This window comes from Lepidochelys kempii, chromosome 1, assembly GCF_965140265.1.
Source record: "Lepidochelys kempii isolate rLepKem1 chromosome 1, rLepKem1.hap2, whole genome shotgun sequence".
NCBI classification, from domain to species: domain Eukaryota; kingdom Metazoa; phylum Chordata; order Testudines; family Cheloniidae; genus Lepidochelys; species Lepidochelys kempii.
The window spans coordinates 41,600,360-42,166,563 of NC_133256.1; the positions used below are offsets into that span (position 1 = coordinate 41,600,360).

The 566,204-nt window shown below is 43.2% G+C and overlaps 3 protein-coding genes across 19 annotated transcripts; 1 reads left to right on the forward strand and 2 right to left on the reverse strand.

Annotated features, from left to right (window-relative positions):
• Nucleotides 1-46,817: 46,817 nt before the first annotated feature.
• MIPEP (mitochondrial intermediate peptidase) lies at nucleotides 46,818-181,557 on the reverse strand. Its single transcript, XM_073340102.1, has 19 exons — nucleotides 181,299-181,557; nucleotides 177,770-177,943; nucleotides 171,218-171,306; nucleotides 168,227-168,313; nucleotides 166,999-167,062; nucleotides 161,499-161,681; nucleotides 160,211-160,367; nucleotides 159,728-159,776; nucleotides 158,794-158,854; nucleotides 158,142-158,194; nucleotides 139,616-139,769; nucleotides 138,494-138,571; nucleotides 137,051-137,255; nucleotides 131,976-132,085; nucleotides 119,908-119,982; nucleotides 101,049-101,168; nucleotides 70,264-70,385; nucleotides 67,718-67,791; nucleotides 46,818-47,077 (listed from the first exon to the last, which is right to left on the reverse strand). Exons 1-19 carry the CDS (start codon nucleotides 181,464-181,466, stop codon nucleotides 46,980-46,982), a joined length of 2,121 nt encoding a protein of 706 aa, XP_073196203.1. The 5' UTR covers nucleotides 181,467-181,557; the 3' UTR covers nucleotides 46,818-46,979.
• Nucleotides 181,558-190,725: 9,168 nt separating this feature from the next.
• Nucleotides 190,726-322,155, reverse strand: SPATA13 (spermatogenesis associated 13). 6 transcript variants are annotated; one of them, XM_073340074.1, is made up of 14 exons: nucleotides 291,878-291,992; nucleotides 276,418-276,515; nucleotides 270,714-272,491; nucleotides 243,842-244,204; nucleotides 240,108-240,252; nucleotides 224,819-224,955; nucleotides 224,345-224,524; nucleotides 222,559-222,744; nucleotides 220,436-220,615; nucleotides 217,916-218,148; nucleotides 204,541-204,670; nucleotides 203,598-203,970; nucleotides 195,977-196,051; nucleotides 190,726-195,078 (listed from the first exon to the last, which is right to left on the reverse strand). In XM_073340074.1, the coding sequence occupies exons 3-14, from the start codon at nucleotides 272,337-272,339 to the stop codon at nucleotides 194,897-194,899; spliced, it is 3,810 nt and encodes a 1,269-aa protein (XP_073196175.1). In that variant the 5' UTR covers nucleotides 272,340-272,491; nucleotides 276,418-276,515; nucleotides 291,878-291,992; the 3' UTR covers nucleotides 190,726-194,896. The 6 variants fall into 6 exon arrangements, with proteins under 6 accessions (XP_073196175.1, XP_073196180.1, XP_073196164.1 ...); XM_073340079.1 differs by lacking the exons at nucleotides 276,418-276,515; nucleotides 291,878-291,992 and adding an exon at nucleotides 322,075-322,155; XM_073340063.1 differs by lacking the exons at nucleotides 276,418-276,515; nucleotides 291,878-291,992 and adding an exon at nucleotides 321,091-321,323.
• A 5,295-nt stretch (nucleotides 322,156-327,450) lies between these two features.
• Nucleotides 327,451-364,038, forward strand: LOC140910008 (zinc finger and SCAN domain-containing protein 32-like). Of its 12 annotated transcripts, none has more exons than XM_073340157.1 (6): nucleotides 327,462-327,736; nucleotides 338,721-338,908; nucleotides 341,078-343,201; nucleotides 344,640-344,738; nucleotides 344,835-345,244; nucleotides 345,832-346,364. In XM_073340157.1, the coding sequence occupies exons 4-6, from the start codon at nucleotides 344,661-344,663 to the stop codon at nucleotides 345,887-345,889; spliced, it is 546 nt and encodes a 181-aa protein (XP_073196258.1). In that variant the 5' UTR covers nucleotides 327,462-327,736; nucleotides 338,721-338,908; nucleotides 341,078-343,201; nucleotides 344,640-344,660; the 3' UTR covers nucleotides 345,890-346,364. The 12 variants fall into 12 exon arrangements, 7 of the variants coding, with proteins under 7 accessions (XP_073196258.1, XP_073196236.1, XP_073196212.1 ...); XM_073340135.1 differs by having other exon boundaries at nucleotides 327,466-327,736; nucleotides 341,078-341,241; nucleotides 343,111-343,201; nucleotides 344,640-345,244; XR_012158412.1 differs by lacking the exons at nucleotides 344,640-344,738; nucleotides 344,835-345,244; nucleotides 345,832-346,364 and adding exons at nucleotides 362,439-362,567; nucleotides 363,893-364,038 and having other exon boundaries at nucleotides 327,451-327,736.
• Nucleotides 364,039-566,204: the final 202,166 nt, after the last annotated feature.

Genomic DNA, 566,204 nt, shown 5'->3' on the forward strand with positions numbered 1-566,204 from the left:
CATTGTTTATTTAGTTAGTTATGTTAGCTTGCTTTTGAACACTTTAGTTTAAGATGACAAGATAGTTTTGCTTTTGCAAGCTGGATGCCTCAGTGGCAGTTGTTTGTTTGTTTGTTTTAACCAGTTCTAGGCTAAAATAGAGACCCTCCTCCAGAAAAAGAAAAAAAAAAGAAGAAGCTTTCTTGCAGGTATTTATATTGTCTTTTTGCAGGTAAAAATGAAGTAAATCCCCAAAACATGATAAAATATCTGAGTGTAAAAGACTTCATAGTTATTTGATCATGCCAAGTCCCAAATACAAATACAACAGAAACACGTCATGAGTGATGCTATGATAGCCACCTAAAATAATCTCATCAAAACCCAAAGAACAAAGCCAAACGCTTTTTCTTCTTTGTGTTGCTTTTAAGCAGAATGATGTCCATTTCTTTTCTGCAAAGTAAACCAGGTTATTAATCTGATCCTAATCATTTTAGCAAGACTTTGAGATAGGACAAATTTCCCCTTTGTTGTGGACTCTTTGAGGGCCTTAGGTTTGCATTCCTATGAAGATCTTCCAAGCAACAATCCCCGTGCATTAAATTAATCTTTTTTCTCTCTCTCTCTCTCTCTGACTTTGGAGACTGAAGTTTAGTTTACTACCTGCAGCACATTCCATTTCAGATGCTGGTTTGTTTGTTTTTTAAGACAAAACAAAGACCCTTTATTGAAGCTTAGGTCAGCTGCTTTATCTGAGAGAGTGCAGGGGTTGTGTACTGCATAACAAAGCTATACAATGCACACTTTATGCTAGCAGGGTGCAATTTAATCCATATTTAGTTTAGACATGAGTGTTGGCAAATCTTCTTGGCCTCCACAGTGCATAGGAGCCATTTTGATTATGTCCTTTGATGCAGTGCCTTCAATAAGATAAAAATAATAGCGGGTGGATTTGCCAGTGATCCTGCTGTTAATCACATCAGTAGTTAATAAATGGGATTAAGGGACATGTTCATCATAGTGTCTTGATAAAGGGGGGTAGTTGATTGAGGGCATGCTAAGCCTCATAGCAAATGACACAACTTCTCCAATAGGGTCATAGGGGTAAGAGTTAGATTTTTCACATCATTTGATATTTATAAGTCCTTCCCCATCACAGTTGGAAATGTTTGTGTTGACCTGCAAAAGGGGGAGAAGCAACTTGTTCAAAAGTTTGTAAATTAATTTTTTCTAAAGCACTGGTTGAAACAGACTTAAAAACATGCAGCTTTTAGAAAATGCTTACCCCTATCCTGAGTCTTACATTCTAAAGTGTTCTATTTCCTCTATCTAGCTAATGCCCAGTTCCCAATTTCAGTTCACAGCTGGACAAGTCAGGTGCAGTATATACATTTTTGTATCTCATTGGCAACAACAAATTATTATTTAATATGTACCAAATAACATCTTGAAATTGCTTTATATAATCAGCAGTTTAAGGGATAACACTGGGTAAAAGCTTAGGAAAATCAGGCCCTTGGAAGTGAAGAAAACACTGGTCATATTTGCCCAAGGCCAATGTAAATTAGTGGAAATATACAATTGGGTTTAGATTTTTATCTAGAATCTTGCTCTCCCTCTTTCTCTCTCCATATATGTACATTTGTTTTGTATATATAATGTATATATAAACACACAAAAAGACATATATATATAAAATCACTAAATACAATTAAAATTAAGTGAGTGCAAGCTAATAGGGTGCAGTTTTATCAGTGTCAGTTTGGCGTTATCGCATGGCCCCTGAGTAGTGAGACCACATGCAATTTACACAAGTCATGTGCTGATAAAACCTTTATGCCAAACAAACACTTATTCTGCATGTGCCACAGATTACCAAAAATCTATTTTTGGAGAGTTAAATATTTATTTGATTTTTTAAATATATCTCTGCCTGTAAAGTCAGTTGCCTTAGTTAGCAGTAGCCCAAAGCTACAGGGAAGAAAAACAATAACCAATTAAATAAAACACCTCTAAAAGTGACATACAAGAGCTTTTCTATACATAAAATGGCTTGTGAACGGCTTACAGGGACCGAGCAAGTACTGTCCCTCCCACTGGGAATCTTCCATTTTTAAGCATAACAAGCTGCCATTTCTAACTCTGCAGGGTGGCAACATATTGGAATTTTAATTATGTTTTGGGTCCTGGGCTGAATATACCACTGCACCGTGGGCCAGGCCTGTGTAATTTCTTAGTGGGAAGTGAGTGGGAGGAGGGCAGTTCCCCTGCTGAGGGGATAGAAAGAGCTCTGTTTTGGAGGCAGGTTAAGTTTAAAATGGCAGCAGTTTGACATTGCACTCAGGTTGGAATAATATCCTGGGGGGATGGATTAATGGGCAGGGGATAGGTGATGTGTGTGATTCAGCACCTGGTTATTGCAACAAAGGTGCCACACATAAAAAACCAGTCTTCTCTACTGAGCTCTCTGGGGCAGGGATTGTGTTTGTGTGTACACTCCCTGGTACTTTGAGACACTGATCCCTGATTGGGGTCCTTAGGTGCTACCACAAGAGAACTAATAAATGAATAATAATGACAGAGTTAGAGACTGCCCTGGATGTCATGACCTTGTTTACCTTAAAAGGTCAAGTGACAGAGGTCAGTAGCCACTGGAGTCAGTGGCCACTAGTACACATTTCCTTGTCACATGTAAGCAGAGTCAGGATGAGCTCTACCCTGACATCTGGTGGCGAGTCATGGTGGGTTGTGGAAAAGAACTTCAGGGGCTGATCTCATATGCATAGGTTCACCCACCCTGGCTAGATTGTCACTTTGGCTCAGCATTATTCATAAAAAAGGAAGCGTAGACATCTGTGTCCAGTTGAAATTATAGTGGGAACATGAGCATGCAGAATCTAGTTGCCCAAGTTCTTTGCAAAAGCACCGTCAGAAATGTCAATGATCAGAATGTTCACAATAAGATTGATTTTATATAAAGTTCGATGTGACCATTTCACGTATTGCCCTGACCGGTAGCCATAATTACCGTTCGCCCTCTTGGTATTAAAGGAGCAATTGTATGACAAGTATGTGAACGTGTGAAATGAACCATACTACTAAATTGTTTCTCAGACATCCTGCATTAGTTATCCGATAACAAAAAGGAAAGGGAGATATTTTATTGAGCTGATTATACTCAGAGGATCCAAAAAAAAAGGTTCAGAGGCATCATTTTCATAGGCCCTGTATTTGCAGCGATGTCGTAAAAGCTGGGGAATGAATCCGCTTATCCTTCACCAGTCAGAGAAAAGGGGATTGTAGATTCTAGCTGTTCTTTTAACCCATATAAACTCCATGCTGGGCCATAGAGAATGAGCCAGGATACTGAAGTGCTACAGAACAAACAGCATTTAATGCACTGATTTTATTTTTACTAATGAGTATTAGTATGTGTGTGGGCGGGGGGGGGGGTGCGGTTAACTTATTTCTGACTAACCCTTGGCTGAGCTTGAAGGTCTGTCAAAGGCGTAGGTCTTGTCTGGCCATTTTAAAGTTCTAGAACAAGAGGAAAAAGAAGTTGGCTAGTTGAAGCTTTTCTATAGTCATATAACGAACCGCGGTAGTTTTTTTACAATTACATTTGACAAGCTTTTACTCCATGTGGGAAGACTGGGGACTAATGAAAGACAACCTACCCAAATCCTAGTTTAAAAAGCACAAGTACAAAAAATGTGCTTTTAGCAGAGCAGCAGAAAGGACGGGACACTTGTACTGGACAGCGGAACGGATCATGCTGTACCATTTCATACTGTTCTTGCTTCACTTCCACACTCAGCCTGGGCCAGCTCGGATCCATATGAGATTAGGCGACCGCCACGAAAAACCCAGTTGTAATAAGAATTGCTGCAGAGCTGAAAAACCTGGTTAGTTATTTGGGGTTGATGTTGCCCTACCTCCTCACAAGACCAGTGTGTTCTCCTTCTTCGGCTTCCCCACTTTATTCGTCATTCTCAACATGCTGAAAGAAAAACTAATGTATAAACATTGTAAATGAGTGATAAGGCTTCAAGCACTGTAAATGAGAGACAGTGGCCCATTACCTGTGAGCTGGAGGATAGCTGGGAAGCTAAAGGGCTGGAATTACCATCCAGAAACTCGCAGTTTCATTGTTTGCTCATGGTTGCTCATGCATGATACAAGGGAAAAACAGCTAATTGGAGCTTGACCTTATGCATTCAGAGAAATGTAGGATCATAGAATACAGAGACATAAGTAACCTATTAGTTCATTACATCCATCCAATCCAAAGAATGAGCCCCAATTAACTAATAACCTAGTTTCCTAGTATCTCTTTTAAGTACTTATATGTTCCTGATCACTATAGTATATGAATGTCTCACAATTTTTACTGTATTCATCCTCACACTACCCCTGTGAGGTAGGCAAGTAGTAACACCCTATTTTACAAATGGGGAACTGAGAGACTAAGTGACAAAAATCTGTGACCTAGGAGGGAAGATAGCCCAGGTATTCAGCATCTCAGTCCAGCACTCTAACCACTGGATCACCCTTTTTCTCTGTGTCAGTTTAACAACTCCCTTGTTGGGTCATCAGGACCATTTGAACTAAAAGCATGAGCCTTTATTATGTGAGCTAAAGCAGGTACCTTTATTAGGCTCTTATGTGAACCAGCCACTAGAGGGAAACAAAGACACATTCACCCAAAGTGAATTACATACTTCCCCTGCCTGGGATATTTGTTCAGAGTAACTAACGTCTACCAAAATTCAAGCCCCACTTGAAGTGCCACTTTTGTAATGATCCCCTGCTTAGGTGGTCTGCAGGGTTTGAACCCAGGACTTCAGGTTTGAAAGCATGAGGCTTTCACTTGAGCTAAAAGAACAAATCTACTGAGCTGGTAACTGCAGGAGGTTGTAGAATAGGACAAAAGACACATTGTCCTATGATGGGTTATGCTAGTACCTTTGATGTTATCACTGACAGTGTTCCCACAAAACAACCCACGAGACATATACACACAACAAATCCAGACTTTGTAGAAAGAAACATTAATATCTTCAAAAGAAAATAAAAAGCAAAAGCTCATATACAAAACTCAGTATCTTTTCAAATTGCATTTTTATGCTTTGAAGTATTCACTGGTCACTCCTAAAGAGCTCAGTGATTGTAATAACTACAAGGACTGTGCCCAAGATGAGCAGTCATTCTCCCATTTGCATGAGCAGGACTGACACCCATACAAAGATGGGAAATTAGACCCTGTAGATTGTATAATACTTTATTGTAGGTTTAAAAAGAAGATAATCTGTGGTTTCAGCGCTCTTTCATAAATTTAAACAGCCTATTGGCTTTGTGGACAAGAGCTCAAGAATGCCATAAATTATATATTCTATGGCTTTCAATAACAAATATATAGTGTTCAAGTTTATAAAAAGATGTTGGCAAATCCTGTAATAGGAATGCCTGCAAAAAAAAAAAATTAAAAATCTGTCCTCCAGATGAAGTTTCCTAAAACATAGAATTTCATTGATAAGGTTTTTTATAACCAGCTGTTTTCCTGTACAGTACTTAAAAGTCCCCCCCCCTTTTCCTTTTAAAGTATGTGATTTTTTTTCATAATAACTGACAAAGAGGCCAGAATGAAAACAACATACAGTACTCAGACATGTTAGCAACGAGTTACAGCATATTACATACAAATTCTGGCAGACTAGAATGCTCAGTGCAGGTGACTCAGATGTGGAGAAATTAGACATAATTATATCTGGAGGCTGGAAATCCCATAAGGTGCAATATCACACACTGGCTGCTTATTACAGTACTCCACTTTCATTTTCTAAGGGAAGAACCATGTTGTGATATTTTTGTGCAATATCAAGCTGTTACCCAGAAGAGCTGCAAGTGTGAGCAGATACCACCTCGTACTGTGTGACAGGTGTATAATTTTTTGAACCTTGATCCATGTCATGTTAGTGAGGTCCAGAGAACAAAATCCGTCTCTTGCCCGCACTCCTGTGGTCAGACCATTATTAAACAATTCCAGAAGAAGTTGCTTTGAAGTTGCATAATAATTCATCATTGGTATAAAATAATAATAATAAAAAGACTAAGTTTAGGATGGTTCAGATTGTCCTATCTTCTCTGTGAAGAATTCAAGGAGCGACACTGAGCAAAATCTCATTTGCATATTACTAACCTTTACTAAACTGACTGATAGGTATACAGGCAAATCGCTCTCAGGAAGGAACTCTCCTTTTTGCTCTCTGATTAATTGTCTTATATCTTGAACATAGCAGATATTTTTGCCTTATATCCTTCTTTAAAAACTGTGATGTGATGTTGCCAAGGAGATGCATGGATTTACTACTCACAATGCAGGCACGGGAGTATTTATCGACTCTAGCTGTTGTGTCCAATATTAGAAATTGTAAACTGCTACTTTGCATTGGGGATTGTTTAAAGTGGGATGGACTGGGAGTGTGCAACTGCTGCACTTACATTTCTGTTGGAAAAATATAGGATATTTTGGGTCCCTACGAAGAATTTTATAACGGGGCTTTTACCTTAGTATCAATGGTTACGGGAAATTACCCTGAAAGGCAGTGAGCTGCAATCTAATGCTAGTGGGTGTCTATATCTCTTCGGCTGGTATGACCTCACTGAGATACAGAGGATGTTTACTCAACCATAGTCCCGATCAACTGTCAAAGGGAACCCAAGGTCTCCTTGTCTTCACCTCATGGCTCATCCTTATCTTTAAAGACACACCTTCAAGGCTCTGTGTCACAGACCCCACGTTCTTCTCCCTAAAGCTTGGATGTAGTCTACTACTAGAGCACTCACAATGGAAAAACAGACATAGAAATGTTCTCCATGTTCTGAATCTAGGGGCCACCAAATGAAATTAATGGGCAGCAGGTTTAAAACAAATAAAAGGAAGCTCTTCTTCACACAACGCACAGTCAACCTGTGGAACTCCTTGCCTGAGGAGGTTGTGAAGGCTAGAACTATAACAGAGTTTAAAAGAGAACTAGATAAATTCATGGAGGTTAAGTCCATTAATGGCTGTTAGCCGGATAAGGAATGGAGTCCCTAGTCTTTGTTTGTGAGAGGGTGGAGACGGATGGCAGGAGAGAGATCACTTGCTCCTTACCTGTTAGGTTCACTCCCTCTGGGGCACCTGGCATTGGCCACTGTCAGCAGACAGGATACTGGGCTGGATGGACCTTTGGTCTGACCCAGTGTGGCCTTTCTTATGTTCATAATCTTCTCCTTCCCCTCCCAGTCTGCTTTTCCTCCTCCTCCTCCTCCAATCATGTGCTGTGTTCCCCCTTAACCATCTCCCACTGCCTCAGTATTGTAGCTTTCCCCCTTCCCTACCATGCTGCCTGATTTTGGGGGTATTCCCCTGGAAAAACTGGAGATCAGGAATTACAACAGAAACAAAAGGACAACAGCAGGCCATGATAAAAAAGATGAGAGATGGTGTTCATAGGCTGCTGTTGAGGCTGTTGAAGGCATTTTTATGTGTATCTCAATCCCTGTACCTGGTATACTGGTACTATGGCAATGTGCATCCTAGCAATAACTAAAAGGCACCTGGTGTAGATAACACAGAATAGATAACAGGGATGGAGAGAGATGTTGTAAAAGCCACTTTAATTATGGCCTGTCTGCATCCCAAATCACCTCGGTTGCCTCGCCCTAACCATGTGCTGCATTACTCACCTGCTCCCTTCATCCCCCACCAGACCTCTCAACTATATGAGGTTTCATGGCACATCGTGCTTTGGAGCTGAACGTGGCTGCCTGTTCCTGCCTTCTGAGACAGGTTTCAGTATCTGTGCTGCTCTGGGCACAAAGAGGGAGCAGAAGAGGAGGAGTGTGTGGGTGGCACACCCCCATTACTATTGCCAGCTGGACGCCCCAGCTGCAGGCACCATCTTCAGCTTGAGGGAGTCCAGAGCTGCGTTTCACAGTTGTTCAGAAGTCTGTAAGTGAGGGGGTAAGAGCACAGGGAGAAAAGAAGGGGAGGAGTAAGGAGGGGAGGACAAGGAGAAACAAACGAGCAAAAATAGAGGCGGCAAACGTGTTCCACATTTCAGTCAATTGTTACACATTTTGGGTGGCTTGTGTCACAAGCTGGCAGGTTTGAAGGTTGAGAGATGTCCCTTCCCTGACATGAACAGTGCCACCTTGATAGCCACTACATGACACTCCACTAATCCAAAAACACTGGGTTAGTTCTAGCAATATTAGGATAGAACATTAGGATATTGGACAGTAGAGAAATCAAAGTCTTATTGGTCAGTCCAAGCTGCCCTCTAATTCAGGCACCCTATCCATTGCATTCATTTAACACTGTCCCAAAGTGGAGCAATATTGCATTATATTTAGACCAGATCCCTCTTTTGCAAAGCATTCTCTTGAGGTTTGCATGAAGTGCTGCAGTGCGTGAATGTATTTTATGCACTGGACGCGTACTATAGTCTCTTGTACTGCAATACAATGAAACTTGGAGATGCCAAATAACGAAGACACTGTCATACATAAGCCTGACCTTTTAATACACTAACCATACATGGTATCTTTCCACTATTTAGACAGTTAAACTATTGGATTCTTTTGCTGATGAAAGTGGTGGTCTACAATGCCATCAGCTATGAAATGCTGGATTTCCATTATGTGGTTTGCTGAATCCTGCGGGGGGTGTTGGATTTTTTTCCTCCCTGTAGACATTCGTAGAGACTCAGATCTCTCTCTGCAGAGCCCACAATATGAATTCCTATCATTTTTGTAAGTTTGCCACACTTTTTCTGCTGACTTCACTGTATACATTTCTAAATATCAGCTAACCATGCCTGCATGTCCCTCAGGGCACAGACTTTGCAAATTGATCTTGGAGGGTTTTTAAAAGACAGACAGTGTTTATTTGCTATTACTGTTTAAAAACATAAACTGTGTTGTACAGATATACTGGTGCAGGGAAGGTAAGGGGAGAGTAGAAAACAGAACCGCAGCTTCTTTTCAGCTAGAAACTCTATTAGAGGCCATCTATGCAACTGCCTAGTTACCTAGTTACAACTAGTTACAACACAATTGTTCCCTGACACAGTCTCTGTTCTGTGTTGTAGACTTGACCTTGACCCTATCCCCAAACTATGCTAAAGCCTAGCCACCAGGCAATTAGTGGTTGGTTTATTATACCATAAAACATGAGGACTCTCAAATTCATCTAGCTAGTGTAACATCAGATGATTTCTTTATTATTCATGTGTGTCTAACACTTCGTTGAATCCTACCAAGCTTTTTGATTCAGTGATATCTTGTGACAATGAGCTCCACAAGTTAGTTATGTAAAAAACTATTCCCTTTAATCAATTTTAAGCTTTAAGCAAAGCACTTTATGTATATACTTAAGTGCATCCCTATTCAGTAAAATACATAAGCATCTGCTTAGGTATCATTGACTAAAATCAGACTGTCTTATAGCTAAATTTCTTCTTCAAGAATTTGCTCTTAGTTTGTGTGTCTTTGGCTCTTTCTTATGCAATTTCCCTTTTAATTCTCCTAAATTCCACCATGCATTTATATATTTTATTGTATGTTCCTTTTCAGCTGGCGACACTTGGGCTACCTTTTCACTTTTTGAAGGATACACTTCTGGTTTGGATAAGTTCAGTAATTTACCACTGAACTGAACTTTTTTCTTGCATTTCTTCTCCCTTTTTTATTTAGGGATATTGAGAGCTCCTGGAATCTAACATGCTCAAGAAGCCTTCAGGATCACTTTAGTTTTTCAGCTTTAATCTTTAGGTTCTTTCTAGCTAGCTAGAGATCTATTCACTCCAAAAACACCCTTTCCTCGCACATCCAAGCATTAGATTTTTGTGGAACAGAGACACTTTGGCTTCTCATCCCTGAGCATCTGCAATGCTGTTCCTTTTAAGGGTAATGTTTGCATGTTTCCACAACCACATACAATTTTAGCTTAAGTATGGTAATAGTTGAAAGCTCAGATTCAGGGCTTGAAAATGTTACCAGTCCCAAGGTAATGTTCCAACACCTATAAAACAATTCTGGCATTAGAGGTCACTTTTTAAAAGTGAGTTTTATTGCTTGTGAAAATGCTAGATGGGACAGATGAAGATGGAAATTTATCCATAAGACTGGCGTAGCAGAACATGCGCCAACCCTGATCTGGAGGGTCATTTCAAGAGATGAAAGGGTAATACAGTTTCCATGCTTGCTTGTCTGCTGAGTACCAGTTAGAGATAGTTATGGTCAGGGCTGGCTCCACCGGTTTTGCCGCCCCAAGCGGCAAAAAAAACAAAATAAAAAACCTTGCAGCCGAACATGGAGGCGGAATGATGGTGCGGCTGCCGATCAAAGAAGAGTCGTGTCCCCGCCACCGAATTGCCGCCAAGCACGAAATGTGCTGTGACGGAGAGGCTGCCGAATTCCCACCGCCGGCCAGGGTGGATTGCCGCCCCAGAGCCCAACGCCCTGCCGCCTCTTTACATTTGCCGCCCCAGGCATCTGCTTGGTTCGCTGGTGCCTGGAGCCAGCCCTGGTTGTGATGTCTAACAGGAACTGGATTGAGATCACCAAGCCATATCCCGTTGTGAACAGCCATCAGATAGTACAGTAAAAGCTTTGTTACCCAGCATGTTGGAGGACATGGGGGATGCGGGTTAGTCAAAAATTAGCTAAGAGTTATACTTACCAATGGAATAGCAATTTTCAAAGAATTAGAACACAATACAATAAATAAAATATGAAATAGTATATAGGTACTCACCAATCCAGTGGTAGTCTGCGCAGCAGAGCGGTTGGTTTCTTGAAGCTCTTAGGTGTATACAGATAAAGTTTTCTATACAGTAGTTGCATCCGATGAAGTGAGCTGTAGCTCACGAAAGCTCATGCTCAAATAAATTGGTTAGTCTCTAAGGTGCCACAAGTCCTCCTTTTCTATACAGTAGGTTATCCTATGACACTACAAATCACTATGGGCAGCACATGGAGTACACCCAGATCACTAAAAATACACAACACTAAAACTATACTGAACATAATTTAATCTTTCTTTGATGATTCAGAAGGCATTTAGGATCTTGCAGTGCCTCAGGGTCATCATTATCAACCTCAATTATCATTGTAGACGTAGAAGGTGTAGGATATTGGGCTGAATCTGTAATGACCCTGTGACACACCCTGGAGGCTGCTTTTTAAATAAATCCCTGCTATCAGCTTGCTTACTTGTCTTCTGCCTCTTTTGCATAAAAGTAGAGTGCGGAATGTGCAATTGCGTAATGGGCAGTGTACTAGTCCCAGTTATTAGACTGAAGATTTGTATTGGGAGCTCTCAGTTAATAGAGCTTTCCGGCTGATAAAGTGCAGGATAACACAGCTTTTACTGTAACAATGTCGGAACTGATGACCTAAATGTGAAAGGCTCCCAACCTCTGTATCAGTCCCAACTACTCTTCCCCCAATCACTGCCACACACCCCAGGCCATGGAAGTCTTTTTAATAATTTTTTTCTTGAGAGCCATTTGTGGTTCATAACTGACTGCTCAGTTAGAGATTTTTTAAAATTGGATATAACATTTTAAATGGAATAGTTAAACAGTTTCACTTCTAGCTATACGGTAACAAGTGAAGTTAACGTATCTGACTGGTAAAGTTAAAACACACATTTGTGTTGCGTTTTTAAATGATTTCCAGAGTACACAGACAGACACCTTGTTTAGTATTTAGCCCAAATCCAAATAAATAAATATGGGTAGACTTGGAAGGCTTAGATTTTTATTGGTAAATGTTGTTTTCACCATACCCACATAAACCGACAAAAAATATTTCCACCACTAATCAAAATTTACAGATAAGCAAAGTAAGAAAAATGCTTCTTGAGAACTTATTCTGACATGCGATATTACCAGTTTGTGTTTTAATGGTTATAAAGCTTTAACTTCTTGAATCTTAACATCTGTTGTCATTAAATAATTATTGCCTGACCATCTATTAATTTCCCACAAGTGTGAAAATTTAGATCAATGACAATTTAAAAATTAAATTCTGCCAAGTGTAAATATGGGTGATAGCAAATTAGAATACCTTATGTACAACGCAACATAAGTCTAGGAGAATGTAAGGGAGTAAAAGCTGATGTATTTTATACCTTCTTTTGGCATGTAAGTGAAGTTATTTTAGCTGCATACTCACAAATTTAGACTCTCTTGAACATGCACATACTTCCCAAGTTGTGATTTACAGATCACCCCTAAATTGGACCCTACAGCTAACTGAGGCTAAGGGAGACCTGGCTGGTGCACCACAATGAAGGGACAGAAAAAAGGCAATGGAAAAGCCACAGGAAGATGTAAGAGAATATAAGTGAAAGTAGGGATTGCCTTGTAAATTACACTAACAATCTCACTTAGACTGAGTGGGTCAAATTCAGAGGTGACGTATAAGGGGGTGAAAAGTCTCATAATGGTAAGTGGGTGTGGTACAAGAGTCTCTCAGGGTACATCTACACCACAAATTAAGGTGTGATTGCATCTTGGGTAGACATACCCACCCTAGCATTAATCTAGTTAGCATGGGTAACGATAGTAGTGGAGATATGGTGGCATGGACTTCAGTGTGGGCTAGCCACCCAAGTATGTAACCAGGGTGCCCAGCGAGCTTGTACAGAGGTAGCTAGCTCATGCCAAAGCCCTTAATTTGCAGTGTACCCATACCCTAAGTAGGTCTAGTTTGGCATAACATACATGTTGAGGGGGCCAAAAGAACGTGTAAATTACACGATCTTAGATTTACCCCCTGAATCTGGTCCAGTACTAGCGGCTAATTTGGCATCTGGATATTTTAAGCAGAGCTATAAAACAAATAAGGCTTTGAAATATCTTGTTCCTGCAAGCAGTACATGCCAGATGACATGATTATAATATTAAGAGTGGAACAAGAATGGGTCAGGAGTCTATTTCCTGTTTTTGTTATGGCCTCTGTGAAACTTCACTAAAAATATGTCATTTTCCATTGAGAGACACAATGTAGGTGAGGTAACATATTTTATTGGACCAACTTCTGTTAGTGGAAGAGACAAGCCTTCAAGCTTCACAGAGTTCTTCTTTAGGGCTGGGGAAGGGTATTTTCCATTGTTGTTTTGACCTTTATCAGCAGTAAGAACTTTAATTGCCTGGGCATTTCTCTCCTTACTAACAAGCTAATGCCTCAGTAAAGACAGAGGAAGAGAGAACATTTGCCAGTGAAAACAGACTAAATTATAAAATGAAATTGTATTTTCATTATTTTATCCTTTCCAATACACATACAAATATTCTGAAACCCCCTTTACTGCACATTGTCAGTCCTGACCAGTTGTGGAGCCAAATGTCTGGGCCCACATTTTTCGACATGATTGTGTACAATTCTGAGTGCAAGCATGCATGTTCATGATCTGTATGTTCAATCACAGTAACACACATACAAATCCCTGAATATGAAGGTCTGAAAATGTGCATCTGTGACTATTAGTTGTCTGCAATTCTGGTTTGTTTCACACTCTGCTACATAGTTACATAAAATAAACATCAAGAGTGATGCAAATGCAGTGTCTTTTTGCACTGGAATGGAGTGCTTTTTAATCATACTCTTCTACAGCACTTTCAGCTCTCTGCCAGCACATTAAAGCTCTTGCTAAGGATTTAGCATACAAAGTACTGCAAGGGTAAACTGGTTGCATCTGCCCCTGTGGTGATGGCGAACTTTGATCAAAAAGAAAAATAGGAGTTATGGACTCAAGGAAAGGGAGACAGGGGATAACACCCCTGACGCTTATACACTATCTGGAAAATGTACCTCACTTTTAGTCATGCAAGTGGAGGGTCATTTAGCATAGGTGCTGGAACTACGGGTGTTAGGGGTGCTGCAGCACCCCCTGGCTTGAAGTGGTTTCCATCATATCCAGGGTTTACAGTTTGGTTCAATGGCTCTCAGCACCCCCACTATACAAACTATTCCAGCCCCCCTGTCATTTAGTGTCTAGAAAGTCATCCCACCTGTAGAGTTGAAATGGTGGGTGGGGGCAGGAGCGCTGGGGTACAGCAGCAGCACATCCCCAGAGCCCAGCTCAATACCCTTTAAGGGAGAAGCCATCTATGGCTGTAAGTTCCCGTTGTGTGGAAACCAGTCACCTATGTTCCTTCACCTTTCCCCCTCTAAACAAATGGCTCGAGAGGCCAGAAATCACTCCAGTTTGAGACATGGGCGGAGAGCCATCTGTGGAATTCACGGCCCTCCTCCACCGCTACTTGTAGCCCATGATGTAAGCATGACGGCCCCAGTTTAGGAAAGTACCTGAGCATATGCTTAAAGTTAAACACATGCTCAAGATACTGTGATAAGTGCAGTATAAAAATCTATCTAGAATAGAATAGAAGGCCCACTGAGCATAGGTAAGTAGTCAATGGATTAAACTGAGGGAAACACAGAAAGAGTTAAGGTTGTTGACAGATCATTAACTGTCAATTTCCTAGATGTTAATTACATAGTTATGTTGTTTTCAATTAATTTATCTCTATTTACAACCTGACCTGTTTTAACTAAGCTTTTTGTACAGGAATATTAATCACATACAGCATAAACACAATGCAAATTTAGGATCTGCAGAGTCAAGCCTTAAGGCAAAGAAGCCTCTACATTAACACTGAAATCTGCAATGTCTGCTCAAGATCATCAGTGGCCAGGAGACTCTGAAGATAGCAACACAGATAGGTAACCTGGTTTATTAGACTATGTCATATATAGGCATATCAATTGGCCTGCTAATTATGGCCCTTAATATTAGGATGTCAACTCATCTGTATTGGGAAGAGGACACCTGAATGTTCACCCACACTCCTCTCCTGCATTTGAGAGGTTATGAGGACATCTCCTCCACCATTTCCAAGACCACCAGTAATGAGGGAAAATGAAGAAAAAGTGAACTGATGGAGTAAGGCCGGGTTTCTCAACAGGGGTGTCCTAGATTCCTTGGGTATCAATGGGTTGCAACCACCCTGCCCTTCCCACAAAGCTAAGTGCATATTGGTCTCAGCTGCATCAAAGAGGGGGACCCAGAATGGAAAAGATAATTGGAGGGGTTCCCTGGAAAAAGCTGAGAGCCACTGAGGCAAATACAAAATTAAAGGGAGGGAGATAATGTTGGGGAGAGACTGGCATCATATATATATATATATATTGGGGGAAAACCTCAAAGAAGACAAAGTTAAGGAGATTTCTTTATAGAATGTTTACTTTAAACAACATTTGGAACTTATGGTTTCATGGTGGTTTGTGTGCTTCCAGCCAAAAAATAAAAAAGTTCTGAAAACATTCATAGAATCATAGAATATCAGGGTTGGAAGGGACCCCAGAAGGTCATCTAGTCCAACCCCCTGCTCAAAGCAGGACCAATTCCCAGTTAAATCATCCCAGCCAGGGCTTTGTCAAGCCTGACCTTAAAAACCTCTAAGGAAAGAGATTCTACCACCTCCCTAGGTAACGCATTCCAGTGTTTCACCACCCTCTTAGTGAAAAAGTTTTTCCTAATATCCAATCTAAACCTCCCCCACTGCAACTTGAGACCATTACTCCTCGTTCTGTCATCTGCTACCATTGAGAACAGTCTAGAGCCATCCTCTTTGGAACCCCCTTTCAGGTAGTTGAAAGCAGCTATCAAATCCCCCCTCATTCTTCTCTTCTGCAGGCTAAACAATCCCAGCTCCCTCAGCCTCTCCTCATAACTCATGTGTTCCAGTCCCCTAATCATTTTTGTTGCCCTTCACTGGACTCTCTCCAATTTATCCACATCCTTCTTGAAGTGTGGGGCCCAAAACTGGACACAGTACTCCAGATGAGGCCTCACCAATGTCGAATAGAGGGGAACGATCACGTCCCTCGATCTGCTCGCTATGCCCCTACTTATACATCCCAAAATGCCATTGGCCTTCTTGGCAACAAGGGCACACTGCTGACTCATATCCAGCTTCTCGTCCACTGTCACCCCTAGGTCCTTTTCCGCAGAACTGCTGCCTAGCCATTCGGTCCCTAGTCTGTAGCTGTGCATTGGGTTCTTCCGTCCTAAGTGCAGGATCCTGCACTTATCCTTATTGAACCTCATCAGATTTCTTTTGGCCCAATCCTCCAATTTGTCTAGGTCCTTCTGTATCCTATCCCTCCCCTCCAGCGTATCTACCACTCCTCCCAGTTTAGTATCATCCGCAAAATTCCTAGCTTGGCACTGGGAAGCTACAATACCCTCCCTCCTCTCTTGCTTCTGTAGTTGAAAATCATTTTCCCTTTTGAAAAGGGGATAGCTGTGTGACATGATAGTCCAACAAACAAACAGTGTAAATTTTAAAGTACATTTTCATTTTATGATCTTTATACATGAAAAGGACTTACAATGAGGAGTTTGTGAGTGAGACTAAGATGTTCATTACCTTCACTATCAATCATTTTGCAGTGCTAAGATTAGCTTGTTAAACTGGAACACTTTAATTATCTGCTCCTTTTCTGACTGATTGGTAAAGGTTTTTGTGTGGGGGTAACAGGTCACACCTATAATTAATATCAAAACTTCATAACTTCCTGTTGAGTAAGCTGTAGTATTTAACTGTAGCATTTGACATAATTGTGAAATTACTTATTTAGAGGGTGTGAGACAAGTTAAGAATCTTGCATCACTTTTGATGATGCCTTTTTCATGAAATGGAAAATCTGTTACCTAATTATTCTCTTTCTGGTACTGACTCCTCTCCCAGTGAGACATATGGGTCATACACACTTGTCCCAGGAGCCTGGCCACTCTCCTTTCACCTTCACTCCAGTTGGGTAACTTCCAAAGCTGTATAGAAAAATTAAACTCTCTAGACCGAATTAAACAAACTTTTTAAACGGTGTACCTTACACAACAGTATTAATGATTTACATGGAGGACCTCGGAGAGGCTTTCATAGAAGCCTCCAAGGATTTATCCAAAGTGGGATAGACCAGTGGAAAGGTCAATCCCAGAAAATAAATAATCAGGTAACATTTTCCTCTTTAGGTTGTGACCTCTCTTCCAGTTTGAAATATTTGGGACACAGCAATCAAGAAATAAAAACAGTAGGAGGGAGAGATAAGTGGGTTAGAGGAACATGCTTTCCTCCCTCCTTACAAATTAGTCTAATTATACTAGTTAGGGACCGCCACTTGGAAGACCTTCCTGCCAAAAGAAGAAATTGCATCTAGGGTCCCCATTATATGAATTGCCCTGATGGTGGCAATGTGTGCTTCTATCCAGGAGAGAATCTGCATCACTCCAGCATTTAGACGTCAGTTCCTTGGGTCCTTTGCTGATTTAGTTTACTCACTTTTCTTTTTCCTATTCACTCACTTCATCTCATAAGTCTCACCACCGTTTAACTGCAACATGGCCAACCATGAACACCTCATCTTTTCCCCACAAATCCATCTCTCACTCTATCTCCATCACAAACCATATTTTCCTCCCCATCACAAAGACTTGAAACTTTGAATCATCTTCAGCTGTACATTCAGACTGTCATCTCTACACCATTGTTCTGCTATAATCCATCCTTTCCTCTCCAGCCCTACACTGCCAAAGCCCCTGGTGATTTCCCACTTAGGCATCACTGCAACCTCCTTTCCCCACCTTTCCCTTCTTCCAGAAAATTCAAAGTGCTGTTGTTAAAAATAAACTTCATCCACCATTTGACACTTCCCATTTTTAATCTCTTCACTGACCTTCTACACCGAATTCATGCTCCTTGTCTTGAGCTTCCACAATCTGCATATTTCTGCCCCTGTATACCTCTTTGTTCTCACTTCCTCCTATTCCCTTTTCATCCTGCCTAATCTTTTCCCAGCTCTCCAGTGGGTGCCTCTCTGTTTCCCCCTCTTGCCACTCGTTGTCATGCCTCATTCAATTCAAATTGATGAACTTTCAAAAAATAAAATGCTGACCACACAAGGGGCTCAGCCTGTGTAGAGCTTCATACATAATGTTCTAGGCATGGACCCTGTCCTCAATATGTTTTGTGCAGCACTTTAGATGCACAAGTAAAGAAATTCCATCTACCTACCTCTTGGATTTCTGTCAAACTGAATTCATTAACTGACATGGGCACAGAAAGCCACTGCGTGTGCAGCAGTTTAATAAAAATTTGATTATATATCCATTGTTTTAGAGAATTATACTGATGATATTATTATACCCCCTTTTGTAGGGAGGCAGCAAGTCATGAGCAGTCTGACCCTCAGGTTCCTTCTTGAGGAGCTGCATTTCTGTTAATGACTGGAGAGAGAGAGAGAAGAAGGGTCAAATTCAGTGCTGCTTTACAGCCCTTGTATTATTACATCAAAGCGGAGTATAAATCAGCACTGTACTTTGTCCCGCACAGACTGGGAGCTCCTTGACAAAAGGCCATCTCCCACTGAAGAACTGTAGTTCTTGTCTGAGAAATGTCCCTGTTGACTTTACAGTACTCCACACTGTAACAAACACTCATCACTGTTCTTGGTGCGGTGGGTGGGAGGCTCAGACTTGGTGGCTATTGTGCTGGGACTATTGGAAAGTGACAGAAGATAGATGAGCGATTTATAGGCCAATGTCCTATATGCAGCAGATTATTATTGAGATCAGGATCAGGGCCCCATTGTGCTAGGAGCTGTACAAATACACAGGTGCCCCTTTGTTCAACAGCAAACCGATGAGTCACCCGGTCTACAATTTGTCACAATGTCCCAGGATTGGTGCTGCATTAAATTAGTACCATAGTCTCCCAATTCTTTGCTTTACTCTCTGCACTGTCAATATCTTACAACCACCCTCCAGCCAAGAACACATGGATATGGTTCCTGGCCATTTCCACCAGAGTTGACACTGAAATAAGACAAGACACTGGTAACTAGTTAAAGGTTGAAGCGACAACTGTTATTGAAGTAACTGAAGTAATACTACCTCACAGCCAATCATCCGAGTGCCGTTAAATAGTTATAAAATGTAGGTGCAACTACCCTATGCCCTGGCAACACATAAGATGAAATTCCTCACCCGTCAGACTGCAAGTCCCCGTCTAGGCCACTGTTAGGGGAAAACACGCTCTCTTATGGAAAGCTTTGTACCTATGAGTGATGGTAAGGACCTTCCCACACCACCCTGTGGCCAGGGTGTAGGGAAGGAGGATACAGAAACTGATTTCTAAGCACAAAGGGACTCCAGCCCACTGTATCAAGCTGCAGCCGGCTTTGTAACACAAGTGCACCCTAGAAGTAAAATTGCATCAAAACGGGCAACTCTCCACGTACCGCTCTTGACCAGAAGTGCCATCAGACTTGTGGGGAGGAAGGATGGTGTTACGGTTAAGGCTGGCCTGTGGCTTAGGAGGGGTGGGAAAGTACCTAGAAACTCCAATTGCACATATTTTAATGCTGCTTCTGGACCACCAACTGACTGACTCCTAATAGCATTTGCGCATAACCAAACAGACTCGATCAGTACTCATAGTTCCTAGGGCATTTGTCCATGGTGCACACAGTTCGCTGTCAATACCAGCTCCTCTCACAGCCCCATGTTAGTTTATTCCTGCTCTGATTGTTCAGGTGTGCATTTTGGGGATGAATTACGGATGTCAGTTTGTCAACACACACACTGCTCCCACAACCCCAACCATATTTTCCATAGCCTGTTGGCAACACATTCAAATATTTCCCTGACGTTGTCTGTGCGATCTGTAAGGTTTGGGCAAGCAAAATGCCTCCTTGACAGTCTATCCAAATATAGAGGAGTAACTATGAATTACCCTAAAGTTTTACCATGACTGAAATATACATACTAAATAAATCTATATTTATCTACAGTTTCCTTGTCTAATAGACCTAAAATGTCTTCCCAGGTAGTGGTGGGATAGTAATGATTATATATTGAGTTGTAGCATAAAACAGGCTCCTAAAGGGTGTGTCTGTAAAGCACACCTGTGCTGTTTTATTCCTCTAGGTTAGTTCTTTGTATTCCCATTTATATTTAGCACATTCAAGAGTACCCAAAAGCCAGGCAAAGGGTGGGGAGAGCAAACAAATTCAAGACTAGCTTTGAACTCAAGCAGCCCCTGGCAATGTCAACAAGCCACAGACATGCATTGCATGAACACTTAAAATGGGAAGGGTATGATGATAGTTGCGTCTGTCCTAAGGTATATTTGTTATACCTCTAGTGTTTTTTTTAAAAACCTGATAGAGAGATATGCAAGCTGGTCACTTTAAAGTTCTTGGGTAACATTTTTAAAAGTGGCTAAGTGATTTGGGAATTTTAGTCCTATTTTCAAAAGTGATATTTAGGAACTTAAATCGCAGACACAGGCTCCTAAATGTCTAAGGGACTTCTGAAAATTGGACTTTTACCTCTTGCCTTAAAAAACAAGATGTAAGTCCCCTAAAAGCTGCCATTGGAATGAAAGATTTTCTGTTTTCTGTTGAAAAGAGATAGCTAGTGGGTTAAAAATCTGCAGGTCAGACTTATTCTACACAGCGGCATGGTTTTGCCCCATAGCAACTAAGCTGTTTAAACTCTCCTTCCTCTTTAGCTCAAAAGGCTGGAGTATTGGTGCTGGATCCAAAGGTTCCTTGTTCAAATCCCAGCAGGTATTAATTCCTGCCACCATCTCACATACCCCTCAAGGAACATTCATTCAGCTAATTAAATAGGCTGCTTTTAAAAAGCGTTTATGGAAAAATGGTCCCTTCTCATTCAAAAGGTTCCATATGTAACTTTGGGTTATATCTGCCTACTTTACTGACCAAGGGCATTTTTGGCCTGGTCTACATACAGTTTTTGTTCTGGTATAACTATACTGGTGAGGTGAATGATTTTTTTTTACTGAAATAGTTACACGCCCCACTTGGATGCAGTTATACTGCCTGATACTAGTATACCGATACTAGCTTTATGACATGCTGGGGTGCAATCCGGACCTGTGAGGGCCTGTGTCACCACTTGCCCTGCAACCCGCATTGCCTCACAATGCTTTGCTGCTGCACTTCCCAACCTGGGTTGATCACAACCAGCCTACAATCATGCAAGTCACACCCTGAGTGTCTGTGTACAGTCACAGTCCTGGTCCAGCAGCCCTGCCCCAGCAGCCTGTCAGCAAACACCAGCCACACTTTGGCTTCTAGCTGCCCTGGTTACTACTTGCGGGGTGACCCCAATGCACACACAGTCCCGGATTTTCTCCAAAAAACGTGTCTTTTGTACTGCACAGCCCTCTCTGGACACCTAAGACAGAGCAGGCCCTTCACATATTTGAAGAGTTCCCCCCAAGCATGCCATGTTTTTTTTTTTAACCTTTCCTCATGGGTCAGGTTTTCTAAACCTTTTATCTTTTTTGTGGCTCTCCTCTGGACTCTCTCCAATTTGTCCTCCAATCTTTCTTAGACAAATTAATAAATAAAAATATTTTTGTGAGGCAGCAATGTTCCCACTCTCTTTCAGTTAAAATGTATGCAAATTTACTGTCTCTCCTGCAGTTTGGGTTCATTGGTTACTCAGGACCAGTATCTTAGAAAAAGATCTGCCTAAGCTTTCTCCCCCTACCCAGGTCTTCCTAGGGTTTCCTGAAAGACCTCCAAACCTCTGGCTCTTGCTCCCTTTCATATCTGGGTGGAGTTATGAAGCATGTACCTGCCACAATGGATGAAATTCTTGCCCTGCTGAACTCATTTGGAGTCTTGCCATTGATTTAATTGGGCCTGGATTTCACCCAAAGACTAAGTAGAACTTTCTCAGCAACTTTATGCAGGTATCAGAGTAGCAGCCATGTTAGTCTGTATCCGCGTATGCTCAAATAAATTTGTTAGTCTCTAAGGTGCCACAAGTCCTCCTTTTCTTTATGCAGGTACTATCTCCTGCTAACAGAGTGAGTGAAGGGTAGATCCTGCCAACCTGCTGCACCATCTTAGGTCACAGATGGGGCAGAATAGCTGGACATGATGTTTCTGAGATGAGAATTGTGTAGGTAGGAAACAAAATGACTCATTCTCACTCAGCAGCATGTGCAATGATTCTTAGTAGCAGAACATAGTGTAAGTGAAAGGAGTTTGATTGGTAGTCTGGGGAAGCATATGACTTGTTTTCTTCTACCACAGCTTCCCAAGACCTTCTCCCAAATGCAGTTAAGAGATATGTCTTGATGTGCACGCAACTGAGAAGACTCTTTTAATAGTTACTTATCTTACCTTCATGTATTCTCCACCCATGGCATGTGCCCCCACACTGGCCCTACAAAAGTTGAATTGGGCCACATGGGCCCAATCAGCTAATTAGGCTGCAAATGCAGGGGGGCTTTAGGTTGGAGGTAGCTAATTAGAGAGAAGCTGACCTGTGAGGGACAGGTGGGGCTTCTACAAAAGACAGGAAATTGGAATCAGAAGGAGCTGTAGGGAAGAAGTTTGCAGTCACTTGGCGGGGGGGTAAGTGCTGCAGAGATGAGTTGCCTAAGGTTACTCCCTGGGAGGAGGGAGTGAAAAGACTGGCAAACCAAAGGAGTGGGGAGGGTCAGGAGGCATGGAAGCAGCTCAAGGAAAGGCAGGGAATGGAGCTTGGCTGTGGTGTAGAGGGTCCCTGAGCTGGAACCTGGAGGGTGGGTCCAGGTTCCCCTGCCAGGCACTGCAGGAGTAGCACTGTGAGGCAGTGAAGCAGAAGAGTTCCTGAGACTTCATGACACATCTCCTACCAGTCCCACCCCTCTGTAAGGGAAAACTACCGTAGTGACCCGTGTGGAGGGCTGAGTCACAGAAAGGATGCTGCAGTTCCTGGAGCAAGAGAGGGGCTGCAGAGAACAAACTGATGGGGTGTAACCATGGAAGGGGCATTGGCCTGATCAAGCTAGTCCCATGGCCACCAATAGGCGGTGCCATCCAGCAGTGAGTAGAACAGTGGTTTTCAACTGTCTTTCAGTTGTGGACCCCTAAAAATTTTGGAATGTAGATGCAGCCCCCTTTGGAAATCTTGGACAGTCTGTGGATCCTCAGGGGTCTGCAGATCCACAGGTTGAAAGCCACTGGAGCAGAGCAAGTCCATCACATCTCCACTGTGGGTTATGCATGGGCTCCATGTGCCTAGAGCTGGAGAATTCTGAAAGCAGTGTCCGTCGGCCCACACGTGCACCCTTGCTGTCCTCAGGCCTCCAACTGAGGAGATAAAGGGCAGGGCGGGCTGATGGCCTCTAGAGTTCCTTCTCTTCTCAGTTGCCAACCCAAGTAAGTCCCAAAGTAGAGGGGAAGTAGGGCAGGTAGTGGAATACAGAGAGGGACCACACACCTCGAAGAATCTCCAGTTATTATAAGGGAAGTAACTTTCTCTTCTTCTTTAAGCGCTGGTCCCTACGTGTACTCCAGCGTGGGTGACTGACAAGCAGTACTCTCAAGTAGGAGGAGGGTGCAAGGATGCAGGCAGAAGAGCTGTTTGAAGGACTGACGTTCCAAAGGATATATCCCAAAGTGGCGGAGTCCTATACTAGTGCGTATTATCTCGAGAACAAATGGATGGAAGTCCATGTAGCTGCCTTACAAATGTCAACCAAAGGCACCTCCTGAAGCGATACTGTAGATGTCCTTTGTAGAGTGAGCCCTCACCCTCTGTGCGGGGAGGTAGGTAAGACAATTCATACAGTAAGATACAACCCAAGATCCACTTAGAGATCTGCTATGGCAATAAAGAGTCTGGGAGATTTATAGTCACTTGTATTCTGTGTAGACCTAAGGTGAAAGCAGATCTCCTCCCCCAATGTATGAAGTTTTGGGGGGGAAAAACCCACAGGTAAGTGGATAGGCTGGTTTGTGTGGAACTCTGAAACCACCTTGGAAATTAATTTAGGATGTATTTGTAATGATACTTTGTCCTTATAGAATACAATGTATGGTGGATCTGCCATTTGGTCTCCCAATTCACCTACCCTCCTGGCTGAGGTGATAGCCGCAAAGAATGCAACTTTCCTAGATAGATGAGATATGGAACATGTAGCTAATGGCTCAACGGGAGGCTTAGTGGAAGCTGACAGCACAAGGTTCAAGTCCCAGTGAGGGGTAGGCTTCCTTACTATTGGAAAGATTTTAATTATGCCCTTTAAGAACCTGATGGACAACAGGTGAGTGAAGCCCAATTACCCCCTGATGGCATGCACTGACTGCTGCCAGATGGACTTGTATGGAACTGAGGGAAAGGGCAGCCATTTTCAAAGAAAGAAGATAGTCCAAAATGGAGGGAATATCCAGTGATTCAGGAGATATGCGCTTCTGATACACCAAGAGATAGAGATGAGCCCGACTGTTGTGAAGGGCTTTGGAATATGCTTGCTCGGAAACTAACCCCAATAAACATCGCATTGTCTGCACTTCGGACTTCTGGTCTTTTGCTGCTTGCTGTCTGTGTGAAAGAACCAGGGAAGTGGGAGGGTGAAGGGAAAGCCCTCTAACAGCATCAACTTCTGATTGAACTGCAGTTCTGGCCACCAGCTTGCCTTCATCAATAAGAGCCTAGCAATGAGCTCTGTTCTGTTGTGGTTGTCTACAAAATCCGAGAATTGTGAGTAGTTGAGATAATTATTCTTAGTCAACAGCCCTCAATACTTCCTATACAAAGCTGAAGGCTACTAGAAGTGAATACTTTTCTTCTAGATGTTCAGCCTCCTTGTCAGAAGGCGTAGGTTTAATGTGTTGTGTCTAGCTCTGTCCATGGCTGCCTGGTCCATCAGAATTCAGAGCTGGGTGGCTAAAAAGAAACCCCCTGGTTTGGGACAAAATATCATTTCCTTGCCCTCTTGAAGGTAGGGGCACATGTGGCTGGCATATGTAAAACTGTTCTAGCAGGTTCTAGACTACTTTCATTGATGGGAAATGCTATTTGAGTGGATTTAGTGGTTGGCTCAATATCTAGGAGCCGGTGGTCTAGAGTGCTTCTGCCACCCTGCGTAACAACTCCTGAAATAGTTTAGGGATGTCCGGTGGGAACAGAGATGCCGGAGTGACTGCTTTATCAGGAGACAAAGAATTTCACCAGTTTCAGAGGAACAAGTTTAAAGTCCTCCTCTTCAGCAAGGTCAGGAAAAAGTTCCCTCAAAGGGGAATGGGGATACATTCCCTGGCAGAACACACGGATTCTGCATATCTGGCATATGGGCATCATGTTCCCCAGTATGGCCACTATGTCAGATCTGGAGGGGGTTGTTGAGGTCCCCAAGACATGGGCTACCAGCAGTCCCAAGGTGAGTGCTGGGGAGGAGGTTCATACCAGGAGGCTTTAGATCTCGTTGGGCTAACAGCTCTCAGCAGAGGAGATGGTGGGTGTTCCGATGGCTTGGATTCTCCCCAGGAGGAGAAGAAAGGATCCAAATCCACTGGCGGTGCTGATGCTGGAAAGCCATAGATGGAAGAGGGGGGTAGATTTCTGTCCAAGATATCATCCTCTTGTGGAGTCAGCCTCCCTCAATAGGAAATATCCTGATGATGGGGGAAGAGCAAAGACATCTTCCAGTGTGGTATAAGTCTGTGACCACCCTGGAGTGCGAGGCGTCCTTATACAAAAGGGGTTGATGGAGGGAGACTTCATGTTGCTACTGTCAGTGGTGGCTGCTCCGATTACACTGGAACCGACAGATCCCAAGATTTCAGCTTTGATGGATCCAGTGAACGAGTGCCGCTGTAACGGGGTTTGATACTGAAGGAGCCCTCGCTTTATGGGCTTTAGAATCCTGGCTCTGGGACTTGGCACTCCTTAGAAGCTGACCATGTAGGTTTGCTTGACTTATGTGGCATTGTGCAGACAATTTCTTAGCCAACTTAGAAGGCAACCTACTCTTGTTTGTATGAGTGTTCTCTGCCTTCCTGACAAGACCCTGATGAGGAGGTCTGTGGGTATAAGCTCCCCTATAGCAGAGTTGGACCTCATAATGGGAAGTGCCATCAGTGTAGGAACAGGTGATAGTGGACAGTACAAAGCTGCTTAAAGCTTCTTGGTATGTCTGGATCTCCTTCAGCAAGGCTGGGTTATGTATTTTCAATCTTCCATCCTGAAGTTTGCTACTTTGCTTCTAAGTGGGAGAAAATGAAAGCTAAAACATGCTCTGATTAGGTCATAAAGACATTATTAGCCTCCAAGAAGAAATGTACAGATAATGTGTGTGTATATATAAGGATATGGATCTTCTTCAGAAATGGCTTTCAGAACCAAGTGGTGAGAAAATACTGTATTATTTTTGGGATCAAAATCCATGGCGATCTCATGGCCCTTATCAAAGAGAGACATTACTTTCTTTTTTGAATTTGGTGACTAGGCTGTTTGCCGCCTTCCAGATTTTTCTGCTTTTTGATGCTGCCATGATTGTTGATGATGATGCACTTTATAAAGTTATCTTTGTCCTGTAAGTTGAGGCTCATCTTATCTCCCTCTTCTAGCTATTTTAAGCAGTTTGATGCTCACTGCTTTGGCCCCATCCCTTCAGCTCTTTGTTGATTGTCTCCCTGGAGGAGGCCTGGAGATGTGAGTCCTGCATCATAGAGTGCTTTGGGGTGCACCAGACTAGAGCAGTTCCTAGGTCCTGTGGCATGATGGGGTGTACTCCATACTTCTTCAGGAAGGATCCTAGTTGTCTATCCTGATTGTGTATAGCATTCTGAGGTGGAACATTGCCCACAAGAAATTCTTTGTACAGGTAACCAATTATCCCTCCCTGCTATAAGATGATTTTGTCTGGAGGATTTTCTTGATAGTTGGATCTGACATATTAAGCCCTTGATTTTGGTAAATCACTTCTGGGATAAAAACTCTTCCAACAGAGGTGCCCCTTAAAACAGTCAGGTGGATAAGGCACTGAGTAGGGGCAAGGTGGCTTTTTTTTTTTTTGAATGTTGTTTATCACAAACTCATGTTTCATTAGAACTCTCATCATGGCTTCTTTGTAGTGCTTTAAAGAACCAGTGATCCAGGAATGGATTGAATCTGTTTCAGGGTTACCAGAATTGTCTTCTGTCATAAACATAAAGGGAAGGGTAAACCCCTTTGAAATCCCTCCTGGCCAGGGGAAAGCTCCTCTCACTGTAAAGGGTTAAGAAGCTAAAGGTAACCTCGCTGGCACCTGACCAAAATGACCAATGAGGAGACAAGATACTTTCAAAAGCTGGGAGGAGGGAGAGAAACAAAGGGTCTGTGTGTCTGTCTATATGCTGGTTTCTGCCATGGATAGACCAGGAATGGAGTCTTAGAACTTTTAGTAAGTAATCTAGCTAGGTATGTGTTAGATTATGATTTCTTTAAATGGCTGAGAAAAGAATTGTGCTGAATAGAATAACTATTTCTGTCTGTGTATCTTTTTTGTAACTTAAGGTTTTGCCTAGAGGGGTTCTCTATGTTTTTGAATCTAATTACCCTGTAAGATATCTACCATCCTGATTTTACAGGGGGGATTTCTTCATTTCTATTTACTTCTATTTTTATTAAAAGTCTTCTTGTAAGAAAACTGAATGCTTTTTCATTGTTCTCAGATCCAAGGGTTTGGGTCTGTGGTCACCTATGCAAATTGGTGAGGCTTTTTATCCAACATTTCCCAGGAAAGGGGGGGGTGCAAGTGTTGGGAGGATTGTTCATTGTTCTTAAGATCCAAGGGTCTGGGTCTGTAGTCACCTAGGCAAATTGGTGAGGCTTTTTACCAAACCTTGTCCAGGAAGTGGGGTGCAAGGTTTTGGGAAGTATTTTGGGGGGAAAGACGTGTCCAAACAGCTCTTCCCCAGTAACCAGTATTAGTTTGGTGGTGGTAGCGGCCAATCCAAGGACGATGGGTGGAATATTTTGTACCTTGGGGAAGTTTTGACCTAAACTGGTAAAGATAAGCTTAGGAGGTTTTTCATGCAGGCCCCCACATCTGTACCCTAGAGTTCAGAGTGGGGGAGGAACCTTGACATCTTCAAAAAAAGAAAAGGAGTACTTGTGGCACCTTAGAGACTAACAAATTTATTTGAGCTACAGCTTTTGTGAGCTACAGCATGCAGTGGAAAATACAGTAGGGGGATTTTATATACACAGAGAACATGAAAGAATGGGTGTTACCATTCACACTGTAATGAGAGTGATCAGGTAAGGTGAGCTATTACCACCAGGAGAGAGAAAAAAAACTTTTGTAGTGATAATCAAGGTGGGCCATTTCCAGCAGTTGACAAAAATGTGTGAGGAACAGTGTGTGTGTGGGGGGGGAAATAAACACGGGGAAATAGTTTTACTTTGCGTATGCATCCGATGAAGTGAGCTATAGCTCATGAAAGCTTACGCTCAAATAAATTTGTTAGTCTCTAAGGTGTCACAAGTACTCCTGTTCTTTTTGCGGATACAGACTAACACGGCCGCTACTCTGAAACCTGTCAAAATTTTCTTAAATGCCCTCGGTGCTGCCAAGAAGACAAATGTGTGTGTTTTGGAGTGGTAGGGAGTCACAGTGTGCCAGAGCCTGAATCTTCCCGGTCTCCGAAAATTGTCCAAGGGTTCATCTTTCCCCTCCCCACATTAGAAGTCAGAGGAGAGGGAGCTCCTGGTGTACTGTGCTGCCCTCATCCCTTGATGGGGGGCACTGGGCCCAGACAAACTGGTCTTTGGAGGCACAATGGGCAAAGTCTAGCCTTGGAGGCAAAATCTGTGCTCTGTTTTCTCTGCTTGTTTATACACTCTCAAGCAAGTAGAGCTGACAGTCAGCAGATTGGAGTTCAGTGGCCCCATTGTGTCAGTTTTACATGACTACACCTGCATTTTAACACATGACATGGATCACTAATGTGCTCTAATGGCAGTCACAAAATCCTTGCATGAGGACTACTGAAGGGCTGCGGAGGGCCTGCCAAGATGCTGTGCTAGTGTGGGTCTTTTTTATTACTACCAGATGTGTGGTCCATGCAGCTGCATTAACCTACTGTAACCAAATAAGACTTAGTGCTACCCAAATTGTTTTTAAGGGACCAATTATGCTCCATTTCCCTTGGGGCACTATTTTAGTCTGGGACTTTTGGGGACTGTAAAGGGAGTGAAATAGGAGACAACTAGCACTGCAAGCATATTACCGAGGGCTCTCCTGTAGGTTGGAGGTGAGTGCTATCATGGAAACGCTGCAAGAGCCTTAAAGGAAGATCCAATGCACAAAGGCATTTATCGAGCAAGTTTTTAGAAATGCATGTCACTGTTTCAGCATCTCCATTCAGTGAATGGGACTCTGGTCTCTCTCAGTGGGAGTCGAGGGGGGCAGCTGTATTAATGACACACCATTGTATTTGCCAGCATGACTCCCACTCTGATGCATGCTACAATTGTTAAGATGAGCTCCTCCCTTGCTGTGTTGACACTAGGCTTTTGTTTGGTTTGTTAATTAAAATTTCAGTGTGGTGTAGCTCTATTGCTGGTGGCAAGGCTCCAAGCTTTAGGGTAATATTTTCACAATTGCCTGAGAGTCTTGTAAACCTATGACCTATTTTCAAAAGTAACCTGGGCACTTAGGAGGCTTACATTGAGACTTAGGCTCTTAAGTCATTTTTGGAAATGAGATTTGAAAATTTTACCCCTTGTATAGAGTGGCCATAGCTATTTTAACCTCAGTTAATTGAGCAAGTGTGGATGATAGGGTTGTTACAACATTGTTTATCTAGCTATCCTGGAGCTCTCACTGTTTCTGCTACTGAGGGAGATGTGCTAGTGGTGGCTACGATTGGAAATCTTCTAGCATTAAAAAAACCGGTTAGGATCAAAACCTTTTTTTGGTTCAGTTATACACTTTATTTTATTACAATAGGGTTGAGGTAATTAGATTTGAAATGCTTCCTAAAGGGAAATTTGATCCTGGCAGTCCTTGGCCCTGATCCTACAAACACTTCTCTACAGACTTAACCTAACTGGTATAAACAGTTCAACTGAAGCAAAGTTTACATGTGAGCAGGCCCATTAAGTACAGGGGTAAGTGTTTACAGGATCAAGTGTTTAGATTTCATCACCAAGTAGGGCTCCTACTGAGAAGTACAATGATGTCATAAAATAGCAACCTCAAATTACAACTTCAAAACACTCTCATTCCCAAAACACTTCCTAATTGGAAATCCATTCCTCTCAATCCCTAGTTTATAAGATTTAAGATACATGTGGTTTAGTTTTCTGGACGTTTAGAACCCTTTTGAAGACACAGTCAGCTGAATGTACTTAGAATCTCGGAAAATCCAGTTAATTGGAATTGATTTACTCTTCTTTGAAAAAATGTAGTGATTATACTTGATTACACTACACTGGAGTTAACCTTTTAACAGTAATTACAGCATTAGCACACACTACACAGTACAGAAATATACATGTAGGCAAAAAAACCCACACTTGTGCTGTTATCTGCCTTTGTACTATTATTATGTGTCTTACAGAACTGCTTAGTGTTTATATTCTAAATAGGGAAGAAAGACAAAGGGTGGGAGAGAGGAAGTATCATTGGGTTTTATAGACTGGGGAACTGAGGTACAGAGAGAGATTAAGGGTTCGTCTACACAGCCTGTGGCAGCAAGCCTCTGTGCCTGGAGTGACCAACTCCAGCTTGGGCTTCTGTGCTAAAAATAGTTGTGCAGACCTTGTGGGGCTCAGGCTTTCAAACCCAGCCCCCTTCTCTAGACTTCAGAGCACAAGCTGCAACTTCTACACAGCTATTTTTAGCATGCTAGTGCAAACCCAAATCTGTCGACCCAGGCTCTGCAACTTGCTGCCGTGGGCTGTGTGGATACACCCATGTGACTTTCCCAACCCAGGAAACTGCAGCATAGCTGGGAACTGCACTCTGATCTCCTGAGCCCCAGCCTTAACCACATGATAGGGGGGCCAGGTGCCCGGTTTTCATCAAGACAGTCTGCTTGAAAAGGGGACCTGACAGTGTCCAGTCAGATCGGACACTCAAAGTCTGGTTACTGTGGGTGGGGGAGGCGAGGAGATGCCAGATCATCACCCCTACCAGCCCCTACTCAGACGGGGCTGCCTCCTACCCAGGTCGGACGGCTGCAGCTCCTTGCCCTGGCTCCGCAGGCAAGTCACTCCTGACCTGGGGGGGGGGGGGAGAGGCGAAAAGCAGTGAGCGATGGTTGGGGGAGGGGGAAGAGGAGTGGACAGGGATGGGGACAGGGCCTCATGGGCAGAGGCAGGGCAAAGGCAGGGCCTCGGGGGAAGAGGCGGGGCAGGGGAGGTTCCAGCACTTCCAGCTGAAGTGTCTGGTTTTTAAATATTACCAAGTTGGCAATCCTACCACATGACCATCCTTTGTCAGATTTTGTAAATTCAGATTTACATAGAGAGAAATAGCTATATATTAAATGTAACTCAGCAATGATAAACTGAATATATACAGGGAACCTGATCCCCCCCAGGGGTCATTTACACTGTCATGTCAGTTTTCTAAGGCATCCCATTAGGAAAAGTCCATGTAAATGGAATGAATTTATTGTTGGGATTAATTGCAGTCTGCAGTAACAGCAGGGACCCTTAGTGCAATATCTAAATCAATCTGCCTCATTTGTGAAGCAGGGAATTCCCTGGTTAGCTGACTGTTCACATTCTTTTTGAATAGTATAATGCACCTTTCTAAAGGAAAAAACTCCCTAAGCGGTTAATAAAATATAAATCCTGACTTCACATACATGGAGGGCTGTGCAAAGCAGAAAAAATGATGCGACTGGGAACCCACACCTGATTTGGAGATTTGGCATAATACAGACATTTCTGGTAGAGGTGGGCAGAAAGTGGAAGCTCCTGTCCATCCAATCTTTTGCTGCCAAATTTTGAGCAAGGTGAAATAAAATTTGAGAAGTTTACCCAAGCCGTCCCTGGATTTTGCTCCATAAAACCAAATTCATCTGCAATTTTGCACATTTCTAGTTTTCATACTTATATTATTGTCAGAGTCTGAAATTAGGTTTAGTGTGCGGGTGCTCACTGGTGTTGGGGGCCTGTGATACACAGGAGGGTCAGGTGATCTGGTGGTGCCTCCTGGACTTAGAGTCCATTACTATATATACCACCTATGCAACTGCAATTATTAATGAAATCACAACAGCAGAATAGCCACGCTAACTTTTGCCCTTAGAGGTTTCATTCCCTTGACAATAATTCAGACATAACACTATATGTAAGTCCAGTGGCACCTTAAAGACTAACAGATTTATTTTGACATAATCTTTCATGGGTAAAAACCCACTTCTTCAGATGCATGGAGTGAAAATTACAGATACAGGCATAAATATACTGGCACGTGAAGAGAAGGGAGTTACCTTACAAGTGAAGAACCGGTGTTGAAAAGGCCAATTCAGCCAGGGTGGATGTGGTCCACTCCCAATAATTCACCTGCACGTCTACTAATGTGATATATGCCATCATGTGTCAGCAATGCCCCTCTGCCATGTACATTGGCCAAACTGGACAGTCTCTATGTAAAAGAATAGATGGACACAAATCAGACATCAGGAATGGTAACGTACAAAAGCCAGTAGGGAACACTTCAATCTCCCTGGACATTCAACGCCAGATTTAAAAGTAGCCATTCTTCAACAAAAAAAAAACCTTCAAAAACAAACTTCAAAGAGAAACTGCAGAGCTACAATTCATTTGCAAATTTAACACCATTAATTTGGGCTTGAATAGGGACTGGGACTGGTTGGCTCACTACAAAAGCAATTTTCCCTCTCTTGTTATTGACACCTCCTCATCAATTATTGGGAGTGGACCACATCCACCCTGACTGAATTGGCCTTTTCATCACTGGTTCTCTATTTGTAAGGTAACTCCCTTTTCTTCATGTGCCAGTATATTTATACTTATATCTGTAATTTTCATTCCATGCATCTGAAGAAGTGGGGTTTTTTACCCACAAAAGATTATGCCAAAATAAATCTGTTAGCCTTTAAGGTGCTACCGGACTCCTTGTTGTTTTTGTGGATACAGACTAACATGGCTACCCCGCTGACACTTGGCACTATAATATGTGGAAAAAATCAAAGGGAATAGGTTCAAATGTAAATAGGTATAGATGTAAATGCCGGAGAAATAGTCAACAGCTCCCAGTTTAAATAAACAAGTGCAGAACTTCTCAGTTAGTAGAAAGAAGGCAACTTGTTACCTAGAAATTTCTGACTTTAAGTGTTTTGGAATCAGTGTATTTTCAATTAACACAAAGGGTTTGCATACTCAAAATTAATTGTAAAAGGGTTTTTGCTTTTATCTTCACTTAACACTTTAGCTCACAGTAGACACAAGCAATAAACCATACCTTATCCCTTTGCCAGATGAAATGAGATAAAGGTTGGCGAGGCAAGACAAGATGACAAACCAAAAGGTGAAGCAATGCAAGAAAAAACATCTATGTAAACCAATTAGACAGGATGATCTAAGAATTTGGATAAGTCAACAGGAACACAGCGAATTCAGACTAACATAGGGAACCATTTGAAAAAACGGCTATGGCTAATGGAGGAATGAGGAACACTAATTAAGAGAAAAGGAAAGGAGTACTTGTGGCACCTTAGAGACTAACCAATTTATTTGAGGATAAGATTTTGTGAGCTACAGCTCACTTCATCGGATGCATAAAGTGAAGATGCATCCGATGAAGTGAGCTGTAGCTCATGAAAGCTTATGCTCAAATAAATTGGTTAGTCTCTAAGGTGCCACAAGTCCTCCTTTTCTTCTTGCGAATACAGACTAACACGGCTGCTACTCTGAAATTAATTAAGAGGTTGTGCATTAAAGCCAGACAATGTAATGTCTCCTTCATATTTACACACCCATCATTAATACTTCCCATATTATCCAGCACATGGTCTAAGCAATTAGAAAATGTAGGAGAAGAAACAAAAGCTGTTGGGGTGGGAAAATGTGGGTTGTACAATCAAAACAAATTATAATAGAACTTTACTACTTGAACTCTGGAATTTGGATTAAAGAACAGAAAATGAACCGAAGACAACTAATGCAAAATTTTCTAACCTGCATGTCCAAAGTTAGGCATCTAAATGTGGAGAACAGCAATGACAAGTCCGCATGTGGTCCAGCAAAAGGCATCTCCTTATGTCTAAAAGCCACGGCAATAGCTTGGTCTATAGATGCTTGATCCTCTCAGAGAGACTAGAAGGCCTTATTCAGTGGGTTTGCAGTCGGGCAAGAGGACATTTTAAAAACTTACTGCAAGCTGTGAAGAAAGTTATCCAGCAAACAACTGTGGTACAGAAACAAGCAGGTCAATACTTTCTGCAGGATCTGGAGTCATATGGGGCTGAAGACACCCTGTTCATTTGGGGATTTCTATAAGATACTGTCTTTGACAAACAAAGGAACCAGAATGGTATGGTCCCACTTTGAACAGTCTTGTAAGCAATTAAGTCCCAAATTCTAAAAAAATTCTTAAGCATTTGTAAAAGCTGATACCATATGCCTGTTTTCAATCCTATAGCAATAGTAAATGCTATTTGTACAATTCTTAAAAGAGGCAGTGAACTATAATTTAAACAACCATTTGTAATAAATTGAATTTACTACAGCTAATGTCTGAATCCTTCTGATAACGTGTGTAATTAGGTTTATAAGAGTTTTTAGTAAGTTATAAAAGTTGTTATATCACTTGTATTTCCTTGGGACTCTGTCATTAACTGATTGTTATATGTCTGTATTTTTCTTCAGGAACTAAAATGTAGACAACCAAATATGCTTGTACCTAATGAGATGCATCTAACCTGGAGACTCTAAACTCAGGTTTGCTTGGTTTCCCATTTCTAGAAGTTAAGCTCTTGAGGGAAAACAATATCAGAGTGGATACAACACAGAGACTACTGTCAAAATGGCACTTTGTTACTCTGTTCTCTTTGTATGTTCTGAACTATAGGTTTAGCTTTGTAGCACAATCACGATTTCAGTCTCATCAGCATTTCATGGCTGATGCAGGCTATTTTCTCCTTCAGGCATAGTCAAATAACCTATCCCTTGCTGGGGTCTGTGAGCTGCCTGTTAATTTAGAAAGCAGGCACCGTTACTCAATTTTCAGAAACTGGGTTGTCTTGCCATGCTGATGGCTCAGATAATCTTGGTGCAGATCTTCAGCGCATAGCGCTTGATGGGCTCCAGTGGAGCTATGACAATTTACACCAGCTGAGGACCTGGCTCTATATTTACAGTTGCTAAAGGGAAATGTCAGATTGTTGTTTTCTACAAAAAATGAGGTGAAGAGAGCCACAGTCTCACAGAACTGGTTAGACAAACACCTGTCAGGCATGTTGACTTGGTCCTGCCTCAACACAGGGGGCTAGATTTGATATTTCTCGAGGTCCCTTCCAGTCCTATATTTCTTTGATTCTATGATTCTAATACATTTCCCAGCAGCTTATACATAAACAGCCTCATCACCCCTCCTGCTGCTCGATCCCCACAATCCAGAGGTGAAGTCAGGTGGGATCCACAATTTGATCAGGGGATATATTTTAGACTGTTTGGGGTCAAGGCAGTAGCTGTGAAGTGTGTAAAAAAAACAACAACCTGGAAATGTGGGGGTGTAACAAAAACAATGTGGGGGAAGGTTGGGCAAGTAACCCACACCCTCATTTAGCTTTTCATCCTACAAGATGGCAGCTGCCAGGCCAAGGTTAGAACCATAGAAAACTATTTCACAATAGTTAATATTTAATTTACAAATTTAATATTATCAACACTACCAAGCGGGGTTACAAATATTTTCCTTTAGCTTCTCTGACATTCATTTTTTGCCCATCTGTACAGTAGGAAGAAAAATACTTGCCTATGTGTGGAAACACTATATTCTGCAAGCACATTATTATAAATTAAAAATTGAAATAAAGTAAATCACCTCCATATTCCTACTTGCTATTGCTCTGTTTATATAGCTAGAGATTGTATTAGTCCTTTTGGTCACAGCTTTGCGCTGAGAGCTCATATTCAGCTGATTACATACCAATCCCCCCACCCAAGTCCTTTTCTGAGTGGTTAATGGCTCTTCACTTTACAAACAACGGTGGTGTTTGACTTCTGAGAGAGACAGGCACTTGATGTTAAAGAAAAGGAGTACTTGTGGCACCTTAGAGACTAACCAATTTATTTGAGCATAAGCTTTCGTGAGCTACAGTGAGCTGTAGCTCACGAAAGCTTATGCTCAAATAAATTGGTTAGTCTCTAAGGTGCCACAAGTACTGCTTTTCTTTTTGCGAATACAGACTAACACGGCTGTTACTCTGAAACTTGATGTTAAAGGTTGCTAGTGGAATAATCACCTCTATTCTGAAACTACACACTAGCATAGAATGAGTTATTTATCCTGCTTATTTATCTTTGTCATCACTTTTTTGCTATTGGTTTATATGTTTTTGGTTTTAGTAGGTTATCTGGGTACTTCTTCCTTCTAAAAACACGTCTGAATGTTTTTATACTTCAGCAAAGCCACGGAGAACCAAAGCCCCACAGCAAAAAGCCATCTGTTGAAGAAGAGCCCTGGTGTACATAATAAGTAAACAAAACTTAGACACAGAGGAAGATCATAAGGGCCGACATGCAGTACTCCCTGGCCTGTTTATGCTTCCTTATCTTTTATCACCTGCTTTCCTTTATCTGAGCACACTGATGGTCTTTTCTCCCACAGCGTTTCTCTTCATTCATTTCAGTTGCGTTCCTTCTGCGAGCATTTCCATCTCCATTGCCTGATTCAGGTAATGTTCTAATTTTTAAGATAATCTTCTTTTCATATCTTGTATATCTGCCATATCTTCCTTGGATCAGTTCCTACCAGGTTAATAAACTCTTAGCACTGGGAGAAGGGATTTTCCAACATTTTGCCAATAAGCATTTTGAAATGCCAGATGCCCTGTTGCCACACGTTATATATAAAACAAGCAAAGAAGCATTTTGCATCATATTTCTGCTTTTCTCACTCTTCACTTCATGCCTTCTTTCCTACTGCTACCACCTATACGTAAAACAGCCTCCTCCAGCAGGGGCTTCTCAACCCTTTTCTTTCTGAGCTTCCTTCCCCAACCTGCTATAAAAACTCCACAGCCCACCTGGGCCACAACAACTGTTTTTCTGGATATAAAAGCCAGGGCTGGCATTAGGGGGTGGCAAGCAGGGCAATTGCCCAGGGTCCCACGTCACAGGGGGTCCTACAAAGCTAAGTTGCTCGGGCTTCAGCTTCAGCCCCAGGAGGCAGGGCTTGGAGCCCTGGATTCAGCCCTGCGTGGTGGGGCTTCAGCTTTCTGTTCTGGGCCCCAGTGAGTCTAATGCCGGCCCTGCTTGGAGGATCCCTGGAAATGTGCTCCTGGACCCCTGGTTGAGAACTGCTGCCCTACAGCACTTATTGGCCACCAACCCAACTCTCACATACACTCTTTAAACCTCACTTCCATCAATATTTTATTCTGTCATAAATTACAAGACTGGAAGGGACCATTGTTATCATCTAGCCTAACCTCCCACATAACATAGGCCATAAGACTTCCCTGAATTAATTCCAGTTGCAACCTAGAGCATGTCTTTTAGAAAATCATCCAGTTCTGATAAGCTACATAAACAGATTGAATAAACCTATTCTGATTGATACACTAAATAGATTGAGCTCTCTGAGTTTCTCACTGTAACACATTTTCCAATCCTTTAATCATTTTCATGGCTCTTCTCCAATTTCTCAACATCAGAGGTCTCTAAACTGTAAGGCACACTCTCCTAGAGTGGTGAGGAGAAATGTTTTTGGGGGACGTGGTTGGGGCCAGCTCCCACTGCTGTTCCCACACCTGGGGCCCTGGCTGCCAGCTCCGGCCGAGGCTCCGCTCCTGGCCCCACCCCCAGCTCTTGCCGCAGCCTCTGCCTCCTTAACCCATCCATAGCCCCCCACTCCCGTACTGTGGCAAGGGAGTGCAGACAGGGGCAAGGGTGGGCGTGAGGTAAAAAGTCTGGGGACCACTGATCTACATCTTTCTTGAATGGTAGACACCAGAACCGGACAAAATATTCCAGTAGGGGACATACCATTACCAAATACAGAGGAATCTATCACCTCCATATTCCTACTTGCTATTGCTCTGTTTATATAGCTAGAGATTGTATTAGTCCTTTTGGTCACAGCTTTGCATAGAGAGCTCATATTCAGCTGATTATATACCAATCCCCCCACCCAAGTCCTTTTCTGAGTCACTGCTTCCCAGGATAGAGTCCCCCATCCTGTAAGCACACTCTTTGTGTGCAGATCGATCTACCTACCTACCTACAATCTGAGAGCTGTGACCACATGGCCCAGCTACCTAACCCCTGAGCTCAGTGCTAACTCCCCAGACTCCTCCTAAAGTTTGATCACACCCTCTTCCAGAACTCCACTCAAAGGTGCGAGCCTTCTGGTTTTCTCCTTCAAGGGACCACTTGGCAGGTATAGGATAAAAAACACAGACATTTACACTGAAAGTGGAGAATTGAGATGGGTGTGATCTCTGCACTATCTGGAGTTCTGTTAAACTTCGTTTTATTCACAGGCATAGGTAAATACCCAGCAAATGAAGGGTTGTCCTAGGGTCCTTCAGCGAATCATCCATGGTGTCACTGAATAACTTTAGACCATTGAAAGAAAGGTCCTCAATTATGTTCTGGACTTCATAGGGAAATCCTGAAGACTGAGACCATGATGCCTTGTTCATTACTACAGTAGTGATGGAACAAGTTGCTATATCAGCTGCATCCAGAGAGGCTTGCAGTGTTGCAGTAGCCAGAAGCTGCCCTTTGGCAATGAAACTTGAAACTGTTCTTTGGGCTCTTGTGGTAGATTAAATGAGCTAAACCTCATATCATTAATGTGATTGTATTTTGCCAGCATCACCTGATAATTAGCAATTCAGAATTATAGGGTAGAAGAAGAGCAACTCAAATTAGAAGCTTCACATTTGTTTATCCTGTGAGTCAGATCTATGTCCTTCAGTATGTGAATAATATCTCTTGTTCTATTGTAAATCCTAAATAATGTGAAATGTTTATGTGCAATCAAAATAAAAATGTATGCAGTATGTCCTCCAAACTTAGAATATATAAAGGACTTTGTTGGTTTGCATTGCAAATAATTGTTGCACTCTAGAACAGGAACTGTCTGGCTCTAGGAAGAAGAAATGTTAAAAGATGTAAACCAGCATAAAACTTTGAAATATTAAGAGAAATTGCCTAAGGGGGGAGGTGAGAATCCCAATTAATAGTAGGAGCTAATAATGAAAAACAACACCTGAAATGAATCAAACTTAAAAAGCTTCCGATAAGAAAAGAATTAAGGAAATTTGTTACACACCAGCGCCATCCAATGGATACCAATGGAAGCAGTAGAAAAACTAAGAAGCTGAAATCTGAGCACCTACTTGGCACATGTCCAGTAGGAATCAGATAGTGGCCCTTTCCAACAACCCCTGAAACTTGGGTATATGAAACCCTTCTGAGCATAGAAGAGTTGACTGAACCCCCCAAAAAGCTGCAGAATCCTGGAAGAGAGTTTTGTGGAAAGGAATCTTCCTCATCCCAAGATTAGGAGGATAAGAAGAAGAGGTGAGATTTCATTTAAAGGATTGTATTTCCCTTTCTGTTCTTTAATATAAATAACTCTAGGTTATCTTGCTGAACTTACACTCTCTACTGAGACCCTCGAGTAGCCATATTTTAGATTTTAACTCCTTTATAAGTCCAAACAAATTGGCCTAAGCGATTGAAAAGAAATGTTTTAAGCAATTGCTTTTAATATTTTAAACTCTTCCCTTTTGGACCAATCCATTCAAACTGTACTAACCACACCCTTCAAAGTGCCATAAAGACAAGTGCATCCTTGGAAGTGAGACAAATGTGTTGGGTACAAAAGAACTGAGAAGTGAGGATCACAAGTAAATATAATAAATCTTGATACAGTATTTTGCATTGTTCCTTGATATACCTGTTGAGCCTCAACTCTAGTCTGTGATAATTGTTTGCAAGACTGTATTGTGTATGTAGTACACATAATGAGTTGTGTCTACATTTGCATGGTGAACTGTTGATTATACAGTTGTGGTTCTGGGTGAGTTAATAAATTATTGGTTGGTTAAGAGTAAGCAAGTGTCCTGATTTGAGAAATACTGTTCAAGCGAAAAGTTGAACTAAAATGAACCCAGCATTAAAACTAATAAGCTAATGCTCCCTGAACTCAGTAAGAGGAGGTTACTTACCTGTAACTGGAGGTTCTTCAAGATGTGTGGTCCCTATCTGTATTCCACAAGTAGGTGCTCATGAGCACAATGCACCTGAGTCCAGAAGTGTTTCTTAGCGATGTCTGTTGACCCACATGTGTGTAGTGTGTCTTCTTGAGCTTGCAGCCAAGGAAGAGGTTTGAGGAGGTGGTTGTGACAGAGGCAGGGAAGCGTGGCCATTGAGATCAGTGCCGCTGACATGGGGGCTCCTGCTGATGTTGACAGTAGGCAGGATGGGCAGAATGGTTGCCTCTGCTGCCTGCATCTCAGGACCGGGACCATAGTGTGACTCTGGAGCCCTTCAGTGAGTGGAGGGGTTAGTCCATCTCTTTGTGTAACAGCTTGTTCTCATCAAAGGGAAGGTCTTGACCATATTTTACATGGTCTGGTATTGCCACCCTTACTCCTGCGCTGCTGCTGGCAGGGCGCTGCCTTCAGAGCTGGACACCTGGCCACCCGCCGCCACTCTCTGGCCACCCAGCTCTGAAGGCAGTGCAGAAGTAAGGGTGGCAATATTAACCCCCCCCTACAATAAACTTGCAAACCTCCTCCCCCACAACTCTTTTGGGTCAGGACCCCATTTGAGAAATGCTGGGCTCCCCCATTAAATCTGTATAGTAGGGTAAAAGTACACAAAAGACCAGATTTCACAGTCCGTGCTCTGTCTCATGGCTTCCTCCATCAAAGCATTTACAGAGGCGGAGCTCTTGAGCTTCCCAGGTGTGGGGCGGGAAGGACTTGCCGATGGAGCAGCGAGCTGTGATGGGTGCCTCGCTGAGGCAGGAGAGGCACTCACAGGGGCGGAGCAGTGGAATACCCGTTGGACCATCACTCAAAGAAGAAAAAGAGGCTATCCTAGTGGATTCTATTATATATCGGCAACCTTAGATTATTAGATTTCAGCTTAAAAACTCTAACTGACCTGTGGCAAATTCATCTGTTGATACCGGTTCTTGCTTTCAGTGGCAGCAGAGCCAGTGCACCTGTGCCACATCCAGTGGTGAGCTGGAGCCGGTTCGCACCGGCTCGCTAGAACCGGTTGTTAAATTCAGGAGCCCTTTTAGAACCGGTTGTTCCGCGAGGGAGAACCGGTTCTAAAAGGGCTTCTAAATTTAACCAGCCCAAAGTGACGCCTTAGGTGCTGACTCCATGGGTGCTCCAGCCCTGGAGCCCCCATGGGGAAAATTTGGTGGGTGCAGAGCACCCACTGGCAGCTCCCCGCCCCGCCCCCGGCCCCAGCTCACCTCCACTCCGCCTCCTCTGCTGAACGCGCCGCCCCGCCCTGCTTCTCCACACCCCCGGCTTCCCGCAAATCAGCTGTTCGGCGGGAAGCCGGGGGTGGGGCAGGCTGAGATGCAGGCTGCGGCTTCCTGCTCAGGCCCAGGGAGGCGGAAGTGAGCTGGGGCGGGGTGGCAGCGGGGGCTACCTGCACCGCAGCAGGTAACCCGGGGGTCGGGGGACGTGTGCAGGGGAACTGCTCCCCACCTCAGCTCACCTCCGCCTCCCTGAGCCGGAAGCCACTGCCTGCGTCTCAGCCCCTCCCCCCCAGGCTCCCCGCGAATCAGCTGTTGGCACGGAGGAAGCTGGGGCGGGCTGAGACGCGGGGGGGGGGCTTCCTGCTCAGGCCTAGGGAGGCGGAGGTGAGCTGTGGGGGGAGGGGCAAGGAGGGCTGCCCACGCTGCAGCAGGTAACCCTGGGGGAGGGGGGGGGGGCGCAGGGGAACCGCTCCCCACCCCAGCTCACCTCCACCTCCCTGGGCCTAAGCGGGAAGCCGCCGCCTGCTTCTCAGCCCTCCTCGGCTTCCTGCCGAACAGCTGATTCGCCAGGAGCCGGGGCGGGAAAGGGCGGAGAAGCAGTGCGGGGCAGCGCCTTCAGGGGAGGAGGTGGAGCAGAGGTGATCTGGGACCAGGCGCAGGGCGGGAAGCTGCCAGTGGGTGCTCTGCACCCACCAAGTTTTCCCCGCGGGGGGGCTCCAGTCCCGGAGCACCCAGGGAGTCGGCGCCTAAGGCGCCACTTTTGACATGATCAGTGGGGGGAGCAGCCGCTCCCCCTGCTCCCCCTAGCTACGCTCCCCTGCCCCTAAGAGCCAGAAGGACCTGCCAGATGCTTCCCAGGAGCCGCCCAGGGTAAGCACCGCCGGGACTCCCCACTTTGCCCCCCGGCAGGTCCCTCTGGCTCTTAGGGGTGGGGTGGGCATCCACTATGGTGGCCCATGAGACCCTCCTGCCCGGTTCTGGGGGCAGACAGGAGAGGGGGATGGATGGGGCAGGGGTCCTGGGGTTGTCGTCAAGGAACGCGGCAGGTTGGATGGGGCAGGAGTCCTGGGGGGGGACAGGGGGGCCACGACCCCCTCGTGGGGTGAGGAGGGAACCCGTTAAGATTTTGGCAGCTCATCACTGGCCACATCAGCTGACCCAAATGAGCTTAAAAAGATGACACCTGGACCGAGAGGATAGGAGAGACCTTGCGAGTCAGAGCTAGGAAGCAGGAGCAGCAGCCGTACTGCCCAGAGTTCCCTGGGAGGAGAGGCAATGAGAACCTGTGAGGTTAAAGGGGAAAAAATCCTCTGGGAGCAATGGCTCAGCGTGAGTTGAAAAACTGTTTTTGATGGTTTTGCTTTAGTTTGAGACAATAAAACTGCCTAAAAGAGACTGTGGGCATGGCAGTGGATCTTTTGGGGCTGGGGAGAAGCCCAGCTGGGGCCTCACTGTGTTAGATGCTGTGCACACAGCAGAAAAATATGATCCCTCCCCTGAAAGGCTTATAATTTTATAGCAGCTAAATCAAGAATGCAGCACAATTTGAGATTAAAATATGACTCCAAGATACCATATTAACAAAAAAAACCCAATTTTTGGGTAGCTAGTTTGGAAGCCCCAGTGGTAAAATTTGGAAAAGAATTACAGCGTTTTTGTTGTTTAAGGGGAGTTACACTGCTGGTCACAAGAGAGATCTCAGATTACTGAAAAAATGTGTATTTGTTGGAAAATAAAAGTTCCTCAAAGAAAAAAAAAAGGGAAAATGCATCAGTCATTTGAACAGCTGGAAACATTTTTGGAAACACCATATAAAAGAGGGAGAAATTTTCATTTAGAATCATATTTCCTCTTCTATAATAAGCAGCACAATGGCTATACAATGCATTCTCAAGAGACTTTATCATGTCTACTGTTTTATTTCCCAAATATATTCACAAAATAAAAATCAGTGGAGTTGACAAATTGTTTCTTTGCAAAAATCCAAAGCTGGAATTGATTATTAGTTTTATTTATTTCCCCATTAGCTCTCCTGAATCTGACCTCACAGTCAGCCACAATCCCAAAAGCTAAGAATTTGAGTGAAAACTAATTCAGGTCTACTCTATTGTGAAAAAACAGCCTCTTTGCAGAATGAGAAACTCAAGGTAATCAGCCATAATTCTAAGGGCAGGGCCACAGGAGGAGGGCCTGGCTGTGGAGTTCAACCTGCCTGGGAAAGCGGAGACTGTTTGTCAGCCTCAAGCTATGGTCACAAGCCCCTGCATCTTCCTCTAGCGTGGCTGCTCCCAATGGACAGCACTGGTGTGGGTGGCTCCATACTTTCCCCTCACCCTCCCAACTTCAGGGCCCCTTCAGCTTCCACCTCTCGCTCTCTGTCTGAGCGGGGTCCAAACCCCAACAGTGACAGTACATGGGCCTTCTACAGACCATGACAATCTGTGGACTAAATGGGCAGCATTGTTTGTGCCATGTGTGGTGTATGGCCACACGTGTGCAATTTAGAGGAAACATTGGCCCCAACCAAGATCAGGATCCCGTTGTGCTGTACAAACCCTCCCTCTATCATAATCAGTTATTCAAATATGTTGACCTGGATAGACACCGGTAGCTTGATCCTCTGGAGAAAATATGTAAAATAATATTAATTACTCCAATCTCATCATTCAAATCAGCTCCTTGAAATATTCCATAAAGTGTTATACTGTTGTGACAACTGGGCCTACAAATTTACCCAAACTGTGAGCTCAATTGTAAAAAGTATGCAAACGTTCATTAAATGGTACAATAACCTATAAAAACAAATGTTGATGGAAAAAGGTACGAAAGGGAGACAGAATAAGTGAATTAGTCTAAATAAAAAGGCCACGTTGATATAATTCAAGGACTGTGTTGAAATTATGCTTGTTTAAAAAAGGAGCTATGGAGCCAGAAGTTAAGGAGACAGAATTAGTACGTCAGATATAAGGCCTAATCGGTCAACAAAAAAATGAAAGGATGAGCTATTTCACCCATCACGCCCTTTCTGGGCCCTTAAAAGAAAGATTTTGTGGGGAAAGGTGCAAAGGAATAAAAAGGAACAGAAAGAAGAACAGACAGACGCTACTAGTGCGAGTGGTTGCCACCCCCCCAGTCTCTTGGGATCCCAGGCCTTCATCATCCTGATTCTGAGAGGCGACCAGACCAGACCAGAGAGGGTCAGATCCAGATGACATTGCCACCCATACCAGCACTAGCTGAATACTAAACACTATGTGGGCTGACAGTTATTACCATCTTTGATATCATCTAAAAGGCCATCTGTCATAAAGGGTTTTTTTTCTTTCTAAAACTCTCTCCAGCTACAGGGAAAGGGAACAAGGAATCTTGTTAAAACAAGAACACTGTACATTTCAAATGCTTTAACTACTTTTCCTTCTTTTCTGTTTCTTCAATAAAAGGTTAAAAGGATTTTTAATGGTGTGTTTGCCATAATACTAACCGGGCTGAGGTCTCTGCATACTGAACCTTGTTTAACACTGGTTAGCATTGTATAGTGACTGGTTATGTTAACACTTTTGGCCCATATATTCCATCTAAATTAATACAAAAATGCCAACGCTTATTACGGTATCTTTTGAGGAGTCTTCATAATGCGTGGGTGGGTGGTGTTGGCATCTTCCTAATAATGCTTTTTTTCTCATTTACTTCATAAAAAATGTTTAACTACAGTATGGTAAATTTAAAAGAGTGGCACGCACTTCCTCTTTAGGAGTAAACTAATAACAGAATGTAATACATTAGCTATGAAACAGACTACACTCACAGGAGTTAACTTGTTGACTACTGTTGAAAATGTATCCAATATTGCTATGTCAGCAAAGAAATTCCATATTTATTTAAAAATACATATGGTTTAAAATAGTTAAATATCAGTTAGGAATAGGATTGCTGTACTAACAATTTAAGCACCAGTAAATGCCTTGAACACATACAGTAGAACGTCAGAGTTACGAACTTGACAGTCAACCACACACCTCATTTGGAAGCAGAAGTACACAATCAGGGAGCAGCAGAGACACAAAAAACAAAAAAACCAGTATAATACGTTAAATGTAAACTACTAAAAAATAAAGGGCAAGCAGCATTTTTCTTCTGCATAGTAAAGTTTCAAAGTGCTAGTAAGTCAATATTCAGTTGTAAACTTTTGAAAGAACTATCATAAAGTTTTATTCAGTGTTATGAAAATTTCAGAGTTACGAACAACCTCCATTCCTGAAGCGTTCGGAATGCTGAGGTTCTACTGTACCTCAACATCACAGGCACCCAAGGAGTGTCAAAGTGGGAAGGAAAATGTCCAAGATGTGACACCATTTTTCAATGCATGTAAAATTGTGACTTATTTCACAAGCTATATCAAATATGACTTACTGTTTGTCCCATAAATGAAAAATAAATTAACAGCTTTTTTTCCTCTCTTCTTCCACTTTCTCTCCATATTTTTTTTTAATCTATTAAACACCTGCTACCTTACTCAACTCTCACTCTGTCATCTCTTCCCTTTTCTATTTCCTCCTGCAAGTCCTTTGTTTTCTAAGTTTGTCTTTTCTTTCTCCCTGTCATGCAGCTGAATTCCATTTTGGTGTTTGTCCCCTTAGTTCTTCATTCCACTTCTCTTCCTGGATACATACTTTTAGTCCGTACCTCAGTCTTTGTTTTCTGAATTTTGCTTGCTCTCTCTATGCCACTCCTCCATTTTGAAATAATTTAGGAAACCCATGCTCTCTCTCCATGCCTTTTTTATTCTCTCCCAAAAATTTTCTTCCCTCCACATCCTTAGCGTTTCCTCCACCGACCTCTTTCTTTCACTATATGCTTCCCATCTCTCATTCCATTCCCCATACGGGCTCGCATCCCCACTTCTCCCCAGTTTCTCTTCTCTGCACAGCAAATCAGGCTATTTCTCTCCCTTCCTCTGATGCAGAACATCCCATAGTCTTCTATAAAGAATAGGGTGAAAAAACTTGACCTGGTGTGGGCAGGTGAGAAGGAACCATGCAAACAACCCTGAGTCATGACAGTTTTGTGCTAATCCTGAATTCAATAACTGTGTACTGAAAGAGGTCTCATTCCTACCACCCATCTTGGTGAAGGGTTGGATTTCCAGATAGCCACACACTCAAAGTACATGTCAAAGAGCATTTTCCCAACACAGTCTTCTGCAAATCCACTTGAAACCTTAGCCCATCATCTTCTTAAATAAAACCACACAATCCATTAAAACACACTATTTATTTAAAGATTCTACAAATAATAATTTTTGTTTGTTGTTTCACAACTGTTCATTGAGAAGCAGAAACAAATAGCCATGGCAGTACTATGTCCATCATTGTTAAGACTGGTATAGTCCTCTATAAAAACAATCAGTTCAGTTCCATGTTATTCTGAGTCCATGAAGAACGTTTCAAAGTCCTGATCCAAGTCTGAAACAAGGGCGCCCACAAAGTCTTCAACAGAAGGAGACTTCTGAAGCATACCTATGGAAAGGAGCACAAGAAACTCTCAGTGAGAATCGCACCAACATGAAAGCCTTGACAATGTTTACCTGAACTAATTTGTCTGTGTCATACTGAACTACTCCAGTACAGCTATTACGATTTTTCACCAAGAAGCATGCAACCATTCTACATGGGAATATTTAATCAATCTACTTCCTAGCTAGCTTTCTGGCCCTCATCACCATAGTATCTGAAAGCCTCACAATCCTCTCAACACCACTGTGAGCCAGGAAGTATTATCCCCATTTTACAGATAGGGAAACGAGGCGCAGGATAGGGTAAATTACTTTGGTCACACAGGAAATCTGGGGCTGAGCAGGGAACTGGTCACAGATCTGTTCAGTCTCAAGTCAGCACCATATCCACTAGACTATCCTTCTACTCTGATTTAGAAATGCCAGATGATCAAACTGTCACTATGCAAAATCAAACCACAAATCCATTTACATTTTATCCCTTGGAAAACTCCATTTCTCTTCCACATTCTCTAATACCCCTCATGGTATTAACCGCCCCCTCCCCACAAAAAAATCATTAAGATACATGCATAACTAAAACATGTCACACAACCTTCTGGCTATAAATCCGGTCACACCTTCTCCTCTCCCTATCTCATTTCTCTTGTATTCACTTGTCCTATTATGTCCAAATTTAAGGCTCAATCCTGCAAAACATGTATCAAGCTTTCTTGAAGGTGGGGACCATTTCTTACTGGCATGTTAAATGCATCACACCCGGTCTAAGCTTGTTTAATTTATATAATACAATAATTATGTTCCTATTTTACACAAATTTGGAAATGTCTAGCCTATATAAAGACTCTATAGTATTGTTCCTGAATATAAAATTTAACTTGCAAATTTTGCAGACTCTTTGCTGGGGGGGTGGGGGTGGGGGGGAGAAGAAATCAGGTCATCTCAATTAATCGCCTTGCTCTAATCTGATTAACCAAGAAGATTCTATTGATTCAAATCAGAAAGTTTCCCTGTGTGCAGTGGAATTTAGATTTTAAAGTCAACTCAAAAAGGATTTGCAACAGTGCACTTTTTAAAGGAAAAAACATGTTTTCTATAAAGCATCAGAATATACTGTCTAAATTATTTTCAGCTGTTTTGCTGTAATAAAAATGCATTGTGTACCTATTGTGAGTTTATTATTAATATTTTAAACACTTTAAATGGAAATTACATTACTTGTATTGGAAAACATCAAAAACAGCTAATTCAGAGCCAGTTAGTGTAAAATATAAACTCTGTGGTTCTTTGAAGTGATCCACATTCTTACTGACAAAACTGCCAATGTAAATATAACCTTTCTCAAACCTTTACTATAGGCACAAATAGTGCACATCCTCTTACATTCTTTCACATCCTTAGACCATTTGGTTTCAGTGGGAATAATAATTGCAGCATTTATGAAAAACAAAATCTTTCAGTGCATCTTTTCATAAAACCTGACTGGAACCAACTGGCTTGAATAGATGTTTCTTGTATTTTAAGTAAATGCTAAATACAATAGTTCAAAAAGCAAGAAAGAAAGTAAGTCTCCAGGCAATTCTGGATAGTTACTAAAAGATTTTCCTAGTTAGGATCTCACAGCATCCTGATTTTAATTAGGTTTAAGTGTATACTGCAAGTGTCAACACGAACTGCCATGACACAGTTGATTAATATCAAGAACTAAATGAAAAATAAAAGGTTCACACTGCAGACAGAATTAAAATGCAGTCAAATAACACTTCTATTCAGATACTTTCAATATCAAAGGGAGCGGAAAAATGGTTACTTTTAACAACCTGACACACTCATCACTTTTCCCTTTAGCACAATAAGGTGTGGCTTGTATCTTTAGTTCATAAAGACAACTGAGCGACTTTTGCAGTACAGTATGTGGGTGCGGCTTAGAGAAAGACATACTTGTTTGTGGAAATCAGTTATAGTGGATGGAAAAACAAACTCCATCTTGAATGAAGACCTGCAAACAGCAAGATGTCTGACTCTATCCCAAAGATACCTGCTCTGTGCACAGAAGGGATTCACAGTGTGTGTGGGTCTCCTCCCAAGTGAGTTGGTCTGGCTAGAGGACATGTATATTGCCACACTAGCAGCCATGGAGACCCCCTCCCCGCCCGAACAACTTTGCAGTGGGAATACCCCTGTAAGGAGGCCTCAAGGGGCAGCTGTCAACTGGCAAGCCTGGAAGCACAGCTCCATTGCAAGCTTAGCTGTATGAGGGGAACAGAGGCAGACAAGCCACCAAAATCCCTATGGCCTGTCCCTCTAACAGAACCATATCCCCAGTACCCTGCACCCCTTTCCTGCCGGATTTTCTATGGGAAAGGGTGATCAGGAGTACGTTAACAGGACACATTGATTTTTCTGATGCCATAAAAATAACTATGGACAAAGAGTATGTAAGAAAATACTTTAAAAAGTCATTACAAACAAAATCAGCCTGTCCAGATGACATACATCCAGGGTGTCAAAAGTATTAGCTAACAAACTTATAGACCACTGACAATTCTCCTTGAAAAACTGACAACCAGGTATGCTTCTTATCAAAGAAAAAAGAAAAACAAATACAGTACTGGTTGCTTTTCAAAAAAAGGAATGAAGATCAATCCTAGGAATTACCTTCAAGTAAATCTAATTTCTTACCTTAGTACAATAGCAACACAGTAAAAATTCTACACTATGGAAATTATAAAATGTGTGACTAAAGGGAACACTATAATACAGCTGGAAGTTTATACAGCTAAATAGTCTAAAATACCTTATTTTAAAAATCATTATGAATTATTTCAAATTGGCTTACATAAGGATATTAATGTAGATTCAAAATTGGTTAAAAGGACCATAAACAAAGGCAAGAAAAGTACCAGATTTTGTTTCAAATAAATTATTTTAAATACCCATCTTCAAGATTCCGGAATTAGACACACAATGGTAATTTTAATTGGCCCTCTATATAGTAGTTGCATCGTTTGAAAATGCAAATGGACTTCTCTTATTTATCACTGCAATGATGTATTGCATGATTGTTGTTCTTTCAACAGCACCCAGCCCTGTGACAACAGCTGCTTTTAAGGTACCAGAGGAGGCAGAATCAGGAATATCCACAGAATAAATTCTACCAATGCAAAAAGAGCAAGCCCTGATTATATAAAGTACTACAGATTCTATTGTAAAGATCCAAAACACTGTAATTTAGAATAATGCTGCTGCAGTGTTTGAACCTATGATTCCATGGAGGAGGACAGAATACAAGATCATAACAGTCCCTTTTGGCTTTAAACTCCATGAATATCTGTATTATAATATGTACACACAGAACACTCCAGTTTCAATTATTTAGTGAAAAGAAAAGGAGTACTTGTGGCACCTTAGAGACTAACCAATTTATTTGAGCATAAGCTTTCGTGAGCTACAGCTCACTTCATCGGATGCATACTGTGGAAAGTATAGAAGATCTTTTTATACACACAAAGCATGAAAAAATGGGCGTTTACCACTACAAAGGGGTAGGGGGAGAGAAAACCTTTTGTAGTGGTAAACGCCCATTTTTTCATGCTTTGTGTGTATAAAAAGATCTTCTATACTTTCCACAGTATGCATCCAATGAAGTGAGCTGTAGCTCACAAAAGCTTATGCTCAAATAAATTGGTTAGTCTCTAAGGTGCCACAAGTACTCATTTTCTTTTTGCGAATACAGACTAACACGGCTGTTACTCTGAAACCAATTATTTAGTGAGATATCCACAAAGACTGACGGTTGCAGATTTTTAAGTTGTGACTATATTTCGTAAGTTCGTCTGGACTCCCATTTCAGATCAGTCTCTCCCAAGCCTAGGGCAGCTGTGTTGCTCTCCTTCTCTGCTTTGAAGTTCTCTTCCACATTACAGCACTGTGGTTAACCACACCCTTTCTGGGAGTGGTTAACCATAACCTTCAATCACCTGTAATTGGGAAAATTATAAAAAAAACCCTGTGGTCTCTGTCCCTCTGAAACACCGTAATTGTTTTGGCCTTGTTTAGTTTGGGCCAATGTCTACTGCTGTTCATAACGGATATTATAACAGCACTAGCATTTATATAAACTCCTTGTACATTAAAAAAGATGGACAAACATTATCTAAAATCTCTGCAATACCTCCAAGAGGTGAGGACAATTTTACACACGGAGAAACAGAGATAATAAGGGCCTGATCTGCAAAATTGCACAGGAGCAACCGCATGCCTAATTTGCATCTGTGATTACTTTGCACATATATATTGGGTATTTGGGCACAGAAGTGGATAATTACGTACCTGCCTACAATACAGTCGTGTCATAAATATAAAGGGAAGAGTAAACCCCTTTGAAATCCCTCCTGGCCAGGGGAAAGCTCCTCTCACCTGTAAAGGGTTAAGAAGCTAAAGGTAACCTCGCTGGCACCTGACCAAAATGACCAATGAGGAGACAAGATACTTTCAAAAGCTGGGAGGAGGGGGAGAAACAAAGGTCTGTGTGTCTGTCTATATTCTGTCTTGGCCGGGGATAGACCAGGAATGGAGTCTTAGAACTTTTAGTAAGTAATCTAGCTAGGTATGTGTTAGATTATGATTTCTTTAAATAGCTGAGAAAAGAACTGTGCTGAATAGAATAACTATTTCTGTCTGTGTATCTTTTTTGTAACTTAAGGTTTTGCCTAGAGGGGTTCTCTGTGTTTTGAATCTAATTACCCTGTAAGGTATCTACCATCCTGATTTTACAGGGGGGATTTCTTTATTTCTATTTACTTCTATTTTTATTAAAAGTCTTCTTGTAAGAAAACTGAATGCTTTTTCATTGTTCTCAGATCCAAGGGTTTGGGTCTGTGGTCACCTATGCAAATTGGTGAGGCTTTTTATGCAACATTCCCCAGGAAAGGGGAGGTGCAAGTGTTGGGAGGATTGTTCATTGTTCTTAAGATCCAAGGGTCTGGGTCTGTAGTCACCTAGGCAAATCGGTGAGGCTTTTTACCAAACCTTGTCCAGGAAGTGGGGTGCAAGGTTTTGGGAAGTATTTTGGGGGGAAAGACGCGTCCAAACAGCTCTTCCCCAGTAACCAGTATTAGTTTGGTGGTGGTAGCGGCCAATCCAAGGACAAAGGGTGGAATATTTTGTACCTTGGAGAAGTTTTGACTTAAGCTGGTACAGATAAGCTTAGGAGGTTTTTCATGCAGGTCCCCACATCTGTACCCTAGAGTTCAGAGTGGGGGAGGAACCTTGACAAGTCATATGAATGGTTTAGGAATACAACTTCACATCTATTTTGCAAGTGCACTTTTTAAAATCAGTCTCTAGGGGGCAGATTTTCAAAGACATAAAAAACAGTTAGATTCTGAACTCCCCTTTGGGCTCTCTCTCAAGATTAGAAGATGGTAAATTAGACAAAGAGTCAGGTCTGGCTTCCAATCACGTGATCAACCCACTACACTGTCGCCCCTGAGCGCCATCCTACCCATTTATTCTGAAGTGCTGCACACTGGGATTTGGTGATATAAAGGAAAGCAGGGATCAATAACGTCTACACTGACACTTGGCAGAGATGGACAAATGGATTTTATGTCATAACTGTATTTTTTCTTTAAATACCAAATTATGGCCTCTTGAACAAAACATAGCTGAAGTTATTTTTTATTTGTGGTTCCTACAGCACATATTTGTACCTAGTAAATAATTGGGCGTGCAATAGAGTTAACATCATGAGAAGGTTTGAAAGGACTTCATGGTGACACTGCATCTTTTAAAATAATAATGCATGTTGCTATTGATGGTAGGAGTCAAATTCAAGCGAACAGATGTATAAATCTCAGGTCCTTAATTAAAGGCCCAGTCCAAAAGGAGTCTCTCCACTGATTTCACTGGAAGTTGGATCGAGTCCTACATCCTCCTTATCAGTGAATCTGAGGGATCAAGTGAGAGAAAGATGGAAGCTAGGGCTATATCTAAACATTTAAAAAATAAAAATGAGAAGATGATAACAGAATCATAGAATATCAGGGTTGGAAGGGACGTCAGGAGGTTACCTAGTCCAATCCCCTGCTCAAAGCAGGACCAATCCCCAACTAAATCATCCCAGCCAGGGCTTTGTCAAGCCTGACCTTAAAAACTTCAAAGGAAGAAGATTCCACCACCTCCCTAGGTAACCCATTCCAGTGCTTCACCACCCTCCTAGTGAAAAAGTGTTTCCTAATATCCAACCTTAAACCTCCCCCACTGCAACTTGAGACCATTACTCCTTGTTCTGTCATCTTCTATCACTGAGAACAGACTAGATCAGGGGTCGGCAACCTTTCAGAAGTGGTGTGCTGAGACTTCATTTATTTACTTTAATTTAAGGTTTCACCTGCCAGTAATACATTTTAACATTTTGTAGAAGGTCTCTCTCTAGAAGTCTATATATTATATAACTAAACTATTGTCATATGTAAAGTAAACAAGGTTTTCAAAATGTTTAAGAAGCTTCATCTAAAATTAAATTAACATGCTGATCTTATGCCACTGGCTCGCTCAGCCTGCTGCCAGCCTGGGGTTCCATTCACCTAGGCCGGCAGCAGACTGAATGGGGCCCTGGCTGGCAAGGGGCTGGCAGCCAGAACCCCAGACCGGTGGCAGGCTGAGTGGGGCCGGCGGCCAGGACCCCAGACCAGCAGTGGGCTGAGCGGCTCAGCCTGCTGCCACTCAGCCCACTGCTGGTCTGGGGTTCCGTCCACCGGCTCCTGCCAGCCAGGGTCCCGGCTGCCAGCCCCGCTCAACCCGCTGCCGGTCTGGGATCCTGGCCCTGCCCACATAGAGTGGGTACCTACCTTCTCCCTGGTTCTAGCCCATTCTCTTCCTCTCTTTCTGCACTGAGCTGAGGGTGGGAGTACACTGAGCACAGAGCTGGGGGTGAAGGATCTGGCCAGGAGCTAGAATGAGGGAGGGGGCTCAGGGTTGGGGCAGGATTGAGTGTGGAGTGCTTACCAGGGCAGCTCCCATTTGGTGCAAGGGGTGCAGGTGGGGGGAGGGGGAGAATGCAGGAGCTCCCGTTTGGTGCTCAGGGTGGGGGTGGGAATGTGGGGGGTGCAAGAGTCAGGGCATGGGGTGTGGGGAGGTGTGGGAGTCAGAGCAGGGGTTGTGGGGGGGGTACAGAGGTCAGGACAGGAGGCTGAGTGTGTGTGGGGGGTGCTGGAGACAGGGCTGGGGTCGTGGGAGTCAGGGCAGAGGGCTGGGGGTATGGGTGTAGGGTAGTGTCCTGGGAGTGCTCCCTGCCCAGAGTGGCTCACAGCAGGGGGCTGGAGGGGATATGACCTGATTCCACCCCCCTTTCCCAAGACCCCATCCTCACCTCTTCTCCACCTCCTTCCCGGAGCAGCAAGCGAGCTCTGGCTCTGCTCCCCATCCCTGGCAAGGGCCATCAGCTGATCGGCGGCAGGGAGGGAGAGGAGGAGGGGCAGGAACCCAGCACACTGGGGAAGAGGCGGGGGAGGGGAGACCTTGCCTGCCCTGCAGCAGCAGCTGGCAGGACCAAGCTTCTTCACCCTGACCCCCCTGGGGGTGTGTGTGTGTGTGTGGGGGGGGGAAGCAGGATTTTTAATGGCACGGTGCTGCCTGCCAGGGTCCTGGCCCAGCTCAGCCCGCAGCCGGCCTGGGTTCGGCAGTGGGCTGAGCGGGGCCATCAGCTGGGACCTGGCAGGCAGCAGCGTGCCATTAAAACTCGGCACACATGTCATAGGTTGCCGACCCATAGTCTAGATCCATCCTGTTTGGAACCCCCTTTCAGGTAGTTGAAAGCAGCTATCAAATTCCCCCTCATTCTTCTCTTCCACAGACTAAACAATCCCAGTTCCCTCAGCCTCTCCTCATAAGTTATGAGTTCCAGTCCACTAATCATTTTTGTTGCCCTTGGCTGGACTTTTTCCAATTTTTTCACATCCTTCTTGTAGTGTGGACACAGTACTCCAGTTGAGACCTCACCAATGTCGAATAGAGGGGAATGATCATGTCCCTCGATCTGCTGGAAATGCCCCTACTTATACATCCCAAAATGCCATTGGCCTTCTTGGCAACAAGGGCACACTGTTGACTCATATCCAGCTTCTCGTCCACTGTCACCCCTAGGTCCTTTTCTGCAGAACTGCTGCCTAGCTATTCGGTCCCTAGTCTGTAGCGGTGCATGGGATTCTTCTGTCCTAAGTGCAGCACTCTGCACTTGTCCTTGTTGAAACATCAGATTTCTTTTGGCCCAATCCTCTAATTTGTCTAGGTCCCTCTGTATCCTATCCCTACCCTCCAGCGTATCTACCACTCCTCCTAGTTTAGTATCATCCGCAAACTTGCTGAGGGTGCAATACACCCCATCCTCCAGATCATTAGTGAAGATATTGAACAAAACCGGCCCCAGGACTGACCCTTGGGGCACTCCACTTGATACCAGCTGTCAACTAGACATGGAGCCATTGATCACTGCCCGTTGAGCCCGAGAATCTAGCCAGCTTTCTATCCACTTTACAGTCCATTCATCCAGCCCATACTTCTTTAACTTGCTGGCATGAATACTGTGGGAGACCGTGTCAAAAAGCTTTGCTAAAATCAAGGAATAACACGTCCACTGCTTTCCCTTCATCCACAGAGCCAGTTATCTCGTCATGGAAGACAATTAGATTGGTCAGGCATGACTTGCCCTTGGTGAATCCATGCTGACTGTTCCTGATCACTTTCCTCTCCTCCAAGTGCTTCAGTATAGATTCCTTGAGGACCTGCTCCATGATTTTTCCAGGGACTGAGGTGAGGCTGACTGGCCTGTAGTTCCCCGGATCCTCCTTTTTCTCTTTTTAAAAGATGTGCACTACATTAGCCTTTTTCCAGTCGTCCGGGACCTCCCCCGATCGCCATGAGTTTTCAAAGATAATGACCAAAGGCTCTGCAATCACATCCACAAACTACTTTAGCACTCTCGGATGCAGCGCATCCGGCCCCATAGACTTGTGCTCGTCCAGCTTTTCTAAATAGTCCCGAACCACTTCTTTCTCCACAGAGGGCTGGTCATCTCCTCCCCATGCTGTGCTGCCCAGTGCAGTAGTCTGGGAGCTGACCTTGTTCGTGAAGACAGAGGCAAAAAAAGCATTGAGTACATTAGCTTTTTCCACATCCTCTGTCACTAGGTTGCCTCCCTCATTCAGTAAGGGGCCCACACTTTCTTTGACTTTCTTCTTGTTGCTAACATACCCAAAGAAACCCTTGATACTCTTAACATCTCTTGCTAGCTGCAAATCCAGGTGTGATTTGGCCTTCCTGATTTCACTCCTGCTTGCCCGAGCAATATTTTTATACTCTTCCCTGGTCATTTGTCCAATCTTCCACTTCTTGTAAGCTTCTATTTTGTGGTTAAGATCAGCAAGGATTTCACTGTTAAGCCAAGCTGGTCGCCTGCCATATTTACTATTCTTTCTATACATTGGGATGGTTTGTCCCTGTAACCTCAATAAGGATTCTTTAAAATACAGCCAGCTCTCCTGGACTCCTTTCCCCCTCATCTTATTCTCCCAGGGGATCTTGCCCATCAGTTCCCTGAGGGAGTCAAAGTCTGCTTTTCTGAAGTCCAGGGTCTGTATTCTGCTGCTCTCCTTTCTTCCTTGTGTCAGGATCCTGAACTCAACCATCTCATGGTCACTGCCTCCCAGGTTCCGATCCACTTTAGCTTCCCCTACTAATTCTTCCCGGTTTGTGAGCAGCAGGTCAAGAAGAGCTCTGCCCCTAGTTGGTTCCTCCAGCACTTGCACCAGGAATTGTTCTCGGAAACATCTGATAAGCAACACTACAACAATGCAATGAAGAAAGTGAACAAGTGAAAGAATGTGTCATATTATACAATGCAGTAAGAAGGAGATTAAGAAGGAGATTTTACCAAGGAGTCAATGGAAATGATTAAATATGGCGAGCTTAGCACTGACGTGTATTCACGTGCTTTAGAAGGGAAGAGCTTTGTGTGTGTTTAACCAGTAGTCAGACTTGCACAAGCATATCTCTACCTAAAAGGTTAGATTTTGAAATCAGAGCCTAGAAAATTTAGACTTCTGAAATGTGGCACCTAGTATCAGAGAATACTGAAACTTCCCCCAAAAGAAAATAATGTCAGCAAGAGGTCACTATTGCTTGGTGGTGAAGGATGTATTTGGAGGAGGTGTGTGGAAACAGCATTTCTGCAGTTGGAAGAACAGTATTTTGGAATGTCTTTTGGGAGGAACAGTGTTTTGGAATGTCTTAACAAAGAGAAGACTGGTGAGAGACACACAAAAGGCTGACTGAAAAAACTAACAGGACGATATTAAGGAATGACAACACATTAGAGCAGCTGACATTACTTATCTGTTTAAAATCTTATTTCTGTACTAAATACAGAATGATGGGGACAGGAGAGTAAAAAGGTTGCATGTATGTACAGTCCACAGTATTCATAATTGTTGCAAGATAAGCACAGGAACTACTTAACTTCACATGGGTGTGGCTTAAAATGAAAAGTCAGGGTGACAAACCAAAACTGGACCACTCCATTTCAATAAAGGTTTTCATTTTCAGTGACAATTACTCCATCCCTCTACTGGGACATTTCACCCTCTTTTTTTTTGGGGGGGGGGGGGGAGGAGACTATTTTAGCACTAAAACAAGAACCCTACACTAAGTGAAAAGAGGAGACATTTTCTCTGCTAATTTTTATGACTTCACCCATCTTTAAAAGATCTTTTAAAAATCATCTAAAAGAACAACTACAAGAAATTATATAAGTATACACTGTGTCAGTAAATTTATCACTGCACAATGCTGATTGTTTATTTAGCATTCTTACTGCAAGTATCAATTATGCTCATACTGACAAATATGACAGAGGTATTGTTATCTGATTACTGTTATGCCTGTACAAACAACAGACTAAATGCAGCTCTACTATTATAGTGCTTAATGTGACATCATAAGATTCAGTTTAGTTTTTAAGGTTCCATTTATTTAAATAAAATTTGAAAAGGCAAACAGACTACATTTTACAAGTGACCATGCTCACTTTGCTCCCCCATTATCTGCTTTCCTTACAACAGTCTATATGACTTTTTTTCCATACTGCCCCCCATGCACGGCAGAGCTATAGATGTCACGGTGCCTTAACTGTGCATTTCTATATTTAAACACATTTGGATTTATTTTAAATTTAACCGTAATGCTGAATTTCCTGAAATTATAATGCTTCTTTCTGGAATAAATATACCATTTCAGGAATGAATTTTACCCTAAAATTACTGATACTTACTCTCAACCTCAACTCAACAGTAATATATTTTTGTCTGGAAATGTAAGCAAATAAAATTCTGTACTCCCACAACAGAAGAGAAAACGCATGTGCAGTTATGCACGATTTCATGTGCTTCATCAACGGAAACATTTTGTTGGTTTCTTTATTCAAATAATATTTGAATCATATGGGCACACTGATAGAACTTTCAGCACAGGCTTTGGAACATTCCATGAGACTCCCTGGTCAACAAAATGCAAAAATGCATTCCAAGAAGTATCTGAAGGGATAATAAGTCGAAGTCAGTGTTCAAAAGTTATGTCTCCCCATACTATGTGATACTTAAAAATATAAATTCTGCTGGCTTGCATCCACTCCCTCCAGAATCTAAGACTGCAAGGCAGATTTGAAATTAGGTTACAAGATGTACCATAACTTTGATTCTTTAAGAGTGCTGTAAGAATGACAAGTTTAAAAGATCCAGAAACCTCCCAGAAGAAGAGACCTTCCATATCTGGAATATAAATAGACTAATTTATCTCATACATAGTGGTTTAATATACGAAGGTACTGGAGATACACGGCATAATGTTACAACAAGAGCAATGGAGTCAGGACTTGTGTATTCCATTTCCAACTCCATCACTGACTCGCCATGTGAAAATAGCCACATCTGTTTTTTCTATGTGTAAAATGGATATACCACTACTTAGCTACCTAACATTGCATGTTTTGAAGCTTAACGAATTTTTATGAATTAACAACAGTTTAAGAGCTTCAGATGAAAGGCATCACATAAATGTGAAGTCTATTATTAAGTACCTGGCTTGTGAGTTTCAATACTGATGCAACCTTGTTCAGTGTGCATATAAGAAGGTTACTCACCTTGTGCAGTAACTGAGGTTCTTTGAGATGAGTGTCCCTGTCAGTGCTTCACTCCAGGTGTTGGTGTATCCCTGTGCCTTTGCTTGGAGAACTTTACAGCAGTGCCCGTATGAGTCACGCACACCCGGTGCCTGCCTTGAGTACCATTGGCAGTTAAAGTATTGTGCTTGCAACCTGGACGACTCAGTTTCTTCTCTACCGCAGAGCCTGAACCAAGCTCCGAAGTAGAGGGGAAGAGAGTGGGTAGTGGAGCACCCACAGGGACACTCATGTTGTACTTCACAAGGTGAGTAACCTTTTCTTCTTCGAGAGATGTCCCTGTGGGTGCTCTACTCCAGGTGACTGTAAAGCAGTGCCCTCTTAGGATGGTAGGGGCTTCAGAGTTGGTAAGATAACTGTGGATAGTAATGCTGGGCCAAGTCAGGTATCCGCTTTAGGGCCTTGCGTAATAGCATAATGTCTGGCAAAGGTGTGTTCAGAGGCCCAAGTGGCAGCCTTGCATATGTCTATCAAGGCAACGTTATTTAGGAACGCTGTGGACGTTGATATAGATCTGGTTGAGCGTGCCCTGATTGCTGATGAGGGCTGGTGCTTTTTAATTGGTAGCATAGGCAAATGCATCCAGATATCCATTTAGAGAGTCTCTGCATGGATATGGATGCACCTCTGGATCGTTCTGCTATGGACACAGAGTTTTGGAGAAGCCTGAAATGGCTTGGTTCTGTCCAGGTAAAAAGCCAGTTCTCTTCTAACATCCAGCGTGTGCATCGTAGCTTTGAACGAGTTTGCATGCAGATTAGGGAAGAAAATTGGAAGCTGTATCGGTTCGTTAATGTGAAATGATGAATGTACATTGGGTAAAAATTTGGGATGGGTATGTAGCATAATTTTATCCTTAAAAAAGACCAGGAGTACTTGCAGCACCTTAGAGACTAACAAATTTATAAGAGCATAAGCTTTCGTGGGCTACAGCCCACTTCATCGGATGCATTGAATGGAACCCGCGAAAGCTTATGCTCTAATAAATTTGTTAGTCTCTAAGGTGCCACAAGTACTCCTGTTTTTTTTTTTGTTGCAGATATAGACTAACATGATTGCTACTCTGAAACCTTAAAAAAGATCGTATATGGTGGGTCTGCCATAAGCACCCCTTTTCCTCCCACACGTCTGACTGACGTGATAGCTTCTAGAAACGACACTTTCATGGACAAGTGCATAAGGAGCAGGTTGCTAGAGGTTCGAAAGGTTTCCGAGTAAGTGTCGTTAGTACCAGATTCAAGTCCCGAGGTATAGTGGGTGGTCTGATGTCAGGGTAGAGAGTTTATATGCCCTTGAGAAATCATTTGGTGATTGGGTGGGCAAAGATTGTAGTGTTGTCAATCTTTCAGTCAAAAGCGGTGATGGCCGCCAGGTGTACTTTCAATGAGCTGATGGAAAGACCCAATTGTTTTAGTTCTAAGATGTAGTCTAGGACCAATGGGAGAGGTGCAGATGTTGCATCAATTTGTTGGTGGTGCACCATGTTGTAAATCTCCTCCACGTACATAGGTGGGTGCTACAAGTAGAGTGCTTTCTGCTATGGACCTGGTCTGAACAGTTTAGCTCATCATGAGGAAGCCATGCCTTAAGATGTAGCATCTGCAAGTTGGGGTGCTGTAAGTGTCCATCCCACTGTGTCAGTAGCTTTGAGTGGAGGGGGAGTGTGATCGGGGAATGTGCTGACATGCACATCATGTAGGGATACCACAGTTGTCTTGGACACATGGGGGCTATTAGGATGACTCTGGCTTTGTTGGTCCTAATTTTCTGTATTGCCCTGGGAGCAATGGTATTGGTGGAAATCCATAGAAGAGGTCTGTATTCCCGCTGATTAGAAACAGGGCTCTCATGGATTGCTTCCCCAGACCCTCCCTGGCGCAAAATTTTTGACACTTCGTGTTGTGGGCAGTGGCAAATAGGTTGGTGCTTGGGTGACCCCGCTATTGGAATATGTGTTGGTTAGTACTGGCTTACTCAATTCCTATTTGCGGTCGTGGGGAAATAGTCTGCTGAGTTCGTCTGCCGTCGTCTCCTGACATTCAGGTAGGTATGAAGCTGAGATATGGATGTTGTGTTGAATACAGAGATTCCAAAGTTTGATGGCCTGGGTGCAAAGTGAATGAGATCTGGCTCCTCCTTGCCAGTTTATATAGAACATAGAGGCGATGTTGTCGGTTATGACCCTTACGTGCTGATTCTTTATGACCCTCAGGAAGTGGAGGAAGGTATTGTGGATGGTGCGGAGTTCTAGAAAGTTTATATGTGGGCTTGTATCCGTTGTGGACCATAGTCCCTGAGCTGTTTGACGTTGCATGTGTGCTCCCCACCCGATGAAGGAGGTGTCCATTGTGATCATCTGTGACGGAGGGTCTTGTGTGAATGGGATCCCGAAACACAGGTTGCATGGGTGGGTCCACCAATCTAACAAGTCCCTGACCGTGTGGGACATTGTTCTGTATACAGTTGCTAACAATCCTTGGAGGCAGCGCATGTGCAGGCATACGTACTTGACTACAAATGTGCATGCTGCCATGTGGCCCAAGAGTTGCAGACATTCGTGGACTGTGATTTGTGGACTGTGTTGCACTGTGGATATTACTGTCTGTATTGTGTTGAACCTGTCCTGTGGGAGCGACACCCTTGTGGTCTGGGAGTCGAGGTATTGTTGAGTCGATTGTATTGTTGATTTCTTCATATTTATTTGTAGGCCGACACTTTCAAAACAGTGGATCGCCGTTTGTGTGGAGTGCATGGCTTCTGACTGGCCTTTGTCTCTGTCGTTGATCATAAGGTCTCTGTTCTGCTGTGTATATGTGGGATATCTAGAGTGTTGATAAGGTTGATACGTGTACTGTCTGCTTCTCATAGCAGGCGTAGGGATGCAGAGGGACCAGAGTGTGGCTCGGGAATCCTTCACTGTGTGCAGCACATCGTAGGTTTTGGCTGCGATTTCTCTCCATCAAAAGGGAGGTCCTCAACTGTGTTCTGGATCTCCTGTGGAAATACTGATGAATTGAACCACGAGGCCTGTTGCATGACAACAGCTGTGGCAGGGGACCTGGCTACAGTGTCAGCCACATCCAAAGAGGCCTGTAGATCCGTATGTGCAATGTTTTGTCCTTCAGAGACCAGGGATTTAAATTGTTGTCTCTTGTCTTCAGGAATGTCAGTTAAGTCCATAAATTTCCCGTAATTCTTGGGGTCATATTTGGCTAATAATGCCGCATAATTTGACACTCTGAATTGAAATGTGGAAGCTGTGAACACTCTGCAGCCAAAGAGGTCCAGCCTCTTGTTTTCCTTATCAGAGGGGCGGGAACAAAAATGCTGCTGTTTTCCCTTTTGATTGGCTGCTTCCACAACCAGCAAGTTGGGAGCTGGGTGTGTGAATAAGAATTCAGAACCCTTGGAGGGGACATAGTATTTGCGGTCCACCCTTTTACAAGTTGGCAGAATTGTGGCCAGAATTTGCCACACTGTTTTTGCAGGTTCCATGGTAGCCGCATTGTTCGGTAGTGCTATCTTTGAAGAGGAAGAAGGTTGTAGAACGTCTGTCAGCTCATGCTGAGTTTCTGACACTTCCTTGAGGGCAATTTTAAGCTCATTAGCCACTCTTTTGAATAGATCTTGAGAAAAGTCGTCCACCATGGTTGGTGGTGGCGGCATAATTGCCTCGTCCGGCAAGGAGGAGGAATTATTACTGGGTGGCAAGGTGTCAGGAGCAGCATCCTCTTCCTGCTCTGCCATTGGCTCCTCCAGTGTGTCCCACTGACTCCGGGGGGGGGGGGAGTCTGCCTATGTCCCTGCGTGGGCTAGGATGTCTGCTATAGTGTCATGTATAGGACTCCCATGACTCCGATATGGCCAGTGAGCTGGGTAAAGCACAGGTGGCCCCATCCATGGGTGGCTATACCAAGGAGGCATATCGCGCCTGTATGAGGACCGTGATCTCGATGCTTCAGTGCCAACCGGTGTCCTGACTGGGGAAGAGTGGCGAGGGGAGAATTGTCCTTCCACTGTGTCCTCTTCATCACTGCAGAACTGTGCTGGAATGGGTGACAGATGCTGGTGTGGTACCCATGGCCTCGGTGATACACTGGTACCAAAGAGAGGAAACTGAGGAGTAGAGGAGACCAACAAATCCCTGCGGGGCAGGAAGTGGCGTGGTCCCAATAGTGTCGGTGCCACAGGGTGTGGTGGTGATTTGCGCTGGTGGTGCGGTGAGCTGGGTAGGTGCCAGTGTCGCTAGTGTTGGAACTGTGGTTTTAGCGGTGCTGGACTGTGGCGCCGGGACAGGAGCAATTGTTGGTGCCACCTCCTTAGAAGGTGCCGACGGTGCCATAGTAGAGGCAGGCAACTTAAAGCCGTTAGCCTTGGCACCGGAGTGGTGGGTGCCAGCAGCCACCTTGCAGACAGTGCCTGAAGTGCCCGAAGTATCATAGATGCTGAGTCGCGGTACCGTCGGCATCGATGACAGCGATCTCGTCGGCGACCGTTTTTTGTTGTCTGCTCTCTTTGGGATGGGGAGGATGACCATTTCTTGGCTGGTCCTTTGGATTTTGGGGACCTCGGTGATGAGGGAACTGGAGACCCATGCAGGTCAGAGGCTGGTCTCAAGGACTTCTTCATTAAAATGAGCTTAAGCCTCTGGTCCTTGTCCCTTCGTGCCCTTGTCATAAATATAAAGGGAAGGGTAAACACCTTTAAAATCCCTCCTAGCCAGAGGAAAAACCCTCTCACCTATAAAGGGTTAAGAAGCTAGGATAACCTCGCTGGCACCTGACCAAAATGACCAATGAGGAGTCAAGATACTTTCAAAGCTGGAGGGGGGGAGAAACAAAGGGTCTCTCCGTCTGTGTGATGCATTTGCCGGGAATAGAAAGGAATGGAATCTTAGAACTTAGTAAGTAATCTAGTTAGATATGCGTTAGATTCTGTTTGTTTAAATGGCTGAGAAAATAGGTTGTGCTGAATGGAATGGATATTCCTGTTTTTGTGTCTTTTTGTAACTTAAGGTTTTGCCTAGAGGGATTCTCTATGTTTTGAATCTAATTACCCTGTAAGGTATTTACCATCCTGATTTTACAGAGGTGATTCTTTTACTTTTTCTTCAATTAAAATTCTTCTTTTAAGAACCTGATTGCTTTTTTCATTGTTCTTAAAATCCAAGGGTTTGGGTCTGTGTTCACCTATGTAAATTGGTGAGGATTTTTATCAAGCCTTCCCCAGGAAAGAGAGTGTAGGGTTTGGGGAGGATTTTTTGGGGAAAAGATGTTTCCAAGCGGGCTCTTTCCCGGTTATATAGCTGTTAGACGCTTGGTGGTGGCAACAATAAAGTACAAGGGAAAAAGGAAAACAGTTTGTACCTTGGGGAAGTTTTAACCTAAGCCGGTAAAAATAAGCTTAGGAGGTTTTCATGCAGGTCCCCACATCCGTACCCTAGAGTTCAGAGTGGGGAAGGAACCCTCACAGCTCTAGTTTTCAATTTGCTACAATGGGCACATTTCTTGGGAACATGGGATTCACTCAGACAGCGGACACATTGAGTGTGTCCATCAGACACCGGCATCGCCTTTCTGCACGTAGTGCACCGCTTAAAGCCCGGTGAACCCGGTATTATGTGCTAATGTACTCATTGCTTTTTTTGCCTCTGTCTTCACAAACAAGGTCAGCTCCCAGACTACTGCACTGAGCAGCACAGTATGGGGAAGAGGTGACCAGCCCTCTGTGGAGAAAGAAGTGGTTCGGGACTATTTAGAAAAGCTGGACGAGCACAAGTCCATGGGGCCGGATGCGCTGCATCCAAGAGTGCTAAAGGAGTTTGTGGATGTGATTGCAGAGCCATTGGCCATTATCTTTGAAAACTCATGGTGATTGGCGGAGGTACCGGACGACTGGAAAAAGACTAATGTAGTGCCCATTTTAAAAAAGGGAAGGAGGCGGATCTGGGGAACTACAGGCAGTCAGCCTCACCTCCGTCCCTGGAAAAATCATGGAGCAAGTCCTCAAGGAATCAACATTGAAGCACTTAGAGGAGGGGAAAGTGATCAGGAACAGTCAGCATGGATTCACCAAGGGCAAGTCATGCCTGACTAACCTAATTGCCTTCTATGATGAAATAATTGGCTCTGTGGATGAGGGGAAAGCTGTGGACGTGTTATTCCTTGACGACAGCAAAGCTTTTGATACGGTCTCCCATGGTATTCTTGCCAGCAAGTTAAAGTATGGGCTGGATGAATGGACTATAAGGTGGGTAGAAAGCTGGCTAGATCGTCAGGCTCAATGGGTAGTGATCAATGGCTCCATGTCTAGTTGGCAGCTGGTATCAAGTGGAGTGCCCCAAGGGTCAGTCCTAGGGCCGGTTTTGTTCAATATCTTCATTAATGATCTGGAGGATGGCGTGGATTGCACCCTCAGCAAGTTTGTGGATGACACTAAACTCGGAGGAGTGGTAGATACGCTGGAGGGTAGGGATAGGATACAGAGGTCCCTAGACAATTTAGAGGATTGAGCTAAAAGAAATCTTATGAGCTTCAACAAGGACAAGTGCAGAGTCCTGCACTTAGCATGAAAGAATCCTATGCACTGCTACAGAATAGAGACCGAGTGGCTAGGCAGCAGTTCTGCAGAAAAGGACCTAGGGGTGACAGTGGACGAGAAGCTGGATATGAGTCAACAGTGTGCCCTTGTTGCCAAGAAGGCTAAAGACATTTTGAGCTGTACAAGTAGGAGCACAGCCAGCAGATCGAGGGACGTGATCGTTCCCCTCTAGTTGACATTGGTGAGGCCTCATCTGGAGTACTGTGTCCCGTTTTGGGCCCCACACTACAAGTAGGATGTGGAAAAATTGGAAAGTGTCCAGCAGAGGGCAACAAAAATGTTTAGGGGGCTGGAGCACATGACTTATGAGGAGAGGCTGCGGGGACTGGGATTATTTAATCTGCGGAAGAGAAGAATGAGGGGGGATTTGATAGCTACTTTCAACTACCTTAAATGGGGTTCCAAAGAGGATGGCTCTAGACTGTCCTCAGTGGCAGCAGATGACAGAACAAGGAGTAATGGTCTCAAGTTGCAGTGCCGATGGTGAAGCACTGGAATGCGTTACCTAGGGAGTTGGTGGAATCTCCTTCCTTAGAGGTTTTTAAGGTCAGGCTTGACAAAGTCCTGGATGGGATGATTTGGTTGGGGATTGGTCCTGCTTTGAGCAGGGGGTTGACTAGATGACCTCCTGAGGTCCCTTCCAACCTGATATTCTATGATTATCACTGAACTAAACTATGGAGCAAATAAGAATTTGGTGTTTTTTTTTAAACAGGAACTAAGTTAATAAATGAAACTTGACGACTAGAAAGACTACTAAAACAGACTATGTAACTTATCTGAAAAAAACTACAGGTTTGAACTGGACTGAGGAGCTCCATCTTAGGCCAGGGATGATTGAGAAGGAACTGAGGAGTCTGGGTCGCGCAGGTGATACTTCAACTGCCAACGGCGCACGAGGCATGCACTGTGCGTGCACGACCTGTACAGGCACTGCTGTAAAATTCTCCAAGCGGAAGTGCACCTGGAGTCGAGTACTCACAGGGACATCTCTCAAAGAAGAAAAGGCTGTTCCAAAGAAAATTATTTCCTCTGGTCATATAAATACATACAGATTTCAAGAGTCAGAGCAAAGACTATCTGAAAATTATTTCAACCACATTTACCTTAATTTTTCAAAATCAATACTCATTTTTTCCAATTGATATGAGACTTGATTTAAGAATGCAGTTTACATTCTTGTCTGCACCAAAAGGAATAAATACGAAAAGAGGGTTCTAAGAGGGATACTGATCAAAACCAAATTTTGTTACAATCTTCAACCTCCATTTATACTGAGAGTGCATTATCAAAGTGCTAACACTACCTGAACTGCTTTGGTGCTATCAAAGTGACACTGGACAAAAGATTTCCTATTTCTACATCAGCAATATTTGGAATTATGGCCTTTCAGTTAACATATAGGTAAAAATTAGTAAAACAAACTTTAAAAAAAAAAAAGATGGTGTCTCTCTCCTTTTTCAGTGCATCTGACTGGTACCTTTGAATTCTATGGACCACTTTGAAAAAGGGATTTCTTTCCAACACCTTATTCCCCTGCTCTTTGGATCGCAACATATTTCATTCTTGGTATTACCAGATCTAGTCTGTTAAGTTAGGTAAATCTACTCTACACAACCAAAGTTTTCATAGGATTTATTAAAGGGGATAAATATAAAGGACTGGATAGGGAAATATTGTTAAATTATTTATTGCTATCAAATCGCAACCACTGATATTTTCCAAAAGGTATATAACAACAATGGGGAAAGAGAGTGGAACAGGGGGAGGAAGGTCACAGAAATAAAACAATCTTCCTTTTTCTTTTACCTTGAACCATGAGCATGGGCTCTTTTCCACCACCATGTGCCAGCATCTCTCTGCGATAACGCTCACCCATTGCCCTGAAGGAAACGACAGATAATATTACAGCCACCTGCATACACAACCTGTCTAGCTTTCAGTCACACTTGTCTCTGGTTTCTTTACAGAACAGACACAGCTATAGATCTAATAAAACCTGCCATCTTTAGACAATGGCTGCCTTCATCATATACTGATTAGAGAAATGCACACTGTTTAAAATTATGCAAGAACTAAGCTAGATAGATTTAATATTTACAAAAACTATGTTGTTTTTATGCAATATTCTACTTTGCAAAGAACTTGTTAGTCTTCACTGTTGTAAGGGGGGAAATTAATAGGTCTCTGATATAACTGCTTAGAACATTTAGCTAAGGTGTAAGAACAGTTTGGAATTTGTCATTTGCCAATATAGCCAAAGAAGAATAACATGACATAAGACTTTAAAATTTAAAAAGCCAATTTGTCAAAATAATACAAATAAGAGCTAATGATTCCATTTCTACTGTGGATGTTCTTCTTTACCTGTATGCAATATCCCACTTCTGCATTGTCAAGGGGCGACTGATCCCTTTCAGGGGGATCAGAACCCAGTCTGCCCACCACTGCCTTCTGAAGGCCCACCTGGGAGTAACTGACTGCCCTGTGGTTACTTAAAGAAAACGAACACTGGACCTAATTAAAAGGTTATGTGATCTTAGTTAAGCTAGGGAGAAAGTGCTTCTAGACAGAATGCTATCACAGAGAGAGGGTATGCTCCTTGGACGCTCCCAGGACAGCTCACTGGGGTAATGAGCCGAGAAGGTATACTCCACTCCTCGAGAGGGGAGATCTCAACAATGAGACCTACAGTTGCCAGGCCACCATGAAAGCCTGGTCCCAGCAAACAAATCTCCCAAATGGTGGCAGGAAACCCTGTGTGTCAAGAAATATGGGCTCTTCTCGAGAACAGCTACAATTGGCAGGTCTCCACAGACACCTAGCACTAGGGAAGGATTCTCTCTAGGTAGTGGCAAGAGACTCCAGGAAAGTCTTGTAAAGGGCCCTGGACAGAGGCGAGCAGTGGACTCAGGTGGAACAAATAAGCTAAGATTGTGCTGAGAGTCAGACACAGGGATAAAGGTTTTGCTTATATTTTGTGCTGACCTTTTCTGTTATTAAATGAGACTTTCCAAGGACCAGAAATGGTCACTAGCTCTGATATAAGAAGAGCTCTGTGTGACTCAAATCTTGTCTCTCTCACCAATAGAAGTTGGTCCAATAAAAGATATTACCTCACCCACTTTGTGTCTGTAATATCCTGGGACCGACATGGCTACAACTACACTGCTATGTCTTCTAGTTACATTTAAATATCAGCTCTCTAAATGCATCAGGAAATGCTATTGCTTATTGCCACCCAGTATCATACATCCTGAACAAATACTGAAGAACCTCCTTGTTTTAGGAAATCACTATGTGAATGTTAAATAGTTTTGGCCCAAAACTAAAAAAGATGTCAAAATGGATGATGAAGTGCTAAAAGGTACTCTCTCAATTGTAGTGAGATTTTCATAGCTCACAAAGTGTTCAAAGTTTGTGCTACCTCAGTACAAATAAGCAATACCCCCCCAGTGTAGTCTGTCTAGGTAAGCTGGACATTTCATCCAAAAAGCAAAAAAGTTAGATTCTCTGCTATCAGCCAAACTAAGGCCAACGGTTTCAAATACGGGTATCTAAATTTGAACATGTGAATTTATTTGCTTATAGGCTGTTATTAAATATATTTCTTTATGGTCGCACCTACAGTGTGGTAGGTGCTTCCCAAATATTCAGTATTTGCTCCATGGAGCTCACACTGTAAGGAGACAGACAAGTAGAAAGAGGCTAAGAGAAGCAGAATAGGCAAGTATGTACAAATCAGCTTGACTGATTGTAAGAAGCAGGACAAAACTGGTCTTCAAGAGTGATTTTGATGTGGACAGGGTAAGAAGTCTTGCAGATGAGTCATGCACAGGATACTGCACAGAAGAAGGCATGGAGGAGACTGGACAAGAAACTGATAAACAAGCAGATAAAGCTATGTATACTAGCAAAGCAGAGGGATGCAATGCAAAGCTTGAAAAGGGAAGATAACTAGGCAGAGCTATGTGGAGCTTTGAAGGTGATGACAAGAAGCTTGTTTAATACTGACAGCTTCTTCTAGTTCAAATGGAAGTTACAGGTATTTAACACTTTTGAAAATCAGGCTCTTTAATTAGATGACTACATATGGATTTTGGTGCCTCCCACTTGGCACCTACATTTTAAAATACTGATGCTGTATTCTTTGCATCAGTGAACATGTCCTACAATGTGCCTTATCATCTGTGGTTATGTTATATTTTGCTATGTTTTTAAAATCAACATATTTAGAAAAAACCATTAAAATTACATAAAAAATAAAAATGTTGCTACAGGTACAACAAGCAAGTTTTCTGCTTCCCAGAGTTAGCACGCCATTCAGTTCTACTTCATGCACTGTCTCTTTTTACCTGTCAAATGGGTTTTTCACAAAACACTGTTTCCATACCATGGAGGCAATGGCCCTGGACATGAGGTAGGAGTAGTACTTGGCACCGTATCCCACAAGATGGCTAAATCTCAGTTGCCAGGCCTATAGGGAAAAGAAAACAGAAGGGAAACCACATCACTTATATCCTTCCAATTATTTTGAGAACTTTTTATCAAAGATTGCAAGAGTTATATACTGAATTGGTTCATAAACACAGCAATATATTACAATGGCAGAAATCTGACCGTATTAAGGAGAAACAATGAAAGAAAAATTAATGTGTAGAACCTCATTCTAATAAATGTTTTCTGAGCTGAAGACTACATTTTTCCTATGCTAATCATTATAATTAATATTATGAGTAAACAGAATCAAAGGCACAGAAGACCGTAACAAGTAAAAAATTCAGACATTTAATAATATTCACATTGTTTCTATTTGGTGTTAAAAGAAAACCATAATTCACTTGTTACAATTAACACCACATTTTCCACATGTATAATTAAAGTGTCACACCTGAAAAAGTTAAATCCATGAGCTTTTGCCAAAAATAAAATTATAGTAGAGACTTGTATATGTAAAATACAGCCTCCCACATGCCAAAGTACAGCTCAGAGGTAGATGAATTACCATCCACGTGACATACCATTGTTCACAGATTTGCTCATATATTTATAGCAGATTGTAATTATTTGGTTATTTGTCTATAAATTGTTACTTAGTTTTATGACTCATTCCAGTGTTGCTAGACTCCTCTCTTTTAATTAAATAGAGTACTTTCCTATTTGGCTCCATTTCTTTACCTTGGAAAATTGAAATTATCAGCTCTACTCTCTTTGAAACATGGTTCTCAGATTTCCCCTGCCTGTAATGTGAAAAGAGGAGTAGAACTAAATTGAAAATACATACGGTTTCCCTGCAGTCTTATATGCTTCTTTAATGTAAAATAGCTCTATCTAGCAATGGATCAACAAGAAACCTCTTCTCCCTTCTTGGCTCCTTCTCAGGAAACGAAGAGGGAGTCAATTCAAAGATGTCATTTGTCCTGTTCAAACAGGATCAGAGCACTATGATAGTCATAGAAGTGTAGGAGTGGACGGGATCTCTATAGGTCATCTAGTCCAGTGCCCTGCACACAAGATAGTACTACATAACAACTAGGCCATTCCTGAAGGTATTTGTCTAACCTGTTCTTAAAAACCTCCAAAGACAGAGATTCCACAACCTTCCTAGGCAATTTGTTCTAGTGCTTAACTACCCTGATAGATAGGAAGTTTTTCCTAATGTCTAACCTAAACTGCCCTTGCTGCAATTTAAACCCATTGTTTCTTGCCCGACCCTCAGAAGTTAAGAACAACAATTTTTTACCTTCTTCCTTGTAAACCCTTTTATTTACTTGAAAACTGTTGTCTCCCCCTTGGTCCTCTCTTCTCCAGACTAAACAAACTCAGTATTTTCAATCTTTCCTCATGGGTCATGTTTTCTAGAACTTTACATCATTTTTGCTGCTCTTCTCTGGACTTTCTCCAATTTGTCCACATCTTTCCTGAAATGTGGCACCCAGAACTGGACACAATATCAGTGCGGAGTACAGTGGAAGAATTATTTCTCGTGTCTTGCTTACAACACTCATGGTGATACATCCTAGAATGATGATAGCTTTCTTTTGGCGCAACAGTGTTACACTCATATTTAGCTTGAGATCCCCTATAACCCCAAGATCCCTTCCTAGGCAGTCATTTTCCATTTTGTAGGTGTGCAATTGATTGTTCTTTCTTAAGTGGAGTACTTCGTATTTGTCCAAGTACTTTGTATTTCATCTTATTTACTTGAGACTATTACTCCAGTTTGTGCAGATAGGATTAAAATTCAAAACAACCCTCTAAAGCACTTGCAACCCCTCCCAGGTTTGTATTTTCCACAAACTTTGTAAGTGTACTCTCTGCATGTGGGGGAGGTGGGGCCGAAGCTTTCACCATGTGGGAGGGGGCTGGGGCAGAGGGTTGGGGTGGGCTCTGGGGTGGGACTACGGATGAGGGGTTCAGTGTGCAGGAGGAGGCTCAGGGTTGGGGCAGAGGTTGAGGGCTCCGGGGTGGGGCTGGGGATGAGGGGTTTGAGGTGCAGGCTGTCCCGGGGCTATGGTGGGGAGAGAGGACTCCCCCCAGCTCTCTCCCTACAGCAGCACCTGGGCTGGGAAGGAGGGAGGGAGAGGCACCTCTCCCTGTCACAGCAGCTCTGGGGCCATGGGATAGGTGCCTCTCCCCTGGCCGCTGCAGGTTTGGGGGAGGGGTGCCTCTCCCCTGGACGCAGCAGGTCCGGGCCGGGCTGGGTTGGGGTGCCTCTCCCGCCGCCCTGGTGGGTCCGGGCTGGGGATGGAGGGGGGTGCTTCTCTCCTGGCTGCTGCAGGTTCAGGGCTGGGGGAGAGGCATCTCTCCCCGCCGCAGCCCTGAGCGCCTGCATGGCCCTTAATAGGCTACTGCGCAGCCTTAGAGGGAACTTAGCTGTTTTCCCTCCTACTGTTCCTTAGGATCGTGAATGCTATCCTTTCATGATCATTGTCACCCAAGCTGCCTTTCAATTTCAAATTCTCAACCAGTTCCTCCCTATTGGTCAATATCAAATCTAGAACAGCCTCTCCCCTAGTTGCTTTCTTCACCTTTTGAAATAAAAATGGTCTCCAATGCATTCCAAGAACTTGTTGGATAATCTGTGTCTTGCTGTATTATCTTCCCAACAGATGTCTGGGTAGGTGAAGTCCTCCATCATTACCAAGCCCTGTGTTTTGGATGATTGTGTTAATAACGTCTAGGGAATGCAACATCCTCTCTTGTTTTGGATGTTCTGACAGAAGGAAGGGTTAACTCTTGGTTAACATGGAAAGGAGAAATCTCCTGTTAGGGAGGAACCTGGGGACTATGTTAAAAGCTGCTTTGTCCTATGGTGGCCTTGTGAAAAATAAGAAAACATTACCTAGAACACAGGGCAGCTAATTTCTCTATGAGCCTTGCCAAGGTTAAGGCTACAAGAAATCCTGTTTTGTATACAAGTAGCTTTAGGGACACAAAATGTATCAAGGTAGAAGGGATGCATTAGGAGGTACTTGGACTCAAGATTAAGGGACTAATTCCTCTCACAGCAATTACCCCATTGATTTCAATGTAGTTAAATCTGGTGTAAAGAGAATAATAAATCATCCCCCGAGGCTCCAGGTGCTGGATCCTGATCATCATATTGGAGAGGGACCTGAGAAAGCTGGAAACCAGGGGATGACACCCCACTAGGAATCTTTCTATTTCACCTCTGGTGGCACTGATTCTAAACGGATGTGGTTACTGTGTGCTAACATCCTTGAATTTTAGCCTACTGGTGAGCCTATAAGCCCCAAGTTGGACCCTGGAATCAGTCACTCCTCACCCTGGGACCTACATCACCGGTGACCATACTTATTCTGGTTCTGACAAGGGAATCCTTCTGCACAATTGCAACTGTTCATCCAACAAGATGTAGGCTATTGGAGGATTTGCAAGCCTTGATTCTATTGTAGTTGAACTGAGGGAAGTAAGAAGTTGGAACAGAGGCTGGTCCAGGGTACTGTACAGAAGGCCACAAGCATTTGCATCACTAAGAGGGCAGACAGACCCTGCAGACACTGAGACTGTGTGGTGGGTAAAATCATTTCCATTCTGTCAGCAGATGGTCTGACTATCCCTTCCAGTACAAAATATTGCGGCTAGGTGGCATATGCAAGGAAGGCTAACAAGGAAGTCTGAGAGGGAAAAGTCCCAGGACCTATCTGAGTGGACCTCTGGCAGAGGAAGTGCTTGATTAACCATTTGTCGAAGTAGGGCAAGACCTGGATCCCCTGGACCTTGAGGGAAGTTGTCACAAATTCATGAATAAATTCTGTGGATCATTCCCCAAGTGGCAGTTTTTCCCAGAAAAAGTTCTGGGAAAAGAATATTTACTGCATGTTTTTTCCCAAACTTTGGTCACCATTTTATCCAAACTAATCAGGAGGGGAAAGGCTTTCACCCAAATGGATCTTTCGGAGAAGTACTCTTTGTATGTGACTAGTTCAGGAAGGGAGCACTGAAGTCTATGACTTGCTTGGTATTGCCAAAAAGCACTGGAATCTGAATCCAATAGTTTTCCATCTTCTGATTGTTGTGACGGAGGAAACTCACGTCTTTCTTGGATATTCATCATTTTTAAAGCAATGAGAAGAGATGGAATTGCTGTATAAAATGGTGGAAAATGGACAGAGACCTACCTTTTGCTATTGTCTTTCTGGAAGGCAACAGTGAAGAATCTTCTGAGGTGTCCTTTCTCACTCTCACCTTCTTGCTTTTGAGAGAGATGGCAATTCAATCCTGAGGACAAGTGTAATCCAGAGTTGACCAGCTTCCTTTGGGCCACTGAGAGGCACCCTTGGAAGGGAGGCTCATATAAGGACAGGTTTCAGAGTAACAGCCGTGTTAGTCTGTATTCGCAAAAAGAAAAGGAGTACTTGTGGCACCTTAGAGACTAACCAATTTATTTGAGCATAAGCTTTCGTGAGCTACAGCTCACTTCATCAGATGCATACTGTGGAAAATACAGAAGATGTTTTTATACACACAGACCATGAAAAAATGGGTGTTTATCACTACAAAAGGTTTTCTCTCCCCCCACCCCACTCTCCTGCTGGTAATAGCTTATCTAAAGTGATCACTCTCCTTACAATGTGTATGATAATCAAGGTGGGCCATTTCCAGCACAAATCCAGGGTTTAACAAGAACGTCTGAGGAACAGTGGGGGGCGGCGAAGGAATAAACAAGGGGAAATAGGTTACTTTTTATAATGAATCAACCATTCCCAGTCTCTATTCATGACTTCTGGGAACTCTTCTGGCTCTATCAATCTGTTTCTTCACTTCCGCAGGTGGGTATTGTAGTTGTAAGAATGCTTGATAGAGATCTTGTAGGTGTTTGTCTCTGTCTGAGGGGTTGGAGCAAATGCGGTTGTATCGCAGAGCTTGGCTGTAGACGATGGATCATGTGGTGTGGTCAGGGTGAAAGCTGGAGGCATGTAGGTAGGAATAGCGGTCAGTAAGTTTCTGGTATAGGGTGGTGTTTATGTGACCATTGTTTATTAGCACTGTAGCGTCCAGGAAGTGGATCTCTTGTGTGGACTGGACCAGGCTGAGGTTGATGGTGGGATGGAAATTGTTGAAATCATGGTGGAATTCCTCAAGGGCTTCTTTTCCATGGGTCCAGATAATGAAGATGTCATCAATATAGTGCAAGTAGAGTAGGGGCGATAGAGGACGAGAGCTGAGGAAGCATTGTTCTAAGTCATCCAGAAGTCACCTACTACAGGACAGGCCTAACAAAGAAAATAACAGAACGCCACTAGTCGTCACCTTCAGCCCCCAACTAAAACCCCTCCAACGCATTATCAAGGATCTACAACTTATCCTGAAGGATGACCCAACACTCTCACAAATCTTGGGAGACAGGCCAGTCCTTGCCTACAGACAGCCCCCCAACCTGAAGCAAATACTCACCAGCAACCACATACCACACAACAGAACCACTAACCCAGGAACCTATCCTTGCAACAAAGCCCGTTGCCAACTGTGCCCACATATCTGTTCAGGGGACACCATCACAGGGCCTAATAACATCAGCCACACTATCAGAGGCTCGTTCACCTGCACATCTACCAATGTGATATATGCCATCATGTGCCAGCAATGCCCCTCTGCCATGTACATTGGGCAAATTGGACAGTCTCTACATAAAAGAATAAATGGACACAAATCAGATGTCAAGAATTATAACATTCATAAACCAGTCGGAGAACACTTCAATCTCTCTGGTCACTTGATTTCTGATCTCAAAGTGACTATCCTTCAACAAAAAAACTTCGAAAACAGACTCCAACGAGAGACTGCTGAATTGGAATTAATTTGCAAATTGGATACAATTAACTTAGGCTTGAATAGAGACTGGGAATGGTTGATTCATTACATAAAAAGTAACCTATTTCCCCTTGTTTATTCCTCCCCCCCCCCGTTCCTCAGAAGTTCTTGTTAAACCCTGGATTTGTGCTGGAAATGGCCCACCTTGATTATCATACACATTGTAAGGAGAGTGATCATTTTAGATAAGCTATTACCAGCAGGAGAGTGGGGTGGGGGGAGAGAAAACCTTTTGTAGTGATAAACACCCATTTTTTCATGGTCTGTGTGTATAAAAACATCTTCTGTATTTTCCACAGTATGCATCTGATGAAGTGAGCTGTAGCTCACGAAAGCTTATGCTCAAATAAATTGGTTAGTCTCTAAGGTGCCACAAGTACTCCTTTTTTCATATAAGGACATTGTCTCATCCCAGGCTTTCATGAAGGCTTAATGGAGAAGCTTGGCTAGGCCTGGTAAATTTTTTCATTGATTATTATTATTTATTATTTGCATTACCATAGTACTTAAGAGCCCTGTTCATGGACCAGGACCCCGTTGTGCTAGGTACTGTACAAACGCAGAATAAAAAAAGACAGTCCCTGCCCCAAAGAATTTCCAATTTAAACATAAGGAAGAGAGAACAGATGGACAGACAGACAGACTACTGGGGAGTACAAGGTGTGGCAGACCCAGACCAGTTGGATGCAGGAGTCTGGTAGAAGGCAAATATACTGGGCACTGGATGAACAGTTTTCTGTTTCCTGAGTGAGCGGAGCAGGGGCTGCCCTAGAGCAATCAGGAACCAGCTAGAACCAATTAAGACACGCAAGCTAATTAAGAACTTACTAGAATCAATTATGGCAGGCAGGCTAATCAGGACACCTGGTTTAAAAAGGACCTCCCATCAGTTAGTGGGGGGCATGCAAGGAGCAGGGAGTGAGAAAGGCGTGCTTCTGGAGGACTGAGGAGCACAAACATTATCAGGCTTCAGGAGGAAGGTCCTGCGGTGAAGATAAAGAAGGTGCTGAGGAGAGGCCATGGGGAAGTAGCCCAGCGAGTTGCAGCTGTCACGCATCTGATACAGGAGACGTTGTAGACAGCTGCTATCCACAAGGCCCTCGGCTGGAACCTGGTGTAGAGGGTGGGCCCGGGTTCCCCCTATGCCCCCAACTCCCTATCTGACACAGGAGGAGTTGATCTGTTCTGTGAGACACACCAGAGGGGAAGGTCACATTTGGAAAGGGATCTGGCCTGTCCCCGACCCCCTAGGTGGGACAACAGAAACTCTGGAGATTGTTCTCCATTTCCCCCATGCTGGCCAATAATGAGATTAGCTGAGTGAATGGCACGTTTGAGCCTCTAGCAAAAGCGGCCAAACTGAAGGCTGCCGTGAACCTCTGAGGCGAGCAAATCTGACAGAAAGCACAGGTCCCCACGAGGCAGAGGAGGAACTTTGTCACAAAGGAAACAATGAGACAATTTTGGACAGCATGATAGGCAGTGGTTTCCGCCCACCAGTGGCCTACCATTGTCAAATTGTTTGTAGGTATCATTCCAAAGAAGTTTTAAGGAACGTTTTGAATTGGGGGAAATGAGGTAGCTTTGCAGATGCTTTGAATCAGAACCCAAGGTCCACAGGCGTCGGCTCCCTGCTCCTGCCCCTGATGCCAAGAAGTGCTGAGGCAGGCTAAGCAGAAGAGTGAAAGGGTGCTGGGAGCCTACCAGAAGTAAGATATAAGAATGGGAAGAGGCTGATCAAAGTGACGACAGCTGAGATATACAAAGTGCTTTGAGGTACTCCCATCTAGTGCTGGTGCATTTCTGAACTACCTAACACAGAACAGAGACTGGAGTGGGGTCAAACGAAATGCTGGCCTTCTGGTGGATAAAACTGTGGCTTGTTATCAGTCCTACTGCCTCAAATCAAGGGAAAGAATTGTGGCCAATTCCATGATCCAGATCCATGTGAGGGGATGAGAAAAAACAGGAGCTAGCAGCATGTTGTCTGTTCAGCATTAAACAGCCAGAAATAAAACCCTGAGGGGTACATTTTCAAAAGCAGTGAGCTGGAATTTAGCCATGCAACTCCCAAAGCACTGTTTGGAAAATGGGCTCCTGGTTCCTACAATATCAGCATGAGTCAAAAACTTTCTTCTTGCTTTGTCTTTCCCATTTAACGAGAGGTTTCTACTCAAATTGTTTTGCAAGGCGTAAAGCCACAGTCACTAAAAGTCAGAGAAATATTATCAATTTTAATTTTTTTGATGGAGTGAAATATACAAAAATCATACACAAAGGGACTTGTGCAAGCTCTTAAAAATGAAATGATTTTTTTTATCCAGCTCCAACTATTCTTACCTCCTACAGTCCAGGGCCTGAAATTAAGTTCAGCTTGAATTCAGATTTTTCAGCTTGCAATAAAAGTACTGCGGTTGCAACATTTATACATAACATCTACAATTTTTCTAACTCGTCCCTTAATTTTAACCATAATCACTAAACTGAAAACACATTTTAAAAACAGATCAGAAGGCAAGCATTTTTAGAAGCATGAAGCAGGAAACTTGTCAGTCTTTATTTTATTCTATATTAAGTCTTCAGATTGAGGATTTGAAGTTTTAGCTTGAAAGGTTACAGCTCTCCCAAGAATGGAAAAAACTTTACTGTTGAATCACTCTTCACATGCCTAAAATCTTAATAATTTCCAAATATATCTGCTTATGAAAAACTGAAAGAATACATCTGCTTTTTCTGCTATAAAAGAAAACCGTTTTCAGGAGTTTGGCATGAAAGGAAAATACTTAATCCTCTGTTATGCTCCTCAGCAAGGTTTAATTTCAATAACCATCATAAACGTCAACTAGTAAAGAACACAGCAGCATTTCTCTTCAGCAACACAGGCTACTGTGAACACATAGAACTGTCCCTCCATTTCCTACAGTGACTTCCCACAGAATACCATCTCAAATGTCTTCATTATCTCAAAGGCCCTTAATGGCCAGAGCCCAGGGTAACTAAAAGATCACCTATAGCTCCAGGATGAGTACCACTATCAACAGCTCCACTCCACAAGCAAAATGAAACTGTACCACAAATGTGCAGGACAAAGAGCTTTCTTAGGCCAACACTGTGAAACCAACTCCCAATGTAAGAACCAACATAAACAGCATCATTTTTCATTACAAGCACAAGATGCACTTGTTTCGCCTTGTCTTTGCTAATATATTTAGTAAAAAAAAATTCCCACACAACTTCCTTGGGAGAGGAACAGATAAGAAAAAAAAACTACATATAACAGATGCTAGCCAGTCACATCACTTAATGTACCCTCGAAAGCGCTCAGATACTACGATGATGAGGGCATATAATATAACTTGAAGAGACAAGAACAGATAATGGAATATTAGCAAAAGTTAAATATATTTTTAAAACTGCCAGTGGATAGGACATACATCCCAGGGTATTAAAGGAATTAGCTATAAAATTTATTGTACCAAAGGATTTTTTTAAACAAAGCTATGGACAACTGGGTTGGTAGTGAAAAATGGGGTTATATCCCATGTGTGGCAAGTGCCACACTGATTTTAAGAAAAGGAAATAATCCTGGCAATTACCATTAGATAAGTCTAACCCAGGGTCGGCAACCTTTCAGAAGTGGTGTGCCGAGTCTTCATTTATTCACTCTTATTTAAGGTTTCGCGTGCCAGTAATAAATTTTAACGTTTTTAGGTCTCTTTCTATAATTCTACAACGTAGAACTAAACTATTGTTGTATGTAAAGTAAATAAGGTTTTTAAAATGTTTAAGAAGCTTTATTTAAAATTAGATTAAAATGCAGAGCCCTCCAAACCGGTGGCCAGGACCCAGGCAATGTGAGTGCCACTGAAAATCAGCTTGCATGCCACTTTTAGCACCCGTGCCATAGATTGCCTACCCGGTCTAACCTAAATCACCTAACGAAATAATGTAACCAAAGTTTTGTTCATTCTGCAAATACCACCATATCAAGAAACCTGAGTATAACACAGCTGTCCCTCAGCTAGGTTTCAGTGTAGGCTGGACTTTAAAATGTGTTTAGTAATGAGGCCAGAAGCACTTAGAGGAGAAGAAAGTGATCAGGAACAGTCAGCATGGATTCACCAAGGGCAAGTCATGCCTGACTAGTCTAACTGCCTTCTATGACAAGATAACTGGCTCTGTGGATGAAGGGAAAGCAGTGGACGTGTTGTTCCTTGACTATAGCAAAGCTTTTGACACGGTCTCCCACAGTATACTTGCCAGCAAGTTAAAGAAGTATGGGCTGGATGAATGGACTATAAGGTGGACAGAAAGCTGGCTAGATTGTCGGGCTCAACGGGTAGTGATCAATGGCTCCATGTCTAGTTGGCAGCCGGTATCAAGTGGAGTGCCCCAGGGGTCGGTCCTGGGGCCGGTTTTGTTCAATATCTTCATAAATGATCTGGAGGATGGTGTGGATTGCACCCTCAGCAAGTTTGTGGATGACACTAAACTCGGAGGAGTGGTAGATACGCTGGAGGGTAGGGATAGGATACAGAGGGACCTAGACAAATTAGAGGATTGGGCCAAAAGAAATCTGATGAGCTTCAACAAGGACAAGTGCAGAGTCCTGCACTTAGGACGGAAGAATCCAATGCACTGCTACAGACTAGGGACCGAATGGCTCGGCAGCAGTTCTGCAGAAAAGGACCTAGGGGTGACAGTGGATGAGAAGCTAGATATGAGTCAACAGTATGCCCTTGTTGCCAAGAAGGCCAATGGCATTTTGGGGTGTATAAGTAGGGGCATTGCCAGCAGATCGAGGGACGTGATCGTTCCCCTCTATTCGACATTGGGGAGGCCTCATCTGGAGTACTGTGTCCCGTTTTGGGCCCCACACTACAAGAAGGATGTGGAAAAATTGGAAAGAGTCCAGCGGAGGGCAACAAAAATGATTAGGGGACTGGAACACATGACTTATGAGGAGAGGCTGAGGGAACTGGGGATGTTTAGTCTTCAGAAGAGAAGAATGAGGGAGGATTTGATAGCTGCTTTCAACTACCTGAAAGGGGGTTCCAAAGAGCATGGCTCTAGACTGTTCTCAGTGGTAGCAGATGACAGAACAAGGAGTAATGGTCTCAAGTTGCAGTGGGGGAGATTTAGGTTGGATATTAGGAAAAACTTTGTCACTAGGAGGGTGGTGAAACACTGGAATGCATTACCTAGGGAGGTGGTGGAATCTCCTTCCCTAGAAGTTTTTAAGGTCAGGCTTGACAAAGCCCTGGCTGGGATGATTTAGTCAGGTATCGGTCCTGCTTTGAGCAGGGGGTTGGACTAGATGACCTCCTGAGGTCCCTTCCAACCCAGATATTCTATGATTCTATGATTCAGACTGTCTCTCACTGCAGAACACAAGTAGCTCTAGTATGTCACCATTCTCTTCCCACAACCTACTGTAACGTCCCCACACAAAGTAGATTCCAATTACTGTCCTCCTTGCAGCAATTACCAATTTCCCTACTCCAGCTCTCAGTAGATCTCAGTTAATGCTCCCTTAAGTAACTTTATAATTCATAAAAAGACAATACCATCTTAACTGGACTTAAATTAGATATGCATCTTGCAGCTTAAAAACTATATTTTTTAAAATTTCTTATGGTTACACTCTTGATTTCCAATTTCCAGGGCTGAATGATTTCTCCATATCGATAAAAAAGATCTGACACACGAATTTCCCTGTTGGAAAACCTGCAGGCTAGACATATACACTTAGGACGCACTTCTTATTACAGGGTTATGTTTCTGTTAAGCTGCAAGAAAGTTAATGAAGATTCTGAGTACATCATCTACTCTAGGAATATATGTAATAATTATGAAAAAGTTCCATGAAGACATTCCAGGAGTTTATTAAACAGTGTATTTTATAGCATAGCCCAGAGGTTACAATAATATGCCATCTGCAGGTCATGTTACTGCCTGTTTTTTGTATAGTATAGCTGACAGAAATAAAGGTGCGTGACTGATCCACTGAAATTATTAGTTAAAGATGCCTGCTTTCTATCAACATACCATCAATCCTCCCTGATTATCTTGTCTGAAGAATTTCCAAAATCCCATATGCAATGGCTTTTCATCCTTTCTAATAAAAAAACCCTGCTGTACTTTAACAAAAATAAATTGAAAGTCTTTTTAGGAGTTTAAATTAAGATACACATTTGCTGCATTCTCAATGTATGGAACAACACTTTAAGGATATTACTACAGTTCCCTACAACCTATTAATAAGTGATATCCTTTTACTAACTTTAAAAGTTTAGCTGACACTTCAGTTATGTATGGTTGAAGATGTTTCCAGCCTATACCTATCAAGTCTAGACTGAATTCTGAGATTTAGCAAATGTTCAAAAGTACAACAAAATCAATTAATACAAAATTCAGCTATAGTCCTTGTGAGGCTAAACCAAAATTTTAGAAGGGAAAATGAGTTGCAAATAGCATTGTGTAACATTACATTCCCATTGTTAACTAGTTTTCATTTGATCTATAGCTAGTCTTTGTTTTCATTTAATGGCATTAGTGCTGTAAAATACTGAAACTGTTTAGACTACTATTTCCTTTTAGAAGAAAAAAAAACTCAGTGACTGTGCTAATCCAGTCAAATACTGTTTGATTTGTCCTTGAGAAGTGCCTGAACCTTTCAAAATACTCTTTGAAAGTTTATGCTGTTATTTAGTCTCCATAAATCTTCCACTATTTCAAAGCAGATGAAGTGTGTCCATTCAGTTTTGAGTTTGAAGACAAATCACAGGGTAAATATTACAAGATCCAACATTAACTATGTAAATATTTTTTCCCTTCATTTACTATTTTGAATTTAAAATTTCTACTGTATTAAATCTTAGCAGAAGAGTTGCTAAATACTTTCCATAAGTAAAAATATTTGGTGGAGGTAATATTTGGTGGGCCCTCCCTGCCCAATTAAATTTTTATCCCTGGCAGGAGATGCAAGCAGATGAACAGCCAGCTCCTCTTTCCTGCAGGGACCGTTGGGTGGAGAAGCCATAGATCTGGCGCCAGCTTGATGCTGCTGCTCCTACAGTCCATGAAGTTGGGCGTCAGCATGAGGTGGAAAAACTGCTGAAAGTCATCAACCCCCTTCCCCCCGCCCGAGCTCCTGGTTAATTATAAAAGCTATTGTATAAGCCAGGCTCTTAGCAGGCCTTCTTGCTTTATCTAGGCCCAATATTTGCAAAGTGATCCACATTTGTAGATTCAAGAATCTGAGGAGCAATGTGAGGAGCTGCAACTTTAGGCAAATCAAACATTGTGTTGCCCTCTTTTGGGGCCACTTTTTATTCTGGAGAATTGGTACATTGTTCAGTGCAAAATCCAAGCAAACTGGCTTTTGTGGGGCATTATGTATTTTAGCTTAACAGGCTCACTGTTCCACTGTTCTGCCTAGTGAGGCAATATTCTACAAACCTGAGAGAAAGTGTCCACACACGTCTTTTCAGCCTAGAGGAAGATGCACTGAGCTGGGAACCAGGAGTTCTGGTCTCACCTTTACTAACTGTTGTCTATATTTCTGTGTACTTACAATCATAGAATATCAGGGTTGGAAGGGACCTCAGGAGGTCATCTAGTCCAACCCCCTGCTCAAAGCAGGACCAGGCCCCAATTTTTGCCCCAGATCCCTAAATGGCCCCCCCAAGGATCGAGCTCACAACCCTGGGTTTAGCAGGCCAATGATCAAACCACTGACCTATCTCTCCCTTGCAGCACTTAGTGTACCTCCTCTCAGACAGATCCCAGGCAAACTCCCTCTGTTAGCCTCTCTGCTGTTCTCTGCTCCTTCAGAGCTCTCGTTATTGCCTTCATACCTTAACCAAGAGGGCACTGAAGTATTGTTCTTTCCCACTTTATAAAGAAGTTAACTGAGAGTTTGAACAGGGCAGACCTGGGAAATAGTGCCCAGGCCTCTAGTATGGCAAATCCTAGTCTCATCCACTCTGCCGCCAAGAATTAACAAGCTAAATCTGTGTGCTTGGCTACCAAGACTCTAACCAATATACATACATTCCTGCCAGAGCCAGGAAAAGAATCTCCAACCTTCTAGTGCTGTTTGACAATTAGTTCTGAAACTCAATGGCAAAGTCTACGTTAGGTGCCTTTCTAGTGGAAGGCCCACAAAGTGTAGCTCAAATAGTAGAAGTCTGCACTGGGAATCTGAAACTCCATGGTTCAAGATCTGCTAACAAGCCATGAGTGTTGGGGAGTCCTTATGGTTGCAAATGATGAAATTTGTTTTTTAGCTTTTCTATTTAAAATACCAGTTTAATTCACAGAATGAGAAAATATCCCTAAACCTGGTTAAAAAAACATGATGATCTGATAATTATGTCACAAAATGCAGGTGTTCCACAATTTGGTGATTTGTCACACATTTTCTTAGCTTGTGTCTCAGTTTTGAAAGTTGAGAGGTATGGTTTGGTCTAGAAGAAAACCAAGGCATTCATGCACTATTTTATTTTAAATAAAGAACACTCTTTGGAGGAGCATTAGTCAGCCATACATTCTCTCATTTTAAATACACAGAATTTCAGTGGGTGGTTTTATCATTGATACACTTGTTTTGGGATGAGGTGGTTTTTTTCTATATGCTGGGTCTGATTCACTATTGTGTTACTACAGTTTAATGTTGGTGTAAACTCTGCCAATTTCAACAGAATTACATCAGCATAACACTGGAGAAACAAAAAGATGAAAAAGATCTTTAAAGAATTTTTAAAAAAACCCTTTTTCTCTAGTTGCAGCTTCTGATTTTGGGTGGAATAACTAACTTAATTATAAGAAACGACTTCTTATTTCCCACTAGTTTGGCTAACGTCACAATAGTTCAAATTTTTACAGTGAAGTGCCTTTCTGATGTTAGGAGTGGGATAGTATGTAAGATAAACCAACTAAGACACCACTGACATTTTAGAAAGTGAGTCAAACAAGAGATTAAAGTTTCAATTTATAACACTTCTGTGTTTTTCTTATAAAGTCATAAATAAATCTAGCAAGACAGGGAATGTAAATATTTTTGCAGTTGTTTATATTGGGGAAGAGGAAAGGAATTTAATATGCAATTAACCACTTAAGTGTTTCTAGATATGTACCATATGGTTGTTGAATTATTTAAATTATTAACAAAAATGTAAACATTTTAAATTTAACCTACTGAATGACTTGATCATCACGACTCAAATGTACAAAAGCTATGTGATGAAAATTGCCCTTTGAGAGATATAGAAGAATATGTACTTCAAAAGGTTACATTTATGGTTCAGCATTGCTTCACAACCTTTATTAGATGTTCACGTTAACATCCTGACTGGAAGGCAGGCAGATAGGACAAAAGTCAAATGAAGATTTAGGATATTTAAACTGAACAAGTAGTAAATTAAGACAGGCTATACTAGCAGTATTATGCAGTGTAGTTGTAGCCGTTTCGCTCCCAGGCTATGAGACACACAAGGTGGGTGAGATAATATCATTTATTGGACGAACTTCTGTTGGTGAGAGAGACAAGCTTTCAAGTTCCTTTCCCAGACCTGAAGAAGAGCTCCGTCTGGTTTGAAAGCTTGTCCCTCTCACCAACAGAAGGTGATCCAACAAAAGATAATACCTCACCTACCTTGTCTCTCTTTCTTAGTAGTATTACACATTTTACAATAAAATGATAGCTTTCTAAAGTAAAATATTGACATCATACACAAACCTTAGAATTTCCGAATTCATCCCTTCTATCCTGATATATAGCTTTGAACATATACACACATGCAATAAACACACAAACAGAGCATGTTACCAGGCATGAATGAGTAATACTAATGTCTCAGGCCCACAATCAGGTCAATATCGGCAGATCCTTTCCCACCAAGAGCCCCACTAAGGTCTTAGTCCATCTTTCAGTACCTTCTGTTAGTAACACACTGGGCTTAAATTAAATAATGAGTCAATGCTTTAAGGTAACATATATAAATAATACTTGTGATGAATATGTTTCCCTTTTTGAACTAAATTATTGTAAGAAGTTAAAATTACTAGTAAAAATCGATATACTTTATAAACACATCTTTACCAATATATCAGCTTAATCAGGTAAAACCTCTGTACCCACAAAATGCGACATTTAGTATTGTAAATGAATGTTATTTTAGTACCAGTCTGTTCTTGTGCCTGAATATCTTAACACACCAGACTGGAATTTAGGAGATCAGGATTCAATTCCTGACTCTGCCACAGCTTACAGTGCGACCTTGGGCAAACCAGAGAGTATGTCTATTACGTTGAGCTGGAGGTGTAATTTCTGGTCAAGCCAGTGCTCTGAAAACCGAGTGTCGCCCCTTCTGCTACTCTCATCGCTATGACTACACTCCAATTTTAACACACTAGCTTGATCAAAATTGGCACAGATGATGTCTCCTGGAGCTGGGTGGGACTCACACCCCTAGCTCAAAGTGTAGACATACTCAAAAGATGTATCTTCATAGCAGTTAGCTTGGGTTATAACTATAACCTAACAACTCCCAACCACACACAGAAAACTCTAGCTCGAGTTAAGTGGTGCTTTACGCTCCATCTAACTAGCCTGTCAGGGGTGGGTAGGTAGGTGGGTTGAAGCTTGAGCAATACTGATGCTTGAGCTAGTAATGCGGTACAGGATGCAACAACTTCAGTTACAACAGCAGCTAATCCAGGGTACAGCTACACTGCACACTCCTGACAGCAGCATGTGGAGTACATACACTGGATGCTCTGCCAGTACAGGTATAAACAGTAGTGCAGAGACTGCTTTAGGCAAATCGAATAAAGACACACCAGAACCTTAGGGTACATATCCTACATGACTCTCTACACGCCCACTCAGTGCCTCCCCTATTTTTAGCAGTGTACCAGCAGCAGGGAAAGACTCTGGTAGTTCCCTGCTGCAAGCCTTTTCCTGCTGCTTCCCCCTGCCAGAGCCTCTCTCTGACACATGTAGCTACACACCAGAGTGCGGAGGCAGCCTGCTTTTCACACTATACATTGCCGCCAATGGTATGCAGGGTAGACCCAGCCCCATGCTTAACTCGAGTGTTGTTTTGAATTGTGCTTGCTCTCATTTGAGCATGTTAAGTCTAGCTAACTGTTGCAGTGAAGACAAGTTTCACTGAGGCTTAGTTCCCTATCTGTAAAAATGGGGTTGATACAACTTCCTTTCTCCGATACGTTGACTGTCTTTTCTATTTAAAGCAAAGCTTTTTCAGGGAAAGCACTGTCTCTTACCATATGTTTATATGTTTCAGAGTAACAGCCGTGTTAGTCTGTATTCGCAAAAAGAAAGGGAGTACTTGTGGCACCTTAGAGACTAACCAATTTATTTGAGCATGAGCTTTCATGAGCTACAGCTCACTGTAGCTCACGAAAGCTCATGCTCAAATAAATTGGTTAGTCTCTAAGGTGCCACAAGTACCCCTTTTCTTTATATGTTTATATGGCACCTCAAATAATAGGGCCTTGTTATCAGTTGGGATTACTACCCCCCACTGAAATATAAATAATAGATATAATTGAGCTATTAAGTATATGTAGGACCTGTCCTTCTGTCCTGAAAATAATGGGAGTTTGGCATGTGAGAGAATTTCACTTTATGCACCGACTAAATAATAGAGTTTAATCCCTTCCTCCCCTCCACCCCCAAAGTGATTTATAAAAGTTAATTAAAAGTATTACCAGTAAGGGAGATATACAAATTTCTTCTTCATAGTTCTTTAAAAAGCAGCTCCATTACACATAAATATTGCTAAACATTTGTTTGAATTTCATGGAGGTAACACTTGTAAAAAGAAATTCCTTAAAAGTGCTTCTCTGTCTTACAATTTCTGTAAACATTCTGTGGCCACAGACACAGTTGTTCAGTGAATAATGTCATATTGCTGGAATATAAATATTTCATGATACTTTGCTATCAGTATTTTCCTTGTCATAAAGGTGATCTGAAACACTTTAACGGGGAAAAACAAAAAAACAAAAAACCCTCCTAGAGTGACTTCATGAGTTTTTGAAAGTTCTAACCATTGTTATAGGTTTGAATTGAATGTTTAACTCAGCATGGCACCAGTCCTTTCCAAATTGCTTTTAGCTATTATTTATACAAACTTCTATAAAGTTCATTGCATGCGTATTTAATTTTCCTCTCACCATACTTACATTCTTATGTTTGATTTTATAGTATATTTTAAGAAAGCCCATTTGAGAGCTAGTCCAGGGATCTGAATTTTTTGTAAATAACTGGGGTTTCCAACTTGGCAAAAGTAGCAACAACTCTGTAGAGGTTATACCAAATCCAAAAAGTAGACAAATGGCTGTCTGACTCTTCAGGAAACTAACAAGTTATAATCAGAGCTGCATCAGTGTCTGCTCAAGTAGCTACACTACTTAGTAGAAAAAGGATCTATTATACCTTAAAGCCTCAATACCTTTATTAGCAAAAACATCAAATAGGAAACAAAGTGTTTCTCTTCGATATGGCCTACTAAATATGAAGAAAACTTCTTACGCTATGAACCAAACTGCATTGTGGACAAAGGTAGGAAGCATAATTAAACCTGTTGCCTAAGGGAAGCTTTAGGTCACTAATAGAAGTGACCTTTCTGAAATACTGCATTTTTAACAGTATTGGAACAAATCAAATGTATTGTCAGATTATTCAGCAGCCCAGAAAATAATCAAAAGGCTTGCTATCCTAAGTTATATAAACCAAAACATGTACTCTCCTATCATGGGTAATTACAACAATTTGTGCATGCTAGCTCTGATGCATATTATATATGAATACAACGAAAGAGTTCCACTAAATGTTGAATAAAGTGCATAATAGGAGGAAACACTGTTCACCAAAAACCCATCTCTTTTCCCAAATTAAAATTGTTTTATTTTGCTGTGATCTAAAAAGAGAGGTGAACGAAAACTGATTGCTGGTATTGCTCCCTTAGAACCTGGTATTGCTTTCTTTCGTTAAAAAAATCTTCTCAATAATCTAGGCTTTTATTCATTTTTATGCATAAAGTCAAAAGTAGTTAGGTAACAAGCGCAAAGTTTACTTTCTACCCCCCAAAATTAACTTTGCAACACTGGCATTGTATAGTACCTTATTCGTTGAATTTCACCGATTTCTATACCAATTTCTCTCCATTCCTAAGTCAAACTGATCATTAGTGTCCCCCACATCTGCCACACTCACCTGGGCTCTGATAATTAAGGTGAGTTATTTCCAGGTCAGACATGATCACTAGTAACAGAGGCCCTCTAGACCAAATTAGGCCCTCATTTATACATAGTCAACCCCACTGTTTTCAGCCTGCACAGATGCCACTAAGAGCATAACCTGATAAATTGGAGAACTGGTCTGAAATTAACAAGATGAAATTCAATAAAAAACAAGTGCAAAGTAAAACACTCAGGAAGGAAAAACCAAATGCATAAATATAAAATGGGGAAAAACTGGCTAGGCAGTAGTGCTGCAGAAAGAGAGTGCAGGTTATAATGGATCACAAACTGAATATGAGCCAACAACGTGATGCAGTTGTGAAAAAGGCTAATACCCTGGGGTGTACTATTGGAAGTTTCATATGCCAGGCAGGAGGAAACCATCCCACTCTATTTGGCACTGGTGAGGCCTCAGCTGCAGGACTGTGTCCAGTTCTGGTGCCACACTTTAGGAAAGATGTGGACACACTGGAGACAGTCCAGAGGAGAGCAACAAAAATAATACAAGGTTTAGAAAATCAATCTATAACGATAGTTTAAAAAAAACTGGGCATGTTTAGTCTTCAGAAAAAACGACTTGGGTGGGGGGGGGGGGAGAGAGAACCTAATAACAGTCTTCAAATATGTTAAAGGATGTTATAAAGAAGATAGTGATCAATTGTTCTACATGTACACTGAATGTAGAACAAGTAGTAATCAACTTAATCTGCAGCAAGGGAGAATTAAATTAGATATTAGGAAAAACTTTCTAACTGTAAGAATAGTTAAGTACTGGGCTAGGCTTCCAAGGGAGATTGTAGAATCCCCTAAGCACAGGTTAGACAAACACCTGTCAGGGTTAGTCTAGGGGCAGAGTGGGGCCTGCCTCACAGTAGGGGGCTGGAATAGATGACTTCTTGCAGTCCTTTCCAACCCCACATTTCTATGATTCTATAATCTTAAACAATGGGCTGCAGAGGTATTAGTGAGGGGAAGGGGCTAAATTCTGGAGAAGGGACTAGAAACCACAACTGCATTAAAGAGGCAAGAAGAAAAGCAACAGGGCAGTCTGCCAAATATCTTCAGTGCCTGTAAACCAATGCCAGGAGTATGGGAAACAAGCAGGATGAACTGGAAGTCATGGTCTTTGAAGAAAACTATGACTTAATTGGCATTGCAGAGACTTGGTGGGAGCACCAGCATTGAGAGATATAGCTTGTTCTGGAAGGATGGGTATGGGAAAAAAAGAGAAGGTGTTGCACTATATGTCAAGAATGTATACACTTGCCCCAAGATCTAAGAGGAAGTGAGCAGCAGACCTACTGAGTGTATCTGGGTAAAGATAAAAAGGCAAAACAATAACAGTAGTGTTATGGTGGGGGTCTATTATAGAGAACCAAATCAAGAAGAGGAAGTGGATGAGGCATTCTTCAACCAGGTAACAAGATTAGCTAACACACATGGGCTAGTATTAATGGGGGATTTTCCCTGATATCTGTTGGAAGACTAATACAGCAAAACATAATATGTCCTGCAAGTTCTTAGCATGTGTAGGGGACAACATTCTGATTAAGAAAGTTGAGGAAATTATGGGGTCATCCATTTTGGATCTGGTGTTCACCAACAGGGATGAATTAGTTGCAAATGAAAAGCTGGTCAGGAACTAGGGAGGAAGTGATCATGATCTGATAAGAATTCAAGATCCTAAGGAAAAGACGACATGAGAATAGCAAACCAGGACACTGGACTTTGGAAAGGCAGATTTCAATCGACTCAGAAATAGTAGGCAAAGTCCCATGGAAAGACTAATTCGGAAGAAAAGGAGTTGAAAGGGGCTGGCAATTCCTAAAAGATGTAATATTAGAGGCTCAAGATCAAGCTATTCCAATGAAGAGGGAAGATAAGAGTCACAGGAAGCCAATGTGGCCACACAAGGAGCTTTTTAGCTATCTAAAAACCAAAAGGGATACATACAGGAAGTGGAAGGAGAGGCATGTCACCAAGGAAGCGAACATGGGAATAGCACGAGCATGTAGGGACAAAATCAGGAAAGCCAAGGCAAAGAATGAGTTACAACTGGCAAGAAATGTTAGAGACAACAAGAAGGGGTTCTACAAATATGTCAGATAAAAAAAGAAATATCAGGGGTGGTATGGGTCTGCTGCTCAATGAAGAAGTATCAGAGGGGTAGCCGTGTTAGTCTGTATTCACAAAAACAACAAGGAGTCAGGTGGCACCTTAAAGACTGACAGATTTATTTGGGTATAAGCTTTTGTGACCCCCACCCGGTGAGCCCCCACACTCAAACCCCCATCCTAATGAGCCCCAACCTCTGGGCACCTGGATCATCCCAAAGAGCCCCCCGCATCTGGACCCCCACCGCACCAAGCCGCACTCTCCCAGCACCTGGACTCCCCCGCTGAGCCCCCTACATCCCAGACCCCCCATGCCAAGCCCCATATCCCCCAGACTCAGCCCCCCCCACTGAGCCTGAGACCCCCACAGCCAGGCCCTCCTCCTTTACCTGGACCCCCTGCAGAGTTCCATTGCCCCTGCACCTGGAACCCCCCAAAGAGCCCCTGTGCCTCAAGATTCCCCCCTCGGAATTCCCACTGAGCCACCTGCACCCAGACTGCCCTACACAGAACCCTCTTACCCCACATCTGGATCCCCCCACACTTGGATCCTGCCAGGCTGAGCTTGCCTGCTCATACCTGGTGCGCCTGTCATGGAAGAGCAGGGCCCCGGAGTGTTTCTGGGGCAGGCCCAGCCCTTACACTGTATTGGGGTCATGTGCAGCCTCACTGCTGAGTTTGTGTCTCGGGGCGGGGGTGGGTGGGCTGCAGGGTGATCTCTCACTTCCATGCAGTCAGTGGCCTGTGCTCCCCACTGCCATGCTGGAGCTTCCACATTTTTTTTTATTGACCAGTAAAATTTTCAGAATTTTGCAGAATTTTAAAATATTGTGTGCAGAATTTTAATGTTTTTGGTGTAGAATTCCCTCAGGAATAATAATTGGTTAACCAACCGCAAACAAAGATTAACGATTAATGGAATTATGTCAGATTGGAAGGAGATCTCAACTGGAGTTCTACAGGGATCTGTGTTGGGTCCAGCATTACTTAACATTTTATTAATGACCTGGAAGTAGGAATAGAGAGCACACTGATCAAATAAGACAAAGCTAGGGGACGTTGCAAACACTTTGGAGGATAAAGCTAAAATTCAAAGGGATCTTGATAAAGTGGAGAACCAGGCTATCGACAACAAAATGAAATTCATCAAAGACAAATATAAGCCCTGGTCTACACTAGGGGGGATCGATCTAAGTTATACAACTTCAGCTACGTGAATAATGTAGCTGAAGTCGACATACTTAGATCGATTTACCGTGGTGTCCCCACCAAGGTGAGTCGACTGCTACCGCTCCCCCGTCGACTCTACCTGCACCTCTCATGGCGATGGAGTACAGGAGTCGACGGAAGAGTGCTTGGGGGTCGATTTATTGCGTGTAGATGGGATAAATCGATCCCCGCTGGATTGATCGCTGCCCGCCAATCTGGCGGGTAGTGAAGACATATCCTAAGGTGCTACACTTAGGGAAGAAAAAACAAATGCAAAAATACAGAACGGGGAATAACTAGCTTAACAGCAGCACTGCTGAGAAGGATCTGGAAGTTTTGGTGGATCACATCAACATGAATCAACAATGCAATGCTGTTGTAAAAAAAGCAAAAGAAATTTTGGGTTGTATTAACAGAGCCATAGGATGCAAATTACAGGAGCGGATAGTACCGTTCTATTCAGGGCTGGTTCGGCCTCAGCTGAAGTACCGTGTCTGATTTTGGTCACCAGTGTATAGAAAGGATGTAGAGAAACTGGAAAGGATCCAGAGATGAGCGACATAGGAGATCAAAGGCAAGCGTGAGCAAAGGCTGAAGGAACTGGCTGTGTTTAGTTTGGAAAAGAGGAGATGGGGGGCGGGGACATGATAGCAGTCTTCAACTACTTGAAAGAGATGGGGAAAAGTTGTTCTCTCCTGCCACAGAGGGCAGGACAACAGGCAATGGGTTCAGATTACAGCATAGCAGATTTAGATTAAATTTCAGGAAAAACTTCCTAACTGTAAGAACAGTAGGACAATGGAAAAAACTGCCTAAGGAAGTTGTGGACACTGCTTCACTGGAGGTTTTCAAAAAGAGGCTGGATAGCCATCTGTCTTGGATGGTTTCTAGACCAGTGATACTCAGACCTCAGTGGTTCAGGAGCCGAATTAGTGATCATTACCCGAAAAACCCATAGTAGTGTGAATTCATTGTTTCATTTAGTATTTTTAGATACATATTACTCTCACAGCAAAACGACTGACCAAGTATTCTACAACTGATTAATAATTAAACTGCACAGTGTTTTAATATCAGTTGCTGCAAAGAACTACAGGAGTCACATTAAAGAGCCACTTGCGGCTCCTGAGCCTCAGTCTGAGTATCACTGGTTTAGATACAACACATACTGCATCTTGGCAGGGGATTAGACTACATGACCCTTGCACTCTTCTAACCCTGTGGTTCTATGATCTAGTTCAGCCTGCAGAATCTCTATTAGATGTAAGGGTATGTGAGATGGATGGGATCCAGCTGAATCAACGGCTCTTGGCTAAACAGCTTTCAACAATAGTTCAGCTGCATCTACTGCTGAAATCTTGTCAGCACTGAGTAACTTTTATAGTGCACACAAGTTTTCAGAGCCCAGGGTGAGTTTATGGAGCTGGGAGTGAAGGAGAAACAAAAAGAAACATACATCTACTTGAGAACTGAGAAAGTTTGCTATGAAGAGCAAACAATTAATATGGAACTCCACAGGTTCATTTTTACAAAGTCACTATTTAGGGTGGAACCACAATTTAAGAGCAATTCACAACTGAATGTGGAAAAGCAGTGTTTAAAGCCAGGCTTTGAGAAGAACTGTGTCATTCTCTTTTCTTTTAGATGTAACAGGAATGTCTGTGCTGACCTACATACAATGCAACCCACATGAAGTCAACGGGCTTGCACTAGATGAAGAAAACTGCAGAATTTAGTCCATCACTGTTGTCTTTTCATAACTATATGATTGCTGCCTCAAAGTTGTCTCCTCTCAACATGGGCAGATAATTTCCATTAGCATTAACAGAAGTTACATGCATATGTCAGGAAGAGAATAAACCCAAAATGTATAATTGAGTTATTCAATTCTATTCCCCTACTCAGGAGCAGAAAACAAGTTATTTAACCTACAGTAACTGTGATTCTTCGAGATGTTACTAAAGCTCTTCTGACAGCCATATAAACGTCGAGTTAAAGACTACTGGAAATACACAATAGTCTTTTAATTATTACTAGCACTGATGGGAAAGCAAAAAGTATGTTATTTGGTTTGTGCTACATTTAATACTCTCTATAGCTCAAAGGAGAGGTTACTTACCTTTCTGTAACCTGAATTCTTCATGTTGTGTGGCCCCTTTCGATATTCTACTGTGGGCATGCATGCGTTCCACACAGGCGAGACTTTCTGAAGACCACGCCTGTGCACTTCCTCTCCTCATGCTGTAGAGTGAGAGAATAAGGCAGTGTGAAAGCACTGCCTCTCCAGTTTTCCCTCTACTGCAATGGGCCAGAGCTGCAGCAGAGGAAGAGAAGGGTGGGTAGTGGAATATAGATAGGACCACACATCTCCAAGAACTCAAGTGACAGAAAGACAAGTAACCTCTTTCTTCAAGCTCTGGCCCCTATCTGTATTCCACTGTGGGTGACTGACAAGCAGTCTTCCTTATGGACGAGGGTGGGAGGACCTCAAGGAAGTCAGTGAATGGAAGACTGCCGAGCTCACTGCCGCATCAGCTGCTGAGGTCTGCACTACAATGTAATATTTTGCAAAGCTATGAAATGAACTCCAAGTTGTAACTTTACAAATCTCAGTTAGGGGAACTTCGCTGACACCACCTGCATTCTAGAGGAGTGAGTCCTGATACGCTAGGGAGGAGAGGTGCCAGCCACTTCGTAACACAGCAGGATCCAGCCAGAGATATGTTTGGGTAGTTTCTGCACCAAAATAGCTTCTCCCTTCATGTGTTCAGTAAAAGGATATAATTAGCTTGGGAAACCTTCAAAAGAATTTTTTTCTGCCTGGATAGAACGCTAACACTCTTCATACTTCCAGAATATGAAGTCTCCTGTCTGGTGAGTTTTGGTGAGAAGACAGGTAGATAGTCAATCTAGTTTAAATGGAATTCTGAGATCACATTGGTTGTACATGTAGGGTAAAGTCATAGGGAAGCCTTCTTATGAAAGACAGTGGGTCAGCCAGGAGGGCTCTGTAAGGATAAGGCCTTTGTCTGCAGCCATACTGTAAGGCCTAAAGCCTAAGGCCTTCGTCTACAGTCATATTAAAAGAGCTGCCAAGCAGCAGCTATTAGCTCAGCAGCAGGAAGCCACAGCCTCACGTTCCATCTAAATTACGTTAAAACGGGCTCACATATTAGGTGCCCCCATAGGTAGAACATTTGCTGTATTATCAAATTGTGTGGTTCCCATTCACGGTCCCTTGATAGGAATCTGCTAAGGCTGTCCACAAGTTTTTTGCATTGCTCCAGGAGGGATGTGGTAACTGATGCACCAATTCCATAGGTTGACGGCTATTGCCCATAATGGAGTGGATTTCGCATCACTTGGTCTGTTGATATAGATTACTGTTGACTTGTTCAATCGTACTTGTGCATGTCTCACCGCTGTGCATGGGAGGAAGCATTTGCAAGCCCTGCGGACTGCTTGCAGTTATAGGTAAACATCTGATGAAGTGAGCTGTAGCTCACGAAAGCTCATGCTCAAATAAATTGGTTAGTCTCTAAGGTGCCACAAGTACTCCTTTTCTTTTTGCGAATACAGACTAACACGGCTGTTCCTCTGAAACCAGCAGATTTATATGCATTCTGAACTCTTGAGGTGTCCAAGTGTCTTCTGCCATTTGTTCGTCCAGATGGATGTCCCAGCCTAGGGAGGAGGCATCCAGAATTAATACTTTTTCTAGTGGTGGTGGTGGTGGAGTGAAAGGAATTCCTGTGCACACATGGTGGCTGTTTGCCCATCAGTTTACTGAGTCCTGTATTCTCTGAGCGATGGCTCTTTTTCCATGCAGTCTCTGCTTGGGATGTACACTGTTTTGAGCTAAGTTTTGAGCAAAGGCACAAAGTCGGAGCCTTGCAAATGGTGTTACATAAGTACAGGCTGCCACTGGCCTAAGAGAGAGACAAGTTTGAACCCAGGTCTGTGGACTGGCCTGAAGCTCCATGACCATTGCTGTCATTGTCAAAAATCTGTCCTCTGGCAGGAAAGCTCTGGCTGTGACAGAGTTCAGTGTTGCTCCAATGAATTCTTCTGTCTATGTGAGGACTAATAACGATTTCTCTTTGTCTACAGACATGCCCAGAGACTGATGCAGCTAGAATAGGAGCTCTTGTTGCAGAATGGACCTCTTAGTGAGATCTCCCAGTCAGTAACTGTTTGTCGAGGGGCAGAAATATTGAGAGTCCCTTGAGGTGAAGGTGGGCTGCCACTGACATCATTTCCGTAAACAGCCTTGGGGCTGTAACAAGACTGAAGCGAAGAAGCTTGTATTGTTAACGATAGGAACCTATGGTAAACCTGAGAACTTTCCTGTGTGCAAGCGAGGTACATGAAAACAGGTATCCTTCATGTGAATTATGAACTAGTGTCCTTTGCTTAATGATAGAATTACTGCTGCCAACTTACCATTCTAAATCGTGTTGCTAGGATATAGACACTGAGTTGCTGTAGGCTTATGTTTTTTTCTTTGAATTATGAAGTACTTATAACAGAATCCTCCTCCATGGTAAAGGGGAGAACCCAGGTTCTGTGGCTCACAGTTGAAGAAGGGAGTCTATCTCCTTGTGAGAGTGATCCCTGAAGAGAGATCGAGACAGTGGATGAGGAGGGGAAAGGGAGAGAAATTCTACTGTATATCCTGTTTGGATAATATCAAGAAGTCATCTGTTGGATGTAATGCTCTGCCTGTTGTCAAAGAAGTGGGCTAAATGGCCCCCAAAGCAGAAAAAGTTAGACAAATTAGGCTACGGAAATGGTTTGCAGCCCCTTAGGTTCCAGTTGGAAGGAGGAGGCAGAAGGAGTTGTTTGTCTAAGCCTCTGTAGTTGTGTGCACTTCCTTGGGGGCTCATAAGGCCTATGATGGAAAAATGGTTCAGTAGTTGATTTTTGTCTCTTGCATAAATCCGGAGGGAGCAGAGAATTCCCCTGGATACTTTTAACGAACATAGGGACTTGTTCACCTTTCACTAAAAATCTAAGTTTCCTCTGAAGGGCAGATCCTCTATTGTGACTTAGCTCTCCTTCAGGAACCCTGATGAGTAAGCCACTCTTCTCACAACCACAGCAGTAGCTACAGACCAAGCAGCCATGTCAGCCGCATTGAAGGCTGTTTGCAGTGATGACTTCACAGTCACATTTCCCTCTTAGATGAGTACTTCAAACTGTCCTCTAAGCTATGGACGTGTTATTCCTTGACTTTAGCAAAGCTTTTGACACGGTCTCCCACAGTATTCTTTCCAGCAAGCTAAAGAAGTATAGGCTGGATGAATGGACTATAAGGTGGATAGAAAGCTGGCTAGATCCTTGGGCTCAACAGGTAGTGATCAATGGCTCCATGTCTAGTTGGCAGCCGGTATCAAGCAGAGAGCCCAAAGGTTGGTCCTGGGGCTGGTTTTGTTCAAAATCTTCATTAATGATCTGGAGGATGGTGTGGATTGCACCCTCAGCAAGTTTGCAGATGACACTAAACTGGGAGCAGTGGTAGATATGCTGGAGGTTAGGAATAGGATACAGAGGGACCTAGACAAATTGGAGGATTGGGCCAAAAGAAATCTTATGAGCTTCAACAAGGACAAGTGCAGAGTTCTGCACTTAGGATGGAAGAATCTCATGCACTGCTACAGACTAGGGACTGAGTCCCTAGGCAGCAGTTCTGCAGAAAAGGACCTAGGGGTGACAGTGGACGAGAAGCTGGATATGAGTCAACAGTGTGCCCTTGCTGCCAAAAAGGCTAACAGCATTTTGGGCTGTATAAATAGGAGCACTGCCAGCAGATCAAGGGACATGATCATTCCCCCTCTATTTGGCATTGGTGAGGTCTCAACTGGAGTACTGTGTCCAGTTTTGGGCCCCACACTACAAGAAGGATGTGGAAAAATTGGAAACAGTCCAGCGGAGGGCAACAAAAATGATTAGGGGACTGGAACACATGACTTATGAGGAGAGGCTGAGGGAACTGGGATTATTTAGTCTGCAGAAAAAAAGAACAAGGGGGGATTTGATAGCTGCTTTTAACTACCTGAAAGGGGGTTCCAAAGAAGATTGACCTAGACTGTTCTCAGTGATAGAAGATGACAGAACGAGGAGTAATGGTCTCAAGTTGCAGTGGGGGAGGTTTAGGTTGGATATTAGGAAAAGCTTTTTCACTAGGAGCGTGGTGAAGCACTGCAACGGGTTACCTAGAGAGGTGGTGGAATCTCCTTCCTTAGTGGTTTTTAAGGTCAGGCCTGAGAAAGCCCTGGCTGGAATGATTTAGTTGGGGCTAGGTCCTGCTTTGATCAAGGGGTTGGACTAGATGACCTCCTGAGGTCCCTTCCAACGCTGATATTCTATGATTCTCACGTGGAATCTTATCTGAAAACTATCTTGTAGTTCACAAGGCTGTACTTGGCAAAAAGCACCTGACAGTTTGCTATTGTGAATTGCAGGCTGGTAGCCGAAAAGGTCTTTCTGCCAACAGTACAGTCCTTAGCTTCCTTATCAAGTGGAAAAGATCATATCTGGTGTTGCCTGTTTCTCTCTGATGCTGCTTGGGCAACCAGTGGATTTGGTGCTGGATGACTAAATAAAAATTCTGTCCGTTTGGCTGGGAAAAAACACATCTTGTCCATCCTTTTAAGTGCGGGAGCACACATGGCAGGTGTGTGCCACACCACCTTTGCTGGTTCAATGATCACATCATTAATTGATAGTGCAATTTTACTGAGTCCGATGCTCTGAAGGATATCAGAGTTTGTGGGATGCCTCCTGCACCTCCACCTTATCAGGTAGCAAGAGCTATGCTACAAAAGTTACTGTTCTTGTAGTGTAGTTTCTTGATAAGCGCAATGTAGGCATTAAATGTGTTAAAAGTCCTAGCCCAGATGCCCTCAAATTCTGAATATAAGAAACTAGACAACATATTGACAATATAACTCAATTATTAGTACTTTTGTACTGGCAAAGACAGTGAGATCAAGTCATACAACAAATCTTGTACTAAAATGGTGATGCTATGCTGCACTACAAGATGCTGCTTAATGTTACAGGCACCATCCTGTGGATAAATTCTGAAGGTGGAGATTAAGACAATTTTCAAAGCAAGAAAGGAATTTACCTGATAACCTCTCCAACGTCCCACTCTTAGGGATTTGCAGGAGGATAGGGGTTCTAAAGTTCAAGATTATTTGAACAATTATTAAATGCCTCCACGTGCCTAATCATTCTATATTAAGAGTATTTGAACAATAAAGTTTGAGTATTAAAGACAATATACAACCAAATTCTATTATCTAGGAATATTCTGCCTCTGACTCTGTGGCTGAGGAGGGGGCCATGGAAGTGGAATTAGCTGCTGCCTAAGGAGCAGGAAGGGTTTGTAGGGAAAGGATGCACACCCTTTAGGGGAACTGGAGCCCCATTCTTTATGGTGAAGGGTTGTTCGGTTCCTGCGCAGCACCAAGCAATGAAAGAACACAACTACATTATGGGAGGGGTGAACGGCTACTCAGGCTGGACTCCTGGGTTCAGGATTTGATAGGATAGAGTATAAGAACGACATGCATAACTAAACAATTGATTCACTTTTGTTTGTTTGTTTAAAATGTGATTTAAATTGCAAGGATAAACTGTTTTGCATACTCAGAATATAATTTTCTCATAATTAAAACACACACATTCAGAAAAAGGATTAATAATCTTGTATTCTCTGAATGCTAACAACATACAGCAGGTTTTACATAATTTGCTTCATTTGCCAAATTGGCTGTTGGACTGTCAGAGAGGACCAAAACTGCTGTTTTTCACAGTCCCAAAAATATAGAAACAAACTAATTCCACTAAGCTCTTTGTCATTCTGAAATACAGTACTAATAGAGTACTGACTCCATATTCTCATCACAGAAGCAAGGAGATTATATTTAAATGCAGGCACACACAGGCACAGTAGCTTGACAGAAGTTTTGAAACTGAAAAATTTCAACTCCAGTAGTGGCACATCTGGATATTTACTCCAAAAACCTCAGTAAGCAGCCTCTGTTTTGAATTATATTGATAGGAAATGTGGAGATTTTAAGATTCTGCTGAAAGGGGATGACAGCTTAGTCAGCCTGCTAGAGTCACAAGGCCTAAGCATTTCCAAACTTTCCTTTTCTTTTAAAGTATGAATGAGAATGAAATGTTATACTCACAGTGTTTGGTACATATGGTAATCCATAAAATTTCTCCTGGGTTTCCTTTAAAATTTCTGTGGTTGACCTCTTTAGAGGATGTTCCCCATGGTAGAGTTGGTCCAAGACAGCATAAAAGACCTAGACAGATAAAACATATATTCATCTTTGGCTCACAGTCTTGGCATTTGACATGTGGTTAACCAACGAAGACAGAGGCAATAGAATAAATCATGAGAACTTAAAATATGTACATTTCCTGGCTCTTCTATTTTTGGTATAAAATAAAAGGATAAGGGGACTGATCCTTGTGCTGAGTGCCCTCAACTCCAACTGACGAACAGATGTTGAGGACTCAGTATCTTGTAAGATTAGTTCCCTGACACTTAAAATGACACTGTCAACCTCCATAAGCTTATATATTTATCTACCTTAAACAAAATTGAAACCCATGCTTAATGTCCCACAGAAGTCCACCTTTTGGAAAAAAAAAAGTTTTAAAATAGTCTCTTATTAATGAGACTGTTTCTCAGAACCCAAGGAAGGTATTTTGAAAGACATAGCACAGCCCAACATGATGTTACTAGGATGCACATGCTATGTATGGGACCATAAAGAGTAGAAGATCACAACTGCTGTGAAGAATTAAGCAGTGGACACCAAAAGTGTCGAGACAGATGGCAGAAGGAGCCACTGGTGGCACCTCTCAAGTTCCCTCTAGAACTGGGCTACTATCGTGCTCTGGGGAAGATCATAGAATCATAGAATATCAGAGTTGGAAGGGACCTCTGGAGGTCATCTAGTCCAACCCCCTGCCCAGAGCAGGACCAATCCCCGACTAAATCATCCCATCCAGGGCTTTGTCAAGCCTGACCTTAAAAACTTCTAAGGAAGGGGATTCCACCACCTCCCTAGGTAACGAATTCCTGTGTTTCACCACCCTCCTAGTGAAAAAGTTTTTCCTAATATCCAACCTAAATCTCCCCCACTGCAACTTGAGACCATTACTCCTTGTTCTGTCATCTGCTATCACTGAGAATAGTCTAGATCCATCCTCTTTGGATCCACTCTTCAGGTAGTTAAAAGCAGCTATCAAATTCCCCCTCATTCTTCTCTTCCGTAGACGAAACAAACCTAGTTCTCTCAGCCTCTCCTCATAAATCATGTGTTCCAGACCCCTAATCATTTTTGTTGCCCTTCGCTGGACTCTCTCCAATTTATCCACATCCTTCTTGAAGTGTGGGGCCCAAAACTGGACACAGTACTCCAGACGAGGCCTCCCCAATGTCAAATAGAGGGGAATGATCACGTCCCTCGATCTGCTGGCAATGCCCCTACTTATACACCCCAAAATGCCACTGGCCTTCTTGGCAACAAGGGCTCACTGTTGACTCATATCCAGTTTCTCGTCCACTGTCACCCCTAGGTCCTTCTCTGCAGGACTGCTGCCTAGCCATTAGGTCCCTAATCTGTAGCGGTGCATGGGATTCTTCCGTCCTAAGTGCAGGACTCTGCACTTGTCCTTGTTGAAGCTCATCAGACTTCTTTTGGCCCAATCCTCCAATTTGTCTAGGTCCCTCTGTATCCTATCCCTACCCTCCAGTGTATCTACCACTCCCAGTTTAGTGTCATCCACAAACTTGCTGAGGGTGCAATCCACACCATCCTCCAGATCATTAATGAAGATATTGAACAAAACCACCCCCAGGACCAACCCTTGGGGCACTCTGCTAGACACCGGCTGCTAACTAGACATGGAGCCATTGATCACTACCCGTTGAGCCCGACAATCTAGCAAACTTTCTACCCATCTTGTAGTGCATCCATCCAGCCCACACTTCTTTAACTTGCTGACAAGAGTACTGTGGGAGATCGTGTCAAAAGCTTTGCTAAAGTCAAGGAATAACACGTCCACTGCTTTCCCTTCATCCACAGAACCAGTTATCTCATCATAGAAGGCAATTAGATTAGTCAGGCATGACTTTCCCTTGGTGAATCCATGCTGACTGTTCCTGATCACTTTCCTCTCATCTAAGTGCTTCAGAATTGATTCCTTGAGGACCTGCTCCACGATTTTTCCGTGGACTGAGGTGAGGCTGACTGGCCTGTAGTTCCCAGGATCCTCCTTCTTCCCTTTTTTAAAGATGGGCACTACATTAGCCTTTTTCCAGTCGTCCGGGACCTTCCCGGATTGCCATGAGTTTTCAAAGATAATGGCCAATGGCTCTGCAATCACATCCGCCAATTCCTTTAGCACTCTCGGATGCAACGCATCCGGCCCCATGGACTTGTGCACGTCCAGCTTTTCTAAATAGTCCCGAACCACTTCTTCAGATGTTCAGTTTGTCAGGGTCCCAGGCATAAGAAGAGGTAAGGGAATTAGGAAAGAAGTGCTACTGAAAGAGATCGATATTTTACAGGTACTTGGAGCAGCATATGTGGGACTTTTATAGGACTCAGGAATTGTATGAGAGGTGCTGAGGGTTTTTCAGGGTTGGAGGTCATAGAGTGGGAAATGGACAAGCAGCATGTTGATTTGTGAAACTAAATGTTTTGTGGGAGTTTTGTGGGGCAGACAAAATGAGAAACAATTGTCCAATTCACAATATTCTGCAACGAGTTGATGGAGACAGACATTATGCCTAAACCAGGAGTCAGACTGCAGTAGGATGACCAACTGTTAGGTGGAGCACCAGCTACACTAAGCACTGTAGGGACCCATACAGGATTTCTTGCCTGTGGAAAAAGTGGCCCAGTCCAAATCCCACTGAAATAAATATCTTTAGGGGTTACAAAGAAATAGTTAACTCCAGCCCCTCCCCAACATCTGAGTGGAGCACCTGGATGTTTCAGAGGAAACCACTGTGCTCCTGCTGGAAGGAGATGAATCTGTGATTCTTGCTGTCAGGAGGTAACATTAATGTCTTATCCTTTATCAATACTCATGTAATACCATACTACTATATTAACTCCTTTACTGCTTTGGGAGCTCTGAGACAATTCAGCAGATTGACTGTGTACTAGCTCTGCGCTATCATGCAAATCCAAACCAAACAGAAATGGCTTTTTCTGAAATATAACGAGATTAAAGTTTCTATCAGACATTTGTCATGGCGCTGTTAAAGCTCCCCCTGCTGGACATTCACCAGGCTGCCATGTTTCAGTCTCACATGCCAGACCCATGTGATTCTAAGCTTCCCTTTGTCTGGGTAGCCTCCGGCACTGTTTCTTTGGTCTCTCTGGAATACATCCCACTGGGCTAGGGTGACCAGCTAGCAAGTCACAGGGGATGGGTGGTAATAGGCGCCTATATAAGACAAAGCCCCCAATACTGGGACTGTCCCTATAAAATAGGGACATCTGGTCACCCTACGCTGGGCACAGTGTCTGTTACGCCTTCACAGAAGTGGGAACTCAGGGTCCAGCTGCCTTAGATTCTCAGAACCACCACCACCCCCTGCCAAGATACACCAGTTGCTTAAGCATACCCTTTCTCATAATTTCAGCCTTGTGAACACTCTGGTGTACAGTTTAGCTGAAACATGTAACCCATAGACATTGCAGAAGGGATTCTAAAACACTTATCCTTTACTTTAAACAACATATGAGATATACCGATCCACACAAACCAACAGAATTCCAATTTATCATTCCCTTCCTTAATTTCCTCACCACTCAAGAGTTCTTTGTTTGGGATTGTCAAGGTTCCTTCTCCACTCTGAACGCTAGGGTACAGATGTGGGGACCTGCATGAAAAACCTCCTAAGCTTATCTTTACCAGCTTAGGTCAAAACTTCCCCAAGGTACAAAATATTCCACCCTTTGTCCTTGGATTGGCCTCTACCACCACCAAACAAATACTGGTTACTGGGGAAGAGCTGTTTGGAAACGTCTTTCCCCCCAAAATACTTCCCAAAACCTTGCACCCCACTTCCTGGACAATCATAGAATCATAGAATATCAGGGTTGGAAGGGACCCCTGAAGGTCATCTAGTCCAACCCCCTGCTCGAAGCAGGACCAATTCCCAGTTAAATCATCCCAGCCAGGGCTTTGTCAAGCCTGACCTTAAAAACCTCTAAGGAAGGAGATTCTACCACCTCCCTAGGTAACGCATTCCAGTGTTTCACCACCCTCTTAGTGAAAAAGTTTTTCCTAATATCCAATCTAAACCTCCCCCACTGCAACTTGAGACCATTACTCCTCATTCTGTCATCTGCTACCATTGAGAACAGTCTAGAGCCATCCTCTTTGGAACCCCCTTTCAGGTAGTTGAAAGCAGCTATCAAATCCCCCCTCATTCTTCTCTTCTGCAGGCTAAACAATCCCAGCTCCCTCAGCCTCTCCTCATAAGTCATGTGTTCTAGACCCCTAATCATTTTTGTTGCCCTTCGTTGGACTCTCTCCAATTTATCCACATCCTTCTTGTAGTGTGGGGCCCAAAACTGGACACAGTACTCCAGATGAGGCCTCCCCAATGTCGAATAGAGGGGAACGATCACGTCCCTCGATCTGCTCGCTATGCCCCTACTTATACATCCCAAAATGCCATTGGCCGTCTTGGCAACAAGGGCACACTGCTGACTCATATCCAGCTTCAAGGTTTGGTAAAAAGCCTCACTAATTTGCCTAGGTGACTACAGACCCAGACCCTCGGATCTTAAGAACAATGAACAATCCTCCCAGCACTTGCACCCCCCCTTTCCTGGGAAATGTTGGATAAAAAGCCTCACCAATTTGCATAGGTGACCACAGACCCAAACCCTTGGATCTGAGAACAATGAAAAAGCATTCAGTTTTCTTACAAGAAGACTTTTCATAGAAATAGAAGTAAATAGAAGTAAAGAAATCCCCCCTGTAACATCAGGATGGTAGATACCTTACAGGGTAATTAGATTAAAAACATAGAGAACCCCTCTAGGCAAAACCTTAAGTTACAAAAAAGATACACAGACAGAAATAGTTATTCTATTCAGCACAATTCTTTTCTCAGCCATTTAAAGAAATCATAATCTAACGCATACCTAGCTAGATTACTTACTAAAAGTTCTAAGACTCCATTCCTGGTCTATCCCCGGCAGAAACTAGCATATAGACAGACCCACAGACCCTTTGTTTCTCTCCCTCCTCCCAGCTTTTGAAAGTATCTTGTCTCCTCATTGGTCATTTTGGTCAGGTGCCAGCGAGGTTACCTTTAGGCTTCTTAACCCTTTACAGGTGAGAGGAGCTTTCCCCTGGCCAGGAGGGATTTCAAAGGGGGTTACCCTTCCCTTTATATTTATGAAACGCCCCCCAACTCTCAGCTAGGGTGAAACACTGGCTGGGATTTCTTCCTGGAGCTCTAGGAAAAACAGAGTTAATAAGACACATGCATCTCTAAATATACTACCAAGTAGATAAAGACTAAAATCGTCCTTGAGATGTAGAAAATATTGTTAACCAGTTGATTCTGGGAAACTTTCACGGGAGAGTGCATCAGCCACTTTGTTAAAAGCTCCTGAGATGTGTTGGATGTTGAAATCAAAATCTTGGAGAGCTAAACTCCACCGAAGAAGTTTTTTGTTAGTTTCTTTGACGGTGTGAAGCCACTTCAGTGCAGCATGGTCGGTTTGCAGGTGGAAACGCCGTCCCCAAATACATGGGCGTAGGTTATCCAGAGCGTAGACAATGGCGTAACATTCTTTTTCAGTGACTGACCAGTTGCTTTCCCTCTCAGTTTTTTGCTGAGAAACACTACAGGATGGAATTCTTGATCAGGTCCTTTCTGCATTAAAACTGCTCCCACACCACGCTCGGACGCATCTGTGGTTACTAGGAACGGTTTGTCAAAGTCTGGGGCCCTTAGTACAGGGTCAGACATGAGTGTCGCTTTAAGCTTGTTAAAGGCCTTCTGACACTTTTCGGTCCACTGAACAGCATTTGGCTGTTTCTGTTTGGTTAGGTCTGTCTGTGGGGCGGTGATTTGGCTGTATTGCGGTACAAATCGTCTGTAATAACCGGCCAAGCCTAAGAAGGATTGAACCTGTTCCTTTGACTTTGGGACAGGCCACTTTTGGATAGCATCCACTTTGGCCTGTAGGGGGCTGATAGTTCCTTGACCCACTTGGTGTCCAAGGTAAGTCACTCTGTTTAGGCCTATTTGACACTTCTTAGCCTTAACAGTTAGTCCTGCCTCCCTTATGCGCTCAAGGACTTTTTGTAGATGTTCCAGGTGGTCTGCCCAGGAATCCGAAAATATGGCCACATCGTCAAGGTAGGCGACTGCATATTCTCCTAATCCCGCTAGGAGACCATCTACAAGTCTTTGGAAGGTGGTGGGTGCATTTCACAGCCCGAAAGGGAGTACATTAAATTCATACAGCCCAAGATGTGTGGTGAAGGCTGACCTTTCCTTGGCAGATTCATCTAGCGGTACCTGCCAGTACCCCTTGGTTAAGTCCAAGGTAGAGATGAATTGGGCCCGTCCCAGTTTCTCTAATAGTTCATCTGTGTGTGGCACTGGATAGTTGTCTGGGCAAGTTACAGCATTTAGTTTACGGTAGTCCATGCAAAAACATATTTCCCCATCTGGTTTGGGAACTAGAACCACTGGAGATGCCCATGCACTTCCAGAGGGGTGGATTACACCCATCTGTAACATATCCTGGATCTCCCGTTCTATAGCAGTTTTAGCTTGAGGAGACACCCAGTAAGGTTGGACCCTAATTGGGTGAGCATTACCTGTGTCAATGGAGTGGTATGCCCGTTCAGTCAGTCCTGGGGTGGCTGAGAACGTTGGCGCGTAGCTAGTGCACAGCTCCTGGATCTGCTGTCGCTGCATACGCCCAAGGGTCATGGAGAGGTTCACCTCTTCCACACCACCAGCACATTTCCCTTCGTAGTAGACACCTTCGGGCCACTCAGCGTCATCTCCTCCCTGGGCTGTAAACTGACAAACCTTTAATTCTCTGGAATAAAAGGGCTTTAGAGAATTAATATGGTACACCTTAGGCTTTCGGTTGGAGGTGGGGAATGCTATGAGATAATTAACAGCTCCCAGGCGCTCCTGGACCGTGAATGGCCCTTCCCACGATGCTTCCATTTTATGGGCCTGGAGCGCCTTTAAGACCATGACCTGGTCTCCTACTTTGAAGGAACGCTCTCTGGCATGTTTATCATACCAGGCTTTTTGCTCTTTTTGAGCATCCTGTAAGTTTTCTTTAGCAAGGGCTAAAGAGGTTCGGAGGGTGTTTTGTAGGTTGGTTACAAAGTCCAGAATGTTAGTTCCTGGAGAAGGTGTAAATCCCTCCCATTGCTGCTTCACCAACTGCAATGGCCCCTTAACCTCACGGTCACATACAAGTTCAAACGGGGAAAACCCTAAACTGGGGTGTGGTACAGCTCTGTAGGCAAAGAGCAACTGCTGCAACACTAGGTCCCAATCATTGGAGTGCTCATTTACGAATTTACGTATCATGGCCCCCAAAGTTCCATTAAACTTCTCCACCATGCCATTTGTTTGATGGTGGTAAGGAGTGGCAACCAAGTGATTTACCCCATGAGCTTCCCAAAGGTTTTCCATAGTTCCTGCCAGGAAATTAGTCCCTGCATCTGTGAGGATGTCGGAGGGCCAACCTACCCTGGCAAAAATGTCTGCTAGTGCCTGGCACACACTTTTAGCCCTGGTGTTGCTTAGAGCTACTGCTTCCGGCCATCGGGTGGCAAAATCCATGAAAGTCAGTATGTACTGTTTTCCTCTGGGTGTCTTTTTCGGAAAAGGACCCAGAATATCCACAGCTACTTGCTGAAATGGAACTTCAATGATGGGGAGTGGCTGGAGAGGGGCTCTGACCTGGTCTTGGGGTTTTCCCACTCTTTGGCACACCTCACAAGACTGGACATAGGTAGAAACATCCTTGCCCATTCCCTCCCAGTGGAATGACCCCCCCAAACGGTCTTTGGTCCTGTTCACCCCAGCATGGCCACTAGGGTGATCATGGGCTAAGCTCAAGAGCTTGGCCCGGTATTTAGTTGGAACTACCAACTGTCTCTGAGGATGCCAGTCTTCCTGGTGTCCACCAGAAAGAGTTTCCTTGTATAAAAGTCCTCTTTCTACAACAAACCTGGATCGATTAGAAGAGCTGAGAGGCGGTGGGTTGCTCCGTGCCGCCGTCCAAGCTCTCTGGAGGCTTTCATCTGCTTCCTGTTCGGTCTGGAACTGTTCCCTTGATGTTGGAGACATCAGTTCCTCATGGGATTGTGGACCTAGGCTTGGTCCCTCTGGAAGCGATATAGGGGATGGAGCTGTTTCTGTTGAATGTGAACCACTCTCCGCTGGTGCACTATGTTGGTATTCAGGCTCCGGCTGAGCCTCTTGTGTAGGGTTATCGGCTGCTGCCAGTTCAGGTTCGGTGGGGCCCTCTGGTGTTGAGGTTGCAAGTACTGGATTCAGTGCTGACAATGGTTCTGGTGTTGGTTGTTCGGCTGGTTCCGGTTCTGGGACTGGGTCCGTCTGGGTCTCTGGGACTGGATCCACTACTGCTGTTGCAGACGTTGGCCTGGGGTCCAGGTCCATCACCTCTGACCAGGTCCTGATAGAAGTTTCCGGAACAGAGCTAGGCCTCACGGCTTGTTTAGCCTGGCTGCGGGTGACCGTTCCCACCCTATTGGCCTGCTTCACATGATTGGCCAAGTCTTCCCCCAACAACATGGGGATGAGATAATCATCATTGTCCACGTTCCTGACCAGCCCTTGTACTGGACAGGCAACTTGGCTGTATGCAAATTGAAAGAGTTGGACTTGAAGGGTTGAATCGTCACTTGGGTCTCTGGGTTGATTAAATTGGGGTCCACTAAGGAAGCATGGATAGCTGACACTTGTGCTCCGGTGTCCCTCCACGCGGTGACCTTCTTCCCGCCCACACTCACAGTTTCCCTCCGCTCCAAGGGTATCTGGGAGGTATCTGGGCCTGCAGACCTCTGGTGTGATTCCAGTGCAATGAACTGTAATCTGTTGGGGTTCTTGGGGCAGTTGGCCTTTACATGCCCCAGCTCGTTACATTTAAAACATCGTCCAGCTGACGGGTCACTGGGGCGAGGTGGGTTGCTGGAGAATGGGGTGGTGGGACGATAAGGTGTCTAGAGGGTTCTTTGGGAGGTAGGTGGGGCCTTGGGCGGCCCCCGGTAATAGGGTGTGGTCTGGGGTTGTCCCTTCTGGTCTCCGCTCCAACTGTGACCAGTTTTCTTCTTCTCTGCCACCTCCACCCATCTGGCTCCAATCTCTCCTGCCTCGATTACAGTTTTGGGCTTCCCATCTAGGATGTATCTTTCTATTTCCTCAGGAACACCCTCTAAGAATTGTTCCATTTGCATTAGGAAGGGCAAATTTACTGGAGATTCAACACTTGCTCCTGATATCCAGGCATCCCAATGTTTCACAATGTGGTAGGCATGTCGGGTAAATGACACGTCTGGTTTCCACCTTAGGGCTCGGAACCTCCGACGAGATTGCTCGGGTGTTATCCCCATTCTGACTCTCGCCTTGGATTTAAACAGTTCATACTTGTTCATGTGTTCTTTAGGCATTTCAGCTGCCACCTCAGCTAAGGGTCCACTGAGCTGCGGCCTCAGCTCTACCATGTATTGGTCAGTAGAGATATTGTACCCAAGGCAGGCCCTTTCGAAGTTTTCGAGGAAGGCCTCAGTATCATCGCCTGCTTTGTAGGTGGGGAACTTTCTGGGATGGGAAGTGGTACTTGGAGAAGGATTGCTAGGGTTTGTTGGGATATTCTGCTGAGCCTTTATCTTCTCTATCTCCTCCACATACTTCCTCTCTTTTTCCTTCTCCTCCAGTTCTTTGTCCCTTGCTTCCATAGCTCTCCTGTGAGCAGCCGCTTGGTGTTGTTGTGCCCCTTTCGCTGCCTCTCTCGCTGCCTCCCTTTCTTGTTCCTTCTCCTCCTTCTGCAGCCGCATGAGTTCTATCTGTCTTTCATGTTCCCTTTGTCTTTCCTCAGCCTGAAATCTGGCTAATTCCATCTTTTGTCGAGCCATGGATTTTGTCATTCTAACCTCTCTGTTTTTAACTAACTTTACACCCGAGGTTTAGAAATAAACAAACAAAACTTGGCTGTAAAATTTTGCTGTGCTGGAATAGAATACCTATTCTCTGATAGTGATTGTCAGCCTACAGAAAAAGACAATTCCCTTGTCTTTGCTCTGGGCCCAAATCAAAGCAAAAAACCTCCAACTACTTGGAAACCTGCTTACCAGCAGCCCAAAGAAAAAAATTTCCTTTTTAAACTTGTGCTCCTTGTAAAAAATCAAAATCCTAAAAAAAAACCCTGCCAATTTTGTCTCCAGGCAAATGGGTAGAACACCCCCCCCCCCCATTTACTTTTAGGGAAAAAAAAACCTCTGGATTGGAAGACTGTGAATTTCCCTGCAGGAGTTAAGTACCCTGCCTCCAGGCAAAGAAAACCTGCAATTCACAAAGGTAATCCCCTTTTGTCTCTGCTTGGCCACAAAGCAGAGAGAAACCAAGCTGCTTTCAGTTTCAAAGCTGCTTTCTGGACTTCCTTTCCAAAGGAAAACAAAAATTTCCTTTTCAAAATCTGTATTTCTAGTTCAAAAAATCTCAACTGGATCTCAAAATGATTTCAGGTTAATCCCACCACTATGCCACCATGTCAAGGTTCCTTCCCCACTCTGAACGCTAGGGTGCAGATGTGGGAACCTGCATGAAAAACCTCCTAAGCTGATCTTTACCAGCTTAGGTCAAAACTTCCCCAAGTACAAAATATTCCACCCTTTGTCCTTGGATTGGCCGCTACCACCACCAAACAAATACGGTCACTGGGGAAGAGCTGTTTGGAAACGTCTTTCCCCACAAAATACTTTCCAAAACCTTGCACCCCACTTCCCGGACAAGGTTTGGTAAAAAGCCTCACCAATTTGCCTAGGTGACAACAGACCCAGACCCTTGGATCTTAAGAACAATGAACAAGTGGTTCTCTTCCCAACACTTGCACCCCCCCCGCTTTCCTGGGAAATGTTGGATAAAAAGCCTCACCAATTTGCATAGGTGACCACAGACCCAACCCTTGGATCTGAGAACAATGAAAAAGCATTCAGTTTTCTTACAAGAAGACTTTTCATAGAAATAGAAGTAAATAGAAGTAAAGAAATCCCCCCTGTAACATCAGGATGGTAGATACCTTACAGGGTAATTAGATTAAAAACATAGAGAACCCCTCTAGGCAAAACCTTAAGTTACAAAAAAGATACACAGACAGAAATAGTTATTCTATTCAGCACAATTCTTTTCTCAGCCATTTAAAGAAATCATAATCTAACGCATACCTAGCTAGATTACTTACTAAAAGTTCTAAGACTCCATTCCTGGTCTATCCCCAGCAGAAACAGCATATAGACAGACAGAAACCCTTTGTTTCTCTCCCTCCTCCCAGCTTTTGAAAGTATCTTGTCTCCTCATTGGTCATTTTGGTCAGGTGCCAGCGAGGTTACCTTTAGGCTTCTTAACCCTTTACAGGTGAGAGGAGCTTTCCCCTGGCCAGGAGGGATTTCAAAGGGGTTTACCTTTCCCTTTATATTTATGACAGGGATTTAGAATCCTAGAATTGTAGTATTGGAGGGAATCTCGAGAGGTCATCTAGTCTAATCCCCTGCACTCATGGAAGGACTAAGTATAATCTAAACGATTCCTGACAGGTGTTTGTTTAACCTGCCCTTAAAAAATCTCCAATGATGGAGATTCCACAACATTCCCAAGCAATTTATTCCAATGCTTAATGACCCTGAGAGTTAGGAAGTTTTTCCTAATGTCCAACCTAAACTGCCCTTGCTGCAATTTAAGCCCATTGCTTCTTGTCCTATCTTCAAAGGTTAAGGAGAGCAATTTTTCTCCCTCCTCCTTGTAACAGCCTTTTATGTACTTGAAAACTTATGTCCCCTCTCAATCTTCTCTTCTCCAGACTAAACAAACCAAACTTTTTCAATCTTCCCTCAAAGGTCATGTTTTCTAGACCTTGAATCTTTTTTGTTGCTCTTCTCTGGACTTTTTCCAATTTGTCCACATCTTACCTGAAATGTGGCGCCCAGAAATGGACACAATTCTCCAGTTGAGGCCTAATCAGCAGAGAGTAGAGTGGAATTATTTCTTGTGTCTTGCTTACAACATTCCTGATAATATATCCCATAATTATGTTCGTTTTTTTGGTAACAGCGTTACACTGTTGATTCATATTTAGGTTGTGATCCACTATGACCTTCAGATCCCTTTCTGGGAGTACTCCTTCTTAGGCAGACATTTCCTGTTTTGTATGTGTGCTACTGACTGTTCCTCCCTAAGTGGAGTACTTTGCATTTGTCCTTACTGAATTTCATCCTATTCACCTCAGACCATTTCTCCAGTTTGTCCAGATCATTTTGAATTTTAATTCTATTCTTCAAAGCACTTGCAACCCCTCCCAGTTTGGTATCATCCACAAACTTTATAAGTGTACTCTCTATGTTATTATCTAGATCGTTGATGAAGATATTGAACAGAACCAGACCCAGAACCGATACCTGTGGGACCCTACTTCATATGCCCCTCCAGTTTGACTGTGAATCACTGGTAACTACTCTTTGGGAATGTTTTTCCAAACAGTTATGCACTCCCCCCCAACCTTATAGTAGCTCTATCTAGGTTGTATTTCCTCAGATTGTTTATGAGAAGGTCATGCAAGATGGTATCAAAAGCCTTACTAAAATCAAGATATACCACATCTACCGCTTCCCCCTTATCCACAAGGCTTGTTACCCTGTCAAAGAAAGCTATTAGGTTGGTTTGACATGATTTGTTCTTGACAAATCCACGCTGTTACTTTTCATTTTATTTTCTTCTAGGTGGTTGCAAATTGATTGCTTGATTACTTGCTCCATTATCTTTCTGGGTACTGAAATTTAGCCATTTAATCAGAGTACTTCAGGGGATCCAGGATCGCACCCTCCTGCACAGGGCTTCTCCTCCAAATCATAGAGTCTCTCTCACACCCAGTTAGCTTCCTTCTCTCTCTTCCCCCCCCCCAAACAATGACAGGTGAGAGACCCTTTCTTTTATAACCTCTGGGCCCCTCTACTCCTTTCTTTTAAAAAAAAAAATCTATACACGAAATAGGGAACTTGGGAGACGGTACTGTGAAAAAGCTGAGCGAGTCATTTACATCAGCAGCTCTCAACCAGGCGTCCCGCACCTCCTGGTGGGCCGCAAGCAGGTTTCAGGGGGTTCACTAAGTAGGGCTATGGGACCCAGGGCAGAAAGCCCAAGCCTGAGCCTGAGCCCTGCCATGCAGGGCTGAAGCCAAAGCCTGAGCAACTTAGCTTGCTACCCCCCTAATGCTGGCCCTGGCTTTTCTATGCAAAAAAACAGTTGTTGTGGCAGGTGGGTCGTGGAGTTTTTATAAGATGCTACAGGGGGCCTCAGAAGAAAAAAGTTGAGATGATCTGACTAAAATGGAATTGTGTCTTATGTAGCACGCTCAGTTATTTCTTTGAAAGTCTTATGATTGGGTAAAAAAAATCCAAACCCACTGACAGCTTGCGACTTAGCCAGAATTCATTCATTATCATAGATTTGGTTTGGACTATCTACGTCTTTATAACTAAATGTAAACATTTCCAAAGGATTATGTTACTTCTGTTTGAATTACTCTCTTCAAAACATATAGCAGCTTAATAAACCTTTCAATTAGATTTCCAAAATGATAAACTCTGGTAAGTTTCAGAGTAGCAGCCGTGTTAGTCTGTATTCGCAAAAAGAAAAGGAGTACTTGTGGCACCTTAGAGACTAACCAATTTATTTGAGCATAAGCTTTTGTGAGCTACAGCTCACTTCATCGGATGCATACTGTGGAAACTGCAGAAGACCATATATACACAGAGACCATGAAACAATACCTCCTCCCACCCCACTCTCCTGCTGGTAATAGCTTATCTAAAGTGATCACTCTCCTTACAATGTGTATGATAATCAAGTTGGGCCATTTCCAGAACATATCTGCTACCAATATCCATAAACCTGGAAATCCTGGACGCCCCATCATCTCAGGCACTGGCACTCTTACAGCAGGATTATCTGGCTATTTGGACTCTCTCCCAGGCCCTACGTTACCAGCACTCCTAGCTATCTTCGAGACACCACCAACTTCCTGAGGAAACTACAGTGCATTGGTGATTTTCCTGAAAACACCATCCTGGCCATCGTGGATGTAGAAGCTCTTTACACAAGTATTCCACATGAGGATGGACTAGAAGCTGTCAGGAACAGTATCCCTCATGAGGCCACAGTACACCTGGTGCCTAAGCTTTGTAACTTTGTCCTCATCCACGACCATTTCAGATTTGGGGACAACTGATACCTTCAAGTCAGCGGCACTGCTATTGGTACCCGCATGGCCCCATGGTATGCCAACATTTTTATGGCCGTCTTAGAAAAATGCCTCCTCAGCTCTCGTCCCTTAGCGCCCCTCCTCTACTTGTGCTACATTGATGACATCTTGGGAACGTGGCTGTTGAAGAATTCCACCTGGATTTCAACAATTTCCACTCCACCATCAACCTCAGCCTGGACCAGTCCACACAAGAGATCCACTTCCTGGACGCTACAGTACAAATAAGTGATGGTCACATAAACATCACCTTATACCGGAAACCTACTGACCACTATTCTTATCTACATGCATCCAGCTTCCATCCAGGACACATCACATGATCCATTGTCTACAGCCAAGCCCTAAGATACAATCGTATTTGCTCCAATCCCTCAGACAGAGACAAACACCTACAAGATCTTTATGAAGAATTCTTAAAACTACAATACCCACCTGGGGAAGTGGGGAAACAGATTGACAGAGCGAGACGGGTACCCAGAAGTCACCTACTACAGGACAGGCGCAACAAGGAAAATAACAGAACACCACTGGCCATCACGTACAGCCCCCAGCTAAAACCTCTCCAGCACATCATCAACGATCTACAGCCTATCCTGGAAAACGATCCCTCACTCTCACAGACCTTGGGAGGCAGGCCAGTCCTCGCTTACAGACAGCCCCCTAACCTGAAGCAAATACTCACCAGCAACTACAATCCACACAACAGAAACACTAACCCAGGAACCAATCCCTGTAACAAACCCCGTTGCCTACTCTGTCCCCACATCTACTCTAGCGACACCACCATAGGACCCAACCATATCAGCCACACCATTAGGGGCTCATTCACCTGCACATCTACTAATGTGATATATGCCATCATGTGCCAGCAATGCCCCTCTGCCATGTACATAGGCCAAACAGAACACTTCTGTCTCCTTGGACATTCAATAACAGGTTTAAAAGTAGTCATCCTACAACAAAAAAACTTCAAAAACAGATTTCAAAGAGAAACTGCAGAGCTACAATTCATTTGCAAACTCACCACCATCAGTTTGGGCTTGAATAGGGACTGGCTGGCTTACTACAAAAGCAATTTTCCCTCTCCTGGTATTGACACCTCCTCATCAATTATTGGGAGTGGACCACATCCACCCTGACTGAATTGGCCTTTTCATCACCGGTTCTCCACTTGTAAAGTGATTCCCTTCTCTTCATGTGCCAGTATATTTATGCTTGTATCTGTAATTTTCACTCCATGCATCTGAAGAAGTAGTTTTTTAACCAAAAAAGATTATGCCCTAATAAATCTGTTAGTCTTTAAGGTGCCATCAGACTCCTCATTGTTTTTGTTGATACAGACTAACACGGCTACCCCTCTGATACTGTGCCAATAAAGTTACTGCAGGCCCAAGCTTACAGGAGATTACTCCACATGACAACAATATGCATATTGAAAAGATGTGTATTTAAATGTAGAGTACAGAACTCAAGTTTCCTCATTTCTCTCCAGAATCTGCTGGAGATCACAAAAGCTGAAATTATTATAGCAAAACTGAAGTTTATGGATGAAAAAGCAATTTAATTTCATTCTCCTATTTTTAGATACCATAAAAAATTAGTAGAAGTTACCTGAAAATTGTTCTATTTATTTTTTGAATAGGCTAAAACACATTTATGATATTTCCCTACTCTTGGAAAATTCGAACATTTTCATTTTCAAAAGGTCAAATAATGAATGGCATGGATGGCACTTAGCCCTCAAAGTGCTTTTGCTAATTTTGAAGAAAATGAGTTTGAGTCTTCAGTTATAAGTAAGCTCTTTACCAATTTGTGTGCAATGAATGTGGTTATTCGGACATTAATATGTATGTAGGAGAACATATCTAGTTAACTAAATTAAAAATAAATACAAGAGTTTATTCCAATGATTATAACTTTAAATAACTACACAGAAAACAATACACATCTCTACAAAGGCATGTGGGAACTCTGTATTCACCACCATCCACCCGTCTCCAGGAACAATTTTTGTGAACTAAATAACTGAAACGACCATCAACCAGTCTTTTTATCTGGGATTAGTTTATATGCACCAGCTGGCATTATCGTTAGATTCTCTCAAGACGCATTGAAATAGAGAGGCAAATGCTTATGGCAACTCTGGTCCAGGACAAATACAAATTGACTGCTGAAAGGAAATCCTTGGGCTCTATTGCTAGTACAGATATTACTGAACAAAGAATGTCTGTGTTTGAAAGCACATGTCCACCACTTCAGAATTTCAAATCAATTACTGGTCTGTACCCTGGTGGATTAATCAAAATTAGTGGCTCTCATGAACAGCGTTTTTGTTTGTTTGTTTGTTTTTTTGAGTATTCATTCATCAGTATTAAATTTTGCTTTTTCAGAACTGTTGTACAGTTTGGAGCAATTCTGATTTAATTCTTGTATGGATTCCTTCTACACTGCAAACTATCTCGCTCAGATCTCTCTCAGATTTAGTAGCATAGCATGTCTGTATACGAAAACAATTATAAGCAACAATTATGCATTTCAAAATCAGAACTGTCAGGGGCATTTCACTGCTTTCACATTACAAAGGTAAAGTAGTGCTCCGCTCCACATCACTTAGCTCTCACAGAACCCACCATGGCCAGTGACACCCAAAGTTGCAATGGTTTAACTAAAAGTGTGACTTAAAAAACTGACTTAGTTAAATCAGTGCAAACCTGTGTAGATACTCAACCTGCTATAAACCTGGCTTATTAGTTTAATTTGCACAGGTAAATTTACAGATATAAGCTCAACTATTATAACCAGTTTTAAATCAACAGACGTGTCCACACAGCAGTTTGCACAGGTTTAATTAAGACATTTTAAAAATCAGTTTTACTTAAACTCAACAGTTGCTGGTAGAGAAGGACACACAGTCTTTGGGACATCTTTTAGAGAGAAGAAATCACAAATCCCTAGCCTTTGCCCAACTGTCCAAACTGCCACCTGATTCTTGCTTCTGCATTTGTTAAAAAGAGACTGCGTGCTCCTGTTTGGAGCACCTAAAAGCAGTTTTCCTCACTTTAAAGCTATACCAATCGTGGTAAAAAACAAACAAACGTATTTAGCATAGGGAAAAAAGAATAAAGAAAAATCATACAAAATAAGCGTTAGCAGAATATAAACACAAGCTGACTAATCAGTATGAAAAACATAGCTAATCTGAATGCCTTTGTGACTATTAACTTTTACCGGTAATTGCTCTATTAGGATTGAGGAAACAAGCTCCCTGTTTCAACAATGACATATATGTATTGTGGTTTTTTATTAAAAAAAGAAGAGTGAAAGACTAACATATTTTACCTAAGTTTTAACTCCCCTTTCATTATAATGCTAAGACTTAGAAGGTGGAAATGGACATGTATTTTCTTACTAATATTGTTTTTACTCAGTTGCACAAGTTCACCAATTGTGAGTGCAGAGCAGTGCACTAATGCTGAGCAGAGGAGTTTTTCTTTTTAAAGAAAGCATTGAAACTGTTGTTCTAGAAAAGCCAGACAGAACTGCATGAACTTAGCAACAACAATAACAATATAATAAGGTAGATCAGATTTTAGACCTAAAAACTTTGACAGTGTCCTTTTAGTAATAAAAACCAATATTTTCAAACCTGACTGCTTTTGTCAGGAAACCAAAATCCGTATTTCATCACCTAAATAACACTGTGCTGATTTTCAAAAGGTACTCAGCATCTCCAGCTCACACAGAGTTTAGTGAGATTTAAAGGTGCTCCATATTTTTGATAATTAAATTGGTTTTATTTCGGAGCCACACAATGCATTTGTGAGCTTAAATGTAGGGTCCCAGGTTTTAAAATTTTGGTCAGAGTAAATACAACCAAAGATGGCTACTTCAGCATACTTTTGTTTTCAATTTATATTTGAGATATTTTAAAACATTCAGTAAACAAAATATCAAGTACCATTTTAATTCAAGGAGTACTTGTGGCACCTTAGAGACTAACCAATTTATTTGAGCATGAGCCTCAAATAAATTGGTTAGTCTCTAAGGTGCCACAAGTACTCCTTTTCTTTTTGCGAATACAGACTAACACGGCTGTTACTCTGAAACCTGTCATTTTAATTCATGGCTTCCTGTTAAAACTTTTTTAAGCGTGAAAGGCAACCATTTTCAAAGCTGTGTATCTAAAGATAAGCATCTAAATCCATATTAAAACACCAACTTTATGCAGACAACTGACAATGTTGACCAAAACATATTAAAATGAAGTTGAAAACAATTGTTTAAATATTTTGCATTTGTTTAGACAGCACAGATACAACACTAAGTGTTAAATTAGAAAAATTTGTAAGATTTTACAAATTAATAGAGTCAAATTAATCTGATATTAGTTCCTATAAATTTAGGAAGTCGTTTCAGATTTAGTGGTGGAGAAACCTGAAGCCAAAGAACATACCTGAAGTTGCATATCAGCTGCAGCACAAATCTTTTTAGATTCGCAGAGTCGTGACACCATGCTTTTTGGCAGTGACTTGAAGAAAGAAAAAAGCCACAATACATTTAGAATTAAGTAAATTAAGTACATTGTTTGAGAACATTTAATGTACAGTACTTCTGACTGAGGAAGACAAACAGAACATAAAAGTAAAACATATAATGGATTTTTACTGTAATTTTTAAAACAATTATGACTTTTAGAAAACACTTTAGATTGAAAAACTGACAAGGATGAAGACATTCTATTAAATATCAACAAGTACTAATTTGTCAAACAGAAGGTTTGAACATGCAAACACAGAATGGCAGACTACATAATTGGCACTGCTTTTTAACTAGCAACCTGGGATAACCATTTATTGTCTCATAGATGCATATTTATAAAACAATACTTTGCTATCAACATGTACCTATTTAAAATATTATGACTATTATTTCAGACAGTAAAACACAGCTGTTGCAGGCAGTGCCCCAGGGTCATCCAGTCTAATCTTCAGTGGCAGATATTAGAAGTAAAAAAATTCTTTTGATGTTTGAGCATGTCTAGTACAAATCCATATGGGCCTGATCCAATCTCAAATGAAGTCAATAGGAGTCTATTCATTGTCTTCACTGAGTATTGGTTCAGATCCTACTTATTTATCAATATGAAGATGTTTTGCAAAACTGAACAATATTCTTGATATTTTTAATAAAACCTAATCTATGCTTCACATTTACCTGACTAAAATTATTTTAAATACTCCACCACATCGCTTGGAAGACTGACTGATTTTCCCAATATTCAGTCTAGTTTTCTCTTTTGATTTTCCATCTAGATTTCTATAAATACATCCAGAGACTATTCTATGCCATATCTTTCAAAATACTGGTAGGTGAATGTCTGGCCCTAAATTTCTTGTCAGTCCACCTTTAGGCAGTTCAATACATCAGTTTTCCCAATAAGCATATTCTTTTTGGATGTATTTTAAAGTATGTTAATCAGGGTTAAAATAACTCAGTTCGTGCCATCATGTTAAATGATATTATGGAATGGTTCTGCACTTTAACGCAGATGTTTGCTATTACACCGAACTCAAAAAGCATACCTGAAGTTTTACAGTGTGTTGACGTGTTTAAGGACTAATACATCCAAGTTTACAGATTCTGATCCCATAGCCATATGTTTAGATTCTGTACAAATGATAGGACTTCAAACCAAATGATGTTGATGTTCATAGAATAAATATACAGAACAATTGCATACCAAATTATATAAAACTGAGAAAAATGTTAGCAATTAACTCAATGGAATCTGGAAGTTAAAAACAGAGAGGAACTCTCAAGTTGCACAGCCGTTTTTTTTTTTTTTTTTTGCAGCCACTTGTCAGGACCATGTAACATTTTCCCCGCAGTAAATGCACTGTAGTCTGGAGAATGGGGTGCAATAGCACTCGCTATTTTGTCAGTCATAATGTACACAGCTGTTAAATTTAAACCTACAGAATGGGACCAATGGACATTAACTCTGTCCTGCAATACTCTTATTATTTTAATGCTAATTCTTTCCTGAATATAGAAGACCCCTTGTTTAGAAGTATGTAACGATTTTTGGAATAGGAACTTAGCTATATTGCTGGCCTCCAGATCAAGAAAAGGATATTGAGTGTAAAGAGAGAAAAAGGTAGCAAAGGTTAACAGGCTAATAATGGATTACCTCAACTAATCATATACAGAGTGGTCTAATAGCACAATGGGCCAAAGGTTAGAGAAGCAATTTCTCAACAGATTAAATGATTGCTTCTCAACTTGGTTTTACATAATGCACAGGCATTAATTCAAGAATTAAAAGTAGCTGAACCACTATGTAATACTGACCTCAATATAATAATGTTCAACTTCCTAAAGGAGAGGAAGGTACCAAAAAGTGACACAGTGATACTAAAATTTGGACAGGAAGATTTCCATAAAATGAAGAGGGGCTAGCCAAAAAGACCCCAAATTAAAAAGTAAAGGAAGTAAATTGCTTAGATGTGGCATGGATACTACTTAAAACAACAGTATCAGACAGCATGTGTGCTGCTGAATAAAAATGGAACCAGGAAGGCAAAGAGTAGACCATAACTGACTATTTGCACCCGAGATCTCTCAAAATATGGAAATCTGACCTTACTGAAGCCAATAAACAGGAAATAAATAGCGTCAGTCAATATGGAAGAGGGAAATTAGACTGTCTTAGATGGACTTTTAAGAGCAAATAGTTAAAGGTTCGTATATGGGAAGCAAGAAGCCTGTGGGTCTTCTAGATAATCAGGTGTGAAAGCGAGCAATTAAGGATGATAAGGACATTGCTGAGAAATAAAAGGGACTCATATCTTTCAAGGCCAGAACAGACCATTGTGATTATCCATTCTGACCTCCTGCCATAGAACTTCCCCTCCCAAAATTCCTAGAGCATATCTCTCCCAGCATATCTCTCCCAGCATATCTCTCTGCTGGGAGAGCATTCCTCTCCCAGCAGATATCAGGAAAATTAAAGTCACCCATGAGAACCAGGGCGTGCGATCTAGTAGCTTCTGCGAGCTGCCGGAAGAAAGCCTCATCCACCTCATCCCCCTGGTCTGGTGGTCTATAACAGACTCCCACCACTACATCACTCTTGTTGCTCACACTTTTAAACTTACTCCAGAGACACTCAGGTTTTTCTGCAGTTTCGTACCGGAGCTCTGAGCAGTCATACTGCTCCCTTACATACAGTGCTACTCCCCCACCTTTTCTGCCCTGCCTGTCTTTCCTGAACAGTTTATAACCATCCATGACAGTACTCCAGTCATGTGAGTTATCCCACCAAGTCTCTGTTATTCCAATCACGTCATAATTCCTTGACATCACCAGGACCTTCCAGTACAAGATACAGGTCCTATGTACGGGTAGGAAGTTGAGGTTGAGGGAAGAACTTTACTATATCCTTGAGGAACCGTTTTGTAGTTGGATGTGACAGCACTGAGTATCCTTCTACAGGTTGGTGAAAGGCTGTAACAGCCACTAGGTGGACCCTCAGAGAGCTTACAGATAGCCCAGACCGTTTTAGGTAAGTACATCATGTTGAGGACTTTCTACTATGTAATAGAACCTCTTGTATCTCTCTTGAACAGGAGCTTTCTAGCTCTTGGAACCAAGCAGGAGCCATGGCTGGAGGCGGAGAATCCCCAAGTTGGGATGTAGGGTTACGTCCTCCGTTCTGAGAGAGGAGGTGCAGAATGGCAGGGAAAGAGATCGGTGGGCACGTTGCAAGTTGTGATAGCTAAGGATATCAGGTCTGTCTCAGCCAAGTAGGAGCAATCAGAATGACGTGAGTCCTCGCCTATGGACTGTACCTCTTTTGGGAAGCCTGATAAATGGAGCCATGATTCTTGTCGCATCACCACCACTGTGAAGATGGACCTAACTGCTGTGTTGGCCACATTGAGGGCAGATTACAATGATGTCTCTGCCACTAATTGGCCCTCCTGGATAATGGCCTTGAATGAGTCACGATGTGCTTCTGGAATCTTTTCAATAAACTCATTCAGCTTAAAGTAATTTATGTAATCGTATTTTGCCCTGAGCTCCAGGTAGCTGGCAATACGAAATTGTAGAGTGGTCGAGGACACTCTTTTTCTACCGAACAGATGCTTTTCTACTGAACAGATCAAGGTGCTTCCAGTCCCTGTCATAGGGAGAAGCCCTTGACTGGCGTTGTCAGCCGTGGGAGCTGACAGCATCCACCACAATGGAGTTGGGTGGCAGGTGGGAGAACAGGAATTCAAATTCCTTGGTGGAAAAGTAGTATTTTTTGTCTGCTCATTTGCAGGTAAGAACCACCGTTTGCCACATAGTCTTTGCTGGGTCTAAGATGGTCTCGTTACTTGGAAGGGCAATTTTGAGGCGGCAGAGGAATGGAGGATATCAAGGAGTTGATGGTGGGTATCCTTGACTTTCTCCAATGGAATCTAGACAGCATCTGCCACCGTCTTTCACATTCCTGGAAGAGACAGAAGTCATCCACCAAAGATGGTAGAGAAGGCATGATGGCTACATCTAGAGAGGAGGAGGATATTGTTCTTGGAGTCATTCCCTGCGGAGTACCGGATCCCTGTTCCTCTAAGTCTCAAGGCAATTCCAAAGCCCTGGATAGTGCAGCCAAGGGAGTGTGCCTCGTGAGTTCTCGAGTGAGGCTCGGAGCTCTAGAGGCAGGTTGGCAGTGTGCCGCCCATTGGTCCCAATATGGCCATTAGGGTGGTGGTGGCACAGAGCCCGGTGGTGCCCGTAGGTGGCCATACCACGATGGTGGTAGTGGGGCCATCTGTGGGTAAATTCTTAGACTCTGTTGGTAGTGAGCACCATATGGAGCTTGGGAGGAGTACTGTGAAATTACCTCCTCAGACTCGCTGTCTGAACCCTTGCTAGAGACAGGAGTCAATGGCATGGTAGTAGGGATACTTCCCATGCTTGGTAGAGGCTCGGCGCAGAGGTCTAGGTACCAAGAGGAGGAGATTCTGGGGCATGCGGAAGTCTCTTGAATGGTGGCACTCCGCCTGTACCGATTGTCCCAGCATTGGTGGTGGTGCCGGGGGGTACAGGGATCTCGTCCGCACCAGTCGCTCCTGTTCTGGGCGAGCAATCCCCGGCGGTACCAATGTGGGCTCTCATACCGGGAGCGTCTTTTTAGAGGAGTTTTTATTCTGACCTTTGGTGCCAATAACTTGGTGCCCGTGCCCATGCCCATCGGCCTGTCAGCAGTACCATTTACTGTTGGTTTCCATGAGCGCCGGACTGAGATGGCTTCAGTGCCACTGGTGCTGAAGATACTGAGCAAGATGATAATCGCTTACGGCTATCTTGGGGCTCACTATGGGGGCTTCCCGCTATCTTCTTGGATGATTTGTGAGAGGGATCGGTAGCCTGCTTTTTGGACCTGCAGCCCTTAGATGTAGAAGGCTGTGGGGAAGACTCACATCTACCGTGCAACTGGGATCGGCGAGCTGCCTCCATGAAGATAATCTTCTGGAGGAGCTCTTTGTCTTTGTGGGATCTTGGCCAGAGTTGTTGGCAAAGACCATGCTTCTGTTGTATGTGGCCTTCCCCGAGGCAGCGAATGCAGTGAGAGTGCTTACCAGAGATCAGGATTGGCTCTTTACAAGTGAGGCACTTCTTGAAGCCCAGGAAACCCAGCATAAGCCATTGGGGGGAAGGGTCCCCGGCGAGAGAAAAGACAGGACGAGAAAATAAAGTCCTTTTTTTAATTTTAGGATAAAATAAATTAAGGGCAAAAACTACAACTAGGAGACTAACTGAAGATAGGTGTGTAGATTAAGATGACAGTCTTAACAGACTGCTAATGGTTCCGTCTCTAGCCAGGGGTGGCTGAGAAGGAACTGAGGCGGGTCAGCCTGCGTGCACTGGCTAGTCTTGTAGTGTAGCACGAGGAGAGACAACATATGTGCGGGCCCAACAGACACTGCTACCATACGGACGCTAGTCAAAGAAGGTGGCATAGTTCAGATGGTCTGAACAGGGGAGAAGGAGGGAATCACCCTGAGACTGTAGTCCTAGAGCTCCTTGAGACAGTGTATGTTGCATTTTTTTGTTTGCTTGGGAGGTGAACAGATCCCAGGTGGGGGTCCCCCACTGAGCAGAGATGTTGTTCACTACTGAATCATGCAACACCCACTCGTGATCAATGGCAAAAGGCCTGCTGAGGTATCTGCCACGACATTCTGACTTCCTGGCAAGTAAGCTGCCAACAGGATGATTCGATTCCTGATACAGCAATTCCATGGGGCAACTATTTCTATACACAGGGGCTGGATCTTGCCCCTCCCTGTTTGTTGATGTGAAAAACAGTTGTCATGTTGTCTGACATTATGAGGACATGATAGAACTGGATAAATTGCAGGAAAGCCTTGCCAAAGTTCCAGAAGATAGATGTGCATCGTGGCCTCTTGGGGCGCGAGGGTGCCCCATGCTATATGGTTGTTCTTGTGGGCTCCTCAGCCTAAGAAGGAGATATCTGATGATTGTTTTGTCTGGTGAGTGAAATAGGAAGGGAATGGGCACACATACTTGATGGGGATCCATCCACCACATTAGAGATAATGTTACTGTGGAAGGAATGGTTACTATCGTATTCATGCTGTGTTTGGTTGTGGAATACACCATTTGGAGCCATGCCAATAGGCAATGCAGATGGAGTCTGGAGAATGGGATAACGTAAGTGCAGGAAGCCATGTGCCCCAGACTTAAAGATAAATTCTAACTAGAGTTCAAGGACTGTGCATAACCTGGTCTATCAGGTCATTCATGAAACAAAACCTGTCCCTTGGTAGATAAACACTTGCCATGACTGAGTCCAAGGTTGCCTCTTTAAAAGCTATGGTCTGTGTTGGAGTGAGGATAGACTTTTCCAAGTTTACACTGACTCCTAGAGAGGACAGGAGTTAAAGCATTAATGAGATTGACATATAGGCTTGACCTGTGGTGGCTACCAGAAGCCCATCATCAAGGTAAGGGAAGATGGTGAAGCCATTCCATCTGAAATGAGCTTCCATCACCAGGAAGACTTTAGTAAAGAGGGAGACTTAGAGGGTGACCTGCTTATGTGCTTATGAGAACCTTCCCTGCCTTCTCCCTGAGACCCTAACTGAGTGTCTATAGGAAAGAATTCCCTTGCACCAGAGTCTGACTTCGCGACAGGAGACACACTCCATGTTGATTCAGGTCAATGTACAGGCCCCACAGTCTGGGTCAGACTGCAGCCGCATGGCTTTCTCCATAAGGTACTTTCTAAGCTAGAATTCCCGTGCCTCACCGGTACAGCTAAGGAAAGAGTGGCAGATTTTTCACTTAGTCACGAGGCGTGCTGCCCTCAGGCAACACAGGCAGTGTTTATGGTCTTCGTTGACCGAGAAATAATAAGGGCAGGACACAAATTTTTGAAGCCCAGAATTCTGGGCATAGTCCAATACTCATAGCTGGATAAGGGGGAGATGGGGAAATCTATCGAACTAGAAAAACCTATATACAAAGGCAGTAAGGCCAATTCTGAAATATTTACAGATCAAAGAATATCTATGAGGAAGCAACAGCGCCATACACTGGAGGTTCTGACCCAGGCCATGTGGTGATAAGAAGGAACTGGAGAGGTGGTTGGTCCACTCCGCCCTTTATGTTCTTGGTTTGAGGCATAAAGAGAGTTATGGCACATACCAAACCAATGGATGCTGCTTGCAAGAATTCTCTGACTCTGGATGCATGCAGACCCACAGTGGAAAACACACAGGGACCAGCACTCGAAGAACTATTACTTTGGGGCTGGCTAGCTTTTTGGACTCAGTTTTGCTAGTTTTGCCAGTGAAAATTGGAAGTTCCTTTAAACCCATCAGTGCTCACTTGTGAACAAATCCAAAACCATAGACGATAAAGGGAGTCTTTTCATGACTTCAGTGGATTTGGAATCAGGCCTTTATCCAGCTGCACACATGTATATAATACTTATGTATCTTTAAGAGTGTTCCTATAGAATAATTTTCCGCTGTATATATTCATTAATTTCAAATGTTCATATGTTTTAAAAATCAAAACCAACTGCTTTCCATAAAGCAAGCCAGAAACCAATCCTCAACAAAGACTGCAAGCCCAGGACTGTATCCTACTACAACTGACTTTATAGGGAGCAGCAGGCCACAGTCAGAGTCCCTTTATTCATAAGAGTGAAATTAATGAGATGCCTAGTTTGCGTAAGAAACAGAATTTGGTGCTAATACCTATGCCAAGTTTCACACTTCAGCTATTTGTGCCATAGCCATTTTTTTCAAGAGTGTGGTTAGAATAATTTTCATAATGGATGCAGTGGATTTTGTTTTCATGCTCACAACACGCAAACAGCTGAAGAGAATTTTACTCAAATTTTCCACACAAAAAATCACCTCCAGGCAGAGACCAAGCATGGAAAATTGAAGCCCCAAAGGTCAATTTTCTGTAAAGTTATAAGTGTGTGAAACCAGGGGTTTATTACAGAATCTACTTAGCAAGCTTAAATAAAGCAGTTGCTGCTGATGACTACTATAATAATAAACAGGCATTTTTCCTAATTTCTACCATTTATTCATATGTAAATCCGAGACACTGAAATCTTTTACATCAGCTTTCTAAATGTCTCAAGACTGACAAAGAAAGGAAAAGCAGATTTATCTTGATTCTACATAGTGGTTTATAAATATTATCTAAATTTTAAAAATTAACAATAAAAAACAGGTTTCAGAGTAACAGCCGTGTTAGTCTGTATTCGCAAAAAGAAAAGGAGGACTTGTGGCACCTTAGAGACTAACCAATTTATTTGAGCATAAGCTTTCGTGAGCTACAGCTCACCTCATCGGATGAAGTGATCTGTAGCTCACTTCACTTCATCGGATGAAGTGAGCTGTAGCTCACGAAAGCTTATGCTCAAACAAATTGGTTAGTCTCTAAGGTGCCACAAGTACTCCTTTTCTTTTTGCAATAAAAAACAGCAGTTCAAAACCTCGCGTGCCATACAGTACCTCCAGGCTCCATTCCTAATCTTACAGCCTAATCCGGTCTTGTCTCCTTGCAAAACTGAATTTCTACATTAACATTCACTCAGTTCCATTGCTCCCTGGCACACAATAATTCTGTGCCGTTGCAACAAAACATGGTTTAGATTTAAACCATTTTGAAGACACAAAGCAGTAAATGATGTTCCACAAATCTCTTTCAGATGTTTTTCCCTGAAGATCAAATCTGCTCAGGCTCTGAATCCATATGCAATCAGATCACTTCAGAATACTTAAGCAACACTACACTTAAACTTCCCAGAGAATGCTAGAAAGTAATCAGTTTTCAATATTTATTTCAACGACATGTTATATGGGTTAAAACCTACCAAATGATGAACACTCTGGTGCTGAGCACCCTTAACTCCTACTAACTTCAACAGGACTTGTTGGTGCGCAACACCTTACAGGATTGACTCTCTCATATGAAACCTGATATTTACCACTTTGTTAAGGCATGTAATACTATTGAGTGCTATGGGAACCTCCAGTAAACAGCATTAGACAGTGCAGTTCCCAAGGCAAAAACGGAGAGAGAGCTAGTCTCACCAATAATTTCAATTTTAATAGCTACTATACAAGCTATTTTATCTAACCACACAAAGTTACTGTAGAAGCAGACAGCAAAATATTTCCAATTACTCTCATACTACTGAAATATAATCCTGAATGTTTATGACTTTATAGATGTCTGTTGAAAGTTTCTCATGTTATGTAATACTCTCCTGCTTTGAGGAATTAATTGCAGATCACCACTGTGGATGCAACACACTGCAATGCTTGAGTACACTGGAGCTTGGCTAATAAAGCATCTGAAACAGATTTCTGTTATATCGTTCACTTGCTTAGTATCTCTGAAAGGGCTTAACAAATATAAACTGTGTTTTGTTACCATGCACGAACAGCTAGCCAGCTATGGTAACTCTGTCCCACCCAGTGCTTTCTTCTAATTTCCTCTGTTCATGGTGAAGGGATCCTTGCCCGAGCCTGATACAGAATCACTTTATGTAAAAAAAACAAACAAAAACAAACCAAAAAAAAAAAAACAACCAACATCTGAGTGAGCTTTAACGCAGGAATCCAAAACTGATGAGGGATGAGATTCTGTAGGCATGCTGTAATGTGAAAATGTTATGTGTGGTAACATAGTGAAAACATGTATTCATCAATATAAATGTGCCAAAACTTTTGTACTGTTTGGATTGTACCTATCCTGATTCATAAATCTCTAAGGAAGAATGAAATAGGAGTAAATTCAACAAGTTTATTTTGAACCGAATGAGTACTCCTAATTTTGCACTTAGTTACCAAGGTTGACAACTAAATCTTTGCTGTTGGAAAAATTATTAAAAGACTGTTAATAAGGAGTTAACATATTACACAGGTAGGCTTGTTGCACTAACATTTTACCTTAAAAACATTTAGGGACTGATCCAAAGTCCACTCTTTCCACGGACTTCAATGGATTTTGGATCAGACTGTTAAGAAGGTACTTGTCTTGTGTGATCTGGCAGATTTTCAAATGCCTCATGAGGTGAGAGCTTTTCACCCACTGAAGTCTGTGGAACTGAAGAGCCTGCTTTAGTTGATACACAGAATACGTACTAATTTAAGAGATGCAATGTTTCAAGATCAATTATTGTAATTAGGGTAACTTTCAAGTGGAAATGCATTCATGTAGTGGGCTTACTAAGCAAGTCATTAGATACTGAATTGAACGGACCTTACTATATGGTTTGGTTTGGTCAACAGAATAATTATTCCTAATAAATCCCTAAAATGACCCCCTTCTACTACTACTAATTTTTATCATGAAACTGAGTGTACTTTTCTTATACTACCATTCTGTAGGTCACATACCCAAGTTTTCCAACATTATCCAAAGTATCTAGTCTAAAGTAAAAGAGGCAAAATGACCAGAAACAAACATATAAAATGTTATGTTCTCAAAACATAAATGCAAAGATAAAACACTCCAAGGTATAGTACTTTTCCATGGAACTGCTGGTTCCATACACTACGGCCCCGGTAAAAAGAATTACATTAAAGATTTAGGCAAAATGAAGACAATTCCCAGAACAACAGCGAAATTATTAAGGGACTTAATTAGAGACAAGACTAAAAGAACTGTATACATACAGATTATTATTATTACTATTATTTGTATTTCCGCGGCTCCTCGAAGCCCCAACCCAGCATAAGGGCCCCACTATATTAGGCACTGTACATTGAAATTAACAACAAAAACAAAAAATATTCCTGCCCCAGAGAGTTCACAGTCAAGTAATATTACAAGACGCAACAGAAGGAAGAAACGGGTAAAAGAGGTGGGGAAGCGGGGAGGGAGGGAGAGAGATGAGGACAAGATGACAACAAAATGAGGAAGCTTTGCATATAAACTGGTAGTCTCATCTTGCCATCAGCCTAGCCACTCTCAGATGGCAGGATTTTACAGGTAAATCTTAAGAAGGAATGTGCAAGAGGACAGGGATTTTATGGACTTTAGCAGAGTTTTTCCCTCAAGTATGGGGACAGGTGGGAGAAAGCGCAAAGGTGCCCGAGTCAGAAGTGAAGGCTGAGAACACTGAGTAAGGGCCAGATTTTCAGATAAGTCTCAACTAAGCCTCAATTTTGGCAGGAACAATGTTGCACCTGCTGTGTACTGCATATGCAAATACCATAGTTACATGACTAGCTACCAGTTTGTGGGTGCAGACAGTCAGACAGCTACTATAATTTGTGTCTGCAGAAGCAACTGCAAAAACGGAACTTGCTTCTAAAAATCTGAACCCAGGGAAAATCTGAGCACCGTCTGTAAGCCCTTGTAAAGTATAAACACAAAAGAAGGAAGGAATTGGATAGAGTGGTACAAGGCCAGCCAGGATTACTGGGATATAACTAAGAAAAGGCACACTTAAGTTACGTTTCCGGGCGGGGGGTTGGAGGGGGTCGTCTCTTATGTGAAGCAGTGCAACCTCAATAACTTGAAGTGTTTAAAACTAGTTAAAGCACTATAGTACCCTATGGGAACAATCCTGCTCTGGAAGCAGAAATGCCCCATACTGTTGATCCCCCATTATTTTCCACGATTTTATGACAATATGATTTAACACTGTATAAAGTCTGAGCAAAAATAATATTAAAGACACTGAATTTCTAACTTTGGTATTAATATTACATGCTGTTTTTCACTTTGTTTGGTTCACAGAGTAGCTTACTTATTGTACTTTTATACATGGTGTGCTTCTTAATCTGGGGAAGGTAAACAATTCTTTTCTCAACCATTAGATATAAATTAAAATATAATATAAGGTTAATGTTACCTAGAATTTATTGTTGTCTTAATACTTCTTTATAAATGACAACTGAAAAAGTTAATTCATTTAACAAATGTGCTTATAATATTTTAAATAGTCTGTATGTTCATTTTTCCTACCTGGCCAGTCTGATAATGCCTTGCAAACTGATTAACCACTCGATAGTCACTTGCAAAATACTCCATCAGGATAGAGGGAACTTCAGCAAAATCAGTAGGACATCTGGTCCCTTGGAGAGTAAAAGATTGAGAATATGAGTATACAGCTATTTACATTAGCAGACATAATTCTATCTTTCCAAGAGCTCGTTAGCATTTAATTTTGGACTTCTAGTGAACTGTACTATTCTTTCATTCCTTAAATCAATATTTTATTTCTATACCATTACTGTACATATTGGCAGAAAAACTCAATTATTATCCTACACATTTGACTATAAATCACAAAGTAAAAAAAATATGAACAGCTGGGTGAGGCACTTTATAAAAATGTGGACCACACCTTGCTAACGGAAACCAAACTGCAGCCAATCTGGCCCTACATAAAACACCAAATCTTCTGAATTGTCCTAAACCTAAATCCAGTCACAATGTAAATCAAACTCTGCATTAATCCCACTCACAATCATTGTTCTTATCTCCCCATCTGTTTGCTGAGCTCACGTATCTTTATTTTATATTAGCCTTTCTTTACATTGCAATCATCAGGTGAAAGCATTTTTGCAGGTTTAAAACATGTTCTAAATAAATTTGAGGAAGTAATTATTTGCAGTCACACAATGGTGTTTTAAAAAGCACAACCCCCAAATCCTCTCCCTCTTTCCCTGATCACCTTCACTCTAGCTCTGTGTTATCAGCACTGTACAGCAACACTGAAAGGTACTAGAAGAAATGAGACATCACTGAACCAAAGCTATATATATATATATATAGCTGCAACATAAATGTGAGTCAGGAATAGCAAGTGCTCAGTTATTTTATTTCCTTCCTGACCCCAATGTTAAGCTATCTCCTTCCCTGAAAAAAAAACCTCTTTAAGCAAATATCAATTCCAACCTCAAACTTCACTGTGTGTGTATTAGGGCATGTCTACATTGCAGTAAAAAACCATGGAGCTGAGTCACAGGGCTCAGGTCAGCTTGTGGGGCTTGGTCTGTGGGGCTAAAAAGTGCAGTGCAGATATTCGGGCTCAGGCTGGAGCCCAGGCTCTGGAACGTGGCTAGGGAAGGAGGTCTCAGAGCCTGGGCTCGAGACCGAGTGGGAACATCTACACTGCAAGTTTTAGCCCCACAAGCTCAAGTCAGCTGACACAGCCACGTAAAAGAACTTTCTGGACTGTTTGCAAATATTAAATGCAGCATATAATGTGCCAACCAGCTTGGACAAAACCAGGACTCTGACCTGTTTGCCAAAGATAAGAGCAGGGCAACACAGCTTGTCAGCTGCCATCCACTACACTGATGCTGAGTGCCATGGTTTGAAAATGACTGACAATGAAAAAGGAGCTCTCTTTTTTTCTCATGTGCACTATCCCCTTTTGTGTATGTCTGCTGATATGTGACTTGGTAGGCTGTGCATTCATTCACGTTCATTTGTTTGTGATAAGAGGACCCACTAAATTCATGTTGATAAATTACCAATTTGTTTTGTTTACCAACTAACAAAATGTACAGCCTGGTTTTGGAATTTCCATATTGCAAGTGCGTTCTTTTTTTTTTTAAAATCCCTTTTGATGCTAGTTTTTTTCACAATAAGTTTTCTAAATCATTTACAACCCAGGATCATCCTACTTTTATGTTGGGTGCAAGCTGAGCTCAATTTACTTTCAATCAACCAATTAGTCTATTAGTACAAACAGAACTGGTTGAGAGGGGAGCTTGCAGAGCACTGGGCAACACCACTAGAAAGCATCAAAGAGTTTGTTGGATTCCTTAGCAGGAAAGGGGACCAATTTCACTTTTTGTATTTGGGAATCTGAAAATCAAACTAATATTGGGAGGCTGGAGGGATTCTCACGGCATCCCAGAGTAAGCAGGACTTACAACAAACTGATATGGAAAAGGAAAATGAAAATTTGAGATCAAGGATTACTCTAAATTTCTGTCCTTCAGAGCATTGTTAAGCTTTGAATTAAGGAAAGTGATAGCTGAATCAGAAAAATAGAACAGTCCTTGTCTTAACTTTCAAGGAAAAGCTCCTTTCATCCTTGTTCATAGTTAAGGGGGGAGTAAAGTGAGATCGTCCAACAGCTGCATTTTTCCCCATCATCTTCAAAGGGTACATCATGACTATCCTCCCTCTGGGCTAAAGCTTGATACATGTCCCTTTGAAGCCAGTAAACATCACTCTACGCATTAGTCACTGTGGTCTCTAGAGACAAACAAGAGGTGTTCTCCCCCTACCCATGATCCCATCCCAAGGAGTCGTTTCAGAGTAGCAGCCGTGTTAGTCTGTATTCGCAAAAAGAAAAGGAGTACAAGTGGCACCTTAGAGACAAACCAATTTATTTGAGCATAAGCTTTCGTGAGCTACAGCTCACTTCATCGGATGCATTCAGTGGAAAATACAGTGAGCAGATTTATATACACACAGAACATGAAAAAATGGGTGTTCTCATACATACTGTAAGGAGAGTGATCACTTAAGATGAGCTATTACCAGCAGGAGAGCGGGGCGGGGGGGTGTGGGGAGAGGGAAGAAAACCTTTTGTAGTGATAATCAAGGTGGGCCATTTCCAGCAGTTAACAGGAACATCTGAGGAACAGTTGGGGCTCGGGGGGGAGGGCGGGGGGGAGGGAATAAACATGGGGAAATAGTTTTACTTTGTGTAATGACCCATCCACTCCCAGTCTCTATTCAAGCCTAAATTAATTGTATCCAGTTTGCAAATTAATTCCAATTCAAAAGTCACTCGTTGGAGTATGTTTTTGAAGTCTTTTTGTTGTAATATTGCGACCTTTAGATCTGTAATCGAGTGACCAGAGAGATTGAAGTGTTCTCCGACTGGTTTATGAATGTTATAATTCTTGAACAACGCTTCCTCAGCTCTCGTCCCCTAATGCCCCTACTCTACTTGCGCTATATACATCTTCATCATCTGGACCCATGGAAAAGAAGCCCTTGAGGAATTCCATCATGATTATCAACAATTTCCATCCCACCATCAACCTCAGCCTGGACCAGTCTACACAAGAGATCCACTTCCTGGACACTACGGTGATAAGCAGCGATGGTCACATAAACACCACCCTACACCAGAAACCTACTGACTGCTATTCCTACCTACATGCCTCCAGCTTTCATCCTGACCACACCACACGATCCATTGTCTACAGCCAACCTCTACGATACAACCGCATTTGCTCCAACCCCTCTGACAGAGATAAACACCTACAAGATCTCTATCAAGCATTCTTACAACTACAATACCCACCTGCTGAAGTGAAGAAACAAACTGACAGAGCCAGAAGAGTACCCAGAAGTCACCTACTACAGGACAGGCCCAACAAAGAAAATAACAGAATGCCACTAGCCATCACCTTCAGCCCCCAACGCATCATCAAGAATCCAGAACCTATCCTGAAGGACGACCCATCACTCTCACAAATCTTGGGAGACTGGCCAGTCCTTGCCTACAGACAGCCCCCCAACCTGAAGCAAAATATTCACCAGCAACCACACACCACACAACAGAACTACTAACCCAGGAACCTATCCTTGCAACAAAGCCCGTTGCCAACTGTGCCCACATATCTATTCAGGGGACACCATCACAGGGCCTAATCACATCAGCCACACTATCAGAGGCTCGTTCACCTGCACATCTACCAATGTGTATATGCCATCATGTGCCAGCAATGCCCCTCTGCCATGTACATTGGTCAAACTGGACAGTCTCTGCATAAAAGAATAAATGGACACAAATCAGATGTCAAGAATTATAACATTCATAAAGAGTCGGAGAACACTTCAATCTCTCTGGTCACTCAGTTACAGACCTAAAGGTCGCAATATTACAACAAAAAGACTTCAAAAACAGACTCCAAGGAGAGACTGCTGAATTGGAATTAATTTGCAAATTGGATACAATTAACTTAGGCTTGAATAGAGACTGGGAGTGGATGGGTCATTACACAAAGTAAAACTATTTCCCCATGTTTATCCCCACCCCCACCGTTCCTCAGACGTTCCTGTTAACTGCTGGAAATGGCCCACCTTGATAATCACTACAAAAGGTTTTCTCCCCCCAGCCCCGCTGGTAATAGCTCACCTTAAGTGATCTCTCTCCTTACAGTGTGTATGATAACACCCATTTTTTCATGTTCTGTGTGTATATAAATCTCCTCACTGTATTTTCCATTGAATGCATCCGATGAAGTTAGCTGTAGCTCACGAAAGCTTATGCTCAAATAAATTGGTTCATCTCTAAGGTGCCACAAGCACTTCTTTTCTTTTATCCCAAGGACTGAGCATGCTGCTTTTCAATCTCCAATCTTTCCAGCCAAGCAGCCAGGCATCTGAATTGTGATACTTTGCATGATGCTGCATTATACTTTTGAAGTGCACCCTGGAAGTAAGTTATACTTTTTCTGTGTGCTAACAGAGTCAAGACAGTAAATTGGTGAATAGAGATCATAAAAAGAAAAGGAGTACTTGTGGCACCTTAGAGACTAACAAATTTATTTGAACATAAGCTTTCGTGAGCTAAGCTCACTTCATCGAATGTAGCTCACGAAAGCTTATGCTCAAATAAATTTGTTAGTCTCTAAGGTACCACAAGTACTCCTTTTCTTTTTGCGAATACAGACTAACACGGCTGCTACTCTGAAAAGAGATCATAAATTGAATCAACAGGTGGGAAGGGTTAATTGGAAATGTGACTTCACAGGCTTGTCACTGAAACCTGCACTATGATATAAAGATCTGTAATACCCTAATAAAATTATATAATATTTTGGAAGATTAAGAAATAGATAAACCCTGCAGATGGACATACTCCATAGCTGCACACTTAATTTTAAAATGCAATTTGAAGAACGAAGCTAAACTAAACTAAACTACCTACCTACCGGTTTACCAGATTCAAGACACTACAGTTATTTAAATACATACTCCCTACTTCAGGAAATTAACAAGTGCAAATTATTCATTCAAACATTTAAAAATAACAAAAATCACTATTCCTGATGTCTTACCAGTGACATGTTGGTACCGAGTTCGTCCCAGCATGGAATGCACTGCATGTCCCATTTCATGGAATAGATTCTCCATCATGCCAGGGGTTAGTAAAGTGGGTGAACTCCTAGTCGAATGGGGCAGACTCAGCATAAGAACAACAACAGGGAGCTGGTATTCTCCATCTTCCCTTAACCTGCCTCCACGAATTGTAAAGTGACAGTCCTTTGAAGATAAAATAACCAATCAGAAAAAGCCAGGCTATATAGATACTGTTGTCATATTAACAGTATTAAATAAATGCTGAATGTCTTAACATTAAGAGTCCTATTCTGCTCTCAGTTACACCAATGCAATCCCATTAACTTCAATAGAGTTGCTGCAATGTAACATAGCAGAATTTGAGCCAGTCTTCATTATATTTTCCCATCTCTGTTTACTATTTTTTTACTTGAGATTATAATAATGTAAAAAGATTAGTTTATTTCATAAAGATAAAAACAAAATATTGCAATAGCTTTAACATCTTGAACAAAATTTTATTTTCTAAAAGTGGCATGTTTAAGTTTAAGCCATCTAAGGAGTAAATATCCAAAAGGCTAAAATTCCCATCAAGATTTAGTTTGTCACATCAGAACTTCGCTGACCTATAAATACTATATATCATATACAGTCTCTCCCCATTAATTGGGGGAGTTTGTGAGGAGACATCATTCTTTTATAAAATATATTGCAGAACATGTTACAACGTGTTAGCAAAAATAATTAAAACCAAACCACACTTGACAAAATAAGTAATAACGCTGTTTCACAGTGTGTGTGTTTGCTTACTCACAAATTCATAAAATTCAGTCATTTGCGAAACATTTCTCAGTCATTAATGCCAATTAATGAGGTTCTATTGTATTCTGTTTTGTAGTTTATACGCTGGCACCACGGTGGTAGTCAGCATGTCTAAAAATTGTAGACAGCTTCACCTATTTAACATGAGGTTTGAGAAATGATCTAGGTGACATTCTGGACTTTTGCCTTGGTACAGAGAGTATTTGATTTCAAATATTGGTTGTTCATAAGCAGCAGGTAGATAATAAGAAAGCACTAACTCTCAAAACATTGCTTATTTTAGGGTTTTCATAGTGCCTGTCAGTGTAGTATCTGATGGTTCAACATACATGGGGCTTATTAAAAGGAAGTTATTGGCAAAAATAAAAAATTTAAAGGAAGTTGAACAATCAGTGTAATTATATATACTTTGGAATTAAGTATTCCTAGAATCTAAATAAATTATAGATTTTTCTAGAATTATATTTGGCCTTAGAGGTGGTCTTCTTGTGTGTGAATTTGTTTGTTAGTTAGTTTAAGTCCAAATGTATGTTACTGGACAAACATTAATAGTAAATGACCATAATACTGTAGTCCTTACTCAAGCAAAACCACCAGTGAAGTAAGCCCATAGTTGTTACCTGATGTGGTTTGTCTGCTCTTTGGAAGAAGTCACAGTAGATGTACCCCAGTAAACCCTCATTTTCATGGACAACTGCCTGGAAAAGATATAAAGATATAATTTCCGAAGTGCAACTTCTGCAGAGCTGGGTAAGGTGAGAAAGTATCACTCAGATATATTCAATAGAAAAGGTTTACACCGCATATATTTTGCGGCACATTATAATTTCACATAAAACATAATATAGGAACAATTTATTCTACTGCAGTTGAAATATTTATGTACAAATATTTCAAAGCTTGTCCTTCAAACTACACCAATTTCTGCCGTTTATACAAACTGATTACTCTAACACACCAGAATAAAAATAACCACCCCACCTTTTACGATCAGATGGCAAGTCAACTACTTCAGGGCTGCAAAATATAAGTTAAGTACAGCAGGAGTTGATTTACCAAGGAGACAGATATGAGAGGGTAGCCAGAACTGGCAGATTGACCACTGAGGATCTGAGGAGCAGCAGTCCTCACTGGAGGCTGGGCTTGGAAGTGGGAGGGACGGAGGATGCCCACTGGAGAATACCGGGAGGGAGCGGAAGGACAAAAGAACTGAGCAAAATGGCAAACAGAGAGTAGTCCACATCTGCTACTTCCATCCTACAGAACAAGCCACAATAGGAAGGCTTGAGTAGAATAAGACATGCACAATAGGAAAGAAGGGAAGAGTAAAAGACCTACACAGTAATAATGCACATTTGTAGCATTACATGAGTTAACAACCATGTACATTATTTCAGGTTTAATTCAGAAAATACATGTGAAAGGTAAAGTAATTCTCTCTCTGTTTCTCTCTAAAAAGAGACCAAGCCATTCTGACTCTGATATCTTTCACTCGGAGAGAGATTTTTCAAGACTTTTAGGCGCCTACAGATGCAGATAGGCATTTTCACAAGTGACTAGTCACCTATCATTGACTTCAATTGGAGACAGACACCCTATGCAATTTTGAAAATCCCGATAGATGCCTATCTGCATCTTTTGGCACCTAAATACCTTTAAAAACCTGTTCCTTTCTTAAGAGACCACATGAGCAGCTCTACCATACTCTTGAGTTTAAGACGGTTAGGAATTAGAGTTCTCACCAGTTTGCGAACATCTTCACACCAGAGCTCTCCTTTCTCAGTTTGCTCTGCATAGAGAGAGATTCCTAGGAGCTGACTGAACAAGAAGTTCAGACCTTCCATACATGCCCCAAGAGAGAAAAATGGACAGTACAAACTGGGCTCGATGTTATACCTAAGAAAACAAAAAAAAAAAAAGAGTTAAAATATTGTTGAGCTTTATAATCTGAGGTGTAAAATATGGTCTTGATTTACTTATTATAGGCACTTTATTGTGCTCATCTTCTCTACCCCAGCATCTCACAACTACAAATGAATTAAACCTCAAAACACCCTTGTTGAGAATAAAGAATCTAATTTTTCAAATAGGGAAAATGAGGCAGAGGTTAAGGCACAACATTTCAAAAGCATCCACTAGTTTGAGTCTTTAATTTTGAGTACCCAACTTGACACATGAACGACATGATTTCCATAGGTTTTTCCCTAGCTCAAACTGATTTAAACTAAACAGCTTGTCGATCATCAACAAATGTTGCCAGATGAGTAGCAAGATACTGTAGCATGCATTATAGGGATAATACAAAGACACAATAAAATGCCAAAACAGCAAAAAAGTTGTAAGAGTGGATGAAAGTGGCTTAGAGACCTAAGGAACCTAGTGCTCAGAATCCCTGAAAATCAGTCCCTACGTGTCGCAAACTGGGCACCAAAAATTGAGGTATTCAAAATTAGTGAACACTTTAGAAAGTTAGGGCTTAAGTGACCTGCCCAAGGTCACAGTCTGTGGCAAAACTGGGAATAGAATCCCCAGTACCTGACTCTTGCATGGCCCTCAACCACAAAAACATCCCTGCTTCCTGGATTTGCATACAAATTGCCAACAATTGATACACACGAGCCAAGGGAGCAGCTGCCCTTATATCTGCCATTTCTTCCAGGGCTCCAGAGTAGTGAATGACTGCACTCTTAGTGTGACCTTTACTTTAGAAGATCATTGTTCCTTCCATCTTATATGCTTTTCCTCTTATGCCATTTTTTTAATTTCTCCCTGACCAATCAGTAGTCACTGAAGTCTAAATTTGCATCAGGCAGACTATAACAGCTGAACACCAAACATTTAGAACCCTGCTATTTTAAAGCCTCAGATCAAAAGGTTTAACGATAGCTAAGCTGTGAAAGAGTTACTTACTCTTCATCCAAACTGCTCACCCCTCCTTCCTCCTCACCCCAACACACACACAAGACAGTGCTGTATAACTAAACACACTTTGGCACTGTCTTTTGGAGTCATGTTGCTTATAGCGGCAGTTACAATTCACTAACCAACTTCAGTAGCCAGTGGTGCACAGCAGGACAGGATTAGCGCTCTAAGCCCCTGCACCCGTTCTTCTAAGCATTTCAATGTGGGTTTGTTTTTTTCCCCACCATCTTTTATATTATCCCTACAATGCACTCCAGCAGTATTTTGCTACCACCATGGCAACATTTGTTGAAGCTAGTGGAGATGTTTAGTTGCAAGACGTCACATATTTGCACACTCCACCCTGGTTTTATTTCTGGCTGCTTGCGTGTGTGTCATTCTGATTTTAACTATAACAGAACACAGAAAAAAACCTGAGAACTGTGAAAGGGTACTGTACTGGTCATTACTTCCCCCAGTACAGACAGCACCACTTAAACTCACTCCACTTATGTAACAGCTGCACTTTGGGGTGTGACACAGCCAAAAAAAAGAAACCCCACACTTTCCTCCTTTATCAGCGATAAGTCTCCAAAGAGCAAAGCATATGCTTCCAGCCTAAAAGGTGTCATTTTAGATTGAAGAAAATAAAAAGACAGAACACAAGTCTCCATGAGAGCTGTGTATGTGTCTTCTGTAACAGCACACACAGCAACTGTGAGAACAAAATGGCTGCTGTCTCTGCATGCAGGTATACTTTGTAGTAGTGTAAAATACAGTACATAGACTGCATCTATGCTACTGTTTTTCAGTCCTGTAATGCCTAACAGGTGCAGATCCAGCAGTAGCAGCATTGTTGTAAACTGTAGTAGAAAAAGCTCAGACAGACTCAAGAGTTTTTACTGTGTTGTCTAACCCAGCTCAGAAAGTTAGAAGGACTGATACTGTGTTAGTCTTACTATACCACGCTCTCTGGAGTTGATTCTAGTACAGACCTGAGCACAAACTGCAAATTGTGTTTAAATGGTTCTTTTAAAAAAAAATGTGGAAAGACTTAGTAATTACTGTAAAAGCTTACTGTCTTTATACACATTGTTTTGATATCTTATTTTGTTAGTCTACATTGCTATTAGAAGATCGAATTTTTGAGAGCCAAATTTCCCTTTTGTATTATACTCATGCTTGTAGCACACAATTTATCACCCGTCAAGAGAAAGTTCAAGACAACAATGTAAAGTAAGGATTTTTCAGGAAGTATATGATTCTTATCATTATACATATTATAATAATGTATTCCAAAAGAAATTAAGAATAGAATAAGAGACAAGACTGTTCTGTTTTTTGGTCTGATAATATTTCAGTTCAATTGGTGCCAATTTTGAAAGAACAGCATGCAGAATTTTCAAGTAAATAGGACAAATTTGGAAACAGTCTGAATCTTAGCATTACGATTTGTTGTATTTGATTCATATGAAAGTACTGGAAGTACACGGAGCACCCATAACACTGCAGTGATAGTTACATTATAAATACCTTTGTGAAGCATACCTTTTAAATATAAAAAATAAAGTCAATATTTGTGGTATGGGATTTCATATACATATGCAGAGATCAGAATCGCACAGTACTTTCTAAAGGGATGATGCAAGACCTGATGATAAGACCATGTGGATGTACTGCCAGGCATATTATTTCAACTATGTCAAAAGACGACAGCATGTTTTCTGCTATTGCCTAAACCCAATGGAAATGTTATATTAGCATGATGTTTTAAAACACGTTTGCTTGAAAAAGGCACAAGCAAATCAATGGTTTTATATTCATATAACACCTTTTACCAAAGAAGTTCGAAGTGCTGCACAAAAGTGGTATAATCTCTGTGTTTCAGAAGATGTAGGCAATTTTCCTCTCTCTATTTTTAGTGGTGGGGAGGGAAGAACTATTGGAGTGCATGGATTGTAGAGGCAGTAGAGGATATGTTGACCCACTGCCCCCACCCTTCGACAAAAGCCGCCTCCATGAATATACCCCCATGCTGAGATGGAGGGGAGGAAAGCAGCTGGGACCACACAGCTTGCCTTTACATACTCTGAGTTACACAAGCATCATCTGATTTGGGAGGAGAGCAGATAGTGTTGTAGTGGGGCTGACAGAGTGGAAAGGAGACAGATTGGGTCAACAGAGGTCAATAAGCTGGCTGGGCCCATGGACAATGTAGAGGAAGAGAGGCACAAGTGGACTGTACATTTTTTTTTTTTAAAAGAGGAGGCTGGCTAACAAGACATGTACCTTTCACATTTTGTTTATAGCTTGTTTGTCTAATTAGATTGTAAGCTCCTGGGACAAGGATTATCTCTAACTATAGATCTTCAGCTGTCATGCAGAACTAGAGAGACACGCCGAAAGCTTAGGGCCTCTTTACAAGAGCTCCTCTCTTCACTCACTGTATTATGCAGAGCACAGGTACAGCCATTCACTGGAAAGGGATGGGAAGGGTACTGTCCAAGCCTAATTATAAATGCCTTTATAGGAAGATTCAGTTAGAATCATAGAATATCAGGGTTGGAAGGGACCCCAGAAGGTCATCTAGTCCAACCCCCTGCTCAAAGCAGGACCAATTCCCAGTTAAATCATCCCAGCCAGGGCTTTGTCAAGCCTGACCTTAAAAACCTCTAAGGAAGGAGATTCTACCACCTCCCTAGGTAACGCATTCCAGTGTTTCACCACCCTCTTAGTGAAAAAGTTTTTCCTAATATCCAATCTAAACCTCCCCCACTGCAACTTGAGACCATTACTCCTCGTTCTGTCATCTGCTACCATTGAGAACAGTCTAGAGCCATCCTCTTTGGAACCCCCTTTCAGGTAGTTGAAAGCAGCTATCAAATCCCCCCTCATTCTTCTCTTCTGCAGACTAAACAATCCCAGCTCCCTCAGCCTCTCCTCATAACTCATGTGTTCCAGTCCCTTAATCATTTTTGTTGCCCTTCGCTGGACTCTCTCCAATTTATCCACATCCTTCTTGAAGTGTGGGGCCCAAAACTGGACACAGTACTCCAGATGAGGCCTCACCAATGTCGAATAGAGGGGAACGATCACGTCCCTCGATCTGCTCGCTATGCCCCTACTTATACATCCCAAAATGCCATTGGCCTTCTTGGCAACAAGGGCACACTGCTGACTCATGCTTGTTATGAGTTCTGACAATGCCTCAGACTTGTTATGTTACCTTGGCCTAGTCACTTAACTTCTCCATTGTTAATATTTAATCAGGATCAGGCCCTCATCATGCTGTGGAAACACAAACGTCAAGTTGTGTCTATTTAAACACGAGCCCTGACTAGGGGACATATACTGGGGAGATTGAGCCTAAAGCGCACACAGTTTCTCATGATGTTACCATTTGCTTGTCTGTCCTCCCATATACAATCTGCTAGACCTGTTAGTTAGAATGCTCATCATGGTATGCTGGTCTCATTCTGAGGCCTTGTCAGGAACTGAACCTGCCTATAAAGACATTTATAATTAGGCTTGGAAGGATTCCATTGTTTAAAATGGGTAAATATTGATTTAATTGTACACACACAAACCAACAAAAATATTTCCATCAACAATCATCAAAATTTATAGGTTGGCAAAATAAGACAAATGCTGCTTGAGAACGTATTAGAGTTGTTTTTGGTTTATTCTTTGTTTAAAATTTCTCAGGAATTTTTCAGTGTTTATTACAAAAATTAAAAAACTGGAGTGCCAAAAACTAAGTCAGTTTTCTAGGTAAATACCAGGGTTAATACTGGGGGACAGGAAAAAAAGCAACAGAGAAAAGAAAGAGTACTGAAAGTAAAAGCAGTTTAATGCTATGGTTTATTTCATGGATGGTCTAGGTTTAATTGGGCCTCCCTCAGCATGAGCTGAACTAGATGACCTCTCAAGGTCCCTTCCAGCCCTACATTTCTATGTTTTTATGAACTGTACATTAACAGAATGTACATACACACACACACCACACACACACGTGTTTCTTCCACTACATTGCCTTTACTTTAACAACCTTTCATTTACACTTTATTAATTATTAATGTAAACACATCTATCTAATGTAATGTATTGGATATCCTTAACGTAATCAGTATTTTCATGTACTTTAATAGTCCAAAAATTGGGTGAAAAAATCATTAAAAAAAATTAACCACAGCTTTTGTAAAATCTGGGAAATTTTCAGTTAAAAAAATCAGTAAAAACTGAAGACTACGGGCTTTAAGTATGAGGTAAGGCTGGGTTTATTCATCTGTAAAGGGCCATTACTAACTGGATATTTAGTCAATTTTTAAAAATTAATTAAAAAGTAGTTTCATATAGTAACTTTGCCATCAAGTGCCTCTAATAATGTTTGTGGTGTTAAAATATAGGGAAAAAATGTGATTGTAAGATGTTTGTCTCACTTATTGCTGTGTAAAAACTCAATGAACTGCAGGTAAAACTAACTAACTACCTGCTCGATAAAAACCATTAATGAAGTGAGCTGTAGCTCACGAAAGCTCATGCTCAAATAAATTGGTTAGTCTCTAAGGTGCCACAAGTACTCCTTTTCTTTTTGCAAAGACAGACTAACACGGCTGTTACTCTGAAACCTGTCATTAAAATGACTATGTACAAAGTGCTGTCAAATACATGAAGTAAATCAAGCATGTTTTTTCATCTCCTTTAACCTTTCAATTAGTGACCTTAGGAAAAAAAATTCAGACACCAGGATGATTTTACGGTAATGATGCCCCTTAAATTATCCTGTTCTGCCTGTAGGAATGGCAGCATGTACAGTACATTCAACAGAGTACTCTTCTGAAATCCTGTAACACAGTGATGCAATAGAGTAAATAATGAACTTAGTTTCCTTGCTTTCATTATCCATCTTTTAGCAAATTCCCAAAACTCTGCCCCTCTGTTTTCTAAATCCAAGGAATTTGCATGTTGTATCAAAATCCATGCCAAAAAACCTGAACTATTTTAAAAATGCACTTAATAGCAGAAGATGAGGGTAGAGATTTTCAACAAGAAGTCACAGTACACTCTCAAAGAAAGCAAAATACCAAATACAACAGCTTCTTTGATGTGAAATCCTGCTTTAGATTAAAAGATGAACTATGGGAGAAATCCAGACATCTTACAGTATGTGGCTCAGTACTATTTTTAAAAGAACTCATGCATCTAACTGATTTAAGAAAATGAACTGACACAATGGGGTGGGGTTATTCTTCAAGAACAGCATACATCAAACAAAAAGGCAGTTCTTGCTGCAAAGAACAACAATGGAGTGTCTCATTATAATTATTTCTAAGCTTGTATGACTTCACTGAGTCTAAATAAAATGCAAGCTTCTAAAACTGCTTTCATTTAACCTGTACATTTGGAAAGAAACTAAGACTGTTTTGTGCACCGTGACTTTCATCTACTCCATTCAAAATGCTTTTGATAAACTTGGACATTAAAGAATTATGATAATTACTCAAATATCACTAAGGACTAAACATTAAGGCCTGTAAATTACAAATTAGCTGCTTGGTAAGGCTTGTTATTGGCAGGCATTAACTGTAACATCTGAAAGTTCTCTCATTTTTCACAAGGCTCTTTTCCCCACCATAATCAATAAAATACAGAAATATAATGTTACTAGTTATAATAAGAAAAAAATCTAGGGCTTATTTTCATGCCCCAACAAACATTAAAAGAAATTTGGAAAACAACTTAAGTACAAGATAAATGGAAGAGGAGCCCATGGGGTTAACTAGAAGAGAGATCACAACAAGGAAAAGCCCCTTCCAATGATCATTACCTGTCAGTAAACTTTGACATTTAAACCTTTACCTGAAGGGAGAGAATTCATAGAGTTGGTGATTTGGGGGAGATTGTTTGGGTTTTTTTTTTTTTACCCTGTGTTCTTCCTCACAACTTGTCAACTATTTTATGTTCCCTTTCTCTTTTCTGTTAATTCTACCTTCAGGATATTTTGTTAATTCAGTTTATTGAGCCCTAAAAGCAAACTAATTCACTTACAACGTAAGATTGTTCAGAACTGATGAAAGACAAACTTTAAAAACAGATCAGTATAAAGAGATCATTCTGATGTTTGTTGTGATGCTGCTTTTTGACCCATTTACCATATAAGTTAACATTTGACTGCCAAAAGGCAAATTTACTGTTTTTTATAAATCTGGTTAACGTAGTATGTAACATATATTATGCTTTGCTCATATTACCTTAATTCCTTTAGCTCTTATGAATACAAAGATATCAGACCAAGGAAATACTCAGCAGTAACTGAAACCAACTTACAGATAACAAAATATTTGTAAGTCAGGTCACATTACTGACATACTTTAGAACATTTATAAAATCATTACCAACTAACAGCACATCATACAGTATGCAACTGAATAACAAGCCTGAATGTATTTTCTGATTCCTTCACTTAGCTAGATAAAGTCACAATATGCATACTTACTTGAAACTCCTGATCCTGCCTGGAAAATACACAGTACTTTTTTTTTTTTTTTTAGTTAACTGTTAGGATTTTTTCTAACATGCCACGTCCACTAATCTAGACACTGATGAGTTGGATGCTTTACTTCAATGCACAGAGGCACATAATGAGATTTCTGTCATATTTTTGAGCATGATCTACTCAAGAAAGGTGCTCAGATCCAGCAGTGATGGATGCCTGAACAGTTATGGAACATTCTGTCTCTTGAGGTGGTAACTTGGCAGAACTGTGACTTCCTGTTTCTTTTTAAACCTTATGTTACTCTTGAATTTTAGGTTTCTAGCTAAACAGGACAACTGAGAGTTTTACCATATTTTCCTTCACTTGGGGTGGTGGTTGATATGTTTTTTAGGGTATATTTAAAAGCAATTAAAGTGGCTGATTCTCTTCAGCATGGGAGCACTCTCCCTAGGCTACCCAAACCAAAAATGGTAAAAAACAGAAGAAAGGAGAAACATCTTGAAGTGCTCCTCGAGCAGTTCTTGCTCTCTTGCTTCATCAAGAGACAGAAGCTTGCTGTACACCCAAGCTCAGACTGCCAGGAAGTAATTCCCTGAATCTGAGGGAGAGCCTTTGACAGCTACTAGCTCTCCCTGAAAAGTCAAAGATTCATCCACAGTTATATCCAGGCACCTTGGTATTTTCCCTTCCACCGTGGAAAAGTAGGAAATCCTTTTTACTCCTAATGAAGCAAAAAGCCTGACTTCAGAGCCCACAAGAAAGCTGAAGGAAGGGCCATGTTATTTTAGTAACATCTATATAGCTAGTTTCCCCGGGATACAAAATTTCTCCAGTTACTTTGTTGGCTTCTCCTTTCTCCATAGTGGGAAACAGGCTTCCTTCACAATTAATATGTTCATCCCTAATTCCACCTGGTTTATCCCTACAGCCCCACAGATAGTGGTCACCACAGAGGGCAAAGAAATACAAGTTTGTCAGTGTCCACATTAGGACAAAAACTTAATTTAGCACAACTTCAAAAAATGAGTCAGAGTCCCCACCCGCACCCCTCCAAAAAAACCAGCCCAGACTGGTAAGTAACTTTTGCTGACAAAACAGGGGCTAGCAGCAGTTATGTCAACATTCAGCCTTTCTCCCAGGCATGACCTATTACCTAAGAGAACTCAGTGAGACTATTCATGTGCATAAGTCTTTGCAGGATCAGTCCCCTAGGGAGTACATCTACTATTATTAGCACTGGCTGAGATACCATAATGTTAAGTAAATGATGACAGTGTATTTTTCTGCACTAAAACTCAGGCATAATATTATATTTTATGAGATACACATTAGACAACTTCTTACTTGTCTGAGGTGAAGCATGTTCTAGCATTCACTGTTCTATCACCTCTATGTTGCCAAAATTCTTGTTTACTCTGTCTTCTTATAATTCTTGATTACTCTATCTAATTACTCTATCTTCTTATAAGACACTGATCATTCACATTTCAGACTTCTGCCTCCAATGTCTGTTAAATATACACTTATATTAATTCTACCATCTTTACCATTTAAGTTATGGGTACAAAAATATTCAACTGACATAAATGTTTTTTAAAGCTGAAGACAATATTTTTAAAATGAATTTTCTTAAAGTATATTAAGCAAACTATCCTGTTACTGCCTGGTAGGAGACCTACACTTTTGAAGTGGGATCAAGTTTCCAGGGAGAAGGCGCGATGAAAGTGGAGAAAAACAACTTGATTGTGGACAGATGAACTGGGAGTGAGAAGAGTTTGTTCTGCATGTGAGTCTGGAGCTCCTCCTTATGTTCTGTCTACAGTATAGCACCTATGTTCACTTTATTGACAATAGCAGAAACAATGACTGAAAACAGGGGCAAACTGATACAATATGAATTGCATTCTGTTTTATTATTAATGTACTGGCTCAAACTGATCAGGATGTATGATATTCTGTAGAGGAATTAGGATGAAGGCACCCAATTTTAATTATCAAGCATCTTAAAATTAAGGATGGGGTTCCATTTGAATTGACCTAGACAAATGTCCCTAGTACTACATGAAATTAAAAGAAAAAACATATATATTAAGAGAAATTTAAGGAGGTGTCATTTTACAGATAGCATGGTGACTAACGGGAATGCACTTCTAGTTTAAGTGATGGATTCAAGTAGTATTAGTCTATTTAAGTAAAACTCAGGTGATTAAGGAATAAGTTAATTAAGGATCAGATTGTGCCACCCTCAAGAAGAATAGTGCTGCACTCCATCACTAGTTCCAACAGTTCCTAAAGGACTAGTTTAAGAGCAAGGTACAAATCAACATTAGTAAAGATAGCACAATAGGGTCTAAAAAATTAGTCAATTTTGTGCTTGAGAGTAACCCATCGCTTTTTGGGGTCTCAGGCTGGAATTTTTTCCACTGATGGTGCTTTTTCCTCCCCTCACAACTGTATATGACTCGTATATTTTGGTTTTCCTCCTTACCACACAAAAATTGTTTTTTCAAAGCCTAAGAATATACAGAATAGAATCAACACAGTCGACTACTAACCATTCCAGACATGTTAGGGCCATGGCTGGCTTCTCTTTCTAAACAACTATGTTAATTATACAAAATACTATTCAAGACTACAAATCTCAATCACACGAACAACAGTGAAAGAAAATATATTGCACACCGAAACAAAAGTTAAAAGAACATAATAGGAAACCGTTTTTTCATCTACTTATTTCAAAAGGGATTTTTGCACTTTTTCTGCCCTTTGCTGGCTGTTAAGCAATACATATCTACTCAAACAAATGGGAAAAATACTTACTAAACAATTAAAACCCTGTGTTGTCAGCTTGTAAGCACTCTGGCGCAGGGACTGTCCGTCTGTTATATCTGAACACTGACTGGGGCTCCCAGGGGCTATCACAATATAACTATATATAAAATATGTTTTTGTTAAGTATGATTATATCATCATCTTTAACAAAAGATTTATTTTATTCAGAAAAGCAAGAATAGTCATTTGGGATGAAATTCATCCCAGTGTGTACCTTCCAATGAACACTCAAGACTAGACCAACACCTAAAATATTAATGAGTCACTGGAAAGAACAAAAAGAAAAGGAGTACTTGTGACACCTTAGAGACTAACCAATTTATTTGAGCATAAGCTTTCGTGAGCTACAGCTCACCTCACGAAAGCTTATGCTCAAATAAACTGGTTAGTCTCTAAGGTGCCACAAGTACTCCTTTTCTTTTTGTGAATACAGACTAACATGGCTGCTACTCTGAAACCTAGAAAGAACAAAAAAATGAAAAACAACAAGCCAGAGTACTATCAGACTAAAATGACTACCTCACTACAGCAAGATATGCAAAGCTAATGCAGTCTCTTATTAAATAAAGAATCTGGAAGAATAAACTGGGGGTGTAACCTGGGAGACAAAGCACAGTTACAACTGAAACAGGAACAACTATGCAACCAATATGGAACACAGACCGAAATGGAAATATTTTCTATTGCAACATCCAAAATATCACAGGGTGCACAAATTATAGAATGCTTCAAATCATCAGAAAGGATAAAATAATTTTATCAAAAAGTACTGAGGAACTTGTACAGAACTCTGGGAGAAATAATTGATGACTGAATCATACATGAACAATCATAACAAATGGTCACAAAATGATTAAAGCTCAGACACATTGTGAAACTCTGATGGATGGGCTACCTCTACGTAACTGATGCCTGAGGGTTCTGTGCAGTCAGGCCTGCAAAGAAAATTACTGAAGTGAACTGGAGACAACATAGTCTTGCAGAGGGCCTTCAGTGAGGTAGGGACAGAGGTAAGGCACACACTGGAGCAGAGAGAAGACATGCAGAAGAGTCATGTAAGAGGGCAGTGCTTCTTCTTATAGCCTGTAAGGTTTTGGAGTTCCATGCAAAAGTCTAATCACTAATATTCTGTGATGAGCGAGTGAATTTCACTCTTTGGGCCTGATTCCTCATTGCCAGGTACTTTGTCTAGTCATTACCCTCTATTCAGTGATCTGGCAGTATTTTAAACCAACATTGCATATGTGAAAGTTACTACAGAAAGAGCAGGGGAGTGGAGGATTCATAGATTCACAGATAAAACCAAAAGGATTGTGATCATCTAATCTGATGACCTCCTGTATAACACAGGTTTTAGGACTTCCCAGAATTAATACCTGTTTGAACTACAGCATATCTTTGAGTAACACATCCAATCTTAATTAAAAAATTGTCAGTGATGAAGAATCCATCACAACCCTTGGTAAATTGTTCTAATGGTTAATTACATTCACTGTTAAACAACTGAGCCTTATTTCCAGTCTGAATTTGTCTACCTTCAACTTCCAGCCACTGGATCCTGTTATACCATATGGTAGATTGAAGAAACAATTATCAGATTTTTGTTCCCCAAGTAGGTATTTATAAACTGATCAGGCCCTTAGTGCAGTATTTTTACTAGAAAACTATAGGAGATGGAAAAATGCCACCTACTTTTGTGTAAAATTCAACCAATTGAGCAAAACAGCGATAGTACTCTAATCCAGAAATACCTCTCCTTCACTCTCCTGTATGTACGTTAGAAACATTTTGGTGAAAATATTCCTGGCCCCACATGGTGGGAGTAAAGCATGCATAGGCCCCAGTCCTGCATTAACATCAATGAGGTTCCAGAGGGGTGTAGGGGTTCACTCTCACAGAGCCAGATGCAAACTAACAGACTTAGTAAACTAAAAACAAACAAAACAAAAACAGATGTACACCCCCAATGTCATGATGTGTTCTATTTTCAGAACTCCTTTCACCATGACAACCATGCTCTAAATGCAAGCATCTCACCAGTTATTTTACAGTGGTCCACCAGGAACAATGTTTTTCCTCACAATACAAAAATGGGCAGGATAATCTATTTGTGACCAACATCACCACATTTATCACCTGTTCAACCTCATCAAAAAATCTCAGATTGGTAAACATGATTTAAAAAAAATACTTATATCGGAAATACTGTTCCTGATGGCTCGTAGTACATCTTTGTGTGGAATGTTGGTGTAGAGGGCTTCTACGCCCATAATGGCCAGGATGGTGTTTTCAGGAAGATCACCGATGGATTGTAGTTTCCTCAGAAAGTCGGTGGTGTCTCGAGAGCCCTCTACACCAACATTCCACACAAAGATGGATTACAAGCCGTCAGGAACAGTGTCCCCGATAATGTCACAGCAAACCTGATGGCTGAACTTTGTGACTTTGTCCTCACCCATAGCTATTTCACTTTTGGGGACAATGTGTACCTTCAAATCAGCAGCACTGCTATGGGTACCCACATGGCCCCACAGTATGCCAACATTTTTATGGCTGACTTAGAACAACGCTTCCAAAGCTCTCGTCCCCTAATGCCCCTACTCTACTTGCGCTACATTGATGACATCTTCATCATCTGGACCCCTGGAAAAGAAGCCCTTGATGAATTCCACCATGATTTCAACAGTTTCCATCCCACCATCAACCTCAGCCTGGACCAGTCCACACAAGAGATCCACTTCCTGGACACTACGGTGCTAAGCAGCGAAGGTCACATAAACACCACCCTAAACCAGAAACCTACTGACTGCTATTCCTACCTACATGCCTCCAGCTTTCACCCTGACCACACTAAACGATCCATCGTCTACAGCCAAGCTCTACGATACAACCGCATTTGCTCCAACCCCTCAGCCAGAGATAAACACCTACAAGATCTCTATCAAGCATTCTTACAACTACAATACCTGCTGGAGTGAAGAAACAAATTGACAAAGCCAGAAGAGTACCCAGAAGTCACCTACTACAGGACAGGCCCAACAAAGAAAATAACAGAACGCCACTAGCCATCACCTTCAGCCCCCAACTAAAACCTCTCCAACACACCATCAAGGATCTACAACCTATCCTGAAGGACGACCCATCAGTCTCACAGATCTTGGGAGACTGGCCAGTCCTTGCCTACAGACAGCCCCCCAACCTGAAGCAAATACTCACCAGCAACCACACACCACACAACAGAACCACTAACCCAGGAACCTATCCTTGCAACAAAGCCCGTTGCCAACTGTGTCCTCATATCTATTCAGGGGACACCATCATAGGGCCTAATCACATCAGCCACACTATCAGAGGCTCGTTCACCTGCACATCTACCGATGTGATATATGCCATCATGTGCCAGCAATGCCCCTCTGCCATGTACTTTGGGCAAACTGGACGGTCTCTACGTAAAAGAATAAATGAATACAAATCAGGTGTTAAGAATGATAACATTCAAAAACCAGTTGGAGAACACTTCAATCTCTTTGGTCACTCGATTACAGACCTAAAAGTTGCAATTCTTCAACAAAAAAACTTCAAAACCAGACTCCAACGAGAGACTGCTGAATTGGAATTAATTTGTAAACGGGATACAATTAACTTAGGCTTGAAAAAAGACCGGGAGTGGATGGGTCATTACACAAAGTAAAACTATTTCCCCATGTTTATTCCCCTCCCCCAACCCCCACTGTTCCTCAGATGTTCTTGTCAACTGCTGGAAATGGCCCACCTTGATTATCACTACAAAAGGTTTCTACCTCCCCCCCTCCCCCCCCCCCCGGCTCTCCTGCTGGTAATAGCTCACCTTAAGTGATCACTCTGGTTACAGTGTGTATGGTAACACCCATTTTTTCATGTTCTGTATGTATATAAATCTCCTCACTGTATTTTCCACTGAATGCATCCGATGAAGTGAGCTGTAGCTCACGAAAGCTTATGCTCAAAATAAATTTGTTAGTCTCTAAGGTGCCACAAGTACTCCTTTTCTTTTTGACTCAGAAGAACATTTAATCTATCATTTAAATAGGCTTCTGCACTAGATGACTGGAGGATAGCTAACGTGACACCAGTTTTTTTAAAATGCTCCAGAGGTGATCCTGGCAGTTACAGGCAAGCAAGCCTAACTTCAGTACCAGGCAAATGCATGGAAATTATTGTCAAGAACAGAATTATCAGACACTAAATGAACACGATTTGCTGGGAAAGAGTCAACATGGCTTTTGCAAAAGGGAAATCATGCTTCACCAATCTATTAGAATTCTTGGAGGGGGTCAACAAACATATGGACGAGGGTGAGCCAGTGGATACAGTGTACCTGGACTTTCAGAAAGTCTTTGACAAGATCCCTCAGCAAAGACTCATAAGCAGAGTAAGCAGTCATGAGATAAGATCCTCTCATGGTTAAAAGGTACAAAACAGTTGGAATAAATGGTCAGTTTTCAAAAATGGAGAGAGAGGGGTAAATAGTGGTGTCCCCCAGGGATCTGTACTAGGACCAATGCTGTTCAACATAAGAATGGCCATACTGGGTCAGACCAAAGGTCCATGTAGCCCAGTATCCTGTCTTCCGACAGTGGCCAAAGCCAGGTGCTTCAGAGGGAATGAACAGAACAGGTAATCATCAAATTATCCATCCTCTGTCGCCTGTAACACTGCATCCCATATTCTTCATAGTTGTATGATAACATGATTATGACATAATTATGATGTATTTTGTACAAGATACGTCTTGTGAGATGTCTATGGAAAAGTTATGATGTGCTGAATATAATTATCCTATTCGTATGCATGTATCATTTTTGTATTTGAAGTTATGAATATTGACTATGTATCTGTATTTCAGATGTAGTTACACCTGGTGACACCCACTAGGCAAGATGCTTCCAGTCTAGACAGCTCGTTGTGAATGGCTTATTCAAGGTAATGGACCATTAGGGGAAACAATAGGCCTTAGGAGAAGCTTATCCCCACCTGGTGAGCCTTCCTGGGAACGCTCCAGAGAGCCTATGCATAATGGCTGCTATGACTCAGCAAGGGCATGTGACCAGACCAAATGACACTGAACTCCATTTTGGTACCTGTATTTTTCCCCACAAACTGGACTGGAAACTGAGTTTCAAACAAAGGATACCCGCCATATGGAAAAGCTGTATCAGGTGGGGAGTGACATCATCTCTGGGCCTCACTCCCCATATAAGAAAACTCCTGGAAACATCTGAGGAACAAAGATGAAACTGAGGGAAATCCTGGCCCCAGGCTAAAGGGATTTCTAGCCTGTGTATGGAAATTTGGTGGACTGCTTGTATCATCAGTCAGGGTGAGAAATTGTTAATTCAAATCCTATCCCTCTATTATGTTAGACTTAATTTGTGTTTTTGTTTATTTGCTAGGTAATCTGCTTTGAACTGTTTGCTATAACTTGTAATCACTTAAAATCTATCCTTTTATAGTTAATAAACTTGTTTTATATTTTATCTAAACCAGTGCACCTTTAAATCAGTGGTTCTTAACCTGGGGTGCATGCACTCCCTGGGGGTGCGAGACATGCCAGATTTTTTTAGAAGATAAATAATTGAAAACACAAATTAAGCATAAGCACGTAAGTACAACTACTTTGTTTCATCAAACCTATGTATTTATTAACATTATACATTTTTTAACAATTACTGTAATATACAAACAAAAAATATATCTAGGTTTAAAGAACTGACCTTCTTCAATGGTTTTTGATAAGGGGTGTGAGAACATATTTTGAGAACCAAAGGGGTGCAGGCTGCAGTAAAGGCTAAGAACCGCTTTTTTAAATGAAGTGTCTGGGGAAAATTTCATCTTGGTTAACACAAGGTTGATCTTTCTCACATCGAGGAAAGAGCGAACTGAGCTTACTTTGCACAGGTCCCTGTGCAGTGTCAGACGTTACAATTCTGGGTTTATACTCCAGCAGGGATGCAAGGCGGGGGGAGCTGGGAAATTGGCTGTCTGACCTTGAGTGGCTTAGGTAAAGCAAGCAGGTAACTCAGTTGGGTGTGTGGTGCCACCTGCTGTTGTGTTGGGTGATAACAGTGCCTGGTGAGGCAGGCTGTAAATCTCCAACAAAGCAGCATGAGAGAGGCCTGCGGAGATAGGGGTTTAGAGCCCACGGCTCCCAGACTGCACTCCAGGAGGGGACAACCCGTTACATCACTCATTCCCAGCTCCTGACAAAGAGAGGCTAGGGACACCATCCCTCACATTCATAAATAAGCTGGAAAAAGGGATAAACAGTGAGGTGACAAAACTGGCAGAAGATACAAAGCTACTCAAGATAGTTAAGTCCAAAGTAGACTGCGAAGAGTTACAAAAAGCTCTCTCAAAACTGGGTGATTTGGCAACAAAATGGCAGATGAAATTCACTGTTGATAAATGCAAACTAATGCACATTGGAAAACATAATCCCAACTATACATATAAAATAGTGGGGTCTAAATTAGCTGTTACCATTCATGAAATATCTTGGAGTCATTGTGGGTGGTTCTCTGAAAACATCCATTCAGTGCGCAGCAGCAGTCCAAAAAACTAACAGAATGTTAGGAACCATTAGGAAATGGATAGGTAAGACAGAAAATATCTTAACACTATATAAAGCCATGGTACACCCACACCTTGAATACTGTGTACAGTTCTGATCACCCTACCTCAAAAAAGATATATTAGAATTGTAAAAGGTATAGAGAAGGACAACAAAAATGATTACAGGTATGGAACAGCTTCCATATGAGGAGAGATTAAAAAGACTGGGACTTTTCATCTTGGAAAAGAGACAACCGGGGGGGGGAAGGGGGGGAAGTAAGATAGAGGTTTATAAAATCATGAATGATGTGGAGAAAGTGAATAAAGAAGTGTTTTTTACTTCTTCACATAACACAAGAATAAGGGGTCATCCAATGAAATTAATAGGCAGCAGGTTTAAAACTAACCTAAGGAAGTACTTCTTCACAAAATGCACACTCAACCTGTGGAACTCCTTGTTGTGAAGGCCAAAACTATAATGGGGGTTTAAAAAAGAATTAGCTAAGTTCATGGAGGATAGGTCCATCGATGTAACCCAATACTCTGGGTGTCCCTAGCCTCTAACTGCCCAAAGCTGGGAGTGGACATGAGTGGATGGATCATTCAATGACTGCCTGTTGTGTACATTCCCTCTGAAGCACCTGGCATTGGCCACTGTCAGACGACAGGATAGTGGTCTAGATGGACAATTGGTCTGACCCAGTATGGTTGTTCTTATGTTAATACAGATCATTAACCCTTATCCATTGGAAGCCCTAATGTGTTTCCACAAAGGCTGTGTTTGAGATTGGCTTAGATCTGAAATGGGGAATTTAGACACTTGGAAATATATGCATATACAGATTTCTGATCGCCTCTAGAATACAATTATAATTTCAGCTTCCTGGTAGGTGAATACTGGAGCATTGTGAAATATTGCTTTCACACTGAGAGGCAGCTGGTATAGAAGACTAAGAGAAGAGAGTTGGTAGTCAGAAGCTCAGATTTCTGACCCCTTTTCCTGAGGCTTGGAGCAAAATCAATTCAGCTATACCTGTTTTCCCCATGCAAAGGAAAAGTGGATGCAGACTTTGCATTCAATGGCCATTATGATTTTTTTACACTATTGCATTAAGTTAAGGAATAACAAACAACGTTCAGTTGAGTAAGAAATCTTTATCGGTTCTGAAACTGGTTATTATCTCATATCCCCAAAGAGGTTTGATATTTGGCTTTACAAACAAAAAAGGAAAGGGAATAGACAGAAACACTGATAGGCATTGCAGCTGTAGTGAAGAATAGCTTTGATCAACTGCCCCTACTGATCCTGGTGATTTTTATCATATTAAAGCACTGCCTTATAGAAAGAAATTCTGTGTATATTTATGGATTCCATTACCGCTGTTGCAAGGGCTTGGAATGAACACTCTCTCACATTTACACTGCTAGCACATACTTAAGGAACTTACCTTTCAGCACGCAGGACACCACTGTAATAGGGATGATCCCAAGGCATCAATTTCTGAAACATAAGATTTCGACTTGTAATTACCGCAATGAAAACTAAGTAAATCAAAGACAAAGATCTCACTTTCTTTACATAACTCAGAATGTTTATCACTTCTGTAGTCGCAGCACTTTAAAACGTAATGTAAAGCATCTGACTCCAAATTCATAAACCCTAAACTAGGGATTATGAGCCAGATTTTCAAAAGTGGACATGTAAAGAAAAACCTATTCACGTGCAAAATCAGGGTGTGTGCGTGGAAGGATCAGGCACGATGCCAGGAAAATTGGGAATGCACACTTTTGAAAAAATAAAAGGGCCATATTTTAAAAATTGAAAACAATGTTTAACATGCTCAAAACCAGCCATTACATTTTCCACCTTGGTTTTTGGTTATTGTATGCATCATTCTGTTAAAACCAATAGCTGATGGTCGGTTTTAATACTAGAAACAGCTATTTAAAACCAAAACTATCTGAAACCAAAAGAGCAAGTATCTATCAACATGCAGCTCATATTACAATTGTAAAGACTGAAATTATTTTCCCCATCTGATGTCAGGCTAGTTCATATTATATAAAACCAAAAGAAAATAAATGCACTATATAACTTACTGAATTTTGGGGATTTAGTTTCATCTTCATCCCTTCCATCATTTCAAAATCTTTTAGAGTTCTGTAAAACAGAATTTCACCCTTAAAGTTTTAATTAAAGGGTTTTTTAGCCAATATAGTACAGTATAATGGCAACTGATGTTTTACTGTCTGTAACATATAGTATAAATGCATGCTCCACTACTACCAAGAGCCTATGGTGTGTCAGAGTTGGTCTGTGCTCTGAAAAACCACAGGCAGGTCATTACAGTGGAGCTACTCTCCACTCTGCTCTGCCCACTCCAGGTACTCTCAGGTCCTACTTTTCCCTCTTATTCTCTCCCAAACAATCCTGCTCTCCCATCTCCCCCCGACCCCATATTTGTGCTCAGCCACCATTCCACTCTGCATGATGATGATGCTTTTTGCACTGGAGGAACCATAGGGGGTGGGGTAGGATGAGTAGCTTTGTGTGGGGAAAATCAGGGGTGATAATGGATGTAGGGCATATGGAGGGGAGGCCTACTGCTTTAGTGCTTAACTGGTGGGTCCCTGCGAGGCTCCCTGGGCTCCCTAGCGTTTTTGTTTTCACTCTTATGCACTCTGTAATCTCCTTTTACAGTAGGAGTCACACCAGAACTGTGGACTACACTCAAAAAAATCTGGAGAATGACTTATTTCCTACTTCTAATTTCCCACTTCTAATTTCCCACCACATGTGGCAGTATGACAATATATACGTTTGTTAACCTTTACGTCATGGTGTCTAATTCAATATAAGAAAGTTAATATTTTAATCAAGATGTGAGGGAAGCTAATATTTCAGTAATAACCTTAGAGGAATTTTTTAAATGCTCAAATTATTGGTAACTGGAGTCTTGTCTTGCATCAAAAAACCTATTTTCTTCAAATTAAAATGGGATTTTTTAAATAAGTAAATGAAAAATAGACTCACCGTTGAAACAATCTGTCAGAAAGCGTCTCAAGAAATTGCATTACCTTCTCTGGAAATATGAAATGAAGGCAAATTACAAAACAAAATGCTGACATCAGTTAAATATATTAGTTCACATCAAGAAGCAAACAACTTAGCCTTCCTAGAGCAAGCCTGGTTTTAACTTATCTACTGAAATGATGACACACAGGTCAGAAATTGTACAGGTATATCAAGGTAGCATATAAAAAAATCAGATGTGATAATCATGGCTTTTAGTTACCTAAGCCATGAACATGGAGTAGTGAATTGTGTAGATTACAGTGACTGTTCAAATTAATATTATCTCTTATTGAAAAATACAAATATTTCAGATGACTGCAATAAGACTCTCCAGTGCAACAACTGTGTTGTATTAACAGCTGACAAGTTAAACTATCTACAGTTATCCTCATGCCTGACACAAGTCACATCTTATCATTTCTGAACATACACGTACTTTACCTGGAGTTCTGGCCATTGTTCCCTGAAGAGCCCTGTGGGCAAAGGTATTATAGCCAACTAACTGTGCCAGATGGTTTCTGCTGGTAAGCAGTTCCTCTAAGCAGCGCAGTTGCTCAGCATTTGGGTAAAGAAAAATCTTATAAGCAGCTTCTCGTACCTAACATCAGAAGAAAAGAAATGGTCTCATAATAGCATAAGTCAAAAAAGAAACAGTTCAGTTCCTCCCAATCTAATGAAAGGCCAGGTATCACAGCCACAATGCTTTCAGGTTAAGCAACCCTTTATATAAAATCTATCTAAAAAAGAAAAATAATGATATCCTCCTATTACCCATTAGAAAAAGGGATAAGGACAGCCTGCCTGCTTTCCCTCTTATTAGTTGTGATCTTCTTACAACCCTTGACAAGATCATCCAACATCATCAGGTATATGTATCAACTGGTGGAACACAAAACAATATTTCACCATATGTAGATTTTATTTATGAAGGAGGAGACTATTTAAACAAGCCTTGTTCCACCCTATCATATTATCCTCCACATTTTTAAGTGTCTGATGCAAAATTAATATGAGAAAAAGCAAAAAATAACCCTAAATTTCAATTTGGATGGCAACATTGCTGAATAACAACTAAATGAAATCATCATTATTAAAATACTTGGGTGTGAATTTTTCTCATGAAACTGAATTCTACACTGGTCCTAGAAAAATACAAAAAGAACTTGAAGAACAGAACTTATTTGTGTAAAAAAGGACAAAGGTAACATGTTTAAAAACCATTTTCTGCCTTATGAGCAATTACTTAACTACATAAACTGAATGATCTAAAGTGTTGTGACAGTTTCCTGAAACTCAGGTTTGTACCCACACCCAGAAAAATGGGAGCCATTCCAGGCAGGTTTTAAAATGTCCAAATTGCCTTCCAATTTATAAGCAACCTGAAGGGCCATCTTATAAAGATGCTATCAGGGAAATTCAGTAAAGAATGGGTGTAAGATTTTGTGTGTTTAAAAATAGTCTTGGTAACATGGGTTCAGCTATTCTCCTTAGTTTACCCTGATGAATATTAACAGCTGTGCATGAAACAGTCTGAAAAGGTATTATTAATGCTTTTGCTTTAACTGAATTCTTTTGAGAAAAGCACCCACAGACAGCACTAAAAATCTTAACCCTCAGTTCCTATTTTCTACTTTTAGCTGTTAGAACACTTGTGTCATTTAGTGTCAAAATCACTATGATGCACCTTTGTATTATTGGATGTGCAATAGAGAACTTTGACAATACATACCAGATCATCGGAACAGTCTGCATGCAGACCGGTGATTTGTATGTAATTGCCTTCAACTGCAAAGTTATAGCGAATGTGTTCTGGTAAAATGTGTTTGTCAATCTTGTTGGGCAGGTGAGCTCCAATAAGAAATTGATTACATAAATCCAGTATTTTGATGTTGAGGTCCACTGCTCTTTTACGCTGTAATTAGGAAAAATAAAACAAAAGATACATTTTCACTTAAAATACAGTACAAGTAGCTCTCAGTTTTCCACAGTATTAAGATATGTTTGCACACTAAATCAAATCATGATCTATTCCCAGCAAATACTTACTTACTTAGAATCAGGCCTATGATGTTAAAGAAATCCTAATTTAGGGCTGATCCTGTGCAACTGAAGTCAATGGGAGCCATACTACTGTCTTCAGTGAGAATGAAACCAGGTAGCGTACATATATGCATTATACATGCTTATCTTTCAGAAGAAAAAAAATTCTCTCTCACATTTCTGCCGCGGTAACAATGCATGAAAATTCAAAACAAGTTTATAAAAAACAGAACTTGGGAATGTTTTAAACTACTTTTGCTAAACAATTGGTAAATACTTCTAAAATGCTGGTATAGTCCGATTATTTTGTAAATGACTGAAGGGAAAGAGGGATTTTCAGTAATGGAGGAAATCAAGGAGACATCAGCTAGAGAAGCAGCTACCACGGGTAGCTTGTGTGAAGCTAACTAATCACCACACAGTTCTGACTCTCCTATTATGTAGATTGTGGCACTGCCCAAAGATCACAATGTGCTAGGTGCTGTACAGACATATAGGAAGACAGCCCCTGCCCTGTTACAATCTAAAGCCTTGATCCTTCAAACACTTATATATGCACTTAATTTTACTACTGAGAACAGTTCCATTGTCAATGGGACTGCTCACTTAGACACATGCTTAACTTTACTAATGTGTCTGTAGGATCTGGCCCTAAATAGACAAAACAGACAAAGCCTGGGGGAAGGAATATAGCATAGTGGTAAAGTGATCAGGATGACCACAGAAACATGTCTTGGAACTCCCATATCCTCGTCTTCAAAAGCATATTTGTTTTATTTATGTTCCAAACGTTTACAGTTTCTTGAGGGGGCAAATAAGTTGATGTGGGGAGAGGAAGGGATTGTTGGGAATCTGACAGAGGGAAGAAAATTGAGGTGGGAAATAAGTAGAAGCGGGAAAGGACAGTTAGCAGGAGGAATGAAAAGGAGAAATAAGCACAATGTGCAGAAATGTGAAAGAGACTGGACCGTTGAAGAGTTGTAGTGATACAAAGGGGCAAAATGAAGTGTGGCTAACAACCAGTGGCAACACAACAAATGAGAAATAAAAGTCAGAGTCCAAGTTTCAGAGCTGAGTGAATAATGATGGTAGGAGGTTCTGAAAGATCATTCCAGTTGCTGCTGTATCCATGTGAATGGAGGAAAAGACTGCTGAGCCCATTGTCCTGGGTGTCTTTCTAGGTCTGGGAGCAGAGAGGCTGGAAGGCCCTGAATTCCCCTTGCATTCCTGCATGTAGCAGGTTCTGACTACTTTAGGGAAGGAGCCCTGATAGTCCTGGCATTTTCATAGCTTGCCACATGCAAGCTGCTCCTAGCTGCTAACATTGTTCCCATGTGGAGGATGAAGGGCAAGTTGCTGGGCCACGTGGCCCCAGACAGATACCTCTGAGTTCACTGAAGGACGCAGAGAACTCAGCGTTACTGACTTTATCCCCTCACTTTCTGCTGTTACAGCACATTACAGATACCTAGGCAACATTAAATATTTCCCCCTAGTATTACTTTTCCATTAGGTAAGTTCTGTAGCTGCCAAAGGGATGCTACATGATGTGAATAAGAGGGAAGATTTCCACAAGATGGTCTCTCTATCAAGATATGGGCCACACTGGGAAAATATTTGAAAACCCATAGCCCTATTATAGGGTTATAATACAGCCTAATCCAAAAGGGATCACAATAGTCATTACAACCTCTTATCTGCCCAGACCATAAGAAAAAAATATAAATAATATGGTCTGGCCTGACTTATTCTAAATCCTGATGTGAACAACAGGGGACTTTTGGAAGTATTATCCATAGTTTAAAGTAATGAAAAAGTCAAGAGGTGATAAAAATTCAATATTATCTGTAATTCTTGTTCTCAGAAGGCATGCAGATGTAATAGATCCATGGTGGAGCCTATGAATATGACTTCCTCCAACAGTCCGTTACTTTGTCAAGTAAAAGAGCAAACATATCCCAACTCTGTGGGGATCTATTATAAGTTACATCCTGTAACTCGTGTTCTCAGAAGGCACTTTTCTTATCTCCAAAAGAAATGGATTATAAAAGATCCCTGCTCCTGGAGAATTAAAAAAACCCAGGGATGTCTATGAAAAGCTCAACTACATAAGACGCCATAAGATATTATAAAAGACAACCTGCCATATACATGTTTCAAAAGGGGTGAAAAAATGCCACTGCCACAACAGCAATACATGTTTATAGCTCATTCTGAACAGATAAATACAGTAGTGAGCTAGAGCCGGTTCGCACGAACCGGTTGTTAAATTTTGAAGCAGTTTTAGAACCGGTTGTTAACCCGCTTCCCTGCAGGGGGCGCTGAGGCTTTGATGGGCTCTGGCTGAGAAGTGATGTAATTCCTCCTCCGGCCGCTGGGGGCGCTGCGCTGCAGGAGCCATGTGGGCTGCCGCCTGGCCCTGGCACGAGCCCTGTTGCTGCTGCTGCTCCCTCGACACCTGGCCCTGGAGCTCCCGCTGCTGCCTGGTGGGTCCCTGGCTGCTCTGCTGGGCCAGGGCTGCGTCCTGCTGCTCGGTCTGCTCCGAGCTGCTCTCCCCGTGAGTACCCACCACCCTACCTGCAGCCAGCCCCTCTCTCCAGCCACCCCCGCACCCTCTGCCTGCAGCCAGCCCCTGTCTCCAGCCACCCCCACACCCCCTGCCCGCAGCCAGCCCCTGCCGCACGCACCCCCGCACCCCCTGCCCGCAGCCAGCCCCTGCCGCACGCACCCCCGCACCCCCTTGCCGTGCCTCCAGCCAAGCCTGCACCCCTTTGCCCTGCCCGCAGCCAGCCCCGCACCCCCTGCCTCCAGCTAGCCCTGGCCCACGCCCCTGTCTGCAGCTGGCCCCACGTTCACTGGTGCCCTGTAGTTCCCAGGGCAGTAACCGTGCACACCTGCTTCAATGAGGGGGGCAGGGAGCAGCTGGGACCCACACAGGTGCACACTCTAGGGTGACCAGACAGGAAGTGTGAAAAATCAGGACGGGGGTGGGGGGTAAAAGGAGCCTATATAAGAAAAAGACCCCAAAATTGGGACTGTCCCTATAAAATCGGGACATCTGGTCACCATAGCACACCCCCAGGGAGTGGCAGGGACCCACACATGTGAAACGGAGCTCATTTCTAGTTCAGGCCCCTTCTTTTTTAAAAAAAACTTTACGTAGGGTTAACATACATCTGTATTTTCCCCAGACATGTCATACTTTTTGGTTCTTAAATTGCCATCCGGGAGCAATTTTTAAAATTTAAAAATTCCTCCTGGGAAAATACGGCCGTATGGTAACCCTACTGGTACAAAAAATACATACTGTGGCACATCCCTTAAACCAGAACTTTTATAGGGAACCAGTTGTTAAGATTTTGGCAGCTCATCACTGGATAAATATACTATATATGAAAAAATCCAAAGAGAAACCAACCTCTAGAGACATTCTGAAGAAAACATTCATGATACCTAGGAGGACAGATGAGCTGAGGTATTCTCAACCTTAAGTTCTTTAACACCAAGAGATTCAAACCTAAATTTGTGCCAGGAAGCTGAATCCAAGCAATAATGCTCTGTAGGCAGAGAGAGCAGTATGTGCCATTCAAGCAAATCTTAGGAAGAGATCAGAAATTCACTATGGATGGCAACATACCTCTAACCAAGTGCACCTTAATATGAACTCAAAATTGCAGGACTTGCAAGAAACAGTAACTATGGTCAAACGATCACATACAAAATATCTAAGGGCCTGTCACAAGGGGGGATTAAATTTTTTTAAAATGCCAATTTTGTTTTTCTACATGTCAATTAATATTTCTGTATCATAGTAGCCATACTTTAAATGTTTGCATGCCTTCCTGTCGTACTTTTCCACCTCACCGCTGATTTAAGAGGTGTTAATCTTAGTACACAGTAATTGTAAGAAAATTATTCTGGGAAGGTTTTCCAGTTTGCAAGCTGCTACCAAAACAATGTGTTTCGGTGTTTTCACTGCAAGTCGGCCACCTGAATTTAGTAAAAAAGAGTCTTTGTTTGAAAATCGACTGCTAGAAACTCAAAAATATAGATTTCCTCATGCAGGAATATGTCATGAGTACCAGGAACATTTATGGACATCGAGCCGAACATCTCCAACATATTACTAGCATATTACTAACATACTGCTAGCTCTGGCAGATCCATCTTGGACTCTTGCTGGGGAAAGAGAGAGAGACACTGACACAGGCCACTAAGGGCAACTTAGAGGCTCTAGAGCAGGGGTCTCAATCATGCGACCCATGGAGTTATTTGCTGCGGCCCGCCAAGCTCCCCGTGGCCCCTCCCCCACCCAAGTTATTTCCTGAGGCTGCCAAGCTCTCCTCACCCACCGCCTCCCCCATCCCCAGTGTGCCGCACATCCCCGCTCCTCTGCCTACCTCCAGGCGCTTCCTGCCGCCAAACAGCTGTTTGGCAGCGCTTAGGGCTTTCCAGGAGGAAGGGGGGAGGAGCAGGAAGCAGCACATTCAGGGGAGGAGGTGGAGAAGAGGAGGGGCAGGGATTTGGGGAAGGGGTTGGAACAGGGGCAGGGAAGGGGCAGGGGAAGGGTGGGTCCTCATGGAAGGGGTGGAGTGGGGGCAGGGCCGGGGGGAATGGAGTGGGGGGGTGTCAGTGATGCGGCCCACGGGCCAACGTACTAGTCCTCATGTGGCCCTCCTGGCGATTTGAGTTTGAGATCCCTGCTCTAGAGTCACTAAAAGTATTAGGTTGTGGCACAGACATGTGGCTTGATTCTTTCTGAAGTGCTGTATTTGAGTAGCCTGTTATCCAGATTACGGGAAGCATGTTTTCCCCACCCTATATAGGTACACTGTTGAAACAACTAGCCATTTTCACAAAAATTATACTGTGCAGATACGAACCCAAATGGCAGATCTAAGAGTCCAGAGTCCCCACTTGTAACTCCCTGGGGTACAGGACTGAGTAACAAGGCAGTCTGGAGAGTGAAGGCTGAACTAGACTCTGGGAAGTTGTATAGGACACTACAAATCCAGCCATTTGATAGTTAATGACAAATAGGTTTTTGTGAAGGCTGAGCTCCACTGACTTCCAGAGCATTCAAAGGGGGCAACTCAGCACAGAATCCATTACATATGCCTTGCATTTTGCTATCTGTTTTTAAGAGTCAGACAAACATCTATTCACATGTCATAGACAAAAATAATTACCTTTTCTTCATCCAAATGAATACCACTGATCTCGAAATCAAACATAAAAAGTTCTGCCACTTGCCTAAAAATACAGTAAAACCCTGTTAAAGACCCCCTCATTTCACAGCAGTTGGATCTTAGTGTGTTACATTTTACTGACTATATTTTGATTTAAGATAGAAAATAATTAATTATATCATCTTTTATAACTATTTTTTTCTGTGCACATACACTTCCAGCAGGTTTATTCCTTTGTTTATTCAGTGAAACTGGATGTTTTTCCTTGTAAATATTTTGGTGATTTGCATTGAAAAATGTCTTTTAACAAGCATATAACATTAATTTGTGTAGACTATAAAACATCAATTTAACTTATTTCATTTATTTTGAGTGATGAAGGAAAAAGCCCTTAAGCCTAGAACATCTGATTGTTTGGGGAGGAAAAAGTAGGATAGTTATTGTTACTGTGTGAGAGAAAGAATAATATGTCAGGCAGAAATGAATAAGCAGTACTAAAAATGGTGCTTTATAACAACAATAAAGTGAAAGTAAACAATGCTGACATGTCAATTTGACCCTACAGACTGAAAGCATGTTACCATGCACAACTGCCATTAATAAAAATGCTTGATTTTATCTGAAACTCCAGTAATAAGAAAACAAACAGAAAGCTAACCACACATAGGCATATTTTTCCAGTGTGCTCCAGATATGATTTACATTTAAAAATTTAAGCTGTCAGAGGCTTCTAGATGAATGGACATGCACTCATTTTAATTTGTAAGAACCTAAATACATTCCACTCCCTATTTTCCTTCTTAAATTTATACCTTATTACTGTTTACGTTGTTAGATGTATATCATAGCAGAATAGAATAGTGCAATTTGGTTGAGTTGATTTTGTTATGGAAAACTTAACTTTTGCATTTCCTCATTTTCTAAAGATTTAAACTGGGCAAACTAAACATAGCTTTTAGCTATACACACACACACAAAATGTGTACTCCAGCACATCCTATTCATAACCATAACTGAACTTCCTGACTACTGCACAGTTAAATTCTCAGTGGCTAATAAAGTTGCATAAAAATGGAGTCTCAGATTTTCTGGCCCATTGTGTTTTGCAGTTCTTTTACAAAAGGGTGCTGAACTGTCCATCAATTTAACAATACAGAAATATTTCCAAGCATTTTGGGGACTAATTTATAGTGTATTAACTTCTAAAATGTTAAACATTAACAAGTACCTGGTTTCTGGATCTAGGGAATCCATAACCTCTTTATTAGCCAGCAACTGTTTCAAACTTTGGCACAGCTCGATATTTGTATTTAACCTGAAGAGATAAAGATGAAAGCAACGAAGTATCAGAAATAGTTACTGACATTTCAGTCTCTCGGCATTACTTGTTCAAAGGCAGAGCTGAATCTTTTCTGACATACACTATTAGAAATCAAGGGCGAAGTTTTCAAAATGCTTTCAAGTTGTAACTGTACTCAGAAATTACTGTACAATACAAGGAGACAAGTTATACATTCTAGCATTTATGACTATGCAGGTGGGTAGTTATTTTCAACAGGCAAGTATTTTTGCATGACATATTGTTGCAAGTAGGACAAAGTCTAAGGATAGTGGCTTATTTAAAGCATTCAACAGAAAAATGTAGTTTCTGACAGAGCATAATATATGCAGCGGTTCTCAAACTGTGGATTGGGACCCCAAAGTGGATTGTAAGCCCATTTTAATGGGGTCGCCCAGGCTGGCTTATACTTGCTGGGATCCAGGGCAGAAGCCCAAGCCCCACCGCCCAGGGCCAAAGCCCAAGTCTCAGGGCTTTACCCCTGGGCAGCGGGGATTAGGTTATAGGCCTCCTGCCTGGGCCTGAAACCCTTGGTCTTCGGCTTTGGCACCCCCAGGGTGGCAGAGCTTGAGTGGGCTCAGGCTTTAGTCCCCCCTTCAACCCTTCCCAGGGTCGTGTAGTAATTTTTGTTTTCAGAAGGGGGTCGCAGTGCAATGAAGTTTGAGAACCCCTGATCTAATGGTTAGAATACAGGACTGGGAGTCAGAAGCCCTATGTCACTATGTGCAACTCATTAAACCAGTCTGTGCCTCAGTTTCTCCATCGATAAAATGGACATAATACTTATCATACCTACCTCACAGAAATGCTGCAAGGATTAATAACTTAATGTCAGTGAAGCCAAGTCGAGACCTTGTGTGATGCTGGCAGACCAGGCACCACCTCATGCGATGGCCCTTAGGCCTCACTGAACACTGATAAATGTACAGCTGGAAACCAGACTGGCTTACCTGCTGTGTGTTAGCATTATTAAAATAGTTATTAGAATTATAAGAATGTGTTTAGAGTTTATGGAATGTTTGTAGGATGCTGCATGTATTAATCCTGCTTATATCTGTATCCCATGTTATAAGATAATATTTAAATGTGTGCTCTGTGACTATAAAAATGTTTGCTAAGACTGTAACCCCCACCCCCACCCCCCAAGTCAGGGGAGAATCATTACCAAGTTGGAAATACTAGTTTACCACAAGGGGTGTAATCTTCTTCCCAACAAAAGACTGTCTTTAGGCATCAGACAAGCCATTGTGGACAAAAGACTTTGTTGATAGCTTCCCCCACACCCCTAAAAAGGATATGTGCACAATCCCATGTCCCATCACAGCTTGAATGCTGGAGAAAGGGAATAGAAATTCATGCTAAGGAGCAACTGGTATATTTATGCTGTCTGGACTCTGAGGAGCAAAGATTCCTAAACATAAGCAAGAGATTCCCAAGCTGTTTGGCTCTGGCTAGCCCTAAAAGACATAAAAGGTTGCTTATAGAACCTTTACTACCTTTTGAATTTAAGATTGTACCTCATTTGCATGTGTATGTTACCTGCTTTAACCTTGTAAATAACTATTTATTTTTCCTAGTTAACAAACCTTTAGCTGGTTTGTTACACAATTGGTTAAAAGCGTTCTCTTCGGTTTGAGATCTGAGTACAATTGACATTGGGTAAGTGACAGGTCCCTTGGGGACTGGGAGTATTCTGCATATTGTTGTGATTTTTGGTATAAGGGACCATCGGTCACAGAGGCAGGTTTGCCTGGGTGGCAAGAGAGATCAGAGGACTCAAGAGGACTATCTCTGGCTCCCTACTCAGACGGTTACAGTGCCTGTGCCGTTCACACTTGTTACTTGGTTGATGAAATCTAAGTATAACACACACACACAACCAGTCTGAGGTTCATGCCCTGGTTCCTGACAGTCTGCCCTGAGGTTGGTACTCACAGTCGTAAGCCACTTCAGAAAGCATGACACCTTGTGTGAAAGGAACTATATAAATGCAAAGACTTACTACTGTTACTAAACAGAAGCTAGTAATCCAGGGATGCTATTTGCCACAGAAAGAAGCATACAACGTAAATACAGAAAGAAAAGGAGTACTTGTGGCACGTTAGAGACTAACCAATTTATTTGAGCATGAGCTTTCGTGAGTTACAGCTCACTTCATCGGATGCTCACAAAAGCTCATGCTCAAATAAATTGGTTAGTCTCTAACGTGCCACAAGTACTCCTTTTCTTTTTGAGAATACAAACTAACATGGCTGCTACTCTGAAACGTAAATACAGTAGCTGCCTCCAAACTTTCATAGTAGTTAAGAAGTTTCTGAGATTCAGGTTAATTTGTGCTTTCCTCGTCTCTAAAAGTTTACTTCAATCCAAACTGACATTTAAAAACAGACAGTCCGCAGCAAGGTAAGCCCTACTGAGTAACCCCCCCCCCCGCTTTAGGTCTTGAAAAATCCACTGGCAGGTAGGAAGTGCAAACAAGTGCACAGGCTCAAGCCGTCAGTTTCTACTGAATTTACTCTTACGATTATTATTTCTAGTCTTGGTGGCGTGAAGCCTATCAAGCATATGCGTTGATGCGGCGCTGTCCCTCTTAGACGGCAGAAAGCTCTGCTGCCGGAGCTTGGCTGGTCACAGCTTTGTTAGACGCTCGCAGAGAAAACTGACGACGACTCTGGCCCGGGTATTGGTGTATGTGACCTTACACCAGTCACTGTAAGGATGAATCTTTAAATAACTCATTTAAAAACAAAGTTGCTATCTGTTCCACACATAAAAACCTCACACACGTTAACAATAAGCAAAAAAGTTATCTGTTGGATAGTGCAGAATTTTTCAGACATGAAAGCTAATTTTACAGCAACATAAATGAACAAAACATACTTTTCTACCATGGTACCAATGTTTCTGCAGGCTTCTTCAGCAGCCTCTCTGAATGCAAAGTCAGGGTGGGCAATTTTCACGAAGTCAGCCTGACATAGTAGAAAAAGAAGAGAAGTGGTGGTGATGGGAAAGATTGTCCATAATTTGAAACTTACATGCAAGTTAGTTTTTAGAGAAGAGTTGGAATTTATATGGCACAGATTTGTAAACATGTTTAAACTTCCTAAATAAATAAATAAATAGTTTTTAAAAAGGTTGGCAATTCCACTCAGCTTAACATGTTTCCACTGTTACATGCAATCTCTTTTCACTGAGCACTTTCACATAAATTTGTCTTCTCAGAACCAGTATCTGTTAAGAACCTGTCAACAGTTATTAATTGCTATAGTATAAATTTCACTCCAAAGAAAATATTTTCACTTAGGTTTTTATTATTATTATTTTCAGTTAGGCATGTACCTTAGAAAAAGGTTCTTTCCCTTGCAAGAAACACTCATAAAAAAACAGTGCCTTTGAATCTTACTGCTTTAAAACTTTCTATTGTTTACTAAACTCTATTCCAGAAAAATAAACATGTTTTGTATTGTTTTTTCAAAATTTAGTATAGACCATCTACTCCTAAGACACGTTTTAAGAAATATCTTAAATATTGCTGCTATAAATATTACACGCTTGCTTGAAAAAGGGTTTTATAAACTAAGTACAGAACTTTATGTTAAAGCTTTAATCTTTCATCAAAATTGGATAAAAACCCATGAGAGACTACATCTTTCAAAAGGTCTCGCCACCATTTGTAGAGAAACAGACAAATGCCAGCATACTACTGGAAAAAGTGTCACATAAGATTAAAGGATCAACAGAGACTTTCAGTAAAATAGTGAATCCTGCCTTGAGCAATGTGATAGGTTTCCTCCATGCTCACTAAAGCCTCAATCCTGCAAACATCCAAATGTTTAACTTCACTCCCATGAAAAGTTCCACTGAAATCAATGGCATAGCTCATGAAGGTACATTTAAGCATGTGTGTCTTTATAGGACCAGGGCTTAAAGGCCCAATGTTGCAAATTGTTATCCGCACAAATAGTACTTCTACAGCCAACAGGACTACCATATGAATAAGAACTACACACTGGGAGTTTACAGGATTTGACTTACACTTGTGAATTCCCTGCTGGCCCATGCCCAGTTCAATGGTGACATGAGGACACAAACCTAACAGTGATACATGTTTTACTTCTCTTATTATGTATGATCTTGTGGCCTACTTTTTCTCTGAATTATTTTTAAAATGGAAAAAATAACCTTAAGAAGTTTCAATCTTTCAAATGCACTAAAGTTTTCCAGATACTGCAAGAGACACCTATCTTGGTATTAGACTAAGCTGTTTTCATATGATTATGCTAAATATTTACCAGATTTCATTGCTTTTCATGGTAAATGTCATCACGCAGATTTTAAAATATTTTTATATACACAAGAATAGACTATTTTGCACAAGGAAATAAACTGCAGATTGCTATACTTACAACTGTTGAATATTTCATTCTGTTAAAGGTTATCTGGATTTATTTGAAATATATGAAACTCCTTTCAAAAGAAAAACTGAAACTGAATGTGGTTTACTATGTAATATAGCATACATTTATAATCTTTCTGAAAACACATAATTTTTACTTTAAGTGTTTGGAGTCATTTTATGGGTCGAATTTTCCAAAGGCACTCCAACTTCACCTCCTAATTTGCTTACATAAAATATACATCTATATTTTGTGCACTTTTTTATAGGGCTATCAAGTGATTAAAAAATTAATCGGGATTAATCACACTCTTAAACAATAATAGAATACCATTTATATAAATATTTTGGATGTTTTTCCACATTTTTAAATATATTGATTTCAATTACAACACCCAATATAAAGTGTACAGTGCTCACTTTATATTTGCTTTTTTATTATAAATATTTGCACTGTAAAAATAAAAAATTGTATTTTTCAATTCACTTAATAAAAGTACTGTAGGGCAATCTCTTTATCATGAAAGTTGAACCTACAAATGTAGAATTATGAATGCAGTTATTTTTGTACAAAAATAAAACAAGCCTGCAAGTCCACTCAGTCCTACTTTTTGTTCAGCCAATCGCTCAGACAAACAAGTTTGATTACATTTGCAGGAGAAAATGCTGCCTGCTTTTTGTTTACAATGTCACCTGAAACTGAGAACAGGCCTTCTCATGCCACTGTTGCAGCCAGTGTTGCAAGATATTTATGTGCCAAATGCGTTCAAAAAAGAACTAGATAAATTCATGGAGGATAGGTCCATCAATGGCTATTAGCCAGGATGAGCAGGGATGGTGGTGTCCCTAGCCTCTGTTTGCCAGAAACTGGGAATGGGCAACAGGGGAAAGATCATTTGTTCATTCCCTATGGGGCAACTGGCATTGACCACTGTCAAAAGACAGGATACTGGACTAGATGGACCTTTGTCTGACCCAGTATGGACATTCGTTCATTCTTATGTTAAAGATTCATATGTCCCTTCATGCTTCAACCACCATTCCAGACGACATGCGTCCATGCTGATGACAGGTTCTGCTCGATAATGATCCAAAGCAGTGCAGATCAATGCATGTTCATTTTCATCTTCTAAGTCAGATGCCACCAGCAGAAGGTTGATTTTCTTTTTTGGTGGTTCGGGTTCTGTAGTTTCCGCATCAGAGTGTTGCTTTTTTAAGACTTCTGAAAGCATGCTCCACACCCCGTCCCTCTCAGATTCTGGAAGGCACTTCAGATTCTTAAATCTTGGGTCAAGTGCTATAGCTATCTTTAGAAATCTCACATTGGGGCCTTCTTTGCATTTTGTCAAATCTGCAGTGAAAATGTTCTTAAAATGAACAACATGTGCTGGGTCATCATCCAAGACTGCTATAACATGGAATATATGGCAGAATGCAGGTAAAACAGAGCAGAAAACATACAATTCTCCCCCCCCCCCATGGAGTTCAAACACAAATTTAGTTAACGCATTATTTTTCTAATGAGCATCATCAGCACAGAAGCATGTCCCCTGGAAAGGTGGGCAAAGCACGAAGGGGCATACGAATGTTTAGCATATCTGACACATAAATACCTTGCAAGGCCAACTACAAAAGAGCCATACCAACATCTGTTCTCACCGTCAGGTGACATTGTAAATAAGAAGTGGGCAGCATTATCTCCTGTAAATATAAACAAACTTGTTTCTCTTAGCGATTGGCTGAACAAGAAGTAGGACTGAGTGGACTTGTAGGCTCTCAAGTCTTACATTGTTTTGTTTTTGAGTGCAGTTATGTAACAACAACAAAATCTACATTTGTAAGTTACACTTTCACAATAGAGATTGCACTACAGTATTTGCATAAGGTGAATTGAAAAATACTATTTTTGTTTATCATTTTTAAAGTGCAAATATTTGTAATAAAAATAATATAGTGAGCATTGTACACTTGTATCCTGTGTTGTAATTGAAATCAATATATTTGAAAATGTAGAAAAACTTCCAAAATATTTAATAAATTTCAAATGGTATTGTTTAACAGTGCGATTAAAACTGCGATTAATCATGATTAATTTTTTTGAGTTACTCATGTGAGTTAACTGTGATTAATTGACAGCCCTACTTTTTTACCTATGTACAAATTCCCCTATTTTGGTGATAACAGTATTGTATGCACCAATCAAGCAGCTAAGCAACTAACGATTCAACTTCCACATGCAGCAGAGCTTTGGTGAACACAAGAGTGTAGGCAGGGTAAAGCATACAAAAATTAAGACACATCTGCTGACGTACAAGTTTGGAGGCATCTTCGGAACACGTGGATCTACTTCCAGGCTGGCTTGGGAAAGTATAAGAACATAATGACAGGTTTCAGAGTAGCAGCCGTGTTAGTCTGTATTCGCAAAAAGAAAAGGAGTACTTGTTAGTCTCTAAGGTGCCACAAGTACTCCTTTTCTTTTTGTCAGAACATAGGTAATTTAATACATGCTCGTTTTATTCAGTATAACTACCTCTTGTCACTAATATTCATAATGTAGAGATACTACTGAGGCCTCCGCTGTGTCTGGATGTACAAATAGCAGCAAAGGCCAGGAGTGGTTTTCTCCCCATCTGTACTTGACAAGAAGTTTCCTCTCAAACTCAGACCTCACCATAATTATACATGCCTTTTTCACCTCCAGATTGGGTTACTACATTGCGCTCTGCTTGGAGAAACACTTCATACCCACTTGGAAATTTCATGTAGTGCAGAATATAGCTATCCCACATATAATGTATTACACCTGTGCACATAGACTGCACTGAATTCCAGTTTATTTTGAGGTGTAATTCAAACTATTAATTTTGCTATATCAAGCCCTTTATGGCTTGTATGCCATTTATTTGAGACAGTACCCTTCTACTTGTTAACATCTGGGATAGGACAATGTATTCTCTTGCCGAGGGCCCTCAACTCTACAATTAGCTTCCCCCTTTCACCTGATAAGTTTGTTGACCTTTAGGGTTGTTTGTGTGTTTAAGCAGGCATTTCCTAATGGGGTGGGTGGACTGGAGAGGGCCTTAGAGACAGATTCTACTTCCATGGATGTCACTGTTAAAACACTCCTTGGTTTTAGGGTGAGCAAACTTTGGCCCCTAGATTCTGTAGGATCTCAGGAGGGATCGAAGGATTCTCTTATTGGTACGGTTGATATAAATCTAAATTAACATAATCACTGGGATACAATACATATTTTTAGATTTTGTTTATGCCCCTAAGATCATACAGTATAACCTGAAAAAATACCACTAATGAAGCAATAAATCATGTGCTACCATAAAAGGCTCAAATACTAATGAAGTAAACATTTATTATATGCGTTAATAATATACCATATACAGTCAGTAAATTCAGCTCATAAGACCACTTTTTAAAAAAAATTACTACCATAAGAAAAGTAAAATTAAATCTCATTAAACCAATACATGCTTCAATTACAACGAATTGTCATGGTCACAACTTCATCATGAACAACCCACTTTGACAGTATGGTGATTTTTACACATCAGTAAGTTTACGTATTGAAGCACAACATGGTGAATTAAGAAGAGCTTCAGATTCTCAACTCTCCATGTTTTATTGGGTTTAAAACAGACCATTAATATTATTTGAACTTGGATTTTGTGTTAAACAATATATTGCTTGTAGCCATAACAAGTGAGGATGCAATCCTATAAGATCTCAGGAGGTAAGCAGTGTCAGGCTTAATAAATAATAGGCTGGCAGAGCTCTAACAAAAACCCAGGCTGCTACAGGAAGCGGTATTCACGTTACAGTATCTAGCAATCTTCCCTCTAAGCCAGAACTGAACCTTTCCAGCATCATGTTACTAGATAAATTCATGGAAGACAAGTCCACCAATGGCTATTAGTCAAGATAGGCAGGGATGGTGTCCCTAGCCTCTGTTTGCCAGAAGCTGGGAATGGGTGACAGGGGATGGATTACTTGATGATTACCTATTCCGTTAATTGCCTCTGGGGAAATTGGCATTGGCCATGGTTGGAAGACAGGATACTGGGCTAGATGGACCTTTGGTCTGACCCAGTATGGCTGTTCTTATGGTCTTACTGCAGGTGCTGTTCTCTGTATGAAATATAAAACAGAGATCCTGACTGTTTCCGGAATTAATGATCCCATGAATCTTTTCACAAGAGTGACAGCTATTACATTGTTTTGTTAAATTCTCTTGTTGATTTAGTTGGCTAAAATTAGGTCTACACTACACATTTAGGTTGGCTTAACTACACTGCTCAAGGCTGTGAAAAATTTCACCCCCTGTGCAATGTAGCTAAGCTGACCTAAGCTCTGATGTAGACACCATTAGGTTGACAGAAGAATTTGCCCATTGACCTAGCTACCACCTCTTGGAAAGGGGGATTTTATTACTTATTTATTGTGCCACTGTAGCGTAAATACTACTAGAGCGATGGAAGGGATCGCTCTAGTAGTATTTATACTACATTGGCACAGCTGTGGCGTTTCTTGTGTAGACATAAGACATTCATCACTTCCTGGCTATAAACTGAGTGTTGCTGGCACAAATAAAAGGCCATCTATGCTACAGCCTAGAGTCGTCTTTACATTTCAGAGTGATCTGATTCCCAGATGTACACACTTCGTAACTGCAAGTCTTGAGAAGGCAAGAACGTTAATAAAATACTGATCTGATTTTACTATGTTTCTTGTCATTGATATATTATTTTTAAATCTCACTTAAAGTTCACTGTACAGTTACAAATCACATCAGATATAACTTCTGAAACTACTGGTAATTTAATGAAAGACTTTGTAACTGATTAAAAAGACCCTCCTTAGTGGGAAATCGTAATTTTCTATCATGATACAGGAAATCGCAATGTTGATACAGTATCTTTTATAACAGAAGAGTTTACAAAACAAAAGTCTGAGCTAAGCTAGAAATATCCAAATAAAAAGTAAATTTACAAGAGACTATCAAACTTAACAATAAATCTTACCAAGTCTGCTACTCTGCACAATGCATCTGAAAGCTGATCAAAAATCATTACTGTCTGTGGCCCAGGAGGTGTAGTACATGCTTTCTGGACTAGCTGTTCAGTTTCTTGTAATGCTTTTTCTTGTGCCTCTTGAAATCCTTCTGGAGAACTCAATTCTGGAACACCAAATAGACCCTAAAATACCAAGTGTAGATTCAACATACAGTGCAAATACACTAGAATAAAATAACTAGAGTATCTCATTTTTAATCTCTCAGTTTCAGATCTACACCAAACTGACAAAAATCAGAATAAAACATGTATTTTATTTACAATGTAATACTATCTACTATAGAAACCCTTGCTAAAACTTGGACATTTCGATTAATCACCAAACAAATTATTTTTGCAATAACTGTCAAGAAAGTTACTTTGTTCTGTAATGTTCAGAAATGGGTGTTTGCTATAAAAAATTTTCAAATTACTTATATTTAGGCATTTGGGTGTCACAAATTTTGGAAGAGCTACTTTTATGCGTTAAAGCAAACTGGTAGTGGCCTGGAAATATAGCACTCATATCATGAGATTTATGTTACAGACCTGAGGTAAAATTTTAAAAACTAAGTGACTTAGGAGTCCAGAAGTCCTATTTTCAAAAGTTATTTAGGCACTTAGGCCCAAAACCTCCGAGCTTCTAAATACCCTTGCGGCTCTGGGCCTCAGAAGCCTAAGCTTCCCTGAAAGCACCTAACCATTCTGAAAATGGGATTTAGGCTCTTAAATCACTGAGGCATTTTTGAAAATTTTACTCCTGGTCTCAGCAGCTTCAACTGCCCTACTTGGCACTTCAGAGCAGGAACCCTTCTTTAGCATTGGTACAGTGAGTAGCACATTGTGGGCATTACTGGAAACAGATAAGTATCGGTAATACAAAAATAATGAAGAACAATGTTACTGGTATCTGCTCTGCCAATTTCTTAATTCCAGGTAATTCAGCATTATAGCTCACTCCTGGAAATCTGCCACAGGACTCTCACCAACATAAATGAATGACCCATCAAAAAGAAGAAAATCAACAGGCCTGGTGGCAACACTCCACAGATAAACATTTGCTTGTGTTAGCCAATATATCAGTTTAAAAAAAAAACATGAACACAAAAGGGTGAAACAGCAGACAAAACTAAGTTGTTTCATCTCCAAAATATCCCAGTCATTTCAAAATAATCTTCACAAACCTTCAGTTTGAAATGTTCCTATTTGAATTATGGTATGATCACAGAACAGTTTTAATTCAGAAAAACTGATTGCTTTTTCTTGCCTTTAACTGCAATATAAATTAGGAAAAATAATTCTTACTGTGTAGTTCAGTGGTGGGCAACCTGCAGCCTGCGCCACTTCCCACAGCTCCCATTGGCCGGGAACAGCGAACCGCGGCCACTGGGAGCTGTGGGCGGCCGTGCAATGTAAACAAACTGTCTAGCGGCCCACCAGGGGATTACCCTGACAGGCCACACGTTGCCCACCACCGGTGTAGATCCTAAAGACTGTTCCAGTATACAAGACCAAAATTTTCATAACTGGATTCATAAAAGTTAAGATCCTGAATCCATATTTGAGCATGTAAGTAGAAGCAGCCTGATTTTCAAAGGGTTGAGCACCTAATGTGGATTTAGGACCCTCACTTTAGACATTCAGATATGAACGTTTTGGCCAGAGTGGATCCCCTCCTACCCCCATTTCTTCATCTCTTTGGAGGAGAGGATGTTTCAGACACACAGCTTAAAAACAAATTAAATGACACTCGGGACAAATTTTAAAACTGGCTGATGAAACTGCACATGTAATCAGAGCTTTTGCACTTCAGTTAGCCACAAATTCTCTGTGTAGGAAGCAACTGAACAGGGTGAAAAGTAATTGAATAGAAAGAGCCCCAGAACAAAAGGTTTACCTAAGAGATACAACAAGAGAGTATTTCTTGCCTCGCTTCAATACAGAAATTATTGGTGACAAGGCACAGAATCATCTCAATAATTTTGCCATCTGGGTCATAAAACAATTTGTTTTACGTTGTTTTAAATTGTTTCAGTGATTTCCAATGAATTTTTTTTTATTAATTTATTGGTGAAACTCACTCCCCTGCAGAACACCAGATCAAAATCTACACACCACTCACATCCCACCTCCTAAATCCTCAAAATAGAGATTACGTGGATCTCCACTACACAGGAATATTTCCTCAAAGCAAACAGCTATCTAAATTCTGATCTACACTACAGACCTATATTGGTATAACTGCATTGCTCAGGGGAGTGAAAAATCCACACCCCCTGAGCAACACAGTTATACCAACCTAACCCTGGCTGTAGACAGCACTATGTCGATGGGAGGCCTTCTCCCAGAGACACAGCTACCACCTCTCGGGGAGGCGGATTAACTAAGGGCTTGTCTACACTACCACTTAAATAGATGTAATTTACATTGCTCAGGGGTGTGAAAAAGCCATCCCCGAGTAATGCAAGTTGCATCAACCTAAGCACTATCCACACTGGTGCTATCTTGGTGGGAGACGCTTTCCCGCCGACATAGCTCCCGTCTCTTGTTGAGATGGAGTAATATGCCGACGGGAGAGTGCTCTCCCATCAGCATAGCTCATCTTCACGAGAAGCGGTGCAGCTGCACAGATGTACTAGCACAATAGTGTAGACTAGCCCTAAGGGACAGCAGAGCTCTCTCCCGTGGCTGTCGTGGACTGTCTTCATTAAAGCACTCCAGCGGTGCAGCTGCATCAGAACAACATTTTATGTGCAGACTTGCCATTAAAAAAGAGAGAGCGAGTGTGAAGGGGTAAGTAATTGGTAAATTTAGGGTTAGATTAAACCTTTAAAATACAGTCTAGGACAAAGGTGTAGTACTTCAATGGCACGATGGCCCTTCAAGCTTTCCAGGGTGCAGGCTGTACTGCCTGCTGTCTGTCTGGGGAAGATCACAGGAGCAATCGTGGACCCTTGCGGGGCGAGGTTCTAGAGCCCTACCTACTGCGGAAAGTCAGACCCGGTTATCATCATGGTCCCTTCTGGCCTTAAAAATCTATTAATCAAAACCCCGCCCCCAGGCTCCTGCACGAGGCACTGAGCTTACCCCATGGACCCCCCTCCCCCCGGGTCTGGCATAACAGTGGGTGACCCCAAGGGTTGCTCGCAGCTCCCTGCCCGGAGCTGAGACGTGGGGTCCACGGGAGGCCCCGGCCCTCAGTGCACCGCTGCGCTGCAGGGAGCCTCCCCCAAGCAGAGCAGAGCCAGACCCTGGCGCCAACATGCCGCGGGCGCCAGGGAGCAGGTCTCGGCATGCGGGGCGCCCCCGGGTCCCAGCAGGGGCTCGGGGAGAGGGGCGACCCCAGGGAGCCGGGAGGGGCGCTGAGAGGCGACCGATCGCAGCGCGCCTCACAGCCTCCGCCGGGCTCAGGACGGGGGCAGGGCGCGGGCCCCTGGCCACCTCCAAGAGGGGGCGGGCCTTAGCCCGCCCCGCCAAGCCCGGGGCCCCGCCCGCTCACCGTGCTCTGGCCCGTCAGCCGGCTGCGCTGCTGCTTGGCATCGAAGGCGGCGCCCACCGGCGACCAGCTGGTGCTGACCCGCCTCCTGCCGCCGCCGCCGCCGCCTGTCCAGCCCCGCACCGCGAGGCGCAGGGCGGCCGGCAGCGCCCGCCCGCACCCGGACAGCATGGCGGGAGGAGCAGGAGCCCCGGCCCCAGCTCGCGCCGGGCGTCACCTCCCAGTTCCGGCTACTGCTGAGGGCCGCGACCCCGGCACGTCCCTCCCAGCGTGAGGAGGAGCCGGCGGGGCGGGGCGGGGCGGGGCGTGAGCCGCTGCAAGGCGCGCAGTGAGGGTCCGGCGGTATAGCCGGGGCCTTGGCGGGGCCCGCTCCTGGGGAGGCAGCGTGTCGCTGCGTGTTTCATTCCTTTGGCCTCCGCTGCTCCCCGCGTTGGGCCTGGATGAGGAATAACCCAGCCTCTGCTCGGGGGCTGACCCAGGCATTCTCCGGCAGCCTTTGCCTGAGGCGCTGACTGCCCAGCTGAGCTCTGGTCTACACCTGAAACTTAGATCGACCTTGCTCAGGGGGTTTTAAAATGTTACTCCTTGGGGTTTGTCTGCTCTACCGCGCGGGGTCAAGCTAAGGTACGCTACGTGAATAGCTGTAGCTGAAGTCGACGTACTTACTTACCGCAGTGTCTTCACCGCCGTAAGTTGACAGCTGAGGCTCTCCCGTGGACTCTGCTTGCGCTTCTCGTTCTGGTGGAGTACCGGAGTCGACGGGAGAGCGCTCAGCAGTCGATTTATCGCCTGCTGGATTGATCTCTGCCTGCCGATCCAGCGGGTAGTGTAAACAAGCCCTTGGCATCATAGGTCGACATCAGTGTAGATGCAGAAGGATTCTTCTGTCAACCTAGCTACCGCCTCTCAGAGAAGTGAAGTGCATCAACAGAAAGCCCCCTTCTGTTGATGTAGGAAGCATCTACACCACATCGCTACAGTGGCATAGCTGAAGGGCCATAAGTGCACTCCTATAGTGTAGACTTGGGGTTTAATCTAACTGAGCAGGTTTCTTCCTCAGGCCGGTTAGCTGAGCCACACAGGGAAGAGTTGGGTTAAAATGTGCTTTGCAAACTGTCCTTGGCCAGCTGCCACTTTCCAGTGATGAAAGCAGATTTCGAAGAAGAGTTTCAAACTTGCATCTCTCAGCCCATGCTGGCAGCAACCAAGAGACATTGGCTAGGACAGTCATTTAAATCTATTTTTAAGACGCATTTCCTAGCCTGTTCTTTTCTGTGGCATAGACTTGGCTTCCCATCAAACTCAGATACTGCTCAGTTGCCCTTTACTTTAAATCCAAATCAGTCTTTGCTCCACATCAATTTTGTGGTATCTTTTTCATTACAGTACAATATTGATATAAGAAATGTAGATGCAGGAAACTGTGTTTATAGACATTTCTCGTAAAGGAAAGAATTTCACTTTATCTAAAGTTTCTTGTGCTATTTTTCACCTCTATTATTTTAGATTTATGTTCCACATTTGGGCCTTAACAGATAACTTACATAAATTAGGATTGATAGATTGCGATCATGGTCTAATTTTTTTAATTTATGTATTTAAAAAACAAAACCCAACAGTAATAGGTTAGAACAGTCTAAAATATAAATTAAGTGTCAGGGACAGAGGAGTTTAAGATAAACTCTTCAGAGCATGGCTGTGTCTCTAGAGATGAGCTAGGATTAACATTTAATAATGAAAATAAAAAACAAAACCAATTATGAATAGCTACTGTAACTAAAAGAGTGTATAACTACTATTAAGATTGATCTATGCAGGATTACAGAGGAATTCTAAACTAACAAGCAATGAAGCTTGATGCGGTATTATTTGCCCAATAGAGTATTGGTTCAGGACAAAACAGCAGGAGGATTTGTTGTCCCTGCTTCTCACTGAGTAGCTGCACTCAAGGTTCCAGAGGAATTGGTGATTCCTAAATGGGAGCAAGAGGTCACAGAAGTGGCAGTCAGGTACCCAAAAGCTTTCGCAAAGAACAAGCTACAGTGCAGTAAGATCACTGCAGAGGTGGTGGTGCTGGGTTCTGATCCAGAGCGCCAGAAGCAATACAGATATGCCAAGAATGCTAAGGAAGGGATCAAAGAGACCATTGATGCCCTTCTGGAACAAGAAGTATTGGTGTAAACAGTCCGTGTAATTCACCAATATGGCTTGTGCTAAAAGCTGACAAGAAGACCTGGAGGCTCACAGTGAACTATCAAGAGCTTAACAATGTAGCTCCCCGGATGGTGCTGGTGGTAGCGAAGTTTCAGGAGGTTATGGTGGCAATTTCAGCATGCGCCAAGTGGTTCACTGTATTGGATTTATATATAGAACTATACTATCTTTAGAACGAAAGGTGACCTTGTTATGGCTGTCAGGAAGTGAGACACTGTGGGGGCTCCAGTATTAGTGATACCTGTGTGTTTAAGAAAATAACTTGTTGCTTTGGCTCATGGCCAGGGACATTTTGATATAGAGAAGACAGTCAATAGAATCTTGACTGTGGGGTGGTGGCCTGGTTATGTGACAGATGTAGAGCATCACATCACAAGTGTCTATCCTGTGTAGAGAACAACCCTGTGATAGCAATGTAGTGAAGGTACCCTTGCTGCACCAGCCCATAGTAGGTCCATGGTCTAGGTTGCAAATCTATTTTATAGGCCCGTTACCTCAGGCCGGGTGAGGTAACAAGTTCTGTCTGGTGGTGATAGATGCTTTCTCAAAGTGGGTGGAGGCATACCCAATGAGGAACAACACAGCCAGTACTACGGCCAAGGTGCTGCTGGAGCAGACCTTTTCCAGGTTTGGTCTACCTGATGTAATCGATTCAGACTAGGGTTGAGGTTACAAATTGCAGGTCACCCTCAAAGTTCGGGTTTAGTAGAACAAACCAATAGAACCCTAAAGACTGCATTGAGGAAGATAGTGAAAGAATCAGGTAAAGATTGGGATTGAAAGCTCCCACAGATTCTCATGGCACAAAAGTCAATGGTAACTTCACATGGCTTTACACCTCACAAGGCCCTGACAGGTAGACTCATGAAGATCCCAGAGCAGTGGTAGCTAGGTGGAATGCCACCAGAGGATTATCAGCAGTGGTTCTGATGGATCAGTTCATGAATGAGTTGTTAGATTCCATCAGTAAGATCCAGAGGCAGGTTGTGATTAACCTGAAGGTGAACAGAAAGCTAATGGAGAAACGGCTGGGGGAAACTTTGAAGGTAACTGAGTGGAACATTGGGGACAGAGTGCTGCATAGGTTTTACTCAGAGAAAAAACATGCATTAAGCCCCAGGTGGCTGGCCCCCGTTGTTATTGTTAATAAAGCAAGTCCCACCATTTACCAGGTTGAAATTAAAGGGAAAAAGAAGCAGGTCTTAAAGTGGTTTCACTCTTCCCAACTGAAGAGCTGGAAGGGCCAATAAACATGTGTGGAAAGAAGAGGTGAGCTCTGTCAGTACTACTTGCCCAGAGGGAAAGCAGAGGCTTCTACGGTGTGAGTCCCAGTAAGCTCTATCAGCGCAAAATATAGTAACCTGTCCCCTTTTCTTTCTTTGCTTTCTAGGTGCCACAGAAAAATGCTCTGCTGTATTTGTTTATGTCTATGGTCCTGCATGTTGGAAATGCAGTGATTGTTAACACCAGTGAACATTTTAGTTGTGAGGCTAATAACAGTTATGTAATCCAAGGAATGCCTCTTCAAATTAAGGGCACCATAGCAATATACGCATATGAACTACTGAGCAATTGCTACATGGTCTGGGAAGACAAGTGCAGTGGAAGGACTATGACTGCCTTCATGGTAGAGAAAGGTGAGTCAAATGTAACCCTAGAAGATGTTAATGGGGAAACGCTTGCATCTGTGTATAGACCAGATGTTGGATGCAAGTGGATAATTAGTGATACCTTTCTCACTGGCTGCACTATGCAAGTGGCAGCAGACAATGCTTCCCTTTGTTCATAAGTGGAAACAAATGTGAATAGTTGGATGAAAGTTGGGGTACACACTATTGATATTGTAATCAATGTCCAATATCAAATAAGAGATGCAAGGATTAAGTTGTATACCCCCGTTCAAATGTTTACTAGACCCATGCAATATATCAACTTCACAAATGTTAGATACTTTGGTTTGCAGAATAAGAACAAGTTTTGTGACTATGGAAATGTTACATTCAGTGTTAGGTGAACTGGTAGCATTGATGTAGACGTAAATGTAAACGATACAGGTAAATGGGTTTTCATGGGCCTGTATGGTGTCAGGAAGGTCAAAGAAGTTGTTGTTCGTAGACCATATAAAAGTTATATCGGGTCTATGGTGGTTAAGAGGAACGTAAAAAGACTACTGCTGATCAACCCTTGTTACTCTCTGAAAAAAATTATAATACCACTTCAGTTAGATATCTCTGTGGTACAGTATAGGAGTGTACCCGTATGTAATGCCACTCCGGGTGGGATGGTGCTCCTGGCTGGAAAGCATCACAATGAGGAACTCTAGACTGAGCAAAAGAGACACGGTAGCTGCGATCCTAGGAGGGGTGGGGACTGCCTTAGGTGTTTTTCTGTATGTCAATTAATATTTCTATATATATTAATCCCCACTTGTGACAGGCCCTTAGATATTTTGTATGTGATTGTAGGTAGAGCCCCTATCTTGCTAGCCAAGATTTCTTTATCTATAGTGTTAAGGACACCTAAGGTTCAAAGAGTCTTTGTTTGCTACCATTTCTGCTTTTATTAGCACAAAGACAGGCCAGGGAACTTCATTCAGAGAAAGCAGAACATGTTTCCTGAAGCACACCACGTCATATCAAAGGTAGAACAAGGCCTTAGATACTGCAGCACATTGCCAGTAATATTCGATATTGCCACAAGATGGTGACACAATCCTTTCTGAAACTATTCAACTGTTCTGAACTGAGCTTTCAATTGGTTTACTGAAAAGATTCGGTCTACACTGGAACTTTTGCATAAGGATTTTACTCTGATTTCGTGAGTGATGCTGAGTTTTGTTATCCCGATCCAGGACCTACCAATGCAGAATAGACCATGAGGAGAGAGGAGCTGGCTGCCAGACAATACTCCATATATCATCTCCAGGCCAGGTTCAGGCCAGTTCTTACTTTGCCTAAACTGTTTCACCCAGTGTCCAAATTCACCTTATCTTAATGTCTGGATCTCCTTCCTCATGTCTTAAAACCTAGACACAGGCATACTGCACTCCAGCCTCTCTCTATTCTGGCCTCAGAGGGGCTTGGTGCTAGTGCTCCTCCTTTCCCTAGCACCAGTTCCAATATTTTGAAAATCACAAGGAAGGAGGAATCCTATATAAGTCTTCATAATGCTCTTTTCTTCCTTGTAAAATGCAGGTGAATACGGTTCTAGCAGTAATGTGTTTCGGTGTTTTGCTGCAAGTCGGTTGCCTGAATTTAGTAAAAAAGAGTCTTAGTCTGGGAGCCCATTAAGGTCGTGGTTATTACAGAAGCAGCCAGGGATCCCAGCCAAGGACCTTCTATTAATGATTGGCCTGAAATAGTTAAATAATAACCAAAAAATCCACCATGTGCACTCAAATGACATAGTCTGGAAAGGGCAGGAGGATTTTGTGGCCTAACAAGGGCAGCTATGCCCCTCTCTTTGCTAACCTCTTTTCTTCTCTCACACACTGCTCTGAACTTTGCTGTCACAACACTCCTGTAATGTACAAGTCAGTAACCCTTTACTGGCCTGCAAAGTACCTATCATGCTATTGGCACTGTCTGAATAACACAATACGTTAAAATGAGCCATCAAGTAAAAAATATCCCAGGTCGCAAATTACACTCCAAAAGTAAAATTTAACATAAAGACTAAAGAGAAGGAAACAGATAGCAAGTAGATGGAAGATACAAGCTATCATGGAGGGATAGCTCAGTGGTTTGAGCATTGGCCGGCTAAAGCCAGGGTTGTGAGTTCAATCCTTGAGGGGCTATTTAGGGATCTGGGGCAAAAATTGGGGATTGGTCCTGCTTTGAGCAGGCGGTTGGACTAGATGACCTCCTGAGGTCCCTTCCAACCCTGATATTCTATGATCAGTTTGCATGGGTACTGTGTTGATCTGCTGAGGGCTTGCTGTGTAAATGGTAGATTCTGCCTCATACCCATTTCTTTTGTACTGAAGCCTTGTGATGGGGTGTACCTGGCCCTTTGCTGGTCCCCAGGAAAGGTGCCGTGAAGGTAGGTCCTCCACGCCTGTCTAGAAAGGCTGCAGAGAAGCAGCCAATCAGATTACAGCAGGCTCAGCTAAAAGGAGCTGCAGGGGCTCAGTTGCTAGTTGGGACAAGAAGGTTGAGGAAGGGATGGTAGATAGTGAAACTCTCTAGTCAAGGCAGCCTGTGAGAGACCCTGCTCAAGCAGGGATAAAATGGAGAGAACCCAAGTACTGTAACCTTAAGGTAACGGGTGAAGGTGACAGGAGTGAGTGGGAAGCAGCCCAGGGAATGAAGCAGCAGCATCTATTAAGGGAAGCATATGTGGCTGCTGTTTACAGGGTCCCTGGGTTGGGACCTGGCATACTAGGCAGGCCTGGGTCCCTGTGGGGAAGTTGCTTAAGTCCTGCAAAGGGGACAAGACTTTTACCTAAAGGCCCAAGAAAGGGGCTGGAATGCAACCAGGCCCACAGATGGGGCTGAAGACCCACAGTTCTGACCCACAGTTCTGGTTGGACTTTTTAGTAAAAACCTGAGAAAGGGGATGGATTCAAAGAGCCCACAGACAGAGCTAAAGAACCTAATAAGGGCAGATAGTTTGTTGGACTTTCCTTGCCCCAGAAAGGGTTCATCCATTTCAGATTGTGCGACTTGCCTGAAGGACTGAGCCGCTAAAGATCCACCTAATGAGGCCAACAACCTACAGGGGGTGCCAGGAGCAGAAAGGTTGGAGCACCATGCCCAGCTGACAGGAGGCACTGACGAGAGGTGAGTGCCCCATCACCAACTGAAATATTTATTAGGGGCAGCATATGAATTTCCAACCGATGGTGCTCAGCTTTCCAAATAGGAAACATCCCTGACTCTCTCTATAGCGAAGTTTTCTTTTTGGTCTGGCCCGTCAAAAAGCCAGTTTTTATGATGGCAGTTTGTGTGATCAGGACACGCTGAATTTCTAATTTTAATATTTTAAAAAATATGCAGGGGACAAAAATCCAACATTTCAAACCACCTTTATGCATCACAAACCATTTTTAAAAAAGGAAAAATCGAATTATTTTTCTTTGCAGGTTACATTGAACACATAGCAAATGTATATTTTCCTGGAGCTGTTTATTTCAGTCTAAATATTTAATGTTTTGCTTCCTTCTTTGAGGCTATATGCAAAGGTCCAAATCCTTGTCTTAAGTTACCTAGTGATGTGTGACCACGTGCCCTTTGAAATCAACTGGCAGTATAATATGCATATACATATGCTATGAACTTAAAGCCCCTTTCTCGTTGGTGCTGATCCTCAGCGAAGACAAACAGGAGTTAAGGGTCCTGAACACTTCATAGGATTGGGTCCTAATTTCAAGATACTTGAGAACTTAAGAGCAGGAATATGCCCACTGCACCCAGTTGAATTTCAAACTTCTTAGAAGACTGACTGCAATGTGTAGCTCCTATATTTCCTCAAGCTTCATACCATTAACTCTCTATCTGTTCATATTGTGCACCTCACTGTGGTATCTGAACACCTAAGATGGAGAGGAGAGACACATTACAATCATACATTTCCTGTGTACAGAAATAGCCCATTGGGACTGCCACCTGAGCGTGCTATCTGAGAAGAGAGTCCTTGTAGGCTATTTATGCAGTTGGTAACAATGCAAGAAACCACACAGTTTAGGGCCTTGATACAATCTGTTTGTTTCAATGCCACATGGGAGACCCAGGCTTTGAAAGGCCCATTTAATTCTCATTTTCTGGGGCAGCCAAATGATGGAAGTCAAACGTTCAAGTTTTGAGAGGAAGGGAAAGGAATTTGCAAGCCCTATCATTCTGCCAACACAAGAGCAGGTCAGAATATTTTTGACATGAAATTTCTGTAACATATGCTCTTTCAAAGAAAGAACATTTTGTGGTGATTTAGTCAAAAAGGGGTTTTTTTGTTCTGAGGGCGAGAGAGAGAGAGAGACTCTCCCTCCGCTCTGTAGCCTGGTAGCTAGGGATGTGGGACTTAAGCCCTGACAGGGACCAGGGGTCTTGCACCCTGGCCCACAGTGCTCTTAAGAGCTAGGTAGTCCCAAGCTGCCATCCTGGGACCTACTAAGAGCTGCGAGAATAACAGAGCTGAATTCTAGTAGAGGACTGTAGTCCTAGGCTCTGATTGGTGGAACCGTGGGGGTCTGGATTGGTCCCCAGCCTCAATTTAACCCAAGCACAGGAATCTCCTTCCTTAGAGGTTTTTAAGGTCAGGCTTGACAAAGCCTTGGCTGGGATGATTTAACTGGGAATTGGTCCTGCTTCGAGCAGGGGGTTGGACTAGATGACCTTCTGGGGTCCCTTCCAACCCTGATATTCTATGATTTATGATTCTATGAACAGAAAGTTGTCTATGCAACTGTGTTCGGCCTGCTCAGGGCTGCTTCCCTTGCAATACCTGTTCCTGCTGCTTATCTCCTGGTAACCTGACCCTGCCAGGCTCCTGCCACTGAGTTTGCCCTCTGACCTAGTATATATATCTTGGCCTGACTCCCAAATCCTGCTCCAACCACTAAGTCAGACTGCCCACATCCCAGTTGTGATAAGTCCCTTCTGTGCCTGAAGCAAAGAAATCTGGGATAAAAAACTGCTCTGAATTAGGCAGAGCAGGGATTTGGACTTGGGTCTCCTACAACTCTACCCGCTGTCCAGCCCATAGCTTGCATGTGCATGCACACACACACACCTCCCCTGACATAATTCCATTTTTGAAAAAATGTTCAAAATATTGTTTTTATTCCCATGTGGAAGGGAAAATTTTGAAACCCCAACAGTTGCTGCAAAATGGAATTATCCTCTGTTCAGCACCAATTTCATTAGTGCCAGAAAATGCTACACTTTTATTTACTTCCAAGGGGGACTGATGGGTACTGTCTGTCTGACGAAAGGTGGCAAGGAGCAATGATGGTAGAGACATGTAATTGGGGCAAAACCAGGTTTAAAATATTTTCTTAATGATGAAGAGTTAAAATCTGGAGTCAAACTTAAGTGGTTTTGTTTAAAATTAATCCAGGCTATACAGTGTAAATGGGTACAATCATAAAACCAATAGAGGAGAACATTACATTTTTGCTCTAAAGAAATGTGATATTAGAAGTATTTAAAATCCCAGTGAAAAGATTTAAGAGACGACAAAACCAGCCACCATTTTTAAAAACTGCACAATATAATTTTATAAGACAAACTGCTGAGGAATTTCAGCTTTGTACATTATTTAATTAAAACATACAGTGAGAACAAAATAATACAAATGTAGGTTTGTACTCATTTCCAGAAAATAGATTCATTTTGACAAACCACGTACTGAGCGGAAATAAATCTTGCAACACACTGATTACTTCAGAAGAAGTCACCGCAGTCCTATACATTGTACTTTAGCTGTCAACAGCCAATTCATCTGTTCTGTAGCCATGACACTTGATTTACAATGTGTAACAGCACGCAGATGGTAAAATGCACAAAGCATGTACATAAGATAAAATGTTACAGAAACATTTGTCAAGTAAAATACATATAAGTCATCTCTAATATTTACAACAAAAAGTCTTAAATTACAGGATCATTCAGAAGGTATCTCGTAAATACAAATGCCACAGACATAGAAAAAGAAAGGCCATCAATGAAAGGTACTGTATTCGTTATGGCTAAGAACCTTTGGCTCCCAAACTCCAAGTTATGATAATATAAAAAATAACTAAATGCGGAATATTCACGTAGTCTATCTTCAAACTCCTTCGTTGCTTTTTACTGTTAAAAATCAATGTGCAATTCAGCATGGCAAAAGCCACTTGTAAAACAAACTTATTTTGTAGTAAGATCAAATCTCTTAGATGCAGTTACATTTTGGCATTATCCTAACCCAAAGGAAACACATTCAAGGAAGATTGTTTTAATGCTTTTCAAGCTAAAAGTCTGAGGTTATCTGCTCAATAGGTAATAAGGAAGGCTCTCCCTGGCTGTGCTATGTCTACATGAGGCACAGCTGTGCTTAATTGTTGCACTAGAACATGAAATAACTTAAAGCAAAGAAAAGTGGGATGAAATTAACAGCTATTGAATTCTGATTTTTCTGTTGATATGCACATGAAAAGCCATTTCATCAGGAGTAAGACAATAACAAAGTTCTTTTCAGGGTAATTTTTGATAAACTACTAGCCATCGTATTTAATTTGCAACTGTTCTTCCATGAAGACTCTACAATCATGCTGAACTTCTTGGTTAATAGGTGCTTTGATTGTTGGATAATGTAACAGTGTTTAACTATGATATCTTCAAAACCCTGTGATGGAGTCTCCCTTTGGCCCATTTTGTGTCATCCTGCCATCAAGTGAGCACATTCTTAGACCACGGATGAATAAATTAGCCAATAAAATGTACATAAACATGCCATATTGCTCTCTCTTTTTCCCACCTGGTGCAGGATTAGGCTGCATGGAAAGACACACAGAAGATGATAAACCAATAAACCAGATAAAATGCAATATACTGTACATAAAACCTATCCTGAATAATCTGCATCATGAAATGCTTTGCCTTGCATCTCGTTGAAATGAATGAGGTTCTCCTGAGGAAAGGAACTCATGCATCCAAAAAACACATTCAAACCTTTGCCTTCATTCCCAAGGCTAAGCACTGCTATGCAAAGAAGAGTCTTTGTAGGTATTCACATATGAGTAAGTACATTCAGAAATCTAATTTTCTTTCCACTATTGCTACAGGAACTAGCTTTTTGGAGTGGAATAAGTTTTATCTAAGACAAGTGTGTAACCATGGATGCGCCTCTCAAACGCTTTAGGCTCATGCCAGTATGACATAGAAAGCTGACGGGGTGGAGGAACAGCTGGGTGTACAGTGCAGCCCAAGAGTCTTTTCTTGTGTCTAGGGCAAAACTTTCCAAATGTGTGTGGAGAAGCTAGGACTTCAAAAACGTCTGCATGCCAGTTGCATGCGCATAACTTGCACTCCTACAGCAGAACTGGGCAACTGTTAAGACAAATGGCTACTGAGAAATACAACATGGCTACCCCATTTTAGTGGGAGCACAAGTTTAGGTGCCTTGATCTGGAAATATAGTCCTTATACTTACACTGAACATTCAGAATTATCTTTAAAAAATCTGAAAGGAGGTGGCTTATTTTACACAGATATTAAAAAAATACCCTCAAAGCACCCAGCAAGTTATTTCGCTGACTTTCCCGCACGCTTTTTTTTCCAAATTAGATCAATCCAAATTGCTTAGAAAAAAAAAATGCCTGTGAATAATTTGATCTGCCATGAAGCAGTTCGTAAACATTTCAGGTTTTCACTCCACCAATAAATATGAAAAAAACACAAGCACTAAGGTTCACCACACACTGGACAATTGAGTTCAGCATCAGCAGATCTTCCCAGTTATTGATAAGCTATGTACAGAAGGCATTTCAAATGTACTGTTCCCAAAATGCATCACTTAAAGTTAAAACCACTTGTTAGTAAAAGGTCATGTCTGTGTCCATCAAAAATTGAAGTATTTTTTTAACACATCTATTGACAAACATTTATTAGTGTGCATCCTTAGTGAGCTTGTTCATGCTTTGTAGAAGCTACCATGGTTATTAAATTATTTTACACTCCAACTTTTGGACTCTACAAGACTGGCTACAAGTAAAATCAGAGAGAATAACAACAGCAAAGTTTAAAATAAGGCTTTTTACATTGTCGATAAGATGCCTGGCCGTTAACCTATTATTTGTTCTTCACATATTTTTACACATTCATGGCAAGGAAGATTATGTTCATTTGTCAAAGAACACTCCTGGAACTGCCTTTATTATTAGATAATGCCCCTTAGCAGCAGCATAGGAATCTTGTAATGGGAAAATATTTGAAATTAATCCTTTACAAACCAGTGCTGAAACCTGTGGAGTCTCTCCTCCATACTTGTTAATAACTCTCATTAGCATTACACATGACCACTGAGAAAAATGATCAGTGCTGCCAGTTCCAAGATACTGTTTTCTCATGCTGGATTTTTTTTAAGGGTATTCTTTCAAATCAACTTCATGTCACAAGCAAAGCAAAATAGGGCAGTGCAAACCATATACTACAGATCCTGGCCAGAGCTGACCTTAGCACAAAAAAAGGTCATCCTTCTCCAAGAGAAACTGATGGTTCTCAGTCAAAGCCCATTTCTGATTCCACCAATGTCCTTTGTCAATACTGGTGTCATTTTCTCTTTAACATTTTGAAGTAATAAAACCCCACTGTCACTTGACTGATGTGTAAGAGGCTCAGAATCAAAGACAGCTTCAGGAACTTGATGGAAACTTTTGTTACAGTTCATAGACTTTATCTGGAAAGTTGTATGCAGACAGAATGTACAGTGTGAATTATATAACCAAAACTATCTAGTAGTCTCTCATGGTTCCTTAACTTGGCATTTTTGTATGTTCACATTATCTTCATTTGATTAAAAAAACAAAACACTTTAGTTTTTATACTGAAACACAGCCATATTGGAATTACAGAGACGAGTCTCACAGGATAGGAGGTGTGGGCAAGAAATGAAATGTATATGGCAGCGCATACAAGAATGCAGTATGGTACCTTGGTTGGAAAGAATCATTCGGTGGGTCCTTCCTCTTTCCGGTCCTTATTGCAGTAAATACATAAATCCTTGCAGTCTTTTTTTGTTCATTTTTCTGTAATATGGAGTCAAAAAATTTCTCTATTCTAACCTAGAAGATAAGGCCTTGCGGGACTTCCTACTGCCATTTGGCAAATGTACAGGAACATTGAAAAAGACAGGAAGTGTTGAGGTCCATTAGTTTCTGCATCACATCAAGTGAAATCAGGTGGGATTCACTCACCTGATCCTGATGGATGACCCCTGCTCAGTGATCCAAAGGACGGAGAAAATTCTCCTAAAATCCCTTGCTAATATGTCCTGAGGGAAGAATTCCTTCCTAATCCTAAATTTGGCCATCAATTCACTATTAAGAAAAATGAAATGTTCAGATGACCCTACCATTAATGAAGTGTGACTAAAAAGAGAGATTAGATGCTGCTACTATAGAATAACAGCAATTTGCCTTTGTCACCAAGTAATGTGCTCCTCATTAGCAATGCTTATTGATGCATGTCAACATTTACTTCAGAACCATCTGGATTCTTCGTCATAGAACCTCATGAACTTCATTTTCCTTCTAGACAAAGGTGATGTTTTGGCTCAGGCAGAGCCTAAGTCTTTCCCTCCAAAAGAGAGGATTCACAGTTTTCCAGCTCAAACATATTCAGCTGCATCCCAAAGGTTCTTCTCAAAAAGACATCTCTCCTTCAGCCAGTGTCCTTCCAATGACTTCAGCCCTCTTACTTCTTGAATGGGGTAAGTTTGTTGAAAGTGTGCCAGAAAAGGGATGGCTTTCGTTTGGGTTCTGCCAGGGCAAAGACCTGCTGCTGTGGAATGCTGGTGGGCACAGTGATGTGGCGTTGATGAATAGGATGTAAACTCTGGTGTGGAGGAGGCATGGGACATCCATTATAACTTATACCTGCAGAAGGAAAAAATTAAGAATGTGTGAGACAAATGACAAAGTAATCAACCCAGAGAAAATGCACAGAGCATATGGGCCAAATGCAGCTCTCAGTGAAGTCTGAATCTTGCCATCATATTCAATAGGAGTAGATCAGATCTTACCATATCTGACTTTCCACTTTTCTATTTTGGTCTTAATTTTGATCGGGTAAAAAACAAATAATTGTATGACCTAAAATAACTTTACAGTATTGTCCAGAAAATCAGCAGTAGTTTCACAAAACCAGGCAACATGTGCAGGAGCATTGTGCTTTTAAGAGGAAAGATGGCTAATGTACCAGACACTTTGACTTTTTAAGCAATAGCTGGGTAAGATTATGTAAAATGTTCTTACTGGTAAAGAAAAGGTACCTTGGACGGGAAAACAGTTTTCCAAGGTAATGCTCTCAGACTTTAACATTTGAGTATTGTGATCACAATCTCCTGATCAATATTTTACAGCCATTGCCCTGAAAATCTGGCCCAATTTGTAACATGCCATTCATTCATATCTATTGAGTGATAGATATGTTTACATATTAATATGCACATAAGAATGTCTCAGCTGCAGATCAAAATTTTGACACTGATGCATTTGAACAAAGACAAAAGTCATGCCTCTTCCAACCTTCCAGGAAAGCACCCCCAACAAACTGCCCACTCAGACCCAGTTGACTCCCAGCTGCTCAACTCATCCACTCAACCCAACAAAAAGTGATACAAATCTCTCTCTGACACACACTCACAAAACAATTTAGAATTTTATTTTGAACACAACAAAATCTGGGTCCAAGGAATATTTTAAATCAATAGTGTTGAATTCTAGAAAAATTAAATAATATATTTAAAACTTACAGTAGTACTTAAATACTCACCTTTAATTTTTCCATGCCTTGATCTTCTGGCATTTTGCATGGCTTGTTTTTTTTGATTTTCTGAGATTTCCATTCCTGGATTTTAAAGTACATGAGGGTCTCAGTATTAAGATATTGTATCTGCTATTTGATAACAGTAAATTAAAAAACATTTGAGCAAACACTTTTAAAATGATACTTCAGTGATTTTTAAATAATTCTTATTAGTAATGTACCATATGTTTTTGAGAAATACTGGTCCAGATTTTACTGTTTCACCAGTTTAACTCTGGCATTGCACTGGCATAACTGAGATACTAATTTGGCCCTTTGAGCACAAATCGATGCCAACCTGTGCTGAAATAATTATCTCCAGCTGGTGGTCTTTGGGGAACTGACTAGCTACCTCATTTTACAACTCTGAAAGCTAAATTAGTGATGACAAAGCAAACTATCACCTAGGGAGATTATGTGGATTTATGACACTTCGGGGGCCTGTGGATCCACAAACCAGTTTTGGATTGCTAGGAGAGATAAATACAAGGCTTAATTCTCTTCTCACTCACACTGGGGTAAACCTGGGATATCTAAATGAAGTCATTAGAGTTATACTGGTGTAAAGCTGGTAAGAGAAAAGCAAGGTCACAGTATGTATAGACATAATCCTGCTTGTATTCTGTAAAAGAAAACTGAACCCATTTTCCTCAGACCAACACTCCAATATTTGCTGTTCCTGTGTTTACTGTATTTGTATTATGCATTTTATCTATGTTGATCCAAATTTAATAAAAATGAGTATTTTAAAAGCTGAAAAGCTCCTTTAAGAATATGAATGAATTTCAAACTATGTCACTGTTAAACTGGCATTTTACAAAATTCAATGTCTTCAGTTTGAACAAACCAGGTGGTGGTTTCTTTTAACTGCTGTACAGTACTGCAAGATGACCTTGTAGCCTTCTTTGGAGTGTGTTATGCATGTCAGTGTAGTGAGGGATATTAAATACACTTGTTTACACATTTACATGGTCAGTGTCATGTTACATGATACCCTGGTCTAACCTAACAATTTACTGTAATAGATTCATAGACATTAAGGTCAGAAGGGACCATTATGATCATCTAGTCTGACCTCCTGCACAACGCAGGCCACAGAATCTCACCCGCCCACTCCTGTGAAAAACTTCTCACCTATGTCTGAGCTGTTGAATTCCACAAATCATGGTTTAAAGACTTCAAGGAGCAGAGAATCCTACAGCAAGTGACCCATGCCCCATGCTACAGAGGAAGGCAAAAAACCTCCAGGGCCTCTTCCCATCTGCCCTGGAGGAAAATTCCTTCCCGACCCCAAATATGGCCATCAGCTAAACCCTGAGCATATGGGCAAGATTCACCAGCAAGATACCCAGGAAAGAATTTTCTGTAGTAACTCAGATCCCACCCCTTCTAACATCCCATCACAGGCCATTGGGCCTATTTACCATGAATATTTAAAGATCAATTAATTGTCAAAATCATGTTATCCCATCATATTGTAGTAGTGTTAAGTGTATGAGGGATTTCAATGTGGCTGAGAGAGGCTGGCTCCCAGAGAGGACAGGCAATGTAGCTAGAGCAATTTTTCCTTACATCTAATGGACTATGTTTTTGGAGTTCAAGTACTGAAGTTCTAGTCCCCTCTCCCTATCATAGAATATCAGGGTCGGAAGGGACCTCAGGAGGTCACCTAGTCCAATCCCCTGCTCAAAGCAGGACCAATCCCCAACTATGTGTGAGATTCATCTAGTAACTGTGCATATTGTTTGCAGCACATGAATGTGTTATATTAGCACAACTAAAAAGGTGTGTGTGTGTTGCTTCTCGTTCCATTTTCATATATACAATGGACTGCAAAGTGCTGCAACCCAAAGCCAGGTGACCCAACAAAGCAGCCACTTGGATTCCATTCTGCTCTTCATTTACACTTTTGAATTATTTTGAATTCCCTGCACTTCCTGGCCTGTGTTCATGGAGGAGTTACATCCCTCGAGTGACTGTTTTTAATATAATCTGGCCATACTCTTTCAGTTACTGGTTACTCCTTTTATTTCATTTGTAATTATTCAATTCTTTTTTCTCTTCCTGGAGACAAAAAAGCAGCCAAAGAAATCAAAAAGTTGCAGCAGCAGGAAGCAGACTGTTTTCTTAGATCTACCATTAGTGGTTTTGGAGAAAGAGCTGCTGGTTGTGGCCCGTTCCCAGCATGCACTCAGAATAGCTCAGAAGAGTTGGATATGGTTTGGGAGGCTCTGACCTCTACTGAAATGTCTTTGAAAACAGAACTAGTCATTCAAGCTTTAGAATTTGAAGAGTGATTTATTTGTTCCTTGAATACTTAAATTAGAGTCTTCATCTGAATTCCAGCATGATAAATTACAAAATCAAACAAGATGTTCAAGGTTGAGAATACCAGAGGTCTTCCACTGGCTTTGGCTAAAGGATAGTGTTCAACTATGCCAAAAAAGTGAAATTTTAGAAAACAAACTCTCCTGGGTAATGAAGAAGAGATCCAAGCCATAGAGACTTACGAGGGCATAGCAACATAAATGAAGTGGTTTTGGACATTAAATTTGAACCATCCCTTCTATAGCATAAGATATCTATATAACATGGGGTACTACTAGGTCTGAACCATGGGTGCAGGAATGGGGTGGCCAGGTGGCATGGCCCCATCACTTTTAAAAGTGGGAGGGCTATGGCCTCCTACTTTTTACCTGCCTTAAGGACAAGCGATGGGGGGTGGGACCTCGGGGGTAAGAGGCGAAGCGGGGGCAGGGCCATGTTTTAGACACTGGTACCTCCTCCAACTTCTAGGGAGCTTCTGGTGCTCCTGGTCTGAACAAGCATTTGAAATGTTTGATAAAAGATATTTTACAGCAGCTTACATTTCACACACATACCCAGTGATATAAAAAGCTGGATTTATGAATCTAACATTATAGAAAATATATTTTCTTACTGTTCTGTTTTTATTTGCTACACACATCACTAGTTATTGTTTGTACAATGTTTTGTAGATATAAAGCCCTAACTTGCACTCCTTGCATTGAATACAATGGAAATATTGGGACTATAAGATATGCATGATCAGGCCCTCTATAAATGCTAAGTTATTATCTTAATTATTATAGTGCCCACTGCCAGTTAAATCATGAGATTATACATTAAAGTATAAAATGTAAAATAAACAATTCAGGGATTTGGCTGCTGCAACTTTCCTTAGAATAGTATTCCTCAGTCTTACTAATCTCAGGACTTTTTATGTGGCTATTTTTGTTGCAATATTACTTTTCGGGGAAGGTTTAGCACCCAATCACCCATGTGTTTTCTTGTAGGAAGGTTCCAAACCTTCTCTCCCACCATCAGAGTTTTGATGAAATGTACATAGTTCTGCCAGCAGCAGAAGGCACCAGCAACAGCAGATACCAGTACTGTCTGGGTCCACTAGTATGTGCTTCAAAATCCCCAAAATGTGTAGTATTTGGGCTGACAAGGTGAGTGAAATAATAACTCTTATTGGACTAACTTCTGCTTGGTGAGAGACAAGCTCTCAAAAGCTTTTTTTATTTTTTACCCAACAGAATTTGGTCCAATAAAAGATTATTTCACCCGCCTTGTCTCTCTAATATCCTGGGACTAACACAGCTACTTCTTAGAAATATGGGCCGTCCTGCATACTCTCTTGGTTCCATTTTTGTGGAACTCCTGGAAAGGAACTGCTATAACTGTAAGGAGCTCAGATCCTGGTTCACAAAGCTAAAGTGGAGGAGTTAACTGAACCTTGGAAAGGTCCAAAGATGGACAAAGATCAGCTGTTGATCTCCTTTTGCCCAGTCCAATTCACAAATCCCCAACTGCAATGTGGCCAGTCATCAGGTTTAATGGAGCTAAGGCCCATCAAGAATTTGGAAATTAAGTGGGGGCTGGGGTAGGATGGGGATGTTGTATTTTGTTTTGTAAACAGGGGAGCCCTGCTCCTTTACGTGACAGTCTATTCACTATTATTCCCTCTCATTTTTTGGACAGCTTGGGCTAGTTTGAGTCATTTTGTTGTGATAAATGGGATAGATTGTATATTAGTCCCCAAATGCACTACACTGTTCTTCTATTTCCCAGTCAGCCATCCTGCCCCAATGCACATGTTGTTTTAGAGCTCTGTTGGGCTAATACTCAGTAGTCTGGAGATGGGCTCAATAGTGATAAATGTGTGCATGGGCAGTGTGTGCACTCCATGTAGAAGCTGCTTCTGAAAACAATGGCTGGGGTGCCCAACAGGCGTATAGGCTCCCAGTGCACTGCAGAGCAAGGGAGAATAGGGAAACTAATTTGCAAGGTGGTTTGTTTAGTTGTCTCAGCTCCATCATTTATTTTGGGTACCAGCTGCCTTTGGCTACTTGTAACGTATGGTCCATGGGGGAAAGTTAAGGCTGATGTTGGAGTATTAGCTGGTAATTTCTTGACTTTTTCTTTCATTACATGGTTGTATGTGTGTGTAGTGTTTTTGTTGTTGAGGGACAACTGATCGTGCATGACATTTATTTTCATGAATAAGGAGAAGGATAACTTTAGAGCCATAAACTATTGAGTCTTTCAGCAGGAGAGAAAATAGTGGCCTAACAGAGAACAATCACTACCTATAATATATACACAAGAGGCCTGATTCTTGTTTCAATTACACTGGTGTAAATCAAAAGGAAGTCCATTAAAGTCAATGGGGTTGCACTGGTGTGAGATCAGAATCGGCCTCAGTGTACATAGGGATTGCTCCAACTTTATTGATGGGTTGGGAATATGAGGCTATGAATCATGTTAAAGTTTTAATAACTAGTGAGTTATGTCATCCAGGAAATCACATTCAGAGCACTTTGGATTTTAATTTGCTGTCATTTAGAGCCATTTCAGTCCTGAAGAATGTTATCCCATCTCTCCCCCTTAAAGATAAATGTCATAACAGAGAGCAGCCATCATATATTATACACACACACACAGGGATTTTTTCCCTCCCACTGTTGCCTTAGGAATGTAAAAATCAGTTTTATGTTTCCTATCACCACTGTCCTCTTATATCTCTATTTTCTCAGTGCAGTTCTGCTGAATCTTTGACCATTAATTTTATTAAACTGAAGCTGTTATGCCCATATTAAACTGTGAAACAGGCATAATTTTAAATTAAAATCCCAAATGCACACTCTCACAGGATACATTTTGGCCCAAAGCTGGCCCTAGGATTTGCAAGGCCCTATCCAATGTCAGACATGCAGGGTCCTACCCATTCCCCTCCTCACTTATGATTAGGCCTTTCCTCCTCTGTAACTTGGCTAAGTGTTGCTATATTACATTGGTTGCACAGACCTAAGGATACTACTGCTTGGCTTTATAATAAAATGCTCTTTAGAAAAGTGGCTGCCAACCATTAGTTCACATATAAGGTGTAGTCCATGCTAAAATGTTAGATCAACCCTGCTACATAGCACACCCCTGAGCGACGCAGTTAAGCAGCCTAACCCCGGGTGCTGACAGTGTTCAGTCGATGGAAGAATTCTTGCATCGACCTAGCTACCACTTCTCGAGAAGGTGGATTACCTATGCCAATGGGAGAACCCCTCCTGTCAGCATAGGCAGCGTCTCCACTGAAATGCAGCTGCAGTGCTGTTGCTGTAGTGCAGGGGTCAGCAACCTTTTAGAAGTGTTGTGCCGAGTCTTCATTTATTCACTTTAATTTAAGGTTTCATGTGCCAATAATATAATGTTTTTGAGAAGGTCTCGCTCTGTAAGTCTATATATTATATAACTAAACTATTCTCGTATGTAAACAAGGTTTTCAAAATGTTTAAGAAGCTTCATTTAAAATTAAATTAAAATGCTGATCTTACATTGCTGGCCCGCTCAGCCCGCTGCCGGCCTGAGGTTCCATTCACCTAGGCCGGCAGCAGGCTGAGCGGGGCCTGCGGCCAGGACCCCAGCTGGCAAGGAGCCGGCAGCCAGAACCCCAGACCAACAGTGGGCTGAGCGGCTCAGCCCGCTGCTGCTCAGTCTGCTGCCGGTCTGGGGTTCTGGCCGCCGGCTCCTGCCAGCCAGGGTCCCGGCTGCCAGCCCCGCTCAACCCGCTGCCGGTCTGGGATCCTGGCTCTGTCCACATAGAGTAGGTACCTACCTTCTCCCTGGTTCTAGCCATTCTCTTCCTCTCTCTGCACTGAGATGAGGGTAGGAGTGTGCTGAGACCAGGGCTGGGGATGAAGGAGCACGTTGGGGTGCAGGGTCTGGCCAGGAGCTAGAATGAGGGAGGGGGCTCAGGGTTGGGGCAGGAGGTTTGGGTGTGGAGTGCTTACCTGGGCAACTCCAATTTGGTGTGAGGGGTGCAGGTGGGAATGCAGGGTGTGTGTGTGCAGGAGCTCCCATTTGGTGCTCAGGGCAGGGGTGTGTGTGAGGTGGGTTCAGGGGTCAGGGCAGAGGGCTGGGGGTGTGTGAGGGGGGTGCAGGGGTCTGGGCAGAGGGCTGGGGGTGTGCCTGGGGTCGAGGGGGTGCTCCCAGCCCCCTGCCCAGAGCGGCTCACGGCAAGGGGCTGGAAGTGATATGCCCTGATTCCACCCCCCCTCCCCAAGGTCCCCGGAGCAGAGTGTGTGCTGCAGTTCCACTTTTCCCTCTCCCCCTCCATAGCAAGGGCTGTCAGCTGATCAGCGGCCAGGAGGGAGAGAAGAAGGGGCAGGAACCCAGCACACTGGGAGAAGAGGTGGGGGAGGGGGAAGCTTGCCTGCCCTGCAAGGAGAGAGCGGTGGGTGGAAAAGAGTGGGGCGGGCCAGGCAGGAATTTTAATGGCATTAAAAATTGGCTCCCGTGCCATCTTTGGCATGCATGCCATAGGTTGCCGACCCCAGCTGTTGTGTTTCACCTGTGAACAAGCCCTTGGTACTGGTTTGTCAGGTTATTGTTACTGGCACTCTAAGCTCCCGCTCATGAGGTGAATTCTCTCACATCTCTGAAGCTGTGGAAGGCCCCCAATAACCCAGTAGAACTACATAAAGTTCTACTATGCAGTTAGAGGGAACTTGAGGGATTCCACCCCACCCCATACACTAGAGGTCGGCTACACAGGGCCTCTTGCTGCATACCTGCTCTGAGAGGACTAGCGGGAGAGCAGGGGGAGGCCACAGAATGGGGATTAAGGAGCTACTGTTGATCTAGGGCTGCAAAAGTGGCTGCGGGGCAGTTTTACTGATGCTCCATGACCAAATAGTGAGCATTCCTTCCCCCATCCCTGTAGAATCTCCCTCCAAAAAGCTTTTCAGCAGGGGACAGATTTTTGCTCTCGATGAGTAGTCTGTGCTGCAGTTAGTGCACTAATCCTGCCTTCTGCTCCTTGTGTTGTGCAAGATGTAACCCACCACAGAGCCATGGCCGCTCCAATCCCCAGTTTCAGGATCACAGAGCTGACACAACTGAATGGGAAACAACAGACACTTGCTTGTATAGCTGAAGTTTGTGTCTGGTAAACAGGCACAGCTGCCCAAAAAGGGTGAGAACCCATTCGCATAGAGCCAAAAAGGAGAGAAATCCAAACTTTGCCTTTTGATTTAATCTCCCCCACACTGTAAATCTTTGCACTCACCCATTTCTTTGTCTTCCTGCACTCTTCGCCTTTCATTTTCACATGCCTCCAACCATCTTTTCTTATCTTCCTGTTTTTTTGCACAAAACAAATGAACCTCTTCTGTTGCTCTATTCACAGTTTTGAAAGCGTTCTTGATATTAATGTTAAAGTCCTTATCTTTGCCATCCTCAATATCCACAAGTTCCATCTCATCCAGATCAATCCGACCTTTGTAATATAACATGTCCCTTCGCAGCAGGTCCTTCTTACAAAACACAAGCTGATGGTCAAAAAGAAAAAAAATCCTCTGCTGGCTTTTGCCTTGCTTTGAGATTTTGGTCAATTCGCCTGAGTGGATCAGTTCTGAGCTTCTGGCTAAAACATCCTGCCCCTAAAATATATAGAAGTGTATGTGTAATAAATAAATACACAGTTTTAAGAGATTATCATATTACTAATTATTATTTTTGTAGCATTTAGTCATACGACAGACAGAACTGTACTTCTGTTTCAATAAACCTTTTAAAAAATCTATAAATATAAAAGGTAGACCAAGTTATATTCACAAAAACTATGGGCTTGATCTGCTCTCAGTTTCACCAGTGCAAACCAGGTGCAACTTCATTGAAGTCAATGGAGTTACCTGCGTGTAGAACTATCAAGAAATCAGAATGGGATATAATGGTCCCAACCTAAAAGAAAATACATTTTGTTCTCTTTCAACATGTCTTTGTAATCTCACAGATAAAAACGCGTGTTATAACTGTTGCTCTTTCTGAGTAAGAGATAAGATAATCAATAATAGTCATTGCAAATGAAGCAACTCAACTTTTAACTGAACAAGGACCACATGAAATGTATGCACCATAAACTACTACCATAGAAAGAAAGATTCCCCCAGAAGTAATTTAAGTACATTTTAATTTTAAATATTTCATGAAAATGGAAGAATGACACCTACCTCCCAATCAACAATAGACACTTGCCAGCATGCAATCTTGTCTATGCTTTCCAGCCTTCGTTTGCGCTCATTGATGAGGCATGCTACATTCTTCATGGCCTCGTACGCTGCCTGTATATTGTTATAATCACTGTAAAATGGAAGCAGATTTCAAACACATTATATGCACTGGATATAACACATCACCACAGTTTAACTGACTGAGTGAAGCGTGATTCTCTACAGTATCAATTTACCCCCTAACCACAGTTCTTAAACCTGAAGGGCCTGATTCCCCACTACCTTGCATCTTATATAGTCATTTACACAATTCTATGTTACCCTATCACCCACTTTGCACAGGTGTAAATTACTACACACAGGGGAAGGAGGTGGAGAATCAAACCTAAGCTGTGATATCCAGGCTCCACTGAAATCAATGGCACCACTCCCATCGACTTCAATGGGGACATGGTTTCACCCAAAGAGTTAATTTATAACAGGAATCCAGTTGTGTAAAATGATGTTCTCTTTAATAATTTATTTCTAGATATATTTTCCTCTCCCTCCTCCCCAATAGCTGGAAGTGAGGCTTGGGACTGAGGTGACTTGATAAGGGGAGCACAGCTTAGTGTCCCAGCTGCTTAGCTGCAATGTTATAGGCGGTGAGAGGAATGTCCTCTTCTGTCTCATACAAGGATTCTTTTTAGAAAGACCAATGAAAGGATCCAGAGGATGAGGAGTGGCTGAAATCTACCTAGCTCTTGTGAGTTGTGGGGGTCATGAGCACAATGAAGGAGAAATGAAAGGAGAAGGGATTGATTCTTATTCTTCTTCCATATGGCTTGGGTAGATAGATATAAATATGTAGTTGTTGCTAAGTTTGATAGCCAGCACATTGCCGCAGCAGTGAGCTGATGAATGTCCTTCAGGCCCTCGGCAAAAGAATGAAGGGGACGTTCAGATATGATGTGCTCTATTGTTTGTGCCTGGTGACCATATTTGCATACAGGTGTATGCATCATTTTCCACGTAAAGAGCGTTTGTCCACATCTCCCATGAGATGTCCTAATGCGATTCAATCTGCACCAGTCTTTCTGACATAAATCAAAACACAGTGGTTCCTCAAGAGCATAAATGATGAGCTGTTTTGAGTGGTCAAGTGCTCCATGTGACTCTCCATTGAGCCTCAGCATCAAAGTTGGGTGTAAGGATCTTCATACGGTTTCATAGAGGGTTGCGTGATTTTAATCTCATCTTTGGCGGATTCTACAGGTCATGGTGCAGTGGGATGCTCATTTTTGCATTGACATGATTAAGAAAGCAAGATGTCTGAGCAGCTCTTCTAATCTGTGGAGGCTGGATGTGCAATAGGACTGGTTCCCAGTCCACTGGCGTGGATTTGAGCAACCCTGACATAATGACCCTAGCATTATTGAGTTGAGTGTCAAGGAGTTTAGTGTGACTACTATGAGACCATACTGGTGCACAATATTCAGCTGCAGAATATACCAAGGCAATTGTTGCAGTTCATAAGGTCCATGGACTGGAGCCCCATGATGTTCCAGCCAATTTTCTGATAAGCGCGACACGAGACCTGACCTTATCACAGCTGGAAATGGCCCACCTTGATTATCATGCACATTTTAAAGAGAGTGGTCACTTTGGATGGGCTATTACCAGCAGGAGAGTGAGTTTGTGTGTGTGGGGGGGGGCGGAGGGTGAGAAAACCTGGATTTGTGCTGGAAATGGCCCAACTTGATGATCACTTTAGATACGCTATTACCAGCAGGAGAGTGGGGTGGGAGGAAGTATTGTTTCATGGTCTCTGTGTATATAATGTCTTCTGCCATTTCCACAGTATGCATCCAATGAAGTGAGCTGTAGCTCACGAAAGCTCATGCTCAAATAAGTTGGTTAGTCTCTAAGGTGCCACAAGTACTCCTTTTCTTTTTGCGAATGCAGACTAACACGGCTGTTACTCTGAAACAGATGTAAGGGTGGACATGCCTTATTGAGTAACCGCATAATCTCATCAGTTTCCTTTGCCCTTCCTATCTTAGTCCCCCTCTTTTTGGTCTGTCTATGACTATCACTTGTTGTGTAATAGGTGCCCTTACTGGCAGACTATAAGCTTTGTGTCTTTAACTGTTCTGTGGTGCCTCTCACACATTTTTGGCCATTTGAAAAATAATAATTAGTTTTGAAATAAAATACTAAAGTTTAAATGAAGAAGAAAGCAGCTCCACCAATCCAAAACAATCTTCTTTTGCCTGGGTTGTGTGGGTGAGTATGGTGGAAGAGAGGGAAACAGAAAATGTGGGGGAGGCTGATGGTACCTTGCCCTAGGTCTACCTACAGCCCAATATTACTGGATGATCCTGCTCAAAAGTTACCAGCAGTGAAACAGCTACACATACTGGCATTCAAGTTGATATCATGGGGTTCCAAGTTAACCATGGAGCTGAATAATGGCAGTAACCATGGAACTGAATGGCAATAATCCATCTCTCTTATTGAGCTAAATCCTGCACTACGTCCACCAGCAAAAATTTCATTGTATTCAATGGGAATTTTTCCAAGGTAAATGCTGCAAAGCATGGACCCAGAGAAATTGTTTCAGGCTAGGTCTCTGCAGACTGGTTCATAGATAGAACCTTTTCCTTGCAACCATAAGGGCTAGAAACACAAACTTTTAAAGATAAAAGCTTAATTTATTCAGAAAGTAAATCAGCACAGGGAAGTACTTAGAATGGCTATTTATTAATGATTTATGACTTCAGTGGAGCTACATTGATTTATACCAACACATTATCTGGCCTCTGGATTTTACAATAAACAAAGATATTGGAGGAGCGGGAGAGGATAAAATCACCCTTTAACCTCTGACAGCCCAAGTTTATACACAGATCTTGCCCATAACAGTGTTTTTCATGAGTTCATAGTAAAGCCAGTTAGTTGGGACTCAGTTCAACTTTGTATGGTTTATAGAGTGCATGCCAGAAACTCGGATTCACTGCTTGCTTACTAAATGAATTTAAATTACAGTCAGGCAATCCACATACTAAGTGTGCACTAGCATGCACTACACATTAATTCATCACTTAAATTAGTAGGAAATCATAAAGAACAAAATTAAATTCCTAATTTTAAGTTCCATGACGACAGCGCTCCAAATAGATATTGAACAGTGTGGGCGAAAGAAGGCAGCCTTGCCAGAGTCCAACAGTGATGCGAAACCACACTCCTATTGTGCCATTGACGAGAACTGCACTGCTGGCCTTACCATACAGTTGTTTAATGGTAAGAATAAGCTTGCGACCAACATTGTACTTCTTCATGGTTGCCCAGAGAGCTTTGTGCCATACTCTGTCAAATGCCTCCTTGAAGTCAATAAAGACATAGTAGATGTCCTGCTGGTGTTGTAAGCACTTCTCACATAGAACACAAAGGTTGAAAATCTATTCTGTGGTAATTCTTCCAGCACGAAAGCCAGTCTGCTCTTCAGCGGTGATATTCTCCGCTTGTGGCTTCAATCTGTTCAATATGACTTTCAACATCACTTTGCTGGGATGGCTAATTAAGCTTATGGTCCGGTAATTTTAACACAATTGCAGGTTGCCTTTCTTTTGCAGAGTGATGATTAGTGACTGTGTCCACGTGGAGGGCCACTCACCGGTCTGCCGATCTTGTTGCAGATCTTAGTGAGTACATCTATTACTATTTCTCCTCCGAATTTCATCAGTTCGGCTGGGATGTTGTCAATACCTATAGCTTTTCCATTCTTGAGTAATTTCACAGCTGTCTCCACTTCTTCACATAGTATTGGAAAGTCATCCTCATCTGTTGAATCTGGGTTGTCCAAGACACTAGGATCTCCATTTGTCTGGTGGTTGTATAGATTAGAGCAGTAGTTTGCCCACCCATTGATGATGTCCCTTTCTTCTGTCCCTGTAGCATACATGCAAGGTTCATGCACTTCGCAACATTCAGGGCACACCCGGAGTGTTGTGTAGGAGCAGTGCACACACGGCTCCTCTCAAGGGCATGAACCTTGGAATCTCGCCCAGATGACATGAACCGTGGGAAGCCTCCCAGGACTGGGCTCAAGGCCCGAGAGCAAGGAATGCGGTAGATAGAAATTGGTAAATAAGAATGTTAAACAAAGCCAGTGTATTCCTTTTATCTGTTGGAGAATGTAATGCGTGGGGGGAGAGAAAGAATAAAGGAGAGGATGGAAAGCTGACAGGAGCAGTCCGTCAGCAGACCAGCCTGCTTGTTTGCTTAAAGCTTTGTGCTGTCTTGTATTTGAACCGCAACAACTGGCGCCCAAACGTGGGGCCCTCAGCACTCACCTCGCCCGGCAAGGGTTTCAGACACATCACTCATCTGCTTCGCGGATCCCGGTGAGTATTTTTCGTTGTGGTAAGTATGGGAAGCTCCCTCTCTGCTTTGCAAGTGCAACACCACAATGAGCTACAGTATTTGCTGCGTAAGGTTCAGCATGACTGCCCCACTCGAGAACTCACTCTCCTGCTACAGGAGGTGAGTGCCCAATGCCCGTGGTACCCTGAAGCCGGAACCCTTAAGCTAGCGGACTGGGAGCGGTTGGGCCAGACATTGCAAAAAGAGCCTCGGGCGCCCGTGCAGGCTTTACATGCCTGGCACCTCTGCTGCCACGTGATACAGCGTGTCGCCTCGGAAAGGCCTTCCCTCGCACCAATAGAGAGGCTGGTAAAATCGCCACTCCCATCTGCTCCTGCAGCCATCCCCCCGCCTGGCGATGCGACACAGCATGTCGCCTCGGAAAGACCCTCTCCCGCACCAATAGAGGGGCTGCCGATCTCGCCACTCCCATCCGCTCCTGCAGCCATCCCTCCCCCTGCTTCGCCCCCAGTGCCTCAATTACTGCCGCCTCCTTTGTCTTCCCCTCTGGAGCCGGTGTGTAATCACCGTCCCCCTGTGGGGCCCCATGCTCCGGGGCCCCCCGGGGGGTCATCCGCGTCTGCTCAGGGGCTTTTGCTGGTGCAACAAATGGTTCGCGCAGCGAAGACTCGCCCAGATCTTACAGCAGAGGAATTAGCTGATCTGGTCTCAGTTTGCCTGGTGACCTGGCAGGATGATGGCCAGGGCAACCAGCTTGCAAACTGGGTCAGTTTGCCTTACTCGGTGATCAGAAACGTAAAGAAAGCGATTCGCAAGTTCGGCCTGACTAGCACGTATGTACGTGGTCTCATTGAAGGGCTAGGTACTGGGTATACCCTGGTCCCTGAAGATTGGAAGGCGCTGTTGCGCATGATGCTGACACCCAGTCAGTATGTTATTTGGCTTAGTGAGTATCGGCAGATGGCGGAACGCCAAGCCCAGGTATATATAGTGCAAGGTGTCACTTATGAGCAGTTAGCAGGGGAGGGCCAGTTTGCTACCGTTCAGATGCAGTCTCAACTCCCTCAGGCCGTCTTCCCCATTATTTCTGCCTGCGCCCAGCATGCTTTCCGGAAGGTCCCGGATTCAGGCAAGCCTACCAAAAGCTTTGCCAGTATCCGTCAGGGTGCATCAGAGTCCTTTATGGATTTTACCAACAGATTGCAGGAGGCTATCCTCCGACAGGTGGATAACTCTGCGGCAGCTCAGGAGATTCTGTTAAAAATGGCGGTTGAAAATGCGAACGAGGATTGCCGCCATGCTCTCCAGGCAGCACAAGCCGCTGGCGTTCTAGAGCTGTCGGACATGCTGCGGGCGTGCCAAAACATCGGCACACAAGCACATAAAGCTGGGGTTCTGGCCGCCACCCTGCGGAAAAGCGGGAAGGAGGGGAAGCGTTGTTATCGCTGTGGTAAGGAGGGTCACTTTCAGCGGGAGTGCCGCTCATCGACGGCGCCCGCCCGCCCCTCAAAGAAGTGCCCCAAGTGTTGGAAGGGCTATCACTGGGCTAATCAGTGTCGTAGCGGGTCGGGAAACCGCACGACGGGTCCTCCCCGAACCCAGGACCAAATGGGGGTGTTCCCCACTCAGACAACTGTTCCTCTGCCTTACAATCCATAGACTCCATGAGGGCGGCGAGTGCCGGAAGTGCAGGGCTTGATTTGATTATGCAGGAGGACGCTGATTTTCAGTTGCTGGGGGAGGTTTGCGCCATACCTACACAGGTGACGGGACCTCTCCCTGCCGGATTTGTGGGTCTGGTTCTCCCTCGCTCAGACGCTGGGAAACAGGGTTTTTTTGTCATCCCAGGGGTCATTGACGCCGATTACACCGGCGTTATTAAGATTCAGGTGTGGACCCATCTTCCGCAGTCGCTCCCGCATGGACGGTCAATTGCACAATTGATTTTAGTCCCCTATCAGGTGCCAGCCGCAGAGGATCGAGCCCGGGGCGGAGGTAGCTTTGGATCAACGCTGTCTCAGTTGCCGTCTCACAACACGTCCTCTCCACTTGTTGCTCTAACAATGTCGCTCCGCCCCTCGAAACCTCAGTTAACACTTCTTTTAAATAATTTTCCTTTTACAGGGCTGGTGGACACTGGAGCTGACGTTACGGTGATTCTTGATCAGGACTGGCCGGTCAGTTGGCCAACAGTTCCTTCTAAAGAGTTGTGGGGAATCGGGGGTAGCAAACCCGGGCGCCAAAGTTTGTCTTGGGTCATGGTCTCTAAATCAGGAGGCCGTGCCCTTGCTACGATCCGCCCTTTTGTGCTCCCTGTCCACCTCAATATTTGGGGCCGTGACTTACTTTTAAAGCTGGACACCACCCTCGATATTAATATATAATGGCCCAAAACCCTCCCCCACCCACCTTGCCCTCCGCATTACCATTGGTATGGCAATCCTTAGAGCCCGTATGGATTGACCAGTGGCCCCTCCCTCTAGAAAAGCTGAAAGCGCTTCATTCACTTGTGCAACAACATTTGCATGCACAGCACTTGGAGTCCTTGGAACACCCCGATGTTCGTTATTAAGAAAAAATCTGGTGCATGGAGGCTGTTACACGATTTAAGGGAAATAAATAAACGCATCCCACCCATGGGCCCCTTGCAGTTTGGGTTGTCAAACCCGAATTTAATTCCTCAAACCGATCAGCTTTGTGTGTTAGATTTAAAAGATTGTTTTTTCACAATCCCCCTTTGTCCACAAGATCGCGAAAAATTCACGTTTACGGTGCCAGAATATAATAATCAGCGACCCTCTCAAAGGTATCAGTGGAAGGTCTTGCCCCAGGGAATGCAAAATAGTCCAACCTTGTGTCAATTTTTTGTGGATCGGGCCCTCGCCCCTTTTCATGCCCGATACCCCACACTAAAGGTCTACCATTATATGGATGACATTTTGTTTAGTGGTCCCCAGGTCACGGCACAACAGCTTGAATATTTGTCTCAGATTCTTGGCCAAAATGGCCTGTTAGTGGCACCACAAAAAATTCAACGCTCTTATCCCTACCAATATCTCAGGCATAAGGTTTTACAAACCTATGCTGCCCCTGTTCGCCCGGAAGTGGTTCTACCCCAACCCCTAATCCTCGTTAAATTACAGCAAATTTTGGGTCATTTAAATTGGATTCGACCCTACTTCCATCTCCTCACATCGATGCTGCAGCCGTTGTTCGAGCTTCTACGTGGAGCTCGGGCACCGGGCGCAGTTATTGCCATCACTGAGGAGCATATTGCCTGTATTCGACAGATCAATGCAGTGTTGAGTCAGCAGTTTGTGGATAGACTCACTGAGGTTCGTCCCCTGCGGCTGGTTCTCCTTGCCACCCCTCATACGCCTACTGCGGCTCTGTTTGTACCTCGTACAGACACAGCCATCTCTATTATAGAGTGGATATATTTGTCTTCCACTCCTCCTCGGAATATTTATCCTTATTCAGACGCCCTCTCCGACCTTGTTCGTAAAGCCCGCCACCGTGCAGTGCAACTCACGGGCACTGATTTAGTTGCCATTGTGTTCCCCTTGTCACGTAGTGAATTTGATTCCTTGTACCACACCTCCTTGGCCTGGCAGGTTGCTCTTTGTGATTATGTGGGAGAGATCTCTTATAATCCCCCAAAAGATCCTCGGTTGGTGATCACACAAAAGGTGCCACTAATCGTACATCGTCTTAGCCGCTCTCGACCTATTGTTTCAGCTATCACTCTTTTTACTGATGGCTCTCCACATCGCGGTGTTGTCACCTATCAATTAGGTGACCCCCCTCGTTGGCATTCTCGTTTTATGCTGCCTCAGTGTTCCGCGCAGCGCTCAGAACTGGCTGCTGTTATTTTGGCCTTTCAACTTTTTGCTGATTGTCCCTTTAATTTAATTGTGGACACCCATTATGTTTATCAGGTAATTGATCACTTACCCCTTGCCCTCATTACCCCTCAGGTCGATGCGGACCTTCTTCGCCTGTTTTTGTCCTTACAGTATCTCATCACCACTCGTAATTTTCCTTATTTTGTTGCTCATATTCGCAGTCATACCCCTCTGCCTGCGCTACTCACTGAAGGCAATGCGCGCACTGATCGCACGTTACATGGTCAGGTAAATTCCCTTTTTTCTGACCATTGAAAGCCATTCCTTTTTTCATCAGTCTGCCTCTGTTTTGGCCCGACAATTTTACATTCCTGCTGATCATGCACGTTCTATTGTTCGTTTCTGCCCCCACTGTGCCGCTGCTGCCCCTACCTTTTCTTATGCTGTTAACCCCAGAGGTACCGCAGCGAATCAGCTGTGGCAAATGGATGTCACTCACGTGCTACAATTCCGCCCCTATTCGTTTTTACATGTTTCCATTGATACCTATTCGGGATTTCTTTGGGCGACCCCACAACGTGGGGAAGCCACTCCCAAAGTTATTCACCATTTGCTAGACTGTTTTGCTGTTATGGGTCGCCCGAGCCTGATAAAAACGGATAATGCCCCAGCCTATTGCTCCACAGCCCTCTCCACCTTTTGTGCCCAATGGGACGTCCATCTCAAACACGGGATCCCTTATAATTCCACAGGCCAAGCTATTGTTGAATGTGCAAATCGCACGCTAAAAACCTTGCTTGACAAACAATTAAAACAAGGGGAGCTGCATCTCCGAATCTTAGACATTCAGCAACAATTGCATGTCCTTTTGTTTACTTTAAATAATTTAACGCTGAACACAGATTCAGCAGACCCCCGTGGATCGGCATTTTCACAAATTGGAGGTACTGGAAAGACCGCGTGTCTATTACCGTCAGCCCGATCCGCAATGGTTGGGCCCAGTACCTTTAATTACTTGGGGTCGGGGATATGCTGCTGTCTCTCTCCCTGCAGGACCGTTGTGAGTTCCGGCCCGGTGTGTGTGACCGGCACTGAAACAGCATGGCGTGGCACCAGGGGCTGTCGAACCCCATACCGGAGTTTCAGCTGACCTTGGAGAAGAACGCGGTGCCTCCCGGGTCGACAATGGCGGGACGGAGATGGAGGAGACGTAGCGTCCCAAGCCAGCCCGTGACATGGGGAGCAGTGAAAGCATTGGTCGCCGCGGCTCAACGAAGACTGGCAGCAAACCAACAGCCAGAGACTCCTGAGACTCTGTTTGTGGCCATTCTCGCCCAAATCACTGCTAATTCTGTATTGATTGTGTGCCTTATGTGCCTGCTATTTCCTGTAGGGGTTGACTCGGGAGCGCCTCCTCTGTTACGGGCCCGAATGACATATAACCTATGGGAAAGATTGGCTTCAATAGTAAATGTTACCCACTTTTGTTTATCTGATTTTGTAGCAGCTGAAGAATTGTTAGGTACGTGCCTTATTCCAGTATGTTGTCACCCTGAGGAAATAGGGAATGAGATGATGCCCGCTGCTTATGCGAACCTCTCTTCCCAGTACTCTAGCATGGCTAATTCGGGCCCGGCCAACTACACTTTACCTTTTTGGGCTTATTTTTTGCTGTTCTTGTGTGCAATGTATTTCCTTTTTGTTAAGGCTTTGTCGAGAACCGCCCTGGCAGGCTCCAAGAGTTATGACCTTGTCTGTCCGGGAGTTAATTGGCTTGCAAAAGTAAATTGATGGCTACCAGGAGATGGCCGAGCACAAATAAACAAAAAAGGAGGAGATGTAGCATTCATGCAAGGTTCATGCACTTGGCAACATTCAGGGCACACCCGGAGTGTTGTGTAGGAGCAGTGCACACACGGCTCCTCTCAAGGGCATGAACCCTGGAATCTCGCCCAGATGACATGAACCGTGGGAAGCCTCCCAGGACTGGGCTCAAGGCCCGAGAGCAAGGAATGCGGTAGATAGAAATTGGTAAATGAGAATGTTAAAGCCAGTGTATTCCTTTTATCTGTTGGAGAATGTAATGCGCGGGGGGAGAGAAAGAATAAAGGAGAGGGTGGAAAGCTGACAGGAGCAGTCCGTCGGCAGGCCAGCCTGCTTGCTTGCTTAAAGCTTTGTGCTGTCTTGTATTCAAACCACAACATGTCCTTTGTCTTGAATTGTGTTAGCTTTGGTCCATCTTTCCTTTGTCAGATATTTTACAACCTGGAAGGCTCGTTTGCTATTTTTATTATTGACACACTCTTCAATTTTAGAGCATTGTTTTTCAATCCAAAGCTCCGTGGACACCTTCATTCCTTTCTTGATCTTTCTGCCAATCACTCTGTATTTATCAGCTCCCTCAGTGCTGTTCTTATCGCTCTTAAGTTCTCTTCTGTCACACATTTGTAGTATTTTATTTGTGACCCATGGTTTTGTCTTCTTATGATGTTTCTCAAGGATGTCCATTGCTGCCTCATTCATTACAGCATTGAAATTCTTGATCATTGTTTCTACGTCTTCCTCTAGAGCAAGCAATGGGGCAAATTTTCTGCCGATCATTGCTTGGAATGACTGCAATGTTTCATTCTCTGAGTCTTTCTAAGTCAAACTTGGTTCTGGTGAACCTTGGCCTCACGATTTACCTTTGCCGCAGCCAAAAATTTAGCATCACAAGGTCACATTGCCAACCTTGTGAAACAATTGGATGAAACCTCTGCAAAATATGGCATGGAAATCAATGCAGAGAAAACCAAGTTGATGACAAACAAACGTGATGGGATCAGCTCACATATCATTGTTAGTGGACAAGAGCTGGAGACAGTGAAACAGTTCAAGTATTTGGGGGCAGTCGTCACTGATGAAGGATCCAAGGCAGAAATTCAGGCAAGAACTGCGCAAACAGCAGCAGTGGCAAAGCTAAAGCCAATTTAGAGGAATAAGAACATCTCCCTGGAATCCAAACTGAAACTGCTGCACACATTGGTCATTTCCATTTTTCTGTATGCATGTGAGACATGGAACCTTACAGCAGAACTTGAACGGAAAATACAGGTAGTAGGGATGAGATACTTCCGTAAACTCCTGGGCATCTCCTACTTCGATCACGTCACTAATGAAGAGGTCCACATCATCATTACCCAATGCGCTGGGTCATATGAAGACCTCCTGACAACCGTGAAGAAGCACAAGCTGAAGTGGTATGGCCATGTAACAAGATCATCCTCCAAGGGACAATACAGGGGAAGAGAAGAAGAGGTAGACAGAAGAAGAGATGGATTGACAACATTAAAGAGTGGACAGGAATGGACTTCGCGGAGACTCAAGCACTGACACACGATCGTCAGGGGTGGAGACAATTGGTTGATTGCTCATCAGTGATGGTGCGCCAATGACCAATGTGGTTATGGGAGTAATGATGATGATGACGACAACAATGTGTGTAGCTGAATGGTTCTGCGTATATCTCAAGTAACAAGTAGGTTTTGCAGACTTTTGTTCTCATATTTATTATAGAAAAGTCCTATACAGTATAATGGGGATTAAACCAATATTAGATAGGGATTTATATAAATGACTACAATAATGTAATTTAACAGAGAATGATAATCTTTCAACCGTTTTTATACCAACCTACAGAATTTCTTGAGACATGTGCAGAACTAAAGCAGGTATTTAATCTCTATTAAGTTCTATAGTTTGGTTCAGTATTCTACAGAAAGGAGATCATTCTTTATTAAGCAGAACCGACTATGATCCTGTGAAGAAGGCAAGGTCTGTTTCTGGTTACCACATAGGCTCTCTTAGGTCCGCTAAACTGGGATCCTCGTGGTGAGTTGAGAAAATGACTCAGCCTCAGTTCCTTTGCACATTTAGTGAACAAAATCAAACAGCTCAGACCAAGGGAAGCCCCTGGTCTCTTTCCACAGAGCACAGATAAGCATTTTCTAAGTGAATTTTGTGAGGGCTCTGAAGAAATTTTGAAGGGGAAAATGGTAAAAAAAAAAAAAAAAAAAGACATCAAAACGACTGATAAAAACCCAAGACAGTTGAATCATGGGAATCATCTGGAAAAGTATATACTGGAGAAGAGATTACTGGGTTAAGAAAGAGTGCAGTAATAACAAAGGAAATGGTCGTTTCCTGAACTGGCTGCCAGTTAACAAAACACTGCATGAAGATCCATACACATGAGTGATTCTCAGATCACCAGCAAATATTCCTTTGGAGAGAGTTTTGCCTAAGTAAGACCCTATGTCCAGGGTTGTTTCCTACACTGAAGATAGTAACAATGAATGTAGATAATCTGGGTAATATATTAATATATTTTTCCACCACAAAATTATTTAGTCTTCCTATACTGGTTGTTCCCTTTTCCCCCCTCCCCGCCTTTGATTCACTTGTTTCTTGCAGAATCTAACTACATCATTTCATAAGGATTTTTCAGTATCCTTTTTCCCCTTGAACATAATTTTTCAGTGTTTAATACTATTAAACATGTTCAGTTTATGTTGTTCTTCTAAGACTGTCTTCACCTTTTCTATCTCTACGGGTGTGTCTACACAGCAAAGAAAAACCTGTGGCTGACTCTAGAACCGTGAGGGGTGAGAGGGAAGTCAACCTAGCAACGAAACAGCCCTCCAGTCCGAGCCTGGCAAACCCGAGTCGGCTGGTACAGTCCAGCTGCAGGTTTTTCTCTGCTGTGTTGACATACCCTGAGACACTTCTCTTTTCTAATTCTTTCCTTTTATCCCCTACATGTATCCCTTATTCATTTTTCCCTTGGTGTTTTTTCACTCTGGTTTACAAATCTCTTCTTCCTTCCTTCCTTTCTTCCCTCCTTCTCTCTCATTCTTCCTGTGTGTGTGTCTCTCTCTCTCCAGATCAGTCCCCTTATAGTCAAGGGTGACTATTTAACCTGTACATTGTTTCTGAAATATTTTTTCACATAGTCCCAGGATGATGAACATATTGGGTGAAATTCTGTCCCCACTGAAGTCAATCATAGCTTTGCCATTGATCAGAAGGAAGCAGGATGTCATCCACTGCCTGACCAAATCTACCTTAGACTGCTTTAGCAGTAAGGTAGCATTATGGTCTAAAAGAGCTCATTTTAATTCTCTCACCTGTGCACTTCGGTCGTATATTTGAGTAACTCTGCAAGCTGAAGAGGGTATTTACAGATCTTCTGAACAGGTGTAAGGAGAAAGCCATCAATAGCAATGTCAATCATCTGCTGAAGCAGGCGACAGGCCTCAAAGAAGTGACGGTATTTGCCCTGTTTCATTAGGTTGGAAAGCTCAAGGCAGGCACTGGGATGATTGTTACAATATTCTGAGTAGATGGCAAAACCTTCTTGCTATAAAGGAAAAACCAAAGCTTTAGCTAAAACATTCATCTTAAAAAGACAAAATCAAAAATCGATATTAAAGTTATAAAATACTTCTGGTTACACTAATTAGACAGTTTGCTAAATTACACCCAAACTGAATAACAATCTATTTAGAAAACACAGGAGAATCTATTCTACAATTGGTAATAGGTGAAACTCCTGTTAATGTGGATTGTGGGGGAGTGCATTGGCCAGCAGTGCTTGCTGCTTTCTGAAATGGAAAAAAACCCGAATATCTCTTTATGCTAACCACATTTGTGAATCTCAGTCATATGGGGTTTTCTTTGAGGAGCCTTGGAAATTGGAAGCCTCCTATGGTCGAATAATAGATTTTTTTGGTTAACAGTAGTAATAATGATAATCTAGTTCAATTTGAACGAAACCAATTTTTTAAGAGATTTTTTCAAATTGAAAAACGTGAAAAAACGTCATTTTGAGTTGAGTGAAATGTTTGAATTGACTCTAAACAGTTTTTAATTTTTTTTTCTATTTTATCATTTTTGGCTTTTATGCCCTCCCCCCCGCTTTTTTTTTAAACTGGCCAAATTTGAAAACAAAATGCTGTTCTCAAGCAAAATGACTTTGAAAAAAAAAAGTATTTTTAAGCCTAAACTATTCAGCGAGTTCTACCCAAATACATTAATAGTTATTGAACCCTCCAAAATGCATTTTTTGGTGATATTTCTATTTGCCAAACTTTTTTTCATAAGTCTACTTGGAGGTTATGTAGGCGATTAGCAGTGATATGCGACTCTTTTCCCACCTTTGTCAAACACCCTGGTTAATATTTTCTCTGGGAAGATACTGGATGTAGTTTCCAAAGAACAAAATCAACTCAGATGCCTGCAGTTAAATGTTAACCTGTGATCTGTGTTCCCTGTAAGCTGCGTGTGTAGGCTGCCAGGCAGGAGAGGTTTAAATGCCATTCTGTGCACAGGAGGCAGCATGTGTTCAGGTGCCCCTCCCACCATGTTACTCCATCCTGCAGCTGCTCCTGGGACCCTCCTGCTGGCTGTGCAGAGCAGAAGGTGGGGGAGGGAGGAGGGTGCTGATGTCAGGATGTCCCCCTGCCCCTGTACCCCATCTCTGCAGAGCAGGACAGAGGGGACAGTCTGGCTCAGGAGGACTAGGAGCTGCTGCAGTCTGAATGGTGAGTGGCTGTCGGCTGACTGCCTTTCTTAAAGGCCACGTCTACACTACCCGCTGGATCGGTAGTGATCGATCTATCAGGGATCGATTTATCGCATCTAGTGTAGACCCGATAAATCGATCCCTGATCACTCTGCTGACGACTCCGGAACTCTACCAGAGTGTGAGGCAGAAGCAGAGTCGACGATTCTCGTAGCTGAAGTAGCGTATCTTAGATCGATCCCTCCCCTAGTATAGACCAGGCCAATGAGACAGTGCACTGTTTCTGACATTTCCCCAGAAGCCAGCTCACACAGACTTTCTCTCACTCACTCACTCAGACACACACACACACACTCTCCCCTCCTCCCCCTGCCCATGTACCCCATCTCCGCAGAGTGGGGGAGGGGAAACAACAGGGCTCAGCACAGAGCAGGAAAGCTTTCACTGCTTAAAGAGACAGTGCACAACTTTCCCCAGCAGCCAACACACACACCCACGGAGTCTCTGTCTCTCTTTCTCTCTCACACCCACACCCAGAGTCTCTGTCTCTTTCTCACTCACCTCTCAACACATACTTGTATTATAGTTGTTGTTACTTCTTGGTATTTCCTGCAATGCATATATATTCTCTGTAATTTTATGCTTTCAAAGTGTTATTTTAGTGTTTTGACTGGTCTATGCATTTCATAATTTTTATTTCTCTTACACTTAAATTTAATTCTTTGAGTAGTGAGTTCTAAAGTGCCCAACCTGTCCTGGCTGGAGTAATTATGCCTATGGTATAATGCCTATGCCTATGGTAACTTTTTAAAAATATATATTATATATTATATCCAGGTTTATTCCACACATGGATGGAAAAAATTAGAGGGAACATTGCCTGTGATTGTTGGAAACTGTTCTGTTCATCTGGAACCTTGGGTTCACCATAGCTATGAAAATGGAAAGACTGTTCACTTACAAGGAAAATAGGCCTACTCAAAGGGTGGAGGTGGAAAAAGGGGAGGGATTTTAAATGTTTTCATATAATCAGCACTATCTAAAGTGTCTTCCTCACGGTAGTTTAACATTTACTGATCACATTTTTTTTATTTCATAAGCGAAATGGAGTTAAATTACATACATGTTGAAGAAAGCAGGATCCAATTTCACTTAAATGAGGTTCCTCTTTGTTGTACTGTTTCTCAAGATCTTTCAGAAACTTTCTTTGGAATTTGTAAATATCTTCAATGTTTCCAAAAATGGTGTTTAACTGAGCCGTGGTGAACATTCCTGTATGTTTACGACACTGCCGAATATATCCCTGGACATAAAACAAGAAAACCTCTTTGTATCAAATCTGAAAGAGATCAAGAGCTTGAAAATGGAGTTTGTACTGAACAAGGCAACTCAATTTGATATTCTGCTTTCCAAGGTTAGATTTTTGTGGTGTCTGATTTCAATGCCATATTCACTACAAAACTGTCTGAACAGTTAGGTTACTGATTCTCCCAATCCTAATTCTGTTTCACACTAGAGTGGATTAGTCAGGAAGCCAGATGTCAGCACTTGTATAATATCTAATTATGTGGGGGGAGGGATAGCTCAGTGGTTTGAGTATTGGCCTGCTAAACCCAGGGTTGTGAGTTCAATCCTTGAAGGGGCCATTTAGGGATCTGGGCCAAAAATTGGGGATTGGCCCTGCTTTGAGCAGGGAGTTGGACTAGATGACCTCCTGAGGTCCCTTCCAACCCTAATAGTCTATGATCTTGTTATAACTACCAATCCAGGAGGAGGAGAGCCTGCACTACCAGTTTTGCCACAGTGCTTAGTAGTTACTGCCCCAACTGTGCTATGACAGAGTTTGATCTTGCCTGTACAGACGAAACCAAATTCTGTAAAAACACAGCCTAAAGATAATCTTTGCTAGGGCTAGTGTAACCCTCACACCTCCGGGGTGTGGTGTTCTGTTCTATCTAGTGGCATAGAGACCACTTAGAGCAGTGGTGGGCAACCTGCAGCCCGCAGGCCACACACAGCCTACCAGGGTAATTTGCTGGCGGGTCACCAGACAGTTTGTTTACATTTGCACATTGTTTACATTTACATTGGTTTAGCCAGTCTGGTATTCGTCTAGCAATTGCCAATACCTGATGCTTCAATGGAAGATGAAATTCACCCACCATGAACCAAGCCAAATGTGTCAGAGATACACGTGTTGGTAAAAATTCCTCCCTGACCTTTTATAGCTTATGTCCTATAGTATACGATTTAATTACACTTACTCTGGCATAGATAAAAAGTGTATCTTAATGATGATCTTGCTCAAGGAACTGACATTTAGCAACATTTTTTAAAGATGATCTGAAAAAAATGGGTTTGTGCCTTTGTTTTGTTTCTTTAGAATGTATGAAGAAGGCCTGATAAAAAAATAATCTGTTTGTTTTCCACACTAGAAGGGCAGCTCTTATAATTTTTGTTTTTCCCGGAAGATTCTATATATGAGTGGAGAACTAATAGGACTATGACATCACAAGCAGAAAGGAAGTGAAATCTAACGAACTGAAAGGAGAAGTGATTTTTTTGGTCAGGCTGTTTACCATCCTTCATTGGTTCTTTTTTACCACTCTAGCTCAAACATCCAACCCTAATGTGGGAGAAAAATGTTCATAGTTAAAGGCTCAAACTTTAATTAAGGTGTGATAACGTTCCTACTACAGGTCTCTGGTCCTCCAAGGAAACTCCAGCAAAAAAACAATAACAGAGAAGGTAAGTCTTGATACTGCTGATCTTGCTGCAGTTTAAACAAGGAGAATATTTTAAAAAATTAGAATTACATAATAAATGACCAGAAAAAAAAAAAGCATAAATCCAATTTTTCATTTTTTCCTCTGCAGACCACCTTCAAAATGATCAGTCACTAAACTGTAACTAGATACTACCATATTACATGGATTTATAGTTATCTACTGAGGCAAAGTGGTAGGAACTACTAACTAAGCTGGACTCTCTCCCCAACATGGAAACTGCAGTCAGGAAAGCAAAGCATTGTTAACAGGTACAAAATGAAGTGTTCTTTCAAAAAGATGTATTATGGTGTTCAATAAAGAAGGGAGTTAGAACTGCGCAAGAGAGCATTCTCATTGACAGCCTTAGAATTGTAATGATGAATCTTCTGACAACAGAAAATGCTCAAGTTTTCACTCACAAGGGACGTTTGTTCAAATTAGGTCTGTGGAATGCTCTAAGTCTATGGCTTGACACTACCTCACAGATGTCCTTGAGATGTTTGATATAGACTCTCTCCGTGTTCATTATTTCCTGTATAACATTGGTTCTCATCTGATCCTTGTTTTCAGCAATTTTTTGGCGATGTTTACTAGCATCTGCATGTTGCTCTTCATCTTGGATGCTACCACAATTTTCTGGTAGTTCTTCCTGATTAACTCGTAGCTGCATTCATAACAGAAAAGACAGCTAGAGTAGTGCAGCAAGGTGTTACAAAAACAAATGTTAAAAACTATTACAAACTTTATTTAATTACAATAGAGGCAGCTCATAACCGATTATTAATTATTATTATTATATAACTGGTCCTCAGTCCTAGGTTATAGAAATAGGATTCCATAATAAGGTCTATCATGTAACTCTTATTCAAGTATTTCCACTGGCTACTAATGTAAAGGTTTCAGGAATGGGCCAACTCTTTCTTTTTGGGTACCCATATGGACCTTCATCACCATAGTATCTGAAGGCAATCCTATAAGTGTTGCCTGTATTTTTTGTGAACAGAAGTGCAGATTTATTAGAGAGACCATGAGCAGTGAGCACTCACTGCCAATACTCAAATAAAAAAATTGTGGCATTATTTTCCATGTTAAATTAGGATGACACTGATCTGAAGTAATCAGTTACAGTCATTTCTCCCTTCCCCAATTGTCCTCCTTTCCCAAAGGATGAGGCACTCACACTGATATTTAAAGTTAAAAATACATTTTTCTGAAGTCAGATTGAACATTTTTGTACTAGAGTCCCATCAACTTCATTATTCACCTAATTCACAGAAATGGTAAAATTTACAGGAAAAATGACCATGTGGTTAAATCACTGGACTGTGATGAGGGAGATCTGGGTTTAATAGCCCCAGCTCTGCTATTAACTCTGTATGTGCTCTTGGACAAATCACTTAAGAATAATATTTTCAAGAGTGCCTGAAGTTCACATTTTTAAAGGTATTTAGGTGTTGCTTTATTCAACATTGCAATGCCTAAATACCTTTAAAAATCTGGGCCTAAGTGACTCAGGCATTTTTGAAAATTTTACCTTTAATCTCTCTGCCTCAGTTTCTTATCTGTAAAATGGGAACAACAATGCTGCCTTTCACCCACTCTTTCTTCAGCATGCCTGCTTAGATGGTAAACTCTTTATGGTGGGTCTGTCTCTTACAATTTGCTTGTACAGTGCCTAGCACTGTGGGGCCCCAATTTCAGTTGTGGCATCTAGAAGATGCTGTAATATAATTAATGATACAATACAGCAATAGCTATCCCTCAGCAGCTGTACTGTCATGAGACTCTTGGCTGAACTGCGAATAAGGTATTCACATTATGGACAGAACTGCCACAATTGATGAAGCTGACAGGTCTGGCATTATTTTACCACCAAAATCCCTGAAATATCAGAAGAGAATGCTGAGTAGAACACATGTTCCCATCTCCATCCCCAAAACTGTTGTGCTCTTTCTGTACATATTGACCACTCTTGAGTGGTATTAGTCTTGGTTCCTTTACATCCATGGGACATAGTCCAAATAATAATGATGAGCTGGTTCTCTGTCCTCATTTCTATTTGGATTTTTACAGGGTTACCCAGGAGTAAGTGACGGTAAAATGTGGCCAAGTAAATTACGCTGAAGCAAGAATAGCAACTTTTAACAAAATAAAACAAGCCATTGTTATACTGACATGTTACCAGGAGCCTGATGTAAAGCTGCAATAATGCAGTGGTGAATCAGGCCCTCGTTGTAGAAAAGAAACAGACATAGGTTACTAACCCTGACAAAGCTAGCTGGAAACCAGGCTTCCTTGTCTTCATTTCTTCCCCACCACCAGTCTTTGTTGGAAGCTTCAAGGACTCGGATGACATCCCCAGCTTTAAAACCTAGCTCTTGATCATCCATAGTCACATGGTCCCACAGTGCCTCTGCATAGACCATGCTGCCATCACTTATCAGCTGAAATGTGGGGGGGAAAGAGTTGGTGAAGGACAAAAGCTCAGCAAAGACCAATCCGTAGACTGCTAGAAAACTAAACAAGCATAATTAAACAAAAAGGAGATAAATAAGTCTGTTTCAGGATGAGCCGAGTATTTTGAGAAATGTGTCCTTGTATAATTATCTGTCTGAGAAATTGAATAATGCAGCAAAAAGGTCTGGATCTCAGACTCCCAAGCTTGAGTACGGTTATATAAAACGCATGCAACATCATCACCAAAAGGTTAGACATACTAGAATGTATCCTCCACTTACCTCATTAATTGCTAGCTGTTCCCCTCCAGGCTGCAGGTATCTAGGGCTGGGTTGGCAGAGCTCCTCATAACTGTAATCCTCCTCACTACCATTGTCATCAACTAAGGCAGAAGATTCAGTTCCACCATCTGTAACAACTAAAACAAAAGTGACAGGCTTGAAACAGAGTAATTTGGTTTAATCAAAGTCTTCTCAGAAAAGCAAACATACAAAAACAATTTAATAAAAAATGTGAACATAAAGCTGCCAATAGGCTAAGGCAAAACCCCTTAGAAAGTGCCTTTGCTCTTGAAAATATAACAACGCGTTTACTTAGGGAGTGATTTTCTCTCATTTACACAACCATACAAATCAGGAATAACTCCACTGAAGCAAACAGCTACACAAAAGTAAACCTGGATGTAAACCATTAAACTTTTTGGGCCTGTGTCACAGGTAGGTAGTTTCCTGCAGGGGTCCCTGATTCAGGGGAAAGAATTTAGGTCCAGATTTTAAAAGGTATGTAGGTGTTGTTGAGCTCAGGAGTCCAATGCCTAACTGATTTAGGAGCCTAAGTTAATTTTCAAAAGGGGTTTGGCACTTAGGAGCCTCAATCCCATTGACTGTCAAAAACAATTTAGGCTCATAAGTGCCTAAGTCTCTTTTGAAAATGATACTTAGGCATTCCAATTCTAAGCACAGCAATGCCTAAATACATTTAAAAAACTGGGCCCTAGTCTTTATATGACTCTTAGGCAGGTGGGCAGTGGGCATTGTAGGTCAGGTTAGTCTCCCCAACTCAGGCTGAGGCCCCACCCTTACTCCACCCTGAAGCCCCACACTTGCTCCCCCATTCCCCTGAAGCTAGAAGGGGTTCAGCTTGGGCTGGCTCGGTGGCCTGAGGAAGCCCAGCTGACCATCAGTCCAGGGGTCAGGCCAGTGCTAGTGTTACCAACTTCCTAATTGCAGAAAATCGAACACCCTTGCCCTGACCCCTACCCTGCCCTGAAGCCATGCCCCTGCACCACCCCTTCTCTGAGGCCCCGCCCCTGCTCACTCCTTCTTCCCTCCCTCCATTGCTCACTCTCCCCCACCCTTGCTCATTTGCTTATTTTCACCAGGCTGGGGCAGGGGGTTGGAGTATGGGAGGGGTGAGGGCTTTGGCTGGTGGTGTGGACTCTAGGGTGGGGCTGGGGCCAAGGGATTCAGAGTGTGGGAGAGGGCTCCGGGCTGGGGAGTGGGGTGCAGAGGGGATGTGAGGGCTCTGGCTGGGGGTGTGGACTCTAGGGTGGGGCCAGGGATGAGAGGTTTGGGGTGCAGGAGAGGGCTCAGGGCTGGGGCAGGATGTTGGGGCGTGGGAAGGGACTGGGGCATGCGCTCCGGGTAGCGCTTACCTCAGCTGGATTCTGGAAGCAGCCAGGATGTCCCTCCGGCTCCTAGGTGAAGGAGCTGCCATGGGGTTCTGCACACTGCCCACGCCTGCAGGTGTTGCTCCCTGCAACTCCCATTGGCTGCAGTTCCCAGCCAATGGGAGCTGCAGAGCCGGCACTCGGGGCAGGAGCAGCACGCAGAGCCCCGTGGCTGCCCCTTCACCTAGGAGCCAGAGGGACATGCTGACTGCTTCTGGGAGCCACGTGGAGCTGGGTAGGGAGCCTGCCAGTCCTGCAGCACTGGCAGTGCTGCCAACCACACTTTTAACAGTCCGGTCAGTGGTGCTGACCGGAGCCACAAAGGTCCCTTTTTGACCCGGTGTGCCGGTTGAAAACTGGACACCTGGCAACACTAGCCAGTGCTCGGACTGGCCTGGGGATTGGGCCAGTAGTTGGGCCGGCTGGTGTCCCAGGGGTCAGGCTGGTGCTTGGGCTGCCCAGCAGCTGCAGGGGCAGGCGGGGCGGGGCTTCCTTGGCTGTAGTGAGGGGAGGGGAGGGCTCAGGGCTCCAGGGATGGAAGGGGCAGGGTAGCTTCCTCGAAGTGGGGATTCACGCGCTGCCCTTGCAGATGGCCTGCAGTGTAATCCTGCACGGAGTAGGCTAGGAAAGAGAAAGAAGCAGAGAGTAGAACTAGGTGGGAAATGGTTTTCCTATCCCATTAAAATTTTCAAGATTCAAAAAATATGTCCCCATTCTGCAGTGGGATGAAATCAAGCGATTTTGAATTTTATTTGATTTTTTGGTGAAAAAACGCAGAAGTGATGGGGAGATTAGGGCACTCATGGGGAACCGGGGAGAGTCAGGTTTTAGTCCCTGCTCCGCCAGATTTGGAAAAGCGATTTAAATCTGTGCCTCCCACATCCCAGGTGAGTGATCTAACCAGGAAGGTATTGGCTATTCTAGGTTGGATGTCTCCCTCTTTAACTCTTGTTTTGACCAGAAATTCCATCTTGGAGCTGAAAAACCTCCCCAGCAAAACTTTTGTCAAAAATTATACATTTCCACAAAAAGCAATGTTTTGACAAATCAGCATTTTTTGACAAAAAGCCAGTCAGCCAAAAAATTCCCAACCACCTCTACCAGAGAGGCTTGCCTTGCTTTCCGGATCCCACGCAGATGGGCCGTGGGCAGTGGGCATAATATGTGTAACCCATAGGTTTTCATGACAGTATAGATAGCCCTGTCTATATTAGTGCTTACACTTGCATCGATGCAAGCATTTCCTGTTATATGGATACTAATTTTTCAAGGGTAATCAAGACCATAGGATGCAAAGGTCAGTTAAAACATTTACCTTGTGGCTTTCTTTCTTTAGAAGGACACAATTTTGCCCTCAGTCTTGATGTAAAACAATAAGTTATTCTACCCACCCCAGAACATTTTAAAATATACATTCATATTAATGTCTCATAGAACTAATCCAGGAGACTGCAAAATTCCTATTAAAAAGTTGAGATCTCCTAGCCATAGGGTTACAAATCTGAAAACGAATAGAAATATATATTTTAAAAGTTGTCTCATTTAAAACTCACTGACATTGCTTTCCTGAAAATCTGTAAATAAATAATATATAAAAATCAGCTTCTAGCCTCAAATCTGAAGTGGTAAACTTCATCCTGGATCTCATTTTTACAGCCGCATTGTAATGTCAGTATTGACAACTGGTTTGTTGCAGCAAAGATAGTAGACATAAATACTCTAAAACATTTAACTAAAGATGAAAAAGGAGAGTAATTTTGGACTGGTAACTGCTTGTTATTCCTTACCAGTCAAGAAGCTTCCATTGCCTTGGTAGCTAGATTAAAAACAAAACACAAAAAACAAACAACAACAAAACCAATCACTTACTCTCTGTATCCATTCCTCTAATGTTTACTGGCAGGAGTAAATATTTTACAGATAGGGATGGGTATCCCTGTACCTCTAATGGATTGCAAAAACTTAAGACAATGTGGGCCTGATTCTGATCTCTATCCAGCTTTCCATTGGTGTAACTCTGTTGATTGCAGTGGAGTTTACATTTTTTACAACAACAAGAGTGTGATCAGAATCAAGCCCAGTGACACTAACACTTGATAATTTTAAATCAGAAACAATACAGAGAATAAAAAGAGTGCACCTTCTACTCACACATACCCATCTGAAGGCTCTCCAGACTCCAAAATCGTGCCATTCCCGCACTGGCTACCATGCTGTTGTCAAAAACAACAGACAGAGTAGGGGCTTGGCCTTTAATAGGTGAAGTTTAGTCCTAAAAGATTCACAGAGAACCAGAAAGGCTTAGAGCCTTTGAGCTACTGAAAATTCAGAAACAGCTTATTCATTGCTTTGAGCTTCTGTATGTGCATATCAGGCCGGAGCCTACTCAGAAACTGACAGCTCACTCACTGTTCCGTATAGCTGTGGGTTTAGTGGATCAGTGACATCATGGGGTACCCTTAGGGAGGAAATTACAGAAAAGAAACAAAACCTGTATATACAGTGTTCATTGATAATGTACTTACAGTCTACTGCACTGTAGCTAATGACACTGCAACAAAGAATGTTTTTCAGTCTTGTCAGTGCCAGAGAGTGTATTTGCTACTTTTCATTAAAGCAGCTAAATGTGAATTAGAGTTTCAATCTAAATTCAAAGATATATCTCTTTTACTCCATGTCACAGGAAAAGGCTATTGCGGGTTGCAATTTCTTCTAGCCATATGCAAAAATATGTCTTCCAATACTGTTTTGCATAACATTGTGTATTTATGATATTATTCCAAAATGTAGGTATAACTATACACCCAAAGGTATTTTTCACACAGTTATTAAATGCTGCTGTTACTTGACAACTAAACTGTGGTATATTTGTTTGGTTACAAGCGACTATCACTACATTATAACCCAAATTCTAAACAGCAGCCAATTGCTCTGAGGGGTGATGGGGCAGGGGAGGCATTCTCCCACTCAGGCCGCAGCCTCAGTGTAACTCTACCACAGGCGGTAGAGAGGGAAGGATACAAATAGCCACTTAGCCCTGCCTTCAGTCATTCCATAGCCCACTTCAGCAGTGACCCCACTAATCCTCTCATGTCAGAGCACAGGGGACCCTATGGAGATTAGCATCCATCACCCCAGCATCATGCACCCGTTTGCATAGGGGAATTGAATTGGTTCTAGAGGCAAGGGCAGGATTTGCCCCTACAGTCAAATGATGTCTCTTCAACAACCTGCATTTGTACTAATTTTTTGAAAACTGGTATAAAAAGAAAATCCTGAAATAATTTTAAAAGAAGTCATGGTGCTATATGTCTGTGGACAGGACTCACACTTACTGATTCTCTATACGGAAACAACATTGTTTAGCTATGCCAGTCCTTTTACTAGGGGCTAGTTTCTCTAGCAATATGCTCAGAAAACCACCAAGGGACTTTGCATACAGCATATCACAACACCCACAGAAATCACATGGTTTCCTAGAATGAAATGCCAAACTTATAACACAATATTAATGACGTTTGTTTACTAAAATCAAGGACCTGCTGCATTTTGGAGGTGACCAGTGGACATGAAAAATACAGCTCTCCCTTCTGAATCATTGAACTGCACCATAATTCCCTACTGAAAATAGACTTGCTGAATAATCACAGTTACAATAAGCGACAGTATATTACGAAAAGCACATATACAGCACAGTTGCAAGGTGTCTTGCAATACAAATCAGTAAAAACTAAAAAATAAGTCATCCATAGAAAATTCCTTTGCTTAAGTCATAAAAGGCCCCCAACCCTGGGATCTCCATCAACGACTGAAGAATTCACACTGAACAAGTGCTGTCCAGACAAAAACCTAAAACTATAACATAAAACAGATTCACCCCTTTGAATTATTCTATCACGCCTCTGAGAATGTGACTAGGCAGATGAAAAAGGAATAGCATAAAATATGGACAAGAAAATTAAGTTAAGATGGTTAGATCTCACTACATTGAAAACTCCTTTCAGTGGCGATTCAAGGGACCAACAAAAATCTGTTTGTTAATTATGATAGCTGTCCAATATCACCTGGCCTTGGCCTGTGTGAAGCCAATAGCGAACTCTCATTGATTTCAATAGGACCAGCATTTGCCCCAAGAAGTTCTGTGTGTCCTTGTGATCCCAGCCCCACGCTAAGCAAGACAAAATATCACGTGCGTTATTGTGGGCCAGTTGCTTGTTGCACAAGAGGATTGGGGAAAGAGAGAAGGAAGGGAATGAGGAAGCACAAATAACTGAGGACACAATCAGATATGTAGAAATCTAAATGACATCAACTGCATCCATAAATAAATGCACACACAGAAAGAGAGGCCCAAATGAGCCATTCCTCACAATAAGAACACAACTCTGCACCAGCACCTCAGCACGGCTTGCAGGGTTCTAGGCCATGTATATGAACATGTTGAACATAGGTCCAGCCACATTCCACCTCTTTTCAAGTTGTAACAACTGTACAGTTTACACAGTTCCTTCTTTCCTAGGAAGAAAGAAGAAACATCAATACTGCTCAGGAAGTTGTTGCTTCAATATAAAAATGAAAACCTAATCTCAGGCTTTGGGCCTTAGAATAAGGTTTTTCCAGGGTAGGATTTCTCATGTCCTCAGGTCTGCTTCAAAGTCTCACGACTGGTGGCCGTATTGTGGCTGTGGGCACTGAAGGTGCCGCAGCCATAAGAGTGACGTTGAATAGAATAGAGAAGAAAAGAGAGTCCTTTCCACTCACACCATGCAAGAGGACAATTTGAGAGTCCTCCTGTTATCTTGCTTCACTTAAAATATGGGACATATCCTTCTAGCCCATTCTTTTTTTTAATCCAATGACTTCTTTAGGGCCAGTTTTTCAATATTCTACTGTAGGCAGGCATGGATGGTCCACTTATGTTGATGCCCCATCTGCTGTTGCCTCCAGTTCTTTTGCTGGTATCACTTTACATTCTAAGGTGAAGAAGTAGAAAGCACTCACTAAAATTTCTCATGTCGCTGTGAGGAAAATTCTTGTCAGAGCCCATTAAAAAACACTACAAGTGCAGAAAGTCGATAATACCAGAGTGACAATCTGACCTAACAATGCACACGCTGGTAGGAGTCTGACAACTCTACCTGGGATCACATATAGCACAGGTGGCTGTCATGATGAAGCTACCCAACACAAGCTTGCCAATGAATCGAAATCCTGACTTGCAATCATTCCTGCTATTCCAGGCTTTTGACTGGACCCTGATGAACTGGACAAAATTTTGTGTTAGTTTAACAAATTAGGCAAGCAATCCACTGAGTATCAGCTCAGACCACCAACTGCAATTCACTAATGACCTTAGTTAAATCTGAAACCACAATTTCTGGGTGAAAAGCATTAACACTCTGTGACTTTTTATGGAACATATAGGAAATCCCCACACTGGAGCAGACAAGTCGTCTATACAATCTAACATCTCGTCTCTGAAGCCATAAAATCACTCTTTGTGCACCAGAACAGCGCTGCAAAATTATTCTCAAGGGAAGCTTCCTTCCAACCAGGATGGATAAAAATCAATGATTTTTTTAAAAAAATTTAAAAAATCAGATTTTTTTATTTAAATCAGATTTTTTTGATAAAATGCTTTTTTAAAAGATAGTTTTAATTAAGATACATTATAACTCAAAGATATCTCATCATGGAATAGGGATTATAAATTCTAATTCTATAGTATGAGACAATATATTCATGTAACGTTTAAGAAAAGTTTTGTAAATGAGTTCCAATAGTTCATGGATTAGGGACCCAATCTTATGGGGTTCCAGGGGCTTCTGTATAGATTATTTAGGTTAATCTTTCTATCTACTGTGACAGGGTCGGGCAGATGGCTACAAGAGAGTAATAAAAGGCAGATATATTAGCCCCAGGTTAAGTAGGTCCCTTTTCCCTGGGTAAGATAACAGGGAACGTTCCAGAACAATCAGGAACCTTCTGGAGACAATTAAGATAGACAGGCTGATTAGAACACCTGCAGCCAATCAAGAAGCTGCTAGAATCAATTAAGGCAGGCTAATCAGGGCACCTGGGTTTAAAAAGGAGCTCACTTCAGTTTGTGGTGCGCATGTAAGGAGCTGGGAGCAAGAGGCGCTAGGAGCTGAGAGTGAGAATGCATACTGTTGGAGGACTGAGGAGTACAAGCATTATCAGACACCAGGAGGAAGGTCCTATGGTGAGGATAAAGAAGGTGTTGAGAGGAGGCCATGGGGAAGTAGCCCAGGGAGTTGTAGCTGTCGCACAGCTGTTCCAGGAGGCACTCTAGACAGCTGCATTCCACAGGGCCCTGGGCTGGAACCTGGAGTAGAGGGCGGGCCCGGGTTCCCCCAAAACTTCCCAACTCCTGGTCGGACACAGGAGGAGTCGACCTGGACTGTAGGTTCAGAAAAACGGCCAAGCTGAGGGCTGCCGTGAAGCTCCAAGGCGAGCAACTCCACCAATAAGCGCAAGAGCCACCAAGGTAGAGGAGGAACTTTGTCACACTACCCAATGGGACTCAGTGCTCAGTCTAGACGATACCATCAGAGATACTTAGTTTTGCAGTTCTCAAATGGTGGATTTGTCTCTCCAGAGGAAACATGCTTGTTAACAGCAAAAATGTTTTAAATAAATAAATAAATAAATATAGAGAGCTGAGAAATAACAGACCTCAACCCTATTGTCCCTCTGCAAATTTGTGTACACAGAGTCAATCCCTTACCTCTCTCTAAAAGTGCAAAATTTCAAAAAGTTCAATGAATATAAGATTGTTGGGTGCGGAATAGATCAGGACAATGAGAAGAAGTCTGGAGATAAATGTGATAAGGGAGGGACAGGCAGTAGAAAAAAAGTGGAACTGTTTGAGCAGCATATTCCAGAAGTCTTGAGGTCTTTCTGAGTGTAGCCTTCATTGATTTGAGGTCTACCATACCATTCTCTCACTAGAAAAGAAAACCTATAATGGCAGCAGGCCGTAAAAGAGACCCAGTTTGGGAATATTTTAATGAAGTTTCTCTACCTATGGGTAAGACAGGCATGCATGCAAAATGCAAGCAGTGCAACAAAGAAATGCAAGGCCTGGTTGCCCGAATGAAACAACATCATGAGAAGTGTTCCTTCTCAGGAGGAAGCTGCGTTGATGTTGGGCTGGGGCCGAGGGGTTGGATAATGGGGCCATAGGGGAAAGGGGAACAGGGGTCGATTCAGACGGGCAGGGGCAGCGCGGCGGGGCTCAGCCAGGCTGCAGCGATCTGGGGGGCGGCTCATGGCTAGAAGTTCATGCCCCAGCCCGGGTGCCTGCAGCTGGAGGGAGTGGGTCTGTGCTGCAGCTCTGGCTCTGCGACTCCTGCGCCCTGGCCAGGGGCTGCTGCGCACTCCGCTGACCCTCTGCCCCTACTAACAAAAATTATTTAGTTTGCAAGTTTACAAACATTTTTATCCTGAAAGAATAAAAATATCTTTCCTAGTAAAATTTCAAAAAACATTATTTCTTTGTACACTCTAATCCCTCTACCACAATATAACGCGGTTTCACCTGTAACGTGGTAAGATTTTTTGGCTCCTGAGGACCACGTTATATCGGGGTAGAGGTGTAGGTTTCATCTAACCAAATTCCACTCAAATGTTCAGTCTATGGCCTCAGCAATTTAAGAGAAGGGAAAATATCAGAATATGTAAAAAAATTTGCAAATTAAACATGTGACCTTCCATTATTCACTGGAACTACTTAAAAAACTCTCTGCAACCACTGCCTGACCATTTTCCAATATTTGTGGTATTGTCCTGACAGAACCTTATTTTCCTTTACTTTCCATCTTTTTCCTGCACAGTAGCCCACCCCACCATGAAACTCTGATTGGCTGGGGGTGAGGAAGAGTTGTCATTTAAATCCTCTTGTGTCCAGCTAGCATTAACTGTAACTCCAAATCGAACAAGAGTCAAGTCTGTTGGGAAATTCTGAATATTGAATCTAAATTACCACCAAACATTCTCCTGCTGCCCCTAACAAGAACATCAACTCTACTTGCATATAAGAGACCCAAAAACAGCTTTAGTGGGTGTACACTATGCCCAGGCGTGAAAGTGAGCTGGTATGGGCCGGTACTTCTTATGTACCCGTAAGAAGTTGGTACTGGCCCGTACACAGCCCACATTAAAGCACTGCCACAGCCCCTTCTCCCCCCACCCCTTAGGGACCCTACTAGCAGGGCCACCAAGGGTGGAGGCAAAAGGGGCAACGATGTTAAAGCACTGCAGCAGTGCTTTAACGTCAGTCCCCCGCACACACACACGCTGCCCCCGGGGCTGGCGATTTAAAAGGGCCCGGGGCTCCTGGCTGCCACTGCTACTGCAGCAGCGTCCAGAGCCCCAGGTCCTTTTCAATCACCACTGGAGCCCCAGGCGGTGCGGGCCGGGCAACGCAGATGGGCTGGCTGAGGGAGGCTGACCCTCCCCAGCCCCACCCTTTCTGGCCTAGGCTGGCCCCCGTACCAGTAAGAATTTCTTATTACTTTCACCCCTAACTATGCCTATAATTTTACATTAGGTAACATAAGATAAAACTTTCCTGTAACTAAGGGTACGTCTACAGTACGAAATTATTTTGAAATTATTCAACTGAATTTTCGGAAGCGATTTTAAACATTTGGTCTTGTGTGTCCCCACTAAAGTGCGTGAATTTGGCAGAGTGTGTCCACAGTACCGAGGCTAGCATTGAATGTCGGAGTGGTGCACTGTGGGTAGCTATCCCACAGTTCCCTCAGTCCCCGCCGCCCACTGGAATTCTGGGTTAAGCTCCCAGTGCATGATGGGGCAAAAACATTCTCGCGAGTGTTTCTGGGTGTGTGTCATCAGTTGCTCCTCCCGCCATGAAAGCTACGGCAGACAATCGTTTCACGCCTTTTTGGCGTGCAGACGCCATACTGCTTTCAGCAGACGGTGTAGTATGGTGCACTGCTTCTCTCCTGGTACTATGAATCCACATTTCCTCTCATCTTTCTATGTAATTTCCATAAGTATCTACTCTCTCTCTCCTTCATTGACCGCTTCCGCTGCCAACTCTGCTCGGCCATCGTGAACCGAGCAGCACAGCTTCCGCCGCCAACTCTGCTCTCCCGCTCTTGCCACGCTACCGAGCTTCTCCACGTTGTCTGTCCTGGGCTCCTGCCTCCGTGAAAGCTACAGAAAACAACCATTTCCCGCCTTTTTTCGGCTATCGTGAACTGAACAGCACCTCTTCTGCTGCACTCTGCTCTCCTACGTTTCGTGCCCTTTTTCCAGGATTACCCGTGCAGGCACCATAGCGCAGCAAGCATGGAGCCCGCTCAGATCTCTGCTGCAGTTTTGACCATTGTAAATACCTCGCACATTATCCAGCAGTATGTGCAGTACCTGCAAAACCGGGCGAGAAAGCGACGACAGCGCGATTACGATAGTGACGAGGACATGGACACAGACGATTGGGATGTGGCGACTGGGAGATCATGGTGGCATTGGGCCAGGTTCATGCCGTGGAAAACTGATTCTGGGCCTGGGAAACAAGCACAGACTGGTGGGACCGCATAGTGTTGCAGGTATGGGATGATTCCCAGTGGCTGCGAAACTTTCATGTGCGTAGGGCCACTTTCATGGAACTTTGTGACTTGCTGTCCCCTGCCCTGACGTGCAAAGACACCAAAATGACAGCAGCCCTCACAGTTGAGAAGCGAGTGGCAATAGCCCTGTGGAAGCTTGCAACGCCCAACAGCTACCGGTCAGTCGGGAATCAGTTTGGAGTGGGCAAAACTACTGTGGGGACTGCTGTGCTGCAAGTAGCCAATGAAATCATTGACCAGCTGCTATCAAGGGTAGTGACTTTGGGAAATGTACAGACCATTGTGGATGGCTTTAATGCGCTGGGGTTCCTTAACTGCGGCAGGGCAATAGACGGAACACATATCCCTATCTTGGCCCCGGAACACCAGGGCGGCCAGTACGTAAACCACAAGGGGTACTTTTCCATGGTGCTGCAAGCACTGGTAGATCACAAGGGACATTTCACCGACATCAACGTGTTCATCAAATGCTTTATGGGACTCCACAATTGTTTGCCTCCACGCATTCAACTGGGCCCTATCAGTGTGGGAGGACTGCATGAGCTTGGCGAACATGTTGTCCCAAGTTCTTTTTTTCCGCCTTCTAATCTGGACCAGCCTCTGGGACGGAGTAGATAGGGGCCACATTGAAACATTTGCACCTGCTGGAGGAGAAAAAGGGAGGGTAGTATTTTAAAAGATACATTTTAGAGAACAAAGGGGACACTTTCTCATTGAAACAGGCAATTCATAGTACACAGCACATGTTCTTTCTGTACAAGGTCGCATTTTGCCTCTTATACTGAAATGCCTGCCACTTTGGTGTGAGTAAGCCATCACATGCGGCCAGGCAACAGAATTCAGCTTGCAGGCAGCCATGGTAAGCCCTAGGGGCACACGGTGTTCTACTTCTTCCACATTCATTTCAATGCTTTCAAACTGCCAGGCCCCCTTTCCCATAGCAAGCAATGCCTGGTGGGTTTGCCATATAAAAGGAGGGCCTGCAGGCTCTCCGGGATGATCGCTTCACACAACACCCCCACCCACCCACCCACCCACACACCCCGTGTGACTCCGATGAGGCTCTGAGCAGGGATGAGCCCTTTAAACTAAACACGAACAGCCCAGCGCGGCGGGGTTTCCCCCCACCCCACATCGTGTGGCTCCAATCAGGCTCTCACTCACCAGAAGTACCTTCTCCAGGGTCATGGTCCGGGAGCCCGCATTGGGAGTGGAGGGAGGCTATTGGCTCCAGGGTTAAGAATAGTTCCTAGCTAGGGGAGGAAATGGATTCCCCACTTGCCGCCTGTGCACTGTCCTCCTCCTGTTTGTCCTCCAATAACTCATCCTCCTCACTCCGTGCAACTACCCCCTTGCAGGTGTCCACGGACAGCGGTGGGGTAGTGGTGGCATCACCCCCCATAATTGCATGCAGCTCCCGGTAGAAGCGGCACGTATGGGGCTGTGACCCAAGAGCGCCCATTCGCCTCCCTGGCTTTTTGGTACATTTGCCTGAGCTCCTTGATTTTTGTACGACACTGCTCTGTGTCCCTGGAGTAGCCTCTTTCTGTCATGGCCCTGGAGACTTTAGCATACATATCTGCGTTTCTTTTTTTGGAACGTAGTTCTGCCATAACAGATTCGTCTCCCCAACATGCGATGAGATCCAGTACCTCCCATTCGGCCCATGCTGGAGCTCGTCTGCTAATCCGGGACTGCGTGGTCTCTTGTGATGGTGGACTCTGCATGATCGCCTGTAATGGTGGACTATGCTGATGGTGACCAAACAGGAAATGAAATTCAAAAGTTCCCGAGGCTTTTACTGCCTATCTGGCTAGTGGATTGGAGTTGAGAGTGTTGTCCAGAGTGGTCACAAGGGAGCATTCTGGGATAGCTCCCGGAGGTCAATAACGTCGAATTGCATCCACAGAACCTGTAACCCGGAACTGCGATCTCGATTTAAGCCATACTCCACTTGCCAAGGTGGAGTACAGAAATCGGATTAAAGAGCCCTTTAAATCGAAAAAACCAGTTTGGTCATGTGGACGAAATCAGTTTTATTTCGAATTAACTCGGCTAATTCCGAAATAACTGCGTACTGTAAACCAGGCCTAAGAAAAAATAGATATATTTCTCTTGCTGTCTCCTAATATTCCACCCACTTGCCATCAGGGCTTTGATTTAGAAAGCTATTCATGTACGACTTTCGTAGTTATTATAACTAGTTTGCTAACGTAACATCTAGGTATGACCAGCATTGCTTTGATTTCACTCTTTTCCCAAATGACAGAAATCCTTACTTTAATAATCTGTTATCCTCAAACATTGATATTTATGAAACCTTGGGTATACTAAAGCTAAAATAACAAAGAAGAAATTAATCTGAGGTAGCTGTATTTGTTAGCCAATGCTGTTTTTCCAAAGATGAAACAGAAAGTATTAGGTTAAAAAAAAATCCCCACTTCGTGATATTTAAAGGCCTGATTTCTCCATCCTAGCTCACGATGGATGAGTTCCTTACTCAGTGAGAAGTCCTACTGGAATCAATGGGACTACTCATGGAGAGATGTACTACTTAATCATTTCAAGTTGGACTATAAATTCTTCTACACTTAGAACTGTCTCCAATATTGTAATATTTATACACACAATCTCAATACCACATCCAGTAATTCCCAAACTGTGGTCCATGGAGCACCTGCTAGTGATCAGAGGAGAATTGGCTGGTCCCATGGTATACAGTCTCTCCATTTCTAGTTGTGAAATTACATTAGAAGAGGCTAAAGGTATCTTGAATACTTACCTAGTATTACTTTTCCATCTCAGTGATTGTCTTCTGTGGATTTTAGCATGCAGTATGTAAATACCCTGATAGCTAAAATAATGTACTTGTGGATTAAGGGTCTTCCTTCCCTGGAATTTAGATAAAGTTGCATGATCTAGTTAACAATTTGACTTGGAACTGGTATGAATCTGCAACAAATATAGGCTCCTGAAAAGTTATTTGAATAATGCTGTTAATTTTTCATAAAGAAACACTGAAAGTGCTATTTGATAAGATCTTCCACTGCAGTCACAGCAGATCCTGATTTCAATGCTACTTACTCCATGTATGTATGGAGCAGTACAGTGCAGGTTGCAAGTGGCTTTATAGCAGCTATTCTTTAGAATACTGAAGTGAAGGGGCCTGAAGTGAAGAATGCACTTTGACTTCTTAGGCCCTTGATAAAGAAAAATGAGTAAAATTGCTCAGAGGATGTTCTCTAGTATCTGAAAGAAGACAGATGATATTGACCAAGCTTCTTTTAACATCTCCTGCAAATTAATGATTTATGAGAAGATACTATTGTTCTTGCTATCAGCTTGAGATAATGTGGCAAGTAAATGCTAATGATAAGTAGAACTGGAAAGTAAATGTAAGGGGCAAATCAAAAGGACATTAAAAGACACTGCTGCAAAAAGGCATCTGATTTTACAGTCCTTTCTAAGGATTTGTACTTCACATAAAACTGGATAAATGTCATGGACTACATTCATCCTTTCGGTAGGCAGCTACAACTCCCATACCAATCTCTGGGACAAATCCTTTGGTGATTTAGGGCTTGGCTACATTGGAAATTAATCTGAATTAACTCAAGGTGTGAATTTAAAGTGCTTAGTTAAAGTTCATTAAATCCCCCTCTCAACACTCTCTTTCAGCAGCTGCTCTTGACTTCTGAATGAGAGCCTCCACACAAAGGCTTAATGTGCTTTAGTGGACTTTAAATTCACATCTTATGGCACATCTTCACTGTGCTGGCCACAGCAGTGCTTTAATGTGGCTGTGTAGTCGCGGCAAAAAAACACCTCCATGAGGGGAATAGCTCCCAGTGTTGGTGCACTGTCTACACTGGCACTTTACAGTGCTGAACCTTGTAGCGCTCAGGGGGGTGTTTTGTTCACACCCTGAGCGAGAACGTTGCAGTGCTGTAAAGTGCCAGTGTAGACAAGCCCTTAGTTAATGCAGCCTACCTTCCCACATAGACAAGCCTTCAGAGAGCAGCAGGGAGTACATGGATTGAAAATATGAGTACAAGTGGTAAAGGGGAGTAACTTACAACAATTTAACATTCAGTGGGTGTACAACACAAGTGTAACTTAAGCATAGCAGGACAAGCACTAACAGGAACATACCATTTGCATCGATTTACATCCTCTGTGAAGTTTATACCCACCATCCAAGGCACTGATGAATTGGCCCATTCTCTCCATTTTTGTAATATATTTTGTGTGTAACCCCTTAAAAAGACCTGTAAAACTTACCATTAGATGCTCTCATTTGCCGCCTCCGTCCCACTCGATCCAGGCCAATGGGGGTGCTTTGTGAAAAGGTGAAGGGCCGGAATCTGGCTGAAACAGCTTTATATGGGGGAACTTGGTGGGCTGGAACAGGTGGCCTTGTTATTGGCTACAGAGAGAAAAAAGAAAATCCATTATTATTAGAAGTAAAAGCTACCAATAAGCCAAAGACAGCTACAGGTATGACACAGGGTTTCCTTACACTCTCAAGCTGACTATACGGACACTAAGAACCCCTAGTTCAAGCAGTCATTAAATTGATTGACCACCACATTCCATACACAATATTATGGTAAATATCTTATAGCATTAAGGTTCTCTGTTATATTGAAAACTCCATAACATTCTGTTACATTTAGTGACACTGTATATTCTGCTTTATAGTCTTCACTCCATAATATTCCAAGTCTAAATGCTCTGGTAGCTAACTTATCTCAGAATAGTTTACTGTAATGTCAGCCAACTGTAAATATGTAACAGAATGGAAACACTGAAAAGAAAGAAAGAATAGAAATTATACAACCAGTGTATTAATTTCCCAGAATGTTGTTCGAGACAAATGTACTGCTGCGAAGGAACATATTTTATAGTTAAACCAAAAAAGAATCTTAAACCTGGTTTTTTTCTTAGAGCTTGTCTGCATGGCCCCTGGACTAGAGGGGTGTGAACTACAGTGTTGCATCAGCTAAAAGGTACCTAGTCCATATTAATGTAGTCCTGTTTGAAACGGGACTACATTAACGCAAATTTGGCACCTTTTAGTTTCTCCTGCCGACATAGCTACTGCTGTTCGAGACGGTGGTTTTATGATGTCGACGGGTGAGCTCTCTCCTGTCGGCATAGGGGCTACATGAGCGATCTTACAGCAGTGCAGATGCATCGGTACAGCTGTGCCGCTGTAAGCTCACTAGTGTAGACATGGCCTTAGTCTGTTACTTGTTTTTCCTCTTAGGTTTGTAAATTAAGCATATAGATACACCAGATCCTCTCTATGAACTATTTGTTGACCCACTGGTATGACACAAGTGATTTACTATTGCTTGAAAGCTTTTTCCCCCACATGAAGCTGTTGGACAAAACAAAATGAGTTAACAGCACTTTTTTCACATTCCACTGATGTTCAACACTTTCAAGAAAAAAAAATCTGCTACATGAAAATTAGGCTTTAAAAGCTCTTTATGAAATAGTTCTGATATATGTGTTCCTCAATCATAAGTCTTTTTCATACATTTAAACTAGCAATTTAACTACCAAACACAGGGCTGAAAAAATCTTGATATATTTTAATATGATCTAATTATTATTTCATTCTTTACAAATTATTTGCTCTATGGTATATCAATATCTCGGAACTGCACTACTGAACTAAAGCAAGAAAAGCAACTCCAAATTCTTCCATAACAAACACCCAATATCCGCAATGCCAATTACTTTTAATGTATTTATTCCTGGGCAATTATGATTTAATCATTAAAGCCCTGATCCTGATCCCTTTGTAGGCAACAGAAAAACTGCCATTGAACTTCAGTGGGAGTAAAGGTAAGTCATAAGAAATAAGGGGCACCTTTCAAGGTAGGTTGGACTTAAAGCCCTAACAGTATTAAAGAGCACCTCTTGAAAACCAACTATTATTTATTTACAATTCATGAAGGCATAGATTTGATAATAATGTTAAGGTCTCACATGAACACAAAAATTTAACTAGTTAATGAACTAATTAAACAATATAGATCTTTTATTAGGGACTGCAGCATTGGTTTGTACACAGACAAAACTTCTATTGATTTCAATCAGTTTTGCTGGAAAAGAGTACAGGAGGATCCAGCTATTTTTGATCAGGAAAATGTAAAGGACAACTGCATTATACTACACAGCAAAAGAATTACGGACTACATAAGAATATCCACATTAAAAAATAGTTTTCACAGGAAACTCTGAAAAACCTGTCATTGTTTTAGCATTCCCATACAGTGAGTGGGATCATTGTTTCTTTTCAGTGGGGGCTTTGCTTTTAATGACACTGTATTGAATTTCCCAGCACGAGGTAGAGTCTCATGAGGACAATTAAGACTAAGAGCAATCAGGTCTCTTTAACAACTTAAATACTTTTAAAGGAAATGCTATATTTTTTCTCTGTGTTCAGTTAATTTACTTGAACTAGGGGTTCTCAAACTTTTTCATTGCGTGCAGAACATGTTAACAGAGAGAATGCATTGTGGATAGGACTTGAGACCAAAGTTCTCTTACTATCTGTAGAACATGTACAACTACGCAGGCTTCTTTTCACTGCCTCAACTCAGTGCTGTAGACTACGTCTAGGGGTGAAAGAGGTGCTTTCATTTCCCAAATTTATTCATTGCTTGACCTCTTAGCATACCCAACAGAGGGGCCAGTTCAAGTACTTACTCCTGGGGGCATTCTGCACCAAAAAATTCTGTGCCAAAAAAATAAAAATTCTGCACACAGTATTTTAAAAGTCTGAAAAATTCTACAAATTTTATTTGTCAAAATAACACCACATAATCATGTCAGTTTCAATTTTTTTTTTCAACATACCTGTCAACAAGTATGTTTGTAACAATACAGACAGAAAAAAATTCCCCCAGGAGTAGAGAGTTGAAGAAATCCCTATGACAACCCAATTCCTCTTTCTCTGCCCCCTTCCACTGCCCCAAAGCCCAGGGTTCCAGAGAGAGAAACAGCCTGATGATCAGTCCCAGGCTTGCACCGAATTTCCTGTGCACCGCCCTCTCTTTCCCTCAGGGCATGCTGGGAACTGCAGCTGTCAGGAACCCACTAGCTTCCTCCCTCTCCCCCTGCAGTGTCTTGATGTGCGAGCTGGTGGGTCCAGCGGCCCCTAGTGGTGGCCAACAGCACTGCAGCCCATTTTTGTGGGGGAAAGGAAATTCTGCCCGCACAATGTTAATTTCTGAAAAATGCTGCATTGCACAGTAGTGCAGAATTCTCCAAGGAATAAAGTTGTGAATGTTTTTCTGATGTGAATATCTGTCAATTAGAAACTGGACTAAGTAATTTCTCACAAGCTACCCAAGTACTGTCATATTATATCAGTTTTGGTTAGCTGCTGCTCATAGACACATTTAAGCAAAAGAGATTGAACCTGAGCCACAGCCCATTAAAGTCAATGGAAAGACTCCATTTCATGTTATCAAATCCCCGAGACATCCAGTCTGAGATCCTGATCTGTTGTACAATGTTTTTGAATGGATTATCCATTTAACTATACATGTGCTAATCCCAAACAGTTCATACCCAAAGCTTTTTAAGAGGCTCAGTTTCAAAGGATTATGAATACTTTATTGAATTTATAATATTATTTGTATGCACCTCTCACTTGAATCCTGCATCCTGTGTCTTGTAGACTAATCAAAAATACATGTGACTTTATTATAGACAAATAAGCATTTTTAAACTGCTATGGGAAATAACGTCCCAAGAAAGAAAGAGGGGAGGGTTAGTTTACAATGCAAGCAAGATTATCCAAATGTCAAGATCTTATGTTATGGCTTTTTTACAAAAAAATTAGAGACAAGGAAAGTGAAACAAAGTATGAGAGGTCAACTTGGAAAAAGAGAAGAAAGGAAAGGAAATGTCCACTCTATTTTCTAGCTTGAAGATAAAGGCAAGGAAGTGGAAGAGTCTTTTGTAGTTTGCAGAGAGCACATCTTATATCTTACTTGTGTCAGCAGATCTTCTATTTCTTCTGTCTGGCTGTTCCCATAGAAACTGATCCCACCTATTAAAGAGATGGGTCTTCGTTTTCGCCCTCTTTGGTGACCTACTGTACTGATTTGAGCTGTAGACTCCACAGAAGCAAATCCAGGCTGACTTTCACCATCTACACAGTCTGTTTTCTGAGACTCCACTGCAACTGAATCTTCTGGTATTGAGAAACTCCTGATTGCCAACTGACCATAGTCTGAGAGTGGCCTTGGCCGAGATCTTTTTCCAGAGCCCCATCTTCTGGGAGTGAACTTTTGTGCATCTGTCCTTTCTTCATCCTGGGATGGGGACATCCTCCACTGGTCATCAACAACAACCTTTTTAAAGGTGAACAAGTCAAATAAGCCACAGCATTTTCAGATACAGAAAAAATTAAAAGATGTTTTTCATATGGCATATGGTTTAAATTGCTATAAAAGTGTTACAGTATCCATAAACAACAACATATTATAATAAATGCAACTGACACTTCAGTAACAAATTAAATACATAACTTTGCCACAGAGACATTACACTGTATGTGATGGCTAACGATGACCCACAATCATAAGCATGAATTAGGCAAATGAGCATTGCTAACAACATTACTATGATTGGATTATTATCTTCCCAGTGGCAACAGACCCCGACATAAATACCGAATTTGCTGAACAAACAGCCTGAAAATAATGTCTGCACAGAAAGTATGATACACGGTATTCTCTTTTTGTAGAGAGTTTTATGCAAACATTCAACAGAAATGTATTATTCTGCTCTATTTTCCTTTCTCAATTAAAAGAGGTAACACTGCAAGCAGCTAACAAGGGTAGCTGTGAACTCAGCGACTAAGCACCGAGTCTGGGAATCAGGGGAACTGAGCTCTATTCCTGTCTCTACAAGGAGTTTAGTGTGTGACAATGGCCAAGTCATAGGATCTACAGCTTCAGTCTCCCATCAGTAAAATGAAGATAACCATGCTCACCCCCTTTCTGAAAGTGTTGTAGATCTGCTGGTGCGATGCGTACAGATTGTTAATTACTTTTATGAACAGTGAATTTTGGACAGTTTCATTGTGAATTAATGTGGGCTTTGGTTCATCACTTCCATAAGGCCAAAGCATGGATGCTTGAAAGGGAAATCTGAACTCTTACTGTGTTGCCTGATTTATAATGTATTTTTCTAATTAGAACAATTTACATCTATATAAAATGTAATTGCTAAGATCAACCCACTGAAAATTATGATGTTGCACACTATGGGCCCTCAGGGCAGTGTGTAGGGCAGCACACCCATGGAAATTGCACAGAAAAGGGATGTAGAGTTGAATGGAGGAGAAAAGGCTGCTCGGCTGCTGGTTTGTCTACAGTATATAGCCACAGGCATCCTCTGTGCTGCAGCTTAGCACAGGGCAAAATCTGCATGCATTTGAGGTGGTGAACTGTGGAAGAATTTGTAGGACAGGTGGTCTGTGTGTTTTTCCCTCAGTAGAAGTGGTCTTAGCTTACATAGCAAAGTCACTTGTGGGTTAACGTAGCAGATTTTTGTTATTAAGTTCTGCTCTGTGACACCCCCAAAGACAAGCACAAGATACATATACAGGTAGTCAAAGATAGAAAACCAGCTGAAGGGCCAACACATCCACCTGCCATACCACCCATCCTGGGGGCAGGAAGCTTGGTAGGTGCATAGAGGGATGTCAGTTCTAAAGAACTGCAGTATTCAGTTCAGTGTCCTTAGCTTCTTTCCCTTGGTCTTTGTGTCTTAGTAAGGGAACCATGTGGCAGAACAGCAGCCCCTCCAATTCAACAAGATTTTGTAGGTATATTTTCCCATTCCACAGATTTTTACACCAAAGGGAATAACTTGGTCCTATATTTTGGTCCACCAAGGCTGCTTCAATGAAACCATCTTTGTTGCATGACCCATAGTAAATGCAGCACAGAAACTCTTTTAAGCAACTTTAATAGTACACGAGAACCAGAAAAGTGCTGAATCTGCCCCAAATGGCATAATTTCTGCTCTGTAGCAGAGAAACAACTTAACTTCTTGAACAATTTTGACTGAGAACCAAAAGAGAAAGAGAGAGAAGGAAAATAGTGTCTTTGGCTGACAACCAATTTGGATGGATGCCTGATGAGATTTCAGCTGAATTAGAAAGCTCTTAAAAAAAAGACAGGCTAAAATGGTAATAGTGAATCACTGCTGAGCTAGCGGACTCTGTTGTAATAACTCACACATACCACAAGCTTGTGCTATTTACTTTTGCTTCCTTCCTTCCTCTCTTTCCTTCAGCCCATTTTTTTATTACAGCTTGCATTACAATTTAGACAATATGTACTATCTTCTCAGCACTTCTAATTAACAAATATTTCAGCCTGCCATATTACGTTTATGCTAACGTTAAAAGATTAGAAATGACACATATTCAGCAAACAAGGAAAGCACTTAAGATACAATATTTGGTTGTCAATTAGAGCAAGGCACCATGACATTTCAGCCATTTTCTGTTGCTGGAATTTTATATATTCACAGCACATGCATAATCTAGTATCAGCCTCCAGAAATATACAATGAAATCTGCAACAGCAAAATCCCTTATTTGTCAGTCTTTCGTTTGGATAAGTCTGCGCCACCTTTTTGGAAGGCAACCATCATTAAGCAGCCAATTTTTGTTTGTCCTTTGAGTGCATCATTGTGTACAATAATTTTAGGTACTAGAAGGAATTGTTCCTTGTAGTCTAAATATTTAATCTGATTATTGTAATAAGAGGGGGGAATCAATACAGGTAGCATTCTGCACTAAATTATTCCCCTGACAATGCAAAATTTATTATAAATAGAGCAAATAGGTAAACTATGAGTTCTATTGCAAATGAAATTGATCTTAAACAAATCTGTAGATCCTAGCTAATGGCTAGTACTTTAACTGGTGCAAATCAGGTTAGCTCCACTGAAGTCAATGAAGCTATATCAGTTTGCACCAGCTGCAGATCTGGCATTTAAAAACTACTCCTCTGATAGCAGCATCAGAACACAGATTTAAATAAGGTGCTAGAAAGACCTACCTTAGGATCTGACACAGGTAATAGAGCTCCACATACACACTGAGAGAGCAGGGAGTTGACTTGAGTCATCCTATATTTTTGTTTTACATAGTTTTTTTCTTAGAGAAAAACACATCCGAACAGACTTGCAGTGCAACTAGTAAGGCAAAGCATTCATTCCATGACCTTGTACTTTTAGACTAAGGAAAGGACATGTCACATATCATCTCCTAATCTGCTGGTCATACTCCCATCTTGAGCAATAAACCTGTGCAAACAGACTGTTCACGATTTGCAGCACTCCACCCAAAGTACAGTAGCAGATCCATATAGTAGTGCTTAATTTCTGTTTTCCAATACATGATGTTAAAGTACGGCTATTTTTAGGCCTAGATATGTAATCGGTAACATAAAGCACTTATACAACAAAGAACATAATCCTCCCAAAACCAAAATCATAATCTCACTCCCACTGGTGATCAGTTACTTGCTAAGTAGTCCCACTGATGTCAGTCAGAGGACTCATACAAGCAATTGCTCACCAGTGGGAATAAAGGATTCATTATCTAGCAGGCAGCCCAAATCCTGCAAGCATAAGTATGAGTGTGACTTTTGACATCAGTGGGATAACTCACGTGTGTGCAGTATGCACAGGACTCAGGCCACTGGGCCCCAGTCCTGGTCTCATTTACACTGGGTGCAACTCCATTGACTTCAAAGGTGTTACTCCTGCTTTGTACTGGTATAAGTGAGATCAGATTCACACACATTACTATCAGCAGCATTTGTAAGAGCACTACAGGTGTGCACACTGCTTCATGTACGGTGAAAATCACCCCATGCAGTGCGTCCAGCACACACCTATACACCATTTCAGTACAACTTAAACAACCACCACCTTTGGATGAATTTTAACATTTTAGGGGAATTAAAGGTCTCACTAAGGCTGTGTCACACAGGAGTCTCCAAAATTCTCCTACTGTTGGTCTAGTTCTAAAGCAGCTCCATTAGTGCTAGCAATGGTGGAATCAGTAGTGTTTTGTATTTCTAGTGTAGAGAAGGCTCAAGGCTTTTGTCCTTGCTCAGAGCAGGTCTAGATCACATAATGGTAAGAACACTGGCAGTCGCTCTACACTAGTGCTTGTGGCTAGCACCCGTGGAGAAGGCTAATGTTGGGAAATATTCAGAAAATCCCTAAAGCAGGCACAGCTTGAGGGAGACCTTAACTCCTTGGAGTGCTGAGGTTTCACCTTCCCACAAAGTTTAAAAACCAAAATGTCTTAAAAAGAAAATTAGAGAGTTAGGCTGAAAGATCTGTTCTTGTACAGCAAATACCGTATTTAAATCTGTCCACTCTTCCCTTCCCTCAGCACATCATGTACATCTAAAATTAAGCTCTTTGGGGCCTTATATTTCTGTTTACACTGTCAAGTCGCCAGGATTCTTCCAAGCACTGTAAAGGATAATAAAAATAAATAAACATAATCACTGTTCAAGCAGAGCTCTAGTTATTTGCACTAAAGTGGAAGAATAAAGGTTGTATGGGGAACTAAACAATGCTTGTAACACTCCATTTATATATATATATATATATATATATATTTTCACCAATATAGCATTCCTAAAAATGCACCATCCTACATGAACACTTGCTAAGTCAGAGCCAGGTTATTACTTTCTATGACTATGTAATATCTCACTGTTAACCTCTTGTCTGTGGGCTGGCTGATCTCACAGACAGGGGTCAAGGTACAGCAGTTCCATAGTTAGGACCTCACTTGCCAATGTCAAACCAATGTATAACTCTACTAACTAAAGTGAAGTTATTACTGCTATAAGTATTATTATTATCAGCGTAAACAAGATCAGCATCAGACCTTTAGCAGCTTAAATCTTAGCTCAGCTTTTATAGCTAGGTAAGGACCAGCTCTGCAGTCATTCTTTAGGCCTGGTCTACAGTTAAAAGTTAGGTCGACACAGCTACATCAGTCAGGGGTGTGAACCACCCTCCCCCCCACAAAGTACCGTTGCTATGCCGACCTAACCCCAATGTAGATGCAGTTATGTTGACAGAAGAACGTTTCCATCGATGTAGCTGCCATCACTCGGGGAGGCGATGGTCCTACACTGACAGAAAAAAACCCTTCAGTCAGTGTAGGTTGTATCTATATTACGGGGTTATGCCAGTTTAGCTATGGCACTCTACCAATGCAGTGTAGTCTCCGTAGTGCAAACATACCCTTAGACAAAACTAGTGACTTCACACATTCAGTCCCGTGCACTATCTTCTCTGGGAGTTTTGCCCGAATGAGTCCTCTCCTGCTAGATCTGTTGGTGTGATAGAGAGTACTGGTCTACTCTTAAAAGATTTACCAGCATAACTGTCTTTTAGGGGTGTTGCCAGTAAAACACCTACTGCAGACACAGTTGTACTGGTATATAAGTGCCTTATAGCCACATAGCTTATTCTAGTTCCTGAACCAGACTAAGCTATACTAGCATAAACACTTGTGTACCAGCATAACTGTGTTCATAAGCCCTGAGAACATCAGCAAAGGTCTTTATTGTTACCAGATATGATACTGTGGGGAAGCAGCTAGCTTCCTATTCTCTGAAAGATTAGCCTTTCTTCAATCTTGCTTCAGGTATCATCAGGGTATAAGTTGATTCTCTTTTAAAGTCACATTAGTGATTCCATCAGGATTCAATTTATTACTCAAACATCAAGGTGTATCTGTGAGTTCATTCCCCTTATGTAACCCTTCTGCCCGTCAGAGTTGGCAGCAACAAGGGCCGGGTTCAATATCTAGGGGTTCCATTCCAATAACACAATGCAAACCGGCTCGAGCCCCCACCCAATGACCTGGGACAAATATATACCACCCCCGCTGGGCGCCTCCAAGAGGCAATACTTCCCCTCTCGCAAGCACATAGTCTGAGTGTAGCAAAAGTCTTTTAATAACAGAGAGAAACAATGTGGCATTATGTTGGGGAAACACCACCAACAGGATTCATAACACAACCCATGAGCAAAAACAACCCCTTCCCAGGCAAATTGGGGCATGCCCTTTTCCCTTTGGTTCTTGAGTCCAGCAACCCCAAATCACCCAAAGTCCCAAAAGTCCAATGCCCCAAAAGTCTCTGTCCCTGGTCAGGGCAGCCCCAGAGTTCGAAAGTTTATCGGCGGAGCTTTACCTCCCAACCTGGGTGGAAATGGGACGGGGGTAAGAGGCACCTTACGTGATCTGAAGCTGACCGCCCCATAGCAGCGCTCCGCTCCGCCAGCCGCCCCATGAACTCCTTCACTCAGCTCCACGGCCCACAAGCAGCTCCTGCCATCCACACACTGCTCCGCGTCGAACTGCTTCACCAGCCGTCCCGCAAACTGCTCCACAATATATCTTCAGGCTCCCCCACTACTTAACACAACACTCAGTGATTTCAGCTCTTAGGTGAATTCAGCTTATAATAGGGGAGCCCCAGTGCTGGTGCACTGTCAGCCCAAAGTGAGCTCAGCAGCCTATAACTAGACTTCTAATGAAATCAAAATTAGCTCTGATATTCCACAGTGGAGAGAGGAGGAAGTGCAATTAGCATGTAAGGCCCTCACCAAGGGGCCCATGCCACCAAGTATTAATACTTGTCCCCAGCCTCTCTCCATTCACACAGTTTTGGAACCCATGACCCTTGCCTAGCGAGTGCTACTTAGTTGATGGTGAATCCCTCCATCATAACAAAAGGCCACGTGCAGTTCCAAGCACAGTTCCCATAATCAGGGTAATAACAATTTATTCTTCCTGCCCCAATAACAGAGACACTGGGGATCCCACAGCAGCCAAAGTGACCATTTGGGCAGCTATGGTCTCATTCTAGGCGTGGTGGGTGTGCCTATGCAAATGAGATCGGCCCCTGAAGTTCTTTTCCACAACTTGCCACACCTCACCACCAGATGTCAGGGTGGAGCTCATCCTGACACTGCTTACACTTATACTCCATAGCTATTTCTCACTAGAGCATTGAATTAACCATTCTCAGCCTTATCTGTCTGGCTCCACAAGGAAACTATTACAGCATTCCATTTCAGTATCTCCAAATTTTCACATTTGCTCCATGATGCACTGAAGTTAGCACTGGCTAACACTCTCTTTTTTCACATCCTTGAGCGACATAAGTTTTGCCAACATAAGTGATAGTGTAGACATGGCCTTAGCTGTTTCAAACTCTGCCTCTTTCATTTCCAGTTTCCTCTTACTTTGACTCCCATGCACATGTAGCTATTCTTTGTACCTTCTAAAATATTGCTGTTTGTGTTGATGAATGTGCGGAGATTTACAAAGCTAATCAAACGGTACTGTAATGGGGTACACTCACCTCTCGTGAGCGCCCCCTTGGCCAAGTGCGTTTGCCTGCACTCTCTCTCTCAGATAGTCCCTGCAATGGGATAGAGCAGTGCCTCAGGGCTCCCGCCCTGGAGACAATGTAGTCGCCCTGTGGAGCTTCCTGGTTACAGCTCTCCAGCTGGGCCACTATAGTTCAGTTCCCTCTGTGGGTTGCCTCAGTGTCCAGGCCACTTCTTCCAGAGGCTAATGGTGGGATTGGGGGGACCCAGGCCTGCCCACTACTCCAGGTCCCAGCCCAGGGACCCTGTAGGTAGTAGTCACCTGCTGTGTCCCTTTAACTATGTCACACGGCTTCTCTAATTCCCTGGGCCACTTCCCTGCGGCCCTGTGCCATCTTCACCCTTACCTCAGGGCCATGTCCTAATGGAGTCTCAGAACCAGCTCAAGGCTCCTTCTCGCTCTCCCTGGCTTCTGGCAGTGCTGCCCTGTCCAAGGTTCTGTAGCTCCATCAGCCAGCCATACCCCATCCACACTCCTACAGCTCCAGCAAAGAACTGAACTCCCTCTGGCAGCCATACAGCAATTCTTATACTAGGCTGCTGGGCCTTGATTGGCTGTATTCCACACAGCCCCCTCAGGCAGCTTGGAGGACCTTCTCCACTGCCCTCTTTTGGGGTGGGGTGTAGCAGGGCCAAGAGGCCTCCAGCAGGGAACATCAGAGGGTCTGGTATTACCCCATCACAGGTATTATTAATTGTCAAAGGAAAATTGACACTGTTTTCGACTGTTTTTCTAGTTGTCAGTCATGATAGCATGAATGTAAATAAATACCTTTAATGTTACAACATAAGGACATAAGAATGGCCATACTGGGTCAGACCAATGGTCCGTCTAGCCCAGTATCCTGTCTTCCAACAGTGACCAATGCCAGATACTTCAAAGAGAATGAACAGAACAGGGAAATGATCAAGTGATCTATCCTCTAACATTCAGTCTCAGCTTCTGGCAATCAGAGCCTACAGGACAGCCAGCACATGGGGTTGCATCCCTGACCATCTTGGCCATTGATGGACCTATCCTCCAGGAACTTACCTAATTCTTTTTTTAACCCAGTTACACATTTGGCCTTCACAACATCCCCTGGCAATGAGTATCACAGGTTGATGGCATTGTGTGAAGAAGTACTTCCTTTCGTTTTAAACCTGCTGCCTTTTAACAAGACAGCCACCTCCTGTATGCCACCTTATATGACCTAGAGTCATGCTACAGGCAGCCTGACTCAGTTTTTCATCTTGGACTATGCAAATAAAACGTCACACAGGCTTTATGTTGTCCAAAATACCCCTCCTTGGGGACTGGGTTTATTCATATAAAATGAACTCCACACAGAACTTAAAATCCCAGAACAAAGTCCATCCAAAAGTCCACACAAAACAAAGGTTTCTCTTCCTCCTCCCAGGCATTCCTGCCTGGGGCCTTTTCTGCTTTGGCAGGCCACTCCCAGGCTTTATTCTCCGCTAGAGTCCACTCACTTCTAGTACTCTCTGATCCTTGATCATTCCCCGCATTTTCCTGCTGCCCTTTACAGAGGAATTAGCTGTCCTTCATCAGGCCCCATCAGGTTCCTAACACAGTACAGGTGTGACTCCTTAGTAATAAGGGTTGACCAGCCCCAGGCCTTCCAGCCTTACAGGCATGCCACCCTGTTACAGTCCCTCAAGTTTTTAGGTAGAACAAGAATTTCAAGAAGTGTAAAGCATATCCTATATGGCCTAACCAGTTACAAACTAATTTAAAAGTTATAATGGACTGGGCCTTTAGCCTTAGTATTTTCATTGAAAAGGTTATTTAAAAATAAAAATAATCAGCATCATTTTTCTAACTTTCAGGGAAGCTAGAGATAAAAATCTAATAATGCCTATGTAAAAAAACAAAGATTAATTTCTGATGGCAACTTATAAGCAGGTTTAGTAAACTAAACTAAAGATAAAACTGCTGACTGAGAGTGGGTAACAAACAGATGAGAACAGTTTGAGAAGTTTCAAAACTGAATGTTTTCACTGAAAACTTGCAGTAATCCTTCACATCCGCACGTACATGACAAAAGGCTCACAGCAGACACTCATGTACTGTACAAACCAACAGAAAAAAACCCAAATGTTATTTATGTAGCTATCTGACAGTTCTGATAACTTAAATACGAATTTTAGTGTGTATTTAGTAATGTGTCAAAATGTATGAACCTTCGTATTCCCACAAACCCATTGTGATAACTGCTGACTATTTAAGTACTCCATGTTCCTGTGGAGTCTGAGAGCTGACAAATACTAAGAAGTCAATAGTAATGTCAGAATAGGTTTTAAAAGCCATATGCCCCGGCACAATGTACGTGAACATGTGGAAACAATGTGGTCATAAATAATTTTATCATCTACACTTAACAGTGAAAAGGTCAGTTAAAGTGTCTCCACCCAGTTAAATTACAGGAGCTAACCTTTGCTCTTTTTCTTGTTGCTAAACAATGGCAGGAAACTTTAGCTGAAGCTCACACACACATTATCACTGCTTGTTAAGGTCACAACTGTCATTTTATATTTGATGGACATGATTAATAGTTTATTTACAAAGGAGTAAAGGGTCGCAGATATAATCAAACTGACTACTGTGCAAGTTTTCAATTTCAGAAAACACAAAGCTGCTGCATTCTTTCAAAATTTCAGGAGCAACAATCATTCCTACAATAAGCCTGAAATGATACCAGTGTCCAATAACTCACAGTTGACTAGGTCTGGAAGACGGGCAATTTTCACTAGATTTTAGTGTTGGCATAGTCAATATATCCAATTGTTACCATACAGGTGAGTATTTTTTACTTTAGACAGAAACTACAACAATCAAGATTTTGTTTGCATCTTTTACCATGATTTAATCATCCGCATTAAACATTCCCATTTCATACACAAGATAAAAGTGTTCAGGTTTCCCTTATGGTTAAATGCAACTCCCACAAGCATATCCTTTCTCTCCCCTCCCAACTCTCCACCATCAGTACTGTCATTTAAAACAAGGAAGGCTTTTAAAGCACTGGAATGAAATCGGTCTTTCCTAGGAAGTGCAATCAATATGTGATTTAATCTTTAGGATCCACCCACCATATGTGGGGGGGGGTGAGGGGGGGGAAGGGTGTTTAGCTGAACACAGAAATCAAATTCTACTCTTAGGGTTTGTCTACATTAAAAATGTTTTGCGCTGGTTTAATTGCTAGTCATGCTTATGAAACCACAGTGAAGAAAATGGGGTTGCACGCAGTGCTTAATTTGTCATGAAAGAGGTGCTGGGGCTACGGTGACCAGACGTCCAGATAAAATTGGGACTGATCCAATATTTAGTTGTTTGTCCCATGTCTCGACCAATCTATGGTTGGGATGCCATTTGTCCCGATATTTTGGTGTGGGGCTGGAGTGGACTGGTCACCCTAGCTGGCAGGCTCCCTACCTGGCTCTGCACAGCTCCCGGGAAGTGGCCATCAGGACCCTGCAGCCCCCAGGCATAGGGGCAGCCGTGGGGGTGCTGCACCCGCCATGTGCTGCACCTGCCATGAACGCTGGCTCTGTCGCAGGCAATGGGAGCTGTGGGGGCGGGGCGCAGACCTCCCTGGCCAAACCTGACCCTGCTGGCCGCTTTCCAGGAGCTGCCCCAGATAAGCGCTGGCGGGACCCAGCTCGCGCCTGGTACCTCTGGCTCCTAGGATCAGGAGTGACTGGGGGCATTGTGCGCTACCCACAAGTCCTGCCCCCGCAGCTCCCATTGGCATGGTTTCTGGCCAATGGGAGCTGCAGAGCCAGCACTTGTAGCAGACGCAGCACGTGGAGACCCCCCTGGCTGCTCCTAACCCCAGGAACCAGAAGGACCTGCCAGGTGCTTCCTGAGAGCTGCCCCAGGTAAGTGCCGCCAGGACACGGATCTTCCCCTCCCCCACTACCCAGTGCCCTTCCCCACAGCCCCACCACCACAACTACACAGTGCCCCACACAGGTCCCCACTACCCAGCGCCCCAACACACAAATCTCCCCTACTGCCCAGCACCCCCAACAGGCCCTCCACTGCCTAGCACACCAAAACACACAAACCTCCCGCACTGCTGCACTGCTCTCAATCCCCTCACAACCCAGCACCACACCACAGACCTCCCAGACACACACTCCCCCATGCCCTGCCCTGGCCGCACTCACCACCCCTGCTGGGAGGTGAGGTGACTGTCAGCTGGACTGAGCCAGTAGCATGGCCAGGGCTGGTCCTGCAGGAAATCACTCTGGCCCCTTGGGAGCAGCGCGATCAACCAGGCCAGGGCCTGCCCCCACCCTTGCCAGGCTCCCTCAGGACCCACTTGCCTAGAGGGACCCAGCCAAGCCCCCCCACACTGGCCGAGACTGACCCCACTTCTGCACTGGTCCCAGGTGGCTCAGCTCTGGGGAGGCAGGCAGGGCCCCACAGGGGACGGGCATCAGAAACTGTCTGGAGCTGCAGCTACACTGGGGTCTGGTCAGGGCAGAGAGGAGCCAAACAAAACCACCACTCACTGCATGGCATGCAGGAGGCAGGCTGTTCTGTATGGATCCGGATTCACCAGCTCTCTGGGGACACACACAGCAACCATCACACCTGATTGTGTGTGTGTGTGGCACACATGCACCCTGAGATGCTGGGATGGATGGACAGCTCCAGGAAGGAGCCCCAGCCCACATCGTCACCAGTATATGTCCAAGGAAAGAAATAGGTTGGGGAGGAATAAAGCCTGTGGGTGTAGGGGGGAGAGAGAACTCCAAGAGGGGACAGTGTGAAAAGCACAGGGAGGCGGGGAATGGAGCCCAGAAAGCGGGGAGCCCTGAGGAGGGGAGCGCCTGCTGGAGCCCATGAATTTAGGAGGCTGGAGCCCATGAAAATGGGGGGCCCACAGGGGGCACTGCAAAGGGGGGATGGAGCCAATTGGGGTGTGGGCCGCTGGAGCCCCCGAAGCAGGGGATGGAGCCTGTGGGGGGCAGAGTCCACGGGGTGCTGGCTGTGTGAGGCAGCGGGGGGAGAGGAGCAGTCCTCCCCACACATGGACTGCCATGGGATCTGAAGCTCTCAGGCTCATACCACTGCTACCTTTCGCCAGCGCAGTCTCATTCGCTCTGGGAGGGGGAAGGCTGCCTGCTGTGTGCACATTTGAACCTCACCCCGTCCTCGGTGCATGCCCCCACACTGCCGCCAAGGGCCTCGTGCCGGCACCTCGGAGTGCACACGCACCGGGAGTGTAGCAGAGCGTGCTCAGGCTACTAATGCTCCAAGGGCAGGAGTGGGCTCTGCACCGAGTGTCCTGGCCCCCTGTGCATCAAGCAGACGGGGGGAGGGGTCAGGGGACAGAGAGGAAACAGCGGCTTTGGTGGGGCCTGGGACCGCTGCGCAAGCTGAGCAGGCCACACCAAGGCCCCTTCTGAGTGTGGGCCTGACGTCACTGAGTTGCCATTGTAAAGCTGGTACTGGAAAGAGCTGCCCTTTCCTTGAGGCTGGAAACAAAAGTCACGCTTCAATTCAGTTGTCATCTGCCAGCTCTTTGCAACCAGGCTTAGTGCTGCACTGGATCCAAACGCGCTCTTGGCAAAGGAGCTTTGGGATCCGACTGATCCAAAGTGAACTGAAGTCGCCTATTTATTTTAAGGGGCGGGGCAGCACCCCCAGAAAACTCTGCCATCCAGGAGACACACTCTGCAATGACAACAGGGAGGAAAACCCACCCCAGCCAATTGAGCCCGGGCAGCTGCTGACCCTCAGCCCAGCCCCAGGGCTGAAGTGCTCCCAATGGCTCTTGGCACCCAGGGCTCTGCACTTGGGGTGCTCTTAAGAAGGGCTGGGCAGGGTAGCTCGTAGGGAGCCCTGGCTAGCAGAGCCAAGCAGGGAGTCCCCTGTAGCCAGCTCTGTGGATGCAGTGGAAGGGCTAGAACTGCTGGCTCTGAAATTAGACGCGGCTCTGAGTTCATGGGGGAGGTGGCTAGAATTGGAGTTGCCATTTCCAAGCTTTTCTTTCCCCACCTGTTTTTGCCCAGGGGAGGCGGGAGTAGGTGCCCCCCAGAGGTAATAGCTGCATCCTCCCCCCAGCAGAGTGTGTGCAGACCAGCCCACCGAGCTCATGGCGGAGCCAGGGAAAGGAGGTGCCTAGCCATGCCGGGGGCAGGGCTGCGGCTAGAGCTCTGCAAGTGCGGATTCCGTCCAGGGCAGGCTGGGGCTGAGCACAGTTATGCTGCTGCACAGGTCACTTTGCCCACACTGGGGAGCAGGAGCTGCACCTGGGGGTGTGCCTCTGATTGATGTATGACCAGGACACCATTTGTCCCAATAAAATTTAGGTAAAAATCAGGTAAAATTTAAAACTTGGTTGTGAAATAGAAAATTAGTCGATTGGGGATGTCCTATTGGTTAAACCCGATTGCGCTCTGTGATCTGCTGGCAGTTTTGGTTTTTCAGGTTGTTTTCAGGAGTAACACAATTTAACGTAGGGATATGTAGTTTACAGTTCTGAACCACAGTGCGTACCATAGCACAAACTACAGTGGGCTCGTAACAACACAGAAGAAGCACAGAGACTGCGCGGTTCTTTTCAGTTGCTAGCTATCTAGCTAACGGTCTTCCGCCAAAAACCCCGCCCAAAACGGCAATGGCAAGTGAGGAGCCAACTACCAAAAAACAAAAAAGACAGTGCAGAGACAGGACAGAATGGGAAAACACTTACACCCAGATTCGGAAATCCTATGAGTGCGATTCAAAAGCCTTTCGTAAAGCCTGCAGGAAGGAATTTAGCATTCGCCGTGGCGGTGAATCTGATGTTAGGCATCATGCCGATTCAAAAAATCATGAACAAAACACCAAGACTCTCAAGAGCAATACTCTGGTCTCAAATTTTTTCAGCAGGCCAAAGGTCATTGCTGCTGAACTAACTCAAGTTTACCACACAGTACTCCATCAGCACTCCTATTGCCTGTGTGTCTGTGATCTGAAATTGGCGCCTATCTTGTATCCAGATTCAACGATTGCGAAGCACATCGGCTGTCACACAACTAAAGCGGAGGCACTGATCAAAAACGTGCTGTTGCCGCTCTCGACAGAATTTTCAAAAGCCGTCAGCAAGCCAGACGATCCCAATTTTTCAGTTGCCACAGACGCATCTAACCGTGTAAGCAGCACAGCAACCTCAATAGGCCAGACAGGAAACTGCGTGCAGCAACTCCGGGAGTGCTTGTGTTTAGCTGTGAGGTCACAGGAGCCCCTTAAAAATTACCTGGAATTGCAACTCTTCAGATCTTCACAATCAGCTGAACCCAAACCTCTGACAGCCAGGAAATGAAGAGTTAAGGCACACACCAACCCTGCAACGCAACCTTATCTGTCCCCCTTGGAGCTGGAAATAGCCACTGAGAATGGTTCGGTAATATCAATGCCATATGTAGATATGAAAGAGGACAATGAGAAGGTGCTATTGTTTGTGTTGTATTCGAAAGGTAACTGCAGCATTTATCTGCACATGCTCTGGCTGCATTCACTGGGTTACGTGTAGCTGTATTGAATGGTGGAGGGATTAGTTGGAGTGGGTTGGAAGAGATGTTAGTGTGCTATGAGAACAGGCGTGCACACCTGGAGGGATCAAGTTTGCCTCATTTCAGCAGTGTGTTCTGTAGGCTGTATCAGTAGAGGTGCGCTGATTGTCAGCTGTCTAGTGGCATACATGGCTGTGGTCTCTATGGTTAACAATAGGTAAATGAAGGCAGTGTCTCAGAAACGACCTTTGGGCAAAAGTGAAGGGGTGGTAAAATTTTGCAAGTCTAAGGTGGTTTGCGTGAAGTAGACTCAGTGTTTGAGTGTAGGCAGCTCCTGTTTGCCATGCTTGACATAAACCCAAAGTTTGCCTTTGCATAGAGGAGTTAGACTTTCTCTTACAGAGCTCATATGCTCTATTCCCCAATGTCCTGTAGCATCTGTATGGGTCGTTGTAGCATGTGTGTTATTGGTGTGCTGGGCATTGCTCACAGAGGGAGGAGTTCAGATTGCATTGTAGGCGTGGTGTGCACCTTAATTATTCATTTCCTGGTTGTCAGATGTTCGTTCAGGGGAACTAGACATTGTGGAAGGGCATAAGACACCACCGCACAACCTTAACTGCTTTAATGAAGATTTTTGTAAGTAAATTTCCTAGGTGGTGTTGCTGTGGTGACGTTTTCTTTGTTTTACAGAAAAAAGACTTTATATTTGTAGGGGATAGTGTTGAGATAGGGAAGTATGGTTATTATGGGGGTTTCTTGGTAAAAGTGAGGCTAGATAACAGATGCTATTTGGTTCATAAATGGTCCTACCACTGCCTGCACACTTTGTTATCATTTAACGGTGATAATAGTCATACTATGGAATTTTTTTTATTATTATTTTTAACATGGAGATGCTCACTGGGTCGGGAGAGGAAACACAGACATGGGTTATTTCAAAATATATTGAACATTTTATTGCACGTAGGTTACCCTAACTTTAAACAAGTGAAAGGAGAACAGTATCTTTCCTTCTCAACCAAGGCCTTTGCCCCATTGTCCCATGCAGCATATAGCCCCCCCCATTGGCATTTCTACATCCCTTCCATTCCCCATCCTTGCATCTGCAGCTACAGCTGACTCTTAGTAGAATGGGAGGCTAAGGGCTTGTCTACACTGGCACTTTACAGGACTGCAACTTTCTCGCTCAGGGGTGTGAAAACACCCCCATCCTCACCCCACCAACTGCTGCAATTTTCAGCGCTGTAAAGAGCCAGTGTAGCTGCACTCCCAGCGCTGGTAGCTATTCCCCTTGTGGAGGTGGGTTTTTTAGAGCACTAGGAGAGCTCTCTCCCAATGCTATGCCGCAACTACACAAGCCACGTTAAAGCGCTGCCACAGCAGTGCTTTAACATTGCCAGTGAAGACGTGCCATAAGAGAGGTATGAAGTGGCCCAGGAGAGGAATACAGCCTGAAACAGCAGTTCTGAGAAGTGTGAACTGCTTCATGCATCTCAGCCGATGTTTCCATCCTCCCTCCTTGGGGTATATCTACAGTGGGCCACTGAACACATCAGTGTAGACATTACCTATGCTGATGGGAGGGATAATCCCTCCCATCAGCATAGGCATTCCACATCCTTGAGAGATGGGTAGCTAGTGTGGAAGTATAACATTGTATAAGTATAAGGTTGTATAAGGGGACATGCTGGATACATTGTATATGAGAGGGCATGCCAAAACATGTTACAAAGTATCTGAGGGAGCACAGGTAGGGACAGTTAGCTTTTGAATGGAGAAGCAATTAAGATAGAGCCAGCACGTCTAAGAAGCAGGCATCAGAATGGAAGGTGTGAAGGGCAATTAGTTAAGTTAACTGGAAGCTGTTAAAGGAGATTGTTAAGGGTGGCAGGTAATTGAAGATACGTGACTGGTCTCAGGGATCTCGAAGGGTGGTGACTAAAATCTTTTTCTTCTTTTGTCTGTAACTTCTCTGTAACTTGTTCTCCAAAAAACTGTATAAATTAAAAGACAAGCCACACTCGGGGGGCTCACTTCTAAATGTATTAGCAGAGCAGCTTTGCTAATAAAACAGAATGGTCTGATAAATTGTGAGTCTGAGTCAAACTTTGACACTAGATTGATAGAAGAATTCTTCTGTCAATCTAGCACTGTCTACAGTGAGGGTTAGATTATCTTACCTACACCTCTGAGTGATATAGATAAGCTGACAATTTTCTTGTGTAGATGAGGCCTTGGTTTCAGCAATGTGGTTGGCTGTTATCAGCTGCAAACTACAATCTCAGCGCTGTATACTATACCACACACTGAACATGTGCATTCCACTCCTCACTCATCTATGCATTGTATGTGTGCCTGTTTTATGCCATAAGCTTGCCTGTTCTCAGCTCCCTAACTCCTCTCTGCACTGTGTGCCTGTTCCATGCACTGAACATGCTCATTCCCAGCTCCGCATCCTAAGCTCAGCACTGTGGGGGCATGTTTTGAAAGGGAGACAGAAAGGGGGCAGGTATAGAAGGGAGGACATTCAGCGGGGCTGAGCTGAAGCACTTTTATATCCTCCACCACACAGCTTACCCACAACTCCTCTGCCCTCACTCTCCCTCCAGAAGCACCATCATCAGGAGGGAAGAGTGAGCCTAGAACCACTCCCTCACTGCTGGAGACAGGCAGGAGGAGCCATTTGGGGAAGGGGGGGGAGGGAGGGCACAGATGACTCCACTTCCCTTTCCCGGAGCATGTCACTGTCAATATGCTCAGCTTTCCCCCTTCCCCACTATGTTCCTACTCTGTCAGCACATCTCAGCTCCCAGTGCGCAAAGTCCCTCTGAAGACCATCCCTTATTCATTGAGATAGAAAAACTATTTTTCTGGAAACTCAGTTCTCCATCGGAGCTCTAGCCACTGAACAGGGTTTTCAAAAACATGGCCTTTGAATGATCCTTGCACTGCTGAGGATTGTTGTGTAGGGATATGCTGGCCCCTTAACAGCTGTGCTGGAGAACAGCCCTAAGGTTGGCAAAGGGGCAGAGCCATCAGCCTGCATCCTCCCAAACTCTACACTCCCTGCACTGATCCAATGCACCCCACAGTCCCACTCACTGCCCCAATCCTGCTTATTCCCTAGCTTGGCACCAAAAGAGTTATAATGATCTGAAAATATTATGAGCAGCTCATGTTGTGGGGAATGTATAGTGTGAAACCCTTGACCAAAAGACCCTGCAACTTGCTTTTCTTTGATCACATTCAGTTCTACTGTTTAGGAAAGAGTGAAGGACATGAGCTGTGCCCGCATTACCCTTGGCTCTTTCATCTATTTAATTAATGCTAATTGCTTTGACAATATTTGTAAAGCAAAGTCAGAGTCTGCACATAGGAATTAGAGCACTTTAAAGTATTGCTCTTAAACCAGAAATGTTGGTCTCAGGGCAAGACTTCCAAAAGGAGCCCCTGTTGAATGCAGGTAGAGAGCAACTGGTGTGCACAGCACATGCTCTCTCAAAGCTGCCAAGGGTAGGGCTTAAATACACAGTGCCTGGGTGCAGCTCAAGTTCAGTAACCACAACATGTCACCTTGAGCCTCCCAGTTACTGTGTCAACAGACTGCCTGCAAATCTTCTAGCTGTGAACGGAGTCTTGTCTTGCTACACATGTGCATTTCTCTCTTAGGTATATCTATGCCGCAGCACCTAAAGTGACACAGCTATGGTGCTGCAGATGTGCTGCCACTGTAGCATAGACGTTTCCTACATCAAGGGAAGAGGTGTTTCTGTTGATGTACATAATCCACCTTTCTGAGAAGTGGTAGGTAGGCAGGCAGAATAATTCTTCCATCTACAGTGACGATTAGATTGACCTAACTACAGCGCACGGGGTGTGAAATTTTTCATAGCCCTTAGCAATGTAGCTAGGTCAATCTACATTTTAGGTGTAAACCATGCCTTAGGCATGACTAGTATGTGCCAACCTGGAGGATTAGAGCCATGGTTTGAACCCCAAATGTGTACAATAACACCTTAGAAGAAGAAGGTGATTTTGTAAACAACTGATTTTGGAGGGGGCTATATCTCAGGAGCCAATTGCTCAGATGACTACAACTTTGGGTCCCCTAACCCTGTCCTGCACCCTCATGAGGCACAGCAAATTTCAACACAGTCCAAGTCAGCACGTGGATTTTAGAGCACATAGAATAGTTAACCTGTAGACTAAAAGCATCACTCAACCTTAGTTACACAGAGCTGCAATTGCTATATTTTAGATTTATAATTCTTCATTGTCCTGCAGGTAGAGCACTGTGCTTGGATTATAATAAAGTTGATGTACAGTTTCCCCAAATTATCACTAAGGCTGCTTAAATGGAGTAGTTTGTGCTGTCATGCTTCTGGTAGACAGAGCCTATGCATCAGAGAGTTTGGTCTCCTCTGCTGTGACAAATTTAGAACAGCAACTAATTTCAGCAACTTCAGTGGCATGTGTGAGTCCACAATCAAGCCAGTAAAGTGCTGTATGTCTGTTACTATTTATAATAATGTGTGCATCTTAGAATAATAGAACTGTAGTACTGGAAGGGACCTCGAGAGGTCATCTAGTCCAGTTCCCTGCACTTGTGGCAGAACTAAGTATCTTCTAGATAGACCATCCCTCAGAGGTGTTTGTCCAACCTGCTCAAAAAAATCTCCAGGGATGGAGATTCCATAGCCTCCCTAGGCAATTTATTCCAGTGCTTAACCACTCTGACAGGAAGTTTTTCCTAATGTCCAATCTAAACTTCCCTTGCTGCAATTTAAGTCCATTGCTTCTTGCCCTATCCTCAGAGGTTAAGGAGAACAATTCTGCTCCCTCCTCCTTGTAACCACCTTTTACGTACTTGAGAACTGTTATGTCCCCTCTCAGTCTTCTCATCTTCAGACTGAATAAACCCAAGTTTTTCAATCTTTCCTCATAGGTCATTTTATCTAGACGTTTAATCACGTTTATTGATCTTCTCTGGACTTTCTCCAATTTGTCCACATTTCCTGAAATTCAGACCCTAGAACTGAACACAATACTCATGCTGATTAGGCCTCAACTGGGAGTAGAGCAGCATTCCTTCTTGTGTCTTGCCAATACATCACAGACTGAGGTTTGCTTTTTTTGCAACAGTGTTACATGGTTGACTTATATTTAGCTTGTGATCCACTATGACCCCCAGATTCCTTTCTACAGTACTCCTTCCTAGGCCATCATTTCCCATTTTGTATGTGTTCAACTGACTGTTCCTTCCTAAGTGGAGTGCTTTGCATTTGTCCATATTGAATTCCATCCTGTTTTCTTCAGCTCATTTTGAATTTTAATACTGTCCTCCAAAGCACTTGAGTCCCTCCCAGGTTGGTATCATCTGCAAACTTTATAAGTGTACTCTCTATGCCATTATCTAAATCACTGAAGATATTGAACAGAACTAGACCCAAAATTGATCCCTGTTTGACCGCACTCGATATGCCCTTCCACCTTGACTGTGAACCACTGTAACTACTCTCTGGGAACTGTTTTCCAACCAGTTATGCACCCACCTTATAGTAACTCCATCTAGGTTGTATTTCCCTAGTTTGTTTATGAGAAGGTCATGCAAGACAGTATTAAAAGCCTTACTAAAGTCAAGATCTACCATATCTACCGATTTTCCCTCCCTCCGCCCCCTCCAAGAAAGCTATTACATTGGTTTGACATGATTTGTTCTTCCATGGTGCTAGTTACTTATCACCATATTACCTTCTATTTGTTTGCAAATTGATTGCTTAATTATTTGCTCCATTATCTTTCTGGGTACTACAATTAACCTGATTGATCTGTAATTCCCCACGTTGTCCTGATTTCCTTCTTATAGATGGACACTATATTTGCCCTTTTCCAGTCCTCTGGAATCTTGCCCTTTTCCATGACTTTTCAAAGATAATCGCTAATGGCTCAGATACCTCCTCAGTCAGCTCCTTGAGTATTCTAGAAAACAGGCGCAGACTTCCAATTGTCCTGCGGGGTGCTCGACCCCCACTCCATCCCTTCCCCCAAGCTCCCACCCCCGCCACTTCCCATCCTGCCACCAGCCCTGCCCCCATTCCACCAGCCCTGCCCCCATTCCACCACTTCCTGTAATGCCCCTCTCCTGCCCTGCCTCTTCCCGCCCCCTTCCCCAAGCATGCCCCATCCCCGCACCTCCACCTCCCTCCCGCATGCCACGGACCAGCTGGTAAGGTGGGTAGGAGGCACAGGGAGGGAGGGGGACAAGTTGACTGGCAGAGCCGCTGGCAAACAGGAGGCACTGGTGGGGGAAGGGGAGAGATTGGCTGCCAGTGGGTGCTAAGAACCTGCTCATTTTTTTCCGTGGGTGCTCCAGCCCTGGAGCACCCATGGAGTCAGAACCTATGTTCTACAATGTATTTCATCAGGCCCTGGTGACTTGAAGACATCGGACTTGTCGAACTAATTTTTAACTTGTTCTTTCCTTATTTTAGCCTCTGATCCCACCTCATTTTCCACTGGCATTCACTATTGCTACAAACCTTTTTGGTGAAAACTAAAACAAGTCATTTAACACTTCTGTCATTTCCACATCTTCCATAGGGTTCATCTTTAGGGAGGTCAAGAGCACTGGAAATATTCCAAACACATCATTATACTTAATCATACACGGATGCCAGTCAAAAGAAAAAATGTCTGCTACAAGTGCTACAGAAAAGCATAATGCACAGGAAACTAGATCTCAGCAAGGGCAGCAAAATCCTGGTATCTGGGGGGAATTTAGGTCTTGTCTACACACAGAAACGTCACCAATTTAACTAAACAGATTTAGTTACATTGATGCAATCCTCTTGTGTGGACACTATTAAGTCACTCTCAGTTATAGCTGAAAAAACTGACTTAAGCTGATTTAAGTGTCCCCACAGGGAAGTTGTGCCAATTTAGTTAAATCAGGACAATTTACACGTGTAGACAAGGCCTTAATGTTCAGTTCTAGTCACGGATATAGATTAACAAAGTTTCATGGAGTTTATTTGCTAGTTCTCTGATAAGTACTTACTAATTGACTGGGTAGGGCAACTAAGGCCTAATCTACACCTAAAAATGAGATCAACCTAGCTACACTTAGGGCTCTGAAAAATTTCACACCCTGTGAACATAGGTCAACAGAAACCCCGCTATAGAGGAGCTAAATTGATGGAAGAATTCTTCTGTCAACCTAACTACCCTCTCTCAAAGAGATGGATTAACTACATTGACAGAAAAACCCCTCAATCAATACAAGAAGCAGCTATACTATGGTGTCATTGTAGTGTAGAAATATCCCAACACTAATCTATTTGACCTTTAAACAACTTTTGCCAGTCCTTTGAAAATGAGAAAGCTAAAAAGAACACAGGAGTCAGCTGAGTTTAAGAGAAACAAGGTGCTCAGATTGGACATGTAGAGACACCAAGGAAGTCTCTTCCATTAAGGGACAGATCCTGCAAACCCTTGCTCACATAAGTACTCTGTTTTTAGTACTATAGTTGATCTACATTAGCCAAACATGAGTTGCCCCTCAGCTTGGTTGGAAGTACTTGGGTAAGGACTGCCAGGAGTAGGGGTTTGCAGGATAGCCCTTACTGCCCACCGATCCACGAAACACAGTGGACATCTGTAGTGAAATCGACACAGATACATGCTCTAGGAAGTACCCAAAACAAGAGAGAGAGAGAGAGATTGCCTCATAACCTTCTGCTTCCTGAATTTAGTAGCTGAGTAGGGCCCCAATCCTTCATGCTGATCTGCACAGGCTGACACTTGACTTCAAGGTGCTTCTCCCGGGTGCAAGAGTTTGCCTCTGCAGAACAGCTTGTAGTCTCATGGCTTAGATCACCCATAACTCACTGCAAGCAAAAACACATTTGGGAAAAGTGCGCTATGTCCTTGTCACCCAACTTATGGGAGAAGGAAACAATCAGGTGCTGGAAAAGGAAGAGAAAGAACAACAGATCCAGAAAAGGCTGTAGCAGAGCTATGAGCAATAGTGCTAGTAAGTATGATGATGCAGATTTGTCTGTTAGAAGACAAATAGATTATTCAAGTAGGTATCTCATTCCCTCTGCCCCATATCAAGGCAATTCCTCAACGTAAAACTATCCGTTGAGGTGTTTTGACCTTCCTAAAAGGTATACCCAAACCATTTAGGTAACAAGCATTTAGATAACTTTCAGGGGTTTATCTCAAACTAACTTACCTAAGAACAGCTTGGGGCCTGAGGCAAAGGAACAGGTCGATTATGCTTAGATAGTCTACCTAAGTTTCAGACTAGACTATATTAGATATAGGCCTGTACCACGAAGTTAGAATCTGAATATGAACTTTCCCCAAATTTGCTGGGGCTCTGTGGGTTTTGCCTGGGCGCATCTCTGTTCAGCATGATGTATATTGTATATTTAATTGTGATCACAGAATCCTAAGGGATGCATTGCATAAGTGTACAGATAAGATACAGTGAAATTCTGAACCTTTGGAGGCTTGCCCATCAGCGTGTTGTATTTATCATTAGGACTCCATCCTAAGATTTGTGTGCTTGTGCTATCCAAAGTTACATCTTAAATGATAGCTTATTCTGAATGCCCTAAAACTGCCACACGGGCATTTTTTTGGGGGGGGTGGGGAGGGGGAGAATGCAATGCTGTAATGGACAGGTAGAAAGCAAAGCCAAGAAGGAATCCTAGTCAAAAGTTCAAACCAGCATGATGCCACGTGGCATTCAGGGTAGAGCCTATTGGCTGAATAAGCATAGATTTATAGTATTTCTGACATCTGAGAAGACTGTAAACTTGGGCACAAAGCTAATGCCATAGCTCCACTCTGCTGGGAAACGTGGAGGACAGGAAAGAGGAACAAAGCCTTCCAAAGGAATAAGAGGAAGAAAGCAGAGCATGCTCTCTCTTCCATGGCAACTCAGGGATTGTCTACACTGACTGGTTTCAGAGTAGCAGCTGTGTTAGTCTGTATTCGCAAAAAGAACAGGAGTACTTGTGGCAGCTTAGAGACTAACAAATTTATTTGAGCATAAGCTTTTGTGAGCTACAGCTCACCTCTGATGAAGGGAGCTGTAGCTTACGAAAGCTTATGCTCAAATAAATTTGTTAGTCTCTAAGGAGCCACAAGTACTCCCTTTTCTTTCTACACTGACTGTAGCACTTAGTGAAGACACACTATCTATGCTGATGAGAGAGCTTCTCCAGCCAGCGTAAGCAAACCTCGTCCCCAAGAGGCAGTAGCTATGTCGACAGCAGAAGCCCTCCCGTTGACATAGCATTGTCTACACCAGAGGTTAGGCCTGTATAACTATGTCACTCAGGAGTGCAGAAAATCCACACCGTGAGTGATGTAGTTATACCAACATAAGTTGGTAGTGTAGACCAAACCTCGGAGTGGCTATGATTTTATGGCTCTGGATGCAGTGAGGAGTAGATAGGAATAGAAGGGAAGAGAAAGTTTCCACTCACCCTGGAGGGCACGTTCCACTCATTATTTGTATCCAGCTATCCACCAAGTTAACACTGCTCCTTGCATTATTAGCTCCCACTCCATGCCTGTATCCTTCTCACAGAGACAGAAACATTTCTTTTGTGCAGGCATGGGCATGGATGCTCTGAGGCTACGAGGGCTATTAGTCAGAAACTCCATTAGATTTTCCTGGGTTCTTCATCTGCCTCTCATGGCTATTACCATCTGATGATATGTCTCAAAATACACAACTACCACTAGTGCAGGGTGTGCATTTCAGTTTAGACAACTGAAGGAGGAGATAAACTGCAAAGAAAACTCACAGAAGTACTTTACAACCTCATGAGTAAAAATCATAGTCAATATTAACACCAAGATTTGGTTATTTTTAAGTAAGTGTCAGAAAACAGGACATAATGCAATATTAAATATAATTTAGTAATAACCTGTACGGCTGATGTACACACACATTGAAACCCACATCTTTACAGCAGTGCAAAGTTATTTTGAGAGGGGAAGGCAGGAGTTTGGATTCAGTGCTTGATGATGTCATTGTTATAGTTCACCACTAGATGGCAGCTAGGTAGCATTAATTCTGTCATTTAACTGCTACATATAGTTTCCAGGAACTGCAACTGACATACATAAACATACATTAGCATTCTCATGTCTTCAGGCTGTTAAAAAGCATCTCTGCACACACACGCTGGGTGTGAAAATTGCAGAATGAAGCGGACTGGTTTGGGCATCCTAAGAACTTCTAATGAGAAACTCTTCTACTGCCCTGATGCATATACATTATTACATGTCATTTCCCAATTTTACCATAGTTCTGAGTATCACAGTAATCTAAGCCATTTTTAATTGTATTACTTTGTCCAGAAGAATGATGATGCTTATAATGAATATTTACAGTCACTTTTTTGCAAAAAAGCATCAGGCCTCATTAACATAAGAAATCCTCACCCATCTCAAATCTATAATTTGACTAGCTGAGACTTGTGATTTATAATTAATGCAAAAAGAAAAGGAGGACTTGTGGCACCTTAGAGACTAACAAATTTATTTGAGCATAAGCTTTCGTGAGCTACAGCTCACTTCATTGGATGCATTCAGTGGAAAATACAGTGGGGAGATTTATATACACAGAAAACATGAAACAATGGGTGTTACCATACACACTGTAAGGAGAGTGATCAGGTAAGGTGATCTATTACCAGCAGGAGGGGGGTGGGGAGGGAGGACCTTCTGTAGTGATAATCAAGGTGGGCCATTTCCAGCAGTTGACAAGAACTAACGCAAGGCACTCCACATTTTTGTAGACAGTATAAGGTTCATTCTGACAAATAGGAGGCAACAGAACATATCAGTCTTCTGATTTTATAAACTTTTCATCTGGGATACAAAAGCTAGAGAGGTTATGTACAATGTTTTGTTTTGTTTTTGGGCGCACTGGTGCAGTTAAACCAATGTAGTTGTATACCCTTAGCACAGATGTGCTGTGTCAGCCTAAACCATGACTTGTGCCAGTTGTACTTTGAAAATGAGGCAAGTCACAGTTTAAACAGGTTGCAGGATGTCTTACACTAGAGTTCTGCACTGATGCATCCATATCAATGTAGCTGCACAAGTGCAAAACCCCCACTGTACATAAGGCCTTAACTGTGTCCCATTTACTCAAAAATGCAGCAATATAACTGGCCACATCCATTGACAGTGGTAAGTTTTTAACAAGGCGCAATGAAATCCATTATAGTTAGTAGCAACATATTAAGTCTCCACCCATCATTTTAAAAACATTAATGAAATATTTGGAGGCATATTTCAAAAGCAGTCAATTATTTTACCTGTAGTTATCTATTAATTTACCAACAATCATTGCCAGGAATGCACAGTAAAAACAAACTGGAGGTTTGATTTACGTTGTGCCTTTCACCCCATTGTGCTCTACAAACATTAACATTTTCTGGTCCAAAGGAAGAGTGCGACCTACTGAATCGATGTGACTGCACGGAGCACCACTTAAGTGTTCTTCAGAAATCTCCCAGCCAAGAACTGACCCAGCCAGTCCTGACTTAGCTTGGAAAAATCCAACATGATCACATCACAAGGTGGTATAACTGCAGGCCATAATAAACTGCCCTTGAAAATGTACTTGAACAGCTTTGCTGCCAACACTTTAATATTAATGTACACAGGGAAAACTAATTTGATGTTAGCTTCCAAACCTTTAAAAAAAAAAAAATCATTGCTTGCTGGCTGTCAGCATATTTTAGCAGTAACAAGCTGCAACAGCTCCTAGCATTCAGGTTGTCATTTTTGCATTAATAAAAACAAACCTTGCAACATGAACATTGAACATATAGTGGGGTTTGTTTTCCTTCTTACCTCTTCCTTCTTTTCTTCAGTACCAGAAGCTAAATTGAGGCTCAGCTGAGAGTGGCTGCTTATGCCACTGTCTTCATTTCCATCATCATAGTACCCAGTTTGCACTGAGTCCTGGAAGCAAACAGGATTTCTCCCCAACTTCGGGGCAGGTAACTCAACTCTTTCCTCACTTTCCATTGAGCTCAGTGACAACGTGCTGTGACGATCTGGGCAATGGAAATTAATATTGCACTTGACCTTCTCAGCACTGGGGCTCTGAGGTTTAGGGGCAGTGGGCCTAAGAGGAATGCTAGGCTGCTCAGATTCACACATAAACTGACTGGAACTTTTTGGTTCATCAGAGTCTACATAAAACACTTCATTAGGAAGTGCATTAAGGTTGTCAAAAGCGTGTGATGAACTAACATCATCTAGGACGCATGATAATGTCCTAAGGGTGTCAGTTTCACCAGTAAATACATTTGTTTCAGTGTCTGTATCCTGAGAAACAGTTGGACTATGAAGATGCGGAGTTCCAGAAAAGATAGAATCTGGACTGCACACAGGGGAAATGCACCTCCGTCTGTCATTTTCATTGCTACTAGAAACCCTGCGGGAATAGTCATCATGTAGTCTGCTGTTTGGCCTTGTTCTCTGGTTTTGTTCGTTCACAGGAGTCATCATGCTCTTAGGACCATCTTTTTTCCATGCAACATCTGTAACATTGCTTACAAGTTTCAAAACTCTGTCAAAATCCTTTGCTCTGATAGGGCTCTTCCAGCGTTTTGACCGTCTCTCTGGGTTTCCACTGGCTTTGTCCGAGTCAGCAAAGGAAGTGCTTACTGTCCTTTGTGGCACTTGCTTTTCACTTGCAATCTTGAGGTCAGTGAGATTTGAGGTGGACTTTCGTTTGAATGAGCTCTTTTTCAAAAAGTTTAAGTTATCTGTGCTTTTGCTTCTCCTGTAGATAATCCTGTTGTTTTCAGGATCTTTCACTAAAATTTCACAGATCTTTGGCTCCTGGGTGATGGGAGATGTTGGCCTGGTGCAGTTCTGCTGACTCTGAATTTTATCAGTGTCTAATAAATTGATGCGGCCAACACCATAGGCGCGTCTGATACTGCGTGATCGGTGAGTGTTCCTCAGGAAGGAATCATCACTTTCCTCTACATCAGAGCAATCAGAAGCCAAACCATCCACTGCATTATGGAAATCATGTAAAGGCCCCGAATAAGAATACCGGTTAGTCTGAACTCTCACCACTCCACCATTCGAGACATGTTTTCCCACAGTGTTCTCATTTAAGACATCTGAGCTTTCTCTGGCCTGAATTCCTTGAAGAACTGAAGATTTTAATTTCTTGAACGATCCCATTTTTCTAATGGACGACAAAGCATTCCACGTTGAAGAGCTGCCCATCACAATCAGAGAACGAGGCCTTTCGGAGTTGGCGGTAGTTCGTTTCCTAGGGGCAGAGAAAAAGCGCATGATTTTTGAAGGGCTGAGATTGTCATCTTGTATTTCCTCTTCAGTTTTGGTGTCGCTATTGCATCCCCCATGGCTAGTTATACTTCTTGGTTCTTTATTATCCATTACTATACAGGTAACAGTGGTGCCATTTCCACAGCCATTCTGAAATGTTGTCATGTCCCCAATGCCATAAGTATGAGGGCAGAGGGTACTATAGCTCAGATCCACAATACCATCTTCCTCAGCTGTCCCAGCCCTTCATCTAGTGCACCTCTTCTTGCCTTGTTTTCACATCTACGGTGTGAACTGAGCTCTCCAGACTTCACTGCCTGCGTCAAGAAAACAAAGCCAGCAGTTAGCCATTTTTCCTCCCACAAAATTCCCTACAAAATGAGACATGGTTCCCTAGGAATAAAATCAAGGAATATTAACGAAACAAAGCTATATCATGGGGCTCGGGAAAAGCTGTTAATAGTTCACTTTAAACAACAAAAGGGATACTTATGTTCTGTTTAGTTATTTAAAAGACCAATTTAACTTACATATGTTTTTGTTTATTTGACTCAAATAATCAAACCTACCTTAGCCTTACAGTAGATCTGCTCTTCTATGTGAGTTATCCTACCCAGTTTAAGAATACATTTAAAGCAAATATAACCCCACCTCTAAAGCACAACATTATACTAACTATTGCTAGAAACAAAATTCTAACTGAAACACAGTGACAGGTGCTTCAGCACTTGCCTTGCTCTTTCTTTTTTTACTTAACTTGAAGCAAAATAGAAACTTAAAAAACAAACAAAGCACTATTTGGGGGGAGGGAGAGAGATCCAGCCATTTTTCTCTTTGCAATACTAAGTTCCTGAATTCCAAGACACATGACCATATATGCAACCAAGGGGAAAGACTCACATCAAAAAGACTGAATGCCTTTAGACTTATACATTCCTTATCATGTGCCACCTACTCCTATAATATTATGGATATAATACAACATGTATATTTTTCTATAGTTTGCTGCTATCCAAGGGCCAAACTTTACTCACCTTACTCATGCATGGTGTATCACTGAAGTAATAAATGCGAGGCACTCAAGTGTCTTTTAATTTCCTTAGCTGACAAGCCTAAATCAGTCAAATCTACACCAACGTAATTTTCTCTAAAATTGTTGGAAGAGTGACCTAGGGCAGCCAATGGTGGGATGTGATGCAGATGAGCATGGGAGGAAGTAGCATGTGTTGTACTTCATGTACTACAAAATAGACAAATTAGGGTTCACTGGGCTGTGCTTTCCTTACCTTTTGGTTCATATACTATCCACGGATGCTGGGAGGGATGGAAATTAAACAAAGGTGGTAAACAATTCATTAAAAAAGTTCAGGGACCCCCAACCTAAAACAGCTACTGCCCTTACCATGAGAGCAATGACAAGTTTCCTTGGTCCTGTCAAATTTTGCTAGGGCCAGTGGGATCAGAAATAGCCCATTCCTGGATACCTGGGTCTTGGCCATAGAATAAAGTAGGAAATGTACAGATATACTAAATGAAAGAAGTGCCCATGCAATCTGCCCCTTAATCTCTGAAGCTTGATCTCCTTTTTTGTTGTAAGGTCTTGGTCTCAAGTAGTCATGTGAACTTTAAAGGCTAATTTGAATCAGGAAGTAAAAGCCCCTAGCAACCAGAGAAGCTGGGAAGAAGCACTTAGTAGGCACAGCTTGAAGACAGAAAGCTTCCCCGTTCACAGGATTTAAACAAACCATTCCCATCCCCTCTCCACACTTGGCAGGTCCATGAATATTAAAGGAAGAAGCCCCAGTTGTAAATGTACCAACCCTCCCTCACCCCGTGCACATATAAACAGTTATTGCCACATGGAGTATGGTACATTCAAAAGCGAATTAAGATTTTTAATGGTTACATTTCCCCCTTAGAAAAACAAACTATAAATAGTAAACAGTGTACATGTCAAATTATAAGCAAACATAAGATACCCCAAATGTTAAGCTTTTAGGAGTCTTTAAAAATATTGGATCCAGACTTTTAAAGTTGAGTCCCTCCTTTTCGATAAATTTTAAATAGAGGTTTTTAAATCTTGTTCCCTAGGGAGAAAAAGGTTTTGCAGTGTGTGTTTCAATGAGACGCTTAAAATCTCCCCCATATATATTTTAATTCCCCTCATTCAAATTGTCTCAGCTTGAGTCTGCCTTGTCGCACTATGTTTGATTAGTTGCCCCCTACAAGAGTTTAGCTGGGAGAGGCTTATTCTAATGATTTAACAGAAGCTTTGTTAACTAGAAATGGGCGAGAGCTTTCTGACGAAATCCAAAGGGCTTGAAGTTCAAGCCTGCCCTCATTTTGTTGCCTATTGAAAACTGCTGCTACTTTTACTCTATTTGACTAACAAATGTATTTGGGCAGAAGCTTTGGTGGGTTAGAACCCACTTCATCTAACCCAGGAACGCTTATGCCCAAATACATTTGTTAGTCTCTAAGGGGCCACAAGGACGCCTCGCTACTTTTGCTGCTGCAGACTAACAGGGCTACCGCTCGGAAACCTTTCACTCTATTGCCATGCAAACAGGGGAGGATTTTTTAGTCCCCCCAATCAGCTTGCCCAGTAACACGCATCTTTTCCTAACACTTCATCCACCATTGGCCCTACTCTGGCGGGGCAGCGGTGTGCGCAGAGAGAAGCGCACCTCCAAATATTGCCACCGATTCCAGTACAGACCAGACGCTTATATTTCCTGGTCCCCAGTTCCTGGAGAACTATCTACGGGGGGCGGAGGGGGGGGGTAGAGACACGTGAAGGGCCGTGAGAAGACGAACTTGCAAACCTTATTTACCCCCACGCAACGAGGGCGGAAAGCAGCATGCGGCACACCCCGGGCTCCATGGGGCAGCCAAAGCGCATTGGTGCCTCAGCCAGCCAGAGGGGCCCGGGGTTTCCCCAAGTCTTCGCTCGGGCTGGCTCAGGCAGAAGCACCTGCCCCGCTGCTCGCCAGAGGCGGCCTCACCCATCCTCCCAGCAGGAAACTCGCAGCTAGGAGGGCAGAGAAAGCGGTGTCCCCTCCCTGCCCCAGCGCGGGGCCGGAGCAGGAGCCCATTACCTGGGAGGAGCCCGGAGGCCCAGGACAGCAGGCAGGGCTCAGAAGCCGAGGGGGCCGCCGCAGCAGCTCCGAGGCGTCCTTCCCCCGCGCGGCTCCCCGGGAGACGGAGCGATCTGTTTCCACATCGCTATGGCAGCAGCCGGGAGGGAAACGCGAGACCCACTGAGGGAGGCGGCAGCTCTTCAGAGAGCGGCAGGGGTGGTGCGGGGTTCAAAGGCTGTGAGAGCAGCCCGGGGAGAGGAGCGGGGCAAGCTGGTCTCTCTCACCAGCAGAAGTTGGTCCAATCAAAAATATTCCCTCACCCACCCTTGTGTCTCTCCCAGCAGCTACTATGTCAGGCTGGGGGGCCTGCCCTGGCCTCTACAGGGAGGGGCTAGAAGAAGCTATTCTTCCCCCACTGCTCCTTTTTCAATGACAGAGTCCCCAGCCTTCCTCAGCAAGCCAACAGGGGAGGATAGTCCCAGCTGCTGGCCCCCTCTGGCCTTTCCTCCCCTCCCACTTGGGAGGCAGAGTCCATGCTCCCCTCCATCTGCAACCAAAACAACGTTGGCCCAGGCTTGGGGCTGCCGAGAAATACTTAGCACCTAGTGAGTGATTTACGTTTTCAAAGTGCTGTGCACACAGTAATTGAGCGGTTGATTCCCCTTTCCCTCGCCCTCCGCCCTGCAAGAGACAAAGTGGGGCTGTTTGTTGTGCTGTGTTTGAATTTAATTATCATCCTATCAAAAACAGATCAAGACTTAAACTAGGAGGGCGGTGGCATTTGCACACATTAATAATGAAGCGATTCCCCTTCTGTGTTGGGTGTCATTGCTGCTTACCTTTGTTCAAGTCGGCTGCCAATTAGGGATTGAATATGAAGGAGGTGGGGGGAGGCAGGAGAAATTGCAGCCCTCCAAATTATCTGTTCTCCTGATCTTAACTTTCAACAACCTCCCAGCCGTTTAATGTATTTCTGGTTCCCCCACCCTCTCCTCAGCTGTTGGTCCTCTACAAATTGCATTCTCATTTGCTGCATTGAGAAAATACTGACTTTAATCTTCAGCTTCAAAGACACTCTTCCCCACCTCTTGCAAGGACTTTCACTTATAATGCCTGGTTTTCCATGTGAGTCTTCCAAGCTGTGGTAGGTTTAAAACGCTTACCTTTTTATTTCAAATGTGTAAGGCCAAATCCATCTCTGGTGCAACTCCATTTATTTCTATAGTTACTCCACAGGTGGATTGGCCCCATAGGGATGATGCTGTCAATGCAAAACACACAGAATTTGTGATTGGAGAGAACCAGTACTCAGTGTCAAGCATGCCCTGCCTCATTTTGCTATTCACTATATATTTCTAGTTATTACATGTGCCTGAATTAATGATCACTGCCTTTGGTCAAATTTTCATTATTTACACTATCTTCAGCCACTGTTCCACATTCCAATAGCAATCTGGTATAAAATGATCACCTTCATAACAAACCCATGTATTTCTTTCTGCAGTTTCAGTGTGTGAATTATTTGACCCACTCCCCCACTTGCTTAAATGGTGTAACTGATCTTAAGTCCATTTTAAGTACCTGAAAAGCATACTGAGATCACCTTTCAGTCTCACCTTTGCCAAGCAGAATATAATTAGGAGGTTTCAGAGTAACAGCTGTGTTAGTCTGTATTCGCAAAAAGAAAAGGAGTACTTGTGGCACCTTAGAGACTAACCAATTTATTAGAGCATAAGCTTTCGTGAGCTACAGCTCACTTCCTCAGATGCATATCGTGGAAACTGCAGCAGGCTTTATATATACACAGAGAATATGAAACAATACCTCCTCCCACCCCACTGTCCTGCTGGTAATAGCTTATCTAAAGTGATCATCAGGTGGGCCATTTCCAGCACAAATCCAGGTTTTCTCACCCTCCACCCCCCCCCACACAAATTCACTCTCCTGCTGGTGATAGCCCATCCAAAGTGACAACTCTTTACACAATGTGCATGACAATCAAGTTGGGCTATTTCCTGCACAAATCCAGGTTTCAATCAAGTTGGGCTATTTCCTGCACAAATCCAGGTTTTCTCACATCCCCCCACCCCCATACACACACAAACGTGTGATAGCCCATCCAAAGTGACAACTCTTTACACAATGTGCATGACAATCAAGTTGGGCTATTTCCTGCACAAATCCAGGTTTCAATCAAGTTGGGCTATTTCCTGCACAAATCCAGGTTTTCTCACATCCCCCCACCCCCATACACACACAAACGTGTGTATGGGGGTGGGGGGATGTGAGAAAACCTGGATTTGTGCAGGAAATAGCCCAACTTGATTGAAACCTGGATTTGTGCAGGAAATAGCCCAACTTGATTGTCATGCACATTGTGTAAAGAGTTGTCACTTTGGATGGGCTATCACCAGCAGGAGAGTGAATTTGTGTGTGGGGGGTGGAGGGTGAGAAAACCTGGATTTGTGCTGGAAATGGCCCACCTGATGATCACTTTAGATAAGCTATTACCAGCAGGACAGTGGGGTGGGAGGAGGTATTGTTTCATATTCTCTGTGTATATATAAAGCCTGCTGCAGTTTCCACGATATGCATCTGAGGAAGTGAGCTGTAGCTCACGAAAGCTTATGCTCTAATAAATTGGTTAGTCTCTAAGGTGCCACAAGTACTCCTTTTCTTTTTGCATAATTAGGAGGGAATCACATATTTACAAACAAACATGCATCTTCCTCACTTAAATATTTAAATTGCAGTAGTGTCTCAGCCATCCTGGGCCCCATTATGTAAGGTGTCATGCAAATACATTGTCATCCATCTGCCAATGAATAGCATATGTTGGGTCATGTACATCAGTTTCCATTACAGAAAAAAAATCAGTGATGCAGAGTAATGGGTGATGTGGGGTATTTCCTCAGGGTAGCTTGCTTGCTTTATTTACACTAATACACCAGTCCTTGAATGGAGGTAGTCACAAACAGCAAGAGGGCAAACCTCTTTCAGAAATTTCAGCCCAAACACCAGTGCCTGGTTCCCAGGATGTGACTCTGTCCCAACCATTGACTTGAATTAAAGAGATTAAGACAGAGAACAAATCGTAAAACTTACAATGCATCCAAGTCTGAACAGAGCTTGCAGGCTAAGGAAGATAAGACCATCTGGTGACTCCTACCAAAACCATATAATAAATGACAGTCCCTGATCCAAAACACTGAGGCACAAGTCCTCAAAGATATTTAGGCACCTAATTCCCATTGATTTCAATGGGAGTTAGGTGCCTAAATACCTTTGAGGATCTGGGCCTTAGAGTTGGTCTACACTGGGTATTTACATCGGCATAGCTACATCACTCAGGGGTGTGAAAAATCCCCAGAGTAGACAGTATTAGGTTGATAGAAGAATTCTTCCATAGCTACTGCCTCTCAGGAAGATGGGTTATCTATGATGACAGGAGAACCCCTCCTGTGAGTGTGGGTAGTGTCTCTGTTGAAGCAGCTGTAGCATTTCAAGGGTAGACAAGCCCTTACAATCTAAAAGGTGACATAGCAGGTGGATGAGACAAGTGGGCCGGGGGAAATGTGGTAACACATAAATATAACAGCATATGTGGAATTCTTAGCCAGTCTGTAATAATGACTGTAGCTTTCCACCTGCCTACCCATTACTAGGCTGTTCTTTATTGTATGCATTACAGACAAGGTGAGTTTTGAGGAAGGACTTGAAGGAGGACAAGATACTGGTTTTATGAATCTGGACTAAGGAAGCCCAAAAGTGCTTGTTAGAGAAATGGAGAATGAGTCTGGAATCATTAGTGGAGTGATGGCAGGAGGAAGTCTTGAATAAGATAATAGGTCTGATATCTAGGGAGGGGCTAAATTGTTGAAGGCTTTGGAAATAAGGATAAGAAGTTTGTGTTTCATGCATTAGAAGAGAGGGAACTTATTGAGGGATTAACAGACTAGAAGATGATGTTAGGATCGGCATTTTGGATGGATTTGAGGGGGTAAGTCCATCACGTGTACGAAACAGCAGAGATATCAGAAATGGACTGGAAATATAGTTTTACCACGTTATAATAGTGCAGTATATCAGTGACTGCTGTTCAAACTTTCACTCACACTCTCTATAGGCACTTAACCAATATTTCCATCAGAAAGTTCTGCAGGTTTGGCGTCTTATAATGGTCATTCTTAAAAACTTGCCTTGGATAATTAGAGATACAAAATACAGCAGTCACTCTTAGAAACATGCAGTCACCTCAGATAGAAGTTTATATAACTAATGTTACCTCAGTAATTGCAACATTCTAGGTATTCCCTAGAGTATGGAGAGACAAGAATAAAGGATATTGCAAACAATGATGTAATAAACTTGTTTGTGTTACATACTTGGACATCCGCTTATGCTAAAACCCATTTCTGACTTTTGTGGTTTCATTAGGTCAAAATACTGCCCTTGCATACATGTATACAAGTTCTGAATTCAATGGGAGTTTTGTGAGTGTATCTGAGGACAGAATTTAGTTTGCTATTATCGAGAGTAATGAGTATCTGTACTTTCTCCTTAACTTGGATATCTCTTTTTTAAAATAGGCTGATTCAGAACCATATATACAGTGCCCAAGTGCAGCTGTACCAAGGTCCACTATAAAGATACCAGCCAAACTTATGGGGATTGCCCTAGTGTAAGGAAGAAGAACAAGGCCTACTATTCTTCCTTTAGATTTGAAACATTATTCTATTTTTCTAGCACAATATTTATAGGAAAGAAAGGTGCATAGACTCCCAACCTCTAAGACAAGCCCAAGTTTCAGTAAGTTAATTCTTCACAGAATATAAATGTCTGTTTCACTATTCCACAAATACAAAATGTCACCCATATTTATAACCAAGACAGGCTGCTTTAAAGCAGAAATAGTGGCTTGTTTTCCAGTTTTTCTTTTCTTGAGAAGATGAATGTTATTTGTTACTAGAGATTATGCAAAAAGATGGAAATAAGAAAAATTGAATAGCACTTTTATAGGTACTTCTGAGAAGCTGCACTATACCCTATTATTTGCAGACTAATAATTTGACCCCAGCTGAGTAACAAAGGATGTAATTCAATCAGTGGTTGTGCTGGCATTATAAACTGTGGGAGACCAAGTCCAAGAATAAATTCCAGATTGGTATATGCACAATGGTATTATTAATTACTTGATAATGATCATCACAAATATCCATAGCAACAAAAAATTTAACTTGTTTTAGAAGTTTAAACCTCTTTTTAATCACAGATTTAAAGTGCATGTGACAAAGAATTAGAAGGATTATTTGAAGTGCAATACAGGTGGAAAAGGATTATAAAAAATGTGACACAGGAAAAGTGATATTAAAACCGTTCATGGTGAAGGAGCAAGATGAACTAGAAAGTGAAATGGAAGCTTTTAGTGGGTTTTGATATTTTTTCAAATATCACAACACATCAATAGCTGCATGTCAGCAGCTCTTATCTAATCAAGATTGTCATCTTCCATAGTCTCTCAAGGTGGGAAAGTCTGAAGTAGAATAGTTCCATTACCTTCTGTATGAAAGGATACTCCCAATGGAGGAGGAGGAACCCCGATGCTCATCCATTGATATTTTTGTGATTCTTTCCTTTAAATATACTTTTAAAATTCCAGTTTTAAAATAAGAATGAGAGAGAGAGAGACTGGGAGCTTATTAATACTCAAGGAAATCACCTTGAGTATTATTTGCTATACTGCACACAGCTGGGGCAGGATGGTGGAGGGTGGGGTAAATGCAATATTCTGGGGGTTTTTTTGTTAAATCATCCTACATTAATGGGCACCCCAATGCAATTTTGAATAGGTGGAAGTATTAGAATAACTGATTCTCTTTCATTAAACTATAGAGTGTTTTCTGAGGTTTCTGAGTGTTTTCTAATGTTGCAATTTGCATCTGTCTTTTGCATTTCAGACAGACTACGGTTCTGATCCTGCAAACAATTACCCTCATGAGAACCTTTACAAGTCCCACTGGGGATATTAGGTTGAGTCATGCTATCAGGGAAATTAACAGCAACTCCTCTACTGAATTCAAGGGAAAGAGTATCAAACCCTTAATTTGGACAGTTTAAAAGTGAGGAATAGTAGCACATTTGAATATGCAAGTTCAAACCCACATGCACTGCAAATTAATTTTGTCTGTTTTATGTATAAATTAGGTTTCAAATGTACTAAGGTTGTTTCTATTTGTGCAAGTTTCTAACAAACATAATAATATACCAAAAGGAATTCTCCAAATTCAATAGCTCTGTCATCTTGGCATTTAAATCTCCCATGAGATTTAAATCTCTCCTGTACATGAATCATTCTGTTAAGGAAAGGGCTCAAAGGGCTGCATGGTTTAAACTGATTAATTTTCTTAATTTGACAGAGGCAAGTGAGAGTCATCACCAATACAAGTCTCTTCATATAGCTACTTTATAATCGTTCACTAAAAGCCAGGTTCTGATGCTCTTACTTGTGTTAATACCTAAGGAGTAAAGGTGTAAATTCCAGCTCATTGAGCTACATCTGCGCTAGCTCTGATCGCATTCTAAAAACAGAAGTGTAACTGCAGCAGGAAGAACTAGCCACACTGAGTAAATCCTGTCCAAGATCACTGGTACAAACTCTGGGCGGCTAGCCCCTCCCCCTGCTCACAGCTTCATTTCTACTTAAGTATTCTAGCTCCATCAGGGCTAGCGCTGGTATATCACCTGGAGCTGGAGTTTACACCTCCAACTCTAGTGTAGACATATCCATGCTAACTGCAATAGGACTGCTTGTGGAATACAGAACTGCTCAACCCAAGAAAGCGTGTCAGAATTTGGTTCCAAAGAAGTGCTGAAATACAACTTATAAATAACTGAAATAGACTTCAGTTTTATCATTTAAAACGTTCTTTTGAATTTGTGTTGAGAGATTGTTTCACTGAGTTCACTGAACTCGATTTGGCACATAGATCTAGTTTAGGGTGGACACAATAGCAGGATGGAATGATGCTATCAATGAAAAAAGATCCCTATGTACCAGGTTACCATTGTCCCCTCTCAGTGTTCGTCTTACTCACCCACCTACACCATTGCAGCTGCACACAACTTAACGAGGGACTCAGCCTTTCAGTCTTTTTTAATGCTATTTATATCCACACTAAGGCTCACTGTGATGCTATTATTGTGTTCCCAACCTCGAGAGGCATTATTAAGACAGCATCACATGAAGAGATGCTTCATACTACAGAAGAGCAGTTTTCAATAAATAGCTCATTGTGTCCAAACAAAGACAACTTCCTGTTTCCAATTAGGAAGGCTGCATTCTACCTTTATCTTGTGACTCACAAAAGTTTAAGGGGAAAAAAGAAAGAGGGGAAGACTGTGGAGATGCAAAATACAGGGGGAAGGAACAGAGAGTCAGCAGTGAAGTTTGGTCCCATGCACGTTTTCTCTATGTTCTTGTAAAATTATTAGAAATAGATTTTCTGTTAAGTGAAAAGTACATTGAGATGATGGGGGAACTACATGCTGAGAGGAAAAGGTACTGACTATAAGAGACAGCTAGAGAGGGCTCTCTGTTAGCACTCGATTATAGCCATTTAGATTCTATCTTTTTCTATTCTGCTCTTTTCAGGTTCGTACACCACACCCATCACCCAGGTATCAGATTGCCTCATCGCTGTAATTTATCTATTATCCTTATTCTTAATATTTATATTTAAAATACCTATTAATAGCTTTTTAATAACTCCCTCCTACCAAATAACTATCAAACTGCAACGTTGTCATCACATCTCTCAACTGACCCCCACCAAACATGCCTGGGGAAATAAATGGGTCCTGCAATATGCTCAGGAGGACCAAAAACATGGGCTCTTACAGAGCAAGGGGCTCATGATGAATTCCAGAGCTGAGGCCCCCTCACAGAGGGTGCCCTGCTCATTCAGTAAGTGACATTTTAGTGAGACTAAATAACAAGGCATAGGTGCACTCCCTGAATCAAAGGGACTAATTTAAGGTTCAATCATGTTATTTGCACATCATCCACAGCAAGGGGCAGCGTTTCATCTGTGAGGCACAATGCATCCCACTGCTTCCTGTTTTGCTGGAGGTAGAGGAGTAAGGGGTGGATGGAGTAATTTGTAACACCCTCCACCCTCAGCATGTAGCATGTCCACCATCCTGATGGCTGATGCTTAAGAGGAGGCAAAGGAGCCAGGGTTCTACCTTATCCCCTTCCCAGGTATAAAAATCTACTACAAATTTATCTGCTGAAAAAGTGCCTTGTAATGAAGCAGCCAATACACTTGATTAGAAATTATTTTTAAAAAATCTGCAAAGTTCCACTCATTCATAATATCTACAATGTTTATTACAATTACAGAATAGAAAAAACTGAAGCAACAGGTCTCAATAGCATGACTGAGTCAGTATGATGCAAGAGAAATACCCAACAAGCTTAACAGAGCTGTTATCTTGGTTGCTATGCCAATAAGCTCTGGACAATTACAGGTTTGTATAGTGCATAGGAAAGTCACAGCAATCTGTGTCAGCAATCTAACAGTCTGAACTATGTTAGAAAAGGGAAAAAAAACTCCAAGAATTCTGTGCCTCTAGTCTATTTTCCTGTGTTATTAGGACCTCTGAGTGTTTTAAATTAGCATGAGGGCTTTTATTTGTTTAGTCTCTTTTTACAGTTATATATGGTGAGCCTCAGAGTTACGAACACCAGAGTTACGAACTGACCAGTAACCACACTCCTTTTTTGGAACCGGAAGTACACAATCAGGCAGCAGCAGAAACCCCCCCAAAGGAAAAAAAGAAAAAAGAAAATACAGTACAGTAGGGTCTCAAACATATACAAAAAAAAATAAAGGGAAAGCAGCATTTTTCTTCTGCATAGTAGTTTCAAAGGTATATAAAGTCAATGTTCAGTTGTAAACTTTTGAAAGAGCCACCATAATGTTTTGTTCAGAGTTACAAACATTTCAGAGTTATGAACAACCTCCATTCCTGAGGTGTTCATAACTCTGAGGTTCTACTGTATTGCTTTTACTATTACATAGTGGAAGTTGAAATTAACGTCCGTGGGCATGTTTACAGTTCCAAAAGATTCAGCTATGATCTCTCTCATGTTCCTATCTATATTCCAATAAAAAAAAAGTCTTCCTCTTGCTAATTCTACCTCTGGTTTGTCATATATCCTTCACATCTTTGATTTTTTTGAAGTTTATTTTCCTTTTAGTTGCAAGTAAACTGCCTGATCACAAAAATCTTGTAATGGAAAGTTACAGAAACAATACATTAAAATAGAGGTACAACAGTGAAAAGCTCCAGCAATTTTCATAGGTTACAAAAATGTCAATATAATTTTGGGATAATTTCCCATTAAATGATGATACATGTGCTAAGAATGCAGTGTGGCTCACAACTTTAACTATGAGCCTGTTATTATTAAGGCTACAATTTTGGCACAAAGGCCATAGTGTTCCCAGTAATCGTGAATTCGAATAAAATACACGATGAGCCCACTCTGCAATGGTGCCTCCTGTCCTGGGGATGGGAAGGGCCCAGGCCGGCCTCCACTTGCGCCAGAGACAAGGGGGCAAAAGGGCCATTGCCCCCTTCACATTTTAAACCAGGGGATTGTCAGTCAGGAGGGTTAGGTAAGAAGGCCCTTGGGGAGAAGGCAGGGACTCAGAGGATCAGGTTGGTGGTATTGAGGGCTCCCGAGGGCTCAAGGGGGATTGGGCTGGTTATGGGGTCCTCCCTCTAGGGCTCTGGGAGGATCATCTGGTGACCTTTCTGTGACATATTGCTTTTTTCCCTGCACCTCTGCTGTGAAATCTACTAAAAATTCTTATGCCAAAATGTAGCTCACAAAAGCTCATGCTCAAATAAATTTGTTAGTCTCTAAGGTACCACAAGTACTCCTTTTCTTTTTGCGGATACAGACTAACACGGCTGCTACTCTGAAACCTGACATATGCCAAAATCGTAGCCTTAGTTGTTTTACTATTGTTATTATTACAAGTCTTTATTTGGTACCCATCACAGTACTATCTCATCTTGCTTAATAACCATCTTCTTCTTTAATAATTCTAAAATAAATGGCAACATTTTCAAAGTTCAGCATCCCTTCATATTTTGGCAGCTACATAAATGGCTGGCTTCCTTTGCATTAGATCACTGTATACATCATTTTAACTGACAAAAGTCAGTAATAAAAATCTCAGACTAATTGAAGCTACAAGTAGCTCATTTCATGCAAGCTATGTTCGGGGTTGATATCAACTCGGTTACACATAGGGTGCCCAGTTCTTTCCTCAGACAGTCACAACTGCCAGTGACTTCTATATGAAGGCTGAATGGGCACCAGTGAGACTAATAGCCCGAAAGCTAAACATTTAAACTTACTTCATTTCCATCCAGTAGCAGCCACTGTCTAATTAGTTAGGGTCATAGAAGATTAGGGTTGGAAGAGACTGTGTTACCTAGGGAGGTGGTAAAATCTCCTTCCCTAGAAGTTTTTAAGGTCAGGCTTGACAAAGCTCTGGCTGGGATGATTTAATTGGGGATTGGTCCTGCTTTGAGCAGGGGGTTGGACTAGATGACCTCCTGAGGTCCCTTCCAATCCTGATATTCTATGATTCTATGAGACTTCAGGAGGTCATCTAGTCCAAACCCCCTGCTCAACGCAGGACCAACCCCAACTAAATCATCCCAGCCAGGGCTTTGTCAAGCCGGGCTGTAAAAACTTCTAAGATAGAGATTCCACCACCTCCCTAGGTAACCCATTCCATCCTGCTAGTGAAATAGTTTTTCCTAATATCCAACCTAGACCTCCCACACTGCAACTTGAGACCATCGCTCCTTTTTCTGTCATCTGCCATCACTGAGAACAGCCGAGCTCCTCCAACTACCTGAAGGGGGGTTCCAAAGAGGAAGGCTGCTATCAAATCACCCCTCACTCTTCTCTTCTGAAGACTAAATAAGCCCAGTTTCCTCAGCCTCTCCTCATAAGTCATGTGCCCCAGCCCCCTAATCATTTTCGTTGCCCTCCACTGGACTCTCCCCAATTTGTCCACATTCTGTATTGGAAGGCGCCAAACTGGATGCAATACTCCAGATGTGGCTTCACCAGTGCCGAATAGAGGGGAATAATCACTTCCCTCAATCTGCTGGCAATGCTCTTACTAATGCAGCCCAATATGCCATTACCCTTCTTGGCAACAAGGGCACACTGTTGACTCATATCCGGCTTCTCATCCCCAGGTCCTTTTCCGCAGAACTGCCGCTTAGCTACTCGGCCCCCAACCTGTAGCGGTGCATGGGATCCTTCCATACTAAGTGCACGACTCTGCGCTTGTCCTTGTTGAACCTCATCAGATTTCTTTTGGCCCAATCCTCCAATTTGTCTAGGTCACTCTGGACCCTCTCCCTACCCTCCAGCATATCATCCTCTCCCCACAGCTTAGTGTCATCCGTGAACTTGCTGAGGGTCAAATTATTCCACTATTTGGGTTATTACTGTGTGGGCCAGGCAACTCTGCAAATTTAGACTCACAGAGTTTCCCTAGAATTATTCCATTGGGCCTGAGTTTGACCTGTTATTGAAGTAGCTAAGGGTTCCACTTCCTAAACTCACCGATGCCCTGAGCTCTGCAGATGGTCCATCTGTCCAGAGGCCTTGTACTTCTGCACTATAGTTGGTCCCCACTTGGACGAGTGGACCTGGTTTCCAAACTGTGCTGGGGACCACCAGTATGTTAATGCTGACAGGGACAGCACTAATTTACCCACAAACATGAGTTTCTGGGGTCTATGGTGCCCCCTCTAAGGCCCCAGCCTGCCTCTGCATAGCTGCAGATCCTCACCACTGAAGACCCCCCACCCAGAAAGGAGGGAAATGATGCCACAAATGTAATACTCTCAATGCCTCTGTGTCTCCCTGCCAAGCTCAACCTTCCCCTCCCACAGAGCAAATAGGCCCTTTGTTAAAAAACAAAACAAAAAAAACCCCAGCAAGGTCTATCTACAGTGTCCTTTTCTTGGTGTCCTTGAACTTTGAATGAACTCAGTTATTCCAGTTGCTGTCAAGAATGAACCAATTGGAAATAAAAGTAGAGGTCAAATGTTCAGAATTTCACCAGTATTGAAAGCAATGCCAAAGTCTTTAAAAAAAGGAAGATTCATATCTCAGACAGAGCAGATAGTGTTGTGGCTGAAGCACTGGGCTGGGACACAGGAGTTCTGCATTCTATTTCTTTGCGACTTTGGGCTCTCACTCTTTCTCTGTCTGAATTCCTCATCTGTAAAGAAGTGGGCGTAATAATATTTCCCTACCTCAAATGGACATTTTGAGGACAAATCTATTTATGATTGTGAGGTGCTCAGATACCATAGTGATGAGTGCCATACAAAAGCCTATATATGAATAAAAATAATGTACTGTCCTTGTGCACCTGTGACAAGAACCAAAGAAAAAATGCTAGTTTTCCAGAAAGAATTCAGACTAAGGTGGCTGTTGAAAAACCTTTCTGCCTGATTTATTTTGATGCTGGAGTTTCTGAACCTGACTAATTTGTGTCTTGTAAAATCACGGTATCATTCTGAACGGTAAGATTGCAAGTTTCCTTACAACAGTAATTTACTTCAATAAGTCCTGTCTTTGCGTAAACATTCCAAATAACAAAATGGACACTTCTATTTTTGTCAGTGACTTTATCCTTTTCAAAAGACCTTATCAAACCTCAGGTCGAAAAATGTAATTGAAATAAACTTCAGCACCGACCTTCCCCCGCCCCCTCACTCTCACCCCCAGCCCCACCCCCCTGAATTTGGCTGCCTGTCTGTTAAAAACAAGGGATGTAGTTTGTGACGCTCCTAGCCTGGGGTTACTGATTGCTCTAACTTGTACCATGGGACTTGTGGCACCTAGGGAATAGCAAAGCATAGGAATGCCCACAGCCTGCCGTGACATCTCTAGAACACATTCTGTGCTCTGGGTGTGGTGTTTCACTCCACCACAGTTACGCCATGGACCCCTAGATCCCCATCTCTTTCCTCCACAGCCCATCCTCATGCTCCCTGCTGTTCAGCCTGCCTTCCTAGCTCCTCATCTCTGAGGCTTGAACTTAGGACCTTCAGATGATGAGACTGACGCGCTGCCAACTGCGCTCTCTGTGAGGACAGTATTGTAAATCAGGGCAGGCTGGCACTGCTGGAAAATGGAAATGGCTGATGGGTATAAAAAATATTCCATTGGTGTAGCTCGAACAGGTTATTCTGAGTAAAAGGAATAATTCTCTCTGTGTATTCAGTTTTTAAATGTCAGAAGTGGCCTGTGCCTGAGATATTATTGGAATTTGTGTGTTTGGCATTTGGCGTTTGTACAGATAGTTGTTGTTTAGTGATAGGAACCCAAAGAAATGCAAAATTATCAGGACAAAAGTTCAGTCAGGGAGTATTTTAAAATATTGCCTCTGCAAAAGTGAGAAAATACTTTCATTTAAAAATTACATGGAAAATACAATTCCCTGAAGTGTTATTGTGCCAAATATTAAAATCTGTCATTAAACAGAGGGATTCTAATCCTGCTTTATATACAAATCCCAAAGGCCTCCATAATGCATATGCCCATATATGTACATACATTATTTCTATGTACCTCTAAAATCATTGTTTATAAATATCACTCAGTAAACATACTTCCTGGAATAAATTCTTCTTAAAGGGGTTAAAAAAAAATCAATAGCCTTATCTACGCTAGGAAAAATACCCATTGCTGACAAAGGGACCAGCAATTGGTTCAGCCCAACCTTTAACAGTGTATTAAAATCAACTCACTTTACATCTGTTTTACCCATGGTTTCTGAAGCAGTGCAGAACATACTTTTCTTGTTCTACACTTCCAATTAGATATGTTTAGCACCTGTTCACCTGACCCACTGCTGACATCCACTGTCAGCAATGGGTAATTATCTGAGCTAGACAAAACTTATATGAAAGTTTTTTAATTCTGAACATCTTCAAGATCTGTAGGAAATAATCTTTTCACAAAGTACACTGGAAGTACGCTGCTTTTCCTGTGAAAGAGTATAATATTACAAACAGAAAAGTAAAAAAGTGCACCAGCTATCTCAGCTGACTGATATTATCCTACCAGAGCCAAATCAAGAAAATATATTAATTAGTTAAAAAGCCTTTTGGAATTCAATGGGTCATTATTTATATATATATTTGGTATGCAGTGTTTTTCATGATCAGATCAACACTTTAAATCATTTATATTGCAGCCTGTTAAATACACTAATCCCATAACATTCTATGTGCAACATTCTGTACTTTGAATTTTGAACATTTAACAAAGAAGAGTGCATGAAAGGTCCTATATCTGTGCTTGTAAAAATAGTCATATTTGAGAATATTTTTAGGTGTAGATGTGAGCACAACTAGGAAAGCTTTGGTTCTAAAAATAAAAAACAAATTATTCTAGATTTAAACTGGTGTTAAGTGAAAGGAGAATCAAATCAAGAGTTTTCAGTGGGTTAAGTCTCACAGTATTAAACATGATTACATTTTGTTAATATTAATAATAATAATATTAGTATGTAAGAACAAACTCATTTACACAAATAGGAAAATTATCTTCCCAGAGAGAATGATGTCTAATTGCTACTATTTCCTGCCATGGAATCTAATGGTGCCTTCATTTTATAGTGACAGTATTTGATAAATGCTTCTTTGTTATGGAGAGCCCACTCTGTTTACATAAACTTCCACTTATATTTCCATTTTCCTTTTAAGGGGCAACCTAGTCATTTTAACTTCCTACCCATGAAAAATGCTAGTTGCTAGATTAGGTAATTGTACCTTAAGTACACAGGTGCCTCTCGTTAATATATGACCGTCTCCTACTTCACCTCTTTTTCACTTTTGTTTACTCACAAGAAACACCTGGCAAACTTGACTGCCTCATCCCGGCAAACTGGCTATTCGGCAACTTGCTTGAGTGTAGCATACTTATATCTATACTGATTTCAGTTAAAATTAATCATTAAAGCCTTGATCCTGCGAACACATGTATGAGTAATGTTACACACATGACTAGTCCCGTTCACTCACATGCAGAAAGTTACTTAGGTAGTCACATGGGACTATTCACATATGTAGGTGTTTTCAGGATTGGGGCCAAAATAGTCTCCAACAGGTGGGTGGTTTATTTCATTTCGAGAAGACACAGGCATTATCACATAGAATTATTTACCATAATTAAACTAGGGCTCATCCTATAATCCCTAAAACAGCCATTGCTCTTCTCTGACAGATTTGAAGTGCAAGTCTGCATGCAAAATTATGTTGTTGTTTTCAGATTCTAATTAGCACTATTAGAAAGTGAATCCAGAAAAAAAGTCAACTATTTCCTCCACACTTGCTTAATGATGGCAAGTACCATTTACTAGTGAAGGGAGAGAACTTCCTTTGTATACAACTCTCTTCGGTTATAAAACAACAGCAGTCTAGACCTGTTTCTCTGGAAAAGTTATATAAATTCCAGAGAAGGAGGAAGGATAAACACTCTAGTTTGCACATATTGTGCCAAATCCTGGTCTCATTAAAGTAAATCAACTTCAATTGGGTCAGGGCTCGAACTGCTGATTATTTACTTGTTTTCCTTAAAATGTAAGCAGCTGATCTGTTTCCTAAGTGCTGTTTCATAATTTTGACCTTTTAAAATTTCTGCTGTGTTAACTTATTCTTAAATGTGCACTACGGGCTGAAGCCTGATTTTACTGGAGTCCATAGCAAAACTCCCACTGACTTCCAGTCGACCAGGATATGACTCTGTGCATAGAAGGCTACTCCAGCTCCCACTGAAACAAATAACAGGATTCCCACTGAGCTGGATCAGGCCCAGAGAGGCTACAACAACTGGCACAACCATATTACTGAAAACACTTTTCCAGAACTGACCTTGAAAAAATGTCTGAGGACTTGGGAACTGCAGGCATGGATAGTTCCTAACGAACCAGTCCCCTAAGCTCCGATTTAAGTGTCTACTGAGTCAGCTTTAGCCATCTATGTGCAAAAGACTTCACAGCTGTACAATATACAGATGCAATAACATGTAATATAAAGATATTCTATTTAGATAAATTACTCAGATCAAACACAACCATAAAAACCCCTTTTCTACAGTGGTGGAAGTCACATTGAAGCTAAAGACACTAAAGAGTGAAAACATTCGTCTCAATCTAATATTGTGATTCTGGACACAGATAGAAAGAAGAAAAGGAGTACTAGTGGCACCTTAGAGACTAACCAATTTATTTGAGCATAAGTTTTCGTGAGCTACAGCTCACTTCATCGGATGCTGTAGCTCATGAAAGCTTATGCCCAAATAAATTGGTTAGTCTCTAAGGTGCCACTAGTACTCCTTTTCTTTTTGCGAATACAGACTAACACGGCTGCTACTCTGAAACCTGGACACAGATAGGTTCTAGTAACACAAGATACAGGATTTTCTTTAAAATTCTTCAGTACCTAATTAGAACAACTGAGAACATAACAAACACTAAACATAATAAGTACTAATCCACATACCTCTATTTTTAAGTCTTCCAACAGCCATTGATTCTTTTAGATGAGATTTAATGTAAGTGCATGAAAATCCATTGCATGAAAATATTACACAACTACCGTATGAACCTCGTCTCACACTAGAGCCCAGAAAATGTGTTTGGTTTAAAGTGCCTGCTGTTGCCTGCATTTAAAGGGCCCAATCCTGCATGGTGCTGAGTGCGTTCCACTCCCACTGGGTGTGAAAGGCACTTGGCACTTCACAGGAGCACTCAGTACCTTTTCGGATTGAGCTCTAAGTTAATATATAACGAGTGGTTCCACACCAGTGTGTGAAATCACCAAGTTAAACATATACTTACAAAACTGAAGCAGCAGAAGAAATAAGCATAACTTATACTGGTGTTTCATTAAGGCTCTTTTGTTTTAAACATCCTTGTACGTAACATTCGTGTTCATTTGCTCATACTGAATCAAGAGTTGAGGGACTGACTTATTGTGTCAAATATAAAATTAATACGTGGAGGAAGAACAATGCAATATAAGAAGCTATTGCCTCAGCTAATAACCACAGACATCTAGTTAAATATTGTGCAGGTTATGAGATGTTTTCTGTGGATCGGAGTTCATCATGCGTAAATTGCATTTGACAATGTAGACAAAATGGCAAACCAAGAGTAACACAGGCCAACCATCCATCTGCATAGAATTTAAATAGGAACAAGCATTAAAGATAGTAGAAATAAATGGTATAGCCTATTTGCACCTGCAAAAATAATGATTGTGTACAACAAGAGTAATTACTGTAGTAGGTGAGGGAAAACGAAAACAGGCAAAAAATAAAAGTTTGGGGCTTAATTATAACTCTGAAGGGTGCAAAACACTATAGGAGGGAGAATGAGTGGGCAGTGGGTAGAGCAGCTTTCAGAAACCACAGGTGTAGCACTATATAAAGATAGACAGGCACTTCTCAGGCCTGGTCTACACTACAGAGTTAGATGGACAAGCTGCCTTGCATGAACCTAGCTGTGGAAGTCTGTTACTGGCTTTCAGAAGCCATCCTACAATGCTACAATACAATGGATACAAGCGCTCCCGAAAGCTCACACACACAAACGATTTAATCACTGCTGTGGCTGTGTGCTGACTTAAGTTAGGTTGACATAATATCGTAGTGTAGACATGGCCTCAGGGAAGTAGCCATGCTTTGGGCCAATTAGTATTACAGACAGGCAAGAGCTCCACTACTTCATGCATTGCATCTGAGAGTGCTAAAGGAGTTGGCGGATGTGATTGCAGAGCCATTGGCCATTATCTTTGAAAACTCATGGTGATTGGGGGAGGTCCCAGATGACTGGAAAAAGGCTAATGTAGTGCCCATCTTTAAAAAAAGGGAAGAAGGAGGATCCTGGGAACTACAGGCCAGTCAGCCTCACCTCAGTCCCTGGAAAAATCATGGAGCAGATCCTCAAGGAATCAATTCTGAAGCACTTGGAGGAGAGGAAAGTGATCAGGAACAGTCAGCATGGATTCACCAAGGGCAAGTCATGCCTGACTAATCTAATTGCCTTCTATGACGAGATAACTGGCTCTGTGGATGAAGGGAAAGCAGTGGACATGTTATTCCTTGACTTTAGCAAAGCTTTTGACACGGTCTCCCACAGTATTCTTGCCAGCAAGTAAAAGAAGTATGGGCTGGATGAATGGACTATAAGGAGGATAGAAAGCTGGCTAGATTGTCGGGCTCAACAGGTAGTGATCAATGGCTCCATGTCTAGTTGGCAGCCGGTATCAAGTGGAGTGCCCCAGGGGTCGGTCCTGGGGCCGGTTTTGTTCAATATCTTCATAAATGATCTGGAGGATGGTGTGGATTGCACCCTCAGCAAGTTTGCAGATGACACTAAATTCAGAGGAGTGGTAGATACGCTGGAGGGTAGGGATAGGATACAGAGTGACCTAGACAAATTGGAGGATTGGGCCAAAAGAAATCTGATGAGGTTCAACAAGGACAAGTGCAGAGTCCTGCGCTTAGGATGGAAGAATCCAATGCACCGCTACAGACTTGAGACCAAATGGCTCGGCAGCAGTTCTACAGAAAAGGACCTAGGGGTTACAGTGGACAAGAAGTTGGATATGAGCCAACAATGTGCCCTTGTTGCCAAGAAGGCCAATGGCATTTTGGGATGTATAAGTAGGGGCATTGCCGCAGATCGAGGGACGTGATCGTTCCCCTCTATTCGACATTGGTGAGGCCTCATCTGGAGTACTGTGTCCAGTTTTGGGCCCCACACTACAAGAAGGATGTGGAAAAATTGGAAAGAGTCCAGTGGAGGGCAACAAAAATGATTAGGGGACTGGAACACATGACTTATGAGGAGAAGCTGAGGGAACTGGGGATGTTTAGTCTTCAGAAGAGAAGAATGAGGGGGGATTTGATAGCTGCTTTCAACTACCTGAAAGGGGGTTCCAAAGAGGATGGCTCTAGACTGTTCTCAGTAGTAGCAGATGACAGAACAAGGAGTAATGGTCTCAAGTTGCAGTGGGGGAGATTTAGGTTGGATATTAGGAAAAACTTTTTCGCTATGACGGTGGTGAAACACTGGAATGCATTACCTAGGGAGGTGGTGGAATCTCCTTCCCTAGAAGTTTTTAAGGTCAGGCTTGACAAAGCCCTGGCTGGGATGATTTAGTCGGGGATCGGTCCTGCTTTGAGCAGGGGGTTGGACTAGATGACCTCCTGAGGTCCCTTCCAACCCTGATATTCTATGAGTCTATGCTCCTCAGTGCTAGAAGCAAATTTACAATTGCCTATGTGGCTTCACTGGGGTAGGAGAAGTAAAATTTGGCCATTTATCTGTAGAGGCAGGGGCAGCAGAAGCTTCCTAACCGGGGAGGGAGAGAGGAAGGGGGGCCTATGGACCAGATCCGAAGTCAATGGGAGTATTTCCTTTGACTTTACTGAGCTTTGTGTAAGTCCCGTAGTACAGGGCTCCATCTGATATAAAAGTTGTTATATCATTAAAGGACAGCCCAAGAGTGCTGTACATTTTCTTTAGCCTCAAATCAGTCATCAGAGTCTTCATTTACTGTGCTTCCATGTAAATATGTATTTGAGGTGAAGATGCTGTGGTGAAGCAGCAGACTTTGTTCTCTGGTTTGGCACTTTACGAGACACTGAAATTTAGGCACAACTGTAAAGTAAAAGGTCAATTCCCAGGCAGGTCACAGGTACAAAGCTGTAACCAGGCATTTTAACACCTGGAGAGAGCAAACATATTTGAGCCCTTACCATTTTTTCCCTTCATTTTGCTGCTCTATTTCTCCACCCCCACCCCCTACAGCTTTGCGCCCTGGGCAGCTGCCCCACTTGCCCCACCCTGGTTACAGTCCTTCACAGGTCTGAGGAAAGGGAGCAGAAGCCAGAACCAGAAGGCCAAAAATAAAATAAATTTAGCATTCAAACCCACAAAGAAACTTATCTGACAAATCTCTTGGAGATTTCTCATTTTAATATGAGGCTTAGGAAATCAAGCACTGGTGTAGAAGACATTCCAAAGTTTTAAAGCTGCATAATGCCTGTTTTCCTGGACAGATTTACAGCAGAATCCTAGTTAACACCTCAGTAAGCAGAATAATCTTGACTGTCTTTCCCCTCAATGTACTGTACAATAGAAAATAATATTTTGAATTTCTATTATACCTGTCAGCTCAGGATCTCAAAGCACTTTACAGACATTAATGAAATTAGGCCTTACAACTGTCATGAGTTAAGGTCTTATTATATCAATTATACAGATGAGGAAAGTGAGGCACATATAGGTTAAAGCCCAAATTTTCAAAAGTGGCCTCTATTTTTGGATGTTTCAGATTTTGGGTTGCGAACCTCAGACCCTAAGACACCAACATTTGAGACACCTAAAATGAGTGGCCAATTCTGAATATTTTGGCTTTAGTCACTTGTCCAGGATCCTAGAGCAAGTCAGTGGCAAAACAAAAGGATCCCTTACTCTTACCTTCCTGCTGAAAATACATGGCTCCATTCTCGGGACTTATTCTGATTTGACAGCTCAGTCCCTCTCAGTCCCCCTCAAAAGGCAGTGGCAATGACCCATTTAAAACTGAGTCAACATAGGTGAACTAAGGGGAAGGGAGTCTCTCCGTTTGTTTGGAACATAACCCAGAACAGACAATTGTTGACAGAGCAAACTTGTTAAAAGAACTAATTTGTTGAAAAGGAATTTTATATGTTCACTGTGGTTCTTTCATATATCCCATAGTTACCTAAAACAGAAGCAGCCAAACCAGTCCAAAAGAGCCTACAGAAAGCCAATTAATCATTCCCCCAACTAAAACCCCTCCAACGCATTATTAAGGATCTACAACCTATCCTAAAGGATGACCCAACACTCTCACAAATCTTGGGAGACAGGCCAGTCCTTGCCTACAGACAGCCCCGCAACCTGAAGCAAATACTCACCAACAACCACATACCACACAACAGAACCACTAACCCAGGAACTTATCCTAGCAACAAAGCCCGTTGCCAATTGTGCCCACATATCTATTCAGGGGACACCATCACAGGGCCTAATAACATCAGCCACACTATCAGAGGCTCGTTCACCTGCACATCCACCAATGTGATATATGCCATCATGTGCCAGCAATGCCCCTCTGCCATGTACATTGGTCAAACTGGACAGTCTCTACGTAAAAGAATAAATGGACACAAATCAGATGTCAAGAATTATAACATTCATAAACCAGTCGGAGAACAGTTCAATCTCTCTGGTCACGCAATCACAGACATGAAGGTTGCTATCTTAAAACAAAAAAACTTCAAATCCAGACTCCAGCGAGAAACTGCTGAATTGGAATTCATTTGCAAATTGGATACTATTAATTTAGGCTTAAATAGAGACTTGGAGTGGCTAAGTCATTATGCAGGGTAGCCTGTTTCCTCTTGTTTTTTCCTACCCCCCCCCCCCCAGATGTTCTGGTTTAACTTGGATTTAAACTTGAAGAGTGGTCAGTTTGGATGAGCTATTACCAGCAGGAGAGTGAGTTTGTGTGTGTATGGGGGTGGGGGGGATGTGAGAAAACCTGGATTTGTGCAGGAAATAGCCCAACTTGATTGTCATGCACATTGTGTAAAGAGTTGTCACTTTGGATGGGCTATCACCAGCAGGAGAGTGAATTTGTGTGGGGGGGTGGAGGGTGAGAAAACCTGGATTTGTGCTGGAAATGGCCCACCTGATGATCACTTTAGATAAGCTATTACCAGCAGGACAGTGGGGTGGGAGGAGGTATTGGTTCATATTCTCTCTGTATATATAAAGTCTGCTGCAGTTTCCACGATATGCATCTGATGAAGTGAGCTGTAGCTCACGAAAGCTTATGCTCTAATAAATTGGTTAGTCTCTAAGGTGCCACAAGTACTCCTTTTCTTTTTGCGAAGACAGACTAACACGGCTGTTACTCTGAAACCTGTCAGTACTAATACAGTTAGCCAGACTGGAATGGTCTGATTTTCAGAGACGCTGCAATTCCCATTCTATTCTGTTCCATTCAGAGTCACATCACCATGGTACTGAGCATCTTTAATCTGAGTTCAGTGGGGATCATGGGCATCCAGCACCTCTGCAAATCAGGCCAGAGTATCACAAACTGAATGATGTGCTTATTCAGTCTTTACCTGCAGCGTCAAGCTCTGAAAAAGCTGTGAGCTCTTACCTTCAGGATAACAGAACACTCTCTCTGGTTCTCAAAAAGAAAAGGAGTACTTGTGGCACCTTAGAGACTAACCAATTTATTTGAGCATAAGCTTTCGTGAGCTACAGCTCCACTTAAGACAGGCAAATGCCCTTGTTATCCTGCAAGTCATGATTAGGGATACCTAGAAAATATGGACAGAAGAAGGTAAAGGTGAGGGTCCTTAGAACTGTTTGATATTTCAAGACTAAGGGCTTGTCTTCATGTTCAACGCTACAGCACTTTAGTGAAGACGCCAACAGGAGAGCTTCTCCTATCGGCGTAGTTAATTCACCTCCCCAAGAGGGAAGTCTCAGTTCAATTCCTAGGGGACAGACGTCCTCATCACCACAACCTGTAGTACTGTTGCCATCCTTGGCAGCAGTCTCAGCAGACCAGCGAAGGGTACAGGCCTGGACACTATATTACAGGGCGAACACCTACATGTTAAAGCAGCGCATATCTACCTGGGGGTTAGGTCGTTACAACTGCATCGCTCAGGGGTGTGCATTTTTCACACCCCTGAGCAACACAGTTGTACCGATATAGGCCTGTAGTGTGGACCTGGCCTAATTTCTCCAGCAGGAATAGGGATGTTCTTTGATTGATTTCAGTGCATTCCAGGGCTGTAAAACTAGGGGCTTGTCTACACTGGCACTTTACAGTGCTGCAACTTTCTCGCTCAGGGGTGTGAAAAAAACACCCCCTTGGGCACAGCAAGTTTCAGCGCTGAAAAGTGCCAGTGTAGAAAGTGCACCAGCGCTGGGAGCTGCGCCCCTCATGGAGGTGTTTTTTTAGAGAACTAGTTCAGTAGTTTTCAACCTTTTTTCATTTGCAGACTCCTAAAAAATTTTGAATGGAGGTGCAGACCCCTTTGGAAATCTTAAAGCATAGTCTGCGGACCCCCAGTGGTTCGCAGACCACTGGCTGAAAACCACTGCACTAGTTGCACAAGGTGGGTGAGGTAATATCTTTTATTGGACTAACTTCTGTTGGTGAGAGAGAGACAAGCTTTCAAGTCACACAGGGTATTCATAGATTCATAGATATTAAGGTCAGAAGGGACAATGATGATCATCTAGTCCGACTTCCTGCACAATGCAGGCCACAGAATCTCACCTACCCACTCCTGTGAAAAACCTCTCACCTATGTCTGAGCTACTGAAGTCCTCAAATCGTGGTTTAAAGACTTCAAGGCGCAGAGAATCCTCTAGCAAGTGACCCATGCTCCATGGTACAGAGGAAGGCGAAAAACCTCCAGGGCCTCTTCCAATCTGCCCTGGAGGAAAATTCCTTCCCGACCCCAAATATGGCGATCAGCTGAACCCTGAGCACATGGGCAAGATTCACCAGCCAGATACTACAGAAAATTCTTTCCTGGGTAACTCAGATCCCACCCCATCTAACATCCCATCACAGGCCATTGGGCCTATTTACCATGAATAGTTAAAGATCAATTAATTGCCAAAATCATGTTATCCCATCATACATCTCCTCCATAAACTTATTGAGTCTATTCTTAAAGCCAGATAGGACTTTTGCCCCCACTGCTTCCCTTGGAAGGCTATTCCAGAACTTCACTCCTCTGATGGTTAGAAACCTTCGTCTAATTTCAAGTCTAAACTTCCCAATGACCAGTTTATATCCATTTGTTCTTGTGTCCACATTGGTACTGAGCTTAAATAATTCCTCTCCCTCTCTGGTATTTATCCCTCTGATATATTTATAGAGAGCAATCATATCTCCCCTCAACCTTCTTTTAGTTAGGCTAAACAAGCCAAGCTCCTTGAGTCTCCTTTCATAAAACAGGTTTTCCATTCCTTGGATCATCCCAGTAGGATGGGCTCCACCTAAACCAAAGTGGATCGAGACTGCTGGCACTTAACATTAAAAAGGTTACAGAGCAGTTTTTAAATGAAGAGATGAGGGAAAGCTGATTGCTGCAGAGGCACACATGGATCGGACAGAGACTTTTCTCTTAGAGGAGAGTCTATTGATAGAGATTCACTAGGTTTTAGTCAGGAGGAGAGGATGAAAGAGGACAAAGTATGGGTCAGATCAGAAGAGAAATATTCACATAAAGAATCTCACACATCAGAAAAGGGCAGACAAATAAACAGTGACAAGTTTTTAAAGTGCTTGTACACAAATGCTAGAAGTCTAAATAATAAGATGGGTGAACTAGAGTGCCTTGTGTTAAAGGAGGATATTGATACAACAGGCATCACAGAAACCTGGCGGAGTGAGGACAATCAATGGGACGCAATCATTCCGGGGTACAAAATATATCGGAAGGACAGAACAGGTCATGCCGGGGGGGGGGGGTGTCACTATATGTGAAAGAAAATGTAGAATCAAATGAAATAAAAATCTTAAATGAATCCACATGTTCCACAGAATCTCTATGGATAGTAATCCCATGCTCTAATAAGAACATAACAGTAGGGATCTATTATCAACCACCTGACCAGGACAGGGATAGTGACGATGAAATGCTAAGGGAGATTAGATAGGTTATCAAAATAAAGAACTCAGTATTAGTGGGGGATTTCCATTATCCCCATACTGACTGGGTACATGTCACCTCAGGACAAAATGCAGAGACAAAATTTCTCGATACTTTAAATGACTGCTTCTTAGAGCAGCTGATACAGGAACCCACAAGGGGAGAGGCAACTCTCGATCTAGTCCTGAGTGGAGAGCAGGATCTGGTCCAAGAGGTAACTATAACAGGGCCACTTGGAAATAGTGACCATAATATAATAACATTTAACATTCCTGTGGTGGGAAGAACACCTCAACAGCCCAACACTGTGGCATTTAATTTCAGAAAGGGGAACTATGCAAAAATGAGGAGGTTAGTTAAACAGAAATTAAAAGGTACAGTGACTAGAGTGAAATCCCTGCAAGCTGCATGGACACTTGTCAAAGACACCATAATAGAGGCTCAACTTAAATGTCTACCCCAAATTAAAAAACACAGTAAAAGAACTAAAAAAGAGCCATCGTGGCTTAACAACCGTGTAAAAGAAGCAGTGAGAGAGAAAAAGGCATCTTTTTAAAAGTGGAAGTCAAATCCTAGTGAGGTAAATAGAAAGGAGCATGAACACTGCCAAATTAAATGTAAATGTAAAAATGTAACAAGAAAAGCCAAAAAGGAGTTTGAAGAATGGCTAGCCAAAAACTCAAAAGGTTATAACAAAATGTTTAAGTATATCAGAAGCAGGAAGCCTGCTGAACAACCAGTGGGGCCCCTGGACAACCGATATACAAAAGGAGCACTTAAAGGAAAACTTCTTTGCTTCAGTTTTCACAGCTGAGGAGGTTAGGGAGATTCCCAACCTGAGCCGTCTTTTGTAGGTAACAAATCTGAAGAATTGTCACAGATTGAAGTGTCACTAGAGGAAGTTTTGGAATTAATTGAGAAACTTAACAGTAACAAGTCACCGGGACCAGATAGCATTCACCCAAGAGTTCTGAAGGAACTCAAATGTGAAATTGCAGAACTATTAACTATTTGGTTTGTAACCTGTCCTTTAAATCAGCTACTGTACCCAATGACTGGAAGATAGCTAATGTAACGCCTATATTTAAGAAGGGCTCTAGAGGTGATCCTGGCAATTACAGACCGGTAAGTCTAACGTCAGTATCGGGAAAATTAATTGAAAGAACAGTAAAGAATAAAATTGTTGTGCAAAAGTCAACATGGTTTCTGTAATGGGAGATCATGTCTTACTAATCTATTAGAGTTCTTTGAAGGGGTCAACAAACATGTGGACAAGAGGGATCCAGTGGACATCGTGTACTTAGATTTCCAGAAAGCCTTCGACAAGGTCCCTTACTAAAGGCTCTTACGTAAATTACGTCGTCATGGGATAAGAGGGAAGATCCTTTCATGGATTGAGAACTGGTTAAAAGACAGGGAACAAAGGGTAGGAATAAATGGTAAATTTTCAAAATGGAGAGGGGTAACTAGTGGTGTTCTCCAAGGGTCAGTCCTAGGACCAATCCTATTCAACTTATTCATAAAGTTTGCAGATGATACTAAACTGCTCAAGATAGTCAAGACCAAAGCAGACAGTGAAGAACTTCAAAAAGATCTCATCAAAGTAAGTGATTGGGCAATAAAATGGCAAATGAAATTTAATGTGGATAAATGTAAAGTAATGCACATTGGAAAAAATAACCCCAACTATACATACAATATGATGGGGGCTAACTTAGCTACAACTAATCAGGAGAAAGATCTTGGAGTCATCGTGGATAGTTCTCTGAAGACGTCCATGCAGTGTGCAGCGGCAGTCAAAAAAGCAAACGGGATGTTAGGAATCATTAAAAAAGAGATAGAGAATAAGACAGAATATCTTATTGCCCTTATATAAATCCATGGTATGCCCACATCTTAAATACTGCATACAGATGTGGTCCCCTCATCTCAAAAAAATATATACTGGTATTAGAAAAGGTTCAGAAAAGGGCAACTAAAATGATTAGGGGTTTGGAACGGGTCCCATATGAGGAGAGATTAAAGAGGCTAGTACTTTTCAGCTTGGAAAAGAGGAGACTAAGGGGGGATATGATAGAGGTATATAAAATCATGAGTGGTGTGGAGAAAGTGAATAAGGAAAAGTCATTTATTTGTTCCCATAATATAAGAACTAGGGGTCACCAAATGAAATTAATGGGTAGCAGGTTTAAAACAAATAAAAGGAAGTTCTTCTTCACTCAGTGCACAGCCAACTTGTGGAACTCCTTGCCTGAGGAGGTTGTGAAGGCTAGGACTATAACAGTGTTTAAAAGAGAACTGGATAAATTCATGGAGGTTAAGTCCATTAATGGCTATTAGCTAGGATGGGCAAGGAATGGTGTCCCTAGCCTCTGTTCGTCAGAGGGTGGAGATGGATGGCAGAAGAGAAATCACTTGATCATTACCTGTTAGGTTCACTCCCTTTGGGGCACCTGGCATTGGCCACTGTCGCTAGACAGGATACTGGGCTGGATGGACCTTTGGTCTGACCCAGTGTGGCCATTCTTATGTTCTTATGTCTACACAGCAAAGAAAAACCCACAGCTGGCCCATGCCCACCGACTTGGGCTCGTGAGGTTCAGGCTGTGGGCCTGTTTCATTGCTGTGTAGACTTTCAGGCTTGGACTGGAGCCTGAGCTCTGGGACCTTCCCACCCCACAGGGCCCGAGCCTGGAAGTCTACACAGCAATGAAACAGCTCCGTAGCCTGAGCCCCGCAAGCCAGAGTCGCCAGGCACGGGTCAGCTGCGGGGTTTTCTTTGCTGCATAGACATACCCACAGAGGTCTACTCCCAGCACAGCAAAATGCAAGGTGGAAGGGATTGTTTAGCATAAGTAGTTAGCACCTATTGTAAGGGACCACTCAAGGTAGAGTGGCTCTTACTGCAGAGTATAGAGTGACTGCAGAGGTGTTAACAGGCCACTCTATCTTGAATGGTCCCTTACAATAGGTACTAACTACTTATGCTAAACAATCCCTTCCACCTTGCATTTTGTAGTGATGCTGAGAGTACCTTTCCCAGACCTGAAGAAGAGCTCTGTGACCAACATGGCTGCAAACACACTGCATTGCCACTAGCTGGAAGTCTCGGTTAAATTCCTATGGGACAGATGTCCTCATCACAACTACCACTATTACTATTGCCATTGTTGGCAGCAGTTTCAGCAGACCAGCCAAGGATATAGGCTTGGACGCTAACATTTACATGATTACAGGTTTCAGAGTAACAGCCGTGTTAGTCTGTATTCGCAAAAAGAAAAGGAGTACTTGTGGCACCTTAGAGACTAACCAATTTATTAGAGCATAAGCTTTCGTGAGCTACAGCTCACTTCCTCAGATGCATCTGAGGAAGTGAGCTGTAGCTCACGAAAGCTCATGCTCTAATAAATTGGTTAGTCTCTAAGGTGCCACAAGTACTCCTTTTCTATTTACATGATTAAGTCCCTTCTTGCCACACACGTCTAAGACAGTGTGGGGAAGTCTGGCTCCTGATTCCCATGCTGTACTTGTTCTGTGAATAACAAGAGTCTCTCTCTCTCCAAGGCAATACATTCAGCACTTTTCAATAGCACTAAAACCACTTGAGGATGCAGAAACATAAAATAATAATTCACCATCTGTGGATCTTAAGTCTTTCACTATAGTAAAAGCAGCAAAAAAAAAAAAATGGGAAGAAATGGAAATAATAGATCACTGTGTAGGCTACATCTGCATATTGTGTGTGTGTTTCATTGATAGCGCTTAAACTCAACAATTCCACACAACACAGAGTATGCACTTTTAAGTAGGGAAATACTTCCTCCAAATATTTAGGTTAGCAACAGGAATGTAATCAAGGCACAGATCCCATCAGGAGACCAATTCACCACTGGGTCACACAAAGCAAATAGATGTATCCACTAATTACTGGGGAGAGAAGGAGAAAGGACTGCAACTTTAAAAGGTGTTTTAAACACTCCGACTGTATTTTTAGCAACATGGTTTCATAGACTTTGAAAAGAGGATTGTTTTTTGCCCAAGAATTGCCATCAGAGAGGTAAAATTGAGGCACTAGCATAGTGCCCAGGCGGGATAATATTCTTTAAGGACTTTGAAGTGCTATGGCGGCCATTTAACAAAGAACTCCATTGCCACCTCACCCCTTCAATTTTGATTCTCTGAAGCAGGGGCCGAGGGGGGGGGGAAATGTATGTTCTTTAACAGACCATTAAGTGATTTTATAAAATAGCAACTTTGTTTAAAAGCCTTGAAAGAGCAATTCCATCTCCATAGGTGTTACGTTTCACTGTCCCATCCATATTGGACTTAGACAGTGATGTTAGACGCTGGCCTTTTATGAGGAACTTCTCTCCATCTCCCTTTGTTTAGCTGGCTTTTCAGTGTCTGGAGGAGGATTCCATGACAGTAATGAAAACTGTACAAGTATTGCTATGTCGGACTTCTGTTCTATCAGCAGTCAAGGTGTTCCATGAAGTTTTTTTTTTTTTAATATTGAAATTTAATAAATGGTAATTAGTTGTTTTTTTCTTCCCTCATGCACATGTTATACATGAGCACACACATTTCACATCCATAAATACAAACCCCATACATGTAGATTCTTATATGGTAAAATGAACAGCCCACAGGCCCTAAGTAACGGTTTATGCAGCACATGAGGCCATTGACTCTGCAGTGCTAACAGTAGAGTGCAGTGGTATTTTGGTTCTGGAAGCAAGCGGAAGTGCCTGACACGATACAAGGAGAAGATCTATGCAGATAAGAGCAGGTCAGCATTTTATGAAAAAAAGAACACCTCTGCTCTGGGAGTTTACAACTAAATCAGAGAAATTAAATACAAACTACAAAAGATCAGGTGCAAGACTTGGGGCCAGATTTCCAGAAGAGCTCAGCTTCCATGTAAGCACCAAAAAAAAGAGGCTAGATTAATAACAGTCCTCAGCAGACTGGGAGTGGAGCAGTAAGTGAAAATCTGACTTCAAGTGGTCAATGGGAGTAGAACACGTTTGACCACCTGGCCTAACTGTGGATGCTGAGCACTGGGAAATCGGCCCTTTGGCGCACACAGCACTGGAGAGGGGAGAGGAGTGGAGTCCTGGGGTGAGGGTGGGATCCACACAAGGGGTGGGCTTAAGGAGAGAACATGAGCAGCTACAAGAGGAAGGGGAGCGTGAGTAAAAACATAGGGGAATATGGTGCTGTTGAATATCAGCTGTTCATTCTCTCTGGGTGTGTGTGTGATGACAGGCCTATTGAGCCTCCCAAACTGACCAGGAGACTCCCAGTTTCAGGTGGCCTCTCCCAGGCTTCCCAACAGCTGCTTCAGTCTCCCCATTTGGAAAGCCGCAAAGCTGTGCGGAGGAGCTCCAGGTTATGTGTTTATGGTTACAGTCCTCCAGGAGCACAAGCAGAGTCTCTATGATTAATCCTCCAAGACTCCCAACTGAAGAGACTTTACCTACATCAGAGTTCCTAACCTGCCTATGAGGACATGTAGCTAGTGCAACATTGTGTCTATGGCCATAGACTAGTTGGGGATTGCACTGTGAGGAGAGTCCTAAGGAGGGGGGCAGAGAGAGGAAGGAACATACTGCGGAGGATGGGGTGGGAAACTTGAGGGAGGAAGCAAGGAAATGTATATATTTTAGAGAGGAGGAGCAGCAGGGAATTGATGGATTTGTAAGGAAATAAAATGGGGAATTCATGGATTGGACTGCACTGGGGATTTTATGTTGTAAATTAACCTTTTCTCAGGTCCATGTGACTAATCACAGCAGTGAGGTATGTAACTGGGGTGACTGTTGTAGTCCTGGATCTCCAGGGTAAAAAAAAAAAAAAAAGTCAGTAACATAAGGATGCTGTAATAAAACAATAATGAAACATCAAACATGCCATTAATGACATTTCCATTACAGCTTCTCAGTCGGTTAATGACCAGTGAGGCTACTGGTTTCATCACTAAAGGTTTGCACATTTATTTACAAGATTCTGAAGTGGAACAATGCAATAACTTGCCTCAGGCAGACCCAGTCACCGCACTTACAAATTCTTAACCTTCCTAGAGGCAAGGAATCAAGAGGCAAAGATAGAAGGAGACTTCTGAATGAATGGATAGTCCTAGTTGGGCAATTTGTAAAAAAGCCAACTTCCTGAAGACAATCGAATAGTGTTCTGAAGCAGCCAAAGAGGTCTCATCGATCCATTCAGGGATCACAAATTACTAGTATCAGGCAGGAAATGCACTTTTAACAAGGTTTTTATCCAAGATTTTTATTTACCCTGCCATATTAATTGCAATAGATTAATGAGTCAACTTAGCTATTTCAACATAACTTGTACTACTTGGGTTTGGATTTGATTTGTTTGGTCAGATAATGAGTTGATATTCAAACTGAACTATTTACATATTACAGGCTCTTTAGAGATAGGGTTGTGTCTAGTAGTTAGAACAGGAGGATTAGGTTGTATTCCATATTTTGCAACTGAATCACTGTGCTCCCTTGGGCAAATCATTTGATCTCTTGGCTTTAGGTTTCTTGTTTGTAAATGAAAAATAAAATCAGGTGACATAAGGAGCCAAGAGACTATAAACACAGGAATAATTACTGTAAGAAAGGTCTATGAGAGGGATGACAAGGATAATGAGACATACTCCTCATCGCTGAAAAGTGGTAAGCATTGCAGGATATATAAATAGATTGAGGATCTTTTGGAAAGAGTGACATGTCCCCTCTGGTAAAAAAGCAGCAGCAGCAACACTCTACTTAAATTTGTGAGCATTACATACCGAAATTATTTCAATCTACTTGCCGTGTTTGCAGTAGCAGTAAAATACACATGGGCTCTTAAGTGCCCGAACTTCTGTGAACACGTTCAGCCAACTTCTAGTTGCCATTCCTACACATTTATAAAAGCCTTTTTTTTTTTCCCATCTTAGGAACTGGGAGATTTAAACTACAGAGATAGATGAAAGATAAACACATTGGGATGCCAAAGAAATGTCTAGGCAGTGTAACAAAATTTCACCCAAGGCAATTAAATATGATTTAACATCCTAACTGCAATGACTAACCTATGAAAGTCTCTACTCCTTAACTTTACTGGGGAAAAAATTCATTAAGACAACAACCCAAGATAAAGAATGAGCTTGTATTTAACAACATGCATCTCTTGTAAATGAGCCAGATCAAGCTCACTTGACAAGAGTATGGTAGCCTAACCAAATTTGATAGGGCTACCTGCATGAGTAGAGGAAGCAGGAGTTGGTTCTGTCCCTGACATCTTGTTTTCACATGCCAGTACTGTTATGACTTCATGCTATACGCACACAAAGTAGTGTGAAAGAACACTGTAAAAAAGAAATGTTTTCTGTTAGATGCATGCTACAAAGAATCCTATTTGGGAACACCACCAGGTTCTGGTGCATTCTTGGATTTCTTTACCTTGATTAAGCAAATGAAATGTGTTTCCTGGGAACATAAAACATTTGTATGGTGCAAAGAAAGATGTCAGAACAGAGGAAAGTAAAGGAGAAAGACTTTGTGTTCTCATATGAAAACACATGGGGTAAAATCCTGGCCCCACTGAAGTCTATGGCACAACTTTGATCGACTCCACCAGGGCCAGGACTTCACCCTTGGCTGGCAGATTCAACTACATTAGTAAGATTCAAAACCCCTAGCAATGAAACTGCCAGTGTCCACAAGGGTGAGCCACAATATGAGAGGAGGACATAAAAATAAGACAAGTTTCAGAGTAGCAGCCATGTTAGTCTGTATTCGCAAAAAGAAAAGGAGGACTTGTGGCACCTTAGAGACTAACAAATTTATCTGAGCATAAGCTTTCGTGAAGTGAGCTTCTTTTTTTTCCTTTTTATAAAAATAAGAGACACAGACCTCAGCAAAGGGGATGTAGCAAGAGTACCTGTGCAGTCCAGCTATTCCTGCTGTCAGTTAGAGGCAGCTGGGTGCAGATTTAGATCAGTCTGAAGGCAGCTCTAAATTGCACCTGTGGCTGAAGTTGCTCCCAGTGAGCCCCAGGATTGGAAAGCTGCTAGGGTTGCATAACATGATGTTTACACAACTTCTACCCCCCACATCAAGTGCGCCGCATCTGGACCCAAGACTGACTGACTTTTACAAAACATACTCCAGAATCTTTACTACTTTGTGATGTAGTTGTGATAGGGTGTATTCCCCACACTCATCCTAAAGGGGTTAAGGAAGGCCAGAGAGGCCAATTAACCTATTAGACTGCAAAATGGGAGAATTAAGGCTGAGACGAAAGCCCTAATTAGGGGAAGCTCACCTGTGCAGGAACAAGCTGTAGAAAAGGGTTGTAGGGAAGTAGTTTGCAGTCACTCACTGTGGGAAGGGAGGAGTGTTTGTGGTATAGAAATTAGTCCACAGTTATTCACTGGGAGGAGGGAGTTTGGGCTGGCAAACCCAGAGTGGGGGAGTCAGATGGTGTAGGAGACTCTGGGAAAAGGCAGCCAGGTTCAGGATGGTGGAGACCTCGGCTGCATCATTAGAGGGTCCCTGAGCTGGAACCTGCGGTAGAGGGCAGGCCTAGGTTCCCCTACCAGACACTGGGGAAGTGGCCCAGACCAGACAGAGGAGAGTAGACTGCCTGGGACGGTTTGCCCCACAAGACTTTGAAACCCTTAAAGGGGAGGACCGTGGTAGCCTGGCCGGAGAGCCACATCACAAAGACTAAGCTGGAGTGAGAGGGGCTGTAGGGTGAGGGAGGACAGTGAGTGAAGCGATCACCAGAAGAGGGCCCCAGCCCTGGAAAGAGCTGATCCCCAGAATGGCAGGGAGGAGGCACCACCTGCAGCGAGTGGACGCTGTGATAGTTGTGTTACCATAAGCAGTTAAAATGAAACTACATGTCTCAAAACAAATGAACAAAACACACTTTGTGATGCTGTGTCCTGGATTTAAAAAAAGAAAAGGGTCTGTTAATTTGTGCACAAAATTGTTAGGCCCCAATCTTGCAAGGGACTCTGCACAGGGGTCACCCACACAGAGCTCCTTGCAGGATCAGGTCCTTACCCTGCAAAGGGTCTCCCATCGCTTGAGTGAATTAGTATGTTTCTACCATACAATATTTCATTTCCAAATCAAATATTTGACTGTACTTATGGGACTGGCTTAGTCTCAAGGTCTCTAGTGTTCATCTAGGGCTGAGCAAAAAGCTTCCCTGCTTAATTAATAGCTCACACTTTGAAGTTAGTGCGTTACTAATGGAAGGAACAAATGCTTCATATAATTTGGTTTCTGCTCAGTAACCCTTTGCCATCTGGGTCTAATTTAACTAATGGCCAAATAATTATTTACTCAGTAAACCCCAGGAAGCATTAACTGCACTATGTCAAAGCATCTCTAAAAGATCTCAGAGAACTTTAAAAGACAGCCTTAACACCCTTTCTTCTCCAAGCTATGATAAAAGCTCAGCTGTGTTTTCTATCACACTAAGGGGCCAGGTTGTAATTTCAGCAAAGTTTCCATTCATACCAAGAAATGTAAGGCCCCTGGTGGCCATGCTCCTATCTGTCGCTGTAATTTCACCATGTTCTACATCCTTACCCGCTCCATCAGCAATGCTCACTCAGGCCTCCCCACATGACACCACCTTTGTCACAGACTGATCCATTATGACTGCCAAAACAGCTATTTAGCACAGCCTGCATGCAAAATGAGGTTCCTAAACATGCCTCCAGTACTCGGGATTCCTGCTCCCATCTGAGCCAATGGCAACGCTCCCTGTTGACTCAGAATCATAGAAATGTGGGGCTGGAAGGTACCTCGAGACTTCAGAACTTTATGGCTGATCCTACAAGGTGCTACCTGCAGGCCCTCCTCAACCCACCTTCTAAATACAGACAGTGCCTCAAAGCCCCAATCTTGCCCCCATTTTTTTTTCAAAATCATTTTGCTTGGATAAGTAGTAAAAACAAAAACAATCAAATTTTCCTGCAAGTAGCGTTCTGAGAGCTCAGTGTCAAAAATTAACAAGCTCTTCAGTATACTGTTTTCTCTGTCCATCACTGATCTGCTCTGATTGTCAATACCTTCATTCTCTCTTCCAGGAAAGCATCCCTTTAAAAGTGTACTTCAAAATGCACCTTTTTAGGATCGTAGGATCATTATGTGGATGGATGCAATAGTGGGTAACAAGACTAATTTGTGGTTTACATTTTTGTGAGGGAGACTAAGAAATGGCTGAATTCACAGAAGCTCGTTATTCTCTGTAGTTAATGTGTGCAAACCTTTCCTTCCCCTTCGATTTTCCCAGCAGAGAGACAAAGAAGGAAAAGATATCTGCGGATTGTTAGATGGTATAATGCCTTCAGCAATCAAGATGTGTAATCCCATATAATGATGCATGCATTTCCATTTCTAAATTGGTATTGCTTGTCATTAAGAATACCTTCATGCAGATAAGGTGACACTCTTCGTAGTCCACAGACCATCTGTTCAAATCTACATTTCATTAGCACTCCTGCCCACTTGAAACCAGCATATTACTGTGTGATAGCCAACTCTTAACACAATTTAGCTTGTTTGTGATAATCTGGAAGTACAGCTATATTTTTAATGGCAGATTTTTGGAGCAATGGTAGGGCAATGATACAACAGTGGCATAGATTTTTGCATATTACTGGTACAAATCTAAAGATCTGGTTATGCAAACCCTTTCTTATGCATGCAGGTAGTCCTGATAACAATGGAACTACTCATGCAGGATCAGATTCTTAAACACAGTGGTAGCACCATGAAAATAGAAAAGGACAAATGCTCAAAACCCCAAACAATATTACAGTGCCAAAGTCTGATTGAAACAAAATCCCTTTTGACTTCATCTATGCTGTCATAAATATAAAGGGAAGGGTAAACACCTTTAAAATCCCTCCTAGCCAGAGGAAAAACCCTTTCACCTGTAAAGGGTTAAGAAGCTAGGATAACCTCGCTGGCACCTGACCAAAATGACCAATGAGGAGACAAGATACTTTCAAAAGCTGGGGGGAGGGAAAAACAAAAGCTCTCTCTCTCTCTCTCTCTCTGTCTGTTGCTTTTGCCGGGGACAGAACAGGAATGGAGTCTTAGAATTTAGTAAGTAATCTAGCTAGATATGTGTTAGATTATGATTTCTTTAAATGGCTGAGAAAATAAGCTGTGCTGAATAGAATGGATATTCCTGCCTTTGTGTCTTTTTGTAACTTGAGGTTTTGCCTAGAGGGATTCTCTGTGTTTTGAATCTAATTACCCTGTAAGGTATTTACCATCCTGATTTTACAGATGTGATTCTTTTTACCTTTTCTTATATTAAAATTCTTTTTGTAAGAAAATGAATGCTTTTTTCATTGTTCTTAAGATCCAAGGGTTTGGGTCTGTGTTCACTGATGCAAATTGGTGAGGATTTTTATCAAGCCTTCCCCAGGAAGAGGGGTGCAAGGTTTTGGGGAGGATTTTGGGGGAAAGATGTTTCCAAATGGCTCTTTCCCAATAATAAACCCGGTTAGACGTTTAGTGGTGGCAGTGAAAGTCCAAGGGCAACAGGTAAAATAGTTTGTACCTTGGGGAAGTTTTAACCTAAGCTGGTAAAAGTAAGCTTAGGAGGTTTTCATGCAGGTCCCCACATCTGTACCCTAGAGTTCAAAGTGGGAAAGGAACCTTGACATATGCTCAGTGGTAACACCGTGGTGTCCCAGACTGTTGTTGGCCCTGTGAGGGTGCACAGTGTGGTAGTGGAAGGAACTTTCCTTCTCCTATGCCCCCATGCAGGGACTCACCACAATTGCAGATCTTATGCAAAGCTTGCTCAGGACTAATCTCTGTATGCAATAATCACTTCAAATGAGCAGAGAGGGATCAGGGGTGATGGACCCACCCCCCATAACACCAGCCATGCAGAAAGCCCTCTCAGGGTTGTACTTATTGGCATAATCTGGGTCTATTAAAATTTTACATTTCTCCAAAGATGACAGGAATTGTTTCATTTGTGAAAGGATCTGTCTGCTTGCTGGTTTTGTATTTTTAAGTTGTGCTGTAGGTAAAACAAATGTATCTTTCAATTTTTGTTCCTACAACTCAGACATTTGGATTGGCTCTTGAAATATTTGGTTAAGGAGAAAATTGTGAAATTAAATTTTAACAGGAATGGATTAAAAATTAGACCTTGGGTGACAGAGATGGGCTGAGATGCTACAAATCATGTACTGAACAGATTTCAGAGTAGCAGCCGTGTTAGTCTGTATCTGCAAAAAGAAAAGGAGGACTTGTGGCACCTTAGAGACTAGCAAATGTATTTGAGCATAAGCTTTCGTGAGCTACAGCTCACTTCATTGGATGCGATGAAGTGAGCTGTAGCTCACGAAAGCTTATGCTCAAATAAATGTGTTAATCTCTAAGGTGCCACAAGTACTGACCAGAGAGGCTGGATTTATGGCTTATTACAACAATCCGTAACCCTCTAACACCCTCTTTTTGTCATATGATTGCAGAGACGTTAACAGCCCACTCTACCTTCAATGGTCCCTTACAATATGTGCTAACTATTTATGCTAAATAATCTGTTCCACCTTGCATTTTGCGGTGACGCTGGGAGTACCTTTCCCAGACCTGAAGAACAGCTCTGTGTGGCTCAAAAGATATGACCTCCCCCACCTTATCTCTCTAATATCCTGGGACACAATTACAGGGCATACAGTAATTGTAAATGGAGAATCATCACTGCATAGTTTCTAGGGGGTCCTGCAGGGATCAGTTCTTGGCCCCATGCTATTTAACATGTTAATCAGTGATCTGGAAGAAAAAACAAAATCATTGATAAAGTTTGCAGATGACACAAATATTGGGCAAGTATTAAATAATGAAGAGGACAGGAGAGGGATACAGAGTGATCTGGATTGCTTAGGGTGCAAGCAAAAATGTGTTTGTATATGTGAGATGGGTTCCCTATTGGGATGCCATCTGGAACTGAGATACCACTGAGCCCCCTCGACCCACCAGCCTGGGCTCTCTCTTAGCAGCTCGTCACAGCAGTACAGTGTAAGTCCTCCAGGCTTCAGCCTGAACTTTCACCAGCATACATACAGGTAGGGAAACACCCAGCTGCAGTTACATGCAGGCAGGCTCTTTGACCAGCACCTGCATGGGAAGGCTTCAGCTAGGGCACCTCCCAGCTCCTCAGGCAAGCACCCCCTCTGGAGGATAAACCTGAAATGATACCATCTTGCTCTGCACAGGGAACTGTACAGCATAAGCTCATAAAATTTGCCCTGTCCCTCAATGTGGAGAGGAATATGCAACAGCCTTCTGCCCCCTGAATTATAATTTCCATGCACTTTTTTAGATAAAGCAAAAACAAAACTACAAAAGATAGATTTTAAGTGATTATAAGGGCTAGCAAACAGATCAAAGCAGATTATCTAGCAAAAAAACAAAAAATGCAAACTAAGCTTAATATACTAAATAGATAGGGTGTGAATCTGCTATTCATATCCAATGTAATGATACAAGCAGGCTGCAAATTCTTAAGGAGCAAGCAGCATTTGCTTACAGCTTGGAATCCCCTGGTGTTCCAGTCACAGGCTAAAAATCTCTTTAGCCTGGGTCCAGCACTTCCCCCAGTTCAGCCTCTGTTCCTCAGGTTTTTCCAGGAGTCCTCTTTGGTAGAGAGTCAGTGAAGAAACCCAGGTGATGTCACTCCCTGCTTTATATAGCTTTTGCAGAAGGTGGGGACCCTTTGTGTCAAAGTTTAATTCCCAGACTGGTCTGTGGAAAAACACTGACATCCCAAGATGGACTCTAGAGACATGTGGTCTCATCACATCTCTTTGTAGAGTCCTAGCAGCCATTACTCAGATGCTGTCTGTAGTGCGGAAGGCTCCCCAGGTGGGGGATAAGCTTCTCCTAAAGCCTCTTGTTTTCATAATGGACCATTGCACTCAATAGGCCCTTCCCCACCCACTATCTCGAGTGGAAAACAACTTGTCTAGTGGGCATTACACAGGTGTAACTACATTGGCAATAAAGATACATCATCAATATTCATAACTTCAGATACAAATAGGATACATGCATACAAATAGGATAATCATATTTAGCAAATCATAACCTTTCCAATGACATCTCACATAACGTATCTTGCATAAAATACATCATAATTATATCACTATGAAGAATATGGGGTGCAAAGTCACAGTATACATTTAGCTGTATTAATATAGGAACAACGAACGTAAGCCACACTTACACAATGGGGAATTCTACCCTGGGAAGCAATGACTCTGAAAAAGACTTGGAGCTTATGGTGGATAATCAATTGAACACAAGCTCCCAGTGCAACACTACCGCCAAAAGAACAAATGTGATCTTTGGATGTATAAACAGGGGAATATCAAATAGGAGTAGGGCTTGGTCTAGACACTGTTAGGTCGACATAAGCTGCCTTAGCCAATCTAGCTGTGGAAGCATCTTCACTTAAATTTGGCTGCCACCGATGTAAGGGCTTCCTTGTGACGATTTAGTAACACCACCTCCCCAAGCAGTGTTGAGTCACAGCTGATGTAATTAGGTCAATGCAGTGTCAGTGTAAACACTGTGATGCTTATCTAAACTGCTACTGGGTTCCAGGAGCTGGCCTACGCTGACAGTACAAGTGCTCCTAGTGAGGACACACACCACTCACACAAGGAGCCAAGTGTGCATATACACCCATGATTTAATAACTGTGGTGGCTGTATGCCGATGTAAGTTAGGTTGACATAATTTTGCAGTGTTGACATTGGCTAGAGTGGGCAAATTGCACCAGTGCCAAATACAATGGCAATAGCTACTGGAATGCTGTGTCCAGTTCTGGCGTCCACAATTCCAGAAGGATGTTGATAAATTGGAGAAGGTTCAAAGAAGAGTCACAAGAATGATTAAAGGATTAAACATGCTTTATAGTGATAGATCAAAGAGCTCAATCTATTCAGTTTTTCAAAAAAGAAAATTAAAGAGTAACTTGATTACAAGCACTTAAATGGGGCACAAAAATGTGATAATGGGCTCTTCAATCTAGAAGAAAAGAGTATAACAAGTTCCAATGGCTGGAAGTTGAAGCTAGACAAATTCAGACAGGAAATAAGACACCCATTACACAGTGAAGATAATTAACAATTGGAACAACTTAGCAAGAGCTGTGGTGGACTATTCATTGCTGGCCATTTTAAAATCAAGATTGGATGTTTTTCTAAAAGATATGCTCTGGTTCAAATAGAAATTAATTCTGGAAAGTTCTGTGGCCTGTATTCTGCACAATGTCTGACTAGAGGATCATGATGGTCCCTTCTGGTCTTAGTTTTATATGCCCTTGTGTAATGGGGTGACCCAACCTGGGATGGGTGCCCTCCTGCAGCAAGCCATGGTACAAGAGGTAAGCCTACCTCAGTTTCTCTCCTTCAGAGTCACCAGTAACTCCACATCAGGCTGTCTTGCCTCAATAGTGCCCCTACTTGGGGCTGGTTTATTACAAAAATGTAGTCCATAACAAAAGTCCCAAACAAAGTCAATTTATCACCCAGGACATGTAGTCCTTAAAATCCCAAAATACCTAGTCCCTCGATACCCCACATGCACACTCTGGCATCTTCTGCCACACCTGGGCTCTTCTTCTGACCTTATCCATCCTTTTTACCAGGACACCAGCCCTAGCTCTTCCAGCTGGACTGCAATCCCACTCTTTCAGGGGGAGCTGGCACAGTCTCTCTGCTGGGAGTTTTTCATGAGGGGAGCATCCCTCACTCTCCCTGGCTCTCAGCCCTCTGGCTCCAGCTCTTCAGCATGGAGACTGTAGGAGAACCCTTCTGCTGCTCCCGTCTTTAGTCTCCTTCAGCTCTCGCCTTTGGCTCTCCATCTTGGAATGCAGCAGCAGGCAACTCCGTCTGTTGCTCTCTGACCTTCAGACCTCTCCAGCCCTGGCTCTCGGGCCAGCAAACCCTTCTTGCTGCTCTCCTGACTTCAATCTTCCTCCATGAACCAGCTACAGCTTCCTTCAGGGACCTCCTCCAGTCTCTGGCAGTTCTCACCTTCTAATTCCTGACTCTTTTGCTCCCGGGCATTCTCACCTGCCCTCTCCTGACTGAATCAGGCAGCTCACAGTTGCCTCTTTTCCTGACTGACTCTCATTGTCTGTCCTCTGGCATTCCCCCATTTATATGGCCAACATGCCCTCTCTTACAACAAACTGGAAGGCAGCTGACAAGTCAAAGGTGCATTGGATCTTGCGGTCTCTTAAAGGGCCAGTGACACCTATATTGGTAGTTCTCAACCTTTTCCATACTATGACCTCATGTTACAACAAAACTAAGTTTCCAGACCCATGCACTATACTTTTGGGATCACTCTGCTCAAGCCATAAAGAAGTGGAGGATGCTCACAACACTACTGGACCTGTTTTCAACCCCTTCTACAGATTGTGTCCTCTCAGGTTGAGAACCATGGCCTAGATGATAGGATGGAAAATATGCTGGTGCCTGATCTACACTAGCACTTCTACTGTTGAAGGTTGGGTGGAGCTGCCAATGTGCCAGACCAACAACAGGAAAATTCCCTAAAATCTTCCGTACAGGAACAGCCAGAGGATGGGAGAACACCCAGCAATTTCAAGAACGTAAATTTTTGCACAATCAAATTCTTCAGTTATATTTTCCACCTGAAAAGGCCAATTCACTGCCTGTAGCCTTGAGGAAATTATCGTGAATGTCAAGGAACAAAGCTGCTGCTTAAACAACAGGACTAAGAGAAGCAAGAGCAGATGAGCTAAATTTTACTCAGTTCAACAGCTCCTTTCCAGGTAGGAGTGTGCAGGTGTGTGCATGTGATTGTGTTAATTCCATAATGACAGTAGAAAATCCTAGATACCATCATGTGCTGTGGTAGATCTGATAATGAGAATGAGTTATTGTCACAGTTACTGCATCTCTGACCTCTTCTGGTCCTCTTGGCCTCGAGCTATCACCTGTCTCGGGGTAGAATCATGTGATTCTCCCACTCTCAGACTGAGTCCAGAACTGCAGTCTCCGGAGATCAACCATGATTACCTCACCAGGTCTGATTTATGCTCAGTATCTGTAGCTGTCTTTGGGAGAAATGGCAGTGGTATTCAATAACCAAACGGACTTCTTAAAGCAAGGTATTATAATTTTAAAACAAAAGTGTTCTAGAGAAAACAGATATTAAAACAATAAGCCAGTCTATTTTCCCTTAGGCTTACCATTTCCTGCACTGAGAATCGCCCAACTCCTTCAGACTCCTTCCACGAAGTCTCTCCCTGGTCTCGTCTACGTAACAGCGCTGCAGCTGCACAGGTATAACACTTATTGAAGATGTTACCTACACAGAGCTTCTCCCGTTGGCCTAGGTACTCCACCTTCCTGAGTGGCAGTAGCTACGGTGGTGGGAGAAGCACCCCCCTCACTCCTTCATTGACACAGGACTGCCTAAACCCAGGGTTAGGTCGGTGTAACTGCATTGCTCAGGGGCAACATAGCTATACCAACATAAGTTGCTCGTGTAGACCCAGCCTCTATAGACCCCTGTAGACCTAGGGAGGTGGTGGAATCTCCTTTCTTAGAGGTTTTTAAGGCCTGGCTTGACAAAGCCCTGGCTGGGATGATTTAGTTGGGGTTGGTCCTGCGTTGAGCAGGGGATTGGACTAGATGACCTTCTGAGATCTCTTCCGATCCTAATCTTCTATGATTCTGTGTCAGCCTGTCCACTGGACAGCACCTAACAATTCACCCCCCCTCCTCTCCTGATAAGGCCTTTTAAACTCTTCACTGTCATTTTGATGTCTGGGCTCCCAGGCTGGCAAAACAAGGCTTGCATCTTCCCTGGAAACAGCATCTTCCCCCGTTGTCTTTCAAGGGTTTGCTGAGATGTTCTTATCTGGGAAGCCTTCCTGTTTGTTTTTTCCCCAGAGCCCGCTGTTAAGTTACATCAGTACATTTATATAGGAAAGTTTTATAACCCACTGTGCAATAACTTCACCTCACTCACCACATCACAATTCAACAAGTTATTACATCTGCCACAAACAGTGTACCCAAATGCTGCTGCCTGGGCAGGAGTGCGCCCCTCTGTTGCAAAAACAAAATGTATAAGCAAGAGGTGATGTGCAGGTGGAAATAGATATGTGGGGGTCAGAGCACAGGGCTTCCATAACGTCATCCATTCCACCACCTCATGCTGGAATCGACTGTTCAGAACATATGGAGGGGAATAATGGTTATAATGGAACATTTTACTCTGTACTAGTGACATATTGATACCATGGCCAACAGGGTGTTACTGCAACTACCTCCTTATGACGTGAGACATTCTTATCACAAAAGTACATAACAGAACCAGTAAGTCCTCTCCCTTCCCTTGTGCAGACACACTTTTTCCGGAATAGGAGCTTCCAGCTAGGGAGTTATACTGGTATAATTATGCTGGTCAGTTTCCCCATGTAGATAAGTCCTTCACACAACTCTCATTTTAGAGCCTAGCATTTAAACAATTTAGAAAGGTTGATTAGTCAATCCTACCATAAGGATTATCAAGCTTATAAACACATGGTTGTCAGAAGGACTTTTAATTCCTAACACAAGAAATTTTAAGGGTAGAAAAGATCCCTGCTAACTAACATTTGGATTTCTACATATACATATTCATTATTTGTATTGCAGTAGTGCCTATAGGTCCCAGATCAAGCCCCATACATAAATAGCTGTTAAAATTAATTTTAAACCAGACCCTCAAGAGAATCTTAAGGAGAAGTCTAACTGCCTGGTATAAGCAGAGGAAATCCAGTCAGAACAAAGATGTGAGCTGGGCAGCTCCTCTTGCTGCTGTGTGACATAGTTACTCTATAGAATTTTATGCACATCTCAGGAAGTTAGTGGGGATATGCATAGGGAAGTCAGAGGTGGGAAGGCAATGATTAAATGGGATGGTATGTGCACAGGTGGGGATGCAGTGGTGATAATGAAATGTGTGCCTGAAAGGCAAGGACAGGGACAGCATGGGTGGAAGGGGATGGTATGTGTGCAGGGATGGCAGAGCAGAGGTGGAACAGGATAGCATGTATGCAGGAAGGACTGGGGTGGTGGAATGAAATTCTTGCAAAGAGGGCAAGGTGAAGCGTGGTGAGGGAATAGGTCATGTGCAGGAAGGGCAGGGTGGAAGTGGGATGAAGAATAGGATTCTGTGAGGAGAGAGGTATATTCATAAGGAGGTGAGTCTAGGTGCCTAGGATACACCCAGGTAGAAGGGCTGGAGACTAGGAACAGGTTATGTGCAAGGAAGGCAGGGGTGGAAGAATTATATTGGAATGGGACAGACAGGTTGAGAGATGAAAAACTGAATTAAAACAGCAAGTTACACAATCTCTCAGAGATTTTTGAAATCCTGGATAAATTGAGTGCATCAATTAAAGTAGTCCCAGACAGTTTAACCTGGCATAGCTAGCAATTGTGCAGCAGCTCCCCTGAGGTCTAACTGACAGCATTACTGGGGTTATATTTTCACATGAATAAACTGTTCTTGAATAATTTCTCCAATGTATTAAACAAAACACGTTTTTCTTTAGCATCAGGCAAGCAAGTCTCCCCATTCCAGCAAGTTCCTCCCCTCCTATAATTGTATATTTGTGTTTTGTGGGACCACTGAAAGCAAAAACCAGACTTCCCCTTAATTGCTGCATTCCCCATGATTCCTCCTGGTGTCTTTAGGGACAGAGTCCTTTACTGCTCATTTTATTTTGTGGAATTCTTCCTCTTCGAGACTCCTAGAGCAACTGGTAGTGTTTATTGATCTTTCCCCACAGCTGTTCTGGTTTTTTACAGGAGGATTGAGATTGATTAGCCTCAGCCCAACATGTGAAGCTCTGGCTGAGCTTTTGTCTTGCTTCCCTGAAGAGTTTTCCCTGGCACCATTGGAGGTAGCAGCTTTTCAGGGATTAGTATTTATGGATGCACACATGGCAGAAGTTAGACTTCAGCTCCATCTCCACCACAGATATTACTGGGGTTTTTCATGATGACTTCTAAGATCCCTTTAGAAAACTTTAGACATGCAGTTTTCAACCTTTTTTCATTTGCAGACACCTAAAAAATTTCAAAAGGAGGTGCGGACCCCTTTGGAAATTGTAAACACAGTCTGCGAACCCCAGATTGAACACCACTGCTTTAGAGCAATTTGGTGACAATCACTGGGGAGTGGGGAGAGAGCTGTGCAGGCAACACAGGGAAGGGCTGGAGGAGCAAACAGGTGGGTAGGATTGGAAAGAGCCCCGGGGAGCCTCTGGGGCAGTACAGAATGATCTTCTAAAGCAGATGGGCAATTCCCAGCAGCAGCTTTTTCATTTTTACTAATTTGCTTGATATCTCCCTGTTTGCTGCATTCAGCTGGTCAGATCACCCATTTGCCTAACTTACCAGACCACCTGTGGAGGGATATAACAATAACAACATGTACATACATATTCTCATACACACAGAGTTATGGACATACACATACTATGCAAATGACTCTAAACCAAAACCCCAGATCCAAACACTCCTAAACTTTGGGGGTATTACAAGTCCATATCTGGATTCTGTTGCAAATTTTGCAAGTGGCTTTTATTACAGAGAGCTGAGCTCCGGAGCTGAACACCCTGAACTTTGAAATCCAGATTCAAATTTTGCAGCTTGAGCTTAATTTAGCACCTTTCATCTCAAATTGCTTTACAAACTACAGAAATGCAGCCACCTCTGGGATGGGATGGCAGCAGTCAGCTGCACAATAGTGAGGATGTAGAGTATGAATATAACAGTAATGAGTATAGAGTATGAATATAACATTAATGAGAGTCAGTAATTTAACAAAGGAAGCAGAAAAAAGGAAAAGAAAGGGAAACTAATTATCCAAAATTATTACTGTCTTACCTCTCTGTGGATTCAAAAGAAAGTGAAGCAGAAACCTTTAAATCACAAGTCCTTTCAAGAAACAAGGTGAAGATCCCAGAATGTCTATTAAGCAGCAAGAAGAAAACCTAAAGGCACTTTAGCGACCCTCCAAAACACCCAAAAAAGCTGTCTTGTTGCTAACACAGTTTACCCTTCCTAAGCCTGAGTGAAGTATAGTCTAGCTCCAAATGAGTAACTCAGAGGCTTCTCAAAGTGAGCTTGAAAGCTTAGTACACTAGAGTGTTTTCTGTAGGAACCTCCACACCAATCAGCAGCTTTGGTGCCTCCCCCTACCCTGTGGTGGGAGGTACAGCTGGAAAAGTATGTCAGTTTAAGAACAAGAACACACTTCATAATTTTTCCCTCTGCCTTTTTGGAGACGTCTGTCCTTGAGAAAAATACCTAAATCCTGTCAGTTGTTGACACAGTAACCACACCTAACTTTTTGCTGCTTCAGAAGCCATCTGCAGAAAACAATTCATCATGAGAAAGGTTTATCCAGCCTGCAGCACTGTGGTTTTACATGGTTTTGCTTTTCAGTAGGAAAGAAAAATACACAGTGTTTGTATTTATAAACTGGAGACTTCACACCTGGCCCAATTATGTCTCAAAAGGACGGTTTTACCAGTTAGGATCTAAAAATCTTTCACATCTCTTAACAGGAAACGTATTACAGAGTAAAAAGAAAACTCGTTATTGAAATAAACAGTCCATTTGACAAGCATAAGCAAAGCAAAACCTTCTGAGTTTGGAATTAGGTCCTTTAAAATGTTCAGTATTTTTTTCCCCCTGACTGGCCTAAGCCAGTTGCTTAAATTCCTCTAAAGAAATGTAGTAACATCTCAAAACTTCCCATAGCATTTATAAAATACACAACATATATTTGGTGAAATAACGTAGGGCCAAATTCTGGCTTTAAGTTACACATAAATGCACAGAACTAGCCGAAGCTAGAAAACAAACCTTTGGGATGACACTGTTGCATCCGGAGCTGACTTTCCCAAAATCTATGGAGCTGATGCTCCGTGCACTCAGTCCTGTTGGAGGGGCGGGTTAGGGAGTATTCCAAGGCAGGGCTGATTTTAATGCACCTCCCCATTGGCTGTCCCTGCATACCTCTTCCCTTTGGATCTCGTGCCTCTGTCACTGTGGGAGCAGGCTAGTCTCAACATAGGTGCTTTGGAAGAGTTCAGTTGAACTCATTTGGAAGGGGTGGGCAAAATTATGAGTGGTAGAATTTGGCCTATTGATTTGAAAAACCTCATTAGCTTTGTTGTATCTTGTTTTTATATTTTACTGTAAAAACAAACAAACTTCCCATTTACAAATCTCTGAAGGAGCCAAATCCTGCATTCCTCACCTAGGCAAAACTCCTTTAGGTAAGGACTGAGTATACTCTGCAAGCCTTGACCCAATAACAGATCCACAGAGAGTCTTCATTCTCGGGGTTCTCATTGACATCAGTAGCTGGAATGCTGTTTTAGAAGCAGCTGTGACTTGATAAACTGATTTTGATGTTACATGAAAAAAAATCACTTTACAGAGAAGAAAGAGAAAGGAGCCTGGCTTAAGTTGTCAAACATGCCTTATAATGTGGGTTGCCTTTTTTCTGGGGCAGCTAATCGGAGACATCCTGGCTCAATTCTGAAATAAAATTCCAGCATCGATATATGGGTGGATCAATATTTCTCAACATATTTTCAATTCAAATATAGAACTCCCATACAATAGATAATATCCTAGAACAAGCTCTTATTTTAGGAAACCAAAATGTATGATGCTTAGGAAACTATGGTGCACAAAATGTTCACGAAAGCTTATGCTCAAATGTGTTAGTCTCTAAGGTGCCACAAGTCCTCCTTTTCTTTTTGCGGATACAGACTAACACGGCTGTTACTCTGAAAAATGTTGACCTGCAATTCCTCTGGATTTTCTTGCTCCTGCTCATCAAAATCATACAGACAAAAAAAATCTCAGCAGGGTACGTCTGGCTTTTATAAGGGGTTGGGTTTTTAAAGTTCTTTCAATTATATTTATTCTTAAGAGATGGGGCCAAATCCTGCTTGATTTAGCCACATGAGTAATGCTACTGAAGTCAGTATGAATAGGGATCAGCCATATCACCTTGGTTAGGAAGCACTAGCCTAGGACTTGGCCGACTAGGAAGTCTCTGTTCCACCACAGGCTTCCTGTCTGACCTTGTGCAAGTCATTTAGCATCTCTGGGTAGGTCGCACAGCCCAGGGCACTGAGACTCCCTGCCTGGGCTGACAGATGGGGGCTTCCAGGACTCCCACTAGTACTCTAAAGAGCTGTGCAGACAGTGCTTTGCAGTTGTGGCTCGGGCTGGAGCTCGGGTTCTGGTGCCTAAGAAGGGAGGGGAAGGGTTCTTCAGTCAGTGTAGGTAATCCACTGAATCCTTCCTTCCACCTAGCACTAGCTACACCAGGACTTAGGTTGGCTTAACTATGCCACTCAGGGGTGGGGATTTTTCACACCTCTAAGCAATGTAGTTAAATCGACCTAATTTTCTACTGGTAGACCAGGTCTGTGATAGATAGATGTGTCACACACTCTGAATTTTAATTTCAGTAGGTAATTAGAGTACAATATTTCTGATCATTTGAACCTGGTTATCTGCAGGCACCCTAGATGTACATCTCCACTCTCCTCAGCGTGGACCTATCCTGTTCTAAGAGTTGACTTATATGGGGCTTGATCCTGCTTCCATCAAACATGAAGCATATAAAGACACCACATCAGATAAAAAAAATGACGTTCACAGGAACAAAACTAGATTTGATTTCCTTCAATGAATCCTAGTTCAAAGGCAGAAAAAATATTTTGGTCTTAGCCACGGGCAGAAATAGTGAGTACAACATTTCTATAAGTTAAACACAACTGACATGATACTATGAGCAAAATTTTCAAAAGTGACTTTGAAAGTCAATGACACTAGGAATATAAGTCACTTTGGTGCTTTTGAGAATTGGGCCCTATGTAAATAAAGTGAATCCATTTTCTGTGCAATACAATATTAATGGACAAAAACACCCTCATAAACATTTCACAAGTTACTATTAGCAGAGTTCCAGAAATACTATTCATAGTTAAGATATACGCTATAGTTTTCAGAGTTTTTAGCTTTGCTTATCTGAATTTGTTTTCTGCCGAAGTGTGAAGAGATCATACTGACAGTTTACTCATGTGTTATACAATAATTAGAGTGCCTTAGACTATGTACAGGATTTAGAATGGGAGTGCTTAAGCAGTTTCATTCCATGGGATGTCATGACATAACTGGAGATAGCTTAATCTGGATATTACAGTTAGTCTCATAGAGCAAGAGTTTGATCAGATCGCAGAAAGGTTCCATGTCATTTTATAATGGGACCTTTAGAAAACAAAAGCACAAATCAGCATAAGAAACGAATTCTTGTGCATAAGAGTCATGCAAAAAATCGCTAGCAGCAGCTCACTGAAGTATTTGCCAGCTATCTTATTTGTGCTCTGGTTCCTGGAGAAGCACTTAATCCTCTGTGAATTCTGGCCAGGGTTTATGGTGAAGTCCAGATAGTAGGGGACAATCTTTGATTACCTGCTGTTTATTTCCAGGGTCTGTTTTGTGTGACAAAAGATTTTCAGCTGGATTTTTAAGGCTTAATTATTGAGACAACATATTGAGCACCTCTTGCATTGTCATATGTACTGGTGACCTATTTGTTGGAAGATCACACAATGGGATGAGGAAGCTTGCTTTTGTCCTTCCTTAGGATCTTTGCATTAAGGTACCAAACAAGGTGAAGTGAACCCAGCAAAATGCCTCTCTCTGTCACCTCCTAACTCCTTTAATACAAAATTATAATCTTTCTGTAGGTTTTTGAACTATCCTATCAAATGTAATTCAGAATTATACCCCTGCAATAGAATTCTATAGGATTGCTTTAAAAATTAATGAAAAAAGATCACTCTCTATGGAATTACATAGGATTTTAAATATTTATTTATTTACACCCAGTTGGTTCCATCCCTCTTGCATTCTACAGAACTTTTCAATAAAGGGCAGCAGAACACTAAGCCAATTTTTTTTTAAAATCTCCCATAGTAAAAACACACCGGATATTTCTGTACTAGAAATGCTACAGCAGCAAAGCTGCAGCATACGCATTTACTCTAGTAATGGAAGGGGTTCTTCTGTAACTGTAGTAAATCCACCTCTCCAAGAGGCGGTAGCTAGGTAGGCATTGGGACTTTGGTAGGCTTAACTACATCTCTAAGAGGTGTGAATTTTTCACATCCCTGAGTGAGGTCAACCTAACTTTCTAGTGAAGACCAGCCCCCATACAAAACAAAGAACACTTTATGGCCTGTGCCTTCTCCTGCTAAAGTTAAAGACAAAATTCCCATTGACTTCAAAGGGAAAGAGACAAGAAGTGGCTAAGGCTATGTCTACATTAGCATTTTGTCAGTAAAATTTTTGTTGGGCAGTGGTGTGAAAAATCACTCCACTCACCAACATAAGTTTCACCGATGGAAGCACTGGTGTGGACAGTGCCATGTCGGCGGGAGAAGCTCGTTGGGGGTGCTTTAATTCAACGGGAGAGAGCTCTTCTGTATGCTGGAAGGTCCATAGTGTAGACATAACCTACGTGAAAAAGGTATGATCTGTACCCATAAACCAGAGATGGGTGAATTCAGTATCTGTAGTTGTTTTACCTGTCTCATCCAATCAGCAAACTGCGCAGTTGGGCCCTGATTCAGCAAAGCATTTAAGCATGAGTTTTGAGGTCAAGTGTTTTACTGGATGATTCTATTAAAATATCACAGATAAACAGATAAACACACAATAACCAAGCTTGAGGCACATATACTGAGTCTCTGCTGCCTACACTTCTATTTACTGTACCTACTAGGATCATGTACAAGCTGATCTGACTGTCCCTAGGGCATAGTTTACAGGTAATCATCAGTTCAGATGGACAGCTTAAATAATTATTGGAGAGGGTGTCATTCCCTGTGGTGCAAAAGTGTGACGCCCATGAAAGGGTTGATTTACGTAAGGCTACTGTTTCCATGGGATTGATTGACCAGTGAAGGTTTGTTCTAATGATGTAATGCCTGTAACTGAATAACCTGCCAGAGAACTTTGGTAGCTGAAGTTTTTGTGGAGCCAGAGGGAGCTGGAATGCTCTCTGCAGCTTGCTTGTGCAGTTTCAGTCATGTGCACTAATCTCTTGCTAAAATTACTTATTTTCTTAATTCAGCTCATGAATCTTAAATAGTTTTACTGTAAACAAAATTCTTTCTTCATGCCAGCACTAAAAGTATAGCCACCACCTTACACTTCATCACACCTGATGGCACTTACGTGCTAATAAACAAAGAGTACCTGGGTAGCTGAGGGAAGGAATTCATGGAGTGTCAAATATCAGTATCAAGTGGTAGCACACCATAGCGTACTGCTGCAGTCACCTGTGGCATGAGTTCAGAAACATTCTAGGGATGTCGTTTCACCTTGTTTCACCCCTTAATGTGAGCGCCTTATTGCCAAACTTCCATCTCCCATTCCTTGACCTCCCGCCAAACTGGTCCTCGCAGCACAACATACCGCAAGGAAAGGCCGAACATTTTGTCTGAGTAAGCTTTAAAAATCCATTGTCACCCAAACCAGTCCCTGTAGTGGAAGCTCTTTTTTATGGCATTGTTTGGGTTCTTACACCATTCTCTCAAGTAAATGGTCTAGACAGGGCCATTAAGGCACAGCCCTTAGTAGTGAGGATGTGGGGAGCACACACAGGAGAGGATAAGGCTACACTTGTGCCTTGGGGAAGTGCAAGAGGGAAGGCTCCCTGTGTCCTCCACACCTTGTGGAGCCATGCAGGGCCTGCCTATTAGGCTGAATGCATTCATCTGTGTTGCAGGGGAGCTTGGATGGGGTATCCCTCCCTGTACAAAAATTGTGGGAAGAGCACTGTGACGGTGCCACCCCTAAGGCTTTATGGAAATATGCTTATGAATATATATGACATAACTGGAATATGTTCTATGCTACATATGCCATGTAACATATCTATGTAAAGGTTATGATCTACTGAATCTATTAATCCTATTTGTATGCATGTATCATTTTTGTATTGGAAGTTATGAATATTGGCCGTGTACTGGCTTGATTTCTAAATAACCTTAGTAGAGCATTTGGTCAGTTCCTGGAGAAAGGAATTCGTAAAGTAAGTGCCCAATCAAGAAGCACTTAACGAACAATGAATCTTGAAAGGCTCCAATCCACATAAGAAGTCTTCCTGGAGGCATTCAAGACACCATGTGGGCAATGGTTTCTGCCGTAAAAACTGTGAGTCATTCATGGACATGTGACTTGCCCAGGTGACTCCAGAACTCCATCTTGGAGCTGGACTTTGCATAGGAGAGAGGAGGGGGTCTCCACCCACAAGAGAAAGTCTATTTAAGCCTGTGGGAGACCCCTCCATTAGCTCTTCAGCTGGCTAAAGAGAGAGCCTCTCCACCCCCAAGAAAGAAACTGGAACAAAGGACAATAACCACAGGGGGTGTGAATGATTGCTGGACCCGGACTAGAAGATCAGTCTGTAAAAGGCAGCTTACTGGAACTGGTGAGGTTTTATCTGTATTCAGTTTTATTAGACATAGACTTGCGGGTTTTATTTTATTTTGCTTGGTAATTCACTTTGTTCTGTCTGTTACTACTTGGAGCCACTTATATCCTACTTTCTGTATTTAATAAAATCACTTTTTAGTTATTAATAACCCAGAGTATGCATTTATACTGGGGGGGGGCAAATAGCTGTGCATATCTCTCTATCAGTGTTATAGAGGGTGAACAATTTATGCATTTATCCTGTATAAGCTTTATACAGGGTAAAACGGATTTATTTGGGGTTTGGGCCCCATTTGGAGTTGGACATCTGAGTGTCAAGGACAGGAACACTTCTGTAAGCTGCTTTCAGTTAAGCCTACAGCTGTTAGGGGACGTGGTTCAGACCTGGGTCTGGGTTTGCAGCAGGCTAGTGGGTCTGGCTCAAACCAGGCAGGACACTGAAGTCCTAAGCTGACTGGGCAAGAAAGCAGGAGCAGAAGTAGTCTTGGCACATCAGATGGCAGCTCCCAGAGGGTTTCTGTGATCCAACCTGTCACAAGCACAACTGGTACATTTTGGAGTAAATTCTAAAGAAATGGAGAGGGCAACACTGTAAGGATGAAAGCTGCTCCTGAAGGGAGCAACAGGATCCTCCAGAAATGCCTCTGAATACCTGAGAATCCAAAGCAGATGACCCAGTTGTGTATGACTTGTGTGTGTGAGAGGTATTATGGGAAGCTCCTAAACCCTTTCAGTTCCTGCTTTTTTCCTACCTGCAACAGCACCTCTCCTGTTGTGACTGACAGGAGCAAAGCCTTCTGGGACAGATTAACTCCACTAGTAGCAGGGTAGGCAGTCAACGTAAAAGAACAGGTTCTGGAGACCCCAGCACAGTGACCACTTAACACTAAAATCTATATTTACTTTTGCTCATTAAAGATTTGCAAGGGGTAGGGCAAAGTCTGAAGGATGGTGACAATTGTTTCCCCATTGCCTTCTGGCCAGCACAGCTCTGTTAATTATTAAAAGACACGTGGTTCTGTGTTAGAATTTTGGTTTTTTGGGGGATGGGGGAGATTTCATATCATCCTGTGACTTCTGACTTTCAGACAGGTCTCTGCATTCATTCTTACTATGTAAAAGTGTGTGCTGGGTTCCGTTTATTGTAGGGCCCTTAATGGTTGTTGAGAATGTAAGTTTTGCTGTCATTAACCATGATCAAGCAATGCACTTAAGCAGGTGTTTCAATTTAAGTTCCGTTGATGCCAATAAACTAATTACATGCTAGAAATTAAGCACATTCTTAAATACTTTGCTGGTTTAGAACTATAGTATGTTTTTCTTTAAAAAAAACCCCAAACTGTATAAGAATTGCCGATAGGGAGACTGTTGTATTCACTAAACCCTTTAGCATCATCCACCCACGGCAACAAATGTTTTTCCAGACTTCTCATTTACAGGGAGAAAGAAACCTTGTGGGTTAGGTGCCCTCTCTTCTTAAAAGGAAAATCCTGTTACCGTGCCTAGAATATTAGTATACAAGGCTCTTGTCCAGTTGGCCTAATAAGTTGTAAGACCAGTTTGCATTCAGCTTTGCCTGACAGGTTTAATTTCCTCCTTTACCCATGAATATTCCTTGTGGCTGGAAAGGGTGCTGACAACAGTGGAGTTTGCAGGCTGTGTGCTTTCTCAGGCATATCCTCTTGTGGGACGGGACAGCATTATTTGATCAGAGCTACTATGTCATTTTTGCAATAATGTTCTTCCCTAGTTTAATTCAATTTCTGATCATAACAGTGGCCTTGGGCAAATAACTGGAAAAGAATCTGCCACCGTTACTTAGGCTGAGTAGTCCCAAGAAGAGCTGGCTACTAAGCTGCTACTCAGTGTGAGTGTGTCAGAATCAGGCCCATAGAATTTTGGATCTAAACCCCAGGAATACCGGGGGGGGGGAATATCACCTTCTCTCCCTCTCTTTCCAATACACATAAAAGTGGTAATAACTACATAAACTGCCAAACTGACTCTTTAAAGGTTTAACCCCAAAATGGGTGCAAGTCAGTGATACATTATTTTGCACTTGTATGCTAACCAGTCTTGGTGTGCGCGGACAGAACCCTGCAGAGCTATCTATTGATGTTACTGTTGTTAGGAGCGTAAACAATCCATGAAATAAAAGGCTGTTCCAAGGCTGTGGGCAGACCTGAAGGATATGCATTTAATAGGGATTTTAATAAGCCATTCCCTCTGAACTTACAGCCCAGCCCTTTGACAATTCCCAACTCATTGCCATGGGCTAAAAGGTACTGCAAAATGCATGCATAAAGGTACTGCAAAATGCTTTCTAAGTGTGAACTCTAAAGTTTGGAGGAGTCAGGTTGTGACAGTAACACCCCCACATTTCCACTCCTGGCCCTGGCTTTCTGAATGCATGTGTTCAGGTCCTACTAATAGATTTTTTTAAAAAGTACTAATTAGTCTTGTTTGCTTATATTTCCAGAAATGTGGTGGGACTAATAGTTAACTTGCTCTTAAGTTTTTTCATTTTATGCAGATTTATCAGTATTTTTACATACTATTCAGTGTAACTAACTTATACCACAGTAGTGAGTGCTATGGAAAGGCCAGTTTATTAACTGAACCACTTTTCATATTTTACATGCCGTCTTTTGCTAATAGTCCTTAAGATTTGAATGTCTGGAAGGCAATGGAATATTCTCAGTGGACAGCCCTCAGCTCTGGAATTCACCATCCCATTGGTTCATCAGAATCTGAGTCTGTTGATTTTTTTTTTGCTTATCTATTCACTGTGGGCCAGATCCACACAGGACCACTTATGTGGTATTTGGTACTCAAAAATTCTGAGGGATGACGGGACAAAAGCAGATGTGGACAAAGGGGGGAGTGATTTGGATGTACTCTGCAAGAACTAGGAACCTTCAGACTGCAATAACTTCTGAGAACTTACCAAGCAGAGAGGATTTGAGGGACCTGTCCCAGTCATGAGATTGTAAGGGGATAAAGGGAGGTTGGGCTGCGCTTTCTTTCCAATGGCTATTGAGAGAAGTCTTCCCTTTTGGACCATATTCTTCCAATTGAGAACTGTGTTTTAGAACTCACTATGTCTGGGTCACACTATGCCGTTCTGTCTTCCATCCACAGGTGATACTAAGCAACTACTCCAGGGCATTATCTCAAAACTGTACGGCTGTGGATCTTGACTAGGCAATTCAGCTCCAGCTCTGTGCCACAGTATGAGGCCAGAATTTAATCAGATGACTTTTGCCTGATAAGGGGCAGGTGTGGAGAAGAAATAAGTCTCTTATTTGGGAGAGGACCCCTTTCAGTTTGACACTTCCAATAAGTCACCTGTATTGCTTATCATTTGCAGCTCTGCTGAGAGCCTTCCGCATGAGTGCACTAATTTAATTTTGGATTTAATAAACTCTGATCTGCTGGAGACATTTACTCCTACATTTAGGCCCTCAGTTACTATGGCGACAAATGCAATGGCAATGCCAATGCATTAAATAAACTGAATCACTAACAGAGCTATTTATAGATAATAAAAATAAGACTGTGCCTTAGGGGTGGATGAACCCTACCATGTTAGGGTTCAGTTTTGGACCAGATAGGTGCCATGACAGAATCTGGACCCTGGCCTTCCTCTTCAGACCGTACTCTTAGAACTAACTCCCAGGAACTCTTCTTACCCTGCAATGTAGCCAATTAGTCTTCCTATCTGCATTTTGGAGAGGGTCTTGGCGTATTGGGGTTTTTTGCCATCCACTTTTCCTTGAATAGCCTCATTAGTGTTCCTCTCTGCTGACCTCAGCTCACAAAAGCAAGATTTGGCTCAGCAGACTGAGATTGGTCTAGATTTCTGCTTTAACTCTTTTCCTAGCCATGTGGTGATAATGACATTTTGACCCATGTAATAAAGATAATTCAATTTTCTCAGATTGAGGATATAGCTCTTATAAACAATAGGCTACTGTTGTAGCTATTGCTTAGTTGAACACTGTAGCTATTTGGTTATAAGGGAAGATGGTATCCCCCCAATCAATCAAATGTTAGTAAAGCAGCAGAGCATTTCATGTCCTAGAATCATCATTTCCTTATTTTGTGGAAAACCAGCTTTCCTTCTGCTGAAGAAGCCCAGCATATGCTTTAAAGACAGAGGAAACTAGGAAAAACCAGTGTTTATATAAAAGGATGAAGTTTGTTTAGGAAGGAGACCTGGCCATATTTCACACAGAAGATCTTTGTAAGCATTAATTCAGCACTATTTATTTGGCCTTGACTGGCATGCCTGAAAGTGTTTATGAGTAAGGACAGGACAGTTTAAACTGTTGGGGCGTCTATAAAGAAATGACTGTGACACAGATCAAGCCATTTATGCTGCTGTCACTTATGGTAGTGCAGTTTCCTCACAGCGTTGTATTTTGTTTAAATGAGCAAAGAGCAATCCCCTGATACAAATAGGAGGAGAATGACTCAGAGGGGAGATTGCACAGATCCTGGTTATGTATCAAGCGTAGTTACCTTGGGATTCCAAAGCAGCTAACTTAACCCCTATGGAAACCTAAAGGGGGATAACTTAGACTGGTACAGTGGAACAACATTCACCTGTCCAAGTATTCACAGAAAAAAATAATTTATCTGCTTCTTTGGATCCAGGCCAAACATTGCATTTCATAATATATCAATCAGTTTGGACTCAACCTGCCTGAATTTCTGGTTAATATTTGCTGATCTTGGCAAATATGACACCCATTTCTATTTTCTAAGGGAGGGATTTGCCAAATAAATTCATTTCCATATGTACAAAACACAAACATCTGAGCTGGATCTACAAGCCTTTTCCTGGCTTGATGGGCCTCTGACAATGCCTCTCTTTCAGACCTGTGCAAAACATATGACAGGCAGACAGTGACAATTTTTTGAAACAAGATGTGCATTTTGATCTGACCCAGTGGTATGAACTTTGCTGCAAGCAAAAATGAAAGTCATGTATCCAAGAAGACCTGAATGTTGGATGCCTTGCATCTAATGTTCATCTAGGTGCATTGCATAATCTCACCCTGAATCTTACCTACCTGATAGGCAGCTCCCTGTCAAAGCATGAAGCCTTCAGAGAGGAGTGCAGTCATTTGAGAAATGGATGTTTTTCCCCTTTGAAAATACTTTAAGACCAGATTCTGCCTCATTTGTTTATTTCAATGTATAAATATGCAATGAATGGCTCTGGGTGCTGTCACATGGTTGAAAATGTATGGTAGCGAATAAAGTCGGATTGAAACTGCATGATAAAGTGCAGTGCAATTGTCACATTCTAGGGTGCAATCCAGACCTGTGAAGGGCTGTGTCACCACTGCACTACAGCCCTGGGTGCCTCCCAGTGCTTTGTTGCTGTATCTCCCAATCTGGGGCCCTCACAAACAGCATGCAGGTCATACCCTGAATGTCTGTGCATTGTTGCAGCCTGCCAGCATTATCCAGCCACATTCTGGCATCCACCAGCCTAGGTTACCACTTGCAGGGTGACCCCAACACATTCCCAGTCCTGAATTTTCCCCCAAAATGTATGTTCTGCACTGTCCAGCCCTTTTTTGGACAGTTGAGATATTTTAGGTCTGTTGCCCATGTAAGGGAACACTGTCCAACAGTTTGCTACTTTAAATGGAGTTACCACACAACTCAGTTTAACCACAACACTGGATTAGTTTTGATTAAAGAATAAAACAAGTTTATTTAATTACAAAGAGAGAGGTTTTAAGTGAGTACAAGGCATTAAAGTCAGAAATAGTTACAAGAGAAAAAAATAGCACTAGAAAGCATTGTAAAACTTAAATTAGACTTGGTTCAAGGTGAAATCCCTTACCACATGTTCCCGGTAACACTGCTAATCAAATTTCCAAATCTGCTTCTGAAGACCAAAGGCTGTTTTTTTTTTGTCGTCTTAAGTGTGTGTGAGAGAGAGATGGATAGGGAGGGACACCTTGGGGTGTTTTTGCCCAAAATTCATAGTCTAGTCACCCTTTGAAAGGCATTTTCCGGAGGTTACCTCTAGATTAAGTTCCTTCTTGCTGTGAGGACAGAGACAAGACATTTTGTGGTGAAAGAGGTTCCATGCTGTTTACTAAAATGCAGATCAGTTTGTTCCTGCCCCCTTCCCTGCCAAAGAATGGCCGCTTGACAGGTGATTGCCCATCAACTTTGACACCTGGCAAGAGGTGTCAGTTTCTCCTTTGTCTTTGAAAAATGGGTTTACCCAGACTTTTCTTGTAGCCACCTCTCAGACATGATTTCAGCTTATGTTCATAACTTTACATATAATGTTGCTACCCACATTTCACTACGATATTATTGACCAGCAAGTTATCAGTTTTCAAGTGATACAGCACAAGGCATATTTTGTACAAAGATAATTACAGTGGTGTAATAGGGTGTGAATACAGAGGTGCATTTGGTCAGAGTCATACAATCATGCAGACAAAGGCATGCTGGAAGGGGCTATGTTGAAGCTGGACTTCCCAGGAAGAATTCTGGGAGAGTTTGGCAGAATTCCTCCTCGGGGCTCCTGGAGGGAACATACCAAAGCAGCATCTTCATCTTCCTACTCCCAATCCTTTCCATACTCACCCGTCCCTCCCTACTCTCTTTTCAAGCAGCTAGCGCACATGGGAGGATTCACAGAGAGCAGAAGCTGGACTCCCCATCCATGCTCTGCTTGGCCTGTTGTCCAAGATGCAGGAGTTGGATGGGGGTTGTGGGGTAGGCTCCTTGCCCTATTCTTCCTCTTTTAGCCCCTCCCAGGGGTTGGCCAGAGTCCTACCCTTCTTCTGTATAGCGATCTTCATGCAAATGTTTCATGAAACTGGATAATACAGTCCCAGAACTTAATTACAGAAGGGAGAGAGGGAAATTAAAAGGAATACGCAAGATAGAAAAGGTTTATTATTGAATCAGCAAGTATATGAGTCAATATGCCCCTCAGTTACACAGGTGTACCTGCACTGTGTTCAAGTTCACTTCAGTGAGCTCAGTAGGGGTTGCCCCTGTGTAAGTGAGGTCAGTATGGAGCCGGTGAGAAAGGGATGCAAACTTTTAACATGGCATCTGGAGGGCTAGAATGAGATGGAAGTAATGGGGGCAGAATCTAAAAAATGTTGCATTGTCTTCTTCGGAACCTGCACATTGCAAAGTAAATGGATGCTGAAAATTCCCACCAGAACTGCTGCTTAAAACCCACCCCTCTCTTTTCTACGGTGTAGACTACATGTAAGCACTGGTGAGGGACTTGGAGATCGGACCGGATTAGAAATGTGAGAAGGGGAATTCCTACTGAAGTCAAAGGAGCAGCAGCTGGATTAACTAGGGAAATGCAGATAAACAGATCCAAGATGCCAAATTTGTATCCAGATTTTGAACTTCTCAAAGTTCAGGGCTCCTTAGAACTAGGGTTTCAGGTCAGCCCATTATAGAGAAGAATCAGATATGAATTTAGAATTAAAATCCAGATTGTGGCTCCTTTCTCTCTCCTCCCACAGTGTGGGAACAGCCAGTCCCGGGCATGTGGTCTAGGGTCATCATTAATTAAATGGATGTGGATGGGCAATTAGTGCCTTTTCTGGCAGAGTCCCTATTGTTTTCTACTCAAAGGAAACAATGAGAGCCAAGGTAGCTGTCACTGGAAACCCCCTCTCTCTTAACACAGTCATCTTGTTAATCAGAACAGAATTTCTTACTTCATCTGAGACAGAGGCCATCACTGCCAGAAAGGACAGCAAGAGGGGCAGTGGGGCCAGCAGCGCTATGGCTGTGGGAGGTGAATAGAACTGCATTTACTGCCGGTTATTTCTGTAACATTCAGAATAGATCCTTTTGTCACATACAGAAATGCACTAAGAAAAGCACAAGAAGCAATGAGAACAGAGAACGGGACAACCAATATGTGTTGAGGCAATGTCACAGGCCCAATCCTGTTTACTTTACTCACATGAAGAAGCCCTCGGATTTCATGAGTATGGAAATCAGGACTCAGCTCCGTATCCCTTACTGACTCCTACTTCTAGAATTGCCATGTCTAAGAATATGATAATGGAATCAAGTTAGGGCAGCAGTTCTCAATCAGGGGTTAGGGACAGGGGCCCAGGGCGGAAAGCTGAAACCCCGCTGTGTGGGGCTGAAGCCCAGGGGCTCCCAGCCCTGCCACCTGGGGCTGAAGCTGAAGCCTGAGCAACCTAGCTTTGCAGGGACCCCTATGGAACAGGGCACTGGGCAATTACCCTGCTTGCTACTCTATAATGCTGACCCTGGATTTTATATGCAGAAAAACAGTTGTGGCACTGGTGGCCGTGGAGTTTTTATAGCATGTTGGGGGGGGCCTCGGAAAGGAAAAGGTTGAGAACCCCTGAGGGGTAAATGATGAATAGATCCCCTTGGAGAGACACGGGAAATGGGCAGTGGACTATTTTCCCACACACCTAACTGCTATGGCCTAAGGTAACTAGGAAAACCCAAGTTTTAAAAAGCATCCTGCGCTTCCTGATTGAATCCTTCCTGTCATCTTGCAGTGTCATTGCTGGATCCAAACTTTCTGTGCAATTATACCAATGCATCACTTGATGTTATGAATCCAAAAGCTCTACATTTGTGCTTTTAAGTGGAAATGGTTGGTGACAAATGTACTTTCATCTCTACTTCAGCTGCCCTTAAAACAAACAAACAAAAAAACCCCCAAGACCCAAAAACCATCTGTAACAAAAAGCTTGCGTTCCATTTTGTCACATTTCTGGAGGATTCCATGGAAACAGAGGTTAGATGCTATTAAAATGCTGAGCATGTAATTAGAGAGACAAGATGGGTGAGGTAATATCTTTTGATGGACCAAGTTCCGTACACGTAGCTGGCACTCAATAATAAACAATAATAAAAAAAGAATGAATTCAGCACTTGCAAAAAATGCCAGACTCTCTATTTATCTTACCCAGAAAGCAACAATAATACCAGCAGTGGAAGTTCAAGCTTCCCCCTGCTATCCAATGGGCTCTAGCCAGGCTTGGAGGGGCCACCTGGAGGATAATGAGGTTTATTTAGTCATTGGCCTGTCTGCTGGAACTGCCAGGGTGATGAGTGGTTTTGCGATGTGGAAACCTTTCTGCTAGGAACTGAGTAATGTCACATAGTCTCCTAGGAGCAATCAGATCCTGCTTCCTACCAGACCCAAAGTATGTAAGGCTCCAAGTGTCATTGCACAGGCCCTGAGAACGTCACTCTAAGTTCATTGTGAAGCAATTTTGAGAAAAACAAAGGAAAGAAATAAAAAGAAATGATTCTCTGATCTTCTTCTCTGCCCAGGACCCAGCCACCGGCATGAAGAACATTATCAGTCAGAGCCGCAGTTTGACTCAGAAAACTGAGGTTGTACCAGGCAGTGCTCTTTTGCTGGATTATTTTAATTAATCGGCTCTTTGGGGCTTGTTCGTGATTTCACAAGCCATGTACTCACAGCAGCTCAGAAAACCTCAGGAAAGGGGTGTTTCGAGTCTGTAGGGCTATACATAGCTTTTCCTGGGAACTTGTGAAGTCTCAGGCAGAGCAACTGGAGTCCTGATCATGGGAGGTTACTCTAGGCTGCTAAATACATGCAAGATGGGGTAGGGAACAAAGAGCAGAGTGAACCCACACTAGAGCAGCCAGAAGGGTGGGGGGAAAGACAGGAGTAATAGCTCTGTCTAGCTATTCTTAAAGAAAGGAGAGAGGGAGATACAGGACTAGAGAAGAAACACCCTCTTCCTCCCAGTAGCTAAAAGCCACAAAATAATTGTAGTGAGATGCTCTGACATCACTTTGCAATATTCAAGCTGTGATGTTACGTCTGTACTCAATGATAGCATGTCATAGTGATGCAATAACCAATGTAAAGATGGCAGAGGTTGGATCATGCCATGGTTATTTGTAGCGCTCTCTGACTGCACGGTTCTCCAGCTCTCCACAGTCCAGAACTATTGCCTTGGAAGGTATTATCTACAGAAGTATGTACACCCCACCCCACACACACACCAGTTACTAAGTACCTCTGTTAAACTCTATCTTGCAGAGAAAGGAGGAATATTAAGAAGACCCAATGTCAAACTCTCGAGGGGAACCCTAAAAAGTCAGGGTACAGTAGATTCTACTCTCTCACACTGAAGTGCAGATCAACCACAAATAAAATGAGTATATTAAAATATTTTTGTAAAAAACACACACCCCAAATCTTGAGGCAATGAAAATCTGATACCCTAGTGCTCTGTATGGACTATTTTTTGGCATTCTAAATTTCTAAATTCAAATTCATATTAGGCACCTTGATTACACAGAAAGGCGCAATAAGTTTCTTGTCAGCTTATTGGAATAGCCTGCATGCTACAGACAGGATGGAGTACAAGCTCAGTTTTCAGAAATCTGCAGGCCCAGAGAGCCATTGGAGAGTGTTCATCTGGTCTTAATTACAGAGGAATACATTCCTCACTTGCGTGCTTAGCATTATGTAATACACAACAACTAATGTTTTGCACCCTTACACTCCAGCCTTGCTTGAAACAGCAACTGGCAAGCAAAATTAGCATCTTGATCTCTCTGACTGACAATCCATTCTGTTTGTGCCAAGCATTAATAGCAATCCTGCTGGAAGAAAGTTTCAGTGGGTGGCCTGTTCCCCATGCAGCAATAACCCAGGTGCTGATGGCTATAAAGTCCAGGCCTTGCTGAGATAGGCAGATGTCTTGTGGGCAGTAATGTGTCATTAAGACTGTAATTATAATTTTAAAAAGAAATGCAATTGTACATAAACTTTCCCAACCTGGCATCAGAACTTCCCCAGAATAATTCCTGTTTGAACTAGAGCAGATCTTTTAAAAAAAAATCAAAAAAATCCATGCTTTGTTACTTTCTATCTCACAGTTTTGTTGCCTGAGAGACTGATGATGATCTTTCTGGTTTTGTTCACGTAGAATACTTCAAGGAAACTGTGGGCTCAATCCGCAGCTGTCTCAAATGTACCCCTGGAGCAGATGAGGAAAGTGGAGGGCAAGCTGGCTCTAAACCACCTTTCTGCTCCCCTGATCCCGCCTGGCAAGGGTTTAAACATTTTGCTACATCAGCTGCAGCAGTCCCACGGGAGCCACTGTGCTGGCACAGGGTAAGGTGAAGAGCTGTGTGATCTCTCCTGACCCAGCACACCCTCTCCCGCTCCATCCCGGACCCCGACATTGCGGGTGCAGGGTGGGAATGGGTGACCGTATGCCACCTTCACTGGACCCACGTATGCAGAGGATCCTTCTGCATCAACAGAATCCTCACCTGTCTCTTTAAGAAGCTTTCTGGCTGCATTGCACTGAGGCAGGGCAAGTCAGACAGTTCTGGGATCAAGGACTGAGCCCTACAGTTCAGGTGTTTTTACCACAAGGTTCACTTTTAAATATAACTGCACTGACATGTGCATTTGAATGGAACATTCAATTTTCAGGCATTAATTTAAATGTTAGTTTGGAAGTGATGTGCATCGCCAGACAGTCCCAGGGTAATAGTTATTCTGTCTTAGAACAAAACAGCATACCCCTTCGAGTCATGATTGCATTAGAACAAGGAGTCATTTAATGATACCTCTCTAGTAGGCGAACGGGATTCCTGATTTCTAAAGTCGGCATGGGCTAAAGGGGGTTGGGATGTGGGGGGGAGGCTGAGGGCTCTGGGCTGGGGGTGTGGGCTCTGGGTGGGGCTGTGGATGAAGAGTTTGGGGTGCAGTCGGGGCTGGGAGCCGCAGTAAGCGCCACCAGCACACCGTACCCTCTCCCACACTGCAACCCCCTGCCCCAGCCCAGACTCCCCTTCTGCCCCAGCCCAGACTCCCCTGCTGCAGCTCTGCTCCCAGCACTGCTTCCTGGGCTGTTTTTCTGGCCCCTCTGGCTCTGGTTGCTGCAGCTCTGCTCCCAGGACAGGGTCTGCTCTCTCTGGGCTGCTTTTCTGGTCCCTCTGGATCTGGCACAGCTTTGCCCCCCAGCTCAGCGTGGGCCCCTTCTACCCCCCAAATTCCCTCCTGGAGCCTGCACACACCCCCAACCCCCTGCTCCAGCCCCCCCGTACCCCAAACTCTTCATCTGCAGCCCCACCCAGAGCCCACACCCCCAGCCAGAACCCTCAGCCTCCCCCACAAATCCCAACCCCCTTCCCCAACCTGGAGCCCTCTTGTGCACCCCAAACCCCTCATCCCTGGCCCCAGCCAGAGTCCTCTCCCCCCCCCCAAACCCAGAGCCCTCTCCCGCATCCCTCAGTTCTGGCCCCACCCAGAGCCTGCACCCCCAGCCCAGAGCCCACACCCCTCCCACCCCAAGCCTCTGGCCCAGCCCAGAACCCTCTCCTGCACCCCTCATCCCGGCTCCACTCCAGAACCCACACCCTGAGCCAGAGCCCTCACCCCCCACTTGCACCCCAACCCTCTGCCCTAGTCTGTGAAAGTGAGTGAGGGTGGGGGAGAGTAAGCGATGGATGGAGGGGGGGATGGAGCGAGCATGGGTGAGCCTTGGAGAAGGGGCGGGACAAGGACTTGGGGAAGGGGCGGGGTGCAGGGCAGAGATGTTCGGTTTTGTGTGATTAGAAAGTCGGCAACCGTAGGCGTGTGTGTGTGAGTGTGTGTGGCACTTAGGCTATATCTACACTACAGCTTATGCCGGCATAATTTATTTTGCTCAGGGGCCTTGAGCAACATAAATTATGCTGGCATCAGCGCTCATGTGCCCAGCGCTACCGCCGCCCGTTGAGGTGGTTTTCTTATGCCAGCGGGTGAGCGCTCTCCTGTTGGCATAGAGCCTCCTCACCACACGTGTGCTGCACTGGTACAGCTGTGTCACTGCAGCGCCGCACGTACAGACATGGCCTTAGAGAAAGGCTCTGGGTCCGGGGTGCTGGCTGAAAAGTTTGGGCCTTTAAGCTAAGAAACTGCTCCTTTTGCTTTTGGTTCCTTCTGCGCGTGCAGATGCAGAACTTTATACATTCCTTGTAAATAAACAAGATTGCACCAAAGAAAACACCAGACTCCATCATCAATTTCTACTCCCAGCTGGATCATTCCCCGGTCCCTGAACTTCAACTAGTCCCTAGGGTTGAAAAGGGCTAACAATCACCCTTCATGAGACTGGTGTAACGAATTCTCAGGCTGCTGCTTCAGAGATACGGTAGCTTTTGAAAATGGAGATGTTTACTATCAGTTTCTGTAAAGCACATGTAAAGATACTAGATGTAGTGACAGGGTCACACTCTAGTCCCTGGTGAAAAAAAAGATTTTAACTTTAGTTACGCTCCTCTTTCACAGATGCTCAGGGGAAGGACAGTAAGAATGGCTGTTTGACAGAGAGGGGAAACAATGCCTTTGAGAAGGACAGGTTCTGTGCCCAAGAGACAAGAAATGCTGTGCAATATGGGTTTATTCCTCAAGTCCTTAGTCAAGCAAAACTCCCATTTGATGGTCCTTTAAACGTAAGAGGATAATCTCCATGCCTCTCTTGTAAGATTGCCAACCACGAAGGCCCACTGTAATGGCAGTATCTGCAATAAATATATTATTTATATAATGCTTTACATGTTCAAGTGTTTTGCAGACATTAACTAATTAATGCTCACAGCACCCCTGTAAGGTGGGCAAGTATTACCACCCCATTTTACACAGGAAGAAACAAACAAACAAACAATGATGATGTGATTAGCCCAAGGCTACACAGTGAGTTGGTAGCAGAGCCAGGGCTACAGCTCAGGAATTCCTGACTGCCAGCCCTGTGCACATCTGTCCCCTAGCAACTTTACTGAGGCTACCAAGCCATTTTTTCATAGTTACGTAACAGTTAGATGGTAACAACTTCAATCACTACTGACTTGTGCCTGGTTCAAACCAAACAACCCAGAGGTAAAGAGCTGTATCAGCCCCCTGAAATATCTTTTTCCTCACTCTCTGGTATTTCAACATACACGACTACACCCAAAACATGTAGGCACCACTCCACAAACAAACTAGTGTTCCTGAATGTAAGCGGGGGAATAGTCCCGCTCTTGTGGGGAACTTTCCTGGTTTCTGCACTACCCCAGTGAAGTGGGCTAGCGAAAGGATCTGAGTCCTCGCTCCCACTTCCTTTACCCAGCGGCCTCCCTGCCCTTGAGGACTCCCCTTCCACTCTCCTGTCCGGCAGAGTCCTTGTAACCCCAACAAGGCTGGGCCCAGGATTCCTGGGGGGCTCGATCCCCAACCCTGCTGTGGTCACCTAGGACAGGGGCTAGAGTGTCCCCACTCCGGGGTACTCTCTCTGCACTGGGCACTTCTCTGACCCACTGACCAGTACATACAAGTTAAAGCAAATGCAAGTTATTTAATCAACATTTTAAAAAGAATAAGGGAAAATGAGAAAGGTTAAAGGAAACACATCAACCCGCTCTGTGGCAGGGAACATCACAAACAGTGTCTCTGGAATGTCCGGGCAGTTCACAGTCTGTTCCGTGTAAGTCCCAGGCCGCCTTCTCAGGCCCTGGCTGTGCTGCAGGGGTGCTGTGGGTTGGACACTTGCTCTGGTGGTGGCCACACGCTCTCAGGCTCTAAGTGGTAGGACCCTTCTGCCCAGTGTTGCCCCCGCACTGTCGGGGTTACGATCCACGCCTGGCCTGCAGAGCCTCTTGGCTGAGGCATCTCCCTGTGCTGGGCCCGCTGCCCAGGGTCCCCCTCACTCTTCCCAGCTGCTCACCGCACCCAGCTCCAGACTGCTCCAGCCCCAGCTCCACCACTCTGTCTCTACTGCTCTGCCTCCAGCTCTCTGGGCTGCTTCTTTGGCCCCTCTGGCTCTGGTTGCTGCAGCTCTGCTCCCAGGACAGGGGCTGCTCTCTCTGGGCTGCTTTTCTAGTCCCTCTGGATCTGGCACAGCTTTGCCCCCCAGCTCAGCGTGGACCCCTGCTTTCTCCTCAGCTCAGCCCCACTCTGTCTGACCCACGCAAATCCAGCTCACACAGAGGACGGGACCTCCCTGGCCTCCTGACTCTCCAATTAGCCTGCCAGCCCTGTCATTCAGGCTGATCTGGAGCATTGGCCTCTCCCCATTGTTCCTGGGGGCTGTCAGTCTCAGGGTCCGGATTCCCCATCAACCCTTCCCCCTTTTTAGTACTTGGAGCTAGCCAACCAAAACACCCCCACTGAATGTTAGTAAGGGGGCAACAGTCCCCTACATGAAGATTGCCAGTGACAAGAACTGCCCCATTGTGTAGTGATTAGTGAATACTTCCTTCCCCCTCCCCACCCCAGATGAGAAATGGACTGTGTTTCAATTTGATTTTCACGATGTGACACAACTATCAGAAATTGCTTTCTAGAAATATTCCAGTTCAGCAGGAGACAAGAGATGCTGTACCCGGACCACTCTGAAGAGACAGACTGTGGCACTCCCCCAGCATCTTTCTGAGAGTAAGTTTCAAACCAATACAGGCTGCTCTGGAGTGTGAATTAAGTGAGTTTGGATGGTCTTACGTTACTGATAAAAAGCTTTGTGAAAAATGTAGACCTGGAGACAAGTTGTTTCAGTCTAATCATTCCTGGATTAGAAGATGCTGTATTTCTGACAAGGCTGTTAACGGCCCCGATGTTTCTTGCCTCAGAGAAGATATTGAGCGAGCTGCAAGTTTTGAATCTGTTTTATAAAGATCTGAGATGTTTGCATGATCAGTGATTATATTATATACACACACACAAACTGCATCAAGTTTATCTTCTCTATGGCATTGTGCTTGCACCCTACAGCCTCTGAGCTAATTGTAAGTGTCCTTCTTTCATTCTGCAACCACTGGAACTCACTGAAATTTCTCTTTTACACCATTACTAGAAACAATCAGCCCATGGCTAATAACCAAGCAATTACGGTCAATTTACAATTCTAACAGCCAGTGCTGTAACTGCATTTCAGTGCTAGGGGCAAGCAATCATATTTGTGCCCCTATTGGCCGCCCACAATACCTACTCCCACATTGCTTGTTGAATTTTTACCCCACGCCTGCTATTATGGCCACGGGTTCTGCAGGACCCATAAGATCCCAGTCCCACTGCAGGGCTCTACCCCCTACTGTTTTTTTTTTGTCCACCCCATTTTTCTGCTCCCCTCCTCCCACAGGTTTGCATTCTGGGTGGCTGCCCCGCTCTGCTGACAGCTAATACTAATGTTTCCCTAGTGTATATTACTCCAATAAGAGCTGGAGAAGGCAACGATGAGGAATATGGTTTCATTTTGGGACCTTTCCAGGCCTATATGCTGCTTTAGTAAATGTAGAATGCCTATTACCTCAAGATATTTTAAAAAGAAAAGTTAATAATGTAGGGTGAGATTTTAAAAAGTGCCCAGTGCTGGTAACAGAGCTACCTGGGATGTCTTGAGGACTGTGTCATTTTAGGAGCAAGAAGTTTTCTGGTCCTACTTGCAGACTAGGGGGCTCTGCAAAGCAAAGCATGGGATCAGAGTCAGTCTGAAAATAGACAGTTTAAAGCCAGGTAGGGGGAGTAAGTTCCTCTCTGCCTTAGCCCTGGTCTACACTAGGACTTTAGGTCGAATTTAGCAGCGTTAAATCAATGTAAACCTGCACCTGTCCACACAATGAAGCCCTTTATTTCGACTTAAAGGGCTCTTAAAATAGATTTCCTTACTCCACCCCAGACAAGTGGATTAGCGCTTAAATCGACGTTGCCGGCTCAAATTTGGGGTACTGTGGACACAATTCGATGGTATTGGCCTCCGGGAGCTATCCCAGAGTGCTCCATTGTGACTGCTCTGGACAGCACTCTCAACTCAGATGCCCTGGCCAGGTAGACAGGAAAAGAACCACGAACTTTTGAATCTCATTTCCTGTTTGGCCAGCGTGGCAAGCTGCAGGTGACCATGCAGAGCTCATCAGCACAGGTGACCAAGATGGAGTCCCAGAATCGCAAAAGAGCTCCAGCATGGACCGAACGGGAGGTACGGGATCTGATCGCTGTATGGGGAGAGGAATCCGTGCTATCAGAACTCCGTTCCAGTTTTCGAAATGCCAAAACCTTTGTCAAAATCTCCCAGGGCATGAAGGACAGAGGCCATAACAGGGACCCGAAGCAGTGCCTAGTGAAACTGAAGGAGCTGAGGCAAGCCTACCAGAAAACCAGAGAGGCGAACGGCCACTCCGGGTCAGAGCCCCAAACATGCCGCTTCTATGATGAGCTGCATGCCATTTTAGGGGGTTCAGCCACCACTACCCCAGCCGTGTTGTTTGACTCCTTCAATGGAGATGGAGGCAATACGGAAGCAGGTTTTGGGGACGAAGATGATAATGATGATGATGAGGTTATAGATAGCTCACAGCAAGCAAGCGGAGAAACCGGTTTTCCCCGACAGCCAGGAACTGTTTCTCACCCTGGACCTGGAGCCAGTACCCCCCGAACCCACCCAAGGCTGCCTCCTGGACCCAGCAGGCGGAGAAGGGACCTCTGGTGAGTGTACCTTTTAAAATACTATACATGGTTTAAAAGCAAGCATGTGAAAGGATTACTTTGCCCTGGCATTCGCGGTTCTCCTAGATGTAGTCCTAAAGCCTTTGCAAAAGGTTTCTGGGGAGGGCAGCCTTATTGCATCCTTCATGGTAGGACACTTTACCACTCCAGGCCAGTAACACGTACTCGGGAATCATTGTAGAACAAAGCATTGCAGTGTATGTTTGCTGGCATTCAAACAACATCCGTTCTTTATCGCTCTGTGTTATCCTCAGGAGAGTGAGATATAATTCATGGTCACCTGGTTGAAATAGAGTGCTTTTCTTCAGGGGACACTCATAGGAGCCCATTCCTGCTGGGCTGTTTGCCTGTGGCTAAACAGAAATGTTCCCTGCTGTTAGCCACAGGGAGGGGGGAAGGTTGAGGGGGTAGTCACGCGGTGGGGGGAGGCAAAATGCGACCTTGTAACGAAAGCACATGTGCTATGTATGTAATGTTAACAGCAAGGTTTACCCTGAAAGAGTGAAGCCACTGTTTTATAAAATGTCTTTTAAATGCCGCTGTCCCTTTTTTTTTTTCTCCACCAGCTGCATGTGTTTCAATGATCACAGGATCTTCTCCTTCCCAGAGGCTAGTGAAGCTTAGAAAGAAAAAAAAACGCACTCGCGATGAAATGTTCTCCGAGCTCATGCTGTCCTCCCACATTGACAGAGCACAGACGAATGCGTGGAGGCAAATAATGTCAGAGTGCAGGAAAGCACAAAATGACCAGGAGGAGAGGTGGTGGGCTGAAGAGAGTAAGTGGCGGGCTGAAGACAGGGCTGAAGCTCAAATGTGGCAGCAGCGTGATGAGAGGAGGCAGGATTCAATGCTGAGGCTGCTGCAGGACCAAACCAGTATGCTCCAGTGTATGGTTGAGCTGCAGCAAAGGCAGCTGGAGCACAGACTGCCACTGCAGCCCCTCTGTAACCAACTGCCCTTCTCCCCCAGTTCCATAGCCTCCACACCCAAGAATGTGATGGTGGGGCCTCCGGCCAACCAGCCACTCCACCACAGAGGATTGCCCCAAAAAAAAAAAAAGGCTGTCATTCAATAAATTTTAAAGTTGTAAACTTTTAAAGTGCTGTGTGGCATTTTCCTTCCCTCCTCCACCACCCCTCCTGGGCTACCTTGGTAGTCATCCCCCTATTTGTGTGATGAATGAATAAAGAATGCATGAATGTGAAGCAATAATGACTTTATTGCCTCTGCAAGCGGTGATTGAAGGGAGGAGGGGCGGGTGGTTAGCTTACAGGGAAGTAGAGTGAACCAAGGGGCGGGGGGTTTCATCAAGGAGAAGCAAACAGAACTTTCACACCGTAGCCTGGCCAATCATGAAACTGGTTTTCAAAGCTTCTCTGATGCATACCGCGCCCTCCTGTGCTCTTCTAACCGCCCTGGTGTCTGGCTGCGTGTAACCAGCAGTGAGGCGATTTGCCTCAACCTCCCACCCCGCCATAAACATCTCCCCCTTACTCTCACAGATATTGTGGAGCACACAGCAAGCAGTAATAACAGTGGGAATATTGGTTTCGCTGAGGTCTAAGCGAGTCAGTAAACTGCACCAGCGCGCCTTTAAACGTCCAAATGCACATTCTACCACCATTCTGCACTTGCTCAGCCTGTAGTTGAACAGCTCCTGACTACTGTCCAGGCTGCCTGTGTACAGCTTCATGAGCCATGGCATTAAGGGGTAGGCTGGGTCCCCAAGGATACATACAGGCATTTCAACATCCCCAACAGTTATTTTCTGGTCTGGGAATAAAGTCTCTTCTTGCAGCTTTTGAAACAGACCAGAGTTCCTGAAGATGCGAGCGTCATGCACCTTTCCCGGCCATCCCACGTTGATGTTGGTGAAACGTCTCTTGTGATCCACCAGAGCTTGCAACACTATCGAAAAGTACCCCTTGTGGTTTATGTACTCGGCGGCTTGGTGCTCCGGTGCCAAGATAGGGATATGGGTTCCGTCTATGGCCCCACCACAGTTAGGGAATCCCATTGCAGCAAAGCCATCCACTATGACCTGCACATTTCCCAGGGTCACTACCCTTGATATCAGCAGATCTTTGATTGCGTGGGCTACTTGCATCACAGCAGCCCCCACAGTAGATTTGCCCACTCCAAATTGATTCCCAACTGACCGGTAGCTGTCTGGCGTTGCAAGCTTCCACAGGGCTATCGCCACTCGCTTCTCAACTGTGAGGGCTGCTCTCATCTTGGTATTCATGCGCTTCAGGGCAGGGGAAAGCAAGTCACAAAGTTCCATGAAAGTGCCCTTACGCATGCGAAAGTTTCGCAGCCACTGGGAATCGTCCCAGACCTGCAACACTATGTGGTCCCACCAGTTTGTGCTTGTTTCCCGAGCCCAGAATCGGCGTTCCACAGCATGAACCTGCCCCATTAGCACCATGATGCATGCATTGGCAGGGCCCATGCTTTCAGAGAAATCTGTGTCCATGTCCTGATCCCTCACGTGACCGCACTGATGTCGCCTCCTCGCCCGGTATCGCTTTGCCAGGTTCCGGTGCTGCATATACTGCTGGATAATGTGTGTGGTGTTTAACGTGCTCCTAATTGCCAAAGTGAGCTGAGCGGCCTCCATGCTTGCCTTGGTATGGCGTCCGCACAGAAAAAAGGCGCGGAACGATTGTCTGCCATTGCTCTGACGGAGGGAGGGGCTACTGACGACACGGCTTACAGGGTTGGCTTCAGGGAGCTAAAAATCAACAAAGGGGGTGTCTTTACATCAAGGAGTATTTCAGGCAGGACTTCACGGAGGGTTCCAATAAGAAATGGTGCACCTAAGTTATCGTTCTTATTGGAACAAGGAGGTTAGCCTGGCCTCTGATTGATACATGGCTAGATTTACCTCGCTGCACCTTCTCTGTGAGTGACTGCAGTGTGACCTAGAGGAAGGAGTCCCCTAGACAGGGGAGGAGGCAAATGAGTACAAAACAAATCTGGTCTATTTCTTGTTTTGACCCACTCCATCTATCTTTTACATCTTTGGCTGGCAGCAGACGGTGCAGAAGGACTGCATGCCATCCACATCTCATGGCTGCTCGGCAGAAGATGGTACAGTATGACTGCTAGCCATCCTCATCTCTTGCCTGCCTGGCAGAAGATGGTACAATATGACTACTAGCAATCCTCATCTCTTGCCTGCCTGGCAGAAGATGGTACAGTACGACTACTAGCAGTCCGTATCGCCTGCCCGCTCACCATAAGACGGTTCAATAGGACTGACTGCAGGACTAAAGAGAATGACCTGGTCAAGTCACTCCAAATTTAGTCCCTGCGCCATGTCTGCCCAGGCGCTCCCAGCCGACGTGGCCAGGAGCACCTCGGACACAATGAGGACGACTACCAGTCGTATTGCACCGTCTGCTGCCAGAAGGCAATGGGTTGCTGCTACTGTGTAGCAAAGCCGTACCGCGTCTGCCAGCACCCAGGAGTCATAGGGTGACGGTTATCTGAGTGGGCTCCATGCTTGCCGTGGTATGGCGTCTGCACAGGTAACTCAGGAAATAAGGCGCGAAACGATTGTCTGCCCTTGCTTTCACGGAGGGAGGGAGGGAACGGGGGCCTGACGATATGTACCCAGAACCACCCGCGACAATGTTTTAGCCCCATCAGGCATTGGGATCTCAACCCAGAATTCCAATGGGCAGCGGAGACTGCGGGAACTGTGGGATAGCTACCCACAGTGCAACGCTCCGGAAGTCGACTCTAGCCTCGGTACTGTGGAAGCGCTCCGCCGAGTTAATGCACTTAATGCATTTTCTGTGGGGACACACACACTCGAATATATAAAACCAATTTCTAAAAAACCGACTTCTATAAATTCAACCTTATTCCGTAGTGTAGATATACCCATAGGGAGCAGCCTCCTTTCTCTTTCACTGTTAGGTTTGAGTGTTTTCATTTTTTATTGTAAGAAACAGTTACATTGCAATCTTTCAGCAAGAATATTTATGCTTCTATCTAATTTCTCTGTGTGTATGCTGTGAACATAACAATGTTGAGCACTTTTAAAAATCCCACCTGTAGCAAACAAACCCCACCTATCCCCAAAGCACATTCTCCACCTAGTTTCTGGACAAAAGGAAGGATCATATTAATAAATGGACAAATGTTATTTCCTCCTCTGTGGCTGTGCACGTAACAACTCTGGTATGTGGAGGGGCAGGAATCGGGCAGGCTACACAAAGGGTAAAGACCACTTGTGCAGAGCCCACAGCCAGGGACTCTTCCTGTGTGCTGTTGTGCAAGGGAGATCTGGGGTTAGCTAGAGGTGGGACAAAAAAGCGGTTGGATGGTGTGGGAATGGAAGAACTAGTATTATATGTATTGTGGGTCCTTCCCATTTAGGTGCAATCAGTGACTGGATGCACAACAGATGGTGAGGGAGGACTTCTTCTCTTCTTGTCCCCCAGAGATTCCCTATGTGAGGTCCACTTCAGGGCTGACCTTACAGGTGCACGACCACCCAGGGCTCCACAGTCAAGAGGCGAGGAGTATGGCAGGCCTGGGTGATGGAGGGGATGGGTGGAGGACCTAGGGAGGCAGTGGGGGCTAGAGGTGCCAAAATACAAGTTTGCCCAGGGCACCATTTCCCCTAAGGCTGGCCCTCATCCCCTTAGGTGCTACAGGGAGGATTTGAGCCACAGTAAAGAGGATTTTTTTTTTTTAAAGGTATCAAACTTTAGCACATTTTATCTCAATGAGAATCATTTTTATTATGTCCATTATCTCTTTCTCACATATGTCCATGTGTCAAGGCACTCACAGGAGGGAAAGAATATTACCCATAGGCCTGTGAAATAGATGCACACAGATCATTCATGGGATTCCAGTGAGGATATGGTAATCAGAGAAGTATGAGATTTGTATATATTTGACTTAGGGAAGACAATGCACAAAAATAGTGAGTAATACTATCTATAGATCTGTAGCTCTGATGTCATTACAAAGCCCTCAGACTTCAAATCTGATGATTAGAGAGTTAGTGGAACTAGTTACCTATGTTAAAGTTAACATATGTGCAGATATTTGTGATAGATATGCAGGTGAGTCACTAAAATCATAATATTGTCCATCTCCCCTATTGAGGATTTTTAAGTTGTCTGTGTGTGAGACATAAGGCAGAAAGTTTAGTGATGTTTACACTACATTTACTGGATGGTTTCCTTTAGGTGAGGAGACTCTAGCACACCAGTGTCATACATTGTTATTTCTGATTGTTGGATGAAGTCGCCCGTTGCATTAAATTGATGAAAAATGGACAATTGTACAAACTCCCGAGAAGTGTATTGATATTTTGAAACCATTAAAATTCTTCTTAACCTTGAAAAGATTCATGAATCTGAAATTAATCAATTTGATTTGATCACTGGTTTCATGCCTTAGTTTTCATCCATCTGCCATACTAATGAAATTGATAGCCTTATCCGATTCACCAATTCAGTTTTTCAAACTAGTAAAGACAACTGGGAGCTGAACTTCAGTGCGTTTATTACAGATATTCACTAACCATTTCATGAAAAGGATTACAAAACTGTGTAAAGATCTCCCCATCAGCATATCACACACACTTCAGCATGGTTTTTTTTTTTTTTTTGTAATTTATTTTGCAATACAAGAGTGCTTTCTGCAAAATGGCTGCTGTGGAAAGCTAAATTGGTGAGGAAATTAGAAACAAGCTGCCATCACCACTGAAGTCTACTAGATTTACATTCATTTTAGAGTATGCACTCTGTAAAGTGTCTGATTCCAGACACAGTACATAAAACTAGTTTGCCAGGAGGTGGGAGGGGAGACTCCCCTTGCATCTGCATGCACAATTTTAAGTAACTTCAGAATATTTCATGTTTTTTGTTTTAAAAAATTGGAAACTTTTGTGCAAACTGTAAAACAGAGTTCTGAAAAGCTCAAGTGGCAGGATCTAATCTTATTTTGATTATTTTATGCCTAGAGAAATTTAAACTCCTTCCCACCCCCACAGTAATACTCTTTGAATAACTTCTGAGGATTTGTCTTAGACTTTTTAAAGTGGGATCAGTCCTGCCCAGGAAAACAGAACACATTGTTTCCAAAAGATCAAAAGATTACAATAAAGACCTCATCCCCATCCCTTCTTTTCAGCTTTGCTAAATGGGCAAGCACTCCATGTGACAAATTGGTTTGGTAACTGGCAAATGAATAATTATGGGGCTCCCCAAAGCTAGTTTTTCCTAAGTAAATAATGCACCTTCTTGAGTCAGAGTTTTATTCGTACTCCATTCACAGATAACGGGATTAGGAAGGGGATTAGTAAATAAATCAACCCTGGTGCTTTTCTTTAGAGAAGCTATACTTGAAAATACAGCATTTTAAAAATACTGGGCCAAACTGGTTTTAGTTAATGTGTTTAAACCCCTAACTTCAGGGGGTTGCACTAACTCAGCCCAGACAGAATTTGATCCACAATGTGCAAAGCCTATTTAATTTTTGAAGGTATAATAAACACAATTGGTTGACCATAAAAATTGCCATAGAATAGCTATAAGACAACAGATAAACGGAACAATGACAGTGGTTTATGCAAATGCAGCAGTTTTTTAGAATTCTGGTCCATTTTGGTTGCTTATGGTCTAGACGATGATTTTGGCACATACTGTGGCCAGTTTCTGCATCATAAAAGGGAGCACATGGTACTGTCCTGGCTCATGGCCAAACAAAGCTGACGGTGGAGTAAAACCATTATCATATGTGATCACCAGAAACCTCAGTAGGCTACTGAAATGAAATCCTTGGAATTTGAGTCTTTGCAGTCAACTTTAAAGGTCTGTAACATTTTTCTATAAAATAGACTCAAAACACTTCCATATAGTTAACAGCAATGAAGATTTATAGCCCTTCAAGACTCATGTATATTTCTTTGTAAAGGGCATACTGCCCTATGATACTAAAGCTGAAAAGATTTGTTATGTATTAGCCTGAGAGAATCAGGTGATAGGCTGCTAAGCTTAAAGGCTTCTTACTTGAAAAGAAGAAAAAAAACCACACCTTATCACTGTAGTAACCAGTGTTAAGAGCTCAGTCCTGTGAATGTGCTGAAAATATCTTAATTGTCAGTGAGTGCTGAGGAGTCTCAGCATCACCCAAGTGGTGCTTAGCTCTTGCAAGATCGAGCCCTTAATTCATACCAATAACATGCTCCAAAGTAATCTAATATTGCAGAAGCTGAATCCACACCAGAGTCTCCACAACCAGGGAGGCAATTTTTTTTGTAAAGTTTATCTTATCCCACATCAGCAAACAGTACACAGAATATTGTGTACACAGTATGGAATTTGTAATTATGTCACGATCCTGAAAAGAATTCCCCACTTATTATAGAATCTACTGCTGAAATGCAAAAAGCAAACAGACTAGTGCTTTGGTTAAACAAGCTTTATCTAAAATACATATTTTTCATTACTAACCTCAATTTGGTGGTATATCAAATACACAGAATATCACACTATAAAATATTAATTTGTCTGATTCAAAAATATCAAAGAACCACTTTTTTTAAAGCTCTCCAAAGTGCATGCACCCTAAAATTTGTGCGCACAGAAGCATATCTGTTGGGGATGCAAAAAATTTGTATACACTGACATGCTTATGTCTACACACAGGTTACTTTTTTTGTAATCACACAGGTGCAGGCACACTCAACTCAATGGAGTTTCTCTGTGTCTGATAATTTCTGAAAAATGTACTTGATCAATTGCAAAATTTCAGGGAATGGTCTAGATATTAATGGGCAGAACCCTATGGATTCTGGTGAAAATAAAAATCGTGGGAAGAGCTTGATTTCCACAAAAGTCACCATTGGTCACTGAGTAGTGGGGAGGCAGACACTCACTGGTAGGGGAGCAGAGTCACCCCGATTATAGGGGTGACGCATTGATCCTAGGGTTAGGATAATGAATTACTGTTAGAGTCTCAGAGAGCTTCTTCTGTTTACAGCATCAAACGGGTCACTCTGTGACCCTGATTTTAATCGAAATGAGGATGGTGAAAGTCTCTCTGGCCAGCTCCTGGAACCCCCCGCCCCCTTGTTTCCATGCTAGTTAATCCCCCCCGTCAGGGCTGGCTCTAGGTTTTTTGCCACCCCAAGCTCCGAGAGCGCAACTGCCCAAGCAAAACAAAAACAAATAAAACAGTGGCCGGAACGCTGCCCCTGGAATTGTGCTGCCCCAAGCACCTGCTTGCTTTGCTGGTGCCTAGAGCTGGTCCTGCCCCCTGTCCTGCTGTGCCCTTGTCTCCCACCCAAGTGGCTCCTTGCCTCACTCTGGCCAGCCGTCCCTCAGCTGGGCTCACCTCACAGGTCTGGCCAGCTCCTCCAGCCAGCCCTCTTACTGCCCCGCCTCTGGCCAGGCCCCTTGCTCCCCCACCCCCAAACTCTGTCAGACCCTTTCTGATTTTCACCAAAATCAGCAGAATACAAAAGCCTGTAAAATCAGGCTTCTCTGGTGTTCAGAGGGAGGGACAGGCCAAATTGGAGGGGTGGGGCAAGAGTCCAGCTGTTACAAGCTCAGCCTACATAAGCAATGAAGTGGCTGACCCTCTAATTTTACATGCCCACAAGTTGATGGTTCTTAGAAAATCTGACCCATAGTTTCTACCTGGCAAATAATATATATTATATAATACAAGCATATAATATGCAGCTACAACTCAATAGGTAACCAGATAAATATTATGCTTAAACATTTATAATTAGAGCAAACCAGGTGGTTTAACGGCAGCAAAACAGGAGGCTAGTTTTCAGGTCTTTAGTTCTGTCCTTTTATTCTAAACTAGCATGGGCTGTTCTGCTGCAGAGAGTGGGGAGGTTTGCCTAATGTTGCATTAGCAACCCCAGGATGGTTTGGGGAATCTGCCTATGTACAACTTGTGAATCCTTGCTGAAGCTATTAAGTTCTTACTATGAAATTGTTGGATCATTGAATACCTCCGTGTGGCTGTGGAGTCAGCTATGGCCTGCAGGGTTGTCCACCCCAGACACAATTGTGGGTCCTTAGACCTTTAATGGTCACTTATTCAGGTGCAAGCACCTTGGTACAATGGGTTGACTGAAGCTTAGGGAAACAAGTTTGACTAAGTTTCTCTGCAGGGGGCTGGGGAAGTGGAAAATCCATAGCATCAGAAAAAGAGAAACCCAGCTATTGATGCTGGCCTTTAAAAGCCAGAGGCTAGGTGGGTCAGAAAAGACACAGACACAAAGGAGACATGGGCAGAAGGAGACTGACTGCAGAGGTCGGAATCAGAAAAACTGTGTGTGTGTGTGCAAGATGCGGAACATGGACTCCACAGAGGACTCTGCTCTAAGCTCAAACTATCCAGTGGGGTGAGGAAACTAAGGCAGGGAAATGCATACAGGTGTGCTTATTTTATCTACTTCTGTGTGTTTCTCATGCTAAGTAGAGTAGTGGTGTTTAGAATCCTGTGCAAAGTCTGTGCGTCTGTTTGCTTTCACTGTCACTTGACCGCAAAGAGTTAAACTGTAAACTCAGAGCACCCACATGCTTGGAGTGCTGGGAGAGGGTGTGTCTAAGAGCTATGGGGGAGCTTCAGGGAACCAGCTCTAGTCTCAGAGTCTAGGCTGTGGGATCACAGTATCTCAGAAAGGGGTGCTAGACAGACAATCTATACCGAAAGAGAAGTGATTAATCTCAAAGCAGTTTAAAGGGTACACGAGGCCAGTGAGGTAGGCCCTGAACACAACAACCAAAAGGGAGCTCTACCAGGGCTGTATGTCTGACAAACCCCAACCAGGCCAAACAAAGGACTAGCTCAGGATAGAGGTGCATCTTACTCTCCATGACACAAGGAACATTGCTGCAATATGGACAGCCCTTGAGGTAAGAAGGAAGTAAAATGTGAAGATTCCAGAGAGAAATTGCCTAAATAAATATTTGCATGATAGAGTTTAACTAGAGTTTGGTTTAACACATCACCTTTCACACAGAAGCATTTCAGAGTACTTTGAAATGAACTGAGTTAAATACATGCATTGCAGTAACTATCTAGGCCAGCGTTTCTCAAATTGGGGTGAGGATACTCCAGGGGATCCATTGGCCTCGCTGATCAACTCCTCCCGCTCCCTCCCAGTGCCTCCTGCACACCTGGAACAGCTATTCAGTGGCATGCAGGGAGGGAGCGGGAGGAGCAGGGAAAGGGGGAGCAGGGGTTGAGTGGGGGTGGGAAGAGATGGGACAGGTAGGGAAGGGCCTGAGGCTGAGCGGGGGGCTAGGGGATCCATGAAAAATTTTAAATCAAAATGGGGGTCCTTGGGTTGCTAAAGTTTGAGAACTGCTGATCTAGGCTAATATGGATAAAACATTTTGGGACAGATCCAGCAATCCTTACTCAGGCAGAATCCCCATTAGAGTCAGGGATTGTGCACAAGGACAGTTTACACTCAACTTTGGACATCGAAACCTTTATTGAGAGAGAATAATGTAGTAAAGATGTTGAGATTATCCACTTTCCAATACGGACACGTGAATTTTCTCCCAGCCAGCTGGCAGACAGGAGGAATCTCAGCCAAATGTGTCACCTGAAGAATAGTGCCTTTATCTAGCAATCCTGCAGTTCCTCATAGCATTCCACTGTACTTACACTAATCAGGTACTCCACCTTAAAAATCTCACCATGTATGTCAAATAATTACAAAACTATACCTCAGTGTTTATCATATTCTCTTACTTCCTGGGGTAAGAGTAGGAGAGTAATAGGAAATACTGAGGTAACCTTATTTATTGGCAAGACGAGCAAGGTTGGTGGTGACTTAACATGTTATCAAGTCTCGTGGAAGTATTGAATCTATGACTTCACCCTCAGACAAAAGAGCCTGAATGTGACTCATACAGATACTAAATGTAGTGGCTCTTTTCCAGTATTCTAATTGATCATGTAAGTATCACTATCTTTTAAACCCTAAATAACATTTCAGATATGGATTTTGCCCATTCCAGGCTCTGAGGGAAATGTGGGTCTAACAGTACAGATGTGTTTTCAAATAAGGCAACTTACAGAAAAAGATACCATGTAGTATCAATATGGCTTCTGATTTCAGGTTTTAAATGATAAAATACTCCCAACACAAAAAAAAATAAAAACAAAAATGAAGTCAGTGTTTATCCAATAAATGCCAGAAATTATTTGTGGGCTTGTGTACCAAGAGCGGTAATGCAAATTTAGGGTGTTGTGCATTAATTGGTCCGTGTAGACCCTGCTGATGTGCACTACAAGTTCTCTAGTTTCAGAGTAGCAGCCGGGTTAGTCTGTATTCGCAAAAAGAAAAGGAGTACTTGTGGCACCTCAGAGACTAACCAATTTATTTGAGCATGAGCTTTCGTGAGCTACAGCTCACTTCATCAAGTTCTCTAGTGTGCTTTACCATTGCGCTATTTCAAACAGCACTGTGTTAAAGTGCACTGGAGAACATTACACCTTAGTGTATACTACTGTAATCTTTGTAATGAGTAATTTGCATAATATACATTACTCATTAAAGTATATACACAAAAAGCATTGGTCCCCCTGATTTTTTGTTATCTAGATAACAACTCCAGAATTGCTAAAAATAAACCCAACAAATTAAATAAACCTTGAAAAACAGAGGCCTTAAGTATAAATAATACTAAGGTTGCGATACAGATACCAAATTTCAAAATTAGAGTTAACACGCCTCTGGGAAAGGCTATTGTGCCTCTTAACAATATCCCATTTCCCCCACAAATGGTTGAGGATGAAATGCCTCATCCATAACTTTGATTTTCCTGGCTTATGCTAGGAATGTGTCACTGTGATGTTACTTGAGTATAATATTCTGAATAAGAGATGTGTTTGTAAAGAATCTTGCTACAGATACAGATGGGGAAAAAGAAAGGATCAAACATGGGAACGTAGGGATTAATGTGCAAGTCTGTGGATGAGAAACCTAGTGGGCCTCTCCTTTCCTCCCACACAGACTAATTTCCCACTTTGTTCTTTGAGTGTTGGCTGTGCTCCTGACCTCTCAGCTCTTTTCTCTTTAACATGATCCTAGTATAGAGAGGTACCGTTCATCACTGAAGTTTTCATCCATTCTTTCTTTTCAGCCCACGCCACCCACACTTCACATGGCAGCTCTTATCCACAGAAGTCATGTAGACCTAGTGAACTGTCTATAATGGAAAACACAGGGGGCCTAATTGTCATTTACATTAAGGCTCCTTTACACCACAAAGAGTGTAAAGGGGCCCATTTTAAATCCAATGACAGTCAGGCTCTCTATGCTGTGTCTGTATATTAATTGATTTCTACAGCTACCATCACTGTGGGACCTAGAATTTCAGGGCTGGCAAATTCATTTTGTCGAGCATGCTGAAATACATTTTTAATTATGGGCAGTGAGCAGGGATTACAAAATTATAGCTATATTACCCTCAATCCACAGCAGATCTTGCTCCGTTTCAGTAGACAAGGGCCCTTCTGTAGTAGCCACATTTTTAGCTAATAAAACTACCACTGCATTTAGCATCACTCAATGGGGAAAACATTTCTAAGATTTTCTGCCTTATTTTTTGTCCGTTTGCGTAACAGAAATCACATGGTTCTATAGTTTATCACAGTGTCATGTTTATTATAAATTTCATAACTGACAAATTAGCTATGCAACTTCATGTGTATTTTTTAAACACTTGCCCATCTATTCTTTTAGGATAATGTGGCCTTGAAGGCTCATTATTAGTTCTGAAGGTAACTGAGGGGCAGTTTTACATCTTGCTTAGAGCTGTTTCAGTCTAAAGCTACTCTGGTTCATGTAACAAGTAAATTAGCTCTAGAAACTTTTTTTTTTCCCCCATTCTGCAAAACAGCATGGCAGGCCAGATAAATACATCAAGCATGCTGGATCTGGCCCCTGAATTTGACATCCTTGATTAGGTGTACAGATATTTCTGTGTTTGAGAGAGTTTACTGTTCCCTTCACTTAAGGGAGACAGGATTAATCCCAAAAAGAAAAACCACTGCAGCTGATTACTGTAAAATATAACTTGCACAGAAGTGGCAGAATCAATGTTCAAATTAGGTGTGTCTGCTTGAGCTTTACTGGTGTTTAACTATCAACACTCCAACTCATGAAAAAAAAATTATGCCAAAGAGCAAGTTCAACATTCAGAAATATTCTAGTAAACTCACCTTTTTAATTCTAATGCCATTATGGTATTATCTTGTACCCATGGAAATTAAAAACAAACAAACAAATCTATGAATTGTTAGAATTCAGGCTTCATAGCTCCTCTCCTCCAATTCTGTCTCTTTCTATCTCACCTCTCTCTCTTCCCCTTTTCCATGCCCTATGAACAGCTCAGCTCATTGCTTCGTGGTGGCATTATGTCGTCAGAGGTAAACCACCCATCATCCTCTTTTCTCATGTGACATATCTGCATTTATGCCACCCATCTAGTGGTGATGTCATTGCAATCAATTGACTTCACCATGCAACCTTTTACTGTCTCCCTGAACTTGGCCCACAAATCCATCTCAGCTAGCATGACTTCAAACATTGTAAGACAGCATTCCTGTGGGTTCCGCCATTACAACAGACCTGTGCCAAAGACAGTTTTCAGTGGCAAGAAGGATCAAAGATTTAAAAAACTGCCTTTTCTCAAAATCTAGAATAGGATTGTCTCACTGTAGCAGATGGAGAAATGAAAACCCTGACAGATTCATGCCTCAATGCCGCCTCCCAATCAATGAATTCTTCCAGCAACTAAAGTAAAAAGACTGAGGTGATGCATCACTTGTGCTCAATGCACTTTTCAGCGTATTCCACAGCCTTTACAGACGTATCCATGGGATGTGTGATTTGCAGACCTTGCGTTTTCAATTACTGATGCTTTCCAAAACAATTTCACAGCTACTAGGGGAGGGTGGATGTCGGTTCTCAGCCATTATTATGTTAGTCATCTCCGTTTACTTCTTTAGTTTAATAATTTGCTAACCTCCTTTATCCAGATATTTACAATTTAAAAAGAAAAGGAGTACTAGTGGCACCTTTAGAGACTAACAAATTTATATGAGCTTAAGATTTCGTGAGCTACAGCTCACTTCACGAAAGCTTATGCTCAAATAAATTTGTTAGTCTCTAAGGTGCCACAAGTCCTCCTTTTCTTTTTGCAGATACAGACTAACACATCTGCTTCTCTGAAGACTACAATTTAAAAAAAATATTGGATCACATCCTCAGCTGCAGTAAATCTGTCTAACTATTGATTTTAATTGAGCTCATTTACACCAGCTGAGGATTTCAGCCACAGTATTTTAATAAACTTACTCAAAGGAATGATTATATATCAAAACCTGGGAATTAAAAACAAACTTTGTTTAAAAACACAAGCTGGAGGCCTGAACCAAAGCCCATTGAAGTGAATGGAAAGCCTCCCATTGATTTAATGAGCTTTGAATCAGGCTTGGTAAGGATAACATATTCATTTTCTTGCTTTTAAGTGCTTGGGTTTTATGAATAATGTAGTAAATATAACAGGAATACCTGTGGCACCTTAGAGACTAACAAATTTATTAGAGCATAGACTTTCGTGGGCTACAGCCCACTTCATCGGATGCATAGAATGGAACATGTAGTAAGAAGATATATATTGTGACAAAGCTCTGTCCTTGTCTCCGTGGGTCCCACGTTTCCTGGCTGATTTCGCTAGCCTCAGAGGCTCACTGTGACCCTCCACATAACCCTTCTTTCTGTCGAGACAAGGGTCACAGTCTACTGAGCCATTTTCATCATAAGACAGGAACAGAGGTGAGAAGTTATCCTTCCTTGCACAGTCTCTGTTGTCTCCCAGTCTCAGTGATTACTCAGGTGGCAAAGGTGGAGGGGCGGGGAGCCTAGGCCCACCCTCTACTCTGGGCTCCAGCCCAGGGACCCTAATAGCATTAGCTATGGTAGCTGACCTTTTAGAAACATGACATGTACAATTCCCTGGCTACTTCCCCCACAGCAGCCCTCACTTCCTGAAGCTCCACTTCACCCTTACCTCAGGGCCTCCTTCTTTGTGCCTGATATAGTGTGTACTGCTCAGTCTCTCCAACAGTGCAACTTCCTCCCACAGCTCCTGACATTTGCCCCCACCTGACGGACAGGGAGGCTTTTAACTAGTTTCAGCCAGTCACTGATTGGCTTCAGGTGTCCCAATCAACCTAGCATTCTCCCTGCATTCTGGAAAGTTCTTAATTGGCCCCAGGTGTCTTAATTGACCTGGAGCAGCTTCCATTTCACGTAACCTGGTACCAGGGATTTGTTTAGCCTGGAGCCAATATATCTATCGCCCACTACTTTTCTATAGCCATCTGGCCTTGCCCCGTCACAATATATGTACACACACATACAGAGAAGGTGGAAGTTGCCATACAAACTGTAAGAGGCTAATTAATAATTATAGGGTCATTTAGTAACCCTTACTCATTTCTGAAATGAAGCTTTTTGGTTTAGGGAAATCTTCAAATCTACCTGCCTAATATTTGTGAAGTATATTTATTCCCCTTGTTAGCATAACCTTGAACTATCTGATTTCTGTCAAAGAAAAGGAGTACTTGTGGCACCTTGGAGACTAACAAATTTATCTGAGCATAAGCTTTCGTGAGCTACAGCTCACTTCATCGGATGCATTCAGTGGAAAATACAGTGGGGAGATCTATATAGAGAGAGAACATGAAACAATGGGTGTTACCATACACACTGTAACAAGAGTAATCACTTAAGGTGAGCTAATATCAGCAGGAGAGCCGGGGTGGGGGGGGGAACGTTTTGAAGTGATAATCAAGGTGGGCTATTTCCGGCAGTTGACAAGAACGTCTGAGGAACGGTGGAGGGGGAGGGGGATGATCACTCTCGTTACAGTGTATATGGTAACACCCATTTTTTCATGTTCTCTATGTATATAAATCTCCCCACTGTATTTTCCACTGAAAATATTTTTGATGAAGTGAGCTGTAGCTCACAAAAGCTTATGCTCAAATAAATTTGTTAGTTTCTAAGGTGCCACAAGTACTCCTTTTCTTTTGCGAATGCAGACTAACACGGCTGCTACTCTGAAACCTGATTTCTGTCAGTATGCTTCCAGAGTACTATCATATTCTTTGTTACATGCCTTTTTATAATTTCCAGCTAAATGTCCTTAATATTTAGTGGTGGTGGCTGGAAAAGACCTACTTTCCCTGTAGCTCCAGGTTTACTATGGAGATGATTGGTCAGTCAGTGAGAAGTCCTACAGTTGGCTGGGAAGAATTTAAAAAAAAAGGATAGGACTTCTAGAAAAAGATTCAGTGTGTATGCGCATAGGGCTCACATGTAACCTTGTGGATCTCTTATGTGTGACTGTTGCTGACCCAGCAGAAGAGTTCAAATTATATGAATGATACCCAGATACTGCAGGGACAAGGGCCAACACAGTACACACATCAGAATATTTGATAGGAGGATTCTAGTTATTAAAAAAAAAACACCTCAGAAATGTCTCTGTAATTCAGGATGAGCTTATCCCAAGGTATCCTGTTAAACATGTGCTGAAGACACAGGTTCAAACGAAAGATGACTCAGATGGAAATGTACTTCATAGAAATATGAAAATCATAAATTTTCCTTCCACCATGTCAGAAAGATTTTCCCTGGAAAGGAGCCTGCAAACTTCTCCAAAAGGAATGTTGTTGACGTTAATCCACATTTAATGAAGCAGCTTGATGGTTATATAACTGTCAGTTTTATAAAGAGTCTAAATTAGTCTTCCTAAAGTACATAGTATTTATGCTTGAAAAGCTTGAACATGTTCTACTCGGAGTCTGAACAGATAGTGCCAATGGCAAGAGATAAATGTTTCAAACAACTCAGTGCTGCTATTTCAAGTCCCTGCAAAAAATAAATAAAATAAATGTGTAGCAAGAAATTTAGCTTGTGTGTTTTGCTTTACATTGTAAATCTAATTTACACTCAATGGTTTTACATCAATAATGGATTATCACATATCTTGTAGCTAGACTAACAGGACTGGAAAAGATAAGCATTTGACTCTAAGCAACTACTGAGATGGGCTAACTGAGTGTTTCTCAACCTTCTTGACACCAGGGACTGGCTTGCTGCCTTCCTAAACTGTGTGAGGGAGATCTGAGGGATTGGTGCCGGTCCATGGACCAGTCATTGAAAAACACTGGGCTAAATCACGCCCCCTTCACAGTTAAGGTCATAGCTGGCAAGGTACTTACTATAATAAATTTTTTTAGAAGAGAACAAAGGAAGATATCAAAATAGAACTGCAACTTTTTTGCAACCAAACACACTACAAACAATTATTAGCTGTCAAAGTATTCCAAAATAGCACTTGGTATCTTCTCTCAATGGTTGGATTTTGGAAAGGAGTATAACTAATTCCAAAGGCGGGCCTCACCCACTGCCCATGCTTGTGGGTGCTGCTACCCATCTCTGGATGGCTAGGACACTGGTGGATGAAGAACAGGCCTTGGTTATACATGACTTCACATCTCCCACATGGACTACCGCAATGCAACATACCTGGGCATTAAACCAGGCTTTAGTAAACTTCAGCTAATAAAGAACAGAGCAGCTCATCTCCTTAGCAACATGGGATAGCATGAGCACATCATTAAGAGCTCAATCTGTTGAGCTTATCAGAAAGAAGATGGACAGGTGACTTGTTTATGGTGTATAAGTACCTTCATGGGGGGAAAAATAGTGAGTAGTGGAGAAGAGGAGGAAACAAGGGAGCTTCTTCATCCGCTAATGCTCGACCACAGGAAGCAACCATTTTGTCTTGCTGCTTCTGTTCTTGAAGTGGAAGGCCTTCTTGGGATAGGGTTAAAATAGGGTTCTGTGTTCTTTAATATTTTAAACTAGAGTTCTAGTTTTGTATCCTAATAAAGTCACTTCACATGACAATGGGCAAACCACTTGCCTAAACATAAATCCAGTAACTGCCATTATTGTATGTATTTCATCTCCTTTTACAATTATGTTACAATTAAGAAGATCTTTAAAAATGCTGCTTGACAGAATAGGATTATTAAAACTATTTCTTGGTATCAGACTTGATTGAGAAGTCTAATTTGGTCTCACTAGGAATATGCAATGCAGGTAAAATGCTAATTTGCACAAGGATATTAATCCGGTAGATGTATTAATCTCACTGTGTAAGTACACAAATTTGCTGTAGTGGAAAACAAAGATTCTCCCAAAAATATGTTTCAGTGCAGCTTCCAGGAAGCTCCTGGGAAAGTACTCTGCATATGAATTGCTGTTATTTCTTGCTCAGGGGGTCTGACAAATCCTTCTTGTGAAGCAGTGATTTAAGCTGCTATTTCTACACTCCTCTTATTCAGACATGGCAGAGTGACAGGGGATAGGAACTCTGTACATTTGTAGTTAGGAAATGAAATTTATTAAGACAAGTACTCTGTCAGTCAAAGTAACAAGTTGCCACTTGGATGCATCAGACTAATTTTTGTTAAGCTCTTAGTGGATGTAAAAATAATTTGCAATTGTTTTGAATATGGTGTTTTGTTTAGGATGAGAACTGCATCAAATTGTTTTTAAATGGATGTTGACAACTTGGAGAGGATGCAGAAGAGCACCACAAAAATTATTCGAGGGCTGGAGAAGATGCCTTATAGTGAATCTTAAAGCTAAAAATGATTAAACTCATAAAAAAGAAGACTGAGTGCTGACTTGATTAAAGTATCTTCTTGGGGAGAAAATACCAGGTGTGAAAATCCATTTTCCCCTTTCCCTCCTTGCCAGTGTCTCCCACTCCTCCCTTCCCAAGGGCTCTATGTTTGCCTCCATTTCCCCACCATTTTCATTTCTTTCTGTCTGGGGGAGAGATTGTCAGCACTTTACACTGTATTGGGAGGATGGGCAGAGCAGAGTTGGAGTGTGGTGGCAGAGTGGTTAATGTGCTTATCTACAAATCTGAAGAGTGTGGGTTTGAGTCTGGCTCAATCTCACACTGAAAGGCCACCTCCAGTTCACCTAGCAGCAAAATGGATATCTGATCTATGGGGTTAAAGCAGTCAGATGTGATGCTAGCCACATCACTTCCCTGTGTACCCTTGGCTATGAAACTGGTGTGCCTTAATGATGTCAGCCAGATGGGAATTTATCTTCATTTAAGGAAAATAAATTATTGGGTGTCAGCATGTTGACAGTATCCATTTAATCCTACTTCCATTTATATGGTTTTTTTAAAAATTAAATATCCACCTCTAATCTTCCATAGTGTTCATTTTAAAATTCCACGGAGACTATTTGTACTGCAGCCCTCCTGCTGCAAGTATGCCTGTCTCTGGACTTTCTACTGGAAGGAGAGATAATAAAAACAACAAATCAAACTGCTGAGAGTGAATCTTTTCAGAGTGGTTAGGAAGCATATTTCCCTGGAATTTTCTAATATGCTCCTACATACGTAGCTATTCTTGGCAATTTAAACAAAAAAACAGCCAGTCATCACTGTGAAAAATGCTGAAATCATCCCTAATTAAACTCCTACTACAAGTTCATAAATCTGAGGATATTGAATTGCTGTACATTAACAGATGTTGATCATTTTTATTACTTACTCCCTAGGAGTAAAATAAGACTCTTGACATCGACTGTACCGCGTTAAAAACATTCTACAGAAACCAAGTTATAGAATCTGAAGTAAAAGACTAATGATTACCTTAAACTTAAGATACATGATTATCTACAGGATTACATTCTGATTAATTATCCCCAGAATACGCTGTCTGTAAAACCACTCACAGCATGCCAGCAGAGGGAGTGCTCAGAAACAAACCCCAGAAGAGGCCTAGGGATGCCTGGCCATCCTTCCCCACCTCCACACAGGGGAAAGACGCTATCAAGGAGCCCCTACACTGTGGAAGGTGGGCAGGCAAAGAATTTTCCCCAATGGCAAGATATTAGTGGGCCGGTGAGGCAAATGGGATGAACAAAACAGTCAGACTAAAGGGACTAGCTTTTCCTCTCATTTACACTTCTAATGCTCAGAGGCAAAAGAAAATTAGTCTTTTTGGCCACCCAGTTCAGAAGAACCTGCAATTGCACGAGGAAATCAAAGGCAATAGGGTGGGTACAAATTTAACCATTTTCTTCCACCTTTTCCATCAGAAGGGATGTCACTAACAATTACAGCTGAATTCCTTAAACTAGTGGTGGGTAATACTGCTAGAACCAGTAATAGCTCACCTACCAGTCAAAAACTAGAAGAAACCTTTTTAACTATACCCTGGGGAACACAGACTTACCTGTATGTATAAAGGAGTCGGCCTTTTTAATTACACGCAATAGAATGAATCAGGGCCCCCATTCACCAATGTGCTAAAGGAGGGAGGGTGCAGGGAGCTCCTTTCCTGCCTCCCCAGCACACCCGCAAGGGCAGTCATAGGCACATGGCTATCAGAGTTCCAGGAGCACTGGAGAGGCCAGGCAGAGCTGCACTTGAGACCCCAGCGTGGGAGTGCTGGCTGGAGAGAGACCAAGGTCATAGTTCTGCTTCTCCTCAATACTGCCTAGCAACTACAGTGCAACAGTGAGGGGAGCACAGGCTATACCTGTGGAACAGATGTAGCAACTGCTATTTAAATGCTTTACTCCTCCAGTACCCTTGAGGCATTATGCCTGCTACTGCTCAGGCAGAAGGCATCCAGAGGCTTTTGCTCAGGTGATGTTCCTCCACCTCCTCTCTGAACATGCCTCTGGTTCAGAGCCATAATACAGCCCAACAATCACATTTATACCAGTTTCTTCTGAACTGCAGCACCTCCGAAATCAGTGGCCAGAGTTACAGAATCCCCTGTCAAATTTTATCTTGACTGAATTAGTCACTTGAATTTATCCTAGTAAGTCATATGTGGCCTTCTGAAGTTTGTTTGTTGTTGTTTTTTTTTGGGGGGGGGGGGAGAGGGGCTAATTCATATCCTTGGTGCACCTCTTCTGAAGGCAATGGAATTTCCTCCAGGGATTAATTGGGCCCCAATGTATTTCCTTAAAAATAAAAAAAGGACAGTGCAAAGCTAAAAAAACAATTAAAAAACCCCTCCATATTCCAAATATGGTCAGTTAACAGCCATATGACTACCCATGAACTCTTTTGCGTCAAAGCTATTTATGCCTTCAAAAGACCTAAGCTGTTCTGTTTTTAAACTTCCCACAAAATAGAGAATGATATTTCTATAGTTTTTTTTTTTTTAAAGTCTTGTCCCTGGTGAAAAGATCTGCTCCCTAATCCAGTAATTCAGAGATATTTTCTCTCATTGAAACCACTGAGACTATGCAAATGAATAATGCAAGCAAGATGAGACCATCTAAGGATCCACTACAAGTACATTTACTTAACTGTAGGTGACTTTAGTGGTAGAATATTATAGCCCAATACTACTAGACTTCTGAATATTGATCCAGTATCCTCAAAATATTACAACCCATTGCTAGGCTGAATCCTCAGTAATATAAAATGAGTCAGCAGCATGATTAAACGGACCATGTTATTTTAAATCAGAATTAGGACACTGCCCTCCCCACCAATATGACCATTCGAATGGCAAAGTGAGACTGTTATATACACTGAAAATGTCTGAGAAACAGTCTGTTACATAACTTTTTTCAAAGTTAGGTATTCACTGTCAATCTAAAAAGAGAGCTTAAACAAAGGAATTCATGCTTAGAAGTGCTGAAGGTGAACTGTATCATCTCTGTCAAGACAGGATAATTAAGGAAGCAGTGAAGGATAAACTATGAAAAACTTACTGGAATGCCTGTTAAAAGAGGCTGTCAAAAGTTGGTGTGTCTTGGATTATGTTCACCCAAAGGCTGTCAAGGGCAAGAACTTTAATGGAATAAAAGCATGGTGGGGAGGGGACAGAGCTCTTTTGAGCCTTTGAGAGCAAAAAGAGCATATGGATTGCTACTAGCAATGGACAAGCTTCAGAAGTTTTTGATGAGCAATCAAAAGTTCAGATGTTTCTCTACAATGTATCTTATCCAGTCTTTGGGGGTCTTCAAGATTTGGCTGAAAAACCTCATTTCCACTTCTACTCTTCACCATTGCTTTTTTTTTTTTTTTTTTTTTTTTTTTACACACACAGACACAGTAGGCTAAAATATATGGTAGTGGCCTGGCTGGAATCAGGACAGCCTAAGTCAGTCACAGGCACAGCTCAAGAAGATTCTCGTTAAGCTCAAATGTTTTGGTTCTGTGCTTTTGGAAATAGAATATTTGAGTCCTCTCTCCACTGTTGTGGAGTTCAAAAAGTGACCATGATGTGCAGCATAATCATATTCTGATGTCCCAGACTGCACAGATGTGTTAGCATGTGAGAGGAGTGTCATGTCTAGTAGTTCCTCTGGGTAGCCTGGGTTCACTACTTCTGAATTAACAGCAAGCAATCCAACTTCTAAAGTCTTCACTTAAACCTTTTTCCTTTTGTACAGTTTGTGTAGTCAAAATCTTTTTTTTTTTTTTTTGACATTTAGTTTCAAGACCCTTGCTTTTCCTCCAGGTAAAGTTTCTACAAAATCATTAAATATGCCTTAAGAATTTAAATGAATTTATTTTAGTCATTGGCTCACATGCTTTGAATATCATTACTAAAGAGCAGTCCTAGCAGGCTTACATTTGGAGAGCTGAAAGCCTGTCATCTTAACTACATTTTCATATCAAAATACTGAAATGAAGAATGTACTGAAGTCTCATAGATGGCTGACTACATTCTTCCATTTTGCATCGTTAAACACTGTTAGAATGCAACCTAATACAGAGTCTCTCTCTAGTGCTCACAAAATACGAAACGTGTACATGATCAAGATTTGATTGTTCCTCTTTAACAAGCTATAATAATGATCATCAGGACAAGCTGTGTCATCCTGGAGTTTTGTCTTCTGCTACATGCAGACAGAAAAAAACAAACAAACAAACAAACCCAGGCACTAACTCCCTAAGCCTGCGGCTAAGCTAGTCTTTCCCCCACTCATATTTTCTGCTGTTGCTGCTACCAATTCACCTCAGAGGCGAAAGTAGACAAGGTGGCATCTATCAGCCTTTACGAATACTATGTCACCTAACTGTGATGCTTCCTCAGGGTGCCCAGGACTGAGGCTATGGCTACACTACGAGGCTTTTAGTGACACGGCTGTGACGCTACAGCCATGCCACTAAGAGGTACGCAGCATAGCTACTGTGTCAGCAGGAGAGAGCTCTCCTGTCGACACAAAACTTCCCCCTCCCCACGAGCGGCAGCGGATTTGTCGGCAGGAGAGCGCTCCTGCCGACAAAGCGCTGTTCACACCGGCACTTTTCCTCAGCAAAACTTTTGTTGTTCAGGGGTTGCGTGTGTGCGTGTGTTTTAACACCCCTGAACAACAAAAGTTTTGCCAAAGTGCCAGTATAGAAGGAGACTGAGAGCCACCATGCTACCCCCTGCCTCCATCTAGAGGAAGAATTGCTTGTGCTTAATTGGGTGTCTGCTCCTTGAAACCAGCAGTCTGTTACCCACCCAAACAATCTCCTCATGGCAATGCTAGCCCTCACTATGTTTTTCCAGGTTAACATAGGTGTACCTCAAGCCCCTCTGAAGTGTTCCTTTGTGGTATCCAGCCAACATCACTGGCTAACAGAAATACTAGGTTTGCTATTCCCAGGCATAGGCGCCAACTTCCCTGCTTTCCTGCGGGTGCTCGACCCATTCTCTGCCCCTGGCCCCGCCCCCACTCCACCCCTTCCATGAGGCCCCGCCCCTGACCCCATTCCAACCCCTTCCCTAAAGTCCCTGCCCCAACTCTGCCCCTATTCCAACTCCTTCCCCAAATCCCCACCCTAGGCCCGCCTCTTCCCCGCCTCTTCCCCTGAGCGCGCCATGTTCCTGCTCCTCCCCCTCCCTCCAGAAGCATGCTAAGGCTGTCAAAAAGCAGTTTGGTGGTGGCTGGGCGGGAAGTGCTGGGTGGTAGGTGGAGGAGCGGGGACGTGGCATGCTCAGGGGAGGAGGTGGGGTGGGGGGGACTTGGCTGCCGGTGGGTGAAGAGCACACTAATTTTTCCCCATGGGTGCTCCAGTCCCAGAGCACCCCCAGAGTCAGCGCCTATGTTCCCAGCGGGACAAGTATACACACCCTCTTGTTTGATTCAACTGAAGATCAGCTTCTATATAACATCACAGCACTGGGACACATTATTGGTGAAAACAATCATAAGTTTATCATCAAAGACTAAAATTTAAGAGCTAGTGGGTAAGGATAATAATGGAAACAAAGTTTTGTATAAAACCAAATTATAACACTTTCTACAGATTAACCACCTGTCTAAAAGCAGCCTTATCTCATCTAAATGTCCTTTACAGGGCTTCCAACCAGGACAGGTTAGGATCCCATTTTCATGGATGTAATCACACTGCCTGGTTACTTCCTCAGGTGCAGGACCTAGAGGTGTCCTTTTGCCTTCTCCTTATATTCCTCCATGATCCTTATGATTACTTCCCATGCAAACGGAGCTTCCGCTATGTTGGTTTACAATAATGCCTTGATTCAGGCTCAAACACACACCACCCCCCACCACCCCCTTCTTACATAGCATTTGTACATAAATTTCACAACAATATTAATGACCAGTGTGATCATTTAAGGTCTTGCAGGATATTTTTTTATGAATAAATACTATGAAAGCAGTGTGCTAGGTATAGACAGTTTGTCAGGCCTGTCAGAAGTTAAAAGAACAGGGAACCCTTTGGGGGTCTTAGGATAACACTAACCCAGCTGAAAACTGGGTTAAACTGCCACTGAATCTCTGGCAACAACCATGGAAAAGTGGGGTGTGGGGGGAATATAGTGTAGACATGGCCATAGAGACATCTCCAAACTTCTGTAATTCATGTCCCTTTCGTTGTCATCGCAGCTAAAATTTCTCATTTCTCCAGTCTACCAGATATGGATAGAAAGAAAAAAATAGCAGGGGGGAGAACAGGAGTTATAGTGAGGCAAGGAATTATGTGGAAAGAGATGCAGAGGGAGAGCTAAAATATTCCAATTTTTTTTTTACATTGACTTCAGATTCTTCAATCTCTAGTGTAAACCCCACCCCAGCCACTGTAAGACCTACTCTGACTGGTATTAAAAAGTTTGCCAACAGTTACAACATGGTGGTGCCCAAGAAGCCAGTTTCCCCTTATGGTTAAAAAGAGGAAGTTTGTGGCATCATGGATAATTAATCTGTTGTAACTGTTGGTGAATTTTGTCTTTTTCATGGCCACCATTGTCTCAGTCTAGGAACCTTTATGACCCCTATCACCACAGTATCTGAGTACCTAGTAAGTATTTAATCAATCTTTGAGTCAGCTTTGTTTCTAGTCTGCAAACAGGCATGTGTAAGATATGTTGACCTATGTATACACACGTTACAAGCTGTACAAGCTGTCCCTTCACTTTCCCTGCGGAGTTGTGGCCAAGCAGGGCACAGAGTCTAACAAATCCCTCAGGGAGAATTCCATCAAAGTTAAGCAGCTGTGGTATTTCTAAGATGGGAGTTATACATACCTGATTAATTACATTCTCTGATGCTCTCAATTCTCCCCATTAAAACACCCCTGTCCTTGTGTGCCAATTTGCAATGTATCAACTGGAGACACATAAAATTGAATACAACATCAAATACTGAGGCTCTTCTCCTAGCTACTTTATGCCTATTATCAGCTTCTCAGCAATTCAAGCACCATTCTGAAGTAAATTGAAACAAGGTCCCTTAGCAATTAACTGGAGGAGAAGGGGAAGGGCAGAAATGTGGATGTATTGGTAAGAGCTTTGATGCAGATTCCAATTCAATCATCCTTAGGTGCTTTTTCTGAAAGCCAAACAGACAGTTTACAAGAGACAGAACATTTCTTTTTGATTGCTCTGGGCTTGGTCTCAGGTTACTAGTGTTTTCTCAGGGATTCACTGCACATGACTAGAGACTACAGATCAAATTCACAGCCTGATTAAAAAAAAATAAATCAGTGGAGTTGTGCTTGTGTATACCAGGAGGTGAATTTGTTCTGATCTTTTGGAGAAGGTTTTTTTTTTGGGGGGGGGGGGGAGGGAGTGGGAGGTTAAAAGGAAGAGAGGTTTAAACTGCGTGAAATAATTCAGAAGCAATACTGAGTTCTCAGTTTAAAGATTAAACCTCATCACTAGAATGAAACAAGAAAAAAAAAAGAGGCAAGATTATACTGCAAGAACAAAGGTACAGTTCAGTCACTGGAACTTGCCAACAAATGCCATTTGTTCATATAGCTGTATGGTCTGGAACACACACACCCCTCTAGAATGCCACTTGCCAACTATCTTTCCCAATTCTGGGCCCCTTGTGACTTCAGGTTTCAGAGGAGTAAATCTGAACCAGCCCTATAAAGAAGTTTGGATGGAAACAAGGGCTTATCCAAATTTAGCCATTTGGAATTGGATTTCCTTTTGGAACAACACTAAAGAATTCTGCCCCTACATATGACCTAATCGTTTCAATACCTTTAGTATCAATGCATTATAAGATCACTTTGTGCTCTCAATGAAATTTATATGGAGCATAACATTGCTTTTTACTGTGATTTACCTGCTTTATTGTATTAGATCTTTCTACACCATAATAGGAAGGTTATCATATGAAATATCAGAAAATTAATTTGATCTGAAATGGAGATATGCTTACTGATTAGCTATTATATAGGTTTGTCTTCTGTAAACAGACTTGAGGGTTTCACATCTTTCATAGAACAGGACTGAAGAGACCATGGGATGTTCCACTGCACTGAGTTAGATTTTTCGGTTAGTGTTTATCTAACCCTAATGTATCCATTAGAACTTAATGACTCTGCCTCTACCACTTCTTTAGATACATCATTTCATTGCTAATTGCAAGAGGAAAGGAGAGGATAAGACAGAGAACTAGCCACGCATAACAGATATTGGTCATGTTGCTTACTGCACTACTGGAATGTGCTCAGATACTATGGTAATGATGGAAATATAACAACCTATAAAGACAGCTTTCAGAGTAACAGCCGTGTTAGTCTGTATTCGCAAAAAGAAAAGGAGTACTTGTGGCACCTTAGAGACTAACCAATTTATTTGAGCATGAGCTTTCGTGAGCTACAGCTCACTTCATCGGATGCATGCCGTGGAAACTGCAGCAGACTTTATTTATACACAGAGAACCGCATTTGCTCCAACCCCTCAGACAGAGACAAACACCTACAAGATCTCTGTCAAGCTTTCTTACAACTACAATACCCACCTGCTGAAGTAAAGAAACAGATTGATAGAGCCAGAAGAGTTCCCAGAAGTTACCTACTACAGGACAGGCCTAACAAAGAAAATAACAGAACACCACTAGCCGTCACCTTCAGCCCCCAACTAAAACCCCTCCAACGCATTATTAAGGATCTATAACCTATCCTAAAGGATGACCCAACACTCTCACAAATCTTGGGAGACAGGCCAGTCCTTGCCTACAGACAGCCCCGCAACCTGAAGCAAATACTCACCAACATCCACATACCACAAAACAGAACCACTAACCCAGGAACTTATCCTTGCAACAAAGCCCGTTGCCAATTGTGCCCACATATCTATTCAGGGGACACCATCACAGGGCCTAATAACATCAGCCACACTATCAGAGGCTCGTATACCTGCACATCCACCAATGTGATATATGCCATCATGTGCCAGCAATGCCCCTCTGCCATGTACATTGGTCAAACTGGACAGTCTCTACGTAAAAGAATAAATGGACACAAATCAGATGTCAAGAATTATAACATTCATAAACCAGTCGGAGAACACTTCAATCTCTCTGGTCACGCAATCACAGACATGAAGGTCGCTATCTTAAAACAAAAAAACTTCAAATCCAGACTCCAGCGAGAAACTGCTGAATTGGAATTCATTTGCAAATTGGATACTAATTTAATTTAATTTAGGCTTAAATAGAGACTGGGAGTGGCTAAGTCATTATGCAAGGTAGCCTATTTCCTCTTGTTTTTTCCTACCCCCCGCCCCCCAGATGTTCTGGTTTAACTTGGATTTAAACTTGGAGAGTGGTCAGTTTGGATGAGCTATTACCAGCAGGAGAGTGAGTTTGTGTGTGTATGGGGGTGGGGGGGGATGTGAGAAAACCTGGATTTGTGCTGGAAATGACCCACCTTAATTATGCACATTGTAGGGAGAATGGTCACTTTGGATGAGCTATTACCAGCAGGATAGTGAGTTTGTGTGTGTGGTTTTTGGGAGGGGGGTGAGAGAACCTGGATTTGTGCAGGAAATGGCCCAACTTTATTATCATGCACATTGTGTAAAGAGTTGTCACTTTGGATGGGCTATCACCAGCAGGAGAATGAATTTGTGTGTGGGGGGGTGGAGGGTGAGAAAACCTGGATTTGCGCTGGAAATGGCCCACCTGATGATCACTTTAGATAAGCTATTACCAGCAGGACAGTGGGGTGGGAGGAGGTATTTTTTCATATTCTCTGTGTATAAATAAAGTCTGCTGCAGTTTCCACGGCATGCATCCGATGAAGTGAGCTGTAGCTCACGAAAGCTCATGCTCAAATAAATTGGTTAGTCTCTAAGGTGCCACAAGTACTCCTTTTCTTTTAACCTATAAAGAATAGAATTACCATTCCGAAGTGTTTCCTAGCCCAAAGTATTTTCTTTTTAATTTCAAAATCAGTTCCTGCTCTGATAAACCATGGTAAATCACACATCCCTCTTTATTGTCTCCTCTCAAGTATTTCTAGCAACATATAATTTAAATCATTGCTTTTCTCTTCTTTTCACCCATGATTTCTTATATGAGTAAACCCAATCACTTTCATACTGAAGTCAATAGCAAAACTCCCTTTTGATAAAGAATGGAAACAGGGTTGACTTATCAGGTTCCCTTAACTCCCCCTTAGAAGTTAAATCTTCTAATTCTTTTAGCGTTTGTCATTCTTGCTCTATTTCTTTTTAGATTTACTGATGGCTTTTGATTTTTAAATGAGACATCCAGATCACATTCAGTATCATAGAATATCATGAATCATAGAATATCAGGGTTGGAAGGGACCCCAGAAGGTCATCTAGTCCAATCCCCTAAAGTACCTGAAGTGTGGTCATATACTGGCAAATTATGAACAAGCAAGTCTTTTGTATCATCTCACACCAAGAGACCTCATTTTATTCACATGATCTGATTTTACTTCATAGGGAAAAAGTGAAAAAAAGTTCATAGTGAATGGTATAGTGATTTACAAAAGCCAGCAACTTCTATATAAACTACCTTAGTCCCACGCTTTCACTGGTTTTAGCGAGTGCTCTTTTCAAGAGATCATCTTCTTTTAACCTAGCGATTGTTTTCCGGCTAGTCACAAAGGGATATACAGGGGCCACCCAGTGATATATTTGTTGCTTGTGTTGACCTTCTAACCCTGACAACCACCACTCACTTACAAAGAGAGTGAAAACAAGTTACTTTACTAAGCAGAAAGCAAACATACATTGTATGAATCTTCATCACTGCGTCACTATTTTACCAAAATGCTCTGGAAATTACATTAGTTTCTCAGGTGTTATATCCTCATTCCAAAGAGCATACCTGAAAGAAACTATGGCTTTGGCTTTAGTGGACAAATGACAAAGTATTTTACAACTGCTTCAAGCAAATATTTTCTAAATAGGAAGGAACTGAGTGAAACTGTAAAAATATTGGACCATATTTTGCACTGGTGTAAATGAACATGACTACCCCCCATCTTCACCAGTTGAGGATTTGGCCCATCATGGGGTCTCCTTTTACTAGTATTTCTGATGTAGGTTTATATTTAAATGCACTTTAAAAAACCTGATCAAACTTATACAGGATATCTGAAGCAACACTGTTATTGCATTAGCTGACAAAGATCCACTGCATGACTAGAAGTTAACTAATAATTCCAGGACTCTAGGAAATATATCACATACCTATTTCTGTGATAAAAACTTGAATTTTTAAAATTTGATTTTTAAAGTCAGCATTAATGGATGTTACCCTTTATAATCACCACCCTTAAAATATTTCCAAACCATTAAAAAGATTGCTAGGGTAAAAGTCGATTTATCACTATTGTAGCAGTCATAGAATCACAGAGATTAGGTCTCTCTCAGACACACACACCTCCATTTAATTGTACAAGTGTTCCAGGAAGGAGTCTAAGAAATGTGTCCATTACCCTGGTGAGCAGTGGGTTAGAAATACCATTGCTAACTCTAGACCTATGGCTCTGCCCACAGAATGTTTTACAAAAATCTTACACTGTACTGAGCTGCCTCATTCCCATTTAGATTTTTTTTTCCAGCAAGAAGATCAAGAGAACAAGCTAAACCCAAGAAGCCAGGAAAAGCCCATGGGCATATTCAAGTCTCTCTGTGGGGAAGCCAACCTCAAGCAGCCCAGTGGTACCGAGATCATGTGCAATCACATTTTGAACGTTTGCACAGCATACTGTGAGCAAGGTCTCATTTTGGCAATGGTCATATGGGCAGAACGAGGAGTATCACAATTTTTTGCCTGCAATCTCATGCTTGGGTGGACCAGAGCATGTCGGTATTTGTAATCTCTGCAGGCTACACCCCTTAGAAGCAGGTGTAAAGCTGTCCTGCAGAGGCTCAGGAGCATGAATACCAGGGTCCAGAGCATGTGAAGAAGCAGGGCACAAACCCCAAAATGGCTATGAGTTCCATACTTAGATTTCACCAATCATCAAGTGTAAACGCCTCAGGTGCTAGAACAGCCTTAACGTGGAGTCCCAGACAGTCCCCTTGAATACTCCGATCCATCCTGCCACCCAGATAAGCCTACCTTTGTGATAGATGGTCCCTTACATCACAAATCACAGCAATATTCAGGTTATTCCCAGTCACTCATCTCAGGTCCATTGCACTTTAGATCTCACACCAAAGACAACACTTGTAGCCAATCCTATAATAAACTATCCAAACGTTATTACATAGGAAAAGGAAACAAGTGTTATTTACAAGGTTAAAGCAGGTACACACAGGGCCATCCCTAGCTATTCTGGGGTCCTACGCAGCCCCACCGCGGGATGTGTGTGGGGGGCCCCAGGCCTCCACGGGGCTGGCTTGGGGGGCAGGAGGGAACCGCCCTCCAGCACTCACTGTCAGCATGGCTGGGGCCGGGTCGCTGCACTTCCCACCGCCGGTGAGTGCAGGCCCGACCCTGCTGCAGTCCTCAGGGGAGTGGCGGCGGGGCTAGGTCGGAGCAGGGCAAGGGCAGGAAGAGGCGGGGCAGGGGCTGGAGCAGCACAGGGCACCAGGCCTGGTGCCCTACGCAGCTGCGTACTTTGTGTATGGGTAAGGATGGCCCTAGGTACACATACACACAAATGAGTTACAGTGTTAAGTTCAAAAGGTAATAGAAGCTTCTAGAATAAGCAAGCTCTATCTCCCCCTTAGGGCTGACCCAGGCTAAACAATGGAGGATCTCGTCTATGCCTGGAAAACCTTGCCCTTGAGAGTCCAAGCAGCATAGAAATAGTTTCTTGTTAGAGGTTTTATCTCATTCCCTGAGCTGCCAGTTCAGCTGATGAGAGTTCACTGGCATATCTCCTCTTCATGGCAGGGGGCAGAGCAATCAAAGTCTTTTGTTCTCTGATGTTCAAAAGACAGTAGAACCTCAGAGTTATTAACACCAGAGTTATGAATTGACCAGTCAACCACACCCCTCATTTGGAACCGGAAGTACACAATCAGGCAACACACAGTACTGTGTTAACACAAACTACTAAAAAAAAATAAAGGGAAAGTTTAAAAAAAGATTTGACAAGTTAAGGAGATTGTTTCTGGGCTTGTTTCATTTAAATTAAGATAGCTAAAAGCACCATTTTTCTTCTGCATTGTAAAGTTTCAAAGCTGTATTAAGTCAATATTCAGTTGTAAACTTTTGAAAGAACCACCATAACATTTTGTTCAGAGTTACGAACGACCTCCATTCCTGAGGTGTTTGTAACTGAGGTTCTATTGTAGTTCTTCTGGTGTTGATGGGCCTTCTTTGCTGGATAGGGGATAGCACCTCCTGTTGAAGACTAGTATTTCACACATTAATGCTTCTCTCTCGCCTGATGATTTACAGAGCAAACACTTAAATATTACCTTTTAGCACAGGATACAGATATTATAAGTAAGATTACTGCATGCAGCAATTTACAAGCATTTCATAAAGTCTAAACTCTAAGCACATTTTTATAAAACTAATACCAATTTTAACAATACTAACAAACAGGTGAGCCACGATGGTTCCAGCTATGTATTGGTCTGCATTCAGTTGACACCTAGAGGCTTTGGTATGAGCTGGCACCTGGTCTGCCAGTATCACAGGGGTGTTTTATTTGCAAAGAGTGAAGCTGAATGCAGGTTAAGTTGAACAAGTGGAGCTTTCTTAAACCCTGTGAACTGCTTGTCCATGTGGCGGAGTTGCTTCCAGCCTAACTCCCAGCATTCCCTATTTGTCTGGTGTCTCATCAATAACAGTCCCTCCAGGGCATATGGGCATTCTGACTCCAGTACATGATGCATCTTCCCTATTTTACAAGCTTTTTAATATAAACATTAAACTAATAAATTGATGCCCAGACCCCAGTCCCATGTCCCTTCAGCCAGAGGTTGCTAGCACATGGCTGCATTGGAGTCTTGTCATAGCCAGGTCTGTGTACCGTTGGAACTCCTCCTTCCACTGCATCCATCACTGGGCTAGGTTAGTGTCTGCAAAATCCAGGGTTCTGAGGTGCTTCAAACCAAGTTCCATAGCATACGTTGCCAGCTGCTTCAAACTCAGAGCTCAGACACTGTTGCCTTTATTTGCAAAGGGTGAAGCTGAATACAGATTAAACTGGAACAAGTGGAACTTTATGAAACCCTGTGCATTGCTCTATCCGGGTGGCTAGGTTGCTTCCAGCCTAACTCACTGCTTTCCCTATTTTTCTAATGTCTCATGAACAGTCATTCCAGGGACAATGGCCATCTCATTCCAGTCCCATTTATGATACTGGGGGGCAACAATTTCCAGTTTAAGACCAAGTATCAGAGGGGTAGCCGTGTTAGTCTGTATCCACAAAAACAATGAGGAGAAACACTAACCCAGGAACCAATCCCTGCAACAAACCCCATTGCCTTCTGTGTCCACATACCTACTCTAGCAACACCATCATAGGACCCAGCTACACCATCAGGGGCTCATTCACCTGCACATCTACTAATGTGATATATGCCATCATGTGCCAGCAATGCCCCTCTGCCATGTATATTGGCCAAACCGCACAGTCTCTACATAAAAGGAGAAATGGACACAAATCAGGCATCAGGAATTGTAACATACAAAAGCCAGTAGCAGAACACTTAGAGTGACCAGATGTTCCAATTTTATAGGGACAGTCCCAATATTTGGAGCTGTCTCTTATATAGGTGCCTATTACCCCCCACCCTCATCATGATTGTTCACACTTGCTACCTGGGCACCCTAAGAACACTTCAATCTTCCTGGAGACTCAATTAACAGATTTAAAAGTAGCCATTCTTCAATAAAAAAAACTTCAGAAACAGACTTCAAAGAGAAACTGCTGAGCTACAATTCATTTGCAAACTTAACACCATCAATTTGGGCTTGAATAGGGACTGGAGTGGCTGGCTCACTACAAAAGCAATTTTCCCTCTCTTGTTATCGAGACCTCCTCATCAGTTATTGGGAGTGGACCACATCCATCCTGACTGAACTGGCCTTCAACATTGATTCTCCACTTGTAAGTTAACTTCTTTCTCTTCATGTGCCAATATATATTTATGCCTGTATCTGTAATTTTCACTCCATGCATCTGAAGAAGTGGGTTTTTTACCCATGAAAGCTTATGCCAAAATAAATCTGTTAGTCTTTAAGATGCCACCAGACTCCTCACAGTTTAAGACATTGATTCTAAAAGTGTTTACATATGAGTCAAATAATAGACATGTCAATAGTTCTTTACCCCAGTGGAATGATCCAAATGAGTAAATTTATATACACGCATAAGTATAGATAGGATTGCGGGTTGCATGTGGTGCATAGGTTCTTGTCAAGTTCCTAGTGAGGCCCTAGGTTGAGGGAAGTTTAGACTCTGCTGCTTTCCAGTCTATGAAAGAATTCATACTGTGGTCTTCTCTGTCAATCCTACAGCAACGTTTTTAGATTTTCAGATGTATCATTGTATTTGGCCTCTAAAGCTGGAAACAAAGCAAAAGCAATTGTGAGAGGGACAAATTCATTGCTAAAAAAAGTGTGTGTGTGTGTGTGTGTGTGTGGGAAATCAAGTCAAATAAAATAGACAAAGGAAATCTAAATACAGAGGTGGGCGAAGATTTAACTGGGAATTGGTCCTGCTTTGAGCAGGGGGTTGGACTAGATGACCTTCTGGGGTCCCTTCCAACCCTGATATTCTATGATTCTATGATTCTATGAAGAGGAGTTCCATATGGGAGGCTGACCACTCAAGTGATTTAAATTCCAGGCAATCAATCACACTGTATAAAATTCATGAGTGTAGTAATTCCTCAAGTCATCATGCAACAATGCAATTAATTAGTACAGTATCTGTGCTTTCACTAAATATAATTTCACCCAATCCACCTTTTGGATTTGAAAATTATTATTCAGTGCTTGAATTAGACAAACTGCAAAATGTTTTCCACAAACATGTATTCACATGTAAAGAAGATACCTTTGTTTCCTTCTGTGTTTTCAAGACTAGAAAGCATTATAAGACCTACATATTATTCTTGCAAGGAACTGCCTGAAACAAGCTACAAATCAACAATTATTTTCAAAAGTCATTCAACAAATAATTTTGAATGAGGAGTACATCCAAGAAAATTGCAACACGTCCATGGACAATTCATGAACAGCAAGGGGGAATATTTGTCACAAATTATTTCTTATTGATTTGCCCAGCTCTATTTAATGCATGCACGTCTGGGATTGGTCTTTGATTGTCATCTTTGGTAACCAAGCTCTTTGTACACAAAAACATTATGCCTTTTCTAAGTATAACCATCTGAACTCCTTTAATCCTCAAGCAGTCACTAAATGAGAGAGCCTAATTTGGTAATACTAAGTACTAGCAAACATTCTGGTGTTATACCGTAGTTTGCAAAAGTTGTGGATCTCATATTAATAGTAATTTCAGTTCCCGTGCTAATCCTGCTGTTGCTCTACACTTTCATTTTGGCAACAGAAATCAAAATAAATTTTTCCATGGAGAACCGCTTAACTAGAAAAATTCTGGCTGCTGAGGAACCGAGATCCCCTTATTTTAATTATATTTTTATGTTGCTCTTTAGTACCCACAAGAATGATAAAGCATCAGTCCCAAAACACTTTTAAAACTAGAATGTATATTAGATACCCAAACTCTTGAGCACTATGGTATTAGCCAGGGGGCCCCCAGCCAAATTTCAAGATGGGTGATTTAAAACTTCTGGGAGGAATTTAGGCAGAACATAAAAGGGTGCCCTATTTTTCTTCACCTCCCATGATTATCTGTTTTTAGTAGTGTTGGGTGCTGTGAAACAGCTACTATTTTCCAACAACGGCATGTGTCAATGTGCGTACTCAGGCTAACACCCAAACTGTTGAGAACAGCGATATAGAATCCTCAGTGACCAAAAGTTATCAGGACATTAGGGTTCTGGATCTTCCAAAAGATGGAGCCTTCAACAGCTCAAAACTCCCTTACACTATGCCAAGGCATTGACTCCAAAGGGAGATGCCATCTACTGAATAACTGACACCACTTCCCGCTGCATTATTGGGATGAATTCCTCACTTCACTAAAATCAACAGCAAAACATCCATCAACATCAAAGGGGCCAGTATTTCACCCTTGGCATTTCTTGATCGTATGCTGTTTAAGTACTGACCCTTAATAAACTTGTGATCTCTGACCATTGTAGCCTGGCTGTAGAGTGGTTCACTGAGGTACTAAATTATGTATGATACACTACACAGTCACTATCACACAGGAACTTTTGTTTGTGTCCCAAGTGTGACAAGTAGAAAGCGTTCCCTGAGGTCCCTCAGATGGTTGCAGTTGTCATAGTTCATACATAGAAAATACCAGGACCAGTGTGGCAAATATAAACATCTTTTCACATCAGAATAGGCCAAAATGTCTCCCCATTTTCCTCCTGCTCCTGTAAGAAATCAACAGGCAGGCGATAGTGGTTTCTTACAGAGGCTTGTCAGTTTTTCAAAACATGTCGGTAACTAAGTATGACTTGATTTGTTTTTTACTCTAGTCTAATGGATTATTTATAAAGTGTTACAGAAGTAACACTGGTCACTCATTTGCTGGTACAGATTACTTAACAGCGTCTCTTATTCTACAGGTTTCAGAGTAGCAGCCGTGTTAGTCTGTATCTGCAAAAAGAAAAGGAGTACTTGTGGCACCTCAGAGACTAACACATTTATTTAAGCATAAGTTTTTGTGAGCTACAACTCACTTCCTTGGATGCATCTTATTCTACAGCGAGTTTTCTCAGCATAGCCCCAGGAACCCCTAGACTTGCTACTCATTATATCCTGTCAATACAAATCATACCAATTCAGTCTTCACCTTCTTGTGGCATTGTTTGGGGGACCACTCCAGAATGAAGCCAAAACAAGCTCCTGCAGTTTAGACCAATTTTACACAAACAGGCTGACGGGATGTAGAAAATCCATGTTGTGAACTCCCACGCACATAAGTAATGTACAATATGCACAGTCTGACTAGTGCTCCAAGGTAATAATGTGTAGGCAAAAGGCCCTCAGTTAAGGCCCTCCATAGCATGGTGGGATCAGACACTAAGGAGAAGGAAAGGGATGGTGGGACTAGACCTAAGGCAGGATCCACGGGCATCCCCCCATCCTCCAGTCTTTTCTTAACAGGATCCTCTCAATACTCCTTTGAGTTAGGCAGCACTATTATTCCCATTTTACAGATAGGGAACTGAGGCACAGAGACTAAGTAACTTGCACAAGGTCACATAGGATGTCTGTAGCAGAGCAGGGAATGAAACCTGAATTTCCCAAGTCCCAGGCTAGTGCCCTAAGCACATGATCATCCTTCCTCTCTTCAACCTGGCCATGACTCCATTGTTTTCAGCTTTGATGGATTACCACCATCTGCGGCCAAAATGGCTTCTTTATCCCTAGTGTCGCTAACATTGCACTAAAGTGAAGAAAGTACAAGCCCTATGGCGGCCTTCCTAGTCTGCAGAAAAGCCTGTAACATTATAACCACAAGCAAGAAATCTCCAGATTGCTACATTTGCTTCACACAAACACGAATGTGGGAAAGAGTGGCTTAGGTGGAGGCCACAGCCCTTCTGTCAAAGACAGTGGCTTTATTTACCCATTCTACAGCCAGGGGAAACTACATTTCAACACTAGCTCAAAGCAACAAGCTGCCACTTAAGTGGAACTGTAGAATGTTCTCAAGTCATTTTGGCTTCACCGCTCACCCTTTCTTTATATGGTTCTGGTTCATAGCATGCAAAGTGAAGAAAAGGTTGGTACAGGACCCAGGGTCTCCAAAAATCTCTTTGTTTTTCCATATAGACAAAATTGTGATACAATATACCGAACTGGAGAGCCCAGCCCGACTAGGACTTTTGTAAGAACTTTTAATTTATTTTAAGGTATTTCTTAATGTTCAAGGAAATGCCTGACTGCTCTGAAAACTGAAGCAATTCACTTGTCCCCTATTAACTTAGCTGACAGCATCAATTCATGAGACAGACAAGGTGGGTGAGAATCTCTTCTGTTGGACCAACTGTGGTTAGTAGAAAGTACAAGCTTTTGAGCTACACTGGGCTCTTCTTCAGGTCTGGAGAAGAAAACATTGTGCCCAGACCTGAATAAGAGTCCTGCGTAACTCAACTTGTCCTTTATACCAACAGCAGTTGGTCCAACAAAAGAGATTACCTCACCCACCTTGTTTATCTCCTATCCTGGTGTAAGTGGGGAATAGTTCTGCTATTGTGGGGAACTTTCCTGGCTTCTGCACTACCCCAGTGAAGTAGGCTAGCGAAAGAATCTGAGTCCTCACTCCCACTTCCTTTACTCAGTGGCCTCCTTGCCCTTGAGGGCTCCCCTTCTACTCTCCTGTCTGGCAGAGTCCTCATAACCCCAACAAGGCTGGGTCCAGGATTCCTGGGGGGCTCGACCCCCAACCCTCCTGTGGTCACCTAGGACAGGGGCTAGGGTGTCCCCACTCCAGGGTACTCTCTTTGCACCGGGCACGTCTCTGACCCACTGACCATTACATACAATTTAAAGCAAATGCAAGTTATTCAATCAACAATTAATTTTAAAAAGGGGAAACGGGAAAGGTTAAAGAAAATACATCACCTCGCTCTGTGGCAGGGAACATCACAAAGAGTGTTGCTGGAACGCCAGGGCAGTTCACAGGCTGTTCCTTGTAAGTCCCAGGCCTTCTGCTCAGGCCCTGGCTGTGCTGCAGGGATGCTGTGGGTTGAACACTCGCTCTGGTTGTGGCCACACACTCTCAGGCTCTAGGTAGCAGGGCCCTTCTTCCCAGCATTGCCCCCGCTCCATCAGGATTACCAATCCCCCCCATGAGTCTGGCCTGCAGAGCCTCCTGGCTGAGGCGTCTCCCTGTGCTGGGCTCACTGCCCAGGGTCCCCCTCGGTCTCCCCAGCTGCTCATGACACCTGGCTCCAGACTGCTCCAGCCCCAGCTCCACTCTACCTCAGCATGGCTGCTTCTCTGGTCCCTTCAGCTCTGGTTGCTAGAGCTCTCCTCCCAGAACAGGGTCTGCTCTCTCTGGGCTGCTTTTCTGATCCCTCTGAATCTGGCACAGCTCTGGTCCCCAGCTCAGCTTGGGCCCCTGCTTTCTCCTTAGCTCGGCCCCACTCTGTCTGACCCAGGCAATTCCAGCTCACACAGAGGATGGGACCCACCCGGGCTCCTGACTCCCTGATTAGCCTGCCAGCCCTTTCATTCAGGCTGACCTAGAGCACTGGCCTCTCCTCATTATTCCTGGGGACTATCAGTCTCAGGGTCCTGACTTCCTAGCAACCCTTCCCTTTTAATACTGGGAGATAGCCAACCAAAACATGCCCACTGAATGTTAATAAGGGGGCAACAGTCCCCTTACACTGGGATCAACACCGCAGACATCATCAATTGATTTCACATGAGCTATCAAAGAACAGATAATTACCAACTTGCAGCCACTACTGGCCTGGTCCAGATTCAAACCATTACCTTCCCACTTAGTTCAGGCAGTTCCTCATTTTGGCATAACTAGAGATATTGGATCATAGCTTTCACATTAAGATACAAAACTGCATGGTAAAGATGCAGCCACTGAAGTAACCGAGGTTAGTTATTAAACAAGGAGAGCTCTTAAGCAATGAAATAAAGTATGTAAAATAGTCTGTAATAGGGCACACTCTATCCCCAGATACTCCAGGAATCCTGGGGCATCTGGGGATAATGTGTGCCCAGGAACCTCTCAGACTCTCTCTGTTGAGTGGCAACTTTGCATGATTTATTTACATTCCCATCACCCCACCAATGCAGTCTCATATTGCAATATTACACACAGCACTTCTCTAGCTTTAGAGGGGCCAGTAAGGAACAAGCAGTTTCCATTCCTTGAGATCTGGGCTCAGCTAGCACTGATTACTCTCCAAGGTCCTGCCTGTGCCTTTCTTATACCCTCAGCTGATGGGCTAACTGGTCATCAGCCCTCCCAGCTGAATCAGCATATCCCCAGTCAGTCTTCTCCAGGGGAACTGATGGGTGCCTAAGGGTATGTCTAGACTGCAATTAAAAACCTGTGGCTGACCTGTGTCAGCTGACTCAGACTCATGGGGCTCAAGCTAAATGGCTGTTTAATTGCAGTGTAGACATTCAGGCCTGGGCTGGAGCCTGGGCTCTCAGATCCTGCATGGTGGGAGGGTCCCAGAGCTAGGGCGGAAGCCTAAGCCAGAACGTTTACACCGCAATTAAACAGCCCCTTAGCCTGAGTCAGCTGGCTCGGGCCAGCTGCGGGTGTCTAATGGCAGCATAGACATACCCTAAGTGATCAGAGCACTGGCTCTCCTGTCAGCTTCCAATGCTCTGTCACACATTTATTTACACACATTAATCTGGGATCTCTTTGGGATAATGAATCTATACAGCTCTAATCTGCAGTCCGCATCCTTTATCCTTATCCTGATAGGTACTATGGAGATATTTTAATATTTATATCTAGAGATGCACATACCCAGGAAACTGGACTGGGAGTCAGGAGACCTGCATGATATTCCTAGCTCTTCTCTGATTTGTGTAAGCACTAGTCACAGTCTAGCCCAGGGGTGGGCAAACTTTTTGGCCCGAGGGCCACATCGGGGTTGCAAAACTGTACGGAGGGCCAGGTAGGGAAGGCTGTGCCTCCCCAAACAGCCTGGCCCCTGCCCCCTCCCACTTCCCACCCCGTGACTGCCCCCCTCAGAACCACCAACCCATCCAATCCCCCCTGCTCCTTGTCCCCTGACACCCTCTCCCAGGACCCTCCCCTGCCCCTAACCACCCCCCTGGGACCCCACCCTTGAGCCAACCACCCCTGCTCCCCATCCCCTGACTGCCCCAACCCCTATCCACACCCCCGCTGCCTGACAGGCCCCCGGGACTCCCACGCCTATCCAAGTACCCCCTGCTCCCCATCCCCTGACTGCCTCCCTCGAACCTCCGCCCCATCCAACCCCCCCTGCTCCTTGTCCCCTGACCCCCCTGGCCCCCCCAAGACCCCACCCCTTATCCAACCACCCCCTGCTCCCTGTCCCCTGACTACCCCCTGGAACCCCCTGCCCCTTATCCAACCCCCCTGCTCCCCGCCCCCTTACCATGCCGCTCAGAGCGGCAGGATTGGAGCCACGCTGCCCACATGGCAGCATAACTACAGGGGAGGGGGGACAGCAGGGGAGGGGCCAGGGGCTAGCCTCCCGGCCGGGAGCTCAAGGACCAGGCAGGACAGTTCCATGGGCTGGATGTGGCCCGCAGGCCATAGTTCGCCCACCTCTGGTCTAGCCTCAAGTTTTGCTGGCTAGGATAGAAATTCAGGGCCAGATTTCGCCAGTCATGCTGACTACTTGCAGAGCACTCGCACTCAGTGTGAGCTGGGCGGCAGAATTGTGTCATCATTGAAATGTACTAGAATGTTCTAGTCCAGTGGTTCTCAATCAGGGGTACGTGTAAGCAAAGATCTTCCAGGGGGTACATCAACTCTTCTAGACATTTACAACAGGCTACATAGAAAGCACTAGTGAAGTCAGTACAAACTAAAATTTCATACAGACAAAATGAGAAAGTAAGCAATTTGTCAGTAATAGTATACTGTGACACTTTTATATTTTTATGTCAGATTTTGTAAGCAAATAGTTTTTAAGTGAGGTGAAAGTTGGAGGTATGCAAGAAAAATCACACTCCTGAAAGGGGTGCAGAAGTCTGGAAAGGTTGAGAGCCACTGTTCTAGTATATACAAAAGTCTTCCAGGTCTTTGGCAGAACTAGCTGGATGTTGTTCCCCAATGGCAATTACCTGCAGTAGAGATATGTAAGGTGTGAGATTCCTGAAATCAGATGCTTGAATTTGTTTTTAAAGCTTCTACAAGCTGGAAGTTCAGGTCTGTTTCGAAGTGAGATGGATTTTTAATCACTACAGATAGAGTTGTATAAGACTCTCTTTTTCTTGCCTCCCACATAGTTCATTCCCTCTATGATCAAAGCCTACATTTCACAGAAAGAATAAAAATGAGTAAGCTTGAGAAGGCCTAATTTACAAAACATCTGCTATCCCGTGCACCTCCCGTCACAGTCTCTGCAGCGCAGTATCAGAGTTGCTGCAAGCACATTGCTGTGGGCTGAGGGACCAGAATCGCAGGTGTAGTGGCGGGGGCAGGGGGTGGGGGAGCAGTGCTTATGGGGTGCATCTTTCCATTCCCCTCCCAACCCTAGCCCTTCAGTGCTGTGGGCTGAGGGCAGGTGCTACCCTTCCTCCCCAAAGGCAGTGCACCCCATTGATGCCTAGCATCCCTTCTCTTTCAGAGCCGGGGGAAAAGCCTTGACCTCACTCCCCCCACACACCAATTGAGGCAAAGCTCCATGTCCCCTCCTTACCATAAGCAAGGTCCCCTTAGCCTCTGCTCCCCGGGGCAATGGTGGGAGGGGGTGGCTGAGGTCCCTTGGTGTTGCCTGTCACCAATCGGCAAAATGGCTGAGCAGGCCCGGCCCCTGGGGACAGACTGAGGATGCTCCCACTGGCAGCTCCATGCTGCACCCTGGCAAGGGAGGCTGGCTGGGAAGGGCACCGTGCACAGCCTGCAATGAAGAGGGGGATGACTCCTAGCACAGACAGCAGAGACGGGAGGGGAGAAGGGGGCAGGTCCGTACGCTGGGGAGGAGGTCCCCCAATGCCCCACTGCAAAACAGCACACCCACACCCTGCCGCCAGCAACCGAGATGGAGGGGACAGCTCAGTGCAGGGGGAGGTGTCCCCGATACTCCCCAATGCAAAATAGCAACATCCTCCTCCCCCACCTGCAAGCCAGACTCTGAAGAAGGGAGGGGGAAACCTTCCAGCTGTGCTTCTCCCCCACCCCAAAAAATTCCTCTCTTCCAGACCCTCCCCCTAAATTTCCTCTACACATGTGTAACCCTTCTGCCCGTCAGAGTTGGCAGCAACAAGGGCCGGGTTCAATATCTAGGGGTTCCATTCCAATAACACAATGCAAACCGACTCGAGCCCCCACCCAGTGACCTGGAACAACTATATACCACCCCCGCTGGGCGCCTCCAAGAGGCAATACTTCCCCTCTCGCAAGCACATAGTCTGAGTGTAGCAAAAGTCTTTTAATAACAGAGAGAAACAATGTGGCATTATGTTGGGGAAACATCACCAACAGGATTCATAACACAACCCATGAGCAAAAAAAAACCCACCCCAGGCAAATTGGGGCATGCCCTTTTCCCTTTGGTTCTTGAGTCCAGCAACCCCAAATCACCCAAAGTCCCAAAAGTCCAATGCCCCAAAAGTCTCTGTCCCTGGTCAGGGCAGCCCCAGAGTTCGAAAGTTTATCTGCGGAGCTTTACCTCCCAACCTGGGTGGAAATGGGACAGGGGTAAGAGGCACCTTACGTGATCTGAAGCTGACCGCCCCATAGCTCCATAGTGGCGCTCCACTCCACCAGCCGCCCCACAAACTCCTTCGCTCAGCTGCGCTCCGCTCCGCCAGCCGCCCTACAAACTCCTTCGCTCAGCTGCGCTCCGCTCCGCCAGCCGCCCCACGAACTCCTTCGCTCAGCTCCACGGCCCACAAGCAGCTCCTGCCATCCACACACTGCGCCGCATCGAACTGCTCCACAATATATCTTCAGGCGCCCCCACTACTTAGCACAACACTCAATGATTTCAGCTCTTAGGTGAATTCAGCTTATAATAGGGGAGCCCCAGTGCTGGTGCACTGTCAGCCCAAAGGGAGCTCAGCAGCCTATAACTAGACTTCTAATGAAATCAAAATTAGCTCTGATATTCCACAGTGGAGAGAGGAGGAAGTGCAATTAGCATGTAAGGCCCTCACCAAGGGGCCCATGCCACCAAGTATTAATACTTGTCCCCAGCCTCTCTCCATTCACACAGTTTTGGAACCCATGACCCTTGCCTAGCGAGTGCTACTTAGTTGATGGTGAATCCCTCCATCATAACAAAAGGCCACGTACAGTTCCAAGCACAGTTCCCATAATCAGGGTAATAACAATTTATTCTTCCTGCCCCAATAACAGAGACACTGGGGATCCCACAGCAGCCAAAGTGACCATTTGGGCAGCTATGGTCTCATTCTAGGCGTGGTGGGTGTGCCTATGCAAATGAGATCAGCCCCTGAAGTTCTTTTCCACAACTTGCCACACCTCACCACCAGATGTCAGGGTGGAGCTCATCCTGACACTGCTTACACATGCTCTCCACACAGGCTCTGTCAGGCAGGACAAGTGGATGGGGCTATGTGCCCTGGAGCTGTGCTGAAGGGCCAGGGTTGGCAGGGGAGTGGAACGATGCAGTTTGGAGGGGGTGGCCAACGCCCCAATATGACCCCCCGCCAATCTCTGCCTCTGATCAGAATCTGTCACAGTGGTGCAAAACAAATGCCTGTTGTGACATGAAAACATTGTTTTGGAAATTACATATTTATTGGTTAAATTCTACCTTAGGACATCATGATTCCTTTGCTTGCAAGACTGCTGAATTAAAGCTCCGATCCTTCAAAAACTGAAGCAACTTTACTCACATGGAGTAGCCCTAGTGAGTTCAAAATACTCAATATTTAATAGGGTTTTTCTAGAAAGCAAAAATTGAACTACCAGCAGCTGCAGCTATACTCGCATCACATCCTAAGAGCAGTGTGGAGGCAGGAAGATCTTTCAGTCTCCCTTCAGCTAGTGTAAATTACTCTGAAGCTTAGTGGAATGAAAGCTGCCTTCCAAGCTAAGGCCATGTCTACGCTACAGTTTATGTCGGCATAATTTATGCTGCTCGGGGGTTAGCGTAGTTAAGCTGAGAGGAGAGCTCTCTCCCATTGGGTTAAAGCAGCTGGATACATTGGAGAGCTTACAGTGGCATGGCTGCACACCGGTGCAGCTGCGCCACTGTAAACTCTCCAGTGTAGCTGTGCGCTTAGATAGTAAGCAGGGGCATGTGCTGGAATTTAAATGTGACCCCCCCCCACATTCTGTGCCCCCCCCAGGAGCTTGCTCTCTCCCCCCCCCCGCCGGAGCTTGCTCTTTCCCCTGCCTCAGCAGGAGCTCACTCTTCCCCCCCTCCCGCCCCCACCATGGTGGGAACTTGCTCTACCCTCCCCTGGCCCGGGGAGGAGCTCGCCTTCCTCCTGGCCCAGCAGGAGCTCACTCTTCCCTGCCTCCACAGCCCTGGGGCCGGAGAAGTTCTGTGCCCTGCATGATTACTGGGGGGGCCGTGCCATTGCAGGGTCGTGGCACATTGTTAGCACCTGGGGCTCTCCCATTCTCTCCCCATGGCACGCAGTTTAGTGTCTTGGGGACCAGGGCCATCCTTAGGATTTATGGGGCCCTATGGAGTATTATTAAACTGGTGCCCCAATGCCTGACTTGTGGCACAGCCACCACCCCTGCCCATGGACCCCCAGAAGAACCTCCTCCCCCGCCATTGCTGACACACACCAAGCTTTGTACGCAGCGGACACTGTGGCAGCCCATGGGAGGAGGGGGGATGAGGCAGCAAAGGATACCGAGCTGCCCGGCCCGCCTCATGGCTGCGGAGAGTCACTGTTCCCTGCAGAGATGCCCGTATCCTCTCCCTCACACAGAATGCACTGTTCCGGCGCATTCAGCTCTGCGAACGTGGCCCCTGCCTAAGAAGCCTGCAGCGTGCACTGGGTGCGTGGGAGCCGACCGCTCTTACCTGCTGTCCCAGTGATGCCCCAAATTTTTGGGTGCCCTATGCAGCCGCGTATGCCTAAGGACGGCCCTGCTGGGGACTGGAGTGCTTTAGTCTAACTAAAGTCTTTGTTTCAGAGTAACAGCCATGTTAGTCTGTATTCGCAAAAAGAAAAGGAGTACTTGTGGCACCTTAGAGACTAACCAATTTATTTGAGCATGAGCTTTCGTGAGCTACAGCTCACTTCATCGGATGCATGCCGTGGAAACTGCAGCAGACTTTATTTATACACAGAGAATATGAAAAAATACCTCCTCCCACCCCACTGTCCTGCTGGTAATAGCTTATCTAAAGTGATCATCAGGTGGGCCATTTCCAGCGCAAATCCAGGTTTTCTCACCCTCCACCCCCCCACACAAAATCACTCTCCTGCTGGTGATAGCCCATCCAAAGTGACAACTCTTTACACAATGTGCATGATAATAAAGTTGGGCCATTTCCTGCACAAATCCAGGTTCTCTCACCCCCTCACCCTCCTCCCAAAAACCACACACACAAACTCACTATCCTGCTGGTAATAGCTCATCCAAAGTGACCATTTGTGTTTAATATAGGGGTATGTGGGTGAAAACCAGTGACCTGTGATGCACAGGAAGTCAGACTAGATGATCTAATGGGCCTTTCTGGCCTTATTTCTAAAAGAAGCAGAACCATCTGTGCAGACATGCATGAAACATGTTCACTTCACTCCGTTTGTGAAGGTCACATGTGCCTAATGACATGCGTGACAGCACATGCATATTTTTTCCACACAAAAATAGCATGTGACATTTGGGGGGAAAAAACAAAACAGCTAGCTCAAGTGCCTCCTTTACTTTTCACACTTAATCCAGATTTCTGATTTTATACTCCAGCCTTCTTCTTGTCAAACGTGCTGCTAAGTAACAATGTAAAACAAGTGATTTAAAACAGGTTGTTTTTTGGGGGGTGGGGGGGAATCTGGCGGTTGTGAAATATCACAACTCTAGTTGCAATCTGTTTTTCTTTCCCCATAAGAAGAGGAAAAATTCTCTTCAAAGCATTAGCCAGGAAAACATCCTCTGTTTAGAGAACATTATACAGATTTCACATAGATAGCTGTGGATTTACTCAGAATGGCATGAATGGGCTCTGTGGTAGACCATTATAGACCACTTTAGAGAATAATTAAAAGGAAGAAGATGGCTGGGATTTTAATTGGATCTCTGAGCTCCTCCAACAAAAGCACCTGAGTTTACCAGAAAGAAAAGGAGTACTTATGGCACCTTAGAGACTAACCAATTTATTTGAGCATGAGCTTTCGTGAGCTACAGCTCACTTCATCGGATGCATACCGTGGAAACTGCAGTAGACATTATATACACACAGAGACCATGAAACAATACCCCCTCCCACCCCACTGTCCTGCTGGTAATAGCTTATCTAAAGTGATCATCAAGTTGGGCCATTTCCAGCACAAATCCAGGTTTTCTCACCCTCCGCCCCCCCCCCCCCCACCCCACAAACTCACTCTCCTGCTGGTAATAGCCCATCCAAAGTGACCACTCTCTTCACAATGTGTATGATAATCAAGGTGGGCCATTTCCTGCACAAATCCAGGTTCTCTCACCCCCTCACCCCCCTCCACAAACCACACACACAAACTCAATCTCCTGCTGGTAATAGCTTATCCAAAGTGACCACTCTCCCTACAATGTGCATGGTAATCAAGGTGGGTCATTTCTAGCACAGATCCAGGCTTTCTCACCCCCCACCTCCCCGGGAACACACACACACACACACACAAACTCACTCTCCTGCTGGCAATAGCTCATCCAAACTGACCACTCTCCAAGTTTAAATCCAAGTTTAACCAGAACGTCTGGGGGGGGGTAGGAAAAAGCAAGGGGAAATAGGCTACCTTGCATAATGACTTAGCCACTCCCAGTCTCTATTTAAGCCTAAATTAATAGTATCCAATTTGAAAATGAATTCCAATTCAGCAGTTTCTCGCTGGAGTCTGGATTTGAAGTTTTTTTGTTGTAAGATAGTGATCTTCATGTCGGTGATTGCGTGACCAGAGAGATTGAAGTGTTCTCCGACTGGTTTATGAATGTTATAATTCTTGACATCTCATTTGTGTCCATTTATTCTCTTACGTAGAGACTGTCCAGTTTGACCAATGTAAATGGCAGAGGGGCATTGCTGGCACATGATGGCATATATCACATTGGTGGATGTGCAGGTGAACAAGCCTCTGATAGTGTGGCTGATGTTATTAGGCCCTGTGATAGTGTCCCCTGAATAGATATGTGGGCACAGTTGGCAACGGGCTTTATTGCAAGGATAGGTTCCTGGGCTAGTAGTTCTGTTGTGTGGTATGTGGTTGTTGGTGAGTATTTGCTTCAGGTTGCGGGGCTGTCTGTAGGCAAGGACTGGCCTGTCTCCCAAGATTTGTGAGAGTGTTGGGTCATCCTTCAGGATAGGTTGTAGATCCTTGATAATGCGTTGGAGGGGTTTTAGTTGGGGGCTGAAGGTGACGGCTAGTGGCGTTCTGTTATTTTCTTTGTTAGGCCTGTCCTGTAGTAGGTGACTTCTGGGAACTCTTCTGGCTCTATCAATCTGTTTCTTCACTTCCGCAGGTGGGTATTGTAGTTGTAAGAAAGCTTGATAGAGATCTTGTAGGTGTTTGTCTCTGTCTGAGGGGTTGGAGCAAATGCGGTTGTATCGCAGAGCTTGGCTGTAGACGATGGATTGTGTGGTGTGGTCAGGGTGAAAGCTGGAGGCATGCAGGTAGGAATAGCGGTCAGTAGGTTTCCGGTATAGGGTGGTGTTTATGTGACCATTGTTTATTAGCACTGTAGTGTCCAGGAAGTGGATCTCTTGTGTGGACTGGACCAGGCTGAGGTTGATGGTGGGATGGAAATTGTTGAAATCATGGTGGAATTCCTCAAGGGCTTCTTTTCCATGGGTCCAGATGATGAAAATGTCATCAATATAGCACAAGTAGAGTAGGGGCTTTAGGGGACGAGAGCTGAGGAAGCGTTGTTCTAAATCAGCCATAAAAATGTTGGCATACTGTGGGGCCATGCGGGTACCCATAGCAGTCCCACTGATCTGAAGGTATACATTGTCCCCAAATGTAAAATAGTTATGGGTAAGGACAAAGTCACAAAGTTCAGCCACCAGGTTAGCCGTGACATTATCGGGGATAGTGTTCTTGACGGCTTGTAGTCCATCTTTGTGTGGAATGTTGGTGTAGAGGGCTTCTACATCCATAGTGGCCAGGATGGTGTTATCAGGAAGATCGCCGATGGATTTAGATAAGCTATTACCAGCAGGACAGTGGGGTAGGAGGGGGTACTGTTTCATGGTCTCTGTATGTATATAATGTCTACTGCAGTTTCCACGGTATGCATCCGATGAAGTGAGCTGTAGCTCACGAAAGCTCATGCTCAAATAAATTTGTTAGTCTCTAAGGTGCCACAAGTACTCCTTTTCTTTTTGCAAAGACAGACTAACACGGCTGTTACTCTGAAACCTGAGTTTACCAGATGATTACTTAACTAATCATGTTATAATGGAGGAGATAGAACACAAGCAGTTAAATACCAATGTGCTCCAAGCCACAATTCAACTGGCATGCCACTCTAATAAACGTTTGGCTGACTACAATATTTCAAAGCAGACGACACAAGCTTTTGGTCTTGCGGCACAGTGACTCTTTTTGATGTCCCACAGCTACTCAGGGCAGCTCAGAAGCAGTTGCATTTTAATCCACATTGATTAATGGTACAAAATGAGTCTTTCTGACATCTGTAATTTTGCTCTGCCAGGCAATGATTGCGGAGGAGGGGGTTTCATCCCAACATTGCAAACACCCAACAGCCCACTACAACAGAGAGTTAACCTTCTTCTCCAGCAGATGAGATAAGACCTTAACTTGTTTTCTTTAATTAACTCCTCACTAGGTTGTTCCATGTTCAACTGGCACCCCTCTGGTCCAGGACAATAGAAATGCTCCCAGCTCGGATTGGGTTTCTGTCGCTCCTCCCAAACGTCTTTGGAATAGCAGTGCTCCGTGCTAGTCAGGTCACAGTTTTCTCACACTGACTGTGAACACTTTTGGAAAGATTGATTTGCCCGACACGGGCAATGAAACCTGAATATACCAGAAACCTGCAGAAGGACTAAGCATGCTAGTGAGTCACAATCATTAGCAAAGATAACATATTGGCAGCCCACACCATTCTCAGCAATTCAGAATAAATGCGTTTCTAGGTTTCCTTTCCATTGTTTACTCTCCTGGATTTCATAGTTTATCATTAATGCCTTCAGACTTCCAGTTCCCCATTTACATTTTGTTTTTGCCCTACGTGGGTGTAGTTTCTTCTTGTCCACAGTAAGTGCTTAGACTGCACTGCAGACCACAGACTGCTTATAAATGAGCCTTTAACTTACAAGGTTGCCCTGTTAAAATAGCTTATTTAATACAAGACCACTGGAATGTTTTCAGGGGATGGGACTGAGAGTTGGCTCTGTGGTTATTACTACCTAGTGCACCATCACCGTGGGCTAGGTCTCTACAACAAAGGCCACTGTACACAACTGAGGATTAACCCAAAATACCAGTATAGCCCCGGTACAATTATGAAAACGTTAAAGCAAAAATTAGGGGAAAAGCTTCCCAGGTAGGGATAGATTGCAGCCCACATCAGTCAAAGACACCAAAATGGCTCTTGGGAAGGAAGGGGCCAGGGTGAGGAGGAGGAAAGTAGGGAAGCTGGGGTAAAGAAATCCACGCCCATATCCTTGTGTGTGTGTGTGTGTGATTCTGAAAAACAAAATCTACAAGGAGAAGTAGAAGAGGGTGCCTATAACATGTTTGACTTGATGGCCCCCTTCAGTGCCCTGGGAGCCCTTACCAGAGCACACGGGCAGGAGCAATCAATTTGTCTAATCATGCCTTAATCCATGGTTGTTCTCAGGCTTTTCACACTGACCCACAAGTTCTCAGCAGTGCTGAAGCAAGCAATCAAGTCTTGAAAAAATTAACAGAATTTGGACTGACTTCTCCACTCATTTATACTTGTGCCAACTGTCCTCTTATCCCCACTGTAGCTGTATATGAGAACAGAATTTGTCCCCAGTCAAACATAGAAAGATAATGCAGAACTCCTTCAGATAGGGAAGCTTGCACATTATCAGATATATAGAGCCTGATCCAAAGCCCAGAGAATTCAGTGGGAGTCGTTCCATTTACTTCAGTGGGCTTTGAATGAGGTCCATAGTCACACTGGAGCATGTACCATCTTACCATGAACTACTGTGAAATCCTCGCTGGTTTCAAAAGAGCTAGAAATTGACAGCTGGTGCAGAACACAGTGTGGTAGCTTGCAGTAACGTGTTATCCATTTATTCAAGTGGCAAAGATTCATTCTTATCAGTATCCTGCCGACCAGAGGTAGTGCAATCTCAGGGTCTACTAGTATAGGCTAAGCTATACTAGTAGACGCTGATATTAGTAGCAACCTATCAGTGCCCTTTTGGTATGTTGTTCCTAAACCAGACAGTGTAGGAGGGGAACATCATATGCAAAGCTAGAAGTGTCACAGGCATGTTTGCTTTGAAATGCTAATACATCAACATCGCCCACAGTTGATCAGTCTGAACAACAGCTGGGTCAAGTATGAGGCAAAAATGAATGCGTCACACTCTTCCAAAACTAATGGCAACTTATACAGGAGCACTGCACTCAGAAGCATATCATTACACGCCACTCATGTTAGCACCTTGGCCTTGGTACCTCTCAGGATTTGCCTCACTCCAGCTTGAGACAAAGACTGTCCCATGTGGTAGGTTTGTACAGTCTCCTAGGTATCATCTACACCACAAAATGTCTGTGCTCACAGACCTCATTTGAAAAACAGACTCAGCCTTTGTGAGTCTAACCCAGTGCATGGTCAGCATGGACCAGGGAAAGACTGTTAAAATCCCCTATTGGCACACCTCTCGAACCATGCCTAGTTTCATGAATGAAAGTTTTGGTTGGTCCGTGAAGGTCAAGGAAAATGTTTTCAACCAATGTTAGGATGAATGTGATTTTAAAAATGGTTCAGCAGCTAACGTGATTTTGGTTTTGTAACACAGCCAGGATTTTAACCCATTGGCTCCCCACCTTTTCAGGCACCTATACCAATTTACCAGACTAACATCCCCATTGGATTAACCAGTCCCTGATACCTTATATTCAGTTGTAAGAACTCTAAGCTGCAATGGAACACGGGCTGCTCTAATCTGATTGCAACAGTCGTGTGTGGTGCATTCCTCACTCCACTGTGGCTCAGCGTACGAACAATCACATGAGAGATGGATGGTGGCAGCCCACTAGGAAACATCATCTTTAAGTCAGGGAGCAAGAAGCTTGAAGTAACAGTTCAAAGAGCCTGAAGCACCAGTACTGATCTCTATAACAGGGTCAGGAGTCAGTATTTTATTTCACCATTATACCAGAGAGCTTTACAGCCAAGAATGCGATTCTGGATGCAAAACAGAACCTCCCTCTTTGAGAAATCGAGCTTGAAATGGTAGAACCTTTATGCCCAGAGGCCTGCCTTTTACTAATAACTCCCTATTCCTTTAACAAAGGTAGGTGCCTCTGTTCTTATAGTGACAGCAAACTACATACAATATCAGTCTATCTGTCTAGGTACTTGAACTCTGTAATATAAGAGCGTAATAGAGATGCTTCTTGAAATGATGAGACATGGGAGCAGAAAACTTTTCTGAGAAGCAGTGAAAAGAGCTCACTAATGGGCTCCCCAAATCTCTGACATGTAAAACTGTTTAGAAAGCACTTCTTTAAATTGGGGTGCCATCCTTCCCAAACGAGGGTGATGGCATTGGTAAGAATCTGACCTTGGCTACACTAATTCAATAAGCACAGGGGGTTACCTGGTCCTGTATTATGATGTATCCACTGCTTCAGTTTCTCCTCTGGCTAGGCTGGTGCACTGATGGCTGAATGACAACTGAGCCTGAACACTGGACATTACTTTTTGTTTGGGACTTCTTGTTGCCCAAGCAGGGCATAATTTTTGCATTGGCCAGAGTGCCTAAGTACTAAAATCACCATCTAAACTTCCAAATCAACTGTCTACACAAAGGAAAATTGAGGCTCCAAGCAAGAGGAAACGGATCCACAGCCCCATTGTGACACCAGGTAAGCTGCTGCTACTTCACTCAACTTAAAGCAGGCCAAAAAACGTCTTCACCTAGATTTTAGTCTTCAAAAGCATTCTGCATCGCCATCCCGCACCTGCTAAGTGTATAGGTGAACTGGGATCTCTCTGGGAGGGGTTTCATGAACAATGGTAAAAGTGGCTATGCAGAGCCATTCAGAATCAGAGTGCTAATGTTCATGTTTCACAGTAAGAATAGAGAGCCCCTCTAACTGATCCTGAAAATTGTTTCATCATATACTTCGTCTGCGCACCGCATTAAAACATCCAGGACCCTGCCCCCATGATCCATTAGGATTTGCATCACCACTGGGTAGTAGCACATTCTGCTAATGTACATCTGGGCTTATTGGGGGAGGGCACAAGATGGGCACATCAGTTCCTTTGATGGCTCCTGCACTATTTAGGAATCCAACAAGTTGAAATCATCCCTTAGTGATCTTTGGCATGTTGGCCACTTTGATCCAATGCCCCTGCAGCACAAGAAGTATCACCATTCACACCCCCATGGCAACAGCACCTACCATTGACTTACCAACCCCACATTCATGCCCAAGTGACTGGTAATTATGCATGAATGGCAGCTTCTGCAGGGCTATTGCCAATCTCATTTCTTTGGGAAACAGTGCTCCCATCATGGTGATCCTGCCATGAAATGTTGGGGCTGGATCTTCATAGAGTTACAGAAATTTATTTCCCTTCATTCTGAAGTTATTCAGCCACTGGTGATTGTCCAAGGTACAAAAAAAGTGTCCAAGGTACACTTGTCCCATGAATCTGTCCAGACCTAAACACGTGCTACACCCAGCAAAAGTCTCCCTCAAGAGCATGGAGCTGGACAGGATGCAGTAAAACTATCAAATGCAGATATTGCATTCCAACACTGTACAGCTAATTCTAGAACATCCTCAACCAGCTTGCTGCAGCCATTTCAGCTCTCTTGTGACTGCTTTCTAGAAGCTCCACCAGAAACTTTTCTTGTTCAGCAAAGAGCAAGTGTTGACTGTTCAGCCTGGCCTCTGTAAAAAGAGGATTTGGAAATAGTGCCATATCCATGGGCTAATGGGACTTTCCCAGGCAATTATGGCTTTTGACCTCTTTTGCCCCCTGTGTCCGCAAGGGCTGGGGGGGAAGATACCAGCGAAAGGAGGACACTCAGGCCTAAGAATAGCAAACTATGCTTTATTGAAGGAAGGAAGGAAGAACTTATGTTCCAATCTGTGCGGGGAGCCCCTAGGACGCGTGGAGGGGCTGCAGGGGACTCTGGCCATTCAGGACAGCTGACCAGGCAGGACTCCGCCCGGGGGGGGAGTCCTCTGCGGCACTATATTCTCCACGCTTATCTCGGGGTTACATGGGGTCAACAGCTGGTTACATTCTTATATGTATGATTTACGCTTATTACATAAACTAACTTGTTTACAGGCAAAAATATGCTAAGCTATGCTACAATATCTTTTGGCAGGGTCTGTTGGACAAAGTTCATTGAAACTGCCTGCATCCTCCACTTACATCCAGTCACATACTCAGTCCACCATTTAGCTCCTCGCCAAACTCCCGCAACCTTGCCCCTATACCCCCGTAGTCTCCCTGTATTCCTAGGTCTTTCAAAATCTCTCAGAAGCCACAGCTTCAGGGAGCTGGGCCAGAAACGGTCAGATAGGAACTCAGCGGGCAGTGCAACAGCAATAGTGTAGTACAGCACAATCATGAGTGCTGGGCAAGACTGCAAGCAGAACAGCTCCGCTAGCGTGGACAGCCTGCAATGTTGGTGCTTACTTCAGTGCTATCCCACTGGCTTCTTGTTTCTGACCTTTACTTATGGAAACATTATGGGATGGGAAGAGATCACCAATATCTAAAGCAAGTCCAATTTTGGTGGAGGTATTTTTCTGTTTCACTCATTCTTAGCAGTAAGGCTTGTGCTGTACCATTCTGCAGTTTAGGCCCACGTAAGTAAATAAAGCAAGGCCCAAAGAGAAGAAATTTAAACTGGAGCTAAGATCGTCACAGGAAGCAGCTGCTTTCTGTGATGGTCTTCGCTTCATTTTAATCGGGTGAATGTTTACTGGCAAATTGTGACTTTAATTCCAGAAGGCACATTTTAACAATAAATATTGATTTAACCTGTAGTCCATACGGACTTCCTCACTTCTTATTGTAAACTGCTATGTGTTGTTTGACAGTTGTAGTGTTTCATCCCAAAGGAGGTTATGTTTTCAGATGGAAATGAACCTTTTGTATGGTTTGTCTGTCAGTTTAACACTTTGATGTGCTATAGGATCCTTCTGGGTGAAAGGCACCATGTTAATAATGTATTATTAGTCATAACTCACAATTAAATCTGGAAGAAAAACAAGGATTTTCTTCAGCAGAAAATTTTGACAATTTTTTTTTCATGTCATCAAAGTTTTCATGGAAAATGACCAAAAAAAAAAAAAAGAAATATTTTGGGTTTCAACAGACATACTACAGTTTTCAGGCTTTTTTGAACCCTGTAAACAAACAAAAGGAACTACATACATTCATGGAGGATAGGTCCATCAATGGCTATTAGCTAAGATGGGCTGGGATGGTGTCCCTAGCTTCTGTTTGCCAGAGGCTGGGAGTGGGCAGCCAGGGATAGATCACTTGATGATTGCCTGTTCTGTTCATTCCCATCTGGGGCAACTGGCACTGGCCGCTGTTGGAAGACAGGATATTGGGCTAGATAGACCTTGGTCTGACCCAGTATGGCTGTTTTTATGTTCTTATCCGTTGGTTGTTGACTACATATTGACATTTTCTGCAGAAATCAGACTCTTTTCATTAAAAATTTTGTTTTGGCAAAAGCACAATTTTTCATCAAAAACAATTTCAGTGGAAAATCTTCTACCAGCCCTAGTAGAATACAGGTAAGTTTTCCTTTTTCTTTCTTTTTTAGTTGAAAAATGTATTAAGGAAAGCTTGACTTCAGAAATACAAAGTCCTATAGAAAGAGTATTGATACAAATAATTATCCACCCCACAAACAATTGCAGAGGTTAGCATTTGGTGAACATTTCAAAGATGCATAGTAACTAGAAGTAAGTATATAAAACCTACTGAACATACACCATGGGTTAGTACACCACTGTGTAAATGTATCTGTAAAGAACCTTCCACCTTGGCCTACCTACTTTCTCTTCATAAACAGCAGAAGTCAGTCCACTTCCTGATGCCTGTTCAGGTCAGTCACAGAAGAAGTGGAAGAACCATCACCATCTATCAAGTAGTTTATAGGACAATACTTGCTCTCTGCTGGCTTCAGCCTGGCTCAGAGTATATAGGGTTCACTCAGTCATCAATTAAATGCAGCTGTTTTTTGGGGGTGGAACAGGATAGACTTCTGTACCCACAACACAATACAAAAGTTTTTGGCAGGGAAATCAAAAGAATAGCGTCCTCAACTAAAACTACAGGGATAGATAAATACATTCCATGTGTGTTTGTTTAAGCTGGAATTTAGCCAGGTCAAGGCTTGATAATACCCTTACTCTTGTAAAAAGTGCTATGGGTTCCTTGTTGACTACAAGTGGGCATGCCCTCAGTTTCACATCTCATCCCAAAGCTGGCACCTCCAGAAGCATGATGGTTCCCATGCTTGTAAACTCATCCATGCATCTACATAGAAGGAAACTTCTTCGCTGCCTCAGATGCAATTCCTCCAGATAACAAACAAGAAAATATTAAACTTCCCTCTGAGAAATGCAGCAGGATCTGTTATTCGTTAGCCAGCTTGTATATTGCGCCCCAGGCACACCATTCATTGGTTTATTGCTTCCTGTCATAAGCTGAAAAACTGGCCTGACAGAGACAGCTAATGTGGTCCCAGTTCTAATACAAGAGACTGTAAGAAGAACTATGCATTATTAATGTTGCACCCTCCCCACTAAACTTTAAAGGAGACACAGAGCTTCAGTTTCAATATTCTCTGCCCACACTGCATTCTTGTGAGCTTTAAAAAACTATAGTAGAGTTCATATTTCCATTAAACGTGGAGTGAGAGAGGCAACTCAAAACATTAAAGAAGGATTCAAACACAACAACTTGTTTCTGGTTGGTGATTAACAGATGTTAACCAAAGGAGCAGAATTTTTTTTAAAAACACTTTTTTAATATTCTTAAATATCCAAAAACACTAATAGACCAAAGTCTAGTTCCAGTGGACCCAAGATTTGTCCTAAAAGAATATACTTTATGTGTAGAACCAAAATTTCTAATATAGTTACAATTTAAAACAAAGTATTTCAAAATCATTTCCTCCTTTACTTACCTACATAGAAATGTATTCTGGGTTTCCCTTGAAACATCTTTTACCATTTAAAGTGGAACAGGCACTAGTTCAGGCGGTCATAATCAGTGATGGGTAAACCACCCAAGGGTCAGAGCTTGAGTTTGGATTGGACCAAGCAAGAATGACTTTATGCATAGTCTGCCAAGTGGCCACCTACAGCTCCACACATACCTCTGGGATACCAGAATGGCACTAGAATACTCACGGTCACTCACCAATAGGCCAGTTCCAAACTGCTTTTCTCCAATGCAGAGTTTCTGTTCACTTCTTCTCTGCCTGGTTGCTACACACATGTGATCAGAAACTGGAGGAAGAAATTATGTAGATGGGAAACTAAGTGGGACAGTAAATTGGGAAGGAGGAAGGGAGAAGACTGTGATGGGGGAATACCAAATGCTATCTTCACTTAGCATGTGCACGAAACTAGGGCCAATACTGTGGATTAGCAAAGGAACTGGACAAGACTCAACAATTCCACAGAAGTTTGTGTAAACAATTTTCTTGCTTTGGCTTCCCATTGTTATGAGGCCCTTGAGTTCCACATTGACTTCAGGATTCAGATAAAGCCAAAAGCTGAGACTAAAACTCAGCTGAAATCACTGACTTTTGCAAAATTCCCACCAAAACCTTTGTGGCATTCAAAACTCATCCCAGTTAAGGAAACATTTTCATTTGTAAGAACATAATGTAAGAACAGTTTCATTCAGACAGACTTTGGCCTTGATGTGAAGCGTTGGGCTCCATTTTTATTTTATCTGTACAAGTGCAGTCACACCTAGTTAAGATTGGATAGGGGACCAAACTGAACTTCATGGCAGGTCCCAGCTCTAAAAAGGACTCAACAAACCCCCTACATTCTGGAAAATGCAGATCTGCATCTGAATTAGCATTATGGGCCTCCCTCTAACTAACTGAGATGTCATTACTGGTTGAATGGCAAATGGGAACCCTATACTACATCTAAACTAGAAATCAGCTTTCAAATCTTTTGTGACTTTGACATTTTTAAACCTTCTCCTTTATATTCTGTTACTGATTAAAAAAACAAGCTGAAGGTTTAATTGACTTTTCTTTTTCCTCTGTTATCTTATATTGAACTTGGAGCCGTGGGGAGAGACAGATGGTAGGAAGTGACCCATGGATGGGAGCATAACTCCAAGGCACTGATTGGCTCTCACAGGGTCAGAGCCTTGGATCAATGGAGTGGGAGGACCTAGACTCTCCTACCAACTGCCCTTGCTGCAGGAGGGGCATAAGTCTCCTTCCTACTCATAGGGGCCAGCTTCTTCCAGATCTGGAGGGTACTCAACCCCTCCCACTTTGCCCCAAGGCCCGCCCCCAAACACCCCTTCCCCTAAGCCTCCACCACCAGCCCTTCCCCACCCACTTCCACCCCTCCCGCCAGCATGCCCCATCCCCACTCCTCCCCCTCCCTCCCAGAGCCTCCTGCATGCCGCAAAACAGCTGATCACGGCGGGTGGTAGGCGCTGGGAGGGAAGGGGAGGTGCTGATTGGCAGCAGGTGGGCAGGAGGCACGGGGGTGGGGGATGGCTACTAGTGGGTGCTATGCACTCACTAATTTTTTTCCATGGGTGCTCCAGTCCAGCACCTTTTCCCAGTGTCTTAATCTACTGAAGGCTCCTAGTAACTTGAGACACAGCAGGTTCACTTCACCAAGAAGAGAGTCAGTTCAAAGTGAAACACATCATTTATTTATTTACATTTATGAGACGAGGCACCTATCCAAATCCCTACAAGGACTAAAATAATAATTAGAAGATAACTCCACAAGGGTCCACCAAACTCAGCCTCCTACAGAACTCTCACCACTTGCTCTGCCCTTACAAAGGCCTAACCTCTGTCAAGCTTTTCCCTCTGCAACAGTCCTAGAAAACAGATGTACTTTGTTCAGGTCCATAGGTGCTGGAACTAGAGATGCTGGGGGTGCTGCCTCACCCCCTGGCTTGTAGTGGTTTCCATCATATCCAGGGTTTACAGTTTGGTTCAATGGCTCTCAGCACCCCACTATACAAATTGTTCCAGCACCTCTGCACAGGTCAACAGACTTGAACTATTTTGACTGAGGAGGTGAGTGGGGAGCTGGTTCCAAAACTGAGGGCCCCTCATAGGGAATACTCTAGTGCCCATCCCATCTCTTTCAAACTGAGGATCCAGCTCCAGCTCCTCCATTAAGCACACAGCAGGGGTGTCTCTGGGAGGAAGTTTTCAAACCTTGGGCTGAAGAAATGTAAAAGCAGATTAAAAAATGCATTTACACATTAATCCTAAACTGTGCCTCCATTTCTGCAAAATTGCCTTCAGTGTAAATACAGTAAACTATATTCTGACTCAATCTTTCTTCTTACTGTATTAATATTTCACTGTATTAATATTTGAATGACTGTATTTATTGTATTAATCAGATTGTTTTTAATGGTTAACTCCTGATTTTCATTCTCTCAATAGCACACTATAAGCAACAACTGTCACATGACCAACGTGAAAGTGGTGCAGAACATGTAAAGCACAGGACCAGTGTGACACACTTTCTTCCCCTTTGGTGGGAGTCAGAATGGGTAAATCAGTTGGGATGAAATACCAACTTAGCTGCACCGGAAACCAGAGGCGTACAGAGTAGCTGACAATTGGAAACTTGTACGCACACTGGCTCATTCTTTCCCCTTGTCTGTACTAGTCCTGTAATCTCCCAAAGCGGGCCTGCAATGACTCATCTCATCGCCACTACCATAGCATATCCGGTTAAAAATAAAACTTGTTTCAGGCATGCAAAATCTTAGGTGAGAAACTTGGCTCATGCAGACTTAGTCCACTCGAGTCAAAATTAGTTCAAAATGTTAACCTTATATTACTATTCAATTATTATATGTTTGCATGATGACCACCCTCTTGGTCAACATGCAGAGACCTTCAGAGCCAAAAGCAAAGCTTGAACTAAACAGCCCAGGCTCTGTACCTAGGGGCTTTAAAAGAAGCCTATCCAGGGGCATATGTAGCCTTCTAATACAATGGCTGCACGATTCTAAACTCTAGTACAATCGCAGTAAATCAGAAAATATCTTCTTGGACATGATTTTGAGTTATAATAAAGGGAGACACCAACCACCCACAGCAGCTCCCTCTGCCCTGTCACTGCAACTCTAATCCTGGACTTGTTCAGAGGAGGGGCTCCGGGAGTGGGTGAGGGAGAAGGAAAGGCTGGAAAGCTAGCCCCCCCTGTACTCACCACACAGCGGTGGCTAGGCCTGGCTGTGGACATTGTAACCTGGTGCACGAGGTCGCAGCACCACTCGGGTTTGGTCTAGCAAACCCTCCATGATGGAAGGGCAGCCGGGCTGAATTTGAGTGAGTAGCATTGTGACCTGATGCATGGGGTCACAGCACCACTCAGGTCTGGCATCTTTGGTTTCATGATTTCTGTGGGTGCAACTGAACCCAGGAGCCCATGCTAAATCTGCGCCTTCTCCTGTCCTCTGTGGATCTGCACAGAGAGGGACATGTACCACACACTCACCCCGCGGTTATATATGCTTATTTTATTTCACTACATTTTGTACCTGTATATTTGTATAGATTTTCTTAAACAATGTGTGGCTTGCACTCAGTGCTGTCCAATTAAGTGACATATTCTCACTTAACTTTACTAATTGCATTGAATTTACCTTGGATAAGGAAATCTGTCTTAAACCAGCACTTAGCAGTACATCGGGCACAAGTATTGATTTGAGGTAAATGGTATGTGTTTCAATTCCAAACCCTTCCAATCTTCATTTTGAAAGCACAATAGTATTGATCCTCATTTGTGATTGTTTTGCCTATCATTTCCAATTATCCTTAGTTCTCATCACTGAGGATTAGCTTTACAACCAGATTCCTAATTAAGAGGAACTCAGCACAGTTCCTTGTGAGATAAAGGAGAATGTAAAAGAACAAATTTGCATAGATAAAACATTTCATGGCAAATAGTGAGACCACTGAGAAAGATATTAAAAAGGAGGAATGTTCATGAAATGGGACTGAGGACCCAATCTGGAGTCAAAAGCTGTGCGTGCTCAGCACCTCTGAAAATTAGGCCCTTAAACATATAGAAAAGGACTGGAGCCAACCACTCATAGAAACCCTAGTGAGGAGAGCCTTAAACAAAAGCTTTAAATATATTAGTGTTGACTATGTCATTGCAGTGCTAGACATAGGCCAATCCAAGAAAACACATGCAGATATCTAGCTCAGGTATTCCAGAGTGGTTTGGCATTCATTTCAGCCAGTGGTTACAATAGACTGAGATCAGAGGGGGAAGTTCTCACCACACCTGCCAAGAAGGATGGGGGAAGGTGCCCCAAGTCATGGAGAGGAGAGGAAACATTTTGTTCTCTCTGGGGTGAGCAGAGGAGGTGGAATTGCCCTCCATTCGACACCCTCTTACTTTATCTATTTGTGGTACCAACTGGGCCCTCATTGTAGGAGTATCTGAGCACCTCACAATCTTTTTTTAATGTATTTATACTCACAAAACCCCTGTGTATTAGGGAAGTACTATTATCCCCATTTACAGATGGGGAAAGAGAGGCACAGAGAATCAAGTGACTTGCCAAAGGTCACACTGAAAGTCTATGGAAGAGCAGGGAGTTGAGCCCAGGACTCCTATACTCTTAGGCCAGTGCCCTAACCACTGCGCCATATTTCCTCCCTTTAGTACCTATTTTCAATACAGCATATCTTGTGTGCTCTGTTATTTATCAGCTTTCAAATTGACTCATATTTCGAACAAGTGGCTGTTTCATGTTATGCATGTTTTTCCCACAGTGATTCTGTTTGGGGGGGGGGAAATATACATATAGGTGCTCATATATCCTAATTCACTGTTATCATGGCAATTAGTGCTAATGGAGACAGTGAGCTGGAGGCTGTCTATAAACTATGAGATTGACTGTGGGTAACAAACACAGGAAGAAAATAGATTGCTGTAGGTCCAAAGACGTTTAGGTCTTCTTAATATTAAAGTAGTTTATGAGTCTTGCTCAGTTTCCCAGTTTCAGTAGAATGTTTCCTGGATCTAGATTTTTCATTTTTTAAAAGTGAGAAAGTTTGGGGATAAATATATCTCACTTCCCCCCATAAGTGTATTAGTAACTATGCAGGTTTCAGAGTAGCAGCTGTGTTAGTCTGTATCCGCAAAAAGAAAAGGAGGACTTGTGGCACCTTACAGACTAACAAATTTAGTACATCTACTGGAAGTATATTTCAGCCATCTGTTGCTTAGACCCTACTTAATGATTGTGGCCACTATTTCTAGAAAGAGAATATTTAGCTTGACCAATCAATAGCCAAATTAAGTTGCAAGAAGCCCGAGGGTCATAGTTAACATATAAAATGTGACAAATTGCTGCTGTTGTAATCTTTAACATGGAAGTATAGCTCACAGGTCTCAACTGCTTCAGGCCATATGGAGCAGTGTATTACGTACTCTTCATACAATGTACCTCCATGGTAAGGATAAAGAGGGCTGCAGCCCACAGCATATAATGCTGTAGGTTAAATCTACCCTATACCAAAGACTGGCCAGCTCTGGGATATTATTTAAGAGCCTCAATGGGACCCTGTATACTTTTTATAGCTTAGGTTAATAGTTGTTTGTGGCTATTGAGGAATAAAGCTGTTATTTCACTCCATCCCTGACAAACATACTACTATGCTCTAAAAAGACAACAGCTATGCACTGTTCCATGGAGAGTATGACTAAAAACTTGTGAAATTCCAGAAGACCTATTCATATGGGTGTTGATTCCCAGTGGCCTCTCCAAGACTTATACCCACTGGCAAGTAGCCACATTAAGTTTGAAGCTGTCTCTGTGCCACCATCAAAGCCTTGTTTTAAAAGGGGAAAAGGACAACGTGTTTGAATGGCAGGGTTTGCTCTTCTAAGCCCATGTAAGCAGAGGGCCTGCAATGAAAAGAGCTATTATAGACTGTCCTTCATGCTAGCATTTAGAACATACCCGTGAGTCATTTTCCTTTTAAATAAAAAAAGAACATTTTACAAGCCATTTCACTCCAGAATGCCACAAATGCGAAGCTTGTTTACTGCTTCGATAACTGGCTTTTTGTGATGCCAAAGGGCACAGACCCTCACATTTGCTAACAACTGAGGCTGCCCTGTGGGCCACTCACGCAAAATACAGCATGTGCTACAGCTGCAGGTTGGAAAAAAACAAAATACCACCACGGCACTTGTGGTGCAGGGAAAGTGCTTCCTCTCTTATTTGTATTATTACGTCTTACTGCAGCACCTCTGGACGGCCAGCCAATCACCACCCATTTATTATAAAGCACCCGGGCACGGCTACTCCCTCAGATTGATTGGCTGAACATTGTGACAGGCATCTTTCCTAACACCTTGCTCAGTGGACTGTTTGCTCCACTGTGTGTGGAGAAGAGGTCTCTCATAATAGGTACATAACCTCTGTGCTGGAGCCAGCCCTCTGCTTCACTGCGTCTCCTCATGAGAAGCCAGGATTTGGTTTGCTGCTGTGGCAGCCCTTCTCCTCGCTTTGCTCTTGGGCTCAGGACCCAGAAAGGAGAAGAGTAAAGCACCAAGAGTCCAGTGAGTCTCTTTCAGGAGTGGCAGAGTATCCTGGTTCACTGCTTGGGAAACGCCTACAATAGCTCACCTGTGGTTTGGAGTATTCTGTAGTATCCCAAACAGCAAATAGCAGCTTTATACTCACAAAGAGAGATCGGGTGAAGAAGCTATAAATATTCAAATATGAGAAACTCTGTCATGAAGCATTTGAAGTTTCTATGCACATAACAGCTGCCACAAAATCACAAAAGCAAGGAAATGAGAAGTTAAGCCAACTAACAGTATGTGTTCCTACCCCACCCCCTCAGATACCCACATTACCACTGCACACTACAACCTTAACTCTGTCCCCTGGGGACACCAGCCTTTAACACCACTTTACCAAGCATACCAGACTACACCTCATGCTTCTATTCTGCACACCCCTTCACCACACACCCCATCTGAACACTGTTAGTTGTTTGGATGTTTATTGTAGTTTCGTGTGTTTGGAGGGGGCAGTTTGGTAATGGGAGGTATGGAAGACGGGCAGAGGTACAGTTGTGGTATGTGGGTGATAGTGTACAGTAGTGAGCATAGTGGTAACGTATGAGCTTGTGTGTAGAGGCGTAGGCAGTTCATAATCTAAAAGTGACTTCACTTTTTATTTCTTTTCTTTTGTAGTTTTGAGTCAGGTCTGTTATCTGGGTCACAACCATAACTATTTGTGACGTTGTGCTCAGGTCACCCAGAACTGTGAGCCACTGTGTTATGTCTCTGTCCCAGCAAGAGAGTGAGCTTTGATGCTGCTAAGCTGTGTGAGTTCCCTGTCGCACCAGCCTGTCTGCCTGGCCAGCAAGCTCTTCAAAACTCTGCCAGTCTAAACCTTGCCTTGCAGGTAAGTCAGTGAAGCCCAATTCCCCAGAGACATCTCTCTGCAGTGTCCCGTCTCAATGAACACTCACAGAAATTATTAAGTTCACTGCCTCCAAACAGACAGAGCTATCAACAGCTTGTTAGGCTAGCTGTGGACTCACACTTCGCTTCAATACACAGCACTGAGATGTTTATAAGTTTAACAACAAAACAGAGATTTAAGTGATACTAAGCGAGAACAAAAGAGACCAGAATGGTTACAAATAAAATGAAACAAATCATTCTTTCCATGACTAAAACTTAATTTTAGCTAGTTACAATCTTTGTGTAAGCAATTTTCTTATATCAAGTTACCAGCATCCTTAGCCCTCCAGATTAGGAACCCAATTTTCGCAAGCTTAGAGGTTCTGTACCCTATGCCCCCTCAGTGCTGGATAACTAAAATGCTTTTTTGCTCCTCTTATATTACACAAGTCCATTGTCTCTGTCTCAAAAGCCAGGAAGTCTTGCTGGGGTGCAGATTCTGTCCCCCAGGGTGATTGTTTAATGATCTTTTCTCCTGCTTGTTTAACTTCATGGCTCTGTTTACCTTATATGTAAATGTGCTTTCATTGCCCTCTGCCCAGAACCAAGCTGGTCAGACAGGTAAATACACATTCCTTTGTCTAGGGCAGGCTGGTTTTATACATTACCTCCCAAATACATTTTAAGAACATATTTCCAGCACAAAACATTTATAAGTCTTTGAACTCAACACATACATATATCACAAAATGATTTTTGGCACTAGGATATCACCAGTTTATACATGATACCTTACAGGACACCTTTGGGACATATATTACATCAACAGCATGTTGGGACAATGATTGTGTCAGACCTGAGGTGAGTTACAATACAAACATGGGGTCTCTCTGCAAGTTGGCATGGAGGGGCTCGCAAGGTCATATTATTTCACAATTAAGTTTCTATGTATTAAATTCCTAGTTTTGAGGGGATAAAAAGGTTTTAAGCATTAGTCATCACACTGAAAGTCTAATTGACACAATTTCTGCTGTCTACTCAGCCCCAGAATGGCAGCTAATGGTAGTTTCGGTCCAATGAACTTCCTATGTTCATCATCCTTCTGCATGTAGCTTTCAGGAGCTAGGTCATGGGAGAGAAAAGTAGAGAGAGAAGGATAAGCTAGCAGGCAAACTCTCCTGACAAACAGAGCTATAAGCTCCATTACTGGGCCAGCTCCTGGATCTGACAGGTTTCCCATGGTTCACCACAGGGGAAGCTCCCCTGCAACAAACTGCAGGGAGTTCATCAGACCCGGACTTCCACCAACTCCTGTTCTTTGTCTGGAGACAGTCTAGGAGGGCTGAAGGAAACTGACAAGAGGGTAATAGAAACAGTATTACCAAATACAAGCATCCAAAACAAATGAATCTGATCCTTCTCTCCAGTCCCTTCCCCCCAAAATTTATGAGATTAGATAAAAAAATCATTCACTTTTATAAAATCACTTTTTTCTATCTGTCATCCGAATTTGGGGCCATTGGGGGGAACCTGTCCACTCCTAACTTTCTTGTGATCATTTCAGAATCAACAACCAACCTTAAATACAAAACATAAATGAGAACCTCCTTGCTGGCTGTTTGAAGAAGGACTCCAGTTACCCCTTGTAATCCATCATGTGGGGAATCCCATTCTAGCCATCTCCTATCACTATCCTGCCTTCCTACTCATTCTATCCTCCACATCCTGCCTTAGTTTTCTGACCCTCTCACATTCTCTCCGTAATCTCCTCAGGTCCCCTCCTATATTCACTTATACTCACAGTGCCAATTTTCCTCCCTGACTCTTGGATTTCCCTCCCCTCACTGTCCCACTATATTCACTTCTTCCTCAAAGTGCTTCTCTCTGCCTCCCAACTGCATAGGGTACTTCCATCTTCCCTAGGAGCAGACTGACTCTGCTCCCATTGGTACAATGGGAGACAGTGACTATATTTGTTAAGAGCAACCTGAATTTCCTCCTAATAGAAGATGTAGAGAAATGGTGGCCATCTTAACTGAGGGCAGACTGTGACCTCAGTTCCATTGTGAATGATGGAATCCAGTGGCCATTTTGAAAAAGATTTCTTTGTGAGTTTTTCTTAAGGAGAATATTTTATGAACCAGTCTTCTGACTGATTAAGTTTCAGTTATGATGAGTAATGTTAAAAATAAAATAGTCCTAAATATTGCTTTTCAGAATCTACCCATTGTTCCAGAATGACTCAATATTCATCTTTTGGCCAGGTTGTTTTCAATATACATACTGGGGCAGGGGGAGGGAGTGAAAAACCCTGACAGTTTCAGTCAGAGACTGATTTCAGACATTTCCTATTAAAAATTTAGCACACAAAACCTAACAAAGATTACACAGAAAATACAAAGGGCATACAAACTAACCCTATGTAAAATTTCACATGGAAAGGCCACCTATGTGTAGAGAATATGCCCCGTTTGTTTCAAAATGCAATCTTCACTATTGAGTTCCAACCAGTGCCTCCTTTAAAATAGCTTACTAGATGTTATTAATATTTAGAGATGGGTCTAAATAAAACCCTAGCGCTCCTGCTGGGGAGCAAGAGAAGTCCCCGTGCCCCGACCCCGTTTCGCTGGCAGGATCACCAGGTGGATGGGAGGAGGGACTGCAGGTGGAAGGGGTGGGGAAGGGCCCCCATTTGCTCTGGCCCAGGGCCCCCACAAAACCATAATCTGCCTTTGACCCTAGGCATGTACTCGGGCAGCTAGCCATTTGTGCAGCTGCAGCTACGCACTATTTTTAGAGCACTAGTTCAATCACAGCTAGCACAGGTATGTCTCAAGCAGAGAATTACACCCCCGCCTCGAAGGGTACCCTCACTCTCAAACCTCTCTCCTCGCCTGATACTGTCAACTCGTTTCACACACAAACCAGCCTTCAGATACTTAGGACTTTCAGCTACTACTGTCTTGGGCCCCAAATCGGGTAAGCATTTAAACATGTGACACAACAAATCCTGCATCTTGGCAGGGGGTTAGGCTAGATGACCCTTGTGGTCCCCTCTAGCCCTATGGTTCTATGTGCTTAAGTACATTCCCATTCAAAAGGGCACGTAAACATGTGCTTAAAGTTCAAGTGTTTTGCTGATCTGAGATCTTGGACTAACATTGTAGAAGTATATTAAGGTATTTTACCTTCAGCCATATGCTGCATTCCGCTTACAGCATGTCTACACTATAGAGACTATACTGATACTCCTACGTTTCCATAGCTATCCTAGCATAACCCCATAGTGTAGACGCAGCCAATGGAAGGAGTGTTTCCTTCAGTGTAAGGGTATGTCTACACTACAGATGCTACAGTGGCACAGCTCTGGCACTGCAGCTGCACTGGTGTAGTGCCGTTGTGTAGACACCAGTGACAGAAGGTTTTTTTCCAATACTGCAGTTAATTCACTCCCTCAAGAGTGAATAGTGGTAGTTAGACCGAAGGAAGAATTCTTCCATTGTCTATACCAGGGCTTAAATTTTAGGAGTAGACCAGATTTAGGACCAAATTTATGACTCTGTAGAGTCACAGATTAATAGATTCAAAGGCCAGAAGGGAGCATTGTATCATCGAGTCTGACCTTCTGTATAGCACAGGGCACAGAACTTCCCCAAAATAATTCCTAGAGCAGATCATTTAGAAAAATATCTAATCAGGATTTAAAAGTTGCCAGTGATGAAGAATCCACCACGACCCCTAATAAATTGTTCCAATGATTAATTAAAATGTATGTCTTATTTCTGGTCTGAATTTGTGTAACTTCAGCTTTTCTCTGCTAGACTGAAGAGCCCATTATTAAATATTTATTCCCCATGTAGGGGAACAAATAGACCAATCAAGTCACCCCTTTTTTCTCTATATTAAGCCAAATAGTTTGAGTTCCTTCAATCTATCACTATAAGGCATGTTTTCTAATCTGTTAATCATTCTTCTGTAGCTTCTTTGAACCCTCTCCAATTTATTAAAATCCTTCCTGAATTGTGGGCACCAGAACTGGACACAGTATTCTAGCAGCAGTCACACCAGTCCCAAATACAAAGGTAAACAACCTCTCTATGCCTACTCAAGATTCCCCAGTTTATGCACCTAGTATTGCATTAGCTCTTTTAGCCACAGCATCACGCTGGGAATTCACATTCAGCTGATTATCCACCATGACCCCCAAATATTTTTTCAGAGTCACTGCTTCCCAGGATAGTCTCCATTCTATAAGTATAGCCTACATTCTTTTTTTCCTAGATGTACATATTTGCTTTCAACTGTACAACAGAATCTCAAAGATATGAACACTTGAGTTACAGGCTGACTGGTCAACTGGACACCATGTGAAATCGGAAGTAACCAATCAGGCAGCAGCAGAGACCAGAACCAAAACAAACAAAAAAACCCCCAAGAAATACTGTACTGGGCCTGTATTGCATCTTAAAGGTAGGCACATCTGGGCTGCCTGCCCCCACCCCACCTCTACTTCCACACGCAGAGCAGCCCCTTACAGCTAGCAGGTGAAGACACTGGAGCTGCCGGGAGGGGGACAAGCTTGCACATTCAGTCTGACCCAGGGAAAGAAGCTGCCTGCAAGGAAGCTGCTGGCACTGAGGAGGGAGCTTAGCTGCTGCTGGAGCCTGGCCTGGAGTGTCAGCTGCTGGGTCTGGAGCCCAAACTGCGCTTTGTTCAGAGTTACGAACATTTCAGAATTACGGACCACTTCCATTCCCGAGATGTCCCTAACTCGGAGGTTCTACTGTATTAAAATGCATATTTTGCATTTGCTTGCACCCAGTTTACCAAGCGACCCAGATCACTTTGAATCAGTGACCTGTCCTCTTCACTATTTACCACTCCCCCAATTTTTGTGTCACCTGCAAACTTTATTAGTGATGATTTTATATTTTCTTTCAGTTCATTGATAAAAGTGTTAAATAGCGTAGGGCCAAGAACTGATCCCTGAGGGACCCATTGGAAAACACACCTGCTCAGTGATGATCCCCTGTTTACAGTTACATTTTGAGACCTATCAGTTAGCCAGTTTTTAATCCATTTAATGGGTGCCATGTTAATTTTATATTGTCCTAGTTTTTTAATGAAAATGTCACATGGTACAAGTCAAACACCTTTCAGAAGTCTAAGTATGTTATGTCAATTCTATTACCTTTATCAACCAACTTGTAATCTCATCAAAAAAGATATCGCGTTAGTTTCACAGGATCTATTTCCCATTAACCCATCTTGATTTGCATTAACTATATTACTGTCCTTCATTTCTTGTTTAATCGAGTCCCATATCAGCTGCTCCATTATCTTGCCCAGGTTTGATGTCAGACTAAGAGTCTTATAATTACTGGGATCATCCTGTTTACCCTTTTCAAAAATTGGCACATTAGCTTTCTTCCAATTTTCTGGAATTTCTCTAGTGCTCCAAGACTTATTGAAAATCAACATTAATGGAAGCTACATCAGTGGAAGCAATCTTCTGTCAACATAACTGCATCTACACTGGGACTTAGGTTGACATAACTATCTCGGTTGGCATGTGGTTTTTTTCACACCCTTGGCTGCCATAGCTATGTTGACCTAACTTTTAAGTGTAGATCAAGCTCTACTTTTCCTGTACTGAGTATCTAAAAACCAGTGAAAATATGGGGAAGCATTTCTCAATTGGTAGAATTGGTATAGTTAGTAGTGTCATCCTGCATATATTGCCAAGATTAAAATCTTTTCCCCTAACATGCATCCATTTTTAAAACATCTTTAAATGAAATATTCTCAGTGGAATTACTCTTTTCAAACACTGCACCTGCATCCTTTCCTTCTCTTTAGATTGCGTAGGGTTGCTGCATAATTCTGGTTGATGTTTTGCTAGCGACAGATTTGAACAGTAATTCTCTGTGACTTTATTTGAATGTTTCAACATGTGGAATTAAATCTGTGCTTAAACTCAGAATTAAAAATTTTTTTGTTTGTTTTTGTAACCACCACTCTGTTTCACTGAAGAAAATTTTGCATTGGATATGCTCAGCTACCATACTGTAATGGTTGTGTGATTTTTTATTATCATTTTCTTATGTTAGATAAACACAATATTCCACTTTGCCAAAGGCATAACATTGGGAGATTGTGGATTCACAAAATCAAACTACACTCTTTAGCTACAGAGATTTTCTCAAGAGACTCTTTTCTCAAGAGACTTAACCTTCAGTTTAATCATGATCAAGGGATCTTAACTAATATGATCATGTGTTTGGGGCCCCAGTTACAAAGCCCCTTTAAACATGGCAGACCTGCATTAATCAGCTTTGGCACCTCTTCTGAATTTAATTAAAAAGTAAATACACTAGACATGTGGGAGTGCAGCCTGTCTGCAAACATTTTGGAAGCACACTGAGGGTGCTGCAAACAGGGTACATTGAAATACTGTAGTGCATTCTGCCTGGCTATGCCATAACTATATGGAAATTGCAGCCAGTGCAAAAATGAAGCTCTCAATTTCTGCTGAAATTTTAAAATTAATATTAGACTCATAGAATTTAAGGTCTGAAGGGACCATTGTGATCATCTCATCTGACCTGTATATTGCAGGCCACAACATCTCAACCATTCCTGAAATAGATCCCTAACCTATGGCTGAGTTACTGAAGTCCTCAAATCATGGTTTAAAGTTATTCAAGTTACAGAGAATTCACCATTTACACTAGTTTACACCTGCAAGTGCCCCATGCTGCAGAGGAAGGCATCCCCCCTCTCCTCAGGGTCTCTGCCAATCTGAGCCAGGGGAAAATTCCTTCCCGACCGCAGATATGGCGATCAGTTAGACCCTGAGCATGTGGGCAAGACCCACCAGGCAGATATCTGGGAAAGAATTCTCTGTAGTAACTCAGAGCGTCCCCGTCTATTGTCCCGTCTCCAACCGTAGGAAATTTTTGTTACTGGCTGTCACCGATGAGCCAGGATGATTATGTTTGACTTCATTGCTGCCTTTTGCTATGTTAATTTTCTAGCTGCTTCAGGTGACTCAAAAGGACTTTTAATTCAATCAGTAAATAATAATAGCTCCCAGACTATACCCAGAAAGTAGCAGGAAACTAGCTCAACTCCTGCTCCAGCCTGAGGTGGCCCTAGTTCCACTTTCCCATGGCATTTACAGGGATTCTTGATTACATCCCCCCATCTGACTGTGAAAGATAATGGGGGATTCAGGAATCTGGACCCTCTGAGTACATCTACACAGCAATTAAACACAATAGGAGATAGCAGCTTCTTTCACTTGGAGCAGAGTCCCTGCCATCTGCAAAGACTGTAGACTGTTGGCTGCCATTTTGACTATGTGCAGCCTGTGATTTCAGTCACACAGATATGAATGGGAGATAGCAGCCATTTTGACTAATGACAAAAATGCCCAAGGAAGGAAGGAAGACCCAGCTGGTCCAGGGTCAGCTGCCTCAGGCTCACAGCATTCAGGCTGTGGGGCTGTAAAAACTGCTGTGTAGACGTTTGGGCTCAGGCTGTGAACCTGCGAGGTGGGAGGGTCCCAGAGCCCAGGCTCCAGTCTGAGCCTGAACATTCACATAGCAATTTTACAGCTCCGCAGCCTGAAAATCACAAGCCCAAGTCAGCTGACCTGGGCCAGCCATGGGTCTTTTATTCCAGTGTAGACATATGGCCTGTTCCCTAGCATGGGAGGCTTTCGCTATATGGCTCATTGCAATGTCCAGGGCCCCAATGTGTAGTTCCTGAGAACATCTCTGCCACGAACCTTCTAGAGATGATTGTCGTCTATGTTATTTGTACTGTTCTGTTTTGCTAACACAGTTTCCTACAATACGAGAGTCTGTTAAAAATATCCATGTGCCATTGTGTCTTCCTTCTGGAAGGCACAGGGTTACCTACCCTTGATACTCCCAAGTACATCTTAATGGTGTGGGCCATGAGGGAGACTGTGAGAAAATGGAGTCCACATCCCCCTCAGAAAGCAAAGAGTTTTGAGAAGAGAGCTCACATCAATGCCAGCCGTTTTCTTTCTGTAGCTGGGAACGACTTCTTATTCAAACACAAAATGCTCAGGGAGGTTCTCAGCTAGTCCTTGTAGTATTATAATTTCTTTATACACCAGGACATAGAATGTTCAGTATGAAATTGCAGAGGGGTTTGTAGAAAATTCCTGGTATTTTCCTGGTAGGAAGGAGAACGAGAACCCTTTGCAGTTACAGACTTGTGTGGAGACATCAGGTCACACAGGGTGCAGGTGCAATTTAAAAGACATTTCCTCTGCAATGTTCATATTTACCAAAAGCCTCCCTGGGAGAGAATATACCAACAATTGAGTACTGCTTCATTCTCAACCAACAGGTTGAGAAATCCAAGGAATATTAGAATTCCTTCATAGATTAGCCTCAATGCTGAAAAACTGAACAAAACACACCCACCAGTGAAAGACCGCATCACAAACAAGGCAGATTTTGTAGAAAAGGTGTGCTCTAGCACTGGAAGAATAATGAATTTATGTCACAAGATAAGTGGTACTGAAGACAAGTCTATGACTGCATGTGAACTAGGACTGAAGGTCGATTAGGAATGTCAGAGCATGAGCAACTGAGCTAAATTAAATTGCCACCAAAATGGAAGATGTGGAAAATTATAAGAAGGAAATGCTGAGACTCCAAGCGGCTCTTTGGAAAGGTGGCTAAAGTGGAGAAAGAAATGTGCACAATGAAAAGGCAAAACAACACTCCTCTATAAATCTCAGCTGACAGGGAAAATATTGGAGTTAAGTTTCAGAGCAGCAGCCGCGTTAGTCTGTATTCGCAAAAAGAAAAGGAGTACTTGTGGCACCTTAGAGACTAACAAATTTAAGTTAAGTAGACATAAGAATAAATAAAGAATAAATGTGACCTTACTGGTGGAATAGTTACATTTAGGGCTGTCAAGCGATCAAAAACTTTAATCGCAATTAATCGCACTATTAAACAATAATAGAATACAATTTATTTAAATATTTTTGGATGTTTTCTACATTTTCAAATACATTGATTTCAATTACAATACAGAATACAAAGTCTACAGTGCTCACTTTATATTTACTTTTGATGACAAATATTTGTGCTGTAAAAAACAAAAAATAATATTTTTCAACTCATTGAAAGTCTCATACAAGCATCTCATACAAGTACTGTAATGCAATCTCTTTATCATGAAAGTTGAATTTACAAATGTAAAATTATGTACAAAATATAACTGCATTCAAAAATAAAACAATGTAAAACTTTAGAGCCTACACATCCACTCAGTCCTACTTCTTGTTCAGCCAGTCACTCAAACAAGTTTGTTTACATTTGCAGGAGATAATGCTGCCCTCTTCTTGTTTACGATGTCACCTGAAAGTGAGAGTAGACATTTGCATGGCACAGTTGTAGCCAGCGTCACAAAATATTTACATGCCAGATGTCCTAAAGATTCATATGTCCCTTCATCTTCAACCACCATTCCAGAAGACATGCCTCCATGCTGATGATGGGTTCTGCTCGATAGCAATCCAAAGCAGTGCAGACCGACACATGTTCTCTTTCATCATCTGAGTCAAATGCCACCAGCAGAAGGTTGATTTTCTTTTTTTGATGGTTCAGGTTCTATAGTTTCTGCATCGGAGTGTTACTTTTTTAAGACTTCTGAAAGCATGTTCCACACCTCGTCCCTCACAGATTTTGGAAGGCACTTCAGATTCTTACACCTTGGGTTGAGTGCTATAGCTATCTTTAGAAATCTCACATCGGTACTCTCTTTGCATTTTGTCAGATATGCAGTGAAAGTGTCCTTAAAATGAACAACATGTGCTGGGTCATCATCCAAGACTGCTATAACATGAAATACATGGCAGAATGTAGGTAAAACAGAGCAGGAAACATACTATTCTCCCCCAAGGTGTTCAGTCAAAATTTAATTAAAGCATTATTTTTTAACAAGCGTCATCAGCATGGAAGCATGTCCTCTGGAATGGTAGTTGAAGAAGGGGCATATGAATGTTTAGCATATCTGGCATGTAAATACATTGCAATGCCAGCCACAAAAGTGCAATGCAAACGCCGGTTCTCACGTTCAGGTGACATTGTAAATAAGAAGCCGGCAGCATTATCTCCCGTAAATGTAAATAAGCTTGTTTGTCTTAGCGATTGTATGAATCAGAAGTAGGACTGAGTGGACTTGTAGGCTCTAAAGTTTTAAATTGTTTTGGTTTTGAGTGCAGTTATGTAACAAAAAAAAATCTACATTTGTAAATTGCATTTTCATAATAAAGAGATTGCATTATGGTATTTGTATGAGATGAATTGAAAAATACTATTTCTTTTGTTTATCATTTTTACAGTGCAAATATTTGAAATAAAAATAATATAAAGTGAGCACTGTACACTTTGTATTCTGTGTTGTAATAGAAATCAATATATTTGACAATGTAGAAAAACATCCAAAAATAGTTAATAAATTTCAATTGGTATTCTATTGTTTAACAGTGCAATTAAAAATGCAATTAATCGTAATTATTTTTTTAATCACGATTAATTTTTTCAAGTTAATCACATGAGTTAACTGCAATTAATTGACAGCCCTAGTTACATTTATTAATCAAATAGGATAACTACCTTCTCCAGAGAATACTTATTTCCTGAAATTGATTAAATTAGGCCTGGATTGAATTGCTGGGGGGACTCTAGACTATGGACTGATTATAAAGAGAAATGCAATGCTACGGAAGACGACCCACAACAGTTAGCAGAACTGTATAAACAGGATCTCTTCCTATTATTTAGGAGTTGAACATTTTATGTGTGTGTTGGGTCAGTTACAAGAAGTAGAATGGTCAATAGTTTAAAGAGGTAAAATGGGGAAAAAATCCAAAGAGCTGATAGATGCAGATGCTTCCAGCATCCTACCGCAATAGTTACAAACCTTCTGAATGAGCTCAATGCCAAGCTGTAAGGAAGATCTAAAATGCTGGTTCTAACAACACCGGGTGTGCAGAGCACTGAGAAATCCACTCTTCTGAACCCCACATTCATCATGCAGCTTGTAGTAAGTAGTGGCCATTGTACACAAGGAGCCTTGAAGCAGGCAACTCATGCATTTAAGAAGATGCAGAGATGTTTCAGCAAAGAAAACTGTTGTATCCTTGGGGGCAGCAGTTTTAGGAAGAAATCACTTGAGACACAGAGAGCTGTGAACCATGAAAGCAGCCATTTATTTTCACCACTGAACTAACCAAAACCAGCCAAAACTGGCTGGGCTATCCCCTAATAATCTAATTCAGTTGCCATAGCAACAACAAGGTGCTATTAGCACGACAACCAAATACACAACATACTCCTCTCCCCTTAATAAGAACATCCCCTAAATAAAACAAACACTAAACTAAAGAAAAGGAGTATTTGTGGCACTTATAAATTGGTTAGTCTCTAAAGTGCCACAAGAACTCCTTTTCTTTTTGTGAATACAGACTAACACAGCTGTTACTCTGAAAACTAAACTAAAGGAGGTGGTAGACTGCCTCCATTCCTGGCTAAACACTAGGAATTATTTTGCTCCATAACCGTGGGTTCGCCCTAGCTAGTTGAGGAGGTCTTCTGTCTCTAGGTGGATTACAGCGAACTTCTGGTGTTGTTGCACCCGAAAGTACCTTGGGCACAGGCCTGACAATGGGTTTGTAGTGTGAACGGGTGAGGAGGTGGTATCAGCTTGTTCCGGGCAAGGGGGTATCTCAGCCGCTGGCAGTAATGGAGGAGAACAGTCAGGAACAGGTGATTTTTGATTCGGTGTCTCACCAGAAGAGGTGAAGTCAGACAACTCCACTGAAGATGTGTCCTGAGGACTGGCATGACCTGGCAACAGCTGATCTACATGTTGCCGCCAGGTGAGATTCTCTGCAGTCCGGACTGTGTAGGAAATAGGTCCTGTTTGAGCGATGATTGTGGCAGGGACCCATTTAGCTCCAGAAGTAAAATTCCGAGCCAAAACTGGCTGTCCCGTGCTAAAGGTTTGGTCTTTTGCTCTGGGTGCACATCTGATGACTTGATATTGCTGCTGACGTTGCACAATTTGTCTGGGTTCAGAAGGTTTCAGCGGATCAAAGCAAGTGCGCAGCTGTCGTCCCATCGTTAGAAAGGCCAGGGATGCCTTGGTCATAGCATGAGGTGTGTTTCTGTAGGAAAGTAAGAAGGTGTCCAGATGCTTTTGAATGGAGTGTTGTCCCCTTGCTGATTTCAAAGCTTATTTCATTGTCTGCACAAATCTTTCAGCTAATCCATTGGTGGATGGATGATATGGTGCTGAAGTGATGTGGTATATCTCATTTGCCTTCATAAAATTTTGAAACTCCTGAGAGAAGAACTGCGGTCTGTTGTAGCTCACAAGTTATTCTGGCAGACCAAAATGACTAAAGAGTCCCCCTAGTTTTTGGATAGTACTCTCTGCAGTAGTGGACTGCATTATAGAGACTTCTGGCTATTTAGAATGGGCATCTACCACCACCAAGACCAAGCTTCCTTCAAGGGGGCCAGTGAAGTCAACATGAATACGTTGCCACGAGTTTTCAGACCAGTCCTATGGGTGTAGGGGCGCCCACTGGGGTGCATTCCTGACACCCTGACATGACATACAAGCTCTTGCTTTCTCTTCAATAGCACTGTCCAATCCAGGCCACCAAAAATAGCTTCGTGCAATTTCCTTCATGCGCACTATTCCACAGTGACCAGAATGTAGCTGTTCTAACATCTGTGGTCTCAGTGGTGGTGGGATAATGACACATCTCCCCCACAACAAACAACCAGATTGGATCGATAACTCCGTCCTCCTGGACAGGTAGGTAACAAGGTCAGGTGAGACCAGAGAGGTTCATCGAGATTTTCCATGCATCACCAGGTCCATAACTTGGGACAATTTCTTGCTCAACGCGAGTTGCCTTCTTTATCTGAGTAGCAGTGATGGGTGTATTTGCTACATGTTCAAAGTAGAAGATTTCCTTTTGGGCAGTATCTTGATGTTTGACTGGCAAAGGCAACCTTGAGAGATTATCTGCATTGCCGTGCAGAGTGGATTTCCGATATTTGATTTCACATGTGTGCGCTGAAAGTAACAATGCCCAATGTTGCATACACCTAGCAGCTAATGGGGGAATGCCTGTGTAGGGTCCAAAAATTGAAGTCAGAGGTCGATGGTTTGTAAGAAGAGTAAACTTCCGCCCAAACCAGGTACTGATGAAACCTCTGAATTCCAAAAACAATTCCTAATGCCTCATGTTTGATTTGGGCATAGTTAGTTTCTGCTTTGCTTAGAGTGCTCTGACAAAGTTCCTCCTCTGCCTCGGTGGGTCCTGCGCTTATTGGCGGATTTGCTCACCTCAGAGGTTCACGGCAGCCCTCAGTTTGGCCACTTTCATGGCTCAAATCTGCCATTCACTCAGTTAGCCTCATCACTGGCCAGCATGGGGAAAAGGAAGAAGAACAATCCCTGCAGTCTCTGCTGATCCACCTAGTGGATTGGGGAAGAGGCCAGAGACCTTCCCCTCTGGTGGAACCCCATAGTCCAGGTCAACTCCTCCGCTATCAAGTAGGGAGTTGGGGGAATGGAGGGATGGGGGGAACCTGGGCCTGCCCTCTACTCCAGGTTCCAGCCCAGGACCCTGTGGATTACAGCTGTCTACAGTGGCTCCTGTAACAGCTGCGTGACAGCTACAACTCCCTGGACTGCTTCCCCATGGCCTCCTTCCAACATCTTTATTCTCACCACAGGACCTTCCTCCTGATGTCTGCACTTCTCAATCTTCCAGAGGTACACCTTCTCACTCTCAGTTTCTTGTACCTCTTGCTCTCAGCTCCTCGCACGCACACCACAAACTGAAGTGAGCTCCTTTTTAAACCCAGGTGCCCTGATTAGCCTGCCTATCTTAATTGATTCTGGCAGCTTCTTGATTGGCTGCAAGCATTCTAATCAGCCTGTCTGCTTTAATTGTTTCCAGAAAGTTCCTGATTGTTCTGGAACCTTCCCTGTTACCTTACCCAGGGAAAAGGGACCTACTTAACCTGGGGCTAATATATCTGCCTTCTATCACTCTCCTGTAGCCATCTGGCCTGACCCTGTCACAGTGTGTAAAGCAAAAGCAATAGGTCTCTCTTCTCCCGAAGGCATAATGTGTGACATGACTGCTCCCACTCCATAAGGGGAGGCATTGCAGGCCAATTGTAGGGGTAAGGATGGATCAAAGTGCGTTAGAACTTCAGAATTTAGCAATGCATCCTTAGCTTTGTTAAATGCAACATTACAGGCTTCAGTCCACTTCCAGGCCTTGTTCTGCCCAAGGAGTTCATGAAGTGGTTTTAGCAGTGTGGCTAACTGTGAGATGAACTTTCCATAATAGTTCAATAGTCCTAGAAACAAGCGCAGCTGGCTAACATTTCAAGGCAGGGGAGCCTCCACAATAGCCTTAACTTTTGCAGGGGCCTTATGAAGACCCATAGCATCAATGATTTGTCCCATATATTCAACAGAGGGCTGGAAGAATTCACACTTGTCTTTGCGGACTCATAGGCCATACTCTTCCAGTCTTTGTAGGGTGGCCTCTAAATTCTTTCAGTGATCCTTTTCATTCCTTCCAGTGACCAGGATGTCGTCCAGATAACACTGAACTCCTGGAAGTCACACAAGATCTGGTCCATAGCCCTCTGGAACAGGGCAGGAGCAGATGTTATTCCGAAGGGTAGGTGACAGTATCGATAAAGCCTCTTATGAGTCACAATAGTCAACAGCTTTTGGGACTTTTCATCGACATGCATCTGTAAATACACTTGACTCAGATCAATCTTACTCTACTTTTGTCCCCCAGCCAGACCTGTGAAGAGGTCATCAATGCAGGGAAGCGGGTATTGCTCTGTACACAACACCGAGTTGACAGTAACTTTAAAATCACCACAAATCCAGAGGGAGCCATCTTTCTTCACTATTGGAATGATAGGAGTGGCCCATGGGCTATGGGTAACTGGTATTAGGACTCCATTGGTGACCAGGCGCTCCAGGTCCGCTTCAACTTTCGGCCTGATGGCATATGGCACAGTTCGGGCTTTCAGATATTTTGGTTGACTGTCAGGTTTAATGTTCAATGTCACAGTGATTCCCTTCATACTTCCCAGATCCTCTCTGAAAACAGCAGCATGTATCCTTAGTATAGTGGTCAGACCAGTTTCTTCTTTAGTCATTTGGTACACTTCTGCCCAGTTCAGCTGAATCTTCCCAAGCCAAGACCTACCCATTAAGGGTGGGTCATTACCTCTCACCACAAACAGTGGCAATTTAGCAGCCTATCCATTGAACTCCACCTTAACATCAATAGTGCCCAACATGGGCTCAGCTTCTCTCATATACGTCTTCAGAACCGTTTTTGTTGCCTTAAGCGGAAGATGCTGTAGCTTTTCTTTATACACCATCTTGGAGACCAGCGAGATGGCTGCACCGGTGTCCAGTTTATGCATATAGGTTTGCCATCCAACAACAGGGTTACCCAGTTCATGTGAGCCCACTGCCAAAGACAAAACGTGCAGCGGCACTTGTTCTTGAGATGAGGTGTCACCTTGGTCATCCTGGGTCTGCTCTAGGGTATGCAGGTTCCCCTTTTTGGTCAGCCAGCCACAGGCCTCTTTTTCTTTTGTTTACAGGCACACTCAATGTGTCCCTTTTTGCCACAGTGTCGACACACCAGGTCCTTACACCAGCATTCTGATGCCTGGTGACCCAGCTTACCACAGCGGTAACATTCCTGACTCTGCACAGTTCTGTGGGTAGGTTCTTGTGACACTTTGTGCTCCCTAGGGGATGCACCGATGTATTGCGCCTCCTTTGTAGCCAGTTCCATGGAGATCGCAATATCAACAGCCTTCTGTAAGGTAAGCTGAGCCTCTGTCAATAGGCGCTTCCGTAGAGCTTCACTGTACAGGCCACACACTAACCTGTCACGCAGGGCATCATTTAACATCTCCTTAAATTCACAGTGTTCTGCTAGCCTTTTTAAAGTTGCTACAAATTGTACAACTGTTTCACCTTCTTTTTGGTCTCTTTTGTGGAATCTATATCTTTCAGCAATTACCAGTGGTTTTGGGGAAAAATGGGACCCCAGGATTTCCACAATGTCACTGTAAGGTTTGGTCTCAGGCTTAACAGGATGTAGTAAGCTCCGTAGCAGAGAGTAGGTTTTAGCCCCCACATCACTTAAGAATATTGGCACCTTCTTCTCTTCTGTAATGTCATTTGCAATAACAAAAAGCTCAAAACGCTCAGTATACACATGCCATTGCACTATATTCTCCTCAAAAGGTTCCAGTGGCCCTGTAAGTGTAGCCATGGTTTTAGTTTCAGGTTTCACAGTCAGTGCCAAGAAGCCAGTTCTCACCCCCTTCCAACAGCTAAAAGATGTTAGTAGTTTTTTTTGTTTTTTCTTTTTTCTTTTACCTTGACTTCTACTTCCTTCTGTTGCTGGGGCAGCACAGAGATCCCATCCTCGTTGCCACTTTGTTGTATCCTTGGGGGCAGCAGTTTTAGGAAGAAATCACTTGAGACACAGAGAGCTGTGAGCCATGAAAGCAGCCATTTATTTTCACCACTGAACTAACCAAAACCAGCCAAAACTGGCTGGGCTATCCCCTAATAATCTAATTCAGTTGCCATAGCAACAACAAGGTGCTATTACCATGACAACCAAATACACAACAAAAACGATCCATGGCAATGTTTGGAGAACTGAAACTTCAATTCTTCTCCAGGTTTAGAGGACTCCTGTCAAAACAGAGTCTTGGATTCCTGTAGCCAGTGTCACAATTTGGCACTGGTGGATTATGTGGACAGGAGACTTGGATCACTAACAGTGGATGATATTCTCAGCAATGGACAGTCCACTGAATATAGTAACTGGAACTTTTTCCAGTTCACTGTGCAAAAGAAGCTGCTGGAGAAGAAGAATTTTGAGGAGTATGTGAAATACATTAGTAAAAGTTACATTGGTATTAGTTATTAGTAACTACCCATGTTACATCATTACAATGAGATTGAAGGTTTGTAAGATCTGGTGAGGAAGATTTTATTCACTTTAAGAAAGTCAGGAATGTTCTGGTTAACTCCAAGCAAAAAAGATACTCTCACAAACTCTGCAGTTCTAGATTATTTCTGCCAAGTGCTGCAAAATGATCAAGGACAACTTGGATGTGATCCTGTTCAAAAACACAGAAAACATTGGTCCATTCTCAGCTAACATTCAAGACACTCTGACTGAGGCAGAAGAAAGCATCCACATGGAGGAGGAGCTGAGTGTTCAGGCAATGTTTTAGAAGCTTCAACTCTAGTCCCAGGATAAAATCTTCAAGTGAGCATCTGGATGTGAGGAGTTCTATACATTCTGTAAGATCCCCTATGAAGCAGAAGGCACTAATCACAAGGAGCTATTTGCGTCTGTCCATTGGCCTCAAGGATTAGAGCAATAAAGAAACCAATAAATGCAAAGGTTCTGGTTTCTACATCTGAATTTAAAGACCTGGACATAGCTTTTCAATGTTATCCCTATGGCTGGCATTACCCTGACTGGTGCATCTAGCCAGATCCCAGCATCAGGGCTTCAGACTACTGGAAGCAGTTTAATCACCAGCTTGCTAAAAATTATAAGTTTCAACTTGCTGTTCTCCCAAGGGGTTGAATAAAATAACCACAGCACAGGTACTGCAGAGTATCTATGAAGCCTTTCACATTAACTGCACACAGTCACTAAATTATAAGTGTTGGCATGGGGGTGTCCAGGAAAAACAAGAAATTCTCTTCAGTAGACTTCTTCACAATAAGTGGTAGGAATGTCACCAGGCTCATTCCCTGAAATAATGATATTATCATAGAGTATTTTACAAAGTTCACTGGCCACTTTTAAAACAAACATAGAGCAATATCCTCTTCCAGTATGTGCTAAATATCCTCTCCCACCTGCTCTGCCCCGTAGACCTGACTCCTGCTCTAACCACTAGGCAAGCCCACCTATATCCTTGTTCCCAATACAAGTAAAGGATTTTTTACTTTGTGATCAATAAAATATTTTTTTTGGAGGAAAAGAACCAATACAAAATTATTCACAATGAACTACTTTACTTAACTGACTAGTATCAAGCCAGTTTGGAGCAATACATCAAAAGTGACAAAGGGTCAATGAGTTTGACTATAATATTAGCTTTGGTTCTGTCCATAGAAATACATGCTAAATTTCCTCTCTCTGCCTCTTTTATTATGGCTTCAAATTGACTTCATCCATCTGTTCTATTGAATGTGATGGAGAAGATTTAACCTGCTTTTACTGCAATTTCTATGAAATAATCTTATTCAAAGTAATAGTGTTCCTTACTCCCATTTTACGTCAGGCACAGACTGCAAAAAGCAGCATGAAAAACATCTTTATTGTACTGGGTGATTTCAGATTAATTTCTGAACCTGCATGTTGTCGAGAACGAGATTATGCAGAAACCTATGACTTATCAACTTGTCTCTGAAAATCTAGATAGGATTTTTCTTCATATTGCTAATGACAGTTACACTTTTCCTGAAAAAAATTAAAACTTCACATCCAGCACTACTACATAGTCAGAATCTAATTGAGGGGTCAAAGGGTGAAGTGGCTTCTATGACTAATGTGACAGAACATTTTCAGTGTATTCCCACAGTGCTGGATTCTGAGTGGTTCCTCAAGCTGTTTTGCAGCCATAACTCAGTTGTGTCATCTTGGGACCTCTGGGGCAGGTGTGATAACTGCAACTTCAAATCTTCAGTCCACAGAAAATATGACTTTAAAATGTGCCTGTCAATCTGGCCCTGGTCCTGCAAAAAGGTGTACACCTGCTTGATTTTATGCATGCAAGTAGTCCCAGTAACTGTACCTGAACTGAATCTACATTCTGAATACTTCAAAGTCTGGGAGGAGGTTTGATCTGGGGGTTTGCTGCAGTGCAGCCCTAGTACAAAGTAAGAGGTCACTTACAAAATTTGAATCCAGATGGACTTTCAACTCCCACACATAGCTCAGGGCTATGCTGAGCTTACATCTGGTTTGGGCCCATCCCCTATCTGAATCAGATGACTGTTTAATAAGGCTGGGAGAACAAATTTGGAATACTGGAACTGTCTAAACTTCACTTTTAACTTGATCTGAAACAGCTTTTTTCAGGACTGGAAAAAAGTTTCATGTAAGCAGCTTGTTTGTTTTAATTTTCATTTCCCTCCTCACTTCCTGACTTCATCTGGAAACAAACAGAAACAGCAAAATGGTTCTTATTTACTGCTGAGCTGAAAACAAGGATCACTGAATTAAGCCTATTCTAGTGAGATTTCCAGCCTGGGTTCTAGGCAAAAAGAATTCAGATAAGCTTGTGATAAGCCACCAAACTCTCTCCAAACCAAACACATTTGAGTTTCATCACATGGCTTTATGATGCTTTTGGTAGTCATGCACCCAGCTAGTGTAATCAGCACACTGTTGATACAAGCAGAGCCAACCCAGTGACAGTATTTAAGTCTCATTAGAAGAGATTTATGTTTGATGCTGCCTGTCATTTTTAATATTAAATCATTCAGAAGTAATTGGCCTCACTGGGCTTTCAATATACTTTTACAAAGTATGAAGCTGGAAAATATCAAAATATACCTTTCCTGCCCAAACTCTGGTAAACTGTCCCATGTTCTTTGCTGGTATTCTCTTTACCATTCTCTCTCAAAAAAATCTGTACTGTCATTGCTGATTTTACAGTTCCTGTTATTTAGATCCCTGGAAACTGCTGCACACTTTAGATGAGAAAAAAACTTCTTCCCTACAACACATGTAGGGTGAAATCCTGGCCCTATTAAAGTCAGTGAGAGTTTTGCCATTGATATCAGGCCAGGAATTCATTGACAGAATCTGCAGATTGTGTTGTATATAGGTTTAAAATGGCATGCCAGACTGGTAGGAAAACATTTTGAATTGAACATTGCAGTGAGTAGTTTGTACTCTTTAAAAAACATTTAGGCAGAAAATAAAGGGCAAGAAAGGATGAATTAAAGTGGTTGAAGAGTTATACCTAGGGACATTCGGATGATACTGAGTACAGTAAAATTTAGTTTGAATATCAAGAAAAAGTTTCAAAGAGTTAGGCCTATTAGACCATGGAATAATTTCTCAGAGGAAGCAAGAAAAGCCCTGACATTCTAGTCATTTTAAATTAGGCAGGAAACAATCCTGCATTGGCACACTCTGGACAAGATCTTTCCTGTCTCCAGGTTCCATTAATTCAATCTGACAGTGACAAGGATAGCTAGGGTGAACCTTGACTATTCAATCTGATTTTCACAAGAGTTTTCTTCGTAACAAAATAGAGGTATTGTAATGATAATATGGGGCCCAGTCCTACAAGGCTCTGCCTATACTCCACTCCAACTGAAGTAAATATGGAAGTCACTGGGAATTGAGGGTACTCAGCTGCTTTCATGAGAATCAGGTCAGTAGTTTGGCCATACCAAGCCTTGTTTGGTTCATTGTCCATTTACTTGGCAGTCAGTTAGCTATCTAGAAGCATACGCAGCAGGGCATTTTGTGGGGGGAAGGGAAGGAGGGGGAAAGAGAGAGAACGATCACATGGAGACGTCTGACTGCATCCCTTACTGAATAGCCTTTGTGTGAAATGAACCAAAATCATTAGGTTTTAAATTCTCCTGGGCAGGAAGTGTCTTTGGTATGCTTTTGTACAGTATCTAACACCCCAGCGCCAGTTCTGACTGGGGCCTCTGGCTGCTGTTGCAGTATAAATATTAAATGCACATAATCATAGCCAAAGTAAAAGTAAACTTTATCTCTAGTAAAACATATACCATGTTATAACTCTAACTAAATAGCAGAACAAACTATTAATTTCCACTCAAAAATAAAATGTGCCAGAGCAGCATGTGCCCCTCGAGGTCTGTTGTTTGCCCAGTGTTCATTTCCCCAGCTGTTATGGCTTGACAGAATTCTCCAACTAAAGCAAAATGTCCTGTTCTGCAGCTTTGGAATGGGTGGGAGGGAACATGTCCCACCCTATAGACACACATACACACACCTTAAATCCAACTCTACAGATATATTTCAGTTGTGATACGAACCTTTATCTTGTTTAGACTGCAAAGTGAGTAACGCTGGGAATAGACCGAGTTAGTTTCCATTTGCTTTCTTCTCCCACTCTACATGTTATTGCTACAAACATAAAAAGATAAAGCACCTTTTACAAACCCCAGTGCGGGGAGTTCTGATGAGGATGATGATGACACAGCCGCCAGCACTGAAGCTGTGTAGACCCTGTCTACATTAGACACATTGGCTCAGTTACACTAGTGCACACTCCTATGTACAGAAGCAGTGCCAAGGCTTGAGGGAGCCAGGGGTAATGGAGGAGCTGAGGTAGAGGGAAGTAATTGCTGGGAAGGAGCCTGGGAGTGAACCTTGAGGGTTGTTGGGTATGGGTGGGAGAAGTACGGAACAGTTCTTTTTTGGGGGGGATGGGTGGGGGGGGAATTGTTCAGGAGTTGGAAAGCCTCCCCAGTGCAGACCCTGGCTGACCCCTAGCCTCTCCCATTCAGTCAGACACATCTGCCCCTGTCCCCATGTGGCCCTGCATCCCCACTCAGCCATCCCAACTACCCCCATCCCCATGTGTCCCTACATCTCCACTTCCCCCCCATAGCCCTGCACCCCCACTGCCATTCAGCCCCTGGCTCAATGTTGTCACCCCACAAGTTCCTGTGCCCTGCCCTAGGCCCATAGCAAGTTTGATTCTTTGAACTAGACTTTATCCCCAGACTTCTCAAAGAACTATTCTCCCTTTCTGTTTGTCTACTTAAATGTTTGTAATGTACACTGGCTCCTTTGTTATCTTGCCTGAATCTGTGCTGTTGTTTAGGAAACAATGTCAGAATAGCTTGCCATTAAACTCTGACCCAAAGCCTCAGGTAAATGGAAAGATTACCATTGACTTCAATGCGCTTTGGATTAGGTCCAAAATATCCTAAGCATTCTATTATTTTACTTCCTTTGGCCTCGATCCTGCTCCCAATGAAGACAGTGGGAGTTCATTGGGAGCAGGCCCTGCACTGTCGTTTGAATGGAACGGTTAGCTAGGCCAGTTTAACTAGCCAGTCCAGGACTGAAATTTTCCCTCGTATTTGCACTGGCTGTTTTCAAGGAACTAAAATGAGGAGCAGCTCTTAAAGTTCATATCAGGTTTTGCTGTTGTGTTGGCAAGCAATATAAACAATGGAATTAAGGCACACGGCTACATGGCTCAGCTCAAATGTCCCATGCTCAAAGTTTTGAAAGGCCATTGATTTCTGATTGAGTTTTTAACCCTATAAAGAGTCTGAAAACATTTTCAAAGATCCCCTCAACAATGGGGAAATGCCCAGTAGTTTCTGAATAGTACATGACTTCCAAACTTAAGATTAACTGTGCTGTTCATAACAAGCACTGAAAGCTAAGCCCTCTCCTACAGCCATGCTTGGTGTAAGGGTGTTCTTCAGGGCCTGGAGAAAAGCAATCCTTCTCCTAGGCTGTTCTGTGGCTGCTACTGCAGCCTACACAGCGGCAATATTTCCACCTCCTCCGTTGGGGCAATGGCGAGCAAATCCACACAGCCATGGGTCAACCTACCTTGCTCCCACTCCACTCCAGTTGACCCCACAGGTTGTGGATGCACATGGAGTCCCCATGGAGCTCTCCAGATCTTTCCTTCTCCACCTGACCAGCAGAAATGCATCCTTTCCATTGATGTCTGGGTCCTCCGTGGCTCTAGAGGGGACAGAATTTTCCCCCATTTTGTGGGTGATTTATAGAGACATAAACGGCAGCTAGGCACCGAACTCCCTGTGACAGGGTGTATAAACCCCACACTGGAACTGAAGGGAATAAGGATCAACTCAGGGCCCAGGCAACCCTGCTTAGCCACACCTGCGGGGCATGCACCAGCTAGAGGTGGAGCTTAAAAGGGAGCCAGCCAGGCAGCTCAGAAGGGGCCTCACAGAGCAGAGAAAGAGACCTACCCCGAGAGCTCCTGGGAAAGGGCGCTGCAGAAACCTTCTTGAGAGAAAAAGCCAGTCTACTGAGCCCAGAGGGGCTGGCAGTTCAACTCTTATCTTTTCCTTTACTGTGGCAAGCTATAAGACTTTGGCAAGAGAGTGCGTGGTAGGAAGTGGGGCCTAGGGAGGCAGCCTGAAGACATTCCAGGGTGCTGGACATTGGTACCTCTTACAGAGCCCAGTGGAGTGGGAGAGCCTGGGCTCCCTTACCAACCTTCCTCATTACCCGGAGCATGAAAACCCTCACTTCTAGAATCTCCCTGGGGGAACCTTTGGAAAGCCCTATCTGGGATTGGACATCCACAGGGGTCAATAGGTGGACCCATATCTTCCTTGGAATCCCCCTCACAGCAGGAGAGATAAGACTGATTGGTGACGTGACTGGAAGTTAGGGTCAACTCCCATCAAAAGACAGACTGCCACAGGGTGTGATCATGGCCCGGGGGAGAAGATTAGAGTCTTGGCAAACATGGGCCTAACTTCCTAGCCACCAGCGAACACACCGTCCATCACACTCCTACAGAAAATGATGGCATTAACTGCCGTTTGTGCCTTTGAAAACCTCTCCCTTTACCCTTTGTTACCAGACCATCTCCTCTTTGCAATATAGATAAAATAAAACAATTGTAATAATACATAGCATCTTCTACAGTAGGATGTCAAAGGACTTAAGCAAGGACAGCGTTAAGTGCTTTATTAATGGATATGGCTAGAGAGTTAAATCTCACCTCCCACCTGCAGATATAGGGTACCTTATACGTGATCAGCCTTGTTATTCCACCTCTTTTCACGATAACTGTCAGCTCCTAAAGATGATGCTATAATGAAGGCTCAGGTGGATCGCATTTTTCAAAATACATGTTAAGCCCCATTATATGTCTCAACTTAGAAGTAGACATTCAAGAGTTTGTGGCCTGCGAATGGGATCCAGCGACATGCAAGGATCAGATAGGACTCTGGAGACTGAGCAGAATCAGCTGCTCTACCCGTGGCATCATGACAGAAAACTGTCACAGCTGACAAACTCCAGATTTCCCCTACATGAACTCCTCTTCCCAACACTATAACAAACACATCTGTCATGGAACTCCGCCCTCAGCAGGGGACCATGCTATACTGCTTAAATAAATAATTTTTTTAAAAGCCAGCAGCAGCCTGTCTGTACAGGGCTCCCATCCCTGCTAAGTCAAGTAGAGCTGAACTGTTAGTGACAATGGGAAAGTTTGATGAAGATTCCTCAAGTGGAGACAGGGCCCATCTCTCCCTCCCCATCTCCCTTTCTCAAAGTGGGAGTTTGGATTTCTCTTTTATCTTTCAGTAAAAATGGGGCAAGGGAGAGAAATAATAAAAAAGGATTAAAAGAGTGGATTGGAATGAGCAAAGATGTTCATATAAAGATTTGTAAAGCACTGTACAAAGTAAACAAACCTCTGTGGCCTCCTCCAGTGCTGAATTCTGGAGAATGGCCAGGGTAGGTATTACCTGGCAGGGTAAGTGCCTCGTTATATAGTCAGTTACAGTCTATCACTGTTCAGTCAATAATGTAATCTAGCCCTGGCTAAACATTATAGCCTTGAAAAAACACCAAGGAGTCCTTGTGGCACCTTAGAGAGTAACAAATTTATTCGGGCATAAGCTTTTGTGGGCTAAAAACCACTTCATCAGATGCATGGAGTGGAAAATACAGAAAGCAGTATAAATATTATAGCACATGAAAAGATGGGAGTTGCCTTACCAAGTGGGGGGTCAGTGCTACAAGGCTAATTCAATTAAGATGGAAGTGGCCTATTCTCAACAGTTGACAAGAAGGGGTGAATATCAAAGGAGGAAAATTATTTTTGTAGTGCTAACAAGGCCAATGCAATCAAGGTGGACGTCGCCCATTTCCAACTGTTGACAAGAAGGTAAGAGTATCAGCAGAAGGGAAAATTACTTTTTGTAGTGACCCATCCACTGAAAGTCTTTTTTCAGGCCTACTTTGATGGTGTCCAATTTGCAAATTAATTCCAGTTCTGCAGTTTCTCATTGGAGTCTGTTTTTGAAGTTTTGTTGTTGAAGAATTGCCACTTCGATGATCCCTCATTCTCAGAGACCTTGGGTGACAGGCCAGTCCTCGCTTACAGACAGCCCCCCAACCTGAAGCAAATACTCACCAGCAACTACACACCACACAAAGAAAACACTAGCCCAGGAACCAATCCCTGCAACAAACCCCGTTGCCAACTCTGTCTGCATATCTACTCAAGGGACACCATCTAGGACCTAACCGCATCAGCCACACCATCAGGGGCTCGTTCACCTGCACATCTTCCAATATGATATATGCCATCATGTGCCAGCAATGCCCCTCTGCAATGTACATTGGCCAAACTGGACAGTCTCTAAGTAGAAAGAATAAATGGACACAAATCAGACATCAAGAATTGTAACATTCAAAAAACAGTAGAACCCTTCAATCTCCCTGGACACTCAATAACAGACTTAAAAGTAATTTTCCTCCTTTAATATTCAACCCTTCTTGTCAACTGTTGAGAATAGGCCACTTCCACCTTAACTGAATTAGCCTTGTAGCACTGACCCCCCCCCCCCGACTTGGTAAGGCAACTCCCATCTTTTCATGTGCTGTAATATTTATACTGCTTTCTGTATTTTCCACTCCATGCATCTGATGAAGTGGGTTTTAGCCCACAAAAGTTTACGCCCAAATAAATTTGTTAGTCTCCAAGGTACCACAAGGACTTCTCATTGTTTTTGCTGATACAGACTAACATGGCTACCACTCTGAAACCTGTCACCAATTATAGCCTTGAGTAACTCAAAGATGAACTGAAAGGCTTTTCTGAATTATACACAAACATTCTGTAAGATCCTAGTGCACTAACAAGGTGTGTGTATAGACCAAGAGTTAAAAATAATTAAAAACAGATTTAAAAAATAATTTCTTCCTTTGCTTCCCTGCCAAGATTTGATCTCAGGTTTGTGTGTTTCTCTCACTACAGTTACGGATCGTACAGCAACACCTAAAGCAGCATAAGGAACACAGGACCACTGCACTTTAGTCAATGACATCACTAAAAGCTACTAGAAGAGAACCTTGAAGTCATGTCCTGGAAGACAAAAGCCTGTGTGTAACTTTAAACATTGTTCTCTTAAGAGTATTAAAATACATGGTTTGCTATGTTTTCTTTGGCACAATAGTCACCTTTTGGAGTCTGCTAGGCAAAACACGTTTTCCTTCACTTTAAAAAGCTGGCATTCAGACCATTTTTAATAATCCGTCGATAGTGTTCAGGTGTTACCTAGAGCGGTTTGCTTTTTACACACTGATTAGCTGAACACTTATATAGCATTATAACCATTAACTAACAAATCCTTAAAACACCTCCATTATAGCAAAGTTGGCTTCTGTTATCAGGGTACTATATTGATCCTAGAACCTGAACCAAAGCCCACTGAAATTGACAGGAATAGGAGTCTTTCCACTACCCCAGGGGGCTTCGGATCAGGCCCCTCATGTCTATACATGAAGGAAAATTATAAATAATACCACCTTGTACACTCATGCATATTTTCCTTTAGTTCTGAGACAGCAGCTGCAATACCTGCTGATATTTTGGCAAGTCACAGATTTGCTAGAATTTATTCACAATTTTTCTCAACATCAGCAGATCAGCTATGAAGTGGCCACAGATTTCATATGGCATGCAGATTTCACACAATGGCACTCTTCTCTTATTTCTGTGACTTATGGCTGACAGTTAACAAAACAGTGCATTGCACTGATACCAGTAACCTAGAGTAACTAATAAAATCAAGGCTAAGGAATCATAAGTCTAGTGTTTTTTCCTCTTTTCTTCTATCTACAGTTATTGGAAACCAATTTCTTAAATGGGGTGGAGCAACAATTTGTTAGAGCTGAGAAGACAGTGTTTTACTCCAGTAACTAACAAGTTAATTCTCTCATATGTAAGCTAATGGGTTACGTGAGATGCTGTGTTTCTCTAGGCTAGAGAAGTGCCCTGAGTGGACAGAAGTAATCCATTGTTACAGCTTTAGTTTGTACTTATGTTTAGCCAGTCTGGAAGGTGAGAGAGAGCTTCACTGAACTGAAGAGGGAAAAAACAAAGTTTTGAGATGCCATCAAACTCCAGCCTCAAAACTCACCAGCAAAGACAATTGACACATTCAAACGAAGAAACACCTGAATAGATTCATTGTCATCAAGTCAAACTCTCAGGGCACAGCCTCAGTCAAGGTACAGCACTGCATTTAACAGCATGTGAAAGCTGCCTGTGCCAAAGTATCTCTTTTAGAGACATACATACCACAAAATAATTCATGTCTTAAAAGAAAGGGACCATTTTTATTTGAGTGAACTCACGATTAAAAAAAAAAAATCTGCTGTAAACTGTCATTTTGTAACTCAGGTAATGTGACCTGAATCACATGGAAAAGCTAAGCAATTCAATTCCAATTGCCTTCTTTCACCTCTACAACCCTGAACCTGAGATTGCAGCCTGAAGTCTGCTCAGGAGTTAATTATGTACCATTTACTACTCTCACTGCTGTCCTTGTTTTGAGAGTCGTCTAATTTGTTCCATTCGGGGTTCTTTCCACTTTTCTGGGGAGGGCAATTTATTACAGAATTTTAATGTGTTAGGAATCTCTAACAAATAATGGAAATTTGCTAAGGAAGTCTGACCTTTTGAGATGTTTATATTAGGATTGCCAAATGAGTCTGCCCTCCCTTTATATTTTAATGCTGTAAACAGAAAGCAGCCCCTTAGAAGCTGCTGAAGAAGTTGACTTTAAAACCAAAGGGGATATATACACACACACACACACACACACTCCATTTCTCCACTGATATCACAAAATCCTCTCCAGTAGCCAAAAGATAATTTCAATGCTATTAAGAGATGGAGACAATGGATGGTTATAAGGGGATTTTATCAAGTTTAGAACCAAGGTATGTGCAGTTACTACAGAAACAGGACTTCAATTTGTCTTCAGATAAGGTGTACTGTAAAGCATGTTGGCATTACCAGTGATTCAGAGATGTGGTTCAGTTTTCTGAAGTATACAGAAGTCTGGATACTCCGCTAGAGAGCTTGCATCTTCAAAATGCAGCTGCAAATGGGTGCTTTTGGGTATTTTGCCATCTGGAGTTCTGGTGCTAGCTGGCCCCAGTACAGAGTTGCATAAAAACAGTTACCCAAGTATTTCAGAAGCTCTGAGAAGGGTCAGTTTGAGTTTGGTTATCAAAATGGTTGGAAGGGTGTGGTTGGTGCTTCTTAACTGGAGCTGATGTCTCTTCTCTTCTCATGCTGTGCAGAACAGAAAGACAGCAACTCCATCCAGATTCAAAGAAATGCACGCAGCCTGTCACATCATAATGTCCAGAGCTCCCACCCTCTCAAAATTACTCATTGGCCTGGGCAAATGTAACCAGACTGAGGGAGACAAAATACCTCTCAGCCACCACAAGAAAAATCCCATTCAGATGCAGTGTGAAAGTTATGCCACATGGTGGAGCCATTAGCAGGATTCCAACTAATAAGCACTTGCTCAGAGGAATTAGTGAAGCCACAGCTTCCTGTGATCCTCTGCCATGTGCTTTCCTTCTGAGCCTCTGAAGCGAACACAAGGAATTTGGGTGATGTCCTGTGAATAGGCACGAGGAGCTGTTGAGGTAGATAATCCAGAAGCCATAGTGGTTCTACCTGCAGGAGCCTTGTTTATACCCTTCTCCAAGTATTTTTACAGCTATTACATTCATCTAGAAAACATGTAAACACTCAGCAAGAAAGTTTTCAGAGTAACAGCTGTGTTAGTCTGTATCCACAAAAAGAAAAGGAGTACTTGTGGCACCTTAGAGACTAACCAATTTATTTGAGCATAAGCTTTTGTGAGCTACAGCTCACTTCATTGGATGCATACTGTGGAAAGTACAAAAGATCTTTTTATACACACAAACCATGAAAAAATGGGTGATTACCACTACAAAAGGTTTTCTTTCCCCCCACACCCCACTCTCCTGCTGGTAATAGCTTATCTAAAGTGATCACTCTCCTTACAATGTGTATGATAATCAAGGTGGGCCATTTCCAGCACAAACCCAGGGTTTAACAAGAACGTCTGGGGGGGGGGTAGGAAAAAACAAGGGGAAATAGGTTACCTTGCATAATGACTTAGCCACTCCCAGTCTCTATTCAAGCCTAAGTTAATTGTATCCAATTTGCAAATGAATTCCAATTCAACAGTCTCTCGCTGGAGTCTGGTTTTGAAGTTTTTCTGTTGTAATATCGCAAGTTTCGTGTCTGTAATCGCGTGACCAGAGAGATTGAAGTGTTCTCCGACTGGTTTATGAATGTTATAATTCTTGACATCGGATTTGTGTCCATTTATGCTTTTACGTAGAGACTGTCCAGTTTGACCAATGTACATGGCAGAGGGGCATTGCTGGCACATGATGGCATATATCACACTGGTGGATGTGCAGGTGAACGAGCCTCTGATAGTGTGGCTGATGTGATTAGGCCCTATGATGGTGTCCCCTGAATAGATATGTGGGCACAGTTGGCAACGGGCTTTGTTGCAAGGATAGGTTCCTGGGTTAGTGGTTCTGTTGTGTGTATGTGGTTGCTGGTGAGTATTTGCTTCAGGTTGGGGGGCTGTCTGTAGGCAAGGACTGGCCTGTCTCCCAAGATTTGTGAGAGTGTTGGGTCATCCTTCAGGATAGGTTGTAGATCCTTAATAATGCGTTGGAGGGGTTTAGTTGGGGGCTGAAGGTGATGGCTAGTGGCGTTCTGTTATTTTCTTTGTTAGGCCTGTCCTGTAGTAGGTGACTTCTGGGAACTCTTCTGGCTCTATCAATCTGTTTCTTCACTTCCGCAGGTGGGTATTGTAGTTGTAAGAATGCTTGATAGAGATCTTGTAGGTGTTTGTCTCTGTCTGAGGGGTTGGAGTGTCCAGGAAGTGGATCTCTTGTGTGGACTGGACCAGGCTGAGGTTGATGGTGGGATGGAAATTGTTGAAATCATTGTTACTGCAATACAGTCTGAAGCCTGACATGTCACTACAGAATAAGGGGATTTTATTTACACTTGATTAAAAATTGATGATGCAGGTTAAGGGAATGCTATTACAGAAGGGGTTTTGCATTGCACTGAATGTAAGGGCAGGTCTACACTACAAATTTACAGTGGCGTAGCTACACCAGTGTAACTGTACCACTGTAGCACGTCCAGTGAAGACGCTCTAAGCTGATGGGAGAGAGCTCTCCCGTCGGCTTAATAACTCCACCTCTGCGAGAGGTGGTAGCTATGTTGGCAGGAGAAGCTGTCCTGCCGACATAGCTCTGTCTACACTGCCGCTTAAGTCAGTATAACTATGTTGCTCAGGGTTATGGATTATTCACACCCCTGAGCGATGTAGTTATATCTAAGTAATTTTGTAGTGCAGACCAGGGCTAAGACTGAGCACCATTTTGTTGCACCACGAGTGAGCCAGCTCACTTTTCTGGAAATTGGATAGAGAGTTTTGTACTGAGACTTACGTAAGCCCCAACCGTCAATACGTTTGGTGTCTGGATGTTTGGAAATCTGGATCTGAATCCTGCAGTTTGATTTCCATTTCATACACTGCTCACTTTGTAGTGCAGACCTGGCCAAAGCAAAAATGTTTTGTTGGCACAGCTATGTCAGCAGAACCCCCAGTGTAGACCCAGCTATGTGGACAGGAGAGTTCTGTCCATGGTGATCTTCTTTTAGCATGTGTGTGGCAGGGCCTGTGTGTTTGGAACACGTATTCTGAGCTCTACCCCTACGACTATTGTGAAATTCCAAATTACAGTAATGAAACAATGAGGAAATTCTAGCTGACCATAGATAAAATATTTGCACCTAAACCTAGTAAAAGTTTAAATGCATTGCCTACTGTTTTATCTCTCTTTGCGATCAGCACAGCAGCTTTGAATCTGAGTGGGACTGATAAGGACTGAGTGCTTGCTAATGACGTCATCCAATTTCAGGTCTTTATAGGAGCAACAGAAGCTCCCAGTTACTTTAGGGATATGCTGTTGGATTGCTCCTGTAACCTCACAGCACACTTCATGCTCGAAAGCTTGTCCCTCCCCAAACAAAAGTTGGTCCAATAAAAGATATTACCTCACCCACCTTGTCATGGGACCAAGAAGACTGCAAACAGTAAATTACGACAATTTAAAGTGTGTTTGCAAAGAGAAATAAGGATGAATTTTCCCCAATAAATCAAACAAATAGTTTGACATGGTCTCACATGGACAATGTTAACCGAAGAGGGGAAGTGACCTCTTAGGGTCTGCACCACAATTTAGGTTGTTTAACTTTATATGTTTCAGTGACTATTGCTACAAGAAAAAGACTTCAGTGAATTGTTGTCACACCAAGCTATATAATAAGTAGCACACAGAAGAGGATGAATGACAGTGGTAGCCAAAGGTACATACTAAATCTAAAAAAGATGGAGATGTAGGACTCAGAAGAAAAACAAAGCAATTAGAAACAGGCTCAAGTGAAAATATCCACCCTGAACTTTCCATTTATCTTCTGTGAAAAGTATCTTCTGTGAAGAGTCAACAAACACAGACAGAGCAGACCTTGGAGCAGTTTGGTTTTACCATATGACTTTGAATGTTGTTCATTTGTTATGTTGCAAATAATGGCCCTTTTTATCATCATGACAACAGTAATAGTGACACCAAAATGCTTTCCATGCTGCTCAGTGCAAGACACTGGAGTGCTTTTGTTTGGGCCTGTACTTAAATTTACTGTGTCAAGAAAGAGTGCAGTAATATTTTCCAGCACATTAGAGATTTACGGAACAAAACATTTGCCTCCCTTGGCCTGAGTTGCACAACTATGTTGTTTGCAGTTTATTTCCTCTGTTGGGAAATGAACAGCTCAAATGATGCACTACAGGACGCTAACATGAAGCTCAGGCAACTCGTCACAGAATCACATTTCCTTCTTACAAGGAAGCAGTTGTTTCAATAAAAACAAAACCACACATCCATTTGCAGGTCTATAACAAAAGACACAGTGAGAGACACAGTGAGAGACAGAGAATATCTTGAAAGCAAACATATTTGTAACTCCAAGGAAGCAATGGAGAATGTTAGTGTGGAAATCAAGACCACAGTGTCTCACTTAGGAGCTGCAAACCCAAAGCCTGTGTCAAGGTTCCTTCCCCACTCTGAACTCTAGGGTACAGATGTGGGGACCTGCATGAAAACCTCCTAAGCTTACTTTTACCAGCTTAGGTTAAAACTTCCCCAAGGTACAAACTATTTTACCTTTTGCCCTTGGACTTTCGCTGCCACCACCAAACGTCTAACCGGGTTTATTATTGGGAAAGAGTAGATTGGAAACGTCTTTCCCCCCAAAATCCTCACCAAAACCTTGCACCCCCCTTTCTGGGGAAGGTTTGATAAAAATCCTCACCAATTTGCATAGGTGACCACAGACCCAAACCCTTGGATCTTAAGAACAATGAAAAAAGCATTCAGTTTCTTACAAGAAGAATTTTAATATAAGAAAAAGTAAAAAGAATCACCTCTGTAAAATCAGGATGGTAAATACCTTACAGGGTAATTAGATTCAAAACATAGAGAATCCCTCTAGGCAAAACCTTAAGTTACAAAAAGACACAAAGGCAGGAATATCCATTCCATTCAACACAGCTTATTTTCTCAGCCATTTAAAGAAATCATAATCTAACGCATATCTAGCTAGATTACTTACTAAGTTCTAAGACTCCATTCCTGTTCTGTCCCCGGCAAAAGCATCACGCAGACAGACCCAGACCCTTTGTTTCTCCTCCCTTGCGGCTTTGAAAGTATCTTGTCTCCTCATTGGTCATTTTGGTCAGGTGCCAGCGAGGTTATCCTAGCTTCTTAACCCTTTACAGGTGAAAGGGTTTTCCCTCTGGCGAGGAGGGATTTTAAAGCTGTTTACCCTTCCCTTTATATTTATGACAGCCTGCTAAAGTCAATGGGAAGTTTTCCATTGACCTCAATGGCTTTGGATCCGGCTGTGACTGACCCATCTTTTCCCTTCAAGCTGCGCTCCCTCGGAGCTGGTAGTAAAAGTTATAGAAAGACACAAACTAACCTGATTTTAATAACAGCAAGATATCCCTCTTTTGAAGAGCATGTCCTTGGACAGGTGAAGAATAAATTCAGGGCTTGATTTACAGAAAGGTTCCCATCCCATTTCTCTCACTCATGGGCATAGTACAAAAACAACTGATCAACCAGTGAACTTGGTGTTCATGAAAGATGTTGGATTGAAAGAGACCGAAGGCTTCTGTTTCTGCACAGAACAGGACACCATGGAGCATGGCAGGGCAAACCTCTCCTTAATGCCAATGCGCCTCAACCCTGAGCCAGAGGGAACAGCTTTAGGGAGAAGAGGTCATGTCTAGTTGGAGGAAGAGAGTCTCCATGCCTAGTTAGTCTCTGTCCTTTCTGCTGGGTCTTCCAGAAAAGAGGGCCATTCTAGTGTCAGTCATGGTGGTAGTTTCTCAAGGTGAATAATAATCCCCTGGAAAGTGATGGGTATGTTTTAAACAATGAAAAAATAGGGACAAACTTCGCAGGGAATATTATCTTCAGTGGATTATCTGACCAGCTTCTTTATAGCCTGTAAAGACCAGAGTGATTTTGTTCCAACCCAGCCATCCATTAGGGTTTCTGATGTGCTACAAATATTTTTTACACTTTCCCAGACACAGAAACTAGTAGTAGAGGAACTGGGTTTTCCCCAAGGGGATTTCGCTCCTCCTGTGCCAAGACTAGATATGTTCTTATATGACATTTCATGTTGGACTTGCAAACCAAGAACCACTGCCAACAAAAATATCAGTTAATAAGAAGAATTAAATTTGATTTGACCTTTGGGAAACCTCTCTTCCAGCAGCAAAAAGGGGTAGAACACTGCGAGAAAAAATACTGATGACTACCATAGCAAAATGCCTTGAATCTGTGTTTGCCCACCTGCCCGTGTGTGAGATCTGTCTTTTCTATTTCTCCTGGTGTCTATGGGCCTGATCCAAAGTCCAATGAAGTCAGTGTAAAAGTTCCTTGGGACCAGGTCCTCTATGCAAATAAATGGACCCTGGTTTTGAGACTAGGGCTCCACAAGAGACCTCAGCTACAAGAACTTTCCAAAAGTCTACAACACGACAGTAGTTGTTACTAGACTCTTGTCAAGCAGCTCACACAAAGGTTTTATCAAGCTCATACTTACATTTATATGTAAAAACTAAATTTGTGCTGCCTGTGGCAAAAGATGTTATACTGTTAACTGAACAAAAAAATCTTCAGTATCTGAAGGCCCAACCCTGTAAGAAGCTAAGCACCTCCTGATATTTGCTAGTTGTGTGCCCCTCAGCTCACATTGGCTCCAAGTGTCAGAGTAGCAGCCGTGTTAGTCTGTATTCGCAAAAAGAAAAGGAGGACTTGTGGCACCTTAGAGAAGTGAGCTGTAGCTCACGAAAGCTTACGCTCAAATAAATTTGTTAGTCTCTAAGGTGCCACAAGTACTCCTTTTCTATTGGCTCCAAGGACTCCATTGACTTCAGTGGGAACTGAGGTAACTGAACCCCTCACCAGGAGGCAGTAGGTATCTCATAGGATTCAGTCTTACACGAATTTGTTCCCTTTGTGACATGTTCATGAACATCAATTGTTATTCTTGCTGAACAAGGCCAGTGACAGCTCTACCCAAGCTTAATTTAGCCTTCTAAGATTCCTGTCTCCAAATAGAGCCACAAACCAGGCTCATTTTAATAGGCAGAGTTCCCAGGGATACCCACATTTCTTAGGGCTGACATGATTTAAAAACAGGAGCCTAGGGTTCAATACACTAATGTCTGCTAATGAAAATTAATTCCCAGACCCTGATTTGGCTTGTTTTCCTGCTATGATTGTTATTCTGTTTGCAGGACTCTGACATAACATTCATAACTCCTTTACAAGAGTTTACATCATCACTACACAATAGCTTTTCAGATGAGGAAGCCTTACTCTAACGGCTGTAAGTGTCAGAGGGAGACAGCCTTTTCACACCAACTATTGTGTATATTTGGAAAGCTGTCAACGCATTTGGGTTCTGTTCCAAATGTCTACAGTGCAGACCAGAGCTCATTTATGTATCCATTTCAGAGGGACACAGTGCCAATATGACATTGCAAATGATTTCTGGGTTAGCTTGATCCCCACTGAGCAAATTTCCTGTCCCTGAATAGAAAGCTACAAAAGACCCGTTCCAGAGGCTTCCCCTACAAAAAGTTAAAGCAGGTTTTAAGAGAACAGTGCTGTCACCGATAAGAGAAAATCAATAGGACTCAACTGTAGCTAATCCTCAGCCAGCCAGCACACTCCATGGCTAAGTATGCTTATACTCCACGGATACCAGTTGTAATCATCCAAGCAGTATATCATCTGTTCACTGCTAGCAATATCACCTGCAGGAGTCTATTTGTATATCTAAAATGCAGCTGCCTGGTCAGAGCAGCGGGTCTCAAAGTCAGATGTATGACACAGACTCATGGCTGAAATTGCTCATGGCTGAAAATGGCACAGTGATCAACTGTTCCTGACTATGCAAAAGTAACTTTGAACAGGGAAACTACCCAAGTTGGCATCAGCCACAGTTTGGTTTGCAGAGGGGCATGCGTGTCTGTCTCTCTGCTCTGCCTGTCTGGTCCATTCTTGTGAGCATATTGAAAAGCGCCAGTATTCTGCTCTGTGTGGAGCCTGCCGGCATTGCCAAGGCAGCCTGGGACATTTTTTTAAAATGCCACTTTCAAAATATAGGGTCAGTTTTGAATCTTTTGACCTGGTCAGTGTCCCTTTCATCCATCCCTTCCATGAAGCCTTCTGATGTTGCTTTCCTCTCTCTCCCATACCTCAGCTGATGTCTCATGTTTGTTTTAGTCCGTGCTAGATTGTGAGCTGTCTGGAACAGCAGCCCTGTCTTTTTCTGCATTTTGTGAAGTGCCGTGTAAATTGATGGCATTCAATAAACAAATATGCTAGGGTTTGACATAACCAGAATGTCAGACTAGGCTCTTGCAAGTAGGGTGTAGTAATGAAAAGTCACATATACAGCATGGGGCAAATCCTCCACCAGACTCCCTGGCCCCCAAAGGCAGAACTAGCATGGTTCCTGTACACACAGTGTGAGAGGATTGGGGAATCCCACGTTGTGAGTGGGAGGGAATTTGGGGAGCTCTATAGGTACCACCCTGCATAAAGCACAACTACCAAGTCTTGATGTGTGTATGTGGAGGTCTAGGAAGTTTAAGCATTGTCTGATGGACTGAGCTACCTTTCTTTTAAAGAAAAAAGGGCTCAGAACTTGGGAAGCAACTGTGTCTCCGCCCTCCCTCACCCTCAGACAATGCAACCTCGTTCAGCTCTGGACTGTTAAATTTAGCACTATCTCTACAGGCTTTACTCCAGGGCTTGTTCTTCTCTGGGCTCTGCCTCCAAAGCAGGAGATGCTTCTTATTTTGTTTCTCTCACACATTGCACTTATAATTTTATTCATAGATTTTGCCTTGTTAACAGATATACAGGGCTGCATTTCTGAAAGCTCAAGTCAGAGAAACTATTCCGCAATAAAGTGCTCATCAGTGTTTCCATAGAATGCATAAGTCAAATATATATATATTCTACAGATATTAAATATGATCCTATTGAAGATGCTCATATGCTATGTACCAAGCTAGTCAAGAAGCAAGGGGCTGACGCATTAGAACTGTGTGCCAGCATGCAGTTACTGGCATTCACTACTTCTTTGTAGTTGCATCTGCCACAATAAATATATATCCAACACTCTCCATCTTATGAATCTTGAGAGGCAAATCCAAGAGAAGATACCCAATGCAGCATTATGCTGGGTTATATTTGGATCCCTGTTACACTGTGTTAGGAAATGGTGAGCCACGCTCACCCAGGAATGCTGTAATATAACAAAATCCAGCATGTTTTTCATTCAAGCCCCTTCCTCACAGTTCTCTGCTGCCTGACAGGCAAACAGTTTCAAGGTTTCCTGGATAAATAGTATTCCGGGTGAACTCATCAAGCATATCTGTGACCTACCGTGCATCTTGTAGAAATTATCTTGCCACTCTCCATTATTTTGCAGTGAATATTCAGGCTTGTGCAGGTAAAAAGTTGGTGTCACTAAAAATGGAAACGGCTCTATTCAGAGGCTAGATTGTCCATGTTGCCTCAACAAGGACCACAGCTCTGAAATGAGTTGGAAACTCACTCTGTACTAATTTTATCCCATGCCTGTACAAGCTCTGATTATTATTATTTAACACAGCATATAGCAATAGTGCCCAGAGGCTATGATCAGGATTCAGGAGCCCATTGTGCTAAACACTGTACAAAACACATAGATAAAGGACAGCCCCTGCCCTGCGGAGCTTATAATCTAAGAGGAGACATGACATCCAGAGGAGGAAGAAATAGGTGCAATAAGACATGTACATGTACTTGCTTTGTAATGATTAGAAATAGTTGAAGTAGGTGGCAGTTATCCCTATCTGCCTCTCCATCCAGCTACCATTAAAAGAAAGAATTCTTAAAGGTGTTATGATGGAGGTGAGTTCCCTGGAGTAGCTAGTCTATGCAAGACGGAAATTAAATGGAGTTTGCAAAGCAACCTTGTGAGATGCCTGGTATATTTTCAAACCAGTTGTGGGAAGAGGAAGCCCACACTTTGAGAATAAAAAAAGGCATAATTCTAGCCCCGTTAAAGATAAATGTAGAAAGTTCCATTCACTAAAATGAGTCCAAGGTTTGACCCTTGGGCCTTTACTGCATGGAGTGAGACACTGGCATATAGAGAAAGATTTCATTGGTGAAGGCCTCTGCCACATTTATGGAAATTTCTTTCAAGGGCAGACTGAGGTCCTTTCCCCTGACTGAGGTACATTTCCCAGCTTATTAAGGCTGGCATCTCCCAAAATCATGTAGGCAGCTCAAAGGAGGTCCCCCAAAATAATCACCTCCTTGCCAGGGACAAAAAAATTAATGAACATCAAACTTCTTTTTTTTTTTTTTAAAGCAAAGAGATGGCAGCCTGGTTCCCAAAAACTGATCCAGATAATTCTATCCTTCTAACCAAGTAAAGTCCGGAAACATTACCACTTCCTGTTGCAGCCTCCTTAAAATATTGTACATACAGCCCACAACCTTAGCTCATGGGAAAGTAAGTGCAATGGTTCAAATGCATATTTCCTGTCCTGGCAGTTCCTTCAGTGCTTGTATGCATTGCCTTGCTGTGCTTACCTTCCATGTGATGGAGGGGCAGGCTGCCAAAGTGAAGGTAACTTTCTCGGTCACTACACTGAACGTGACTCGAAACATGGCTCAGATTCATGTGGTCTCAGTTGTAGGGTTGGAATTGTGGGTCAGCGGCATCCACACTGCTCACTTGTGTGCATCCTGCCTTGCTCCTGTTATGCTGCACTATCTGTTTGGCAAACCCATGACAGACTGATCAAACCTGAAACAGCTGTAGGGACTCAGCTTTTCCCAGCAGCCTTTCCTCTGTGTCAGAACTAATCAGATTAGCTGGTTTTACTGTCTGCATTGAGACTAACCGGTTAGCAGAACAGTTTGGGTGGGGGAAGGGAGCAGAGACCTTGGTAAACAAATCAAATTAGTGCATGTAGTAAGCAGATGAAAGAGGTTTTCTGAGACTGCCTTTGTCTCCCTTTTCAGGTTAAACAAACACCTGTCAGGAATGGTCTATGTATACGTAGATCCTGCCTCAGCACCGGGGGCTCTACTAAATGGCTTCTCGAGGTCCCTTCCAGTCCGACATTTCTAGGATTCTATAAAACGCAGTATTAATTACTGTTTTATTGGAGGACTCAATGACAGCCACTCATTGTGAGTAACTCCCTCAAGATGCCAGCATGCCTCTTGTCCATGCACAGCATCTATTTTCTCCTCCCTCCTATCCCTACACACAACACTTGGTACTGAGAAGAACCCAAAGTTTATTTTTACAGAAGGCAACATTTCCAGAAATGCAGAGAATCAGCCTTTCCACCACTGTGACTTATTTCCACTCTCCTCTGCAGATAGATAAAGGGAACCACGATATTGAGGTGCTGTCCTGGCACCTGCTTCCCCACTTGGGTCAGTTGTTATGCCATATTTGGAGATACCTGCACCATTACAATATTATATCTTACCATATTTTTCCAAGCAGATGTGAAAATTTAAAGCTGACAATGTTATAACAGACTGTAAACACCCGGGGCCAGATTCAACCTAGATTCTGCGTCTACTGCTGATTGAGCACATCCCCTCAGCAGCGCCACCAGCAGGGCTTATCGGGAACCCATGATGAAGTTGAAAACTGTCTCCAAGCAGAAGAAAGCCCAAAGGGACAGCAGGCAGATGCAACATTGTTTGCTCTCCCTTGGGAAGGATTCCTCTGTTCAAGTCCAAGGGGCCAGGCAAGTGTAAATTACATTTGTCTATGCCAACTTTGGTGACTTTGGCCCCAGAACTCCACTATATAAATAACTTTAGAGATAAGTGTGCATCAAAATATCCATCACAATAGATACAACCGTAGATGGATGCTTTAATCACTAATCATCTTTGGGAAGAGAAGATGCTAACCTTCAGGCTTCATTTACTCTTGTGGGCATTGACTGTTTGGGTTTATCTACACAGCAAATTACTGTATGGCAAGCCAGGGGAGCACTGGTTTGAAAGAAGATGCAAACTCCAAGGAAGAATCTCCCACGCTATTCAAAACGGGACTTGTTTGCAAGCAAGACCGTGTGCCTGCTTATTGTTGTCAGTGCTGCCTGCTCTCATGTACAAGGAATTCATTCTCCCAAAAGAAAATGCTTTTGGAATTCAACAGCTCCGTCTGGTGGCCTGAAAGGAAATGCTGTCATTTTGCTTTGCCGACAATCCAATGAAACAGCCTGTTCAGAAGAGTTCATTTCTGTGATCACAAGTGTGAAATTCATATCGGTAGTAGCTATGGGGTATACAATAATTATCACAAACAGGAAAGTTAAGGACTGAGGAACATACAGGATTACTGAACTTTACACTATCAGTGTAAGGTTTCAGAGTAACAGCCGTGTTAGTCTGTATTCGCAAAAAGAAAAGGAGTACTTGTGGCACCTTAGAGACTAACCAATTTATCTGAGCATAAGCTTTCATGAGCTACAGCTCACATCATCCGCTGAAGTGAGCTGTAGCTCACGAAAGCTTATGCTCAAATAAATTGGTTAGTCTCTAAGGTGCCACAAGTACTCCTTTTCTTTTTACTATCAGTGTAGATTTTCCTTCCTCCTCCATCCCCTTATGGCAAATAGGGACATGTGACAAAATGTGATGGTATGAAAAAAAATGGTGTCACAGATATGGCAAGTCCCTGCAAGACCTTATTGTATTAACAAAAAGAAAAGGAGTACTTGTGGCACCTTGTATTAAGTTTGTGCATTATTGTGGGCCAGGATTGTATATAACTGCTCGACCATGGGGCGGGGGGCGGGGGGGAACAGATGTAAGACCTGGGAGTTCAAGAGACTATAGTGAAAATGTGCCAGTCAGTTATGGAATTTTTGGACAATAAGTGTTAAGTGGATTTCCTGGGGGATCCCTAGGGAGAAGTTAATGCAAATTCCCTAACTCTGGTTATGCAAAAACCTAGACTTGTGAAGCTGCACCCTGAGGAGAAGGTCATTGTCTGCTGGCTACCTGTTACAGAAGGCCAAGATCAAAGGCCTGAGCTGTATAAATAAATAGCTAATCTGCCCATTCTCAGTTTTGGTCCTGGATCTAAGACTAATGAATTTGTAAGTACAGAAAAACCCCAGCTGTGGCTTTTCAGGACTGAAACCTGCCAGAGCCCGAGGTTGGTAAGCTTTTCAGCATGTGGGTAGATTTTTTTATTCTTTCATAGAATCATAGTGTTAGAGGGAACCGCAAACGGTCATCTAGTCTAACCCCCTGCCAAGATGCAGGATTTGTTGTGTCTAAACCATCCAAGACAGATGGCTATCCAGCTGCCTTTTGAAAATGTCCAGGGAAGGAGCTTCCACAACCTCCTTAGGCAGACTGTTCCATTGTCCTACTGTTCTTTTTCCTGAGATTTAATCTAAATCTGCTATGTTGTAGTTTGAACCATTGCCTCTTGTCCTGCCCTGTGTTAACTGAGAACAACTTTTCTTTATCTTTTTTATGGCAGCCTTTCAAGTATTTGAAGACCGCTATCATGTTCACCCTTAATCTTCTCTTTTCCAAACTAAACCTACCCAGTTTCTTCAGCCGTTGCTCATATGGCTTGCATTCCATCCCTTTGATCACCTTTGTCACTCACCTCTGCATCCTTTCCAGTTTTGCTACATCCTTTCTATACATTAGTGACCAAAATTGGACACAGCATTCCAGCTGAGGCCTAACCATTGCCAAGCAGTACATTTTACCATGTTTTCCTCTATAATGCTTTTACCTTAAGAATAAATGTGCTTGCTTAGACGGAGTTGTGAGGCACTGTATAGCTGTGGGCAATATGCTGGTCATAGTCCTCAAAGAGAAAGCAAAGTGCAGTCACTGGCCTTTAGGCAGTCTGACTTGCTGTGGCTGTCACAGTGTAAATAGGTGGGTGTGCAGCCTTAAAATCCCCAGTAAGGAGGGAGTAAGGCACGGGTCTCTGCCCAAGAGAGGTGATGGCTTGAAGCCAGAAGTCTAAAGTGGGTGTCCCTGGTGGACTACAGAGTAGGAATACAGGTTCAGTTACCCTGAAACTGGAACAAATGGTATGTGCAGTTAAATCCCCATCCTGCAATGAGCTCCATGGGACTGGATCCCTGAACTCACACAGTGCCTCACTGAAATCCAGAGTTCTCTGTGGGGTCCACATGAATGATGCTCATTGGAGGATCAGGTCCTTCGTTTGATATCTGGGAGGCAAGTCTCAATGAATGAGTTTCTGGTTTAGAGGAAATAGTCATTTTGCATCTGACCCAGAACTCATTGAAGTCAATGGGAGTCTTTCCTTTCATTAATGGGCTTTTGATCAGGCCCATAGTATATCCAGATAGGATGATGAAGGAGATCAGGGCTCCGAGAGTCGCTGTAAGGGTTTTTTGTTTGTTTTTGTGTAGATCAGGGTTTCCCAAACTTGGTTCGCGGCTTGTTCAGGGTAAGCCCCTGGTGGGGCGTGAGACGCTTTGTGTACTTGGAGTGTCCACAGGTACAGTCACCTGCAGCTCCCAGTGGCCGTGGATGCTCAGGTAAACAAAGCATCTCGTGGCCTGCCAGGGGCTTACCCTGAACGAGCTGTGAACCAAGTTTGGGAAACCCTGATCTACACAAAAACAAACAAAAAAACCCTTACAGCGACCTTCGGAGCCCTGATCTCCTTCATCATCCTATCTGGATGCACTATGGGCCTGATCAAAAGCCCATTAATGAAAGGAAAGACTCCCATTGACTTCAGTGAGTTCAGGTAAACAAAGCATCTCGCGGCCTGCCAGGGGCTTACCCTGAACGAGCTGTGAACCAAGTTTGGGAACCACTAGTGTAGATGTACCCTCAGATCGCAATTCACAAAAGCCAGCATGCTAGGCGGAGAGCCGTCTAAGCTAGTTCTCTTGCAAAGACATTAAGAGATGCTGATGAGGGACGTCTGCTAAGCTGCACCCTTCTCACAGAGGTAGATACCTGAGTCCAGGCTGCAGGGAGGCGCCTATATCTGCTTTTGATTAAAAGCCAGGAGCCTTCTTTGGAGTTAGGTGCTTTACACTGTTTTTGCAAGGTGCAAGTAAAGGGAGCAGGAGGGGAAGGACTTCCCTCATAACTTTTAGCCTGGAATGTGAGCAATTAAGTCCCTCCTCCACTTGAGGCAGGGATCCATCACCTCTCAAGCAAGTGCTCGAACCACTGGGCTAGGGGACATTCTGATGCGAGGTTCCCTCACTCTTTCCTACTGAACCAATTCCCCTGCAGATAAATGAAGACTCACTGGAGCAGGGGGGGCTGGACCCAGGGTCCCCCACATCCTTCCTGGGTGAGTGCTCTAACCACCAGGCTGTAAAGTCCCCGTCATGCCTGTGTGTGTTCTCTCACTCAGACTCATTTTGTGTCATAAAGAGTCCTTTGGGCCAGAGAAAGCATGAGTGAGCGCACACCAGAGGTGAAAGTAAGCCGGTACGCCCCAGTACAGCCTACCAGTAAGAGCCGGTGCACCGTACCAGGACCGGCTTTCCCAGAGGGCAATTTAAAGCCCTGGGGTAGCAGCAGCGGGACTGCGGCGGGGATTTATAGGGCCCTGGAGCTCTAGCCCCCGCTACCCTCCTGGGGCCCTTTAAATCCCTGCTGGAGCCCGCCGCCACTTCCCCAGGGCTCGGGCAGCAGGGCTCAGGCAGGAATTTAAAGGGCTCGGGGCTCCGACAGCTGCTACCACGGCAGAGCCCCAGGCCCTTTAAAGCTCTGCCAGAGCCCAGAGCCCCGGGGTAGCGGTGGCAGCTGGGAGCCCCCAGGGCTCCTCAGTGATTTAAAGGGCCCGGGGCTCCGCTGCAGTAGCGGTAGCTGAAGCCCTGGGCCCTTTAAATTGCCCCCGAGCCCCAGGGCTCCCAGCCGCCTCTGCAGCTGGTAGCTCGGGGGTGATTTAAAGGGCCCGGGGCTCCCAGCCGCCACTACCACAGTGGCCCTTTAAATCAAGATTTAAAGGGCCTGGGGATTTAAGGCCCTGCCTCTTCCGGTTGAGGCCATGCCCCCTGCTCAGGACTCCGGTGTACTGGTAAGTCCTCTAACTTACTTTCACCCCTGGCACACACACACATAACCGTGCAAGTGACTCTATAGCTTGGTGGTTAGCACACTCAGCGAGGACGTGGGAGACCCATGATCCAGTCCCCCTGCTCCAATGACTCTTAATTTTTCCAGAGTGGAACAGCTTCAACAGGAGAAACTGAGGGAGCCACACATCAGAACATGAGGTAGTGGATCTCAGTTCAAGTCCTTTCTCAGGTGGAGAGGGGACTTGAACTGGGGATCTTACCAGAACCCAGGTGAGTACCTGAACCACTGGGCTAGAAGTTATGAGGGAAAGCCATACCCTCACCTGAAAGGCCCAATCCACTAGGCAGCCCCCGAGCACACCTACGGATCGGGCCCTGCTCGTGATTTAGGTAGTCGAACACACATCTTCCTCTGGTTTGTGAATCGCTTTGGGGTTTAGACAGGAGATAGGCACCGGGACATCTAGAGGGAGGCAGCAGAATGCATGCCGAGAGACCAAAACATAGATGCCTAGGGATTTTTTACTGCAGAAATTTAGATGCTGAATGAGTTTAGGCACCTGCAGGGCTGGGGGAAGGAGGATTGGTGCATTGCGGTGGTGCCGAAACCAGGACTTCAATGTTTAAAATAGGGACATTGGCGCCTAACTCCGTTTGTGCACTGAGGCCAAAGTGACGTGCTCAAAGCCACACCAGAAATCTGTGGCAGACAGAACTTAACCCCCATCTTCTGTGTCTCAGTCCAGTGCATTAGCCACAAGACTCTCCTTCTTTCCCTCTGCATTATATAAGAACAAAGCTGTCTGTCAGAAAAACTTTAATCTGAAATAGGAAATAAATTACAGCTGGTATAATGTCCTGAAAAGGTTAACCATGCTACTAGCAGCTGAATTTAGTTTAAGGAAATGACAATGTGTGTGTTAGAAAGATTATTCTGACCCTACGGAGAATTAGAATGTCAAAACACATTTGTTTCACGTAATCTGAGCTGCAACAATGGGAAATCCTAACCATTTATTTCTACAAGTAATTCCTCTTCTTTCTCCAAACCAGGTTTAACATTTGCAATTTTAACTTTTTCCCTTTAAACAGAAATGGGTCTGTTATGTAGCACTATTTTCCAACTGAAAACCTCATTATGTTCCTTTGAATATTCTAATCAAGTCCAGGAAATTTCTAAGCAGGTTATCCGTTAGTTATGTTCTCTGACATGTTACTAGAGTCTAAACATTTATGGGTAATAAGAATGTAGTTTGGTTTGTGCTTCTCAAGGGGGTAGGGAAGTGAGCTAGAAAATACAGAGCGGATACTGCTCTAATGTAGCTGAGCACACTTGTCAATGGATCAGCATACAGATAAGGTCCTGACCTAACTGCATCCAAGACTATCCAACCATCAGCTCGTCCAGCACCACAAGCCTTGTCTAGATGCCGACGCGCACCCCAGTCCTCATCCGGATCTTTCCCACCAGCTGACACACAATTGTTTAAAATCTGCTACACTGCACCACTGCTGTTCTTCCACTGCAGCCCTTGATATCAACTCTTTAAACTCTTTTAAGAACCAGCTCTCCCTTTGCCTCTCTGTCCCCCTTCCCAAGCATTGCTGCTCCTCTGTCACAGCTCTGAAGATCTCTAGAAGGGGCAAAACCTTGAAGACCAGTTGTCCCTTGTGTCAGACACCTGCTTACCATCTGCTCCCACACAGCAGATCTGAGGGACTGCAGGACTTTGGGAGGGACTAGAATAGCTCTGGAGGACAAACCTTTCTGGATCTTTATGCTGTCTGTATTGGAAGTTTCTAGAGCCTGTATGTTCAAGAGAAGGCAGCGAGTGGCTTTTATTAAAGCAGTTAAGGTGTGAGAGGCTGATATTTGTGCACTTTGCAATTAGCTCATACTAAGAAAAGTTAAGTGCTGGTGAGCTGTCTGGAGCCAGCAGTCATCACACTGCTCCTGTCTGTGTTTTTCAAGGGAAAAGGTGAGCGTGGTGTCAGGTGACAAATGCCCAGAGCCTATTTTGAGATGTCTCTTTTGACCTTACTCTTTGAAAGCTCTGCTGGCTGCAAACTGCAGGCTGAAAGGGGAAGAGAGAGGGCAGACTGAAACCTCTCTTCTCTAGTTCTCTTGCAAAGACGGGAAGAGGAGGCACAGAGAAGAGACTCAGCATGGCTTGCTGCCTCCAGTCTCTAAGAAGACATTCTAACTGCAGCTCCAGAGGGCTAAAGGTGGATACAAATGTAAGATCAAAATATCCCCATAGATCAGAGGTGGGCAAACTATGGCCCGCGGGACCTTCCTGCCTGGCCCCTGAGCTCCTGCCTGGGGAGGCTGTCCCCTGGCCCCTCCCCCACTGTCCTCCCTCCCTCACAGCCTCACCTTGCCGCCGGCACAATGCTCTGGGCGGCAGGGCTCTGAGCTCCTGGGGCAGTACAGTTGCAGAGCCCGGCCTGACCCGGTGCTCTGTGCTGCGTGGTGGCGGCGGCGTGGCCCGGCTCCAGCTGGGAGGCATGGCTATAGCACCACCAGCCACCGGTGCTCCAGGCAGTGCAGTAAGGGGGCAGGGAGCAGGGGGGGTTGGATAGAGGGCAGGGGATTTCGGGGTGGTGGTCAGAGGACGGGGGTGTGGATAGGGGTCGGGGTGGGAACAGGGGGTTGAATGGAGGCAGGGGTCGTGGGGAAGCAGTCAGGAAAGGTAGGGGTTGGATGGGGCGGCAGGGGGCAGTCAGGGACAGGGAGAAGGGGTGGTTGGATGGGGCAGGGGCTCCAGGGGGGCAGTCAGGAATGAGAGAAGGGGTTCAATGGGGCGGCGGGGGGAAGTTAGGGGTGGGGATCGGGGGGGGGTCAGGGGACGGGGGGGTGTGTGGACGGAGCAGGGGTCCCTGGGTGGGGGTGTGTCATAAATATAAAGGGAAGGGTAACCACCTTCCTGTGTACAGTACTATAAAATCCCTCCTGGCCAGAGGCAAAATCCTCTTACCTGTAAAGGGTTAAGAAGCTCAATTAACCTGGCTGGCACCTGACCCAAAGGAACAATAAGGGAACGAGATACTTTCAAATCTGGGGTGGGGGAAGGCTTTGTTTGTCTGTTCCGTGTGGCTTTTGCCAGAGACAGCTCAAGGAAGCAAGCAATCCAACTATAAGACTATAGTGGATAGAAAGTTGGCTAGATTGTCGGGCTCAACAGGTAGTGATCAATGGCTCGATGTCTAGTTGGCAGCTGACATCAAGTGGAGTGCCTCAAGGGTCAGTCCTCGGCCGGTTTTGTTCAATATCTTCATAAATGATCTGGAGGATGGTGTGGATTGCACCCTCAGCAAGTTTGCAGATGACACTAAACTGGGAGGAGAGGTAGATACACTGGAGGGTAGGGATAGGATACAGAGGGCCCTAGACAAATTAGAGGATTGGGCCAAAAGAAATCTGATGAGCTTCAACAAGGACAAGTGCAGAGTCCTGCACTTAGGACGGAAGAATCCCATGTACCACTACAGACTAGGGACCAAATGGCTCGGCAGCAGTTCTGCAGAAAAGGACCTAGGAGTTACAGTGGACGAGAAGCTGGATATGAGTCAACAGTGTGCCCTTATTGCCAAGAAGGCCAATGGCATTTTGGAATGTATATGTAGGGGCACTGCCAGCAGATCGAGGGACGTGATCATTCCCCTCTAGTCAACATTGGTGAGGCCTCATCTGGAGTACTGTGTCCAGTTTTGGGCCCCACACTTCAAGAAGGATGTGGATAAATTGGAGGGAGTCCAGCGAAAGGCAACAAAAATGATTAGGGGACTGGAACACATGAGTTATGAGGAGAGGCTGAGGGAACTGGGATTGTTTAGCCTGCAGAAGAGAAGAATGAGGGGGGATTTGATAGCTGCTTTCAACTACCTGAAAGGGGGTTCCAAAGAGGATGGCTCTAGACTGTTCTCAATGGTAGCAGATGACAGAACGAGGAGTAATGGTCTCAAGTTGCAGTGGGGGAGGTTTAGATTGGATATTAGGAAAAACTTTTTCACTAAGAGGGTGGTGAAACACTGGAATGCGTTACCTAGGGAGGTGGTAGAATCTCCTTCCTTAGAGGTTTTTAAGGTCAGGCTTGACAAAGCCCTGGCTGGGATGATTTAACTGGGAATTGGTCCTGCTTTGAGCAGGGGGTTGGACTAGATGACCTTCTGGGGTCCCTTCCAACCCTGATATTCTATGATTCTATGATTGTTTAGTCTGCAGAAGAGAAGAATGAGGGGGGATTTGATAGCTGCTTTCAACTACCTGAAAGGGGGTTCCAAAGAGGATGGATCTAGACTGTTCTCAGTGGTAGCTGATGACAGAACAAGGAGTAATGGTCTCAAGTTGTAGTGGGGGAGGTTTAGGTTGGATATTAGGAAAAACTTTGTCACTAGGAGGGTGGTGAAACACTGGAATGCGTTACCTAGGGAGGTGGTGGAATCTCCTTCCTTAGATATTTTTAAGGTCAGGCTTGACAAAGCCCTGGCTGGGATGATTTAGTTGGTGTTGGTCCTGTTTTGAGCAGGGGGTTGGACTAGATGACCTCCAGAGGTCCCTTCCAACCCTGATATTCTATGATTCTATGAACTCCTAGAGTTAGTAACTATTTAGCAAGAAAATGCGTTAGATTATCTTTTGTTTTGGCTTGTGTTTTTCTCTATGCTGAGGGGAATGTGTTTTTTTTCTTTTTGTAACTTTAAGGTTTTGCCTAGCGGGAAATTCTCTGTGTTTTTAATCTAATTGCCCTGTGAGATTATCTCCGATTCTAATTTCACAGAGCTGCTTCTTTTACCCTTTTTCCCTTCTAATACAGTTCTGTTTTTAAAAAAAATCTGATTGGGTTTTTTAGTGTCCTGAAAAACCCAAGGCTGGTCAGTGCTCATCTCAAGCCTCCCCAGAAAAGGGGGTGTAGGGCTTGGGAGATATTTTGGGGGAATAGGACTTCAAGTGTTCCTTTCCCTGATTCTTTGTTAAATCACTTGGTGGTGGCAGCATTTACCTAATCCAAGGTATAAGGGAGAACTTGTGCCTTGGGGAAGTTTTAACCTAAGCTGGTAGAAATAAGCTTAGGGGGTCTTTCATGCAGGTCCCCACATCTGTACCCTAAAGTCCAAAGTGGGAAGGGAGCCCTGACAGGGCAGATAGGAGGTGGGAGCCGGGCCACAACCCCCTCCCCTAACCAGCCCTCCATACAATTTCCAAAATCCGATGCGGCCCTCAGGCCAAAAAGTTTGCCCGCCCCTGCCATAGATTTTAGCTGTAGAATGAAAGCGCCAAAAAACTTGCTGCCGTTGCCCAAAATCTGTCCAAGGGAGGGGAGCTGAACTCTTATTCACTATCACCCTTGGCAGCACTCTGGAGAAGTATCTGCATGAATTAAAGGCCGGCCAGCTGTGAACAGTCATTCCTGCAAGTTCCCCCTTGCAGATGCTGGAGTACCTTTCCCAGACCTGAAGCAGAGCTCTGTGTGGCTCAAAAGCTTGTGTCTCTCACCAACAGAAGTTGGTCCAATACAAGATATTACCTCACCTACTTGTCTAATATCTTGGGACTGACACAGCTGCAATTACACTGCACATCCACTCTGGGCTGTCAGCCACGCTGGGAGGAAAGATTGGATGTAGGTAGGGTGAGGTAACCGTAACTGTGTGGCTCCAGGCAGGATGGCATAGGTCAGCCATCTGTATAAATAGGGCCACTCTCTCTGCCCTCACAGCAGAGAGCCAAACTCTGCTACCCAGCTGTAAGCTACCTTTGATGCTCATTGGGTGAGAAACTGCAGACAGTCCAGGTAGCAGCTCAGTTCTACCTGGTACCCCAACCCACATCACAGAGTTATCCACTTGAGTGTTGCTATGAAAACTCAGGAGTAGAAGACAGATCCCTACAGGCACAATCTCACTGCTGCTGGGGTAAGAGCCTTCTCCCCAATAGCTCCTATCAGCTGGAACAGCTTCTCTGCCTTTTCAAGCCACTATCTGGTTTCATATCTCATCAGAAAGTAGAGCTGGTTGGAATTCCCTAACAGACTGTTTGCCAATTCATCACAGAGAATGCCAATTCATCACAATCAAGATGGCTGACTTTTGATGGACGTCTGAGGGAAACCAGGCAGGGTTCACGCATACTCCTGCCTGCCTAAATTGGCAGCTCACTTGGTGGGCTGATGGGGAGCTGAGAGCCTGTTCCCAAGCTTCTATGTTTCCAGCCTTTTCTGTTGCTCACCTGGTGGGCTGCCATGAAGCAGAACTGTCAGGCTCCTCCTGGCATGATGAAGGGGAGTCAGGAATCTGGAAGATCTGGGAGCACCAGGGGTTCCAATCTCCCAGCTCCTCATTAGCCCAGTGTTAGGGATTGGGACATGGATTGTCTGACCTAGTGGTCTGAGCAGGAGACAGGTGCTGGGAGACAGAGCTGAGGGTCAGAACCCAGATGCCAGGGCCAAAGGTCAGAGCTGGAATCAGAGAACAGGGGCAGGGATCAGTAACACAGCAGGACCCAGGGACAAGTCAGATAAGCAGGGTTCAGGAGTCGAGTGAGAAGGCAGGGTCCAACGTAACAGCTAGCCAGGAACTCACCCAGTTGCACAGATAACTTCCTGTGCCTCTTTCTGGCTTAAATAGCACAGGCCAACCAATCAATGGGGCTGGGCGCTGCTCCAGTCAGGACCGCTGTGGGCAGTGCCTCTAGTGGGGCTAGGGTTCCATTAGCTATTCAGCCTAGCAGTTATTCACAAACTACCAGATGGTGGCTGGGATACAAGGGTTGCCTGGAGACCCATGGACCCAGGTTCAAGATGTGGATGCTTACTTCCAGGGTCCCAGGCTGACTACCCCAGTGTGGCAGACCAAGGCCTGTCCCTTTCATGGAGAATTTTGAAATGTTTTGTTTTCATTCCAAAGGATAATGAAACAATTTCAAAATCCTCCACAAAACTGAATTACCTTTCAGAAAGCATTTCTTTTCCTATGCCTCCTAACCTCTCTGTAACTATTATGTAAGTCCCCTGGCAGAGCATGTGGGGATACAGCTTGGCTGAAAGATGCTATTCCAAATATAGCTGTATGGTACATTCAAACACGTACCACTTTAAGCCACACCTTGCAGCTCACGCCACACATAGCATTGACCAGCTCATGTGACTAAAAGATAAATAATTTCACAGCGTTCAAGGTGCCCCAGCTGCTCTATGCTGTGAGTGTTTGCTCCTTTCTACTGTGCATGCGGAGTCTCTCCTCCAGCATTGTGCTATGCTGGACTCGGTGATAAACCTGTCACAGTTTTCACTATAAGGCACATTGCCCCACAGATATGAAGTTTCCAATGCAAGAAAATCATGTGTCAATATGATGTGCCCAGGCGGGGCCAGACTCAGTAAAAATAAGATGGTATTGTGATGGGTTGCCCCCCCTTTCAGGGTGCCACCTGATGTACTGGGGTGCCACGGAGCCTGCCTGTTCCACCAGCCTGGGCTCCCTCACCCTGTCCTGCTAAGCCAGGCTCTCAAGCCTCCTCTAGCGCACGCACACACACACACACACACACACACACAGAGCTGCAGAAAGACACTGAAATCAGTACTGCATGGCAAGGCTTTCAGCTAAGTGCACTCCCCCTCTGGAGAGTAAACTGTGACAGACCCAGACAGTGGGATACAGGAGACTGGTCTTATTGGGATTCAGGAAGTGGGAGGGCTGCTAAAGGATTCCCCCCCAACCTAAGAGGGGGGTCCACAGGACCTGGAAAACCAAATAATTACGGGGGACAACTAATGAACAACAGGGTCAGGAGTGTGGTCAAAGGGTCAAACGAAGGGAACCGGACAGGGACACTGAGCAGAGAACCCCGGACAGCGCCCACTGCTCCTCAAAGGCATCAAGGGAGTCAATGGACGCTGCCCAGAGGAACTCTGCCCGGAGGCATGAACGGATGGAGGATCGGAAATAGGCCCCACAGTCACAGGAGACTTCATCGGCCAACCTCCTCACCCTGGTTTTATAGATGGCCACTTTAGCCAGGGCTAGGAGGAGCTTGACCAGGAGGTCTTGTGACTTAGTGGGGCCAAGGACAGGGAGTGCATAGATAAGGAGATGAGGGGAAAAGTGCAACCAAAATCTTAACAAAATATTCGTGAGGAGCCGGAATAGGGGCTGCAGCCTGGCGCACTCCAGGTAGACGTGCACCAGGGTTTCCCTCACGCCGCAAAAGGGGCAGGTGTCTGGGATGGGGTGAACAGCGCCAAGTACACGCCCGTGCTCATGGTCCCGTGAAGAAGCCGCCAACTGATATCCCCGGCAGGCCTCGGGACCAAGGTGGAATATAGGCCGGCCCACCGGGGTACAGGAGTCTGGTCCTATTCGGATCCAGGACGTGGGCGGGCAGAGCTAGTCCACTACAAAAGGATCCCCCCCCAGCCTAAGGGGGAGATCCACAGGGCCTGGAGAGCCAACTAATTACGGGGGACAACTAATGAAAAACAGGGACGGGGGTGCGGTCAAAGGGTCAAATGAAGGGAACCGGACGGGGACACCGAGCAGAGAACTCCAGACAGCGCCCACCGCTCCTCAAAGGCGTCAAGGGAGTCAGTGGACGCCGCCCAGAGGAACTCCGCTCGGAGGCGTGAACGGACAGAGGATCGGAAATAGGCCCCGCAGTCGCAGGAGACTCCATCGGCCAACCTCCTCACCCTGGTTTTATAGATGGCCGCTTTAGCCAGGGCCAGGAGGAGGTTGACCAGGAGGTCCCGCAACTTAGTGGGGCCACCACGGACAGGGAGTGCGTAGATAAGGAGGTGAGGAGAAAAGTGCAACCAAAACCGTAACAAAAGATTGGTGAGGAGCCGGAATAGGGGCTGCAACCTGGCGCACTCCAGATAGACGTGCACCAGGGTTTCCCTCACGCCACAAAAGGGGCAGGTGTCCGAAATTGAGGTGAACCGCGCCAAATACACGCCCGTGCTCACGGCCCCATGAAGGAGCCGCCAACTGATATCCCCGGCAGACCTCGGGACCAAGGTGGAATATAGGCCGGCCCACTGGGGTACAGGAGTCTGGTCCTATTGGGAATCCAGGACGTGGGCGGGCAGAGCTCGTCCACTACAAAAGGATCCCCCCACAGCCTAAGGGGGAGATCCACAGGGCCTGGAGAACCAACTAATTACGGGGGACAACTGATGAAAAACAGGGACGGGAGTGCGGTCAAAGGGTCAAACGAAGGGAACCGGACGGGGACACCGAGCAGAGAACCCCGGACAGCGCCCACCGCTCCTCAAAGGCGTCAAGGGAGTCGGTGGACGCCGCCCAGAGGAACTCCGCTCGGAGACGTGAACGGACAGAGGATCGGAAATAGGCCCCGCAGTCGCAGGAGACTCCATCGGCCAGCCTCCTCACCCTGGTTTTATAGATGGCCGCTTTAGCCAGGGCCAGGAGGAGGTTGACCAGGAGGTCCCGCGACTTAGTGGGGCCACGGACAGGGAGTGCGTAGATGAGAAGGTGAGGAGAAAAGTGCAACCAAAACCGTAACAAAAGATTGGTGAGGAGCCGGAATAGGGGCTGCAACCTGGCGCACTCCAGATAGACGTGCACCAGGGTTTCCCTCACGCCACAAAAGGGGCAGGTGTCCGAAATTGAGGTGAACCGCGCCAAATACACGCCCGTGCTCACGGCCCCATGAAGGAGCCGCCAACTGATATCCCCGGCAGACCTCGGGACCAAGGTGGAATATAGGCCGGCCCACTGGGGTACAGGAGTCTGGTAGAAGGCAAATATATTGGCCACTGGATGAACAGTTTTCTGTTCCCTGAGTGACCAGAGCAGGGGCTGCCCTAGAGCAATCAGGAACTTGCTAGAACCAATTAAGACAGGCAAGCTAATCAAGACACCTGGAGCCAATTAAGAACTTACTAGATTCAGTTATGGCAGGCAGGCTAATCAGGACACCTGGTTTAAAAAGGACCTCCCATCAGTTAGTACGGGGGTATGCCAAGAGCAGGGAGTGAAAGGTATGCTGCTGGAGGAGTGAAGAGTTCAAGTGTGATCAGGCTTCAGGAGGAAGATCCTGCAGGAGGATAAAGAAGGTGCTGGGGGGGTAAGGCAGTGGGGAAGTAGCCCAGGGAGTTGTAGCTGTCACATAGCTGATTCAGGAAACATTGTGGACAGCTGCTATCCACAGGGCCCGGGGCTGGAACCCGGTGTAGAGGGTGGGCCTGGGTTCCCCCCATCCCCCTCCAACTCCTGATCGGACGCAGGAGGAGTTGACTTGGTCTGTGAGAAACACCAGAAGGGAAGGCCTAAATTGGAAAGGGATCTGCCCTGTCCCTGACCCACTAGGTGGGACACAGAGACTGTGGGGATTATTTTCTGTTTCCCCCATGCTGACCAGTGATGAGGTTAGCTGAGTGGACGGCAGGTTTGAGCCACTAGCAAGAGTGGCCAAACTGAGGGCAGCCGTGAATCTCTGAGGCAAGCAAATCTGCCAATAAGTGCAGGATCCACTGAGGCAGAGGAGGAACTTTGTCACAAAACCCAGAATAGTACTGTCTTGTGCTGCACACAGAACCATACAGCGTAAGCTAACTGAAATTTGCCCTCTCCCTTAATGTGGAGAAAGATATGCACAGCTTCCTCACCCCCAGTTATGAATTACACAAACTGGGTTTAAAACAAAAACAAATGTATTAAAGTACAAGAGGTAAATTTTAAGTGATAATAAGAGATAACCAACAGATCAAAGCAGATTACCTTAGTAAATAAACAAAACTGCAAACTGAGCTTAACACACTAGATAGGTAGGATATAAATAGCAAATTCTCACCCTGAGTGATAAACAGACTGGCAGACTCTTACGGCACAAGTTGCCTTGGCTTTCCCAGGTTTTCATACAGAAACTAAAGATCCTTCTAGCCTGGGACCATCACTTCCTACAGTTCAGTCCTTGCTCCTCAGGTGTTTCCAGGTGTGTTGTTGCAGGGAGAGTGAGATCCCCTGCCCCGATGTCATTGTCCCCCTTTTATATCTTCTTCCCACTTGCTGGAAAGCTTTTTTGCTGTGACCTGGGTCAAACAGTTCCCATTGTGTGTGCTATCTCAGAGGTTTCTATAGTACACAGTTCCTGGGGTAATCCTTGTGCTTGTGTGCATTTCCTCCATAAGCCATTAACATTGTTTGGACTTTTTACTGTTGTACCTCAAAGGCTGCTTGTGGGTGTTTTTCAACCTCACAACATGTTTCAGCAACATACACAGCCAAGCTTCATAACTTCACATATGACGGTAGCACATACAATCCAATGACATAACTGTTTAGTAGATCAAGAGTTTTAGAACAATACCTGACGACATACTTTGTACAAAAAATATCCTAATTACATGACAGTGGAGAATATTGGGGTGTCAGAGTGTCACAGGTATGTTCTGTTGTCTAGCCAAAGCAAGGTCTGATTCTGCTCACTTACACGAACATAAGTTAAAGTTAAATCCACAGAGAAACCCTAAAGGGTGTGGCATCTCTAAGAGGGGAAGGACCCCTATATCAGGAACGGACTCTGAGAAAGAGTCTTTTGGTCTGTAGCACATTTGTTTTGCCTGATAACAATTGGTCCTCTCATTAGTCCTTTATAATGGTCGTCCCAACATAGAGTCAACTCACAGCTTTTGAAGCAATGTCATGGCGAGAAAGTAAAGTTGTGAGCTGTGATAGAAAAATAAGACTTCTTGTCTTGTAAACTAGGTTTGTAGGATGCAGGACTGATCCAATGAAAATCAGAATTATGTCAAAAACAATGGGCACTTGCTAGCATCCCTAGATCAGCAGGGTGGACACAAGAGGGTGGGTTTTGTTTTGTTTTTAGCTTTGTTCAAATGCCACACATAACAGAAACACACAGCATTAAAAATGAGCTTCACCCCTACAAACTCTGAAGCTGTTGCATATACTGAGTGGAACAATAGGTTTCCCACTCCTTCATTTACTTGGCTACTGGATCACATTTTCATGCCCAGTAACTTTAAAAAGGGCCTTTGTGTACCCTACCATTTGAGCATGTGTGTGTATATATATGAAGGTCAGATTTAATAGTCACCTAATATTGACAATTCAGCTACTGAAGATTTGTTAGCTGTTCAGTGTAAATAATTCACATAAACCCACATGCACAGCATACAAAAACAAACACTAATGGGATGAATTCAATCAGCTAAAAGTCTCTTGAAAAAGCCTGGGGTCATGGGGTTTCCCTCAGAGTTTTCTGTTACGTTCCATTACCATGTGAGTTACATACTTACACTGTAAAAACATTTCAGTTCCTAAATAAATGATTTGGATGCAATTTTTTAAAAATAAAGTGACCGTGTTAACAAACAATAAACAGAAACCTCACGGACAAGTGGATAGAGCTGGGAGTTAGCTTTGCAGTTAATGTTCAAAAGCAGATTTGCGTTTCCTCTGAAGCTGCTCTAAGCTCGTGATACAAGTCCTCAGAGAGTGCACATTAATACAAGCCTGACTGACTGCACAGCATTCAGTGCCTCCATTTCAGATTTGTGAAATTAACATACATTCTAAATTTTCTGTTTCCTTTGGCCTAGGTTCTAATCTGCATTTTGAAAAGGCTCTTAAGAATAGAGATGCCAGTTCGAGTGAATTCACTGCTCTTAGGACACATTTTGCATATCTCCAAGCTCAGTAAAAGCAGGTTTTTGTCAAGGCAGCAGGATAAGTATCACATGGGGGGAAAAATTAATGGTTCTTACCAAGTTGGGAGTGATGACAGCTCTCACAGACAAACTCTGGGAAGAGATAGAAGAAAGAAACAGGTCAATACATAGAAGCGGGAAGACAGTGTATTACCTAAAGCAGAATGCCTCAGCCAGCACCTCTTAATCCTAGAAAATCTCTGTGTCCTGAATAGCAGCTTTTTACAAGGAAAATTCTACATTAAAGACGTATAACTTAATCACAGAAGTTAAGGAAGACAGAGACCTACTAGGTCATCCAGTCCATCTGCTGCCAGTGCAGGATTATTCCCTTTGTCCAGGCTAATTTTAGAGTCCCAAGAGTTGGGGTTTCCACCCCGTCCATTTTCAGTTCCCCTCACAACCTAGTACTGTCTGTAAACTGAGAGCCAGCTGATGCCTAAATAGGATATTCAGATCACATGCTTGAATTCTAAAGTCAGCACATTAGCAGGTAAAAACATACATTTGCAAACCTAAATGCAGGATTTTGAATGTAGAAATAACCGGGCTGTCTGTGTTCTTGGGAAGCTAGTGTAGGTCTTGCGTTATTTTGGTAATTCTGACACTGATAAACGTGGCCCAGTGATTCAATCCTGGGAAGTACTGAGAGCCCTCAACTCCTATAGAGTTCAGTGGGAATTAAGGATGCTCAGCATGAGGAAAACACTGGGCCTCTGCTGCGAAATTTTCAAAAGTGACCTCTGGTTTTGTTTGAGATGCCTTGATCTTGAATTGGACAGATGCTGAGCACCTGCAGCTCCTACTTAGTGACTCTAGTTGGAATTGGGAGTGCTCAGCACTTCTGAAAATCAGACTTAAGTTGACTCAAGCAGGCCACAAAAACAGAGGAACCCAAAATTGGAGGCCACTTTTCACACAGGCCTTACTGTGAGACCTTAGTGAGACCTTACTGTGAGACTTTACTGTGAGACCTCAGTTAGGCCCAATGTTTAAGATCGTCCATTAAGCCAGAGCGCCTTGGTTTCTGGGTGGCTTATGGTGGGTACCCAAAAAAACAGAGGCATCCAAAATAAATGAACTCTTTTCAGAATGTTGGTCTTAACCTCTTTGTATCTAAGATTGATTGTCTGGATAGCACGTACCCTCCTCAAAGGGGGATTAATTAAGGAATGTTTGTAAATCACTTTCCAATCCTCTGATGAAAGAAGCTGTGTAAGTGCAAAATATTACTATTCAAACTCAAGTGAAGTTCTGTTTGCTGTGTTTGGTAAGAAATTAAAATAAAAGGCTGCAATTTTTCATATAAATGTATTTTTTCCAGTACAAAAACAGTTACAAAATTCACAACCGTAATTTTCCCCTATCCTAATTCTTCTACCCTGAAGGTTTTGATTTTAGCTTTGATTCTAGCATTTAAAAAAATGGCTCTTAGAACAATGACAGGTTTCAGAGTATCAGCCGTGTTAGTCTGTATCCACAAAAAAAACAGGAGTACTTGTGGCACCTTAGAGACTAAGGGTATGTCTACACTATGAAAGTAGGTCGAATTTATAGAAGTCGGTTTTGTAGAAAGCGTTTTTATACAGTCGATTGTGTCCCCCCCACACACAAATGCTCTAAGTCCATGTAGTCGGCGGAGTCCTTTTCTCCTCCCTCCCTCCGTGAAATCAACGGCCTGCTAAATCCAGTTTTGAGCTCTATCCTTGAGGTTTTGAGTTCTATCCTTGAGGGGGCCATTCAGTTTCTCGCAAAGCCACCCCCTTTATTGATTTTAATTCCCTGTAAGCCAACCCTGTAAGCCATGTCGTCAGTCGCCCCTCCCTCCATTAGGGCAATGGCAGACAATCGTTCTGCACCTTTATTCTGTGCAGACATCATACCACGGCAAACATGGAGCCCGCTCAGATCACTTTGGCAATTAGGAGCACATTAAACACCACGTGCATTATCCAGCAGTATATGCAGCACCAGAACCTGCCAAAGCGAAACCGGGTGAGTAGGCGACGTCAGTGCGGTGACAAGAGTGATGAGGACATGGACACAGACTTCTCTCAAAGCACGGGCTCCAGTAATGTGGGCATCATGGTGCTAATGGGGCAGGTTCATGCTGTGGAATGCCGATTCTGGGCTCGGGAAACAAGCACAGACTGGTGGGACCGCATAGTGTTGCAGGTCTGGGACAATTCCCAGTGGCTGCGAACCTTTCGCATGCATAAGGGCACTTTCATGGAACTTTGTGACTTGCTTTCCCCTGCCCTGAGGCGCAAGAATACCAAGATGAGAGCACCCCTCACAGTTGAGAAGTGAGTGGCAATAGCCCTGTGGACGCTTGCAACACCAGAGAGCTACCGGTCAGTCGGAAATCAATTTGGAGTGGGAAATCTACTGTGGGGGCTGCTGTGATGCAAGTAGCCAACGCAATCAAAGATCTGCTGATATCAAGGGTAGTGACCCTGGGAAATGTGCAGGTCATAGTGGATGGCTTTGCTGCAATGGGATTCCCTAACTGTGGTGGGGCCATAGACGGAACCCATATCCCTATCTTGGCACCGGAGCACCAAGCCGGCAAGTACATAAACCGCAAGGGGTACTTTTCAATAGTGCTGCAAGCACTGGTGGATCACAAGGGACATTTCACCAACATCAACGTGGGATGGCCGGGAAAAGTACATGACGCTCGCATCTTCAGGAACTCTGGTCTGTTTCAAAAGCTGCAAGAAGAGACTTTATTCCCAGACCAGAAAATAACCATTGGGGATGTTGAAATGCCTATAGTTATCCTTGGGGACCTAGCCTACCCCTTAATGCCATGGCTCATGAAGCCGTACACAGACAGCCTGGACAGTAGTCAGGAGCTGTTCAACTACAGGCTGAGCAAGTGCAGAATGGTGGCAGAATGTGCATTTCGATGTTTAAAAGCGTGCTGGTGCAGTTTACTGACTCGCTTAGACCTCAGCGAAACCAATATTCCCACTGTTATTACTGCTTGCTGTGCACTCCACAATATCTGTGAGAGTAAGGGGGAGACGTTTATGGTGGGGTGGGAGGTTGAGGCAAATCGCCTGGCTGCTGGTTATGCACAGTCAGACACCAGGGCAGTTAGAAGAGCACAGGAGAGCACGGTGCGCATCAGAGAAGCTTTGAAAACCAGTTTCATGACTGGCCAGGCTATGGTGTAAAAGTTCTGTTTGTTTCTTCTTGATGAAACCCCCCGCCCCTTGGTTCACTCTACTTCCCTGTAAGCTAACCACCCTCCCCTCCTCCCTTCAATCACCACTTGCAGAGGCAATAAAGTCATTGTTGCTTCACATTCATGCATTCTTTATTAATTCATCACATAAATAGGGGGATAACTACTAAGGTAACCCGGGAGGGGTGGTGGAGGAGAGAAGCACCAGGAAGGGTGGTGGAGGAGGGAAGGACAAGGCCACACAGCACTTTAAAAGTTTAAAACTTTAAAACTTATTGAATGCCAGTCTTCTGTTGCTTGGGCAATCCTTTGGGGTGCAGTGGCTGGGTGGCCGGAGGCCCCCCCACCGCATTCTTGGGCATCTGGGTGAGGAGGCTATGGAACTTGGGGAGGAAGGCGGTTGGTTACACAGGGGCTGTAGCAGCAGTCTGTGCTCCTGCTGCCTTTCCTGCAGCTCAACCATATGCTGGAGCATATTAGTTTGATCCTCCAGCAGCCTCAGCACTGAATCCTGCCTCCTCTCATCATGCTGCTGCCACCTTTCAGCTTCAGCCCGCCACCTCTCCTCCCGGTCATTTTGTGCTTTCCTGCACTCTGACATTGTCTGTCGCCACGCATTCATCTGTGCTCTGTCAGTGTGGGAGGACAGCATGAGCTCAGAGAACATTTCATCGCGAGTGCGGTTTTTTCACCTTCTAATCTTCACTAGCCTCTGGGAAGGAGAACATCCCGTGATCCTTGAAACACATGCAGCTGGTGGAGAAAAAAAAGGGACAGTGGTATTTAAAAAGACACATTTTCTAGAACAATGGGTACACTCTTTCATACTAAACCTTGCTGTTAACATTACATACATAGCACATGTGCTTTTGTTCCAAGGTTGCATTTTGCCTCCCCACAGCGCGTGGCTAGCCACTCCACCCTTCCCGTGGCTAACAGCGGGGAACATTTCTGTTCAGCCACAGGCAAACAGCCCAGCAGGAGCGGGCACCTCTGAATGTCCTCTTAAGAAAAGCACCCTGTTTCAACCAGGTGACCATGGATGATATCACTCTCCTGAGGATAACACAGAGAGATAAAGAACGGATGTTGTTTGAACGTCAGCAAATATACACTGCAATGCTTTGTTCTACAATGATTCCCCAGTACGTGCTACTGGCCTGGAGTGGTAAAGTGTCCTACCATGGTGGATGGAATAAGGCTGCCCTCCCCAGAAACCTTTTGCAAAGGCTTTGGGAGTACGTCCAGGAGAGCCGCAAATGCCAGGGCAAATTAATCATTAAACATGCTTCCTTTTAAACCATGTATAGTATTTTAAAAGGTACACTCACCAGAGGTCCCTTCTCCGCCTGGCAGGTCCGGGAGGCAGCCTTGGGTGGGTTTGGGGGGTACTGGCTCCAGGTCCAGGATGAGAAACAGTTCCTGACTCTCGGGAAAACCGGTTTCTCCGCTTGCTTGCTGTGAGCTATTTACAACCTCATCATCATCATCATCTTCCTCGTCCCCAAAACCTGCTTCCGTGTTGCCTCCATCTCCATTGAAGGAGTCAGACAACATGGCTGGGGTAGTGGTGGCTGAACCCCCTAAAATGGCATGCAGCTCATCATAGAAGCAGCATGTTTTGGGCTCTGACCCGGAGCGGCCGTTCGCCTCTCTGGTTTTCTGATAAGCTTGCCTCAGCTCCTTAAGTTTCACACGGCACTGATTCGGGTCCCTGTTATGGCCTCTGTCCTTCATACCCTGGGAGATTTTGACAAATGTTTTGGCATTTCAAAAACTGGAACATAGTTCTGATAGCACGGATTCCTCTCCCCATACAGCGATCAGATCCCGTACCTCCCGTTCGGTCCATGCTGGAGCTCTTTTGCGATTCTGGGACTCCATCATGGTCACCTCTGCTGATGAGCTCTGCATGGTCACCTGCAGCTTGCCACGCTGGCCAAACAGGAAATTGAAATTCAAAAGTTCATAGGCCTTTTCCTGTCTACCTGGCCAGTGCATCTGAGTTGAGAGTGCTGTCCAGAGCGGTCACAGTGGAGCACTCTGGGATAGCTCACGGAGGCCAATACTGTCTAATTGTGTCCACAGTACCCCAAATTCGACCCAGCAAGGCCGATTTCAGCGCTAATCCCCTTGTCGGGGGTAGAGTAAGGAAATTGATTTTAAGAGCCCTTTAAGTCGAAAAAAGGGCTTCGTCGTATGGACGGGTGCAGGGTTAAATCGATTTATCACTGCTAAATTCGACCTCAACTCCTAGTGTAGACCAGAGCTAACAAATTTTTCAAATTTTTCCGGTTTTGTTCAATATCTTCATAAATGATCTGGAGGATGGTGTGGATTGCACTCTCAGCAAATTTGTGGATGATACTAAACTAGGAGAAGTGGTAGATACGCTGGAGGGCAGGGATAGGATACAGAGGGACCTAGACAAATTGGAGGATTGGGCCAAAAGAAATCTAATGAGGTTCAACAAGAATAAGTGCAGGGTCCTGCACTTAGGACGGAAGAACCCAATGCACCGCTACAGACTAGGGATCAAATGGCTAGGCAGCAGTTCTGCGGAAAAGGACCTAGGGGTGACAGTGGACGAGAAGCTGGATATGAGTCAACAGTGTGCCCTTGTTGCCAAGAAGGCCAATGGCATTTTGGGATGTATAAGTAGGGGCATAGCCAGCAGATCGAGGGACGTAATCATTCCCCTCTATTCGACATTGGTGAGGCCTCATCTGGAGTACTGTGTCCAGTTTTGGGCCCCACACTTCAAGAAGGATGTGGATAAATTGGAGAGTCCGGCGAAGGGCAACAGAAAGGATTAGGGGTCTGGAACACATGACTTATGAGGAGAGGCTGAGGGAACTGGGATTGTTTAGTCTGCAGAAGAGAAGAATGAGGGGGGATTTGATAGCTGCTTTCAACTACCTGAGAGGTGGTTCCAAAGAGGATGGTTCTTGATTATTCTCAGTGGTAGAAGAGGACAGGACAGGGAGTAATGGTCTCAAGTTGCAGTGGGGGAGGTTTAGGTTGGATATTAGGAAAAACTTTTTCACTAGGAGGGTGGTGAAACACTGGAATGCGTTACCTAGGGAGGTGGTAGAATCTCCTTCCTTAGAGGTTTTTAAGGTCAGGCTTGACAGAGCTCTGGCTGGTATGATTTAGTTGGGGATTGGTCCTTCTTTGAGCAGGGGGTTGGACTAGATGACCTCCTGAGGTCCCTTCCAACCCTGATATTCTATGATTCTATGAAATTTAATTCAGTATAAGCTTTCGTGGGCTACAGCCCACTTCATCGGATGCATAGAATGGCACATATAGTAAGAAGATTTTTATATATATATATACACACACACACACACAGAAAACATGAAAACAATGTGCCATATGCAACTGCAGTATAACTCTTGATTTCAGTGGAGGAGAGGGTAAATTTTGGCTCACTATCTTTAATTGTTTGTAAAATAAAAAATAGCAGCACATTAAAGCATTGTTTGTGAGCAACTGTCTAAAATTCAGCCAGCAGCTGGAAAAAACAAACAACCTTATAGCAGCAGTCAAGTTAGCTAGGGTGCTGTCAGAAACCAAACTCATCAGTCTGAGAAATGCTTAAAAGTTACTTTGAAGCTATATTTCTTATTCCAAGTGCATAATTAATGGTTATATAAGAAAGGTTTGGGTTTCCTGATGTTGCTGCCACTGTAAGTTTTTTAACTTTCAAAAGCTTTATATCAGAAAACATCACCAAAAATTTAAGCATTTCTTTGAGAAATGAATGTTGTCCCAAATATGGGAGTGACTGAATGGGGTTCTGTTGAATTCTTGGAGTCGTGCTGGCTGGTGGGCAGGTAGTGACAGCACAGAGAAAAATCACTGGGGGACTGGAGTTAGACGTTTAACCTGCAAGTTAGGATTGCTTTTCAAAAAAATGGGACATTTCTGAAAGTTTTTTCTGTTCTGCTCTCAGATAATTGGATGACGGGAGAAAGACCTCAAGAATCAGTTCAGTGTCAATTAGAAGGATGCTGGCAAGGTGCCTGCCATGAGATCATAGAATCATAGAAGATTAGGGTTGGAAGGGACCTCAGGAGGTCATCTAGTCCAACTTCCTGCTCAAAGCAGGACCAACCCCAAGTAAATCATCCAAGCCAGGGCTTTGTCAAGTCAGACCTTAAAAACCTCTAAGGATGGAAATTCCACTACTTCCCTAGGTAACCTATTCCAGAGTTTCACTACCCACCTCATGAAATAGTTTTTCCTAGTATCTAACCTAGACCTCCCCCATGGCAACTTGAGACCATTGCTCCTTGTTCTGTCGTCTGCCACCACTGAGAACAGCCAAGCTCCATCCTCTTTGGAACCACCTCTCAGGTAGTTGAAAGCAGCTATCAAATCCCCCCTCATTCTTCTCTTCTGCAGACTAAACAATCCCAGTTCCCTCAGCCTCTCCTCATAAGTCATGTGTTCCAGACCCCTAATCCTTTCTGTTGCCCTTCGCCGGACTCTCCAATTTATCCACATCCTTCTTGAAGTGTGGGGCCCAAAACTGGACACAGTACTCCAGATGAGGCCTCACCAATGTCGAATAGAGGGGAACGATTACGTCCCTCGATCTGCTGGCAATGCTCCTAATGCAGCCCAATATGTAGTTAGTCTTCTTGGCAACAAGGACACACTGTTGACTCATACCCAGCTTCTTGTCCACTGTCACCCCCAGGTCCTTTTCTGCAGAACTGCCACTTAGCCAGTCAGTCCCCAGCCTGTAAGCAGTACATAGGATTCTTCCGCCCTAAGTGCAACAGTCTGCACTTGTCCTTGTTGAACCTCAGATAAAATACCATTTATTTAAATATTTTTGGATGTTTTCTACATTTTCAAAAATATTGGTTTTAATTACAACACAGAATGCAAAGTGTACAGTACTCTGTATTTTTTATTACAAGTATTTGCACTGTAAAAAAAAAAAAAGAAATGTATTAGGTGAATTGAAAAATATTAAGTACTGTAGTGCAATCTCTTTATCATGAAAGTTGAACTTACGAATGTAGAATTATGTACCAAAAATTGCATTCAAAAATAAAACAATGTAAAATTTTAGAGCCTGCAAGTCCACTCAGTCCTACTTCTTGTTCAGCCAATTGCTCAAACAAGTTTGTTTACATTTTCAGGAAATAATGCTGCCTGCATCTTGTTTACAATGTCACCTGAAAATGAGAACAGGCATTTGCACGGCACAGTTGTAGCCATTGTCACAAGATATTTGTGCCAGCTGTGGTAAAGATTCATATGTCCCTTCATGCTTCAACCACCATTCTAGAGGACATGTGTCCATGCTGATGACAGGTTCTGCTCGATACCAATCCAAGCAGTGCAGACCAATGCATGTTCATTTTCATTATCTGAGTCAGATGCCACCAGCAGAAGGTTGATTTTCTTTTTTTGGTGGTTCAGGTTCTGTAGTTTCTGCATTGGAGTATTGCTCTTTTAAGACTTCTGAAAGCAAGCTTCCCACCTCATCCATCTCAGATTTTAGAAGGCACTTCAGATTCTTAAATCTTGGGTCCAGTGCTGTATCTATCTTTAGAAATCTCATATTGGTAGCTTCTTTGCATTTTGTCAAATCTGCAGTGAAAGTGTTCTGAAAATGAACAACATGTTGTGGAAGTAGATAAGGGAATTTGGATGCAGGCCTCTGAAATGAGCAGGAGTAAGGCTAACTCTAGCTTTAATAACACGAGATTTATAGAAGCTGGGATTGTGCGAAGCGAGTGGGAACAGAACTGTGAGAGGCTGTTGTGATCTTGTATTAGATAAGAATAGAATGTAGACTATAAGCGAAATTGGTGAGAAAAATAAGATGATATGAAGGAATATGTATAAACAATATGCAGGTGTTGCTCATTACTGTCTGTAATAAAGGTATAAATGCTTGCTCTAATTGTTTATCTTTAGAGAGACCCGCCTTGGTGGGGGAAACCCTGTGTCCTAGTGCACTCTTTCCCTCTGTGCAATTGCTTGAGAAAATAAAGTGTATCTGACTTGCTGCACCCAACCTGAAGAGTGAGAACTGTGTTTTTCTCTGACAATGTGCAGGATCATCATCCGAGACTGCTTATAACATGAAATATATGGCAGAATGCAGGTAAAACAGAGCGGGGGACATACAATTCTCCCCCAAGGAGTTTAGTCACAAATTTAATTAACACATTTTTTTTTAACGAGCGTCATCAGCATGGAAGCATGTCCTCTGGAATGGTGGCCGAAGCATGAAGGGGCATATGCGTGTTTAGCATATCTGGCACACAAATACCTTGCAATGCTGGCTTCAAAAGTGCCATTCAAATGCCTGTTCTCATTTTCTGGTGACATTGTAAACAAGAAGCGGGCAGCGTTATCTTCCCATAAATGTAAACAAACTTGTTTTTCTGAGCGATTGGCTGAACAAGAAGTAGGACTGAGTGAACTTGTAAGCTCTGAAGTTTTACATTGTTTTGTTTTTGAGTGCAGTTATGTAACAACAACAAATCTACATTTGTAAGTTGCACTTTCACGATAAAGAGATTGCACTACAGTACTTGTATGAGGTGAATTAGAAAATACTATTTCTTTTTTACAGTGTAAATATTTGTAATAAAAAATATACACTTTGATTTCAATTACAATACAGAACCCAATATATATGAAAATGTAGAAAAACATCCAAAATATAATACATTTCAATTGGTATTCTATTGTTTAACAGTGCAATTAAAACTGTGATTAATCATGATTAACTTTTTTAAGTGTGCTTAATTTTTTTGAGTTAATTGCGTGAGTTAACTGTGATTAATCGACAGCCCTGGTATTTATGACTCCTGTCTAAGGGGTCTGATCCTACTTCCATTAAGTTGGTTGCAAAAATCTCATTTACTTTAACCATTAATTTAATAGGCACATGGAATTTCACTTTGTGAATTACAGTGAAAAATAAACCCACAAAGAGAGGCTGAGTGACTGAACCTCAGGTATAAAGTGGTACTTCGATAATTCTCTTGTTTAGGCAACATACATAACTGATGTATGAACTGGAGAAACATCCATAAAGAATACTTAGTGCTTTTCAAATATTAATCAGCCCTTATGTGGATGTAAAAATTAGTCCAACTTGTTTTCATGCTATCTAAAAGGGCGTCCTGGCAAGTGATGCACTGACTGTATAAAAAATGGTCTTACAAGACCAAAGCAGAATTTAATATCCAGCTGTGATTCACTACTAAACAAAACAGATTTTTTACAAAATGAGAACAAAAATATTGAATTATCCTCTGACTTTCAGCTAGAAGCGATGTGGGAACTCGTTTGACGGACCAAATTGTAACATGCTTTCTTTTCTCTTCTCAGTTCAAGAGAATAAGACATGAAAGCCCCAAAATACTGCAGTACAGTAGTCAGTAGAAATATAGGGACACTGGCTTGTGTGCCACTTTATATTTGCAATAGCATCAGCAGCAACATGAACATCACGTTTCTGTTATCATGAAGGGCTTGGCAAACTTCATCTAGGTCTGGCATTACGAATATACATGATCTTATCAGAAATGAGTTTGTTCACCGTGACTCCCATAGCTTTTATTGGTCAACTCTCTAATACATATTACTGGTCAATACATAACGCTGGGTGGATTTCTCCTTTTATGTCACAAGAGTAGTTTGCTTCCAAACAGCAATAGTGCTGTTTCCCCATCACATATCTACAGTTCCCTGCCTGTTACCTAGTAGCCACCAAGTTGTCTGTGCCAGTCACAGACAGATGTTAGTTATAACAGATGCTAATAAACAATGAAACTGATAGAGCCAGAACAGGGACAGGGGGAATAGGGAAAGCAATGATGGGATTCTGTTAAACCATTCATGAGTTTGAATAGTCAAGGCTAATTTACCCTAAGTCAGATCCTCCGCTGTTCTCTGTGCAATACCTCCCAGTTTCCATGCTAGGGCAGTACACAAGCTGCTTCTTCATTTTGAAATAAACCGGGCTAATGAAATAATATCCCTTACTGCAAAAGTGACTTCTCAATAGTCTCTCTGAGTATGCTCTCCATTTCTCCCCGGTGATGCTTCTTTGTTGACAGTGGCAGCTTGGCTGAGGAGCCAAGCTTGGGATCTGAAGCTGCAGGAGGGAGAGGTGATTTTTCATGCCCATCTAACATAATAGTTTTCAATGAGAAGGAAGAATTACGGTTGCTGGAGCAGGACCAGTCCATTCCTTGCAGTAGTGCAGAGGCTGACTTGGCAGGCCCCAGGTCCAGGTATGCATGCAATTGCCTTGTTACCCTTTTCAGAGAAGTTCTAGTTTAACTGAGGCTGATATCTGCTCCAAAACAAAAACATGTACACAGTCGTAGGGGAGGGGACACAGAGATGATGCTCACCAGGTTCAAAGAATGGCATATTTAATACTGTACAGATGACAGCTTTACATGAGTACATATGAGAGTGCACTTTTGCTAACAGAGAGCTTTACAATGAGAGTAGGATAGGGTCCCTAGGTTGCTGCTTCTTTGGGACAGAGACCTTGACTTCTTATATTTCTCTGTAAAATACCATGCACATCTATGGCACTGCAGAGAGACCAACAGATCTCTTCTTTTGAGATTACTTGCTCTCCCATAAAAGTGAATTCTTTCTCAGAGGAATTTATGAGATTCAGTAGGAAATGCCAGATATCTCCATTATACTCCATTGCCTCCTGCATCCAGAGTGCAGGGATTTCAGGGTATGTAACACAAGAACTACACTTTGCTATGGATACCACTATGGCGGATTTTTCTTTTTAAAACAACCGCTGGCTTGCCATGTGTAAGTAGGTAGTTGGAAGGTGGGGGAGTTACATATACGCTATGAGCTCAGGTCACATTTGCTCACATCATATAGCTCATATGACCTCAGGCCAACCTTGACGTTTACAGCAAAATGGAACATTTATGTAATAGGCAAAGCTGCCAGTGCATGGCTTAATGTCCCCAAAAAGAACAAAAATGATTTATTCTTAAAGTAGCACATCGGGACTAGCTATTGAACTAAACCACCAGACTCTTTGCAGTGGTGGAGAATAATAGTAACTACACAAAATGAAAGAGCCACATACTAAAGACAGGCTATTTTTCTTCCAATCAGGTCCTGTAGTCATAAATATGGACCTAAGAATACAGGATTTGCCATACTGGTCCATGTGTCAATCTAGCTTGGTATCTTATTGCAGCAGTGAGCAACAGCTAGGCCTGCTTTTTTACAAGCCTCCAGGATTCCCATTCCCCCCTCCTCCTGCCTCACCCGGGAGCACATGACTTCTCCCTACTGCTCAGACCTGAAAGGGCTAAAGAGACTCAACCACTCCAAGTCAGAGCTCCCTACATGTATGTATTCGTAAAAAGTCTTTCCTTTGTGCTGCCTTACAGGGGATGCAGAGCCCTGCCACTTCCCCTCCTGAAGCAGGGAGATGATGGGCCAGATCCCTAGTTGATGTAAATCAGCACAGCTTTGCTGACTTCCTTGGAGCGATGACAATTTACACCAGCCAATCTGGCCCACAGTTTCTGCCATTCCTCCTCCCAGCAATTACTGTTTCTACTCCTGGGTCATCCATGATTTTTTCCCAACATTTTCTATGATAAAGAGCCTTCCTAATAAGCGCTACTGCAGATGAAGGTGTGGAAAAACCTCATAATACATCTTTTAAATTGCACCTGGTGACTAATAAATGGTTACCTTGTTTCTGAAAAGGCTGCCTGTGTCACTGTGAACACTCCCTGAGAGCATTGTGCCCTAAAGGACGACAGTACAAGCCTCCCGCAGGAGTCTGATGCAGGTTTAGCTAGTACCGAATGGAATGTTGGAGGCCGCAGGCCTGCCCATGTGGAACTGTGCAGTCCTTGCGGCCTGGAACACTAATGGGGTCACTCCCAGGAGACTGGCTGCAGGCTGGGGCATAGACCAGAACCTGTGACAAGTTACCACAGAAGGCCATTAGTGTACCATCCAGCCTTCTGAAAATGCCTTTTGTTACATGTTAAACGACCCTACACTTGGGGAAATCGCATTATTCAGGATTTGCGGCTTCCCAATTACCTGTGACAAAACAATCTGGTGTCTTAACTCATTGAAGCTGTTCAAGTCTTACATGCATGTTGTTGACAAAAGGCTTGTAATTGTGGGTACCCCCTACACATTATTGCATTACTTAACTGTAGTCTTTCTGTACCGATACTACTGCTGATAACACAGCCCCAACAGCAGGGGTAGAGTTGGTTGAGAATTTTCTATAGATTTTTTTTTAGCAGAAATATCAAAACTTAGACAAAAGTCCAAGAAGTTTCTCTCTTTTTTGGGGGTGGGGGAGAATGGTTTACTTGATATGTGATATTTTAGTATTTTGTTAGCTGTTTCTTCCCAAACTTCCCTGCAACAGGAAATAAAAAGAATTGTGCCCTGTGCCGTATATCTTCCTCATATAAATGAGGAATTCTACCTTATCCATATGAAAGTACCATCTGATCCATTCCTAGACAGAGCCAAGGTTTGGTCTACAGCGCTACGAAATTCAGTTAAGTAACAGTACTGCTAATATTAGGAAACTCAATTCATCAAGCTCATGGCATGGAAGTTTGTCATCCAGAGCTTTGTGTACCATATATATAAAACAGAGAAGACGTGAGAGCTGGATTGATGAGTCAGATTTTAGAGGGAGCTGTGCTGCAAAAATGTACTATATATTACTTTAAGCTGTATAATAATTCATGTGTGTTGTAGAAACATCCAAGCTCCTATGCATTCCCCTTATCTACCAAAAAAATACCCTTCCTACTCCTGGAAGAATTCTGCGCTGCTGTGCAATGCAGAATTCTGCAGAAATTAATGTTGTGCACACAGAATTTCCTTTCCCCGACAGAAATTGGCTGCAGTGCTGCCGGCCACCACTGGAAGCTTGTGGACCCAGCAGAGCCCAGCTCACACATAGAAGACACTGCTAGCGGGAGGGAGAGGGAGCTAGAGGGTTCCTGGCAGTGGCAGTTCCCCGCATGCCCTAAGGGAAGGAAACAGTGGTGGGCACAAAACTCCACACAAGCCTGGGACCCAGCATCAGACTGTTTCTCCCTCTGGATCCCTGGGCTCTGAGAGGTAGGGGGAGTGGGTGTATGGGCTGGGGGGGCCCTATGGCTGGGCTTTGGTGGGGAAGGGGTGTGGGTATGTGGGCTAGGGAGTCATGGCTGAGCTCTGAGGTATGGGTATCTGGGCTGGGGGGGCCTCATGGCTGGGCTCTGAGCGGGGGGAGGGGAGGGCAGAGAAGCAGGAACTAGGTTGTCATAGGGGCTTCCTTTAGTTGTCTACTCCTGGGGGAATGTTGTGTGTGTGTCTGTATTGTTACAGACATACTTGCTAAGAGGTATTTTGAAATAAATTACCAAAATAATTGAAACTGACATGATCATGTAGTGTTATTTTGACAAATTAAAATTGCAGAATTTTACAGAATTTTAAAATATTGTGCACAAAATTTTAATTTTTTTGTCACAGAATTCCCCCAGAAATAAAAAACTTTCCAAATCTGAAGTATAAACTGAGAACACTCAAAAAATGTGAAATTCAACTTGCAGAACTGAAAGTGCGAATGCTTTTAGTTCTGGTCTATAGCAACAATAATGAGTCACGCTGTCTGCTGCGTATACAATTGGTTATGAAAGGCAGCCAGTCTAGCACTAAATTGCAAGTCCTGCAATAGGAGGCAGATGGAGGGAAATAAAGATTATCTACCTTTATTTCCCTCCAAGTTTAGGGCCCAATCCTGCCACATACATTTATATGAGTAACACTACTCAACCATGTAAATGTCAGTATGACTGGGCCTTTAGATTGTGATGAACTCCTTCCTAAAAGTGGAATCAGACTCTCTAAATGTATCTCAGGCTCTTTGTCATGTTTTCAAATCAGTTAACACCATAACAAAAATCACTTGTCATTACATTTATTTAGGAAGATCAGATACAGAACATTTTCTTGTCCCAATTATCAATATTCAAGAACAATCTTGGAAACAAAAGGGCCCAAATATTTCTTTGGCTTGGTAACACCGAATTGAGTGTCATGTTACACTACAGAAAAATGGAAAGGCACAGAGGACCACACAACACAGTTTCTTGGCACAGCTCATAGGAAAAGCAAAAAATCTCTGTATAAAAAAAATACCTGAACAACAAAAGGAATGATATTGTGCTAGATTTTGTTAACAAAGAAAACTGAATTACAATATCAATCATACCTCTTTTCTGAGCAAGCCTTATGCAACAACTGACAGCTAGCTGGCTAAACACATCAGACCAGAGACTATGGTTTTGTAGCATATGGTCAGTGTTCTGTATAATAATAAAGACTCCAATGTTTCATGATCAGTAAGCCATATAAGTAACTAGACAGATAAGAAAACTTCTGTTCATGACTGCTATCATTCATTTCTCTTCCCACCTCCCAAAAGCAAACACCAAGAGAACGCTTCTTGTTGCTTAGCACTTACCATGGAGGTATTTTACCAAATTACCTTCCGAATGATTGTTTAGGGGGATTTATCTACATAGATACACTTGCCAAAGGGTTAATCTGGTACCACCATCCACATTATGCTTGATGACAACATGGCAGAGATCAAAGTCAGAATGGGCATGGAGGCTGAGCTATCTTCTCACCTGTAAAGATGGTCCTTCCAGGGTTGAGGAATGTTGACAGGGCAGCATGGAAAGCTTGTACCACTGCCCATAACAACATCTGTTCCTTGGATGAAGGGAGGATTTCATATCCTGGGCTGTAAATCTGACCACTTTCATGCACACTGAATTATCTCGATTTATTCAATCCAAGACATATTTTTGTTTTAATAATCTTTTCACTGTTAGTTCTCTCCAAAGATCTGCTTGAATAAGAATACTGATCAAAGCCCATATGCCAGGATTTAACAGCTAAATGGAGCAAGAAAATCTTCAATTAGCTGAAAATGATTTCATCCAGGCAGGCTGTGAAATATTTCTTTCCCCAGGCCTGAAAGCAGCAAAAGCTAATTTAATAGACCGTACATCTTCTTTTTCTAATTATTAAACTACAGTTGCACATCAGTGATCAGTACTATTAATTGAAAAGCCAACAGGAATGCAGCAAATGATTTGAATATATGAATTGACTTGGATGATACAAGCATTGAGCTCGCTGAGTAAAGGGGAAATAATTATTGTATTAAATTATACACAATGGCCAGTTTCCAGCGCCCAATAGAAACTGATATATTAGAAATATTGTTTTAAATAAATGTTCCATGGCCACTGCTATCCTGAGCATTCTCTAACAGCCAAAGTTTCACAACCAATCTTTGCAAAGCTATTTTCACTAATTAAATAGGAATCTGTACAACTCTAAATACTTAGAACCCAGTTAGATGATAGGATTTTCCAGAACACTACTATTTGTATTTCAGCAGGATCAGGAGCCCCAATCATGGAGCAGGACCCTATTGTTCTAGGTAATGTACAAACATGGAACAAAGAGACCGTATTTGTCTCAAAGAGCTCACAATCCAACATCCCATTACCTGTTAGGTGATTTGTAGTAGACCAAGTTTACCTATTGTAATACACGCATGCTCTTATCTCCTGTTTATTATTGGAATCAAATTACTGACCTCACAAATGCTGGACAGAGAAACTGAATTTATATAACTCTTTAGACACATGAATTTAGCGTCCCTCTTATTCAGTGTTGAATTGCTTATTTTAAAGGCGCATGTACCATTTGGTCCTTGGTAAGCTAGGCACTGCACTGACATAAATCAAATATTTTTGTCTGAAAATATTTAATCGGACAAAGCTAATTCAGCTTCTTCTCCTTGAGCATCTGTGCATTAAGCCATCTGCTTCCCTAAGGAGGAAAATAAATTGTGTCAATTGTCATTAGCAGTAGAGTTAAGTAAAGCTTACTAATTAAACTCTAGGTTCATCATCTAAGCTAATCATGATTTCAGTAAATTAAAACATTGTCTGATGTCACTTCTGAAGCACATTACGGTATTATCATTATAGTGCAGTATACATCATTACGGTGTATACTGCACTGTATCTGGGTTATGGCAGCTCAGTCATTGCCAATTAAGGCTGCAAACTGGATTTTTTATTATTGTCGCATGCGTTCTAAAAGCAGTAGCACTTCAGCAACATGATGTTTGGTCATATTTCTTAGCTCTAGTTCTGCAAGACAGATGGGATAGGATTCATCCAGGACTTTGATGGAGCAACACGTGGCATGAATTTGGCCTGTTATGTTCTGCTTTCTCTCCTCTCCTTCATCAGATTCCACAGGCAATTGCCACTGTGTTCTGCAAAGTGGAGATCCCGGCAGCAGTGAAGTCAATAGGAGTTTTGCCCCGACTTCACTGGGGCCACAATTTTATCATGAGACAGAGAATAGTTTTTTGGTTACTCTTTAGTCTCACAATGTTCATGAGATCAGTTTTGTCTCTACCAATGTTAGTTCACAAAACTATTTCACTCCAAAGGGTAACCTCCGGAAGAATGTTTCCCTTCACGAAATGGAAATCTCCCCATTTCCCAATATCAGAAAGGCAAAATGTTACTCACCTCTCTTCATCATCCTCTTCCCTACTCTATTCCACGTCGAACCATGCTCACTAATGCCACTTCATCTATTAGCACACTTGTCTGATCCTTTGCCCCAAGCCCCTGAAGCTCCCCATCCCCACAATTAGCTGTGTAGAAAATCTCATCACAGTAGATGGACAATTTAATGCTCTAATTCAATCTAGGTTTCATTTTTTCTTTTAGTACCCATCTAGGTTCTTATACCTATATAGAATGGGTTATTTAAACATGTTATGATTACTACAGGACGATATATGGGAATTTCATTTGCTTTGAAAGGAAGTATCAGTATGCAATAGGAAGATATTGTCATTATTACTGAGAGCATAGCTGTATTTATAGGTTAAACAATCTACTATATCTCTTCCATCCCATTTGCTCTCCGCCTGTGTCTCAGACTAAATATTCTGTCCAATCATGAGTGTAAGTAGTACACTAATTAGATACTAGAATCTGAATATTATAAACACAACCTTTTGGCCTGGAGCGCTCGGTGTTTACATGAAAATTACGGTCAAGTAGGCTTACAAAGATATATTAAAACCCATATTCAATCAAATTGAACAGCATTCAGATTAACAAATCAATGGAATTCTGCATGTGTTTTCTAGGACTGGGTTTTTCTTAAAGGTTTTGGAGACACAGACATACAGATAAATCAAGCAAAGTTTAACTAAGTCTGACCACAATTAATACTCAATCTTATTTCTGCCTCTTGCTGAAAAATCTGAAGTGCATTCTAAGTAATAATAGCCAGTGATACACTCATGCTGAGGCATTGTATTGTGGTAGATTTATAGGGAACTTGAGAAAGAGAGAGAGTGAGCGCTAACTAGCCAATGGCAGTTGCTGACTTGGCACACAGACACTAACTACAGTACAGATGCAATTCCACCAGTGTTCCACATAAAGGTTTTTGTTTGTTTAGAGCAGGTTGAATAGTATTCAGGAAACATTTTATGACGTTTGCGGCTTTGGGACTCCATGAACCATTCACAAACACATCCCAGTGTTTGTGAATATGTTCACTGTTTGGAGATAAACAACATGCATCCCCAGTGAGCAATGGCAGACTAGGGATTATTTGTGAAGTATCTGACACTGATATTCACTAATTAAGTGAAGAAATTACTAATCCAGTTTACATAATTTTTTTCGTCTTCCTGACTGAATCTTTTAAAAACAAGAATAAGGCATAAAGCAAACAAACAATACTGTGGGTATGTCTACACTGCGGAATAAGGTCGAATTTATAGAAGTCGTTTTTTTAGAAATCGGTTTTATATATTCGAGTGTGTGTGTCCCCACAGAAAATGCTCTAAGTGCATTAAGTACATTAACTCGGCGGAGTGCTTCCACAGTACCAAGGCTAGAGTTGACTTCCGGAGCGTTGCACTGTGGATAGCTATCCCACAGTTCCCGCAGTCTCCACTGCCCATTGGAATTCTGGGTTGAGATCCCAATGTCTGATGGGGCTAAAACATTGTCGCGGGTGGTTCTGGGTACATATCGTCAGGCCCCCCTTCCCTCCCTCCCTCCATGAAAGCAAGGGCAGACAATCGTTTCGCGCCTTTTTTCCTGAGTTACCTGTGCAGACGCCATACCACGGCAAGCATGGAGCCCGCTCAGGTAACCGTCACCGTATGTCTCCTGGGTGCTGGGTACACAGTAGCAGCAACCCATTGCCTTCTGGCAGCAGATGGTGCAGTACGACTGGTAGCCATCCTCGTTGTGTCCGAGGTGCTCCTGGCCACGTCGGCTGGGAGCGCCTGGGCAGACATAGGCACAGGGACTAAATTTGGAGTGACTTGACCAGGTCATTCTCTTTAGTCCTGCAGTCAGTCCTATTGAACCGTCTTATGGTGAGCAGGCAGGTGATACGGATTGCTAGCAGTCGTACTGTACCATCTTCTGCTGGGCAGGCAAGAGATGAGGATGGCTAGCAGTCGTACTGTACCATCTTCTGCCGAGCAGCCATGAGATGTGGATGGCATGCAGTCCTTCTGCACCGTCTGCTGCCAGCCAAAGATGTAAAAGATAGATGGAGTGGATCAAAACAAGAAATAGACCAGATTTGTTTTGTATTCATTTGCTTCCCCCCCTCCCCCATCTAGGGGACTCATTCCTCTAGGTCACACTGCAGTCACTCACAGAGAAGGTGCGGCAAGGTAAATCTAGCCATGTATCAATCAGAGGCCAGGCTAACCTCCTTGTTCCAATAAGAACAATAACTTAGGTGCACCATTTCTTATTGGAACCCTCCGTGAAGTCCTGCCTGAAATACTCCTTGATGTAAAGCCACCCCCTTTGTTGATTTTAGCTCCCTGAAACCAACCCTGTAAGCCGTGTCGTCAGTCGCCCCTCCCTCCGTCAGAGCAACGGCAGACAATCGTTCCGCGCCTTTTTTCTGTGCGGACGCCATACCAAGGCAAGCATGGAGGCCGCTCAGCTCACTTTGGCAATTAGGAGCACATTAAACACCACACGCATTATCCAGCAGTATATGCAGCACCAGAACCTGGCAAAGCGATACCAGGCAAGGAGGCGACGTCAGCGCGGTCACGTGAGTGATCAGGACATGGACACAGATTTCTCTGAAAGCATGGGCCCTGCCAATGCATGCATCATGGTGCTAATGGGGCAGGTTCATGCTGTGGAACGCCGATTCTGGGCTCGGGAAACAAGCACAGACTGGTGGGACCGCATAGTGTTGCAGGTCTGGGACGATTCCCAGTGGCTGCGAAACTTTTGCATGCGTAAGGGTACTTTCATGGAACTTTGTGACTTGCTTTCCCCTGCCCTGAGGCACATGAATACCAAGATGAGAGCAGCCCTCACAGTTGAGAAGCGAGTGGCGATAGCCCTGTGGAAGCTTGCAACGCCAGACAGCTACCGGTCAGTCGGGAATCAATTTGGAGTGGGCAAATCTACTGTTGGGGCTGCTGTGATGCAAGTAGCCAACGCAATCAAAGATCTGCTGATATCAAGGATAGTGACCCTGGGAAATGTGCAGGTCATAGTGGATAGCTTTGCTGCAATGGGATTCCCTAACTGTGGTGCGGCCATAGACGGAACCCATATCCCTATCTTGGCACCGGAACACCAAGCCAGCGAGTACATAAACCACAAGGGGTACTTTTCAATAGTGCTGCACGCTCTGGTGGATCACAAGGGACGTTTCACCAACATCAACGTGGGATGGCCGGGAAAGGTACATGACGCTCACATCTTCAGGAACTCTGGTCTGTTTCAAAAGCTGCAGGAAGAGACTTTATTCCCAGACCAGAAAATAACTGTTGGGGATGTTGAAATGCCTATATGTATCCTTGGGGACCCAGCCTACCCCTTAATGCCATGGCTCATGAAGCCATACACAGGCAGCCTGGACAGTAGTCAGGAGCTGTTCAACTACAGGCTGAGCAAGTGCAGAATGGTGGTAAAATGTGCATTTGGACGTTTAAAGGCGCGCTGGCGCAGTTTACTGACTCGCTTAGACCTCAGCGAAACCAATATTCCCACTGTTATTACTACTTGCTGTGTGCTCCACAATATCTGTGAGAGTAAGGGGGAGATGTTTATGGCGGGGTGGGAGGTTGAGGCAAATCGCCTGGCTGCTGGTTACGCGCAGCCAGACACCAGGGCGGTTAGAAGAGCACAAGAGGGCATGGTACGCATCAGAGAAGCTTTGAAAACCAGTTTCATGACTGGCCAGGCTACGGTGTGAAAGTTCTGTTTGCTTCTCCTTGATGAAACCCCCCGCCCCTTGGTTCACTCTACTTCCCTGTAAGCTAACCACCCTCCCCTCCTCCCTTTGATCACCGCTTGCAGAGGCAATAAAGTCATTGTTGCTTCACATTCATGCATTCTTTATTAATTCATCACACAAATAGGGGGATGACTACCAAGGTAGCCCAGGAGGGGTGGTGGAGGAGGGAAGGAAAATGCCACACAGCACTTTAAAAGTTTACAACTTTAAAATGTATTGAATGCCAGCCTTCTTTTTTTTGGGCAATCCTCTGTGGCGGAGTGGCTGGTTGGCCGGTGGCCCCCCCACCGCGTTGTTGGGCGTCTGGGTGTGGAGGCTATGTAACTTGGGGAGGAGGGCGGTTGGTTACACAGGGGCTGTAGTGGCAGTCTGTGCTCCAGCTGCCTTTGCTGCAGCTCAACCATAAACTGGAGCATACTGGTTTGGTCCTCCAGCAGCCTCAGCATTGAATCCTGCCTCCTCTCATCACGCTGCCGCCACATTTGAGCTTCAGCCCTGTCTTCAGCCCGCCACTTACTCTCTTCAGCCTGCCACCTCTCCTCCTGGTCATTTTGTGCTTTCCTGCACTCTGACATTATTTGCCTCCACGCATTCGTCTGTGCTCTGTCAATGTGGGAGGACAGCATGAGCTCGGAGAACATTTCATCTCGAGTGCGTTTTTTTTTCTTTCTAATCTTCACTAGCCTCTGGGAAGGAGAAGATCCTGTAATCATTGAAACACATGCAGCTGGTGGAGAAAAAAAAAGGGACAGCGGTATTTAAAAAGACACATTTTATAAAACAGTGGCTACACTCTTTCACGCTAAACCTTGCTGTTAACATTACATACATAGAACATGTGCTTTCGTTACAAGGTCGCATTTTGCCTCCCCCCACCGCGTGGCTACCCCCTCAACCTTCCCCCCCTCCCTGTGCCTAACAGCGGGGAACATTTCTGTTTAGCCACAGGCAAACAGTCCAGCAGGAGTGGGCTCCTCTGAGTGTCCCCTGAAGAAAAGCACTCTATTTCAACCAGGTGACCATGAATTATATCTCACTCTTCTGAGGGTAACACAGAGAGATAAAGAACGGATGTTGTTTGAACGCCAGCAAACATACACTGCAATGCTTTGTTGTACAATGATTCCTGAGTACGTGTTACTGGCCTGGAGTGGTAAAACGTCCTACCATGAAGGACGCAATAAGACTGCCCTCCCCAGAAACCTTTTGCAAAGGCTTTGGGAGTACATCCAGGAGAGCCGCGAATGCCAGGGCAAAGTAATCCCTTCACATGCTTGCTTTTAAACCATGTACAGTATTTTAAAAGGTACACTCACCAGAGGTCCCTTCTCCGCCTGCTGGGTCCAGGAGGCAGCCTTGGGTGGGTTCGGGGGGTACTGGCTCCAGGTCCAGGGTGAGAAACAGTTCCTGGCTGTTGGGAAAACCGGTTTCTCCGCTTGCTTGCTGTGAGCTATCTACAACCTCCTCCTCATCATCATCTTCTTCGTCCCAAAACCTGCTTCCGTATTGCCTCCATCTCCATTGAAGGAGTCAAACAACACGGCTGGGGTAGTGGTGGCTGAACCCCCTAAAATGGCATGCAGCTCATCATAGAAGCGGCATGTTTGGGGCTCTGACCCGGAGCGGCCGTTCACCTCTCTGGTTTTCTGGTAGGCTTGCCTCAGCTCCTTCAGTTTCACGCGGCACCGCTTCGGGTCCCTGTTATGGCCTCTGTCCTTCATGCCCTGGGAGATTTTGACAAAGGTTTTGGCATTTCGAAAACTGGAACGGAGTTCTGATAGCACGGATTCCTCTCCCCAAACAGCGATCAGATCCCGTACCTCCCATTCGGTCCATGATGGAGCTCTTTTGCGATTCTGGGACTCCATCATGGTCACCTCTGCTGATGAGCTCTGCATGGTCACCTGCAGCTTGCCATGCTGGCCAAACAGGAAATGAGATTCAAAAGTTCGCGGTTCTTTTCCTGTCTACCTGGCCAGTGCATCTGAGTTGAGAGTGCTGTCAAGAGCGGTCACAATGGAGCACTCTGGGATAGCTCCCGGAGGCCAATACCATCGAATTGTGTCCACAGTACCCCAAATTCAAGCTGGCAAGGCCAATTTAAGCGCTAATCCACTTGTCGGGGTGGAGTAAGGAAATTGATTTTAAGAGCCCTTTAAGTCAAAATAAAGGGCTTCATCGTGTGGACGGGCGCAGGTGTACATCGATTTAATGCTGCTAAATTCAACCTAAAGTCCTAGTGTAGACCAGGGCTGTGAAATATGCTTCCGGTGCAAATCTGTGAAACTTTCAGCATTCACAAACATTCCCGGGATGTCTGGTGGGCACTGAAATATTCACAGATAAGGAATGGCATGACCCCACAAACAGTAGTAAATAAAATTTCACTTGCTTCTTCATAAGTCTTCTCCCCTCCTCAATTATTCTATCTGTTCTGCTTTTCCCAGTAACTCTGAAGATAATTTTAGAAAAAACTACTGGTTGTTCGGTATTCAAATCCCATTTGCGCATCCCAGTATAATGACAGCGAAAGATTCAGGAAAGATTTCCACAAACACAAGTATATGATGTTTTTCCAGCATTGAAGTTAACATTAATGGAGCTTGTTCTATGCATAGTATATCTTTCCCCCCTTCTTCTTCTTCTCCATACACAGATATACAAATGTAGTGCTGAAACACTGCAAGTCAATAAACTCTGTTTTTAAAAAAAATCTGTTTTTATTTACAGTTGACTCTTTGCTGTGTTGTAGCTTATACTTCTAGCACAAACTGACAGGAAGCAGTTCAGGTCTGCACTGAATAAAGGAAGACCTGCAAGTTATTGTGTGATAGGACTTTCCAAAATGGGACTAGACTCAGTAGGAACTGTAAAGATTCATGCTTTTAGCTGTGCAAGTTCTTGATTCAATCTCTGGGGCCAGTAAAAGTGAAGGCCATCACACAAGGTTTGGAGGAATGGAAAGGCATAGTAAAGGACTCTGGTTATTTCTATGGGGGCATTAAAAACTGAAATCAAAGGAAAACATCTAGGATGAAATTCAGTAAGGATAAATGCAAAGTACTCCACTTAGGAAGGAACAATCAATTGCATGCATAGAAAATGGGAAATGACTGCTTAGGAAGGAGTACTGCAGAAAGGGACCTAGGAGTCATAGTGGATCACAAGTTAAATATGAGTCAACAGTGTAACACAGTTGCAAAAAAAGCAAAACTCCTGTAACAGCAGGAGTGTTGCAAGCAAGACACTAGAAGTAATTCTTCCACTCTACTCTGCACTGATTAGGCCTCAGCTGAAATATTGTGTCCAGTTTTGGGTGCCACATTTCAGGAAAGATGTGGACAAATTGAAGAAAGTCCAGAGAAGAGCAACAAAAATTATTAAAGGTCTAGAAAACATGACCTATGAAGGAAAATTGAAAAAACTGGGGTTGTTTAGTCGGGAGAAGAGAAGGCTGAGAGGGGACATAATTTTCAAGTACATAAAAGATTGTTACAGGAGGGAAAAAATTATTCTCCTTAACCTCTGAGGATAAGACAAGAAGCAACGGGCATAAATTGCAGCAAGGGAGGTGTGATAAATGAAGGTGTGTGTGTGTGTGGGGGGGGGAGTTCCGTTTCATGGACACCCAGCCAGCCAGTTAGCTATAAAATCCCTCTTAGTAGCTGTTCTCTACTTGCTTTACCTGTAAAGGGTTAAAAGTCTCACTGCTATGCATAGGTAAAAGGAAGTGAGTGGGCACCTGACAAAAAGAGCCAATGGGAAGGCTAGAACTTTTTAAAATTGAGAAAAAACTTCCCCTTTGTCTGTCTGTTGCTGTTCTCCAGGGAAGAGGGGGACAGAGCAGCGATGCTATAAGAACCTTTGGGTCAGGTATAAAAAAAATCATCTGTATCTTACTTAGAAACAACTCATTTGAAACCCCAGATATGTAAGTAGATCAGGAATGTCTAGGAAGACGTGGTTAGGTTTCTCTTTTATTTCTTTATGGCTTGTGGATTCCTCTGTGCTAACCCCAGGTGCTTTTGTTTTGCTTGTAACCTTTAAGATGGACCTCAAGAAAGCTATTCTTGATGCTTAATTCTTGTATTAGCTCTTAAAATCTAGCAATAGCCTGAGTTTTCAGATGTATTTTCTTTCTCTCTTTTTAAATAAAATTTACCTTTTTTAAGCACAGAATTGGAGTTCTGTGTTCTAAGAGGTTTGTGCACATTTTGTTTTGTTTTGTTTTTTAAGCTGGTGGCAACAGCTGACTTCCCTTGTTTTTTCATTCTCAGCTCTTCCCCGGGGGGGCGGGGTGAAAGGGCTTGAGGGTACCCCACAGGAAGGAATTCCCAAGTGCGCCTTCCTGAGTTCTTGAAGAGGTTTTGCACTTGGGTGGTGGCAGCATCTACTCATCCAAGGTCAGAGAAAAGCTGTAACCTTGGGAGTTTAATACAAGCCTGGAATGGCAAGTATTAATTTGTAGACTCCATGCGGGCCCCCACCTTCTGCACTTAAAGTGCCAGAGTGGGGATTCAGCCTTGACCGGAGGTTTAAGTTGGACATTATGAAAAACTTCCTAATTATCAGGGATGTTAAGCACTGGAATAAATTGCCCAGGGAGGTTGTGGAGTCTCCATCATTGGAAATTTTAAAGAGCAGGTTAGACAAACATCTGTCAGTGATTGTCTAGATAATAAGGGGACTGAACTAGATGACATCAAGGTCCCTTCCCGTCCTATAATTCTATGATCTTCTGGTAAATTCAGTAGCTTGTCACAAAGTCACCAAATACTATTGTGGAAAGCCAATCATTCATGTAACACATCAACTGACATAAATGGGAGTTTTTCCTGGGTAAAGAGTGCAAGAATGAGCCCTTTATGACTATTAACTGTGCTAAAGAAGAAAAGATGCACCCATTTTGCAGAGCATGCCAGAAATCTGTATAAATGGTGTTTAATTGCATTCATTAGAAATGAGCTCGGTGTAGTAATTTAGAACATTATCTCCAGCAGGTGCAGGTCTTCCCTTCCTCACAAAAGTGATGATTAACAATTTGGTTCTATTTCCTGCACCTACTACTTAATTGTAGATGTTACGTCAAGTTTAACAATAGGAATTTCTCTGGTTTTGGATCAGGCTGACTTTGACTTTCTTATAAATGGAGAATGAGAAAGCTCTGGGTAACTGTTAATAAACATGATGTCCAAGTTTTGGGAGTAGCCTATATAAGGCTTAATCCAATTTTAGAAACCGATTCAATTTACCAGAATTTTGTGGTTTCTATACAATTTTCATATCTAATAAGAGTTTTCATTAAAACAAAGAATTTTTGCAAGAGATTCTGAAGATCAAATATTTACAGTATCAAATTGTCACATTACACTGGCCGGGAATGGAACCAAAAGAGCACAGCACACATACTTGATTTCCTGTGGGGACAATGACAGACCCTGGCCCTTCAACTTCCACTGTATATTCATTTAAACAGCTACATTTCCAAGAAAAAAATAGCTTAGCAAGAATTATTCTTACTGCTTCTGGCATGTCTCTGTGCACCACAGCAAATATTTAACAAAGTCAACAGGCCATGTTCTGAAAGTACCAACTGTGTGTCTTACTGATTAGTAGCATTTGTTTCACAGTATTTGCAATGTTGCAGAAGTGACCTTGGGACTGCCACAAACAGCCTTCCAGCTTTCACTCTGCTGAGAATTAAATTTTAAACGTAGCACCAAGATTGAAAAGTTGTCCATGAAAGAATTTTTCCTCCGAACAACTCATCAATAATAAATGGAAAAACATTTCTCTAATCTTTAGAATTTTTTTTGTAAGAAATCAGTAGCTCTCAGATTATTTTCAAAAATAATTTGCAGGTGCCATTTACTAAGACAAATATTGATCCTTTGACTTCTTTAGTAGATGGAGCTGTGCTTGGTCATAAGTACCTTGAAAATGGCAATCTGAAATCTTGTCTTTTTCCCCCCTTGGCAAATCATGCAAATGGCTCTTGAATGAGAACCACAATTTAAAGGTGGCAGATCATTAGCAGTTTCATAAAAAACACTGAAAAAAAAGACAGTAACTTACAATCGCAGAGACTCCCATAGTGGGGGAATGGGTTTTACAAAAGCAAGGAAGAGCATGTTGCCAGGTAAATGGTAAGCTCTTTGGAACAGCACAACAGGGTGGCACCCACCTCTCATGAGTGCTCCCTTGTCAAGTGTGTGTGCCTGCACTCTCAGTCTCTAGTGACCTCTATCAGTGGCTTTCTCAGGCAGTTTTCAATGACTCAGCCCCACGGCCAAGTAACACACAGTCTGTATGTAAAACAAACAGACCCCTTCCGGGGTATAGAGTCCAACAGGGGCCTATCTCTGTAGCCCTCCCTGGGCTCAGTCTTTAAATGGTCTCGGCCCTAGTATGTGGTTGCACCCTCCAGTGCTTAATCCCTGGAGACACTGTCTTTGCCTGTTCTGGGCCTTTTTGGTCCTTGCACTCCAGCTGGGCCACTTAACAGTTTGGGTCCCCTTCTGTGGGTGTCCAAGTCCTAAAGGCTGACCCTCTTCCAGGTCTTCAGCCCCTTTCCTGGGCCTATGTAAATTCCTCTTCGTTGGGGCTTATGTCACTTCCCTAGTGGCAAATGGGGCAGGGAAGATCTGGGTGCACTCTACTACTCAGGGTCCCAGCCCTGGGACCCTATGAATAGCAGTCACATTCCACTGCATCCCCTCTAACTAGTCACTGTGCTGCTACAAATCCCCTGGCCACGTTCCTGCAGCCCCAGCACCTTCACAAATGCTTCACCCTTATCTTATGGTTCTTCCTTCTTGTTCCCCCAGTCCCTGCCAACAACTGCTCTGTCCATGGTCCTGTAGCTCCTTCAGTTAGCTAGGAACACAGTTCTCCCTCCTCCAGCTCCAGGCAGCAACTGACTGACTGTCTGCCAGTACTGCAGCTCCTTTTATGTGGGCCTGCTGGGCCCTGATTGGCTGCTCCATGCAGTCTCTCTCAGTGGCTGCTTCCCCCGCAGCTGCTCTAGGCAGCCTGGAGGACTTCTCTACTCTTCCTTTCTGGAAAGGGGTGTGATAGGACCACAGAGCCTCCATCCAGGGGCCTCTGGGTCTAGTCCACCCCATCACAGATAGGGAATGACCTTCTTACGGTGAGTTCAGGGTGTAGCACAATGGGATCCTGATAGGGGCCTCTAGGCACTCCTGTAATAAAAATAGTACTTAATACTGGAGGCAAGAAGGAGAGAAGGATTATTTAAAAGCATCCAGCACTAAGGAGTGTGCAGGTAGCACCTTATCATCATCACTTTTGACAGTTTCTCTCCTCAAGACTAGAAAGCCCTGTTTACAATAGACATTTAAGTATATCTAAAGACTATTTCTACAACTTTGTCCCATTTACACCAGTTTTTAACATGGTTGGGTCAATCAATATGAGACCAGTGTTTAACAATTGTACTCCAGCCAGCAAGAACACAGGTTTCTTTAAAACATCATTTGACCCCATCCACACTGACTGAGCTAAAGTCATTCCTACATAGCTTAAAACATTCTCAACTTTACTCTGTTTCAAACTGTGTAGGCAGGAACTAAAATATGCTTCCTAACATAGTAAAAGAACCAGGATAAACTAGACCAAAGAAGAATTAGGAAACACAGACAGAAACACATGGCATAGAAGGGAACAAATATGCATGACAATAGTTTGCAGGAAGGAGTTGAGCCAAAGCATGAATGTGAGAAAACATGGAGGTTTCATTTAGGAGAAGAGGGGGATGAAAAAATATGGCTAAAAAGAGAGATGACAGGAAGGGAGACAAAGGTAGAAGGAAGGCCTGTAGGTACCAAATGTCCTTTTCTTGTTCCTAAATGAGACAGCTTGATAGTTCTCTATTATACAATGGAATATACATGATATTTTAGGCTTCATCTGGGCAATGAAGATAGGGATTATGGCCATATATAGAAACTGCTACTTGGGAAATCCACATCATTTACAGATCCTTATCATAGTGGAGTGGGGAGGGAAACTAGTGTTTCTGCCATTTAACATGGCTACATTACTTACCACTGAATAGTGAAAATTACTAAACAACATAAAAGGGAAAAGGCATTATTATTCAGTGCTAGCCCTCCAACTGGATTTTAACATTTTAATTAGCAACAGTTTAAAGAGATAAGTGTAACAAGTCAGGTGAGCTAAGGTCAGAGCAATGATATACAGGCAAATTAAATTATCAGGAGGACAGAAACAAAAGACTTTTCGAAAACCTAACACAGCCACTTTGAAAATTATACACGACACAAAGTATATTCACTTTAGGGTTACTACATGCACAGAGAGCTGCATTTCTTTCCAATTCTCTGAATAGATATTAAAAAATCTACTGTTTCTCCAATCTCTTTCAGTTTCTATGTGGCATAGAACATCTGGTGTCCAATTGCTCATTAATGATAATTAGCCTTCAATGATCACCAGTTACATTTTCAGCTCTTCCAGTTATCCCTGGACCTTCTAGCTTATCCAATTAACATGTTCAGATGCATTCCCTCCCTAGCACAGAGCGGGGGAAGCAGCCCTTCTGCTGAGGAATTAACCCTTCATATGCTTAAGACTCAGCTAGTATAGGTCACGACTGAGTGTACAGTTACAAGAATTACTATTCTTATAATGAAGTATCTCAGGCCAACTGTTGTACTTCTATATCTGGTGCAGATGATTCCTGGTATTGAGTAAATACAGTAAATCCCATTACAACAAATAATAAGACCATGTTTTAATTCAGTGGCAAAAATCTGCTTTAATACAGAGTTAAGGTTTCTTGGTGGTATGTCATTCCCCTGGTGAGTTGGGCAAAATGCAAACGTCTGAAAACCTAAAAATGCCCACTTAAGATTGCCTGTGCAACCTTAACTCTGCCGTCTTTCAGCAATGCCCCAATATGCCCCATTAGCACACATACCATTACGCTGCTTCCACCCGCGCACTTCCTGAAATGTACAAGCCCTTCATCTTCTTTTACAACTCATTGATTCTGACCCATAGGATTCCATCTAACACTATTAAAGGACAAAATGGAAAAAAACAAGATTGCCCACACCACCTTCCCTCTGTAGCCCTGGAGCTAGCAGTGGCCAGTGGGAATTATTTGCGCTCACTCCAGGTGAAATCAGTGTATTAGGTGTACCTGAACTAAATGAAAAGGAGGACTTGTGGCACCTTAGAGACTAACAAATTTATTTGAGCATAAGCTTTCGTGAGCTACAGCTCACTTCATCGGATGCATGCAGTGGAAAATATAGTGGGGAGATTTTATACACACAGAGAACATGAAACAATGGGTGTTACCATACACACTGTAACGAGAGTGATCAGGTAAGGTGAGCTATTACTAGCAGGAAAGCAGCGGTGGGGGGGAAACCTTTTGTAGTGATAATCAAGGTGCGCCATTTTCAACAGTTGACAAGAACGTGTGAGGAACCGGGGGGGGGGTCAGGAAATAAACATGGGGAAATAGTTTTACTTTGTGTAATGACACATCCACTCCCAGTCTCTATTCAAGCCTAAGTTAATTGTATCCAGTTTGCAAATTAATTCCAATTCAGCTGTCTCTCGTTGAAGTCTGTTTCTGAAGTTTTTTTGTTGAAGAATTGTCACTTTTAGGTCTGTAATTGAGTGACCAAAGAGATTGAAGTGTTCTCCGACTGGTTTTTGAATGTTATAATTCTTGAGGTCTGATTTGTGTCCATTTATTCTTTTACGTAGAGACTGTCCAGTTTGGACAATGTACGTGGCAGAGGGGCATTGCTGGCACATGATGGCAAATTCTTCAACAAAAAAACTTCAAAAACAGACTCCAATAAGAGACTGCTGAATTGGAATTAATTTGCAAACTGGATACAATTAACTTAGGCTTGAATAAAGACTGGGAGTGGATGTGTCATTACACAAAGTAAAACTATTTCCCCATGTTTATCCCACCTCCCCCCCCCCCCCACTGTTCCTCACACGTTCTTGTCAACTGCTGTAAATGGCCCACCTTGTTTATCACTACAAAAGTTTCTCCCCCAACCCCCACACCCCGCTCTCCTGCTGGTAATAGCTCACCTTACCTGATCACTCTTGTTACAGTGTGTATGGTAACACCCACTGTTTCATGTTCTCCATGTATATAAAATCTCCCCACTGTATTTTCCACTGCATGCATCCAATGAAGTGAGCTGTAGCTCATGAAAGCTTATGCTCAAGTAAATTGGTTAGTCTCCAAGGTGCCACAAGTCCTCCTTTTCTTTTTGCTGATACAGACTAACATGGCTGCTACTATGAAACCTAAACTAAATGGTGGAGGTAGTAGTTGGGCCTGCTTGGTAAAGGTGTGTTTATGATATGAGTGCATGTGTGGATTACTCTGAGGTGTGTGACAGAGAGCTGTGATGGTGATAGGAGATCTATGTTTTGCACCATCTCATGTGTATGAGCAAAGGAAAGAGTTACTTGTGTACCTTCAGGATCCAGTATGCATCCTTTCAGTGCAGAAGTGTGTACATTATATAATTAGCAGGGGACGGGGTTTTATTACAAAGGGTATTGTCAGTAGCAAGCTGGGATATGAGAGCAGTCTCACCTAGGCATTTATTCTCTGCATACCCTCCCAGCAAAGTGAGTGTGGTCAGTGTCAGGTATAGCTGTATTGAATGGTGGAGGCAGTAGTTAGTTCTGCTTGGTTGAGTTGTGTTTGTGAGATATGTGGGTTACTTTGAGGTGTGTGACAGACCTGTGATTGTGACATGAGGAGAAAGGTAAGAGGTGCATGTATACCTCCAGGATGCATCATTTCTAAGCAGAACGGTGCAGATTATGTCAATAGCAGAGCCTAGGGCTCTTATTACCAAGGCTATTGCCAGCAGTGAGGTAGAATATGAGAGAATGCTAATGCTTTAATCATGGTAAAGTGGAAGTGTAGGTTGAGATGGTATCCTGTGAGTAAGTGGAGTTGTCAAAGGCTGTGAAGGGTTTCTTAAATTGCACATGTATTATATTCTTTTGGGGGAGTTGACAAAGTGTGTGTGTGCGTGCCAGGATCTAGAACTTCCTGAATCTTACAGTGCCACAGGCCAGTGGTACTATGTGCTATTGAGACATTGCTTGAAGAGAGCAGAGGGAAGGTGATGGGAGCAACCTTTAATTTCCCCCCCCCTTTTTGTCTTTTAATAGGTTTAGATGGAATCCTGTGGGTGAGAGTAAATGGGCTGTAAAAGGAGGTGAAGAGTTTGTACATTTCACTAACTGTGGGGTTGGCAGAGTAAAGGTCTGAGTGTTAACAGGGTGTACTGGGGCACTGCTGAAAGAAGGAGGAATTAAGGTTGAAATGGGCAACCTTAACTGTGCATTTCCAGATTTTCAGATGTCTGAGTTTTGCTCAACTTAGCATACTGCAAGGGGATAACATACCACCAACCAACTTTAATTCTGCATAAACATAGTTTTTTGCCATTGAACTTCCTAGTTATTTCTTAAAACAGGAAGAGAGATGTTATTGGCAAGAGTTAGTAGCCATTCAGGCAGTTCTATATATTGTGTCCTGCAGTTCGCATATTGAGACAAATCAGCTTGTAGTCAGCAATCCCCATGTCCGGATGTACTTCTTGCTCTCCTGGAAACTTCTGCAACCTCATAATCCAGGAATTCCCAGACTTCACACATATGGCCACACATATATTTCCTTTCCCACAAAAGTCAAGATACCTGCCCTGTCAGTTTCAAACCTTCACACTAATTGGAAACACCATGTTAATCTTGCCCAAAATCAGGAAATAGCCACTTGCCTACCCCATTCCCCAGGATCTAGTAAAATACAAATTTTCTCCAACAACCAGTCCAAAGCTTGCCTACCATCCATGCTCATTGCCCAACCCCCTAACCAGCTGGAACCCCTCTCGCTGTCCCTGCCACCCTTCCTGCCTCCCCCCGTGCAAAGTCCTACAGCTCCTCCCCACTCGAGACAACAAACATTTTGATTAGACCAGCTGCTGACTATTCTGCTGTGTTCACAGTAAACCTCCCTATAAAATAAAAACATGTTGTAATATAACAGGCACAACTTGTAACAAGCAGCATGGGTTATTAAATCTTTATTGCACAGGTGTACAAAGTTCAGACTAGAAACACCAGTGGCAGGGTGTTCATTGGGGCACCAGCATGGGTATGTTCCCTTGAAATACCCAGGCAAGCGTAAAGTACTCCTGTATGTGGTCCATGATTACTATGATCCTTCCAGATTGCACATCTAAGCAAGCAAAGTCAATGTGTTCTTAAATACCAATACCACAATGTGGGTCCTCCCAAGACTTAGTGCTTGCCATGTGCTACCTTGAGTAAACACTGATTGAGACCATTTTGACCAGCATCGCCTCAATAATTTAATCTCTAAATCTGTGCAAACAAAACCCACAAGAAACTTTTTGAAAAACAGCTATTTTTTTCAGGCCTTAAATCACTGGAACTCCTGGATTGAATGATACCAAATGTGGGTCACTAACCCTACTCTGCTATCTCACAAACCATAGCAAATTTCGAGAGAATCTGCAAGCATGTGGATTTTAGAGCACTTAGAAGTGTTGTGCTTTTAACAGGAAGGATAGAGGGACAATGGAGGGAAAGGGCTCCTCTACACATCCATCTGCAGCACCAGAGGCTCTGAAAAGTGGCAAATTGCCCATTCATCACCATGGGGAGTTCTCAGTTGAACCAGCTCTTCTAGTGAGCAATCTGCCTCATTAGATCCAGGGCTGTCCTTTGGCAGAATAGAGCTCTATAACATGAAAAGGAGGTCTGGCTAAGAGACACATCTTGCTAAAATTGTGACTTGAACATTAAGTAGGCAGAGAGAGGACAAAAACAGATAAGCTGTGGATCACATGAAGGGCTCTTTATGCTAGGCCTGATTCTGTTACCCTTATTCATGTTGCATAGTAAAATTACTTCGTGACTAGACCCACTGAAGTCAATGGGACCAGTCATGCTATAAACTGCTACCCAACATGAGCAAGGATATAAGAATCTAGCCCCATGTAAGGTTTCAGGCAGCTGAATCTTTCCATATTATTTGGCAAGTGCATTTTGTACCTAATCTTGCATTTTTATTATTTACTTGCTATTTCTGTAATTTAGCAATTATATATGCATTAATTAAACCATCAGACTGGGATCCTTGGACAGTAGCTGATAGAAGACTCAAAGAGTAACTGAATTCTGATCTTAGCAGAGGCCAAGATAGAACTTGTGCGTTACAACTTGAGAACCACATCAACATCAAGGAAGACTGTTATTCTCCATCCCAAGAAAGTACCTCGGTGCCACCACAGCTATACAAAAACCCCACACCACCTGGAGGAGTCAAAGCATGGTTACACAAGCCCACTGGTCTGTATTTTTCATCTAAGCATTCATATAATATTAAAACATACACAGTTCATTGTAAGAATATAGCAGAAAGGCTAAGAATTAAGGATGAGTTAATGACAGCAGAGACAAAAGATTGAAAGATCTCAGGGAGAATGGCTTAGAATTACAGAAATACTAAGAAAAACAAATACAAAACCAGAACTGGGGTGTGCAATTTCCAGTGAGCCAATAATTTGCACTGGAGTGTTTTTAAATCAGTGATAAAACTAGAAATGAAAGAAACGTAGTTCACCTCTTTCATCATTCCAGGCAAGATTTCCCCCCACTGTACATTTTCTTTTGTTTTCTCTGTCCTGGGTTTAAATGAATCTAATGGTGCTGGACTAGAGGAAATTTTAGCTTAGTGGTGTTGGGATAGAGGAAACTTTAAGGAAACTTTACTGTTATTCAGCTTAAATTTGCCTTTACTTAATTTCATTGAGCTAACTTGAATTCCCGTCATTACAGGGAAAAGACCTGTGGCAAGTGTGGCTGGGCTTAAGCCCCAGGGGGGGTTGGCATAACCCAGTTCGAAGGTGAACCAAATATGTCGAGAAAGAGGGGGTGGTAACCCGCCTGCTAAACACAGCTATATAACCAAATAAATAAAATAACTAAGAAAATGAAGAAAAATATGTAAGAATAAACGGTAGGAGAGAAGGCGGGAAGCTGCAGAATCAGCAGACACACAATCGCTCCATCTTGTACCGCAAGCAGTTGAGAAGGAACTGAGAGGCAGCAGGCCTGGGCCGCCCCATGTGCCCTCATTTGAAGGCAGGGGTGCTGCTCGACACAGGCATGGGCCCACGTACACTGCTTGGCATTCTCCGGTCAAGAACACACAGGCATGCATACATCCGGTGGAGCACCAATAGAGGCATATCATCAAAGAACATATGGATGCCTGATCCAGCTACGGATTAGTATTAATGACTCTCAGCGCAGAGTATGCAATCGTTTCATAGCATTTAAGGCCAGAAAGGGCCCTTAAATCATCTAGTCTGACCTCCAGTATATCACAGGCCATTGACTTTCACTTACATGCTCCTAAGTTTTTGGAAAGCGTAGGGGACAATTTCCTGGCGCAAGTGCTAGAGGAGCGAACTGGGGGGGCGCTTTTCTTGACCTGCTGCTCACAAACCGGGTAGAATTAGTGGGGGAAGCAAAAGTGGATGGGAATCTGGGAGGCAGTGACCATGAGTTGGTTGAGTTCAGGATCCTGACGCAGGGAAGAAAGGTAAGCAGCAGGATACGGACCCTGGACTTCAGGAAAGCAGACTTCGACTCCCTCAGGGAACGGATGGCCAGGATCCCCTGGGGGACTAACTTGAAGGGGAAAGGAGTCCAGGAGAGCTGGCTGTATTTCAAGGAATCCCTGTTGAGGTTACAGGGACAAACCATCCCGATGAGTCGAAAGAATAGTAAATATGCCAGGCGACCAGCTTGGCTTAATGGTGAAATCCTAGCGGATCTTAAACATAAAAAAGAAGCTTACAAGAAGTGGAAGGTTGGACATATGACCAGGGAAGAGTATAAAAATATTGCTCGGGCATGTAGGAATGTTATCAGGAGGGCCAAATCGCACCTGGAGCTGCAGCTAGCCAGAGATGTCAAGAGTAACAAGAAGGGTTTCTTCAGGTATGTTGGCAACAAGAAGAAAGCCAAGGAATGTGTGGGCCCCTTACTGAATGAGGGAGGCAACCTAGTGACAGAGGATGTGGAAAAAGCTAATGTACTCAATGCTTTTTTTGCCTCTGTTTTCACTAACAAGGTCAGCTCCCAGACTGCTGCGCTGGGCATCACAAAATGCGGAAGAGATGGCCAGCCCTCTGTGGAGATAGAGGCGGTTAGGGACTATTTAGAAAAGCTGGACGTGCACAAGTCCATGGGGCCGGACGAGTTGCATCCGAGAGTGCTGAAGGAATTGGCGGCTGTGATTGCAGAGCCACTGGCCATTATCTTTGAAAACTCGTGGCGAACCGGGGAAGTCCCGGATGACTGGAAAAAGGCTAATGTAGTGCCAATCTTTAAAAAAGGGAAGAAGGAAGATCCTGGGAACTACAGGCCAGTCAGCCTCACCTCAGTCCCTGGAAAAATCATGGAGCAGGTCCTCAAAGAATCAATCCTGAAGCATTTGCATGAGAGGAAAGTGATCAGGAACAGCCAGCATGGATTCACCAAGGGAAGGTCATGCCTGACTAATCTAATCGCCTTTTATGATGAGATTACTGGTTCTGTGGATGAAGGGAAAGCAGTGGATGTATTGTTTCTTGACTTTAGCAAAGCTTTTGACACGGTCTCCCATAGTATTCTTGTCAGCAAGTTAAGGAAGTATGGGCTGGATGAATGCACTATAAGGTGGGTAGAAAGCTGGCTAGATTGTCGGGCTCAACGGGTAGTGATCAATGGCTCCATGTCTAGTTGGCAGCCGGTATCAAGTGGAGTGCCCCAAGGGTCGGTCCTGGGGCCGGTTTTATTCAATATCTTCATAAATGATCTGGAGGATGGTGTGGATTGCACTCTCAGCAAATTTGCGGATGATACTAAACTGGGAGGAGTGGTAGATACGCTGGAGGGGAGGGATAGGATACAGAAGGACCTAGACCAATTGGAAGATTGGGCCAAAAGGAATCTGATGAGGTTCAATAAGGATAAGTGCAGGGTCCTGCACTTAGGACGGAAGAACCCAATGCACAGCTACAGACTAGGGACCGAATGGCTAGGCAGCAGTTCTGCGGAAAAGGACCTAGGGGTGACAGTGGACGAGAAGCTGGATATGAGTCAGCAGTGTGCCCTTGTTGCCAAGAAGGCCAATGGCATTTTGGGATGTATAAGTAGGGGCATAGCGAGCAGATCGAGGGACGTGATCGTTCCCCTCTATTCGACATTGGTGAGGCCTCATCTGGAGTACTGTGTCCAGTTTTGGACCCCACACTTCAAGAAGGATGTGGATAAATTGGAGAGAGTCCAGCGAAGGGCAACAAAAATGATTAGGGGACTGGAACACATGAGTTATGAGGAGAGGCTGAGGGAGCTGGGATTGTTTAGCCTGCAGAAGAGAAGAATGAGGGGGGATTTGATAGCTGCTTTCAACTACCTGAAAGGGGGTTCCAAAGAGGATGGCTCTAGACTGTTCTCAATGGTAGCAGATGACAGAACGAGGAGTAATGGTCTCAAGTTGCAGTGGGGGAGGTTTAGATTGGATATTAGGAAAAACTTTTTCACTAAGAGGGTGGTGAAACACTGGAATGCGTTACCTAGGGAGGTGGTAGAATCTCCTTCCTTAGAGGTTTTTAAGGTCAGGCTTGACAAAGCCCTGGCTGGGATGATTTAACTGGGAATTGGTCCTGCTTTGAGCAGGGGGTTGGACTAGATGACCTTCTGGGGTCCCTTCCAACCCTGATATTCTATGATTCTATGTGGAGCCCGATCACTTGGGTTAGACCAGTGGTCCTCAACCTGAGGCCCATGGGCTGCTTGCGGCCAATCAGCACACAGCTGCAGCCCATGTGACATCATCGGGGCCACAGAGGTAGTATTGGATGCGGCCCACATAACACAGTGACGCGGCCCACAATGGTAAATAGACTGTGAACCACTGGGCTAGACTAAAGCATTTCAGTCCTCCTGAGTCCAAACTGCTGGGCGCCATAGGTAGAGAACAGGAGAGACTGAGATGCCACCCATTCCCGAGGCCCCTGCAGTTGCAGGGAAAAGATTAGGTGGCATATACTGAGCTGATCCTAGCAAGTGATCCAGGCTCCATGCTGCTGTCTCTAAGTTCAGACAGCCACTGGAAGCAACCAGTCCTGAGGCAGGGGGAGGGAGACACCCCCGACATCAGCCCCCGCCCTCCTTCCTGGCTCTGCACAACAGAGAGAGTCTCTCTCTCTCTCTCTCTCACAAACACATACACCCACACATGTATCCCTGGCTGCCTCTGTGTTCCGGAGGCAGCAGCATTCCACGTTAATGATTTGCTCTTTGCTGCCAGAGTTGAGCAGCAGGCTGAGCTGTCAGAACTTCAGGGAGCTTTGAAACGGGAGGGGAGCATGCCTGCAGGGCAGCCAGTTTAAAACAGTGAGCAGAACGGTCATGGCAGCATTGTGGGATATTGGGGGAAGCCAGTTCTGGCAATATAACGAACGGCAGCGTCTACACTGACATTTTATCGCTTTAATTTGCTGCAAAAAGCTTTCTGCCTCTCGTCAAGATGGTTTCATTTTGTTGCTGAAACTGAAGAGTTGTGTCACCAAAAGCGGCACTCCAATGTGTACACCTCCACTGTTTTGTCGCCAAAAGCTGCCTTTTGACCAATGCTGAGTACAAGTCAAGATCACTTCCCTACTTCTATTTGGTATTCCTCTTTTTATAGATCTAAGGATTTCATTAGCCCTTTTTGTCACAGCATTTAATTGAGAGCCCATGCTAGGGGAGTTATCTACAATGACCCCTAAATCCTCTCTTAGTCACTGCTTTCCAAGACAGTCTCCCCTCCTGTAAGTATAACCTGCATGCTTTGTTCCCAGCTGTATTGCCTTTCATTTGGCTACATTAAAATGCATTTTGTTGGGTTGTGAACATCTAACCACCAATTCAGATCACTCTGTGATAGTAACCTTTCCTCCTCGTTATTTACTCTCCCACCACTCTTTGTGTCAACAGCAAACTTTACCAGCAAGGATTTTCTATCAGTACACAGATTGTTGATAAATATACTAAATAGCATTGGAACAAGAAACAATCCATTGGGGACCCCGCTAGAAATGTCAGAAAAACAGCAGCTGACATTTGTATCTAACAGTTGTATGAAACACACACTGAACATCCAAATTCAGATAATCAGGCAAGTAGAAGAAAAAAAAGCAAGGGTCAAATTTTACATTCAAATACCATTGAATGGAAGAAGAATTGTGTGTCTCAGGGCTAGATCTGGCCTTATGTGCACAATGTAGAGAGAGGCCTACCTTGTAAAATCTAGAGCCCGATCTGGAGCTGACCTTCCTCACAATTTAAAAAGGGTTCACAGATGTAGGATTATAGTTAAGACCTTTCTCTATGATAAGATATTGGAAAGGTGTTGCATTTTGAATAAGCCGAATGGTAGCCTGTTCAGAAAGCTTTTTGTTGACAACACAGCCTCTGCAAAGTCCTGCCATAGAGACAGAATTTGGCAATTAGTATTGAAATACAGGTTCTACCATACTGAAACAAAACTCTTTTTTCATAGCAGGACTCCAGAGCCCTAGTGTAGCACACAGTGGCTTTAAGGATGCAAAACAAAAGCCAGTGTTTCAGTGACTAGATAATAAGGGGAGTTTCTGTGTATCCATTGTTTAAAAAAACGCTTCTTGCAAACAACACACTCAGATACTGTGGTAATGAACCTAGTATAAAAACCTGGACTAGAGGGAAAATCCTTGTGTGACGCAAGATTAGAAAGAGTTAAACGTCCTGCAAAATAAATAATCCTCAAAAGACATGTGGGGAGATACCGTTTGTGTTTTTGTGTATTTACATATGTATGAGTAGGGTGGACAAAGTAATCAACAGTCCCTGTCTGTGCTGTATTCTGATAGTTCAGAGATCAAAAGAACATCCTAGCATTTAAATGAATTGTAAACACGGGATATCTCCCCTTTGTTCCCAGAGGAAATCCCAACTTGTCAAAGAAGACATGAAATTGTATAAAAGATCCTTGGGTCCTGATTCTGTCATCTCAGATCTGCTTAGGCTTCATCAGGGGAAGTTTGAGTCGCAAGGCTGAGGTCCCAGTTATGCTGGTACGTCCTGACTATGATATTTGGACATTGGACTATAACTTATGAACTATTTCAAAAAGAAATCTTTGCAACTACAAGGCTCACCCTCTCTGCTATGAATCTGCACCTAAATGAATTGAACTCATGTCTGTAGGTATATTGATCTTTTAACCATACTCTCTCTCTCTTTCTTTTGTTTTTTAATAAATTTTAGTTTAGTTAATGAGAGTTGGCTGTAGTATGTATTTGAATAAATCTGGAATATTCAATAACCTGGGAGGTAATGTGTCCGATCCTCTGGGATTGGTAGAACCTTTTCTTTTATATGATGAAATAAGGTTTACAGAAAATGTCATCATATTTGATGTGGGTACCTGGATGGAGGCCTGAGGCTGGATCACTTGTGTTGTTTGGACTTCTGAGTAACCAGTAAGGTAATAAAGAAGCTGTTTTATGCTGGCTTGGTAAATCTAAGTATTGGAATATCCACCAGCTTTATGGGATTGTCTTCCCCATTCTTTGCAGTTCACCCTAATTGAGTGACCTCAGCTGGGCCCACTGGGCCCCAGAGCAGGAACTGAGAAATCTGTTAATTGCGAGTGATAAGGAAGCAGACCCAGTGAAAATGCTTGCAGTGAAAAACCAGCAGCTAGAACTTGAACAAAAGCAAAAAATAGCTGATATGGAAGGAGAAGCTGCGGAAAGAGAATTCCTGTGTTTTCAACATGAACAAAGAAAGGCATATATTCCATTGCAGAAGCTAGAAGCTAACGCAAAAGTGCAAAAACTTAAGCTCCAACTCGAGAATAAAGGAACAACATTGTCACGGTTCCTCCCCCACTCTGAACTCTAGGGTACAGATGTGGGGACCTGCATGAAAAACCTCCTAAGCTTATCTTTACCAGCTTAGGTCAAAACTTCCCCAAGGTACAAAATATTACTCCTGTTATCCTTGGACTGGCCGCTACCACCACCAAACTAATACTGGTTACTGGGGAAGAGCTGTTTGGACGCGTCCTTCCCCCCAAAATACTTCCCAAAACCTTGCACCCCACTTCCTGGACAAGGTTTGGTAAAAAGCCTCACCAATTTGCCTAGGTGACTACAGACCCAGACCCTTGGATCTTAAGAACAATGAACAATCCTCCCAACACTTGCACCCCCCCTTTCCTGGGAAATGTTGGATAAAAAGCCTCACAAATTTGCATAGGTGACCACAGACCCAAACCCTTGGATCTGAGAACAATGAAAAAGCATTCAGTTTCTTACAAGAAGACTTTTAATAAAAAATAGAAGTAAATAGAAATAAAGAAATCCCCCCTGTAAAATCAGGATGGTAGATATCTTACAGGGTAATTAGTTTCAAAAACATAGAGAACCCCTCTAGGCAAAACCTTAAGTTACAAAAAAGATACACAGACAGAAATAGTTATTCTATTCAGCACAATTCTTTTCTCAGCCATTTAAAGAAATCATAATCTAACACATACCTAGCTAGATTACTTACTAAAAGTTCTAAGACTCCATTCCTGTTCTGTCCCCAGCCAAGACGACTACAGACAGACACAGACCCTTTGTTTCTCTCCCTCCTCCCAGCTTTTGAAAGTATCTTGTCTCCTCATTGGTCATTTTGGTCAGGTGCCAGCGAGGTTACCTTTAGCTTCTTAACCCTTTACAGGTGAGAGGAGCTTTCCCCTGGCCAGGAGGGATTTCAAAGGGGTTTACCCTTCCCTTTATATTTATGACAAACATGAACTGTATCATCCTGAAAAGCAAGCTCCTCTCAACAGCAAGGATGGGGATAGACTCTAGCCAGTTTGTAACAATGTTGGTATGTTTTTGACTCTAAACAGTTGTCTGTGTGTAACCAAATATACCCCAACACTGCCACCTTTTATGTAAATTCTTTTACTGTGAACTCAGGTGAAGGTAACCCCACAACTTGTGCAGAGAATGTAAAAATCAATGATAAAAGCTGTTTAGGGCAAATTACAGCTTCTAACATCACTCTTGTTAAAGCAGATCTTGTCAAAGAGGAAGATTATTTACCAGATAAGAATGTGAATATTTTAATCCTCTATGAGTTTACTGTAAGTGTGCCTTTACCCAAAATCCATCTTGAATGGAATGGTGCTAAACATGAAGTTATAGCGGGTGTAAGGAAGTTATTGCCTAAGGATTTTTTGATTGGGGATGATATTAAAACTTTGTTCAATCAAATTGATGACATAAACCAGTCACAGGAAAGAAATAATCCTGAACCTGTGTTTACGAGGGGCAAGGATTTGCCTATGGAGGGTTTCTCCAAATGTTTGTATGAGAAAGATAGCAGTGTATCTGTGCAAAGAAGCAGTGCATATGTGGAAGAAATTTCTGAGTGTCTATCTGGTATCTCAGAAGTGAATCTGGCATTAGATAAGGCTCAGGAAGATGTTTCTCTAGAGCAAATTGAAGTTGGTGATCAGGTTAAAGCCCTAATTGAGGAAGAAAAGGGTAAAAAAAAATTTAGTGATGAATTATTGGCTAGTGAAGTTTGTAAAAGTAAGCCTGACCCAGGTAAAAGTGATGAGTTTAAAGTAGCTCAGTGTCACGAGACACTATTTGTGGATGTGGAAAATAGCAATTTATCTGTTGGGAGTGGCAACTTGCCTGGTAAGGAAGCTGTCTCACTGTCCAGGTATGTGTCTGAAATCAGCCATGGGTGCTGAGACAAAAAAAAAGATGTCTCCAGTTGTTTGTCTGTTTTGAATAGCAACATGCCTGCTGAGAAAAAGTTTGACTCTAGTTCTCTGTCTGTAAAGCAGTCAGAAGAAGCCCGTCAGCCTTTGATGGTTGAAAATGTATCAGTTGACTCAGAATTGATTCTGGATACAACTAAAGCCCAGGAAGGAAGTGGTCCTAAATTTGTGTCTGCTAGGGGTAATGACATTGTAACCAGGTTGCATCCAGTTGATGTCATAAATAGCTCCCAGAGACCAAGCGATTCTGGTGCTTCTATGTTGCCTGTTGCTAGTGTGTTGCTGGGTAAAGATATGACAACCTTGTCTGATCAGGGTAATATCATAGCCAGGGTACAAGGAAAGCATGACGGTGATTTGACTATGTTACCCACTAACAGTGTGGAAACTTGTAACAAGGAAGAGAATGCTTCTAATCTTTTGGCTATGAAGTCTAGCGGGTTACCTGAAAGGGGGTTGTGTAAAAATCCTCCTGATGGGCCAGAGGTGATTCTGGATGTAAGTGAAACTCAGAAGGAGTGTGGTGATTTGTCTATGGTGCCAAAGTCGGTTCTGGACATAAATAAAGCTCAGAAAGAATCTGTTGCAGTGCATGATATTGTAGAAGGAAAGGAATTTCTTAGTGAAGTCTTTGAAGTCTGTGAAAAGGAATTGTTTCCATTGACTCTTAATGGGCCATTGTTGATAGTAAACAGTCTCTCTTCTGAGGAAAGTGTGTTGGTGCCTAATGGTCGAAGTCTTTCAAATGAAAATGAATCCACTGAATTTGCTTTGAAATAATCCAGTGTGAATAGCTGTGAGAAGATTTCAGATGGAATAAAAATTGTTAGGGAGTTTAAACAGCCCTATAAGCTTAACCCGCTTGTTGGGGAAACAATGTTGTTGGGACATGAATGTCTCAATGTTGATTCTTTAAGTAAGCAGTCTGAGGAAAGATCAGGTTACTGGTTTTTCAGAGTAGAACAGCCTTATAACTGAACCCACAAGGATGCAGGGGAGAGCAGGCAAACTCTCATCTCTAGATATTTTGGATATGACTTGTAGTCTCTTAGTGGACTTGGCATCTGATTCCATGTGGAAGCAGAGGTTGGTAAGGGAAGGACAAAAGAACCTTGAGTCACTCTAACATGCTAGTGAAAATGGTTGGTATCTCTTTAAGACAGAGTCCAGCCTTGGAATTGGTAAAGCTTGAGGATCTGAAAACAAGTAAACAAACTAGTGTCTGTGTTGATGCAAATTACCTGACTGACTGCGGGGGAGAAAGACTTGCCCGTAGCCATTGGCAAAGAGGACACACCCAGCCAGTCAATGGATTCTGTTACACAAAAGAGTTCAGATTTTGACCCTCCTGGACAGGGAGGAAGGGAAGGACTAAACCTTGCAAATAAAAACCACAGGTTAACCCTAAAATACCAAACCCCCAAGGAAGTGGTTAAACTGAAAGCCTATGTTAAGGAAGACCCTGTGGTCAAGCAAAAGCTACAAAGGTTCAAAAGGGATATTGAACAAGCTGACCTAAAGAATGATTTATCTAAGCAAAAGGCTTGGCATGACAAAAATTATTGTAAATGTACACTTGTGATAAGACTGATGTTATTGCTAATGGTTGTAACTAACTTGCTCATACCAAAACCTGTAAAAAATGTACAGTGTTCATGGTCTTTTAGAAAAGCCCTTGAACATGTTAAGAATGGTAAATAGAAACCCTTATGATTATGCTGTTTGATTCAACAAGAACACACTTTGTTTTAAAAAGCCTAATAATGTTAAGGTTTCACAGCTAATGCATTGACACATTTCTAAAACTTTCCACAGCAGAAAAACCACTACAAGAAAGGGTTAAACATCCTGTAAAATAAATAACCCTCGTGGGGAGATAATGTTTGTATTTCTGTGTATTTACATATGTATGAGTAATGTGGACAATGTAATCAACAGTCCCTGTCTGTGCTGTATTCTGATAGTTCAGAGATCAAAAGAAACATCCTAGCATTTAAATGAATTGAAAACATGGGATATCTCGGTATTCATTTCTTTGAAATGTACTGTGAATGGTGAAAAGAAAAGGAGTACTTGTGGCACCTTAGAGACTAACCAATTTATTTGAGCATGAGCTTTCGTGAGCTACAGCTCACTTCATCGGATGCATACCGTGGAAACTGCAGCAGACTTTATATATACACAGAGAATATGAAACAATACCTCCTCCCGGGGGTTTCATATTGTTTCATATTCTCTGTGTATATATAAAGTCTGCTGCAGTTTCCACGATATGCATCTGAGGAAGTGAGCTGTAGCTCACGAAAGCTCATGCTCAAATAAATTGGTTAGTCTCTAAGGTGCCACAAGTACTCCTTTTCTTTTTGCGAATACAGACTAACACGGCTGTTACTCTGAAACCTGTGAATGGTGGAGGAACAAGCAAATTGCCTTATGTTAATTCTACAGTTAAGTACCTGTGATGGAGCTCCTTCTAAGTCATCCTAATTACCTTTTGTTCCCAGAGGAACTCCCACCTTGTCAAAGAGGACATGAAATTGTATAAAAGATCCTTGGGTCCTGATTCTGCTACCTCAGATCTGCTTAGGCTTCATCAGGGGAAGTTTGAGTTGCAAGACTGAGGACCCAGTTATGCTGGTATGCCCTGAATATGATATTTGGACATTGGATTATAACTTATGAACTATTTCAAAAAGAAATCTTTGCAACTACAAGGCTCACCCTCTCTGCTATGAATCTGCACCTAAATGAATTGAACTCATGTCTGTAGGTATATTGATCTTTTAACCTTACTCTCTCTCTTTTGTTTTTTAATAAAGTTTAGTTTAGTTAATAAGAATTGGCTGTATTTGGGTAAGATCTGGAATATTCAAGAACCTGGGAGGTAATGTGTCAGATCCTTTGGGATTGGTGGAACCTTTCCTTTTATATGATGAAATAAGATTTACATAAATTTTCATCATATTTGACATCGGTACCTGGATGGAGGCCTGAGGCTGGATCACTTTAAGGGAACTGTGTTGTTGGGACTTCTGAGTAACCAGTAAGGTAATAAAGAAGCTGTTTTATGCTGGCTTAGTAAATCTAAGTACTGGAATATCCACCAGCTTTATGGGGATTGTCTGCCCCATTCTTTGCAGTTCACCCTAATTGAGTGACCACAGCTGGCCCCCACTGGGACCCCTGTCACCCCTTGTGTGGCTATTCCTTTAAAGTGCAGGCTTGAGAGAGCTTTTCATTCTGTTTGAATGTGTACTCATGATTTTAGTAGAATCAGCACTGAATATGGCATCCCTAGCTCATTCATTTTATCATTTATCAAGAAAATCTAATAAATTGTATTTCAAAAAAGAAAAGCATATGTACACAGAGTCACACACCAGGTTATTCAGCTAGTACACGTGCAGCCATAAAGACTAATTCTGGAACAGGAGTCAAGGTTTCTGTGCAGGGCAGGTTCAAGCAAATCTGTGTCCCACTGTGAAGTCATTGATTGGGCTTCCTGCTGCAAGTCCCAAGATTAAGTGTTACACTCCCCTCTCGCCACACGTCTCCTGAAACTGCTCTGCCATGCCAGCTGAGGTGGAGGGGAAGTCACTTTAATCCAGTGGGGGGTGGCAGTAGGGAAGTGCCCAGAGCTGGAGTGTGTGGCTGTGGATGGAGTTAGTGAAATAATGAATGAAGGTTTCCTGTTCAACAGGAAGAGGGGAGAACTTGCAATAAACTCAATGCAGGCGTTAAAGTGAAGAGAGACCATGTTCCCCTAAGGAGGTCAAGTCATTAGAACTACTCCAAAGCTGCGAGTCAGCATGGAGCAGCTTGTACTCCACACTACGTGACCCCGAAGCGTGAGCAGCAAGCACTACACTAGCATTTCAATCGGTCTCAGGGGAGCAGATGACCTGGGGCTCCATGCAGCTGCAGCTTTGGCAGCGTTATCTGAACTGTGATTTTCATGATTTTTGACATCTGTGGATTTGTGCGCAGGGGTAGGTAACTATTACAAAAACTACTGCAAGTCATTCCCTCCTGAGCATTTCCCAGTCAGCCTGCCCTCTCTACATCCATTTTCTAGGCCCTGTCTACACTCCCATTGACTTGAATGAGACTTAGATCTAGAGTGACCAGATAGCAACTGTAAAAAAACGGGACGGGGTGGAGGATAATTGGTGCCTATATAAGAAAAAGTCCCCCAAAACGGGACTGTCCCTATAAAAACGGGACATCTGGTCACCCAACTTAGAGCAAGTCCTTACATCATTGTAAATGAGTGGAGAATCAAGCGCAAGGCCGTCTTTGTTACTAAATATAGCTACTTCAGACATATGTAGTGCCTTTAATCTAAGGTTCTCTAAGCATTTTGCAAAGGTGGATATTATCCCCATTTTACTGATGGGAAGGTGAAGTGCTGCCAGGCGAATATCACACACCATCTATTCCTGCAGTCCTCCCTCAGGCAAAACTCTGACTTCAATGTTGCCTTAAGCAGGAGTTCTGTCTGAGTAAGGAATACCAGCGGTTCCTGCCAGTAAATCAGTAGCAGAGTCGAGACTAGAACTCATATACCTTTCCGCTGCCTCCCCTACTGTAACCATTACACCATGCTGACTTCTCAGGTCTACAGTGTGTTACGTTCAAAGGGGAAATGCCAGTTTCAGGCAGCAGTCATACTCATTGTATTTAGTCTGCTAATTACCTACAACCTCCCTCTGTACAATCTTAGCAGTGTTTTGCGTTGATATGAACACGTTACTGTCACATTTTGCATCTGTTGTTTAGAAGGGTTTCCCTTTGCAAATATTAAAAAGGTTTCTTTAAAATAAAAGAGGCCATTTCCCTAACAATACAGAATTATTTAAGGTAGATTATTTTCAATTCCAAATAGACAGCACTTAACTAACCAATTAAATACTAACACAATGTGATTAACTGGCCATCTCCCTCCTCCTCTCGTTGAATGCATATGGGACTAGGAAAGTAGTTGGACTCGGCAATTTTCCAGCACTTGTACTGTAATAATTAATTAAAACCGTTTTCAGGGGCTGCACTAAAGAAAGCATTTGCAGGAGTTCAGCCATACAAATCGCAGTGAGTGAGGGAAGGGGGGCGCTGCTTTCTCCCTCCATCCACAATAACTGCAAAAGCTACAAGCAGAGATCCTGCTAATTTGTGAGACCTTGGCACCCTCTTCACTTCCATGTGCCATTGTGATTTCTGATGCCATCATTTGAGGGGGTGATATTACCCTGGATTGGGGTGAGCAGGGTGTAGTAGGTGTAACCAGTTGATCTCTGAAAGGTCATGGAGAGGGGAGGGAGCCAGATGGTCACTCACCGAACCCCATGCCCGGTAGAGGGATGAAAGGGGGGTAAAAAGTCACATGCACCCAGAAGATGGCTGAAAGTAGAGGCTTGAGTGCTGAGGCCCATGGTGGATATGGAAAGGGGAGATCCGAGTGGAAGCTGTGCTAATTTGCTTCCCTGGCCCGCTTTGCAGTTTCAGAAATTTTCACTCCCCACCTCACAAGACTCAGAGGAGTGGGAAGACTCATCATTCCCCTTCTGCCTGGGGAGGGGGACAGCAGGACAAAACATTTTCTCTTTTCTCCCTCCTACCCCTTGAAAAAGAGAGTCTTTAATTCTGTCTCTGAGGCCAGGAGGAGAACTAAAGGGAAAGATTATCTTTCCTTCCCCTGCCCAAGAAACCATGGGATCGGGAGTGCCCTGAAGTGGTTGCAACATGGCCTGTTTAGGTTAGATCTATGAGAACTAACCAAGAGATGGGCAGCTGAATATTCAATAGCACAAATATCAGACACAGATTTTTTTGGATGGGTGGATATGCCTGATATTTATGTTGCTATTTGGTAAAACTAACATGCGCTGTCCAATATACAGCATATGGGAGTAAGTGGTAGCTACAGCCTTCTGATTCCTCCCCCAGCTTTCACACAGGATGATCACAATGATACAAGTCACATGGCGTAAGTCTTAATAAACTGGATATGGAGTAACAAGGATTATATTGTGTTCTGATTTAGAGCTGAGCCATTTCCCAAAACTTACAGGCCAACTTCACCAGCAGTATCAGCTGATGAAATTCCACTGAAGTCCAAAGAATTGCATTCATGTAGTGAATTGGATCCAAAGACAGGAGTTGGAACCATACCAGTAAAGTTTGATGTAGTTAAACCAAAATTAGTGTATTCCAAGGTAACAGAATTCTAAGTATCTCAATATGGAACACTCAGTGATTCCTATTTTCAACTGTTTTCCAGCAATTCAAATTCATAATCAAAGTGGTGCATTCCTTCTGTGGACATTTGCTTGTTTAAGAGTGGTAGCCATGTTAGTCTGTATCAGCAAAAAGAACAGAAGTACTTGTGGCACCTTAGAGACTAACAAATTTATTTGGGCATAAGCTTTCGTGGGCTAAAGCCCACTTCATCGGATGCATGCAGTGGAAGATACAGTAGGAAGATATATATACACAGAGAACATGAAAAAAAGGGTGTCGCCATACCAACTGTAACGAGACCAATTAATTAAGGTGGGCTATTTCCACTGAATGCATCCAATGAAGTAAGCTGTAGCTCACAAAAGCTTATGCTCAAATAAATTTGTTAGTCTCTAAGGTGCCACAAGTACTCCTTTTCTTCTTGTCCTAAGGTTGCTCCTGAAGGAAAGTTCTCTCCTGTGTATCTGGGACTGATTGCATAGGAGTGGAGAAGACTGTTTGCTCCTTCTAGTATGGATGCATCTGGGGAACCCTAAGGTCCAGTAAAAGGGGTCACAATCCGTCTTGGTAAGTGCTCTTAGAAGAAGCTCTATATCAAGAAGTTGCTAATGAGAGGCTACAGTTATTTACATATTAGTGTTTCTCTTTTTGTTCCATTTGATTGCTGTATTTATGCTAAATGTTTAACACCTCATCGTTTTTAAACGTCCGCTCCTCTGTATTTTTGACATGATACCAATTAAAGCACCTTTTTTAAACAAACGACGAAGTTCAGACTTTCCATCCCCATTCCCCTTTGCCTTCCAAAGAGCTGCTGTCACCAAAGGTGGATTATAGTTATAGAGGGGCCTGAACCAAAACCCTACATATGAACATCCCCAAATCTTGGGGAAATGTGGATCTATATTCCAACTTCCCCATGGCCTCTACCTCTTCATAGTTTTAGTGTGGACCATTGTAGCCAGACCCCTAGCAATCTTTGGGCTCTAAATTGGAACTTTTTGGCTCAGGCTCATCTCTAGCTATAATGCAAAATACAGGAATGATAAACTGCAGCATGTTAAAATTCTAAACAGCTGTGCTGACTAATAAAGTATGAATGAAGCCAATAAAATATTGTACCAGACAGATCAACCACTACAGATAGTAAGAGCATCCTCTACCAAAAGCTGCAGAATGATCTACCACTACAGCAACAGTAAACAAATTAGAATCAGCAGCCATCAATGAAACATTCTAATGATAGTCTATTTTACGGGTTTCTGTAAACACTCATTGTAGAATCTTACAGAAGATGGATGACCCTATGCTGCAGGCCCTGGATGAAGAATCAGAAGATCTAGGCTCTATTCTCAATTTCTTGTGAGATTTTTGACTAATCGCTTAATCTCTCTGTGCTCCAGTTATCCATGGGTAAAATGGGGATAATACTTCAGTACCTCACGAGAGTGTTGTGAAGATGAATTCATTACTGTTGTGTCCTCAGATATCACAGTGATGAGCACTGTAGAAAAGCCTATGAATTAATAAGTGCAGGTTTCATCTAGGCTTTTATGCTGCACTCATCCCTGTGCTATCTGTCAACCAGAGTTAGCATCACTGAGACTCTTTCTCTTGTAATATGACTTACAAGTGAGACCTAATAAATATGTAAAAAAAAAAAAATGTTTTCTCATCCCAGCAATTATTCAACCTGAAACTCAGGTAAAAAACATCAAGAGATTTTTTTTTTTTCAATCCAGCCTTTTAAATATAAATTAATTTAAAAGTAAAAACAAAAAGTCATTTTGAACCAGAGAACTGGATTCTTTTCCTTTAGAAAGTATCCAAACAAAATGTTTCAAATCCCTTTTTCCCCAAAAAATTTTCTAGTAAAAAAAAAAGAAAAAAAAAAAGTGTGTCAAAACCCACTGAAACTTTTCATAATAAATGGTTTAGACAAATCTGTATTAAAAAACCGTTTTGTTGAAAAGTTCCCTGATCAGCTTTAGGGATCATTTTAACAGTCATATCTTTTGATTTGTACACACACATTTTCAGGAGCAAAAATGTGCATGCAGTCATGTGCCAAATTCTTAGTTACCGAGAATGCTTATGTAAAGTTCGTAACTGCTTGCCAGATTGCATGCACAGGGTTGCTGTAATTGCACAAAACTTAGATCTTTGTACATAATTTTGTAGCTAGTTATCCCAGCTAACTGGTCACTTAAACACACATTGCAGCACATTGATACATGCACATGTCTGCATTTCTGAAGAATTACCCCTCATAGTCACTGTGAAAAGGATGATTATGATTATTTGGTCAGCACCAAGTCAGTCACTGTTCAAGACACTGACCCTAAAGCATGGACTTTACAATCTAATAAACAGGCAGCAAAAAAAAAAAAATGCACTGCAAGATCCAGCTCTATTTTAGAACGCTTTGGGTTGATTTTGAATTCTCTTTAATGCCATAGATGGGGGACAGCACAATCACTGAGGTGAGATAGCATTAGGCCCAAGCAAAACGTCCAAAAAGTGACAGTTGGAATGACTTATCAGCGATGCCAGCTACTGTACCCCCACGATGGGCCTGCCAAGTCAAACTGTCTGCAGTGAACTGCAACGGAAAACAGTGGTTTGCTTCAAGGAATTCCTGTCTTTGCTTTCATGTTTATTTTTAAAATTACTAACTCTGGCACCCATCCCACCCTAATTAAGTATTTGTCACTCCAGAAAACTGACTCCCTCTCTCTGACTGAGACAATGGCCACACTGCACGGATGCTTGTTTCTGAACTCTCCCTAACCAGCTAGATTTGATTCTTCCTAAATAAGCAGCTTTAATTGGTGGAGGAGATTTTTGTTCTCTCTCTCAAAGGAATTAATATTCTGATACACTGATCACCCTTGACATTAAGGTTTCATTGATAAAGGATTGATAAATGATTAGTAGATGTTTAATAAATGGTTAATTGATTGTTATAGATTGTAATAGAGCCCAACACATTGTTTATAGCCATGGTTTATAATGATCTCTACACTTTCTACTGATGGGCTATAATCATGTATAATAAATATTACCTGCATGTTTAACATCCATTAACAGAAGCTTACTATGAAGCGTGGCTGATACCTTTATGGAAAGAAGCCCAGATACTGCAGTGATGGGCACCATAGAAATATGTATACAAATAAATACATAAATAGCTGGAAGTATGTAGCTTTTAAAGGGTCCCTCCTAAGGCTCCTCCAAGAGGGCTGAGAAGCTCAAGAGAGCTTGTTCTGGGCACCACTCATCCATGCTAAAGATAGCAAGAAGTGTGCTGAGGAGCCCAGAGGGAGACAATCAAGTGTTTTAAACAGAGAACCCACACCAATCATTTTGCAGCCTCATGGCTTCTTGAATTCAAAGCCTATTAGGCCATGTTAAGTATTTAGTTGTTCTGCTCGGAGTGGGCGAGGTTTTATTAATCTTTGAATAAACTTGTTGAGCTTCCTATCCTAGAGATTTATGGGACCACAGAACTACATGGGCTCCACCCTCTGTTCTGAACATTTTGTACCCCTAAAATCCATTGGAGCTTTTCTAGATAAATGGCAGCACACCCTAGCTCATAGCCATTGATTTCTGGGGTAACTCATCCATCTCTATGCACAAGAAATCACAATTTAACTTCTTATCAAACCTCCTGTTCTGCACAAGTAGCCTACAACGTTCAGATTTTTCTGCCACCTGACAAAACAGCTGGCTCAGGGAGATGTCAATTATGTAATTCCTTTGCCAGCCTGGCCTTCTATGCTCTGGGCGAGGTTCAGCATGAGGGAAGACAGGCAGTTTTGCAGCTGCTTCTCCCTTAGTCAGGGTTTCAGTTGGGGAAGAAAAACTTTGTTACAACTGAGCTCCTAGGAAGGCTGCTCAAAAATATGCTGAATTAGCACATCCACCACTTTCCCTAGACATGCCCTAGCCAATGCTTCCCAAATTTTTGCTCCTTCCCCGCAACCACAAGGGGATGTTGAAGCCATTTTTCATCACCATAATGGATCCCCAATGAGCCGGTACCTGATTTTCTGATGGCAGAACCCTGTATGGATCCTGAGTCACTGCCATGGGGGTGTGCACATGTGTACACGCATGCCCTGTATTTTCTGCTTTTCAATCTGCATGCTGAGATAAGACTAACCCTTCCATGATTTGAAACCTTTGGAGAAACACCCATTTATTTCAATGGGAATGGGATCAGTTCCCCTGATTCATCTGATGGTAAATAAATAGTTCTTCATTGACGGGGGAAATGTCTTTGTCAGGGAAAACCAAATAGTCTTGACAGAACAATATATACAGCTGTGCTACTGTGCACTGAAGAAATCCTGTGCAATGCACTAGACCCTATGCTGTGAGCCTAAATCACGCCTTTATGTCCTGGGACAGCAACGTGCAAGATGCCCTTCATCCTTCCAGTTGTCCAAGGGTGTCAAAAGTGAATGAACTGAGCAAGAGCTAGAACATAAACTGATTCCAGGGGTAACACGGGGGCAGCATGGTCCTGTGGATAACAGTCAAGAGCCAAGCAACCTGGCTTCTATTCCTGGCTCTGCAATTGGCCTGCTGTATGAGTTGGGCAAGTCTCGTCATCTCTCTGTGCCTGTTTCATCTCCGGCCCATTGCCTGTCTTGTCAGAGATTTGTCAGCTCCCTGGAACAGGGACCGTCTCTCACTGTGTGTTCTTACAGCGCCTAGCACAACGGGAGAATAGCACAATGCAATCTCATTTGGGGCCTCTGGACACACCCTTAATACAAATCCATAACAATGTAGGGCCTAGGAATGCAGTACAGAGTTCATCTAATATCTGGGTTTAGTAACTGTCCATTAAAAAAAAAAATCACAAAGTTGGTGAGAAAAGTTTAATTGTGTCCAGATATTGGCAACTGTGACACTTTTGGTAGCAATAGGGAGAGATTAGTTACTTTCAAAGGAAATCTTTGAAAAAGATGGCAAGGACTCTCTTGCTTTGGGACATACAAGCTTCTTTTGCATAAAGGAGGATTTCATTTTTTAATTGTTAAAAAAGTTAAGATTGCACAGTGACACCCGTGTGCAGAATGAATGGCCTCCTGCTTCTGTAGAAGGCTGGCAGTGCCAACTCTGACCTCAACAGAGCTGTTTGAAGGGGTGGCTGATGGCTTAAGAGTGGGCATTGCAAATGCAATTCGGTCGTTAAGTCCCTGCAGAAAAATACCTTTTTGTAAACACTAATACTGACTACCCCACCCCAGGCTTAAACAAATTGGAAATCAAGGTTAACCTCTAGCAGCATTTAAATAAAATTTCTCCTCTCTGTCTCGAACAACAAAAACCAAAAGACAGGAGAAAAGCGGGAAATACTGGTACTGACGGTAGTGTCTGATCAGAAAGAAGTCCGGGGTTTATTTTAAATTCTTCATGTTTCAAGCAACCTCAAAGCAAAATGAGATGCCTAAAATGTTTCTGAGGGCTTGTCTACCCCAGGAGAGTCCCAAGAATACTTAAAGCGAGTGTATGCCCTGAGTGACCATGAATAAAGCAGCCTCCCTCTTCTCATTCGCTAGCAGACACCTTGACATCTCCTGAGGTGCAGACAGAGTTATCACAGGGGCTTTGAATTATTCCCACCTCACTAAAAGCCATATTTACACTCTGCTCCAAACACCGAACGCCATTGGCTTTAAAAAGCCTTCTGATTTGCAAGGATTTTTTGGCATAGGATTTGGAAGATGAAGGCCAGTTAGTTCCACGGTGTCCATCTTAAATTATTCTAAAGCTGCTTAAGAGAGGCACTGTAAGCAGATGGAATATTAAAATACCAAGGAGTCTGCTAACACCTCTCATTACTTTTCATTCTTTTAGGGGCCTGTTTGTTAATCATTATCATCACCTACAATGGAAGCATCCAATGGACCGAAGAGCCAGTAATAGCAGAAGGAAAATCCCACTCAGTAAATCATTGAATGTTTCCTAATTAGCAAACTGAAAAGTAGGTGTTTTTTTCTGAGCTGACGGTCAAAGGATCTGACCGTTAACTGACAAAACCAAATAGCCCCTTTGGGCTGCTTTGCTCACCAGGAGCAATTGCTAGATTTGAGAAACTAGCCGTGTAAATCTGAAACTTTCCGAAAGGCTTCTGAGACTCTCCACCCCCAACTGGGCCCGTTAGTAACCCCAGTAACCAGTTGCATTTCCACAGCAATGAGGTAAAGTTTCTTGCTTGTAGCCATTTCAAAACACCGTTTCCATGGGCACCAGCTTTCCCGGGCTCCTTATAGTGAGCGCTTTGTGTTGCTGCTGTGAGTGCCTGAAAGGCAAGACTAGCCGCTTTCCTAGAGCTGCTTCCAGCCCTTTGTGCACCTGCTTGTGTCGAGGCAGCCCTTCACCTTTATCACACAACCAGCCTTCCCCCACCCACACAGGCGCACGCACACCCACCCCAGCTGCCTACGTTTTGCCATCACAAAGTTAACCATTTCCCCTTTTTCCATTCCAAACTTACCTTTCCCAGCACTCCTGAGAAGTGCTACAGGGCTGGTCCTTGGAGCAGTTTAGCCATTAGACAAACAGTACAAAAAAGGAAAAGAAAAACACCAAACAAAAGTAAAGTCTTGCTCAACCACAAAACAATTCAGAGATCAGCTCCTGGCTGTCGCCACCACAACCAGCATCACCACATCCTCAGTCCCTTGCATGCTCAAAAGTAGAGAAGTTAGGAGGGGACTCTCCTGAGAGATGTAACTCCCTTTGATCTGTCACCTTCATAGCCACTGAATCCAAACAAGGCTTTGGAGGGTGTGTCCAGACATCATATTTCACAGGGGAGTGAAAACTCCTAGGGAACTCCACAATAAGTAGCCTTCCAGTCTCACATGTCCATAGTTAAAGGGAACCACTAAGGCTTATTCAGAGGCAGGTTGAAATTCTGATCTCTTATCCCCTCCTTACTCCCAGGGCTGATACATATGCATCAAAAGGTGGAGCCAGTCTTCATCCCCTTTTAATCCCCCGGGGATAAGAAATCAGAGAGTTGTTTTGAATTGGAAATGATGCAGAGAGCCGTTTGAGGAAGACGATCCATGTTTATGTTTAAAAGATTTGCATTGGGGAGAAAGCATTTCCTCCTGTATCCCTGTCAAAGAAAAAAAAATCATACAGGTTTTGGTCCAACTGTTCCCAATTCATATAAACTACAGTTGGCTAAGGAACTGCAGAATTTTTCCAGGCGGGATTGTGAAAAAAAAAATCACATTTGTTTTGGGTGTTCCCCCTTGATATAGTTACAGTTACAAACTCTTACATGCAGCTTCCCAGATTAGTATACATTCTGCAGGATTTAGGCTTTAAAAAAGACCCAGGATACACCAAAAATAACTAAATTATAGACTCTGTGTTTCAGCAAAGCTCCTTTCCACCGGTTTCTAAATGACGATGGCCCCAATCCTGCAAACTGCTTTGTGTGGAAACGGTCTACATGGAGCATTGTGCAGAATCAGGGCCCATGTCCCCATTTTGCTGGCATGGTCTGACCCAACTGATGGAGCCTGGAATAGCTATTAATTTTAAAATGCCCCAAAATGTGCTAGGTGCTTTGCAAATAAGCAGAAAAATATGGTTCCTGCCCAGAAGAAGGTACAATCTATACAGCAGCTTTCATCTATGGTCCTCAATGATTTACAAGCATTGAGAAATTAACCCTCATCATCACAACCATCCCTGTGATGGAGGAAAATATTCTCATCCCCATTCCACAGAGAAGTTAAGTATCTTGCACACATCACAAAGGAAGTCTGTGGTAGAAACGGGGTCTCCTGATTCTCTCAACTATAACCCTATCCTTCCATCCTCTGGTTTTACTGGAGTATTTTTCTCCCCTTACATCCCAATTGAAAATAAACCCAAGTTCTTCTCCTAGGAAGTGCTCCATCACACAACACAACACAAAATGGAATCAATAGATCAAAGTCCAGACAGTTCCAGTGGTCACAAACTTCTTAAAAACTGATATAAGAAGGAGACACACATCTTTGCTTTAAATACTGGGCCGTGTCTACACTGCACTTCCGTTATAATATTTTCACTCAGGGGTGTGAAAAAAAAAACAACCCCACACTCTTGAATGACAAAAGTTTTGCTGACGAAAAGCACCGGTGTGGACAGTGCTTCATCGATGGGAGACACTCTCCCGGTGATGAAGTTACCACCCCTAATTCTGGGGTGATTTTATTCTGTTAGTGAGAGAGCTCTCCCATGGCAACAAAGAACGGCTACATTGCGCACTTTACAACAGCATGACTGCAGCAGCACAGCTGTGCCATAGTAAGTTGTGCAGTGTAGACACAGCCCTAGTGGTGAGCAATCTTCCAAATGACAGGTTTCAGAGTAACAGCCGTGTTAGTCTGTATTCACAAAAAGAAAAGGAGTACTTGTGGCACCTTAGAGACTAACCAAATGTTCAATTTTGGGATAAATCTCTAAATAACGCAGGTGCTTAACCAAAGTTTATCAGAAGAAGGTTTTGCGTCTTTCCCTTTCTCCATCTCCTATCCTTGTCCCTTCCTCCTGTCTTCCCAACATAACTAGATCCTTCTCCTTCCTGCGTGCGTAGTCCCTGCTCCCTGAGCCCAATTTTCTTTCCGAAACCAAAGTGGAGTTTCCTCTCCCCTTTGCAACTTCAGTTCTTAGGGTTTTTCCACACGCATCTGAAAAGACCCCTGCCGTTCATGATCGCCTGGGAATATTTCCACTTCCGGCAGCATCTGCTGAGGTACTTCAGCTACTTTCTTCAAATCTCATGGAACCCAGAGCTCTTCTTGTTAGAGTTGCCCCAGAACACATTGTATTCCTTTGGCTGGGAAAGACACAACACGGAAGATTATGATGTAAGAGCAGAAGAGTCAGTGTCAAGAGGATCTGTGGATCCATGGGGTCAAAAAGAGTGAGCTTGTTGCGGGTTTCCTAGAGGGCAAAGATTTAATAGCGGTCAGGAAGAGAGAGCATGAAGGATGGGAGATAGGAATGAGGGGCCAGGTAGTCTTATGTTACTGTTCATTTTGATTTGGAGAAACTGCTAAGTTTGAGCTGGCTCTGTATTTTTATGAGCTAGTTCACCCATCCTAAGCAAATACAACTTTAGGACTTGATGAAATGCAGTTTTATTTACCTCCCAAATAACCCTAAATGTCCACTATTTTTCAAGGGTTTTGAATGAAGGAAAGGTTTGTTTCTAGTATTGTGGTATGGCCAGAGAGAAATCAAACAGTTTATTAAACATACTTGCAAGAGTGAAAGTAAGTCGAGTGACTTACCGCTATGCTGGGGCCAGCTCTGGCCCTTGGAAGGGGCGGGGCCTACGGCAGAAGGGGCGGAGTTGAGGGGGTCAGAGCCAGCCCCAACCCACCCGGTAAGGTAAGTGTCCCCCCCACCAGGGGGGTAGCAGCAGCAGCCTGGGGCTCCGGGGCCTATTTAAAGGGCCTGGGGCTCCCCTCTTCTACTGCCCCAGCCCTTTAAATAGCTGCCGAAGCCCTGAGGAAGCAGCAGGGCTCCAGCAGCTATTTAAAGGACCGGGGCGGCAGAGGCAGCTGGAGCCCCAGCCCTTTAAATATCCCACAGAGTCCTGGAATAGCTGCGGCAGGGCTCCGGTGGCTATTTAAAGGGCTGGGGCGGTAGAAGCAGGGCTACCTCAGGGCTCCAACAGCGGGGCTCTGGAGGCAATTTAAAGGGCCTGGGGCTCCAGCCACTGCTGAGCCCCAGGCCCTTTAAATTGCCCCCTGAGGAAGCCGGGCTGCCCCAGTACGGTGCACCGGCTCTTGCCAGTACGCCATACTGGGGTGTACCAGCTTACTTTCACCTCTGCATACTTGGAACAAATGGCATAGAACATTCAGAATTTGAGTATCCCTTCAAGCCGTGCTCTAGACTTCAGACACCTCTAATCCTTATATTGCTTCCGTTTAAGTGCGTTCTCTGATTTTTCATCTCTTTGGAGATGGGGGAAGGGAATGAATCTGGGATCCTCTTTTTTATGCCTTTGCAAGAATTTGAGATAATCTGTTTCAGCCTCCCCCTTCCTTTTTCAGTTAATGAACATACAGCAAGATTTATCAGGGCAATTAGTCAAATAGCCACAAGCTGAAACGGATCTTTAATCTTTGTCTACAGGTAGAATTGGGACATCTCTAGAATGAATTGCAGAATTTAGAATATTTCAGAGCTTGACATATTCTCTTGGGAAGATCCTATGTAACACATCACCTACCAGGTGGGATTCATCCATTTGATGAGACATGGGAACCCAGCTTTGGGTCCCAGAATTGGAAAGCTTGTCTAGAGCAGGGCATAGCAGTACAAGCCAGCTACAATACCAGATCTGCCAGGAGGCCCAGGAGCTATGCAGCACAGCCCAGGAAGTGAATGTGGCTGGCCTGAAAGCACACTGACTGGGAGCTGCACTGATTCAGCACATCTCCCAGAAGGTCTCCACCAGCAGGACCTTTGTGGAACCATGGACAGAATATAGAGCTGCTCTCCTCCCCGGATGCAATGCGTGGGGAAGGATGATAATGGTACCACTATCTGCTCCCCCTCCAGTGTGAATTTTCCCCAGTAAATGTTCAACTACAATAATGATGAAGGTTACACAAGTACCTGGAAATGTCTAACCCCAGTTGCACCTGCGATGTAAGGGTTCACAAGCTGAACCACCTGCAACTGTAGGAAAGTCTCCTTGACTATAGGACCTGGAGTTTGTAAGGAGAAAAACTGATGATCACCCAAACAAGAAGTCAGAGTCTTCCGATCCTATTTCTGGGGCAAACTCATGCACTCTACATTTCTCAGGAACTGTGCAGGGACTTAGACTTTAACAAAAGTTGCAAGGCTCTCACCATCACTAGCATCACACACAGAGATGGAACAAACAAGAAAACAAGCCTTACATCTTCAAATGTTCTTGAGCAGCTATGTCAAGCTGGCTCACTGTACAATGCAAGCAGAGAACATCAGTCCCCATATGCATCAATCTACCCACACCAGAGAACTACTGAGTTGTTGGAAAGCAGGGGTGAGGGAGGAATTCATCTGATTTGTTTGAGCTCTCCTCAGGAAATTCGCTCTTATTGAGTCCTGGAAGCTTGGCATATTGTCCTTACTCTCTCAGTTCTATTCTGTTTCTGCTTGTTTGTTCCTGAAGAGAAACCTTTTCTGCACAATCCCTCAAATGTCACAGGGCAGGTCAAGCATTATTAAGCAACCAAAGCATTAAGCCTGCTGTTTGATTCCTTGGAGAGGGACAAAAGCAGGCAACTCTCACTGACCCTTCCACTGGCACTTCCACGCCACTTTAAAAATAAAAAAAAAAATAAAAAAAGCTGCCAAGAAAATGGGTTGTTGTGACAGGCACCAGTTTAATTTACAGTTACTGACTAACTCCTCTGCCTGTGTGCGTCAGGGCTCATTTATATGCTGCTCAATCACAGAATCATAGAATCATAGAATATCAGGGTTGGAAGGGACCTCAAGAGGTCATCTAGTCCAACCCCCTTCTCAAAGCAGGACCAATCCCCAATTAAATCATCCCAGCCAGGGCTTTGTCAAGCCTGACCTTAAAAACCTCTAAGGAAGGAGATTCTACCACCTCCCTAGGTAACGCATTCCAGTGTTTCACCACCCTCCTAGTCACAAAGTTTTTCCTAATATCCAACCTAAACCTCCCCCACTGCAACTTGAGACATTACTCCTTGTCCTGTCCTCTTCTGCCACTGAGAATAGTCTAGAACCATCCTCTCTGGAACCACCTCTCAGGTAGTTGAAAGCAGCTATCAAATCCCCCCTCATTCTTCTCTTCTGCAGACTAAACAATCTCAGTTCCCTCAGCCTCTCCTCATAAGTCATGTGTTCCAGACCCCTAATCATTTTTGTTGCCCTTCGCTGGACTCTCTCCAATTTATCCACATCCTTCTTGTAGTGCGGGGCCCCAAACTGGACACAGTACTCCAGATGAGGCCTCACCAATGTCGAATAGAGGGGGACGATCACGTCCCTCGATCTGCTGGCTATGCCCCTACTTATACATCCCAAAATGCCATTGGCCTTCTTGGCAACAAGGGCACACTGCTGACTCATATCCAGCTTCTCGTCCACTGTCACCCCTAGGTCCTTTTCCGCAGAACTGCTGCCTAGCCATTCGGTTCCTAGTCTGTAGCTGTGCATTGGGTTCTTCCGTCCTAAGTGCAGGACCCTGCACTTATCCTTATTGACCCTCATCAGATTTCTTTTGGCCCAATCCTCCAATTTGTCTAGGTCCCTTTGTATCCTATCCCTGCCCTCCAGCGTATCTACCACTCCTCCCAGTTTAGTATCATCCGCAAATTTGCTGAGAGTGCAATCCACACCATCCTCCAGATCATTTATGAAGATATCGAACAAAACCGGCCCCAGGACAGACCCCTGGGGCACTCCACTTGATACCGGCTGCCAACTAGACATGGAGCCATTGATCACTACCCGTTGAGCCTGACAATCTAGCCAACTTTCTACCCACCTTACAGTGCATTCATCCAGCCCATACTTCTTTAACTTGCTGACAAGAATACTGTGGGAGACCATGTCAAAAGCTTTGCTAAAGTCAAGAAACAATACATCCACTGCTTTCCCTTCATCCACAGAACCAGTAATCTCATCATAGAAGGCGATTAGATTAGTCAGGCATGACCTTCCCTTGGTGAATCCATGCTGACTGTTCCTGATCCCTTTCCTCTCATGTAAGTGCTTCAGGATTGATTCTTTGAGGACCTGCTCCATGATTTTTCCGGGGACTGAGGTGAGGCTGACTGGCCTGTAGTTCCCAGGATCCTCCTTCTTCCCAATCCAGCAACACATGTGGACTGCTTGAACTGGAGACTGTGCTCTTATTATTCCTGGGGCTGGCAGTCTGTGAAAAATGCCACAGTTTGAAAGGTTACTCTAGTTTCTCACTATTTTATCATTGATTTGTGTGGTGATCGAGTCTAGATGCCCCAGGAGGGATCAGGGCCTCCTTGTGTCAACTAGTATAAACACACAACTGTCCTTGACACACAACCATCCTTGCCCCCCAAATATCTTACATGGGGTATGGTTTTCCATGCTCTAACAGTACCCACATATTGCCATCTTAATGGTCTTTAGCTTTAGAATAAAGAACACCACAAGAAAGAACAAAAGTAAGGTCTCCATGAAAGAAAGCACAATGTGTGACTCTTTCGTAACAGGCTGTGTCTGAACAGAACACCCCATGGCAACTGCCTACAGCCTACTTATGGCTGGAAAAGGAAAAGCCAAAACAGACAAAAACCTCATGATCTGATCAATTACTAATAAGCTTTTCTAAGAGTGTAGGTGATCAAAAAGAATAACTGAATTGTCACTGAGTATTTTAATCAAGTAATCCATATTTAATCTGATTCTATATTTATTTGCAGTTCTCACACTGCAAACATTTCCGTGGTTTACTGTTTATTCAACAGTAAACAAGGTATGGTGTTGATAGCTAGTAGCTCCTTGGTGCATATTAACTGTTAGCATGTCAGCATTAGAATTTAGAGGGTCATTTAGGTCAGAAATAGAAAGGTTTGGGGGGGGCCTCATCCCAATATTTAGTGGATCTTCAGCTGCTGAATACAGCCACAACCAAATCTGCCAAATTCTGCAGTCTCTGTTCAAGACCTTGTGAGGGTCCTCACTCACGGATTGGTTGGTAAGGTAGCATTGCCTGGTGGTCAGGAGTCAGGCTGGTGACTTGCAGGGGGTTGTTGGTAGGGGAGCCCAGGCCCTCCCACTCCACCGTGCTCTGACCCAGGGCCCTTTGAGGGCTATCAGGGATGCTTAAGGCTGCCTTCCCTGGGCCACTTCCTATCACGCTTTCTGTGACAGTCCCAAGTCACTGTTTGAGTTAAAGCAGCATGAAGGGTGTCCACTCATCACAAGGCACTTTCTGGCAGCTGCACATAGCATGATAGGTTCCTCTTTCTCAGGCAGCACTGCCTTCTCCTCCACTGGGGCCCACCCTCCTTGGCCAGATCAGTCCTAGGGCTTTCCCCTGTTGGGGTAGTCCAAATGAAATAAAGGGGATTAACAAAATCCAGAGTTTGTATCAGAGGGAGAGGAGAATGCTTAGCTTCCCTCTCAGGTTGTCTCTGGAGCAGGTCCTCCCTTCCCTCAGAGATGGACCTTTGGGAAGTTGTCATGCGGAGGAGATTCTGCCTTTCCCTCAGCTCTCTTCTGCTGGAGCTGTAGGTTGCAGGTCTGCTTTCTTCCCTGGTTTTCCACCAAGTGAGCTGCTCTCCTGCCTTTTAACTCCTCCTCTAGCTAGTGCGTTTCCTACAGGTGTGGTGTTTGCATAACCCCATCACAGACCTGGTTTACTTCAGAGGTATTACTGCAGGCCAGGAATGGCAGAAATGCATGGGGAAGGGTACACTGCAGTTTCCTGCAACATACCCTGCTCTAACCAGTGCTGTTACTACAGAACTTTTTGCAGTAGTGTCTTGAGAACCAAATTCAGACCAACAAAAATACGAGTTAAGAGCGAACAACAAGTCCAGTTCTGCAGCTCTACGGGGAAATTATTAGTTAAATTGGACAAGATAGGGATTAATGAGAATTGTAAGGTGGATAAGGAACTGGTTAAAGGGGAGACTACAGTAGGTCAGACTGAAAGGTGTCAGGCTGGAGGGAGGTTACTAATGGAATTCCTCAGAGAGAGGTCTTAGGCCCAATCTTATTTAACATTTTTATTCATGATCTTTGCACAAAAAGTGGGTGTATGGTAATAAAATTCATGGATGACTTGAAGTTGGGAAGTATTACCAACACAGAGGAGGAGCAGAGTATCATACACAAGAAGATCTGGACACCCTGGAAAACTGGAGTAATAGAAACAGGATGAAATTTAAAAGTGCAAAGTGCAAGTTCATGCACTTAGGAACGAACAAGAATTTTTGCTCTAAGCTGGGGACATATGAGTTGGAAGTGATAGAGGACGAGAAAGACCTGGGTGTATTAGTTGATTACAGAATGACTATGAGCTGCCAATGTGATGCGGCCATGAAAAAGGCTAATGCAGTCCTAGGAGGCATCAGGCGAGGTATTTTCAGTAGAAACAGGGAAGTGTTAGTACCATTATACAAGATACCAGTGAGATCTCACCTGGAATACTGGTTGCAGTTCTGGTGTCCCATGTTTAAGAAGGATGAATTCAAACTGGAACAGGTGCAGAGAAGGGCTACTAGGGTGAACAGACGAATGGAGAATCGACCTTATGAGAGGAGACTTAAGGAGCTTGATTGTTTAGCCTAACAAAACAAAGGCTAAGGGGAGGTCTGATTGCTCTCTATAAATACATCAGAAGGATAAATACCAGGGAAGGAGAGGATTTATTTAAGCTCAGTACCAATGTGGACACAAGAACAAATGGATATAAACTGGCCATCAACAAGTTTAGGCTTGAAATTAGGCGAAGGTTTCGAACCATCAGAGGAGTTCTGGGACAGCCTTCCAAGGGGAGCAATGCGGGCAACTTTTTTTGCAACAGCGTTACTCTGTTGACTCATACTTAGGTTATGTTCCACTATGACCCCCAAATCCCTTTGCACAGTACTCCTTCCTAGGCAGTCATTTCCCATTTTGTATGTGTGCAACTGATGGCTCCTTCCTAAGTGGAGTACTTTGCCTTTGTCCTTATTGAATTTCATCCTGTTTACTTCAGATTGGTAAATGGTTGGTCCTTTGTAACTTGAAGTCTTTAAATCATGATTTGAGGACTTCAGTAACTCAGCCAGAGGTTCTTGGTCTATTACAGGAGTGGATAGGTGAGGTTCTGTGGCCTGCAATAAATCAGACTAGATCAGTGGTTCTCAACCTACGGCCCAGCTGTGTGCTAAAAAAAATTCAAAATTTGCCACTCTGGTCTGGCAGGGGGTGGGGCCAGCTGAGGGGCAGATAGTGTGAGGCAGCCCTGCTGGAGCGCTCCTGCCAGCAGTGGGCCAGTGAGTGCCACAGGGGGGCAGAATGCAGGAGAATGGGTCTCTGGGCAGGTTTGTGAGAGGCTCTAGGCTGTAAGGGAGTGGGGGGAACTGGGCAGCATAGGCGAAGGAACTAGGGGTGTGCAGGGGTGCTGCAACACCCCCAGGTTTTACATGGGGCTCTGCTCCTGGTCCCGGCTGCTGGCCCCAGGTCTCTGCCTCGTTCCGGAGGGGTCTCTAGGCGGGGGGCGCTGGGCATAGGAGTCTGTGGAGGTCTCTAGGCAGGGGAGTGCTGGGTATAAGAAGTTGGGAGAGGGGGTGCATGGTGTGGGTCTGCCCCCAAGGGGAAGGGGCAGGCTGGCAGTGCAGGGCTGGGCAGGCCAGTGTGTGTCTGGGGCAGTGGTTCTCAACGTACAGCTCACGTAAGACATTGTGGGCTGCACAGGTGGCCCAGTATGATAAATAGTTTGAGAACCACTGGACTAGACGATCATGATGGTCCCTTCTGACCTTAAAGTCTATGAGTCTAAAACATTGTTTCATACAATTATCCCCAAACACCTGACTCGCCATTGGAGCAGCAAGTCAACTGAAAAGGATAGCTCTTGTAATGCCTGCAAATCCTCTGCAGGAATGTTACTTCCGCAACTTCCCAAAACAAGTCTCCTGAGTTGTGCCACCAGTGTCTCAGGTTGCTGACAGAATGTTGAATTGATGCAGGAAGAAGATTCCGTATTCAATAATAGTTTACTGGGTGTGTCCATGTCAGGGGAATTTACTCCGACACTGTGGCCCCTTTGTCCTGGCTAAATTCGTGCCAGGAGGCCACACTGGGGAATACCCTGCCACTGGAAGCCCTTTACAGGAGTCACAAAGCTGCCTCTGCCAGCTTCACACTCCATCGGAGGATCTCTGCAGAGAATGAGGCTCCCATGGTCTACAGGAACCATTGCAGTAGGGATGCAAGTTAGGGCAGCATTCAGGGCTGTTCTAGTCTGTGCTGGGACCTACTTAGACCATGGCAGCCACTGACTAGGCAAGTTGCCTCCCTTCATCGGCAATGGGATGACAATGGTTATGCTCAGAGTTCTAAAAAGCACTGCCTCAAACTCTTTCCCTGGCATGCACGGGGTCCAGAGTAAAACCCAGGGTGGATTATTTGCCAGTGTTCTCTTCTTTGGCTGTTCAGAAGTCCTGCTCAGGGAGATAGAAGGGGGATCAGACCAAGACAACATGAAGTCTGTTTCCCTATTGCAGAAAAACTGAACAGTCCTTCTCCCCTCTCTCTTTCCAGCAGCCTGAGCACTCTGGAGCCAGAACAGTCTGTACTATCTCAAACATCGAGCCTTCTTTTCACTGATCTCAGCAGGTCCTGCACATAAAGTGTAGGCTATTGTACTAGATAGTTGGCTACACCATTCACCATGCATTGCCAGCAGATCGAGGGACGTGATCGTTCCCCTCTATTCAACACTGGTGAGGCCTCATCTGGAGTACTGTGTCCAGTTTTGGGCCCCACACTACAAGAAGGATGTGGAAAAATTGGAAAACATCCAGCGGAGGGCAACAAAAATGATTAGGGGACTGGAACACATGACTTATGAGGAGAGGCTGAGGGAGCTGGGATTGTTTAGTCTGCAGAAGAGAAGAATGAGGGGGGATTTGATAGCTGCTTTCAACTACCTGAAAGGGGGTTCCAAAGAGGATGGATCTAGACTGTTCTCAGTGGTAGCTGATGACAGAACAAGGAGTAATGGTCTCAAGTTGCAGTGGGGGAGGTTTAGGTTGGATATTAGGAAAAAACTTTGTCACTAGGAGGGTGGTGAAACACTGGAATGTGTTACCTAGGGAGGTGGTGGAATCTCCTTCCTTAGATATTTTTAAGGTCAGGCTTGACAAAGCCCGGTCTGGGATGATTTAGTTGGGGATTGGTCCTGCTTTGAGCAGGGGGTTGGACTAGATGACCTCCTGAGGTCCCTTCCAACCCTGATATTCTATGATTCTATGATCTCCCGCCTTGTCTGAGAGAGCTGCAGCCACACTAGCAGTCAGCAGAAAGGTCACCCCATAAAGCAGCAATGAATTAGCAGAATGATCAAGCCAGAGGGGAAAAGGGCAGCACCAAACAAGCTGCATTTAGCCTGTCTTTTCATGGGAGGCAGCACCTCCGTGAGGTAACTCTCCTGGAGTGCTGCAGCATAGCATTGAATCTAGCCTACCTCTTAGAAAGTGAGGTAGGGCATTTTTATAAAGGGCTGAGTGTGCTTGTGGTGATACAAATTCGAGTATTTGTGATAGTCTGAAAGGAAAGGCTGGTTCAGGTTCCAGAAATTGTTCTCGGATTGTCCAAATCAGCCCAGAACCATATGCATGTGTGTGTTTTAGGGTTAAGGATTTTTCTGACCTGTTGTGGCATAATGGGGTTTGAACGACTGACAAAGCAGTTATGGCAGTGCAGAGGGGCTACCTCTTGTTTAGAGAGTTGAAAGGACAGCTAGAGACGAGGACATTTTGAATTTGGTCCTGCCCAGCAGAGGGGGGGGTTCATCATAAAAGGCCATTTAAAGGGCCATTGTGGTCTCAAGAACATTGGCCTCTGTGGAGTCGGTGTGTCACAGCTGGGGCATGGACAGGCAGGCCTACTGGGTGGAGCCAGGGGCCAGGACCAGAGCCTAGCATCAGAGCCAGAAGCCAGGAACCCGGGAGTGAGGCAAAGCAGGAGGGTCTGCCATAACAAGCAGCTGAGGATTCACCTCGTTGCACAGACTGTTCCCACCAGACCAGAGACCCAGGAGCACTGCCAATCAGGGCCCCTCGTGGCAGCACAGCCTGTTGATGGTTGCTCTGCCAAGGCTGCAGCAGTTGCTGGGGGATCAGCAGACCCAGGCTTTAGACCTGTAGAACTTCACTCTTTGGTGATACAATCTCCCTAGAGGTCTCAGGGGGATGCACAGAATACCCCACAGTTTACACCTCAGGGGGTCCTAAAAAGGAGGAGCCTCTCTGCTCAGGAGAGAGCAGAAGCTGCAACTCTGGTCCTGTGAGAGGAATTTTAAGGACTTAAAATTCTGTTCTCAGTTATTACCCTGGCAATAATCCAGAGTAATTCCACTCACTGGAGATGCTCTAGATTTATACTTGTGTAAATTGCAGCAGGATATGGCCTCCTGTTGGAATGGAGAGAGAAAAAAGGTCTCATGTAGTAGTCTATACGTGGATGTGCCACTTTATAATGATGTAGGTCTGCCATTGTACACACATAACAGTATCAAGTACACAACAATACTTACAGTAGGTCACCATCGTTTGACTTCAAGACATTTAGTTTTAGAAGCAGAAGCCAATGATTGATAACCCCACTGAGCAGTCCACTATTTCAGCTAGAAGAAAATGCTACTATAGAGAATAAAAGTAACAGTTTCCAGTACACAAATGAAATTCACTAAAAAAGTTTTCAGAAAGTTTGACTCACAAATGCAGTTTGCTATATTTGTGGGTCTTGTTAGTACTTGTTCCTTTTTTAAAGTAATTTTAATGACTGTGAAAGAAACGTATTGACAGCTCTAGAGACAGCATTCCTCTCTTCATCCACAGAACAGGTATGGCACAGGCAGCTGATCTGCCCCCAGCTTTTTTGAAACTGACAAACCACTTTGAAGTTTGCCACTTCTGTTCATAATCCCAACCCTCATTCATCTCCGCCTGTGGAAACTGATGAGGTACTTTGACGTTCTTATTCTTGCATTATTACCAGTACCTTTAGACTGCATATTAAAAAGGAGAGAGATTCTAAAGAGTTTCCTTTGATTGCCTAGGAGAATATTCACTACTAGTTATTTTCCCCAGCTTTTTAAATTTACTAACAACATTGTTCTGCAAAGCATGCTCTGAAAAAAACAGAAGTATCTTGACTAGTCATTTTGAAGTTTTCACTCTTGCAGGTTTCTACTACTAATTTAAGGGAATATATAATTGGGTCTACATCCAGTTAAAAGCACCACCACTTTATTAATTGAATTAAAGGCAAGATAAAATATGGGGAAATAAGATAATATTTGGTAAGATAATCTAGTCTTTGTAAAAGATTATCTTCTTCCCATATTTGTATCTTGTGAAAATAGAGAGAATGTAGTCATGGTAGTGCCTTGATCCAAGTTAGAGAAATAATTCTAAGGTCTAATCTTTACAGGGCCAAACTTGACAGGGAATCTGAGACTGTTGTGCTGGCGGTGGGCAGGGCTCACAGGACAGCTTTGGATAAGCCCAAGTTTCTGTGTGAGAGTGCACAAGACACTTTAATACAGCCCAATGCAAAGTCATATATCTAGGAACAAAGAATGTTTGTCACTTACATGGCAAGAGAGACTGTATCCTTAAATGGCCTTAGCGTAATGGTACATAACCAACCTGACATAAGTTGTCAGTATGATGCTGTGATGAAGATGCTGAATGTGATCCTTGGATGCACATGCAGGAAAACATCAAGTAGGAGAAGGGAGATGCTATTAGCTCTTTATTCCAGTAATGATCTCACTAATGTTGTATACAGTGGCCAGTTATGGTGTCCACACTTCAAAAACGATGTTGAAAAATTGGAGAGGGTCAGGACAGTGGGGTGGGAGGAGGTATTGTTTCATATTCTCTGTGTGTATATAAAGTCTGCTGCAGTTTCCATGGTATGCATCCGATGAAGTGAGCTGTAGCTCACGAAAGCTCATGCTCAAATAAATTGGTTAGTCTCTAAGGTGCCACAAGTACTCCTTTTCTTTTTGCGAATACAGACTAACACGGCTGTTACTCTGAAACCTGTTAGAATGATAAGAGATCTGGAAAATAGGTCTTATGAAAGACTTATGAAACTTCACCTATTTAGCTTACCAAAGAGAAGGCTAAGAGGTAATTGGATCACAGTCTACAAGTACTCACATGGAGAAGAGGTTTCCAGTAGCAGATGGCTCTTTAATCTTGCAGAAAAAGCCATACCAAGATCCAACGGCTGGAAGTAGAAGCTAGACAAATTCAGACTAGAAATAAAGTGCACATTTTTGGCAGTGAGAGTAGTTAATTATTGGAACAATTTACCTAGAGATTCTCGATCACTTGAAGTACTTAAATCACGACTTTAGATATGCCCTAGCTCAGAACATTATGGGGTTGATGAAGAAGTTACTGGGTGAGGCTCTATGGCCTGTATTATGCAGAAGTCAGACTAAAAGATTGTAATGGTCCCTTTTGGTCTTATTAAAAATAATATGACTAACAAAATGGGAAGCATTGAACACTGGTTAATACAGCTGAAGCATTTAGGAATTGTTCCATTGACTTCAATGGGCTTTGGATTAGTCCTTTAGTTTGATAAGCGAACATAGCTGCCAAAATCACTGTCTTAGTTTACGCTAAAACCTATGTAAGTTCAACATGAAACAAATCAGAATTACTTTACTGTGTGTTTTGTTTTATCAGTAAGGCGAGAACACAAAGTTGTGTTTTATTCCATGTTGGCTATAGATTTCTCCTAATCGGCATGTCTATTCACATTATTTTTTGTTTGTGATGTCAGAGTGATTAGATTTGTGTAAATACACACAGATGATAAAATTCAAAATAAAGACAGGGGATGCACATGTCAGTGATTCTAGTTTGCTTATTCTGCAGACAACTTGCTCCTTCCTGGGAGAAAATGCCAAAATGGTTGCATTTGTATGATGTGTTCACAGCTGTGCATCTTGTAAACAGTTCAAAGCACCTTATGGAACACATCCTACAATTCCAGAAGGGTAAAACTGCCAAACTGCAGGTGGGCCACAAGGTGCCAAACATTTTGATCCAATTATCTTGCACATTATTAATATCCATGATATATTGTATGCAGGGCCAAGTCGTGTGGTACATGGCATTAATCCTTTGATTATTCCCATGGGACTCCAACCAGGTTTGCTCTAGAAACTCATCAGGGTATGGTCAAAGCCAAACAAAGACAGAGATCTCTACAGGTGGCCATGGATAAATACTATAAAATGCTATGTGACTGGTAGTTGTATGACAAGAGAGATTAACACACAGGGCACAGAACAGAGAGCACTTGCATGGATTAGAGATTACAGGCAAAATTCAGAGCTGGTGTAAATGGGAATAACTCCATTGCTATCTGCTGAGTGACACCTATCTACACTAGGTCTGAATTTGGCAAAAAGGACAAAGACTAGGAATACATATAAAGAACACTCTGGCTGCTTTACTGCATTCATGCTGTGTTTTGTTGTATTGACAATGTAATATTAGAATCTTCTAGCTTTTACACTTATGAACCATCCAGAGTTATTAGAGAAACTTAGTTTTGTGGAAGCACACATGGAAATTGCTTATGCTAAAGGTGACGGGAGTAAAAGCTTAGTAGCTGATTAGAATTTCCTAGAAACTGTTTTAGCTGTATGATGCTGTTACAGTTCATGGGTGCACTGTACCTTTGACCACTCTCCTTCTCCTTTCCATGGGCACCCTTCCAAGTGACAAGTCCACTCCTGCTTTTCTCTGAGTGGAATCCCACAATTCATGCCCTTTTGGACTGGGCCACCAGGTTACAGTACCCCAACTGTTACCTGCTGTATTACCTCAGCAGGCCTGACTGGGTTTGGACCCGACAATAGAATTCTCTCTGGGAGCTTGTAACCAGTATGCAATTGCAGTGACTCAGGACAGCTTCTTTAAAACCAAAATATGATTTACTTGTTCCTAGGAATTCAACAACCTTGTCTTCTCTGCTTAACACAATAAAAGCCTACATGCATATTGTCTTAGCTACACTTAGCCTCTCTGTTATGGGGTGCACTCACCACCAGGGTGCCCCCTCATGTCAGAAAGCGGGATGATAGGGGTTCTTTCCTCTAGTGCCCCCTTGCTTGTCCTGGTTCCACAACGATCTGCTGCTTCCGTGGCCTCGCTCTCTGGCAAGTCACGTCTCAGTCCATTCCCCTTATGGGGTGAACGGAAAAGTCCAGAATAAGAAAACCCCAAAATCTAGCAACCTCTAAGCCCAGCCCTTAGTCTCCATCTGGAATTCTTAGATTTTTGGTTCTTCCACTTCCATTGCTTATACTGCTCCTCCTGGTCTGGGAAAATGGTAGGAGAATCCAGGACTGCCCTCTCTTCTGGGCTCCAGCCCAGGGTCCTTGTTTTGGACAGCTGAGGAGAGTTCCTTCACCTTGTCCCTGGGCTGCTCCTACCTTTGCCCTGCTTGTTGGTGTCTTCACCAGTCTGTGGATTCTGCTCTCCACGCCATGGGTCTGTGGTTCCTCATGCCTTCTTCTGTATGCCCTTCTGTATTCCTCCTTGCTCATGCCCAGCCACCACACTGACTGGTCGGTGTGTTCACAGTATTTAGTTAATCCCTGATGTCCTTCATGGATGAGGTTTAGGATTTTCTCCTCTTATTTCATTTGAAATTATGATGCAATTTTGCCTTCAAACATGAATCCATTTAACTCCCTTAATTGTCCACACACCACAAGTAGTCTCTTGTCATTTCCTTAGTATCCTTTAGATACTTGAGCCCCCCACCCCAGCGTATCTCAGAACTTCCTGAAGTTGCTTGTCTGTCGAGGTTGCTTTTTTTGTAATTGGAGTCTCTTTTCTAAGACCAGGCTGTATGTGCTCCAAGTACGCCTTTAGGTCATCTTCAAGCTCATGGGTAGTTGGGTGCAATGCTGGCTCCGGGACAGTGTGTCTGCTACCACCAGATATTTCCCAGGCACGTATTTGGCAACTGGATTAAAATCACATTAACCTTAGCGATAGATGTTGGCTTCCCAGCAGTGCTTGATCCAGGTCTTTTCTCTTGACAAGAGTTATGAGCAGTTTATTGTCCATTATCAGTGTAAACAAATCCAGTCCATTTGTATCTATAAAAGTTCTCACATGCCAATATGCTTGCCAGGCTCTCCTTTTCAATAGGTGCATATCATTCTTCTGCTTCTTTCAGTGTGTGACTGCAAAATGCATCTGGCTTCCACTCTCAGCCATGTTGCTGCAACAATACCCCAACTAGGCCATAGCGGCTTGCACCCACACTGACCATTGTGGGTTTGTGCACATCGTCATACCGGACAACTGGAGCTGTTGAGATCATTTCCTTTACTTCTTTGAAGGCAATTTCTTGATTTGGCCCCCATAGCCAAGATGTGTTGGACTTTAACAGCTCATTCAGTGGTATTGTCACCCTAGAAAGGTATTGTAGATATCAAACAAGGTAATTTACCATCCCCAATATGTCTCTGTTATGGTACATTAGTTCATGCATTCAATTCACAAATTGTTTTTACTATTTTAGGGCTAGGACTGATTCCACCTTTGTGTATTGTCTGCCCCAAAATCTCAATTTGGGGTAGGTGAAATATGCATTTTTCCTTGTTTTGCTTCAGTCCAGATTGGCTGACTAGGTGTAGGACTTCATTGAGGGTTTTGTTGTGTTCTTTCATCAAATATCCATATACCAGAATATCATCCATGAAAACTATAACTCCATCCATGTTCATTAACAGTTTGCCACCTTTCTTTAGAAAGTTTCATGGGTAATGGTACCCTAAGAGTTCATCCCTTGCAGAACGTGCTGTGGAGCCAGCTCCCAAGACCCCACAAATTGCCTAGGATCAGGGTTAGATCCCAGGAGATCAGCAGGAGGCCAGGGCCATCCACACAGAGCCTAAATGACAGATTCCCTGCTTCCTGCTAACGCAGCTCCATTGCAACCATTCTCCCAGAGTTTCTGCAGTAGTCAGCTGGCCCCAACTCCTCCTGAAGTGGGGGATTTGCACGACATAGGGTTCCTGGTGGAAAGATCATACAGATGTTATCTTTCCACCCTGAACTCTGCAAGGTTGATGGGGAGGAGTGGGGAATTAATGTCCATCCCTTCTCCCCTCCCCAAGCCTGCCCACTCCACCCTCCCTCGCGCTGCACAGATCCTCAGCCCTGTGAAGAACACTCTTTGGGATCTGAGGAGAAGGGGGTTGCTGACTGGGAAGCAACAAAGCTGCTTTTCTCCATGGGACAATGTAATTGGTGACTGGAAGGGGCTGGGGCATATGGACAAGCCAGTCATATTTATCTTCTTGGCAGTCAGATGGTTTTATACTAAAGTGAAGGATAATGCAAAGTCCCGAAATGGGCAAGAATACAGTAATGCTACTGAGCTCTTAGAATTTGACTTGAAGTGGGCAAGGCTATCCATTCCCTCACTGTCCTATCCTCTGGTGCAATGGATCTTTAAAAGAAATTATACAGTATCTGCTAATTTCGAGGTATTTCAGTTACTAAGGTAGGTGGGTGTGTGTGTGTGTGTGTGTGTGTGTGTGTGTGAGACACTAGATTAAGATTCAGTCAATTTGAAAAACTGATTTTTATTACTAGATCACATTCACTTTTACTATAATGACTGATGTACACAAAAACAGTCCAAAGCTGTCATACGGCAATGAACCGTCAATGGAGTAAAAGGACAGCCAGTGAAGCCAAAAGGGACAGGACTGCAAAAGGAGAGAATGTTTTAGTGTACATGAACCAAAATTTCGTAAGAACTTGGGGGTCACTCACATTCAACGAACAGGAAATGAACGCATGGTTTATGCCTGCACAAAGGAGCTATTCTGCAGTATTTTAGATGGCAGTATTTTATATAATAAGTGGGCAATGTTTTCCCTCTTACATTTCTTTCACTGCTCACATCTAACACCTGCTAGTTAAGTAGCCTTTTTTCATCAGAGCTACTTAGATTACAGTGAATGTTATGAGTACTGTAAAACCAATCACTTCATTTCCACTTGTACAGCGAAGACACAATAATGCAAAAAAGAATGCTGCAATTTGAATTCAAAATTACTTATCCAGCTTTAAACAGGGATGCACCCAGATCTCTCACTCTTAGTCCCAAACAGGGGACCATAAGACTTTTGAATGGCAACCACCTCTGGAGGGAGGAGGCGGGGGGACGATGACAACACAGCAGCTGTGTAACCATGCACAAAAATGCTGCACAACTCCTTAGAGCTCAGAGTGAAGAAGAACTTACTGTGTCCATTCAGTAAGCTGGGAGAATATAGTTTCTTGATTTGGAATGTAACTAGAAGCCTAGCGTAAATTAACCTGATCTTTTCAAAAGGCCATGGAATAGTTACTGTAAGTGGCAGGACCACCGTTTTATGTCTGACCTCAAAGATAGCATGTGTAGCAGTGGAGCACACTCTAGCACCAGGTTGGGGCATTGCTTAACTACTGACTCAAAGGGAAGAACTTCATCATCTGAATTATCATGGCCACTTCCTGTGACACCAGGTTTTCTTTAGAAGTCACCCGTCCAAATCTTGACCCAGCCCAATCCAGCTTGTAAGAACTTGCAGAATGGAAGAACAATATGGCTACAGATGATGTGCAAGACTCTAACAGGGTAGATAAGCCCCACGCCAGTGATGAAGGGGTTAAAGAGCTGCTGTGGGCAAGGCTGACCCCGCCCCTCCAGCCCTGTCAAGCATGTCAAGAGTAGAATAAGGCCTTAAAAATAGAAAGTTCCCAGTCCCAGCAGTTGCTCAGCAGCTCTGGGAGAGAGCAGATGGCAGCTCATGGCTACCAAAGGGGAACTGCTCTCAAGAGGGCCATTTACCAGTCCCTCCCCCCATGCCTATATGGAGACAGTGACCCAGGTGTACTGGCCTGGTAAGAGAGGTTTGGAAAGCCCCAAGGCAAGCAGATTCCTAAACCCCAAAAGGAGTAGAGGGTATCTGAGAATGGACAAAACAGATGAGGGGAGTGGAAGCCAAGAGCCCTCACCCCATCTAAGGCAATTTTTTTCAGTGCCTGTCCAGTAAGAGGTGCCGGGCAGCAGACTACGGACTGGACATACACCCTCAGCTCATCTAAATCAGCGTAACTCTAATGACTTCAATGGAGCTACATTGATTTACGCCAGCTGAGAATCTGGCCCCATATGTTTTAAGTATCAAAGTTGCTTGATTTCCATAACACTTATAATATAGGGTACAACACAATGTAATATAAAACAGAGAGAGGTGGTGAACAGAAAGAGTAAGAGAGAAGAAATCCATGTGCATCCATCTCTAGTTGCTGTATGGAAAAAAAAATTGAGGGATGCCCTTATAACCTTTGTTTTCTAGTCTGGTTAAACAAAATGTAATTAGACACATTTATTCTTCAGTCTCTAACCAGACCGACAAGACTCTAATGGATGAGAATTGCCCCAAGCAAAATACCCTCTCTTTTCATTGTCTGTGACTTCCCACATACGCTGTCTTTCATGCCCTAATTCTCTATGCTGGTCTGCATGCACTTTGGATGGTGGTGTTTTGACTAGTTAATGAATGTTGTTCTGATGTGAATAGCCCAGAACTAGACAACACCATGTAATATCATACAATACCATCAGCTTAACCCTCTGGTCTGGGTTTGATTGTTCAATCTTTATGCAAAAATTTTGGTCTAACGTCATTTCACCAATTGGGTGGAATCATGGGATTGCTCTGTGGGACTCATCAACATTCTGTACTGTCCCCATGTAAGACTGGCTTACAACTTTTATCAAATGGAAGGTATGTTACCCTATGTGTTGTTTATTAAGGTCATTCATTTGCAAGGAAGTGAGGCTCGTTTTATTCACTTTTATTATTTTTAAACGTGAACGTGGTGCTGGTGAAAGGTGCAGGGTTGGGAGTGAATCCTACATCCACAGATCAAGGGCAACACAGGCACGGTCTGTGCAAGCAGACCTTACGCGGCCCTGGCAACATGCCTTTGACTGACTGGGAGGGTGAAAGAACGGCTCGGATTTCAGTCTATGCCTTCCCTGCTGACTCTGCCAAAGGCTATGGGGCAGTTATGTGACGTGCAGCTCATCCACTGGGACCAGTTAATTTCACATGGACCACCTAATATTAATATTAGCACTTTTCTAGCAAATTTAGATGCTCAAAGCATTGTATAAGCATTAACATGATTCCTTGCAGCAACCCTCTGAGATGTTATGATCTCATTTTTCAGATTGGAAAACAGATGCAAAGAAGACTTGCCCAAGGCCACATGCTTAGTGTAGCAGAGAATTCAGAACTGCCTGAGCTCACTTCTCCAGACCATACTCTCCACATACCAACTTCTGGGTACTACAGATCTTCGATGAAACTAAACAGGCAACTGAGAGGTGAAAAGCTCCTTACAATCTGCAATATCTAGCTTTTATATGGCATTTGTCATCCACAGATCTCAAAGCACTTTACAAAGAAGGTCAGCATCATTCACCCCATTTTACAGATGGGGAAACCGAGACCCGGGAAAGTGAAGCAACTTCCCCAGAATCACTCAGCAGTCCCATGGCAGAGCTTAGAACAGAACTCTGGTGTCCCACCAACTAGGCCATCTGCCTCTCGTCACCTCAACATTACTTCCTTAGCCTATTACCAACCACCTGTACAATCAGTTTCCCCCACTCTTTTGGGGTCAGCTTGCCACATCATTCCAATGCTGTTAGGCACTAAGCACCTATTAGGATGTACCAAATACCCTCAGCTCAGTGGAACCTGAGGGTATTCAGCACCTCCCAGGATTAGATCATTAGTTTTAAATTCCTTTAAAAAGAAGTTCCTTGTAGTCTATGTGTCAGCTCTCTGTGTATTGTATAAGCAGCATAAGGGACTCTTCCCCTGGCTCCTACAGAGCTGTTATAGTCATTATTTATACATACACAGGGTCACCAAATCTCACAATTTTATAGTGAATGTTGCACTAGATGTTTTTTCTGAAAACTCTGATCTCCTGGAGCAGAAACTCAGCTTTCATTTCAATTTCTAATCCTTAAAGTTGCAGAGAAAAGCTTGAAAACATGACCCAAGTGTAACTGAAAAGCTCAGAAACAAGGAAGGAATTTTTTTTTAAAAAATACCTAAAATTATTATTTTTAAAAATCATGATTTGTAAACCAAACCTGATGAATGATTTTGAAATGCCTAGGGTAGGCAATGCTGCATTTAGTATAAAACTTATTAAAGGCCAATTTAGGAACCTATGTCACCTAGGTGCTTTTCAAAATGTTACTCATATGAGCAATTTTTAAATTATTATAAATATAAAAAAGTACCAACTCTCCCTGCCTGTCCTTAATTAATTTACTAATTTCTCTGTGCCTTTTCTGGGTCTCTGTCTCAATTTGAGAGGATAGTGGCTTTTCTGAGTTCTAAAAATCCTTTTCTGTCAAAAGCTTCCTGCTGATGCCCAGGTGTGAGAACCAAAATTCTTATTACTCTTGCCCTTTTTTTGGCCCAAAAGATCATCCAGTATTTGGGGCTTTGCCTTACTCAAGTTGTTTCTATTAGGAGGAGAAATTGATGACAGTGTCAGGTATTTCTTTGGTGCAATCCTGGGGGTTTTTTGGTAAAGAAAGTACCAAAACCCCTGTTCCCTGAACACAATGGGAACAAACAACAGCAGGCAGTTTCCCTGGTCAGGGTTTCCAAGCCTGCCTCTCCAGCAGGTCCTGTGCCCCAAGAAGCTCTGTCTCTGCTCACTCTCAGGACCACTCTCACCACTGCTTCTCTCAACGGCTGTCTGCTGACTCTCTTGGCTTCCTTACTCCTCTCCCTGCACTCACACACAGCTTGCCTCCAAACAATCCTTTAGCCCCTGCATTTGCAATCAGCCTGAGGGAAACCCCTCAGATCAAAAAGAACAAGGAGTACTTGTGACACCTTAGAGACTAACCAAGTTTCAGAGTAACAGCCGTGTTAGTCTGTATTCGCAAAAAGAAAAGGAGTACTTGTGGCACCTTAGAGACTAACCAATTTATTTGAGCATAAGCTTTTGTGAGCTACAGCTCACTTCATCCAAGTACTCTTTTTTTTTTTTAAATTTAACCAACAAGCTTAACCATGCTGAGGCTTCACCGTGTGGCCGATTGCCTTGGGGAGCAGCTACTATTGTTTCTAGCTATTTTACTCCGCAGAGAGGCTTAACTGATCCTTCCATTGAGCCTGAAAGAAGGATGGGTAGTAAGTACACCCATCAGCTTTAACAATCTCTGTGATTTTCTACTGATCAAAGACATGCTTTATGGCAGCCATTAACAGCTTTCAGCATAACAATATATTGCAGAAGTGCCTAAGACCCCAGTCAGAGATCAGAACCCCATTGTGCTAGATATACTATACAAACATAATAAAAGGCTGATTCCCACCATTGAATAGCTTACAATCTAATTATATGAAAGGTGGATGCAATAGACGGCCAGGGGAGCACCAGATCTTGGTTGATTCTGAACAGTGTGATAAGCAGTGGTCACATCATGCTGGCTGCCTAACTACTGTTGCGTGTTTTGTAGGTATTACCAGCAGCAGTGACAAACTTAAAAAAAAAAAATCTTGAAAAACTGTCAGAAATGTTGCTGCTTGTGAACAGGTCTCAGCCCCACATGGAAATCCACTTGACTAAAAGAGTCTGAGAAAGACAGTATTGTAGCAGGCGTATGGATTTTCAAGATACTGAAACCACTCTCTTCTGTTTCACTGTTGCAAACTTCCCCAGTGCCTCACTTATTACTACATTCCTGGAATGCAAAATACACACCTTATACTCACTCTGAAATGTGCCCCTTAATTAACAGACACTGAAAAAAATTCAAGAAAATACAGACTAAAAAACCAACCCTGTATTACCCCCAGATCTTCAATCTACAAAGATATATTACTTTTTCCATAGCTAGTAACGTCAGCACACTTCTTTCCAGCTGAGAAGCATTATTCACTCAACTATTATACATTTGTTTAGACAACTTCACAGATGGTAGCATTGTTTCCTATTTACAAGTTTGTTTAGTAGTTTAGGGCTCAACTCTGCAGCCCTTCCACATGGGCAAATCCCATTGAAATCAGGCGCTTATCTGTTCCTTTAAACAGCCGGTATATGGAATGATTAGAATTGCTGGATGATAAATGTCTGGTCTTGTATCATCTCTTACTCAAAAACTCATCATGGTGCTCTAACATTATTTGAAATTGAACAATAAGTTTTACTTTTATCTGCTGTGAAAAGTATAAATAAAGTTTCTTTAAAAAAAAATTGTGGTCTGTGATTATGGAAAAAAGTAAAAAGCCTGTAAGTCACATATTTCATCTCCAAAATCGTGGCTGTAACAAATGTACAGGCTAGCAAAGTTTTGATTCCAAAATCAGTAAGGTCTAAGGATGTGAATTTAAATTTTAGTTTAAAAGGCACTGAAATAGTTTTGCTAAGATTGGCAAAGAGTGTGATTGACACTTCCAGCAGATTGTTTCTTTTTGAACGATTGAAGGATGATGCACCATCAGAACTAATGAATGGTTGAGTTGTAGTTCCCAGTTTAATGAGACACAACGATGTAACGAGATTGGACGTTTCATTCCTGATAGGCTGACTAACTCTTATCAAAAGGTTTCCTGCCCTAACATGTTTTAGAAGAGAGGAACCTAATTTATGTGGGTGTTTTCCTTCTCTGTGGGAGGCCAATTATTGCCTATCACATCTCAAGTAATTGCTATGTTGCACACAAAAGCCCAGGCAGATGTCACATCCTATTCTCACAATCAAACCAGCCAATCAAGAGAAACATGGAAAATCCAATAGTCCAGCCTCGGCCTGATGAGAGAGCGAATCTGATTTAGCACCAATAATATTGGTTTTCCCCCTTGGTATGAAGATGTCCAACCAGTCAGTATCAATAATATATCATCCTGCATGTACAGCCACTGTCCCCACTGTATTTTCCACGGCATGCATCCGATGAAGTGAGCTGTAGCTTACGAAAGCTTACGCTTGAATAAATTGGTTAGTCTCTAAGGTGCCACTAGTACTCCTTTTCTTTTTGTCCCATAGAGGAACAATAAAATAAAGGGTTACATGTTCATAGTTGTATGCAGGTTATATTTTGCTCAGACAGTGTGGAAGGTGGAGGGGGGTGGGGGAGAGAAATCAGTTCAAAAGTGTAGAGTGATGGATAAACAAACCCCTAGATCCAAACCTTCCCTATTTCTCGGAAAGCTCAGATCCAATCTTTGGACCTTGGGTTCTCTCTAATTGTAACAGCTGGGCTACAAGAACAGTGACTGATACAGATTTAAGCATCTGTCATGAATGCCTTTCTCTGGGATTTTCAAAGAGTTTGATTACAGGTCATTAACGGCATTCAGGATTTAGTTGTTGGTTTCAGAGTAACAGCCGTGTTAGTCTGTATTCGCAAAAAGAAAAGGAGTACTTGTGGCACCTTAGAGACTAACCAATTTATCTGAGCATAAGCTTTCGTGAGCTACAGCTCACTTCATCGGATGCATACCATGGAAACTGCAGCAGACTTTATATATACACAGAGAATATGAAACAATACCTCCTCCCACCCCAAACAAAGGTTTCTCCAAAACAGTATCTCACTGTTTAAGATTTGGGGGGGGGGGGCTTGTGGGGGGGAGAATTGTAGAGTTAATGAACTTAGATACATTGACTTTGCCATGTTTCTTCCCAGTTTTCTTCTGACCGGGAGATATCAGCTTCCCACTTCTCTTTCATCTCTACTGTCAGTGGGTATGACAGACAGTTAAGCCTGAAACATGTGCCTGAAAGTTGTGTCCTTCATTACCAGCTTTCTTAAAATCTATTATTAGTTATTCTTTGTATTATGGTAGTACCTATGGCCCCAATCAGCACAATGGGTCCTGGTTTGTAAGTACTGTATGAAAACCTAACCAAAAGACAGTCCCTGTCCTACAGAGTTTACCGTTTAAGCGTAAGATACTGGAGACATTGGTTTATTTGTCCGTGCATAGACTAATTGCTGTGGTATAAATATCATATACAGAGAGTGGCCGGAGATATGTTTTGCTTAAGAAAAGGAAGAAATTCAATTTGTCAGTAGAAATTAAGACAGCAAAAACATGCCCCAATCTTGTAAAATATTCCATGTGATCAGACCCTGGCATCCCTGCCCAGCCCATTCATTTCAGTGGAGTTCTATGCAACCACAGGAGTCTCGTCACACAGAAAGCTTACAAGATCAGAGCCTGAGAGATCTGATTTTCAATCCACGTGTTTTAATTTGTCTGATCTTAAACTTTGTATTGTCCCCCTTGGGGCTGAAAACTAAATCTGAGTTGACAAGTGGAATCAGTTGTAACACTGGCAGGTTGTATTAAATAAGGGATTCTCTCTCAAGGGTACTGGTAAGTTTTTAACATACGGAAATATCTGCAATTCATCAAATGGAATTGCTAAATCATGTTTTACACTGGACCATGATGGTATGTATTCACCTGTAGTGATGAAAATTTTACAATCCAGCACATGGGGGAGGCTAAGTAATATAGGCACAAATCTAGGATATCCATTCCCCATTTCCTCCAGGATCTTCTCAGTATTGTGTATGACTATTTCTTTTCCCCTAGACCAGTGGTTCCCAAACTTTAACAACCTGTGAACCCCTTTTACTAAAAAGTCAAGTCTAGCAAACCCCCTCCTAAAAATGAATACTTCCAGGGATTTTCTCCTTTACCTGAGCATAAAAGCAGTGATCTTGGAAATATAAAATTTGTTTTTATGACATGCTTATTACACACTATTTATTATTAATTATTATCATTACAGGATTTTTATTACATTATGAAAACGGCAACACTCTTCCAAGATCTCACTTTCCTAACTTGTATCACTTTGAATAAGCCTGTTAAAAGACAAGACTCCTATGTTTCATCAAGGAGTATCAGATGTGAAACAGCACGAAGGTATTTAAAGCCAACTCAGAATTCCTCCTACACAAGCATTAAGGTCTTGAGCAGTCCAGGCAAACAACGCATGTTACAACAAAGCTTAAACTTGATAATAATTTTAAAAACAATACTAACTGCCTATTTAATTCTAAAAACAGCAAAAAATATCCACCTCTCTTTCCATTTCTTATAAGGAGTCTTGAAGTTTAAATCTCCTTAGTGTGATAGATATGCTTGCTTTGATCTGCTTAGCTCTTGGAAGTCCAGGGGCTCCAGGCTGCTGGCCCCATGCTGGCTGGGGTCCCTAGGGACAGCTGTCTGCCATTAGGGATTTTTTCCCCCCTGGGAACCTCCTGTAACATTTCACAAACCCCCAGGGATTCACGAACCCCAGTTTGGGAACCACTGACCTAGACAATTCAAAATGGCTTTATTTAAGCATTTAAAGATATCTTCTAAGTAATATTCCTATAGGTTATAATAGTTTGGGTTCTACATGTATTTTTATCAAATTAATGCAATTTAATAGCAAGACATTTGCACAGTAATACAATCTCTTTTCATATTCTCAAGATTTAGTATTTAAAGAGACCATGGTATTAGCTAAGTTAGCACACAAACTTGACTCCTAGGTGTGTGATCGCCCCTCATGCTGGAATGGACAAGTATTGGCATTGAGTGTAGTCTGGTTTTTTGGAAATATCTATCAAATTAGGCTTAGGTGTCCAAATTTCATGATTTGGTCAAGAATCGAGGTCGAGATATGGGTGTGTTCTTAAGCATCAACAACAATATAGCATCAGTATTCAAGCTTTCTTGACAATACAGATATCTATGAAAGGATTTTGGCCAATAGTTCCAATGACAATTAAATCAAAAGGGAGATACCATTTACTGGTACCTCTGAAATGAGGTGGATGTTTGCCCATATGTTAATACTGATACTAATAAAGAATTATAGAAAAATCTTATCTGATCAGGAAAGCTGACCTAAAGCTAGTTTACATATACACACACCCCAAATAGATAAGGTAGCTAGATCCTACTGAATGCCTTTTCTGCATCCATTGATAGTGCTATTGTAGCATGATCCTTCATCTGAGCAAGATGAGTGAATGAACAATATTTCTAGTATTGTCTGCTGTGAGTTTTCCTTTCACAAACCCCACCTGATCTTTATGTACAAGGTCATTAAAAATCTAGCTGGTTGTATCACTACTGGAATCTTGCATTTTATGTTCAGCTGTAGAGTGAAATTCTCCACATTCCTGACCTGCCTTGTCATTTTTGATCATGATAGTCCTTAAGGCAGTTCTCAAATCTGACACCATTCTGGCATAGTTGAGAGAGGCAGTTTCCCAGAACTGGTCCTACCTCTTTCCAAAATGTCCTATAAAATCAGCCAGGAAATAGACTTCCTGCAGCCAGGAAGTCTATTTCATGACGACTGAGGTCACCATGGAGTGAAAGGCCATGTCCACCACATCCAGTGACACTTAGAGTAATTATCTGGCCACCAGCATCCCCTCATCCACCATAGCCTAGAATTGTATCTCACACTCCAGTGATAGTTCATTGGCAAACTCCAAAGTCTTGTTAAAGTTCATGAAGTTATATCTTGACATGGGTGCCTGGTAGTTCATGATCCAGAGGAGGAGGCTAGCCAAAGAGAAATTGTCTGCCACCCAGAGGTCTAACCTCTTGGGATCCTTATCAGAAAGAGTGACTTTCCGTTGGTGAAGTCTGTTCCACTTTGGGACTGCTTGGACAGAAAGTTTGGGTGGGAGAATAAATATTTGACCTGTTAGGGGGAATATATATATTTTTGGCCCTCTTTGGGGAAATGGACACAGGTGCCTGAAATCTGCCAAAATGTCCTTGTCTAGTTCCAAAATGGCCTCGTTTATAGGCAACCACTGACTGGAGGATATCCAGAAACCTGTGTGTTGGATCTTGACCTCTTTCAGCAGGTTCTGGAGGGTTTCAGCAATCCTCCTGAGCAGTTCCTGATACTGCCTCCAATCCTCTGGCAGAGAGGGGAGGACTGGCATCACAGCCTCTGGAGATGATGAAGAGACCATCAGCAGATCAAGCAGTACCAGCTGCTCTTGCTCTTCTAGTTGCTCCAGCAGGAACTGAGGCTCTTCCACAGGAGGCAGCCTGGGATAAGGTCAGTGCCCCAGCTGGTCAATCTCTAGAGCTTGCTGGTAGGGATCCTACTGGTCCAGGATAGCCAGTGGGTGGGATTGTAGAGGTAGAATTGAGGACCCCATGCACAGGGGCGGGATGGGGGTGTACCATTGCTCCCTAGCAGTCAGATTCAGATCCTGGTGATCAGTCTCTCCGGGAGCTTGTGGAAGCCCTATCTGGGTTAGTCTCTCATAAGTGGACCTTCAGCAGAACCAATGGCTCCGTCTCCTGTTCTTCCGCTGTGCAAGGGTTGTGGAGGTGGAGCCACTGTTGCTCACTGTATTAGACTGCACAGCTGGAGGTAGGGTTCAGAGAGTAGTGCTCTGACAGCATCAGAGTGTCCATAGCTCTGCTAGTGCTCAGTATGGGTAAGCGGGATATGGATTGTGTAGGTATGTCCCTCACTAACACCAGGTCCATCAGGAGAGATTCCAGGTCTCTGTAGATTGCCAGATCTTCAAGCAGGGTGTAGCAAGGAGGAGAACTGGCTGGAATTGGGTCCAGTGGCGCAGACTTGGGCATGCGGTGAGATACTGACAGTGCAGTAGACAAGCACTCTTTACTGTCCTTGTGTACTTTGTTAGACAGTTTCAGCGCACTGGAAGCAAATGGTACTGTCAGTGCCTGCCTGCATTCCCCATGAGCTCCAGCCACACCCACCCCAAGGTATGGAGTCTTACTCAGTCCCAAGGGAAGCTGCTCTCGGCTGAGGACTTATGAGCTGATCTGTCCAACCACTTATGAGGGTGCCTCTCCTTACCCTCATCATGCTTCAGTTTCAATGTCTTTGGGCCTGCTAGAGGGTTCGGTCGGTGTCAACAAGGCACAGTTTGCCATCTATGGCCAATGAGGTGGGGAACAAATGGGTTCTGGATCCAACTGTGGTCTTATGTTGAGCTCCATCAGGTGCCGGGGGAGTCGGAAATCCTAAGGCTGCCTAGTGTGAGCTCTGCTACTTCTCCCCCTCACATTTGGATGGGATGTGCCATTCCCCCAGGCAGAAGAGGCAGTTCTCATATAAGTTGCTTACTGGGAAGACCAAATGACAGGCAAGGTAAGAATTGGAGTCTGGGACCTTGGGCATAAGTGCCATGGGGGAATAATGGGGGTGTGATCATGAACCCCACTAATTAACTACACTACAACTGCTAAGTAACCAGATACTAAAAAACAAACTATTTACAATATTTCCAGGAAAAGCATTTTGAACAAGCTAGAGAGTGTGGATGCAGGAAGGTTCCATCCCAGACAGCAAACTAATGAAGAAGTGGGTGGTCTGGGCAGTGACTTATGCCCTTGGTTTGCAGCATGAGGAGGTACGTCGCACAGATGCGGACTGATGGACACCGCTATTGAAAAAATTCCAGTCTTGGATGCACAAAATGCATGTGCACCACACTGAATACCCATATGGCCCCGCATGCAAGGAAGCATGTTGAAGTTTCTTTGCAAATATTGATTTGTAATTAATTAATTACCCAAGCTTGTGAGGCCCTACTTGATGGCATTTCTCTGTCTGTAGTATGAAAATTTTCGTATTTCTCATATAGAATCATAGAATATCAGGGTTGGAAGGGACCTCAGGAGGTCATCTAGTCCAACCCCCTGCTCAAAGCAGGACCAACACCAACTAAATCATCCCAGCCAGGGCTTTGTCAAGCCTGACCTTAAAAATATTTAAGGAAGGAGAATCCTCCACCTCCCTAGGTAACCCATTCCAGTGCTTCACCACCCTCCTACTGAAAAAGTTTTTCCTAAATATCCAACCTAAATCTCTCCCACTGCAACTTGAGACCATTACTCCTTGTTCTCGCATCTGCTACTACTGAGAACAGTCTAGATCGGGGTGGACAAGCTACGGCCCGCGGGACAGATCCAGCCCCTCAGGGCTTTGGATCTGGCCCACAGGATTGCCCCCCATGGTGCCGCAGGCCCCGCGCTGCTCTCAGAAGTGGCCAGCACCACATCCCTGGGGCCCAGATGGGGTGGAAGGGGGGTGCGCTGACGCAGCTTTAGGTAAGCAGCACTGGGCTGGAGCCCACCCGCCAACCCCCTGCCCTGAGCCCCCTGCTGCACCCCAACTCCCTGCCCTGAGCACCCCCACCCCCGGCCCTGCATACAATTTCCCCACCCAGATGTGGCCCTCAGCCCAAAAAGTTTGCCTACCCCGGTCTAGATCCATCCTCTTTGGAACCCCCTTTCAGGTAGTTGAAGGCTGCTATCAAATCCCTCCTCATTCTTCTCTTCTACAGATTAAACAATCCCAGTTCTCTCAGCCTCTCCTCATAAGTCATGACCAATTCCAAAGTTTATGGGTAAATTCTTGGCATCCGTGGACACTAGCCTATTGATTTTGGTGAAAACTGGAAAAAGCAAAAGGGAGAAAATGGGGAACCACAGCTTCAAGCACCTCTGCAATTGTCTCTAGGTCAGGAACTAGTTGATGGCATCCATTAACACCTTGCACCATAACAATACCTGCCATCTCACCTCGGCCCATCCTCCCAAAAGCTTAACATATTGACACCCTGAATGACTTCTCTCCCACACAGAAAATAGAAACAATGGTATGGGAAGAGCAGCAAATAGAGCCTCTGGCATGGAGGGAACTGTGGGTCACAAAATCTCTGGTGGTGGGAGGGAGTGAATGGAGGACCTTGGCATGGGATGGAAAGGGGAAACTGGGGGCTTACAGAGCCCCTGGCATTGGGGAGGAGGGAACAGAGGAGAGGTCACACAGAATCTCGGGCAGAATGGGGGACCCTTATATGGTGAGAAATTTTGAAGGGAGGGTCTGGTGTGTGTGTGTGTGTGCGTGCGTGTGTGAGTGTGTGCGCGTGTGTAGAGATAGGAATTGGGCCATAGCATCACTGATGACAAGTGGTCAGGACTTTGGTTTTACTTCTAATCCAATAGAGTGCATTCTCAGCTGCATGTCATGTGGGAGTATTCATAGATTCCAAGGCCAGAAGGAGTCGTTGTGAGTGTGACCTCCTGTATAACAGGCCTTAGAATGTCCCAAAATAATTCCTGGAGCAGATATTTTAGAAAAAAAATCCAGTTTTGATTTAAGAATTGTCAGTGATGGAGAATCCACCACAACCTTTGGGAAATTGGTCCCATGGTTGATTACTTTCACTGTTACAAATCTACACCCTATTTCCAGTCTGAATTTGTCTAGCGTCAGTTTCCAGCCATTGCACCATGTTATACCTTTCTCTGCTAGACTAAAGAGTCCATTACTAAATATTTGTTCCTATGTAGGTACTCACAGACCCCAGGAATTATTTTGGAAAGGTCTATGGCCCGTGTTATATAGGAGGATGAACTAGATCACAATGGTCCCTTCTGGCCTTTGAATCTATTCTGTTGATAAAGAGTCCTGCTACAGACTCTCTCAGACTTTTTGTGGGATTTTCTAATTTAGTCTTCACTGGGACACCAGAAACTGTAAGGTAGAACAGAAGAAATAATGATAATACAAATAAAAAATAGAGTTTGGATTGAACAATCACTGAAGTTCAGTTACCTTTCCCCTGGTTGTTTTAATTGTATATACTGTATAAAATATTTAGAGCAACATGACAACTTTCCTTAAGACTGAGATAGTACACTGGTCTCCTGCTAATATGAAAACCCACGTGATTTTTAAAAGCACGCGTGCCGACAAGATGTGTTCTGCTCTTGAGACATACATAGAGGCCATTAAAATGAAAGCAAGTCACACCTGCAGTGACTGAAGAATAGACCCACGATATTTGAATGCCATTGTTGAAATTACATTTTTTTAAAAAGCGTAATTTTTCAAAACAAAACATGTTTTGCAACTCAACACCACCTGCAGGCAAATCAGACATTAATGGTGCTTTACTGCTGCCATCTGCTGGCAATGAAGATAATTGCAGATTTGAAAGCTGGAAACCAACCCAGAGGGTGAAGGGGGGGGAGAAGCTTTGTCATATTTGCCTTCAAATAAATGAATTATTTCAGTGATAAAATGTAAAAGGATTATACGTCTGTCACAGGATGCCCTGCCATTTAGCACCCACTCCTGTTCCAGTGTAATGCTGTAGGCACTCCATGCCTCAATTTTCCTTCTATCGGGGCCATAGAAACCCCTCAAAGTCCAAAAGGGTGTAAGAAATTACCCTCCTGGTCTTAGATTTCAGAGTAACAGCCGTGTTAGTCTGTATTCGCAAAAAGAAAAGGAGGACTTGTGGCACCTTAGAGACTAACCAATTTATTAGAGCATAAGCTTTCGTGAGCTACAGCTCACTTCCTCAGATGCATATCGTGGAAACTGCAGCAGGCTTTATATATACACACAGAGAATATGAAACAATACCTATTCCCACCCCACTGTCCTGCTGGTAATAGCTTATCTAAAGTGATTTCCAGCACAAATCCAGGTTTTCTCACCCTCCACCCCCCCACACAAATTCACTCTCCTGCTGGTGATAGCCCATCCAAAGTGACAACTCTTTACACAATGTGCATGACAATCAAGCTGGGCTATTTCCTGCACAAATCCAGGTTCTCACATCCCCCCCACCCCCATACACACACAAACTCACTCTCCTGCTGGTAATAGCTCATCCAAACTGACCACTCTTCTACTTTATTAAGTACAAATACACTTGGGCCCAGGAGTTGAAAGCCCTCCCCCTTGAGGCCTGCAGTTTCTCAAAGCTCCTCACCCTTAGAGTGTGCTGCTCACGACATGCTCTTTTGAGTCCTGATGGCCTTTTATCAGGCCCAAGTGCTTATTATTCAACAAAAAAACTAGGACTCATTCCCCTTAGATTAGCTCATCACAGTTAGCCTGGGCCTAGTCTCCCTTTAAGGGTCCAAAAACCCCATGACTGCATCACTTTGCATTGTAGGAAGTGTTTACAGAGACAAATCATGGCTGCTTGAAGTGTAGTTAGATGTCCCAGAGGTACTAGAGATGGAAAAGCTGAAATCTAAATTTGGCTCTGAATTTTATGGCCCATGCCTATTTCTAAGAGGAGTACAGACAAAAGGAAAGGTAAACATTTAATGTCATTGTTCATGGATTTTTATTCAAGTCAAGATATGACATGACCTTTTGGTAAAGGGGTCAGGCTGTGGAACAACCCTCCAGAGGAAATCAGGAAAATCCAGAGTCTATCTTTAGGAGACATTGCAAAACCTTACTTTTCGAAAGAGCCTTTCCTCCACAAGAACGACTCACAACTCGGACATCCCCCCATTCAATAAACAACCTGCAACACCCTTCCCCCCCCAAAAAAAACCTTAAACAACCCAGAATAAGCCAAATGCTACCTCAAGCAGAGTTTTAACTCCAAAAAGGGAGAAGAGCCAGAGACTCCATTAAGTAAACTACAGACTTTACTATTGTTATTGTATGTATATGGATGCTGCACTCAAATACTACAGTGATGGATGGCAGCATAAAAACTTAAGATAGATGTATGTGGTTAGGGCTCAGCTATGTAAGCCAACTAGTTGAATGCAATTGAAACACCCTTTATTAAATCAGATATTAAAACCAGTAGTTGCCTACAGACAACACTGTGTAAATATCTCACAGGACCAGGCTGCCATGTCCTAGTCAGATATATGGATTCCAGAGCAAATCTCCTAAGAACTAGGTCTAATGGCAAATACTATAAAAAAAATGTGGGTGATATGTCTGGCATTTTTTAACATGTGCAGTAGCCTAATTCCTTGCTCATTGTGACCTGGGCTGATCCCTTAGCCCTGCAAAAGGCACACAACTTGCCATCCACAGTTCATGCTTGGCTTTCCAAGGGTTGGTATGACACCTGCATTTGTAAGTGTCCATCAACTGAGTTCATGCTGGGCTTCACTGAACACTTTCCTTCAAAATTATGCCTGAGCCCTGCAATACAGAACAGCAATTCACACTATCCATAGCTCTACATGTGCACTGGGCAGGGCTGGCCTTACCATGAGGTGAACTGAGGCAGCTGCCTCAAGTGCCAGACTCGGGGGGGGGGGGGGTGCTACTAGGACCCAGAGTGTAGAAAATTGTGTCTGCTGCTGGTGCAAATGTATTCTTTCTGCTCTAGATGCACAGACATGGAGTGCTGTGCTGGAGGAAAGAAGGCACAAGAGACATAACAGGCAGGCAGGAGAAAAGGTGAGAGGGAATAACAGAAAGCAGCAGGAGCTGCAGGGAGAGAGAGGAGGAGGAGCCTCTTATGTACCTCTCTAGCACCCGCAGGAGCCTGGACTGATTAACACCATTTTCTCCGGGAGCTTCCTGTTTCCTGCTGCTTCCCTGAACCCACTTGAGGAGAACAGGCAGTCAACTGAAGTAGTAAGAGCCCGTTAGGCCCTTAAGATGCAGATACCTTCCCTCACTCAGGCCCTGCTACCAGCCTGCTTATTTGTTCCCTTCAACTGAGTGTTGAGAGCCACTATAACTGGCACAGAACAGCAGTCATCAGTGAAAGAAGAAAACGCCCCTCTGGGCAGCATTCAGAAAAAGAAAGAAAGCAAAGGAAGCTTTTCTATCTAAGCAGGAAGGAGCTCTCCTGAGATACACAGACAAAAATGTTCAGGGTGAGCCTTCCGGCCCCAGTGAGGATGTGGGTGGTGAGGAGATGCCTGATCTTCCAGTTAGTCAGAGTGCAGGTGACCTGGCAGCTACTGCAGCATCCATATCTCCATCTCAAATGGAAGTAACCATGCACATTCCTGAAGAAAAGTGTAGATCAGAGAAGAGTGTGGTGGAGGTACAAGAAACAGCTGCTGCTGAGTTTAGTTCCTTAAGTCTAGATGAGCCAGGATACTGGACCCACTTGAGCAGTAGCCTGAGGGACTTCTTTGTACTGCATGGGCCACAGCAAGTGAAAAACTTCATGTTCCCCAAAGACAATGAAAATAGAAGTTTCCGTCCAACACATTACTGGCGTGAAATCCCCAATGGTGACAAAGTGGAGAGGCCATGGCTTATGTACTCAAAAACCCAGAATGCTGCATGCTGTTTTTGTTGCAAACTCTTCCAGTCTAATGTTCCAGCCACACTGGGTTCTACAGGAACAAAGGACTGGAAAATCTGGCTAGAAATCTGGCATGCCATGAGAAGGCAGCAAATCACCAGAGAGCATTCCATAGGTGGAAAGAGCTTGAGATGAGACTAAGGTTAAAGGCCCCCATAGATGATCAGCATCAAGAGAAGATTGCATCAGAGTCTCTTTACTGGCAAAATGTTCTGAAAAGGCTCATTGCCACTGTGAGAATGCTTGCTACCCAAAACCTAGCGCTCCGTGGCACTTCAGAGCAGCTGTATGTGCCAAACAATGGAAACTTCCTTAAAATTGTGGAGCTGATGGCTGAGTTTGATGCTGTACTCCAGGAGCATCTAAGAAGAGTCACCACCCAAGAAATGTACACACACCACTACCTTGGAAAAAAACATTCAAAATGAGATCATACAGTTACTGGCAACAAACGCCAACAGAAGATTGTGGCAGATCTGAAATCAGCAAGATATTACTCTGTTATTCTGGACTGCACACCTACATCAGCCATATGGAACGGTGCGCTTTGTAACAACAACAGAACCTAGTGAAAATGTCCTTGCAATGGTGACTGTCAGAGCATTTTCTAGAATTTGATGACATTGATGATACTACAGGAGCTGGTATGGCGAATGTGCTTCTTAAAAAGCTGGAAGATACAGGAATTGCGATAGCTGACATGAAAGGTCAGGGCTACAGTAATGGTGCCAACATGAGAAGAAAGAACAGACGAGTGCAGACACAGATCCAAGAGTTAAACCCTCGAGCTTTTTTTGTCCCATTCAGTTCTCATTCATTGAACTTGGTGGTCAGTGATGCAGCATCAGCTTCTAGTGAGGCTGCTGAATTTTTTAATGTAATTCAAAGCATCTATCTATATTTCTCTGCATCAACTCATCGATGGCAAATTTTGAAGCAACATCTGGGAACATCCTCTCTGACACTGAAACCACTGAGTGCCACCCAATGGGAAAGTTGAGTGGAGGCAATAAAGCCTATCAAATACCAAATTGGGAAGATAGATGATGCCATAGTTGCCATTATGGAGGATAATGCTATGACAGGAACTGTTCATGGGAGAACAGTGGCAGAGGGAAATGGAATCATCAGAAACATGCATAACTTCACATTTCTGTGTCACTTAGTGTTGTGGCATGACAGACTGTTGAAATAAATGTTGTAAGCAAGAGACTCCAAGGTGATGACCTTGATCTATTTGGAACAATGGAACAACTGGACAAAGCAAAGTCATATCTATAGTCTTACCAGTCAGATGAGGGATTTCAAAATGTTCTGAAGAGTGCACAGAAGTTGGCATAGGAACTTCACACTGAAGCTATTTTCCCACCCATTCAAGAATACAAGAGTCACCGAAGAAGATGACATTTTGATTATGAAGCATGGGATAATCCCATAAGAGACCCCAAACAACAATTCAAAGTTGAATTCTTTAACCAGGTGCTAGATTGTGCAATACAGTCAGTTGAAGAACGTTTCATGCAGCTCAAGGAACACAGCAGTATATTTGGGATGTTGTAGGATATTCCAAAACTGCCCACTATACCTGAAGAAGACCTACACCAGCAATGCAGGGCACTAGAGACAGTGTTGACACATGATGACATGCGTGATATTGATGCGAGTGATTTAGGTGATGAACTGAAAGCCTTTTCAAGATACATTTCAGCAGGATCAACTCCAAAGGCTGATCTGGAATATATGTGCACAAATAAAATGACCACCCTCTTTCCAAATGCTTTTGTTGCTCTGCGCATACTTCTCACACTTCCTGTAACAGTTGCCATTGGAGAACGCAGCTTCTCCAAGCTGAAGTTAATAAAAACACATCTATGCTCCACAATGACACAGGAGAGGCTGGTCGGCCTTGCAACCATCTCAACAGAGCATGAGCGGGCCCAGACTGTGGACCTTCAGGAAGCAGTTCAAATCTTTGCAACCAAGAAGGCACGGGAAGCACCACTTTGATTATTCAAACAGATAAAAATGCCAGTGTTTACTACACAGACAAGAAAAGTCACATTTGCTGTTCAGGCATTTGAAAGTTAAGTGTTACTTAAAATTTTTGAACAAGGCATTTTCAGTTGTTAGTTCTCCTTTATTGAGGTAGGTAGCAGAGCAGTACCATGAGAGGAGCAGAACAGGAAGAAGGCAGATTTGAGACCTTTCAAAGTTTTGGCCCAAGCGAGGGGGCATGGGGGCGTCATTTGAGCTCCCCGCCTCAGGTGCCAAAATATCATGGGCTGGCCCTGGGCATGGAGGCAAAGCTAAGCATGACCAAAACCCTTTATTGCAGCTAACCCCACAATGATCCACACAACGTAACCCTGCCTTTGGGATTTTATCACGCTGGAGTTTTTAAATGAAGATTTTCACTCCTTATGAAATGAGTCAGATTGGCCTTCTCCAGAGGCTGTCATCAACAACAGCACAGTTTTGCAGGCTTCCACATCCTGCCTCTTCAGTGGGTCCCTCCCAGTCCTACTGTCTGGGCAGGAAGCATCTGTTATGACACTCGTTACTGGGAGCTCTTTAAAAAAAAAAATCAAGGCACTGAGACTCAATAGGGACATTGACCACATTGCACTGTTTGAGTAGTCACCCAGCAGTAATTCAACTCCCAAAGTCCGGTCCCAGCATGCACTGGGCTCAGCAGAAAACCTGGGATGGACTCTCCAGAGGCAGTCAGTTTCTTGGCTATTCCAAAGTCTTGGTTAGGAATATGGAGGGACTGTCCAAGACATTACAGTAAAGCCTTTAGAAAATACAAGACAGGTGTGGTTAGACACAAAGATGAAGCAGCATCAAGCTCCATCAATGCTTTCTCCTTTGATAAGTCATCATGAGGGTTATGCCAACCTAATACTCACAGATCACTGCTCATTCCTCCAGAGGAAGGTAAAAACACAACCTAGTTCCCTATTGATATAATGGGGGAAAATGACATCCTGAGTATAAACCTGGAAACTCATCCTCTGTTATCTGAGCAACGATCACCTGTGTTAAGTATTGGAGAGAGCATGATCCAGTGTATTGAGCACAGGACTGGAAAGGCTTCCATTTCTGGCTCTGGCTGTGTGTTAGAGTCTTGGAGTCTAGAGTCTTAACTTCTGTGTCTTGGTTTTCCTCTATATGAAAAGTGGGGATAGTCATGCTTACCTGTCTCTGTAGAGTGCTTGGAGTTCTATGGATGAAACCATTACATAAGTTCAAAGTGTTATTCTTCAGTATCTCACCGACTTTAAGTGACCATTATGATCATCTAGTCTGACCTCCTGCATATTGCAGGACACAGAGCCTCGATCACCCATTCCTATAACAGGCCTATAACCTCTGGCTGCGTTTCTGAAGTCCTCAGATCTTGATTTAAAGACTTCAGCTTTAATTCAGACCAACACCTCACACTGCAAAGGAAAGCAAAAAAAACCCCAGGATCTCTGCCAATCAGACCTAGGAGAAAATGCCTTCCTGACTCCAAATATGGCAATCAGTTGGATCCTGAGCATGTGGGCAAGACCCACCAGCCAGACACCTGGGAAAGAATTCTCTGTAGTAACTCAGAGCCCTCCCCATCTACTGTCCCATGACTGACTCTTGGAGATATTTGTTAATAGCAGTCGCAGATGGGCCATATGCTATTGTAGGCAATCATACCATCCCCTCCACAAGTTTACTCTTGAAGCCAGGCAGGTTTTTTGCCCTCATTACTCCCCTTGGAAGACTGGTCCAGAAGCCTAAACTTGTTGATCGCCAGTTTATATCCATTTGTTCTTGTGCAAGCATTGGCACTTAACTTAAATAACTCCTCTCCCTGGTGTTTATCCCTCTGAGGTATTTAGAAAGCAACTATACCTCCCCTCAGTCTTTGTTTAGCCTAACAAAACAATCAAGCTCCTTAAGGTTTCTCTCAGGGTTTTCCATTCCTCTGATCATCCTAGAAGCCCTTCTCTGCACCTTTTGCAGTTGGAGTTCATCTTTCTTAAAGATGACCAGAATTACACACAGTATCACCAGTACCTTGTATAATGGTAATGACGCTTCCCTATCTCTACTGGAAATACTGTCTTAGGATACAGCTGTGATCACCTGATGTATTACATTGGCAGCTTGTAGTCATGTGTGATCAACCAATACACCCAGGTCTTTTTCCCTCTTCTGTCACTTCCAACTGATACGTCCCCTGATCTTAAAGCAAAAATTCTTGCTGTTAATCCATCACACTTTGCACTATTAAGTTTCATCCCTGTTCTGGACAATCTTGAAAACTGGAGTAATAGATCTTGTATGATATTCTGGTCCTCTTCTGTATTGACAATACCTTTGTATGCTAGTAAAGTTTGTGGATGACACACCTACTATTTGTGCAAAGATTAATGAGAATATTAAATAAGAATGGTCCCAAAACCAATCCCTGAGGAACTCCATTAGCTACCACTCTCCAGCCTGACCATTCACCTGTCATCATGACCCACTGAGTCTTTTATCCAGGTCCCTGACCCCCTTTCATGTCTCATTAATCCCCATCTTCTCCAGTTTAAATTTCTCCTGTGAAACTGCACAAAGGCTTTTCTGAAATCTAGGCTGATTAGATCTATTGCATTTCCTTTGTCTAGAAAATTGGTTATTGTAACATTATCCAGGGTACAATGTGGACTGATGAACATCTGTGTCCCCTCAACTCTCCAATATGGGGTGCCTTTTACACTGCTTTGCGTGAGAACAACCACTCCTGGCCAGTTCACACTTAGCCTCTAGCATGCAAAAAATATCACTCCCTGCTGAATTATCGGAGTGCTTATAGCCAGCCATTCCTGATTTATATTGCAGAATGACACCAGCAAACTTGTCCCAGTCCCAGATTTGTCCCCAAAGATGTGGATCTTGTACTGCCCAACACCCTCCTGGACAGTACAAGCTCATAGAAATTCTGTCATTTCACCAAAGAAAAATGATATGCACCAACACTTATCTCAAGTGGAGGTTCCCAAACGCTTCAAACCAAGCACACTGGTTTAGCTAAGACAATAAAGCAAATTTGTTAACTACAGAAAGATTTTACATGATTACAAGAAATGAGGCATAAAAGTCAAAACTGGTTACAAAGAAATAAAAAGGTAAAATGCAAACTAACAACAAAATAAGTGAACTTATTAAAGCAAAGATTTTTCTCACCACATGTTTAAGGCAGTCTGGCTGGATCTTTCCACCAGGACCCCTCTCCTACTTCAATGATGCTTTTGTCTTTCAAACCTTGTTGATGCAGTGAATAGAGATGAGGGGAGAGAGGTGGCGATTTGGGGCCTCTGTTCCTCATTTTTATATCTTTTCGAGAATAGTCTCCAGATGAGGTTTAGGCAACAGCCAGCCTGTTTAAACAGGAACCTCCAGCGGTTCCATTGCCAATATGTAAAGTTCTTGCTCACACCTTTCTTCCTGCCAAAGAATGACCACTGAACCAGGTGATAGTCCATCTGATTAGGTCGACACTTGGCTGAGCATCAGTTTGCCTTTTGTTGCTGAGGAACTGGTTTTTGCCTACTTTTCTAAACTTGATGTATGTCTCAGTAAAGTCATACAGTAGACTCTTAACTTTATATGCAACCTTGCCACACACATTTCACCAGAACAATAATGATCAGCAAATTATGAGTTTTCAAATGATACCTCACAAGACACTTTTGTACAAAATTTATCATAGTCTTGTAAAAAGGATGAACGTAATGGTACAGACTGTCACTTATCTTCTCAAATGAGGATCAGGTTGGTCTGGCATGATCTACCTTTTATAAAACCATGTTGTATTTTATCCCAATTACCATTTACTTCTGTCCTTAACTACTCTTACAGCATCCAGAGGTTGCAGGGGCAGCCAGAGGTGGTGGGGGTACCCTGTAGCTCCTGGCCCCCGCAGGTGGCAGGGGACCCTGAAGCTCCCCACCACTGAAGTCATGGAGGTCACTGGAAACCACAGATTCTGTGACTTCCACAACCTCCGTGACTAAATTATTGCCCTATTCATGATCACTCAAAGAAAGCTGTACTCTACAACTAGTTCTTCTACGAGGTCCTTGCTACTCACAATACTAACTTTAAAATAGCGTCACCTCTTGTTGGTCTGGTGACTATTTAATGAAGAAATCTGGTGACTATCATATATCCAGGAATATCGGTCCCTACTGTTAGTAGTACTTGTCCTCCAATCTCTATTTAGGAAATTAAAGACTCCTATAATCACTCAATTCCAGTAGTATTTATTTCATTAAAAATACTAAAAAGATCTCTATCCATATCCAGTTTGGACCCTGGTGGTCTGTAGCAGACCCCAAGCATTATCCCAGTGCAGCCTGGAACCTCTCTTCCCTAAAGTAATTTTGACCCAAATTTAATTCTTTTGACCGAAATCTAATTCTTTAGAGTCTACCTCATTATTAATTTTTATTTTATCTCATCCCAGTTTCAGAATGTGAAGAGGTAAATAGCAGTGTCCCCCAGAAATCTGTAGTGGGACCAGTGCTGTTCAACATATTCATGAATGAGCTGGAAAAAAAGGGATAAACAGTGAGATGGCAAAATTTGCAGATGATAGAAAATTACTTAAGATAGTTAAGGCCAAAGCAGACTGCAAAAACTTACAAAGAGCTCTCACACAACTGGGTGACTGAGCAACAAAACGGCAGATGAAATTCAATGTTGATCAATGCAAAATGATGCACATTGGAAAACAAATCTCAACTATACATATAAAATGA

Coding starts and splice junctions, on each gene's coding strand:
- SPATA13 (XM_073340079.1), bottom strand. CDS start 272,339: ATGACAACATTTCAGAATGGCTGTGGAAATGGCACCACTGTTACCTGT. Junction 224,956..240,107: donor GCAAATGAGAGCATCTAATG/GTAAGTTTTACA, acceptor CTTTTGTTTTAG/TTGTTACAGATGGTGGAACT. Junction 222,745..224,344: donor TTCCAGCTAGCTTTGTCAGG/GTTAGTAACCTA, acceptor TTATGAATGCAG/CTACGAGTTAATCAGGAAGA.
- LOC140910008 (XM_073340111.1), top strand. CDS start 344,661: ATGCAGAGCTCATCAGCACAGGTGACCAAGATGGAGTCCCAGAATCGC. Junction 345,245..345,831: donor AGGCGGAGAAGGGACCTCTG/GTGAGTGTACCT, acceptor TTTCTCCACCAG/CTGCATGTGTTTCAATGATC.
- MIPEP (XM_073340102.1), bottom strand. CDS start 181,466: ATGCTGTCCGGGTGCGGGCGGGCGCTGCCGGCCGCCCTGCGCCTCGCG. Junction 158,855..159,727: donor TCTGACAGATTGTTTCAACG/GTGAGTCTATTT, acceptor TCTGTTTTACAG/AACTCTAAAAGATTTTGAAA. Junction 138,572..139,615: donor GTGAAGATGTTCGCAAACTG/GTGAGAACTCTA, acceptor TATCTTTTCCAG/GCAGTTGTCCATGAAAATGA.